Source organism: Schistocerca americana, chromosome X (genome assembly GCF_021461395.2).
Source record: "Schistocerca americana isolate TAMUIC-IGC-003095 chromosome X, iqSchAmer2.1, whole genome shotgun sequence".
NCBI classification, from domain to species: Eukaryota; Metazoa; Arthropoda; class Insecta; order Orthoptera; family Acrididae; genus Schistocerca; species Schistocerca americana.
In genome coordinates, this window is record NC_060130.1 from 103,091,989 (window position 1) to 103,602,698 (window position 510,710).

Genomic DNA, 510,710 nt, shown 5'->3' on the forward strand with positions numbered 1-510,710 from the left:
GACAAAGAGGTGCATGACTTTGTCAGTAACAGGAGACGAGATACTGGCAGAAGTAAAGCTGTGAGGACCGGGCGTGAGTAGTGCTTCGGTAGCTCAGATGGTAGAGCACTTGCCTGCGAAAGACAAAGGTCCCGAGTTCGAGTCTCAGTCGGGCACACAGTTTTAATCTGCCAGGAAGTTTCAACTGCACACATATTTCCATCAAGGCACTGATTGTCTTGTCTCACAGTGGGGTAAATGTATTAGCAGGTATGATGATTACTTTTGAGCCAATAAACAGTTTACTCACTTTTTTTCCACCTGTCTTGCTTTAGTTTGACTATTCCTTGTATTTAATGGAAAAAAGAAAAAACTATGCACTTAAGGACTAGAATTGTAGCAAGAGTAGTGACCCTTGCTTTGCTATATCTCAAACTCTTGAATTGTGATACTACACAGCTGTACTCCTACAGCTGACACTGGTGGCTTGAGACTGGATACCAGATATTACTCCTTCAAAGTGTTTCTGTACAATGAATACTTTGTGTCTAAATGTGGAATTGTGTCAGAAAATTATTCCATATAAAACTGATGAATAGAAGTTTGCCAAGTAATCCAACTTCCCATAGTTTTCATCACCTGACGCGCTATTTACACACTGGGCAAATACTGCTGAACTTAAGTGTGTGAGAAGAGCTGAAATATCTGATTTCCTGCACAATTCCATGGCGAGCATTTTTCCTGGTCTCGAATCTCATTGACTATGTATGGGACTAGTCTGAATGACTCACTGCACCTAGATTAACACCTTTCACATCTGTCCCAGAGATGAAAAGATTTTTTTTTTTTTCTTTTTGGAGGGGGAAAATATTGTTTATAATCTCATCAATAATCTCGTATCTATACTAATACATAGAGGGGAAACAGTGTTCCCAAAAATTTCGAAAAGGTCTTCACCAATTTACTTCAAAGTTTTACACAGTATTCTAATAAACAATCTAACAGGTGTAGGCTGTATATTTTTTAAATAATGATGTACTGTTTTTCTATTACACCTGATTGTGAGAAAGTAAATGCTGTGCTTTACTGTGAAAATGTGTGGTTTCAGTTTCTTTCTTGCTGTCAGTTTTAACTATGATAGCAGGGAATTTAAAAAAATTGAAAAATTTTTCTCATTGTCAGTTGTATGTTACCTTTTCACAAACTGGTAGTTCAGTCATCCAGTTCATAGACTTACCACACAGTATCAAAAAAACAACAAATATAGCACACTCTGTAGTTTTGTAATTGAATTGTGTACAAAAAATTTAAAAAAAAGCCTCAAAAATGACAAAAAAAAAAAAAAAACCAAGGAGCCTTTATCATTCATATTATTGATGATTTATAACAATTACGGGTTCCACACTTTCAAATTGGGTGAAGTTGCAATGAGGAGCTGAAATTTATGTTTTGGCACAATTCCCAGGACTAACCCAGATTAGGACCTATATCTGATTCCCGTACATATTTAGCTATTGTAAGGGATTGTTGGGCTCACTAGTACTTAATGAAATGCATGTGAAAAACTGTGTTGAACATTTCGAGTGACAGTGTACTATATTCGTTATGCTTGTTCCACCTGTTTCTTAGAAATTACACTGGTGTAAAACTTATTATTGCATGTCTTAAGTCACATAAACAATAAATACAGAGAACTTTTGTTAGTACATTCCAGTATATTAGAAAGTATGTGAAAGCCATTGTATTATGTGCAGGGTGTTTCACATATGCTGTCTTTGACATTGTGCAGGAGGGGATACCCCTACAGACAAGCTCCAGTCACCACTGGCCTATGACTCAGATGGTGATGACAGCATGTGCTGTGCCTCATTTATTTTGTAATTGAGTTTTTTTTTTCTTTCTTCTGTTTATTTTCTGTTCACTATAGTACACATAAAAGGTCAATGAATGTCTCTTATGTTAAACTGTGTAACAACGGTGATATGCGGAATGCCATGTTGCCTTCATACAAAAATTTCCCAGTGTATATGTTCCCAGTGATTATATGACACATAGAGTAATAAAGAAACTGAAGAGACTACATCCATGTAGTGGTACACCCCTGCACCTCAGTAAAATCAGAATCCTTCTACTCGTAATGAAGGACAAAACTGAAAGCAGTCAAGAAAACAAGAATAGATATTTAAACTTTAGAAAAATATATGAATCTGAAATAAAAGCAACAAAAATGAAAGCAAATGAAGAGTATATTTTAAATTCTAAACACAAATGTCAATCTGCCTGGAACATAGTTAAAAGTGAGATAAACATGGGAAAGGTAGAAATCAGTAACCCAGTTAATTGTGATAATCTCAATGAACACTTCATAAATTCAGTAAATTGTCATGTACCAAAAAGTGACAATTTAACTGATGCGGAAACATTTCTTTTGTGATCACAGAATAAAACAGCTAAAAGATTTAACTGGAGTAGAATAACTGCTACAGGCGTAAGTAACTCTGTAAACAAGCTGAACAACTCTAGAACAGAAGACTACTATGGATTCAGTAACATTGTAATAAAGGCTATAATTAAGGAAATTAGAACTCCTCTACTCTACCTTGCAAATAAAATCCTTGATGATGATTGCCTTAAAATTACGGTTACACACCCCATATACAAAAAAGGTGACAGAGAAATACCAGATAACTATAGAATAATATCAATTGTCCCTATACTGGCCAAAATCACTGATAGTTGCTCACACACACACATTTACATGTATTTTGAGAGCAATAAATTACTTAATGACAGCCAGTTTGTATTTAGAACTAATCAGTCAACCATAAAAGATATTGAATGCCAATTGAGCAAGCTTCACTCTGGTTTAAAGCAAATGGGTTCTTGCTTAATGAAAGCAAAACCCAGCAGATGGCATTTAGTTAAAAAGACAAGTTTCCATCAGATGATCCTAGTTGTGTTAAATTTTTGGGGGTATATTTGGATGATAAACTTTCTTGGAATCCACATATTAAGTATATTAGTGGTAAATTGTCTAGGGTAATCTATTTGTTAAGGCGATTAATGCACTGTGTACCTAAAAATTATGTTAGAATATCTTACTACTCATTTTTCCAAAGCATCATATCCTATGGTATTATTTTATGGGGAAACTCCACTTGTGTGCATGATATACTGTTGCTGCAAAAGAAAGCTATTAGGATAATTACAGGCTTGCCATACAAGGCTCATTGTAAACCTTTGTTCACTCAATAAAAAATCATGACAGTAATTAGCCTATATATTTATTATCTGTGTGTGTGCGAGTGTATACCTGTCCCTTTTTCCCCCTAAGGTAAGTATATCTGCTCCCGGGATTGGAATGACTCCTTACCCTCTCCCTTAAAACCCAAATCCTTTCGTCTTTCCCTCTCCTTCCCTCTTTCCTGATGAAGCAACCGTGGGTTGCAAAAGCTTGAAATGTGTGTGTGTGTGTGTGTGTGTGTGTGTGTGTGTGTGTGTGTGTGTGTGGAGGGGGGGGGGTGTTTGTGTTTGTTATTGTCTCTATCAATGTGCCAACACTTTCATTTGGTAAGTTACAGAATCTTTGTTTTATATATATATATTTATTTATTTTAATCTACACAGAAAAGAACTTTCCTAAAGTAAAATGCAGGGCAAATATACATTGTTACAAAACTAGGACAAACAGCTGTAACTATACACCCGACCACAGACTGTCAAAATCAGTTAACAGTTGTGAACTTATGGGCCACAAATTAGTTAACAAACTTCCACAAGCTATACAAAATTTACCAGAGCAACAATACAAACAAACACTTTATGACTGGATAGTTGTAAACCCTTTCTACAATAATAAGGATTTCATAACCTGTGATATTAAACTGTAACGTTAATAACAATTCTGTTCTTTTATAGCATGTACTGTATTGTATTGTGTGTACTACTTTGTCTATTGCTGTAATGGCTTAAAGACAATAAAATTATTATTATTATGATAACTGAAATCCACAATGCTTTTGAAAGGAAACTGTCCACCTTTGTGACACTTAAGACTTAAGCAAAGCATTTGATTCAGTATCGTATGAGTTAATTGTTAAAACATTAGAATATTATGGTATTGCAGGCAAACCACTTAATTTTATTAAATCATACCTAAATAACAGGTAACAGTTAGTGTATGTGAACAATGAGAGATCAGAACTAATGAAAATTAAGAGAGGAATTCCGTTCTTGGACCCTTCCTCTTTATCATCTATGTTATGACTTCTCAAACTATACAGCCTGCAAAAATGTTTTATATGCTGATGATATGACCATGATCTCCCCAGGTGAGAATATGCAAGAGGTGGCAGACAAAAATAATGAACGTTTTGAAAAATGTAGGATGTGGTCTATTGCTAACCAGTTATGTATGAACAACACAAAAATGGAGGAAATTTATTTTAATCTGAAGGTAGGAAAAGAAGAAAATCACAGTGTCAAACTATTGGGACTGAAATTAGACCAAAGGCTCTCGTCAGATGACCATATAAGCTATCTGACAGGCAAACTAGCACGCGTGATATTCCTGTTGTATAAACTAAGATATTCTGTCAGTAAAAATGTATTGATGCTTTGTTACTATGCACTCCTTCAGTCACAGCTACAATGTGGGATTCTGTTATGGAGTAATTCAACAGGTACAAACTGTGTATTCAGATGGCAGAAAAAAGCAATTAGATGTATACAAGGATTGGGTCCAAGAGAAACCTGTAAGGAGCACTTCAGCCTATTAAACATAATGACCCTCCCAAGTCTCTATACGTATAACTGCTTACTTAATATACGTAAAAGAAAATATACAACAATTTACACAGAGAATGAATTTACATTTTCACAGCACTAGAAGTAACAGCATGCTTGATATACTGTATTCTAGGCTGTCACTGACACACAACAGTCACAAACACCTAAGTCTAAAGTTATACACACATCAAAAAAAGTTTTGCATCACCTCGGTTCCAAGAGTTCCCGGACCTGTACAGAAAATTGGAATAGAGTTCAACATAAACATCATTTTCACCCTTTTTATTGCTCATGAAAACCACACATTGCATGTTGTACCACCATACAGTGAGATCTTCAGAGGTGGTGGTCCAGATTGCCTTACACACCGGTACCTCTAATACCCAGTAGCACATCCTCTTGCATTGATGCATGCCTGTATTCATCATGGCATCATACAAGTTCATCAAGGCACTGTTGCTCCAGATTGTCCCACTCCTCAATGGCGATTTGGCATAGATCCCTCAGGAGTGGTTGGTGGGTCACATCGTCCATAAACAGCCCTTTTTAATCTATCTCAGGCATGTTCGATAGGGTTCATGTCTGGAGAACATGTGGCCACTCTAGTCGAGCGATGTCATAATCCTGAAGGAAGTCATTCACAAGATGTGCACAGTGGGGGTGTGAATTGTCATCCATGAATATGAATGCCTCGCCAATATGCTGCCGATATGGTTGCACTGTCAGTCAGAGGATGACATTCACGTATCGTACAGACGTTACAGTGCCTTCCATGACCACCAGGGATGTACGTTGGTCCCACATAATGCCACCCCAAAACAGCAGGGAACCTCCACCTTGCTGCACTCAATGAACAGTGTGTCTAAGGTGTTCAGCCTGACCGGGTTGCCTCCAAACTCGTCTCCGATGGTTGTCTGGTTGAAAGCATATGCGACACTCATCGGAGAAGAAAACGTGATGCCAATCCTGAGCAGTCCATTCAGAATGCTGTTGGGCCCATCTGTTCCGAGCTGTGTGGTGTCATGGTTGCAAAGATGGACCTCGCTGTGGACATCGGGAGCGAAGTTACGCATCATGCAGCCTATTGCACTCAGTTTGAGTCATAACACAACGTCCTATGGCTGCATGAAAAGCATTATTCAACATGGTGGCATTGCTGTCAGGGTTCCTCCAAGCCATAATCTGTAGGTGGCGATCATCCACTGCTGTAGTAGTCCTTGGACAGCCTGAGTGAGGCATGTCATCAACAGTTCCTGTCTCTCTGTATCTCCTCCATGTCCGAACAACATCACTTTGGTTCACTCCGAGACTCCTGGACACTTCCCTTGTTGAGAGCCCTTCCTGGCACAAAGTAACAATGCGGATGTGATCAAATTGTGGTATTGACCATCTGGGTGTGGTTGAACTACAGACAACATGAGCCGTGTACCTCCTACCTGGTAGTATGATGGGAACTGATCGGCTGTCAGACCCCCTGCGTCTAACAGGTGCTGCTCATGCGTGGTTGTTTACATCTTTGGCTGGGTTTAGTGACATCTCTAAACAGTCAAAGGGACGGTGTCAGTGATACAGTATCCACAGTCAACATTTCTCTTCAGGTGTTCTGGGAACCTAGGTGATGCAAAACTTTTTCTGATGTGTGTATAATAAACTGCCACAATCAGTCAAAACCCTCACCCTGTCTAAATTTGAGGAAGTATTATACACATGGTTAAAAAATAAAGCATACTACTCAATTAAAGAATATCTTGGAAGTAATTTGGGAGGAATGTATAAACAATGAAATTATGTAACTATTATTAACTAAATGCGTAAAACTGTGTAATTAATTATTGAGTGTAAACTGTATAGTGATTACTGGTGAAATCTTCTGATTAGTGAGAAGTTTGTGTGTTTATATGTATTTATGTATATGTAAAATGATGATGAGTGTAAAATGTAAAAATTACTAACTACTGAAAAGATATATGTATATATATGCATAATGTATAATGTAAAAATTGGTAACAACTATAATTTTATGAGTATGTAAAATGTATTCTGACAAAGCCAATTGCATGGTAAACATGCTGAATGGCTAATAAATAAACATATGAAACATATGTTTGACGAAAAATGTGTAAAAAACCAAGTGTTTTAATGAAGAATGGACTAGAACTATTAGGAGTGGCCTTGGAAAAAAATCTGAGAAAATCATTGTGCCTTTTATTACTTCAGACTACAGTTCCAGTAGCATCTGCTAATTCAAGTGTACACAAACTCAAAGTGAAACCTTACAAGTTAGTGGTAATGCATTGACTAATCAATGCAGGTACTGTTGCTGGGTGTCGGTACAGTGATTCAAATGGTTCAAATGGCTCTGAGCACTATGGGACTCAACTGCTGAGGTTATTAGTCCCCTAGAACTTAGAACTAGGTAAACCTAACTAACCTAAGGACATCACAAACATCCATGCCCGAGGCAGGATTCGAACCTGCGACCGTAGCGGTCTTGCGGTTCCAGACTGCAGCGCCTTTAACCGCACGGCCACTTCGGCCGGCTGTCGGTACAGTGACTGGCTGTTGCAGTCTGCGCTTGATGGACAGACTGATTCTGAAATGCTCTTTTTATTCTGATGTTACACAGCTGCATTTATCAGGGTATCTGAGCTCAACAATCATTGTGGGAGTTCTGAAAATCCTCAAGACCCTGTACATGTTGTGAAAACAGGAATGTGGTGTAGAGTTACTGCAACACAAATTATGGAGTCATCTTTCCCCACCAAACTGTAATTTTTGATAGGTGTGTGAGCAATGTAGACTAACCAGCTGGATGACATCATTGGCAACTGCTGATATTTTGACTGGAGCACACCCTGCCATTTTCAACGCTAACTGCAGTCAAGAGGCACTATGCACGGGAATTTGAAACCTTGATTTGCACAGAAACTCTGGAGAGATTACAACCAGCCACCCCCACAAACTCACTCTCACTTTCTCTCTCTCTCTCTCTCTCTCTCTCTCTCTCTCTCTATCATGTTTGCATTGTTATGAATCTTCCTGGGATATTAAAACAGTGTGCTGGACTGGAACAGGTTAGTGGCCCAGTCCAGCATAGTTTTAATCAGGTTAGTGTTGTAGTACAGCACAGTTTTAATCTGCCAGAAAATTTCAATGGCTTTTTTGTTCCTTGGGAAAATATCTAGCCTGAACAACACACAGCTGGTAGTCTAACTCCAATTTTGCTTTTTCCTGTTTTGTTTCCTTTTACAGACAAAAGTCTATTTATAATTTTTATTTGTTGTATTAATTGAAACATAATGTTGCCCATAGGTTGCTTGGTTATTGTTTAAAGTTCTTAGAGTAACTTTTTTCACACACTCAGTTAGTGTAATATACAGTTCTTTTGGCTCTATGATAATGTGTTTCTAACAAACATATACTGAAGCTCCAAAAAGAAATAAGTCATCAGTACATATCGGAATTCCTGTTACCATAAATGCAGTGAAGAATTTACTTCCTTCTTAACTGATGTTATTTGCAAATATGACAGGTCACAAACTTTTGTTGATATTTGGGGAAAAGGACATGTATAGGTTCATGGATCTGCACAAAAGAGGAGATTTTTTCTTCCTAAACTTCATAAATGTGTTCTGTACCAATACTGAAATGTGGAGCATATACTACAGCACTGAGGTAGAGAGAGTAGGTCTTGTATATTTGTCATCAGCCTGCATCAATATTTAGAAGTTCCAATGGCAGTTATTGTTCTATGTCAGACCATAATATTAGGATATATTCTTCCTCAGGATTATGTTTGTCTCACTACACAATATGTAAAACTACGGACTAATGTAGGAGCCTCTAAATTTGTATTCACATTTGCAATCCATTCATCATCTATTATGACACATGAAAAATGGATCAACAGTTTATTGTATGTAGACATGTGATGTAGCAGCACTGCAGAACACCAACAGAATGGAAAACTGTCAGTGAGAGGCACTATGTGGGCATTGTCTCCAGCAGAAGACCACAGGCTATGTTGACATTCCTACTTATAGGTTTGCCTTGAGCATTGATTAATAATGTAATTTTTCCTATTTGCTGTTTACTTGGATGCATCTTAATTCTTTAATTATATCTGCTGATGACAGAACTGATAGAATATTTGTTTGAAGTCATGTTTCTATAAGAAACAGATACATTTTAGTGCAATGTACTATTTTCTTGTCTACTGCTGAACTGCCTTTTTTCATCAAATCCATTCTTCCAAGAGGGGTATCCCCTTAAAAGTTATATGCAGTGAATGATAATTAACTGAAACCCTCAGCTGTCGACAGGTGTTGTTGACATACCTTGATGGGGACAGATGAAAATGTGTGCCCCGACCAGGACTCGAACCCGGGAATGTGGGTTTCACGGGAAGCGTGCAAGGGATAAGTCCCTGCAGTCACGCTATTCGTCTGTGTCCTCGGTGGCTCAGATGGATAGAGTGTCTGCCATGTAAGCAGGAGATCCCGGGTTCGAGTTCTGGTCAGGGCGCCCATTTTCAGATGTCCCCATCAAGGTATGTCAGCAACACCTGTCAGCAGCTGAGGGTTTCAATTATCATTTATTCTAGAGAAGCTGCACGCTCATCAGTGGTATCTGTTCTTTCGAGAACAGTTATTACCTTCTTATATGCAGTGTATTCATCTGAGCAGGAGCATCCACAAATCACTTTACTTTTTGCCTAATGCTATAAAACGTTGTAACACAGTTCTTCTGTATGTATAATGATTCAATGAAAAACAAGCTATAAAAACTGATCAGCATGACAACCCTTCTTCCACTAGCATGAAAACTGAATTTAACAGTGAAAATATTAATGAGCACACAGTGAAGGTCCTGGCTTAATTAACCATCAATAATTGGCATTCAGTATCAAATAGAAACACTTTGAAAATATGGGTATTGCCATCACAACCAAATTACACATTATGAATTTTCAAAAATCCATGATAAAATATTTTTGCTGAATCCAGAATCTATCACCAGTGATATAAAGGAAATTTCCACTTAGACTAAGTTTAGAAAACAACACAACAATAATAAAGCTTGCAAAACTAAGGAGAACAAAATAATAGTGTCAAATGTAATGTGTGAAAGAAAATAAATTTATTAACTATTTGAAATAAAGTTTAAAGATGCAGTGGAAGAGATTACACATGGTTATTACATTTAATAAACATGTTGTAGTTCTTCATTATCTACATAATGTGCCATTCATTTACTACAACTAGTTTGGGTTTTGTAACACTTTATTTCTACTATTGTTCTCTCTGAGCTAGTTTTGAAAAATATGTTTCTGTTAGTCTTAAGTTTCTTAAAATCTGGCTCACATATGATTTTTCAATTGTTAAATCTGCAAAAACTTTAAAAGAAACTGTAGAGGAGACTAAAAATCTACGGCTGATAAATGAAAAACTGAAATGCCAAATGATCTTTTTGTCAAATTCTTTAAAATTAAGGAGAACAGATTTTGCTACATCACATAGTACACTCTACCAAGATAACTTGTAGCAATTATATTTGCTTCACATAAGGTCTAAAATATTTGGCCTATGCCAAATGACCATCCCTTATTAATTTTGATGTAATTTATGACCCAATAAGGTAAGTAATGATACTGTAACTGAATCAAAACTTCATATAACTCTTTTACATAGGACTTCACTTTTTTCATGAAGCAAGATACATTGATTCTATCATTTTTCTATAATTATTTTTATATAAATCTTTAGAAGTTATTGTTTTACTATGGCTCAAATCTCCGCTTCTTAGCTGAAACTTCCACGTGGGGCCTATCTCTTTGAATTTCTCCTACCATTACAGCAGTTGGACTGAAAACCCTTGTCTCTTTCTCCTGTAACAACATTTAATTTAAGATCATATTAGTAGATATTCTCTGGTAGCATACTGAATGGTACCACTCATGTATTCAGATTTGTTTGGTTATTTATTTTAAAAGTTAAAAGATAGTAATGTTACTTATCATTACACAGAAAGATAAATCTGTTGTATGCTTACATGTGGTGCCAGATAATAGTCAATATGATGACGGACAGCTCCCCATATTTTGTCCTCCAACAATAACTGAGTCACAGCCTCAATATCAGGTGCCATATACCTATCTTTATCCCATGGCCTGTAATCATCATCATAGTCAATTTATTTTTTGCACTGTAATTTTCCTGAATGCATAATTGTATAGGATTTTTCACAAAGAAGAAAACATTATAACTGTTGACTTTTATAAGTAAAGAACTATATGCAGTTTAACAATGTAGCAGCTGAATGTACAAAAAAATACAGTTAACTGAAGGGTGCCAGTAATCAAACTTCTCACAAAGATGTGTAAATACCTACAGTGCATTCCTACTAACACTTTGAAAGTATCTTACTGAAATGATGTTTTTGATTATGCTTCAGTTTTGTTTTGTGACATTTCCCAACAAAGACTGTTTATGCGGTGGTCACACAGCATCCAGTATCAGCATAATATATCAGTTTAGTTATTATTACTGACAAAATGTTGTCTTCTTACTAATTAATTTGTATGAAATGGAAAATACAAGTCAGAAAATTGAGACTGTGAGCCATAATCGTATACCAATACTTAACAGCCCCAGGTCCAATTAACACCTGTTTCATATCCCTGTCTACTCCTGAGACATTCCTTCTATCAAAAGGTTTAACATTCAGCTCTAAAACCAAATTTAATCACACTGCCATACTGAAAGATCTCCACTTCTTCACCCATAGCTTCAATTGAAGTACCATTTCACCACCCAATTCCAACCCAAAAACTACAGAACTTTTCATTATTTCTACTATTGCCTCCTAGCTGTACTTGAAAAATATCTTCAAAATCTCAAGTGTCGCTTAAGTTAAGTCAAGTCCCAAGTTCTTAGTGATCTGAAGGCAGACCACTTTATTATAATCCTTCCTCTGGACAAAGGCTGCACTACTAGGGTGTGTGATTATGTGGCAGAGGGGCTTAATGAGGTCATTAAACACAGAGCACATGCTAGATCTGGCAAGGAATTGGTGAAGGAAATCAGCTGCGTCCTTTTCCAAACAAATCATACCAGCTTTTGCCTTAAGCAATTTGGAGAAATTATGGAACATACATATGGATGGTTACAGAGGGATTTGAACTGCTATCTTCCTGAGTGTGAGTCCAGAGTCTCAGCCATGTGCCATCTTGTTTGGTGGACTTTGTCAGCTGTCAAGCACTTTGACATAGAAAACTGTTCCTCATGATTCAATTCTTTCTATTCAGACTGAGCTGCAGAAAATCCTAAACACACTAGACGTCTCACTAGGCTTCAAAACTGTCTCCATGGAATTACATACCCATCTTGTACAACTACTTACTCCTCTAGATCCATGTCATATCTACTACATATAAACATCTTGACTATGCAGTTAAAGCAGTCTTCAATTTTCCAAACAAACACATCTCAGTCAGGCAGTAGTAGTCGACCGCGACAGACGCACCAACAGATAAGTAAACTGCTTTTGTGACATTTACGAGTTCCTAACCAGGAGCGTTTTTTATTATACCATCTGTGTGCTTTAAGCGTTTAGTTTCTTGAGTTTCTGCGTGTAAATTTAAAATCTAGTAGCCACAGTTCTTGTGTTTCCGTTTGCGTCGGAAAGTAAACCAATTTTGTGATATATTACAAGTTCCTTATCAGGGGCAAATTATTTGGTTTCACCTGAGTGCTTCAATAGTTAGGTTCTTGAATATCTGCGTATTACTAGATGCAGTTTGCGTGTTTTCATCAGGGACTACATTAGAATTGCACAGCACGTGCCGATAGTCTGTTTATCTGCATAATTTAGTTTTCCACGGTCTTTGGTATCAACAGGGACTGCAATTGTTGTGTGCAGATGTGAGCTGAGTTGGAGACACTTCGCTCTCAGCTTCAGGCTGTGATGGCTTCGGGATTGAGGCTGCAGTGAATGGGCACCACTGTTGTGGGCCAGCCGTGGGGATCCAACGCACATCCAGCGCGTCAGAGTCCTCCGATCGGTTCTCACCGGTGGCCAACCCAGTTACTGCTTGCACTGAGGTTGACCCCTCACCTGTGGTCGAGTGGGAAGTCGCCCTGGGGTGAAGCAGGGGGTGAAAGACTTCCCAGGCAGCTGCACGTAAGGCCTCACCAGTTTGTCTGGTAAACAGGTTCCAGGTGCTGTCTGTGGCTGACACTGTCACTGAGCCAGATGCTGTCGCCTGTCCTGTTTCAGAGGAACCACTCAGCCTGCAAGATCCGGGCAATCACAGAGGGTGGGACTATTGGTAGTTGGGAGCTCCAACGTTAGGCGCGTTATGGGGGCCCTTAGGGACTTGGCTGACAAGGAGCGTAAGAAAACCAATGCGCACTCCATGTGCATACCGGGTGGAGTCATTCTAGATGTGGAAATGGTCCTCCTGGATGCCATGAAGAGCACAAGGTGCAGCCAACTGCAGGTGGTTGCTCACGTCAGTACCAATGATGTGTGTCGCATTGGATCAGAAGAGATTGTCTCTGGTTTTGAGCAGCTAACAGAAGTGGTAAAGGCTGCCAGCCTTGCTTGCAAGATGAAAGCAGAGATGACCATTTGCAGCATAGTTGACAGGACTGATTGTGGACCTCTGGTACAGAGCCGAGTGGAGGGTCTGAATCAGAGGCTCGGATGGTTCTGCAACCATGTTAGCTGCAGATTCCTCGACTTGCGCCAAAGGGTGGTTGGGTTTCGGGTTCCGCTGAATAGGTCAGGTGTCCACTATACGCAGGTGGCAGCTACATGGGTAACAGGGGCTGTGTGACGTGGACTGGGTGGTTTTTTAGGTTAGAGGGTCTCGGGAAAACACAAGATGGGCTTCAGTCACAAAGGGTGCAGACTGAATACAGGAAGAACATAGATACAGTGATCATTGGTATAACAGTTGTAAATTGTCGTAGCTGTGTTGGGAAAGTACCAGAGCTCCAAGCGCTAATAGAAAGCACTGATGCTCAAATCGTTATAGGCACTGAAAGCTGGCTAAAGACGGATATAAGCTCAGCCAAAATTTTTGCAAAGAACCTAATGGTGTTTCGAAAAGATAGGCTAAACACGGTTGGCGGTGGCTTCTTTGTTGCTATTTGAAGTAGTTTAACTTGTCGTGAAATTGAAGTAGATACTTCCTGTGAGTTAGTATGGACAGAGGTCATTGTTGGCAACTGGAATAAAATAATAATTGGATCCTTTTGCCGACCTCCCAGTTCAGATGATACAGTTGCTGAAAGGTTGAAAGGAAACTTGAGTTTTATTTCAAACACGTACACGACTCATATGATAATAGTTGGTGGTGAATTTAATTTACCCTTGATATGTTGGCGAAAATACATGCTTGATTCCGGAAGTACGCATAAAATGTCATCCGAAATTGTGCTAAACGCATTCACTGAAAATTATTTCGAGCAGTTTGTTTATGAGCCCACGCAAATAGTAAATGGTTGTGAAAAGACACTTGACCTCTTAGCAACAAATAATCCTGAGTTAATAACCAGCATCAAAACTGATATAGGGATTAGTGAACACAGGGTTGTTGTAGCGAAATTGAATATTGTAATCTCCAAATCCTTAAAAAATAAGCAAAAAATATGCCTATTCAAAAAAGCAGATAAGAATTCACTTCATGCCTTCCTGAGAGACAATCTCTACTCATTCCAAATTAATAATATAAGTGTAGACCAGATGTGGCTTAAATTCAAAGAAATAGTATTGGCAGCAATTGAGAGGTTTATACCAAATAAACTAACAAATGACGGAGCTGATCCTCCTTGGTACACAAAATGGGTCAGAACACTGTTGCAGAAACAAGGAAACAAACATGCCAAATTTAAACAGACGCAAAATCCCCAAGATTGGCAATCCTTTACAGAAGCTCAAAACTTAGCTCAGAGTTCAATGTGAGATGCCTATAACAGTTTCCACAACAAAACTTTGTCTCGAAACCTGGCAGAAAATCCAAAGAGATTCTGGTCGTATGTGAAGTACGTTAGCGGCAAGAAACAATCAATGCCTTCTCTGCACGATAACAATGGAGTTACTATCGAAGACAGTGCTGCCAAAGCAGATTTACTAAACACAGCCTTCCAAAATGCCTTCACAAAAGAAGACGAAGTAAATATTCCAGAGTTCAAATCAAGAACAGCTGCCAACATGAGTAATGCAGAAGTAAATATCCTCGGAGTAGTGAAGCAACTCAAAGCACTTAATAAAAGCAAGTCTTCTGATCCAGACTGTATACCAATTAGGTTCCTTTCGGAGTATGCTGATGCATTAGCTTCATACTTAACAATCATATACAACCATTCGCTCAACAAAAGATCCGTGCCCAAAGACTGGAAAGTTGCACAGGTCACACCAATATTCAAGAAAGGTAGTAGGAGTAATCCACTAAATTACAGACCCACATCGTTAATGTTGATATGCAGCCAAATTTTAGGACATGTATTGTGTTCTAACATAATGAATTACCTCGAAGGAAATGATATGTTGACACACAGTGAACATGTGTTTAGAAAACATCATTCCTGTGAAACACAACTACGGTAGCTCTTTATTCAAACGAAGTGCTGAGTGCTATTGGCAAGGGATTTCAGATCGATTCCATATTCCTGGATTTCCGGAAGGCTTTTGACACTATGCCACACAAGCAGCTCATAGTAAAATTGCGTGCTTATGGAATATCATCTCAGTTATGTGACTGGATTTGCGATTTCCTGTCAGAGAGGTCACAGTTCATAGTAATTGACAGAAAGTCATTGAGTAAAACAGAAGTGATTTCAGGCATTCCCCAAGGTCGTGTTCTAGGCCCTTTGTTGTTCCTTATCTATATACATGATTTGGGAGACAATCTGAGCAGCCATCTTCAGTTGTTTGCAGGTGACGCTGTTGTGTATTGACTAATAAAGTCATCAGAAGATCAAAACAAACTGCAAAACGATTTAGAAAAATATCTGAATGGTGCAAAAATTGGCAGTTGACCCTAAATAATGAAAAGTGTGAGATCATCCACATGAGTACTAAAAGGAACTCGTTAAACTTTGGTTACATGATAAATCAGTCTAATGTGAAAGCTGTAAATTCACCTAAATACCTAGGTATTACAATTACAAACAACTTAAATTGGAAAGAAGGCTAACCAAAGACTTCGTTTTATTGGCAGGACACTTAGAAAATGTAACAGACCTAGTATGGAACCGCCTACACTATTCTTGTCCGTCATCTTTTAGAATACTGCTGCGCGGTGTGGGATCCTTACCAGTTAGGACTGATGGAGTACATCGAAAAAGTTCAAAGAAAGGTAGCACGTTTTGTATTATTGCAAAATATGGGAGAGATAGTCACAGAAATGATACAGGATTTGGGCTGGAAATCATTAAAAGAAAGGCGTTTTTCGTTGTGACGGAATCTTCTCATGAAATTCCAACCACGAACTTTCTCCTCCAAATGCAAAAATATTTTGTTGACACCAACCTACATAGGGTGGAATGATTACCATGATAAAATAAGGGAAATCAGAGCTCGTATGGAAAGATATAGGTGTTCATTCTTTCCGCGCACTATATGAGATTGGAATAATAGAGAATTGTGAAGGTGGTTCGATGAACCCTCTGCCAGGCACGTAAATGTGATTCGCAGAGTATCCATGTAGATGTAGATCTCTGTCCCGGTTGAATGGCACATCCAATCTGTCACATAGAGCCTCACATCCTACAAAAAGAAAATACTAATCACTTCCTGGAGTATCTCAAATCAGTTCTCACACTTCTCCTGCCTTAAACATTCTTATACAAATTCATTCCACCCCAGGCATTTCAGCTTGTGAACACTGTATTTCCCAGTGCTCACATGAAAGCCTCCAAAAATTCTTATCAGTTATCACACTAAACAACTTCGTCCTTACCCATAACAGTTTCACCTTTCAGAGCCAGAAGTTGTGCCCTTCGGCTTCGTATATAGTCACTGACAGTAACATTATGATATGCACTCAATGTGGAAAAGAATTCTCCCACTTTATGCAACAACTCAACTCATTTTACCAACTTAAATTGATCTGGGCCTTCTTCAAATCTTTCTGTATGCTGAACTACTCACTGAAGCTCATATTCAAACCACAGTCAATATCCATGGTAAATATATCTTTTTCTAAAACCAAATTCATTAGTATCTATATTAATAAAATTTCCCTGGCTTTCCTTTCTCATAACTGCAACACTGACCGTATCTACAATCAAATCTCCCATGTAGTTTCCTCTTCCATACCTCTCACCAACATAGTTTCCACTTCAAAAAACATCAGAAGCACCCCTTATCACACAGTAACACTCAGGTCTTGAATACTTCAGTATATTACTTTAGCAGGGCTATGACTCTCTCAATCCAGCCCTGAAATGAGATCATCTCTCTGTGACACACGCCACACACCATTCGCTGTTATCATCCACAACCCTCTCAATCTGTGTAACATTCCTGTGGAACTGTATAAATTCTAAACAACCATCCCTACCCTGAGGTTCCTACACCTGCAATCATTCTAGCTGTAAAACCTGTCTCCTGTGCTCACTCCAGCTCCACCAATGAAAAATGATACAACATTAAAGACAGAACTATATATGAAATATATTTTACTTGATGACATGTTTTCACTTCACAGCTTTTTATATAGGAATGACCCCAATATACTGGGCAGGCACATGAACAGACACAAAAGAAATGTTTCCAGTAGCTGAGCATACTCCACAAGATGGTTTGGCAGACCTGAGTGTCTGCTACACTACATTTACCATTTGGATCCTCCCACCCAGTACTAGTTTCCTAGAATTCAAGAAATGGGAGCTTGTTGTGTAACACACCCTCTCATCCTGCCACCACTTCAGACTTAAGCTCCATTAGTAAAATCCCTTCTCTTCTACAGCCCCCCTCTACCCCCCCCCCCACCCACCCACCCACCCACCTTTCACCCATATGGTGATTGTCAGGGTATTATTATGTACTCATTTATTCTTTCGCTTCTCCTCTTTTTTTCTTCTCACTCTTTTCCCTTTTCTTTGTTTCCCTTAATTGCATCATACTTTCCATATTTCATTGTTTCTTTCCCCTTCTGTTCCAGCTTTACTTCTCACTCTGATCCTTGTATCATTTCTTAATTGAAGCTGGACAGTGCTTACTAATGTACTATATTTGACCTCCTCCTCTCTCCTTCATAACGTATGGTCTGAGAGACTTACATCTCCAACCCAGTTTTTATAAACTCCAATAACCAGTTCTTCTTTCCTTGATGAAGAGGGAAATTGTAGTTTTACAAGCTAGACATATTGTTTTCTCAATTGAAGACACAATGTCTAAATGGGCCCGTGATCATGTTTGGCACTTTATTCATAAATGTCTGTGTCGATCAAATGTAACATATAATTCATAATGACTGGTTATTGCTTACTGCCTTAATAAAATCTGTTACAAAATAGAAAACTCATTAACATAATACTTGTAAGTTTAATTGGCTGAAGACCAAATATGTAGAAAGACTAAGAATACATGAAAAAAGTAACATGGCTGGCAGCCATGTATGCCATTAACAGTCTTATGACACAAGTATCAATGTGAAATAATCTGTACATGCAGGTACATAACAAGACCTGATGGCATCCTATATGCAGCACACACACACACACACACACACACACACACACACACACACACACACACACAAAACTGTCTCTGGCTGCTGATTCCAGACCTGGCCATGGAAGCCAGAGACAGTGGTTATGTATGTGTGAGTTGTGTTTGCATGAGTGTGTATGTTGTCTAATTCGGAAGAATACTTGTGTAACAGTTTTTTTGTTGAGCCTATCTGAGACTAGACATATTTGCTATATCGTGAGTAGTAATTTATCCTTATATAATATTGTCATTACACCTTCCTGGATTTTCCATTGTTTCATTAATTAAAATGTTTTCTCATAGCTAAAATGTGTGTCTAACAATTATACAGACTGTAGAATACAATATGCAGAAATAAAATCCATACTTAAAATCCAAGTAAAATATGTCTAAAGTGGTATACAATCTACTAACAGAAAATATTTTAGCATGATACAGTTAACGAAACACAAAATTCTGTGAAAGGCAAATAAATAAAACAATAATTATTTAATTAAATATCTTGATGGCTGATAGCCTATTCAGAGGACTGTCTATCTGGCAACACATGGTGACATCTCTGTGGAATGTTTTGCTTTCCTACAGTGGTACTTGCAGCAGAATCCCACTGTTTTCACCACTTGTGGCCAGTGGACATGGCCACATGTCAAGTCGATAAAACTGGTGATGCTGTTAATGCTAGTAAGTTCCTGAATATATTGAAATAGCCATTGATGACAGACTCACTCACTTCATTAACCAATAACTCTGGTTCCATTTTATATGTACATGGATCTCCTTTTCTTTCAATAGATTCAATAATTGTCCTTTCAGTGTCCTATGCAACACTTCAGTAATCTTGCATATTTCTTGCTAGGTGTATTTCCTTACCCAAATGCATACCAAACACACGCCATTGTGTTTGCATATGTGTTTTTTGAAGTGAGTCTCAAAATTCCTCCGCTTCTGACAAATATAAATATTTCACACTCCTGACAGTTGATCCTGTAGGTTCTGGTTTCAAAATATTTATTACTGTTGTTGCTGTCCACTTAGTAGTGTAGCCTAAGGGCCAATTGTACCTTCTGTCAAAAATTCAACTTTAATGTCAGTTTTTCTGAAAGTTTGCATAAATCTACAAGAGAGTGCACCATTGAGTGACAGGGCAAGAAACCTTTTGTCATCTCGAACTACTGCCTTCTTGTCATGTATTTTTGACTTTAGTTTGTTATACATGTTGGTTACATCACTGTCCCTATATGTATTTCTCCTGGCTACTTGTTTATTAATGTTCAGATCTTTCACTTCATCATTTTGGTCGTGTGGCAGATTTAACATCCTGTTAATCATGGCTGTAAAATGTGGCCTTTTAAACTGTTTAGGATGACAGGACTTCACAGTTATGATCAAGTCAGTAGCGGTCAGCTTCATAAAAAAAAAAAATATATTAATTTTGTGTCTTCCATCTCGTTTAATTAACTTGAGATCCGAAAAGCTTATACTTCCGTCTTTCTCCAATTCCATTGGTAACTTAATTTTTTCATGCATCACACTCATTCTTTGTGCTACTTCATGGATTTATTATTTGTCACCTTTATGCAGTAGTATGTTGTTATCCATACACTGTCTCTGTAATACATGCTTTTCGCATACACCAGGATTTTCATCAAAAAACTTATGTTTCTGCATGTTTCCAAAAATTTCACCTTAAGTATCTGCCAGATTGTTGACTGTCATGAGTCTATCCTTTTGGTAAAAAATCTTATCATTAAATTTAAATTAGGATATTTAAATGACAATACAAGCTCTAAAATTCCCATGAGCTCCTTATTTCCCTTGACTAATCTTCATGTGTGTTAACAAGTTTCTACTTATAATCTCCGATGTTTCACTTGCTGGGATGTGAGTGTGTAAATCAGCACTATGTAAGGCAGCTAACATTTCTCCAGCTGGAATTGGTACATCTTTAATAACCCTCACAAACTTGTAACTTGTTTGACGTTGTATATTGTTTTATAAGTATATACTGCTCTCTGTCTTTCAGTGCCTTCTCAGTTAATTGAAGCACTCGAGCAGAAGGATTCATAATTTTTAATTTACAATAGACTTTTTCACCAGTGTAATAAAAGAGTACCAAAAGCACATAGTTAAACTATAATTTTCAAACAGGATAGTCAGTCTTAGGTGCATAAAGATCAAGGACAATGAAATGGATCTTCTAAGGGTCTTTACAATAACTCAAAGTTGAACCCAAGCATAAATAAGAATGCTACTGTGGAATTAAAAGTTGCTTGTGATGTAGCTAAACTTTAAAAATTAGAACGAAAGGACACGGCTGTGTGGTTGTGGTTCATGTTTTTCATGTTGCTGTTGTGGTCTTCTGTCTGAAGACCAATTTAATGCAGCTCTCCATCCCACGCTATTCTGTGGAGACTTCTTTATCTCTGAAGTACTACTGCAGTCTGCATCAATTTGAACCTGCCTACTGTATCCATCTCATTGTCTCACCCTAAAAATATTTACGTACCCCCCCCCCCCCCCTCTGCCCTCCCCCCCACCCACACTTCCCTCCAATACTAAATTTTATGATTTCTTCATGTCTCGGAGTGTGTCCCATTTACCAGTCGTTTGTCAAACTGTGCCACAATTTTCTTCCCTCCTCAGTTCTGTCCAGTACCCCCTGATTAGTTATGTTATCTTCTCATCTTGTCTTCAGAATGCTTTTTTTACTGCCCAGATAGCAAAGCTCACCTACTACTTTTAGTGTCTTATTTCCTAAACTAGTTCTCTCACCATCACATGATTTTACTACATTCCATTATCCTTGTTTTGCTTGTTAATGTTCACTTTATGCTCTTCTTTCAAGACACTGTCCATTCCATTCAACTGCTCTTCCAAGTCCTTTGCTGTCCCTGACAGAATTACATCACTGGTGAACCTCAAAGTTTCTATTTCTTCTCCTTGACCTTTAATTCCTCCTTCAAATTTTTCTTTGGGTTCCTCCTGCCGTGTTCAGAAATTGAAAAAGTGTATTCTAGTCAGCATTGTTTAAAGATTCATCTAGTTTTACAAATGCTATAAACATATACTTATATGTCCTTAAAGTATCTTCTAAGACAAGTCATACAGTTCATACTGCCTCACATCTTCCCACATTTCACTGGAACCAAAACTTATCTTCCCCGAGGTTGGTTTCAACCAGTTTTTCTATTCTTCTGTAAATAATTTGTGTCAGTGTTTTGCAACCGCGACTTATTAAACTGATACTTCAGTAATAATCACACCTGTCAGCACCTGCTTTCTTTGGAACTGGAATTATTGCATTCTTTTTGAAGTCTGAGGGTATTTCTCCTGTCTCATACATCTTGTACACCAGGTGGAATAGTATTGTGATGGCTGGCTCTCCCAAAGATATCAATAGCTCTGAGGGAATGTCTTCCACTCCAGGGATCTTGTTTCAAATTAGATCTTTCAGTGCTTCATCAAATTCTTATAACAGTACCATATCTCCCATCTCATCCTCATCTTCATCTATTCCCTCTTCCCTTTCTATAATGTTACCTTGTAAGTCATTTCCCTTGTATAGTCCCTCTGTATATTTCTTCGACCTTTCAACTTTCCCTTCTCGGCTCAGAACTGGTTTTCTGTTCAAGCTCTCGATATTTGTACAGCTGCTTCTCTTTTCTCCAAAGATTTGTTTAATTTTCTTGTAGGTGATATTTATCTTTCCCCTAATTATACATGCTTCTATAGCTTTACATTTGCTCTCTTGTCATCCTACCTAGCCATTTTTACACTTTCTGTGAACATCATTTTTTAGACACCTGTCTTCACTTTTAACTCTTTCATTTGCTGCATTTTTTTATGTTCCCCTTACACCATTTAAATTCAATATCTCCTGTGGTATCCAAGGATTTGTACTGGGCCTAGTCTTTTTACCTATTTGATCCTCTGTTGTCTTCACTATTTCATCTCTCACAGCTACCCTTTCATCTTCTACTGCATTCCTTTACCCTGTTACAGTCAGTCGTTGCCCACTGGTTCCCTCTGAAATTCTCAACAACCTATTGTCTTTCCAACTCATCTAGCTCCCATAAAACATCAAAAACAGTAGTTTTTTTATCATTTACATCTACATCTGCAATCAATTGTACTAATTATTTATTCCTACCATGACTCATTTTGAGATTTTAAAACCCATCTTCATGTGGATGAAACTGTAACATGCAAAGGATAGGAGGAAAGAAATATAATGCAACATATGTGTAAAAACCAAATGAGCACACTGGCAAAACAAAGTGACTTACTTATTGTATTTGGTAACACACAACATGTGATTGTGCCAGTCAGTGCAAGATTTTCAATCACTGTATGCTGTCAGAACTAGGAAAAGGGGGGGGGGGGGGGCAGGCCCAGGCAAGTGGGATAAAGAAAACAGAAGCTGAGAACAAACACAGAAATCACACTGTCCGTTGCTGGGCAGCTGCGTGGTAGGAGCAGCAACTAATACTGAGTGCAGGGCCACACTGGAGGTCTGGAAGCATGGTGCGGCTCAGGTGCCAACAGTGCACAAGCAATAAACTGAAGTTATCATTGAAGATAAGGAAAATCTGGACTGACTGGTCCAAGTGCTTGCGATATTTCATTTAAGAACATAATAAAATATGAATGAGCTGTGGTATGTTGATAGGCTAAATAACTCTCAAGTATGTGACAATATGTGACTTGAATGTGAGTATTTTATTTGTTCTTGGCTTCTGTTTACTTCATCCCATCCACCTGAACACTACATTTTAATTCACTTTGATTATTGTCCCTCTCCCTCTCCTTTTCTCTAGTTCTGTCAAAATGCAGTGATTGGAGCTCTTGCACTGACTGGCCTGACCACAGGTTATGTGTTATGAAATATAATAAGTAAATCACTTGGTTTCAACAGTCTGCCCTTTTGGTTTTTACACATAGTAGTTATTCTCTCCTCTCCTTTGTATGTTAGTTTCATACACATGAAGATGGGATTTTAAAATCCCAAAATAGTCAAGGTTTGGGCCAATTGCCTTGCCACAGTGGTAACACCGGTTCCCGTCACATCACTGAAGTTAAGCACTGTCGGGTTGGGCTAGCACTTGGGTGGGTGACCATCCGGTCTGCCGAGCACTGTTGGCAAGCAGCAGGCAGTCAGACTTTGTGAGGCAAACTGAAGAGCTACTTGATTGAGAAGTAGTGGCTCCGGTCTTGATAACTGACATACGGCCAGGAGAGCGGTGTGCTGACCACATACCCCTCCATATCCGCATCCAGTAACGCCTGTGGGCTGAGGATGAAATGGTGGCCAGTTGGTACCGTTGGGCCTTCATGGCCTGTTCGGGAGGAGTTTTTGTTGGGGTTTGAGTAAATAATTAGTACAATTGAAGTGAAGCTCTCTAAATTACTCATCATGCCTAACAGTTTTGTTCTCCTAGTACCACATCTTGTGCACCTTCAGACTATTTCTCTACTGTTCCACTCCCTAACAGTGTGAGGGGAAAACGAACACTTACATCTTTCTGCAAAGCTCTGATTTTTCTTACTTTTTTCTGTTGATCTTTCTCCCTATGCAGTTTGGCAACAGTAAAATATTTTCACATTCAGAGATGAAAACTGGTGATTGAAATTTTGTTAAAAGAATTCACTGCAGTGCAAAACACCTATGTTCTAAGGATTTCCACCCCAACTCACTCATCATATCTGTGACACTCTCTCCTCTTATTTCATGATAAAACAAAATGCACTGCCCTTCTTTGAACTTTTTCAATGTCCTCTGTCAACACTATCTGGTAAGGATACCATACACCACAGTAATATTCTAGCAGAGGACAAACAATTGTAGGTTAGGCAGTCTCTTTTGTAGACCAGTTTCATCTCCTAGGCATTCTGCCAATGAAATATAGTCTTTGATTTGTCTTCTCCACAATGTTATCTATGTGAGCAGTTGCTTGTAATTGTTCTAGTTCCTAGGTATTTAATTGAGATGAAGAACTTTAGATTTGTGTGATGTATTGTGTGGCCAAAATTAAATGGATTTCATTTAGTACTCATGTGGAGGACTTCACACATTTTGTTGATTAGAGGCATTTGTCACTTTTTACACCATACAGCTTATTGCTTCCTGATGTAAATGGAAATGAAAATTAAAAATGATAACACTAACAGTAAAAATCGTGTCACGTCCCAATCTCAAAGTTAACAGAGAATGCAATAAAAGATAGAGCAGTGTATACTTACAACAGAACATACAATGTTAAAACAATTATGAATTTTTTAGGGATATTAAAGAGATACTGTTTACAAATGGAACAACGTTGGCTTCCTTGCATATTGTTAATCTATACACTAACACCCAGTAAATGAAACATTGGAAATTATTTGAAGAAGCTTGTTAATGCATAATGAAATTAGTCAGGCAGAAATAATGGAACTCATGGAAATTTTAGAACTTTCATCATGATTTAATTGTGCTATTTTAAATTTGATGATAAGATTTTTTATCAAAAGGATAGACTCATGATGAGCAACAATCTGGCTGACACTTTAGCTGAAATTTTTGTAAACAAACAAAAAAATAAGTTTTTGAAGAAAATACTGACATATACATGTGTTACAGGTAGTATATGGACAGCATCATACTACTGTGACAAAAAAGAAATCCATGAGGTAGCACACAGAATGAGTGTGAGGCACGAAAAATTTAAATTTACAATGGAACTTGAGGAAGAGGGACTTTGTGATCTCAAGTTAATTAAAAAAAGATGGAAGACACAGAATTAAATTTAGGATGCTGACAGTTATACACATGATCATAAATGCAAAATCCTGTCACCACAAAAAGTATAAATGGGCATGGTTTACAGCCATGACTACTAAGACGTTAAGACTGTCACATGACCAAAATTATAAGTAGCCAGGGCAACTGGATATACAAATGTATGTAGGGAACATGATGTAACCCACTTATATGACAAACCACAGTTAAAAATAAGTGACAAGAAGAAGACAGTAATTCTAGATGACAAAAGATTTGTTGCTATCTCACAAAAAGATGCACTTTCTCATATTTTTGTGCAAACTTTTAGAAAAACTGCAGTTAAAATTGGATTTTGGACAAAAGGTACAATTGGCCCTAGGCTACACCACTAAGTTAACGACAATAACTGTAATAAATATTTTGAAGCCAGCATCTAAAGATCAACTGTCAGGACTGTGAAATATTTGTATTGGTCAGAAGGGGAGGAATTTTAAGACTCACTTCAGAAAACACATATGTAGCCACAATATGAGTGTGTTTGGTATGCATTTGGATCAGGAAATACACGTGGTAGGAAATATGCAAGAAAATTCAGATGTGTTGAATAGGAAACTGAAAGGACAGTTATTGAATCTATTGAAGGAAATGGAGATCTATGTACATAGAAAATGGAACCAGAGTTATTGGTTAATGAAATGAGTGAGTCTCTCATGAATGCCTATTTCAATGTGTTCAGGAACTTACTAGCATTAACAGCATCACCAGTTTCATTGACTTGACAAGTGGCCACGTACACTGGCCACAAGCTGTGCAAACAGTGGGATCCTACGAAGAGCATCACCATGGGAAACAAAACATTCCACAGAGATGTCACCATGCAGTGCTTTTATTTATTCACCTTTAACAGAATTTTATGTTTAATTAACTTCATCATGTTAAAAGATATTCTATTAGTAGATTGTATACCACTTTAGACATATTTTACTCTGATTTTACTGATGGATTTCATTTCTACATATTGTATTTTACTTTATGTTTCATTGCTCGGCACACACTTTAGGTATGTAAAACCATTTTAATTAATGACTCTGAATATTATGTCTAGAGCTATTGAATCTATGATACTTATTACTTATGTACATGAGCACTTGATCCCTTTACTGGCTATAGCTTGTATATGTATGCAATGTATAGGATGCCTTCAGGCCATTAATAGATCATGTTATATACCTGCATTTACAGATTATTTGATACTGATATTTTTATCAGAATACTTTTAATGGTATATATGGCTGTCAGACATGTTTTCTTTTTCATATATTCTTAGTTTTTCTGTACATTTGTCCTTTAGCCACTTGAACTTACTATCATAACATTAATGAGTTTTCTGTTTTGTAACAGATCTGATGGCAGTAAGCCAAAACCAGTCACTGGGAATTAAGTGTTATATGTGATTAAGATGGACATGTATGAATAACCTGGTGTTCCACTTGATATGTTTTTGTCACTAATAGTGGGAACGATATGTCCTTCTACCCTTTATGTCTAAAAATTTTCTACATGTTTCTAAAATGAATTTTCTGTTTAACGTGATTTATTATATTAGCATGCGTTCTATTACTCTGAACTACATTTTAAAGAGATACATTAAAGTGAGACTGTATTAACAATATAATTTTGGTCTTTTTGAGTGGGAATACATATTTGTATGGGTGGTTCCAAAGTCGAAAGGAAACTGGGATTTTTAATTATGTTTTTAGCTTGTTAAGCTATTAACTGTACATTTTGTGTCACATACATCTGTAAATATTTTAGGAATGGCACTGATAATCTCTCTATTGAGTATGCCATCACAAAATCATCATCATTCTATGAAAAGGATGTGGAAGTGCCACCTGGTTTATCAAGGCTTGCTGTTTGTATTAATGTTTATAATATCACATTCAACTGGCTTTTGGTTATTTATGTAAATACAGCTTTTCACATCCACAACTGTCTTATAATAAACCCATTTCTAGGAGAGAACTTTTGTTTATAATGATTTCAGGGGTTTTAATAGCAGTTTATTTCATACGGTACCTGACACTGTTTCTCACAACATTGTAAACTTCTTCAAGTGGTAATGTTGTCTTCAAAGGTCGCAGGAACTCGATTGCTTGACAAGCAGCAAGCAATTCAATTGCAATTACTTTTTCAACATTTTCCACCACCTGCAGAAAATAACACAGTTATGAAGAGAAATAGCTTAAGTATTCCCATCCATATTACTTCCTAACAGTGTCCATATTACTTTCTAAAAATGACACAACAGATTAATCATATATATAAGTGTGTCAACAATTAAATAAATATTTGTTGTTATGCAGTACCACATAAGAGATAAAAGATTACAAAGAAACACAGAGTACAGTAACAGACAAGAACTGGAACCAGTACAAAAGCTGCTATGTTCTAGTATGGTTCAGTTTTCACTAAGTTATATTATTTTTAAATAATGTACACAAGTAAATTTTAACTTTTCTCACTGACAGTCTATAAAACCTGAAATGTAGCAAGGTATAACTGTCTGATAAAATCTGCACAAATACTCAGTCAGATCTTGATTAGATTTCAATGTGATGCAAAGATTGGCAATTTACTTTAAATAAATAGAAATATAAAATTTTACACATGACTATATTATTAATGAGTCACAGTTGAAAACAGTCAACTTATTGAAATACCTGGGTGTAGAAATTTGTTGGGAAATGAAATGTAATGACCACATTGGCTCAGTCATAGGTATAGCAAGCAGCACACAGTGGTTCTTTGGTAGGATACTGGGAAAATTCAATCAGTCTACAAAGTTGATTGGTAACAAAATACTTCTTGGTACCCATCCTAGAATATTAATCATGTATATTGGACCCATGCTGCATAGGTCTAACAGCAGTTATTGAATGTATACAATATGAATGGTTACAGGTTCGTTTGACACATTGGGAACAACCATGGAGATGCTAAAAAACCTGAACTGGCAGATGCTTGAAGATGAACCACTTTATATCGTTTATTTTATTTTTATTTCCATATATATTCTGTTGATCCTTTTATGCATGTCAGACACTAGGACATATATAAATGTAAATTATGTAGAATCTCAGGCACTGACTCCAAGAGGCCTGGGGGGGCCCAAGCCCCTCAAAAATTCGTTTGAGGGGGGCAGAGCCCCACAATAATGTAAGAAAATTATTAGTTGTATTATGCTTTGTAAAATCACAAAATTGTGTTGAATTTTTTTATTTTCCTTGTTTGATGACAGTTCCCTTTTAAAATACATTCAGTAATGAGTTAAAACAAATAATTATTATGGTAGTAAGCAGGTTAACTGAAAATGAGTGGTGTGAATCATGATAGTGTCACGGTGCTGCAGGCACACTTAGAATTTGTCCCGGTGCGTGAACCTTCGGGTAAAGTCTGGCACTGGTGGGCCAGCACTGCAGCTATGGTGATATCAAAAGGACTGGAGCAGAAGTGCCTGGAACCCTCCACCTTGCATCACCATGACGCTTTGAGACATTAAGATGCTGCGGTTATATAAAGCCCGCCCTGCTGTCACAGTCATTCGGTGTGAATAGTTTCATTCAGTGCGTGCTGTAGACGTTTTTAGTGTTCCAACTTTAGTATCTAGTGGACTATTTTGTATGACTATATTTTATTCATTTAAAGATTGGTTAGGGCGTTCAGGGTATAAGTGGACATCCCACAATATTCAAAATAAGATAATTGATTACTTTAGTCTCTTAGTGTATTGTGAATTAAGTTTGCAATGGATAAATTTGTTACCAAAAAGGTGTGCTTGGAAGTTGATGATACTGCAAGTCAACCTCCAACAATTATTGTGTCATAAATTGATTCATCGTCTTCAGGTGAGAACCATTCACAGCCAAAACCTGGACAATCCAGTAAGGGAAGATCATTTCAGAAGTCTTGATTGATCAAATACATGGCTAGAATATGAAGCACCTACCAAAAAAGGTTTTGCAATTCATGACTTATTTCTTTTTACATATGCGAAGAGGCAGATGCTAAAAATCTATTACAATTTTCTTCAAAAAAAAAAAAAAGGAAGATGCATTTACTTCCATACGGTTTTCTAACTGAGAAAAGCCTTTGGAAAAATTCCGTCTTCATGAAAAATACGTTTGTGCATAAAGAAGGTGTTCTGAAATTAAATTCTATCACTAAACGAAGTGTGGTCTCTCAATTGAATGAACAGATAGATAGTGATACGAGGAAAGGCCATTTAGCTATTGAGACAATTTTTACTACTGTGCAATTTCTATGCCAACAAGCACCCGCAATTAGAGGGCATGAAGATGTAAACTGAAATTTTTTTCAATTGTTGGAACTCCGAAAGAACGACATACCTGAGTTTAAAGATTCATGAACAAGTGTCATTTTGTATTTGTACTGTCAATGATTCTTATTTCTTTTTACATATTTATTGCCATGCAATGAACCGTGAAAAGGATGTCAATGAAAAAATTCAATGCCCTCATCTAAGGGTTGCTGATCTGGAAAAAATATATGAGGGCTTGATTTTTATATTGAATGGAAGGTGTGATAGTTTTGAACACTTTTGGGAATTGTGTTTAAAAGAAAAACCTTCACAAGTTGATGATCCTTCACTTCCTCAGAATTGAAGTATACCAAAGAAGTATGAAAACAATGAAGCCAGCTCACTGCACACTTTCAAAACCCCAAAGAAATACTACAAAGCTATTTACGTTGAAGTTTGTGAAACGGTGCAATCTTGCATTACTGAGCGGTTTGCTTCAGCTGGACTCACACAGGTCATTGCAGCTGAACAAGAGTGCTTGCTTTTAGTAAACAGAAGTGAAACAAATTTGGAAAAATCAACTGAGTTTTTCAAAAATCACCTAGACATTGAGAGACTGTGCTTACACTTGAATATGTTAGCCAATATCGCTAATAAAAACAACTGGTCTTAAAAAACATGCGTGATGTAAGAAAGTACATTACACAAGAGCCTGCAGTTAGAGAAATGTTAAGTAGTGAAGTGCATTAAGCTTCTCCAAGTAGTTTCAATCATGACAGCAACAGAAGAACGGTCATTTAGTGCCCTTAGACATCTGAAGTCATATCTCCAATCAACAATGGGACAGAGGCGATTGAACAACTTGGCTATTCTTCATGCCCACCAAGATGTTTTGGATGAATTGGATATCTGACCAGTCATCAACGACTTCATATTCAGTAATCCAGTCTGTCAGTTGACATTTGCACCTTTCTAAAGACACTCTACCCCTAATAATGGTATTTAGGGCAATATTAAAAATCTTTATAAAATAGAGAATTAAATACATGCATAATGTTATATTTTCAGTTTTCAAATATTAGTACTAGTTTATTATTGTATTACTATACTACTATAGTACTGTATTAGTTATTTTCAAATACTTAAATATTTTTAGGGTGTATGACCCAATTAAAACAAGCTAATTACATATTTTTAGGGTGTATGACCCAATTAAAACAAGCTAATTACATATTTTTTGACTGAAAGTATTAGGCATACTGTATTAACTTTATTAACTGTATTAAATCATTAACTTTGAGATATTGTTTTTATTTAATTAACCCTGAGCCTTATTCAAAGTAACCTTAAATTAGCTATTTCACTTATTAATCAAAGTGCTATTACTGTGCGACAGCAATATTTTATGTTTTATTCTTCTAATGATAGTTTAGGATTTATTTAAATATAATTTCAGTCTTTTCAGAGCTATATATTCACTGCTCTGTAATAGTCTATAAGCATGATTATTACTGTAAATTACATTAGATTTTTACGAAAATACCACGTGTGTTCATGTTTTGTTTCTTTTCTCAAAGCCAAAAAATGTGTCAGGCTTGTCGAGTTTCCCAGAGTGTTGAGTTATCAAGAGCCCAGTTTTCAGGGTTCTTATGTTGATCATATGACTCTAAAATGCTTTAAAAAATCTATAAAACTCATTATTTTTCATCTAAAATTTAGAATATTTCCTGACACAAAACCCCCAGTATAGACCACTCCCCCCCCCCCCCCCCCCCCCAATATTTTTTATAAGTCGGTGCCCCTGTGTAGAATGTACTATAATTGTACATTTTTGAAATGAGACTCAAGTTTTTTTTTTTTAATTGTTCAGCAACTGTATCATCTTATTTGTGATCTCAAATGGAACAAATTACTAATTTAATCCATTTGTCAAGTATAACCTCTGCACACACCAGCTCACAGGAACTATCTACTTCTCTTTCACTACAATGTAAACTTTATCTAATAGCAATAAACCCTTCACTACCAACCATTTTTAATCTATCCTTTCCGAATACCATTGGGTCCTTTGCAGAAAATTTGGCTGAATTTATCTCCAGCTTTAGCCAGCTTTCAGTACCTTTAACAATTTGAACTTCATTGCTTTCACTTAGCACTTGGAGCTATGGTTCTTTCCCAACACAGCTACAAAAATTTACAATTACAATACCAATTGTTGTGAGGTCTACTCTCATCCTTTGTTTGCCCTTTACCCATTTAGACTGATGCCCTTTCTGTAATTTCCTGAGATTCTCTAACCTAAAAAACCACCCAGTCCATTCTACACAGACCTCACCACCAGTGTAGTCACAGTCTGTCTGTAATGGACTCCTGACCTATTTGATCTAGTAAGCATAACACAAAAACACATCACATAATGCCACAAGTTGAGGAATCTGTAGTCTAAATGGTCACAAAACCATATGAGCATCTGATTCAAACCCTACATTCAGTTCTGTACCAAAGGCACTTGCACTGCATTCTTTTTTAGACTGATGCCATTTCTGTAATTTCTTGAGACCCTCTAACCTAAAAAAAAACCACCCAGTCCACTCTAGATACCCATGTAGCCACTTCCTGTGTGTAATGGACTGCTTACTTGTTGAGCAGAACCCAAAACCCCCCACCCTACTGTATGGTGCAAGTCAAAGAATCTGTAGCGTACATAGTTACAGAACCATCCGAGCCTCTGATAGATCCACAGTTAGCCCTGTTGACAGTGCTACAGATGGTGAGTTCTGCCTTCATCTCACAAGCAAGGCTGACAGCCTTTAACACTTCATATAGCTGCCCGAAACCAGACAGGATATCTTCCAATCCAAAGTGACATATATCATTGGTACTGACATGAGCCACCACCTGCAGTTGGCTGCACCTTTTTCTCTTCATGGCATCTGAAAGCACCCATTTACACATCTGGGCTGGCTTCCCCTGGTATGTGTACAGAGTGCACATTGGACCTCTTCCCCTCCTTGACTGCCATATCCCTAAGGGACCACATCACACATCTAACAATGGAGCTTCAATTCTTACAGAACATAACCTCCTACACCCCACTTTTCACAGCTATAAGGGAAACCTTTATTGTGAGCATAGCTGACACTATCTCTAGTAATGTATGAATATAATATAATAAAAGGTTTGGCTATGGATCCTATGACTCAATGCAGCATGTCAAGTTTTCATTTTAACTAATAAATACTATGGTGTGGAAGTGTTTCATGTGAGCAGTGATGGAACTATCGTGGTGAGTTGGGAGTGTGCACCTCTCTCTGCAGTGTCCAACAGTGACATTGTTTCAACAGTTTGTGTGTCTCTGGTGGGTGGATGGATTTGATTATTGACACATTGGAGCTTCTGGGACATATTTAATTTCCATATATTGATTTATGTTGACCAGTTCATGTTTTTGACACTATTCAGATTGTGGTGGAACATCACATAGACACTGTGAGTGAAAAACTTCTTTCTGTTTATATTAACAACAACTGAAACTTTTAAGGGTCTGGATAGTAGCTGATTGTGGTTCAACATGATTTTCAATAAATATCTGCCAGCTGTGAGGCAAAACTACTGAACATAACAAATGAATTTAAAAATAGAAAAAAACTATACCCAGCTTTCAGAACTGTTTGTTCCTTACTACAGGAGGAAAGAGAAACAGGTTGGGGAAGATAGGGAAGGAGGGCTGGCTCACTCAGATCCCAGGTTACGAGGGACCCACACATTATCTCTGCACACCATATAGAAGAGGTGCTATGGTTATGAGAATATGATGGTGGGCTGGTGCTGAAGATCTCTGAGATGCACAGAAAAAAACCATTTTTTCATTTAGTTACCTTATTTAAGAACTAATAACAGGAAATGACCCAGGGTAATTAGCTTCTTGTTGAAAGGACTAACAGTGCTATACATTGGTCCATGCTTCAGTTGTAGGTAGAAGATATTTGCAAATACACCCATTTCTTGAATTCTGACAGTGAAATCAACATCATCTGGCAATGACAAACCCACATTGCCAACAATGATAAATACACCAGCCCCAGATTTCCCAGTTATGCATCGAATGCCACAAGTTATTAACATCCCTGCTATATCTTTGGAAATTGATCCAAACATGGAATCTATACAGACAGCCTAGCTTCAGGTGCCATTGCCACATTGATTGTGCCATTACAATCATGCTCTGCTCCTAACATGGGTACAACCTCTCTTGGGAGTGACCTTAAGAGGGGCACATGGTCAGTTTTTGCTCAGAATATTTTGTTTATTTTCATTTTGTATTTAGGATTCTAAACATGTTTGTTCAATAAATGACTGTTTCCAACAATGACACAATCATATGGACTAGTGATACAGGTAATGTGTGTGTGTGTGTGTGTGTGTGTGTGTGTGTGTGTGTGTCTCCAACTGCTCATGTGCCAGTTTCAGTGAAATTCACTTTATTTAAATACTTACATACTTACCATTAAAGCTTTTCTAGCAGCATAACATCCCATTGAAACATGGTCTTCTGTTCCTGCACTTGTACTAAGGGAATCTACAGAAGCTGGATGGCACAGTGCTTTGTTTTCTGAAACTTTTACAATTTTGATGAATATTATCAGATGCAAGATAAAATGGTGTAGTGCCATGATATATTTCTTTTTCAGAAATTATTGTTCTTTAATATACACTGAAGCACCAAAGAAACTGGTATAGCCATGCATATTAAAATACAAAGATATGGACATAGGCAGACTACAGCACTGGGGTCAGCAACACCTATTAAAGACAACACGTCTCTGGCGCAGTTGTTAGATCGGTTACTTCTGCTACAATGGTAGGCTATCAAGATTTAAGCAAGTTTGAACGTAGTGTTATGGTCAGCCCATAAGTGATGGGACACAGTGTCTCTGAGGTAGGGATGAAGTGGGGATTTTCCTGTACAATCATTTCACAAGTCTACCTTGAATATCAGGAATCTGCTAAAACATCAAATCTCTGACATCACTGCGGTCAGAAAAAGATCCTGCAAGAATGGGAGCAACAATAACTGAAAAGAATTGTTATTCATGATAGAAGTGCAAACCTTCTGAAAATTACTGCAAATTTCAATGCTGGTCCATCAACAAGTGTTATCATGTGAACCATTCAATGAAATATGATAAATATGGGCTTTCGGAGCCAAAGACCCATTCTTGTACCCTTGATGACTGCATGACACAAAGCTTTGCACCTCATCTGAGCCCCTTCAACACTGACATTGGACTGTTGATGACTGGAAACAGGTTGCCTGATTGGACAAGTCTTGTTTCAAATTGTGTCAAGCAGATGGATGCGTACGAGTATGCAGACAACTTCATGAATCTACAGACCCTGCATGTCAGCACAGGACTTTTGAAGCTGGTGGAGGCTCTGTAATGGTGTGGGGCTGTGCAGCTGGAGTGATGTGGGACCCCTGATATGTCTAGATTCGACTCTGACAGGTGACACATACGTAAGCATCCTGTCTGATCACCTGCATCCATTCATGTCCATTGTGCATTCTGATGGAGTTGGGCAACTCCAGCAGGACAATGCCACACCTCACACATCCAGAATTGCTACAGAGTGACTCCAGGAATAATCTTATGAGTTTAAGTACTTCCACTGGCCACCAAACTCTCCAAATATGAGCATTATTGAGCATATCTGGGATGCCTTGCAATGTGCTTTTCAGAAGAGATCTCCACCCCCTCATACTCTTATGGATTTATGGACAGTCCTGCAGGATTCATGGTGTCAATTCCATCCAGCACTATGTCAGACATAAGTCAAGTCTATGCCACATTATGTTGCGGCACTTCTGCATGCTTGTGGGAGCCCTACACAATATTAGGCAGGTGTATCAGTGTCTTTGGCTTTTCAGTGTATAATGTGTTCAAGAAATAACTGTCATTAAACAGCAGAAGAGTGCAAATCACCAGTAAGCATGCAAAAATGAGTGACTTGCAATGGGTTTTAATGCCTACAGGGACTGAAAAAAGGCACATCTGAAGCAATTAAAAAGTGAGGATCCAAACGTCCCAATAACACTCCATTTAGAAATAACCATAAGAACTGAACTTCGACATGCTAGACTCTAAGCTTAAATTCATTCATAACAGGTAGGGTGAAAGAAAAAAGATGCAGATCTGTAATTTTGTGGCATGGTAATTATTTATTTACCACTTGGGCAACTAACTGACCAGGAAATTATGTCAAACTTTTCAGGAGGTTGTTGTTCCTTGAGTAATGTTTTCTAGTATTCAGATTCATTAAAAAAACTCATAAACTGTTTGCTGTTTAGATTAAATTGTCACAAAATATCAAACACATTTCTGACATTAGTTAAATTTTAGAATGAGATTTTCACTCTGCAGTGGAGTGTGCGCTGATATGAAACTTCCTGGCAGATTAAAACTGTGTGCCCGACCGAGACTCGAACTCGGGAGTTCGAGTCTCGGTTGGGCACACAGTTTTAATCTGCCAGGAAGTTTCATTAGTTAAATTTTGCCCATCCCATAATAAGAAATCAAACTTACCTGTTAGATTATTTAAAAAACAAAAATGGAATAGAGAACCATGTAATATGGCTTAGGCATTCTGAATCACTTACACACTGCATTTTTTGTAGGACGTGCATACCAAATTTACAATAGAAAACAACTAATTTCGTTAATATCTTTGTAAATATGTAAGGAAATATTATTACTTGAGTGTGAGATAATGTAACCTTTCTCAACCTAATTTGGCCTATTCAGTGCAGAGGAGAGATAAAAAAGGAAACTATAATTTAGACAAATAAGAGAATTCTGATGGCATTAAGCAACGTAAAAAAGGACAAAATGGAAAGGAATGAAGAATGTCCTAAAAGTAATTTCTCTTATTCAGGGGACAAGCAGTACTATTTGATGCAGAAATAAAAAGCATATATCATGCAGGTGCTGACAGGTGTGAAAATTGCCAAACTATAAGTTTAATAAGCCACAGATACTAATACAAATTCTTTACAGAAGAATGGAAAAACTAGTAGAAGTCAACTTCCGGGAAGATCAGTTTGGATTCTGGAGAAATTTATGGAATACATGAGGCAATATTGACCTTATGATGTCTCAGAGAAGACAGGTCAAGGAAAAGAAAAGCTATATTTATAGCATATGTAGACTTAGAAAAAGCTTTAGACAATGTTGACTGGAATACTCACTTTTAAATTCTAAAGGTGGCAGGGGTAAAATACAGGAATCAAAAAACTATTTGCAATTTGTACAGAAACCAGATGGCAGTTACAAGAGTCAAGGGGGCATGAAAGGGAAGCAGCAGTTGAGAAGGAAATGAGATAGGGTCATAGCTTATCTCTAATGTTATTCAGTCAGTACATTGAGCAAATAACGAAGGAAACCAAAGAAAAGTTTGGAGGAGGAATTAATGATCAGTGAGAAGAAATAAAAACTTTGAGGTTTGCCAATGACATGGTAATTCTGATAGAGACAGCAATAGACTTGAAAGAGCAGCTGAACAGAATGGACAGTGTATCAAAAGAAGGATATAATGTGAAAATTAACAAAAACAAAACAACAGTAATGGAATGTAGTCAAATTACATCAGGTGACGGTGTGGTAACTATTTAGGACATGAGACACAAAAAGCAGTAGATGCATTTTGCTATTTGATCAGCAAAATAACTGATGATGGTTGAAATAGAGAGGATATAAAATGTAGACGGGCAATGGCAAGACAAGGGTTTTTGAAGAAGAGAAATTTGTTAACATTGAGTATAGATGTAAACATCAGGAAGTCTTTTCTGAAAGAAAAGAATTTGGATGGAGTGTACCCATGTATGGAAGTGAAACATGGATGATAAACAAGATGGATGATGGGCAAGAAGAGAATAGAAATGTGGTGTTACAAAAGAATGCTGAAGATTAGATGGGTTCCTCACGTAGCTAATGAGAAGGTACTGAATAGAATTCAGGAGAAAAGAAATTTGTGGCACAACCTGACTAGAAGAATGGATTGGTTGGTAGGACATATTCTGAGACATAAAGGGATCACCAGTTTAGTAGTGGAGGGAAGTGTGAGGGGTAAAAATCATAGAGGGAGACCAACAGATGAATACACTAAGCAGATTCAGAAGGATGTAGGTTGCAGTAGTTACTCAGAGATGAGGAGGCTTGCATGGAGAGCTGCATCAAACCATTCTCAGACTGAAGGCCACAACAACAACAACAATATAATGTTAGACTCTGTAGTATGAAGCCTCAGATTAATATTTAATTATGTAAGCTTGATACAGTGGCATAAAGCAGGAGATGACAAGTTTGCTTTAAAATGGGCTATCAAACTCATTTGACTGAGTCATGAGTATTGCTCATAAAGTCTGGTACCATTACCAGACTATATTAATAGAAGAGCTGGAGATGATCCAACAAATATCAGTATGTTTCATCATGGGTTACTTTACCAAGTGTGAGAGCTTTACAGAGATGAAACTTCCTGGCAGATTAAAACTGTGTGCTGGACCGACACTCGAACTTGGGACCTTTGCCTTTCATGGGCAAGTGCTCTAGAGCACTTGCCTGCGAAAGGTAAAGGTCCTGAGTTCAAGTCTCGGTCTGGCACACAGTTTTAATCTGCCAGGAAGTTTCATATCAGTGCACACTCTGCTGCAGAGTGAAAATCTCATTCTGGAAACATCCCCCAGGCTCTGGCTAAGCCATGTCTCTGCTATATCATTTTCTCCAGGAGTGCTAGTTCTGCAAGGTTCACAGAAGAGCTTCTGTGAAGTTTTGAAGGTAGGAGACAAGGTACTGGCAGATTTGAAGCTGTGAGGGCGGGCTGTGAGTTGTGCTTGGGTAGCTCAGTTGGTAGAGCACTCACCCGCGAAAGGCAAAGGTCCCGAGTTTGAGTCTCGGTTCTGCTCACAGTTTTAATCTGCCAGGAAGTTTCATATCAGCTCACACTCCACTGCAGAGTGAAAATCCCATCCTGTTTACAGAGATGCTCAACAAACTTCAGTGTCAGATCCTACAAGAAAGGTGGTATGTATCATGGGCAGGTTTACAGTTAAAATTCTGTGAGAGTATATACCAAGAACAATTGTTAACATGTTACTTCCCTCCACATATCTCTTAAAATACGATCGCAACAAAAAAGGTAGAGAAATTAGAACTCATAAATCATTTGATCACAGTATCTAGACACTTATTAGTGGTCATTATTATGGAGTGTGTCAACCCTTCATCTTTATGATGGCTTGAACTCTGTTGGGAACACTTTCAGTGAGGTGTCTGAAAGTCTGTAAAGGAATGGCAGCACATTCTTCCTCAAGAGCCAAAACCAGAGAGGGCAGTGATATTGGATGCTGGTTGTGAAGTCAATGTTTTAACTCATCCCAAAAGTGTTCCGTTGGGTCCAAGTCAGGGTTCTGGGCAGGCCAGTCCATTCCAGAAACGTTATTGTCCACAGACCATTGCCTCACAGATGCTGGTTTATGACAGGGTGCACTGTCATTGGATTGCCAAAGGATATAGCAAGATTTATCACTCCCAATCACTCATTTTGTCATACACTATCCAATGGTGTCACTCTTTACATCATCTCAAGTGCCACTTAGCAGTGACTGTGGAGACGTGTGGCCTATGGGGAGCTGTTCACCCATACCCCAGTCCTTTTAACTCCCTATTCACAGTCATTGTGCTAGCTGGACTACTCGGCACATAGATAGCTAACACATACCTATGAAAAAGTAGCAATCATTCTAGTGATCTCGATACGTTATTCCGTCTGGTATTTGTTTGAGAAAAGTCACGAATATTCTTGTACAGAGAACCTCTTACAGAGAACCTTCGATACATAGCATTATAAATATGGACTATTCACCAAATAGGAAGCTAGTTTACATTCAGAAGCAGAAATATTAGATCTGAAGAATGAATTAGTAAAAAGTCCTAGATATACTAGTGCAAGTGTGTAGATTAGCCAAGAATGAGAGTGATCAGTTGATTGTGAAGTATTAATAATAGTAATTCATACTAATTCCTCAGTAAAAATATTTTTGATAATAACATAACAATAGTTTCTGATACGTAACTCGTAATACGAGTTAGGTACAGGAAACCATCGATGCATGTATCTCCGGTAATAGTGACTTTCGAGATGATTCCTAAAAACTCATAGTTACTACATAGACCCTCTATCAAGTGCTCTAGAAAGGAACAGAATTGACAATAAAAGTTCCACACACATAAATTGCCAGATGATGTCATCATTGGAAACTAGCTCTTATATTATAGGTTGTAAGGTACATATTGGCTTGACGCTTTCACTGTAGGTATTTGTTCACACTCCATAAAAGTCTGGAAGTGAACATTCTGGGAGAAAGTGTTACCGAAACAACTGAGCCACAAATATAAGGGAAGCAGAGTTGCTGCCAGGTAGTCAGTTTGAAAGCTACAATCGTCACGATAACTTGGAAGTGATAAAAAGTGAACAGCTGTGACTATTGGCTATTACCACAGACTATAGTCAGTGTTGTTGTTAGTGATATTATAAATACACAGAGTGTGACCATGTGTGTTTTAGTGCTAAGTGTACTAGTGTTGCATTTTTCAGTGCAAATTCACGATTTAAGGGAAGAGAACCGCAATTGTAACTTTTTTATACCATAAGATGGCATTGTCTTGTGTAAATAAAACTTTCTTAAACTTTGCATGTGACTTGATTATGTTTTATTATGGTAAAAGTAAAGGTAGCTCAAGATACCTTTAGCATCCCCTCCTTGAGGTTTTTCTGTGTCTGCCACTGGGTCTTCCTGGCCTTGGTTTAGCTGTGGTTGTCTCTTCATATTTCCACTTCACAGTCAAATCACTAATAATCAACTTTGCAGCTTTAGAAGGTTTGAAATGTGTCTGATGGATTTGTTACTCAGGTGACATCCAATGACTAGTCCTTGTTTGAAGCCCCTGAGCTCTCCTGGTCGAGCAGTTCTGCTATTACTGCTTCTTTGCTGTTAACATGATACTCTCTGACTTCTTTTATACTGGTGTATCAGTCACTAATAACATCTAGTGGTCAGTTCTGCATTACACTGCATTACATGGGGTGTCTGGATACTTCTGACATACAACCTTGAGCAATTGGTTAGAAAACCGACTCAAGATGGGAACATATTAGATATCTTGGTGACAAACAGACCTGATATTTTTGAGGATGTTAATCTAGAAGAAGGTATTAGTGACCGTAATGTTATTGTGGCTTCTATGTCAGGGAAAAAAAAACACACACACACAGCGTAGAGTTTTCTTGTTTGGGAAAGCAAATAAAAGTGTCATTAATGAATATCTTCACAGTCAGTTCCGAGCATTCATCGCGGGACACAAAGATATAGAGCATCTTTGGTCGGAATTTAAAGATATTGTTCACCACGTGCTAGAGAAATATGTGCCTAGCAAAAGTATAGAGGAGGGAAAGGATCCACCTCGGTACAACAAACATAGTAGGACGTTGCTGAGAAAGCGGAGAATTTTGCACAGTCGTTTTAAACGTAGTCACTGTCCCGCTGACAAACAGAAATTATGAGAAATGAAAACAGCTGTCAGAAGGACACTGAGAGACTCTTTTAATGAATTTGAAAGCAATATTTCATCTGCAGATTCTAAAAATAACCCCAAAAAATTTTGGTCATAAGTAAAATCAATGAATGCTACAAATAATTTGATACCTTCTCTTGCTGACAGTACGGGTAATGTAACTGATGATGATAAACAGAAGGCCAAAATTCTAAGCCTAGCTTTCAAAAACTCATTTATGATAGAGGACTGCAGCACCGTTCCCCCTTTCAATTACGAACAAACGAAAGGGTAGCTGATGTAGTGTTTAGCATATCTGGGATTGTAAAACAGTTAAGATTCTTAGACGCCAGAAAGGCATCTGGCCCAGATGGTATCACCATAAGATTTTATGCTGACTATGCTACAAATATAGCACCATTCTTATCCATCATCTATCAGAGATCACTGGAATGGCAGAAAGTTCCACGGGACTGGAAGAAGGTCCAGGTCGTAGCAATCTATAAAAAGGGTAGAAAATCGGATGCACGTAATTACTGGCCAATTTCACTGACATCAATTTGTTGTAGAATCGTGGAACATATTTTGTGTTCAGACATAAAGACCTTTCTTAACTCTGAGAAGCTCATCTGCAGAAACCAGGAAACCGGTTTTAGGAAACAGCGGTCATGCGAGACACAGCTGGCCCTCTTTGTGCACGATATACAACAGGGTCTAGATACTGGCTCCCAGGTTTATGCCACATTTCTCGACTTTTGAAAGGTGTTCTACTCAGTTCTGCACTGTCGCTTGCTACAAAAAGTGCACACTTTCGGTCTACCCGATGACATATGCAGTTGGATAGAAAGTTTTCTAACAGACAGGGAGCAGTATGTCGTCCTGAACGGGGTAACTTCAACAGAAACAAGAGTAACTTCAGGTGTGCCCCAGGGCAGCATAATAGGTCCTCTGCTTTTATCAATTTACATAAACAATCTGTCTGATGGTATTGATAGTGGCCTTAGACTGTTTTGCCAATGATGCTGTAGTCTACAGGAAAGTAGTATCACACGAAAGTTGTGAACAAATCAATGAGGATTTGCAGAAAATAAATGTGTGGTGTAATGACTGGCAGTTATCTCTCAGTATTAGTAAGTGTAATCTACTGCGTATAACAAGGCAAAAATCCCCATTAATGTATGAGTACAAAATAAATGATATATTATTACCACCAACTTTCAATTTGCATAATGATCATCATTCAAAGATAATGGAAATAAGATCTCATACTGATGCGTTCAGACAGTCGTTTTTCGCTCGCTCGATCTGCGAGTGGAACAGATGGGGGAAATATCACTTTGGCGCGAATTGTGCCCTCCGCCACACACCGCTTGGTGGCTAGTGGAGTATATATGTAGATGTAGATGTAGTGTATGCAGGCCAACCAACAATTGTTTTTCCCTACACACTGTTCATGAATGAAAGAGGGATGAGTGGAAAATGACAGAGATATAAGAGGTGCCCTCTACCACACACCATACGGTAGCTTGCAGAGTATAGATATAGATGTAGATGTCTGAATCTGTGGTACTATAACATGTGAAGCTAAGTTTTTATTTACATTACTCTCTGTAATTGTACCTATTTCAACCAACTGTACTCCTGACTGTGTGCACTTAAGTGTTTGAGTATACTCCCATAGAAACATGTATACTTTGTCTGTCTAAAATGAAATACAAAATGCAATTAATGTCCCCAATAATGAACAGTTCTATAAAGATTCTTTCTTAAGAAGGTGGAAGAAGTGTTACTTAAGACATTGTGGCAATGCACTACTACGTGTTTGTGTCCACCACCTGGCTGCCCTTGCAGATAATGTCATGTTATAGCAGACAATGCGGAGCCCAGCAAAAACCACAGCATGAGCTGTAGCATTCTAGGACAAGAGTTTTCTCTTCCACATGCTTCTTTGCCACAGTACCTGGGTTTTACCCAAAAAGCATGCTACAGGAACCACTCTGAACTCCCAACACTTCCCACACTGCTGCCAACCTGTCTACATGATCAGCACAGTGATTAAAAGTTCCTTGTGTGTTTAAATTATTAATTTAACAGAAGTTAATGGATTGCCATAGTGCAATAAAATAGGTGCATGAACTGTGTAAACATCAAAGGTGATTTGGTTTTATGTGCCTATTAAGCAAACAATATTGCAAACTTCCCTTGACACCCATGGAGAACTAATTGGTAAAGGACTGACACAATATTTTGGGACATAAATGACTCAGCACCACCTCACCTTGGCCTTTCTGACTGTGGGATATCTGCTTGACAGAGCCCATTTTGATATAGCAAGTTCAGTGTGATCTAACCCCATTGTCAACTACGTAACCTGTATACGGAGACAGTAACTTGTTCTCAAAAGAACAGTTACTGTTGATGACCGTGCAGCTTTTCCCTGTAATAAATGATGACTAACTGAAAACCTCAGCTGCCGACAGGTGTTGTTGATATACCTCGATGTGGACAGCGAAAATGTGTGCCCCGACCGGGACTCGAACCCGGGATCTCCTGCTTACATGGCAGGTGTTCTATCCATCTGAGCCACCGAGGACACAGACGAATAGCGCGACTGCAGGGACTTATCCCTTGCACGCTTCCAGTGAGACTCACATTCCCAACTGCCCACAATTCTACATATGTATTGTACCTTATAGACATTTGCCCAACCCCTCATTACTCGCGCACGCTTTGGCGATTCCCGTAAGAGTTTGGGCAACCTGTGCACATTCGCACAGATGAAGGTCAATGGCTGGGTAGTCCATAAGTATATATACGAAGACAGTAACTTGTTCTCAAAAGAACAGTTACTGTTGATGACCGTGCAGCTTTTTCCTGGAATAAATGATGAATAACTGAAAACCTCAGCTACCGACAGGTGTTGTTGATATACCTTGATGTGGAGCAGGAGATCCCGGGTTCGAGTCCCGGTCGGGGCACACATTTTCAGCTGTCCATATTGAGGTATATCAACAACACCTGTCGGCAGCTGAGGTTTTCAGTTAGTCATCATTTATTCCAGGGAAAAGCTGCAATGTCATCAACAGTAACTGTTCTTTCGAGAACAAGTTACTGTCTTCGTATATATAGTTAAAGGCTACCCAGCCATTGACCTTCGTCTGTGCAAATGCACACGGGTTGCCCAAACTCTTACGGGAATTGCCAAAGCATGGACAAGTAATGGGTGGTTGGGCAAATGTCTATAAGGTACAATACATACGTAGAATTGTGGACAGTTGGGAATGTGAGTCTCACGGGAAGCGTGCAAGGGATAAGTCCCTGCAGTCGCGCTATTCATCTGTGCCCTCGGTGGCTCAGATGGATAGAGCATCTGCCATGTAAGTAGGAGATCCTGGGTTCGAGTCCCGGTCGGGGCACGCATTTTCATCTGTCCACATCAAGGTATATCAACAACACCTGTCGGCAGCTGAGGTTTTCAGTTAGTCATCATTTACGTAACCTATTTTGGTGCCACGCATGTGGCCAAGGATGAAATCCAAATGTTGTTAGATTAGTTTTCTCAACAGACCACAAGTTCATTATTGAACTTTGCAATTTCTTTGGATATTGAACTGGATTAGTCACTACATTCTCGATTCGTAAATAGTATGTATTTTGCCTTGATCATTTTTGTCAGATTAGATATGCTCACATTACCCATGCAAGTCCAATTAACTGTGTATTGCAAAGTTTTTCATCCTTGTATTAAATTAGCCACCTTTGCTGTACCACAAGAATATTAATAATGTTGTTTCATGTTGCCTAAAGAGACTATATTAACTGATCTTTCCGAGAGATGTTGGGTACTCATGGCATGTTGTGGTATACCAATTGGCACAAGGTTCTTTTGTTCATATACATTTCTGCAAGTTTGTGCAACTGATTGTGCCTTGTTAATGTTCCAATAAAGTAACTATTCAAATCTGGATGTTCTATCATGACATGTTTCCATGATTTACCATTCTTTTTCAGCTTGCCTAGTAATACTGCTGTATTTGTATGTCATGTTCAGTGAGCAACAAATTCTCACAACATGTACACACAGATAATCTGTATAACTGACATCAGAGATAAGTGTGTAGAAATGGCCTTGTGACAAGCTGTTGTAACTGAGATCTGGTCTCTTCACCTACTCTTATGTCATATAATCATTGTAGCAAAGCAATGTGTTTACCATGAAAAGTACACACGATCGGAAATGAGAAGAACTGATAGGTCAAATCACAGCTATATGTGCCTATTTAATATTTATGCATATATTACTATAGAGCTTGAACTTTACATTAAGAACAATAATAACTATCCTGAGGCATACCTCAGGGCACTGGATTGACCCCTTTTTATTCTTGATGTATATCAATGATCAGACAGACAAAAAGGTTTTTGTAAAGAAAAAAAATCTGGTGCAGAGATTGGCAAATTGTGTTACATTTTCATAAATGTAAAATTGTGCACTTTACAAAATAAAAAAGTCCCTTGAGTACAATATCAATGACTCACTTGCAATTAATCAACTCATATAAATATTGGATGTAAAAATTTGTTGGGATATGAAGTGGAATGAACATATAAACTTAACTGTAGATGAAGGAGGTGGCAGACTTTTCTTCATATGTTGGATAATGGCAAAATGCAATCAGTCTACAAAGGAGATAATTTACCAAATATTTGTGTGGTGTATCCCAGAATATTGCTCAAATAGGTTTAACAGTGGAGTCTGAAAGTACACAAAGAAGAGTAGCATGGATAGTGAAAGATTTGCTTAACCCCCAGGAGAGAGTCACAGACATGCTGAAAACCTAAACTGGCAGACCCTTGATGACAGATGTCTGCAATCCCATAAAAGCCTTCTCACAACATTTCAAGAACAAGTATTAAGTGAGGAATCGAGAAGTATACTGCAGCCTCCTATGTATCAGTCCTGCAGAAACTATGAAGCCAAGCTTAGACTAATTACCATGGGCACTTAACTAGTAATTTTTCATATGTCCCATTTGCAAATGGAACTGGAAGAAATCTTAATTCTTGTTACAATAGGACAATCACTCTACCATTTTCTTCATTGTGGTTTTCAGAGTAAGGATGTCAATGTAGATGTAAATATATGGTCATTCACTGGACTCAAGTTTTGAAGTCAAAACCAAAATTCTAACTTTAAACTTTAAGTAAGTAGTGTGATGGAAGCTCTGAGGTATTTAATGAACTAAAAAATGTAACTGGAGAATCATTATGATCCATAATGATGATCACCAAATGATACTGTTATTTTCCCAATAATGAGCACCAATATTTCTGTTTTAACAGCTACAAGTCAGTCTTTCCCATGGTGAAAATATTGTCTCTTGCAAAATCATGGGTTGCCATGATTTGTGTTTGTGCTAGATCACCACACCACATGGGTAGGAAGAAATCGTGAAATATAGTTCATATTTGGCATGATATAGATACCAAATTATTCTTCTTTTTTTTCTTGGAAAATGTCTAACAAGCAGCATCTGCTGCCATTTGGCCCACAGATAAAGTAGCAGCCATGTAAGCATGTTCTCTCAGATGGTACTTATCCACAAAATGTCAGCTATGTGATTATGGGAAAAAAGATGCTCTTTCTTCATTGCAAGTGTACACAACACTAAAATTACATTCAAGAGAGAATGGAAGAAACTCTGCCTTAGTATGCTGGACTATTCCTCCCTAATATTTCTAAAGAAGAAGAGAGGGCTTTTGTAGAGAGATTTGTGCACTATCAAAAGGGCTAACATTTTACCATGCTCCTAAATTTAAGCAAATTTTCCTAATTACACTATTTTTCTTTAATTTGAACTTATTACTGTAATTTCTCAGCAGTGGAGGATGTTGACAGTGCATCTGATGCACTACAGTTAGCAGCTGTCCAGCACTGTCAGAAGTGTGATTAGAGTGTCATGTGTGCACAGCTAAGCAAGTGACCACGTGCCTGTCTTGTTCAGTATGTTGGTTGAGCTCTGTTAAATATCACCATGTCAGGCATGGACACATTAATGGCCATAAAATTTTCTTTAGGAAATCAATCAAAGAACCTTTACAATATAATCCTGTCACTGAAATAAGCCTAGAACATGTATGAATGCATGGTCTCAAAGAGGTATGACCAAACCTTCCCAGGCATCCAGCCATGTCACATGTTTGTATATCCTTGAGATTTTGGCTGAGTGAACCATAACCATTGTCAAGTGGTAATTATATGCATTTTGATTGCAAGACTTATTACTGTCTGCGATGCCAGTAGTGCTCAGTTCATCACAACATAAAGCAATGTTTTGGTCCCTGCAACTTGCAATGGGTGGTAGCTAACCTATTCATAGAAACTTTTGAGAATATTACCTTCAACACAGCTGCTGCAAAATCAATTTGCTTTTACTACTATTTTGACAACACATTTGTTGTCTGGCCACCCTGACATGAAAACCAGGAAGAAATCTTGTCATACTTCAATAGCATTCCTGACTACTTCAAATTAATGATGGAAGCTGAAAAATTTGGTGCCATGACTTTGCTTTGTCTTCATCCAGCAAAAACCCAGTGAATGTCTCAGCTCCTTTGTATACAGAAAATTCAGTCACACAGACTGGTATTTCCATGCTTTCATGTAGAACCACCCGGCTCAAAAGCACGCTGTTCTTCAGAGCTTGGATCATTGAATGGAATCTGCCTCTGATGCCAAAAACTTTCCACAAGAACTTTTTCTGTGAGAATGGCTAAAACAACAACAAAATATTGCTAGTAATTCCAGAAAGTATCCACAAGCAGGAAAATCACCAAAAAGAAGAGTAAAAGGGTTTTGGTTTTGCATTTTGTGCTTCAGTGACAGGAAAGTGAGACAACTCCTGACAAGACTTAACATCAAGTCAACCTATAGGCTTCCAGTTGAAATATACCAACCAATAAAGCCTGTGGAAGATAATTTGGGCCTCACAATTTACATTGTTCACAAAATACTAGACAAGTACAGACTATACACAACACAACAACACCAGACTGGCATCTACATCTACATCTAGGTACATACCTTGCAAGCCACTGTATGAAGTGTGGTAGAGAGTTCCCTGTATCACCACTGATCATTTCCTTTCCTGTTCCACTCATAAATAGAGTGAGGGAAAAACAATTGTCTATATGCCTCTGTACAAGCCCTAATCTCTTGAATCTTATCTTCATGGTTATTATACGAAATGTACATTGGCAGCAGTGGAATAATTCCATAGTCATCTACATCTACATACATACTTCGCAATCCACCATACAGTGCATGGTGGAGGGTACCTCGTACTACAACTAGCATCTTCTCTCCCTATTCCACTCCCAAACAGAACGAGGGAAAAATGACTGCCTATATGCCTCTGTACGATCTCTAATCTTTCTTATCTTATCTTTGTGGTCTTTCTGCAAAATATAAGTTGGCGACAGTAAAACTGTACTGCAGTCAGCCTCAAATGCTGGTTCTCTAAATTTCCTCAGTAGTGATTCATGAAAAGAACACCTCCTTTCCTCTAGAGCCTCCCACCCTAGTTCCTGAAGCATTTCCATCCTCAAATGGCAGTTCTCTAAATTTTCTCAATAGTACCCTCAAAAAAATGGTGCTTTCCTTCTAATGATTCCCATTTGAGTTTCTGAAGCATCTCTGTAATACCTGCATGTTGTTGAAACCTACCGGAAACAAACGTAGCAGCCTGCCTCTAAATTGCGTAATGTCTTCCTTTAATCTGACCTGGTGCAGATTCAAAACACTCAAATAGTACTCAACAATGGGTTGCACTAGTGTCCTATATGCAGTCCCCTTCACAGATGAAGTATACTTTCCTAAAATTCTCCAAATAAGCCAAAGTTGACCATTTGCCTTCCCTACTACAATCCTTAAATGCTCATGCCATTTCATATAGCTTTGCAGCATTACACCTAGATATTTAATTGATGTGACTGTGTCAAGTACCACACTATTAATGCTGTATTCAAACATCATCTTTCATTCTTCTACATTTAGAGCTAGCTGCTGTTCATCACCCCAACTACACATTTTGTCTGTCATCTTGTATCCTCCTACAGTCACTCAATGCTGACATCTTTCTGTACATCACAGCATCATCAACAAACATGTGCAGACTGCTGCTTTCTCTGTCTGCCAGACCATATATATATATATATAAAGTAACAGTGGTCCTGTCACACTTCCTTGGGACACTCCTGATGATACCCGTGTCTCTGATGAACACTCACATCGAGGACAATATGCTGGGTTCTGATACTTAAGATGTTTATGAGTCACTCATACCTGGGAACTTATTCCATATGCTTGTAACTTAGTTAACAGTCAGCAGTTGCATCGTCTCAAATGCTTCACATAAATCTAGGAATATGGATTCTGCCTATTGGCCTTCATCCACAGTTCACAGGATACCATATGAGAAAAGGCAAGCTGAGATTCACAAGAATGATGTTTTCTAGAACAATGCTCATTTGTAGACAGAGGCTTTTCCCTCTCAACAAAATTTATTATATTCAGACTGAGAATGTGTTCAATGATTCTGCAGCAAACTGATGTTTAGGATATTGGTACATAATTTTGTGGATCCGTTCTTTTACACTTCTTTTTTATATGAGCCACCTGTGCTTTTTTTCCAACCACTTGGGACTTTTTGTTGGGTGAGAGATTCATGATAAATGCAAGCTAAGTAGGGGGCCAATGCTGTAGAGCTCTTACTGTAAAATAAAATTGGAATTCCATCAGAACCTTATGACTTATTTGCTTTCAACTCTTTCAGTTGTTTCTCTATCTCATCCATGCTTATTACTATGTCCTCCAGAAGGAGGCCTGTGTGATGGTCACATGACAGTGTGTTTGTATGCTTCTCCTGGATGAATGATTTCTTAAATGTGAAATTTAAAACTTTGGCTTTACTTTTGCTATCTTCTATTGTCACACTTGATGGTCAATGGGTGACTGGATTGAAGCCTTAGATCCACTTAGCAATTTTACATAGGACTGGAATTTTCTTGGGTTCCCTGCAAGATCTTCTTCTTAAGTGTGAGGGTGATACTTGTTGTAAGCTTTGTGCATCAATTTTGTCACATATACACAAATTTCTATTAACTCTGGCCTGTCATCATCTGCCAATTATCTTTTGAACTGAGAGTTCAACAGCCTTTGCTTCCTCAGCATTTTTCAAATTTCGTTCTTAAACCATGATGGGTCTTTTCCCTCCTTAATGTACTTACTGGGCACATACTTCACCAGAGTATGATTTACAATCTGTTTAAAATTTGCCCATAATTCCTCTACATCAATCATACTGGAACTAAATGATGTCAATTCATTGTCTAAATGGGATGCTAACAACTGTCTATCTGCACTTTCTAGCAGAAATACTGTCCTGGCTTCTTCACTGATTTATTAACTTTATGAACCAAAGTCACTAGTATGATGACCTCATGGTCACTAATCCCTGTCTATACACTGATACTGTTGATTAGGTCAGGCCTGTTTGTAGTGTCAAAGTGTAAAATATTTACATTGTGTGTGAGCTGTCGAACCAAGTGCTCAAGACAGTTTTTGAAAAGGATGTTCAAAAGAATTTCTCAAGACTGTCTGTCTGCACCCTGTGCAATGAATCCATAGACATCCCAGTCTATAGTCCATAGGTTAATGTTGTCTCCAACTAATATTGCATGATCTGGGTATTTCCATGCTACTGTCTGCAGACTTTCTTTCAATGACTCTGAAACCATCACAGTGGCATCGAGTGACTGGTAAAAACATTCAACAATTAACTTTATTTCACATAGATCTGCTATTTGCCACCAGATAATTGCACTGTCACATTCAAATTTGGCCTCAACAGAGACAATATATTTGTCAACTGCAATGAACACACCCACTCCTACGGCATTTAATCTGTCTTTTTGATATACATTCAATTAATTGCTAAATATCTGAGAGATTTCTACTTCTGGTTTCTGCCATCTCTCTTTCCCATGAATTATTTGAGCATGAGAAGCTTCCTGGAGGGCAGTGAATTCAGGGACTTTGTTATGAATACTTTGACAATTTACTAACAAAATTTTGGTAGTTGAAGTGTCTTTACTCTGAATGCAGTTTGATTTTGCTATCTGTGTATCGAGTGTGAGTGTTCCTCAGAGTACCTCAAACTACCATCTAGCCTAAAAGACCCTCTTGTACACTCCACAAATACTCTGCTACATAAGTAGTTGCTTCCTTTGTGTAGTGTGTCCTCACCTACCAAGGGGAGCCCAATAACAAAGGTCCAGAAATCTGTGGCCAAAACTGTCACAAAGTCGATGAAGCCTTTAGTTAAGACCCTCCACTTGGCTCCAAACCAAAGGACCCCGATTCAGTAGTGGAACAATGATGCAATTTGTGAGCTCTGCTAGCAGTCCACATGCAAGGCCAGCAGCCTTCACCATGCCCAACAGCCACCTGCATGAAGTGAGGATGGCTTCAAAACCCAAGCGACAGGTGTCGTCGGTGCCAACACGAGCCACAATTTCCAGATGATTGCACTCTGCATTCTCAATAGCTGCAGGCAAAGCCTCCTCCACATTTTTTTGGATGAAGCCCCCCCCCCCCCCCTCCAGCAGAAATACTGAGTGCATATTGACTTTCTTTCTGGCCTTGAATGCTGTCTGCCTAAGGGACTCCATAATGTGTCTAATGTTGGAGCTCACGATAACTAGTAAACCCCTGCCCCTGTGAGCCTGCTTGGACCCTCCTGGAGGAGTGGTCACCTGTCCATTTACAGGGTGAACGGGCAAGGCCAGATGGCCAACTTCAAATTGGCCCTCTGCCTTGAGCAATGTGAACATGTTACAACCCACCATTTACCCTCATGTAAGGGCAGATCCACCATGTCGGATACACTAGGAGCTACATCCTGAAGCAGCAGCCTGAAAATGACTAACCATAATCAAAAGCGCAGTCAGCTGTTTGTGAACTGCCACCAGTTCTTCCTGTGTCTGCACACAACATGCATATGCCCTACACATTGCAGTATTACTAACTTAAGAATTGACAATAAAAGCACAGACAGAAACGTGGACATGCAGCTTGATAATCTCCTGATGGGTCACCAAAGGAGCCTGACACTTTATGAGTCATGAGCTGAAATGAAAACTGCACCACAGACTGCCTGACAACACTTTACAGTTACAAAAATGTGAGATTGCACCTTTTTTTCTTTAAAAAAAAAATGCAAGGAATTCAAGAAATATACCGTTAAGAAAGCACAGAAGAAGCTAAATATGTAACTTGCTACTCTCCATGTGTGTATCAGACAGCAGTTGTAGCCTGAACAGAGGAGTGTCTTCCTATCTGCTATCCTCAGTAATCACTGGTAGATTAAATTGAGGTGTAACATAAACAAAACTGCATTCAGTGGCATGTCTGTCATCATAAGGGCTAATGGTTTTTGTGCTAGCGTAATAAAATAACATATAGAGCTCAAACTATGCTCACTAGACAAAACATTAGTAACTGCATTGAAAGAGCACACTGGTTACATTGAAGCACTGTAGAAACTATAAAAGTGGTACCAGATGGTCACATGACACTCCACTACTGGTAGTGAAGTGGTGTGTATGTGCCACACAGATGTATGGAACCAATGCAGTGAGATGGGTTGACATGTAAATATGACAGAATGGTGGAAGGTAGCTATCAAGTTTTGATGTGCCCATAACCATGCCATAAATGAAGTTGCCTCATTTGTTGGGTTGCTATATCAATGCAGACTACCTGATGTGTCTGCAAGAATGGTACATCATTCTCTGTCATGGCATAAGAACACTGGTCATCAAAAGATCCTAACTGACAAGGATCAGAGACAAGCATTATGCCTTGTTAATGATATCTGCTTTTAAGGAACTGATGCTGTCAGTAAATGGAAGTCCATCGCATCCAGTTTCTGAATGTATGTTGCAAAGTGAACTGGATGCATCAGGCAGTCTGAGATAGGTACTTAGCAAAGGGCTACTTCTCACAGCAGCAAATCTTCAGTGGACCAAACAACATAGAAACTGGACAACAGCTGACTGGAGGCATGTAGCATGGCCGAACAAGTTGTGATTTTGTCTCTTTTCAAATGATGCAAGATATCAACTATACTAATGGGTCAATGAGGCATTTAACTTGCAGTGTATGGAGGGTGTAGTTCAGGCTGGAGGTTGTTCTGAGATGTTTTGGGGGTATTTTTCATATTATGACTTTGGCCTACTCATTCAGGTTACTGTGAACACGAACTATGATGGTTATTTCAACATTCTTATTCTACCTCTCCATGGTGAGTATGCTATGGACCCTCCCACATCCCAAGATAACAACGGCCATTTTCACAAGGCTTCAAACATAGCAACATGGACTAGCTCCACTTGCTATAATCTCATTCACTAACTATTTTTTCTGTTCACTGTTCAATATGTGATACATGCACTGTGAATATATGAACTTTCCAATTTCTTATTCAAGTGTTATTTTTCAAAACTTTACTGTTCAATCTATAGTTTACAGTCTGCTGATGGCAGCAGTGTAAATATTTCATATAAAAACATTTTCCTTAATGAAATATTCAAAATTCAGAGTTCAATAAAATCATGTGCTCTTCAAAATTCAACCCCACTAATGACTGTTTGTTTTAGGATTGGTATACTTTATTTGAAAGCCATTATTCCCATCTGTCTTAAGAATATCAACAATGTGAGGGAAAGGTAGATTGCTACTTATCATAAAGATGGCATGTTAAGTTGCAGACAGGCACAACTAAAAGACACTTATGCATTAGCTTTTGGCCACAGCCTTCATCAGAAACTCACACACACTTTCATTCACACAAGCAGCACACCTCAAGCACACATGGTCGCCATCTGCAGCAGCTCGGACTGGCATTCTGCTCTGTCTTCTGGCCCCTGCCATTCTGTATTGGATGGCTGCTGTGCCATTTGGATATCATATGGAGGAGCATGGCCTCAGCACACTGCCATAATGGCCATTTTCAGCTTCCTACACCTTGGAGCAACAACTTCTCAATTAACTGGCTCTTCAGGTAGCATCATGAGGCTGAATGCACCCTGTTCTGTTCCTCCCACCAAGGAAGAAACACTAGCAATACTGGGACTCAAACATGGGTCCTCACATAGCAATCAGATATTCTGACCACTTAGCTGCAGAGGTAGATTGTTTTTGATTAACTGATATTTTAACTATCTAAATAAGGAATTATGCTGAACAGCTGGACTTAATAAGACTTCTGATTTAATTTTGATGTATAAGATTTGAATCTAGTGGGCTCTTTCTTGATAGTGGTCTCCATTAGAGTTACACTCTACCAAAACTACCATTCAGTAGTTTTGGTACACTATATAAATGATATAGTAAACAATAGGATTACCTGTAGTGTTGGTAGCATTGGTAGGGCAAGAACATGATGAATATGTAAGAGAAAATCTGGGAGCCAACAACTTCTCCTTGGTTGTTTGGCACATAATTAGAAGCACCCATCTTTCAGTGTCTGTCCATTGCGTATTTTAAACCCTTAAAGAATATGAACTGCATTTTATAAGTAATAAAAATTATTTGCTCTCATAACTTTGTGCTTTTATGTAATGAAAGCAATTACTTTTGATAAAAGTACAGTTTACATACACAAACATAAAAAATCTATATAATTATTATTGTTATTTTGTAATCAATAAAATGTTCTTCATCATGATCAAAGGCAAAGTTCCTGTTATTATTGATAAATGTGAACATTGTTTATGAATAACAGAAAGATGTTTTACATATGTTCAATGAAGTATTGAAACAATGTTAGGCACACTTTTGTTTTGCAGTTTTTTTAATTTACCTTTTCTTTGAGGAGATTGCATTTTATAGAACTACATGATAAATCTGCATTATTATTTTTAATTTTTACTGCCACATACCTCTTTTTCATGTTACAAATCAACAATTTTTGAATAAAAGCTGAATTAAACACTGGCAATTTCAATTTTGCTATAAATACCATTTATTTTTAAGTAACAGACAAGTGGATAACTATGTAGAACAAAATGTTCCATAAGTTATTCAGGCCTTCATATATCCTCACTCAGTTTCTAGATGGTTCACCATTTCCATTTTCTAGGTGGATCTAATAAGACACTGATTGCATATGTAAACAAAGTAATTGATATGAGGTAACACGTGCTAGGTGTGAAACACACCTAATGTATAGGTAACGTGGGTATGACCTTAAGTAACCAAGGCTACTAAGAAAACTACCATAGTCTATGCTTGCTTACGAGAGTTTACAGCAGCCTACAGTAGTTTTACAAATCTAGTCTCCAGCCAATTAACACCCACCTCCACACTTCAGCACATAATAAATTCACCAATTAACAGTGTTATTCAACCCTGATGGCCGCCATCCTTTCCTTATGAAGCTGCAGCACTAGTAAATGTATGTTTGGACACTAACTCATTGCAAAAGTATACAGGACTCCTCACTAATGGCTTGATTTTTATGCAGTTGCACCGCCACTGATGTTGACTAACAGATTTATAATAACATTTCATCCAGTTGCTAATAAAAAAATAAAAAGAAAGAAAAAGGTGCAGTTCATATAATTTTGACTACCAGGTTTTAATACATAACATATAAAATACTGCCCTGCCTTCGAGTGCACTAGCCAACAAATCTACCAGTACTATGATTTGCCTAAGTCTTACACTCAAATTTGGCCCACTATTTTCCCCATACCACTCAAAGCACTTTTTTATTGATTGAGCCCTTCCACCAAAAGCGAGATATTGTACCCCACAGCAATCAGTTTCCATTCCATATCATCTATATCATTGTGTTCATCCTCATCTTAGTTTCACATTAGCGCACTTTCCTTTCTTTTGTCAGATAATGAAACTTCTGGATTCAAAAGACAGCAATTCTTACTTTTTTTTGCCCATGCAAGCTAATGGTTTACAACCAGCTACTATTAAAGTACAATTTTAGTTGTTATACAGAATTTATGAAGTTGCGTAATAACTGCTATGGTTGTATAGATCAATCTTAAACAGCAGAAGCTTAAACTAAAATAGAAATAGAATCGACAGAACCTCCATCATAGGGTATGCAAAGGGAGAGAAAAATCATTTCCATAGGTCGTTAACCTCTGCTCTTGAATACTGCAGCATTTCAACAAAAACATGTATCTGAGAATGTATTGCATGCTTGGAATGGTTCTTGCTATTTTCCCAGATATTACTCATACTACGGATATACATGCATTTTCTTTCTCTCCAGCATCAAAAGGATGATGCTCGTATTGCATGGTAGTTTGTCCCAGAACCTCTTATAGCTCAGTATGCTTTCAAAAATTCTTCAGTGTTTAATAGTATATTATGTTAGGCTCAGTTCAACCAGGAGGTAAAATTCCTAGTGTTGACAACAGAAATACTTAAAAGCAGAGAGCATTATTTTTTAGATTTTGAAGCCTGCATGATTTTTCCTCAGGGAGGAAAGAGGGATAGATCAGCGTAAGCTGGAAACAAGGGGTATGTCACTTGAACCCTAGACTGAGAGGGACCCACTTGTAGTGAGGAAAAAGAAAGTCATAGATAAAAGAGTAGATGTCAGAGAGAGTACAAGAAAACAGATTGGACATTGGTACGCACTGTTCTAGCTTAAGTTCAGAGATGACAAAGTGATGTGTGTTAAAAAAGCAAGATAAGTGAAAAGCGCAATGAATAATGTAATTAAGAAATCAGAGGAAGGCAGAAAGAAGAGGGAAAGAAACATTAATAAAGATACAGTGGGAGTGGTGAGATTGAGTGGAGGAGGATGAAGACATAAGGCAACTGAGCTATTGGAAGTTCTAGGACAAACCACCATGTAACAAAATTCTACTACTGCGAAAAAGGGATGTTGTTAACGAAAATTAAATCCAGGGAAGTGGCAGGATGCAATTTCCCACTGGTTGAACTTCATTATTTACTCCATTACTTTTTATCATGTATGAATGTATGCTCTCGTGGCAATGTACATTAATAAAATATTCTCAGGTTTCAAAACGCACCAAGTGGTTAACTGCCCATGAGCTTCTAGCAGAGATCTCTGCCATTGTCAAATGGTTGACTGTCATGTGAGTGCCACTGCCATGCTTATATAGCTGTGCCAGCAACAGTGATATCTCTAGTGCCCATTTCTGCACCATATATGGCAATGCTTTGGTGGTGCAGCAATCACAATATCAAAACATTGTCATATATGATGAGGGACTGGGCACCAGTGGTGTCACTGGCAGTGGCGTGGCTATATAAGCATAGCAATGGCATTCACACGATAGTTCACCCTGTCCCTTCTATCATCTCTAAACTGAAGTTGACACATTGCTTACCAATGTGCACTCTTTGATGTCTTAATCTCTCTGGAGCCTTATCCATTATCTTTGTCTCCCGACATGCTTACTACAGGTGAGTCCCTCTTAACCTAATAACGCATCATCTGCTCCTTGTTGCCACCCTCTCCCAACTAATTGCACATTCCTTCCTGTGGAAGGAACATATAAGTTTATACTTTTCATGGCTTTGATTTGCAGTACTTGGAATTTTTCCAACTAGAAGTAAACAATGGCCAAACAGTCTATCTCCTCATAATTCAAAAGTTTTCTCACTCAAATTTTACAGTTAGTATAATATCTTTTGTGACTTCAGTTAAAAACAGTGAACATTTGATATTTCTGTTATTCAGCTAGGTGAAGAGCTGTTTGGTTATACAGGAGGGATTTGTTCTGGAGGTGTAATAAAAGGTCATATAAATTATTAAGTACTCTCTAAAGCACTGGAGGGGACTAAAAATGCTGTTCAGACCCTAGACCCAATGAAGGGAAACTCCTAATCTACACCTCCACATGGCAGAGTGTGGGCAACATCGCTTCATGTGATGGCTAATGTAGACAGGGACCTAGGAATGGCCGGGATAAGTCATCACCCCAGCATTTGCTGGGCAGGGCAACCTCTTGCCCTGGAAATGACAAATCATTTCCAAAGGCAGAAGAACCAGCTGATAGTCAACAGCGTAGGATGTGGAAGGTAACAGGAAACTTCCACATTAAAGAACTACAGATATCCCAAGCACCAGCAGTAAACCACGCCAGTATATTCTCTAAAAATTTCTGGAGATAAAGTAGTCCCCCAGTTGGATCTTTGGGTGGGGACTGCAAAAGATACAGACAAGGTGAAGAAAAAGAACCCAATTTTAACATAGCAACTTGGCATGTGAGAACACTGCTTCAGTGTAGCAAATTAGGAAACCTAAAATTTGAAATGGAATGAATGGAAATTTATACCCTGGGCATATCAAAGATGAGATGGCTCCAACCTGGTGATTCCTGGTCTGAAGAATACAAAGTCATCCACACTGGAACTGACCCAGATAGACCAGGGAAGGGAGGAACTGGAATAATTTTGAGGAGAAACTAAGGCTCATGTGTTCAAGGGATATGTGCAATATAGCTCTCAAATAATACTATTCAGACTTGAAACTAAACCAAAGGACACTGTGATAATAAAAGTATACATGCCAACATCCAAATAAGAAGATGCAGTCATTGATGACATATACAAAGAAATAAGTAATGCGGTGAGAAAGGTTAAGGGAGATGAAAACCTGATTTTCATGGGTGACATCTGTGCAGAACTAATAAATAATGCTGGTAACAGCACAAAAATGATGCTGCTTAAACTTATTAGGTCCATCTATAACACAGGAGAGATATGGACAGACTTTCAGAAACACATCATTGTTACTATATCAAAAAAGGCAGCAGCTACAAAATGTGAACAGTACTGAAATTTAAGCCTAATATCACATACACCAAAAGTTCTCATAAAAATAATTCTGAAGAGAATTGAAGAGAAGGTGGAGGACATGCTGAGTGAATATCAGCTTATTTTCAGAAGGGGATTGGGAACAAGAGAAGTGATTCTGGCATTGAGACGCCTTATCAAAAAGCAATTACAGAAAAATAAACCAACTTATATTGCTTTTGTAGACCTGGAAAAGGCATTTGATAATGTTATCTGGCAAGAGATGTTCAGAGTGCTGAGGAAAAGTGGAATGAAGTATGAAGACATCCGTGTGATACTTAGTTTCTATAAGAATGAGCTGGCAGTGATTAGGAACTGTCACCTGGGACAAGAAGCAAATATTAGAAAAGGGATAAGACAAGGACATGTTCTTTCTCTTCTTATATTCAGTGCTTACATCTGGAAGCTATAGACCAAATTTGAGAAACTACTGAGGTGGGGATCAAAATTAATGGGCAGAACGTAGACATGTGATGTTATGCAGATGATATTCTATAGTCATGGAGACAAAAGAAGATCTAGAGGAAGTCCTCAGAACAATGGAAAGGATTCTATGCAATCAGCACATAGAAAGAGAATAAACAAGAAAAAGACTAAAGTAATGGTATTCAGTACAGAAGCAGAGTATGAACCTCTGAGAATGAGAACTGGAAGAGAGGAGCTGGAAGTGATAGAGGAATTTACCTACTTGGAAAGCAAAATCACAAGGGATGGTAGAAGCCAGAAAGAAATTGTGAGCAAAATACAACAGACCAAAATTACATTTAATCTGGGGAGATACTTTCTCACCAGCAAGAACATCAGTCTGAAAATAAGGAAATGTATCATGAAAGCTTTCATTTGAAGTTTGGTGCTATATGGATGTGAAACTTGGACAATGGGAAGGAAAGAGAGAAGATGGCTAGAGGCCCTGGAGATGTGGTGCTACAGAAGTGTGAAGAAGATCATCTGGAGAGACAAAGTAACAAATGAAGAGGTGCTTAGAAGAGTACAGGAAACCAGATCTCTGTGGAGACAAACTTGTAGGGCACATTCCAAGGCACAACAACATCACTGGAACAATAGTAGAAGGAGCTACTGACGAAAGAAATCGGTGGGATATCATATATGCAACAGACCATGAATGATGTTGGATGTAACACGTACATGGAAATGAAGAGTAAGGCAGACAGAAGAGAGGAATGGCACTCTGTTGCAAACCAATATCAGGGTGGAACACTAAAAGAAGAAGAAGGAGGAGGAGGAGGAGTAAAGGAGACAACTCACCAAAAGGCAGAAGCGCTGCATTGTCGATAGGCACATAAAAAAGTTCTAATAGCAGCTAAGAAACTAAATAATGACTCATATATCAGGAAAGGTACTAACAAAATAAAATCAACCTGGGAGGTAGTAAATAGGAGCAGAGATAAACAAAAAATTAAAAACAGAATTTTTGTAATTAAAAGCAAAGGGAAAACAGTTGAGGACCCACTACAGATAGCCAACATATTCAACACACATTACACAAATATCACAACAAATCTAATTCAAGGAAAATGTGATTTCAGCTCCAGAGTGCAACTACCAATGAATGATAAAACCATGTTTCTATACCCTGTTACTGGATTAAAGGTACAAAATGCCTTAAATCAGTTAAAAAATAAAATGACATGTGGCTGTGATGGGATTCCAGACAAAGTAATAAAGAACAGTGCAAGATACATAGCTTGCCCACTTGATGACATGATTAACATGCCATTTAGCACAGGAGTCTTCCCAGAAAAACTAAAGAAATTGATTGTCAAGCCTATTTATAAGAAGGGTGACCAGTCTGATGTTATCAATTACCAGCCTATACCATTGTTATCTGGATCTTCAAAAGTAATTGAAAGGATAATGCATGAAAGACTGTCTCATTTTCTTAATAAAAATCAAATTCTAGTTAATGGGTAAAACAGTTATAGGAAAAATAGGTCAACTAACACAGCAATTTATAGCTTTTTAAAACTGATCATAAATTCTGTAGACAAAAATGAATTAAACTGTCGTCTGTTTTTGGACCTGTCTAAAGCATTCGATGTCATTGACCATAATTTACTGCCCAGGAAACTATATTGCTTTGTGGAGTAGCACATGATTGGTTCAAATCCTATCTTTCTAATAGGTATCAAAAGGTAGAGATACAGCATGTGGGTAAAGTCTACTCATCAGCATGCCAAAGAGTCAGGTATGGCATGCCACAGGGCTATGCACTGGGGCCATTGCTGTTCTTAATATTTATAAATGATATGCCAAGCCATATATCAACAGCAGATACAGTATTGTTTGCCAATGACACCAGTCTGTTTGTCATAGCTACAAATGAAACTAACTTACTGGAGAGAGTCACAGTAGCCACAGAAGAAGCAAACATGTGGTTTACAAACAAAAAATTAATTGTGAATGACAAAAAAAAAAAAAAAAAAAAACAGTTTGGATGAACTTCAGACATATAACAAAAAAAGTAAAATCAGACCTAACTGTAGAATTTGCGCAATGTAAGATAGAGCAACCCCCCCCCCCCCCCCCATACAAAATTTTTAGGATTATGGTTAGATGAATATTTAATGTGGGAGAAACACACAGAAATGTTAAACAAAAAATTAAGCCATTATTGTTATGTTCTTAGAATACTAAAAAATTCCTGTATTGTTGATGCAGGGTTATGTTCGTACTTTGCACTAATACATAGCACACTAAGATATGGTATCATATTTTGGGGGAATACCAGTTTTTCCAAACACTTGTTTGTGCTTCAAAAAAGAACAATAAGAATAATCAGAGGTATGACACACAGAATATCATGTAAAAACATTTTCAAGGAACTGCAAATCATGACTCTACCATGTATCTATATTTATGAAAGTATGTGTTTTATGAAGGCACACCAGGAACATTCTTTGTTAAACAGTCAAGTTCATAACTACAAAATGAGAAATAGAGATGACTTTCATAGAGAAAGTCACACAAAAGCTATGTATAAAAAAGTGTTATTTATCAACCAAAAATTTTATTTAGTGCACTACTAAAGGAAATTAAAAGTATACCAAAATTCCACATATTCAGAAAAGAACTTAAAAAATGTTAATTAGCAAGTGTTTTTATAGTGTCATGGAATACTTCAATCACCAGCATTCAATATACAGTAGCTTATTTCCTTCATCATAATGATCCAAAATGCTCATTGAAAACAAAATTGTATTCATTTGTTATTCTAATTTAGCATATTATGAACATTGTTATGTGTATGGTTTCATGTTATATCTAATAATATTTTATTTATGGACATATAATTGTAAATCTTTTCTTGTCATATTTTCTATGTAAGGCAATGTATGACAAATTCTATATCTTTTTTATAGTGATGAGATACAAGGATGCTTTGCTAGCTTTCAGAATGAAATTCCTTTTTCAAGCTTGTAGGAGAAACATGCACACAAACACACACATGCTCACTCACATGCACATGCCTGTCTCCCTACATTGTGCTCAGTCGACTGCCAGCTCGTTCTTGGCCCACGGTGAGTGTACTGGGTGAGGTGGTGGTGCAGGGTGGGGTGGGGTGAGTGATGGAAAGAGGCAGGAGGCAGAGAGGGGGGGGGGGGGGGGGGAGGAAGCACCTAGCGGCTCATGGGAGAGTGAGAGCCATCTGTGGGCCTAGCTAGAGGTGTAGGTAGAGGGGGCAGATGGCAGATGGCTGGGCATGTGATTTGACAGACTAGGACATGCGATGGTAGTGCACAAGTAAGCTGACATGAGTTTGGTAATGGTACTGGGACAAGGGATGGTGCTACTGGGGGGGGGGGGGGGCAGTGACTTACCTTAGTTACCTTAGTTTTAGGCCAGGCAGGTTACAGGGGGAGGATCCAGATGGCATGGGTTGTGAACCAGCCATTGAAATCTTGCATGTTGTGCTCTGCTGCATGTTGTGCCACTGGGTTGTCCACCTTGTTTTGGGCAACAGTTTGACAGTGACCATTCATTCTGGTTGACAGCTGGTTGATTGCCATACCACTGTAAAATGCTGTGCAGTGTTTGCAGCAGGGCTGGTATATAACATGGCTGCTTGCACAGGTGGGCTAGCCTCTGATGGGGTAGGATAAGACTTTGACACGAATGGAGAAGGTGGTGCTGGGTGGGTGGATTGGGCAGGTCTCGTGTCTGGGTCTTCGACAAGGATATGGCCCCTGTGGCAGGGAATTTGGGGTGGGAGTGGCATAGGGATGGACTAGGATGTTGTGGAGGTTGGGTGGGTAGTGGAACACCACTTTGGCAGGGGATGGAAGTTCTTGGGTAGGATGTCCCTCATTTCAGGGCATGACGATAGATAATCAGAGCCCTGGTGAAGGACATGGTTCAGTCATTCCAGTCCCGAGTGGTATTGAGTGACAAGGGGAGTGCTTCTTTATGGTTGGTTCTGGGCATAGATGTGAGGATCAGGTGTGTGTGGGGATATGTCACAGGAGATCTATTTGTGTATTAGGTCTGGAGGGTATTGACTGTCTACAAAGGCCTTTGTGAGGCCTTCAGCATACTGGGCGAAGGTGTTCTCATCACTGCATCTGTCACGGCTGGCCAGGCTGTATGGGAGAGATTTGTTGGTGTGGAAGGGGTGGCAGCTGTCAAAGTGCATGTGCTATTGGTGATTGGTGGTTTGAAGTTGACCGAGGGGTGGATGGAACCATCTAAGAAGAGGAGATCAACATCTATGAAGGAGGCACAATGCGTGGACGAGGACCAGGTGAAGCAGATTGGGAGAGAAGGTGTTGAGGTTGTGGAGGAATGAAGGTGAGTAGTTCTGTCCTTGGGTCCATGTTATAAAGATGTCATCGATAAACCTGAACCAGACTGAGGGTTTGTGATTTTGGGAAGCTAGAAATGTTTCCTCTACGTGTCTTCGTCATGTTGTCCATTAAAGTCTCAGTGTACTTGTATACCTCCAATATTCTCCTTGCTCTTTGATAGGTCTTGTCCCAAATTTGTCTCTCAGAAATTTCCTGTTCAGGATCAACCATTTATATTCATTGTGATCATCTGTGTATGATGGTATTTGACTTTAGTGTACAAAGCTACACATTACTTATTACAGCTTTTCCTAGTTAGTCAGTATGCTTTTTCTAGCTTACTTATTTGAATTCCCAAGAACATATCCAGCAAGGGGTGGAGGAGGGTAGTTGTGCCTCCCGTCATCCCCCCACAATTCTGAAGAACACTTTCTAAACTGAACTAGTATCCTGCCCTATCAAATTCACAGATGAATCAATTTAATATCTGTTTGAATAATGCCATAACATATAATGCATATTCAAACGATGCACACAGAGTCATTTTTTGTGAGACCACAAAACCATTCTGTCATTCAACAAGAATCTAGCATGAGTTGCCTCACCCCAGCTCAGGTACACTCTTGTGAGTTGCTACTGATAACTTTTTTGAATGAACTGGTTCCAGTCACACTTGTAATTAAATGAAACAATGAACTTTCACAATTCAGTCATATTCAGTCTGTGAACTCTGTTGATATTGCTTTGGTATTTTGTCTTATCTGACACCCACTGCCCCACCTTGGTAGCTTGGAAAGTACGATATTAAGTGCTATAAATTCTATTTTTGTTGAGTTCAACCCCTCTTAGATACTGTATTTGATCCAGTTGTTTCCATCACTCTGGTTACCTCCAGCAACACGCATTGAAAGACTAAATGAGAGTGAACATTTTTCTGCCTAACAACTGTTCTGATCTCTAATTTTTCTGAGAGCATGCATCTGAATTTAAGTCATAATATGATGCTATTCAGTGCCTTTTGGATAGGGCACCATATTTTCTTCTCTAGAACTAGTCATGTACCATTTTCTTATGAGCAGATCTGTATATGTTCATAAAGTAAAGATCATGATGTTATGTTTAACCTACATTTTTGATCTATTTTAAGCAGTATCTGGAAATTGAAACCTACTCCACACATTAACATCATTTTCTAACTCCCTCCCATAAATATTGTCCAAGTTGTGGGTCCAGCTGGAGTTTGCTCCTACTCAGTAAGTCCTCACAATATAACTAACAGATGTAATATAAATGAGAATCCTCTATATTTCCACAATGACTCTTCCATTCTATACCAGTGTGTTCCCTCTTTTGAAATTTCCTGACATATTAAAATCATGTCCTAGACAGGGGACCTTACCTTTTGCATGGAACACTCATACCAATTGAGCAAACAAGTCATAAATTATGACCTGCTCCAACAGCATCACTTCTGCCAGTACCTCGTCCTACTTTTCAAACTTCACAGGGCCTCTCCTGTATAACTTGAATGACTAACACCCCTGGAAAAATAATATCACAGAGAAACAACTTAGCCACAACCTAGGGGAGGTTTTCAGAAGGATTACGCATTGTTTTGAAATTTCTGGGTGATTTTTGATGTCAGTCAATGCATCCTCCTCATGTAAGGCATGAATCAAAGCAAATGTCTAGTCACTTGGCTTTGTAGCCTTCGATGCCCCAAGATATTTTTAGCATTTTTGTACACTTCTCAATCATCCTGTCTCCACATGGCTCTTATAGCTAAGTTGTTATCAAGCCTTCTTTTGGTGTTATATGAGATTTTAGACGTGGGAATGATTTCTATCCTTTCCTCATTTCTTCAAGGCTAGGAGCTCAACTGACTTGGGCTGTCTTGATACATAAAGCATTTACCAGCAGATTCACAGCTGTAAAGATTTCCAAAATATTTGACCATGTACACTATGTAATCAAAAGTGTCCAGACACTTGGCTGAAAATGACTTACAAGTTTGTGCTGCCCTCCGTCAACAATACTGGAATTCAGTATGGTGTCGGCCCACCCTTAGCCTTAATGACAGCTTCCACTCTTGCAGGCATATGTTCATTCAGGTGCTAAAAGGTTTCCTGGGGAATGGTAGCCCATTCTTAACAGAGTACAGCACTGAGGAGAGGTATCAATGTTGGTCGGTGAGGCCTGGCATGAAGTCAGTGATCCAAAACATCCTAAAGGTGTTCTATAGGATTCGGGTCAGGACTCTGTGCAGGCCATTCCATTACAGGGATGTTATTGTCATGTAACCATTCCGCCACAGGCAGTGCATTATGAACAGGTGTTTGATCATGTTGAAAGATGCAATCGCCGTCCCCAAATTGCTCTTCAACAGTGGGAAGCAAGAAGGTGCTTAAAACATCACTGTAGACCTGAGCTGTGATAGTGCTATGCAAAACAACAGGGGGTGCAAGCCCCTCCATGAAAAACATGACCACACCATAACACCACCACCTCCAATATTACTGTTGGCACTACACACACTGGCAGATGACGTTCACCAGGCTTTCGCCATACCCACACCTTGCCATCAGATCGCCACATTGAGTACCATGATCCGTCACTCCACACAATGTTTTTCCACTGTTCAGTCATCCATTGTTTATGATCCTTACACCAAGCAAGGCGTTGTTTGGTATTTACCAGCATGATGTGTGGCTTATGAGCAGCTGCTCGACCATGAAATCCAAGTTTTCTCACCTCCCACATAACTATCATAGTACTTGCGGTGGATCCTGATGCAGTTTGGAATTCCTGTGTGATGGTCTGGATAGATGTCTCCCTATTTCACATTATGACCATCTTCAACTGTCGGCAGTCTCTGTCAGTCAACTGACATGGTGGGCCTGTATGCTTTTGTGCTGTACATGTCCCTTTACATTCCCACTTCACTATCACATCAGAGACTGTGGACCTAGGGATGTTTAGGAGTGTGGATATCTCGTGTACAGACATATGATACAAGTGACACCCAATCACCCGACCACGTTCGAAGCCTGTAAGTTCCGCGGAGTGCCCAATTCTGCTCTCTCACAATGTCTAATGACTACTGAGGTCACTGATATGGAGTACCTGGCAGCAGGTGGCAGCACAATGCACCTAATGTGAAAAACCTATGTTTTGGGGGTGTCCGGATACATTTGATCACATAGTGTAGCTGCAGTTATCCAAAGTATTACAAAGATCCTTTCCATCTACTCTTCTAAGGAAAAGGCCAGGTGGAGAGTACTTACCAAGGTACTATTTGAGTGATTGGTAGAAGTTTTAGAAGATTTTCCCCTGTAAAATCTCCATCCAGTTTCATCACATTGTTTTGGGTGTACTGGAGCTTTGCTTGTCCAAGGGCCATGTCTGTAAATTACTGCTGTTTTAATGGTATGAGTTTATCCCTGTCTGCCTGGGTATTATGCAAGTTTTATCTTAGTGGGTTTTTCTATCTGTGACTGCTTTTTCTCTGGCTGTTGTCAATCATATGCATTACCACACCCCTCTTTTTGTTTTGCTAAAGGGGCAGTCTCTACAGCTACTTTGACTAAGTTATACTTCAGTAATCCTAGCTGTTATGTTCTGATGTTCCAATGTTCTCCGTGAATTTGTTACCAAACGTTTTGCTAAGTTAACCTAGGGATCAATTTACTAGGTATCTTAGTTTCCTTGGGGAGGTACTTCAGCTATAATTTGAAGGGCAAATAATCTTGATGGAGGCTGGCATCTCTTAGTACCCTGGCAGTCTAGATATCTCTTCTGGTCTTTCATTATATAGCCATGTGAGTGGCTTGAAATGTTTCCAGGAAGGGTCTGGATGATGTGTACATCTTATGTTTTATTTTAAATATCTTTGTGACACTGACTTTACTTATAGATTAAGGACCTTACAGTCTCTCATGAATTTCCCTTTGTAACATAGGTACTGTTACCACCTACCCACTTTATGTCTGTATTTTTGTTATTTGTCCAGATTGCTTTAAAATCACTCATTAGGATGATTGTGTGCTACAATGGGACCTTGCTTCTGAAATTCTCTGTTCTTGCAACAAATAGTGTGTGTGTGTGTGTGTGTGTGTGTGTGTGTGTGTGTGTGTGTCTCCATAAACTACCATATAACAAATAGTAGAATTACACAGATTATCAGTTTCCTCTGCACTTCAAGATGTTGTTATTATTTCATAATAAAAGAAAGTCATGCAATTGCTCATCACTTTGTGACCTGATAGCAAATAATTAATAAAATTGTACTACAAATAAAAATGTAAATATGTCTCACCCAGAGCTGCAGCAGTACAGTGGGCTAACATGAAGCCTGAGTTCAGACCACCATCTTTGACAAGGAAAGCAGGAAGCTCACTCAAGGCTGCACAGAAGAAATATATGGACTGAACAAGATAGCATAATATAAAATTTTTGATGTATCACTTGACAAGAGATATAAGAATCATTTCATTCTGCACACTTTGCTCCCTCTTAAATTTATTAAATATATTGAAAAACTGTCAACTCACTAATTTCTATTATCTGACAAATTACACACAATTTGCTTTTCCTAAATGAATAAATTAATTTAAAAACTACAGCTACAGCAAGAAGAAACATGGTTTATGAAATGCAGTACTTTATAGAGAAACATGTCAGATACAATGAAGTACAGACTGTGCATAGCACTGAACACATTGCCTGGACAACAGTAATACAGGTTACAGACTAGGCCAAGCTCTCATTTGCGATCACTTAAATAATACTGTTTCTTTGGTGGCTCACCAGAGTGTGCCAGGGGGCTGACCAGGTGGCCCCTGGAAGCAGGCCTATGAACTGTATGCACGCATGCTCTCTGAATCATACATGTCAGGGGTGAAGGTACATCAAATATCCATTGGAGTACTCTCATTTTGCTGGAATTGTTACAAAACTCTCTTGACAAAGTGAGCTATTGCCTATCTGTTCAAACAATAAAGTAAACAGAAGAGTGGGAATTACAGAGGTTCTATGGGAAAATATAAATAAGCTTACAAAAAGAGTGGATTGTAATGGTGGAAGTCATCTAGTTTGCAAGTTCTCTCTCTCTCTCTCTCTCTCTATCTCTCTCTCTCTCTCTATCTATCTTTCTCATATATTTCTTTTCAGTGCAATTATGGATCAAATAATGATGCATATTAAGCACACTGAAGCTAAAACTTTGTTTTAGTGTCTTGTGTAGTGCACAAATTACATACTTTTAAGGAAATTTGAAATCCATGGAATAACGTGAGGCACTGCAAGACTTTAACCTACCAAGTACTGACTGGGACATCTATGGATTCATTGCAGGTGTTACAGACAGTCAGTCTTGTGAATTAGTTCTGAACACCTTTTTCAAAAACTGTCTTGAGCAGTTAATTCCAGAACCCACACACAATGGAAATATTTTAGATCTTGTAGCCACAAACAAGTCACACATTATTGACAGTGTCAGTAGAGAGACAGGGGTTAGGAATCACATCATAATCTTAGTGGTGATGGTTTCTAAGATTAATAAATTGATCAAGGAGGTTAGGAGAGTATTTACGCTGGAAATAGTAGATAAAGAGTTGTTAACATCTGACTTAGACAATGAAGGGACATCATTTAGTTCCGATGTGTTGGACATAGAGGAATTCAAATAAAATGGTTCAAATGGCTCTGAACACTATGGGACTTAACATCTGTGGTCATCAGTCCCCTAGAACTTAGAACTACTTAAACCTAACTAACCTAAGGACATCACACACATCCATGCCCGAGGCAGGATTCGAACCTGCAACCGTAGCAGTTGCACGGTTCCGGACTGAGTGCCTAGAGCTGCTAGACCACCGTGGTTGGCATAGAGGAATTATGAGCAAAGTTCAAGTTTATTGTAAATCATGTTCTGGAGAAATATGTGCTATATAAGTGGATGGAGGACAGGAAAGATCAATCAGAGTTTAATAACAAAATTCAGAAAATGACAAGGAAGTAGATATTGTTGCATTCAAATGTTAAAAATAATGTGAAAATGTTGGCAGGCAAAAGGTACTAGAAATTCACATTTCTATAAAAAGATTGATGTGCAAAGCATACACCTTCTATCATCATACCTTAGTGAGAGACCTTGCTGAGAACCTGAGAAAATTCCGATCCTATGTAAAATCACTAAGCAGGCCACAGGGTTCTATCCAGTCTCTCATTGACAAATTTGGTGTGGTAATGGAAGACAGAAAAAGGAAAACTGAATTTTCAAATTTCACCTTTATAAAATCGTTCATGCAGGAGAGAAGATCCAGGACAGAATAATGACAATATTATGAAAAGGACAGTTGCTACTCACCATATAGTGGGGATACTGAGTCACAGACAGGCACAACGAAATGACTGTCAGCAAGTAAGCTTTCAGCCATAAAGGCCTTCATCACAATTAGACAAAACACACACACACACACACACACACACACACACACACACACACACACACATGCACACACACACACACACACACACACACACACACACACAAACTGCAGAGAGAGAGAGAGAGAGAGAGAGAGAGAGAGAAATGCATTTGCATATATGTGTGTTGTGTGTGTGGGAGTGTGACTTAGCACCTCCGCAATATGGTGAGTAGCAACTATTCTTTCCATAATATTGTCATTCATACAAAAGGATCATACAGAAATAATGTCATTTGACTGCTGCAGAGACTCCCATATGGAGAGCACAGTTAATAAACATCTCTGGAATAGAGGAGCAATTGAGAGAATTAAAAACAAATAAGTCACCTGAACCTGACGGAATTCTAATTTGGTTTTACAGAGAGAACTCTACAGCACTGGCCCCTTACTTAGTTTGTACTTATCATGACTCTCTCACCCAGCTCAGAGTCCCAAGGGACTGGAAAAAATGCAGGAAAGTATCACAATTTTACAAAACTGAGCTTGTCCGTTTCTCACACAAAATACTGTGAAACATGGATGAAGGACAACAGACAGACTATGTACCCCTAGAGTTCTGGAAAGCAGTTGATATAGTGGCCTACTGCAGACTGTTAATGAAGTTATGAGCATATAGAGTGGGTTTTGAGATATGTGAGTAGCTCTATAGAGACTTAAGAAATAGAACCCAGTATGTTGTCCCCAATGGTGAGTGTTCATCAGAGACAAGAGTATCTTTGGGAGTGCCTCAAGGAAGAGTGAAAGGACTGCTCCTGTTCACCATATACATGAAAGATCTGACAGGTAGCATAAGCAGCAATTTGTGATTACGAGGGTAGTTTGAAAAGTTCTCTGAATCACCATGAGAGGTCAGCACTAGTGCAAGTTGTTCACGTGATATTCATTGGACTGTTGCCTGTAAACACATGCCACATCAGCGCTCTTGGAAGAGAGCTGTGGCGGTGATGTGGCTCTGTCATTGTTCCCACGTAGTGATTTGTGAAGATGGAAAAAAATCGAGATTTGAGTAGTGATTAAGTACTTTATAAAGAATGGTATGAAAGCAAAGGAATGCCAATTTCCAGAATACACTGGGTGACTCTGCTCTTTCATATTCAACTGTTGCCAAGTGGACAAATGAATTGAAATGTGGTTGGGAGAGCTTAGATGATGACCCACGCAGTGGTCAGTCAAGATGTGTCACTACTCCAGAAATCATTGCAAAAGTGCACAAAATTGTCATGGAGGATTGCTGATTGAAAGTGTGTGAAATTGCTCACACTTACCGGATGTCATCTGAAAGGGTATATCACATTTTGACTGAAGAATTAGAAATGAAAAAATTATCTGCAAGTTGGGTGCCGTGACAAGACAATGTGCACTGGCATACATGTGCCATCGCTGTGGCAAAATTACATGAACTAAGGTATGAATTGTTGCCACACCCACCTTATTCACCTGGCTCTGTCAGATGTCCATCTCTTCTCAAAACTGAAAATTTTTCTTGGTGGATGAAGATTTACTTCAAACAAAGAATTGATAGCCCAAGTTGGCAACTATTTTGCACGTCTGAAAGAAACATTGGACCAATTGCATTAATCTACAAGGAGACTAGATTGAAAAAGTTTCAGTGATGTAAGAACTTTTTTCTATTCTGTTACAAGAACTTTTCAAACCACCCTCGTATCTGCTAATGATGCCATAGTGTACAGGAAGGTGTTGTCATTGAGTGACTGTAGAAGGATACATGATGACTTAGGCAGAATTTTTATTTGGTATGATTAATTGCAGCTTACTCTACATGTAGAAAAAAGTAAGTTAATGCACATGAGTAGGGAAAAAATCCTGTATTGTTTGAATACAGTATTAATGGTGTGCTGCTTGATACAGTAGGTGTAACATTGCAAAGAGATTTGAAATGGAATGAGCACATAAGGATGGTAGTAGGGAAGGAAAATAATTGATTTCAGTTTATTGGGAGGATTCTAGGAAAGTGTAGCTCATCTGTATACAAGGAGACCATTCACACTAGTGTGACCCATTCTTGAGTACTACTCAAGTGTTTGGGATCCACACAATGTCAGATTAAAGGAAGATATGAAGCAATTCAGTGAGGTGCTGCTAGATTTATTACCAGTAAGTTCAGTCAGCATGTCAGTGTTATAGAAATGCGTTGTGAAGTCAAATGGGAATCCTTGGAGGGAGAATGATATTCTCTTTATAAAATACTATTGAGAAAATTTAGAAGACCTGTATTTGTAGCTGACTGCAGAATACTTCTCCTGCCACCAATGTGAACATTTTGCATAAGGAATGTGAAGACAAGATAACAGAAAATAGAGCTCATAGAGAGGCATATAGACAGTCATTTTAACCTCACTATGTGTGAGAGTGGTAGAAGATACCTTTCACCCTATGCTATATGGTAGCTTGTGAAGTATGTATGTAGATGTAGACATAGATGTAGAATATGTGCACAAGAAGATGTCGTAGGAACAGTGTGACACAGTGATTCAGATGTAAGATAAACTGGAAAACCATCCATTGGTCATGAGTGGTTCTTCCAGTGTTTGTTGTCACGCTCTTGGTGCTATACATAATTGAAATAATGGATATGATACCCTCACATGGGTAAGCAGGATGCTGGGATGCATGACACATCCCCACCTTGTGGATCAAACCATCCAGAATGGCTTGGGTTAATGTTTCCTATTCTGGTTAAGTGCTGTCTGAAGGTGAGCCTGCTGTGTCCCACACATATTCAGTTGGATTTAAATCCAGGGAGGCCTGTACATCTTACTGATAGCCCTTAAAAAAACCCAAAAAAAACAATAGCCCTCAGGGACACTCTTCCACCAACAGTACTCATGTAAATGAGACTGAAGGTTAGAAGAGCGCCCCTGCCCCCTCCCAAGAACTGACTTAATGGCCCCCCACAACCCCTCTATTGTATATGTACAAGCCTCCATCTCATAATTTTTAAACTCTAAACTATGGTTCACTTCTAAATGATTGTACCCCCTCTCTCCCAACATCTATAAGAAGAAAAAGCATCAGAAACTACAGCAGAACCCAGTTCTATAAACTCCTCAATTAACCCCACTAATTCCCTCTTAATCTGCCCCTACAAAACCCTAAAAATACATTCCAAACACCCACCCCCCGATACAACGCCCCCCCCCCCCCCACACCTAGACACCAACCACACAGACTTACCCCTCCCATACCTCCTTTTCCCAAACTGTGATTCGTCCACCTCCACCACAACCCAGGCCCACCCAACTTACCCCTGTACTTAATAAACTCCGAACACACTTCACGACAAAATGAAAATCAGTCAAGCACACTCCTCTCACTCACACCAGTCTCATGCACACAAAAACTGTGGGAGGATTTATAACAAAAATAGTACGTCAACAACACAATCTTGCGCATGCCCAACCTAGACTTCTCAAACCAGGAACTGCGACATATGGAGCACCATATGTTATCCCTATGGCACCGCCACATATAACCGTCCATGGTCCAAGACGCCAGAACTTTTGCCAATTTCATGTGATGACCACAAACAGCACACTTCACGGCCTCTGCCAACAAGCCAAACAGCTGCAGAAACTTAATCAGCTCCATCGGACTCGCCCCCAACTCAGCATGCAAATGCACACTGTTAATTTTGTCAGTCATATCCGTACCCTACAAGAGCAGCAACAAATTAATTTACTCAAATTAACACACGACCTTCAGTGAACAGCACTACAATAACTTTTACACAACAAACACCAAATTGGTAACTCACTCAAAATAATTTCTCTCCACACACAGCCAAACTCAGAACCACCCAGAACAAGCAGTAACACCAAACTGAACCCAATACACCACAAAACATGGAACCCCTAAACACACCACACGAGGGCACCACAAACAGCAACATGAAAACACCTTCAAACATGCCACAATCACAAACCAAACTCTGCGCCATCATGACGTCACACATCACAACAGCTTTACGTCATGGGTCAAGGCTGACGGGACAGTTTGGACACTTCCGTTGACCTGGTAGTTGATGTACAGATTCTAAGCAAATACTGTAAAACTTGTGGCAGTGGAACTGAGAAAGAGCATGACCATAACTGTCAGATGAATTATGCTGGTCCAAGTGTGGGGAAGGAAGTAGCAGGAGTTCTCAGGATTTTTAATCGTTCAGTGGCAAACAGAGGCATCAGATACACACAGTCTTTAGGGGATGGTGACAGCAAGGCTTATGACTGGGTATGTGCAGACCAACCCTATGGTCCTAATGACACAATTTCTAAATTAGAGTGCATTGGACATGTCCAGAAGAGAATGGGGTCCAGGTTGAGAAGAACATTGAAAGAAAAGTAAAAAATAGTATTGGAAGCTGGTAGGAAGATAGGTGGTAAAGGTCACTTGACAAATGTTGAAATAGATAGATTACAGAATTATTATGGCTTGGCCATAAGAAGAAATGTAGCGAATTCATAAAACATGAAAAAAAACTGTATGGGCTATCTCTTTCCATAAGCTTTCCACAAATGGAAATCCAGTGCATGGTCTTTGCCCGTATGATCCTGACACTTGGTGCAAGTACAGGAGAAATGCCAGATATGACCACAAACATTCTTTACCTGCATCAGTAATGAATGAAATTAAACCCATATTTAGAGATCTTTGTAAAGATACTGTGTTGAAGAAATGTCTTCATGGGAAAACCCAAAATTTTAATGAATGTGTGAATTCTGTCATTGAGAACTGGTTACCAGAAACTGTATTTGTTCAGCTTACAACCCTCAACATGCTATTTTATGCTTCAGTGATGGTGTAATTAAAAAACTGGATGTTTTGGAATTATTGAGCATAAAATCTAGTGGAAATACTGCAAAATCCTTGGTGCAGATTGATAAACAGAGAATCCACAAAGCAGATATTGCTAATTTAAAATGCACAAAAGAAGCCAGACAGAAAAGAAGAGGGACCAAGAGAAGAAAAGGAGATCATTATGATTCAGATGATGCTCAGTATGATGCAGGAAAAAATTAGTGGTAAATAATTCTCATCAATAACTATACTAGAATTGCAATATTAAACCTTAAATGGATTTTTCTCGATACTACATTTTTATACTTTCAGGTACCATTATTTGATAAACTAATGGGGTTAGAAACATGAAATTTGGTCAATTTGTACTGCAGATGGTAATAAGTTATTACAAGTAAGTTGAGAACCACCACACAATCAGAAATTGTTTTATAATAATTAATGAACAAAGAAAGTTAAATTTTACTAGTGAAAGAATAACATTTTTTCCTTGAAAACTATAAGAGGTATTATGCTCATTTTACTTGTAAATTGAGGCATATATGTTATATATATGCTGTAAAAATTTCATAGTTTTATCACTTATATTTCTCTTGAAAAGTGTACCTATTAAAAAAGGTAAAATAGCATTAGCAGAATAGGGATAAAAACTGCCTTCCATCTCCCCTTAATAGATGTCTAGAGTTTGGAGTATTTCCTATAATATTAAAAACATCAAAAGTTCTTCCACTGTACAAAAAAGGGGACAAACATGATCTCAAAAATTACTGACCAATTTCAGCAGTTCCTACATACTCCAAAATATTTGAATCTGCCTATTTACAACCAACTAAACAACCACTTTAATTTGCTTTCTATAGTCAATTTGGCTTTTCCATGGGAATAAATAATACCACTGCTGTTCTATCAACTGTGGATGAAGTAATAACAGCCTTTGAGTATAAAAATAAAGCTTCACTTCTTTTTTGTGATTTAAGTAAGGAATTTGACTCTATTTTTAATGATATCCTACTTGCTAAACTCAAATACTGTGGTGTACAAGACTCTCTATTTTCAATAATTGTATCAATAGGAAACAGTTTGTCTCTATCAGAAATAAGCACTCACAACCACAAGAAGTTAAAACAAGGGTCCCACAATGTTCTGTCTTTGGAACCTTCTCTTTTATAATTGAAGTCAATGAATTACATTATTGCATTCCAAACTCTGTTATTTGTTATGCTGATGACACAAGGTTGCTAGCTCAGCATGAGAACACCTTAGTTCTGCAAGATATGGTATGGTGCAAGATGGCATGAAAGTGTCACTGAAATAGTTTTTATCAAATACACTCCTTTGAAATCCAGATAAAAACCAGTAGATTATACTGGGATTGTCAAAAGAGGTAGAGGTGAAAGTAGTTAAAATTCTAGGAATTCATGTGGATTCTAAGTTAGCTTAGGAAGCACACATCAACCATACCTGTACAAAATAATCTCAAGTTATTTATTTAATGTGGAAACCGAGAGGCTTAGTAATGAAAGAATATTTAAGAGATATTTATTTTGGACTCTTTCAAACACCATAGACTATGGACTGCTGATATGGGGACATTCTCCTCACATCAATGAAATTCTAAAAATTTAAAAGTAGATGGTATTAGCAATGGATAATGCTGGTAGATTAAGGCACTGCTGGCCTATATTCAGACATGTCAAAAACTTTAAATTCATTAATCTCTCTATACATGCCTCAGAACTGTATGTGAAAAACAACACAGCAGATTTTGAAATGAGGGAAAACATACACAAAACACTAGATGCAAAATAAAATTAGATATACTGAGGCATAGGCTGGAAATAACAGGGAATTCCTATCTAATGAATGGCTTAAGAATATTTAACAATGAAAGCAATCAATTTGACAAAACGATTTAATTGGATAGATAAAAAATCTACTCACCAAGCAGTGCCAGAACACCCACATCAAAGAAGGCTATAACAGGGCAAACTTTTGGAGCCAGTGGCTGCTTCTTCAAGCAGAAGAAGCTAAGTGCATTGTACGTAACAGGGTGGAGTGGGGTGGTGAAAAATGAAGGTTGTATAAAGCCAAAACAGACTGAAGAGAAGAGTAGTTACTGTGAAGAAATGCCAAGACAGAAGAAATGTAAATTAAGGCCAGGTGGGTGGCAAGAACCAAGGACATGTTGCAGTGTTAGTTCCCACCTGTGGAGTTCTGAGACACTGGTGTCTGGGAGAAGAATCCAGATGGCACATGTGGTGAAATGATCACTGAGGTCACAATTGTCACCTTGTAGAACATGCTCTGCAAAAGGATATTGTGTTTTGCCAGTATACACCCTCTGCTTATGCCCATTCACCCTAATTGATAATTTGGTGGTAGTCATGCTAATGTAAATGTCTCGAACAGTGTTTACATAACAGCTGGAATATGATGGGTCATTTCACAGGTGTCTCTCCTTTTGTTAGTATTTGTTTTGCGGTTACAGGGCTGGTATAGGTGGTGGTAGGAGAGTGCATAGGGCAAGTCTTGCAGGGACAGTCACAGGAGTAGGAGCCATAAGGTAAACAGATGGGTGCAGAAGGAGCATAGGGTCTGACAAGAACACTGTGGAGAATGGCAGGGCGACAAAAAAACCCTCTAGGTGTGGTGGGCAAAATTTCAGACAGAATGGATCTCATTTAAGGGCACGATTTTAAGAAGTCATGACCTTGTTGAAGTAGCTGATGAATACATTTCAGACCAGGATAATCCTGAGTGACCAGCGATGTGCTCCAAAGATTTTTTGGAGGGATCGGCAGTACCAGGATTGAATGTGATGCCCCAGGGAATCAGCTTTTGAACTAGGCTCATGGGGTAATTATGTCCAATGAATGCTGAGATGAAAATGATGGCATATTGCTTTAAAGAGTCTGCATCCAAACCAATTTGTTTGCCTCAAATGCCAAGGCTGTATGGGAGGGACTGTAGCGGTCGCGCGGTTCCAGACTGAAGCACCTAGAACAGCTCGGCCAACCCGGCTGGCCGCCTATTTCACCTCAGGTAGTCAATGGTAAATAAAGAATCTGAATGTCTCAAGTTTAACACAAAACTTGATTGCAAAAACTTTGCTCTAAATTGGGCTGGCCCATTTTATTAGCGCTGGCCAGTGTGGCCGAGCGGTTCTAGACGCGTCAGTCTGGAACCGCGCGACCGCTACGGTCGCAGGTTCGAATCCTGCCTCGGGCATGGATGTGTATGATATCCTTAGGTTAGTTAGGTTTAAGTAGTTCTAAGTTCTAGGGGACTGATGACCTCAGGTATTAAGTCCCATAGTGCTCAGAGCTATTTGAATCATTTTATTAACACACAGCAAAAACACAACTCTGCTGATGATCTCAAAAATGACGCAATGGCTGTATGGAGCTGAAACTCACACTGAGCATCTGGAAGGGATGAACACACCATTCCACACAAATGGAACAATACAGCATTGCCAGATCACTCACAGTGTTGTCAATCTCATTACCTTTTTCACACAGGTACAGGGACACAAAAGGGACCAAAATGGAGCCTTGTAGCACACCAAAATTTATATTTCTTATCTTTGCCTTCTTTCTTCAATAATCATACATAATCTCTGAATATTTGTGTTTAATTTTTAGGTATGATTCTATGAAACGCAACACCTTTGCACTGACACCAATGATTACAATTTCTCATAAGAGCACACCTCAGTAAACTCTGTCTATAGCTTTTGAGAGGTATAAAAATACTCTGGCTGTTTGGTAACTATCATTTATTTTCTCTGACATACGGTGAAAAAACTGTACTGAGAGAGATACAGTACTATAACTGCTTTTGAAGCCATGCTTGAAGTCACCTATGATATTTTTTGTATTATAGTGCTCCATTATGCTTTCCTTTCATGATTTTCTTCATTAGTTTGCTAAATGATGAGTTTAAGGAAATTGCTTTGTAGTTCTAAGCTTGCTGTCTTTCCCCTTTTCTAGACAAGAGTTTTACCCCAAGACAATGTGTCAGTTCTCACTCCTAGATGAACAAAGGAAATGTTTTCATACAAAGGTGTTATTTTTATAATGTGAGATGTTTTCACTAGAATTGCCACAGTAGCAGATGACTGTTGCAATGATGAAAGAGCAACTGCTCCATGTAGTATGGTACTGAGAAAATGGTTCTTCATAGCATATGAATTGAAGATGTGTGCAGTGATTTCTTTCCAACTTAATATCCAAAATATTTGATTTTTTAATATTTTTATTTTGGTTATTAATAAATACTATATTTTCTTTGTTATTCTTATTTGATTTAATTTTTATTTAAGAAGGATTGTGTAGAAACTGATTTTGCCAATTAATAATGCCATTCACCTCAAACTGTACTATTAAATACATGTAGATAAATATTTACTGCAGGTGAACATGTCAGTTTGACTCATTTTGCAGTGTTGAAGCCCTTATTTTGTCAAGTAACTTCAGAAAATGGAGTATTTGTACTTACCAGGGTTAACAAGGCGTTCAGTTCTTCTTTCACTCATCGATGCCAGTTCATGAACAGCAATTGCCAAATAATCAAGCACTTTGGCAGGATATTCCCCATGAAAATTTCCAGCAGAAATAATTTCACCTCTATCAGCAAATACAATATGGATTTATTAAGGAAAATATGTGATCTCATGCTATAAACATTACACTGTCCATGTGATAAAAATTTCTACTACAAAAATCACAGCAGCACAGAACAGACATACAATTCAAGTAGTAGCTAGCTACACAGCACCTATACAACTGACATTTAGTAAGGGTTACTGGTAGTAGCTTTCATACAAAGAAGCAGTAACTAGATAACTCTGGTGAAACTGCTATCCCATCACCAGGAGAAGAGGTTCCATAAGCATTGGTTTTACCACATCAAATGTAAGCAAACATACAACTCAGGTACAGTTTGTGTGTATATCTGTGTATTTGAAGCTATAAATCTGTGCTCAGCTGTTTTAGCAATCAGACAACTTGCTCATGAGGATTTTCAGAATTTCACTATGCAAATTACAGTTAAAAAAGTGGATATGTTTTCTGTTTATGACAAATATCAACAAACTGTCAGAGAAATGGTGTGGTTGTATGCTAAAAGGTATCCTGATCATGCCATTCTTTCAAGATCTATCTGCATAAACTTTATAAAAAACTCAAGATACTGGAATTGTGGGAAAAAAACGAATAGAAAGTTATGAGAGAAATGCAGCAAACATTTTATGCACAGAAACAATAAGTCCACATGTTACTGTTGAGACAGTTCGAATGTGCAAGTGGGCTCAGCAAAAAGAGCATTCCGTGTGTAGTGAATTTCATCCTATCCACATTTTGCTCCACAAACAGCTTCATGGCAGTGACTTTCAAAATTGGTTTCAATTATCTGAATGGTGTCTATGAAAACTGCAAAGTATGCAGCATTTCTACATAACATATTGTTTACAGATGAAGCACCATTTACATATAAAGGGCAATCAAGAATTGTACTGTTGGTCTTGGTTTTACTGATGGAACTTTAATTAGTCTCAAGTATCTACTGAGATGTTGCAGCATTCCCGCCTGTATGGCTTGCCAACCTTGTGGTACAACAATATCTGGGTTGCCTACATGTCATGCGACCACTCTGCACAAGAAAACAGTTTTGCAGCAGTTCCACTAGCCATCCCTAGCAGCACCACCAGAGGTCATGGACTGGGGCATACCTATTTGCACCCGCAACCCATGTGACTTAAAATAGTTCCTGTGATATCCTGCCACATGACAGGATTTAGGCCTGCACACCACTATGCAGAGTGAGTTCACATCAAGCTAGAGCTAAGGACATACATCTGCTTCACTACAAGGCCACTGCCTACTGCTAACCAGCTGCCTCCTTGATGGATAGTGCCTGGCCTCTGCAGCTCCACAGACAGTTCAGTCTCCATGATTGGATGTTCACAGTTGATGGTTCACAAACTTTGGCAGAACATTAAGTGTATTCTGTTTTCCAAAGATCTATATCACTGTGCACATATTAAAAATGAACTCTTGTGGAACTTGGTTTCTGTGTGCAGGAGTAGAGCTTGGTAAATATCAGTTTGTGGAAAACTTGGCCAAATATGAGGCTGTGAGTTGCTGAGCAAAGACCTTCAGCTTGTCAGTCAGTTTTGAGTGTTAATTGTGTTTGGTTCATTGGAGCAGATGAGCATACTATATTTTTTACAATAAACTATATTTGTGGAAAATTAGTGATTTTAGTTCCACCTATGGTGGATTATTTGTCAAAAGTTCCAAACAAATATGCTGCTAGAGTTTATAAAGACATCCCACTGAACATAAGGCAATCCATGTGGCATCAACATGATGGGTGTCCTGCCCATTTCACACAGATAATTAGACCTTCCTCGCAGAACATTTGGAGATTGTTAGGTAAGTCACTCTGAAAACATAAAATGGCCATCACACTCACTGGAACTGACACCTCTGGACTTTTATATGTGGGAAAAATCAAAATCCAGGGGTCTACAAAGAAACATATATGACTCTCAAAGATGTGAAATGCTGTATAACACAGGCCCGTGTTGTGATACGCCCAGATGCAGTACTATGTGTCTGGAGTTGCTTTAGTTTATAAAGTGAATTAATGCTCAAGGTAAACACTTTAAGCACTCAATATTCCAGTTATAATAACAAACACATGAACTGTATGAGGGTTATATGTTTACTTGCTTCTGGTACAAGAGAGCAGATGTATGTGGAACCTCTCCGAAGTCTCTTTTCCAATACCACAAGAAAAAGTATATAGTCCCATCAAAAAAAGTCAGTGCTACAATTTGGCACCTATAAACATTAAACATTACTCACATACATAAAAATATGCAATATTCTCCTCTATAACTTGACAAAAACTGAACCTTGTTGTATTTACTCATTGTGTCTTAGCTTCCTTCCCTGTAGAGGTACTGTTCCTCTTTAACTAAGTGAAATATTAATAACATTGTGAAATTACCAATGAAATTAGACAAGATATCTGTATGGTGCAAAGAGTTGCAATTGACTTTAAATAATAAAAAGTTTGAGGTCATCCACATGAGTGCTTAAAGGAATCTGTTAAATTTCAGATCCATGAGAAATCACACAATCTAAAGGCTGTCAATTCAACTCAACAGTAGGCTACCAAAACATTGGTAACTATTTTAACAAAACTGTACAGGACTCTCTTGTTTCGTAGGTTCAAAATGAAGAATTCCTGTAAGCACAAAAGGTATCATTTATATACAAAAGGTACGTTTCTTCCTGCTCCACATTCTTTTCCAGGAACTGTTCTCCCTGTTATATGGTATGGGGCTGTAGCAGAAAACTGGTTATAAATTAAAAAGAAGGTAACTAACTGATACTATGCCATATCCCATGGTGTGCTACAGTATGCCATATTTTTTGTGACTAAATAAAATGCAGTTATTTAGTACGCCATTAGTGACATAGCATTGCTGTGCTTCATTCTCATTAGGTGCTGCAAATTTGACTACTTTTTCCTTTGCTTAATAAACTGTGTATTTTAAGGTACAGTCTTAGAGATGAAACATGGCCATTTGCTGGTCACTACAGAGATTAAGACTGAGTCATACTCTTAAACCACCAATAAAACTGGCTGACCCTCAGATTTGTAAGCTAGGCCATCTGCACAATCTGACAACACTGAAGAATGCACATGTGTCTAGAGGAAGTGTTGTCTTCTGCTCATAATATACAGTGCTATATCTGTCATAGTCTAGTTGTAAACCTTGTGCAATATAGTTGCAGAGTAGTGAGTTTGAGTCAGCCCATTCCTTTATTTTTTTTAACTGCATTTAGGCTGTCTGCAAAGGTAATCACTTTGATGAATCCTTGAAGATAATTCGTTTCACTTTCTAACCCACTAGTAATACCAAAACCTTCCATAAAAGAACTTGTGGCTGTGTCAAGATCAGAACAGTTTATGCTTGAGAGCTTCCTCACCCTATAACAGCCACAAGCCATCTGCAACCTGCCACTGGTCACCTTACCACCAGCTGTCATCCAACCAGGTGACAGAGGCATGGCACATTCCAGCACATTTCTGCTCTCTCATTTTTAGCATAAAAATGTTTCTGATGGTAGTTTGACTTTCCACTTTGATAAATTGAGTGAAGTCCTGGCAGTTATACAAGACACATGGGTTGCTATGAGTGTATTTATCAAGTTTTGTTTTCTTATTTTAAGTTCTAGCATTTGTCACGCAGTTACATACTGGATTTCTCATACTCCAGTCTTCTGAAAGTTGTTATGAAACTGAGTCACAAATGGAAAATGTCTAACATTTGTGACATATTGTTCGCTTTTGGTTTAATGGAGGATGAAGGCAGTGAAAGCAGTTCAAAAGATTTGTATTTTGTGTAGGGTGGGGATTTGGACTAATCACATACAAAAAGAAATTTCTTGCTTCAAGAAAGATCATTTTCACATGAATGATTTTCCACATTCCTGATGTCTCAGTAATTGACAAGTGTGATGAACTGTGACATTTGGATTCAATAGGCTAGGTTCAGAGGTCAAGTGTAGGAGTACTGCATGCTCTAATTCAAAACAACCAAAATCAAAGGATTGACTATTACCACATTCTTTCCTGAACGTCATTCAGTTTTCTCTCTGTACATTCCTGTGCAGTACTGTTTCTAGTGTTGAGTTATGATACATCTACGTCTATAACTACATGGATAGTCTGCAAATCACACTTAAGTCCTGATAGAGGGTTCATCAAACCACATTTACAATAATTTTCTGTTATTACTATCTTGAAGAGTGCTTGGCAAAAATGAACACCTATATCTTTCCATGCAAGCTCTGATTTCCCTTATTTTTATTATGATGATCACTTCTTCCTGTGTAGGTCAGCATCAACAAAATATTTCTGCATTTTAAGAAGAAAGTTGGTGACTGAAATTCCATGAAAAGATCCTGTCACAACGAGAAATGCCTTTATTTTAATTGTGTCTACCCCAAATCCTGTATCATGTTCATGACACTCTTCCCCATATTTCTTAATAATACAATATGTGTTGCCATTCTTTGAACTTTCCCGATGTACCACATTAATCCTATTTCATAAGGATACTACACTGTGCAGCAATACTCCAAAAGAGGAAGGACAAGCATAGAATACGCAGTCTCCTTAGTAGATCTGTTGCATCTTCTAAATGTTCTGACAATAAAACACAGTCTTTGGTTTGTCTTTGGTGTTCTTTCCAATTTACGTTGTGTTCCAAAATCCTACTCCATATGGATGTTAAAGATATGTGCCTGTAATTTAGTGGATTATTCGTATTGCCTATTTTGAATATTGGTGTGACCTGTGCAACTTTCCAGTCTTTGGGTACGTATCTTTTGTCGAGTGAGCAGTTGTATATGATTGTTAAATATGTACCTATTGCATCAGCATGCTCTTAAAGGAACCTAATTGATATACAGTCTGTACCAGAAGACTTGCTTTTATTAAGAGATTTAAGTTGCTTCACTGTGCCAAGGATATCTACTTCCAGGTTACACATGTTGACAGCTGTTCTTGGTTCAGATTCTGGAATATTTACTATGTATTCTTTGGTGAAGGAATTTCAGAAGATTGTGTTTAGTAACTCTGCTTTAGCAACACTGTCATCAATAGTATTTCCATTGCTGTTGTGCAGAGAAGGCATTGATTGATTCTTGCTGCTAGCATACTTTACCTGTGACCAAAATCTCTTTGAATTTTCTGCCAGGTTTTGAGACAAACTTTCGTTGTGGAAACTATTATAAGCATCTGACATTGAAGTTGTTGCTAAATTTCCTACTTCTGTAAATGATCACTAATTTTGGGGTTTTTGCATTCATTTAAATTTGGTATGCTTTCTTCATTGTTTCTGCAGCAGTTTTCTTGACATTTTTTGTGTGCCTTTGGGGTATCATCTCCATCATTTGTTAATTCATTTGGTATAAATCTCTTAATTGCTGTTGATACTATTTCTTTGAATTCAAGGCACATCTGATCTAAACTACACTGTTAATTTGGAAGGAATGGAGACTGTCTCTCAAAAAGCATCAAGCGAATTTTATTTGATTTTTGAATAGATATAATTTTCATATATTTTTGGTGGATTTGGGAGTTACAGTATTCAGTTTTGCCATGACAACCCTGTGTTCACTAATCCCTGTATCTGTTTTGATGCTGGTTATTAGCTCAGGATTATTTGCTGCCAAGAGGCCAAGTGTGTTTCCAGGACTGTTTATGACTCACGTGGGCTCATGAACCAATTGTTCAAAATAATTTTCAGAGAATGCATTTAGCACATTTTGGGATGAAGTTTGATGCATATGTCTGGAATTACCCATTCATTTTCACCAACATATCAAGTGCAAGTTGAAGTCTCCGTCAACTGTAATTGTAAGAGTAAGGTACATATTTGAGATTAGACTCAAATTTTCTTTGAACCTTTCAGCAATTGTATCATTTGAGTTGGGATGTCAGTAAAAGACTTCAATTATTATTTTATTCCAGTTGCCAACAATGACCTCTACCCATACTAACTCACAGGAACTATCTAACAGCAACAAACATGCTACTGCCAACTGTATTTAGCCTATCCTCTCTGAACACCAGTAGCTGCTTCACAAAAATTTTGGCTGGAGCATCAGTACTTTTTATTAGTGCCTGGAGCTCTGGTATTTTCCCAACACAGTTATGACAATTTATGACTGTTATACTGATGGTTCCTAGATCTACATTCTTTGTGTGTTTGACTTGTATTCTTTGAGACTGAAGCCCTTTCTGCATTTCCCCGAGGCCCTCTTACCTAAAAAAAAATTAAAAAAGACCATCCAGTCCATGCCACACAGTCCCCGCTATTCATGTAGCCACCTCCTGTGAGTAATGGACTCCTGACCTAGTTATCGGAATCCAAAATCCCACCACCCTATGGCACAAGTAGAGAAATTTGCAGCCTACACAGTCACAGAACTGTCTGAACCCCTGATTCAGACCCTCCACAAAGCTCTGTACTAGAGGTCTGTAATTGGTCCTGTTGATAATGCTGAAAATGGTGAGCTCTGCTTTCATCTCAGAAGCAAGATTGGCAGCTTTACCATTTCTGATAGTGACATTGAGTCCAACTGGTAGTGAGGCTGTTCATGCAACTCCAATGTTACCCTTCCGTAGCAAGCAAGCCCTCAAGAAACACCAGAGGCATTGACATTCTACACAAGATCAGGACCATGAGAGCGCGACAAGTGCCCACCCATTCTGGGAGCTCTGCTCTACCGCTGGCAGGCTGTGTGAAAAGTGTTGACTTTGGATTAAGGCGCAATGCGTATTTTATTTGTTCTTTGGATTGCAGGCATCCCTTACTATTGCTGTATTTACTCTTTTCAGCTTCTTGTTAACTCAAGTTCTTATCAAATTTCATTTACATGACTTTTTAAAATAAAACTGTTAAATCAAATGCTGTTGACTCATTGAATTAGTATAATGAAATAAGGGACTGCAGTTACAGAAGTACTGATTATATGCCAGTCAAACTGTACAACAGCATGTTTAAAGTATGAGCTTGAAACAGAAATTTAACAGATCATAAAACTGTTGCTTGTAGAAAATCCTTTCTATTAAGACAATGAATACATACTAAATGCAAAAAAAATTGGAAATAGCCACAGTTTGTAATAAAAATAAAATGCACATAGGCAGATGGGCAGTAAATTCAAGATTTTTTCTTATGTATGGTGTAATATAGGTAGACTGCAGAAGATACAAAATGTATAATTACATATTGTCCTATGGTATTTAAAAATGGTATACTTAAGATAATTAAATAATGTTGTGATTATTATTTTGTAAAACTGACAATGCAGATATGTACTTGGATCTGATCCATATATGCACATCCAAAGCCTTAAGAAAGTTGTCAAACCAGCAAAGCAAATAACAAATATTAAATTAATCTTAAAACATGAGAATAAATCAAAGGCAGTTTGGTCAGTTGTAAAACATGAGTTAGGTATCAAAGCCTCTAGACTTGGAATTAGTACAATTAAGCTTGAAGATGAGATCATTGTAAATCCGGCTCAAATTTCAGAATGCTTCAATGAGTTCTTCACTAATGTAGTGAAACCAAAGGTTAATGTTGCAGATTATGAGAACAATATATGTCCCTTTGGTCTAAATCATAATTCTGAATGTCTCACAAAATTCAAAACAGTTTCAACAATAGATGTAGAAAAAATTATATTAAAACTAAAAAACAAAAATTCTGCAGGTTGGGATGGAATACCAGCAAAAGTCCTTAAATTTGTGTGTAAAATAATAGGATACCCACTATCTAAAATAATAAACCAATCCCTTGAACAAGGAAGCTTCCCAGAGGTGCTGAAGTATGCACAAGTAAAACCGTTGCTCAGAAAGGGTCAAGAGAGGATAAGGGGAATTATCGTCCCATCTCCCTCCTTCCAGTCCTATCAAAAATCTTTGAATATGCTGCTGCTATGCAGATTCGAAATTTTATGGAGAAATGTGATATTATTATGGAAAACCAATTTGGTTTCCAGCCTGGCAAAAGTATTGTTGATGCAATTAACAAGTTTATCAATAAGATCAGCACATCATTAGACAACCATAAAAAAGTTGCAGGAATCTTTTGTGATCTCACAAAAGCCTTTGACTCTGTAAATCATGCACTGCTCATCTATAAGTTTGACAAGTATGGGATCAAGGGTAATGTTCTAAATTGGCTTACTTCATACTTATCAAATAGGAAACAAAGAGTGATTGTCTCATCAAATGCAGCAAATTACTATTCAAAATAGAAAACAGTAGCTCAACGTGTCTCTCAAGGCTTGATTCTAGGACCTATTTTGTTTTTGTTCTATGTTAATGATTTACCGAACAATATAAATTCTCCACCGATTTTATTTGCAGACGACACATCTGTATTAATTGAAAATGAGGAGCCAGAAAACATCCCTCTCTACATAATAAACACAATGAACAAACTAGAAAAATGGTTCCAACTGAATGGATTAAGATTGAACATCCCCAAAACCCACATGGTCCAATTCAGAATGAAACAGTCAAAGCCCCAAGAAATTAAAATAACTCATAAAAATTAGGGTATAGAAGAAGTGGATTCTGTGAATTTTTTAGGGTTAAACCTAGATAAAAATTTAAGTTGGAATAAACATGTTGACTACCTGTTAAACAAATTATGTAGCTTTGCATTTGCTATGCAAATATTAGCTGGTGCAACAGACATGAATACAAGGAAAATTGCATACCACAGCTACTTTCAATCAGTTTGCGGTGGCGCGGTTCCTTCTGTCCCTTTACGACAAACCTGCACCTACCTGTGAACATTGTCTCAGCATATCATCAGTAGGGAAGCCGAGTGAAACCTACTGTACTTCGATGTGAACCAGGCTGCAATTAAAGTCACTAATCTACATTTTGGGAGAAAGTTTTCACACAAAATGAAAGGTTGGAAATTTTGTCCTCAATTAATATATCCTGAAACTTAGGTGAACAAGTATCACTGCCAAGCCCATGCTAGTCTTAACACAGTCACTCACAATCCCTTTCGCTCACATTAGCAAGTTTATGGTGTTACATTTTCTGAAAACGTAATAGCTACAAAAATACTGATTGTTTTTGCTTGATAATGCTCGCCAAATATTAAGTCTGTCGGTATGAAATGTAGTTACAGTTTTTAGCCACCAATCTGCTCAATACACCACGCAGAATATATCTCTTTTCTCGTCACAAAATTCACTTAAAAATTCGGAATTTTCTACACACCCATCATAATAATTATGCCGTCACTTTACCACACTTTTGATGTATGAAACACTGCTAGATTGGGCAACTTATCATTCCCATCAGAACTACTACTACACACATCCAAACTGTTTCATGGCTAGGCTCCCACTCGTCCCTAGAATACTCTAAGTCTTCTCTACCAGCATAGAAAGGTGCGCAATGAATATTGCTTTACCATTGGTCAGTTTACTCAACAGCCAATAGCAAAACAACATTCTCCCTCATCAGTCCATGCTTTTCATTAATAACCAATCACAAAATAGTAGACCTAACGACTGCACTTTTTACCGACGTAATTACCTAATATGCTGAAGTTTTGTTTATGCATAAAGTTATTTACTATTGTTATTTATGCCTGAATTAACTTTCCCTTTGCCATAAACTTACTTTACAAATGTATTCTACAAAAATCCTCTTTGTCCATATCCATACTTCTTCAAAATGTTCCCACACTAAATCCTACTAGATAACTTGTTAAACAATTATCTTCATATTAACCTTAAACCACACTCACGTGTCATTCATACTGCTAAAACACATTTATAACATTTTACATACACAAAAAGACAGAATAACACTTTACGAAAAACATTCTGTTAATTTAGTGCACTCTAGCCGGCACAGTCGAAACTAAATCAGTCCCCTATCAAATACTGTCCTCTATCGGCTGATACATAAACTACATGCACATCCAGTCTTGCATCACCATCTGTCACTATCCAGCTCTGAGACACATCTCCCACTTAACTGCCTCCTAAGCAGGATCGGTATATGGTGCTATGCCTCAAGTTGTAAGGTACGGTATTATTTTTTGGGGAAATTCAAGCAATATATTGCGTATACTAAAGTTACAGAAAAGAATAATAAAGAACATGTGTACTGCCCATCCAAGGACATCATGTCACCCACTATTTGAAAAACAACAGTTATTAACAGTTCCCTCCTTATACATCTATGATATTATCATCTTTCTACACAGCAATTTAGAGTTATTCAAGAAAAACTGTTTCAATCACATGTATAACACAAGAAACAAAGACAATTTTATGCTACCCACTCATCACTTAAACCTGTATGTGCAATCTCCTCAGTATATGGCATTGAAAATTCATAACAAGCTAAGAGAAAGAATGTTCTGAGTATGAACCTAGAGACACTGAAAACAAAGCTATATGATATACTTGTCAAACGGTGCTACTACACTGTTGAGGAGTTCATGAAGGCTGAACTGAACATTTGAGCAGGATAAATTTACATATAGTCTTGTGTGTAAATGTAGCTGTCCATCACAAAAGGGAGGAAAGAAAAATAAAAGTTTATATTCATGTTAAAATTCTTTGTACTAATTAGGCCTAAGTTGTGTTATCCATTTTTTGACATGTCTCCTGTACACTAATCATATGATTAGAAATTTTATGTTATGAGATGAATAAAACACTATTCACTAAAAAAAAAAATCTTGCTATCATTGTAAATTTGGAAATATGACTGTAAAGGGCATACACAGATACACAGGTATAGAAAGTACCATAATACAGTGTCCTAGGAGAAATAAAATAGAAGTGGAAGATATTAATTTGTTGGCTCACAACAATTGTGATATCTTGTTGTTATTTTTAAAGCCATGAAAAAATGGTTTGAGACTCATCAGAACATGGTAAATTCAATAAGATATTTTTTTAAAAAACGAAGTACACCCGCCATCATATGTTTTAATGACTTACTGCAGCACTGTCATCTAACAGCATATTGTATAATTCATAAAACTAGAAATGCATCTGCTTGGTACCTTACGGGAGAGATTACACCTTAAAATAATTGCTGCTTTAAACAGATGCACCACTTTAGAAAGGATACTGGATTGTCAGTTCCACTATTCATTTCTACAGTGATAATTCCTTGTACGAAATCAATTGTATCGTGAACAATACCATGCACCTGAGGGCAACACCGCAGTGTGTAGGCATCTTGCACACGGTTGCAGAATCGGTGGCTCTCTGACAGAATTGGCACATGAATGAGAAATAATGATTAAATGCAATTGATAAATATATTTCAACATATTATGTGGTAGATAAACATTACAGAAAGTTAAATGTTTTGCTATACATCTGAAGCACATAATAACAAATATGTTTTTACAAATTGGTGACTGCTCAAGTCAATATTACATAAGTGAAAAAGAAGAAAATAGCTAAATGAATTGACTTACAGCATATAAAGGTGAAAAGAACTCCAGAAGTATCTATTATTATATTGTTATTGTTTTTCTTATCCTGTCATATATTCTGTTATGTAAGTTCTTCATCAATGTGCTTCCAGAGCGTTCTTTTGCAATCGAGTATTAAAAGCATTATCTGTTACCATACCTAGTATTTCAGGACCATGCTGATAAACTTTGATGGAGAGCAGATCATACACAGCAAATAATTTTCTGGCCAGGAGTACATCCTCTTTAACTTGTCACTGAGCGCATGAGTGAAGTGTACTGATCATGATACCCACTGCACCACAGTCAACTTAAAGTTAGTTGTCCTGCTTTTAAGCCTTCATTTTGACTGAACTGTTGTTATTTATATGTCAAGTTATCAACTGAATGTGTACTACCATTTATTTGAACTTACAGCCATGATTATATGCTACATTGAGGAAATGAAAATCACATTTGTGGCAAGTTAAAGTCATGTGCTGGATCAGGACTCAAACCCAAATCTCCGCCTTTTAATGAATTTAGTGAATTAACCATGTACACCTCATGGACTGACTCAAAATTTCAACATATATTCTTTTTCTCCCCAGATGTCAAACCCATTTCAGTGGAACAGATGCACGTATCTATGAACATTGTTTTCGTAACAGAACACATCTACTCCACAGTACCATTGCTGCACTTTATTGATACTTTCAAGAAAGGGAATATTATTGCCTTGAACATGTTAGTGGTGAACCACAAGTAAGGACATTAGATTTGAGGTTATAGTGATGAAGAGGTGTATTAATCTGCGTTCAACTAACACATATGATGTGGTATGTACAATGAACAAAGTCACATAATCATTTGGAAGAACGTGAAAGAGTACAACCAACATGTGTACAACCATCAGAAGACTCAGCCAACTGGACCCCATATGGAATCTAAGCAGTGGTTACTTCATCAAAATGCCAATTATGTTGCCATATTACTGACAGATGATGACTACTTCACATGTATAAGTTATTTTAACAGTTAGAGTGGTCATATTTGGGGCTATTAAAAACAACATGTAGTTGCTGTTATGTCTCAATAATAAATGTTTTTCCACGAACATTTGGACTGGAATAATCATCAGTCATCTTCATGAACTGTAACTCTGCCAGTACAGTAAACTGAAGTAGTTTTCCATAAGTTTCTGCATATTACACTTACAAAATCAGTGGACACAATATCACTATCTGTACAGAACAAAATTTGTTTTGAGCACAATGGAATCCCAGTATATTGCATTGTTGACATTAGAGTACAGCTAACTTTAAAAATATATTTGGCAGTTGAGTAGGAACTGTTGTAAAGCTATCACATCATCTGGTTTCGTCTTTGGGAATATGATGCATTTCATGACAGGAAACATAATCCTGCCATCTTCAACAGAGTTGGAGAGTTATTAACTGCAGTGATGTTATGCATGTGATAAGGCTTAGGGCACTGTGTTTAAATATCTGTTGTCAAGTTATGTGAAAATGCTTTTAATAAAAAGGGTTAATAAAAATGTTATGTACATTAGGTTAAAAGGAGTAGATTCCTTAACAAACATTGCTTTTATGTGTGTGACCTACAGCTCCTCAAAGTTTTAAAATGAGACACTAAAATTACTTCCAATATAAATGTAGTTTCAAAAATGGCAAAGTCCTGTAACCTTCTTTTTTTTTTGTGGTGTATTTTTGTATATGGTGCATAGGTTGTAAAGATATTGCTAAATTTATTTCAATGGGTGTTTCTACTGCTTATACATCTTTTTAGGAAATAAAATATATTGCACTTGCCATAGGTCAAGAAGGGATTTGTTCTTTTGTAGCCGCTCTGGGTCCTTAAAACAATATCTGTCTCTTGGGGTCCAACTCTGGGTACTCAATAGGTTGTGTAAGGTTTTCCGTAAGCTGCTGCAGAAATGCATCAATCTTGCCAAAAGCCAAGATGTCATTTATTTCTTTGCAGCCATTGTGAGTCCTCAATAAATTGTCATATCCTTTAGGGCCTCCTCTGGGTGGTCAATAGACTGTGTAAGCTGCTGCAATGCACTGTTGCTTGTTACATGCATTCCAGAATGGCCTAGTGCAAGTGTACCAAATAAGTTCCTCTGACACACATGATTTTTATAGGCTTGTGACATAATGAGAATGAGGTGTTGTAATGTATGTAACCACACAGTCATGATATCTATTAGTCATCAAGATGCCACCACAATGGTTGTGAAAAAAGTGAGGTTACAGGGGAACACACACAAATGCATGCATCCATTGGATTTTGTTCTGAACACTTAGTTGATCATTTGAGTGATTATTTGTTGAAAATATGCAGTGGTTCTGCCAATGTACAACCTTGTCATAGTAAAAGGAATGTATTGGTTTATATTTTAATAGAAGGTGCTGCTGTATTTTTTATGTACCAACTTGCAATTTTTCTATTAATGTGGAATTATATTAACATTGCAAAAGAATTTGATTTACTGTCTTCCTCTATTGTTGCACTTAATAATAAAACTGGATTTATTGAAAAGTATCAAAGTTCACAGTGGGAGTGTATGAAATAAAGGTTCATATTTTCAAAGTATAGACTGATGTTTTGTGGTTGAACTTTTGAAGTTATGAGGTGATGGAATGATGATATTTAGAATGGTTTCAATAAAACAGTGTATGCACATCGTTTTCCTGGTGTAGGTAAATTTACTTTAGTTGAAAACATTATGGATTACAATGAAGATCATGAACATTTTTATATGTCTACACCCAACTCATTCAAGAGTGGTTATGAAGGTATTGTGTCTGAAGAGTTCTCTTGGGAATGCTGGAAACCATCTTCCTCTCAGTTACAGTGTCTATCTGAAGGAAAAAGCCTTCCGATCAGAATAAATATTTTAAACTTAATTGTAACACCCCATTACTTCAGCAGTAATGTTTATATTCCTATTTCTTATTGGAACATACAATGAGGTGACAAAAGTCATGGGATAGTAATACACGCATTTGAAGATGGTGGAAGTATAATGTACACAAGGTATAAAAGTGCAGTGAAAAGATTTCTGATACGATTATGTTGCATGACAGGAGTTAACAGACTTCAAACATGGAATGGCAGTTGGAGCTAGAGGTATGGGACATTGCATTTTGAAAATAATTAGGGAATTCAGTATTCTGACATCCACAGTGTCAAATTTCAGGCATTACATCTCACCACAAACAACGCAGTGGCCGACGGCTGTCACTTAATGACTAAGAACAGTGGCGTTTCCTTGGAGACAAGCAATACTGTGTGAAATCAATGTGGGACATACAATAAATGTATTCGTTAGGAGAGTGCAACAAAATTTGGCATTAATGGGCTATGGCAGCAGATGACTGACACGGGTGCCTTTACTAACAGCATGACATTGCCTGCAGTGCCTCTCCTGGGCTTGTGACCACATTGGTTGACTCTAGACAACTGGAAAATGATGGCCTGCTCAGATGAGTCCTGATTCTAGTTGGTAAGAGCTGATGGAATGGTTCGAGTGTGGTACAGACCCCATGAACCCAAATTGTCAACAAGGCACTGTGCAAGCTGTTGGTGGCTCCCTAATTGTGTGGACTGTGTGTACATGGGATGGACTGGATTGTCTGGTCCAACTGAAATGATCATTGACTGGAAATGGTTATATCTAGCTAGTTGGAGACCATTTTCAGCCATTTATGAATTTCATGTTCCCAAACAATGATGCAATATTCACAGATGACAGTGTACCATGTCACCAGGCCACAATTGTTCTGGACAATTTCAGCAAATGATTTGGCCACCCATTTCTCTCGATGTGGATCCCATCAACTATTTATGGGACATAATTCTACACTGGCAACACTTTCACAATTATGGATGGCTATGGAGACAGCATGGCTCAATATTTCTGAAAGGGACTTGCAATGAGTTGTTGAGTCCATGCCAGATCAAGTTGCAGCACTTTGCTGGGCAAACGGAGGTCTGACATGATATTAGGAGGTATCACATGACTTTTGTCAGCTCAGTGTATTTGAATGTGAAATTGAACACTTGATTTATTTACCTAAATGAAAATAAAGTTGAATTCTCTACTTTTTATTTCTTTAAGAATTTTGCCATCTTTGAAATAAACTTAAAATTATTTTATGAGATTTAGTTCAAAATTTTCCAGTGAGAGTTTTCTAATTATTATATAATTTTTTTAACCAAAAAAAATTATCGATTACAAGAAAAAGGAGTGGCACAATTAAGTTACAGTTATCTCTGAAAGCTAAGTTAATTTTGATTATAAAATAACAATTTTTAGACATTCTCACGGTTTTCAGATTACTGTAACCTACTATCTCAGATGATTTCAGCACATTTATGGGTAGCCCCATAATGATTTTGTATTGCCATTGAAGTACCCAGTAAGCCTAATGGATAAATTATATTGATAACAGCCTTTTTTTCCTGCCATAGTGTGTCATAAATTTACTAAAATCTTATAACCCATCAAATGAAAATATGTTTAGTATTTATCCTTACTTACACACCCATGAGGACCGTTTAATTTAGATTTTAAGGAAGGAACATTACAATATCTCTGTTTTTGTAAGTATGTATCATGTATTTTTATTTTTGGCTCCTAGATCTTTCAGAATCCCCTGCCTATGTACCTCGGGAGTAAAAATTATAGGCTTATATAATTTAATATACATCTTTTTATATATAAAAACAAAGATGAGGTGACTTACCGAACAAAAGCGCTGGCAGGTCGATAGACACACAAACAAACACAAACATACACACAAAATTCAAGCTTTCGCAACAAACTGTTGCCTCATCAGGAAAGAGGGAAGGAGAGGGGAAGACGAAAGGAAGTGGGTTTTAAAGGAGAGGGTAAGGAGTCATTCCAATCCCGGGAGTGGAAAGACTTACCTTAGGGGGAAAAAAGGACAGGTATACACTCGCACACACGCACATATCCATCCACACATACAGACACAAGCAGACATCATGTCTGCTTGTGTCTGTATGTGTGGATGGATATGTGCGTGTGTGCGAGTGTATACCTGTCCTTTTTTCCCCCTAAGGTAAGTCTTTCCGCTCCCGGGATTGGAATGACTCCTTACCCTCTCCTTTAAAACCCACTTCCTTTCGTCTTCCCCTCTCCTTCCCTCTTTCCTGATGAGGTAACAGTTTGTTGCGAAAGCTTGAATTTTGTGTGTATGTTTGTGTTTGTTTGTGTGTCTATCGACCTGCCAGCGCTTTTGTTCGGTAAGTCACCTCATCTTTGTTTTTATATATAATTTTTCCCATGTGGAATGTTTCCTTCCATTATATTAATATAAATCTTTTTCTTCATGATAAAGCCATTTTTTATGTTATCAGTCTCTTGTTTAAGTTTTTTGGTTAGCTTCAAACATGACTTGACAAAAAACTGATGTAATTCTTGTGTTCAGGATACAGTGAAAATAGTTTTGTTGGTAGTAAGATATTCAAATATATCTTCAACATACACTCACGAGCAATTACATTAGAACACCATCCTAATCATTTTGCCCTGGTGCTTTTGGTGACATATAGTGGCATGGACTCCTCGAAACTGAAAACACTGGGGAGACATCCAAATCTATGACTGTCCAATCAACATCTACAAATTATGGAGACTGGTACCAGCTGGATCCAAAGAATATATGCATCATTTGACGGGGTCCTTGATGTACTCAATGGCATTGAGGTCAGGTGACTTGGATATCTGCTCTCCTTTCTCCCTTTTTGCCATAAAAAGTTTATTGGTAGAGGCTGATAGCTACCCATATTTAGTTTTCAGAATTTCATATTATATACAATGAGCTTAAAGAGTTTGGAAATCTCTTTTTTCCTATTGTAATTTCACTTCTGTATACATAAATCTCCAAGCAATTGAAATATACTATAAAGTGCTTCTTTTTCATTAACTTAGAAGAACAGGAAATAAAAATCATGCAATTAAAGTGTTTAAACAGTTACTTTCACTATAGATTCAGTGCTTCAAGGATGTCTTCATTTGCATAAAGGAAAGAAAAGTGAAAAAGTCATACATTAAGAATATGTAAATGTGACACAAGATATCTTAATAATACAAACCTGCAATCTGAGAGGGATAAAATTCTGAGTGCAGTAAAGCTCTCAGTCTTTTAGCAACTGCTATTTGGCCCTTGTGTGGACGAATCATTTGAACATCAGAATCAAAAGCTCTTGATGTTCCTTTGAGAACCTCCAAGGTCAGAGCTGCTGCTACATCAGCTTGTCTTGCTATAAAATAAGCCCTTTCTACTGCTTCAGCCCCCAAGGATGTGATAAGCTGTGTCCCATTGATGAGTGCAATGCCTTCCTTTGGTCCAAGTTTCATTGGCTCCAAATTGTGAGACTTCAACACCTTCCATGAAAAAAAGAAAGATTTTTTCAGTATTTCCTGTACAATTACTGCCTTTTTGTTAGTTAGCTCTAAAGGAGACCATTGTCTGAATGCTCAGTAACCTATGTTGAGGACCTGAGTTTGATTCCCAGTACTGCCAGATACCTTTCCTCAGTTGGAGGTGGGGAATGAAAGGCACAATGAGGCGAGTAATGATATTACAGCAAAAAATAACATTTAATGCCACTTTATCATAATGATATACTTTATTCACATTGTGATCACACAATGTAACAACACAGAACAGAGCTAGATGTAAAGTGAATTCAAAAATCACAATAAAGAGAGATCACATGGATCGATGTATCGAACTGCCACAGATATCAGCTGAGAAGCTACTTGAGTGAGAAGTAGTGGCTCCTAGGCCTGGAAAGCTGGTAACAGCTGGGAGACCAGTGTGGTGACCCCATGCTCCTCAATACTGCATCTGACTGATGCCATTCACAGATGATGACATGGTGGCTGCCCAGTGGACAGAGCTTTAGCTTTTTGGCAAGAATTTCTACATTGTTTGTGTACCAGTTAAACACTAAATACTTCAGGTATATGAGAGAATTGGAACAAAGTGAGCATGACTCCTTTGTCTACTATCAATGTGTTTTGATAGAAGTTATTTCTAGCAGGAGGTGATTATGTGTAGTATATCTTCATGCATGGTTTCTTATATGGTCCATGTCTATGCAGCTCCATTTACAATGGGTTTACTCTGCACAGCATCAGCAGCTTAAACTGCAGTTCATGTCTTGAAAATGACAGAGCAGCTACCTGTTCAAATGTCAGAGGCTTTTGATGAGCTTATCTGACCACATTTGGGTGAGTTATTCAAATAATTTGAAAATGTTAATAGAATTATTCTGAAGAACTATAATGTAGATATTAGATTCTAAATCAGACTGAATGTTATTGTAGAGGCATGCAACTATTATAAATATAATCATTGGATATAATTTGAAAAGGCTTTGTGATTGCTTAAAAAGAGACATTGGTTTTTCTTGAATTTGTTTGTTAATTCTCATGCTGCCTTTTGGTTTAACCTGTCATCTGATGAGCTATTACAAACAGACAAAAGTATCAGTCGGCACATTACAGCTTTCACAGAAATGCATATTTCTTATAAAAATCAGTCCTAAACAAACAATATTCAAGAACAAAAGGCTTCCTGACACAGAAATACATATAATTTTACATAAAAATACATGAGACTTTGATATAAATATCAAATACTTTCATTACTAATGTGTAGGGTAACACAAAGCACCATTTGTTGCACAGTTCAAGCCTAACTGTTGAAATGTCATACAAGCAATGGCCAGTGCTACACTGTGCTCTGGGAAGAAGACTAAGTTGTGCTAATTGGCCTAACCATGTCGATGGATGTATAAAGAATGCCACACAGATTTGTGGCCAGTATAAATATTACACTTACGTTTTTAAGGCACCATTGCCAAAAACGTGCATCAATATACAAGGTAAGGCATGAGGTTTTCCCCCAGTTGCTGGAGGTTACTCTTCAGGTTATTTGGAACAAAAAATGTAAATACAGTAATACAATCAGATCCACAATTAAGGAGCTACAACAGAGTTCTAAAACATGCCATGGTGTATGGAGCACTACACTTGGGTTCACAGGACACATGATCAAAGGGAAGCAGTGGTTGGGAAGGGAGTGAGACAGGGTTGTAGCCTCTCCCCGATGTTATTCAGTCTCTATATTGAGCAAGCAGTGAAGGAATCAAAAGAAAAATTTGGAGTAGGTATTAAAATCCATGGAGCAGAAATAAAAACTTTGAGGTTCGCCGATGACATTGTAATTCTGTCAGAGACAGCAAAGGACTTGGAAGAGCAGCTGAACAGAATGGACAGTGTCTTGAAAGGAGGGTGTAAGATGAACATCAACCAAAGCAAAACGAGGATAATGGAATGTAGTTGAATTAAGTTGGGCGATGCTGAGGAAATTAGATTAGGAAATGAGACACTTAAAGTAGTAAAGGAGTTTTGCTATTTGGGGAGCAAAATAACTGATGATGGTCGAAGTAGAGAGGGTATAAAATGTAGACTGGCAATGGCAAGGAAAGCATTTCTGAAGAAGAGAAATTTGTTAACATCGAGCATAGATTTAAGTGTCAGGAAGTCGTTTCTGAAAGCATTTGTATGGAGTGTAGCCATGTATGGAAGTGAAACATGGACGATAAATAATTTGGACAAGAAGAGAATAGAAGCTTTAGAAATGTGGTGCTACAGAAGAATGCTGAAGATTAGATGGGTAGATAACATAACTAATGAGGAAGTACTGAATAGGATTGGGGAGAAGAGAAGTTTGTGGCACAACTCGACTAGAAGAAGGGATTGGTTGGTAGGACATGTTCTGAGGCATCAAGGGATCACCAATTTGGTATTGGAGGGCAGTGTGGAGGGTAAAAATCGTAGAGGGAGACCAAGAGATGAATACACCAAACAGATACAGAAGGATGTAGGTTGCAGTAGGTACTGGGAGATGAAGAAGCTTGCACAGGACAGAGTAGCGTGGAGAGCTGCATCAAACCAGTCTCAGGACTGAAAGACCACAACAACAATGATCAGTCTTAGGTAGACAAGTGCAGTGACTGGTACGTTTGCGTAACAACCATGTTGTCAATACTGCAGTCACTGTTCACTGTTATTGTCTCCTGTGTATAGTATACTTTGCGATTTTCATCACAGGAGTATGGAGAGATGGTGTACATTTTGGGCTCCTGTGATGGTAATGCAAAAGCTGTTGTTGCTGAATATCACCATTAGTATCCTAATCATAGGATTCTGAGTGCCAAAACATTTAGTGGAACATAATGAACATTGTTAGAAAGTGGTACTCTTCTCATTATTTGTATTCACTCCAAAAGACATCATGACGTTCAAGAAGACGAAAACATTCTTAATTCAGTAGAGTGCAGTCCTCATTAAAGTACAAGATGCCTAGCTGCCCAATTGAACATTTCACAATCTAAGGTATGTAGGATTCTTTACGAGAATGGATTGTATCCTTTTCATGTGCAGAAAGTTCACGATTTAGAGCCACATGAGTGTGCCAACCATTTGCACTTTTGTAACTGGTTGAATGTAAATTGACAGCTCTATCACTTCGTAATGTTCAGTGATGAGGCAACCCTTATAAGAGATGGCATCAACAGCATGCATGTCTGGGCAGACAAAAATCCCCATGCCATGGTAGTATCTCAATTCCAATGCAGATTCAGTGTCAATGTCTGGTGTGGTGTTGTGTGTGACCAGTTACTGGGGCCGTTTATTCTCCCAGGAAATTAAATGGTCAGTTGTATGGTAACTTTTTACGAGAAAACTTACCGCACCTTCTTGAAGACATTCCTCTGGAAACAAGATGCCACATGTATGTCCAACATGACAGGGCACCTGCACACTTCCACCATGAGGTCTTAATCAGCAATTCCCATATCAATGGATAGGTCGCGGGGGCCCTATCAACTGGCCTGCCAGATCCCCAGATTTAAGACCCCTAGATTACTGCATCTGGGGATGGATGAAAGACTTTGTATACGAAGTTAAGGGGGAAACATGAGAAGAATTCATAAAATGAATTTTTGATGCCGCAATGTCAATAAGGAATGAGCATGTGAAATTATGAAATGCTTCTCGCATGGTTCACTCCTGTGTGAATCTTTGCTTCAAATGCAGGGAGGAAATCTTGAACACTTGCTTTAAATCCACTCTGAATGCAAGAGACTGCTACAAAATTGTTTAAATTAATTAATATGTAAATTTTCGATAGTGAAATCAAACAATAAAAGTTTTTTTGCCATTTTCCTGAGTTTATGGCTCTGATTCCATTACTTTACTTACATTTTTTGTTCCAAATAACCTTAGGAATACCCGCCAGAAACCAGGGGAAAACCTTGTGACTCACCCTGTATAAAGCAATTAAAAATTTCTTGCTCACACATTGGCAAAAATCCTACCTTATTTATAAAAATTCAAGTGACATATTATATAAAACCAGCATATTATATAAAACCAACATATATATAAATTGTCAAGAAATGACCACCTAAAATCTTTTTCAGTGCATTTGGCAATGTAACTTAGCATAAAAATACATTTTCACTTTTATTACAAAGTAAAAGTCCTTAGGTCATTGCTCATCTGACCAAGGGCAAATATGTACAACATAAGTAGAGTTAAAACTTCACAAATGAATTTACAAATTCAATTTGACAACAGAACAAAGACTCATGGGGCAGCACTCACCCAACCTAACGCAAGATAAGTGTAACTTCGTCTAAGTTAAAATTCCAGAAATGAAAAGTCTTCAGTAACTCAGACAATCAGATACTGGATTATTTTATTTTATTATGATGGAAGAACAGTTCACTGAAAAGACTAAAAAACCAGTTATGGATGCTGGTTGTCTGCTCATAACAAATAAGGAAAACATTAGACATAGCCTCTTTTCTTAGCATGGTTCATTATCTGAGAGAACTGCAAATATATTTCAAAATTAAAAACATTAAAAAAATCAATATGAGTTCACTTTCTGAACAGCAACAAACTAGGGCAGATTCTGTGACATAGTTTGAAAGTCCCAAAAAATAAATTTTGTGACACAGGTGTACAGGACCAAATGTGGGCCCTGTGAGTGTTATTAGATTGGCCAAATGGGAAGGGGGTTCAAAATACATTTCAGGGAGTATTGATACAATAGTAATGGTAGTGCCCTGGAATACCACTTAAGGAAACAGAATCTTCATCTAGCTTTCATTGAAAACTGTTTATCATTATTGCACACTGAGAATGAGGATAATAATTTGGATATACTTGAAGATATGGAAATTTACATCAATAACCAGTTAAATCTAACCCTTTTGATTAATGAGCAGACAACAAGCAACTGCAACTGGCTTTTTAGACTTTTGATACACTACTGTCCATTAAAATTGCTACACCATGAAGAAATGCATATGATAAACGGGTATTCATTGGACAAATACGTTATACTAAAACTGACATGTGATTACATTTTCATGCAATTTGGGTGCATAGATCCTGAGAAATCAGTACCCAGAACAACCACGTCTGGCCTAAATAACAGCCATGATATGCCTGGGCATTGAGTCAAACAGAGCTTGGATGGCGTGCACAGGTACAGCTGCCCATGCAGCTTCAACATGATACCACAGTTCATCAAGGGTAGTGACAGGAGTATTGTGACAAGCCAGTTGCTCGGCCACCATTGACCAGACTCTTTCAATTGGTGTGAGATCTGGAGAATGTGCTGGCCAGGGCAGCAGTCGAACATTTTCTGTATCCAGAAAGGCCCGTACAGGACCTGCAACATGCGGTCGTGCATTATACTGCTGAAATGTAGGGTTTTGCAGGGATGGAATGATGGGTAGAGCCACGGGTTGTAAGACATCTGAAATGTAATGTCCACTGTTCAAAGTGCTGTCAATGCGAACAAGAGGTGACCGAGACATGTAACCAATGGCACCCCATACCATCACGCCGTGTGATATGCCAGTATGGCGATGACAAATACATGCTTCCAATGTGCATTCCCCACCATGCCACCAAATATGGATGTGACCATCATGATGCTACAAACAGAACCTGGATTCATCCTAAAAAATGACGTTTTGCCATTCGTGCACCCCGGTTTGTCGTTGAGTACTCCATTGCATGTGCTCCTATCTGTGATGCAGCATCAAGGGTAACCACAGCCATGGTCTCTGAGCTGATGGTCCATGCTGCTGCAAACGTCATTGAACTGTTCATGCAGATGGTTGTTGTCTTGCAAATGACCCCATCTATTGACTCAGGGATGGAGATGTTTCTGCACAATCCATTACAGCTATGCGGATAAGATGCCTGTCATCTCGGCTGCTAGTGATACAAGGCCATTGGGATCAAGCACAGCGTTCTGTATTACCCTTCTGAACCCACCGATTCCATATTCTGCTAACAGTCATTGGATTTGGACCAACGCGAGCAGCAATGTCGCGATACGGTAAATCGCAATCGCGATAAGCTACAATCCGGCCTATATCAAAGTTGGAAACATGGTGGTACACATTTCTCCTTCTTACACAAGGCATCACAACAATGTTTCACCAGGCAACGCTGGTCAACTGCTGTTTGTGTATGAGAAATCAGTTGGAAACTTTCCTCATGTCAGCACATTGTAGCTGCCATCACCGGCGCCGTCCTTGTGTGAATGCTCTGAAAAGTTAATCATTTGCATATCACAGCATCTTCTTCCTGTCGGTTAAATTTCATGTCTGTAGCATGTCATCTTCATGGCTAGCAATTTTAATGGCCAGTAGTGTGTGTGTGTGTGTGTGTGTGTGTGTGTGTGTGTGTGTGTGTGTGTGTGTGTGTGTGTCTATCTATAATCGAATTCTTGCCATACCCGTCCCAGTATGGCAGTATCGACTATGGCAGTCGCTTTCCATATTCTCTCCCGGAGCTCTGCTACATCACGTGGTAGAGGTGGTACATACACCAGATCTTTAATGTGTCCCCACAGAAAAAAGTCCCACAGGGTGAGATCTGATGATCGGGGAGGCCATTTCATGAAACCGCTCGCTCCGCTTTTGAACTTGTCATGTTTGCGACTAGTTCTGACTATCAGCAAATTACCAAACTACAGTGTGGTGGTATATGTGAAAAAAAACTTTCAGGGTTTCTCTTCAAAATTACATATGTATGATACCCATACAATGTTTGGTTTGTACTTCATCTAATGTTACATCAATTTTGTATTAGGTCAAGCGAATAATGACCATGAATCTTTGCTCTGTTGTGAAACTGAAATGGTAAATACATTTGTGAAGCCTTAACTCTATCAAATGTATGTGTCTGCACTTTATAATCAAAATGAAAATGTATTTTTATGCTATGTTATGTAGTCAATTTTGCACTATGATTTCAGGTGGTCATTTCTTGACAGTTTTACATAGGGATACAAACAAAAAGCATTCCAACGATTTTTATAAGCTCATTTTACATAATATATGCATCAACACAGCTATGCTGCCTACCATGACCAAGCCTTCCTCCCAGCACACACAGTGGAGTTTGTCATTGCTAGTATGGTATTTCAGCAGTTAGGGTCAAACTGTGCAACAAATGGTGCTTCTTGTCTTCTACACATTAACAATGACAATATTTGACATCTACATAAAAGTCTCATGTATTTGCTTCTAAAGTATTATGCATTTCTGTATCAGAAAACCTTTTGTTCTGGAATATTTTTCATTTAGAACTGATTTGTATATGAAATTTGCATTTCTGTAAAATTTCTTATATAACATCTGTTCCTTTTGTCTATTTGTAGTAGGTCATCAGGTGATGGGTTCAACCCAAAAAGTGATATAGCAGTTAATAAACAAATTCAGAAAAATCAGTGACTGTTTTTAACCAGCCACACAGCCTTTTTAAATTCTTTCAATAATTATGTAGATATTGGAGACAAAAAACATGATTATAGTCGTAGATGAAAAGGTTGATTGTGTTTTTACAGTATTTGGGCTGATGGCTAACTGGGTAAGTGACAGGTTACAGATCAAATGGTCGAGGGTTCAATTATGAGCAAGTTGTAGAATTATTTCTGTCCTTTATTCTGTTTTCACCTGTGACAGTTGTTTGTGTATAAGAATAATTCCAAATTTGGAGCCCATATTTAACTGTAGGTCCCCTATCGCTGACTGGGTGAGTTCGTTCAGTGGTCAGAAGAAAGGAAGGGCATACCATTTCCTAAAGCTTGCCTAGTAAAGCATTGCCATGTTCAAAGCAACCTTTTGGTTCAAAATAGCATTAGTTCGTCATCTTAAAAATATGTTCATAAAGATATTTCTATGTGTTCATTCCTGTGACTGATCACACTACACCAAACACACATTCAAATGTGTGTGACATTTGAGTGTCTGGAGCATATCAAGCAGAAGTTATTTAAATTTTTATTTTAAAAAAATCTCATTTGAAAACTTCTTCCTGTATGCTAACAAAAAAATTTCATTGGACATTTTGCATCAGGAAAGGTATTAATGGTTCAGTAATCAAATATATGAAACATAAGTGACATTTATAAACAACATGATTGCTGTCAGGTATTTATTAACTGTGGTTCTGCACTGGAAAAACATGATACTTGTCTAAACATCTAAAATGTCACAGAGTTATGTAGTGCAATTATTAATAAGATCTTATACAGAAATTTGTTTTAGAAAACTTTCTTTATGTGTAACTGCTTGGAATATACATACAAGTAAAGCTTAATAGAACCTTCTCTAGTATGAAATGACTGAAGTAGGTGTAATAAATTAGTAAGGCTTCACAATGACAGATTAATGGAGGTGAATGTCAGTAAGAATAATACTATGAGACATGGAGACAAAATCTCAGTGGATAGGAAACTGCTAGAGCAAGTAGCTGCTTGAATGTACTTACAGTCATTCATAATTTCAAATGGAAAGTCGAAAGAAAAGATTGGGAAAAAAGATGGAGTAATAGACTTACTGTTGACTGTGATGAGACAAAACTTCTTCAATAAGAAAGAGAACTACTAAAGAACACAATTTTTTTCACCTACAGTGTATAGATACTTATCCTGGTTCTGAGTAAAAAGCCATATTTGAGCAGGAAAGAGGAGATGAGTATAGTATCCAAGTGGAACAATCACAGTGACTTGAACATGTCCAGTTAGTACTGAAAGTTTAATGGAGGTAAAGATGTAAGATAAGAAAGTATGATGACGCCCAAGATAGACCTGTGACTATGTAACTGAAGAGTTACTTGAATATAGGGGACTGTTAGAGAGAGAGACAATAGCTATGACTATAGGCATGAAGGACTTATAGGTCCTTTGCATCCTGTTAACTATAAGGTAGTGGGGGCACGATTAAGTAAGCAAGCTAGACAGATGATCCAGTAAGGTGATCCTTATCTTCAGACAAAAACAACCACTTTTCATTACATAGCAATATTTTCACTAACATTTTTATACATTTTTACAGCATAGTGTTCAGATAAATAATGTGTGGTTATAATTAAACTTTCCCTATTTAACATGTTTTAAAACGGAAACTAGTTACCATACTAGTATCAAATTTGGTAGCATTAATGTTCAGGACATAGGGAAGAGAAATAATGCAGAATCAATTCAGTTGAAACACCTTTAATGTGCTGCTATGATACATCATACCATTACATATTGGTACCCTTGCTGCTACAAAAGGGGCTCAATATAGTGCCCATCAGTGTCCAGAAGAGTCTGAAACTGCAGGATTGCACATCAGAACAAAGCATGTCTGCAGTTATGTTGGCTACCCCTCTTAATATGCTGTGCTTCAGATCAGCACATGTGTGAATGTTCCCCTGGTAAACCCTGTCCTTCAGATAGCCCCACAACCAGAAATCACAGGGAGTGAGATCAGGTGACTGTGCCGACCAAGCATTTGGAAATGATCCGCTGATAATTCAATCATTTCCAAATGTGTTTTGGAGAAGCAGGTGAATTTCATGAGCGATGTGTGGTGGGGCCTCATATAGCATGAAAACTGTTGAGTTCAATGTGTGTCTCTCCTGTAGGGCGAAGCATATCACTTTAATGCTGGCCAGTAATACTGCATGTCTTTGGTCCTTGAATGCCAACCTATTCAAAAAAGAATGGGCCAATGATGAACATAGGCATGTTCACCGTACAGAGGAACTTTGTGCACAGTGACTGGAGGTGAAGATCCTCACACTCGGCAATTCTGTATGTTCACCTCACTTGTCAGAGAAAAATGAGCTTCGTCTGTCCATGGGATGGTCAAGGGCCAGCCCTCATCAACATCAATCCTTGTGAAAAATTGGAGAGTGAAGTCAACACATTGTTGTGCATCCCAAGGTGCAAGCTGCTGTAGATATGGATCTTGTATGGATATCATTTGAGATTGGTTTGAAGCACCTTCTGTGCAGTGGACCATGGGACGTTCAACTGTCATGACATAGTAAATGCACTGTCTGATGATTGAGAATTGTGCACAGTGTTGCCTGCCATAGCAACAGTAATTTCATCAACCACCTGTGGCGCAACCGGTCATTGGTCTGTTACTGGAGTGACACCCAGTTCTCCAATTGATTCAAACTTCTTCATCATGCTCAACACAGCAGGTGAGGAACAGGACCCTTTCATAATCCTTTCAGCCAGCAATATTCTCAAAGGCCAGCTGCAGCATTATTGTTGTTTTGTTAATAGAGCTCCACCAATAATGCCCTGCTTCTTTTGTCCAAGCTCATGTTGACATGTCAACAAGTGCACTGCAACTGGTCAGGTGTGTGAGACTAAGAATCATGATGACTGATCATGGCACCTGGTGGCCAGAGTTGGAACTGGATGGTGGCACTGTGATGCATGGAAATCATGCACCCCATACTCTGGACATTAATGCTACAAAGTTCGGTACCGGTATGGTAATTAGTTTCCATGTTATAACATGTTAAATAGGGAAAGTTTAATTATAACCACCTGGTATATAAATAAACAAGTGATAAACATACATAAGTTATGAAACAGCTTCTGAATAGTGTAAGTGGCAAAGCAACAGTAATATTTCATGTTAGCGTCTTTTGTTTGTCTTGAGTAAGTTATTAACTTGCAGTCAATTTCAGTATATATAAAATAAATGTTTTTATATAATAATCCCATCTGTTAATATTACATGGGCAGAATATTGTTAACAATAGTTATTAGTCAGAGTGACACACTGATATATTTCTAGACTTCTTCTACATCCCTGAGGTGATGCTAGCCACTTTTTACATGATGTACAAACAACTAAAAAAATAAAAAAACTGTAAATTATTGAGCTTTAATACAAATGATGAAATGCATTCTCACATCTTTGGCATCCCCCCAGCCTGTTGATGGACTCCACATTTTGCCCTCTCCCAGCAGTCCTAAGGCAAGATGAGCTAAGGGTGCTAGGTCACCACTGGCTCCCACTGAGCCTTGTTCAGGCACCCATGACAAACATGAAGCTGTAAAGAAAATAATTAAATTATTACATGTAGAAAAGAACACTTTCATACTGACTGAAATATTATTTTCCAGCAGCATGAACACATGGTTTTTTTAAAACTATGGTAAATTGTAGTATTAACAAACAAATCAATTAAAAATTATATTTATAAAATATTATATAGTTGTATCTGCAATGTTTCTGGATCTCTCCAAAGCATTTGACACTGTTGCTCATGAAATACTGGTAAGAAAACTGGAAAACTATGATGTTTGAGGACAAGCAGGTGAAAGGATAGAATGATACAGGCACAACAGGAAACCATATATATCAATAGGGAATACATGTCAGTCAGAAACCAAAGCCATGAAATATGGAATGCCGGAAGGATCTGTAATTGGGCCATTGCTGTTTAATCTATATGTTAGTGACATAGGTGCTGAAGAGAAGGACAAGAAAATATTGTATGCCGATGACATGACAATACTGAACAATGATGAAAATGCGGTACTGCTTGACAGAAGAGCATAGATATCTGCAAACACCACAGCTCAGTGACTCCTGGAAAATGAAGTTGTCATAAATCTAAAAAAAAGACTGTATGTAAGGTTCACAAATAAAGAGAAGGCTGTGCGCATGCATTTATAGGTGGATGAAATGAGACTGGAAGAAGTAGAATCCACTAGATTCTTATGTATTACTGTGGATAACGAGCTCAAATGGAACCACCATAATAATTCTGTCAGTAAGAAACTCAGCTTCATTATATTCATTATGAGGCAGGTGTCACAGTATTCAGGCAAACAGCTTTTGTGCACAGTATACCACTGACTATTTGAACCTTACCTGAAGTATGGAGTGATAGTCCTGGGAAACTTAAACATTCAAGAAATAAAACGGGTGTTCACATCACAAAAAAAAGCAACCAGGGCCATATTATGAAGAAAGACTTTTGAAACATGCAGAAATTGCTTCAAAAGACTAGGCACTTTAACTTTTACATCCATGTACATATATAAAACTATAATATATGTCCCAAAAGATAGTGCAGGGTAAGCTACAAATGCTAGTGTAAAAAAATGGTTCAAATGGCTCTGAGCACTATGGGACTTAATTTCTGAGGTCATCAGTCCCCTAGAACTTAGAACTACTTAAAGCTAACTAACCTAAGGACATCACACACATCCATGTCCGAGGCAGGATTCGAACCTGCGACCGTAGAGGTCACGCGGTTCCAGACTGTAGCGCCTAGAACCGCTCGGCCACCCTGGCCGGCAAATGCTAGTGTACACATCCACAACACACAGAGGAAGAATGGCATACAAAGCATATCCCACCAACTGACAATGCTTGAAAAAAGATCCCAGCACTCAGATTTAAAACTACTAAGAAGTCTGCCTAAAAAGTTGTCTGGCAATGTACATGACACTAAGTTTTCAAAGAACCTCAAAGATTATCTGATGGAAAAGGAATTTAACAGTGTTGAAGAGTACTTATCACATTAACTTTGTATATATTCCTACTTAGAATCATGGATGTTAGAATGTAAGAAAAATGATTAGGAAGTATATGATGATGAATGTTTTCTATTTTTGACATTTCTATACCACATGTACATTTACTGTGTACCACATAATCCTACAGGATCCTAATAAAATTCAGTTTGTTCTTGTTGGGGGTCAGCTGTCAATTCCTGCACCAAGTGTCAATATTCTGCAGGTCTTCCTGCAATCTGTTACAATTTTGTCACACAGTGTCTTCTCTATACACAACAGCACCGTCCTTGAACAGTTCCATGGAGCTTCCAATGTATCCTCTCTTGGATCTACAGAGTGAGCAGAATTTCACATGGTTGTTGTTTGAATAATGAGTGCTGATTCCTACAGAGGATATTTTTGGCCTCTAGAAAGGTTGTTATAGACAAGCATAAAACTCATTCCAAAACTGTACAACAGATTGAAATCACCCATAACAACACACAGTTGTGTTTATTTGTTCAGCAGCCCTTCTTGGAAATGAGAATGGCATGCAAACTTTCCAATCACTTGGAAGGCTTTATTCATCAAGCAACCTATGGCAGTCTGCTTCTAGAAGCAGTGCAAGCTATTTTTCATTGCCAGGTCTGTGGTACTTCTGTAGACTAAAAATACCTAAAAGACTGCTCATAAGAACTATCACATAACAGTAATAATTTCAAAATGATACAATGACTTTATGTGGTGGTGAGTGTTATCTTGCTTAATACCATATTTTAAATGCTCTGTTTCATGGTATTACTCTCTAAGGTAACAAAGCCTGCATAAAGGACTAAAGTTAAAAATACTACAATTTGCATGTTGTGCATCTGGAGTCATCAACAATAGGCATTCAGCAAATGCCTATTTTTGGTGACTCCACATGCACAACATGGAAATTGTAGTATTTTTATCTTCCACGTGCTTTTAATGCCATTCTTGATATCACCAGTACATATTAAATTGTTGGAGGAATCTATTTTCCAGTTTCTTATGTGGTGCAGTTGTGGTGTTTCAAATGGGGGTATTATACTACTACCTATACAGCTCTCACACTAACACGTAGTCATTTCCATCTCTTTTGACTATTATATAAAATAGGCTGCTTCACAAATTACATGGGTGTCCAACATAATATAATGATGAGGCTCTAGAGGATTGTTGCATATCCTTCCTATGCAGGGATATATTCCCTGGTACATCACTGGAATGAACGTTTGCATGGCTGTGTTGTCTGTGTTAAAATATAACATGCATCCAAGCCATATAAGAGTACATGTGTTGCAAAATTGTCCATCACAAGTTTAGTAACCTTACATTTCAAATTAGTCCTCATTTGATCACATGGAAATGAATCAAAATTTCTAAGTTATTTAATTTGAAATATGTAGTCTAAGTATTAAGAAACATGAGTAAGTTGATGTCTCCTAATTACAAGTATATGTTCAGTGCATAAATGGCACCAGATAAAATAAATATATCATTATCTGAATAAATATAGTATCTCACTGTGATGAAACTTACCTCTGTGGTACACAAAAGAGTTTGTACATTAATATAAACAACAAAAAAGAATAAATCTTGTTTTTTTTATTTCCAAAAAAGTAACATCAAATGTTAATACTCATAAAACCCCTGCAGAAAGAGTCACACATTACATAGCTGGCACTGCTTGACATATAAGAAAAATGATTAGGAAGTATGTGATGATGAATGTTTTCTATTTTTGACATGTTTATACGACATAATTTTTAATGATGTATTAATTAGTATGTGTTAGTGCTTAATATTGATAGTATTAGAAAATAAAACTTCAATATTTTTCTACAACATGTGGTTTTTATAATAATATGAAATGTATCATTTAACAATGTTTTCACTGCCATGTGAAAATTTAACAGTCTTACCATTAAATGCATTGATTAAGTGTTGTAATGTTTGGAGAGATATACCACTGTGGCCTTTAGCAAGAACATTTATTCGTAGTGCTAGAAGCATTCTTGTCTTCTCTGGATTCAGTGGATTTCCTACACCTGCTGCATGGGATCTAATTAAATTGTACTGGAGCTCTCTGTGAATAAAACATTTCCTTATAAATAACATAATTACCATGCAAAAGGGCTAATACTTGGACTACACAGTTAATTTTTCTCTATAAGAAACATTTAGAGAAAGAAAAAATATAGGATATATAAGATACAAATTTATTGTTCAGATTAACATCTAAAACTTAAGCTTTTTTTTATACAAAAGATGACATTTATGATTTGAGATTTCCACATGTGAACAATTTATCTCATATCATCAGGTTATAAAGGATTGATCCAATGGTCTTAGAGCAAGGGCACCCATATCCAGAGGCAAGGACAGTGGTGGGTAGGGGCGGGGGGTGGGGGTGGGAGGGGGTGAGGGGGAAGACATCCCCCCCCCCCCCTCCCCCCAGCTCTCAGAGAAAGAACAAAATATAGTGTAACAAGTTGTTTTTCTTTCAATAAAATGATTTAAAGTTGCTATTAAAACAGGTTTTCAACATGGTTGGAACTCGAACATTTTTATGGCCACTAACAATTGTCATTCATCTTCCACATCTACATCTACATGGTTACTCTGGAAATCACATTTAAGTGCCTGGCAGAGGGTTCATCGAACCACCTTCACAATAAGTTTCTACTATTCCACTCTTGAACAGTGTGTGGAAAAAATGAAAATCTGTGAGGGCTCTGATTTCCCTTATTTTATTATGATTATCATTTCTCCCTATGTAGTTCAGCATCAACAAAACATTTTCACATTTGGAAGAGAAATTTGGTGATTGAAATTTCATGAAAAGATCCTGCCACAATGAGAAACGACTTTGTATTAATGATGTCCACTCCAAATCCTGTATCATGTCCATGACACTCTCCCCCATATTTCACAATAATACAGTATGTGTCGCCATTCTTTTAACTTTCTCAGTGTAGCCCATTAATCCTATTTGGTAAGGATCCCACACTGTGCAGCAATACTCCAAAAAGAGGAAGGACAGGCACATTGTAGGCAGTCTCTGTAGTAGATCTGTTGCATCTTCTAATAAAACACAGTCCTTGGTTTGCCTTCCCCTAGGTGTTCTTTCCAATTTAAGTGGTGTTCCAAAATCCTGCTACATATGAATGCTAAAGATATGGGCCTGTAATTTAGGGATTACTCCTATTGCCGTTTTTGAATATTGGTGTGGAACTTTCCAGTCTTTGGGTACATATCTTTCATTGAGCGAGTTGTCTACATCTACATATGTACTCCACTAGTCACCAAGCAGTGTGTTATGGAGGGTACAATTCATGCCAAAGCCATATCCCCCCCCCCACCCACCCCCTACCCCCCACCCCCTCTGTTCCACTCACGGATCGAACTAGGGAAAAATGACTGTCTGAACGCCTCAGTCAGAGCACTAATTTCCCTTATCGTTGAATGGTGATCATTGCGTGATTTGAAAGTTAGAGGTAATAATATAGGCTCTACATCCTCAGTGAAGATGGGATTTTGGAATTTAGTCAGCAGCCCCTTCCATTTAGCGCATTGTCTATCTGCAAGTGTGTCCAACTTCAAACTTTCTATGAGATTTGTAATGCACTCGTGTTGGCTAAATGTACCAGTCACGAGTCATGCCACTCTTCTTTGGACCTTCTCAATCTCTTGAATCAGACCGAACTGGTAAGGGTCCCATACAGATGAACAATACTCTAAGACTGGATGAACTAACGTATTGTAAGCTAATTCCTTTGTTGAAGGCCCGCATCGCTTCAGGATTCTACCAATAAACTGTAGTTCACCTTACCCATTACTTGTGTAATCTGATCATTCCATTTGAGATCATTTCTTATAGTCACATCCAGATACTTGGCGAATGTTACCGCTTCCAAAGACTAGGCATTTATTTTGTACTCATTCATTAATGGGATATCCACCTTGTTATACACAGTAGGTTACACTTACTAATATTGAAGGATAACTGCCAGTCATTACACCATGCATTTATTTTCTGCAAATCCTCATTGATTTGTTCACAACTTTCGTGTGATACTGCTTTCCTGTAGACTAAAGTATCATCGGCAAACAGTCTAATGCCTCTGTCAATACCATCAACCAGGCCGTTTATGTAAACGTAAAAACCAACAGACCTATTACATTGCCCTGGGGCACACCTGAAGGTACGCTTGTTTCTGTTGAAGTCACCCCATTCAGGATGACATACTGCTCCAGTCTGTTAGAAAACTTTGCATCCAACCACATATGTCATCAGATAGATCATATGTGTGCACTTTTGTAGCAAGCGACAGTGCAGAACTGAGTTGAAAGCCTTCCAAAAGTCGGGAAATATGGCATCAACCTGGGAGCTGGTATCTACAGCCTGTATCATGCCTGTGTATATCATGCACGAAGAGGGCGAGCTGTGTCTTGCATGACCACTGTTTCCTAAAACCATGCTGGTTTCTGTAGATGAGCTTCTCAGAGTCTAGAAAGGTCATTATGTCTGAACGCAAAATATGTTCCATGATTCTACAACAAATCGATGTCAGTGAAATTGGCCGGTAATTATGTGCATCCGATTTTCTACCCTTTTTGTAGATTGCTATGACCTGGGCCTTCTTCCAGTCCTGTGAAACTTTCTGCTGTTCCAGTGATCTCTGATAGATGATGGATAAGAATGGTGCTAGATTTGTAGCATAGTCAACACATAATCTTACGGGGATACCGTCTGGGCCAGATGCCTTCCTGGCGTCTAAGGATCTTAACTGTTTTACAATCCCAGATACAGTAAACACTAATTGAAATGGGGAATGGTGCTGCAGTCCTCTACCGTAAACGAGTTTTTGAAAGCTAGCTTTAGAATTTCGGCCTTCTGTTTATCATCATCAGTTATATTACCCATACTGTCAGCAAGAGAAGGTGTTGAATTATTTGTAGCATTCATAGATTTTATGTACAACCAAAATTTTTTTTTGAATTTTTTTTTTTAGATTCTGCAAATAAAATATTGCTTTCAAGTTCATTAAGAGAATCTCTTATTGTCCTTCTAACAGCTGCTTCCATTTTGCATAATTTCTGTTTGTCAGTGGGGCAGTGACTACATTTAAAACAACTGTACAAAATTCTCCAATTTCTCAGCAACTTCTTAATATGTTTCCAGAATGAGATTTTCACTCTGCAGCGGAGTGTGCGCTGATATGAAACTTCCTGGCAGATTAAAACATCCCCAGGCTGTGGGTAAGCCATGTCTCCACAGTATCCTTTCTTTCAGGAGTGCTAGTTCTGAAAGGTTCGCAGGAGAGCTTCTGTAAAGTTTGGAAGGTAGGAGACGAGGTATTGGCAGAAGTGAAGCTGTGAGTACTGGGCGTGAGTTTTGCTTCGGTAGCTCAGATGGTAGAGCACTTGCCCGCGAAAGGCAAGGGTCCCGAGTTCGAGTCTCGGTCGGGCACACAGTATTAATCTGCCAGGAAGTTTCTTAATATGTTTGTTGTACCAAGGTGGATCCTTTCCCTTCCCTATATTTTTGCTAGACACTTACTTCTCAAGCACATGGTGGACAATACCCTTAAATTCCGACCAAAGATGCTCAATATGATTGTTACATATGTACCTATTGCATCAGCATACTCTGGAAGGAACCTAATTGGTATACAATCTGGACCAGAAGACTCACTTTTATGAAGTGATTTAAGTTGCTTCACTATTTCAAGGAGATCTTCTAAGTTACTTACACTGGCAGCTGTTCTTGGTCCAAATTCTGGAATATTTTCTTTGTTTTCTTTGGTGAAGCAATTTCAAAAGTCTGTGTTTAGTGAAAACACTCATAGCCCTAGCTCAGCCCCCTCCCCCATCCATTACTAACTATTGTATGGGCCCCCTTGTCTCAGCACCATGTTACGAAAAGGATCTGATAGTACTGTCATGTGCTGTATAATTCAGCTCCACTATGAGCAAAATAAAAGACATATTAGATGTAGTCACACTTCCAGCCAGTCAATTAATATAAGTACTTACTCATACAAGTAGATAATAAGTATCCACTGATACCATTATAGACCAAATAAATTTTTATATTTTGAGACAACACATTATGTTTCAAATAGATTTGTATCTGGCAACAGCAAACAATTGCACAGCATATAAATTATAAGATATCAAAGTGCACAAAAAATGAAAATTACTTCCATTAGAGACATTTATACATATTGTATTTTGCTTTGACACAACCAAGAAGGAGGTAGATAAGCACTACTTACTTTTTGGGTTAAGGCAGCTACATTTCTAGAATAGTTCATAAATGTGTATTTTTTCAGAGAGTTCAAAGAAATAGCAATATAAGCAGCCATTGAAAACAGAACATACTGACGTACTCATGTTAAACATGGGAGGAACTTACTGTACAGTGAGATCAAGCCAGTTACAAATACAGCAGTATAGTAAAAGTAACAGCCACTTCATTGGGAAGATATGAACCGACTCACTGCTAGTGGTATAAAAATGTAAAGAGTCAGCTTAGGTAACTCAGGTAGCAGGCTTTCCTTTTCTTTCAAACTTTGAGGAACTTGAAGCAACAGTAATATACATTGTTTATACCATCACTATCAGAGGGAAAATGTGGAATAGGTATAGGCTGGGGAAATAAATGTACCTACTTTCCAGGGATCCTTGGTTTGCTCAGTTGAAAAAATTACGTTAAAAAGCACACAAAATTAAATTATGATCTTTGAAATGAAAAATATAAATTACATTTTGATATAAATTCGGTTTACTTACTCTAATTTGTCAGCATCAATTACGGTCCTCGCAAACTTTCCAAAACCTGTTGTTATTCCGTAAACCACTGAAGCAGAAACATTTGCACCACAGATGTAGTTATTTTTAAAGATAAAATAATTGTATTAAGTAAGAAATATGGACTTCTCATACCTATTCACCATAATATTATTAATTTTAAAACTAATTGTGAATATTTATGAAGTTATTTCTTGTAGAAATCCTTAGAAAAACTTTCACAAACCCAGGGAGTTACTACAGTTATGCTTAATTTGGTCATATATTCATAGCAAAATGTACAACATTTCTATTTTCTTCATCAAGATATACTAAACAATTTTCAGTTGAAATGTAGCATATCAGTTGTTTCCTTACAGTGTGTGTATATGTACTAACTACTACATACATCCAAACAGAGCACAGCACATGCATGATAATGAGGTCAGTCTTATGTAATTTAGCAGCTTGCAAGGAAACAGGTAAAGTGATTCATGTATTCGAAAGAAATAAAAAATGAATCATAAAGTACATCATTATCCTCTTATCTTCAGAAAGAACACAGAAGACTGAGAAACAAAGAAGTTTTGGGCATATTGGAAATCAAGTGTTTCCAAAATAAACTGTTGTTCTTCCAAGGAAGTCATTAAATTTATTGGACTGTACAACAAAATTTCTGTCACTATTATTTAATTGTTAAGGATAAATATTGCTGTTCATAATCAGTTCAGAAAGGCTAAAAAAAAGGGTCACAAGAATGCTGAATCAGAATGAAATAGTTCTGCCTACCACTGGCCCATTATTGTGCACAATCCACATCTCAATGATCTGATTTGAAGACAAATGATTATGTAGTGATTTCCCCCAGAGAATGGTCTCAGTGCCATGAATCTTATAAAGTTTTTAAAAGCATTAGTGCAAATGGCCAGGTGTGTCTCCCTCTCTCCATGTGATTTTTTATTGTCACTCTCATGGTGAGTAACCTGCACATGATTTGTGCTTGCACCATGATATGACAAGTATCTTAGCTCTCCTCTCTCCAACATAATTCCAGACTTACCATATCACATTTCTGTGATCCATAAACGTAATTTATCTAGCAACATGGCTCTCATTTTGAAAATAAAACAGTTTGTTGGACTGATATTGATTCCAATAAGGTTACTTCAATTTTAGGTGAAAAAAAGTTTGAAGTGAAACTGAACAATATTTACAAATTCAGCGTGTCCAAATTCCTGAAAAGAAAGTTATTTAAAAAATGCCAAACAAGATTCAGATATGTGTTGGCAATGCCATAGTTTAACCTCTTATGGCCACAACATACAATTTTACATTTTATTCTCTTTCTTCTTTCCTTTCCCCTTCCATGTTCATCATTTTTATTTTGTTCCACTTGTTAACACTCTTTCAATTACCAGTATCCATCTACATTTCTTCTCTGTAATTCATCTTATTCAAACCCTTAGGTATTTCCTGATTAGTTATTTTATGTCTCACCACCTGGAGATTCAGAGATTCAATAATTTGTGTAGAAAAGAATATTATCTGCTCCATTCAACTATTTTAATTTTATTTTATTCATATAGTTTCTATTATATTTTGCTTCACTGTTCCCCCTTTTGAAATATTTTTATCCATGGCTCTTCTTTGAATTTCAGTGGAACTCTTTGCTTACAAATGGACGAAATTTAGTACGTTTTTTGTTGTGTCGCTTCTCTCATAACTGTTTATTACCATCGAAAAAAAGGTACAACGTTCTTTTATTAACAGACAGCCACGGCAAAAATTTGGTGAGTGATTTAGAGCAAAATTACAAAGATATCCAAGCAATAGGAATAGTGAAACCAGGTGCAAGTACAAAATCTGTTACTGATGTTGACCTGCAGGGAAACAAGAAAGAAGAGAACGAATATGTAGCATGTATAGTTGGTGCCAATGACATCGCAAGAAATAAAGAATGAAATTGCCTAGCAAGCCTGGAAAACTTCCTAGAAGCAAATAAATCACGAAACATCATTATTACAACACTGCCTCACAGGTAAGATCTCATGTACAATTCATGTGTAAATAAGTTGATTCAAAAAACAAACATTAAAATGAAACAAATGTGTGCTCATTTTGCCAAATGTAAAATATTAGATATAGGCAAACTGAACAGAAGCCTACATACCAGACATGGTATGCACCTAAATTTTGAATGCAAAAAATTCTTGTGTGACAAAATATGGGAAATTATCAAAGAAAAATACGAATTAAACAGAATTCTGAGTCACAAAGTAAACAATGATGTTTTTTTAGAGGAAAGCATAATAAATTAACTCTTGCGTATCAGAATGTCCAGTATGTAACTAACAAAACAGAGCAGCTGAGTGTTTACTTAAAAGAAACTAAGCCACACCTCTTCCTAGCGAGTGAATTGAGATGCGAGGAAGAGGAAGCATATGGTAACAGGCTAAAAAATTACAAACTTATAAACTTGTACTGCAGAAAGACACAAAAAAGTGGTGTGGTAGTCATTTATAGTAGAAATGATGTAAAATCAGGTGGAGAAATGTAGGGTCCCCCTGAATAGGTCAGGCGTGCACTACACACAGGAAGTGGCTACAAGGGTAGCAGAGTACGTGTGGAATGCACTGTGGGAATTTTAGGTTAGAGAATTCCCTCCCTAGGCCAGACAAGATGCCTCCTGAGAGGTGGCAAGGTAGTAGTAGGCAAAACGCAACAGGGAATAACAATATTACTGTGGTAATAGTAAACTGCAGGAGCATCTATAGAAAGGTCCCAGAACTGCTCTCATTAATAAATGGTCAAAATGCCCACATAGTACTAGGGACAGAAAGTTGGCTGAAACCAGATGTAAACAGTAATGAAATTCTAAACTCAGATTGGAGTGTATACTGCAGAGACAGGCTGGACAGTGGAGGGGGAGGCGTGTTTATAGCAATAAAAAGTGCTATAGTGTTGAAGGAAATTGACGGAGATCCGAAGTGTGAAATAATTTGGGTGAAGGTCATGGTTACAGCAGGCTCAAACATGGCGATTGGATGTCTCTATAGGCCCCCTGGCTCAGCAGCTGTTGTGGCAGAGCACCTGAAGGAAAATTTGAAAAATATTTCGAGTAGATTTCCCCACCATGTTATAGTTCTGGGTGGAGATTTTAATTTTCCGGATATAGACTGGGAGATTCAAATGTTCATAATGGGTGGCAGGGACAAAGAATCCAGTGAAATTTTTTTAAGTGCTTTATCTGAAAACTACCTTGAGCAGTTAAACAGAGAACCGACTTGTGGCGAAAACATATTAGACCTTCTGGTGACAAACAGACCCGAACTATTTGGAACAGTTAACGCAGAACATGGAATCCGCAATCACAAAGCGGTTACTGCATTGATGATTTCAGCCATAAATAGAAATATTAAAAAAGGTAGGAAGATTTTTCTGTTTAGCAAAAGTGACAAAAAGCATATTTGAGAGTACTTGATGGTTCAACACAAAAGTTTTGCCTCAAGTACAGATAGTGCTGACGATCAGTGGACAAAGTTCAGAACCATCGTACGATATGCATTAGATGAGTATGTGCTAAGCAAGATTGTAAGAGGTGGAAAAGAGCCACTGTGGTACAACAACCTAGTTAGAAAACTGCTGTGGAAGCAATGGGAACTTCACAGCAAACATAAATATAGCCAAAGCCTTGCAGACATACAAAAATTACGTGAAGCGAAATGTAGTGTGAGGAGGGCTATGCGAGAGGCGTTCAATGAATTTGAAAGTAAAGTTCTATGTACTGACTTGGCAGAAAATTCTAAGAAATTTTGGTCTTATGTCAAAGTGGTAGGTGGATCAAAACAAAATGTCCAGACACTCTGTGACCAAAATGGTACTGAAACAGAGGATGACAGACTAAAGGCTGAAATACTAAATGTCTTTTTCCAAAGCTGTTTCACAGAGGAAAATTGCACTGTAGTTCCTTCTCTAGATTGTCACACAGATGACAAAATGGTAGATATCAAAATAGATGACAGAGGAATAGAGAAAAAATTAAGATCATTCAAAAGAGGAAAGGCCGCTGGACCTGATGGGATACCAGTTCGATTTTACACAGAGTACGCGAAGGAACTTGCCCCTCCCTTCTTGCAGCGGTGTACCGTAGGTCTCTAGAAGAGTGAAGGGTTCCAAAGGATTGGAAAAGGGCACAGGTCATCCCTGTTTTCAAGAAGGGACGTCGAACAGATGTGCAGAAATATAGACCTATATCTCTAATGTCAATCAGTTGTAGAATTTTGGAACACGCATTATGTTCGAGTATAATGACTTTTCTGGAGACTAGAAATCTACTCTGTAGGAATCAGCATGGGTTTCAAAAAAGATGATCATGTGAAAACCAGCTCGTGCTATTCGTCCACGAGACTCAGAGGGCCATAGACATGGGTTCCCAGGTAGATGCCATGTTTCTTGACTTTTGAAAGGCATTCGACACAGTTTCCCACAGTTGTTTAATGAACAAAGTAAGAGCATATAGACTATCAGACGAATTGTGTGATTGGATTGAAGAGTTCCTAGATAACAGAACGCAGCATGTCATTCTCAATGGAGAGAAGTCTTCCGAAGTAAGAGTGATTTCAGGTGTGCCACAGGGGAGTGTCATAGGACCGTTGCTATTCACAATATACATAAATGACCTTGTGGATAACATCGGAAGTTCACTGAGGCTTTTTGCGGATGATGCTGTGGTATATCGAGAGGTTGTAACAGTGGTAAATTGTACTGAAATGCAGGAGCATCTGCAGCAAATTGACGCATGGTGCAGGGAATGGCAGTTGACTCTCAATGTAGACAAGTGTAATGTGCTGCGGATACATAGAAAGAAAGATCCTTTATCATTTAGCTACAATATAGCAGGTCAGCAACTGGAAGCAGTTAATTCCATAAATTATGTGGGAGTACGCATTAGGAGTGATTTGAAATGGAATGATCATATAAAGTTGATCGTTGGTAAAGCAGATGCCAGACTGAGATTCATTGGAAGAATCCTAAGGAAATGGAATCTGAAAACAAAGGATGTTAGTTACAGTACACTTGTTCACCCACTGCTTGAATACTGCTCACCAGTGTGGGATCCGTACCAGAGAGGGTTGATAGAAGAGATAGAGAAGATCCAATGGAGAAGAGCGCGCTTCATTACAGGATCATTTAATAATCACGAAAGCGTTACAGAGATGATGAACTCCGTGGAAGACTCTGCAGGAGAGATGCTCAGTACCTCAGTACGGGCTTTTGTTGAAGTTCCGAGAACGCACCTTCACTGAGGAGTCAAGCAGTATATTGCTCCCTCCTACGTATATCTCGCGAAGAGACCATGAAGATAATATCAGAGAGATTACAGCCCACACAGAGGCATACTGACAATCCTTCTTTCCATGAACAATACGAGACTGGAATAGAAGGGAGAACCGATAGAGGTACTCAAGGTACCCTCTGCTACACGCCGTCAGGTGGCTTGTGGACTATGGATGTAGATGTAGATGTAGATAGATGATCTGAGTACTGAAATGGTATTTGAGGTTGCAGCAGTAAACCTAAAGTATGGAAACAACAGCCTTATTATAGCAGCACTGTACAGGTTACCTGGAAGTAACACAGAAGAGTTTCTAAATTGCCTTGAGGTCCTGCTGGAGGAGACAGCAGTGTATAAAAAACACTTGTTGCTTTTTGTAGACATCAACATAGACTCATTAAATAATAGTGTTAATTATTTGCACTATATGGATGTATTACAGTGTTATAACTTTAAACAAATGAACTCAGAACCTACAAGAGTCACTGCAAATACGAAGACATGTATTGACCATGTTCTCACAAATGTAGGAAAAGAGAAAGTAAATGTAAACACCTTAGAAAACTACATTTGTGATCACAGAGCTCTTACTATGGAAATTGATGTAGGGAACACAGATGTAACTGAAAGTGGTACAGTTATATATAAAAGAAAATTTAATTATTATAAACTTAAGATGGCACTAGGGAATGAAAAATGGGAACCAGTGTACAATGCAACTGAAGTGAATGAAAAATGGGAATATTTCTATAAGTTATTTAGTAACACTTTAAATGAAACCTGTACTTTAGTTAAAAAAGTAAATAAAGTTGTAAACCATAAGGCCGGGAATCTCCCTTCTGAAATTATTGAACTGAAGGAGAAAATGAAAGATTGCTATATACTTTTTAGAGATACTAAACTACAATATTTCTCAACAAAATATAAACTGCTCAGGAAAACATACAGAGAGTCCTTGACTAACCTAAAAGCACAGAAATATACCTCTGAAGTAACGAACTCTAGCTGTATCAGTAAAACTGCCTGGAAAATAATGCATAAAGGAAGTGTGAAACAGAATTCCTGTGAACACAGCAACATAACATTAAAAGAAAATGATGAAGAAATAAATGTCCCAAAAGAAGTGTGTGAGAAATTTATACAAAAGTTCAGTACAGTTGGTACAAATGAAGTTCATGTCAAGCCACAAAACTCTAGTCTTGGAATATTTAGCCAGTCCTTTTATATCCATACCATTTATTACTGAGAGGGACATCCTAGCAATTATATCAGCACTTCGACCAAAAATGTCTTGTGGCTGGGATGACATTTCACCTAAACTGGTAAAGGAATGTAGGGATGAATTAGTGAAACCCCAGACTCACTTGATAAATACACTGTGTCTGTATATGTGAAGATGGATATGTGTGTGTGTGCGAGTTTATACCTGTCCTTTTTTCCCCCTAAGGTAAGTCTTTCCACTCCCGAGATTGGAATGACTCCTTACCCTCTCCCTTAAAACCCACATCCTTTCATCTTTTCCTCTCCTCCCCTCTTTCCTGATGAAGCAACCTTGGGTTGCAAAAGCTTGAAATTTGTGTGTGTGTTTGTGTGTTTTTTATTGTCTCTATCAACGTACCAACGCTTTCGTTTTTGGTTTTAGATATATTTTTCCCATGTGGAATGTTTCCCTCTATTATATTCATAATGTAAATATTTTACTGTATATGTGTAATGTAAGCTAAATTTTCCTGGCAATGTCCGAAAACTTTTTGTTATTCCATATTTCATTATTCCATAGCTGACCACTTCTACGAGTCACAAGTTGCACTTAATGTGCTAATTCAGAATGTTTATTTCTAATTTACACAAATACTTACCTTTCTTTTCTCCTAAAATCTTGTCAATAAGTTCCCTTGCCCTTGTAACATTATTTTCTGATTCATGTGTGAGCTGAAATGAGAGGAAATGCAAAATTATCAAAAATATTTAATATTGCTTGAGCTTATTGGTGGCAGTTGATAAAATACACACACAGCAACAGAACTGTGGGTAACTGAAGATGATGATTGAATGAAAATGACAGCCCTTGCAAAATGCTCACTGATTTTCTCATAAATAACCAATTACAAAACCAGAAAGACGTTTTCACTGAGAAATGACAAATATATTGCAGATTTCTATGTGGCCAAAATTTAATTGTTACACACCTAAAATTTTCTCAAATCCAGTTCATTTCTTTCTTATTGATGAGATATTTAAATGTCAAGGTGTGAGCAGTATTTTGAATGATGATGGAGAAAATAGGTCTACATATATAAAATATGCTTTTTGGCTGCATGAAACAGTTACTTACACTGGCAGCTGTACTTCATGCAAAACAAGATACCATTAAGGAAATTACAGGAATTACCTGGGTCAAAGCTCAATATTTTTTCCACACAAGAAATTTAAATGATAATAATTTTATAATAGCAGAACAAAGTGTGCATTAATTTTACTCACTGTGAACATAAAATGAATATATGATTAGTATGATTCTACTATAAGCAATGGTATATCAAGGAAGGAAGGACAGAATTTAATGTCCATTGTCAGGAATTGTGTAAGCTACAATTGAAGTGGCCTGGGGTGAAGTGCCAGGGACGATTTGCAGCAGGCTGTTGTTAGCTCAGGAAACCAGTATTATGAAGTTAAACACTGTATCTAGATTTGTGATGCTACGCTTGCAGCACTGTGGCACAGAGGCTATACCCCTTTAGTGCATGATGTGGTTGATTTGTGGTATGCTGTTGGCCAAGAAGCTGACCATGAAATCTGTTGCCAGGAATGCTGACACTCAGAAACCCACTCAGTAGTGCATGGCCCAGTTAGGTACACTATGCGATCAAAAGTATCCAGACACCTGGCTGAAAATGACTTACAAGTTCGTGGCGCCCTCCATTGGTAATGCTGGAATTCAATATAGTGTTGTGACAGCTTCCACACTCACAGGCATATGTTCAATCAGGTACTGGAAGGTTTCTTGGGGAATGGTAGCCCATTCTTAACAGAGTACTGCACTGAGGAGAGGTATCAATGTCGATGGGTGAGACCTGGCATGAAGTCAGTGTTCCAAAGGATCCCAAAGGTGTTCTAAGGGATTTAGGTCAGGACTCTGTGCAGGCCAGTCCATTACAGGGATGTTATTGTCATGTAACCCCTCCGACACAGGCCATGAATTATGAACAGGTGCTCAATCGTGTTGAAAAATGCTATCACCAACCCTGAATTGCTCTTCAACAGTGGGAAACAAGAAGATGCTTAAAACATCAATGTAGGCCTGTGCTGCGATATTGCTGGACAAAATAACAAGGGGCGCAAGCCCCTCCATGAAAAACATGACCACACCGTAACACCACCGCCTCCGAATTTTACTGTTGGCACTACACTCGCTGGCAGATGATGTTCACTGGGCATTTGCCATACCCATGCCCTTCCATCGGATTGCCAGATTGTGTACCGTGATTCGTCACTGCACACAATGTTTTTCCACTGTTCAATTGTCCAATGTTTGCACTCCTTACACCAAGCAAGGCATCATTTGGCATTTACCAGTGTGATGTGTGGCTTATGAGCAGCCACTCGACTATGAAATCCAAGTTTTCTCACCTCCCGCCTAACTGTCATAGTACTTGCAGTGGATCCTGATGCAGTTTGGAATTCCTGTGTGATGGTCCGGATAGACGTCTGCCTATTGCATACTATGATCCTCTTCAACTGTTGGCAATCTCTGTCAGTCAACAGATGCGGTCAGCCTGTATGCTTTTGTGCTGCATGTGTCTCTTCACATTTCCACTTCACTGTCACATCAGAAACAGTGGACCTAGGGATGTTTAGGAGTGTGGAAATCTTGCGTACAAATGTATGACACAAGTGACACCCAATCACCTCACCAAGTTCGAAGTCCATGAGGGGCACCCCATTCTGCTCTCTCACGATGTCTAATGACTACTGAGGTCACTGATATGGAGTACTTGGCAGTAGGTGGCAGCACAGTGCACCTAATATGAAAAATTTTGATTTTGGAGGTGTCCAGATACTTTTGATCACATAGTGTATAGTGTGATTGCTGGCAGATGCAGCCAGTGGTGTGCAAGCCTGCTGGAAATCTTTTAGGAGATTCCAGCCTATGGAAGTAGAATTTGCCCCTATGAGTGAAGGCACATGGTGCTAGGTCACCCCTTCATCCCTCCCAGTGTGGTAGGGCAGTGGCTGCACCACCCTAGTAATGATCTATTGCCCCCAGTGCAGGAGTGTGGCTGACACTGAAGTGAACCTGGAGGTTCCACATCAGTAGAAAGGCACCAGCCAGGGAGGAGGACCCAGTGCTAGAATATGGCCTAGCAGTAGCAGAGGCCTAGACTCATGGAGGCTGCTTGCTGACCCATATCATTCTGGTGCATGATGTAATCCTCTTGTCATAGAACGTGCTGCTGGACTATGAATACCTCTGCTAGAATTGATGTTTATTTATAATGGTTGGAAGTTCATTTGTTGTGCCAATATACTGCTTCCAACCACATATGGAGTAACAGATCCATCGCTCAACAGTGTAGACACAGCTTGACCTGTCCTGCAAGTCTCTCCACTGTGTCAACAGGATTGTGGTGCTCAGGCTCACCTGACTTGTAATACATAAATAGCCCTGTTGCTGCAATTTACAGGCTGTTGTCTTGCTGCTCAACAGCTGCTTATAGCTTCATCAACTGGAATGGCTGTAATGCCCAACTGATCTGCAACAAAACTCAGCATACATGGACAACAATATATAATATTTACACTTTTCTCTCCAAGTTCTACACAGCTTGAGCTACAAAGTTCATTGGTAGTGAATATATCTTATGCTTTTAGCCCTCTGGCTCATCATTCATCTACACTTAATAACTCTCCTGAAATCAACACATGCAATTGACATGTGAAACTTCCCATTCTCACTAATTAACAGCCAGTTTGTTCCTCATAAAATCATATAATACAGTATACAACTGCTAGTATTGCCTTTCGCTAGTCATACCACGATGGCAGCTCTCCATGTGTTATTTAACGCATAAGAAAAGTTGCTCAGGGGCCCTGTGCCATGTTCACTAGTATTTTGTTGCATCTTACATTCTGGAACATGTATTTTTTACAGGTACCTAAATTGTGATGTTCACCCACACAAAAAGTTTCAACTCTCTATTATTACTCTTTGTTCTTAATGTACAACTGGTGGCCCAGTGTGTGGTATCTGCACCACCAGGGGATCACATGGATGGGTGGCTCTCTGCCTAAGGCTGTACAGAACAGAGTCAGAGCTACTGTGGTGTTGGATATTGAGACACTCAAGATCAGAACCATGTGATGTTTTTCCCAGTACTGCTGCACATGGCGTAGCATCCATTTTGCAGAAATATGCCCCTCTTGGGTTGTTATGAGGTGGATAAGAGAGTGGATCAGATCAGACTGCTGTCATGTGGGCAACACTGCTCATTTTTTTGCCTAAGATAAATTGAATCTTGCATTTGTCCATACCAGTCTGGAATACTCGGGTCTAACATATAATTCTTTCCCACTGACAATTTTGGAGCTTCTCTGCTGTCATTACTGCATGGCTACCCCATCCTCTGGTATTAGCAATGTTTCCCCTGTTCTTACCTGTATTAATTTTTCTAAGGCTTCCCACTTTAATGGGAGGGTTGAGTGGTAAAACACCAAGACAGTGTGTAGCCATTAGCAATCAGGAAACAAATCATCACAGATAGATGTGCCTGGTCTATCCTAACTTCCGCTGTTGCTAAATGATGGTATAGTGGTAATTCCCCTTATACCTTCTCTAAGCCAGTAAGTTACTTCTCTAGTGCTAACAATGCTGGACTTTGCTATCCATACACTACATTTCAGATGACTTCTTACAAACTGACCACTACCACTCACACATCCCAGATGCTGTTGGTTAACAATTGTAACAGCCTAACAGCCTTGTGACTATTACCCTTGTGTCCAAAAAATTCACTTGAGTCAGTGTAATACTTAGATTTTGGTTCACAGTAACAACAGCTATCTTCATATACTTCATTACCTCCATTGTCAGTTTCTGTAGCACACGCATTGTTTAACAGCTCCTGCTTCAAACTTGACATCTGTGTGGTATGCCATTCTATAACTGCCTTTTTTTAAACTTTTTGCCATTTCCTTCTTTCTCTTCTTGGTACCATTTAGGACCTGGATATCGTTGTCTCCCAGAGCCTTGAACACAGTTTTCAATATCCTTCTTCCAGCATATAAAAAACCCCTCTTGCACCCTTGCAACATACACTGTACTACATCTACTTCCTGTTGTATTTGCTCCTGTAACCATTCATAGGACATGTACAATATATTGTACTACCCCAAAACTTCTCTGAATAGACCCTTTATCTCCCAAATCTACATCTGCATATATACTCCGCTAGCCACTAGGCGGTGTGTGGCACAGGACCCAATTCGCACCAAAGTCATATTTCCCCCATCTGTTCTACTCGCGGATTGTGTGAGGGAAAAACAACTGTCTGAATGCCTCAGTACGAGCTCTTATTTCCCTTATCTTTGAACAATGATCATTACGTGATTTGAAAGATGGTGGTAATAATATATCGTCTACATCCTCAGTGAAGATTGGATTTTGGAATTTAGTGAGTAGCCCCTTCTGTTTAGCGTGTCGTCTATCTGCAAGTGTGTCCCACTTCAAACTTTCTATGAGATTTGTAATGCTCTCATGATGGCTAAATGCACCAGTCACAAATCTTGCTGCTCTTCTTTGGACCTTCTCAATCTCTTGAATCAGACCCAACTGGTAAGGGTCCCATACAGGCGAACAATACTCTAAGACTGGATGAACTAACGTATTGTAAGCTATTTCCTTTGTTGAAGGATTGCATCGCTTCAGGATTCTACCAATAAACTGCAATGTAGAGTTCGCCTTACCCGTTACTTGTGTAATCTGATCATTCCATTTGAGATAATTTCGAATAGTCACACCCAGATGATTGACTTATGTTACCGCTTCCAAAGACTGATCATCTATTTTGTACTCATACATTAATGGGGATTTTGCCTTGTTATACACAGTAGGCTACATTTACTAATATTGAGAGATAACTGCCAGTCATTACACCACACATTTATTTTCTGCAAAACCTCATTAATTTGTTCACAAATTTCATGTGATACTACTTTCCTGTAGACTACAGCATCATCAGCAAACAGTCTAAGGCCTATGACAGTACCATCAGTTCATGTAAATCGTAAAAAGCAGAGGACCTATCACACTGCCCTGGGGCACACCTGAAGTTACTCTTGTTTCTGTTGAAGTTACCCCGTTCAGGTTGACATAGTGCTCCCTGTCTGTTAGAAAACTTTATATCCAACCACATATGTCATTGGATAGACCATAAGCACGCACTTTTTGTAGCAAGCGACAGTGCGGAACTGAGTCAAATGCCTTTCAAAAATCAAGAAATATGGCATCAACCTGGGAGCCGATATCTAGAGCCTGTTGTATATCATGCACAAAGAGGGCCAGCTGTATCTCGCATGACCGCTGTTTTCTAAAATCATGCTGGTTTCTGCAGATGAGCTTCTCAGAGTCTAGAAAGGTCCTTATGTCTGAACACAAAATATGTTCCATGATTCTACAACAAATCAATGTCAGTGAAATTGGCCTGTAATTATGTGCATCTGATTTTCTACCCTTTTCATAGATTGCTATGGCCTGGGCCTTCTTCCAGTCCCGTGGAACTTTCTGCCATTGATAGATGATGGATAAGAATGGTGCTATATTTGTAGCATAGTCAACATATAATCTTATGGGAACTGAAAGGGGGAATGGTGCTGCAGTCCTCTACTGTAAATGAGTTTTTGAAAGCTAAGTTTAGAATTTTGGCCTTCTGTTTATCATCATCAGTTACATTACCCATACTGTCAGCAAGAGAAGGTATTGAATTATTTGTAGCGTTCATAGATTTTACGTACGACCAAACTTTTTTGGGGTTATTTTTAGAATATGCAGATAAAATATTGCTTTCAAATTCGTTAAAAGAGTCTATCATTGTCCTTCTGACAGCTGCTTTCATTTTGCACTGTTTGTTGTAACCTTGAAAACACATCCCTAAACCTTCTCACCTCATTACTCATCTCCCACCCGTTAAAAGTTAGTCTTGTGAGAACCATATCCTCTTGCCTGGTAAAAAGCACTCTACCTTCCAACCACTGAAAATGCAGGCTCCTACTTCACCCTCGGTGAACTGGTGAAGTGCTGCCACAACTAGAATTCCCTTCATCCTTTCCTCTGGCGCACAGAAACCTGGGAACAGTAAGCTGCAACTACTCTCCCTCTCCCCTTAAAAAAGATCTATTGTCACCCTACATAATTCTCTCAAGTACATTGACAATAAACAGTTGACATAAAACTACAATAATTGCAGCCCACGTAAGACTTATTCTCCACACTGCTTTTGCAACAAAAAGTCACCTTCCAATAACCACACTATTTCACACCTTAACTAATGTTACAATTCAACCTAACCCCCAACTACATTACAACATAACACAAAATGTACAAAATAATATCCTTATTTCCTTGACATTCATTCATACACTACTTCCTGCACGGGTTGCTCAATATCTTTGTGCTTGCACCATTTCTTACTTCCTTTCACATTCTCCTTGGTGGTGGCAGTGAATCTGAATCACCCTGAAAAGGATGGAAGTGTCCAATGTAAACTATTGTTCTCCTAGGTGGCAACAGAAGCTTTACCCTGAGTGATGATGGTGTCTCTATTACTTGGTATTGTCCCTGGTACTTTGTAACAATTTTTTTCATATTGTCCTTTGGGATATGTGACCTTGATAACATTGCCCATTGCCCAACCCCATATTGCAGTAATTTTCCAGTGTGTTTTCCAACTAACTTCTGGAATTCCAGGGCCTTGGTGTTTGCCCTCTGCTGTTCCTACTAACTTTTGGCATTCCAGAGCCTTCATGTTTGCCTTCTGCACATGCCTTCATACTATCTTTAGTGTCTTGGTAAAATTTTGAAATGACTCCCTGTCCTTATTGATTTTTAGTCTGACCATATCAAATAGCAAAGCCATATCCACATGCTTAGCCGGGTGGTAATGTGCTCGCCTTCCATGCAAGTGGGCCTGAGTTCAGTTCCCAGCTGGGTTGGAGATTTTCTCGACTCAGGGACTGGGTGTCGTGTTGTCCTCGTCATCATTTCATCCTCATCACCAGAGTGCAAGTCACCCAGTGTGGAGTCGAATGCAATAAGACTTGCAACTGGCAGCCGAACTTCCCCTAGTAGGGGCTCCCAGGTAACAATGCCATATGCTCATTTCCATTTCAACAAAGCCATCTTTCTCACACACACCACCTCATAAAGGAATAGCCCAGTACTAGTGTGGACCTTTGAGCCATATGCTGCTAAGACAAGTGACAAGTCCGTATCTGATTCATTATGGTGGGAATATACATGGTAACTCTACATCCTACCAAGAGTATGACACACATGCTCTGTTCTAGCATTAGTCTATGGTGCAATGGACTGGTTCATAATTTCTGAACCCATAGCAAATGATAGAATTTCAGATATATCATTCTTCAGCCCCCAGCTGTTGACCTTTGCTTATGCCACTGTAGTTGCTTGATGATTCAGAATGATGATCATTTCCACATACCATGAGAAGTGCTCAATAATAATTAAAACAAAATGGTTTCCTGCTAGAGTCCTGTTAAATGGTCCTAGGATATCCATTCCTATCATTTCAAAAGGTTTAGTTGCCACTGGTGGCATTTGCAACGATACTTGCTTGTGGTTCATGTTCGCTTGTTATGCACACTGAACAGAATTTTTCACATATTGGTCCACATGTTCCTTCCTTGTTTTTGACAAGTACCACACTCCTACCTTCAAGTTCATTTTCCTATGATCTCCATGGTCAGCATCATGTGATCATGTGTTTCCTTTAATACTTCTTCCTTGAGCTTTGCCAGTACTACCACATGTGGCCCCAACCTAGTTAACTTTCATCACATGCTGTCACACATGTTGAACTGTGGCTGTGTCATGTACAGCATACAGTTGGTATCAACAGCTTGCACTGTCTGCCATTTTGCAAGTACGTAACCCAGGGCTTGCACTACTGTTACCTTTGTGCCTAGCTTATGTACAACTTTGAAATCAAATTTGGTCAGTATCATCACCAACCTTGCGAGCCCACTAGAAAGTTCTTTTACCCCAAATAACCAATTTAGAGCTGCATGACCAGTTACAACCTTGAATTTCTTTCTATGCAAATAACATAAAAAATAGGTAATTCCATATATGAAGCTGTGCAGGTTTTTTTTCCGTTGTGAAATGGTTCCTTTCCACCTTATTCAGTTTTTGTGAAGTGCGAGCTACAGGATACTCTTAACCACATACCACCTGTATTAAAACACTCAAATGCCTGGTTGAAAATGTCATATGACAGCATAAACTTCTTCTGATAGTCTTGGAAAATCAACACTGGGATTGATGTCAAGGCTTTTTTTTAACCTCTTGGCACTCGTTTGTTCACTCGAATTTCACACCTTTTTTCAGCAGTTGTGTAAGCAGGCATGCAACATCTATGAATTCCTGTACAGATTCCATACAGTAGTTGGCCAGCTCCAAAAATGTTGTAGCTCATTACTTGTCTTGGGAACTGGAAAACCCATATTGCTTGTACCAACATCGGAGTCCATCCTTATCCCTTCTTTACTAATTATATGCTCCCAAATAAACAACTTAATCCAAGGAAAAAAGACACTTCTCACACTCAGTGTAAGATGTGCACTTGAAAACCCCTCTTAACCATTGTATAGCTCATATATCCCTCAATAACACAGTTCTGTCACCAAAGTACAACGTGCATTGCCAAGATTTCAACATCTTTAGTACCCAATCCAACAATTGCTGAAATGTTTCTGGTGCACTGTATAATCCAGATGGCACTCTCCAGTATTGATAATGACCCCAGGGGACCAAGAATGCTGTCTTTTATCAGTCCTCTGGAACCTCCTCCAACTCTATGTCTATGGTCCTCCAGTCTATGGTAGAGAAGTTCCAAGTAATTGATGGTCCCCATGATATTTGGTATTAGGTACATGTCTGTTACCATTTTACTATTAAGGTGTTGGTAATCACAGCAGATTCTATATTTTTGGAACCACCTACTGACTTCTTAGGCACAACTGTGATGGCAGCTCCTCATGGACTGATGCTCTCCTCTTTTATTCCATCCGTTAGCTGTCGGTTTATAAAATCCTCCATAACTGGCTGTAAATGTTGAGTTACACAATATGATTTCTAATATACTGGTGCTTCCTTCCGTGTTGGAATTTGATGCTGCACTATGGATGTCAGCAGAAATGGACCCTGAGATTAAAATAAATCCTTGAACTCTAATAGCAATTTTTCCATCACCATCCTTCCTGTTCCTTTCAGATGCTCTATCTTCTTACATACTGTAGTTTTAGCAGTGGCCTGCACCTGACCATTTTTCATATTTGACTTGTTCCAATCATCCTCCTTTAGGATGTCTAAATTTGCAATTAAAAGACCCTTTATTAGCTTTACCTCATTGATGCCAAAATTTTCCCATTTTATTGGTACCACTTGCCTGCCATCTCTCTCTTGTATGCATACAATGCTTCTTCTCACAAAACAATGTGACCTGTCCAGTACATCATTCTCCTCCAGTGGCTCTATTATACACAACATATCAACAGGCAACTCTGGTTCTACATTCATACAAAGCAATTTTATGGTGCCTTCCAGCACAATATCATTTAACTCAAGTCTTAATGTTTTTGTTCATAGTTCAACTGGTTTTTTGAGATGGTCTGTAGTTATTTTACTTTATTCTCTGGAAACATAGCAGGGGCCTCAGTTTTCCCCTTAAGACAAATGGAACTTGTGATAATGCATCACTGGTGACAGTGTCCCCCAACTGGAATGTTGTCCCTTGAGGTTCCACCGTGTGTTACCAAAGGTCAATTTTGGTATGATGTTCTAACAGAGAGTCTTACCCCAGAAATGTACTACAATCTTCAGTTATACAAGGCACTACTTCCATACCTTGCTTAAACTGAACTGGCTCAACCTGAAAACTTAATACTGCTAAACGTAATGACTTCACATCGCTGTCTCCCACCCCATCGAATCTGCAGTTCAGTAGGCTCAATTGTTTCTGATCTAAAAGGTTCCAAATTGCCACTGACACATGTATCTCTATCTACAACAAAAATTTATGTTTTCTGCCTCTGACAGTTTCCACTATCCACATTCCACCTCTGCACATGCACCAGTAGCATCAAAATTAAATGGAAAAGCCACTAAGTGATTTGGGTTTCCCTTTTCTGTTTATTGCCTGTCTACTGCTGCAGTGGCACACCAATGGCTCCAAGTGGGTTTGAATTGATGAAATGCAACTGTATTCCACACCTGGTCCAGGAAGCCCATTTGGAATGAACTGAGTTTTCAGGACTTGTAAGCTGGCCTAAATACAGCCTGGGATCATGGTACAGCAGGTCCTAGTTGCAGTCACATGCCCCATTTAAGGAAAGAGGTCTATGGGGGCCAGTGACCTCTGACAGCACTTGGTTTGCTGTCTGGTGGCCATGCTGGAAGTGGCTGATGTTGTATGTCACCTGCAAGGAAGATGCCTGCCCACATAGCCTGGCTGTAATGTGTGTTGCTGGCAGATTAGGTATAGGCCCACAATACAGCAATTTCTTTTGGGAAAAAAGGTTCTGCACACAAATCAGCATGTGTTTAGAAAGCATCACTCATGTGAAACACAGCTTGCCCCATTTTCTTGCACAGTATCCTGCAAAACATGGATAACGGGCAACAGGCAGATACCATAGTCCTAGATTTCCGGAAAGCATTTGACACGGTGCCCCACTGCAGACTTAATAAAGGTTTGAGCATATGGAATAGATTTTCAGATATGTGACAGATATTTGACGGATAGGATGAACTGCAATGTGCAACTGTTTGCTTACAACACTGTAGTGTACTGGAAAGTGTTGCCACTGAGTGACTGTAGGTGGATACAGGATGACTGTGACAGAATTTCTAGTTTATGTGATGATTAGCAGCTTGTATAAATGTAGCAAAATGTAGGTTTGTGCAGCTGAGTGGGAAGAATATTCCTATAGTGTCTGAATACAATGTTAGAGATGTGCTGCTTGATACAGTCATATCACTTAAATATCTAGGCATATTGTTGCAAAAAGATATGTGATGGAATGTGCACATAAGGTTGGGAGTAAAGAAAGGGAATGGTTAACTTTGGTTTATTTGGATATTTCTGGAAAAATGTAGTTCATCTATAAAAGGGACCATGTATAGAACTCTTGTGTGATCTTGAGTATTTCTTGAGCTTTTGGAATCCCCACTATGTCAAATTAAAGGAAGATGTCGAAGCAATACACAGGTGTGCTGCTAGATTTGGTACCAGGAAGTTCAGTCAACACATGAGTATTACAGAGATGCTTTATGAACTCAAATGGGAATGCCTGGATGGAAGACAACATTCTTTTCACAAAACAGTGTTGAAAAAATTTAGAGAAGCAATATTTGTGGCTGACTGCAGACTGATTCTACTGCCACCAATGTATATTTTGCATAAGGACCATACAGACAAGATAAGAGAAATTAGGGCTCATACGGAGGCATGTAGATAGTTATTATTTCCTTATTTCATTTATGAGTGGAACAGGAAACGAAATGAGTACTGAATGTAACTCAGCAGCAGATTTTGATTCTACAGATGTAAAATAATGCACCCATCTGAACGTTTTTTTTTATTCATAAGTCTTGTTCTTTCTTTCCATGCTCTCCTTGAATCTACATCCACACACTTTCACATATACGGTGTCCACTTACATTAATGTGACCTATGTTCGATGTCAAAGTGAAATAACAACCCTCAGGCATAAGGTGGCAGCACTAGCAGTGGTGGCAATATAAAGCATGTCAGGGAGATGTGGAAAACAGTGCGGTAGTTGCTGTAACACAGAAAACGAGTGATTTATGTGGCGTCCAAAAGGGCATGATCATTGGCTTTCAGAAAAGGGATGAATCATTTCTGAAATGGCTTAAGTCTGTAAACTGTTTGCATGCCACCATTGTCAAAGTATACCATGCGTGGCAAAATGGCACTATCTAAACCCAGCATCAAGGCATATGTAGTATGCCATGGGCCATAGGTGCTAGGGTTGATTGACAGCTGTGGAGATGCACACAGGTGAATAGATGTGCAACAGTTGTGCAACTGACTGTCCAGATAAACCAAGGGGCTACCAACAGTATCACCTCAATGACTATTCGCCCAGTGCTGCTGTGTATGCGTCTCTGCAGCAGGCACATGATTCACTGACTGCTCTTCATTAGCAATGAAGGCTGGAATTTGCATGCACTGTAATTGGATGTCCACTGAATGGCGAAAGGTGGCCTTTTCAGATGAATTACATTTTATGCTCCATCAGACAGATGGTAATTGGATCATCACTGGAAGGGTCCAGGCTGGAGGAGAGAGCATTACGACCCATGGAATGTTTTTGATGCATTCCCTGGGTGATCTCATCATTCTGGAGGGCACAATGGATAAACACATGTATGACTCTATCCCTGGAGACCATGTTCACCCCTACACGCATTGCTCCACATCCTTGTCAGTACCTTCCAGACCTCACTATCTCTCTTTCTGCATCTCTTTCTGTGGTCTGGAGTGTAAAAGGTGGTAATTCAGGCTGTTGACAGGTGGTTACATTAAGGTGACTGGACAGTGTACATAGGTGGTGCAAACCTTTTTTAAAGTAGGTTATGTCTACTGAGGCATGCAGTGCAGTCAACAGCAAGGACAGCAGAGAGGAATACAATAAACTGTGGTCTTATTTGAGTAACTATCCTAGAATTTACTGAAAATCATTCAAATGGAAAACAGGAAACCAAACTCATGTTGGCTGGACTAATATTTAGGTCTTAGTCTCCCCAAATACAAGTCTATTCTCTTAATCACTATGCAGCCCTGTACATAATATGCCTCGAATTGAGATACACTCATGCTCATAAATTAAGGATAATGTTGGTACATGGTGAAACAATGGTCTGGTGGGTGGTTTGTGGGTTTAAATCACCTCAGGGTATGACCATGCGGTGCATTTGACCTGTGGTTGTCGCACGGTGGCACTGGCAGCAGTCCACATACGCGGAAGTGTGTTGGTGCATGTGAGAGTACGGTGCAGCGAGTAAGTGTGCAGACATTTTCAGACGTGACTGTGTGTTGAACATGGCTTAGAGAACACATATTGATGACGTTATGAAGGGTAGAATACTAGGGCGACTGGAGGCTCGTCAAACACAGCAGGTCATAGCATGGGCTCTCTGTGTGCCACAAAGTGTGATCTCTAGATTATGGCAACAATTCCAGCAGACAGGAAATGTGTTCAAGCGCTACAGTACTGGATGTCCACAGTGTACAACACCACAAGAAGATCGATATCTCACCATCAGTGACCTCAGACGGCCATGGAGTACTGCAGGTAGCCTTGCTCGGGACATTACCACAGCCACTGGAACAGTTGTCTCCAGACGCACAGTCTACAGATGACTGAACAGACATGGTTTATTTACCTGGAGACCTGCAAGGTGCATTCCACTGACCCCTGGTTACAGGAGAGCCCATAAAGCCTGGTGTCAAGAACACAGTACATGGTCATTGGAACAGTGGTCCCAGGTTATGTTCACGGACGAGTCCAGGTATAGTCTGAGCAGTGATTCTCACCGGGGTTTCATCTGGCGTGAACCAGGAACCAGATACAAACCCCTTAATGTCCTTGAAAGGAACCTGTATGGAGGTCATGGTTTGATGGTATGGGGTGTGATAATGATTGGTGCTCGTACACCCCTGCATGTCTTTGACAGAGGAACTGAAACAGGTCAGGCGTATCGGGACGTCATTTTGCACCAGTATGTCTGCCTTTTCAGGGGTGCAGTGGGTCCCACCTTCCTCCTGATGGATGATAATGCACAGCCCCTCAAAGCTGCCATCATGGAGGAGTACCTTGAAACAGAAGATATCAGGTGAATGGAGTGGCCTGCCTGTTCTCCAAACCTAAACCCCATCGAGCACATCTGGGATGCTCTCGGTTGACATATCACTGCACATCTTCAAACCCCTAAGACACTTCAGGAGCTCTGACAGGCACTGCTGCAAGAATGGGAGGCTATACCCCAGCAGCTGCTCAACCACCTGATCCAGAGTGTGTCAACTTGTTGTGCGGCCTTTGTACATGTGCATGGTGATCATATCCCATATTTATGTTGGGGTCATGCGCAGGAAACAGTGGCGTTTTGTAGCAAATGTGTTTCAGGATGGTTTTCTCAACTTATCACCAATACCGTGGACTTTAAGATCTGCATCGTGTGTGTTCCCTATGTGCCTATGCTATTAGAGCCAGTTTTGTGTAATGCCACATTGTGTGGCACCACATTCTACAATTATCCTTAATTTATGAGCATGAGTGTAGTTGACGTCACAAGTAGAGAACCTGTCACATACCTTTAAATTATTGTAATGTGTAGGCACCTTATGCAGAATTCACGATATGTTTCTTTCCCTTTTTTATTTTGAATAACCTCATTGTCCACAGGCTATTGAACACTAACTTCTTTCCTTGTCAGTTTGCTCAATGAAATATGTTTGAACACTGCTATACCAGTCTCAGTGCACTGATTTCCAGGCAAATTAGTTAAGTTCATGGAGTGGTGGGATACCAACCTGACTGTCATCTGCCATATGGCTCGACAACCAGGAATGATGCTTGAGGATGCCATTTCTTTGTGTGTGTGTGTGTGTGTGTGTGTGTGTGTGTGTGTTTGGAGCTTACAGGTACCCAATGCCGAGGTTATAAGCACCCTTAAACATATTAAAAGAAACAAATGTGGATAAAATGACTAAAATTGTTGTCATGCAGTGAGGAGAAAACCTATAAAATGACACTCATTCACTCACTCCCACCTCACTCCTCTCACAGGCCTTAACATAATGGAGATGGCTGAAAGGTGCTAGATATTGGATTAAAACAGAAGTGAAACCACAGAAGAGGTAAAAGAAAGGCACAGGGTAAGGTGCCATTTCTTTGCATAGCAGGACCCCTTTGGTTGTCATCTGTGGCACCCTTAAAGCACAGAAGTACAGCAACAATATTCTATGCCCCGTTTTGTTGTTCTTCAAGGCAAGCCATCCTGGGCCTACATTTCAGCAAGATAATACTCACCTGCATGCGGTGATAATTTTTACTGCTTATCTTCATCCTTGCCAAACCCTTCCTTGGCTAGCAAGGTCTCTGGCTTGAAAAAGTTTGAAACATTATGGGCAGGGTCAACGAGCTTGGGATTTTGACGATCTAGTGCGCCAATTGGACAGCATTTGGCACAATATTCCTCAGGAGGACATCCTATAACTCTGTCAACCTATGCCAGGCCGAAATAACTGTTTGTATGAACGCCATAGGTAGACCAACTTGCTAAATTTGTGAAGCCCTTTCTCTTGAAGAAATCATCCAGTTTTTCTGAAATTTTAATCACTTGTTTGACTGTACAGGTACACCACATCGACTGATTTCCGTCCCATTTGGGTTATTCTTTGGTGCTGCGTCGTTTCTTTCATCTTCTAGTGTATTTGTTCGAGTACGCACAAAACTGTACTTCGTTTCGGTTTTTAGATTGGATAACATTTATTTCTTGGTTCCACCAAAAGTTCAAAGCAAACTATCTATTGCCTTGGAGCCCACGTCGACTGACAACAATAACACAAAATAAGAGAGTGAATAATATAGGTTTTGGCTTGATGTTTGATTTAAACGACAAGACTGAAAAGAGGATGTTACAAAATGTTGAATCAGGACTGGCTAAGAACTCTGAGTAAGTTACAGACAAGAAGAGGTGATATCGGAAATTTGATGCAACAGGAAAAGTTCCAGGATGGCAGCTGGCACTGGTGGTGTGTTGATGAACATGCCCATGGATAGTGGAGGTTTTTCTTTTAAAAAAATTGCTCTTTGCAGTAAGCTTTCCTACAGCAAAATACGGAAATGGAAGGGAACTAAGATGAACTTACAAGTGAAAGAAATGAGACAGAGAGCGCACAGACGGAAAATATCACAACTTAATCCTTGAAATCGTAATTCGGTAGTTATGAATCGCCTGCTTCTGTATGCATTGCACTCACCTTTATTTTGAAGTATCCTTTGCCTAGTGACCGTAAGTCGTTTATGGATAAACTGGAGCCGTCCAGGTATAGATACTAGAAATAAATAATTACTTTTGTAATGCCACTGTTAGAAAGATCTGACACATTTAATTAACCATACAATGGAACAAGTCACTGTTTATTTGGCGATCTTTCTTACCTCTTCAGGAGGGGTGAACTTCGCTGGTCTGTTGATACTTGTTAAGGAAAATGATTGTCAAACTTTTCTCTGTTTCTCTTTAACTCTCACCTCTTTCACTGCATTAAGTGCCCATTTAAAAGAAGTCGCCACTGTGTTACAGAATCACCAGTAATGCACAACTTTAAATAAGAAGATTTGTGGTTGATCTCAGTTCTACTTTTGAACTGTCTTAGCATCTGAAGTTTTGAAGTTGACCACATTTCCTACATTTTCCAGCATATTCTAGGTAATGTGAGGTTGATCATTCCACTCATTACTACTGCCTCGAACGCACTTCATCTGAACAAAATCGCACTACCAGTTTTCAAGAAAAGGCGCTGGCACAGAATGTATAGCATGCAAACTATGTTCATGCATAGAGACCAGCGGAAAAATGCTCCCATCAGAGCGCAAAAAGGCTATATGCTACTTTTTTAAAAGACTTTGACTGAAAAGTGGGGTACCAGCTGCTTCATTCTACCCTCAACACGTTCAGAAATTTTTGGCATGCGATCATACTCGCAGTCTTTTTAACATGTAACTCACATCTCAACCCCACAAGCTCCCCTAACTGTTATTCGTTCACAGCCACTTGTCCATCGTCGTATCTCACTCATACCCAACCACTCACACGTGCCAATTCTCACTCACTCATTCAGCTCAACTCAATACGTCTTCGTGCCTCTGTAACTGTCTCTGACTCCTCTCTCAAATCCACAGTCTCCTTCGTTATGTCCTACTACTGCTGTCTTCTTTCACTACCACTGTCTCCCTCTTGCTCTCTGTTACTGCTACTCTCTCATTCTTTCTTCCCACTGATGCTGTCTCTTCTGACTGTCACTATCTCTCCCCTCTTCGTTCTGTCATAAACTGTCTCTCATCATCACTGGCTTTCAGCCACTTCCACTTTCTCCTTCTCTTCATTCCTCGTCCACCCGCGCCGGTCCCTTCACTCTTTTCCATGCAATGTTCTGTCACCGTCAAATGTGTTCCACTGCCACTGTGTCCCTCTCTCTCTCTCTCTCACAATGGACTTATCTCTTTCACTCTTTCTATACCACAACCACTGTCTACTATCTCCCAGTATTTATTACTTACAACCACTATCTACTATCTCCCAGTATTTATTACTTTTCCATCTCTTTCCAACTGCCTCTGTCTCATTCTTTCACAGTGTAAAAAAGCGCTAATACAAATAGCGTATCATGCCAACATTTTTGTGAAAGTTTTTAGAGGTGCTGAGGAACGTAGGATGAGGTAACTGGTACTCCAGTTTTCAGTCAGAGTCGTTTAAAACAGGAGCGTACTATCCTTTTTTGTGCATTTCTTCTCTGGTTCTGTTTTTTTCCTGCTACAGTATGCCAATAAAACAAAACTAATTTTACACCTAAGACCGGATTTTATGTACACAAAAATTTTGCATGTGCTTCAGTACCACAACATGGAGTTTCCAAAACCCTTCTGATGATAACGGAGACACTGTAGAGCATATTACTTGACAGTATTGCTAAAACATTTCCCTTATAGATCATATATATAGGCTGTCCTAATTTTGTTATAGTATCATGTGAAAATTTGAGGTCAACTAGTAAAATCTTTTCCACATTTTTGTTAACAACATTTCCTCTTTATATACTACATGTATATTAATATGAAATGTATATGTAAGAAACAAGTAGCCTCTCTCCAGCTGAACAGTCCTATACACTAAAGTTGAGAGTTCATTAAAGTTTGTGTATATGGTTAAAAATTACTATATACTTAGAAATTGATACTAAAATAAAGATTAATAATATTACATGTTAAAATCACAAGTGTTTATAATCATGTCAGTCTATAATCATAAAAAGTTTATAATCATACATTCATTTATTCATACCTATGTTTTGGTCAAAAAATTCCTGCACTGAATAAAATGGATTTCCTGTCAATATTTGTCTAATACAGTTTTTAAATTCATTCATTTCTCTATTTGCGTGATGACGTTTGTAAGACAGTTACAGAGGTGTCTTTCGATGTATGTAATCCCTTTCTCATATCAGCTGGTTTGATGCTGAATTATCCTTAGTTTCCAGCAATTCCTGGTTTCATATTGGTGTACCTGTTCATTTGTTTAGTAGAGATTGCTGTGTTTTTTTGTGAGTGTTAGAATTCTGTAGATGTAGAGATTTACTGCTGTTAGGATGTTCAGTTCCTTGAATTTTGGTCTACAAGTGGTACACCTCTTTTGCCTTGTCATTATGCGGATGACATTTTTCTGTATAATAAGGATCTTATTCGTATTTAGTGCACTCCCCCAAATTTCAATCCTATAGGACATAATGGAACAAAATTGTGCGTAGTAATATTTTATCAGGTTTTCCATGTTGGCAATTTCACTTAACTTCCTGATAGCAATACAAACCGAGTTGAGCTTATGGCGTACGATACTGATGTGCTCTGACCATATCATTTTGTCATCTATGAGGAGACCCAAAAATTTTGAATTTTCACTTGCTCAAGTCTGTTGCCATTAACTTTTAATTCTAACAAATTTTGTTTGGTCGTGTTGTTTTTAAAACAGATAAAATTGGTTTTCTTGTGAGTTGGTACTGATCTATTATTGAAAAACCATTTATCAAGATAACAAAGAACCCCTTCAGCATTTAGAGCACATTCTTCTAAATTTGCAGCCTTCATTACAATATTGGTATGATCAGCATAAAGCCTTGTCTTATTTTGGGTGCCATTGGATTTACATAAATAATGAAGAGTAATGGCCCAAGTACATTTCCTTGTGGCACATCATGTGTAACTTCCTTTGTATCTGAACAAAATTTATTTCCTTTTTCATCTAATATTTCCGCTTTCTAATACCTGTTTGTCAACTAGGGTCTCAACAAGTGAAGTGCAGTACCTCTGATCCCAAAGGATTCTAATTTCTTCAGAAGTAGTTCGTGTTTTACTAGGTCAGTTGCTTCAGATAGGCCAAAATATACCCCTGTTGTAGTTTCTTCCTTGTCAAAAGCATCTAGCACATAGTATTCAGTGGTGGACTTATTTTTCTGGTAACCATGTTGACTACTGGGTAATATTTTGTGTGCTATGAAAAACCTCATCAACCTGTTGTACAGAATACGTTCAACGATCTTCGCTGTTGTTGCTAAAATACTCACAGGTCTGTAATTTTCTGATTCTCCTGCATCATCCTTTTAGGCTTTCTGGAAAGACCCCCTCCATGTCACAAGCATATTTGATGATCCTGTGGCTTAGTGCTTATTGTGTGAAAAGTTTGAAATAAATTGAGCAAGAACTTTTCGAGCTTTCTGGTAACAATGCTTGTCTTTTATATGGTATATATATTATATAAATTGCTTATGCATCATGTACATAAAAAATGTGTAGTCTATGTCTTTTAGTACGTTTATTAGAGTATTGTGTAGAAATATGAATTAGTCAAGAACTTTTTGAGATTTTTGCTAACAAAATTTTCCTTTTATATAGTATATATACGTATTTATGAATCATATATAAAAATATATAGCCTATGCCCATCCAAACGCTTATTAGAGTATGGTGTATAGGCCCTAAACTTGAAGTAATTAAGTCGTGAACTTTCTGAGATATTTGCCTTCTACTTTTCTTTTTATATAATGTATACATTTATATGCCATACAGATTAAAAATATGTAGTCTGTGTCCATCTCAACGTTTACTAGTGGATTGTGTAAAAATTTGAACAAAATCGCTCAATAACTTTTCGAGATTTTTTGCTAACAACCTATCCCATTTGTACAGTATGCATATACTTATATACTACATATATATTAAAGATATGTAGCATATATATGTCTGCGCAATTATTAGAGTATCATGTAAAAATGTGAAGAAAATAAGTCAAGAAATTTTTGAGGCTTTTGTTAGCAACCTAATATATACAGGGCCGGCCTTAGCCATCCAGGTGCCCTGGGCGAGTCGTCCAGTTGGCGCCCTTTATTGTATAAATAGCGAACCTGGCAGTGCTTTGCAACACGTCATCTTATGATCATAACATGGTTTTTTCCATCGTAAATTTGAGTATTTTATTTTATAGCAGTGATATATTGTTTGGGCATTCACGTTTTGGGAAATTGTCTAAAAATATTGCGTAGTACTGCACTGTACATCTACAACAACTCCAGAAAATTGTTTTTGCGTGTTCCAAACAAAGAAAAGATGTGTAAAATGTGGTTGAAACAGGCTCGTATATCCCAAATATTTCTTTTCTTTTCTGAAGCACCCCTGTACTAAAGCGAACAAAACAAAACAAAAATTATTCAAATTGGTCAAGCCATTTCTTTGTTTTGGCGAGACCAACACACAACAATTGATTTTTATATATAGGAGGTAATATGTATAACGAAAAAACACTAATTTTGAATTGGGTACAATATTTTTATTGAATTTAATATAACTGTAAGCCATAAACCTATATTTTCTGTCAGTCATCTGAACACAAAACATATTACGCCTAATGAAAAACAATTATAAACGACTAAAATTTTACTTTTCTCGCTTTTCTGTCGGCAAAGTCTCTGATCAGATTAGCAAAGTCTAGGTTTTCTGCAACTTCATTTTCAATGGACAGTGAGGCCAAACTGGTTAGTCTTGTTTGAGACATTGTAGACCGCAAGTACGTTTTTATCAACTTCAGTTTGGAAAAACTGCGTTCGCCGCTTGCGACAGTCACTGGTATTGTTAGCAAAATACGTAACGTTATCCAGATGTTGGGATATAACTCTTGAAGATTATGCTTTTTTATGAAGTTTAAGGCTTCAATAGGCGTTGCCTGGCTGTCTTCGAGATAGTGTTGCAGGCCTAAAATTTCGTCGCACAGCAAATTTCCATCAATATCTGACTTCATGTTGACAGTTAACTTTTCTTGTAATTTAGAACAGCATTGTATTAGTTCTTCTTTATTTTGATTTTTTTTAATGTCAAACAAGAAACTCCACGTCGCAGAAAAATCTTGCATCTGTTCAAATCTTTCTTTCATGGATATGTGCATGGTGTCCAACAGTGCATTGAAAAACTCTACTTTAAACTTCTTTTTTGGGTCAGTTATTTGATCATCAACAGCCTCTTCACCCGGCCTGCGTTTAATACGTCTTAATCGCATTTGTGGTTTAAATAATGGCTGCGTATCAAGATCCGAAGCCAGTTCAGTTGCTGTTACAATAGCTTGTTCGAAACCTGTTTGTCTATATGTTTCCAAATAAGAGCAACATTTGTCAAGGATTCCCATAAACTCGACAAAGTTGATTGTGGGTGACTGACTTGCTTTACTCACAACGTTAATTTGAAACAGAACATCATACCATGTCACGAGAGAAACAATGAAGCTGAAGTCTTTTAATTGTCCTCCTAGTGTTGTCGCTTCGTGTGACACCGCAGCATCGCTTTGTTCAGTAGCATCGGCCAAGGAAACCAAAGCGTCATGCATTTCGCATAATTGATAACGAACCGCTTTGACGCTATCAATTCGAGCTTCCCAGCGTGTGTCACTTACATTTTTCAAGGTGTATATCTTCAAATGGTCGGTCAAAATTTTCCATCTATTTACCGATCCAGCAAATAGATTAAACATTTTTTGTAACATTCCGAACAGTGTCACGGATTTTACTGATGATTTTGCCGCATCAAACAATACCAAATTATAACTATGGCATCCACATGGCACAAAAAAAGCTAGTGGATTTAACTTCTTAATTCTGTTCTGGACGCCTTTATTTTTCCCCTTCATGTTCGCGCCGTTATCGTAGCCCTGTCCTCTGCAGTCATTAATGTTAAGGTCAAGATCACTTAATGTTTTTAAAATGCTTTCTGTGAGGCCTTCACCGGTTGTATCATCTATTTGCAGAAATGAGATGAAATGTTCTTTTACACTTACGCCATCCTCTGTTATGTCGGCGCATCTTAAAGTTATCGAAAGTTGTTCTTTGTGGCTTATATCTGGAGTACAGTCAGCTATGATTGTATAATACACTCCTGGAAATGGAAAAAAGAACACATTGACACTGGTGTGTCAGACCCACCATACTTGCTCCGGACACTGCGAGAGGGCTGTACAAGCAATGATCACACGCACGGCACAGCGGACACACCAGGAACCGCGGTGTTGGCCGTCGAATGGCGCTAGATGCGCAGCATTTGTGCACCGCCGCCGTCAGTGTCAGCCAGTTTGCCGTGGCATACGGAGCTCCATCGCAGTCTTTAACACTGGTAGCATGCCGCGACAGCGTGGACGTGAACCGTATGTGCAGTTGACGGACTTTGAGCGAGGGCGTATAGTGGGCATGCGGGAGGCCGGGTGGGCGTACCGCCGAATTGCTCAACACGTGGGGCGTGAGGTCTCCACAGTACATCGATGTTGTCGCCAGTGGTCGGCGGAAGGTGCACGTGCCCGTCGACCTGGGACCGGACCGCAGCGACGCACGGATGCACGCCAAGACCGTAGGATCCTACGCAGTGCCGTAGGGGACCGCACCGCCACTTCCCAGCAAATTAGGGACACTGTTGCTCGTGGGGTATCGGCGAGGACCATTCGCAACCGTCTCCATGAAGCAGGACTACGGTCCCGCACACCGTTAGGCCGTCTTCCGCTCACGCCCCAACATCGTGCAGCCCGCCTCCAGTGGTGTCGCGACAGGCGTGAATGGAGGGACGAATGGAGACGTGTCGTCTTCAGCGATGAGAGTAGCTTCTGCCTTGGTGCCAATGATGGTCGTATGCGTGTTTGGCGCCGTGCAGGTGAGCGCCACAATCAGGACTGCATACGACCGAGGCACACAGGGCCAACACCCGGCATCATGGTGTGGGGAGCGATTTCCTACACTATCCGTACACCACTGGTGATCGTCGAGGGGACACTGAATAGTGCACGGTACATCCAAACCGTCATCGAACCCGTCGTTCTGCCATTCCTAGGCCGGCAAGGGAACTTGCTGTTCCAACAGGACAATGCACGTCCGCATGTATCCCGTGCCACCCAACGTGCTCTAGAAGGTGTAAGTCAACTACCCTGGCCAGCAAGATCTCCGGATCTGTCCCCCATTGAGCATGTTTGGGACTGGATGAAGCGTCGTCTCACGCGGTCTGCACGTCCAGCACGAACGCTGGTCCAACTGAGGCGCCAGGTGGAAATGGCATGGCAAGCCGTTCCACAGGACTACATCCAGCATCTCTACGATCTGAAACTTCCTGGCAGATTAAAACTGTGTGCCCGACCGAGACTCGAACTCGGGACCTTTGCCTTTCGCGGGCAAGTGCTCTACCAACTGAGCTACCGAAGCACGACTCACGCCCGGTACTCACAGCTTTACTTCTGCCAGTACCTCGTCTCCTACCTTCCAAACTTTACAGAAGCTCTCCTGCGAACCTTGCAGAACTAGCACTCCTGAAAGAAAGGATATTGCGGAGACATGGCTTAGCCACAGCCTGGGGGATGTTTCCAGAATGAGATCTCATTCTGGATCTCTACGATCGTCTCCATGGGAGAATAGCAGCCTGCATTGCTGCGAAAGGTGGATATACACTGTACTAGTGCCGACATTGTGCATGCTCTATTGCCTGTGTCTATGTGCCTGTGGTTCTGTCAGTGTGATCATGTGATGTATCTGACCCCAGGAATGTGTCAATAAAGTTTCCCCTTCCTGGGGCAATGAATTCACGGTGTTCTTATTTCAATTTCCAGGAGTGTACTTTGAACCCTTTATGCGGGATACGATTGTAGACATAACGTGTGATGCCATGAGTTCTATTAATTCATTTTGTATATTTTTGCCGCAATAATGGTCAGTCAAATCACCATTCAATGCCAGTCTGACGTGCTCTTCCATGATTGGATCAAACTTTGCCAATAACTATACAAGACCTAAGAATTTTCCATTATTTGGGGTAAATAATTTATCTGATAACCCTCTGAATGCCATATTATTTTCAGCCAAATACAAAGTAATGTGCATCAATCTTTGAAGCACATTGCTCCATCGTAAACTTTCTTTAGAAATTAGCTTTTGTTCTTCCTTGTCAATAGTTAATCCAGCCTTAAACCTGATTTCAGCCTCAGTCCATTGAGTAAATGCTTTTTTGTGGTTAGGACTATTTTCATGCAGTTTCAGAGCTTCACTTAAATGTTTCCAATTTCTGAAACCCACAGTGGTAGTCAAATTAGTAGTTGACTTTAAAATCAAACAGTCGACAACAAAAGCAAAAGACACTGTCGTTTGATACAGAATAAACTAGCCACCGTCGTCTGATAGTTTCTTCGTTTGATAGTTTTCTTGTGTAATGAATTGAAGAGAAATGACGCCCATTTTCATCTTTTGGAAAGTTATTTAGACATACTTGTGACGGTCCACATATTATAATGCGATCTATATCTCTAGCATTAAGTACTTTTGGCCACGTACCTACATCAGAAACATTGTATTCTTTTATTGCAAGAACGTTGATACTTTCATCGACCACAGATGTCATGTGTTGATTTTGACTTGGAGAAATATCAGAGGATTCATGCAAAGATGTACTGCGCTGGTCAATTTGATCACCTTCAATAGGTGATTGTATATTTTTTGTGTATGATTGTTCACAGTCTGAAGAAATATTTGCTGATACATGGACTTTTGATTCAATATCTGAAGTATTTGCCTTAGAATTTCCTTTAAGGTACTTATAAATATTCATGTGCCTTTTAGTTTCTTCGAGAACTTTTTCTTTTTCATCTTTTCTTTTCCGATTTTCTGAACCAGAAAGCTTTTTTTAATCATTTCCTTCTCTTCTGGCATGATTTAATAATTTGACAAATTATTGGTTGGACACTGCTCTATTTCGCGACCACAATATTCGATCTATAACAAATAAAGAAATTCACCTATCAGTAGACGTAACTAGAAAAAAACCTGAACTGAAAGATAAAAATGTTTTTCGCACCTACCAGAAAATTAAAATGTTGACACAGTCACGACACTCGTTTCACTCACAATTATTCAGCCACGAAAACATGACCGCTGCCTCCGACTCTTACTGACAATTACTGACATGCGGGTGCAAATCGTAGCGCTGCCAACATACGCAGTCTAACAAACATTGTGTGGCGCTGTATTATTTCAGTAAGTTAGCGGAGAATTCTCTATGAATGCAGTGCACGCATTGCATGATCTATTAATTAATGTACATGAGTCATTAAGTCACAAATATTCGATATAAATACATTCGTATTAATTAAATCATAATGTAATGTATATTTCACAGTCTGTATTTTCTTTTATTTGGAGCGACCGGTAGTTTCTGTTGTAAACGAGAGATGGTGCGGCTGCATGGGCTCTTCCTTGCTGCAGTTCTTGAAACAAATGAGAGAGGCGCTTTGGTAGAGCCCGTGCTAGCCCGCGTCAAACATGGATGGTTGCAGACAATACGAAGATTGCATTCAGCATGATTTCTCTTCTGCTACCCCGAATTCATCGCGCATTCGTGAGATTAGCGACGTATGTTGAATGAGACTGAATAATATTTTAGTTTCGCGAAATGGGTGATTGTAAATTGTAATTTTTTTTTTACCCGCGTTTAGTACGTGGCGCCCCTTGGGCCCCGGCGCCCTGGGCGACCGCCCGAGTCGCCCCACCCTAAAGCCGGCGCTGAATATATATATATATATATATATATATATATATATATATATATATATATACGAGGCCTGTTCAGAAAGCAAGCTCCGATTGATTGCCAAATTGAAACCACAGTGAACATCAGAAATGTTTTACTTGTAACAATTAGCTACACCTTTCAGCTACTTCTCTACGTAGTCGCCGTTCTGACTTAGACTTTTGTCATAGCGTTGTACCAACTTTTCAATAGCCTCATCATAGAAGGCAGCCGCCAGTGCTTTCCGCCAATTCTCCACGCTGGCCTACACCTCGTTGTCTGTGTCAAAATGTTGTCTTCAAAGACAGCGGTTCATGTGACCAGAGATGAAACTCAGGGGGAGACAATTGCGGACTGTATTGTGGGTAATCTCACATTTCCATTTGAAAACGATGCAGGAGCATCTTCATTGCCCCTGCAGAATGCGGCTGAGAATTGTCGTGAAGACGAAACAGCACGACAGTTATGTAATGTTAGCTGCATAGCTTCAGGCGAAATTTCTCACCAGGCCCTCGTACTTGGCGGCAGACACTATTTTCTAGACATCTTTACGCACTCACTGCGAGCTCAGAAATGAGAAGAGCGACGTGATGCTAACTGGGGTTATACTAGAGACACTACCCAACACATCTGTGCAAAGCTTTATCGGATTTTCATAGCCGTTTCCATTTCGCGACCGATCGGAGCTTACTTTCTGAACGCCCCTCGTATATATATATATATATATATATATATATATATATATATATATATATATATATATTAAACATGTTTAGCTTGTGTCTGTCTAAACGTATCGTGTAAGAATTTGAAGTAAACTGGTTAATATTGTTTCGTGGATTTTGATAACAACAATTCCCCTTTAAATACACTGACGGAAAAAAATCGCAGCATCAAAAGACGATTAGTGTAGAGTAATGAAATTTTGAAAATACATTTGTCTAGATGACATATTTAAACGATTAACATTGCACGATCATAGGTTAATGTAAGTGCGAGGTAAACTATTGCAAATGTGAAATGCTGGTCCATTAACAAACGTGAAATGCTGGTCCATTAACTGATGTAACTGCCAGGATGTTTAATGCAGCTTTGCCAATGTGCGTGCATTGTGTTGTACAGGTGCTGGATGTTAGTTTGTCGGATGGATTTTCGTGCCTGTTGCACTTTGTTGTTCAACACAGGGACAGTTAATGCTAGTTGTGGATGGCACTGGAATCGTCCGATGATGTCCCATATGTTCCCGGTTGAAGATAAATCTGGTGACCGAGCAGGCCAAGAAAACATGTCGGCACTCTGTAGAGCATGTTGGGCTACAACAGCAGTATGCCGGCGAGCGTTATCCTGTTGGAAAACACGCCCAGGAATGCTGTTCATGAATGACAACCCAACAGGTCGTGCTTGTCAAATCTTAACTTGGCCAGCAAGGACGCCAAATCTCTCACCAATTGAGAATGTCTGGTGCGCTATGGGTAGAGCTCGTCAATCAGCTCGAGACTTTGACAACCTAACGCGCCAATTGGACAGAATTTGGCATGGTATTCCTCAGGAGGACATCCAACAAGTCTATCAATTAAAGGTGTGCTGAATAAATGCTTCCATAAGGACCAGAGGTGGACCAACGCGTTATTTACCCACTCAATTTGTGAAGCTTTTTGTCTCGAATATATCATCCAACTTTTCTGAAATTGTAATCATTTGTTTATCTGTACATTCACATCACATCTACCGATGTCCGTCCCATTCGGATAATTCCTTCGTCGCGCGTCCTTTTTTTTTCTTTTTTCAGAGGTCCGCTTGTCTCTTGTTGGTTATATCTTGTAACACCTTGTGCACAGACGCTTCATTCTTCTGAAGAACTGTCGCAGCTTGAAGCTTGGCACCTAGAAGATCATCTTGTGCCACAGTGTCTCTTGAGATTCGTTTTAAGACAATCGAGTAAAGCCTCCCACCTCAAAGTACAGCTGCTGAAATAGTTGAGAAACTGCATCACTATTCCCAAAAAAGTGATCGTTAGCCCTGACACTCCCACACCAACAAGATTTACATTGTGTGCTGTACAGGGCACAAATTTAGCAAGGTCGTTTTTTGGCGTATATGTGATTGACCGCCTTCGTATTTTCCTGCCATGTTCGAACTATTACCAAAGCTTTGGCCACGACAGTATTCAATGTCCAACCCATGACTGCTCAATTTGTTCAGTGCTTCTTTCGGTAACCGTTTTCCAGTTTTTTGATCACTAACGATGAAATCCACAAAATTGTCTTCTACTGAACGTTTCCATTCTTAATGTAGATTTACCTAATAATTTGACTCTGTTCTAAATGCACCGTTTCTGTAGTACAATCTAGTAATGGAGCACTACTTAGCATTTTTAACAGCTTATTATTTCGGATCGAACCTTATTTCCGAAAATTTACTTTTTCACTGTCTGGTAGAACTTAAAAAAAAAACGTTTTGGAGAGAAGTGCCTTCCCTCATCTGTGTAGTTACTATTTAAGTCAGTCAGTCGTCTGTGAGCCTCGTTCAACAAGTTTATAGCAAACTGTGTCGGATCGAAAATTTGTCGGCCATTTTATGGGATCATCATAGACTATTTGTATTCCCGCATCAGTTGAATTAAATGTACGATTTAAATGTACGAATTGAATGATATGATCCCCCACTCTTTTGGCTGCAAAACCCAGTTTTCAACATAATTTCCGTTCAATGCGACAGACTTACTCCACCTTGCTGGGAATGCTTGTATGCAAGGATGGCACCAGTCTACTGGTAGACATCGAAGTCAACGTCTTGTTGCACGAATAACGTCCCCGTCATCCACGTACTGCATCCTTCATAGGACGAAACAGATGGATGTTGGAAGATGAGAGATCCGGGTGGTAGAGTGGATGAGGGAGCAGACTTGTGTGAGGCCTTTCGTTGTGTTAGAGAAGAAGTTCGTTTGCATTTTTGTGGCGATGAACACGCTGAAGTCGTTTCTTCAATTTCCTGAGGGTAGCACAATACACTTCAGAATTGGTCGTCGAACATGAGGGCGGACACGAAACAGACTAACACCCTTCACAGTCCCAGAAGACCGTCGCCACGACTTCACTTGCTGAGGGTGCGGCTTTGAATTTTTTTCTTCGGAGAAGAGGTGGTGTGGCTTCATTCCACGGACTGCCGTTCTGTTTCGAGTTCGAAGTAGTGAACCCGTTTTTCATCGCCTGTGACGATGTTCGATAAAAAATCGTCACGATCAGCCTCGCAACGCGCATGCAATTCCGCACAGACAGTCCTTCGTTGCTGTGTGCGGCCAGCCAGCAAGCGGGACATCTGAGAGCTCTACACAACCTTATTGCGGTGATGATAGACGCCTCGCCCACGTTATTTTTTTATTTATTTATTTTTTGTCTCCGTAGACATTCTGCAAGCGCCCATTAATAACTGCGATGTTCTGGTGTTCCGGCAAAAGAAAGTTAATGACAGCGCTCTGCTTGGAGCGTTTCTCTGTTAAGCCGGGTCCACACTGAGCGCGCCGTGCCGTGCAGTTTTCCGGCTGTTGTCGGTACATCAAAGGAAGTGGCGCTCAGTTGTCTAAACTGGCTTCGGCTCGCTGCATCTTCAGACCGTGCGCGCGCTCCAACTGGAACACAGTGCGCGCCTCGGAGCGGCGCACTCTTCTCTGTGCGCGGCGCCCTCAGTGTGGACCCGCCTTTACAGACACCATTTTGAAGGATACGTATGCTGCCACCTATCGGAACATCATGAAACTGTAGGGGCTTAAACAGGATTATTCCACGATGCTCCACAACAAATTCATTTTTTTTAACCAAAAGAAATATGTTGCGTTAGTTATTGAGCGTCCCTCGTAAATGTAACAGCAAGTTGCAGCGCTAGTCCACAAGGACTTTTCTGTTTGCACAGCGAGGTGACAACGCTCAACGGTCCCGACAGGAACGTGGTTGTGCCGAGTAGAGCGACCAGCTCACTTCTCACAATGCATCCAAAATGATTCAAATGGCTCTGAGCACTATGGGACTTAACACCGGAAGTCACCAGCCCCCTAGAACTTAGAACCAGTTGAACCTAACTAACCTAAGGACATCACACACATCCGTACCCGAGGCAGGACAATGCATCCAAAGAGCCCTTTGTTGAGAAGTACTAACCGTAATAAAATGTTCACGGCTTTCTTGTCGCATAAGACCGCAATGTGAGCGAGACGTTTCACACAGGCTACTCTGTTATTGCATCTTCTGGCGAAGACACAATTTTCGCGGGCGATGTTGGAAGCAGAGGTGTAGGAGCTCTCTTTACAGCCTGCTCGCCCCTCTCTCTGCAATTCAACCTGCCGCCTGCCGCAACGGACGCACGAGAGAACATGGGTACAGTGGCTACAGCAGGCCAACTTGGAGTTCGGCAAGCCTGGCAAGCCGGCCGCGGTGGCCGAGCGGTTCTAGGCGCTCAGTCCGGAACCGCGCGACTGCTACGGTCGCAGGTTCGAATCCTGCCTCGGGCATGGATGTGTGTGATGTCCTTAGGTTAGTTAGGTTTAAGTAGTTCTAAGTCCTAGGGGACTGATGACCACAGATGTTAAGTCCCATAGTGCTCAGAGCCATTTGAACCATTTGAACCAAGCCTGGCAAGGTGCCGTTCAGCCTGCTGCAGCTGGCAACAGATTGCGCCTTCGAACGAACGTGACTAGCCAGAAATATATTTGCGTCGATAGTTACACTGTGGCTCGTTTGTCATAACGGTGAGAGCGTCTAAATGAACAAACCGAACTGAAAGGTGGTTGAGAAAAAATGAAGAATAGCGGAATATATACCAGCCACGAAACAGAGCCCCAGTCCAGCAGGGGAAAAGTTTTCGGTTGTTTAAATGAGGCAGCTTCATATAAATCGGTAGGTTTCTCGCAATGCAAATTGTGGAAAAAGTTATTAAACACTCATTCGGGAACCTCGAGTATGTTACGACACGTTCGTAAATTTGACCAGTAGTTTCATCACTATATTAACTATTTTGAAAGATGACAAAGACTTTGTGGGTGACAACTTTGTGGAAATGTGTGCTAAGAACTTGAGGCCATTAGGATGGAAAGGCTTTCTAGATTTAGTACAACCATTGATTAAAGTACGAAAATAATATAACCCATTGGATAGAAAAAAAAACACATTCTGGTGGTTTGCAGCGTAGTGCGGAGAGAGTTTAGTACGAAACAAAAGCTTCTTCTTTCAGATATGTACTTCTTAGATGAACGTAATATGAAAAACGAACCTCGTGTTTGGTAAAATGCATTTGGGGAATTTAGAACGAACTATTTTGGCCACTTACAATGAACGCAGCCAACCCACAGTACACATCCTGGAAAAATTAATTAAAACTGGTGTAACTGGGGTCATATTTGGCTGAAACATACGTAGCTTACAGAAATTAGATTACAGAAACTAGACTTCCGAGACCTTACTTCAGTTGGCTTTGCTGTGTAATACATATCCTCAGGTTCTTAGGTGAAAAGGATCGCGACATTCAGAGAGGTGACGTGATATTGGTTCATACTGAGAATCGCCAGTACTAGTTGCAGACAAAAGGGCTCATGTGTAAATTAATAGGAAACCCCGAAATACGCCGAAAAGGAAGTAAAGAACAAATAAAAACCGCCATTCTCTGACCTACAATGTCCCAGACTGAACACATATTTCACCGAGTCTCGTCTTGTGATTTTCGGTGTAATATTTCTGGCTTTGCAGCCATCATATTTAGCTACAAGAAACTTTTCTTAGAACAGTTGAGAAGGCAGCAGTAACTTAGGTATTGGTGCCCATACTGAAGCCTGGGATAGACCCTGGTCAAGCGACATCGTATAGCCCGATTGCACTGTCGTCCTGCGTGTGTAAGACATTCGAACGTCTCCTCCAGTTTCGCTTAGAATGGTCGTTGAAACATGAGAACTTGATCCCGCGCACGCAAAACGGCTTCCGTAAGGGCAGAAGTACTTATGAGAATATTACCTTGCTTGTGATGAACATCGAAAACACGTTCTTCACTAACGGGTATTTAACGGCCTTATTTCTTGACTCTTGGGGGGTGTATGACAATGTCCTGATACCTAAACTTATCAACAAATTGCAACTGCTGAATCTCCCTACGTTGATTTTAGGAAATATATGCATTTACTTGGTTGCCGTACCGTATAAAAAAATGGTTCAAATGGCTCTGAGCACTATGGGACTTAACATCTGTGGTCATCAGTCCCCTAGAACTTAGAACTACTTAAACCTAACTAACCTAAGGACAGTACACACATCCATGCCCGAGGCAGGATTCGAACCTGCGACCGTAGCGGTCACGCGGTTCCAGACTGAAGCGCCTAGAACCGTACGGCCACACCGGCCGGCCCCGTACCGTATACATCAGCGATCAGAACAGTGTGGTGTTGCCAACCTAGAGATTTTGTTGAGCCGCTCCGTCAAACTCCTTTAGTACGCGGACGACGTCTGTATAGATCGAAGCTCCAAAGACACTGGTATAGGCATGCGTATAAAAATACAGAGACATTTAAACAGGTAGAATACGGCACTGCGGTAGGCAACGCCAATATAAGACAAAAATTGTCTGGCGCTGTTGTTAGATCAGTTACTGCCGCTAAAATGGCAGGTTATCATGATTTAAGTGAGTTTGAACGTGGTGTTATAGTCGGCGCACAAGCGATGGGACACAGCATCTCCGAGGTAGCGATGAAGTGGGGATTTTCCCGTACGACCATTTCACGAGTGTGCCGTGAATATCAGGTATCCGGTAAAACATCAAATCTCCGACATCGCTGCGGCCGGAAAAAGATCCTGCAAGAACGAGACCGACGACGACTGAAGAGAATCGTTCAGCGTGACAGAAGTGCAACCCTTCCGCAAATCGTTATAGATTTCATTGGTGGACCATCAACAAGTGCCAGCGTGCGAACCATTCAATGGGCTTTCAGAGCTGAAGGCCCACTGGTGTACCGTTGATGACTGCACGACACAAAGCTTTATGCCTCGCCTGGGCCCATCAACACCGACATTGGACTGTTGATTACTGGAAACACATTGCCTGGTCAGACGAGTCTCGTTTCAAATTGCATCGAACGGATGGACGTGTACGGGTTTGGAGGCAACCTCATGAATCTATGGATCCTGCATGTCAGCAGGGAACTGTTCAAGCTGGTGGAGGCTCTGTAATGGTCTGGGGCGTGTGTAGTTGGAGTGATATGGGACCACTGATACGTCTAGATACGACTCTGACAAGTGACACGTATGTAAGCATCCTGTCTGATCACCTGCATCCATTCAGGTCCATTGTGCATTCCGACGGACTTGGGCAATTCCAGCAGGACAATGCGACACCCCACATGTCCAAAATTGCTACAGAGTGGCTGCAGGAACACTCTTGTGAGATTAAACACTTCCACTGGTCATCAAACACGCCAGGCATGTATATTACTGAGAATATTTGGGATGCCTTGCAACGTGCTGTTCAGAAAAGATCTTCACCACCTCGTACTCTTACGGATTTATGGACATCCCTGCAGGATTCATGCTGTCAGTTCCCTCCAGCACTACTTCAGATATTAGTCGAGTCCATGCCACGTCGTGTTGCGGCACTTCCGCGTGGTCGCAGGGGTCCTACAAGATATTAGGCAGGTGTATTAGCTTATTTGGCTCTACAAAAATGTTCAAATGTGTGTGAAATCTTATGGGGCTTGACTGTTAAGGTCATCAGTCCCTAAGCTTACACACTACTTAACCTAAATTATCCTAAGGACAAACACACACACCCATGCCCGAGGGAGGACTCTAATCTCCGCCGGGACCAGCCGCACAGTCCATGACTGCAGCGCCTGAGACCGCTCGGCTAATCCCGCGCGGCTTGGCTCTACAGTTTATATGTTTTTGAGTGAAACGCCTATGGCTTACCGGCGCATGTGAAATGTTGGCCGAATGGGAATTCAAAATGGGCTCACTTTGCAATCTGACCAATCAGTTGTCGTGATATTCACGAGGAAACGGAGTAATAACTTCTCATCCGAACTTCATATTGGCCTGTACACATTGCCCGTTCGGACACATGCTAAGGTCCTTGGCGTTTACTTTGACAGCAAGCTCACGTGGATGCGACACATTACGTACCTTATCGACAAGGTGGATCACACTGTGAATATTTTGCGTATGCTTGCCCGAGTGCGGTGGGGAGAGGAACCGATTAGGCCCTTGACTCTTTTTAAGGTTTTTATCGGTTCTGTCTTAGATTGTGATAGCATTGTCTACGGCATTGCACCGGAATCAACTTTGCGCAAGCTCGATGTCATCCATTACAACGCGATTCGTCTTGTTCTCGCAGCCATGAAATCATAGCCCACCAACGCCCTACTAGTGGAAGCATCCGTCACGCCGTTGTCTACCAGACGGCAGATATTGTCTGATATTTTTCTCCTCAGTCTATCTCCGATACCTGATTGTGCCTCTCTTAGAGCAGTGGTTCGATTCTGGAGACTAACACAGGCACCTCACGGACGACGACTGACCAGAAATCCTTTACTAGCTCGCAGCTACGAGAAATGGTACCATCTCTTTCCATTCGTTCTACAGGACGCAAAACTTTCCTGTTTTCGTTTTTCGTTTCTACATCTGCATCTATACTCCGCAAGGCACCTGACGGTATGTGGCTTTTCTTCACTCCAGCCCCAGTGGCATACCTGCCGTCCGATTTCCGAAAGGAACCAACATCACTCGCCGTCTGGATCATTTTCTCAGTATACAATGGTCGCAGTAAGGTCACATCTATACGGACGGTTCTAAATCTGAGGCGGGTGTGAGACTCCTTCTTTTGCCCTTCTAGTGCCGCCTACCAAATGTTTGCGTTTCCACCTGAATCTTCTATCTACAAGGCGGAGCTACTGGCCATCAGGGAAGTTGTTCATTATGGTACCCGGACATTCATGTTCGTCATGATTATTACGGACTTTTAAACTGTACTGCAGAAATTGCGACATTTCGCGTTTGATAACCAGACCAATAGGTATGTTCTGGACGTCTTGGCAGGCATAAGAGACGCGCAAACTTTGGGCATTGCCGTTAAATTACTGTGAATTAAAGGACATCGTGGCATTCTTCATAATGAAACTGTTGAACGCCTCGGCAAGAAGAGTATTACAGAGGGCCCATAAGGCCCTATATGGATTTCACATCGACAATAACGGAAGGCTGTTTATCACGCTTGTAACTGTGAATGGCATGTCTCTTAGCGGCCATACAACCGAACATCTCTTATCTGCCATGGTTTGCCTCGGTGCAGCTTCGTAGACGTCGTGTGACTTCTATCATTCGCATGAGGCTGGGCCCCGCAGCTATGTCGGTTGAAGATTATCACGTCTGGATACTGCGATAAGGACACAACCACATCGTATTGGCATGTTCCCACAACACGACTGCACAGTCAGACTGGTATCAGAAATTGGTTGCGATAGGTCTCCCTACCAGTGTTCCTCTTTTACGCCACCGTTTCGATAAACATAACTTGCTCACAGACTGTTTGAAAGCCACCGGCATCAAAATTTAATTTATGAGTTGCCGAGGTCTTCATTTTCAAATGGCATCAGCCCGGTTCGTAATCGAGTTCGTATTTTTGTGTTTTAATTTGAGTACTGACCTCTATTTGTACGTTACATATTCATTTTTCCTCTCCTGTGCATTTTATGTCACTGCTCTACTGGCAGTATTGTACATAGCGTTGGTTGTATTGTGTTTGTCATTTTGGGTTTTCTTTTACTTCAAGTGCGTCTGTCTGTATGATACAATTCTCACATCCTTATATGACGTTATTTCCAGTTCTGTTCTTCAGCTATTGTTATACTTACTGTATGATGTACAGTGTTTGCCCTTAAATGTTTTGTCTTTTCTATAAGAGCATATTTACGTTTGTCATAATGTTCCTATACAGTGCTTTTTGTAATTCTGCTCCAAAATCATTGTCATCACTGCCGTCGTCTCTTTGGTGTTTGTCTAATTGCGCTTTTACACTGAATAGCCAAAGAAACTGGTACACCTGCCTAATATCGTGTAGAGCCCCTGCGAGCACGCAGAAGTGCCGCAACACGACGTGGCATGGACTCGACTAATGTCTGAAGTAGTGCTGGAGGGAACTGACACCATGAATCCTGCAGGGATGTCCATAAATCCGTACGAGTACGAGGAGTGGAGATCTTTTCTGAACAGCACGTTGCAAGACATCCCAGATGTTCTCAGTAACGTCCGTGTCTGGGGTGTTTGGTGGCCAGTGGAAGTGTTTAATCTCAGAAAAGTGTTCCTGCAGCCACTCTGTAGCAATTTTGGACGTGTGGGGTGTCGCATTGTCCTGCTGGAATTGGCCAAGTCCATCGGAATGCACAATGGACATGAATGGATGCAGGTGATCAGACAGGATGCTTACATACGGGTCACTTGTTAGAGTCATATCTAGACGTATCAGGGGTCCCATATCACTCCAACTACACACGCGCCAGACCATTACAGAGCCTCCACCAGCTTGAACAGTTCCCTGCTGACATGCAGGGTCCATGGATTTATGAGGTTGTCTCCATATCCGCACACGTGCATCCGCTCGATATAATTTGAAACGAGACTCCTCTGATCAGGCAACATGTTTCCAGTCATCAACAGTCCAATGTCGGTGTTGACGGGTTCAGGCGAGAAGTAAGACTTTGTGTTGTGCAGTCATCAAGGGTACACGAATGGGCCTTCGGCTCCGGAAGCCCATATCGATGACGTTTCGTTGAATGGTTCGCACGCTGGCACTTGTTGATGGTCCAGCATTGAAATATGCAGCAATTTGCGAAGAGTTGCACTTCTGTAACGTTGAACGATTCTCTCCAGTCGCCGTTGGTCCCGTTTTTGCAGCATCTTTTTCCGGCCGCAACGATGTCAGAGATTTGATGTTTTACCTGATTCGTGATATTCATGGTACACTCGTGAAATGGTCGTACGGAAAAATGCCCACTTCATCGCTACCTCGGAGATGCTGTGTCCCATTGCTCGTGCGCTGACTATAACACAACGTTCAAGCTCACTTAAATCTTGATAACCTGCCATTGTAGGAGCAGTAACCTATCGAACGACTGCGCCAGACACTTGTCTTATATAGGTGTTGCCGACCGCAGCATCGTATTCTGCCTATTTACATATCTCTGTATTTGAATATGCATGCCTCTACCAATTTCTTTGGTACTTCAACGTATTTTACTTAAGGGTGTGTTTACATGCTACCTTCGTCATTTTGTGCTATTTGGTTTTTTGCGATTATGTTTCTTTGGCACTTTATAACCGTTGTTGGTTGTATAGTCCTTGTAGAACAAACCCAAAATAAAGAAATAATAAGAAAAAGGCAGCAGTAGGAGGATCGCGTGTGAGGTACAGGTGACAGATTGTTTATTCGGTACGGGTATCGTCAGAAAGAGCGCTTAAATTTTTTATTACAGCCTCGCCATTACAGCCTCACGACTTAAATCCCTCTCGCAATCTATATATCTCTCTCTTTCACTTGCCGTATCGGGTAGAAAAAGACTTTTAATCTACTTCCGAACACTACATATAACTCTAAAATAAAAGCGTACAGAATAAACTGCATAGCGGGAAGGCTGGCAGGCAAGCGAGATTCCTTTAGACTGCCTGGTTTGGACGTAGGTTGTCTTGGATGGGAATAAAGCAGCCTGCCCGCTCTGCTGATAACGTGCGGCAGCTTGCATGCCTGGCTATCAGGCAAACAAGCGCAGGTTGAAAGCGGAATGTGTGCACCTCTTGTTGGAAGAGATTTTCTTTTTTTAAAATTTACACGTCTAGTTCCATAGGACCAAATTGAGGAGCAAACCTCCATGGTCATGGAACGTGTCAGTACATGAAATTACGACAGAAAAGTAATAATAGATAAAATAAAATGTTTATGAATCCTAAAAAGACGACAAGCTATAAGTTTATATAAACGCTATCAACAATGTAACAAATGAATTAGCTCGACAGAATGGGAGTAACCCATGTGGAAACTCTTCAGTTTAGATTTGAAAGCGCGTGGATTACTGCTAAGGTTTCTGAATTCTTGTGATAGCTTATTGAAAATGGATGTAGCTGAATACTGCACGCCTTTGCTTGCGTGGTGTAGCCGCGCGGTCTCAGGGGCCTTGCAACAATTCGCGCGGCTCCCAACGTCGGGTGTTCGAATCCTCCCCCGGGCATGGGTGTGTGTGTGTTGTCCTTAGCGTAACTTAGTTTAAGTTAGATTAAGTAGTGTGTAAGCCTAGGGACCGCTGACCTCAGCAGTTTGGTCCCATAGGAACTCACCACCACTGCACACCTTTCTCCACAAGAGTCAAGTAGGTGCGATCCAAATGCAGATTGGGTTTGTGCTAGTATTAACTGAGTGAAAGATGAAAAGTCTTGGGAATAAGGTTATATTGTTAACAAGAAACAACACCGAGGTTCGCGAACTTACATCGCTTATCGCTCGAACTTTTTAGCCGAAAATATCCTTCGAGAATGGGAAGAGTTACCCCAAAATATAATACCATATGTCATAAGCGAATGAAAATAAACAACAATTTTCGTGTCGAAGTATCACTTACTTCAGATACTGTTCTAATAGTAAAAACTGCAGTATTAAGTCTTTGAACAAGATACTAAACATGTGCTTTCCAGGACTTCTTACTATCTATCTGGACACCTAGAAATTTGAACTGTTCAGTCTAACTAATCATATGCCCATACTGTGTAATCAGAACGTCAGGTATCGTTAAATTGTGCTTTAGAAGCAGTAAAAACTGAGTCTTACTGTGATTTAGCGTTGGTTTATTTTCTACAAGCCATGAACTTATGTCTTGAACTACACTACTTTAAATAGTGCAAATGTTGCACAAAACATCCGTTACTGCCAAGCTAGTGTTATTATCAAACAGAGATATTTTAGAATCACCTGTAATGTTAGGAGGCACATCATTTATATAAAATAGGAACAGGAGTGGCCCCAACACTGATCCCTGGGGCACCCCTCATTTAACTGTGCCCTACTCGGACCCCACATCATAGCCATTTCAATAATGTGGAGAATGAGCTTTTGCTGTCTGTTCTTAAAGTTACAGGTGAACCAATTTTAAGCTACTCCCCACATTCCATAATGGTCCAACTTCTGGAGAAATATTTTCTGATCAACACAACCAGACACCTTAGTTAAATCAAAATGTGTTTGGTCGCTCCAGCAACTCACAGATAAAAAGAATATAGCATTTTCATTTGTTAAACCACTTCTAAAACCAAACTATACATTTGACAGCAAATTATGGGAAATCAAATGATCAGTTATCCTTACATACCCAGCCTCTTCAGTAACTCCAGCAAACACTGATAGCATAGAAGTAGGTCTAAAATTTCCAGAACGATATTTTCACTCTGCTGCGGAGTGTGCGCTGGTATGAAACTTCCTGGCAGATTAAAACTGTGTGCCGGACCGAGACTCGAACTCGGGACCTTTGCCTTTCGCGGGCAAATGCTCTATCATCTGAGCTACCCAAGCACGCCTCACGACCCGTCCTCACAGCTTCAGCACTTGCCCGCGAAAGGCAAAGGTCCCGAGTTCGAGTCTCGGTCCGGCACACAGTTTTGATCTGCCAGGAAGTTTCAGGTCTAAAATTGTCTGCATTATCCCTTTGTCTTTTTTTTTAATAAAGTGGCTCTGATATTGAGTACTTTAATCGCCCAGGAAACTCACCATTCGTAAGTGAAACTATAAATATGGCTAAGTAGAGGGCTAACATGTGCAGCACGTTATTATTCTGCTAGATACTCCATCATATCCATGAGAGTCCTTAGTCTTCAGTGACTTCATTATTCACTCGATTTCCCCCCTTTTCTGTATCACGGAAGAATATTTCAGAAAATAGGATTACAACTTGCCCAAATGAAGTGTGCTGCTAGAGTCAGCACTGTGCCGTGTTGTGCGTTGTGCAGCGGTGAGAGAGGAAACAGCTAGTTGGAACTCAATCAAAACGGAAAATAGAGCATGCAATATTACTCTCCACCGTGGAGACGGTACACAAATATGTAACAAAGGCGTCTTGATATTACTGAAAACTATTAATTGATGAGGAAGTGTTATATGCATACAGTAATATTAAAGTTAAATGTTTCGTTGTTGTTGCTTAGCACTAAGGTAGTTCAAAGCACTCAAAAATGATACTAAATGGCTTCTGTAAAGGAAGATTGTGCACAGACTGTCATTCACTTTGGAAAAGGAGAGAAGGAAGATTACTTTAAACGTCTCGCCGACATCAGGGTCATCGGAGATATCTGGGTGGCTGGACGCGGTTTTGAGCCGTCATCCTCCCGAATGTGTGTGCTAATCACTGCGCCACCTCGCTCAGTTTCATTCAGTTAGGCACAGATGATGGAAAAACACAGGGAATACAATTCACCAATATACACCGCTTTCACTGATCATGAAAAAAGCATTCGAGAGAGTAAACAGAGTGAAGGTATTTGAAATCTTAGTGAACAAGTCTCTCACATCATCTAGTAAGAGCAAAAGGAAGTATGTACAAAACAACGAATATCAGAATTCTAGAGGACACCACCCAAGCCGAGACAACCAGTGACCTTATATAAGAGTGGCCTCTGGTATACACGCTATTTTATTTTTATATTGATGTCATTAATAAATGACAGAAGAAAATACCTGTATAATGTATAATTAACGACACCACTCTAAACACAATGATCTTTAAGGTTGGCCAAGTGATTTCAGTGCACTTAGAGGACGATCTCTAACGAAGGCTGCAGATACTTATGAAAGCAGCAAAGGGATAAAATTTGGATATCTTTACAACAAACACCACAGTGTTGACATTCAGGGGAAGTGAGTCAGTCCGGGCCAACATAGATAACAACAACAAAACAACGTAGCAGGTCAACAAGTTCTTGTATCTGTGAATTACGACGTTACCTGTACGTCACATCGTGACACCACATCAAAGCTTTTGTTCCAGATTTTGTGCGGAACAATCAACTGGAACTTTTGGAATAGCAGACGGGAGATTTCTAAAGTTTCACAAAGTAATGGTAGTGCCAACATTGCTTTGTGGGAGCGAGTACTGGACGGGCACTAACGCAAGAAGAGACCATAAGAACAGAAAGTGCAGAAATGTGAAACCTTGCAAGGGAACCTCCCCATCGCAACCCCCTCAGATTTAGTTATAAGTTGGCACAGAGGATAGGCCTTGAAAAACTGAACACTGATCAATCGAGAAAACAGGAAGAAGTTGTGTGGAACAATGAAAAAATAAGCAAAATATACAAACTGAGTAGTCCATGCGCAACATAGGCAACATCAAGGATAACACGGGTACAGCAGCGCCGTGGTCCCGTGGTTAGCGTGAGCAGCTGCGGAGCGAGAGGTCACTGGTCCCGAGGTTAGCGTGAGCAGCTGCGGAGCAAGAGGTCCCTGGTTGAAGTCTTCCCTCGAGCGAAAAGTTTACTTACTTTATTTTTGCAAAGTTATGATCTGTCCGTTCGTTCATTGACATCTCTGTTCACTGTAATAATTTAGTGTCTGTGTGTTGCGACCGCACCGCAAAACCGTGCGATTAGTAGACGAAAGGACGTGCCTCTCCAATGGGAACCGAAAACATTTGATCGCAACGTCATAGGTCAACCGATTCCTCCACAGGAAAACACGTCTGATTTATTCTATACAACACAGGTGACGGCATGTGCGTCACATGACAGGAATGTGTTGTCGACCCACCTAACTTGCACACTTGGCGAATGGGTAAAAAGATTCTTCTACCTTGCCCGATTTAGGTTTTCTTGTGGATGTGATAATCACTTCCAAAAAAGTGATGAAAACATAAGAGTGTGTCACATAAACTGCAACAAATGAATGCAACAGTTTCACAGTCGCACAGTTTTCTCTGTGCTCTGTCAAAACATATGTTTTCAACGTTTTCAAATTTTTTCCGTGTGTAGACCGTCAAATCCTGCATATGTCGAAGCAAATCTGAACATGTCCTGGAATTTTGGAGAACGAAGCTGATTCTATGTGAGTGCATGAAATCTGATAATTGTCTGAAAATAAAAAAATTAAACTTTTCACTAGAGTGTAGACTTGAACCAAGTACCTCTTGTTCCGCAGCTTCTCACGCTAACCACGGGACCACGGTGCTCCCGAGCTGATATTATCCTAAATGTTGGCTATATTGCGCATGGACTACTCAGTTTGTATATTTTGCTTATTTTTTCATTGTTCCACACAACTTCTTCCTGTTTTCTCGATTGATCTGTGTTCAGTTTTTCAAGGCCTATCCACTGTGCCAACTTATAACTAAATCTGAGGGGAGTGCGATGGGGAGGTTCCTTTGTTAGAAGCGCCAGGGCAGTTTGCATCTGGCACGTTTGCAGTTTTGGTTGCCACCGCTGGAGCTTGTTGTTGATGGACTTCCTGTCTGTATTCTTCGGCCAATGAGCGATGATTGTCCATTTCGTGGCAGCATTATTCCAGCTTCAATGTAAGGTGTAACTAGGAGTCTTCCCAATTCATTGAGAAACATTCTTCTTTTGTAAGGAACATTTTTTTCTACCCTGGATTTACTTCTCTCTACAGCACAAAAGCACTGTAGGCAGAACAATAACATTATATAATAGCGATGGTAGGCAATGAGAACCTCCATCTGTCAGTGAAGACGTTTATTTCCAGTAAGCATTAACTCCGTAATCAAAGTGAGGTTTGAGTGTGCATGGATTTCTCTAACCTGTCAATAACTGGGCTTCTACTGTAGCAACTTTCTCTATAACTTTACATTATTTTTTAAGAAACCGCTTTTGCTTCAACTGAAATATCTAAGGAAATGGATTTATGCAGTTCTCTTTGCCTACCTTCGATATGATCATTGGCCAGCGGTTGGTTTTCCTCTTGCATGTGTAGGTATCAATAAGCTGATCCAATGCGTCAACTGGTCGCTTACTTGCGCTGTAGTCCAATATAATTTTTGGATTCTTGTCTTCTCTGTTGCTTACTTGCTCACTGTTGTGCATTGTACTCATCAGGACAGCCTGTTTGTTCTTCCTTGAAACGTAAGATACGACCGTGGTATCCTTAGTAAAAAGGAACTTTGAAGTGTGAATATCTTCTTTGCTTGCTATATTATTAGGGAGTTCAGGCTTATTTTTTCTCGCCCTCTACAGCATTGTAAGATGTTTTTTGAGAAGTCCTTGGACTAATGCATATGATGTGAAGAAACTATCACATGTGACATTTTGTCGTTTTAGCTTATGTGTCAGATCCATCACATTATACCTTGAGTTTCCTCAGGTGCTTGTCCAGGTAATTTTCCTGTATGGATTCGTGTCTTCAAAACATAAGAAGTAGCACTATCACACAATGTCTGTATTTTTACCCCATATTTTGAGAGTTTTCTCGGCATATACTGTCTGAATGGACTTAGAGCTCGAAAAGCTACCAGTTATTCATCTACGGTTGCATTTGTGCCAGGATTACATAGTTTTGCAAGTATTTCCACCCACTCATCCCACAGAACTCTTATAGATACCAACTTGCCATTTACTCTTCGTGCTCTTCGATCAGACTTGTCATCGAAACGGAACACATGTGAGATGCAACAGAACCGTTTCAGCGACATTACGTCAGGAAAGGTGGCTCTATCTGCTTCTGGCCGCGGAAAAGGTTCTGAAGCTCCACATGATTTTTTTGCCTTTAAATTGAATCATTTGAACAGCCTGCACATTGTCATTAGAGGTATCAATATCTGAAATGTCTTCTGAACCGAATATAAGTACGAATATTGTCATCACTAGTGTGATTTTCTTCTCCAGAAATATTCTCCACGCAGTCAGTTGCGTTTACTAATGCTTCCAATTGCTCATCGGAAAGAACTCGTTTTGTCCGGATAGCCCTACAGGAATTACAGAAATTACTACGGTAGATACAATAACTGCGTCTGCACACAGCAGTTTATAAAATTTAACTGTTAGCGATAATTTAATATAATAATCTGAACGCAATCAGCAACTTGCATAGTTGCGTAACGTTCGTACATTACAACAAGGATCAGATATTTACTTTGCCATAAAAAACCGTTATGCATATTCCTCAGGGATGTGGAAATAAAACTTGACTATGACATTTGTACATTGTGTGAGTTTTTATGCTCCTCGGGTCAGTATTACCCAAGTAACGTAAGTGTAACAAATCAAGTTTTAGTAAAGGGGTGAAAAGTAATTTTTTTTAGAGTTTGAGCTTCAAAGTATTTAGTATGTTTAGAAAAACATAGTCATCATGTTTGGGGCAATTCCATTTAAATATTAAAACGTTATGGGAGAACGAAGTCATTATCAGGTCATATTGACCCAAAAATAACAGCAGAGATAATATAAGACACATGGGGCCGCAAATGTCGGGAAATACCCCAAAAGTAGATGACAAATATTGAATATGTGACGTCACCAGACGACGTATCTCGCTGTACGTGGAGCCTATCCGTCTGTCGCACCTGCTCAGCCTACCCCAAGTCAGGTATTCACGTCGCTGTGGCTCCGGGACTCGTGCGCAACTTCAGCGCGTGCGGCTCAGGATTCGAGTTTTGGGTTTAGCAGGGAGGTTTTTTTTTGCATTGCGTGACAATTGTGTGTTTACATTGAGATAATATTCATTATTTTGTTTACCGGTCTCGCAGTCTCCGCTGCTTAACTGTAAGGTGCAGTACAACAAAAACCTACCATATTGCGTCACAAGTACAAGCTTCCGAGTTGCATCGCTACCAGTAAAGGACGTACGTGTTCTTTACTAAATGAAGTCGGTAAATAAAAAAGAAAGGGTAAATGGAAAACAAATGAATAACAACAAAATACCAGACATATAGTTATTGCTTGAACAAAGCAGCAAATGAGCGATGGAAGAGCATAAGTTTGTTTACATGGTTGGAAGGGTGAATCTTTTCAACTTTTTATGCTTGCTTCTTCCACTGTCACGCCTCACTCTAGACGTCAGCCGGTAGGCATCGGGAGTCTTCAGTCGCCGACCTTTGAGATCTTGAAACACCAGCGTTGCCAAATCAGCTTTTCTTAGAGCTAACTCTGGCTTCTTTTTAGTACCATTTAGTGGGAAAACGATTGATTTAGCTGGGAACCGGAAGTGTGACTTTTTCCATAATCATTTGGCGTTTTTTCTGTCTTTCTTTTCCTTGACTATAGAAAAGCGCTAAAATCCATGTCAACTGAAGGAAAATCATTTGCATTAATGTAAGGTTTAAAAACACACATTAATATTTTTTGAAAATGAGTTATTAGACTGAATTAAAAAGCACAACAAAGCAAGTTAAAATTGTGTTGGTGGGCGTTCTGGGATCGCCACAATACGTATACACGTGAAGAAAAACATAGCTACGAAATATAAAAAGCTGAGAGCGTCACTGGAAAAACCGTTACAGCATAGCTGAGATCAGCAAAGTATCGAAACTCCACACTAATGAAGGAAGCTTTCTTAAGCAAGACAGTCTTTGATTTATGCGGGATGAATCAGAAGTCGAATGTTTCACAGTTCCAGTAAACAATGGGCGAGCATCTGAACTGAGGAGAGGAACAGCAAAATTCTATTCAGTGCACTAGTTTGCTAGTCAACCTCACTACAATGTACAGATGATTTAGGTGAAGCAGTACTAAATATAGTTTTCATGGATGCAAATTAATGTTTAAATTGAGAAGTATAGCGTTCCATGTCATCCGTTTTAAACTTTTAAAAATGCAATTCTATCGCTTCAGTATTATCAAGGATATGTAATTCAAATAATGTTATACTCTCACAATTAGTTGTTTGTCTTACTGTAATGTCCAGCAACTTCCAAATTAAGAAAATAAGTACAACCTAATTCTTGTTCTGTGTACTCTTGAGGAGCGATGTGGCCAGATACATGTGAAATTTTAGTGTTTTTTTTAAATATATTTTGACATTTAAGAGTAGCCACTGACTTTATTATTTAGAAACTGTTACACAGTATAATTACTGAAAAAGAAAATCTTTTATTTCAATTTTTTCTGGTTTCTTTCTGTAGACACTTTTAGCTTATTTCGTTTTGGAGAGTTGAAACACTGTACAATACTGGAGCTAAGTTGCAACAAGAAGTCCAGTGTTTAAGATGAGCTTGCTGTGTAGGCAGAAGATTTGATCATGAAGAGTAGGAGAGGCCATGTACCTCTCCCAGTTAATTCCTAAACTACTCGTCAAGCCCTCGGTACGTCCTCGGTTTTATTGTCCACAATGTGCTGTATTTAGACTGATCCCATAACATAAAAGTACATGTGATATTGAAACTCTGGTCATCGTTTGATTCTGGTTTGAGTACAGCTTACTTTATTTTGTTCTTATAATTCCATCCATGGTTCGTTGGTTAGTTAATTACATGTTACAAGGGTCATTTGGCCAGATAGAACATAAGTAGTGGGACAAAGTATGTGCCACCCCACTTTCCATTGTTGCCAATTTTATTCAAGATGGCGGCGATGACGTCATCCAAGATGACGGCATGTAGACTTGGCAACAGCGCATGACCTCATCCAAGATGGCGGCTTTTGGCGGGAAAATAGCTCAATTGGGCTACGTCCACTAACCTAACCCTCCAGAAAAATGGCGGAAAATTTGAATTTTGGCGGGAAAATAGGCCAATTGGGCTGCCTCCACTAACCTAACCCCCCGAAAAAATGGCGGGAATTTTGAATTTTGGCGGTAAAATAGCTCAATTGCGCTATCCCACTAACCTAAGCCTCCAGAAGAAATTGGCGCCAAATTCAAATTCCAACAAGATAAAGCATGCAAAACCTTACTTTTCTTTATTAGTATTCATTATTATACATTATCATTTATATAATTCATTATCAATTATTATCATTTATTATTATTAGCCCACCTCCACGAGAAAATTCACACCAAATTCAAATTCCAGCACGATAATGGCTGCAAAACTGCGCTTCTCTTTATTATTATTATTCTTTATCATTCGTCATTTATTATTATTTATTATTAATATTGCCCTACCTCCACTAGAAAATTGCGCCAAATTCAAATTCCAACACGATAATGTCTCGAAAACTGTACTTCTATTTATTATTATCATTTATTATTTATTCAAGATCTCCCATTTCGGTGGGAAAAAAGCCATTTGCGTTACATCAAAAATGGTTCAAATGGCTCTGAGCACTATGGGACTTAACTGCTGTGGTCATCAGTCCCCTAGAACTTAGAACTACTTAAACCTAACTAACCTAAGGACATCACACACATTCATGCCTGAGGCAGGATTCGAACCTGCGACTGTAGCAGTCGCGCTGTTCCAGACAGTAGAGCCTAGAACCGTATGGCCACTCTGGCCGGTTGCGTTACATCCATAACAAAAAGTCTGTCACAAGTTCATATTCCAACACCATAAACTACCACACGTACGAAATAGCCCACATCCTACGAACATTCGCGCTCGTTTATCCTTTCACTGCTAAGCCATGAAAATCGCATCAAATAATAAAGTGCACTTATAGTAACCTAATTCACATTCTTTGATTTTGTGTGGGAAAAAAGGGCTTATGTCCTTATTACAAGCAGTACGGTGATCACTTGTACTCCAACAAAATCAGTACACATCTTCGAGATCCCAGTGCAGTCGCCACAGCGTCCAGGCTACAACTGAATTAGTTGAAATCGTCGCCGCACCTGGCCCCGTGTCCCAGGCGCCACGATCGCCGAGCGAGCGGCCGCATAGCCCAGGTAAGGGAGCGGCCGCCTCGCCCTACGTCATGGCCAGTCCAGCTCTCTCGTCAACATGTTCTTGTGGACAGGGGAGTCTGTCCCCACCGACCAGTTGGCGCCAAAGCTGTTCGCTGGACACGTTCAAACCTGTCGCTGCCGACCGTTCACCGTCCACCACGTACTTTGTGTGACCAGAACGCCGTGCTACACTTTTGGTGTCAAAGTTTGCTCGACAGTGGAATCCGCCATGACTGTATAACAGCACGTTTGGTCACCACGAGAACACTCACTAAGTTAATTGACTGTCTCTTGCGCGCACGTTCTAACCGGACACTCGCCGCGCCGCCGCCCCGCTCACGTCCGACCGCTTACGTCACACACCCACAATCGCCCCCTCCATACACGCGACGGACATAGCCTTCCGTAAATATGCTAACTCCCACATTGCTCAACTAACTTATCAATTACCTAAGTACCTACTTCCATTTCAATTTTAATCATATTAAATAATTCAATTTACAATTTCATGTACATATGCAAAGGTGTTTAACTACCTACTTTCAACTACCTTTCGAGGACCAACTCGCCACCTCTTTGTAGGAAACCTCGCCGAGTTTGAATTCTGCCTGTCACTTGCGCTTTCGCTACAAACCTATGAAAATTGTGCGTAAAGAAAGGGCACTTATACTAACCTCATCCACCAGACTGCCACTTCCTCCTAGGGTCAGGCGCCAAGTGTGAAATCTGCCAGTAAACAAAGATCACTTGCGTCTTCGCTACCAATGTAAGAAAATTGCTGAAAACTAAGTCTACCACCGCCACCACTTCCTAGTGGGCGGTTGGTAAAACGACTCAGCCCGCACTAGGCTGATGGAAGGAGGAAGGAGTGTACTTTATTTATTTTGGAGCAATTTATTTAGTGACGGAGTATATGTATCACAGAACACATGCTCTCACATGCCCCCACAGCATACAGATCTGCAAACTACTCCTACATAACTCAAGTATAACGCTCTACACACACGCTTGCTAATTGAAAACCGTCAAAAAAGTCACTGCACAGCCTACAGACATGTGAAGCACACTTAAATAATCTCAAAACATTCACGCCCATAGAACTGAACAACTCCTAATTCCTCTAAATAATAGTAAATCGTCCAAAAAGTCACTGCACAACCTACAGACATGTGAAGCACACCTAAATAACTCATAACATTCACGCCCGTACAACTGAACAACTCTTAATTTCTCTAAATAATAACCCATCAAAAATACCCTGCTCCCTAATCGTCAACTTTTCAAACTCACACATCTGTCTTTATTTAAGCAACTAGAGATAGACAGCACCACCACCCTCTGTATTCGCCACTCAGTCCACGGTCCAGCTGACTTAGTACACAGGTTTTGATATGTAAGGCTGACCTAAGGCAGGTTCTGAACTCCAGTAGTGCACTACACTTGGCAACACAACCACACCCACCAAGATATTCATTCCAATCCAAGCCTGTAACTCCTCTACAGATAAATTTGTCCAGTTATTTGTTGGCTCACTCACAGCCTGATCAGACTGCCGTTTTTGCGCAAAAACCGCTCAGGCTGCGCTGTGCTGCTCGGGGAGGTAAGGAAGGACTGCACTCTATTTATTTCGAGCCGTTTTATTTAGTCATGGAGTATATTTGTCACAAAACACCCGCACTGATCTGACTGTGGTCACCTGACACAGGCCACAAACACGTAAACAACTCCTAATTTCACCACACAATAGCAAATTGCTCTTAAGTAATGCAGTACACAATATCCGCAGACGAGGTCTTCACTCTTAAACTCTCCAAATAACGCACAGCACAGTGCACAGACATGCTCGCAAAATAGTGCAACAGACGCGCCCAAACACCCTCACTCAATACCCTGCCCCCCAGGTGCCAAACCGACCAAAAGTCTCTGCCCTGCCTGCCCCAAACATGACCTCACAGTCGCATTCGCGCCTAACACCGGAGAAATTGATATCACCTATGCGCCTTAGATTACGCTCCAAGGCAGGCAGCGCGTGCGTGCGGTCGGCGGGAGCGTGGGTTCCACAGCCTCCATCCAAGTTCAGCTTCCGAGCTCTCATGACAGCCGAGCAGAAAGGACGCTCTCCTCTGACACATGTGAAAGCTGCTTTGTTCCTCGCATGTATACCGCCAGCGTCTCAGGTCTGGACCTGAATATTGTTATCATTGGTATGTGTTTATGTATATTATATTAAATACCCTATTCTCAGTGAGAGGGGTGTGTATGTCGGTAAACGTGTTTGCTTATTTGACTACATGTATGAGTAATTTAGCACGTTTAATTGTTCATCGAATATGACTACCTGTAGAAAAGGGAATTATTATGTTCTATCGAGCTGGGTTGTATGTGGGGGCGTAAATGCTTGTACAAAATTATTATAACAGTGCGGGTGGGATATAAGTAGAACAAGTTCTGAGAAAGCGTGTGTTGAAGGAATGAGTGAGTGGATAACATGACTCATCTACGACTGTATCATTAGGAAATGTAAATAAATGTCGGATAACCTACATTGAGGTCATTTTTTTTCTTTTTAATGTGGTAAAAAGACGAGGGCTAGTAGAAATCCTTGGGTAACAGAAGAGATATTGAATTTAATTGATGAAAGGAGAAAATATAAAAATGCAGTAAGTGAAACAGGCAAAAAGGAATACAAACGTCTCAAAAATGAGATCGACAGGAAGTGCAAAATGGCTAAGCAGGGATGGCTAGAGGACAAATGTAAGGATGTAGAGGCCTATCTCACTAGGGGTAAGATAGATACCGCCTACAGGAAAATTAAAGAGACCTTTGGAGATAAGAGAACGACTTGTATGAATATCAAGAGCTCAGATGGAAACCCAGTTCTAAGCAAAGAAGGGAAAGCAGAAAGGTGGAAGGAGTATATAGAGGGTCTATACAAGGGCGATGTACTTGAGGACAATATTATGGAAATGGAAGAGGATGTAGATGAAGATGAAATGGGAGATACGATACTGCGTGAAGAGTTTGACAGAGCACTGAAAGACCTGAGTCGAAACAAGGCCCCCGGAGTAGACAATATTCCATTGGAACTACTGACGGCCGTGGGAGAGCCAGTCCTGACAAAACTCTACCATCTGGTGAGCAAGATGTATGAAACAGGCGAAATACCCTCAGACTTCAAGAAGAATATAATAATTCCAATCCCAAAGAAAGCAGGTGTTGACAGATGTGAAAATTACCGAACTATCAGCTTAATAAGTCACAGCTGCAAAATACTAACACGAATTCTTTACAGACGAATGGAAAAACTAGTAGAAGCCAACCTCGGGGAAGATCAGTTTGGATTCCGTAGAAACACTGGAACACGTGAGGCAATACTGACCTTACGACTTATCTTAGAAGAAAGATTAAGGAAAGGCAAACCTACGTTTCTAGCATTTGTAGACTTAGAGAAAGCTTTTGACAATGTTGACTGGAATACTCTCTTTCAAATTCTAATGGTGGCAGGGGTAAAATACAGGGAGCGAAAGGCTATTTACAATTTGTACAGAAACCAGATGGCAGTTATAAGAGTCGAGGGACATGAAAGGGAAGCAGTGGTTGGGAAGGGAGTAAGACAGGGTTGTAGCCTCTCCCCGATGTTGTTCAATCTGTATATTGAGCAAGCAGTAAAGGAAACAAAAGAAAAATTCGGGGTAGGTATTAAAATTCATGGAGAAGAAATAAAAACTTTGAGGTTCGCCGATGACATTGTAATTCTGTCAGAGACAGCAAAGGACTTGGAAGAGCAGTTGAATGGAATGGACAGTGTCTTGAAAGGAGGATATAAGATGAACATCAACAAAAGCAAAACAAGGATAATGGAATGTAGTCTAATTAAGTCGGGTGATGCTGAGGGAATTAGATTAGGAAATGAGGCACTTAAAGTAGTAAAGGAGTTTTGCTATTTGGGGAGCAAAATAACTGATGATGGTCGAAGTAGAGAGGATATAAAATGTAGGCTGGCAATGGCAAGGAAAGCGTTTCTGAAGAAGAGAAATCTGTTAACATCCAGTATTGATTTAAGTGTCAGGAAGTCATTTCTGAAAGTATTCGTATGGAGTGTAGCCATGTATGGAAGTGAAACATGGACGATAAATAGTTTGGACAAGAAGAGAATAGAAGCTTTCGAAATGTGGTGCTACAGAAGAATGCTGAAGATTAGATGGATAGATCACATAACTAATGAGGAGGTATTGAATAGGATTGGGGAGGAGAGAAGTTTGTGGCACAATTTGACCAGAAGAAGGGATCGGTTGGTAGGACATGTTCTGAGGCATCAAGGGATCACCAATTTAGTATTGGAGGGCAGCGTGGAGGGTAAAAATCGTAGAGGGAGACCAAGAGATGAATACACTAAGCAGATTCAGAAGGATGTAGGTTGCAGTAGGTACTGGGAGATGAAAAAGCTTGCACAGGATAGAGTAGCATGGAGAGCTGCATCAAACCAGTCTCAGGACTGAAGACCACAACAACAACAACAATCATATGTATGACTTCTGCTTGGAATTATGTTTGTCTATTTGCTCTAAATGCATACTCATCTATGCTTAGAAAGGGAGAATGCTTTTTTATTGTTAAGTGAGTTTTGGCAGGAGTGAATATGGTTTTATACATGCGAGTGTTTAAGATTTGTGAGTGGAAATTGTCAGCACAGCGTGAATGATGTCGGGTTCGCTGGCTGGGGGATGCACTGTTTACATGTCGAGTTGGAGATCGAGTGGAGGTTAGAGATCTGCGCTGTTCAGGAATCCATTTGTGTACTGTATGTCGTTAGACAATAGCTGGAGAGCAGGTATACAGAGAACCCACTTCAGCATGCTGGTCCTGGGGCTGAGTGGACGGCTGTTTAGATGGACAGATATGTGCCTTTGACATGCCACCACCGGCGCTCGGACGCTCGCTTTGTAAGGTGCAATGGGATTAGTTTGAACATTTAGTACTTGTTTTGGTGGTTATTGGATTAAGAACTGTGATATTGAAGGTCATGTCCTCAGCAGGAACGCTGTGTAATTGAGTAAGAGTGTTTACGTATTTGAAGATATGTTTCGCGATTGGTGGTGGTGGTGGTGGGTAGTGTTTAACGTCCCGTCGACAACGAGGTCATTAGAGACGGAGCGCAAGCTCGGGTTAAGGAAGGATTGGGAAGGAAATCGGCCGTGCCCTTTCAAAGGAACCATCCCGGCATTTGCCTGAAACGATTTAGGGAAATCACGGAAAACCTAAATCAGGATGGCCGGAGACGGGATTGAACCGTCGTCCTCCCGAATGCGAGTCCAGTGTGCTAACCACTGCGCCACCTCGCTCGGTATCGCGATTGGTGATGTTAAGTTGATGGCGCAATTTAGCTACCACTGTAAAAAATAGCTCTCTCCTGCTGAAAGAAAGAAAGAAAGAAAGGGGTGACCTTGCCCCCAGACCTGATGGATGAGTTATTAGATAAGAGCAAGTGATAGTTGTTGAATGATGCTATGTGTTCCGATATAGGAGTCTTTAAACGGCGGCGCGAATGAATGTGTGTGTTGAATGGATGATGTGTAATGCAGGATGGAAGGAGTGAGACATTAGAACATCGAGGACGAGCGAATTCGCGTCTTTCCTTGTTGTTCAATGAAATGTGACGTTGATTACAGTACACAAACCCGCGTCGGCGACGTCTTCACAGGCCTTACGCACGCTGGTCGGGTGTTAATTATCGGGGATAGCGACTGAGGCGTGTCGCTGATAAAAGTTGTATAATGACTAGAGAAGATGAGTTTGTATGCTATCGTGAGAGGGTGCAGCTTGATGACATAAATAACTGGGCTAGATTTTTCGTTTATGTGGAAATTAATGCAGTCAATAGATAGTGATATTGGATCGCTAGTGACAAGAGTTAAGAGCGGAAAAATAGGTCCAAATCGAGCGCTGGCAGAATGTTGGGGCAATGGTAATAATATTTAATTCAAGTTGGAGGTGGTAAATATGGACCAGGCTTTGAATATTGGTGTGAGTGTGGTATCTGCTTGACGGTGTGTATAAAAGTTTGACTCTTTAATTGCGTTTGGTATTTCTGGGTGTGGGTAAAATTAATTTTACTGCTGAAAGAGCGAGAAGGATGAGTTGATTGGTGTTTAGATAAATGGTTCAAATGGCTCTGAGCACTATGAGACTTAACTACTGTGGTCATCAGTCCCCTAGAACTTAGAACTACTTAAACCTAACTAATCTAAGGACATCACACACATCCATGCCCGAGGCAGGATTCGAACCTGCGACCGTAGCAGTCGCGCGGTTCCGGACTGCGCGCCTAGAACCGCTAGACCACCGCGGCCGGCCGGTGTTTAGATAGAGGCTACCTTTGTAATTCGAAAAGAGGGGATGAGAATGGTAAACTGATTGATGGTGTGAGGGGTGATATATGAGCGTCAAGATAGGGTTGAGGACATTTGCGTATGTTGATGGTGGGACGGGTCTGATGTTAGGAGCGGTGGGAGGAGTAAATTATGTCTTATTAAAAAAAAATGTTGTAAAGTAAGAATAATAAAGGTTTTAGATGGTTGGTCACGCGTCGAGGTGAGAGCTGGGATGTGTAGTTATGTTTAGTTAAAGGGCCCTGTAATGTCGTGTCAGGAGCAATGCACAGTGTGTCATATGAGGTAAAGACATGTGCTGCTGCTATGATGTGTCTAGTGTATGGAGGCTGCGCTTTAGAATTATGCTACGTTGATATAAATTTGACTTTCACCCACGTTTGGTGGTCGCGGCTCGGGGTTGTGACGGATCGCGGTCCTGGACGGACGTCTGTGTGTGCTTTGACAACTGACGAGCGCGTCGACCGCTCCAGCTCACGCTTGCGGAAGCCGAGCAGGGGCTGTGGGCGGTCTGTAATCAGAAGGATGCGTGACTTCACGATCTTGTGAACAGGGAGCGGTGAGGGGTACTTGCACACGTCTGCTGAGTAATTTTGCTAGCGGATCTGCAGACTCTGCTATGCGTTATTTGGAAAGTTTGCGAGTAGTGAGTGTATCTACACATCAGTGTGAAGAATTATTTAGTAGCAGTTTGTTATTGTGTGTACTGAAATTATAAGTTGGGAGCGTGTCTGTAAGTTGTGCAACATGGCCCAGGACACATCTCGGTGGGTGTTTTGTGGTAGTGTGATAGATATACTGTATGGTGAAATAAATTGTTTGAAAAAATAAATAGAGTGCTGTTAATCATTACACGCCCCTGCAGCGCAGATCGGAGTGGTTGGTTTTCCGTCACCATGTCGGTTACAGGCTAGTAGTAAGTGTTTTCGCGGCGACGTTAATTGTGCGTCTAAACGAGCTATGGGCTATTCTGACAATACACGTAAAGGCAGGTCCAGACCTGAGACGCTGGGGGTATACATGCGAAGAACAAAGCAGCTTTCACATGTGTCAGAGGAGAGCGTCCTTTCTGCTCGGCTGTCATGAGAGCTCGGAAGCTGAACTTGGATGGAGGCTGTGGAACCCACGCTCCCGCCGACCGCACGCACGCGCTGCCTGCCTTGGAGCGTAATCTAAGGCGCATAGGCGATATCAATTTCTCCGGTGTTAGGCGCGAATGCGACTGTGAGGAGGTCATGTTTGGGGTAGGCAGGGCAGAGACTTTTGGTCGGTTTGGCACCTGGGGGGCAGGGTATTGAGTGAGGGTGTTTGGGCGCGTCTGTTGCACTATTTTGCGAGCATGTCTGTGCACTGTGCTGTGCGTTATTTGGAGAGTTTAAGAGTGAAGACCTCGTCTGCGGATATTGTGTACTGCATTACTTAAGAGCAATTTGCTATTGTGTGGTGAAATTAGGAGTTGTTTACGTGTTTGTGGCCTGTGTCAGGTGACCACAGTCAGATCAGTGCGGGTGTTTTGTGACAAATATACTCCATGACTAAATAAAACGGCTCGAAATAAATAGAGTGCAGTCCTTCCTTACCTCCCCGAGCATCACAGCGCAGTCTGAGCGGTTTTTGCGCAAAAACGGCAATCTGATCAGGCTGTGAGTGAGCCAACAAATAACTGGACAAATTTATCTGCAGAGGAGTTACAGGCTTGGATTGGAATGAATATCTTGGTGGGTGTGGTTGTGTTGCCAAGTGTAGTGCACTACTGGAGTTCAGAACCTGCCTTAGGTCAGCCTTACATATCAAAACCTGTGTACTAAGTCAGCTGGACCGTGGACTGAGTGGCGAATACAGAGGGTGGTGGTGCTGTCTATCTCTAGTTGTTTAAATAAAGACAGGTGTATGAGTTTGAAAAGTTGACGATTAGGGAGCAGGGTATTTTTGATGGGTTATTATTTAGAGAAATTAAGAGTTGTTCAGTTGTATGGGCGTGAATGTTATGAGTTATTTAGGTGTGCTTCACATGTCTGTAGGTTGTGCAGTGAGTTTTTGGACGATTTACTACTATTTAGAGGAATTAGGAGTTGTTCAGTTCTATGGGCGTGAATGTTTTGAGATTATTTAAGTGTGCTTCACATGTCTGTAGGCTGTGCAGTGACTTTTTTGACGGTTTTCAATTAGCAAGCGTGTGTGTAGAGCGTTATACATGAGTTATGTAGGAGTAGTTTGCAGATCTGTATGCTGTGGGGGCATGTGAGAGCGTGTGTTCTGTGATACATATACTCCGTCACTAAATAAATTGCTCCAAAATAAATAAAGTACACTCCTTCCTCCTTCCATCAGCCTAGTGCGGGCTGAGTCGTTTTACCAACCGCCCACTAGGAAGTGGTGGTGGTGGTAGACTTAGTTTTCAGCAATTTTCTTACATTGGTAGCGAAGACGCAAGTGATCTTTGTTTACTGGCAGATTTCACACTTGGCGCCTGACCCTAGGAGGAAGTGGCAGTCGGGTGGATGAGGTTAGTATAAGTGCCCTTTCTTTACGCACAATTTTCATAGGTTTGTAGCGAAAGCGCAAGTGACAGGCGGAATTCAAACTCGGCGAGGTTTCCTACAAAGAGGTGGCGGGTTGGTCCTCGAAAGGTAGTTGAAAGTAGGTAGTTAAACACCTTTGCATATGTACATGAAATTGTAAATTGAATTATTTAATATGATTAAAATTGAAATGGAATTAGGTACTTAGGTAATTGATAAGTTAGATGAGCAATGTGGGAGTTAGCATATTTACGGAAGGCTATGTCCGTCGCGTGTATGGAGGGGGCGATTGTGGGTGTGTGACGTAAGTGGTCGGACGTGAGCGGGGCGGCGGCGCGGCGAGTGTCTGGTTAGAACGTGCGCGCAAGAGAGAGTCAATTAACTTAGTGAGTTTTCTCGTGGTGACCAAACGTGCTGTTATACAGTCATGGCGGATTCCACTGTCGAGCAAACTTTGACACCAAAAGTGTAGCACGGCGTTCTCGGTCACACAAAGTACGTGGTGGACGGTGAACGGTCGGCAGATACAGGTTTGAACGTGTCCAGCGAACAGCTTTGGCGCCAACTGGTCGGTGGGGACAGACTCCCCTGTCCACAAAAACATGTTGACGAGAGAGCTGGACTGGCCATGATGTAGGGCGAGGCGGCCGCTCCCTTACCTGGGCTATGCGGCCGCTCGCTCGGCGACCGTGGCGCCTGGGACACGGGGCCAGGTGCGGCGACGATTTCAACTAATTCAATTGTAGCCTGGACGCTGTGGCGACTGCACTGGGATCTCGAAGATGTGTACTGATTTTGTTGGAGTACAAGTGATGACCGTACTGCTTGTAATAAGAACATAAGCCCTTTTTTCCCACACAAAATCAAAGAATGTGAATTAGGTTACTATAAGTGCACTTTATTATTTTATACGATTTTCATAGCTTAGCAGTGAAAGGATAAATGAGCGCGAAAGTTCGTAGGATGTGGGCTATTTCGTACGTGTGATACATTATTGTGTTGGAATATGAACATGTTACAGATTTTTTGTTATGGATGTAACAAAAATGGCTTTCTTCTCACCAAAATGGGACATCTTGAATAAATAATAAATGGTCATAATAAATAGAAGTGCCGGCTGGTGTGGCCGAGCGGTTTGAGGTGCTGCAGTCTTTAACCTCGCGACCGCTACGGTCGCAGGTTCGAATCCTGTCTCGGGCATGGATGTGTGTGATGTCCTTAGGTTAGTTAGGTCTAAGTAGTTCCAAGTTGTAGGGGACTGATGGCCTCAAGTCCCATAGTGCTCAGAGCGATTTGAACCATTTTGAATCAATAAATGGAAGTACAGTTTTCGAGACATTATCATGTTAGAATTTGAATTTGGCGCAATGTTCTAGTGGAACTAGGCCAATATTAATAATAAATTATAATAAATGATGAATGATAGTGAATAATAATAATAAATTGAAGTACGGTTTTGCAGCCATAATCGTGCTGGAATTTGAATTTGGCGTTAATTTTCTCATGGAGGTAGGATAATAATAATAAATAACAATAATAAGTAACAATAATAAATAATAATAAATGACAATAAATTATAATGAATTATAATAAATGATAATGAATAATAATACAGAAAAGTAAAGTTTTGCATGCATTATCTTGTTGGAATTGGAATTTGGCGCCAATTTCTTCTGGAGGCTTAGGTTAGTGGACATAGCCCAATTGAGCTATTTTCCCCCCAGTTTTTCGGGGGGGTTATGTTAGTGGAGGTAGCCCAATTGGCCTACTTTCCTGCCGAAATTCAAATTTGCCGCTGTTTGTCTGGAGGGTTAGCTTAGTGGACGTAGCCCAATTGACCTATTTTCCCGCCAAAAGCCGCCATCTTGGATGAGGTCATGTGCTGTTGCCAAGTCTACATGCTGCCATCTTGGATGACATCATCGCCACCATTTTGAATAAATTTGACAACAATTGAAAGTGGGGTGGCACATACTTTGTCCCACTACTATTGTAATGATGTGGAACGGGTCAGTTTACATCCACATTAGAAATTATTAGGAGCATACAATTACATACTGAACATTTCTACAGTTTATTGATTTATTTATTTTATAAAAATAAAAAGATATGCAGATGTGAATTAGTAATTCCTACTCACTACATTTTATACATTACAGTAATAGAAATTATTCTACAGAGCAGTTTGTATTAAAATTGCACTTTGCTGTTTGTCAGACATTTTAGATCAGTGGGTAAGTGATCAAAACTTTTTGTTGCAGCAATGTGCAACCCTTTTTGTGCTAAAGACACCCTTAATGTGGAGTAATTGATGTCATTTTTCCTTCAGGTATTGTAATTATTACCTCACTGTTTCTTTTGAACTGTAGTAGATTATTTACAACGAACTTCATGAGGTAAAAAATGTACTGTGAACAATAATAAGAATACCCAATTCCTTAAATAGATGTCTACAAGATGATCGTGGGTGAGTACCACATATTATTCTTACAGCACGTATTCACACAATGAAGACTTACTTTCTTAAAGATCAGTTACTCCAGAACATTATTGCATATGACATTGCTGAATGGATATATGTAAAGTATGTCAACATATTGATTTGTCTCTCTCCAAGATTTGCAATGATTCTGAGCGCAAATGTGGATGAACTAAGTTGTCTTAGTAGTTCCAAACTGTGTTTGTTCCCCAGTTTAAATTCTCATCAATATGGACTCTTGAGAATTTTGAAGTTTGCACAAAATTTATTATTTCGTCACCATGTGTTACCCTTATCATTGGTGTAGTACCTCTACATGTGCAGAAATGAATATGTTGTGCCTTTTTAGAATGTAGAATGAGACCATTTGCAGAAAACCAGTCAATGATACCTCTAAGAAATTTATTTATCATTTCTTCTGTTTCTGTACATATGCTCGGACTGATCACAATACTATATATCATCTGTAAAATGGACTAGTTCTGTTTGTTGTATACTGGGCGGAAGACCGTTTAAATATACGAGGGTAATCCCAAAAGTAAGGTCTCCTATTTTTTTATAAGAACATAGACCTGTTTATTTCTACAATGGTTTACATCAGTCTAGAGCTTGAACATTTAGCTATTTTTCAACATAATCACCATTTCTGTCTATGCATTTTTGTAGACGCTGTGGCAGTTTTTGTGTGCCCATGTCACACCAGCCCGCCACCATGCTGTTCAGAAAGTTATGAACCTCTTCTTTCACCTCGTCGCCGGAGCTGAATTGCTTTCAGGACAAATGTTCTTTTAACCTAGGGAACCAAGACTATAGGGTGCGTGGGTGATTCTATACCACTGAAACTGTTGCAGGAGAGCAACAGTTTGCCGAGCGATGTGTGCATCGACAGAAATGGTGATTATGTCGAAAAATAGTTAAATGTTCAAGCTGTAAACTGATGCAAACCATTGTAGAAATAAACATGTCTATGTACTTATAAAAAAATAGGAAACTTTACTTTTGGGATTACCCTCGTACGAGGAACAGTAGTGGACCTATGATTGGACCTTGGGGAACCCCATACACGATTTCCCCCCAGTCAGAATTAGGTCTCTGGACTATATTGCTTGAATTACTTGGTACAATTCTCTGCATTCTTTTGATTAGATATGACGCTATCTGTTGGTTGGATATATCATCAATCCCATAACACATTAATTTATCTAAGAGAATACTGTGATTCCCACGGTCAGATCCCTTAGAAAGGTAGCACAAAATACCAAACGGCGCTATTTTCCTATTTAATGCCTGTAAAATCTGGTCAGTGAACGTGTAAATGGCATTATCAGAAGAGAAACACTTGTGAAACCCAAACTGTGATTATCTAAAGATACTATTGTTGCTAAAGTGAGATACTATTCTAGAATACATCATACTCTCAAAAAATTTGGAGAATGATGTCAGTTGTGAAACAGGTCGGTAGTTATTGACATCTCTCTTATCGCTTTTCTTAAAGAGGGGTTTAACAATGACATATTTCAGCCTTGGGTTAGTAATGCATTACGTGTTTCAGATAAGACTGGGCTTCTTACATGGGAACAAATTTTTAATATTCTATTGAAAACACCATCATAACCAGACGAGCTTTTATTTTTGAGAGAATGTATAATTTTCTTAATTTCAGAAGGAGAAGTTGATGATACATTGTGTGATCGAATTTTATGAAAGTTACATTTTCAACATACTGCTATGATTTTGCTCTTGAATCGTTTGTCCCTATGCTTTCTACACTGAAGCGCCAAAAAAACTGGTATAGGCATTCGTATTCAAATACAGAGGTATGCAAACAGGAAGAATACGGCGTTGCGGTCGGCGACACCTATATAAGACAACTAGCCTCTGGCACAGTTGCTACAGCGGTTATTGCTGCTACAAAGGCAGATTATCAAGATTTGAGTGAGTTTGGACGTGGTGTTATAGTTGGTGCACGTGGATGGGACACAGCATCTTCGAGGTAGCGATGAAGTGGGAATTTTCCCGTGCGACCATTTCACGAGTGTACCGTGAATATCACGAATCCTGTAAAACATCAAATCTCCGACATCGCTGGGCCGGAAAAAGCTCCTGCAAGAATGGGACCAACGACGAATGAAGTGAATCGTTCAACGTGAAAGAAGTGCAACCCTTCCGCAAATTACTCAGATTTCAATGCTGGGCCATCAACAAATGTCAGCGTGCGAACCGTTCAACGAAACATCATCGATATGGGCTTTCGGGGCCGAAGGCCCACTCGGGTACCCTCGATGACTGCACAACACAAAGCTTTACGCCTCGCCTGGGCCTGTCAACACCGACATTGGACTGTTAATGACTGGAAACATGTTGCCTGGTCGGACGAGTCTCGTTTCAAATTGTATCGAGGGGATGGATGTATACGAGTATGGAGACAACATCACGAATCTCTGGTTTTTCAGAACGCAACTAGCGACAGAATATTATCAGATCCGTTAGATACATGTGTCTGTGGTCTGAAGTGCACGGAGATGACTTACAAGGTACTCTTGTGCTTCGACCGCTTAAGCTTGTGTCATATGACTGCGAGCCCAAGCTACAAGGCTTAATATACGCATACCAAGTAGAATGTGTGCCTGGAAATCCGGTCACCATTGTATTATCTTTTGCTGGAGGATAGCAGATAGAGCTTTTCCTGCAAACAGGTGAGGTATACAGTTAAATACTGGTATAACTTTCTACGCTCTCAGTTATTACCCTCCTGAGAGAAGGAATGCTAAATCACAAGGGTTGAAAAAACCTGCACATACAGCAAGGATATGTATGGGTACCCATTAAGGACTATACTTCATACCACATAACAATATGTAAACGCCTACAGAAACAAATACCCCAAGGAAACCATAATATATATGGGGTGATCAAGAAGTTTCCGTTTGAAGCCGTTGCTGCATTGTATATACAACCTAGCGCGACTCCTATGCAGGTATATAAGCACGATAAGGCGAAGTGCCCGGGAAAACCGCGACTGCGGGTGCTGGTGCTTCATGATAACGCACATACCAATATAGCAAGTTTCGTAATGCTGAAGTTGTGTCAACTCAAGTGAGAGACACTCGAGGTCCTTATCTCTCCCCATGAGATTATCACGCCTTAGATCCCTCAAGAAAAGCCTCGAAGGGTCGAACGAGGATGTGCAGCAGGCAGTTACGGACTTATTCAGCCAGGACTTCACGGTGTCTTACCAAACGGGTATTTTCAACCTGGTGCGGCGCTGGGATGATTGCCTCAACGCTCACGGCGATTTTGCCCGATTAGCATACCGATTCTGAACTGTACGGCCTTCGAACGGAACTTTCTGAATGCCCCTTATACTATACCGTAGTTGATACTTCTCTCCAACCAAATTATTCCCTCTGTCCATCACCTATTCACTTCTCCAACTCTGTCCTCCTTGACAAACATACTTTTCACAGTCTACATGAAATTAACATCATTTGGCCACTTCACCTTCTATCTTAATATAAAAGTAAGGCATTTGTATAACAAGTACATTTTGCATTCACTGTACATGATACTCTACTTCATCAATTTCCTATTTGACATTTTAGTTAAGCACAGTAATAAGCATCGTCGTCCACACTCACTCCAAACTTGATCCAATGACCACTTTCATACAAATACTCGTACACACACATTTCCTACAACACCCATCTCTTTCTCTCCACATATCAGCAGCCAGATTTTATTTTCCGTCCCCGTTTCGTCCAGAAACAACCGAAGGGAACCGGTAATCTACGGTCAATGAAGCCTCGTGCAGTACAGCATCACCCGCAGCAGCATCGTTACCACCATCAACAGGAATAACAACAAAATCTCTACTGTCATATCACCGACAAGCAACCTCCATATCAGCGTCGTTACACCAAAAACTGTTATCATATAATAATCACAGTTTTTTGAAAAAATAATTTCATTATTCTCGTGTCGCTATCTGCTTTAATTCATTCCGTTGTCGTTCCGTTTTGTATACAACGTCACCGGACGAAATGTAAGGGGTTATCAAAAAGTATCCTTCCGAAGGCTGTACAGTCCAGCATCGGTATGTCACTCAGGCAAAATCGTTGTGAGCATTGCGGCAATCACACTAGGTTGAAGATATCGATTTGGTAAAACACCGTGTCCTGCTGCGTGAAGAAGTCCATAACTGCCTGCTGCACATCCTCGTCCGGCAGGAGTCGTCTGTCCTTCGAGGCATTTTTAAGGGACCAAAGCGGTGAAAATCGCATGGGGAGGGATCAGGGCTATATGGTGGGTGTTCGAGTTGGGCGGATCTTCTGCGTTACGACATTTGCGATATGGGGATGTGCGTTATCGTGAGGTAGCAGCACCCCTTGGCGCACAATTTCACAACGGTGATTCTCGCACACATGCTGCCCCATACACATTCTTCATTCTCCGACAGATGTCTACCGGTATTTGTCATTCGGCAACCGAGAAAAGAATAACAGCTTGTCAACCTGTTTGGACTCATTCGACAATTACGTCACAGTAGTTCACCTACCGCATTTACGGCACGCACGTCGGAAAGACACGAACGCCACACTAATACTTGCTTACATGTCGGTGCTTATATTCCCGCATTGGACTCACGCTACGTTGCATATATTACGCAGTAACAACGCACTGAAACGAAAACAATTTGATCTTCCCTTATAATAGTCAACCCTCTTCAAAGAAAGGAGCTCATTGGTCGCTTTGGAGCGCCGTATATCAAGTGGAACTGGTAGTAGGCGGTCATGTGATCCTCCACCGCTGACGTAAGCCACAGCAATGAAGTGAGGTGTGTGAGCCAGTCGGTTGTTTGAAATCAGTGCAGTAAGATGGGTCGACGTGAAGATGGGGAAGAATTTCAGGAAGGAGCTCTCTTGTTTGAACGTGTCCATAACCACGCCACGATTGAAGTTGTCCGATGTGTTGGTGTATCAGCACAGATTGTCCAATGTGTACGCAAGGAATGGTGCGCAACTCGTAACAATGTGCCACTGAATAAAAACAGTGGCTCTAGAAAGGTCCTAACAGAGAGTTTCAGTCTTGTAATAATAATCTGTTTCAAACTCGACAGGCCTTGCTGCCGTCAGTGAACGCGAGTCCATCTCAGGCAGATTCCGAGGGGCCATTACGAAGGGAACTGTATTCAATGCATATTTTTAGTTGGGTACTTAGCAAAACGCCATCACTCACAACCGACAACACACAAGAATACACGCCTTCGCGTGCCAGTCAACATTTGGAAAACAGCTGAATGTAGACATGTAGTGTGGTACGACGAATCGCTCATTTGGCTTCTCTCAAATGATGCAAGGCGTCGAACGCACCGATGACCCAATAAGGCGTTCAGTTCGCTGCGTTTGAAGATTGTGCTTCAGGCCCGAGCTGATGCTTTGAGGCAGTTTTTCGTATCACGATTTGAGGCCAGTCATTCAGTTTACCTCGAGTGAGCCAGGATGTTTATTTCGACATTGTCGTTGGGCAAGTATTGTCCTTCCTGCCACACCTTCACGAAGACTGTGCTGTGGACCTCCTGTCTTCCAAGTTGACAAGAGTCGTGTTTGCATGGCTGCACCCATTCGTTCCTGGCTGCACGCAATCGTTCCTGCGTTGGCAGATACGCCGCCATCATATCGCACCTACACTGGCACGCCTAGTAATCACTCTGTCTTAATCCCACAGTAAATTCACTGATGATCCAAACCATTATGACCCCTGCCCTTTCTCGAGGTTGGATGTCTCCTGTTGGCGTTGCGGGTACATGACGCAGTAAGGAAGGAATGTAAGCGGAAGAGATACGAATGGGCAGTAATTATAGCGAAGATAGGGGCGGAAATCTGATATAAGCGGTTTTGAAAACGAGCACATTGTTAAAGCCATGCAGCTGGAAACGAGAATCTTTGAAGCGGCGAATCTGGTCACCTGCTGACAAACTACTGTCGTGAGCACCTACGGAAAATGGTTGGAGGATGGTGAAATAACGAGTAGGCCGTATGGTATTGGACGACCACGTCTCATCACAAAACGTAGACGTCGAAGGATCCCCCACTGAATAATCTAGGATAGGCAGCGATCTGTGGCAGATCTGACGACAGAGTACAGTGCTGTGTTTCGGAGCACGCCTTTCAAAGGCCATTGTTGAAATGGAGCGCGAACGACCACTTGTTCTTGTGTTGACCCAACATCGCCAGTTATGATTGCAGTGGGCACAAAATCTTGAGTTTTCACCGTGGATCAATAGAAACGTGTCTCTTGTCTAACGAATCGCATTTCTTGCTATAACAGATTGATGTTTGGGTCCTTACACGCCATCGTCCAGGCTGTACAAAACATGCAGGCCCGTGAGGGCAGAATAATGCTACAGGGTACATTGAGTTGGTCTTCCACTGGATCTGTGGTGGTAATCGAAGGCATCTTGAATGCAGTGAACTACGTGAACATTATTGCGGATCACCTGCGTCTCTTCGTGCTTGAAGTCTCCCCAGTCGACTATGACATCTTCGGGCAGGATTGCAGGGTCAGAATCGCGCTACGGTGGTTTTAGGGGCTTTATAGTGAACTCACATTGATGTGTTGGCCAGAAAATGTGCCTGATCTGTGCCTACTGGGACACATATCGGGCGCCAGCTACGTGCCCGTAAACCAGTATCTCGTAATTTTCGGGAATTGCTTGGCCTGTGCCTAGACAACTGGTGCCTCATACTTCTGGAATCCTGGCACGAACTTGTAGAATCCATGACAAGCGGAATCTCTGTTGTACTATGACTGAAAAGTGGAACAACACGATGTTAAAAAGGAGGTCATAATGTTTTGGCTGATCAGCGTATCTGGGATAATGTGAAACAGAGGATGAAACGCAGAAATCAACATTCTCGGAATTTGGTAGTTCTATGTGATCTAATTATTAATAAAGAAACTTGTAGACTACCTTTGAGGCCGTTTATCAAGTCCAGAGACGGTGTTGTGTAGTATTAGTGTGATGTCTCCCCGAGGCGGCAACGTTTTTGCCCTGTGTGGTTACTTTGTAAGGTTGTACAGTAGTCGTATAGCAACTATCAGCCGACCCCTCACAGGGGGAATGAAATAAACGTTAAAACGGCAAGACGCAATCAATATCTTCACTGCACGATAACAGTGGTGATGTTATTGATGACAGTGTCACTAAAGCAGAGTTACTAAACACGGTTTTCCGAAATTCCTTCACAAAAGAAAACGAAGTAAATATTACAGAAATCGAATCAAGAGCAACTGCTAACATGAGTAATTTAGGAAGCAGATAACCTCGATGTAGCGAAGCAGCTCAAAAGTCACAGCAATACCCAACAACTGAAAAGTTGAGTTACAGACCCATATCGCTAACGTCGATTTGTAGTACGATTTTGGATCATAAACTGCGCTCGAGAATTATCAATTACCTCGAAGAAAACGATTCATTAACAAACAGCTGACACGGATTGAGAAAATATCCTTCTTGTGAAACCGAACTAGCTCTTTATTCTCACGAAGTAATGAGCGCTATCGACAGGGGACGTCAAATTTATTCCACATTTTTAGATTTCCAGAAGGATTTTGACATCGTTCGTCGCAAGCGACTTCTAATCAAATTGCGTGCCTACGGAGTATCGTCTGATTTTTTTATTGGATTCTTGATTTCCAGTCAGAAATGTCACAGTTCGTAGTAACTGACGGATAGTCGTGGAGTAAAACACAAGTAATATCTGGCATTCCGCAAGGAACTGTTATGGGCCCTCTGTTTTTCCTGATCTACATAAACGGTTTAGGGACAATCCGAGCAGCCCTTTTAGACTGTTTGCAGATGATGCTGTTATTTGCCGTCTTGTAAAGACGAAATGCAAAATGATTTAAACAAGATATCTGTATGGTCCAAAAAGTGGCAATTGACTCTAAATAACGAAAAGTGTGATACTAAAAGGAATCTGCTAAATTTCGGTTACACGATAAATCACACAAATGTAAAGGCTGTAAACTCTACTAAATGCTTGGGGATTACAATTGCGAATAACTTAAACTGGAACGATCACATAGATAATGTTGTGGGGAATGCAAACGAAAGACTGCTATTTATTGGCAAACACTTAGAAAATGTAACAGGTCTACTAAATAGACTGCTTACACAACTCTTGTCCGCCCTGTTCTGGCGTATTGCTGTGCGGTGTGAGATCCGCATCAGATAGGACTGACAGAGTATATCGGGGAAAGTTCAGAGAAGGGCAGCTCGTTTTGCATTATCGTGAAATAGGGGAGAAAGTGCCACCGATACGATACACGAATTGGAGTGGCAGTCATTAGAACAACAGCGTTTTCCGCTGGGTCAGGACCTTCTGATGAAATTTCAATCACCAACTTTCTCCTCAGAGTGTGAAAATGTTTTATTGGCGCCCTCCTACATAGGTAGAAATGATGATCGAGATAAAATAGGAGAAATTATAGGTCGCACGGGAAGGTGTTCGTTTTTCACGCACGCTGTTCGAGAGTTGTACGGTAGAGAAGTAGCTCGAACGTGGTTCGATGAACCCTCTGCTAGGCACTTAAATACGAATTGCAGAGTAATCGTGTGGATTTAGATGAAAAAATTAAACGGACAGGGTAAAAACATACATTGGCGAGAGATGTCGGATATCATTTACGACGATATAATATAGTGAGAATTTGAAGGATACACGGGCTCCAGTATGTGCTTCAGGTTGTCTGGAATGATGGATGCACTCCGCAGGTCCGACCTCATCACTGAAAGAGAACAAGTGGTGTGTGGACATTGCCGGTAAAGTGGGCGCGTGCGCGTGAGAGCGCGGCGCAGGTTGACGTACCGACGATGACGAAGTCGTTGTCGTCGAGCACGTCAGCGATGGCGTCCTCCATGTGCAGCAGCACGCCCCCGCGCATCCTGCGCACCTCCTGCACGTCGTTGTCATCGCCGCTGCCCTTGTTCAGCTTGCGGTAGCGCATCAGCGCCTCCGAGCCGAGCCAGTGCACGTTCTGCGAGCCTGCGACACGTTCGCATGTCACACACCAAACACTGCCTGCAACTAGGTCTGTCATAAAATATCGATAATCGATAGCAGTAGTGCTATGCAATTGGTGCAGAGGATAGCGTTTTCAGTTAACGTGTAGGAGGACGACGGTTCGATTGTGGGATGTGGAATTTTTTTCTGCTAAAGGTAGTCTGTGAGGTACGGTGTAGCGATTACTGTGGGTCTTCTACAAAACATCTACAGTTACGTATTACGAACACGGAAACGGAAATACAATCGTTTTCGTTGGTCAGCTTTTAAAGAAATCTTTTGCATGTGGTGGACGCGAATTGTTTCGCACAACTGCGTCTACTAGATTCCAAACTTGTTTTGTGTGTAATCCTTCCCCAGTGGTCCCATCGATTAATACCGACAATTATTCTTGTCACGTTCGGGTCCATTACAATCCGTTACGGCCTTCGTCACCAGTAGGCCTAGCGACTTACTTAGCAAATAATTTCGATGGGACCACTGGGGGGAGGGTACACAGAAAACAGGTTTGGAATCTAGTAGAAGCAGTGGTGCGAAACAGTTTGCGTCCACGACGTGCTAAAGACTTCTTTAAAAGCCGACCAGTAAAAACGATTGTACTTCCATTTCTGTGTTAGTAATATGTAACTCCAAATGTTTTGTAGAAGGCCCACGGTAATCGCTGTATGACGATTAAGACGCTATATAGCGAACCACGCAGACTACTTTTAGCAAACAAAGACAAACACGCCTCGACTTAGTATCGAACCCTCGACCTCCTGCATGCCAACCAAAAACACTATCCAGTGCACAAACTGCACAGCACTGTTTTTCTTCTGGCAGAGGTAGTTACCAAACTTGTGATTACAGTGCCGCCGGACTGCCTATCCTTAACGTCCATTTATTGCCCGAAATATGCGCAGGACGAAATTTTGTGAGAGAAACTTTTGTACTGCCAGTATGTGAGGAATCGCGCTGCGAAGTTCGAGTGCGCGAATTTTTTTTCACGTTGTATATCGATAATACTTCTTCCCTATATATATCGATATCAAAACGGCAATATCGATTGCCGATTTTTTATTTTATACTGTATTCTTTTTCAAAAATTTCGGTAAATATTTGAAGTTGTTCTTTTGAAATTGTAGTAGAACGTAATTTTACTTTCACTGTGTGAAGGAACCTTATTATTTTTAGAGCTTTCGTGACATTCAGTCCTCTTTGATTATGTGAAGCAAGTATGCGTGGCACTAAACAAGTGGTCTGATTGGACTGGGAGCGGCGGGGGGGCTGCGGTGTGAATGGAACAATAAGATTTCCGATGTCAAGAAATAGCACACCACCTGCTATAAAAAAACGCGGAGACGTCTGAGGGGAAATGCTGACGTAATCGTCGCTTGGAGCTACCAACAGAAACTGCAACGTCTAGCTTCATCACGTAATTTTGACACTACAGCTGCTAGTTCGCTGGCGTTGGCAGAAACGAAAAAACTGAGAAGTCGACATGAAGTGTTCCGGACAAATCCGGTATGTGACGAAACCGAACAATGGGCCCATCGGGCACCTTTTATTGTGCTACTTGCATGCAAAAAAATGGTTCAAATGGCTCTGAGCACTACGGGACTTAACATCTATGGCCATCAGTCCCCTAGAACTTAGAACTACTTAAACCTAACTAACCTAAGGACATCACACAACATCCAGTCATCACGAGGCAGAGAAAATCCCTGACGCCGCCGGGAATCGAACCCGGGAACCCGGGCGTGGGAAGCGAGAACGCTACCGCACGACCACGAGCTGCGGACACTTGCATGCAATTACCAAGCGTTTTCTTTTGAATTCTTGCTTTAAGGGAGATTGCCAGTCTGATAGCTTGTTGATGTACAGAATATCTAACAATGAACCAATACTTAAATATAAAGCTCTAAAACCGGCAGTGTATTTACAATGTGAATCCGATATGTTTATAGATCGGTTGGTCGATATTTTTCCGTTGATATATCGGTATCTTTATTTGATATCTCAATGCCGATAATGTTATTCTTTTAAATACCGATATCTCGAAATACCGATGTTTTTAAAAATATTAACAGTCCTACCTGGAAGCACATGTACAGCTCCTCATCGGTAGCGAATATCTCAGCAACATTCTATTACAATACTAAGGATGAATAAAATCAACGACCAGGTAGGCCCGCATCTAACGTGCCGAGAAGACACAGAGTGCCGAGGGACTTGATTCATTGCTGAGGTCAGTTGGAGGGTGATTAAGTCCCTGGTTGGAAAAGCTGTATACAAAATCTGATCAAAAGTATCCGGACACCTACACTGCCGGAAAAAATGCATCAGAATCAAGGATCGTGTTTAATGGCACTAGTGTATAACATGTGCGTACTGAAGTGTTAGCGATTTATTTGTCACAGTCATCGGCGATCAGATAGCACTCAGGAGACCAATCTGTGCACACTCTGTTTTGACTTTGCAGGCAGTAATTGCGCTGAGTTTAGAGGTAAACAGTGTTAGCAACATTCATTCTAGGATGCAACCATGCCCCAACGACGAGTATGTACTCCAACTGATCAGTTTCAGACATTTGAACAGTGTCTCATTGTGGGCCTGCGGGAAGCTGGATGGACGTATCGATGTATTGCTGCACTTGTTGGGCGCAGTGCATCGGTGGTGTACGCCTGCTTTCAGCAGTGGTCTGTGGAACATTCCCACACTTGTATACCAGCTACTGGAGGTCCACATAGTAGAGACACACATCAACACCGATGCGTTGTGCAAGCAGCAGTGCCCGGCCAAACATCATCCAGTGACGAAATCGGGGCACGTGTTACACCTGATGTGTAATCAGGGACCATTCGTAGCCATCTGCGTGTTTCGGGATTGAGATCAAATGTGCCTCTGGCCAGGATAACAGTGACACCACAATACCGCCAGGCATGACTACTCTGGTGTCACAAAAGAGTTGACCGGAGAGAGAAATCGGCTCTGTCGTCTTCAGTGATGAGAGTAGGTTTTACCCGTAGATGAGTGATGGACGTACACATGTATGATGTAAAAATAGTGAGCTGCCCATTCCAGGGTGCCTCTGCTCACGGCAACACACAGGTCCCATCCCAGGCTTCATGGTGTGGTGGGCCATCAGTTATAACTCGCAGTTACGTTTGATATTTTTGCTGGGTAAAGTAACCAGTACCCACCACATTGGACACGCTATTACCCCCATGCTACTGCCAGTTATTCGACAGGAAGAGCATGGGCTTTTTCATGATGATAATGCACGTCTATACACGTCTGCTGCGACGAACGTGCTCTTCATGGTGCACAAAAACTCCACTGGCCAGCAAGATCGCTAGATCAACTCACCAACTGAACATGAATGGGACATGATCAATTGGAAACTTATCCGTTCTACAGGGACAACAAAAAAACTGCCGCATTGCAACGAAATGCGCAGCATGCTTGGGACAATTTGTCTCAGGATGCCATTCGGAACTATTATGATCTGTGTACACACTGAAAAGCCAAAGACAGTGGTACACCTGCCTAAATCGTGTATGGCCCCCGCGAGCACGCAGAAGTGCCGCAACACGACGTGAGATCGACTCGACTAATGTCTGAAGTAATGCTGGAGGGAACTGGCGCCGTGAATGCTGCAGTGCTAACCACATATCCGTAAGAGTACGAGAGGGTAGAGACCTCTTCTGAACAGCACGTTGCAAGGCATCCCAGATATGCTCAATAATGTTCATGTCTGGGGAATTCAGTTACCAGCGAAAGCGTTTAAACTCAGAAGAGTGTTCCTGGAGCCACTTTGTAGCAATTCAGCATGTGTGAGGTGTCGCATTGTCCTGCTGGAATTGCCCATATCACTCCAACTGCACACGCCCCACATCATTACAGGGCCTCCACCAGCTTGAAGAGTCCCTGCTGGCATGCAGGGTCTATGGATCCATGAGGTTGTCTCCATACCCGTACTCGTCCATCCGCTCGATACCATTTGAAACGAGACACGTCCGTCCAGGCAACTTGTTTCCAGTCACCAACAGTTCAATGTCGGTGTTGACGGGCCCAGGCGAGGTGTAAAGCATTGTGTTGTGCAGCCATCAAGGGTACACCAACGGTCCTTCGGCTCTGAAAGCCCATATCGATTATGTTTCGTTGAAAGGTTCGCACGCTGACACTTGTTGATATCCCAGCATTGAAATCTGCAGCAATTTGCGGAATGGTTGCACTTCTGTCACGTTGATCGATTCTCTTCATTTGTCTTTGGTCCCGTTCTGGCAGGATCTTTTTCTGAGCACAGCGATGTTGGGAATTTGATGTTTTATTGGGTTCCTGATATTCAAAGTACACTCGTGAAATGGTAGTACGAGAAAATACTCACTTCATCGGTGCCTCGGAGATGCTGTGCCGCATCTCTCGTGCGCCGACTGTAACACCACGTTCAAACCCACTTAAATCTTAATAACCTGCCATTTTAGCAGCAGTAACAGATCTAACAACTGCGCTAGACGCTTGTTGTCCTACATAGGCGTTGCTGACGCGGCGCCGTAGTCTGACTGTTTACATGTCTCTGTATTTGAATACGTATGCCTATACCAGTTTCTTTGGCGCTTCAGTGTATTTGAGTGACGTCCGACAGAACAGACACCACTCGTGATGACGCTGCTGATGCGCACATTTATATGAGATAGAGAATGGGGAAAGAACGGAGGGGATGGGTGTTAATTCGCGACTTCCAGCCGCACAGGGCATTGTGATAATGCGATGGCGAAAGTTGAAAATATGCGCCGGACCGGGACTCGAGTCCGGAATTAACGCATATCGTGAGGGATCGCCTGTTTTGTAGGACATATCCGACATGTCAAGGACACGTCCCACTCTTATAGAAAGGTATACAGGGTTATTGCAAATGATTGAAGCGATTTCACAGCTCTACAATAACTTTATTATTTGAGATATTTTCACAATGCTTTGCACACACATACAAAAACTAAAAAGTTTTTTGTAGGCATTCACAAATGTTCGATATGTACCCCTTTAGTGATTCGGCAGACATCAAGCCGATAATCAAGTTCCTCCCACACTCGGCGCAGCATGTCCCCATCAATGAGTTCGAAAGCATCGTTGATGCGAGCTCGCAGTTCTGGCACGTTTCTTGGTAGAGGAGGTTTAAACACTGAATCTTTCACATAACCCCACAGAAGGAAATCGCATGGGGTTAGGTCAGGAGAGCGTGGAGGCCATGACATGAATTGCTGATCATGATCTCCACCACGACCGATCCATCGGTTTTCCAATCTCCTGTTTAAGAAATGCCGAACATCATGACGGAAGTGCGGTGGAGCACCATCCTGTTGAAAGATGAAGTCGGCGCTATCGGTCTCCAGTTGTGGCATGAGCCAATTTTCCAGCATGTCCAGATACATGTGTCCTGTAACGTTTTTTTCGCAGAATAAAAAGGGGCCGTAAACTTTAAACCGTGAGATTGCACAAAACACGTTAACTTTTGGTGAATTGCGAATTTGCTGCACGAATGCGTGAGGATTCTCTACCGCCCAGATTCGCACATTGTGTCTGTTCACTTCACCATTAAGAAAAAATGTTGCTTCATCACTGAAAACAAGTTTCGCACTGAACGCATCCTCTTCCACGAGCTGTTGCAACCGCGCCGAAAATTCAAAGCGTTTGACTTTGTCATCGGGTGTCAGGGCTTGTAGCAATTTTAAACGGTAAGGCTTCTGCTTTAGCCTTTTCCGTAAGATTTTCCAAACCGTCGGTTGTGGTACGTTTAGCTCCCTGCTTGCTTTATTCGTCGACTTCCGCGGGCTACGCGTGAAACTTGCCCGCACGCGTTCAGCCGTTTCTTCGTTCACTGCAGGCCGACCCGTTGATTTCCCCTTACAGAGGCATCCAGAAGCTTTAAACTGCGCATACCATCGCCGAATGGAGTTAGCAGTTGGTGGATCTTTGTTGAACTTCGTCCTGAAGTGTCGTTGCACTGTTATGGCTGACTGATGTGAGTGCATTTCAAGTACGACATACGCTTTCTCGGCTCCTGTCGCCATTTTGTCTCACTGCGCTCTTGAGCGCTCTGGCGGCAGAAACCTGAAGTGCGGCTTCAGCCGAACAAAACTTTACGAGTTGTTCTACATATCTGCAGTGTGTCGTGACCATATGTCAATGAATGGAGCTACAGTGAATTTATGAAATCGCTTCAATCATTTGTAATAGCCCTGTATATTCGAGTGGTGTCTGTTCATCCCGAACAGGTCCGACAAAACTGACATCACTCAAATAGATACATTTCTGTAACAGCGCGACGGTTCCTTGACGTTTGTTTGAGGGTAGATGCATTAATATCGTCCGAAATCCTATGGGAATCAACTATTCGCGAGAAGTGAGTTAACGGACGAGGAACGCTGCATTGCAGCGTGCAACGATTTGGATATTCGAATCGTTCATTGACCGTGTCCGGATGGCTGGGAATACATAGGATTGGGGGGGGGGGGGGGGGGGAGAGGTCAAGTCAGCCGCTCATGAAAACCGGTAAATCTGAGTTCGAGTCCCGGTCCGGCACAAATTTTCAACTTTCCACCACAGTGCTCTGAGTGATTGAATGTCAGAATGTCACCAATTCCCACCCACCCCTTCCTCTTTTTTCCACATTTTCTACTTTTATGATCACTTGCATGCGAGAGTACACCCACCTCCTTTTACACTGTTGATTCCGCCTCTCACGACATCTAACGGTGAATTCCGCGTTACATAGAGGTGGCCGGGTACCTGTGATCAGATAGTTTATAGCTTGTCACTGTTCAGGAAGCAGAGGAATCGAGGCAAGTCGGATGGCCTTTGGTCGGTATGGCTTGTTTCTGTCCATTACTATTATTTATTTTATGGCCTTCATTGGAACACTCTAGTGAAAAATACAAAGATGTAAACAAGTTGTTACACAGGGATACAATTTGGCTCAACAATAACATAATATGGTATTTAGGTAATATAATTATTAGAGTCTATTCTTATATGAAAGGTGTTTTGCTCTTCTGTCTGTTCAATATTTCTTCATTCTTTCAGATATTTTCTTTCTTTCGTTACTAAATTTAGCTAGGAAACAATATAGCGCTCTGTAGCGATATAGCATCGAAGGCTGCACGTTGAATGCAATGCTGATTTGAATGTATTTCCTTCCTTGCGAGGAGGAGTTTGGCTTGTTCCGCCCACACCTCTCCTTCCCGTGCAGCAGGCAAGTTTTAGGCGGTGGTCTCGTGCTTACGCTTTCAGCATACCCGCGAAAGCTGCCATGTTATAGGGGAGAGGACCAACGTGTGGACACACCACAGATATTGAAGACCTGCAACTAATATATGATGCTAAAGAGAGACACACCTTCTGGTCAGCTAGATGGCAACGCGGTTTCAACCCAGATCTGTGCTTTGTTAGTAGAGACCACAAGGGTAAAGGTTACCCATCAAGCAGGAAAGCACTAACTAACTTCCCACACAGCCAGCATAGACCTGTCATTGTCCACTTTGGAGTACAAGTCCCTCCTATAAAATCAGCTCCAAAACCAAGATGGAATTTTGAAAAGGCTGATTGGGAGTCATACGCAAAACGTGCCGATGCCACTGTACGGTGGATAAAGCCAATCATTAACAACTATGAACGATTTAGTAAAGCTCTTATTGCATCAGCTAAGAAAACTATACCACGCGTTTTCAGGAAAGAATATACACCTGCCTGGAATGAAACAACTGAACGCCTCTACAACGAGTTCAAAGATTTGAGAGACAGGGAAGTGGCAGAGGAACTTATCGAGTCACTTGACAGCGCCCGAAGAGAAAAGTGGAAAAAAACCGTGGAAGGTATAGACTTTAGAAAGTCCAGTCGAAAATCATGGGCCCTACTCAGGAAACTAGGATCTGGTGCATACAATCCCTGTGAAAGAGCAAAAACCACTCCCAATGCAATTGCAGGCCGTATAGCCAATATGTCCAGGGCACCTCTTGACAAAGAAACCGCCAGAAACATTAACAAACTAATTAAAACACGGTGGAGACAAGCTACTGAAAGATGACATCCTGCAGCACCTTTCACAGTGGAAGAACTGAAAACGGCTATCTCGAACATCAAAACTAGGAAGGCAGCTGGGCCAGATGAGTTATACCCAGAATTTATTAAGTATAGTGGGAAAAATGTTATCAACTGGCTCGTGAACTTCTATAATAACGTCCTTGAAGAAGGCCGAGTGAATAAGATATTCAAAAGATCTAAAGTATTGCCAATATTAAAACCTGGGAAAACACCAGACAAGCCTGAACATTTTAGACCAATCTCTCTCCTGAGCACCTGCTTCAGACTCTTGGAGAGACTCTTGTATAATCGTATTGGGACGACTTTGAATGAAAGAATCCCCATCGAGCAGGCTGGTTTTCGACCACAACGTAATTGTTGCGACCAAGTACTGGCTTTAACAACACATATCGAGAACGGTTATGAACGGAAACTTAAAACAGCTGTTGCATTTGTAGATTTAACCGCTGCATACGATACTGTGTGGAGGCATGGTCTTCTTAGCAAGATACTTGAGATTGTCCCTTGCCATACCTTGGACAAATTACTGAGTGATATGCTCAGCAATAGAACCCTTGAAGTTCATCTAGAAGGAAGGAAGAGTCGAACCATTGTTTCAAACAACGGCTTACCACAAGGTTCTGTATTGGCAACATTACTTTTCAATGTGTACATAAGCTACATACCAACAACAAATGCGCGGAAGTTCTGTTACGCAAATGACATGGCCCTGGCTGTGCGACATGAAAGTTTTGAACAGTGTGAAAACTCCCTTAACCAAGACCTCGGAGTAATGGGTAAATATTTCAAATCTTGGAGATTAATTCCTAACCCAATAAAGTCAGAAGTTACAGTGTTTCATTTAAACAACCAACAGGCAACCCGATCCCCTGACGTTACCTTTGCTGGTAGAAAGTTAAAGCAGAACCCAAACCCAAAATATCTTGGTATTAAATTAGATAGATCGCTTACATTCAAACCACACCTAATAGATACTGCTGCTAAGATACGTACAAGAAATAATATTATTCAAAAGTTCGCTAATACTAGCTGGGTAGCTGATGTACATACTCTGAAGATTTCTTCGGTAGCGCTGGTGTACTCTGTTGCGGAATATTGCAGCCCTATTCGGCTTAACAGCAGCCACACGTCTAAAGTGGATACTCAACTAAACAATACCATGAGAACCATAACTGGGACCATTAAATCCACCCCACTACCTTGGCTTCCTGTTCTCTGCAGTATAGCTCCACCACATGTTAGGCTGCAAACCGCCTTAGTTAATGAATGGCGTAAAATCTCCTCCAATACCAACCTTCCAATCCATCAGGACACTGCCCCAAATCTTTCCCGACTAAGATGTAGAAGACCACCATGGAGAACAGCTCAAAACCTTATAATTACGTCTTACGGTGCTATGGATTCACGGAAAAATAAATGGTCTCAGACTGAACTATCCAAGAACTGCAATGAAATATCACCTGGTGGAAACCTACCTGGTACAGACCTGCCAAGAAGAACTTGGGTTATACTCAATAGACTCAGAACTGCTCATGGCAGAAGTGGCGAGATGCTCTGTAGATGGGGCATACGAGATTCACCACAGTGCGATTGTGGACATCCAGAGCAAACGATCCAGTACATCATTCAGGAATGCCCTAAACGTGCGTTTAAAGGATCCATTCGAGAACTTTATGCAGCCTCCCCTGCAGCTGTCGAGTGGGTGGAAGACCTAGACATAGAACTTTAAAGAGACTCTATAGATTCCATATATGTGACTGCTGAATGACCTTATAGAAACAATTTCTGTATGATAATTTTATCTTATCTATGACAAAATACCTTATTGTAACAATCTGTGTATGCCTACTTTATCCTTAATTGAATGTCCATAAGACGAGACATTATTTATGTGTTATAATGTATGTTGATTTTATCTTTATCTGTCTGTATGTATTTAAACATGAAACCATTTGTACTTGAAAACCACATACGCTAAATAAATAAATAACCACAGTTCCGTGCCTAATACGGTGGAGGACAACCGCTAGCATTCAAAACAGCATCTAGTCTTCTTGCAATGGATAAATACGGGTTCATTACAGTTTTCAAGGTAATTGTGGCCTTCCTCCCTCAAAATAGTGGCAAGCTGAGGTAACGATGATGGAGGTGGATAGCGATCACGCATCCTTGTCTTCAAAGCAGACCACAAAAGGCTCAATAGTATTGAGATCTAGTGACGATGGTGGCCAAGGGAAATGCGATAATTCATCATCGTGCTCACAAAACTGGTCCTGGACAATGCAGGGTTGTCGTCTTGGAACATATCGTCACCGTTACGGAATAAATGTTTTACAGTGGGAAATACCTGATAAGCCAAAATAGTCACATAATCCTCGACAGAAATGCGACCTCGCAGATTACCCGTGGGGCCCATGGAATACCTCCATATGACTGCCAAATCATCACCGAATCCCCACCATGTTTCACTCTTGGAACGTAAATTCAGCCAGAAATTGAAAATAGTGTGTAACAAGATTCATTCGACCGAATAACTTTCTTACAGTGCTCCACGATGCAGGTTTTATGGCTTCGGCACCACGTTTTCATGTTACGGGCATTTTCATCACTGCTGAGTGGTTGTGGAATTCCAGCTCGCCCTGAAATTCGCACCTTATGGACTCCCTTAGTGTTTTTTTTGTTGCTGCCTGGGTTCGCGAGTGCGACATTCAGTTCTGCAGTAATTTTTGAAGCTGTCGTCCTTTTTATTTTTCGTCATAATCCTCTCGAATGACCATCTGTGACAATCACTCAGCACGCACTTTCACCTGCGTTGTGACTTAGCGGATGATGTTTATCCTGTTTCCCTGTACCTAAATTTTCGATATGTGCCTCTTGAAACACCAAACACTTCGTCTACCTCGGTTACACAGGCACCAAACACACGAGCGCCAACAATCCCACCTTCTAATTCACTTAGCTCTCACAACTACACAGAACACTGTTCTGACCACGGCGTCCAATCACTTGCGAACGCAGACACTTTCGATTTTACCTGCTTCGAAGGGTTGAGTGCCCTTGTCTCCTCCTCCTACCCTGGAACACGGCCCCTGGGATTCCCCTGGAAGGTGTACAGAAACTTGCTGTTTTACCTGCTCCGAAGGGAAAATAGCGCCACGCTGGTCGAAGCACAAGTCCTTATGCTCACTTTACTTCCGAAGTTCCTCGGGTGACCATCAGTATGGAAGTTATTACAACGGCCAAGGGCAGGCCTTCCGCTCATCACAGTAGTTACACGATCGTGAAGTGAAGGAACCTAAAGAATCTGTTTTTACGTGGGCGACCTTACGTCAAAAATCGGATCATTGCAATGGAAGGATGCATTCGAAGAACGGAGAAGTGTTTAACATAGCAGAACATCTCTGTGGATCACCTGATGATTCAGTTCTGGCAGTGAAGAACCAAGTGGAGAGGGCGAAGAAGAGACATGAGAAGAAACTACGCAGTTATCAGAGAAATAGGTGGATGAAATGGGAAATCTTCATGATAAAGATTATGCCTTTGTTACGTGATGCCTAATTCAAAATCTTTGAAGAGGACCTTGCGTCGTCACTGGAGTCAAGTGTGGGAAACAAACAATAGCTCATAAACACTTATGAATTTGTACTTTCATCATTGCAGTCCAGTCAGCAATCGTGATAATCTAATATATAAGAAACTACCAGCCCCGATTGCGGTAATGAAACCAACCTTTATCTAGGTTTCAGCCCAAATAATTGAGCCTTCTTCAGAAGATATACCTGAATCTATAATATGTCCAAGAGGGCATGGTCTAGAAATAAAACTACAACAGCCTGAATAAGCGTAGTCACATTTTAAAAATGAATCATCTTCATGAAGGTCTTTTAAAAACGGGAGATGGCAGTAACTTTCTTCGAGAAGACGAGAAATTGCAGGAGAAGATAATCATTTTTAGTGGCAATAAAGGGAAAGAAAGCTCAGAAACGTTTTTCTAATTTTTTATGGATGGGACATTTAAGAAGTGCAGCAAGTAGTTTGCACAAATCCGAACCAAACATGAAAACTTTGGAGGACCGAGTGACGAAACAAACGTTCTTCCTACTGCACTTGCGCTGCTACTAATATAACGAAAAGCTCTCTCAATCTTTTGACTACTTTGTTAACAACTGCCTACAGAATGAGGATATCCCCAAAGCAATGTGCTACGGAATATGGCATCGAACGGTGAACACCGTAGAAGGGTGGCACAACAAAATAATAACAACATAAATAACATTATTGGACACCCTCATCCTACGTCACCTACTTGGTGGAGTGCTTGAAGAAGGAAGTGAAGCTCACAAACTGCATGTTCGTGAATTTGGAGATCAATCTTGAAGGAAAGAAGAGGAAGAAGAAATAATTGAAGCTGGACAACAGGAGACAGATCCGCAAAAAAATATGAAGAGTTTGGCAACGTTAGGTCCTGCTTGCGACCCATTGACTGTATTCAGAATGGCGATTAATATATGTTAAAAAGTAATGTATTAAGAACCTATGGAGACCACTGAGTCCTCTCGCAGATTATTTAATTAACATTATAAAGTACTCCCTAAGGCAAAAAAAAAAAAAAAAAAAAAACGACGCACCGTGAAGGAATTATCCGAATGGGACAGAAATCGGTAAACGTGATGTACATATACAGGCAAACAAATGACTACAATTTCAGAAAAATTGAATGATTTATTCAAGAGAAAGGGCTCCATAAATTGAGCAAATCATTAACGCGTTGGTCCACCTCTGGTCCTTATGCAAGCATTTATTCGGCAAGCCTTTAATTGATAGGTTTGTTGGATGCTGGCCAAGGTAGGGTTTGATAAGCACGAAGACAAGCAGTAATACTCTCGCCCTATACGGCTGGGCATTATCTTGCTGAAATGTAAGCCCACGATGACTTGTCACGAAGGGCAACAAAACGAGGCATAGAATGTCGCGGACTTACTGCTGTGCTGTAAGAGTGCCGTGGATGACTACCAAAGGGATCTTGCTATGAAAAGATATGGCACGCCCGCAGTACGGCCAGACAGCCAAGAGTGATACCGGATTTTACTCTCGGCTGTCGGGCTGAATGGAGGGCGACCATCAGGTTGATATCCCATCGCTGTCTTTCTTTCTTTTTTTGCGTTTTGTGTCCAAAGAGTGATCACATTTGGCAATTTTTTTTTCTGGGATGGTAAAGTAAGGAAAATAGTTTCATATTATTGTTTATTCGCTTGCAAAGGTACTTGGGCACTCTATGGGGCCTATAGTCCTTTGAGGATGTTGGTTATGTAGTCGTACGAGTGACGAGTGAGAAACTATTTACGTGTAGGATACTTAATAACTAAACATTGCATCATATTTGATGGCCCTGTGGGGACGCAATAGTGGCTCGAGGCACCTAGTATTTGTGCCAATGTCGAGGTAGGGCCTGGCCTACATTCTCGAGTTGGCTCGTGTATTTCTCTCGTTCTGGCCCACCTTGGGGCGCCTAGGCTCCTCTTCAAGCACCCGTTTTGTAGTGGTTGCAAACTGCAAATATTAGAGTCACATGTTGTTCCCAAAAACGTTGAGCCGTACAGCAGGGAGGGTTGTACCGTTGGTCTATGAAGTTTTAATTTCGTTGATGGGTTTAGATTCCTGCTCGTGAAAAACGGCGTGAGTGACCGGATCATCTTCATACTAATCAATTTTCCATCTTGTATGTGTGGGGTAAAAGTCATCACTTTATCCAGTATCACTTCCAGGCATTTCGTAATCGTCCATTGTTGGCAAGTCGCATCCTCAGTTCCGGCCGTTTCTTCGTAAACAGTATTCCTGCAGTTTTCGTAGGGTCTAGGGTGATTTTATTGCTCTTCGCCCACTGTTCGGTGACTCAAGTTATCGCTGCGTCCTGTTGACAAGTTGTTCGATGTTCCTCCCAGAGGTTAGGAAGGCCGTGTACCGGCGTACAGACTGACAGTGGGAAAGTCGTTAATTCGTAAATGAAAAATACACGGTGATATCACTGCTCCCTGTCGGATGCAAGCTGAGACAGTTTTCAGTGATGACTTGTTCCCATCTATTTGCACAGACAGACGTCTGTCCTGCCACTGCTGTCTGGGGCGTCTCCAAACACGTCTTGCTGGTTAGTGGGGCTCAGTTCGAAGTGGAACTCATCAGTCTTCAATCCCGCTTTGAACTCAGCCCCGGACAACAAAGGATACCAACTCGAATGTCACCCGCCGACAACAGGGAGCGATGGCCTGGGGTTCGAAGCGGACACGACGAATACGAAGAAAGGCCTCCCTCACCTGCGGGATAGCTGGTTAAATTACCTGGCGGAAGGTGAGTGTCTGGTACCTTGCCAGCTGCAAATGTCCACGATCCTGACCGTGACTGACACAGGGCATTGCACAGGTGCCGCTTACGGTCAAATACAGCGACGCCACCTGCACGCTTGGCAAGCATCTGCATTTACGTTCGAGTATGCGTTTCCATACCTTTGTCCAACCTTTGGATATTGTGCGTACAGCATTCTCTTTTCTGTGACGATTTTTTTAAAGTACGTTTCCTTAAATCAAAATGCGTAAACCGTGTTGCTACAACGCAATTTGAAACGCGCGCCAAAAACACATCAACCAATCAGAGACTGTGCTCGACATCTATTGAGCATCCAAGAGAGCATCCCAGAGTGCCCAAGAGAGCATCCCAGGGTGCCCCAGAGAGCTAAAACAGCAAGAAGAATCGCTTCTCGGCTTTTGGCAAGATCAATGTGTAGTATTTGTGCCCCTTAAAAGGGCCGATTTTGAGAACTGCTTTCAATGATTGTATAAAGTACAGTCACCCACAATGCGGCAATCTTCCAAAGAAGAAGGACCACTAGCCTTCACCCATAAGTGAATACTAGAGTCGGAATTTATCTTACAACGCCGGCCGGAGTGGCCGAGCGGTTAAAGGCGCGACAGTCTGGAACCGCACGACCGCGACGGTCGCAGGTTCGGATCCTGCCTCGGGCATGGATGCGTGTGATGTCCTTAGGTTAGTTAGGTTTAAGTAGTTCTAAGTTCTAGGGGACTTATGACCACAGCAGTTGAGTCCCATAGTGCTCAGAGCCATTTGAACCATTCTTACAACGTCTACGACAAGACAAAGACAAACTCCCGTGCGGTAAAAGGTAGGAACCCTCACTAGCAATAATAATCTCTGAAACAGGTATAGTACGGTAAGCTAAGATTTCACGAGTTTCAAAGGATTCCAAACCGGCTCTTCCTGCATTGTTACAAGCAACGAAAGCTACAGTTATCCATCCGTTACCCAAACTGGATGAAGAAGAAACTTTCATTAAAGAAAAATTTAACTTCGCACCACAAAATAAAGTAGGTCCATGAATAAGAACAAATTGAGTAGTTTTACCTACTCCTCTTACTTCGTTCTTTTTACCCTTCGCAGAAGATGTCGAAGCACCAAGAGTGCCGTCCACATTGACAAGTGATTTGTAAACCAGCATTCGCCGGCGACGACGAAAATAGCGTTTACGCATCATTGATTTGACATTCAGGTAGCGACCTTTAATATTTATCATCCAGACCCTTAAAAAAGGCAAAGATGAAATCAACCTCAAGGTTGGTTTGAACACCACAGTGCTTTAGTAGGCTTGGTCCTACTGTAGATGATGTGCTCTTGCCTTCTTCCAATTTTTGAACTGACTCAACCACGAAGTTATGGGGGGACTTACAATTCAACGTGGCCTCCGAACCAAGGTGCTACTCAAGCTTCGATTAATATTGATTAGAATGGACAGAATATTTAGTTCAAATGGTTCAAATGGCTCTGAGCACTATGGGACTTAACTGCTGTGGTCATCAGTCCCCTAGAACTTAGAACTACTTAAACCTAACTAACCTAAGGACATCACACACATCCACCCCCGAGGCAGGATTCGAACGTGCGACCGTAGCAGTCGCGCGGTTCCGGACTGAGCGCCTAGAACCGCTAGACCACCGCGGCCGGCAAGTCAATATTTAGTATTAACGATGATTGTAGCCACGGTTTTGCACACAACAAATGTTACAGCTAGGTGGGCGGGTGTGTTGCACCCCCAACTGACAGGTGCAACTAAGTTTAACATAGGCATTTTGGTTGGACGTGTCAGCTGGGGTTCAGCTATACCCGTTAATGGGCGTATGAAATAAATCGTGTTTTCTTGAAATAAAAAATGGTTGAAATGGCTCTGAGCACTATGGGACTTAACATCTTAGGTCATCAGTCCCCTAGAACTACATAAACCTAACTAACCTAAGGACATCACACACATCCATGCCCGAGGCAGGATTCGAACCTACGACCGTAGCAGTCCCGCGGTTCCGGACTGCAGCGCCCAGAACCGCACGGCCACCGCTGCCGCCTTCGTGAAATCCTTGCGGATGTACTGTACATCGATTCCTTCAGTACGTGCCTGAATACTACTCCCTGTGGCTTCATAATGGAATGCAAATAAAGAGTAAAGCACATACTGTCATTCAGACGTAAAAATTGAAAAACGGCAAACAGTTTTCATTTTTCGCCCGCATAATTTCAGAAGCTCACCTCCTCCCTTTCTACCGTCGCAATGAAAGCCACAAAATGAATCGTCGTTCAGTAGGGAGAGATGTTTCTGTAATGGAGAAAGACTTCCTCCAGGTACAACACAACAGAAGGGCTTATATTTATGAAATATAATATTACATTACTAACACGAATTATGTTACAATCTAGTTTTTCAAACTTAACAGTTCCTGTGAAACTACAGTTCAGAGGAGTAGAAGGAATTGGCCAACAGAAAATCCCTCAATTCCCTTGTACTTCTGGTGTATTATCAGCAAGACATTAAATATACTCTGGCAAGTTTTTGAAAACGTCTGTACCTATCAAATTTAATTCTTATGTATTAATGCAAACTCTTGAAGTTTTTCTAGTAAGGTGTTTTTGTATTGTAAACATTTTTTCTCCGAATATCGAATTCTTCCCGCTCAATAAATAAATAGCCCGGCCGATGTGGCCGAGCGCTTCTAGGCGCTGCAGTTTGGAACCGCGCTCCTGCTACGGTCGCAGGTTCGAATCCTGCCTCGGCCATGTATGTGTGTGATGTCCATAGGTTAGTTAGGTTTAAGTAGTTCTAAGTCTAGGGGACTGATGACCTCAGATGTTAAGTCCCATGGTGCTTAGAGCCATTTGAACCAATAAATAAATGAATCGATTCTGTAACTTCTTAGTGATTGACGACAATATTGTACAATAAACTGATTTCTTCGTCCTAATATCATACACTATTTTAAAACTAAGCTAAGGCGCTTTATTAAGTTTAGGCAGTGCGTTTTCCAATTCAAGTTGTGGTCTATCTGTACTCCAAAAATCTGAACACCGTCTGCTTACGAGCACAGTGGTGGTTTTATTTGTCGTTGTCGATGTGGACAATGTAGACCTAATTTGACGGCTTGACTCATTAAGACATCCTAGAGGTCGGTCTTGCACCGTGAATTTAAAGCCCTTACATTTAGTGCACAACTGGTCGTGAAACCCTTTTGAGTATGTAGACAAGTTAGCGAATAATATACAAATAAGAGAAATGACTGAAAAGTAACAGCTCCAAATTTTTTATCCTGTTCTCAACATTGCTTGAGGTATTACGTGCCATGTACATTACTCGGCTGACTTTCCCGCTTCGCTGACTCAAGTTATGACCCTCTCCCCCTAGAGAGATCCGAATTACAGTATGTAACATGGCGCTGTGTAGTGCAACTACGTCAGTGCGTGAGAAACAACGCGTTGTAATCGAGTTTGTAACCGTTGAAAACGTGTCTCCAATTGAAATCCATAACAGAATGACAGGTGTGTACGGTGATGATTGTATCGACGACAGTAATGTTCGACAATAGGTTGTTCGTGCTCATAATGAAGGAAGCGGTGGTGCTAACCTCAACAGAGCTCGGAATGGCCGACTGTATACGGCAACCGACGAGTTTCATCGGAATCAGGTTGACTAATTCATAAGTGAAAATCATCGGATAACACAGACACAACTCTCAAGTAAGTGTGGCATATCACGAGAGCATCTACAGGCCACCACTGCAGAACTGCGGTACAGGAAACTATGTGCATGGTGGGTGCCTCGAATGCTCACTCCTGACATGAAACAGAGGAAATTGGACATCTGTCAACAAGTTCTTTTGCGTTTTAAGTGTGAAGGTGATGGGTTCCTTAATAACATTGTGATAGGAGATTTAAGCTGGATTCGTCATTTTGACCCCGAAAAGAAGAGAGCAGCAATCGAGTTCCGCCACAAATGATTACCGGTGCAGAGAAAGTTCAAGACCATGGAATCAACAGGCAAAGTCATGCTCACAGTGTCCTGGGATGTTCAAGGTGTGGTGCATTTGGAGTTGGTGCTTAAAGGCACCATCATAAACTTTGCAAGGTACTGTGGGACCCTCAGAAAAGTGAAAGCACGAATTCGAAGAATTCATTCACATATAAAGCACCCTCTCCTTTAGGATGTGAATGCCAGATCACACAGGAGCGCTGAGACAGCTGCAACAATACGAAGCCTCGGGTTCACTGTCACTGACCATCCTCCATACAGTCCCGACTAGGCCCCATCCGATTTTCGTATGTAACCAAAACTTAAAGAACAACTTCCAGGACTTCCCTTTGATAGTGATGAAGCAGCGCAAGTAGAGATGAGGTTGGAGCACCGTCAACAAAGTCAAACATTCTACAGTGACGGTATCAACAAACTAGTTTATCATTGGGAGAAATGTATTCGTCGCCAGGGAGACTATGTTGGAAACAAAGATATATAATGTTAATAAAGTTTGTTTCATATAAAAGCTTTAAGAGTTTTCACATAAAATTTCGGAGGCATTACTTTTCAGCGCGCCCTCATAAATTAATGTGACGCATTGCCCACAAATAGGCGGAAAACCCCAATTTTTTTGATTGTATGCTCCGTTATCAATCGACCGAAAAAGAATCAAGCGTAAAATGTCAATGAGTGTGAGTCCGGAGAAACCAAAAACGAAACGACCACAGAAAACGACCCTGAGATTAGTTAGAAGAATTCAAAGGAAGTTTAATTCTCTCACGAGATAGATAGCTTACAAATTCGACAGGTTCATGGTTATTAGTGTGGGACTCTCACCAAGTAGAATTAACAGAGTATATAAGAGAAGACTCAAAAAAGAGCGGTATGTTTCGGCACGGGTTGCTTTGGTCGTAAGAGCGAGGACTCATGGAGATGCTCATCGAATTCCAGTGAAGACATTCCATGAAAGACATTATGCAAGACGAACAAGTTTACTATTAAAATGCAGCGATTTTACGTCCCAAAAACGTTCAGATAACAAATTATGTCCTCCCACATACATTTCGTGAAATGACCAAGACGGTAAAGTCAAAGAAGGGTTACTCTTTAATTGCTACACTTACAAAGGGCTCCCAAAACCAAATTTCGTAATCCTGTTTTTCCGAACCGCTTCTGGTTGAACATGTAAACACCCCAATATCGATTTTGGAAATGTGGTTCTAGCGGCCGGATTTCTTTTTCCACAATCGGTTTTAGCTCCCATGTAAACGCACAACCGGTTTTGAAAAGCGTTAGGGTTGAAAGGTGATGTCTTCTTTTTAAAGAATTTCGGCTAATCTGGACGGTGTGACTTTTTCTGCAGTGAAGGAGAAGCAGAAATATTGCACTAGACATGAAGTTGTCTACTTCCAATATTTAATTACAAAGAGAAAAAGCCATTGTGCTGACTAAATCAGATGCCAGAACAGCTGATTTCTAGAAGAGATTTGTGTAATCCAATTGACGATCGGAAAACCGTTATTTGACTGGTCTAGCGAAACCGTTTCAGGCCGTAAGATGTGAACAAAACAGAGGCAAACGGTTTCCGAATTTCAGCTTTCGTCTCCGGAAGTTGTACGTCATGTAAACGTAGCAAGTTAACTTCTCGCGCATCATTCCCGAACTGAAAAGGACAGCGCGGAAATAACAGTCGTACATGAAGTATTCACGACCTCGCACAGTAAGGTGCCTTGCTGAGTATATGTAGATGTAAATGTAGATATACGGATGAGCCGTTTGGTCTAATTTCATAATTTGTCTGGTAGCAGTAAATGGCAGATCAGTAAATCACGGATCCGAGTTTAGCTTGATATACGCCGAAATCACACTAAAGCAGTACATATTCTGCTCGCAAACACATTTCATACACTGAAGGGTCAAAGAAACTGGAACATCTGCCTAATATCTTGTAGGGCCTCGCGAGCACGCAGAAGTGCCGCAACACGACGTGACATCGACTCGACTAATGTCTGACGTAGTGCTGGAGAGAACTAACAGCATGCATCCTGCAGGGCTGACCATAAATCCGTAAGAGCGTGAGGGGGTTGAGATCTCTTCTGAACAGCACGTTGCAAGGCATCCCAGATATTCTTAGTAATGTTCATATCTGGGGAGCTTGGTGACCAGCGTAAGTGTTTAAACTCAGAAAAGTGTTCCTGGAGGCACTCTGTAGCAATTCAGTACGTGTGGGGTGTCACATTGTCCTGCTGGAATTGACTAAGTCCGTCGGAATGCACAATGGACGTGAATGGATGCAGGTGATCAGGCAGGATGTTTACGTACGCATCACCTGTCAGAATCGTATTTGAACGTATCAGGGCTCCCATATCACTCCAACTACACACGCCCCACACCATTATAGAATCTCCAACAGCTTGAAAAGCCCCGTGCTGACATGCAGGGTCTGTGGGTTCATGAGGTTGTCTCCATACTCGATACAATTTCAAACGAGACTCGTACGACCAGGCAACTTGTTTCCAGTCATCAAAAGTCCAGTGTCGGTGTTGACGGGTCTAGGCGAGGCGTAAAGCTTTGTGTCGTGCAGTCATCAAGGGTTCACCAGTGAGTGTTCGGCTCCGAAAGCCCATATCGACGATGTCTTGTTGAATGGTTCGGACGCTGACACTTGTTGATAACCCAGCATTGAAATCTGCAGCAATTTGCGGAAGGGTTGCCCTTCTGTCACGTTGAACGATTCTCTTCATTTGTCATTGGTCCCGTTCTGGCAGGATCTTTTTCCGGCCGCAGCGATGTCGGAGATTTGATGTTTTACCGGATTTCTGATAGTCACGGTACACTCATGAAATGGTCGCACGGGAAAAGTGAAGTGAGGACTTCATCGCTACCTCGAAGATGCTGTGTCCCATCGCTCCTCCGCCGACTATAACACCACGCTCTAACTCACTTGAATCTTGATAACCTGCCATTGTAGCAGCAGTAACTGATCTATCAACTGCGTCAGACACTTGTCTTATACAGGCGATGCCGACTGTAGCTCCGTATTCTGCTCGTTTACATATCTCTGTATTTGAATATGCATGCCTATACCACTTTCTCTGGCGCTTCAGTGTATTATTATGACGCATAATGTGCACAATTATTTCTTACAGGGTGATCAGAAACAGTCTGAAAAGCTTGTAAGGGTACTGCAGTGTAGGTTCTGCTGAGAAATAACTACTCAGAAAAAAGGTCGATATGTTGCGCCGTTTCCGAGTTAATTAGCATTAAAGTTAGCCAGCAAGGCCGTTGAGCGCGCAGATTCAAGCGCCCACCATATACAATTAGTGGTCAGTTGTTCTCATAGCGTAGATGATAGCGCGCGACACTGCTCAGCCTTTAACTCGGGTTCGGTCCTTACTACAATCCCATGTCCAATTTTTGTATCACTCTCTTGTTCGGTTTTAGGAAACCAACCGAAGAAAGCGTTTGGCGACACCGTCTCTGGCGGGTCACTTGACTCTGCGCGCACAACGGCGTGATTTCAATGCTAATTAACTCGGAAACGGGGCAACGTTTCGAATTTTTTTCTTAATGATTCTTTCTCAGCACCACTCACCCTGCAACATTCTTAGAAGTTTTTCGAACAGTCTCTGACCTCCCTCTATATTTTATCTTTTAGCTTTCGTCAACACATGAAATTTTTTTACGATTTTATCTCTATAATTGAAAGTTACAAATATTTGATTAACGTAATAAAATCTGTAATCTTAGCCTTCAGAGCCACCAGAGAGAGAGTTGGGTTAAGAATTCAAATAATATACCCTTATAAATAAGTAAGGAATGGCTCACAGCCCTCTTTGCATTTAGATGATCTCCGATAATGTCTCGGAAGATGTATCAAGCGTGCAACAGTAAAACCTCAACTTTCCGTGGGATACTGAAAGGCGTTAAATACTTGTGCTGCTGGAGGAGAACTAGAATTCATTTCTATGATGGATGTGCCGGGCTCGATATGTATCTCTACGGAGAAGAAATGACTTCGCCGTCACGGGTGCTCATGGTGGGAAAATGTGGAAGTTCTCATTTGAGCCGGCCTAAGTGGCCGTGAGGTTCTAGGCGCTGCAGTCTGGAACCGCGAGACCGCTACGGTCGCAGGTTCGAATCCTGCCTCCGGCATGGATGTGTGTCATGTCCTTAGGTTAGTTAGGTTTAACTAGTTCTAAGTTCTAGGGGACTAATGACCTCAGAAGTTGAGTCCCATAGTGCTCAGAGCCATTTGAACCATTTTCTCATTTGATCATTGAATACTGAAACTGTAAATTCACTTATTGAATATGATTAAAATTGAAATGGAATTAAGTACTTAGGAAATTGATAGGTTAGATGTGCAATGTGGGTGTCGCATGTGTTGAGTTAAATTCGTTAGCATATTTACAGAAGACTATGTCGGGCATGGGTATAAAGGTCTAGGCTGGACGCTGTGATGTCAGCGGTCGTTTGCTTGGCGGGCCGCTGATGTGGCGCTTGTCCGGTTATGATGTGTGTGAGAGAGAGAGAGCAGACGATCTTGTGTCATCACCCGATGTCACGGTAGCGCCCTCTGGTGGGCACAATATGAACTCAATCAGTTGGGCTCTGGAGCTCGTGGTGAACACAGTGGGCGCCGCTATCTTGAATAACGGTGCTTGCGTCACGATCTGACCTCAGGAGAGCGCCCTCTGGTGGCACCGATATGAACAAGCCAGTTGGTGTCCAGACCTAGTGGCGAACACGTCTGCTTGAAATTGGTTAAATAATAAAGAGAAGTACTTTTTTCCGGCCATTTTCTTTGCTCAGTAGAGGTAAGAGTGGTATGGCGCATTATCCTGCTGGAATTTGAACTTTGTTCCTTTTTTTTCTGGGGGGGGGGGGGGAGGTGGCACTTTCCCGCCAAAATTCAAACTTCCCGCCAAAATCCGCCGTATTGGATGGTGTCATCGCCGCCATTTTGGATGACGTCATCGCTGTCGTCTTGGATAACCATACTTTAGACTAGTACTAATGTTGTTCCAATACTTCCATATCCTCCCTGTTCCGACCATCATCAGTTATTTTGCTTCCCAAATACCAAAACTCATCTACTTCTTTAAGTTTCACATTTCCTAATCTAACTGCCTCAGCATCACCTGATTTAATTCGACTACATTCCATTATTCTCGTTTTGCTTTTGTTGATGTTCATCTTACATCCTTCATTCAAGACATTGTCCATTCTATACAGCTGCTCTTCCACGTTCTTTGCTGTGTCTGACAGAATTACAATGTCATTGACAGACTTCAAAGTTTTTATTTCTTCTCCCTACTCCAAATTTTTCTTTTGTTTCCTTTACTGCTTGCTAAATAAACATTGAATAACATCGGTGATAAGCTAAAAGCTATGTGTGACAAATGTAGTTCATGAAGTAGATGTGAATAAAAACTGATGAAATATTACCTCTGAATTAGTAGCCCTACCAAAGTCTCTTCTACAATAATTGCATTAATAGGTTCAAATGGCTCTGAGCACTATGGGACTTAACATCTGAGGTCAACACTCCCCTAGAACTTAGAACTACTTAAACCTAACTAACCAAAGGACATCACACACATCCATGCCTGAGGCAGGATTCGAACCTGCGACCATAGGGGTCACGCGAATGCAGACTGAAGCGCCTAGAACCGCTGAGCCACACCGGCCGTCTTGCATTAATAATCTTGGGGTGCAGTCTCATATGTTTACCTATTTATGGTTAATAATATTTGAAATAAAGTTAAAAAAATTTTGCGAAATTCGAAATTTAAAAGGCGCTTTGCGTGATTCTTGGCCTGTTGTTGTAACTCATGAAGATATCCGCATTGTGGAAGTTCTGGATTCAATGGGTACACTCATACTTCCTCTTCTTTCTCCTTATCAATATGTCGTCCTCGTTGTACACCATTGCAAGTAGTGCGTTCACCTAGCTATTTCAACAACTGTAGGGTAAATGCTCCAGGACTTCAGCGAGGTGCCATGTGGCAGCATAGAGGCGGGAGCGTTAAAGAGACCTTATACGCAGCTAGGACGTACAAGTAAGAAAAATTGTACTGATGCGCCAGTGTTTAGAGAGATCACTCATTTGTGAATTACCCGTTAAACACTGTTCCATACGTAGAACAGAAACTAAAACAAGTAAACATTATGTGGTGTCACCGCCAGACACCACACTTGCTAGGTGGTAGCCTTTAAATCGGCCGCGGTCCGGTAGTATACGTCGGACCCGCGTGTCGCCGCTGTCAGTGATTGCAGACCGAGCGCCGCCACACGGCAGGTCTAGAGAGACTTCCTAGCACTCACCCCGGTGGTACAACCGACTTTGCTAGCGATGGTTCAATGACAAATTACGCTCTCATTTGCCGAGACGATAGTTAGCATAGCCTTCAGCTACGTCATTTGCTACGACCTAGCAAGGCGCCATTATCATTTGCTATTTATCTTGTGATGTATGTACTGTCAAGAGCTATGTTCACCACTTATGGATTAAAGTTAAGTGTTCCAACAGCTACGTACTTTATTTGCTAGACTCAAAGCCTTTAACTGTTCCAGACCTCACGCCAGCCTGCGTAAGCTTAAACGCGTGCCTTTCGGCTTCACCTCGTAGTGGCTTGGCTGTCTTGCCAAGTCACAACACATTATGTATTTGAGTAGGAAATGGCATGTAAAAGACAACTGTAGAACCTGCAGTAAGGTGGTAAGGAAATAAACTCAGATATTTTGGGTAATCTTTCTTTTGAGAATATGGTTAATCATTTATAATTTAGTTTAAATTCATTTGAAATTGAAATGTTCAGTTTGGCAGCAGTCTGTAGTCGTAAAAATGGAGTTCAGTTGTTTCGCAAGTGACTGGAAGAGATGCATCTACTTTGTGCATAGTTTACTCATTAATGCGTTACTCAAATACCTTCGACATACGTAGCATTGTACCCCAGCAGTTCTCAATTCTTCAACGTAAACTCGCTGGGTGCCGAGTAAACATCACCCCGCTTAATTGTGCAAACCGTAAACAAATGTTAGAGTTATTATACACATTATGGGATATGGGTAGCAAGTTAAGATGGGAAGACGCTATGTAAGTACTGAAATTTCAGAACAGTCTATTTTAGAAAAAAATTGGTCAGTCATTAATAACGACATTTAATATAAAAACCTTCGTCTTGATAGTTGAATAGTTCTTTAATAACAGATTGGACACATTTCCAAACCTTAAAATTCAAAATACACTCCTGGAAATGGAAAAAAGAACACATTGACACCGGTGTGTCAGACCCACCATACTTGCTCCGGACACTGCGAGAGGGCTGTACAAGCAATGATCACACGCACGGCACAGCGGACACACCAGGAACCGCGGTGTTGGCCGTCGAATGGCGCTAGCTGCGCAGCATTTGTGCACCGCCGCCGTCAGTGTCAGCCAGTTTGCCGTGGCATACAGAGCTCCATCGCAGTCTTTAACACTGGTAGCATGCCGCGACAGCGTGGACGTGAACCGTATGTGCAGTTGACGGACTTTGAGCGAGGGCGTATAGTGGGCATGCGGGAGGCCGGGTGGACGTACCGCCGAATTGCTCAACACGTGGGGCGTGAGGTCTCCACAGTACATCGATGTTGTCGCCAGTGGTCGGCGGAAGGTGCACGTGCCCGTCGACCTGGGACCGGACCGCAGCGACGCACGGATGCACGCCAAGACCGTAGGATCCTACGCAGTGCCGTAGGGGACCGCACCGCCACTTCCCAGCAAATTAGGGACACTGTTGCTCCTGGGGTATCGGCGAGGACCATTCGCAACCGTCTCCATGAAGCTGGGCTACGGTCCCGCACACCGTTAGGCCGTCTTCCGCTCACGCCCCAACATCGTGCAGCCCGCCTCCAGTGGTGTCGCGACAGGCGTGAATGGAGGGACGAATGGAGCGATGAGAGTCGCTTCTGCCTTGGTGCCAATGATGGTCGTATGCGTGTTTGGCGCCGTGCAGGTGAGCGCCACAATCAGGACTGCATACGACCGAGGCACACAGGGCCAACACCCGGCATAATGGTGTGGGGAGCGATCTCCTACACTGGCCGTACACCACTGGTGATCGTCGAGGGGACACTGAATAGTGCACGGTACATCCAAACCGTCATCGAACCCATCGTTCTACCATTCCTAGACCGGCAAGGGAATTTGGTGTTCCAACAGGACAATGCACGTCCGCATGTATCCCGTGCCACCCAACGTGCTCTAGAAGGTGTAAGTCAACTACCCTGGCCAGCAAGATCTCCGGATCTGTCCCCCATTGAGCATGTTTGGGACTGGATGAAGCGTCGTCTCACGCGGTCTGCACGTCCAGCACGAACGCTGGTCCAACTGAGGCGCCAGGTGGAAATGGCATGGCAAGCCGTTCCACAGGACTACATCCAGCATCTCTACGATCGTCTCCATGGGAGAATAGCAGCCTGCATTGCTGCGAAAGGTGGATATACACTGTACTAGTGCCGACATTGTGCATGCTCTGTTGCCTGTGTCTATGTGCCTGTGGTTCTGTCAGTGTGATCATGTGATGTATCGGACCCCAGGAATGTGTCAATAAAGTTTCCCCTTCCTGGGACAATGAATTCACGGTGTTCTTGTTTCAATTTCCAGGAGTGTATTTCACTGGACTCGCATTCGGGAGGACGACGGTTCAATCCCGTCTCCAGCCATCCTGATTTAGATTTTCCGTGATTTCCCTAAATCGTTTCAGGCAAATGCCGGGATGGTTCCTTTGCAAGGGCACGGCCGATTTCCTTCCCCATCCTTCCCTAACCCGAGCTTGCGCTCCGTCTCTAATGACCTCGTTGTCGACGGGACGTTAGAACAACACTAACCTAACCTAACCCTCAAAATATTTTCTGTAGGCAGTGATGCAGAGCTTCAAGTTACGCTATGTGATCAAAAGTGTCCGGACGTTTATTAGTGATCACTAACATTGGGTGCGTCCACCCTTGCTTGAACTCTACTGGGGGCGCTTTCCGTGAGGTATCTGAATTAATGTGGAGGAATGGCAGCCCACTCCTCCTCAAGAGGCGAAACCGGGGAAGGTAGTCATGTGTGATGGAGGGGTCTGGAGAGAAGTCGACGTTCTAGCTCAGCCCGAGGGTGTTCCATCGGCAGATCAGTCCATTTCAGGAACGTAACAATCCACAAACCATTGCCTCACAGATGGTTCTTTATGACAGGGTACATTGTGATGGTGATACAAGTAGTCATCGTCCCTGAACTGTTCCTTTACTGTATGCAGTATGCAATACAGTAAAATGAGTTCACATTCTTCCCCATTAAGCGGTTTATCAAGCGCAATAACGGGACCACGCAATAACCACGAAAAGTACCCCCACTCTGTAACAACCATCTCCTCTGCTCGCACGCAAGATGCTAGATAACGGACTCCAGTCATTCGCCAAACTCAAACCCTTCCACCGGATTGCTAAAGGCTATAGCGTCATTCATCACATCCAATAACTCTTTTCCAGTTGTCCACAATCCAGTGGCGTCGTCGTTCTTTATACTACGTCATTGACTACAGAAATGTGCGGCTTATGAGGAGCAACTTGACCATCATAGAATAGCCTTGGGTGTACCCTATTCTTTTTAACTGCCTACGCATAGTCACCGTGCTAGCTGGACTGCTGGTAGCACTTAGGAACTCATGAGCGAATCCTTCCATTGATTTCTTGCCATTTTAACTGCCACCTTTCGCAATACTCCACAGTCCCTGTCCATCACTGCATAATGTGTGCCTGGTCTTGGTTCAGCTATGGTCGTTCCTTACCATTTCCACTTCACAATCCCATCACCAAAAGTTGACTTGGGCAGCTTTAGAAGGGTTTCAATGTCTCTGATGGATTTGTTCCTTAGGTGACATCCAGTGACTGGTCCACGTTCAAAGTCACTGAGCTCTCCTGACTTGTCCATTGTGCAGTTACTGCTTCTCTACTGACAACACAATGGTCCCCGCCTCCCTTTATACTGGCAGGACTACCTCTCGAGACATCTTCTGGTAGCCGGCCGCTGTGGCTGAGCGGTTCTAGGCGCTTCAGTCCGGAACCGCGCTGCTGCTACAGTCGCAGGTTCGAATCCTGCCTCGGGCATGGATGTGTGTGACGTCCTTATGTTAGGTTTAAGTAGTTCTAAGTTCTATGGGACTGATGACCTCAGATGTTAAGTCCAATAGTGCTTAGAGCCATTTGAACGATCTGAACATCTTCTGGTCGATAAGGGTGTCCTGATACTTTTGGTCAGATGGTCGTATTGACAGAGAAATATTTACGGTCAGACGACCATCACGAAGTAACACCTGGACCACCAAAACGATCATGTTCGACAATGTTCCTGGGTGCATCACGCGTTCCCAGCTCTCGCTATTTGAGGTTACGTCCAACGTCGTCGAACACGATCGCCGGCCGCGGTGGTCTAGCGGTTCTAGGCACTCAGTCCGGAACCGCGTGACTGCTACGGTCGCAGGTTCGAATCCTGCCTCGGGCATGGATGTGTGTGTTGTCCTTAGGTTAGTTAGGTTTAAGTAGTTCTAAGTTCTAGGGGACTGATGACCACAGATGTTAAGTCCCATAGTGCTCAGAGCCATTTGAACCATTTGAACACGATCGTTTTGATGGCTCAGAGCAATAATGTTGCGTAGGCCAACTGACCTCCAAATCTTTGTACACTCATCGGTCGACGGACACTGTACTCCTTCCGCATGTGCATTTTTTCGTGGGTGCATTCGGCTCTGACTTCATTCTTGTGGACAACAATGCGCGACAGCATCGAGCAACACAGGTGTAGGAGCTCTTGACGATTGGACTGGCCTGCCAGTCCCCCACTAAAAATGGCACGGAGACGTTTGCAGCACGTCCACATACACCAATGACCATTGAGCAGTTGGCAGCCGCGTTGGAGTGCTCTACAATAGGAACTTCTTACCAGCCTGGGGGCACGTTGCACAACATGCGATCACTCGCCTTTTGTATTACCCAGAGCAATCATAAATCCCACTCACTCCAGTGTAATTACTGTCTCTGAATAAAATTGTAGTTTCTGTTCGTCTCATTGCGTATTTCTTTCAGTTACCTTTTGTTTCATGCTGTAGTAGTTCTTTCTGTGTGTGGTCCAAGATTCACCGAGATATGTTACTTGGCATCGTACGAACGTTACTTTGGCCGTTGTGTTTTGTGCACCAGTGTAGTTGTCGGTGAATAGATGTTATTACAACAGCTTCTGGTGGTTTCACGAGGCCGTTCTTTAAATTTTAAAATTTACATCGAATTAAATAACTACCTTTGTGAAAGGGAATTTCCGCGTGCGCGTTCGTTTAGCATGGTTATCAGTACTTACAGTAGTCTCAGCACGGAATCAGTATGTAATTTTTTGCGTTCAGTGTAATTATCTAACGTGCCCAAATAATATTGCACAGTACGTTACGGGCCATATTTCGCCTCAACTCATTACGGATAGAATTACAGCCACGTCAAAGTTTAAAAGGTACGGATGCTATAATGTAATGTACTATGATGTTGTATGTGTTGTATGTATATCGTTATACAAAGAAAAAAAAAAGGTATTCGGGAGGAAGAGAGAAACTGTCGTGTCTGGTGGAACCAGAGTTGCTTGCGTAACAATGCTACAAGCGGCAAACATGCACTGCGGGAAGCTGGAACGGGCCGTTAGTACATTATTGCGGCAGTTGAATTTAATAAGTTGTGTACTGTAAAAAGTGGCCTAACGCTATTCATTTATTCGCGTTAATGTTTCCAATTTGCTTTTATATGGCTAATGGCAGTGCAATTCTGGGCAGAGAGGAGTTCGAGAGTTCCACGAGTCCATATCGCTCTGTACCGAGTCGGGTTGTAAACTAGTGTTTCGGAAAGTTTAATCTGAAAGTTTTAGTGTAACTTGTACGAGGAAACTCATTACAAAGGTAGCGAGTTCACGTTAGACCTTGTACAGGTTTGGAGAGCTGCGAGGGCCCATTTATTCGATTTGAATCCAAAAGAGGTTTAGACGAAAAGTTCAAATGGTTCTAATGGCTCTGAGCACTATGGGACATAACTTCTGAGGCCAGCAGTCCCCTAGAACTTAGAACTACTTAAACCTAACTAACCTAAGAACATCACACATATCCATCCCCGAGGCAGGATTCGAACCTGCGACCAGCGGTCGCGCGGTTCCAGACTGTAGCGCCTAGGACCGCTTGGCCACTCCGGCCGGCAGACGAAAAGTGGTTTTATCACAAGCCACCTGTGGTTGCGCGGAAAGTTTAACTGGCAGCCATATGGAGTCGGCTTGGTTTCATATGCTGTTCCAGTTTACAAACTTATTGCCCTATTACGATGACTTCTGTAGACAGTAGTGTTTCTACACCGTATTGGTGTTTATGGTACATGGTAGCTGTGAGATCGAAAGACGACTCATTGAGCTGAGACTAGTACGCAGGCACTAGATTAGTCGTAGTGGAACTTTTGGCTTCGTGACACCGTACTATTAGCCCACTGGCAAACAAGAGCTACACCAGTCAGCTGAGTAATATTGTACCTAACCGAACCATTAACCCGCGTGAGGAATAGCGTTAGTACCCACTGACAAATTTTTGCGGCGAGTCTTCATATAATCGTAGCAATTGGAGAAAAGTGTTGTAGAGTAGAGACAAGTGTCTGAAGACGCACAGCTTTAATTAATTCTGTTTCATTTAGGACCAAAGTGGCGGTGGCAAATTAGTATTTTTTTCTTTATAAATAGGCCAGGTGAGTAATAAGTTTGGGGAAACACGGGTACTCGTCCACAGCGACGCATTATCTGCATGTGGCTATTTTTTCAAACAAATCACATTTGATGTGGACGTTTAAACAGAGTGTCCAGAGTCCCGACTTGTTATTTTAGTTTCCCAAAATAAACAAATATTTCAATAACTTCATTCTATTTTGAAATAAAAGGAAACAAGAAATGAGAAAAAAATAAAAGAAATAATATTTGCCGAATGCTTTACTATTCACGAATTGATTCGCTTTCAGCGATAGTCTTTGAAATAAGATAACGAAATAGCGATCAAAGATAATAATATATAGAATCACACTGAAGCCAAATGATATGCTCAAAAATTTGGTCAGTCAGTGATATAATCCTAGCGAGTTTATATGAAAGGATAAAAAAAGAAAAGGTACACGTTAAAATGGAAAAGCACGAAAAAGTATTTAGTGGGCTTGCGAGCAAAGAATTATTGGGAGAGTTAATACTACATCGCCGACTAGTTCGTAGTTGAGATTTTTTAAGAGAACTTCATCTTGGAACAAAAGAAGGGGAACCGCTCGTAATTTTCTAAATGTCATTAAGCACGAGAGAAATAGTAAGTAAATTTTCATATGAATTTGTTTATAAAATAAAAATTAGGACTTCTCACCCGTGGTAATTAAAAGTTACTAGTAAGTTTGTGGTGTTACGTATTTGTTTGAGAAGGGCTAAAGCCAGCGATATCGTATTTTTTCTAGCCCTCGTTTTGCGAAAAACCTAGCAATACTATACTAACGTTATAGAATATGAGATTCGTTCTATATGCACTGCACAACTGATTATTTATACTTGAGAACAGAAGCTGTATAATTAAACTAGCAACGTAATACTTAATTTAAATCACCACTGAGGTTTGTGTAGTGCTGGTGCACTGTCTAAGACTAGAACATGATATTTGAGAGATTTTCTATTTGTTTTATTATTTACAATAAGACAAGTAGTTTACTTCAAAAACATAACAGCAAATTAGCTTATAGAACCTTGAAAACCTGAAGGTACATATTTGTCAGACTGTGTTATCCCATTAACTTGGTGCCACGTAAAGTTAATGTACAGCAGAGGGAGTTTAATTTAACTCAGCCGCTTGGTCAAGACTGGGAAAGCTAAAATCTTTAAATTTTATTGGAGTGTTATGAGAAGCGCAGATCACTGATCGTAGTTGTTGGTCGTTGGCAGTTTAAATCTTTATATGTCTATGTCCTCCGCATTACAATTACCGGAGAATATGCACTCTAAAAACGTTGATAGTGATGTGTTGACACTTTCCTGATACTTAAGGTTAAAGTAGGTAAGCCAGCGGCACTCTCCTTCACGTACAGTGCAATATTGTCAGATAAGCAGTTAAAATTTAATATTTGCACTGTAGACGATTTCAGCGCCACTAATGTCCTCTAATAATAACATAATATTAACTGTAGGCTGGTTTGTCCGGTATGCAACATTATTGTTCTTATTGTTCTAACAGTGCCGTGGGTCTATCTTTCCTGTTACAGCGGAGGGCAACAGAGAGTTCAAATTATTTCTTCCTGATAGCGCGTGGCAGTAGTCACTGCTGTCAAACAACCAACTGTAGCCTTATAAACTTACACGCTCTAACTCGTATTTTTGAGGAGTTACATCGCTCAAAATCGCCACAGTCCACTGTTTTTTATACTAGAGTCACACCCACATTGAGCGTTATTTTTTCGAATGGTTGGCTTTGGGAAACAGATTAACGTCAGCATGCATTGCTTATTCTGTGAACACGTGTCTAACTTTTAAAGTTAATCGACGGTCCCTGACGTTCATCTAACCTTGAGAGTGAAACTTGTGAAGCTGGCAAGCCCATTAATAACGAAATGTGCACGACAGATCATGGTTAAACACAGATGGCGCCCGTTGCGGACACAGCACGAATTTTATGCTACAAATGGCTAATGGCGGTATAAATAAATAGTTACAGTTTCAGGCTAAAGCAGTCCCAGTAAAACAATTGATATTTTTTGATGCTGTCCTTTGTTTCAATAAGCCCCTTTATCGCGCTACGTAATCAGATCAGAGAGCTGTGGTACTTCTCTGTATAATACATGGCAGACTGTTTAGTCCCAAGTATGCAGTTCGTTGTTTGTTACTTCGGGGAGGGCGTTGGTGGTTCGGTTACTAAGTGACAGTATGATTTATGCTTCCAATCGGCATCTTGTCACGTCAGCACCCAGTCTAGGGAAGAGGCGTAAGGTGCTATGCTGTACGGAAGGTTTCCACGCTCCTGGCATCGTACAATGTGGTAGTCTTAGTGGAAAACGAGCTTCCAGAAGCTAATTCAAGAATATGTATAATTTGCCCGCCTGGTTAGCCGTGCGGTCTAACGCACGGCTTTCCGGATTGGGAAGGAGCGCCTGCTCCCCGGCACGAATCCGCCCGGCGGACTTGGGTCGAGGTACGGTGAGCCGGCCGGTCTGTGGATGGTTTTTACGCGGTTTTCCGTCTGCCTTGGCGAATGTAGGCTGGTTCCCCTTATTCCGCCTCAGCTACACTATGTCGGCGATTGCTGCGCAAACAAGTTCTCCACGTACGCGTACACCACCATTGGTCTACCATGCAAACATAGGGGTTACACTCGTCTGGTGTGAGACGTTCGCCAGGGGTGGGGGGGTGCGGGGGAGGGGGGGTTTGTGGGCTGGGGGGTCCACCGGGGGCCGAACCACACAATAACCCTGAAAGACTGGTTCGGTGTGGGGCGGCAGAAGGGTGAAGTGGACTGCGGTAGTCGTCGTGGGGTTGTGGACCACTGCGGCTGCGGCGGGGATGGAGCCTCTCCATCGTTACTAGGCCCCCAGTTAACATTCATACATACATACATACGTGTATAATTTTGGCCTCCACAGTTTCCTGAAACAGCTATTTCCGGAGAAACATCCAACGTTTGTAAAATTGTAGATCCAAGACGGTATCCAAGGCTCGCTTTGTCATTGCTGTTGTCTTTCATCTGGTAATATTCTTCAAATTACACATTAACTTGCAGGCATCCCTTCGACTAAGAGTAAGAAGGAATTTAGTGAAAATGCGAGTTCCCGCTGATCCTTCTTGCACACTTAAGCAACTGCTACAGCAGGCTACTTAGTGATTTAGGTACAGAAAACGTCGTGATGCGAATTACTTCCATTCAGTAATGTAATAAAGAAGAGATGCGTCATAAAATTTGTTGTTCTCGACAGTTAAACGCCAACAGAAATTCAACCAAAGATGGTGAATATTTTAAGAACGTATTTTTCAGTAGTTGAGAAAGGGGAGACAGAATTCAAATCTTGAGGTACTTCTCTCGAAAACGATCCGCGTGAAGGATGTCACAAAAGTGCAACCAGAGATCAAAAAAAGGACACATTATGTATTTCGACGATGAATGTTTTACGAAATAGTTGACACCACACTCATATCCACGCCAGAGTAAAGAGTTTAGATATATGACACACGAGTAATTAATTATCGTGTATCTCTGTGTAAAATGTGTGCCATGTTTGCTGAATGCTGCCGAAAACCAAATTCGAAGGCGAAAAAGACAGCTACATATTTTGTGCACTGATATATTGTGGATAAGAGCATTAAGTGAGGGAAGAGTGGATGTTGAGCATTTCACATTAGACACGGAACAGCAGCCTTGTTTTACCACAAGCATATTAATTTTCGTCTGATAAAGCAGTGGGTGGAAGCCACTATTGTGTGCCCGTTAGAAGGGTTATAACAGTGTTTCATGTGTTACAAATGAGATTATTCTGTGTGGCGTTTGAGTATCCCTTCTCTGTTTATGTAACACATTTCGTTAACAAGATTATCGTATTAAGTGACTTAACATTTTTCATTATACTTTTCTTAGAACGGCGTGTCTCAAGGCACTTGAGACCCTCTGGCGGTTAAGTTCCACCGACTTCACTCCTATGCTGTATTGTGGCTGCAACGCCAACAGATGTCGCTGATTACTTACGTTAGTCTTTTTTTCTCATCCATTTTCCCTTCTTTCCTCAGTTATTCTATCAACTTTACGTTATTTAATTAGGTCCATAGCTTGTTCTTGTGTATGTTACTATTTTTATCTAAAATCAGCACAAGAGCGTCTCAAAATCATATGTCACTATTTTACCATTTCCGTTTAACAATTTTAATTTTAACTTTATTCTTATTTTCAATTATTACATTTTGTCACCATGATAACTTGCACATTTGGCTAGCCCACTATACACTTTACCTCTTGTACTCTTCATTTATTGCATATTGTACAATTTTTTTAATTGACAAATATGTGTAGGGTTACAGTAGCGACATCTAATGAGCTTACTACCCAAACGTATGTTGTGGCAATGGTATTGCAGTTTGCTATGGACAGTAACGATAGAGACAGTATAACTCTGCCAGAACTGTGGCATAGCTTACATCACATTCTTAATATGCTGTGCTGATTTTGTGTATATTTTATGATGACACCACTATGCCTTTATTATTTTAGGACAAGTTATAACACAGAATGGCATGTCATATTACAAGCGCATGTTTTCATATGCATGAAAGTAATAATTTTTCGTTGTGGTATGTTTTATTGTCCTAAGAGGTAATTTGTTCACTAGTTGTATTCCATTTCCCATGATTTGCTGCAGATCTGACCATGGCCATTGCTGACTGAAACGGGGAGTCTAAGGACCAAATGCTTTGTGATCATTTGCGGAAATAAAAAGAAATATTCTCATTAATTGACTTCAGTGTATGAATTTACACCTGGGGAATAATACCCAAGTCTTCTGGAACAACTGGACCTAACATTTCAATACAAGAGATGACCAGATTGAAACAAATCTTTCATCAGGAAAATGCAACTGCCCTCAAAGGTTCTTTGGCAATGAAAAAACTGAGATACTGAAACTAGGAATTGTTGGAATATCCCTCTTACTCACCATATTTGACGCCTTCTGTCTTTCATCCATTCCATCTAAAGAAATTTGTGGTTATAAATCGATTTGACTCCGGTGAAGAAGCTATGTAAGTCGTAGATAGGTATTTTACAGATCTTCCAGAATCACATTTCGGAGAACTGTATCACTGAAAAAGCATTGGATGAAGAACGTTCGTCTGAAAGGGAACTACACAGAAAAAAACACGCATTATTTCCCTGCTAGGACGTGACCATTTCATCTTGCACTTACACTTAACATCTACTTTTACAATGTACAGGAATTTAAAGTTTACCCATTTCAAAGAAATACGCAGAACACAAGTACTTCAGAATCTGTATGAACCAAAGGAAACCATACATTGAGCTAACATTCGACTATAATATTTTGTAATACATAAAAATATAACAAAACAATAGTATGTTGATAATAACGCTTACTCTGTGTCAGTCATTTCACTTTGCTCTTGTACTGTATATGTCCGTTTAGAAGAGGTGTCACCCGAGGGACAGATTTGGCATGAGTATTGGGACAAGACGAGTTCTGGCACACTCTGCTTTGTTGCCAGATGTATCCAAGATGGCGCATGACGTCATCCAAGATGGCGGCGATGAAGTCATTCAAGATGGCTGATTTTGGTGGAAAGGTAGGACAATTGGGCTACCTCCACTAACCTAAGTCATCCGACTACCATCTCTTCCTAGGGACTGCTGGGAAGTTCAAAGTACATCAGGATAATTCAATACACAATGGTTAGCTTTACCAACCTAAGAAAATGTTGGGAAAATAGGTCAACTGGGCTACCGCCACTAACCTAAGTCATATGACCACCACCTAATCCTATGAACTGGTGGGAAGTTTGAATTTTGGGCAGAAGTTAGGTCCATTCGCGTATCTCTACTAACCAAAGAAAATGGTGGGAAAATAGGTCACTTGGGCTACCTCCACTAACCTAAGTTCCCCGACCACCACTTCATCCTAGTAAATGGTGTGGGGAAGGACTCGACTTGTGCTGGATGTAAGTCCTTATTATTTTGCATGCAACAGTCTTTATTCAAACAATTAGAGGCAGTACCACCATCCAGTGTGTCCGCCAAGAGGTCTGGGCTCCAACTGACCTAGTACACAGTACTGCCACCAGAGGGCGCTCTCATCTGTGACGCAATCCAAGATGGCTGCCATGACGTCAGCTGATGACGCAAGTACCGTTATTCAAGATGGCGGCAAACATTGTGTTCACCCCCTGGACCTATTACACAGTACTGCCACGAGAGTGCACTGTCATACCTCCCATTACGAAATCGAAGATGGTGGGGCAAAATGGAGGGAAACAGAAAGACCACTTGCGCTATCTCTACTAACCTAAGCACACTGCGGCAAAGAAAGGACACTTCAACTAATCTCAGTGACCTGAACGCCACCTCTTCCTAGTGACTGGTGGGTAAAAGAACCCAGCCTGGACAGGGCATAAGACTTTATTTTGCATGCAGTCCTTATTCAAACAATTTGAGGCACTACCGTCATCCAGTGTGGTCGCCATGGAATCCGGAGTACTGCTACTAGAGAACTGTCATCTGTTCCGTGACATAAGCCAAGATGGCTGTCTTGAGGGGAAAAAGACTCAGCCTGCGCTGGGCTGCTGGAGAGAGAAAGGAGTGTACTTTATTTATTGTCGAACAATTTATTTTGTGATGGATTTTGAGCGATAATATGTTTATGACACTGATACAAAATACATGTCTGACATGCTTGGGGTCACGCCACACAGCCTAGAGACCTGTAAACTACTTCTAAATAATGCACTATAAACAACTCGTAAATTACCGAAATAGTTTCACTACATAGCGTTCAGACATGGAAACTACTACTAAATAATCCAGTACAGTGATGTGCAGACATGAAATCATGGCCTGTGAAAGTTCTTTGACTGTTATACTGATGTTACATGTCTGTCTATATAAATAAGTGCAAATTCATCCTGTGGACCGCGCACGCGTGTGATCGCCGTTGTTGGTGTATGAACCTTCTATCTCCACCTGTGGTCCAGGAAAGACTTAATTGCCAAGCAACTCATCCTCATAGACGCTGTAGAAAACGTTTCCAGAATAGCACAGGGTACATTGTTCCTTGCGATCCTAACAGAACTTGCGAGCTATGTCTAGCGTGCACATGTACCCACTGTGACTAATGATTCGTGGTGAAATGTTCGTCCTGCTGTCAATATGCGTCTCAGAAACGTTAAACGTTCACACTGCTAAAAAGCCTGTCTTGTCGTGCGAAAACACCATTTATAATAAAAGCATTGTTTTTGTTTGGAAAGAGATCACTGTCTAAGCGCAGACAGGAGGAAATCAGAACAATTACACAAACAGAATTGAAAGCACTGTCATACAGAAGAGAAAAATGTCTGGAATTTTCTTTATCCTACAGTTACAGGTCTGGAGGTGTCCTAATGGCACAGTGACAGATTAGTGACAGCATCCCCACCTGAGATAGATGGTCTGCTTCAACTTGTCTTTGAACACTTGCTTTCTCAGAACATTTTATACATTCGAATCAGTTTGTAGACTCTCCTACGTCCTAGCACAAAGAATGCCTTGTTAATTATTAGAGCCTTATGATTGTATTTTGTACAGATCACCATATTGCGCCGACAATTAAGCCCTCCAAAGTACCCCTATGTATCGTCAAATACGGAAAGACTATTACTCAATTACACTGCTCTCCCACTGAGCCACTGAGGATATGAGCTTGAATGTTAGAGCGCAAAACCAATCTCCAACCGTGTCAATGTAGTAAACATACAATTCGTATCCTGCGCCATACAAAATCATCCCTTTTACATTATTTGTACATATACCGTGAAGACAGACAGCACTGTATACACTCCTCGCAGCAATAGATATTTCCCTGTGAGGTTTGGCGGTCATTCACTCTCGATGGGTGACTAGAGTGCCCTCAGCAGACCGAAGTTACTCTCAGAACTGTTCTACACATTTGGACTCGTTCCCCCTCGACACAAACGCGTTACTGTTTCTGGTCCGGACATGCTTGCTTTTCTACATCCATCTCCAGACTCTGGGATTACAAGAACATATGTATTTTCGCATGGTTTGCCATGATGTTATACCATTTTCGCGGTACTTCTCGATATCAAGCACACAGCAGTAGCCTACCGATCGCTTGTGCAACCTAATTCCGAAGATATAGACTGGAAATTATTTCTCTACAAACCCGACACTTTAGCGCTTATCCCATCTGCGAAGACCTTTACGTGAGAACTCGGAACAAATAAAACAAACTGATATTTCCACTCGCGAATACCGATGTCCATGATGTAACAGATTCATACGGAAAATGGAAATGAGTGTTTGGCGTCATTGGCTGGGAGGCATCTTGTGGGGCAGGTCTGGCTGCCTTGGTGCAGGTCTTATTACACTGGACGCTACATTGGGCGACCTGCGTGCTGGATAGGGATGAAACGATGATGAAGACAACGCAACACCCAGTCCCTGAGCGGAGAATATCTCCTACTCAGCTGGGAATCGAACTCGGGCCCGTAGGACGGCAATCCGTCACGCTGAAAACTCAGCTATTGGAGCAGACACAGATTCCTATAATTTACAAAGTCAACTAATGTGTTTCTCATGACTAGAGAACCAGCAAACGTGTCTTTCACCTGCTAGATTCACACACCACAATCCATGTTCCCTCAACTAAATAAAGGCACGAAATGTGCAGAAGCAGTCAACCGAAATATTTACATGGGAGGGAATAACTGTCCATCGCAAACACACGTCTCTCTTCAATCTTCTCAAATTTCCATGTGATCACGAAAGCTGCCCAACACATACTAAGTATTAGTTCGCTGTTCCGCCGTCTAGAGGACGATAGAGTTAACTCAGCTACATTCCTGCATTCCAACAGGCCTTTGCATTCGGACGGCTCCTGCTATTAATGGGAAACGTGAATCATTCCCGCACAGGTCACTGGCGCTGCGGGCCAAGCACACATAGACAGAATGATCCTATGAAATCGTTATCCCTGTACTTACAACTAAATGTTACCATTGCAGTCTCGGTTGAATGACACTCGACAATGAGCAAAGTGTCAGAAATACACCCTGCTGATGGCTGTGGCTCTGGAAATAGAAATATCGATACCCATTCTTATGACTTGACATACTCTTCTCATGCTATCACAGTAATCTACGTCAAATCTATACCTTCCTTACAACCCGGACATAGTCATTTCCTTTGTACATGTCAGAGCACAAACACATACTTTATAAGCCTGATGCTCAAAGGAGAACTTATCACACACACCCTACTACTAAGTATAATACTTCATCAATAACTGATCAATGGCAATACGAAATAATACTGAGAGAAAACCAACCATGGGTGGACATGTCTCATACGTTTTTCTTCCAGATGCTACCATTGTGTCTTAGAAAGGGAGGTTTAATCGTCCTACAAACCGCCAGATATTAAAAAACCCGATCCCAACAACTACTATATGTAAATGTCACAAGTGGTCCTGGTTCTACAGGTGCACACTAGTATCCATGTTAAAAGCTATATCTGCTTTACAAATTGAGGTACGAGATTACCTCTGAATGAGGTGGTATTCCGTCCAGACAAATAGTGTGACTGTGATCGCTGGAGTATATAGTATCAGACCAACAGTGCTCATACACGTCGCCGACGGTGCAATCTCGTGATAAAATTACCCAATTTAGTAAGTGATTTGGCTAAGGAACATGGAATGAAACCTGTATTTGCAAATCCCTCACGCCACCACAACTAGATATTTCTACAGTATTTTTAACGCATTCTGTCTCGATCCCACGTCAGAGGTTCAGTGATATATCCACTGGGCTACAGGCGATGGTTGATTGAGAAGGATCATAAACAGTAGATGGTGTGCTGACTGAGGTCGTAAGAAATGTAGACTAACTTTTCAGATCTCTAATGCTTCGCTATCCGCTAGAAATGCTGTCTGGGATTTGGAATCAAGTCTTTCCATTCAACACCATACCTGCGTTCGATCCTATGGAGAAGTCATTTAATGATTACAGCCACAATTGAATCATATTTCTGGCACTCTCATATCTCGAAACAAGTCACCTTTCTCGAACCTGTGTGCTACAGTAAAATTCCAATGTGTTTTTAGTCAGAGAAAGCCATATCATCCACCACATGCAACCTGTGCAGAAACAGAGCAACCTGAGTTAGTGCGACAGGACTGTGTTTTGACCATTTGGTGGAAATGGGCGCATTGTGGCGCATTCCCAAACTAGATACAGATACTACAGATCCACATCCATTCACATCTATCTCCCGAACATGCTATCTTCGTTATTCTGCACCGTCCACAAGAGAAAATTATGAACTATAAAAGCTCAACTAACTTCATCCAATAGAGAACTAGATAAGATTTTTAATGGATCTCTCTCCTCCCACATATCGAAACCAAACACCGCATGCATGCAGGCATTAAGCACATGTGACAATCCTATTAAATATACAGGTATTGATCAACTGAACAGACCAGTTTAAAGTTCCATCACCTGTACTCTAGGAGTATGATCATATCCCTCGGACTATAGTGTAAGTCGCAAGAGACGCCCCCCTGTGGCCCTGTCTCGTTGTTTGAAACATTATTTTCTAAGAAGCTTTACACATTGCGAAACATTTTATTTTTATGACACGACTTGGAGGTCTGTGTTAGCTTCTAAACTGACATTAAGACGTTCTGAGCCATGGACTCTTGCAGACAACAATGGCCTCTCACAGACAACAAGGACATCACCCCAAAGTACAATTATCCAAGACATTGCACTGTGACGAGATTGATGTCATTCAAGATGGCTGCTGTGATGTCAGCTGATGATGCGAGTACCGTTACCCAAGATGGCGGGAAAGTGCCACACCCCCTGCCAAGCTCCCCTGGTTCTATGTGATGCATGGACAATATCTTTCCAGATATGTATACCATCCACTGTCCACATCCGATCACGGTTCAGAAATTATACTATGCCCACATCAGTTCTATATAAAATGATCGTTAATAACTGAGAATACCTCTTACAAGGAAACAGATAAACGCATAGCAGCGGTGTCCGACATGTGAAATTACAAGTCTTGCCGCCACTAACTCTGTAAACAGCGCATCTGTCAAGCAGATGTATACACCACAGGGATTGTAGTGTCTCAAGCCATCCGGGGTGGCCGAGCGGTTCTAGGCGCTACAGTCTGGAACCGCGCGACCGCTACGGTCGCAGGTTCGAATCCTGGTTCGGGCATGGATGTGTGTGCTGTCCTTAGGTTAGTTAGGTTTAAGTAGTTCTAAGTTCTAGGGGACTGATGACCTCAAAAGTGAAGTCCCATAGTGCTCAGAGCCATTTGAACTATTTGCAGTGTCTCACAGACACCTATCACTAACTTATTTTATGTACTGAAGATTTTACACTTAACATGCGATGAGGAAATGAAGTACATCGCATAAATCTTCGGAGAAATGTGTCATGATTCATCACACGTGAGATGGAGGTTCTCTGAAGATCCAGAGGTTTACTGTTAACGATTGCAAGTAGACAGTGCTCTAAGACCCACACAGAACAAGTGGTTGTATACGAGTCGAACGCCAGCTATGTCGTGCGACTGATGCATCCGGACAGAACAGTGGAAAAAAATGGTCAAATGACCTGTGCCAACATATCCATCCCGCTGTAGAATGCATCATCAGTCTGACATTAAATAGTATCTCGTTAAAGCTCCATCTCAATAACCCACCCTGTCGACTTGCTGTTATCCTTTAACGCAGATGCAAGTAAGTTTAGAGGCAGATGGTTCTCTGTCTTCCTGAAAAGCGTCAAATACACTAGTCAACTCGCGTGTATCACTGTTACCTCAATAGACGTACAGTTGAATGCCGCCTCAACGGAAGGAAAAGTGACTGTTTCCCTGCTTTAGTTCGCTTCTGTGTCGACGTTTTCCTGCATTCCTGTTGCTGTTGCATACTTACTCACATGTACAAATTGCTCTGCGCCAAGCAGAAGACACACAAGTGCTTCCTCAGTTTTAGAACACGGAGCGTGAGGTTACATCATGATCGCATGGTTGGAAGTGACATAAAAATCGACAGAATTACGGAAAATAAGTATATATTGAGGGAAAATACGCTGCAATGCAGGGAAAAATCAAGAATGCTTTTATGATTAACTGCGCGAAGTGGCTGTGTAGTTGGAGGCACCATGTCATGGACTGCGCGGTCCCCCCCGCCGGAGATTGAGTCCACCCTCGGGCATGGGTGTGTGTGTTGTTCTTAGCATAAGTTAATTTAAGTAGTGTGCAAATCTAGGGACCGATGACCTCAGCAGTTTGGTCCATTAGGAATTTACACACATTTGAACATTTTTATAATTAATGGTGTTTTTGCATGAGTGAACAGGCATTTTAGTGGTGTGAACGTTTAACGATTCTCAGACGTATATTGACAGCAGGACGAACATTTCACCACGAAGCATTAGCTGCGCTGGGTATGCGTGCACACTAGACACATCTCACAAGTTCCGTTAGGATTGCAAGGAACAATGTACCCTGTGCTATTCTGGAAACGATTTCCACAGCGTCTACGAGGGTGAGTCGCTCGGCAATTAAGTCTGTGCTGGACTGCAGGTGGAGATAGGAGGTTCATACACCAACAGCGGCGATCACACGCGTGCACGGCCCACAGGATGAATTTGCACTTATTTACCTAGACAGATATGTGACATCAGCAGCGCCCCTGCGCTGGCTCGTAATGGCTGGCCCTGAGGGGTGCGTTGGGATCTGTGATAGTAACAGTTGATGATAGTTGGGAGGCGTTACATGTGCTGAGTTTTTGTGCACTGGATTATTTCCTGTGGTTTAAGTGCTGTGAACGTTAGACATGCATTATGGTTTGATGATTGATTAGGTGTTTTGGTGTTTGTTGCATTTGTGAAAGGGTGTGCAGGGCATGATTTCGAAAGTTGATGATTAGCAAGCGTGTTTGGGGAGTCTTTTAGATGGAGTCGATGTGTGCATGCCCTTGGAGCATTTGCGCTCTCCAAATATGTCTTAGTTCCCATCTGCTCGCATCAGCAACGATGCCTAGGTGATCATGTATTTCGAGTGGAATTTCTCAGATGTCCTGTATGAAAGGGCTGCTGCAGCATCATGCTTCCGGGCACCTGTGTATCACTTAACGAGGTTGCTGCTGCATCCCAACTTCTGGGAGTGTGTGTGGTAGCCTCATGTGCGGTCCAGTGGACAGGGGGGGTGCGACGGGCGGTGCCTGCACGCATTTTTTGTGAGCAGGTCTGTTGGTTTATGAGTTGATTTCGTGTCTGCACATCACTGTATTGCATCATTTAGTAGTAGTTTGCATGTCTGTACGCTGTGTAGCGAAATTGTTTAAATAATTTACGAGTTGTTTGTAGTGCATTATTTAGGACAAGTTCACAGGTCTCTAGGCTGTGTGGCGTGACCCCAAACATGTCGGACACGTATTTTGTATCAGTGTCATAAACATATTATCTCTCAAAATCCCTCACTAAATAAATTGTTTGAGAATAAATAAAGTACACTCCTTCCTCTCTCCAGCAGCCCAGCACAGGCTGAGTTATTTCCCCTCGAGACAGCTATCTTGGCTTATGTCACAGAACAGACGACAGCACTCCCTGGTGGTGGAACTGTATACTAGGTCAGTTGGACTCCGAACCCCATGGCGACCACACTGGATGATGGTAGTGCCTCAAATTGTTTGAATAAAGACTGCATGCAAAATAAAGACTTACGCCCAGCACAGGCTGGGTCCTTTTCCCTGCCAATCCCTAGGAAGAAGTGGCAGTCAGGCGACTTAGATTAGAGGAAGTAGTTGAAGTGTCCTTTCGCCCCACTGTGTACTTAGGTTAGTAGAGATAGAGCAATTGGTCTTTCTGCATCCCTACATTTTGCCACACCACCTTGGCTTATGTAATGAGAGGTATGACAGTGCACTCTGGTGGCAGTACTGTGTAATAGGTCCAGACCTCATGGTGAACACACTGTTTGCTGCCATCTTGAATTATGTCACAGATGGGAGCACCCTCTAGTGGCAGTACTGTGTACTAAGTCAGTTGGAACCTGGACCTCGTGGCGAACACACTGGACGGTGGTACTGCCTCTAATTGTTTAAATAAAGACTGGTGCATGCAAAATAATGAAGACTTATTTCCAGCACAGGTCGAGTCCTCCCTCATGCCATTTACCAGGATGAGGTCGCAGTCGGGTGACTTAGTTTAGTGGAGGTAGCCTAAGTGACCTATTTTCCCATAATTTTCTTAGGTTAGATACGTGAATTGACCTGCCTTCTGGCCAAAATTCAAACTTCTCGCCAGTTCATAGGATGAGGTGGCGGTCAGATGACTTATGTTAATGGAGGTAGCCCAATTGTCCTATCTTCCCGCCAAAATCAGCCATACTGAATAACATCATCGCCGCCATCTTGGATGATGTCATGTGCTGGTGACAAATCTTCACACCAACATCATGGATGACGTCATCCCCGCCATCTTGGATACATCTGGCAACAATGCAGAGTGCACCAGAACTCGCTTTGTCCCAATACTGGCACATACTCCCTCACTTGGCAGTTGCCCCTCAGTGTGTTCCATGAGTGTACTTAAATGGAACCAGACTGACAGGCATTACCTGAGAAAGCGCGAAATGTCTCTGTGATTCATTTTCATGCACACAGAGGGCATTGTTTCGGTACCCTGTTGGTTTACAAGGTACACAGTGTAACTTAACTTGGATTGTTGCGAGTAAGTGCGATTCATCTCCCTAATACAGGAAAGTGATCTACAAATCCCTTGAAACCTAGGAATACATGAAATGCGCCTCGCTTTCCACACCCACGTACTTTCCCCAACTCACATACTACATCAATTCAGCCATTTCCCACATCATACGCTGTCCTTGACGTTTCTTTGGACCCAATACATTAATCAGAAAATTCAGTCCCAGCATCCAATATTCTACTCACTAATCCCCAATCCACTATGTCCATATCACTTATTTTATGCACCTCCATGCCTTATCCATCTTCTCCTGTCGGATAACCAGCGATAAGATCCGTCCCGAGATTACTCTTCCTTCCATCTCTAGTCAATGGCACTCTACCTTGAGCCCTCCTCTTTGTCCTCCCTCCACTTTCCTCCTTCCTTAATAGATGTTAGTTGCTTCCTACGATTCCACAGAGCCTAATTCTAGTATTAAACATTCCATAGTCATCATGAACTGTATCATGCACTATCAGCATCACCATTATACCATAGCAGCATTAACATTATCACTGATTACATTTTAAATGATGTATAAAGTCACCTAAAAGTAATAAAAATCTTAAAATTTGTTCACCAGTGTATGTTTCTAAAAACAGAAAGCTTACATGTAAAACCTTTGGCTGAAGAACAGTATATCAGCTGCCAGCCCGCTCAACTCGTGAGGAATTGAAAAAAAAAGACAATAAAGAAAAAGAAAAATTCGCGATTATTCCATCAGGGAGTTTATGCTCTACTGCACAGCTAAGAGTCGCCGGATGGATCTTGTCCAACAGGATATCTTACAATCAATTACCTTGCCAGCGTTCCTCATTTACATTTGAAAGTAGTTTCTTATGTAGCTTACGGCTGTTCGAAATATGAGCCTGTTTTCTCTGAAAGCGGCAGACGACTGGATTCTTGACTATGAGCGAAGTCCCCGAGTAGTATTGACGAGCTGTACATAAGATTTTACCATAGTATCGTTGGAAAGTCGTGAAGCATTGTGGAATTCATTGTTATTGAATCAATTCTGCAGCCATAATGTCACCAAAACTTCACATAACTCGTAGTAGTATCAGTTAATATTGCTTGTGATACAGTAAAATTAATCTCGGAATTCTTTGTAAGTAACACACTAGCAGAGAATTAACGTGGCATAGAAATGAGGTCGTATCGGACTGTATTCACGTGTCGCCTCGTCTGGTAAACTGACCAAACAAGAAGAAGTTTTTAGATAATTTTTCGAATATACACTCCTGGAAATGGAAAAAAGAACACATTGACACCGGTGTGTCAGACCCACCATACTTGCTCCGGACACTGCGAGAGGGCTGTACAAGCAATGATCACACGCACGGCACAGCGGACACACCAGGAACCTCGGCGTTGGCCGTCGAATGGCGCTAGCTGCGCTGCATTTGTGCACCGCCGCCGTCAGTGTCAGCCAGTTTGCCGTGGCATACGGAGCTCCATCGCAGTCTTTAACACTGGTAGCATGCCGCGACAGCGTGGACGTGAACCGTATGTGCAGTTGACGGACTTTGAGCGAGGGCGTATAGTGGGCATGCGGGAGGCCGGGTGGACGTACCGCCGAATTGCTCAACACGTGGGGCGTGAGGTCTCCACAGTACATCGATGTTGTCGCCAGTGGTCGGCGGAAGGTGCACGTGCCCGTCGACCTGGGACCGGACCGCAGCGACGCACGGATGCACGCCAAGACCGTAGGATCCTACGCAGTGCCGTAGGGGACCGCACCGCCACTTCCCAGCAAATTAGGGACACTGTTGCTCCTGGGGTATCGGCGAGGACCATTCGCAACCGTCTCCATGAAGCTGGGCTACGGTCCCGCACACCGTTAGGCCGTCTTCCGCTCACGCCCCAACATCGTGCAGCCCGCCTCCAGTGGTGTCGCGACAGGCGTGAATGGAGGGACGAATGGAGACGTGTCGTCTTCAGCGATGAGAGTCGCTTCTGCCTTGGTGCCAATGATGGTCGTATGCGTGTTTGGCGCCGTGCAGGTGAGCGCCACAATCAGGACTGCATACGACCGAGGCACACAGGGCCAACACCCGGCATAATGGTGTGGGGAGCGATCTCCTACACTGGCCGTACACCACTGGTGATCGTCGAGGGGACACTGAATAGTGCACGGTACATCCAAACCGTCATCGAACCCATCGTTCTACCATTCCTAGACCGGCAAGGGAATTTGGTGTTCCAACAGGACAATGCACGTCCGCATGTATCCCGTGCCACCCAACGTGCTCTAGAAGGTGTAAGTCAACTACCCTGGCCAGCAAGATCTCCGGATCTGTCCCCCATTGAGCATGTTTGGGACTGGATGAAGCGTCGTCTCACGCGGTCTGCACGTCCAGCACGAACGCTGGTCCAACTGAGGCGCCAGGTGGAAATGGCATGGCAAGCCGTTCCACAGGACTACATCCAGCATCTCTACGATCGTCTCCATGGGAGAATAGCAGCCTGCATTGCTGCGAAAGGTGGATATACACTGTACTAGTGCCGCCATTGTGCATGCTCTGTTGCCTGTGTCTATGTGCCCGTGGTTCTGTCAGTGTGATCATGTGATGTATCTGACCCCAGGAATGTGTCAATAAAGTTTCCCCTTCCTGGGACAATGAATTCACGGTGTTCTTATTTCAATTTCCAGGAGTGTATTAATCAAACGTAGATTTGGTCTCCATTTCTCACGTCAGATTCGCAATACTCAAACAGAAAATATGAAAACACGTTAGACAGGTACAGTGTAGTTGCCAAACAGCTTTTTAATATGATTGCTTCCACTTCTCTTCCTCCTCACAAGCTTCTTGTTCAGAAACGTCGTAATGACAAGCGACTGGAAGGATAAATGCGTACAGCAAAAATAAATGTGTAAGTTAGAATGAACAGTCAAGATCGCAATAATATTTGTTTATTAACCGGTTTCGGCTTATGTAAAAATTATGTTCAGAGTTTTTTGGCCACCTACGGTTGGTAATGGCGGCTCCTCGCTCGTCTCGTGATAGGGGGCCAAAAATTCTGAAGATCGTATCAGGTGGCTATTCTCCGTAAACTATGTTGTCTAAATTTCTGAAAAATAAATGTGCCAAGGTGAGGCGAACTTAAGGTCCTGTTGCAGTAGATATTTCAGAGGTGGTAAAATCAGAAGAATAAGAATGAGTATGCAGTCTTTACGTTTTGACAACAATGAACTTGTGACTGTTACGTGTCAATCGAGTAATACAGGGAGTGATTCTGAGCAATGAGAACAAACTGCGGAGGTCGATCCCTCATAGGGTAATGAACAAATACTGTCTACAGGGCGAAGTTGAACTCTAATGACAATATTTCGGGGGTTGTTAAGGAATATTTTGGCGTTAATATGTTATGGCAGCAGACGACCGACGCTATTGAGTTTGCTAGCAGCACGAAATCGCCTGCAGCGTCTCTCCTGTGCCCGTGATCATCTAGACGACTGGAAAACCTTGGGTTGGTCAGATAAGTCCCTATTTCAGTTTGTAAGCGCTGATGGTAGGGATCGAGTGTGGCGTAGACCCCACGAAGCTATGGACCCAGGTTGTCAACAAGGCACTGTGCGAACTAGCGGTGGCTCCATAATAATGTGGACTGTGTTTACGAGGAATAGGCTAAGTATTTTGGTCCAGTTGAACAGAGCTTTAAATGGAAATGGCTATGTTCGGCTACCTGGAGACCATTCGCAGCGATTCCTAGACTTCACGTTCCCAAACAACGATGGAATCTTTATGGATGACGCTGTGCCATGTGACCAGGCCACAATTGTTCGTGATTAGTTCAAAGAACATTCTGGATAGTTCACCAGCAAATGATTTGGCCACCCAGATGCACTAGTCTACATATGAATGGCGTCACAGACAGAGTGAATTCGTTAAGAGGGGAGGGTAAAGGGGTGGGGGCATATGTTCAAATGCACCAGCCTACATATGAATGACGTCACAGACAGAGTGAATTCGTTGTTCTAGTGTCTCTTAATGTTCGATACCTCACACTTACCTCCACGAGTAGATACACAAGGCTCGACACCCTACGATCGGACGGGCTTTGCAGCTGGACCGCCTAATCCGATCCATCGATTGTGGAAGACGAAAATTCTTTCACAATAGCGCGGTGTCTGCCACATTAGTTACCTTGCTGCCAAATACAGCGTGGTCATAGACTCTTGACTCATTTATACTAAGTAATGAATCCATTTAGGTAATAATACTGAATGGCAGACAGACACATCAAAAGTGAACGTGTGGCGTGAATTTACAAAGGTTAGAATTGATGGAACTCTCCTTTTTTCCCCAGAATGGACGCTTACAGAAAACATTTAGCTGCACGTGGAGCAGTTTCCGAACCGCGGTTTCGGAAAGAAGGTTCTGCTGACGTTGTTGTGTTCCAACAGGATGGAGCATCTCTTACGGTCCCCCCACCCCCCGTAGCTGAGTGTTCAACACGTGACTGCCCCATGCAGCGGGCCCGGGCTCAGATTCCGGCCGGGTCGGAGATTTTCTCCGCTCGGGGATTGGGACTGGGTGTTGTGTTGGTCTCATCATTATTTCATCATCATCGACACGCAAGCCATCTATTGTGGCGTCAACTGCAAAGGCCTGCAACCCGGCGGCCGGTCTTCTCCAGGTGGGATTTCCGGCCATCATTTCATTTCACCCCTTACTTTGCCCTCATAGTAAGGGAGTACTTAAATCCTAAGATCTCTAATCCGGGACGCAGCGTCGACTGTTTCAGCAGACGTGCTTCAGAATGTATTCAGGTCTCCACTTCAATGGTGGAAGCTCTGCTTCGAAACTGACGGAGGCCATGTAGAAGCACAACGAAAATGTATACGTACACTGACGATAATCATACGTGCGTATTTTGTAAATACGTCAGTTATTTCGTAGAAATGACCAGAGACTTTATTACCAACCTGGCCAAAGGCTGGGTCTTATGCAAGTTGACGTTACTGCCACTTGTAAGGGTAGAATACTCTGTAGAGGATGCTGCACAGTATGAATAAATCATCTATAGTATGGGATGCCAACGGCCTTGCCGCAGTGGTAACATCGGTTCCTGTCAGATCACCGAAGTTAAGCGCTGTCGGGCTGGGCTAACACTTGGATGGGTTACCATCCGATCTGCCGAGCGCTGTTGGCAAGCGGGGTGCACTCAGCCCTTGTGAGGCGAACTGAGGAGCTACTTGACTGAGGAGTAGCGGTTCCGGTCTCGGAAACTGACTTAGGGCCGGGAGAGCGGTGTGCTGACCACATACCCCTCCATATCCGCATCCAGTGACGCCTGCGGGCTGCGGATGACACGGCAGTCTGTCAGTACCGTATTGGGCCTCCATGGCCTGATCAGGGGAGTTCAGTAGTTAGCTAGTATAGGACCCTCGCAACTACAGACAATCAGACATACGGTCACTATACTTTATTTACCGCTCTCCTTCGCAGGGATCGCCTGCCGCAAATTCTCCCATTATTCGGAATCTTTATGTGCTGATGGGCCTGTTTTATCTCACCGAATTATTGAGCTATTGCCGTAATATAAGTAATCTTTAACTCCCGGGTACCCAAAGTAAACTTCTAACCTTATACATTTCTCACATATACACAGTTCAGTCACGTTACTGTGACCAGCTGTGAGAAGCCTGGATGACCGCCTTTTGCAGCGTGGACGACTTTGAAACGTGCAGGAAGAGAGTCAGTGACGTTCTGGAAGGTACCGACAGGGATGTGAAGCCAGGCCGACTCTAGTCGAGAGTCCGCGGAGCGAACAGCCCGATCGTGTTGATCCCACACACTGTCGATCGGGTTTTAATTCGGGAAGTTTGGTGACCAGGGGAGTACAGTAAACTAATCCTGGTGCTTTTCGAACCGTGCACGTACATCGCGAGCTGTGTGACACGTTGCATTGTCCTGCTGATAGAAGTAAACTTCTAACATTATATATTTGGTACATATACACTGTCCAGTTGGTGGATGCTACAGTGCTGAGGAAAAACAAACTGCATGTAGGGCTGAGCTTGATCTACAAGGATACTTGTGTTGATTCGTTGTTACTTCCGGAAAAACATTCCCCAGACCAGAATGCTCTCTCCTCTGGCCTGGACTCTGCTGACAATTGCTGCAGTGTGTGTACTTTCAGACGTTTCACGCCGTACGCGCCAACGGCCATCTGTTCGATGGAGCATAAAACGTGATTCATCTTAAAAGGCCACCTGTCACCACTCAATGGATGCCCATTGCGGTGGTGGCGAGCAAATTACAGCCTTTGTCGCTGATGAGCAGTAGTCAGCACGGGTGCATGAACCGGCCGCCTGCTGAAGCAGATCCATACGCAGGAACGTTCGCTGAACGATCGTTGAGAACACGCTGTTGGTAGCCCTTTGGTTCATCTGAGCAGTCAGTTGCTCAACAGTTGCACGTCTACCCGCCGTTGTTCACCCCTGTCATCTGTGGCCCGTGGTGTACCAAATTTGCCTCAGCACTGGTTTTAGATAGCTCAAGATTGTCATGCCTGGTGTATTTTAAGCACAGCAGCTCGCAAACAGCTTACAAACTTAGCCCTTTCGGAAATTGCGCTCTTGGCCTGAAAGCTAACGATCGTGCACTTCTTAACGTCAGATAAACCGCTCTCTTTCCACATTACGACAACGACTGCACTGTTTTCCGCGTCCTCCGGACACGCTTTATATATTCTCCACAGCTAGTGTTGCCACCTGCCATCTGAAAGTGGTTACTGCACGTTGACGTCGAACATTATTGTGACTGGACAGTATACACCTACGAGGGTCATTCAATAAGTAATCCCCCACATTTTTTAAAAAATCCATTAATATACATCGACAAACGCCCTTGTTGGTGCTTCACATTGGATGTTTGTTCTGTGAGCCGGTGAAGTTTCGAACGGTTCTGGCAGGTGGCGTCTACACACGACTCACGTTACAAGCAAGGCGCTGTTATTGAATTCTTGTGTGCAGAAAAAGAAACCGTGGTGAACATCCATAAAAGTTTGTGTGAGATGCTACAGTTGATAGGAGTACAGTTGGGCGATTAGTAAAGAAAGTTACAGCCTCAGGAAATGCAAAAACAGAGCTCCATAATCCACCACGCTCGAGGCGTCTTGTCATAGTCACTGCTCCAGACATGCTGAATCGTGCGGATGCAGTTATTCGTGCCGGCCGGCACATCACAACTAGACAGTTGGCTCTACAGTTGTCGGTCGGCATTGGAAGTGGGTGTGCCATGATTGAGTCTCACGGACAACCCCCTTTGCTGGAATAGTCATGCTGACAGTCTTCTGGGATTATGATGGCGTTATTCTGGTGGATATCATGCCAAGAGGATCAACCATCAATTTAGACGCATACGTGAAGACTTTGAATAAACTCAAGAAACGTTTCCGACGTGTTCGATCGGACAAGAATCGAGCAGAAATCTTGCTACAACACAATAATGCACGCCCACGCACATCGCCAAACAGGATTGGACATCAGTGCCCCATCCACCTTACAGTCCAGACCTGGCACCGTCGGACTTCCAACTCTTTGGTCCGCTTAAAGATTCTCTACGAGGAACACACTTTGAAGATGACGAGAGGCTACGGCTACAGGACAAGAGCTTCTACCAGCAGGGAATACGTGCTATTCCACAACGTTGGCGTACGGCCATAGAACGTGATGGAGACTACGTAGAAAAAGAGGACATGGACAAGACATGTTGATGTATATTGTCACCAAATTCTGACTCTTAATAATAAATATGTACTGACAAAAAATGCGGGGCATTACTTATTGAACGACCCTCTTACATAGACTCCGTACGCCACGGTACAGTACATGAAGCAGAATACATCATATCAATGTTATTGATTTTCTTTGCTATTCGGGTCAGTATAGAGTGACGAAAAATGTCTATCTATATGCCTCTGTACGCGCCCCAGTCTCTCTGATCTTATTCTCATGCTGTCTACGGCGATGCACAATGGTGGAAAGTCTTCGTCGAATACAGGTTCACCAAATTTACACAACAGGGCTTCATGAGAAGTAAATCGTCTTTCTTCCAAGGATTCCCATCCAAGTTCCACGAGGATTTCTGTTATGCTATCGTATGGGCTATACTGACTACAGTGGGCTTCTATCGGCGTCTGTTATCATGCCTTTTTGAAGAGGACTCCAAACACTAGAACAATACTCTAGAATTGATCACACTAGTGTCCTCATGTGATTTCGCAAAACCTGTCGAAGGATCATTTAACTTCACAGTTTCCATACGCGTTACTGGATGATCTTTGGCAAGCAGGTTTGACACGTGCTGCACCGTTTAAGGTTTTTCAGTCTTCCTTCTGCCATAGGTCAGCCTTCATGGTGACATGATTTTGTCACAAATTGATCCATGAACACCGCAAAAATAAGGTGTGGGAGGAGTAGTGACACGTGGGGTATATGAGACGGGTCGCAGCTCATGCACGCGTAACGTCTTCGGTGAGAACACTACCTATGACAGCCACGGGTTCACGCTCGATTCTTTGTCAGGGCGTTTCATCACAGCGCATGTAGTGATACTGAGTGGAAGATTTATGTTGGAAACAACACCTAGCCCGTTTCCCCATATCTACAAAGATTGATAGCGCAGACAGGTACGCACATGGATCCGCTTTCATGGAGTTTCGGAGGTGTTGTAGAAGGGCTGTTAGATAATAGTTATCGCTCGACCAGTGGGTCACGCCTGTAGAGCTTATTAGGTAAAGACTCTGGCTGCCAAATGCAGTTTAGTAAGGCAGACAGGTAGATAGCTTAAAGTTTTTGTAGACTTCATAAACCAAGTTATTTCACACAATTTATTAGGTATTTTTAACAGGGGAAATAGAGAGTTTTGCTGAAGATTCTCTGAGAAAAACACAAAGAAATGGAAATATATCGTCTACAGCGAAGTCATTGAGACGGATGAGAAGATGTTTATGGGTTAGACATCAGGGTTAAAAGAGACGGAGAACAAGTTCAGAGGCACTAGGATGGCGATTAGGTTAGGAAACCACCCCAGCAAACGGTTGAAGTGCTTTAAGGAAATCACAGCAAATATGGATGGTCAGATGGGGCTTTGAACCTAGCTTATTCCGAATACCATTCCAAGGCTTATTGCAGACGGAGGACTAGCTTGAAGGAACAAGAAATACGTAGAGAATCTCCTTATGAAAATATCTACAGAATTAGTCTTAAATTATGTAGGGGAGCCCGTGAGAAACTCGAGTGACGCTGTCTGGACGTGGATTTGAACCCTGAGCCTCCCCCACCGCAACCGACCGAAGTAGAGCAGCCCTTTAGACACTGGATTCGCATCCGTGAGGACGGCGGTTCAAAACCTCGTACGGTCGTTCAGATTTAATTTTCAGTGGCTTAAGGCATACGCCAGGGCGGTTCCATTGGAAGGGACACCGCTGACCGCCTTCCACATTCCGAGCATGTGCTTCGTCTCTGATACCCTCTCCGTCGACTGAACGGTAAAACCTAACCTTGATTTTCCTGAATCGTAGTCAAATGCCTTAACCCCCGAATTGCCCGGCCAGTGTATAGGTTCTAGCTTCTAATTAAAAAACAATTTTTATTGAATCGTAGCACAAGTTGTACGGAAATTTCTCCATGATCGTTTCCGACCCTTTGGCTATTCGAAAGTGTTCACAAACAACAGGAGCCTCTCTGTCGACTGGAATATCTGTTGCACTGTAACAGACAGAGGGGTTCCTTTTGTTCTGTTATGAACACTTGAAAATGAACTAAGGGCCGCAACCGGTCGTGGAGAAATTTTGATGCATTCGGTGCTGTGACTCAATTATAAAAAAAATTGAAAAACGCGGTGAAATATTTTGTGAAATAATTTGTCTGAAAGTAAGAAATAAAATAGATTAGATAAACATTCGACATGCCTTTGGTTGATACTCGAAATTATCTACTGCAAATGAGACTGCACGGTCTACACAATCCACCAGGTGAGTATGCTCCAGTACTCTTTGAAAGCCTAAGATAATCATTGAACTTTAAATTCTCAATCGGCACCTCGTACATGACTTCAAATTACATCCAAAGGTGCGTAAAATGTTTTTCTGATATTTTATTTCTTACTTTTAAGAAAAGTAATTTCACAAAAAATTTGACCGTTTTTTTTCAAAATTATTATTACTTCAGTTTTTTTATTAATCGTTAGATATCATACCAATGTGGCTTTTGATGCACTTTTCGAACAGCAGCAGCTTTTCGTGAAACACTTAAATGTTCCCTCAAATCTCTATTTAAAGTTTTCCTTAATTACCATGATTACTTTCAAGCAATTAAAGCGGATTTTGCAAAACTATGCATCACGTTGGTCAATTTGATACCCCATATGTCTATTTCCCACTCTCTGTTTGGCATTGAAAATTGCCGGCCGCGGTGGTCTAGCGGTTCAGGCGCTCAGTCCGGAACCGCGAGACTGCTACGGTCGCAGGTTCGAATCCTGCCTCGGGCATGGATGTGTGTGATGTCCTTAGGTTAGTTAGGTTTAAGTAGTTCTAAGTTCTAGGGGACTGATGACCACAGATGTTAAGTCCCATAGTGCTCAGAGCCAGCCATTGAAAATTCGGGCTAAAATTCATTGTGTGAGTTCTAGTGAGTCTTATTTTCGCTTCAGTCAAACATTTAACCAAAAACTGTTACTGACAGCTGTCATTATCGTATTTATGTGGTTGAATCGTTGCTTCATTTTACTAATGTTTTGTTTCTAGAAGGAAGAAGTAAAAACAACATGATGTACGCTTTCAGAGAGAATCATCAGAGAAAGTCGGCTGAGGTAAGCAAAGATTTATCAGTGCCGACCTACCCTGAAAGCGATATTAGGCACGCGCGATTACAGCAGATCGATGTTTTCTTCGCACTCTGTGATTTCCGCAGTCCTGCGAACAACTCTGTGTCGTGGCTATCGTAGACTTCTCACATGTTCCGGCACGTATGTTCCCTAGCCAATAAATAGATGTCGGCTTGTCCAAATTCAAAACATTTTTGAGTGTATGAGAGTATGCCAAACCTCTTACTGGAGTGTTTTATAAACGCATTCCTTTAAATATTCCAACGGCCTTGCCGTAGTGGCAATCCCGGTTCCCGTCAAATCCCCGAGGCTAAGCGCTGTCGCCATCGTCCAGGTCTGCCGAGTGCCTTTGGCAAGTGGAGTGCACTCAGTTCTTGTGAGCCTCCGTATCCACATCCGGTGAGGATCACTCGGTGGGCCGGTCGGTACCTTTGGGCCTTCACGAACTGTTCATACGGTGTTTATTTTATTACTTTTAGTATATATATAAAATGTCCTTTTTTCATTTGGTGCAATTTTTCACGTCTGAATGTAAAGACGTATTCCCTAAAGAAACTTATTTTTCTTACGTAGCTTCACAACCTCTTACCTTATTATTTTCATTGTGAAATCTCACAAGCAAGTGCACTTGATTGACAAATGTTGTATTGTGAAAGTGTGATTGCCTGTAATTTACCATTCGCTACATTTTACACCACAGTTTGACGAACAGAAAAGTATTTCTCCTTTCAGAAGACGTATAGATTCTGAATGAAGAAAATAGGACAGAGTTTTATGTGATATGCTGAACGTAATTAGTAGTTGATGATAATAAATCCATGTTTTTTTCCTTGTGTCCACATCTGTAGGCTTGTTCATAGCTCAAGCCTTTCCTGTACCGATGTATACATGCAGATTGAAGCGATGAATTAAAATTTGTACCGAGGCCTGGATTCGAACCCACATCTCCTCCTCACTAGGCAGTTGCGCTAACCCCTACGAAACCCTGGCAAAGTGGCTTTACGTAACTGCACGGACGATCCTAGCATACCTCCCTCCTCAGTCCAAATTCCTGTTCGCGCCTCAGCCCCCTAAACTCGAGCAGCCATGGAGAGGCTCTCCAACTTTATTGGTAAAACATTTCAGCATCGAATGAAACAGGGGATCCTGCCTGAAACCCAGGTGTGGGTGCTTTAATCAAATGATGTTTGGAGACTTGAAAAGGTCTCTGGAACCATATAGTTTCAGTTGATTAAAGCACCTGTGCCTGCGTTTCAGACAGGATCCCCTGTTTCGTTCGATGCTGAGGTGTTATTTCAGTTAAGTTGGAGAATCACTCCAAGGATGTTCGAGTTTAAGGGGAATACCAAGTGGGCTGACGTATTTGGATTAAGGAGGGAGGCGTGCGAGGGTAGTCCATGCCACTGTGCCAGGGTGTCGTACTGGATAGCACATCTACCCAGTGAGCAGGAGATCCGGGTCGGAATCCTGGTCTCGGTACAAACTTTCAATCGTCGCTTCAGTCTGCATATATGCATAATTTCTGTGTTTCAATTTCAGCATCCATTTTCCCACAAAAGCACCATGCACACAATAACGAACGCAAGTGGTAGGGCCACGAGTCATTCAATAAGGGTTTGAAGACCGTTACTGCCTCACAGGGGCCCCTATAGTCAGAATGGCAGTCTGTGTGGTAATACATGGCCAGGCGGCAAGTCGGACCACCGACTTTTCAGTCTTCGTTTTAACTTAGCTTTCACCTCTCAACGCGCGAGGAGTCGCCAGAAGCAACACGTGGTTCGGATTCCACGTAAAACTGTAGGTACCCTTTCAGCAGTTGGATAACTGGGGTAGGATAGGGACACGCAAATCGTCGAAGTGGCGTTCAGTTGAAAGACTTGCAGTCTCGAGCCACACGAAATTATTAGTTCAAATGGCTCTGAGCACCATGGGACTTAGCTTCTGAGGTCATCAGTCCCCTAGAACTTAGAACTACTTAACCCTAACTAACCTAAGTACATCAGACACATCCATGCCCGAGGAAGGATTCGAACCTGCGGCCGTAGCGGTCGCGCGGTTCCAGACTGTAGCGCCTAGAGCCCTCGGCCACTCCGGCCGGCACACGAAATTATTATTATTATTATTATTATTATTATTGTTATATAAGGGACAGACAAATGTAAACGAGACAGACGGAAATAAAGGAAGTAAACTGTTCATTATTTAAAAATCAATCGCTTCAACTGTTAATACAAGAGCAATTAAAAAAGTAACAACAAACTATCAGTACTAAATTCAGTTTACACGTCAGGCATTTGAATTTCCCGTGATGTGAAGATGCATGTTTTGAGAAAGTTATGGCATATGCCGACAGATGATATGACAAGCTGAATAGGGAAGGCAAAATGTTCAAATGTGTGTGAAATCTTATGGGACTTAACTGCTAAGGTCATCAGTCCCTAAGCTTACGCACTACTTAACCTAAATTATCCTAAGGACAAACACACACACCCATGCCCGAGGGAGGACTCGAACCTCCGCCAGGACCACCCGTACAGTCAATAGGGAAGGCAGTTGAAACAAAATGGTCACATCCCAAGCCGTGTGCACCGTAGGACAGCGAGCAGTAATACGACTTTTGTGATCGGAGGGCGTAAGACGTTGACAGATCCATAGAAGGTGTAAAGGTAGAGAGATGGATGCACAGTAATGAGAGAAGAGTGTACGAGTGGGTAGTGGTTGCACGTCAGTCACAGAAGAGCGAGAATGTGGGACGCGTTGACGCCACGATTCGTGAGAACCGGCTTATTTCTGCAGAAACTTTAGTTAGGGAACTGAGTATCAATGTCGGACCCATTCGTACCATTATTAGTGTACACGATGGGTGCCTAGGATAGTCACTGGTGAACACAAGATGACGCTGTTCAGGCTGGCGTGATATGACGCTGAAGGACATGACTTTCTACCACGTATCCTCACAGGAGTGCATCACTATGAACCAGACACCAAAAGAGAGTCTTCGGAATAGTGACACACATCTTCTCCAGCCAAGAAGAAATTCAAGTCTCAGCCCTCTGCCGGAAAGGTCCTTTTCACGCTCTTCTGGGGAACGAATGAGCGCATTTAGGAGCACTTTCAGCAAGGGGGTGAAAGAGTGAACAGTGCCCGGTACGGCGCCATGTTGGAGAATGATCTGAAGCCATCAATACGGAGCGTCGCAGGATACTTCTGTTTCAGGGTGGATTTCAAGTCGTACTGTATCCCCCACAGAGCCCTGATCTCGCTCCTTCAGATTACCATGTGTTTGAACCCCACAAGGACGCTCTCAGAGGACGACGATTTGCAAGTGATGATGAGGTTAAAGAAGCGGCGCGCTCGTGGTTGCTGGCGCAACCGAAAACCTTTTATTCGAATGCAATAGAAAAATTGGTGCAACAGTATGAGAAGTGTATTGAAAAGGAGGGTAGTTATGTTGAAAAATGACATCTTGTTTATACCTGTAACTGAAATATATGCTTCGCAAAAAATAGTTTTCCGTTACTTTCCATATTTTTGGAGCCCTGAAGGAAGACATTCGTGGCCGTCGATTAGCATCGGATGAAGACTGGACACAATAATGGTCCCGTAAACAGCAAACGGCACTGGCCGTCTTGCATTGCAGTGGGATCGCTGTATTAACAGTTACGGCGATTACTTTTGAAATGGCAAACAGTTTACTTACTTTTTCCCATGTGTCTCATTTTCAATGGTTATGTGGTCCGGCCGCGTGAAAACTCCAATATAATATTTTCAAGTGGGCACAAGTCCATCATGTGGGTTCTGCGGATCCGCCGGCGGCTTCTGTAGCTTGTAGCTGATGGGAATGACGAGTTTTGTAATGCTATTAGTTAATGTTTCCTGCACTTGTCTGTACCTCTCGTCAGCTGAGATAATGAATTCACGGCCAGTTCTAAAGTTTTAAATTGTCTACGCTGGTAGGAAAACAAATTATGGCAGTTTTTAATCGTGAGGATAAATTGTTTTGGATCTTGTTCTCGATTTTCTCGGATAGGGTTATTGCATTTACGTCGACAACTGGCACAGTATTTCAAGCTGAGCTGACAAAGTAAAGAGTAAGAGGACCAATGTTTTCGGCACAATGCGGCGAAACAGAAGTGAGTTCGCTGACTTTATGAGAAATGACTGATTGAAGATGGGCGCATAGAAACAAGCAGTTGTTCATCAGAAGGAAGGACAAAAGAAACGTCATGACTGCCAGCATATTCCATGACGATAAAGAATTAAATTTATATAATGGGAGGCGTGAATAGGAGCAATTCTCTGTCACAAAGCTACGAAATGGAGAGGAGCAAAATGAAAAAAATATAACAGGACGATTTTTCGCCATTCATTTGAACGGCGCTTGCTTCAATGCCTGCGTTCTGTACAAAAAAAAAAAAAAAAAAAAAAAAAAAAAAATAGAATGGCTGAAACACCAGATTGGAATTCGTGATTAATCTAGGGTACAGTTGGCCGTATCCTCTTGGCAACAAATGTCATCGAGTGGACATCCAGCTCTAACACCAAAAGCGAAACGTCTTACAGCCAGGCAGTTTCCAGAATTTGTGTCAAGCGCAAAGAAGAAAAGACCAGCAAGGCGCTATGCAGCACGCACGAGAAGAGGCCTTCGAAAAGAGACATATTGCTAGTGAGCAGAATGTGAATTTCCTCTCTGCGCGACACCATATTTTAAAATTTTCCATGCGGAAATGAGCTGTACTTATGTGAAAATAAAATTTCATTCTCATCTTTAATATATTCTATTGGAGCCTAAACGACTGTAGTTTTCGTATGTAAACTAAAATCAAGCTTAATTTTGAATGAACGATCAAACCACGTGACATCGAACGTTGAAGTGGTTGATATTGTAAGCCGGTGACATGTACAGTAGCCTTCTCACCCAGGACTCACCGTCTTTGCAAGGCACCTGCAACCACTCGCCACAAACGCGCGCAGAGATCTTCATGCTGAGGCGCTTCACAACACACTGCACACCAGTCTTGCTCCACGCCAGCCAGCGCCTTCCGCCAGAACCACTCCTTCAGCCTTGGTTAAAGAATTTATAGTGCAGACTCGTACTAGTAAACAACGCATAAATTAAAGTCGAAAGCGCTGCAAATAAATAGACAGCGCCCCTCTCTCGTAAAGAAGGACTTTTATTTCGGCCTTGAGACCACTGCCACCTTTGGCCATGTTTTCCCGGTTATTCCAGTCCCACTCGAGTTTCAGAGGGCAACGTAACAGAAAAATAAGAGTACGCGTTACGACATATGCTGATCAGCCTGTTCGGAGCATAATCTCATTAACGTCGACAGGGCTAAATTGGTGGCTGGTCCAAATGTACTAGGAGGCTGAGTTGTCGCTAGGCTGATTGATTCGCTCCGATCCACTGGATTGTTTAGTTTCCTAATACGTTCACGATTTAACGATTGCAATGCTAAGATCAGTACAAGTGGCTACAACGAGTTTTATGCTACTGATTAGATACCAGGCAATGCATAAATGACTGGGGTGGCAGAACTCTTTGTGAGCTCCGGTTTTAAGAATTCAGTAAGATGTGAATGCTACAATCAAAACCTTTTTTCTTTTTGCCTAGCGTTTATCCCTTCTAGTACGAGGCCCGTTTTCTTTCAGAATTTGGCAAATTTTATTTCATTATTCAACTTTCTTGCTGACGCCACAGGTGCCAAGAAAACCTACTGGAGGAAAGTCGTGTGAACTTTGTTCTGCGCGTTATCGTATTTTAACTGTTTTCTGCATCGCTTTCTCTGAGGCGGAATTTAGCGCCAGCGCAGCCTTTGCCTAGGCGAGTGTGGCAAACCCCCTAAAACCACACCTCTCAGTCCCGCTAGTTAGCACGCTGTTCGTTATGCTATATGAGGAAAGTTTTAAACACCATCTGGAAAATAATTATTTAAATCAAACTGGCCTTATACATCCCCGTATAGATTTCTAACCTCATACGGAGAATCCTGAAAATTTGTAATTGTGAATTTTTAATAGACAGAAATACTTGTAAGATTTAAAACAAAACTGCAATAGCTAACAGTAAGGAGGTGAATTACTCATACACCAATTACGTATGACATGGGCCCCATGTTTTTCGTTTTAATTATTACAAGTATTTTCATAGAAACTTCCAGGCAGATTAAAACTGTGTGCCCGACCGAGACTCGAACTCGGGACCTTTGCCTTTCGCGGGCAAGTGCTCTACCATCTGAGCTACCGAAGCACGACTCACGGCCGGTACTCACAGCTTTACTTCTGTCAGTATCTCGTCTCCTACCTTCCAAACTTTACAGAAGCTCTCCTGCGAGGAGAGTTACGGCTAATAAAAATTTTACCTGAAATTTAGCAACTTCGCTAATATGAAACCATCGCAAAACTGTACAAGGTTAAAGTAAATCACGATTTCCATTTATTTTGTTGTTATTGGTCTGGTGAATGTAACAAAACATGTACCAGACATGTATCTGCAGTAGTTTTCCAGAACATCCAGAGAAGCAAAGATACAAGTAAATTTGTTCACTTACCATTAAGAATTCAGAAACTTGTTGGCAACCGTTAGTGAGTTGTTTCAGTCATTTCTTAACCTTGAAACGAGTTAGTTTTCTGTATTGTTCAGCGAAAGAACATAATAACAACAGTGTATTTATGTGAAACTGTTGTAGTTTGTAGATTATTTGTGAAATAGGGATAGTATTAATAAAAGCAGATTATCTGACACATTCATAGAGTTTCAATTAACGTTATTATCACCATTTTTCCAAAATTAAATTTTCTGCTACCTTTGTCAAAACCTGTGTTCAGTTGTCTGGAATTCAAAAACCAAATTGCCCCATGTAGTTAATAAATTAAAATTTTTGCGAAATTGCGTCTTCGCTTCTTTGGATATTCTGGAAAACTACTGCAGGTACACGTCTGGGTCAAGTTTTATTAAATTCATCAGATCAATAACAACAAAATAAATGGAAATCGTGCTTTACTTTAACCTCATACAGTTTTGCGATGGATTCATATTAGCGAAGTTGCTAAATTTCAGACAAAATCTTTTATTCACCGTAAATCCATAACTAGACATTTGCAGACGTATGTTTATATGAACTTTTTTCTTTAGTTTTATTTGTAGAATAACATATTAAAATATTTGCATATCTTCGTGAATCACCTTGTATAGTGAGTTAATTGTCATATCTGAGGAGTGTGCTATCATCTAGCCGGAGTGAACGGGGATTAGAGTTTGTTGCAGTGTGCTACCATCTGGTGCCACTGACGTAAACTAGGAGTGAGCGATGAGTGCAGCTGTGCACAACGTGGACTGTGCACGTTATTTATCAAATCCATATGCATTTAGCCCGTACGGCAATTACATAGCCCCAGTTACACATGCGCAAAAACTCCCTAAAACGAGCTCAACTGAAGATGTGCTCGCGACCCTGATGCCAAGTTTCACAGAGGTTCTACTGTATTTTCAAAAAAGGGATTTGAACAGTCATTTACATCTCCAGTAAGACAGAAATATAGTTCTTTCAAGAATAAAGCTACATAATAAATTTATTGCTTACAGATATAATTATGTCTGCAGTGCTGGTATACATAAAAGTTTCTCGTGCCACAGTACCGTAGCACATCCCTAGAGGAGCTAAAACAAAATGGCGCAGACCATTGATAAGGAGGAGTATCGCATTGCATTTGGTTTCAGGCATTTCAAGGGGAAAAGCGCTGCAAGACCCCACACTGAGTTGATGGAAGTGTATGTTAGCAATGCACTATCATGTGACGCAGTGGTCATGTGGCAACAACGCTTCCAGTGTGGTCAAAGACGTCTAAATAACAAAGAACGAAGCGGCACACCATCTGTCTGTGAAGAACCAGGATTCACAAGAAAAGTGTAGGCGCTGGTTGCTGAAGACTGGCGTATCACAGACGATGTGGTAGTGGAAAAAGCGAAAATCAGTCGTGGATCGGTTTTAAACGTCTTGTACAACATTTTGAAAACGACAAAACTGACGAACAGTGGATTATGCGACTGCTCACACCCATTCAAAAAGAAAGCCGAACTGAGGAAGCTGCGAAAATGTGGCATGTGATGAGCCTAATCCATAATACTTCTTTAGCCTCATAGTCATAACGGACAACCACTGCTCGCATCACTATGACCTCAAGACTGACAAAAAAAGCAACAGCGGTAGCAAGTGGGATCATCGACCCCAAAAACGACAAACACCCAGCCCTCATCGGGCAATGTGATGCTTCGTGGGGCGTAGTACAAAAATCTCATACTGAGGTTGCCGAAGGCTGTTAATATGAAGTGTCATGGGAAGTTATCCGAGGGGGGCATTTGTGCTTCATGACACTGCTCCAGCTTATTGTGGACAGGACAGCCTCACACATAGGCTGCTCTCTGGAAAATCAAATTTTGTGCCATCCCATATTCCCATGACATGTGACTCAGTTTGGCGTGGATTCAAGGAAAGGCTCATGTGATTGGTGATCTCTCGAAAGAACTAATTACTACAGTTTCTCTTGGAGTATCTGCTCAATGAACAGCCAGCAGATGTAAAGCCGGTTCATAGTGTCCAACAGGCATAATATTTCGTCGATCAGGCACTGTGCTACCGTCAGATTTGCTGTCAAACTGGGGGACTACGTACGATATATATCCCTTCCCCCTCGAGCTGTTTCATACGTGGTCAAAACTTTTGCAACCCATCACTGGAAGCCCCATGTCAGACTGTCATCAACCTAACTAACATGCAGCTGTATGTCATTGTGGTTTTGGCTGTAGATAGGAAACTTGACTTTGCTCCCATCCCTCAATTCACGTAAGTGGCAAATATCTTAAATGCAGTGCTCTGTTCGGAACCAAGCCTACAAAATGAAACATTACCAGCAGAGAGAGGGTGACCATTCAGGACCTGAGAGAGCGCCCCGAGATTGTTACCTTACCTCCTGACAATGGCAACACTACTCTTGTTCTCACACACAAGGACAACACTGAGACGATGCAGAGGCTGCTAGACGATGACTTCTACAGAAAGATCAATGTTGATCACAACAAGAAGGTGGAGAGCAGGACCAGAGCACTTGTCAAGTACTCGAATTTAGTGGAGGGAGTCATCAACAAATTGTTACCACAAGGAACTGTACTCCCAAGATTTAATAGACTCCATAAGGCCCAGAGATGGGGTCATTGTCAACAACATCAGAGATCCCACATAGTTGTTGGCAAAATACCTGACACCACTAAGAAAACAACAAGAGAAAGATTGACCTTCATCAAACATAGGCGGAAATGACGGAAACAAACTGTGTTCCACATTCATGTGCTTGCGTAGTTGCAGTCTCCAGGCCTGTATTCCAGTGGCCATGCTAAGTGAAATACTGGTGGGCGAGTACATACTTTGATTTTATTGATATGCACAAATGCAGAAGTAGTGGGACAAGGCTGGCACCATCACACGTTACATTGTTGTCAAGTTTATTGAAGGTGGTTGATCCAAGATGGTGACCATAGATGTGCAACGTTGCCGTGACACCATGGTGAGAAGTTCAAATTTTAGCAGGAAGAAAGGTCAATTGGGTTACTTTCACTAACCTAACACACTGCCCTCCCCTCCCCTCTCCTCCTTCACTCCCCTCCCCCATCTGTAAATTGGTGGGAAAAGGACTCAGTCAGTGCTGAGCTGCTGGATAGAATGGACGTAAGTCTGTATTTTCAAATGTATTTAATTCCAGTCTCTGATCGCAATATGAATTCTTTAGAGATTATCGGTTTCAGTAATGACCATCCTCAGATCCTTTTTACACCATGTCCTAAAGTGACAAGGCCACAATGGCATCGTCAAAACGTATAAATATAATCAGCACAGCATCATCACATGGATCTAAAATAGATACATTCGACAGTATTGGATCACTGTTTGTGTACGTGATTATGTCGCAGTTAGTGAAAGTCTTTATTTTGTATGCATTGCTCTCCTCTCTTCCTGTCCTCATCAGGAAACTGGTGGGAAAGGGCTCAGTCTGTGCCGGGCTGCTGGATAGGATGGATGTAAGTCTTTATTTTGTATGCATTGTTTATTTAAACAATTTGAGTTGTTATAGGCAGTAGCTCCATCCAGTGTGTTCACCATAAGGTCCAGAGTTCAACAAACCTAGCTCACAGCACCACCACCAGAAGGAACTGTCGTCCCTCCCCCTTTACCCTCCCATGACGTAATCCAAGATGGCGGTCTAGGGATAATGGCAGGAAAAGGACTCAGTCTGTGTCTAGCTGTTGGGCTAGAAGGACATATTGTTCAGTGAACAAGACGTTTGTGCTGAAGAAGAAGGAATGCATTGGCACCTGAGGGCTATGTCGAGACCATTGATATTTGGTGAAGACGAATACACTTCACGAAATAATGATTATGGGCTAAGTTATACTTAGCAACTCATACTGATAAATGAATGTGCTGTAAATGTAGACCTTTCGGTAAAAGACCAGTAGTACTGATTTTTGCGCAGAAGGCAAATATGGGCTAAGTTATGCTTCACAAATCATATTGATAATGTGTGTGATATAAATGTCGATCATTCGATAAAAGTTCAGTTGGACAGTAAAGGTCCAGTCAGTCAGTCTTCTGAAGTGCAAGAGACAAGACATTCACCCACGCCAGCGTGTGGCCACTTCCAGCAGACCAGACCAGCAGGCAGGTAACATGGCAGCTTACGGCACTGCCATGGACTGCGCAGGATTGCAGTGCAGTTACACAGTAACTGCTAAGCACTTCCTGTCACATTGGAAATACCCACGGCCTCCCTCCTCCTCATCTCCTGCACACAGACACCCTTTGTCACTGAACACGAACTGCTTCAGGAGTTATTACATCTGGTGTTGCAGAATATTGTCACATACGTAACCTGAAGATTTCAAGGGAACTAAATGTACCACTGCACAAAGAGAGAGGGAGAGGGAGGGAGAAGGGAGGGGGAGAGGGAGAGAGAGGGAGAGTGAGAGAGAGAGAGAGAGAGAGAGAGAGAGAGAGAGAGAGAGAGGGAGAGCCTTGCAGATGATGCGAGAATGTTTAAACAATTACACTTTTTATGCTGAGAAATACAGGCACCGCCACACTTGAACACGGACTCTAAAAGAAAAAAATCGCAACACAGTTATGAAACCAACCCAGAGACACTTCACTCGCTTTTGTGGGAAGTACTCTTCTCTTCGAGCATGAGCTGCTTCAGGAGTTACTTAATCCTACTGAATATGTCTCTAAACACACATTCAAAAAGATCACTGCACACTTATGAATCCTCCCTGAGACACTTCAGACACTTTCGTGGAAAGCAGATCCCGAAACTGATATCAGCTGCAATATCTGATTTTACATACCATACCAATGATACCTGGAAGTCGAAATAAATATCTACGTAACTCCATCACCACTTTTCCAGTTTTAGCTGATTTTTTGAAGGCACTTCCAGGGAGAGGGAAAAGTTGCTGAGTCCTACAGCTGCTGTGGTGTTCGTCACATTTCTGAAATGGTGAGTGGGTTTAGTTTGATATTTGCTGCTGCTGGAATCAGGGTCGTAGTTTTTTCCTCACATTGCAAAGCACTGTCTAGGAAAAGACGGGAAAATCAGAACAATTACATAAACAGAATTGGAAGCACTGTCCTACAGATGAGAAAATTGATTGGAATTTTTCGGTGAATTTTCGTTGTCCTATAGTTGCTCATTTAAAGCCACAATGGCAGATGAGAGACAGCATCCCGCCAGAGATGGACGGTTTGCTTGGACATGTCCCTGAGCACTCAAACGAAGAAGACATCACGTCACTCTCAGAACTTTCTGTAGGCACTTTTCTGTCGTCTTGTTTGAGCCAGTCTGTAAAGGCTCCTACACCCAGCACAAAGGACGTCTTGTGAATGAATGGAGCCTTCTGATTGGCTCTCACTGAATTTACCCGCCAAACTACTGCTGCTGCCAGTATCGGAGCACTGTCCGCCTTTTTTTTGCAGACGAGACTTTCAGTGTAAAGTAAAAAACAACTACAGCTTTTGTAGTTTTCCGTGTCAAATCCATACATTCCTTACGACGGGTCATAGTCACGTTCTTTGCACATGTTGGAACATACGCATACTTTATAAGACTGCTGCTCACAGCGAGTCTATTAGACATCCTCTACCACTACTAAGTATAATACTTCGCCAATAAATGGTTCCCGGTGGTACGAAACAGTATTGAGCGAAACTCTGTGACAGATGGACTTGTCTCATTTGTTTTTCTTGCAAGTGGTACCAGTGTGTGTTGGAAGAGAGGTTTTATCGCCTTCTAAGTGACCAGATATTAAGAAACACACGATTGTATTGGCTATGTTACTTTCCCAAATGGTCTTGGTTCTAGCGTGTAATGTATTGTTTGATTTGTTAATTTTGAATGTGGCAAAGGATAGCATTCTGACTGTCTTCTCAAGCCCAAGGTGGTAAACAGACATTCCACATAGCTTTTAATTCTGGCCCTATCTCAAAGTAGTCAGAAATGCTACTGTGACATTCCAAGAATACATAAATTGATATTAATGACAAGTTTCGGATTTAACGCAAAATTATAACACAGTCTCTCCCTTTTCCATATTACATTTAATTTACCAAAGCTCTCAAGAATCAAGTTATAAGCAATAAGCAAGTTTAATTACTTCTTCTCTCAATAAATCAATTAATATTTAAACATTGAATGTGTAATTAATCAAACTATATCTCTATATGTGAAAATGTTATCAATCGAAACAAGTAAATCTTTAGCAGTGAAAATTACACCTACGCCGTAGCTGTACAATGAACTAAATTGGGAGAGGATAATAATCTATTCTCATGTACTCATTGGAGGGTAGGTTAGTAATTAGCTCGTGAATGTCTCTATTCAAAGCGTACACATGTTGGCGTATGCAACTCTCGCAAAATTGGACTCAACATTTAATTTCGCCAAAAGCGCTTTGTACATTACCAAATGGCAACTGCGGTGGGGTTGTCTCCATGCAGGATCTGAAATCACTGATTCCCTTCTCTGGCCTTGACTGAAAGTAATCAGTCTCAAACGTTATGCGTTCTGTGGAATGTTGAAATTTCCCTAGTCGAAATTAATGGCAATTGCACACTCACTCTGAGCTGAAGCGACATGCGACAAATTCAGCCAGAAGAGATTCCTGCAGTGATATTTAACTATCGCTTTACGTTTGTCACCACGATACATGAAGCGTATCGCCCTCACTTCACAAATGTAAAGTAGAGTTAGAGTCGCACCTTTACCACACGCAGGGATGTGTCCTGCTGCTAGATGTGAGCGCCCGCTCTCTCTGGCTTCGTGTCTTAAATGAGTTCTCAAAGTGCTTTTATATGACGTTATCATCCCCACCTTAATTCTACTACGTCACACATCTGGCTTCAGCCGACCGCTCCCACGTTAAAGGTAAATTCTTATTTTTCTTGCTCAGGTCTCCACTCGTTAAAGTACTCTGGCCAATTACTTGCGTCTCGGCCGTGTTTATTCTGATAGGTATTATATTGATTTTCTCTTATTTCTTTCTGCAGTGCACCTGGGCTTTCTTTCGTTAAAGCTAATTGAGTCGTTTCCATGTCATTAGCCACCTGCCCTGTCCGTCTTCAAGCTGTGTTCACTTTGTTATATTACTCATGCCCCTGTCGTTAAAAGGGTAAACCGTTTGTTATTCCATACATGGGATGGCTGTAATTATTTCCTGTTGTCAGTAATGTCGTTATTTGCTGGGGATTTTACTCAGTATCGTCATTATGCAGCTTATGTAAGGCTCGAAAATGTGGACACCTTGCACATGCCGTTCCTTCTGACTTCATTTTGTACTGCTGTGAACAATGGTTGAGGCACTGATCGTTGCAGTGCAAAATTATAATCTCAATTAATTTTCCATTGTCCAGCTACTGGTATAACCTATTCTAGATGAGCTTATTCTTAGTCTTGAATTTCTAATTTGAATCCTGACATTACATGTTTTATTCTCTTGATAATCTTCTCTTTACAGTCTTTATAAGGGTCCTGAAGTTGTAGGACAACTTCTTTCTTTTGTTATAACGTATTTTAAAATGTTTCATGCACTCTGATATTGTCCTTTGTCAATAATAATTACAGACATTCCACATTTATCAAACAGTCATGAGATTATGAGGATGACTTGAAGTTAAGGAAACTTTTCTTTTGTTCCTAATATCTATAGCCTCAAACTTTATATATCTATTACTCTAATTCAGTTATCATTATATTAATGCAATCATTATTTGTCTTTACAAATATGTTTTCTGCATCGACAATATACCAATAATTAAATGGATGGACTTTACATATGAAATATAAAGATATAAAATATAATTCAAATAAAATGAAACATCTTTACATGTGGATAAATAATATAAGACAGGGTACATTTTTCAATTACATTACAATAAATTTACAACATTACAAAGAAATTACAAATGTGCAGGGGTACAGGTCAACTGTCATGTAAAACTTTAGATGTGTTTGTTTAAATGAGTGTCTTTCTTTTTTTACTAGTTTACCATGACTTTGCCATGTGCATCACTTTTTCTCAGTACACTTTCACTTTCTTTTGGTTTTTGTCTCAACGTTGCTGATTAGCGGTTGCTGGTCAATGGTTGTAGACTCTGCCGTAATTGAAGTTAAATGGTGTCTACAGTTCTGAGTGATTGAGTATGACTGCTAATAAATGTTCAATGTGGCTAAGGTACTGACATAAGGCTATGACCTAAATGTACTTGCTCTTTTTCTGGTATGGTTGGCATTGAGGATGTCATATGTAACTCCTCGATGATTCAGTACTGTTTATTGATGTTTGACGTCCCCAATATGTGCTCTGCTCACATATTTTGCCTCTGTTCTGTTGAATAAGTTATTTGTTACAGTTTATTGACTATTACTCGTAGTGAATTTGAGAAATTTCATATTGGTGTTGAGGTAAATGATTGGGAAGAAAAGGAATCTTCTGTCTTCTGCCCTCATCTTAGGATCTCTCTTTTCTTCGTTTCTTGGTGCTTCTTCATGTCTTCTGCCTTGGAACTTGTGCTTCTCGGGCATAGTAATAGGATCTGCTGTTTAGAGAAATTATTTGAAATGATTACCAGTTGTTATAGGATCTGCTGTTTAGAGAAATTATTTGAAATGATTACCAGTTGTTATTATGAGATACAAAGTTTGACTATATCACAGAAGTGATGAATCTGCAATCAGATATTATACACGTGTCCATTAACTCATTAAGAGAAATATTCTGTATATACTTTCCCAGGTGGTCATAATGATGAGCTTGTTTCCTGTCGCTATTGTTGTCGCTAATGAGGTTTGCTTGCCTTCGTCGTAGGTGTTCCAAATGTCTTAATGGCTATATTTCTCCAATACTTATGGCAAAGGGGTGGTGAAGCGTGAGACACACTCCTTAACAGCTGGCTCGTTGGCCACCTGGCGCGTTATCCACCCTAATGTGAGGCGTGAGTCAGCGAATTCTTCCCCTTGGTTGCTGGTTTATTGCTATGCCATGTTGCGCAATCGTTTTCACTCAGACCCGTAGCTTCCCATAGACTCTGGTTTTTTTTTAACATCACTCTGCGGCGCCTTGCTTCACCCAGACGTTAGTGATGACGTGGCTTGCGTCTTCTTGACCTCTCGACCCTTTAAAACTCTTTTGCATAAATTTATCACAATTTTGACAATAAATAATTACATAGATAATACAATAAATATGAACTTTAAATTAAATAGTTATTCAGACTTTGATACTGAATTTTTGCATGAATGAACATAATGAATATATATTCGATATTTAAATACTTTTTTTTGAGTTAATACGTTTATCATTTACGTGTCTCTATTTCGTGTTGTACGTTTCCTTGACTTCATATATGAATATGATGGGTGATATATAGATTAATGCATTAGTTTGTCATGCTATTAGTTTCCTGTTTATTATTCTGTTTTTATCTGCTCTACTATTTTAATTGATTAGTGTGATGAGATTTAAAGATGAATAGTTACTTTTTTATAGTTCTTCTGTCTGCTTGAAGATGTGTGCTGCAACCTGTAACATAACTGTCATTCTCCTATATTATGTGCGCCCTATTGATTATTCTTTTGGCTATTTAATGTGTAATTACTGTAAGACATTTTATTAATTATAAACTTTAAATGGCTGACATGATGTAAACCTGTATTCTTTCCAGTTCATGGGTTTATCAATTCCACTGCATTGGAATGAACTATTTTATTAATTACCATATGTCCTTTATATACGGGATAAAATTTGTGACGGACCTGTTTCCCTTTATTTGATAATGGATGTGTTCTAACAAGAACCAACTGTCCCACCGAAAATTTTCTTGTGGATGCACCTTTGTCACCACTAAGCTTCCGTTTTCAGGCTGCTCGTGTTATGTTTTCCATTGGTATTTTTATGATCTGTTGGTGTGACGGTTTCTGGATGTGGGGAACAGTACCACTTCTCTTACCATGTCCACAGGTCTTTTGATCTTGAGTACCGTAATTGGCGGTAAGAGCATAGTACTATGTGGTATTTCATTAATGATATTTTGTAACTGATGTAAATTTGCATCCCATGTCGTGTGTCGTGAGCTACAGTACAACCGACACCATGTTCCAATATCTTTCATTGTCCGTTCGGCACTATTAGGGCTTGTTTTGTAGCAGGATATGAATATGGCTTTAATTTTGTGTCTTTTCAAAGTTGCTATCATGGTTTTGACCTATATTGTGGCCCATTGTCTGAAATTAATCTTTGTACATGTCCCACTTGTTTAAGGAAATCACGCAGTAGTGCTTCACTAATTGTGATACCTGCTGTACGTTTCAGAGGGGTCAATGTGACATATTTTGATGTTAATTCTATAACCACGAAAATAAATGTGTTCCCATTCCTTGTTCTTGGTAACAGTCCCATTAAATCTGTTGCTGTCAAATGTTTTATTTTTTTCGGTACTATAGGTGGTAATGGTGGTCTGGTCTGAAATTTCGCGTGTTTAGCTCGTTGGCAATCTTTACATCTTTTAAGTACTTGACGAATTCGTCTTTCCGTATTGGGGAAATATGCCGTCTCTTTGAGTTTCACGAAACGTTTCTTTGTCACAAAGTGTCCATTACTTAAATGAGTGTACTATATATACTTATTTATTAATTCATCAGGAACGCATACCGTCCACAAACTAGTGCCTGAGTCTCGTCTGTGGAACAACACATCATTCTTCAGCAGATAATGCTGACGATCTCGACCGAGTTCTTGTCGCTCTATTTATGCTTGACCCCCAATACTTCTGGATCAATATTTAGAAAGGCTGTTGTAATGTAATTCTCAAAAGGTACTCCTCTTAGATAATATATTCCAACTTGGTCTTGGTCTGTACCGAACTTACCTGGTGTTGCGCCATTTGGACATCGTGAAAGAAAATCTGCTAAGCTGCTTGCAGGTCCTGGTATGTGTTTTACACACAAATCATTTTCTTGCAAGATTAAAATCCACCTTGCTAGGCTACCATGTGTCAACTTTGCCGTCAGTAAAAACTCGAGAGCTTTATGGTCCGTGTATACAATAGTTTTCCTTCCAAATGGGAAATATCGAAACTTTCGGAAGCCCCAGACGACCGCTAAAGCTTTCAACTCTGTAATGGAATAGTTCCTCTCACTTTTTGATAAGACACGACTTGAAAATGCAATGATTTTATGTACAGTCTGTCCATCTTGTTCGTAATGTTGAAATAATACTACTCCTAAACCAGTCTTGGCGCTGTCTGTTGCCATATAGAAATCTTGGGTAAGATCTGGGTGTGACAGAATTTGTGCTTCCACTAGCGCCTTTTTAAATTTCTGAAACTCTTGTTCTGCAGTTTCACCCCATATCTATGGAGTGTTTTTACCAGTTAAACTGCTTAACCGTGGTGTAGCTAGAGTATCTATGCAAATAAACCTTTTAAAAAATGTTACTAGTCCCAAAAAGCCTTTGAGTGTCTTCCTGTTATATGGTGTTACAAAATTTCTTATTGCTTCTAATTTATCTGGATTCAGTTTTATTCCCTGTGCAGATATGACATGCCCCAGAAAGTTTATCTGTTGTGCTCCAATGTGGATTTTTTCCAAATTTACTGGAATGATTGATTGAGAATGCAATGAAATGTACACTGGCTTTTCAGATCTATAGTGTTACGCTTTCTGGTAGGAACGCTGTCTGCGATTTGGAATCAAGTCTTTCCATTCAACCACATACCTACGTTGGATCCTGTGCAGATGTCTTTTAATTATTACAGCCACTAGTGCATCATATTCGCGGCATTCTAATATGTCGAAATGAGTCATCTTTTTTTGAACCTACCTGCTACAGTAAAACGGCAAAATGGGTTTTTTAGACAGTGCCTATGCATCACTTAACTGTTCCTCAGACTCTGTCCCGCCATCTTTGCAGCATTGTGCACGTGATCGTTCCAATTTAAGTCGGAAATGGGCAGATGTTGGAGAGCATTATACTTGCCACCTTCTGCAACCCATGTAGAAACAGGATGAGCTGAGTTAATACGACAGGACCATGTTTTGACTACTCAGTGGAAAGGGGGACGTGTTGTCGCAGCTCCGCCAGCCATGTACGATGTGGTCGTAATATAAAAGGACAGTACACGAACTGAGAGAAGGACGAGGATTTTGCTACTACGTTGCTGCACGTTTCCAAACTACATACAGTACTACATTCCGAAGTAGATATGAGTCCCTCATGGTGCAGCCACGTGTGTCACCCAAACATTGTATCATTGCTATTTTGTACCATCCAAGAGAGAATAAAAAATTACGAACTATAAAAGCTCCGCTAACTTTGCCCATCAGAGAACTCGGTATAGACAGAGTGTTCAAAAGTGATGGTCAGTATTGAGGGATACGACAGGAAAGATCATTTTAGACAAAAAAGTCAAGTAAACATGGGCTCTAAAACGCGTATCTTATGAGCTATGAGCAGTTCCTCATCTTCGATATTGTGAAGCAAATCTCTTCTACTGCAAGCTCTTTGCTTTCCACATTTTGGGAAGTGCTAGTTGGACCAAAACAGGAAAAAAATGACCGGTAAACATGTGCTCTAAAATGCATACCTTAACAGCTGTGAGCACCTGTACATCTTTGCTTCTTTGGAACACAACTCTTCTAATGAACTAGTGCTCATAACTTTTAAGGTATGCATTTTAGAGCACATGTTTAATGGCCTTTTTTTACTTGTTTTCGTCCATACCACAACTTCCCAAAATATGGAAAGCAAAGAGCTTGCAGTAGAAGAGATTTGTTTCACAGTATTGAAGATCAAGAATACCTCATAGCTCTTAAGGTATGCGTTTTAGAGCCAACATTTACTTGAATTTTTTGTTTTGAACGATTATTCCTGTCATATCCCTGAGTATTGACCATCACTTTTGAAACACCCTGTATATATCGAAAACAAATATATCTGCATGTTGGCATCCAGTCTATGTGGCGATCATGCTAAATATACAGGTATTAATCCATTGGAGCAGATGGCCAGTGACTGAAGTCGCCTGCATGGACCAGTGTGAAGTATCATCGCTTGTACTGTAGGAGGAGAACCATATCCCACAGACTATACTATCAGTCACAAGAGAAAGTCCATCTGTCGTTATTTGTAGCATTGTTTTTTCGTACTGTAACATGTACAAGCAGCGTATGACACAGCTTTGTACTCCACAATACATTTTGTTTTTTCCACCACCACTTTGAGGTCTGTGTCAGGTTAACATGTTTCGAGCCATTGGCTCTCACAGAAAACTAGACATCACACAGTCTATATTACGTTGTTGCTGCTGCTCCGACAATACACACACACTGGATGATTTTAAATAAAAGACAGTCGCAACATAAGGAAAGTGAAAGAGTTTTGCGGCTTTATGGAATGTTTCCAGACAGCTGTCCGAAGGTTATTGCTGGTCTCTGCATTTAAACTCATTTTTCACAGTGACAGGATAGCTGACGGCTCGGTGTTCCATTTCGACTTATTCCTCATATTGCAGTCATGTATGTGATTGCTGTTTCAGTGCTAACCATCCCTGGAAGATGTTGCCCCTCCACCAAGACTCTTTCTCCATCTCAAACAAGTGATGTAAGTCAATCATTATGTGGTAATCAACAGTGTACCAGTGGACGGAAGGGGTGGAAAAGACACTGTCAGTGTACAGTAATAATAAGCATTACAGTTGAAATTGCAATAAATTTCAGCAATTTTACAGTAATTTCAACACCGACCAATGACACGGCAGCATGCTTCCCAGTTAGTTTATCACTACTTTGTGAGGACCATACAACTGATTGCAAATGTAGGTAGAAGACTGTGCAGTACTTTCATTCATTGGTAACTCTAGAACATACTCACCAAAGTATACTAGACAGCAATCTATATATTTCTAACACGATCAAAGTGCGGAATTCACGGTCTTTCTCCATGACGATAGAGGTCACAGAAAATTCTCGCATTTTTAGGATAAAGTTAGAGATTGAAAGATCTCGTCACACTGTCTCTGACCACTCTCCGTGCAGCACTGTCACCGATTAACTCTGCAGCTGAACAGAAGTAGACCACGGCATTCCGCATCTCGTGAAGGAATAGAGCGAGCCGATTCCGTAACGGCTCTTCGCACTGGTCTTGCTCATGGTGCCCATCCAAGTGCACAAGATTTCTCCAGATGAGCGCATGTCGAGGAGGTTAGCACCCCTTATTGGTGTACAGTAGTAGATATGAGTGTTGTGATGTAATAGCACACGGTTAAGAAGAAGAAGGAATGGGTGGTTTTTGCGCATGATAGAGCTCCAGACGGACGGAGTTTGATGTAATTTACCTAAATCAACTGCCCTATCAATTCTTAAGTGTTGTTCTAGTGTCTGGGATCGGTACGAAGAAGATATAGGTAGGAGAGAACATAAACACATGCACTCCTAAGGCTACATAGTTCTGCACTTAAAACACAGTATAATGTTAGAGTGGTGCGGTTTCCCATCTATTGGTCATGTGGAATGGAATGCTGTTAGTATTCCAATGTAAGAAATATATTTACAGCGCATGATATACATTCTCCTTGCATGTTTCCCTACGATAAATTATGGAGACAAACTGTAAAATGAAAAAACTACGTCCTTAAAACATCCATTCTTTGTGATACACGGACAGTATTGGTTTGCAGAGGTGTGTAGCACTCACTGTTCGCATCGAATTACAGTTTAGAAATTACACTATACTCGCATCACTCGTTAGTAACGGAGAAGGCCTCTTACAATCAAACAGATACACACATATCAGCGGTATTTGAGATGTGAAATTACATGTCATGCCATCAGCAACTCCATAAACAAGACATCTGTCAAGAAGATGTATACATAGGGATTGCAGTACCACACATACACCTGTCGCTAACTTAGAACCACCATAATTATGAAACTGAAGACTCGATTTTATACCTAAGATTTGCCACGGGAATGGAGTATGTCTCATAAATCTTCGTCTAGAGAAAAGTGCTAAAACAAGATGGACATGTTCCATCATCATCACACATGAGATGGAAGTCCTCTGATGACTGAGACATTTGCTTTTAGTGATCGTGAGTAGATAGTGCTCTAAGTCACACAAAGAACATGCAGCTGTATGCGAGTCAAACGCAGGCTATGCCACACAACTGATGCACCCCGACAGAACAACGGGAAAAAATGGTTAAATGAAGTGCAGCAAGATCTACCTCTCTTCCTAGAATGCCTCGTCAGCCTACCATTTAATCATACCTCGTTACAACTCCGTCTCAACCGATCACTCCATCCACTTTCTGTCATCCTTCAACGCAGATGCAAGTAAGTTTAGAGGCAGATGGTTCTTTTTTGTCCAGGAAAGCATGAAAGACAACAGTCAACTCGCGTATGTCACTATTACCGAACTAGAAATACAGTATAATGTTGCCATACAGCAACTGTTTGTTAGCTGGCACTGCAAGGTTGAGACTGGCGGAGAGTACACAGAACCACGTAGTAAACACTGTTGGTTAGGATTTAAAACACAAAATCATTCCTACATGGGGTCAAAAACGCAAACCATTCTGTAGTTGTATATTGCAGTCACCCCAGTTCCTAATACAGTGCTAAGGACACATAGCGTCCCATAGTCTGCCGGCCTGCAACACACGTCTTTTGCCGGGCCAACTGCTACCGGTGAGGGCACGTGCTCGGACAGGGGGTAATCCTAGGCACACGTTCTATCTCTGGAAATACCGCAGCCTTCCTTCCTTGTGACCATGTGAAGCCAGCAGTACACCTGATACACAGACATACAGTAAACAGAGCAAATACACTGCACCTGTGTTCGAGTACACTGCTATACTATACCGTCTGAGCAGAAAACAGTGCATTTGCGCTAGGTATTGACGGCTGTACTACCACATTTACAAGCAGTTTTAGAATATGTGGCGTGAACTGATGTCATGATGGTGTCGGCATAAGTGACATAAATTTACGAAAAGATTGACGGAAAAGACGTATAAGTTGACGGAGAAATATGCTGAAACGCTAGAGTGCATGCATGTCTTCATCTTGCTGACACATACAAAAAATGTCGTGCAGCAAGCAGAAGCACTTCAATCAGAAGGAATACCGTATCTCGACTACTAAAACTTGTATAGCTTTTAACACGGATATTTGTATGCGATAGGAGAACCGAGACAATTTGTGACAGTAACATAGCCGTTGTGATCGTGTTTGTCGAATAGCTGGTCACTTATAAGGCGATTACATCTCTGTTCCTAAGACACACTGGTACCACTCGCAAGAAAAACAAATGAGACGTGTTGATCCATCGCGGATTTTCGTTCAGTATTGTTTCGTATCACAGGCATTCAGTTCTTGGCGAAGTATTATACGTAGTAGTAGTAGGGGATGCGTGATAGATTCGCTGTGAGCAGCAGGCTTATAAAGTATGTATGCCTTCCAACATGTGCAAAGAAAATTACTATGACCTGTCGTAAGGAAGGTATGGATTTGACATGGTAAACTGCGATAGCCATAAGGGGAATGAAAGATATTTTACTTGGAAAATTATGTCCAGTCATAAGAATGTTACAGATATTTCTATATCCAGAGCCACAGCCCTCAGGAGGCGGTATTTCCGATACTGAGCTCATTGTCGAAAGTTGTCCGACTGCGGCTGCAATCGAAATATTTAATTGTAAGTACGGTGATAAAATATTTGCTATGAGTATTGTGGGTGGTGTGCGTGGCGGCGGTGGCCTGTGGCGGCAACGGTTCACGTTCCGGCTTACGGCTGGGAGAGGCCGACTGCGGTGCACGGATGTAGCTGACCCAACCGTGTCGCCCTCTACAGCGCTGGCTAATCAACTAATATTCAGTATGTGTTGGGCAGCCTTCTTGATCGCGTGTGTTCTCACTGGAGATTTGAGAAGATTCAATATGGACGTGTATTTGCGCTGGACAGTTATTTCCTCCCATGTAAATTGTCCGGTTGACTGCTTCTGCACATTTCCCATCTTTATTTGATGAGAGAACATCGATTGAGGCGTGTGTTGTGCGTGCATCTAGATGGTAAAAGACAGCTGGAAGATACATTTGCTGGTTCTCTAGAAATGAGAAACACCTTAGTTAACTTTGTAAAGTAGAAGGATGATTTGAAATCTGTTTTATAATTTACATCGGTATTCGCGAGTGGAACTACCAGTTTCCTCTATTTTTTCACGCTTTCACGTGAAGATCTTCACAGATGAGATAAGTGTCTAGTTACTTAGTGGTTTGCAGCACGTTCCACCTCGCTAAAGTTCTGGGTTTCTAGAGATATAATTTCCAGGCTTTATCTTCAGAATGATACTGTGCAAGCGATCGGTTGCATACCGCTATGTGCTTAATATCGAGAAGTATCGCGTAAATGGTGTTGATATTCAGGCAAACCGTATGAAACTACATATGTTCTCGCAATTCCAGAGTCCGGAGGTGGAGTAGAAAGCAAGCAAGCAAGGATGTCGGGATCAGAAACAGTAACGTCTTTGTGCCGAGGGGAACGAGCCCGGCCTTTGTACAACGGTTTGGAGAGTGACTGCTATCCGTGGAGGGTGCATGTGCAGGGGGCAGCTAACTCGTAACCGCTGGCTGCGGTGGATGACCGAGAGGCCTCGCGGGAAATATTTAGTGCTGCAAGGACTAAATATGGTAGATGTGCTTATGCTGTCTGTCTTCGCCATCTGATGGTCGACAGGTACATGCAGGATGCAGAAGTGATGATTTTGTATGGCACAGGATATGAATTGTGTTTACTACATCGGTATAGTACGTGGTGACATAGCCTGATTGGAGATCAATTTCACGCTGAAAAATTCGAGCTTTCCTCCACAGTAGCAGAGTTGTGTAATTTAGGAAGTGTCTTACTGTATTTCATTATCTGTAGACCACTTATGCAGGGTTTAACTGTCAGTGCAATATGGCTGCTGTATCATGTTTTTCAATCTATACTAAATAGTTTTGCCACTGAAAGTCTCATCTGCAGAAAAAATGGCGGACAGTGCTCCCATACTGGCAGCAGCAGCAGTTCGGCGGGAAAATTCAGTGACAGTTAATCAGAATGCTTCATTCGTTCACAAACATCCTTTGTGCTGGGCGTAGGAGCCTCTACAGACTGGCTCGAACAAGATGGCAGAAAGATATCTACAGAAAATTCTCTAATGTCTTCTTCGTTTGAGTGCTCAGGGACATGTCCAAGCAAACCATCCATCTCTGCCATTATGCCTTTAGACCAGCAACTGTAGGGCAACGAAAATTCACCGAAAAATTCCAGCCACTTTTCTTATCTGTAGGACAGTGCTTCCAATTCCGTTTGTGTAATTGTTCTGATTTTCCCGTCTGTGCTTAGAAAGTGCTTCGCGAAGTGAGGAAAAACTAACAACCCTGTCTCTAGCAGCAGCAAATATCAAACTAAACCCACTGACCATTTCAGAAATGTGATGAACACCACAGCAGCTGTAGGATTTAGCAACTTTTCTCTCTCCCTGGCAGTGCCTTCAAAAAGGCAGCTAAAACTGGAAAAGTGGTGATGTAGTTATGTAGATATTTATTTCCACTCACAGATATGATCGGTTTGGTATGTGATATCAGATATTGCAGCTGATATCAGTTTCAGGATCTGTTTTCCACGAAAGCGTCTGAAGTGTCTCAGGGAGGATTCACAAGTGTGCAGCGATCTTTTCGAATGTGTGTTTAGAGACATATTCAGTTGGATTAAGTAACTCCTGAAGCAGCTCATGCACGAAGACATGGGTACTTCCCACAAAAGCGAGCGAAGTGTCTCTGGGTTGGTTTCATAACTGTGTTGCGATCTTTTTCGTTTAGAATCCGTGTTCAAGTGTGGCGGTGCCTGTATTTCTCAGCATAAAAAGTGTAATTGTTTAAACATTCTCGCATTATCTGCAAGGTTCTCTCTCTCTCTCTCTCTCTCTCTCTCTCTCTCTCTCTCTCTCTCTCCCTCTCCCTCTCTCTTTGTGCAGTGGTACATTTAGTTCCTGTGATATCTTCAGGTTACGTATGTAACAATATTCTGCAACACCAGATATAATAACTCCTGAAGCAGTTCGTGTTCAGTGACAAAGGGTATCCGTGTGCAGGGGTTGGGGAGGAAGAAGGCTGCAGGTATTTCCAACGTGACAGGAAGTGCTTAGCAGTTACTGTGTGACTGTCCTGCAAGCCTGCGCAGTCCCTGGATGTGCCGTAAGCTGTCATGTTGCCTGGCCGAGTAGTCTCTGGGCCTGCTGGAAGAGACCACACGCTGGCGTGGGTGAACGTCTTGTCTCTTGGACATTGAAAGACTGACTGACTGGACATTTACTGACTGACTGGACTTTTATCGAATGATCGACATTTACAGCACATGCATTATCAGTATGAGTTGTGAAGCATAACTTAGCCTATATTCATCTTCAACGCAAAAATTAGTGCTACTGAACCTTTATCGAATGATCTCCATTTACAGCGCACGTATTCATTAGCATGAGTTGCAAAGTGTAAATTAGCCCATAATCATTATTTCGTGAAGCGTATTCTTCCTCACCAAATATCAGTGCTACCGATACAGCCCTACGATGCCAATATATTCCTCTTTCTCATAAACAATTATGTCTGTCCTCCCAGTCCAGCAGCTAGACACAGCTGAGCCCTTTTCTCGCCATTTCTCCCTATACCTCCATCTTGGATTACGTCATGGGAGGAGAAAGGGAGAGGGATGTCAGCGCCTTCTGATGGTGGTGCAGTGAACATGGTTAGTTGGCCTCCAGACCTTATGGTGAACACACTGCCTATAACAACTCAAAATGTTTAAATAAACAATGCATACAAAATAAAAACTTACATCCATCCTATCCAGCAGTCCAGCACAGACTGAGCTCTTTCCCACCAATTTCTTGATGGGGGAGGGGAAGAGAGGGGAGCAATGCACACAAAATAAAGTTACATACGTTCTATCCAGCAGCTTAGCATTGACTGAGTCCTTTTCCCGCCAATTTCCAGATGGGGAGGGGTGGGGAGGAGGAGAGGGGAGGGGGAGGGGAGTGTATTAGGTAAGTGGAGGTAGCTGAAAGGACCTATTTTCTGCCAAAATTTGATCTTCCCACCATGATGTCACTGCGATGTTGCCACATCTTGAATAAATTTGGCAGCAATGCAACTTGTGCTAGTGCCAGCCTTGTCCAACTACTTGCAGATGGCAGTAGTATCTCGTCTGCAAGGAGTGAAATCGTAGTGCATTATCGGAGCTGTCATTTGTACTCAGGTGATACATGAGAAAATGTGTACAACGTGATTATGCTCGCATGATGGGAATTAACACACCTTGAACGTGGACTGGTAGTTGGGGCGACACCCATGGGAGTTTCTATTTCGGAAATCGTTAAGAAATTCAGTATCTCGAGATCCACAGTCTCAAGTGTGTGCTGAGAATATCAAATTACAGCCATTACCTAGCACTGAGTGAAATATCTGTAGAACTCAATGTGAGACATATGACGAACGTATCCGTTAGCACAGTGCAGTGAAATTTTGGCGTCAATGTTCTATGGCAGCAGATGACCGACGCGACTGCCTTTGCTAACAGCACGTCATCTCATGCAGTGCCTGTACTGGACTCGTGACCATATCGGATGGACCGTATAGGATTGGAAAAACCGTTGTCTGTTCAGATGAGTCCCGTTTTCCGTTGGTAAAAGCTGATGGCAGGGTTCGAGTGTGGCGTAGACCCACAAAGCCATAGACCCAAGTTGTCAATAATTCGCACAAGCTGGTGGTTGTTCCATAATGGTGTGGGTTGTGTTTACATTGGGTGGACTGTGTCCTCTGCTCCAAATGAACCCACCATTGATTGGAAATAGTTAGGCTTGGAAACCTTTTGCAGCATTTCGTGGATTTCATGTTCCCAAACAACGATGTCATATCACTAGGCCACAATTTACGATTTGTTTGAAGAATATTGTGGACAGTCCGAGCGCATGATCTGGCCATCCAGATTTCCTGACATGAAGCCGATCGAACATTTACGGGGCTTTATCGAGAGCTCAGATCAATTATGGACGGCCACAGGGGCAGCATGGCTGAATATTTCTGTAGTGGACTTCCAACGACTAGTTGGATGCTGCACTACGCCAGCAAGACAACGAGGTATTCCATGACTTTTGTCACCTCAGTGTACTCCCCTTGTAAACTTAAACACTTATCCCATTATTCGACAAGGCGTTACGAGTCTGTAGCATAGATTGTTATGGCAGCTTTCGCATCTAACGAGTGACTTCTCGGGATATAACGAGTTTGTTTGCTTCTTTAAATTGATGCAACACATAAGACTGATTGTCCTGGGGATAGTGAAATACTCTTAGACGTGGAAATAATGTGCCATCACTGGATAAACAGGACAGCCAAGACGCTCCTTGTTTGTGGCTTTTTGTTGGCCTTTGCTGAATTCCTGTATCCAGTTGAACACAAGTTTTCATGAAATACTGTTCTAACCATATACCAGACGAATTTCTCTGTGGACAGTCCCCCAGCTCATACAAACCGCGTTGTTCTAATTGGGTAGCACATGTGCCAGCTTGGTCTGACAGCATATCATTAACATTTCGCCGCGGAATACTGTGTATTGGCTACCTTCCACGCAACATGTGCTGACGCCTTCTAGATACGTATACGGGCGAAATATAAAGCGATATGACATATTCTGCCGTTTGCGATTTATTTATTGTTCACCGTGTATCATAGCTCTTCAATGAACCGCACGACATACCAATGTGTCATATTTTCTGATGAACAGTTTTTAAATAATTCATTTTTCAGTTACCATTTCTTTGAAGTTATGCTATAATAATGTATTAAGGGGAACTTCGATGAAAAACACACACTGTTTGAAAGGTGCAACAAATCCACAATCTTGAAGATGCGACAATGAAATTTTGTTACATGCTTTACATGGAATTAACACATTGGGTTAATTATACCGCATTATATACATACAATATTTCATATAAGTACCTTTTTCTCAGAAACTACTCGTGGGATTTCTACAAAATTTTCTTTGTTTAATCTCTTCACATATTATAAGCTACTTGCATGAGGTTTTATGAATATATCGAATAGGAGAATTTTAATAATTTTTTAGTTACAATTCTGTAAGCACAATATAAAGTTCATGCAAAATTCAAAGTACTTTGCCTCATGTCTCAGCTTGCATTCAGAATTTCAGTATTTACTCCTGAGGCAACATTTATTGGGTTTGCAGGAATAAGCGAACAAAATTTCATAATTCTAGCCTTCATAGATTCTGAGCAAGAGGTACATAACCTTTAGAAAACCTAATTTTCAGGAAAACCAATTTAAAGTTCAACCTAACGTTTCTTCTTATGCCACCTTTGCAGAAGGCCTCAATTTGTACTCACAAGGGCACCTCCCCATCGCACCACCCTCAGATTTAGTTATAAATTGGCACAGAGGATAGGCCTTGAAAAACTGAACACAGATCAGTCGAGAAAACAGTAAGAAGTTGTGTGGAACTATGAAAAAATATGCAAAATATACAAACTGAGTAGTCCATTCGCAACATAGGCAACATCAAGGATATCTTGGGTACAGGAGTGCCGTGGTCCCGTGGTTAGTGTGAGCAGCTGCGGAGCGAGAGGTCCTTGGTTCAAGTCTACTCTGGAGCGAAAAGTTTACTTACTTTATTTTTGCAAAGTTGTGATCTGTCCGTTCGTTCATTGACGTCTCTGTTCACTGTAATAAGTTTAGTGTCTGTGTTTTGCGACCGCACCGCAAAACCGTGCGATTAGTAGACGAAAGGGCGTGCCTCTCCAATGGGAACCGAAAACATTTGATCCAGGAAAACACGTCTGATATATTCTATACGACACTGGTGACGGCATGTGCATCACATGACAGGAATATGTTGTCGACCCACCTAACTTGCACACTTGGCGAATGGGTAAAAAGATTCTTCTACCTTGCCCGATTTAGGTTTTCTTGTGGATGTGATAACCACTCCCAAAAAAGTGATGAAAACATAAGAGTGTGTCACATAAACTGCAACAAATGAATGCAACAGTTTCATAGTCGCACAGTTTTCTCTGTGCTCTGTCAAAACACGTGTTTTTAACGTTTTCGAATTTTTCCGTGTGTATACCGCCAAATCCTACATATGTCCAAGCAAATCTGAACATGTCCTGGGATTTTGGAGAGCGAAATTGATTATGTGTGAGTGCCTGAACTCTGATAATTGTCTGACAATAAAAATTTAAACTTTTAGTTGGAGGGAAGACTTGAACCAAGGACCTCTTGTTCTGCAGCTGCTAACGCTAACCGCGAGACCACGTCGCTCCTGTACCCATGTTATCCTTGATGTTACCTATGTTGCCCATGGACTACTCAGTTTGTATAATTTGCTTATTTTTTCATAGTTCCAAACAACGTCTTCCTGTTTTCTCGATTGATCTGTGTTCAGGTTTTCAAGGCCTATCCACAGTGCCACATTATAACTAAATCTGAGGGAGATGCGATGGGGAGGTTCCCTTGTCAGGGTCGTCTTTCCCTTCAAGGATTCTCTTATGATGTCTTGTTTCCTGCCTTCTTTCCTTTACCAGGTCTTCAACTGACTTCTCAGCTGCAGAGAGACTCTGCAAATCTATTTTTCTCAAGATGTCTTAAGTGAAATTTTCTCTCTTAAATCCCATTCTCTCTAATACCTTCATCCTCCCCACGTTCTCACAATTAAATACAGTAACTGCATCATAAGTTGCAATAGTGACAACTGTAATAGATGAAAATGAGGTTTTAGGGAATTTTTCCATATGACTTATTTGGATTCTGGGTTTTATTATGAAAGCACTTTTTTAGAAGTTCAGTTCACCATCGGCCAGAAACCTATAAGTGGACATGAAAATATCCAGGATACAATTTCGAAGCCTCTGCATGTGAGTGTAATGGCTGTTATCCCTTTGAGCCTGTAGATATTTACACCAGCTAATGTGGCACAGATGATGAACGGGATGTTCATCTATTGACACTATTTGGAAATATGTAGCCCATACTGCGCTTTTCATTTCACTTACACTGGAGAGGTTCTGTCTGATAGCTTTCCCATAATACACTTGAAGAGTGTCTACCATCTTTATGAGTCCATTGGTTCCAACAGTGCCCTTTCCATCTTCCAACTTCCAACTTTTAGAGCCTGAGTTATTGCATGTTTCTGCTACCTTCCTTCCCTCTGCCCCCGCCACCAAACACCCAACATAAAGAAACGTGTTAAAAGTCGCCCTCCGTCACCGTCACGAACATACTGTGGCTCCTACAAGAACCGAATCTTCGATCAGCGACTGCACTCAGAGCCTTCTTCACCTTTCCACGAATGAAGAAACTGTTGTGTCAGTTTTGGAGGTGGTCAGTAAACACAGACAGACATCTAAAAACAGATAACATGTCAATAAGTTTATTTACATTATGCACACCTAATAATTGAGCTACACATGTCTTTGAATGGCGTAGATCCTTCTGTGGTGCAGAGATATACAGGATGAATCACCTAAAACTTGTTGCGCAAATCTTGCGGTAATGGAAAGTGCTGTTGATGTGCGATTTTCACAGAATGGGTTGGTAGTTAGAGGCTCGTATTGTTAGCCTTTCAACAGATTGTAATAATACTTAGAAAGTGTATTTTTTATGCAAACGCACATTTATTAAATTTAACAATGCCTATTGACATTAACAAACTTTTGTAGTGTAGATTAGAATATCTGTGGTGTTTGTTGCAGGCTTCTAGTACGAGTCGTTTACGAGATATCGTATTTTGAAAAGTTACCACACCGACACTTGTACAATAATGTGGTGACACACACCAAAGAACAACACAAGTTGATACACTAATTATATATGGATTCTGATCAGTAAAGAGACAGTTGACCATCATAGACTGTGTTCAAAATGACAACCGGCAGCGGCAATACAGGCTTCCAGTCTGATATGCTACGATTGCTGCACCACTGCTAGCATTTCAGGGGAGATGTCCGTGCAGGCTGCAGCAATACGTCGCTGCATGCCACTGGGTGTAGTTGCTAGCCCATAAAACTGAGTTAGCATCCGTCTATAAAGAGTGAGATGTTAGAGCTCAGGAAAAGAATAAGATGTCAGTATTATACATTGCATAGCTTTGGTTTTTCCAGAAAAGGAAAAAAAGGAAAAAGTATAGTGTGAAAATGTTATGTGAAATGTTAGATGTTTTATTATCATTATAACTATTTGTGTTACAGTTTTCGGCAAACCCCTGCCCTCTGTTATCTAAATAATCTTTCAAATGTATAGAATAAGTAGGTTAACAGGTGTTTTTTAACTGTATTTTTAATTAACTTTGTTTTAACAATTTCTATAATCTGCTTTGGTTATTTACTGTAAAGCTTTATTACTTGGGAGAAAATACTGTTTTGAGTCTTATGCTTTCTTGGTAAATGTTGAGTTCAATTGAGATCTTGTTCAGTGGTCATGGACAGAGCTGTTTGTGCAGTAATTATCAATGCCATTTTTTATGTGTACAACTGCTTGGCAAATGTATTGACATGGTGCAGTTAAAATACCCAGTATTTTGAACGTACTATTACAATTGTTTTTGGCTATAATTCTGATGACCCTTCCCTGAAGTCTGAAAACTGTGTTCATATTTCGTGCATTTGTTCCCCTGATAAGAATGCTAACAATCGAGTGTATATATGAATAGTGTGTAACTAAAAGACGCTGGCTGTTGCACACCGATGACAGGACTCTAAGGGCATAGACACTTTATTTACATAGATAGCAACAGCTATTTGTAAAATATTTCAGCTTTCATCAAATCACTGTTTTTCTCAATCACGCTAATTACTTTCAAGCAATTAAATGTTTTTTTTTCCAAAACTGGCTCCCATGCAGGTCAATTTCATATCCCATTTGCTCATTTCCCACACTTTGTTTAGTTATGAATATTTGTACTAAAATCCATTGTGTAAGTTCTAAAGGCTCTTGTTTTCGTAGTGCTTAAACATATGACATAAAAAGAAAAAAATAGCTAAAATCTGTGGCGAACAGCCCATGACTGTGGTACTTATTTCACTGCAGGTGGAGTACAGCCTTTCCTCTCTACGGCTCTTAAGAATAACGGGACCAGCACCCTGGCTGCTATCTACCATAGGGAGAAATGTCCAGCACTCATTTGGCAGAAGACTGAGTGGACCTGGAACCATCTTGGAGGACCTGGAACGATAAAGAATTATCTCCAGTACTAATGATATGCCAATTCCTAGAACATTTTGACCTTTAAATGATCTTCAAGGTGATCACCACATGATCATGAAGGTCATGCATAATGTCATCATTGACCTTGAACTCATGATGCCATCACCTGCTTAATCAATAAAATCAGTAAAATAAAATAAATTTAATAAATTCAGGTATCTCAATTGCGCTTTATACCCCCTCTTCCACTCCCACCCCATTTCCTTTCAATCGGCAGCGAATAAGAGCCTACTATTAATATGGGCCACAAAAATGGCGCCATATATCGAGTAAAAATTATGTAATGTCAACCAGATGCAGTCGTACTAGGGCAGAGAACCTAACAGTCTTTTCTCTTCTCACGCCTAGATGCCCAATCCGTCCAGCTGCCAACTGCTTTTGAGGATTTATTCTGGCCTTACGAAACAGGTCAGCAGACATCCCAATATGGATATGATATCACAGTGCCTATGTTATTCTGATTACGATTCAAAGTTCCTTTTGACATACATGCATGACCTGTATGGTAGTATACATAATGGAGATACGAGTACAGATGGTAGAGGCACGTTTGACGACATACGGAAGTTGGGGGTCTGGCCCCGAGACTTGCTCTGTTAGCCAAATGGTAAGGCGACCGCTCGCGATAAGTGGGAAATCTGGGTTCGAGTCCCAGTCCGGTAAAAATTTTCATTGTCGTCATTATATTCTACAACTGCTAGTAGTCCTTATTCGCAACTGCGAATTGATTTGATGTTTTTCGCCTATGGAAGTGGACCAGCAATCTGGATTCCTTCCCAGGGGATGGCGGATATGGGCATTGTAGAAGAATCGGATAAATGTCTCCACCCCTCCTCTTCCTTCATACAGAGGAAGGTTTGCTGTGGCAACACAAACAGCAGTCACCAACAGCCACCTGCACAATATATTATAGTGAACTGAGAACTGTTTGTGATATCACATAGCATGCAAATTACCAATGACGTTGTCCCATGCTGGGTGCCAAAATGTAGTGAACTGAGAATTCTTCTCTGTTCTCTGACATGAAATGACATGTAGATGGCTAATTAGAGTGTCCCACGTTGGGAGTCAATAATTAAGTGACATCAGTAATTGAGTGAAATGAACACAAAAGGGTATGAGATTGGGGGACTGATAAGCGAATGAAGCAGACTGTTTAGATGAATAAAACATGAAAGTACAGCATTTATTCCAGTAACTTCTGCGCACAAATCAAAACAAAAATTACAGATCTCAGGCCGATTTACCTGGGTGGGGACACGACACGCTTTTTAAGGGGAATGAATCATCTCACCATTCTTCGTTTGGTGCTGACAGCAGCTGGCGCTGGTTCGGTACGGCTCGTTGCCTTGGAACAGTGCGGCGTGAGTCGCCCACTCTGCTCAGTGGCTTGCGGCCAGGAAATATCCGAGTTGTCGGGTCGCCGTGTGTCGGCGTACCACGGTGATGGAAGGTGGATGTTGGCAACGGACGCAAAGCCCTCGTGTCCTCTTGCTTGCGCACTGTCTCACCCACTAACCAATTCACTTCACATCCTTCTATCAGTTCCACGACTCTTCGAAATTTTCCTCCTCTCGACGTTGTCATTGGCTGACCAAATTTCCATTGCCGCCCAATGACTGATCGCTGTTTCATGACCACGCCTCCCAGAGCACGGTGGAATGTTTCTGTCTTAAATCAGCTGGTGTATGACTCCAAAATTGACGCCTTTCTAATCATTTCACCGGCGTTGGTGGCATATTCTTTCGATGTTGTTGTGCATTCCTGAGACGCTGTGAAAGCAGCCAAATAACATTTCTTTACAATGGCTCACTTTGCATGAGGCCTGGACAGTCTCATGTTTGTGCCTCATCTAAGAACCTTCTGGCGTTCGTGATTCCTAAGCAGTCTCCTTCCTGTCCAAGAAGCATCTTTTCCCTTTTTCTTTTTTTTTTTTTTTTTTTTTGACCAGGATGACTTCTTATATAATTCTTTAGTAAACAGTTTCTGATGTTGCTGAGAAGCAAGGGGGGCATCACCCCAGGAGGATATCACCCCAAGTGGGCTACCCTAAAGCACCGTTATCCAAAATGGCCTCCATGACGCAAATACCGTCATCCAAAATGGCGGGAAGATAGGTCAACTGGGCTACCTCCACTAACCTAAGTCACCCCATCCTACGAAATCTCCGGCAATTTGAATTCAGGTGGGAAGATTGGTCAATTGATCTGCCTATACTAACCTAAGAAAATGGTGGGAAAGAAAGGGCACTTGCGCTACCTCCACTATCCTAAGTCACCTCTTCCAAGGAGCTGGACGCAAGACTCTATTTAAACAATTAGACACAGTACCACCATCAAAGGTGAGCACCATCCTCAGTGAAAATGTGCTTGAATTTTGTTGAGGGGGGAGGGGGTTAGTATTGTGTCGCCCCCACAAGAGGCTGATCATTCAATTCGAATACAATTTCCATAAATTTGTTTAAATTTCTTTACATTTCGTTATATTTGTATAAATTTGTTTAAATTTGTACAAATATCTTTCAAATTGTTTAAATTTGCTTCAATTTATCATCTACCTACAGTATTAGTTTCGTGTTACTGCTACAAGAGGCTGAGATATAGGTTTTCTGTGTTTATTACATGCAGTGTACATAAGTCTTTAATTAAACAATTAAATACAGTACCACCATCAATTGTGTCCACCATCCTCGTTGAAAATGTGCTTCAGTTTTGCTGAGGGTGGAGGGGGTTAGTCTTGTGTTGCCCCCACTAGAGGCTGCTCATTCAATTCGAATATAATTTCTATAAATTTGTTTAAGTTTCTTTAAATTTCTATAAATTCCTATAAATTTATTATCTACCTACAGAATTAGTTTCTTATTACCATCACAAGAGGCTGAGATATCGATAGCTGTATTACATGCACTGGACATAAGTCTTTATTTAAACAATTATACCCACTACAACCATCAAGTATGCTCACCATTATCTTAGAAAATGTTCACTAATTTTACTCTAAGATCTTACAGCTGCAGCTGAGGAAGGGTTAGTAGGGTATCTCCATGCAATTCGAATATAACTTATTTAAATTTATTATCTACGTCATTAGTTTCGTGTTACCGTAACAAGAGGCTGAGATATCGATAGCCGTATTACATACACTCATTAATGCTTGAACATATGAAGAGTACGGTCATGCTTTGCACAAGAGGCAAGTGACCTAGTTGCCGCTACTACAGCGCTTCGCGATATGTCATGTTGTCGTCCGGCTGTATGTGTGTGTTGCTCGCTGATAATACGAACGACAGCCGACTAGCCTACTTTCACACCCTCTAACGTCTGCCGGACACAAGCATTCTCACTTTCTCTAAGAACACTCTCGCCTGCTAGCCCCACCCTCCCACAATGGGCTGAGATATCAATAGCTATATTACATGCACTGGACATAAGTCCTTATTTAAACAATTAGAGCCACTACAACCATCAACTCTGTTCACGAAATTTGCTCTAACAGCTGACGCGAGTTATTATCCTGTTTCCATTCAATTCGAATATAATTTCCATAAATTTCTTTAAATTTGTATAAATTTCTTTAAATTTGTTTACATTTATTATCTATCTACAGCATTAGTGTTGTGTTACCACCACAAGATGCTGAGATATCGATAGCTGTATTACATGCTCTGGACATAAATCTTTATTTAAACAATTATTAAATTGTGTTTGCCATCATCTCGGAAAATGTGCATGAATTTTGCTGAGGCAGATTAGTATGGAGTTAGTATGGTGTCGCCCCCACTAGAGGCTGCTCATTCATATAGGCAAGAAAAGGTGTTCGCTGCACTTCCAAAAACCTAGTTTCAACTACTTTTCAAGGTCATCCAACAACATTTCCTACATACATCGAATTACGGATCTCACTTAGTTTATTACGCTGATACAAAACACTCACGATGCCAGTGGTATGGAGGGGAGGAAAAATGGTGTGAAAAAAGGAATTAGCCTATTCTGGGCTGCTGTAGAGAGGAGGGAGTGTACCTTATTTATTTTTTGAACAATTTATTTAGCTACACATGTCGCCTAATTTATTTATTACGCTGATGCAAAACACTCTCCCTAACGTGCTTAGACTCACTGTATACAGTTTACAGACCTGGAAACAACTCCCGAATTACGAATTTGTGAAGTGGCTAGCACACTAGACTCGCATTCGGGAGGACAACGGTTCAATCCCGCGTTTGGGCCCATCCTGATTTACATTTTCCGTGATTTCCCTAAATCTCTCCAGGCAAATACCGGGATGGTTCCTTTGAAAGGGCATGGCCTAATCTGATGAGACCAATGTCCTCACTGTCCATTAGCATTGGAACAACAGGGTTTCTACGCCAAAGTACCATTATCCAAGATGGCAGCGGTGACATCATCCAAGACGGCGGCGATGACGTCATGCAAGAGCGCGGATTTTTGCAGGAAGTTTGAATTTTGGCGGGAAAGTGCCCAGCCCCCCCCCCTCCCCCAGAAAAATGGCGGGAAGTTCAAATTTCAACATGCTAATGCGTTACACCTAGGAAAATGACGGGAAAAATGGACTTGCTTTATTATGTAACCAGTTTCAAGCATGTGTGTTCGCCATTGGGTCTGGACTCCAACTGACTTAGTTCAGATCGTCGCCACCAGAGAGCGCCACCGTGATGTCAGATCATGACGGAAGTACCGTCATTCCAGATGACTGCACCCTATGTATCCACCACGAGCTCCATAGCCCTACTGACTTAGTTCGTATCGTGGTCACCAAAGGGTGCAACCGTGAAGTCTCCTGATTGCACAAGATCGTCTGCTCTCTCTCTCACGCGCGCGTTATAACCGGACACTACTCCTACGTAACTCATGTATTATGCTCTACATACACGCTTGCTAATTGTAAACCGTCAAAAATAACTCATTGCACAGTCTACAGACACGCTCGTCAATAATGCAATACAATTACGTCCAGATAGCCAAACAACTCGTAAATTCTCTAAATAATAATCCATCTAAAACACTCTGCTTGCTAATCTTCAACTGTAGAAATCATACACCAGTCTCTATTTAAACAATTAGAGGCAGCACCACCACCCAGTGTATTCGCCACTGAGTCCATAGCCCAAATGACTTAGTTCATATCGATGCCACTAGAGGACGCTGTAGTGACGTCAGGTGATGACGCAAGAAGCGTAATCTAAGATGGCGCCACCTGGTGGGTTCACCACGAGCTCCAGACCCCAACTGGCTTAGTACATTTCGTCGCCGCTAGAGGACGCCTCAATGACAACAGCTGATGATACAAGTACAGTTATCCACGATGGCAGCAAACAGTGTGTTCTCCGTGAGGTCTAGTACTCAGTACCACTAACAGAGGACGCTGTCGTCCTTTTCGTGATGTAAACCAAGATGGTGAGAGAAAATGGTGGGAAAACGACTCAGCGTGCTCTGGGCTGCTGGGGAGACTAAGGGTGGAGTGCACTCTATTTATTTCTAACAACTTATTTAAGGATAGAGTATATCTGTCACTCTCATACAAAACATCCTCCCTGATGTGCTTGGGGTCATGTTGCACAGTCCACAGACACGTGACCAACTCGTAAGTTCAGTACACAACAGCAAACTGCTCCTAAATAATTCTTCACACTGATGTGTAGACACGCTCAGTACTCGTAAACAGTCCAAATAACGCATAGCACAGCCTACAGGACCGCTCGCAAAATAAAGCAACTGACATGTGCAAGCACTCTCCAACACACCCTGTCCACCGTGAAGTCACACGCCATCAGCTGTCAAACGCGCACAGGTCCGTGCTCGGCTTCCACAAACACGCAGACCAAAGTTGTACGTATTCGCCGTTAATGACCGGGGGCTTATTTACATAGCGTGCAATCCAAGCAGAGCCATGCGCGTGGGGCGTTCCTCGCTACCCTCATTCTAACTGCGGTCCTGCGAAGGCGCTGCAGAATTCCGTTCCACAATAGCAGAGCATGCTTTCTCCTTAGCGATTCTTTCTGATCATACGTCACGTTTGACTCACGCTTCACCGCTCGTAGCTACATGCTACCGCGAAATTTGGCAGCCACAGCTCGGGTCCCGCGTGCTCCGTCAGTCACCGGTCCAGCGTCGTCGATCACCTGCGAAAGTTGCATGCCTCTATACAGTCATCATTATACTGTCATAGCATTCGAAAGCGCGTTCACGCCAGTCTCATATTCGAGGCATCTCAGTCGCCACTTGTCTTTACCATTAAAGGCAGATTAGCACAGAACGTGTTGACACACAAGTTCAACCGTACGTACCCGCCCCAGCGTGACTGACGCAACCCCATCTAAAACATTCTCAATGTTATTCTTACGTCACATTGCTTTGTGGAAAAAAATCAGCCAACTCCAGCTCTCCATAATTTTATAGTGCCTCATAATTAGTTAATGCTCGCTTTCTTGTTGTCTCAGCTTGTATACGCCAAAATTCCTACCCTAACAAAACCTGCATACCAAAATATCGCCCAATCCAGCCTTCCTCCGAGACACAACGTGATAGCCTTCCTGCTCGCAACATACGCCAATGTTTCTACTGCGCCTATATCCGACCACAATCAATCGAGCATCCTCATTAGCTCTTATCGAATTTTCCAGTCGAATTACTAACGCCCGCATCTCGTGGTCGTGCGGTAGCGTTCTCGCTTCCCACGCCCGGGTTCCCGGCTTCGATTCCCGGCGGGGTCAGAGATTTTCTCTGCCTCGTGATGGCTGGGTGTTGTGTGCTGTCCTTAGGTTAGTTAGGTTTAAGTAGTTCTAAGTTCTAGGGGACTTATGACCACAGCAGTTGAGTCCCATAGTGCTCAGAGCCATTTGAACCATTTTTGAATCGAATTACTAACGCCGTCGGTATCGAAGTACCATACTCCTTTTCTTTCTCAGGCTTTCTGTCGTTATTTTGCAAAGATTGCTAAATTGCACCGACAGTTCCCTCAATCTACACAACCCCAACCTGACATACATACAGACAGCAGACATACAGAAAGCAGAGCAGACATACAGAAAGCAGAGCAAACGCTCTACGAATGTGGTAGTGACTGGATACAGCCGAGCGCAATGCTATCTTACACGTCCCGATCAATGCATTTGGGCTAGGTGGTGGCAGCTGTGCTGCATTTACAATCAATTTTAGAACACAGAACGAGATGTTACGTCGTGGCGCACATATAGATCTGATCGCAAATCGATGGAATATCGAAAAGTGACGAGGGAATAGGTATAGTACTTTGCTATCTTCTGGCTCGCGCCAAACAATTTGTATATGGGACCAAGTACGCCGCAACAGGAGGAATCCCGGAAAACGTGGACGTCGACACGAAGGGAATAAGGGAGGAGTCAATTTTTCCCATTGGGGCTGCATTATACTTATGTCTATCAAGGTATGAGTGATTCTGGATGCATCAGTAACGTGACATTGCCTGCGTTCTACTCGTATACAGCTACGTGTTCTGCATCTGTTTTAAAGCACTGTCTACTTGCGATCGTTAGCGGTAAACCTGTCGGTCATTAGAGGACTTTCATCTCATGTGTGAAGAAACTTGACAGACTCCTCTAAAGGAGCTTTGATTTATGCAATCGCCCCTGTCGCATATTGGGTGTAAAATCGAGACTTCAGGGTCATAACTAACTTAGTGGTAAGAGCTTGTGATGAGCTGCAATCCCTGTGTACACATTTGCTAAACTGGGGCGCTGCTTACAGAGTTAGTGATGAAATGACTTGTAATTTTCACATGTCAGACGCTGCTGCTATGCGTTTATCTGTTTCCTTGTAAGATGCATCCCCCACTACTAACTATCATTTTATGTAGGCCTTATGCAGGCATCGTATAATTTCCGAACGGTGATCGGATGTGAACAGTGGCCACTATACGTCTTCGCAAAGCTACACTCCTGGAAATGGAAAAAAGAACACATTGACACCGGTGTGTCAGACCCACCATACTTGCTCCGGACACTGCGAGAGGGCTGTACAAGCTATGATCACACGCACAGCACAGCGGACACACCAGGAACCGCGGTGTTGGCCGTCGAATGGCGCTAGCTGCGCAGCATTTGTGCACCGCCGCCGTCAGTGTCAGCTAGTTTGCCGTGGCATACGGAGCTCCATCGCAGTCTTTAACACTGGTAGCATGCCGCGACAGCGTGGACGTGAACCGTATGTGCAGTTGACGGACTTTGAGCGAGGGCGTATAGTGGGCATGCGGTAGGCCGGGAGGACGTACCGCCGAATTGCTCAACACGTGGGGCGTGAGGTCTCCACAGTACATCGATGTTGTCGCCAGTGGTCGGCGGAAGGTGCACGTGCCCGTCGACCTGGGACCGGACCGCAGCGACGCACGGATGCACGCCAAGACCGTAGGATCCTACGCAGTGCCGTAGGGGACCGCACCGCCACTTCCCAGCAAATTAGGGACACTGTTGCTCCTGGGGTATCGGCGAGGACCATTCGCAACCGTCTCCATGAAGCTGGGCTACGGTCCCGCACACCGTTAGGCCGTCTTCCGCTCACGCCCCCAACATCGTGCAGCCCGCCTCCAGTGGTGTCGCGACAGGCGTGAATGGAGGGACGAATGGAGACGTGTCGTCTTCAGCGATGAGAGTCGCTTCTGCCTTGGTGCCAATGATGGTCGTATGCGTGTTTGGCGCCGTGCAGGTGAGCGCCACAATCAGGACTGCATACGACCGAGGCACACAGGGCCAACACCCGGCATCATGGTGTGGGGAGCGATCTCCTACACTGGCCGTACTCCACTGGTGATCGTCGAGGGGACACTGAATTGTGCACGGTACATCCAAACCGTCATCGAACCCATCGTTCTACCATTCCTAGACCGGCAAGGGAACTTGCTGTTCCAACAGGACAATGCACGTCCGCATGTATCCCGTGCCACCCAACGTGCTCTAGAAGGTGTAAGTCAACTACCCTGGCCAGCAAGATCTCCGGATCTGTCCCCCATCGAGCATGTTTGGGACTGGATGAAGCGTCGTGTCACGCGGTCTGCACGTCCAGCACGAACGCTGGTCCAACTGAGGCGCCAGGTGGAAATGGCATGGCAAGCCGTTCCACAGGACTACATCCAGCATCTCTACGATCGTCTCCATGGGAGAATAGCAGCCTGCATTGCTGCAAAAGGTGGATATACACTGTACTAGTGCCGACATTGTGCATGCTCTGTTGCCTGTGTCTATGTGCCTGTGGTTCTGTCAGTGTGATCATGTGATGTATCTGACCCCAGGAATGTGTCAATAAAGTTTCCCCTTCCTGGGACAATGAATTCACGGTGTTCTTATTTCAATTTCCAGGAGTGTATATTGCGCTCTTATCATGCAAAGCAACTGTTTTACCATTCGATAAGATAGTTCAGCGTAGAGAAAATGTGAAGAACGATGTATGTGTATTAGGCTGGAAAGGTATTCGATAGCCCGTTATCAAGAGCAGAACGTTGTAGTCTTAGGAGTGTGTGTGTTTATGTTCTCTATCTTACCAATACCTTCCAGGTACAGATCCTAGACTCCAGAACAATAATTTAGAGTTGATAGCTTCGTTGATGAAGGTAAAAATGTGTCCAACTAAATTCATCTCGAACTCCATCGCATATAAAAATAGGTCTTTTCTTATTCTTCTTAAGTGTATGCTATTACATTACGGAAATTTGAAATCTGTTACTATACATCGATAAGGACTACTAAGCTCCTCGACATGATCACATCTCGAGAAATCTCGTGCACTTGGATGGGTTGGGACTCGGAAAGCTATATCATTCACGATGCGTGGATTGTAGCGCTCTTCTTCTGATTGCTTGGAGAGTAATTCTCTAACAGTGCTGCAGGGTGGGTTGGCCAATTATTGTGTGAGGTTGGTCTTTTACTCTAAGTCGGGGAGAATGCTCTGCCACTCCCATACGCTGAGAGATAGATAGTAAATTAAACACTATGCACCACATTGCGCTCATTTCCACCGAATGCTCAAAACACGGTCCTGTTGCAGTAACACAGCTCGATCTGCTTCTACAAGGGTTGCTGAATGTGTTGGATATGTCTTTCTCCAACTTAAATTGGAACTAGCACTTGTGGAAAGCTGTAGAAATGGTTGCGAATGGAGGATGTGTAGGATGTGATTATAAGGAGGTTGTAATTTTAGTGTAGGAGACATATTCGAGGAAGGTGACTCGTTTTAGCGACATGAGAGTGCGTGAAATATGATTGACTTGTGGGTGTGAGGCTATGCAAGTATATGTTTGAATGGACATAATTTCTAATATATAGCGTAAGGCTAGAGATCTGGGAAGTTAGTGTATATTTTTCTTCTTAGGACCTCAATCAGCACATCATCTGCTACTACTGTCTGTCATCGCCTGTAACTCAGCGGATATATTGCTGAACGTCTGATATGGTCTGGAGACAGGATGTGTTGGAAAAATTAATGAATTATGCAGTTGCGTGCGGTGTGATGGAGTCGCAAATAGCGCCTGCATAAGACGTTCCTTAGCAGAATGACTTTCAAAGTTCATTGAGTTTATCGCGAGGTTGCATCATTGCCTCTTCATACACACATTTCTACACTCACCGTCACGGTGTTTGTCCAGAAAACACCACCTCATTCATAGGTAATGTCGTACCTCGATTCGTAAATAAGTTATAGGTTTCGACATGGATACTTGGGTGCACATGTAGAATGATGAGCGCTTGGGGTCGGGATTTTTTCTTTAACATTTGCTCGATTACGTCTATGGCACAGTGGTATGACTCGCAGGAAGAAAGTAAGAGACATGCACACAGATCGTTGATTTTCGGCCAGTATTATTTGGTGTCGTATGTATCCAGTTATTGAGGAGGTAATATTATACTTAGAATTAGTGCTGGGTGTGTGATATGTTCGTATTTGAGCATTAGGTTTATAAAGTATAGGCCTATCTGTTTGTGTAAAGGAAATGTCTATGTGCTGTTGTAGGGAGGGTATGGATATGACTTGGAGTACTGTGATAGTGAAGGGAAGTGTATGTGCAGTTGTAAGGACGTTACAGGTACTTCCAGAGCCACAGCGGTCAACAGAGTGTATTTTCAATACTTCGGTCATTGCCGAATACCATTCAGTTGAGACTGCGATCGTAAGATTTAATTGTAAGTATAATGATAGAAGATATATGTGAGGGGTTTTCTGGAATGTGTCCTTGTATGCAAAGTCTGTGGTGGTATTGATTCGTGTTCCCATGTTAATGGAAGCAGTCTTCCGAATGCAGAGGCCTGTTGGAGTGTGGGAATGTATCTGAGTTAAGGGCGGCTTTCATGATCAAGTATAACTTTGAGAAGATGGTGCGTTTGCGGTAGAGTGTTATTCCCTCCCATGTAAATTATTCAGTCGACTGCTTCTGGACATTTGGGGCCTTTATTTAGTTGAGAGAAGATCGATTGTGGCGTGTTGGACACACGTTTGCCTGTTCTGTAGACGTGGGAAAAACCCTAGTTCGTTTGTAAAGAATATTGATCATTGGGAATCTGTTAGATGACCGACTTCGGTATTCGAGAGAGTGAATATCAGTTTACTCTACTAGTCAATGGTTTACAGCACGCTGCACCTCGCTAAAGTTTGGTGTTTGTGGAGAAATAGCGTACGGTGTATATTTTATGCATTATGTTGCGTTAGCGATCGGGAGGCTTGTGCGGTATTCTTGATATCGAGAAGTACAGCGAAAATTGTAGAATATTATGGCGAAAATACGGGTGTTTTTGTAATCTACGAGTCTGGAGATGTCTGTAGAAATGCGGGCAAGAAAGTGGAAAGACTGACGCGTTTGTGCCAAGGGGAAACGAGCCTGTCTTTGCATGTCAGTACTGAGAGTGACTTCGGTTCGCTGATGTAAAGGGGATGATTTGGTATGGTAGGGGATATGAATCGCATGTTTACTAGATAGAGATGGTACTTGGTGATATATTCTCTGGTTGGAGATCGGTTTGACGCTCCAATGTTCTTGCGAGTATCATTTATATTTGATGACATGTACACAACTTTGCAATGTTTCGTTGGTGCAAAATGGCGATCAGTGTAAAATAGTTTATTACCACTGAGTGTAGTGTCTATAGAAAGAAAGAACAGGTTGAGAGTGTGTAGATTGAAGGAACTGTCGGTGCAATTTAGCAAGCTTTGCAAAATAACGACAGAAAGCCGGAGAAAGAAAAGGTTTATGGTGCTTCGATACCGACGGCGTTAGTAATTCGACTGGTAAATTCGATAAGAGCTAGTGAGAACACTTGATTGATTGTGGTGGGATATAGGAGCGGTAAGAACATTTGCGTATGTTGCGAGCAGGAAGGCTATCACGTTATGTCCGGGAGGAAGACTGGATTGGGCGATATTTTGGTAAACAGGTTCTGTTAGGGTAGGAATTTTGGCGTATACAAGCTGAGACAACAAGAAAGCGAGCATTAACTAATTATGAGGCACTATAAAATTATGGAGAGCTGGAGTTGGCTGATTTTTTTCCACAAAGCAATGTGACGTAAGAATAACATTGAGAATGTTTTAGATGGGGTTGCGTCAGTCACGCTGGGGCGGGTACGTACGGTTGAACTTGTGTGTCAACACGTTCTGTGCTAATCTGCCTTTAATGGTAAAGACAAGTGGCGACTGAGATGCCTCGAATATGAGACTGGCGTGAACGCGCTTTCGAATGCTATGACAGTATAATGATGACTGTATAGAGGCATGCAACTTTCGCAGGTGATCGACGACGCTGGACCGGTGACTGACGGAGCACGCGGGACCCGAGCTGTGGCTGCCAAATTTCGCGGTAGCATGTAGCTACGAGCGGTGAAGCGTGAGTCAAACGTGACGTATGATCAGAAAGAATCGCTAAGGAGAAAGCATGCTCTGCTATTGTGGAACGGAATTCTGCAGCGCCTTCGCAGGACCGCAGTTAGAATGAGGGTAGCGAGGAACGCCCCACGCGCATGGCTCTGCTTGGATTGCACGCTATGTAAATAAGCCCCCGGTCATTAACGGCGAATACATACAACTTTGGTCTGCGTTCGGCTGCAGCTTGCGGTTGCGCTCCCGCCCGATCACGTCAGCGCGTGTGTGTAGGTGAACACGTATTTGGATAGGAATTTCTCAGGTGTTACGTATGAATGGGGTTCCACCGCCTCATGTTTGTGGAAGCCGAGCACGGACCTGTGCGCGTTTTGACAGCTGATGGCGTGTGACTTCACGGTGGACAGGGTGTGTTGGAGAGTGCTTGCACATGTCAGTTGCTTTATTTTGCGAGCGGTCCTGTAGGCTGTGCCATGCGTTATTTGGACTGTTTACGAGTACTGAGCGTGTCTACACATCAGTGTGAAGAATTATTTAGGAGCAGTTTGCTGTTGTGTACTGAACTTACGAGTTGGTCACGTGTCTGTGGACTGTGCAACATGACCCCAAGCACATCAGGGAGGATGTTTTGTATGAGAGTGACAGATATACTCTATCCTTAAATAAGTTGTTAGAAATAAATAGAGTGCACTCCACCCTTAGTCTCCCCAGCAGCCCAGAGCACGCTGAGTCGTTTTCCCACCATTTTCTCTCACCATCTTGGTTTACATCACGAAAAGGACGACAGCGTCCTCTGTTAGTGGTACTGAGTACTAGACCTCTCGGAGAACACACTGTTTGCAGCCATCGTGGATAACTGTACTTGTATCATCAGCTGTTATCATTGTGGCGTCCTCTGGCGGCGACGAAATGTACTAAGCTAGTCGGGGTCTGGAGCTCGTGGTGAACCCACCATGTGGTGCCATCTTAGATTACGCTTCTTGCGTCATCACCTGACGTCACTACAGTGTCCTCTAGTGGCATCGATATGAACTAAGTCATTTGGGCTATGGACTCAGTGGCGAATACACTGGGTGGTGGTGCTGCCTCTAATTGTTTAAATAAAGACTGGTGTATGATTTCTACAGTTGAAGATTAGCAAGCAGAGTGTTTTAGATGGGTTATTATTTAGAGAATTTACGAGTTTTTTGGCTATCTGGACGTAATTGTATTGCATTATTTACGAGCGGTTCGCATGTCTGTGCAATGAGTTATTTCTGACAGTTTACAATTAGAAAGAGTGTGTGTAGAGCATTATACATGAGTTATGTAGGAATAGTTGCAGGTCTGTATGCTGTGGGGCATGTCAGAGCGTGTGTTCTGTGATACATATACTGCACATCTAAATAAATTGCTGCCAAATAAATAAAGTATACTCATCCCTCTCTCCATCAGCCTAGTGCGGGCTGAGTCGTTCTACCACCCGCCCCTAGGAAGAGGTGACAGTCTGGCGACTTAGGTTAGTGGTGGTGGTGAGCTTCGTTTGCAGCAGTTTTCTTACGTTGGTAGCGAAAACGTAAGTGAACTTTGTTCACTGGCATAATTCAAACTTGGCGCGGGTTCCATGAGGAAGTGGTGGTCGGATGGCTGAGGTTAGTACAAGTGTCCTTTCTTTCCCCCAGTTTTCTTAGGTTGGTAGCGAAAGCGCAAGTGGTCTTTCTTTACTGCCAGAATTCAAACTTGGAACTGGTTCCTAGGAGGAGGTGGCGGTCTGCACCTTGAAAAGTAGTTGAAATTAGATAGTTCGAAGTATAATGAACACCTTTTCATACCTATATGAAGTGAATCACGTGGCCAATAAGAGTGCAGCATTCCAGGGGTGGGGGGTGCTAGGTCATGAATGAACACCGTACTGCTAGTGGGAGAATGTGGAAATTGTCATTTGATCATTGAATATTGAAATTCTTAATTCAGTTATTGAATATGATTAAAACTGAAACGCAATTAAGTAGTTAGGTAATTAATAGGTTAGATGCACGATGTGAGTACCACTTAAGTTAGCATATTTACAGAAGACTATATCCGGCACGTGTATGGAGTTGGCGGCCGAGGGTGTGTGGTGTAAGCGGTCGGACGCCCGTGGGCCGATGGCGTGGCGCATGACCGGTTATAACGCGCACGCGCGCGAGAGAGAGAGAGCAGACGATCTTGTGTTATCACGTGACTTCATGGTAGCGCCCTCTGGTTGGCACAATATGAACTAAGTCAGTTGGGCTATGGAGCTCATGGTGGGTACTTTGGGTGTAGCCATCTTGAATGACGGCACCTGTGTCATAATCTGACGTCACTGTGGCGCTTTCTGGGGGCGATGATCTGAACTAAGTCCAGACCTGCTGGTGAACACACATGCTTGAAATTGGCTACATAATAAAGCAAGTCCATTTTTATCGCTATTTTCCTAGGTGTGAAGCATTATCATGTTGGAATTTGAACTTCTCGCCATTTTTCTGGGAGGGGGGGGGGGCGGGGGGCGTGGCACTTTCCCGCCAAAATTCAAACTTCCCGCGGAAATCCGCCATCTTTGATGACACCATCGCCGCCATGTTGGATGACGTCTTCGCCGCCATCTTGCATAAGGGTACTTTGGCGTAGAAACCCTGTTGCTCCAATACTTCCGGTCTCCTCCCTCAAACATACCATGCAGACGAGCAAATTATTCGTAGATCACTGAAATAATGCATGCAAAGATGCTCACAATGCTTAATCACCACAAAATAATTCAATGCACAAACACTCAAATGGTTCAAATTGGCCGTAAGGACTATGGGACATAACATCTGAGCTCATCAGTCCCCTAAACTCTGAACTACTTAAAACTAACTTAACCTAAGGACATCACACACATTCATTCCCAAGGCAGGATTCGAACCTGCGAGCGTAGCAGCAGCGCTGTTCCGGACTGAAGGGCCTAGAGCCTCTCGGCTGCAGCGGCCGGCCACAAACACTCACTGCAAGTAAAAACCCCAACTTACCAACCACTCGAATCCTGATTCTACTGGGTGGAATGCCTAAGTGCGGGAGGATCCTTTCCACATCTGAAATGACTCCACCCGGTATGCACACGGAGTGCACATTGGTTTTCTTACGCTCCTTGTCAGCCAAGTCCCTAAGGGGCCCCATAACGCGCCTAAAGTTGGAGCTCCCAGTTACCAATAATCCCACCCCCTGTGATTGCCCGGGTCTTGCAGGCTGAGTGATTTCCTCTGAAACAGGACAGGCAACAGCATCTGGCTCAGCGACAGCGTCAGCCACAGACAGTACTTGGAACCCTGTTCGTCCCTAATGGCTACGAAGCATCGCTGGCACACCCCCACAACGACTCGCGTTCACAGACTTTGTTTTTACGTCACGTCGTACGTTCGAGCGGAGCCAGACGAGAGCCACCGTTCAGCGATCGATTATTATTTATTTAACGTCAACTTCGCTCCTATAATACAGCAAAACATTTCCGATCACAATAAATGTTCTATTTTTCACGGAAGTAGAGAAAGTCCAGTTTTGTGAGCAAAAATCTATATAGTTTTTCACGTTCGACTTGGAAACTTATCACCTCTGCGAACACATTTACGTCCAAACCGATATTTCCACTCGCGAATACAGATTTCCGTGATTTAGCAGATTCCAAAAAAGGCCCTAGAATTTACAAAGTCAAATAACGTCTTTCTCATATCTAGACAACCGGCAAACGTGTCTTCCGCCTGCTAGATGCATACACCACAATCGACCTCCTGTCAACCAAATAAAGAAGTCAAATGCAAAGAAGCACTCTAGGATAACGGAATAATGACCCAGCACAAACACATATCCATAGTCAATCTTGTCAAATTCCCACTTGATCACGAAAGCTGTCCAACACATACTAAGTATTAGTTCGCTATTCGGTCGTCTAGACGACTACACGGTTAGGTCAAATACATTCCCGCATTGCAACAGCCATCTCCAATCAGATGGCCTCCCACCTTTAGTGGGAAACTTGAATAATTCCCGCCACAGGTCACGCTAAAACAGAATCATCCTACCAAATCGAACACATATATATTTGGTTGCTATACTTGCAATTGAATGACATTCGACAATGAGCGAAATATCTGAAATACACCCTGCTCACGGCTCTGGAGATAGAAATACATGTAGCACTCTTATCACCTGACGTACTCTTCCCTTTGCTATCACAGTATTATATGTCAGATCCAAGCCTTCATTGCCACTGGACATAGTCATCTCCTTTACACATCTCAGAACACAAACACATACTTCATAAACCAGATGCTCCCAATTTAGAAAATTATTCTGCTAAGGAACATGTTATGAAATCGGCATTTTAAACCCCCTCAAGCCACCGCGGCTAGATATTTATCCAGTATTTGTAAAGCATTCTCTCTCTATGCCATGTCAGAACTTCTGTGATATATCGACTATGCCACGTCAGAGGTTCCGTGATATATCGACTGGGCTCTAGGCGATGCTTGATTGAGAAGGATCACAAATAGTGGATGATGTGCTGATTGAGGTCATAAGAAATGTACACTAGCTTTTCAGATCTCTAGTGCTACGCTATCCGCTAGAAATCCAGTATCCGATTTCGAATCAAGTCTTTGCATTCAAGCATATATTTGCGTAGGATCCTATGGAGAAGTCCTTTATTACAGCCACTAATGAATCATATTTCTAGCACTCTCATATCTCGAAACGACTCACCTTTCTCGAGCCGATCTGCTACAGTAAAATTCCAACCTCGTTTTAGTTAGCCCCCATGCAACTGGTGCCATTTCTCCAGCTTTACGAATCTGATCGTTCCAATTTATATCGCAACTGAGTAGGAGTCGGGGAAAATAAATCTACCACCTTCTGCAACCCATGTAGAAACAGGCTAAGTTGCGTTACTGTGACCGGACTGTGTTTTGACCATTCGATGGAAACTGGAACTGCTAGAAGGACAATGATTTTTTCTACCGTACTGTGGTGAGCCCCCAAACAACATACAAGTATTACAGATCCGCGTCCATTTACGCCTATATTCGTTATACTGTACCACCCAACAGAGAAATATTACCAACTATAAAATCTCCACTAACTTCATCCAATAGACAACTCGATAAGATTTTCACCACATCACTCTCCTACCATGTATCGAAAACAAAATACCGCATGCTTGCAGGCATCGATCACATGTGATGATCCTGTTACATATACACGTTTTGATCAACTGCACACCTCAGTTTAAAGTTTCATCTCCTGTACCGTAGGACAGAGATCGTACCCCGAGGACTATACTGTAAGCCGCAAGAGACGCGCCCTGTGGCCCTGTCTCGTTGTTTGAAACATTAGTTTTTCTGCTCTAACGCGCTTTGTACACTGTCAAACAATTTATTTATTTTTCCCCGCGACGACTTTGAGGTTTGTGTCAGGTTCTAAACTGGTATTAACACGACCTCTCGCAAAAAACCAGACATCGCACGGTGACGTGATTGACGTCAGCTGATGACGCGAGTACCGCTACCCAGGATCGCGGGAGAGTGTTGCAACTCCCTGCCAAGCCCCCCCCCCCCCCCCCTTTTGCAGGAAGTTTTAATTTTGGAGGTGAGATAGGTCAATTGTGATACCTCTAGACATCGCACGACGTAAAAAAATTTGTTACTGCTGTTACTGTTAACCCCCATTGTGAGCACTGATTGGTTAAAACTTCGACGAGCGCAGTCAAAATTGACACATGTAATCTTCTCTGGTGAGAACCGAAAACCAGTTGTCTTGTCTCAGGTTTCTAGCCTCCTAATGGTGAGCTGTAGCTGCCTCGTCGTCGTCGTAAGGTCAGAGGAAGAGTAGAAATTGCAAAATCATCCACAAACAAAGAGCATTTGACAGGGTTCCTGATTGTAGAGGAAATGCCATTTATAGCGATGGCAAACAATGTGACAATGAGGACAGTGCCTTGAAGGACCCCATTGTCTTGGACGTAACAGTCAGACAAAGCTTTGTCAACGCGATATCGAAGATGCCGGTCATCGAGAAAGGATTGGATAAGAAGTGGCAGGCGTCCCATTCATAAAGTTGGCAAATGATGTTGTGCCTCCAAGTAATGTCGTATGCTTTTTTAAGGTCAAAAAACACACAAGCCAAATAGTTTCGATATAAGAAGGACTCCTGTATCACCGTCTTCAGTAGAATTAAGTTGTCAAGAGTGGAACGGTAGCGCCTGAAACCGCACTGGGAGCGGCTCAGGTGACCTCGGGATTCCCGCAACCAGACGAGGCGGCAGTTGACCATGTATGTGTTCAACAGGCTTACCCATCTGGCATCTGGCTCAGATGGTATTCCGTAAGATTTTATATTGACTATGCTGCAAATATAGCACCATTCTTATCCATCATCCATCAAAGATTATTAGAACAGCGGAAAGTTCCACGGTACTGGAAGAAGGCCCAGGTCATCGCAATCTATAAGAAAAGGTAGAAAATCCGATGCACATGATTACCGGCCAATTTCACTGACATCGACTTGTTGTAAAATCATGGAACATAATGACCTTTCTGGACTCTGAGAAGCTCATCTGCAGAAACCAGCACGGTTATAGGAAACAGCGGTCATGCGAGACACAGCTGGCCCTCTTTGTGCATGATATACAACAGGCTCTAGATACCGGCTCCCAGGTTGATGCCATATTCCTCGACTTTCGAAAGGCGTTCGACTCAGTTCCGCACTGTCGCTTGCTCCGGTTTATCCGATGACATATGCGGTTGGATAGAAAGTTTTCTAACAGACAGAGAGCAGGACAGCGTAACAGGCCCGTTGCTTTTTACGATTTACATCAACGATCTGGTTGATGGTATTGTCATAGGCATTAGACTGTTTGCCGATGATGCTGTAGTCTCAAGGAAAGTAGTATCACACGAAAGTGAATAAATCAATGAGGATTAGCAGAAAATAAATGTGTGATGTAACGACTGGCAGTTATCTCTCAATATTAGTAAGTGTATCCTACTGTGTATAACAAAGTGAAAATCCCCATTAATGTACGAGTACAAAATAAATGTCCAATCTTTGGAAGCGGTACCATCCGTCAAGTATCTGGGTGTGACTATTCGAAATGATCTCAAAAGGAACGATCAGATTACATAAGCAACCGGTAAGGCGAACTCTAGATTGCGGGTTATTGGTAGAATCCTGAAGCGATGCAGTCCTTCAACAAAAGAAATAGCTTACAATACTTTAGTTCGTCCAGTCTTACAGTGTTTTTCGTCTGTATGGGATCCTTACCAGTTGGATCTGATTCAAGAGATTGAGAAGCTCCAAAGAAGAGCGGCAAGATTCGGGACTGGTACATTTAGCCATCACGAGAGCGTTACAAATCTCATAGAAAGTTTGAAGTGGGACACACTTGCAGATAGACGACGCGCTAAACGGAAGGGGCTGCTCACTAAATTCCAAAATCCGATCTTCGCCGAGGATGTAGAGCATATACTACTACCACCAACTTTCAAATCGCGCAATGATCACCATTCAAAGATAAGGGAAATTAGAGCTCGTACTGAGGCGTTCAGACAGTCGTTTTTCCCTCGCACGATCCGCGAATGGAACAGAGGAGGGGGGGGGGCGGGGGGGGGGAGGGGGGGACATGACTTTGGTGTGAATAGTGCCCTCCGCCACACACCGCTTGGTGGCTAGCGGAGTATGTATGTAGATGTAGGTAGATGTACAATTGGTAAGGGCTACACTATCCTAACTGTTAGGCGCGCTACAGTCCTCGGCTGGTTTCCAGAATGGAATTAATATTGATCTCTTCCAAGTTGTGAAATACTGTCCATCAAACCAAATCTGATTAAGCAAGACAGGAGCTGTCCTTTCGCTTCAGGACACAAATGACGAAGCATGGCATAATGGATCTCATCAGGTCCTGGAGCAGTGTCTCTGGCACCAGACAAACCTGATCCCAGTTCCCATATGAAGGGCTTATTTCAATAGTGGTACAAGTCCATTTTTGTTCATTATGAGATACAGAGCCCTAAAGTTAAATAGTTAAATGATCGCCGAAAAATCTGCAGTTGAGATACCAGAAATATTCAAGCATATGGCTGCTTGTTAGAGATGAACCTTTCTTTCTGACGGCCGGAGTGGCCGAGCGGTTCTAGGCGCTACAGTCTGGAACCGCGCGACCGCTACGGTCGCAGGTTCGAATCCTGCCTCGGGCGTGGATGTGTGTGATGTCCTTAGGTTAGTTAGGTTTAAGTATTTCTAAGTTCTAGGGGACTGATGACCTCAGATGTTAAGTCCCATAGTGCTCAGAGCCATTTGAACCTTTCTTTCTGTTTGTTTGGATCATTAATTTCAGAAGCATTATAGGCAGAAAAGTGGAGGTAATGGACTTGTATCACTATTGAAATTACCCCTTCATATGGAGGACGCAATATTGTAGAGTTCCTCATTATACGAGAAGAAATTCAGCTTCCTCACCTCCGCGGTCCTACGGAACACCTAAAAAGCAGGAGCTTGTCTGGATGGCGTACTTGTGTTAATGAGTCTTACTACAAAAAGACAACTTTGGCATTTACACAGATGTGTCGCAAGCAAAGGGCGACATACGAAATAATCAGTCTTTGCAGTGATTGCTGACCTCTGACTGACGGTAGTCTTTCCTGGATTGCTATTGAAGTGCCTAACGTTGACGTTGCTGTCCAAGTGACTGGTGACGACCAGTCGCGCGCGGAGCTTATGTCCTCTTCACATAGGAGCCGTTGCTGTCACGTTGTCGTCCTGGAAGGGAGGTCAGTCAGCACACAAATGGCTGTCCCCTTCTCACAGCCTTCTCTGCTTTGTCGTTCCCAACTGGCGTGCCGACGCTCGACTTTACGCCGTAACGTTCCTTCTTCCCTCCCCCCAATCCCCCCAAACGACAGACCGTTGTCGCACATGGAGCACAACAACGGAGGGGGAGGGGTGGGGGGGAGGCAGAAGCGTGGCGCTCTGATGGACCAGAAGCTGTGGCTGCAGCAGCCGGGGACGTCAGACATTCGGCCTTCGCTCTTGTGCAAACGTCCCCTGGAAAACGCCCAGAAAGGTACCCAGATATAGAAGGATACGATTGATGCGGCGTGGGCGGGTCCAGATCCATCGGTAGGCCGAAAGGAGGCGGAAGAGGTGAAGGCTCCGTCTCCGTGGGGTCGTCCCGCGGTGTCGTGATGACAATCTCTGGCGGTTGCTATAGCCGCGCGGTCCTCGGGATCCGTGAGTCTGGGGGAAGAGATACAGAAGGATCACCGTGCACCTGATCGTGGCGAGGTCGATTGTGATGTCGGCGCTGCAATCTGTCTGTGCCTGAAATGAGACACATGCAGGCACCAAGTCGACGAAGGATCTCTACTCGCGCCCTCTGTCTGCTGCCGCTATAAACCCTGAAGAGCACAATATCGTGCGGCGCGGAGCTCTACTTACGGCCTTCCTTCGGCGCCGGATGCTGAGCAGAGTGGAGCAGGTGGAGCAGTGTCCGATGGCGGCGGAAGTGAAGCAGTTCCGCCGGCGATGGTCCATCTCGTGGGTGCGAACGATAAGAGGCGAGAAACAGTTGCAATGCTTGATCTCTGGTGTGTGTGAATCTGCTGCTTGAAGGTTCTGACAAAACATTCCGCTTCGTCATCTGACTGTGGATGGAACAGTGCACTAGTTAGATAGTGTATGCCATTGCATTCACAGAATGTTTCAAATTCATTTGACGTGAACTGAGGGCCGTTGTCTGACACTATGACTTCAGGCAAACCTTCGAAGCAACAAATAGAGGACAACGCCTGAACTGTGCTACGTGAATTTGTAGAGTTCATTTGTGCAGCAAAGGGAGTCTTTTTATAAGTGTCCACCACAATCAACTAACGAATGTTCCAAAAAGGTCCCGCAAAGTCTATGTGCACACGTTGCCATGGTGACTGCGACTTAGGCCAAAGCAGAGAATTTTTGTGCGGAGCGGACTGATTTTCCGCACATCCGTAACATTGTGACGTCATCTGTTCCATTTGGGTGTCCATTGCCTGCCAAGTACAGTGTCGACGCGCTAACTGTTTCGTACGAACAACCCTACAGTGCCCTTGGTGAAGTAAATGCAACACTTTTTGTTGCAAAGCTTTGGGGATCAACACACGTGACTGTCCACTGTCATTTTGAACAAGAATTACACCTTACTATGTAGCGAGGCTATGCCGACTTGCAAAGTATCGGCACACTACAGAGTTCTTTATGCTATGCAATGAGCGAGGTCAATATGTGCGAATGTATTTTAGCAAAATGTTCAAATCTGAATCAGCTTCCGTGGCCTGTGCAATTTTCCTATAGTTCAGAGGAAATGATTGAAGCAATTCAGAATGGTAAACGTCGATGTGACAACAAGAGGCAGCAGAAACGTCAAAGTCTGTATCAGGGTCAATCAGAAGACGTGAAAGTGCGTCCGTATTACCATGTTCAGCTGTCGGACGATACACAATCTCGTACTGGTATAGAGACAACAAAAAAGCCCACCTTTACAATTAGTGCCTTGTGATCCGTTACTAAGTAGAATTTTCTGCCATACAAATAATGTTGGAATTTGATGACCCCATACACAATAGCTAATGCCTCTTTCTCTATTTGTGAATCGTTACACTGAGCTTTGGACAACAATTTTGATGCGAAAGCAATAGGCCTGCCCTTATCACCACGCTACCCGTGGTCTAGGGGTAGCGTCTTTGATTCATAATCAAAACGTCTTCCTCGTCACAGGACCGAAGAGAAAACAGCCAGAGAGATGTCCGCATGGACACAGACTACAGCACCGACTGATAAACTAAATGAGCAGGCAGGCAAATACAATCTATAAAGTTATCACAGTTAACATAAATAAAATGAGCACATCTTTAAAAATTCGAGCCCTCGCGGACTTCCTACGCCATAGAAGAACAGACGTTGCACTATTGCAAGAAGTGGTTACGACTAAAATAAACCAGATACCAGGATATGCGGCAATCACAAATATAGACCCAGAATCCCAATGCGGTACGGCAATAATGGTACGGAACGGGATCGACTTTGGCGGGACTAAAATGTTGTCAAGCGGCCGAGGGATAGCGCTAAACATAGAAAAGACGCTCTTTATCAACATATACGCACCTTCTGGCACAGACAACAAGCGAGCAAGAAGCACCTTCTATAATGAAGAAGTAGCCGAACTGCTGATGCAGAACAATAACAACATCATCATTGGAGGAGATTTTAACTGTGTCGCCGCAGCTGAAGACCAAATACCTGTAGCAAACATGTGCCCAGAACTGCAAGAACTGATCTGACGACTGAAAATAGAAGATTCGTGGCGCCTTCTCCATACAACACACACTGAATTTACATACCACCACAAAAAATGGTAAAAGCAGACTGGACCGTATATATATCAGCAGAGCAGCAACTAAAAATGTTGCGCACGTCGAAGTCAATCCTGTCATCTTTTCGGACCACTGCAGCTACGAATGCAACCTGCATCTCCAAATAGGAAAGAACGTCAGCACAAGAAGCACGTGGAAGCTAAATACGGAACACCTGCAGGACGCGGAACTGCGCAAGCAAATAGTGGAAACGTGGCAAGAATGCCTGGCACAGCGCGCACGCTACAGCAGCACGACCGAGTGGTGGCTGGCACGAGCGAAGCCGACAATGCGCAGCCTGTTGATAAGATACAGCGCGGAAAAGTCATTCTGGAGGCGAACCACGGCCGAGTTCTACCAGCAGTGCCTGAAAGACGCACTCGACGCACCAGCAGACGACCAGCAATACCTGCCGCGAGTGAGGAGAATCAAGGCAAAACTCCTTCAAATAAAGAAACAGCAAATAAGAGGCGTCCTCACCAGAAGTAAAACATATGGCGAGGTGGATGAAGAGCCACTCACCATGCACCACCTAAATAGGGAAAGGGAGAGAGGCGCAGGAAAGTGCGTAAGTGAGCTTCAGGACAAGCAGGGAAAGACGCTCACGACGAAAACGGAGTTAACAAAACACATCGAGGACTATCTCCGAGACATGTTCCGTCGAGAAGCAACAGACGACGCGGCAACTGCTGAAATCCTCCAGCAGACGAGGAGCGTGCTCACAGACGCAGACAGGGCGTTGCTGACAGAAAATGTCGACGTGGATGACATCAAAGAAACGATGAGGACCAGCGCAAGAGGAAGAGCACCCGGCGCCGACGGCATCCCGCTCGAGTTCTACCTCGCATATTGGGACGTGCTAGGAGGGCAATTCACGGAAATGGTGAACGAGATACTCGATGGGGCGGAAATTCCACCTGGGCTGACCGAAGGGACCATAACACTCATCCCTAAGAAGAGAGCCGCCCGCCGCATTGAAGAGTTTCGTCCGATTACGCTCCTCAACCCCGACTATAAAATAATAGCGAAATGTATCGCAAACAACCTGAAATCGGCGATGAGTAAAGTCATCAGTCCGTGGCAAACATGTGCGGTACCAGGGAAAAATATATTTGACGCCACATGCACCTACAGGGACATAATAGCACAGGCAGCCACCACCAAAAGCGCAGGTGCCATAATTTCGGTGGACTTCAACAAAGCCTTCGACAGGATGGACCACAAATATCTCGTAGAGACACTAAACAGACTCGGGTTTGGGCAAAAATTCATCGCAATCATCCAGAAGATACTAAGTACTGCGAGATCGACAGTAATAATGAATAGTTGGGAAACAAAACTGATAAAACTGGACAGATCCGTGAGGCAAGGCTGTCCACTGTCAATGGCTCTATTCGCTATAGCACTGGACCCGCTGCTGCGGAAACTCACAAAATGGCTCTGAGCACTATGGGACTTAACATCTGTGGTCGTCAGTCCCCTAGAACTTAGAACTACTTAAACCTAACTAACCTAAGGACATCACACACATCCATGCCCGAGGCAGGATTCGAACCTGCGATCGTAGCAGTCGCGCGGTTCCGGACTGAGCGCCTAGAACCGCTAGACCACCGCGGCCGGCGCGGAAACTCACAAATGACATCAGAGGCTTCTCCGTAGGAGGCAAAGCAGTAGCATGTATAGCCTACGCTGACGACCTAGGCATGTTTATTGAAGACCAGGAAGATATTGGGAGAGTAGAAACCATCATGAATACATTCCAAAAAACGTCAGGCGCCCAAACCAACCCCAGAAAAACAGTGCTACTGCCGATAGGGAATCAACGACTCAAACCAGACAGCCAGTGGTATAAAACAGCAGAAAGCCATAAAGTTCTTGGAATATACACTCCTGGAAATTGAAATAAGAACACCCTGAATTCATTTTCCCAGGAAGGGGAAACTTTATTGACACATTCCTGGGGTCAGATACATCACATGATCACACTGACAGAACCACAGGCGCATAGACACAGGCAACAGAGCATGCACAATGTCGGCACTAGTACAGTGTATACCCACCTTTCGCAGCAATGCAGGCTGCTATTCTCCCATGAAGACGATCGTAGAGATGCTGGATGTAGTCCTGTGGAACGGCTTGCCATGCCATTTCCACCTGGCGCCTCAGTTGGACCAGCGTTCGTGCTGGACGTGCAGACCGCGTGAGACGACGCTTCATCCAGTCCCAAACATGCTCAATGGGGGACAGATCCAGAGATCTTGCTGGCCAGAGTAGTTGACTTACACCTTCTAGAGCACGTTGGGTGGCACGGGATACATGCGGACGGGCATTGTCCTGTTGGAACAGCAAGTTCCCTTGCCGGTCTAGGAATGGTAGAACGATGGGTTCGATGACGGTTTGGATGTACCGTGCACTATTCAGTGTCCCCTCGACGATCACCAGTGGTGTACGGCCAGTGTAGGAGATCGCTCCCCACACCATGATGCCGGGTGTTGGCCCTGTGTGCCTCGGTCGTATGCAGTCCTGATTGTGGCGCTCACCTGCACGGCGCCAAACACGCATACGACCATCATTGGCACCAAGGCAGAAGCGACTCTCATCGCTGAAGACGACACGTCTCCATTCGTCCCTCCATTCACGCCTGTCGCGACACCACTGGAGGCGGGCTGCACGATGTTGGGGCGTGAGCGGAAGACGGCCTAACGGTGTGCGGGACCGTAGCCCAGCTTCAAGGAGACGGTTGCGAATGGTCCTCGCCGATACCCCAGGAGCAACAGTGTCCCTAATTTGCTGGGAAGTGGCGGTGCGGTCCCCTACGGCACTGCGTAGGATCCTACGGTCTTGGCGTGCATCCGTGCGTCGCTGCGGTCCGGTCCCAGGTCGACGGGCACGTGCACCTTCCGCCGACCACTGGCGACAACATCGATGTACTGTGGAGACCTCACGCCCCACGTGTTGAGCAATTCGGCGGTACGTCCACCCGGCCTCCCGCATGCCCACTATACGCCCTCGCTCAAAGTCCGTCAACTGCACATACGGTTCACGTCCACGCTGTCGCGGCATGCTACCAGTGTTAAAGACTGCGATGGAGCTCCGTATGCCACGGCTAACTGGCTGACACTGACGGCGGCGGTGCATAAATGCTGCGCAGCTAGCGCCATTCGACGGCCAACACCGCGGTTCCTGGTGTGTCCGCTGTGCCGTGCGTGTGATCATTGCTTGTACAGCCCTCTCGCAGTGTCCGGAGCAAGTATGGTGGGTCTGACACACCGGTGTCAATGTGTTCTTTTTTCCATTTCCAGGAGTGTATATACAGTCTTGTCCACTTAGAATGGCCGCATACAACTGGAGCGACGTGCTACACACCATAAGAGGTCTCTCCAGACAGCACGCGAACCGGAAGCTAACAATCCACCAGAAAACAGAACTGATAAACACGACGATCCTGTCGAAAGCTTGGTACCTGGCGCAAATCTTAAGCATCCCGACAGAAATTGCGCGAGCACTAACGAGCGCAGTGTACTACCTGTTGTGGCGTCGAAATATATTCAAAGTGGCGCAAGCAACGTGCTCGCTGCCAACGAAAGAAGGGGGACTAGGTCTAGTTGACATAAAGACCAAATGTGCAGCCCTTCTACTGAAACGAACGCTCGCCATCCAGGACAAAAACCCTGACAGCGTCACAGCCAAGGTAATTGGAAGACACAAGCCCGCATCACAAGAAGCGCCGGTCGACACGAGACACATTTCTTTCAGAATGCGACACGTCAGGCTGTACTACGCCAACAAAAGTTACGTTCTGGACACCGTGGCGAACCCCAGCCACAGAACAGCCAAGAGAGTATACTGGGCCCTCAGGGGGAAGCCGGCAAAAAACAAAATTGAACAAAATCTCCCGCAGTACTATTGGAAACAAATATGGGGGAACGTCTCGGAAAACGTGTTGCCTAAACATGCGAAGGAGACATGGTACAAAATAATTAACAGAACGGTACCAACCAACCAAAGACTGGCAGAGATAAAACTCGTCGCAAGTGACAAGTGTGACGTATGTGGCACGACCGACACCCTCGAGCACCGATTCACGTGCGGGAATGCCATCAACACCTGGGAAGCGTGCCAGCAGATGGTGGCCCACATCAACAGAACGGCGCCGGGAAGCATCACAGTGGAAGCAATCACCGCCCCAGACTGCAACCCATTTCCACGGCCCAAGCGACTGGCGACTCTCTGGATCCTCGCCATGACGGCACACGCCATCGTAGCGCGGAGGCAGACCGACCAGCTGGCCTTCCTGATGGACCTCTGAGAGGAGAACAAGACGGCCCAGCAGCACAGGCGCTACCGCGAGAACTTCAAAAACTTCCTGCAGATTCCACTGCAGACAGCGATCGCCAGGGTCCTTCCCAGCCTGTGGCCCTCAGCACCGCCACCAGCCACCTCACCACACTCACCACAAGAATAACGTGTGCAGTGATAATGATAAGTGCAACACAAAAGATAAAGTGCTTTCTCCTCTCGCATCAAATAGTGAAGTATAGTAGTATAAAGTGTTTCTTCTTAGTGAAATCAGTGACACAAAGTGCTCCTTAGTGGAAAGTGCCAACTACTCATTATTATTATTAGATTTTTTTTTAAATCATTTCCTTTACTTTGTGCCTATAAAATTCTATTGATTACTCACACTATCCTTTCTGCTTCTCTTATGTAATATGACAAAAATTTTCTCTCTTCTTCAATTTAGGTAATTCTGTAGTATATGTAAAAAAAAAGTTTCTTCCACTTCTGCTCCACCTATCATGGTGACGTTTCCTTCATACTGTCCCACTTAACAGTGTAAACTAGAGGAAGAGATCAAACCAGAATACACAATGTGCCTGTGGCATCACAAGTGCATCACATACAGAAACATAAACCCAAAGTCAATGCATCGATGCCAAATATAAACTGTTATGCCTGTCCTGCAATGTCTACCTCCCTCAAAAACAAAAAAAAGACGACAAATGGCCATGTAAAAGGGTTTAAGGAACAAACAATAAGAGAAAAACGAAAAAGGAAAATACAAAAACGAAAACATATAAAATGACAGTAATATTAACCATCACTAGGAATATAATACATTAATAGAATAAAATGTCTTTTTTTTTTAAATGTATCGTTGTTAATATATTTAAATAAATATATATGGTCACAAAAAAAGGCTCGATCCCCGCCACTGCCTAAATTTTGATAAATAATCAGCATTGGCGCCCGAAGACTTCCGGCATAAGAAGTCAGCCTCATTCTGCCAACGGCCTTGTCAAAGAGGGCGGAGGAGCGGATAGAGGTTCAGGGCACTCTCTTGTCCTAGGGGTGGGAAATTGCCCCTAAAGGCGGAAGAATCAGCAATGGTCAACGACATGAGGATGCAGAAGGCAATGGAAACCACTGCATTAAAGACACGTAACGTGTATCCACAGGACATGTGGCCTGTAATTGAAGACGTGTCATGATGATCTCTCCATTGGCAAAATATTCCGGAATAGTCCCCCATTCGGATCTCCTGGAGGGGACTGCCAAGGGGGAGGTTAACATGAGAAAAAGATTGAATAATCTACGAAAGGATAAAGTTCTACGAGTCGGGGCGTGGAATGTCAGAAGCTTGAACGAGGTAGGGAAACTAGAAAATCTGAAAGGGGGAATGTAAAGGCTCAATCTAGATATAGTAGGGGTCAGTGAAGTGAAGTGGAAGGAAGACAAGGATTTCTGGTCAGATGAGTATCGGGTAATATCAACAGCAGCAGAAAATGGTATAACAGGTGTAGGATTCGTTATGAATAGGAAGGTAGGGCAGAGGGTGTGTTACTGTGAACAGTTCAGTTACCGGGTTGTTCTAATCAGAATCGACAGCAGACCAACACCGACAACGATAGTTCAGGTATTCATGCCGACGTCGCAAGCTGAAGATGAACAGATAGGGAAAGTGTATGAGGATATTGAAAGGGTATTGCAGTATGTAAAGGGGGACGAGAATCTAATAGTCATGGGCGACTGGAATGCAGTTGTAGGGGAAGGAGTAGAAGAAAAGGTTACAGGAGAATGTGGGCTTGGGACTATGAATGAAAGAGGAGAAAGACTAATTGAGTTCTGTAGCAAGTTTCAGCTAGTAATAACGAATACCCTGTTCAAGAATCACAAGAGGAGGAGGTATACTTGGAAAAGGCCGGAAGATACGGGAAGATTTCAATTAGATTACATCATGGTCAGACAGAGATTCCGAAATCAGATACTGGATTGTAAGGCGTACCCAGGAGCAGATATAGACTCAGATCACAATATAGTAGTGATGAAGAGTGGGCTGAAGTTCAAGACATTAGTCAGCAAGAATCAATACGCAAAGAAGTGGGATACGGAAGTACTAAGGAATGACGAGATACGTTTGAAGTTCTTTAACGCTATAGATACAGCAATAAGGAATAGCGCAGTAGGCAGTACAGTTGAAGAGGAATGGACATCTCTAAAAAGGGCCATCACAGAAGTTGGGAAGGAAAACATAGGTACAAAGAAGGTAGCTGCGAAGAAACCATGGTAACAGAAGAAATACTTCAGTTGATTGATGAAAGGAGGAAGTACAAACATGTTCCGGGAAAATCAGGAATACAGAAATACAAGTCGCTGTGGAATGAAATAAATAGGAAGTGCAGGGAAGCTAAGACGAAATGGCTGCAGGAAAAATGTGAAGACATCGAAAAAGATATGATTGTCGGAAGGACAGACTCAGCATACAGGAAAGTCAAAACAACCTTTGGTGACATTAAAAGCAACGGTGGTAACATTAAGAGTGCAACAGGAATTCCACTGTTAAATGCAGAGGAGAGAGCAGATGGGTGGAAAGAATACATTGAAAGCCTCTATGAGGGTGAAGATTTGTCTGATGTGATAGAAGAAGAAACAGGAGTCGATTTAGAAGAGATAGGGGATCCAGTATTAGAATCGGAATTTAAAAGAGCTTTGGAGGACTTACGGTCAAATAAGGCAGAAGGGATAGATAACATTCCATCAGAATTTCTAAAATCATTGGGGGAAGTGGCAACAAAACGACTATTCACGTTGGTGTGTAGAATATGAATCTGGCGATATACCATCTGACATTCGGAAAAGCATCATCCACACAATTCCGAAGACGGCAAGAGCTGACAAGTGCGAGAATTATCGCACAATCAGCTTAACAGCTCATGCATCGAAGCTGCTTACAAAAATAATATACAGAAGAATGGAAAAGAAAATTGAGAATGCGCTAGGTGACGATCAGTTTGGCTTTAGGAAAAGTAAAGGGACGAGAGAGGCAATTCTGACATTACGGCTAATAATGGAAGTAAGGCTAAAGAAAAATCAAGACACTTTCATAGGATTTGTCGACCTGGAAAAAGCGTTCGACAATATAAAATGGTGCAAGCTGTTCGAGATTCTGAAAAAAGTAGGGGTAAGCTATATGGAGAGACGGGTCATATACAATATGTACAACAACCAAGAGGGAATAATAAGAGTGGACGATCAAGAACGAAGTGCTCGTATTAAGAAGGGTGTAAGACAAGGCTGTAGCCTTTCGCCCCTACTCTTCAATCTGTACATCGAGGAAGCAATGATGGAAATAAAAGAAAGGTTCAGGAGTGGAATTAAAATACAAGGTGAAAGGATATCAATGATACCATTCGCTGATGACATTGCTATCCTGAGTGAAAGTGAAGAAGAATTAAATGATCTGCTGACGGAATGAACAGTCTAATGAGTACACAGTACGGTTTGAGAGTAAATCGGAGAAAGACGAAGGTAATGAGAAGTAGTAGAAATGAGAACAGCGAGAAACTTAACATCAGGATTGATGGTCACGAGGTCAATGAAGTTAAGGAATTCTGCTACCTAGACAGTAAAATAACCAATGACGGACGGAGCAAGGAGGACATCAAAAGCAGACTCGCTATGGCAAAAAGAGCTTTTCTGGCCAAGAGAAGTCTACTAATATCAAATTCCGGCCTTAATTTGAGGAAGAAATTTCTGAGGATGTACGTCTGGAGTACAGCATTGTATGGTAGTGAAACATGGACTGTGGGAAAACCGGAACAGAAGAAAATCGAAGCATTTCAGATGTGGTGCTATAGACGAATGTTGAAAATTAGGTGGACTGTTAAAGTAAGGAATGAGGAGGTTCTACGCAGAATCGGAGAGGAAAGGAATATGTGGAAAACACTGATAAGGAGAAGGGACAGGATGATAGGACATCTGCTAAGACATGAGGGAATGACTTCCATGGTACTAGAGGGAGCTGTAGAGGGCAAAAACTGCAGAGGAAGACAGAGATTGGAATACGTCAAGCAAATAATTGAGGACGTAGGTTGCAAGTGCTACTCTGAGATGAAGAGGTTAGCACAGGAAAGGAATTCGTGGCGGGCACTGCACCGGTTCCATAATTTGTAGCACAACTGGTTTGTCGGGATCAAAGTGAACCAAGCATCGATCACTGAGCAATGCGTCTTTAAGTTTTTGGAAAGCTTCTTGGCACTCATCTGTCCAAATAAAGGGGACGTCCTTGCGCGCAATGGAACTACAATTTAGGCAGCATTCGGTATGAACCGAATATAATAACTCATTTTCCCTAAGACTGACTGCAGTTCCGTGACATTGACAGGAACTGGCAAGTCACGTATGGCCAACAAATGTGACTGAAGAGGATGTACACCTTGACTGTTTATGACATGACCAACATACTGCAACTCAGTTTTTAAAAAACCACACTTACCCACTCTACGCTTTAGCCCTGCATCAGATAACACACGAAACAAAGCACGCAAATTTGCAATGTGTTCTTCAGGTGTACGACCTGCTACGACAATATCGACCAAACAGTTTGAACAGTTTGGTACTTGAGCAGTCAGCTGTTACAAATACCGTTGGAAAGTGGTAGGTGCGGAAGCACTGCCAAAAGGCAAGCGCAAGTATTTGAACAACCCCAAACGAGTGTTCACAACACACTCGGTTTGAGATTCTTCATCTAGAGGTATTTGAAGATATGTGTCGCGCAAAACAATAAGTCAGCACAGCGGCGAGTGCAACCTGAAGGTTTGTGGAGCATAACCAGTGGACTTGGCCATTGACTAGCTTGTATGGGCGCAATAGCTCCGCTATCTAGCAATTCTTTAAGTTCGGCAGCCACATTGTCCCGTAATGCAATGGGAACAGATCTGGCCCGGCAAAATTTTGGCTGAGTATTGTCTTTTATAGTAATATGTGCAACATAGGTGTTAGCCTTGCCTAAACGTTCAGAAAAGAGTTCAGGGAATTCTTTCAGCTGTCGTTGGCGTTGAATGCAGTCATTGACAACACAGTATCCTGAATTTGAAAGCCAAATAGTTCAAACGAATCAAGGTCACATATGTGATTGTAGCGCAGTGAAAGTCACAGTTCGCGTATGCGAGCAATACCTCGGGCATGGATGTGTGTGATGTCCTTAGGTTAGTTAGGTTTATGTAGTTCTAAGTTCTAGGGGACTGATGACCTAAGAAGTTAAGTCCCATAGTGCTCAGAGCCATTTGAGCAATACGTGGCAGGCAAAGTACATTTTCTGAGAACGGGAATGTGTTTTCTATTATAAGCCGTCAGGTGTGTGCTAGTTTCAGACAGGCGCGGGGAGCCCAACAGTTCTTATGTGTTACGATTCAACAATGTAACAGAGGCACTTGTGTCCAACTGAAATTTCACACGTTTTTCACTAAGACGCAAATGAACAAGAAGTCTGTTTCACTGGCGTATCATTGCAGAACCTGTTTGCTTGCTGGTTTTGCTAATGCCTGCAGAAGGCTTTGAATACACTGCATTGATTACATGGGCCTTGTGACTAGATGTTTGTGAGTGGGCAGAATCCTTATGTTTGTTCTGTTGTAAACATACAGATTGTACGTGATATTTCTTGCCACAAGCGTAACACTGTGCTTGTCTGGCCGGGCAATCCTGGCTGGCTTTTGTACCGTTAATTCTGTTCACCGATGTAGCTGTATGTTTAGAAAACTGTTTACGCGGCGCGGCGCGGCGCGCGCTTGCTGTTGCTGCCAACTTGGCCAGTCATGACCAAGGGACGACTCAAATCGACAAATTGGTGGCTGCTCAGATTTATCGGCCGCTATGGCACCTAAATCATACTGATCTAGAATTTGCACTACATGATGAAATGAGAGATCTGACTGTTTCAGAATATGTTCTCTTAAGGTTTACATCAGTTACATTGTATACAATCGCATCATGCAACATAACATATGAATATAAAGCACCACAAGCAGTTATGAATTTGCATTTCTACATCGTACCCTACAAATGTTTTACACACTCGCGATAAGTTTGTTCTAATCTTTTTTTTTTTTTTTTTCAATGAAAGAATTGGTACCTAGCTGCCACCACATTCACATGTTGGTTATAATAGTTATGTTACGACTTCTGCACCACTTGTTAGCAGCAGACGCAGTGGCTGCACCAAAGACTGAGACGGCGTGGAGTCTTACAATTATTTATTGAACTTTCTTTACAACTTCTCCGTCGTCGTCGCTGCCCAGCCCTCCGGATCCCTCCGCCTGGCTGCTGCTGTGTAGATTCTCTGACAATGCGCGCAACGCGCGTCGCTGGACGCACTGGGGAGCCTCAGGCCACCAGTGCTCCGCTGAAGCCAGGATGCCCTGCGGCTGAGATGAACTCGTCGCCGCTCGGCGCCCCAGTACGGGCACTCCCACGGAGCCGCGTCGCCGTGAGGTCAGCTGCCGACGCCTGCTGCACCGGCGGCTGGGAAGCCGTCAGTCGTGATGTCTGCGAGGTCCCTTGAAGTCCGGGCATCAGTCCCCGGCCGACACCTCCGAGAAAACAAGGCCAACCGACAAGCGGCCCAATATGGCGATAGTATATTGCTGTGAGTGGATTGCTTTCGAGTTCGAGCTGTGAGTTGCTGAAACTGTTGTTATTTTGATACATCTCATTCACCACCGCAAAGTACTTGTCCGTTACATTATGGTGAATAAGTGCTGTGTACCGGGCTGTATTGGCAACTACCGGACTGGGAAAAAGATATCTGAGTTCAGATTTCCAAAGGACGCTGAACTGAGGAAGAAGTGGACACACGCTACTCGATGGCAGAACTTCATTCCCTCTGAACATTCAGTGGTAAGTAGTAACAAGTTACATTATTAACAAAAAAAAGCGAAGCTAATTTCGTAAGAATAAATTACAACTACAAAGACTCCACTGTTTACTTTCATTGAAAGTATTGTTTAAACGATTTTTATTGTTCCGATTTAGAATGTTCCAGTATGTATTATCTGTAAAGTGTGTAAGTTAACGTAAAACTATAGATAACAATGTAAGAAGTATATTTGATTTAGGCTAGCAGTTACAAATGCAAGTCAGGCTACCAAATACTCTGGCCCTAAGGTTTTTTTCGTTTGATGAGTAGCATTTTTGCATTACTAACAACAAAACATTTTAAGGTAGTGTTAAATACTTATCTCACCTTGTGTTAAAGATGTGTGGCATACTTTTACTAGTGTGAAATCTTTATATCTTAAGTACAATTAATTAATTTCGAAATTATTATGGAACAATTTTCTTTTCATTTCCTTTCCAGGTTTGTCAAGAACACTTCAGTCAGAGTGACCTGATTCTTCAAAGCACAGCAGGTGACTGGAAAACAGGGAGAACTTTGACATTGCCTCTGGAAAAACGAAGACTGAAAGGAAATGCAGTGCCATGTTTCCTGCCAAACTGTCCCAGTTATTTATGCTCAAGGCAAGATGTTCAACGAGAGCCCCCAAGTCAAAAAACACAACGGCTAAAAGCAGATGCCTTAAGTAAAGCTATATCTGAAAGTATAGAAACAGCTTCTGCACAAAGGGAAAATGACAGTTTTCAAGATTATAGTGAATTTTTGAAAAAAAAAAGTGAGAATGTTACATTAAATCAACAGTGGAGTAAAGTTGTGAAAGAAGACTGCATATTGTTCCTCTACCTTAACTTTGAGAAAACACCACATGATATTGTGTACTTAACAGTTTGTAGAAACCTCAGTGTTAAATTGTATGTAAATGGTGTTGAGATTATTGCCAGCACACTTCCAGAGGTTTTGATTCTTTGTTCTGTGTTGTTTACAATTTCTCCACATGCTTAAAAGTTTTTGCGATCATCTGGTTTTGTCATTCTACTACATCCAAACATATTAAGGAAGCTTAGTTGTAATATAAACGTGAACCCAAGCAATCCAAATTTTTTAAGTCGTTTGAAAGATGAAGTTTCATGTTTGGAACCACATGAACTGTTTGTTACCTTTATGCTAGGGGAGATCCACATCAAACCACATGTAGATTATAAAGGGGAAAATATTAATGTAATGACTTTGGATACTGCTGAAATAGCAAGCAGTACACATGTATTCATGATTCAGAGTATTCTTTCTCCTTTCAAAACTGTTGTACATGTATTGCCTGTGAAAAAACTGAATACAGAGAGCTTATTTAATGCAGTAAGAACTAGTAGTAGGTATAGAAGCAGCTGGCTTTCAGGTTGTTTCACTTCTTACAGATAATAATGCCATTAACAGAAAATGTGTTACATACTTTGCAAATCTTCCACAAGCCATTTTGTATACCCATCTCCTTCAGATGGTAAAAGACCAATGTTTTTTCTGCATGACACTCTCCATATTTTTAAGTGCATAACGAACAACTGGATAAATCTGAAGAACCACAGGCAAACATTTTGTTATCCAGATTTTGATAATTCTGATATTGTTAGGTGTGCATCTTTTGCTGCAGTTAGAAAAGTACATGACTTAGAAAGCCAAAAACTGTTAAAATATGGTTATGGGTTGTAGGTGAAAGCCCTGTGGCCTTCATCTTTAGAAAGGCAAAATGTTAAGCTAGTGACTCAAATGTTCGGTGATTATGTAGAAAGTAGCATGGTTGAGTTGGGGCCAGTTCATAATGTAGAAAACTGGGAAGGTACTGCTAAATTTATAAATCTTATTAGGACTTGGTGGGGGATTGTCAATGTTGAAGCACCTCTGGAGGGACTTCACCATAAGGAAGAAATGCAGAAGCCTCTGACCAATAAAGCAGGAGACATACGTTACAGTTTTCTTGATAAATTTCTTACTTGGTTAGATAAATGGAGAAGTTAGAGTCAGGGAATGGTAAATTGTCTGTGGAAACACACACAGCACTTCGACTCACAACATATGGCTTAATGCAAGTAATTGGATACTGTTGCAAGGAACTAAACATGTCATATATTCTGCCAGGTAAGTTCCAGACTGATTCTCTTGAAGCAAGGTTTAGTATATATAGACAGTTATCAGGATGTCAGTATCATATCTCACTTAGGCAGTTGTTAGAAACTGAAAAGAAGTTAAGACTCATGACTGTTTTAGAACTCAATGTTCACCCACAAGACAAGCTGAGAATTGTAGAGACGCATAGTTGTGATGAAAGTACTGAGAGCAGTGTGAATGATAGTGGATATACCTTTAATGTCAATATCAGTGAAGATGATTTAAAAAATGTTGAATCTGAACTCCCAGTTTTAACATACATTGCTGGTTATTGTTGCCACTCATTGATTAGGAAACTTCAGTGCAGAGACTGCCCAGATTTTTTGATACTGCATAGGTCAATGACAACTGAGAAACAGTTTAATTTAATTAGACAATTGGACAGAGGAAGTTTGAAATTCCCACATGAATTTCCGGTGACAGTAGTTATGTACAGTTACTTGACTATACAAAAGTTGTTGGCAACATCATCATTCCTGAAGCTGCTGAATCAAAGAGCAGTAGCAGCTAAACTATTTTGGAAAATAATTATGGCTGCTGATCTGTTGTGTGAAAGTTCTTGTCCTCACCACACTGTATCAGAAATGTGTAAGAAAATTATGTGGACCACTGTAAATACAGTACTAAATAATTTTTGTAAAAAGAAAAATGATGAAACTTCTGTGCAGTCTCTCCAAAGTTCTAAGAAGATGAAACTTGTAACACTGTGCCACAATTTGAAATAAACTTTTTTTAAAATTTAATATCTTTAATCTGTATTTTATTGCTACCTCCTACTGAACTCTTGAAGTCCCGAACACAAAATGTTTTACTCATTGCTGAAATGTGTTTTGTGTAAAATCAAATGCAAGTGCTGTACAGTGTTAATGGCCACAATTCCTCAAAATTTTTGTAATATTGCTTAAAACACATTGCTCGCTCCCTGTCACTAACCTCCAGATAAGTAAACTGCTTTTACCCTTTGAATGAATGACGTTATGCTCTGTCAAGCGTTAAACCAAATGTAAGTGCTCTACAGTTTCCTGAAAATTGTAAGAAACAAAACTGAGTCTTTTTGGCACAGCCTTAACATCTTATTTTATTGCTTAGGATGAATTGATTGCTGTCATTAGCATTCATCTGAACCCATAGTAAAAAATTCAGAAACTTCTGACTAACAAAATAAGGGATATGTGGCACAATTTCCTGGATAAGTTCATTACTTGGTTGGACAAATGTAGAAGTTTAAAATTGCAGAATGGTGAATTGCCCCTAGAGAAATATACAGCCACATATGGCTTAGTGAAGATAAATTGTTACTGCTGTGGAGAACTAAATATGTCATATATCCTGCAAAGTAAATTTCAAACTGACTCACTAGATACTGTAGCTTGATTTGAACTTTACTGGTGATTATGTGGAAGTCAGTATCATATGTCATGTAGGTAGTATCATGTGTCATGTAGGTAGTTGTTAGAATCAGAAAAGAATTTAAGACTTATAGAGTATCTTAGAACTAAATGTGCATCCACATAGGAAACTGAAAATTGTACAGATGATTGGTGATGATGAGAATCTAGCAATGTGTATGTTGATGGTGCTTCATTTTGTGATATGTGTCAGTGATGATTTAAAAAATATTGAAACAGACGTACCAGTTTTAACATATATTGCTGGTTTCTGTTGTCACTGATTGCTAAGAAAAACTCCATTGTTTAGAGTGCACAGATGCAATATTTGCTATTTCAGTACATTGCTATGTCAGGCAAAGGAAGGCTTAATAGTTTAGTAACGCATCAGGTGGCCTTGGTTGTTCAACATTTCTTACTATATGTGATATATGCCTACTTCTAGAACTCCTTTGAAAAGTGTTTATCTTCAGTACCAGAATGAACATCAAATTGCCAGGTTTTCTAAATAGAAAAGCACTTTGTCAGTACCAGACAGCAATAATGAGACTTGTAGTTGGTGATTTCTATGTGACAAAGGAAGTAACCTGTAGAGAGATTGAAAATGGTAAGTAAAGAGAGCCTCAGCCTTTTGCTCACATTCTTACATGTAATGCACTTGGCTGTTTTTCATTTCCTACTAATCTTACCATTCATAACACTTTTAATATTGTTTCTAGAAGTGTATCTTCAATAGCAGAGTGAACTTCAAATTGTCAGGGTTTTCTTAAAGGAAAGAGCAGTCCCTTAGTATTATAGTGCAAGACAGAATCTTGTGTTCAGTGATGTCTATGTTAAAAGGAGAATATTTGATCTCTATCCTTTGTTTTCATTCTTTATTACTGGGATACACTTGTAAAAATTCTTGAAAAGAGCTGTCACCATGAACATATGAGTAAATTCGCAACAGTCAGGTGTTTTATGAGATAAAGCAAACTCTTGTTATCTTATTGTAAACGAAAGTTGTGAGGGTTTAGTGCGTATGACAGTGTTTAAGATAATTTACTTGCAGTGTAATGGCTTGAAAATGTTAAGTCCTGCTGTCAGTTAGCATTTGTAACCACCTGTATGCGAGTTTTAAAGCTAAATAGTGTTCTGACAACTATAAAATAGTGGCAAAGTTCCTGAATCGGTTAAACTTATTCATGCCCGTATATGTAATCGGTATTTCGTTATGAACCTTTATGCTGTTTACAAGAATATATATAATTTGGTCTTTGGTTAGAATTATCGATTAGTTCGCTCCTTTCTGTATGACGGACAGAAGATCGTTAGCATCAGGCGCGTCTGTACGGAGGTGTCCGTGGACTGCTGCGTTGGCTATGGGCCGCTTAGTGTGACGTCACTAACACTGCTGGGCAGCCTTGCTATCCGGGGGTTGTCGCCCCGGCGACGCCTGTGACCGAGAACGTGCTGCGGCCAATCCTGCTGGAAGTTCTCACTGTAGTTAGTCAGCCATGGTGCCGACCGAATTCCGGCCGTCCTCCAGAGCTGAAGTTGACATCTGGCGGCGAACGAATGACTCCTGTGAGCTGGAACAGACTTCCAGAATCGTCACCTACAAAGACTGAACATTCGGACATGGACCACATCCGTCCTCAGATCCGAACTGCTTCCTAATGGCTTCTGTCTGTTGCTGCCTGTGCTCCAGTATTTATATCTGGCAGGAGGACGTTTTTTACCCTCGGTGGTAGCTTTTTGTTATTACTCCCGCAGTATATTGCAGCGTAACTTAGCGTGCTGGCCTTACTTCCCCTTACTCAGTACTCTCCAGGCTTCACTTGGCGCTCGGTCTGTGTGCGGCCTTGCGTCAGTCTGTTGGTAGACTGGTGCTGTCAGCCAGGCTATCTATGCCTGCCTACTTCGCAACACCTCAGTCGCTGGCGTGCCTCTGTTTTGCCATCTCCACTGAATGAAGCAACGCTTACTACATGTGGCGGAAACACTGGCTCCTCCTAAACAATAAACTCGTCCTCGAATGTACCCTATCATTAACTCTAGTTCTATCCTATGTTCTACTTCTTCCCTATATACATCCAGGTTGCCCTGACTCGTGCCCTACTGGTAATCCATTCTACAGGAATCTCATGGAGCAGTCTTGCATTAACATGCTGAATCCTCCGTTGTACTAAGACATATGCCACACCGATAAATACAATCAACACGGTAATAGTACTGGTTGAAATACCAATGGTCACTATGCTACGTTTCCGCCTGGTATCGTACTCCTCCACATGCCTTAATAATTGCTGCATTGAAATTTGACCTTTCTCCGAATCTACTAGTTTATCTATCGTTTGTAATAGTGTAGCAAACAAGGTGTTGTTAATATATGTCAAATTTTCTCCTGGAGTGATGCTGAATGACGCATCTGGCCAGTACAACGTCAGATAAGTATCTGTAACCTTGGTGACACCCGTGACTGTTGTTGGTAAGCTGAAACGATCCGCAACTATTTCACAATTTGTCCCGTTGATTAGCAAACCACTGTCCCGTAATTCCATCTCCGTGGTTGCTGTCCAATTCCTATTGTCATAACATTTGGCTGATATCCTCTCCGTAGCAAATACTGAATACAACCAATGCCTCCCAACTTGCTGAAAATGTGACGTAGGCTTCACTATTATTCTCCGACACTCCTGTAGCTGCCACATCTCGTTCCTTACTTGCAGGATGTTGAGTGCCAGCCGAAGTGTCCACTCGTGACTCGTGAGGATCACATCTGATTGTTTCCCGAACAACACCCCATTTCACAACAACATATCCTGTACCTGGCCAGCTTGTGTCAGCTGCCAGAGGACTACGCCCCATACTATCCACTTGTACCCCATCCTGCATCACCTACAGAATGGAGAGAGAAAGAAAAAACTCCCATCACTACCCTTAATACCAATAAAATAACCTTAGTCCGTGAACAAAAATAATACACACATGATAATTACTGCTAACTACACATCCCTCGAACGCAACTTATACTTAATACCCAGTTTACTGTTTGCTTCTGGCGCTTCTTTTCGCCTTCTGCCAGAAGGAGAAGTACATATACATGGATCTGCTACCCCCTGGAACGGCTTAACTCTACTAACGTGAACCACCATTGCCTTGGTAGGCAATTGTAATTTTACATTGACAGGTGATGTCATGTCTACTACCTGGTACGGTCCCTGGAACTTGTTTGTGAACTGCTTGGTTCTCCCTTTTGGAACATACAGATTAGCTAGTAGCACCCATTGGCCTACTCTGCACTGTGGCAACTTCCTCGTTGTACCTCCCATCTGTTCTTGTCGTTCCAACGCTTTCGTGTTAGCTCGTCTAACTCTCTGTCATACTTCCTTAATGGTTTTCGCAAACTGCCTTACATGCTCGCCCTCCGCTCCCAGCCTTGGACAAAGCATGTCAAAAGGTGATGGCATCTTCCACCCATACACCACTTCGTACGGCGACAATCCTGTCGACGTATGTACCTTACTATTATATGCACTGGTTACAGATTGCAAGTACACATCCCAGTTGGTGTGTTGACTATTTACGTAGTGACTCAACATCTTAGCGATCGTACGATGCTCTCTCTGTGTTCGTCCGTTTGCTTGCAGATGGAATGCACTAGTCCGTAGTAACTTACACAGTTGCTTCATCAGATCAGACGTGAAATTAGTACCTTGATCCGACATTAAGGACTGAGGTATGCCATACCTGAGTAACCAGTTAGTAACTAAAGCTTGTGCCACCGTACTTGCTTTCTGATCGGGTAATGTGACTATGACTAAATACCTAGAAAAGTAGTCAATCACTGTTAACACATACTTATTCCCTGCTGCACTCCTTGTAATGGGCCTAATACGTCAATTCCGATTTGTTGGAAAGGTCTGTCTGCCTCTGGCAATCTTTGAAGCTGAATCTTTTGATGGGTCAAGTCCGCATGCTGTGCGTATGGCACACAATTCCTGACGTATCGTCCACGTCTTGACGTCGTGTCCTCCACCAAAACTTCTCCGCTATCCACCTATCCGTAGCTCTTCTTCTGCCATGTCCTGAAAGAAAATGGTCATGTGCCTGTTGCAATACTTCAGATCTTAACGCTGCTGGTATGACGACGCGCAGGCCGCATTTTGTCGACCTGCAAAGTAACCCGTCCTGTACTAGCAACTGCGGTTGCTTTCTCAACAATTGGCAATCACTATCCACGGCTTGTGCCCTTTTCCACTCATCTTCAGTCACCCCTGTTACCTGTAATACTGCCACTTTCCTGCTCAATGCGTCATCATTGGCATGTTTCCCACCTGGCTTGTGTATTACCTCATAATCGAACTCACTGAGTTTCAGCGCCCACCTCAGTACCTACCCGCTGGGTCTTTCAGACCTAATAACCATTTCAGAGCTGAATGATCTGTCACAACCTTACAGCTTCTACCGTACAGATAACATCGAAAGTACGAAATCCCGTATATTACCGCTAACAGTTCCTTCTCCATTGTGGAGTTATTTTGTTCCGCCTTGTTGACGAGACGTGAATGCAATCGGATGTTCTTTGCCATCAATTTCTTGCCCAAGTACAACCCCAAGAGCGTGATTAGATGCGTCACATTGTAGTATAAACTCCTTCGAAAAGTCTGGAAACTTCAAAACTGGATCTGATGTCTGTTTCAACTCTTGAAATGCTTTCTCGCACTCTGACGTCCACTGGAAGGTAACACCTTTTCTTAGCAACTTAGTAAGTGGTCTTGCTATTTCTGTGAACCCCTGTACGAATTTCCGATAATAGCTCGCAAGACCAATATACGATTGCAGTTGTTTAACCGTTTGCGAAACCGGCAAATCTCGTACTGCAGAAGTGAGACGAGGATCTGTCCGTACCCCGTTCTGACTGATAACATGCCCGAGATAATTTACTTGTGCTTGCGCAAAATGGCATTTGTCCAAATTTAATGTTTGCTGTGCTGCCTCTAATCTTTTAAAAACCTGCTCTAACTGTTCCACATGCTGCTCTATATCTCTTGAAAAAACTATGTCATTTAGATTCACCATGCATTTTTTCGGTTTCAACCCGCGAAAGACTCCATCCAACAACCTCTGAAATGTTGCTGGAGTGTTTTTTAGTCCAAATGGCATTCTTTTATACTCGAAGTGACCACAATGCATCGTAAAAGCTGTTTTTGGCCTGTCCTCCGGACATACTTTAATCTGGTGATAACCGCTTCGCAAATCCATAGTGGAGAAAAATTTACTCTGCCCCAGGTTGTCTAACGTTTCTGTGATATTCGGAATCGGATATACGTCCGCCACTGTCTGTTCATTCAAATGCCTGTAATCGCAACACAAGCGAAATTTTTTCGACCCGTAGTGTCTTCTTTGGAACTAGGACCACGCCACTAGACCAAGGACTATTACTGTGCTGGATTATCCCATCTTCCAGTTGTTACTCTATTAATTGCTCTACTACTAGTTGTAATTGTTTCGGTAGTCTGTATGGCTTACGATACACCGGAGTGTGATTCCCTGTCGGAATATGATGCTGTGTTATCGGTGTAGCAGGTAACGTACCCTGTGCTTCAAACAATGCTTTATACTTTAGTAATAATGCTTCCATACCCGAACGATCATTTCCTCTCAAATGATTAACCTTGTCACGAAGTGCGGACGGTTTGCTTTACATCATAGTCTAGCTTCGAACTATCGATGTCCTCTTCATCCATTAACTCTACTGTGGCTATTACTAATCCCTTCGGCAGATCGACATCATCCCGCCCGAAGTTATCTAAACTCACTGGAACCATAAACTGCCCGTTTATGTCCATTACCCGTGATACACTCCTATGAATAAAGCAATGCTTTTCGTCTAAAACCTCATTACTCGGTAGTGGCTCTACCAAGAATAACCACTGCTGTGGCACATCGACATCCACTGGTACCCAAATCAACTTCCCTGTACCTGTTCGTACTTTGTCACACGAAATCACCTTTAATGCACTTGTACGCAATTTAGTTGGTATCACCTTAGCTATCGGTGCACCTTGCGACTATGAAACATTTGCAACGGCTCTACCCATTGAGAACAAGTTCCCATCGAGTTCCAGCGTATGTTGCGAAAGATCAATTTTGGTGTGATGTTTAATCAGAAAGTCCAACCCAAGTAACGCTCAAAATCCCTGTCCCACAGTTGACAACACCTCCATTTGCTCCCGGAACCACACGTTCCCTATCTTAAACTTGAGCTGTGCTGTCCCTAGTGCATCTAATTTTTTATCACCTACTGGGCGCAATCTGTATCTTGGAGCTTCCAATCCTTTCTTGGCCACGAGGTCCACACTGACAACTGATACATGCGCTCCAGTATCCACTAAAACTCTTCGCCACTTATATTTTATCCAAACCATCAAACTAGAATCCGCCTCTTCGTGCACTCTCTGAGTACTTCTTTTTACTGGGAATGCCTCCCGACGGCAGGAACACTCCCTTTTTCGTTTAACTGTTTTTTACCTGCTGTATCATTAACCCATTTCTTGGCTTTACACTGCTGTGCATTATGCCCTATTTTCTGACAATTGAAACACTGCGGTTCCTGACATTGTCCCTTAAAATGACCTTGCTTCCCACAACGGTAACACTCTTTGGAAGACGAAGAAATCTTCATTTCATTGCGACTTCTAGTGGCGCTATCCACTTCCTGCAAATGTGTAGCTATGCGCAATGCTGCTGCTAAGTCACTTGGATTTTCCATTCGTATCCAGCGTGCAAAATCCGGCGAGACCCCTCGCAAAAATGTGTCTAAAGCTCTATTCTCTGCTTCTTTCGTTAACTCATGCATGTGCGCATTCGTTCTCCTAATTCTGTCTGAAAATTCTTCTACCGTTTCACCTGTTTTTTGCATCATCCTCCCCAATTTTTCTCTAAAAAATCTGGCACTGTTTTGTTTCCTAATCCTTTACAATAATCCCTCAGCCAACTCTGTGAACGTAGTAGCATCCTTCAACCCTTCGTGGTATGCCACATAAGCCTTTGTGTCACCTACTAACCGTAACCTCGCCATTTGCAAACACATTTCATCCGACCAGCCACACAGTCTAGCCGTACTACGTACGTCACCAATGAATACATTCACATCCTTTGATGTTTTGCCCGAGAAGGAAGGTATCAAATTAGCTGCTGAACAATCTGCCACACCGGCAGAGACAATACCCTTGCATTCTACACTATCGCTTCCCAAGCCTGATTGAGTATTTTGCAACAATTCTTGCTCCATCCTCTGTATGTGCTGCTTTTGCAACTTATTTTCTTCAATCAGTTTCTTAACTTGCTCTGTCAATGCGGCTACGGCGTCACTTGTCTCGGTTGCATGTGTCTCTGGCATGTTCCGTGTGGTTTAACTTACCTCACAAAAATAAAATTGTATTACCCAGAAGCAAGTTAATTCCTAGCACGTCTAATGGCAAGCCATCTACACTTACCACATTGCCCCATTACATGGCCATAGAAGCCACACACATCACAAGTGCTTGGCACAAATTTATCGCAAGGAGCGACGTGACCTGTTAATCCACACACTACACATTTAGATGGTACTAAGTTAACGTGACTATCATTCCCACGAAACTGCGATAAGTCTACAGGGCTTCTAGGCCTTTCAAATGATACTCTCACATCCCTTAATATTACCCTCAACATGTCTAGCTACACAGAAAACATAGAGAGAAGGCAGTTTCTGAACTCACCCTATTCGGTGTTTCTCAGTTGCTCCGCACGGTGCTAGTCAAAGTCGTGGCGTGGGTGTGCCTGACACCACTTATTACGACTTCTGCACCACTTGTTAGCAGCTGCGCCAAAGACTGAGACAGCATGGAGTTTTACAATTATTTATTGAACTTTCTTTACAATTTCTCCCTTGTCGTCACTGGCCAGCCCTGCGGATCCCTCCGCCTGGCTGCTGCCACGTAGATTCTGATCGCACTCGGGAGCCTCAAGCCACCAGTGCTCTGCTGAAGCCAGGATGCCCTGTGGTTGAGAGGAACTCGTCGCCACTCGGCGCCCCAGTATGGGCACGTCCACAGAGCCGCGTCACCGTGAGGTCAGCTGCCAATGCCTGCTGCACCAGCGGCTGGGAAGCCATCAGTCGTCATGTCCATGGGGTCCCGTCGTGGACGGACCACGCGCTGTGGGGCTGGGTTGTCGTGAAGTCCGGCGGCGCCTGTGACCAAGATTGCGCTGCGGCCGGTCCTGCTGGAAATTCTCACTGTAGTTAGTCAGACATGATGCCGACCGAACTCAGGCCGACCTCCAGAGCTGAAGTTGACATCTGGCGGCGAACAGATGACTCCTTTGAGCTGGAACAGACTTCCGGAATAGTCACCTACAAAGATTGAACATTCGGACATGGACCACATCCGTCCTCAGATCCGAACTGCTTCCTAGTGGCTTCTGTCTGTTGCTGCCTGCGCTCCACTATTTATATCCGGCAAGAGGACGTTTTTAGACTTGATGGTAGCTTTTTGTTATTACTCCCGCAGTATATTGCAGCGTAACTTAGCGTGCTGGCCTCACTTCCCCTTACTCAGTACTCTCCAGGCTTCGCTCGGCGCTCGGTCTGTGTGCATTCTTGCGTCAGGCTGTTGGTAGACTGGTGCTGTCAGCCAGGCTATCTTTGCGAGCTTACTTCGCAATGCCTCAGTCGCCGGCGTGCTTCTGTTTTGCCATGCTCCACTGCGTGAAGCAACGCTTACTACATGTGGCCACAACAGTTAGTCAGAGGACTTGTAACCTGTTCATAGGAAGGTTCACTCAGAGTGGCGCTAGGGAACAATTTCTGAATGAGCGAAAGACTGCACTTCCTAGTGTGTATAAAAAGGAATATAGTTTCACAGTACCTGGCACTTTCTGAGCAATGATGTGGGATTAATACTGTTACAACCACTCAAGCCAGTCCTCTTCTTTTACGTTAAACTGTCGAAAGGAGGTATGGCACTTGGAGCTACTAAGTGGGCTTGCGATCTGCTGTGTCTAAAACTGGAATATCTGTGTTAGCTGCGTTGCATCTATCACTTGCAGCTGAGGTGCCTGAACAGGGGCTGGGAGAGGTGAGTTGCTCATTTTGCAACTGGCAAATGCAATAAACAGATAATACAAGCAATAAAAATAACCACACAAGCCAAAAATAAATTCCACAACGCCCATCTGAAAACAGTGAATAGAAAAACCCTATTAGAGACTGTTAAACACGTAAATACGCCCCTGCAAGGAAAAGTAAGGTAGAATTTAGGTGCTAGCAAAACACAAAAGCCCACGATAAAATAAAATCAGTGGTAGCTGGTTGCTCTGGGTTGTCGCTATGGCATTCGTTCACCTTATCGCCAATCTTCTTGCGTCTACTAAGCCTACCTACTAGGTTCGCAAGACAAACAAACAACTCGTATGAATGAGTTTTATTACAAAAATACAATTACAGAACTTAACTTTGACAGTTACACAGATGTGTCGTAAGCAGAGGGAGACGTACGAAATTATCAGTCATTCCACTGATTGCTGATTTCTAACTGACAAAATTCTTTCCTGAACTGCTATAGAAGTGCTGCTATCGAAGTAGGCCCGTCACCAGTCGGGCGCAGCGCTTATGTCCACATCATGTAGGGACCGTTGCTGTCGCATTGTAGTCCTGGGAGTGATGTCAGTCAGCCCACAACTGGCTGTCACCTTCTCATAGCTTTCTGTGCTTTGTCGTTCCCAACTGGTGTGCTGGGGCTTGACTTTACGCCATAACAGTAGTGGCAATAAAAAAGTGTTCCACGAAAACCTGAGCCATGTCTTCTGACTTGTCCACCAAGACCCCATTACTTGAGAAGGCTGTAAGGGAACGAGTAATGCCCTCGCCTGCAAACCGCCTTATTGAGTCCCAAAGTGGTGCAGTGGAAGTGGGCCGATTAATGAAAGTTGTGAATTCCTTCCAGGAAGCTTCTTCCATTCTTTTATTACTCGCCTCGCATGTGCTATCATCCACCTTTGTGGTTTCCTGTTAGCCACCGTCCTAGTTGGCAGAGAGATCAACTCTGGGAAGTGGTCACTAGGATGTAAATCTGTAGCCACTTCCCACTGAACTGAGCCTGCAATAGTTCAGGAACAAAAACAAAGGTAAAACAAAGGTCTGTGGCAGTATTGGAACAAGGCCAGTGCCATTCCAAAGTGCCGTTATCCAAGATGGCGGCGATGACGTCATCGAAGATGGCGGCGATCACGTCAATCACGATGGCAGATTTTGGTGGGAAGTTTGAATTTTGGAGGGAATGTGCCACGCCCTCCTCACCCAGACAAATGACGCAAAGTTCAAATTACAGCAGAATAATGCGCCACACCCCAGTTATCTCTACTAAGCAAAGAAAATGGTGGGAAAAAGTACTTTTCTTTACTATTAAACCAATTCCAAGCAAGTGTGTTCTCCACTGGGTCTGGACTTCAACTGGCTTAGTTCACATCGGTGCCACGAGACGGCACTCTCCTGACGTCAGGTGATGACACAAGTACCGTTATTCGAGATGACTGCACCCAGTCTGTTCACTGTGGGCTCCAGAGCTCAACTGACTTCGTTAATATCGTGGCTACCGGAGGGCGCTACTGGGACATTGGGTGATGACGCAAATCATCTGCTCTCTCTCTCACGCCGCTGTCAGTCAGTCCACTACGAGGTCCAGAGCGGAACTGACTTAGTTCATATCGTGGAAACCAGAGGGCGCTACAGTCATGTATGGTGATGACACAAGATTTTCTCCTCTCTCTCCCCTAGCTGTTATAACCACACATGGGCCGCATCAGCGGCCCACGAACGTGCGGCCGCTAACCTCACCGCCTCGACCCTGTACCTTCATACTTGTGCCAGAGATAGTCTACTGTAAATATGCTAACGAATTTTATTGAACACTTGTGACAGCAACATCGCGCATCTAAACTATCAATTACTTAATTCCAATTTAATTTTAATCATATTCAATAATCGAATTTACAATTTCGATATTCAATTATCAAATGACAAGTTCCACATTTTCCCACTATGAGTGCAGTGTTCATTCATGACCTAGCACCCCTCACCCCTATAATGCTGCACAACTCCTAATTTCGGTACAGACCTGCGAACTACTCCTAAATAATGCTTCACAGTGATGTGTAGACATGCTCAATACTCGTAAACAATCCAAATAGCGCATAGCACAGCCTACAGACCTGCTTGAGAAATAATGCAATCAATGTGCACAGGCAGCCCAACAAGTGACGTATCGGTCAGCTGTCAAACAACACACAACTGCACTCAGGCATGAGGCAGATACATCCCTTTTCATACTTGACACTAGAGAAATTCCTATCGCAATAAGTTTTCACCTAGACGCCGATGATGACGCAATCGGACGGGAGCGAAGACATATTTACAGCATGCAAACACTAGAAGCTGGTCTCCACTCCTGCAGTCGACGCAGCCGTCAGCTGTCAAAGCACACACAGACGTCCATTCAGGACCGCACATTGTCACAGCCCCCAGCCGCGGCCACCAAATGCAGGTGAAAGTCACCGCTATACCGACGTTGTAGATTTCCAAGGTGCAGCCCCAATATGCGAGACACCTCCTAGCAGCATATGTCTTTACCGCCTATGACACAACAGCACATTGCCCATTGCTCCTAGCGCGACATGACACATGCGTTTAACCATACTTAACTACCCAGCGTGACTGACTCAACTCTGCCAAGTGCATGCACATAGTTACAAATGCATCTAACAACACTCCCAATGTTATTCTTATATCACATCTCTTTGTAAAAAAATAACAGCCTAGTCAACCTCTCAGGAATTGTATACTGTTCCAGAAACAGTTAACCCCACTTTCTTCATGCTTCAGCTTGTATGCACGGAAATTCTTACCCTAACAGAACCTGTTTACGAAAATAACATCGAATGCGCTCTCCCGAGTGATCCTGACGTGTTACCCTTCCTGCTCTCAACATACGCAAAAGTTCCCTACGCTATTTAGAGGCTCCTATATTGCAGCACAAACGATGGAGTATTATGATTGGCTCTTATAGAGTTTACCCGACGAATTACTGATGCTGCCGATATCGAACCACCATCCAGCTACTCTTTCTGGACCTTTCAGAAGAAAAATTATTTTCCACACATCGCTAAATTGCATTGACAGTTAAACCTGCAAAGCTGTCTACAGATCAGAAAATACATACTACACTCACAAGAATATTCTAAGCCAGGAAGATATTTACCAATATAACCACAATTAAATATTACAGTTGCTGCTACAGTCTGACACTGATCAGTGTACATTTAATGTCTCCTCTTGATGACCTTGCTTCAGTATCTATAACGTATATAATTTTCCACGTAAAAAATCTCTCTCATACCCTCATGGTTATCGATGTGATGATTTATATGTCCCTCACGATAGGACACACAATCATCCTCTCTGGTGATGCCATAACATAAACCATACTAACTTTACAATAGAATATATACACATTTTGCACAAACAGTGCAGTTATTTTTTATATCTGTACAGCACCCAAAAACATTATTGTATGCCTACACTCACACAGCTATATGTCACAATGATCCCTAGTCCTCGTGAAGCATTGTCCATCTTTTATTTCTTTCTACAGACATGTCATTCAGCCGCAATAAACTATTTTGCATTGTTTGGCAGCTAAACTCCACAAAGTGCCATACATATCGTCAAATACGTAAAGACACCTGCTCATTTACACTGTCCTCCCACTCATGCCAGGAGCTTGAATATTAGTGCGTGAAACCGATCTCCAAAGCGGCAATACATCAACACATACCGTGTCGATGTAGTAAACATACAATTCCGATCCTATGCCATACAAAATCCATCCCTCTTACATCAGCGAACCGAAGTTGCTCTCAGAACTCTTCTACGAATTCGAGATCGTCTCCCCCTCGGCACAAATGCATTACTGTCTCTGCTTCCTTGCTCGCTCGCTTTTCTATGCACATATCCAGACTTAGTGATTACAAGAAGACCCGTTTTTCGCCATAATATTGTACCATTTTCGCCGTACTTCTCGATATCAATCACTAGGCAGCATCCTACCAAGTGCTACCGCAACATAATTCCCGAGATATAGACTGGAAATTATTTCTCTACAAACCCAAAACTTCAGCGAGGTGCACCATTATGTACACCACTAAATCACCTATATAATTTACAAGCCAACATGTCTAGAGAACAGGCAAACGCGTATTCCATACACCACAATCAATCTTCCCTCAACTAAATAAATGAGCCAAATTTGCAGAAGCAGTCAACCCAACAATTTACACGAGAGGCAATAACGCTCCACCACAAACTCACCATCTTCTCAAATTTCCACTTGATCACGAAAGCCGCCCAACACATACTAAATATTAGTTCGCTATTCAGTCGTGTACAGTACCGCATAGTTAACTCTTATACATTACATGGGGTAGAATAACACTCCAACAGGCCTCTGCATTCGGAAGAATGCTGCCGTTAACGGCGAACGTGATTCAATAGCACCACAAACTTTGCATACACCCAAACATTCTAGAAAACCGGCCACATATATCTTCTATCACAATTAAATGTTACGATCGCGGTCTCAATCGAATGGCATTCTGCAATGAGCGAAGTATCGGGAATACCCCCCTCCCCTCCCACTGAAGGCTATTGCTTTGGAAACGGAATTATCTATACCTTCCTTACAATGGGACGTACTCCCCCCTTTGCTCTCACAGTACTCCAAGTCAAATCCTTACCTTCCCTACAACAGGACATAGTAATCTCCTTTGCACAAACACACATACTTCATAAATGCACCCACCAATACTGCTAAGTTTATTACTTCATCAATAACTGATTGCCTACGATACCAAATAATACTGATCGAAACTCAGCGATGGGCATGCGTGTCTCTTAAGTTCTTCTTTCGAGTCCTCCCACTCTGTCCTAGAAAGAGACACGTAATCGGCGAGATGTTAAAGAAAAAACCGATCCCAGCAACTACTGCACGTTACTGTCACTATCATGCTTCTACAGGTGCACACAAGTATCCATGTTAAAACCTATACCTGGTTTAAGAATGGATGTACGTCATTACCTCTGAATGAGGTTGTTTTTTTCTGGACAAATACCGTGACGGTGATTGTAGGAATACGTATTATCAGTCAACGATGCAACATCGGTATAAAGTCACTGACCTTTGAAAGTGATTAGTCTAAGGAACATAGTATGTAAACGGTATTTGCGACTCCCTCCACCGCCCCAACTAGATAATTCTTGATTATTTGTCGACATCGTATCAGAGGTTCGGCAATATATCCACCTAGTTATAGGCTATGACTGATTGAGAAGGAACACAAACAATAGTAGCAAATGATGTGCTGACCGAGATCTCTAGTGTTACGCTATACGTTCGAAATGATGTCAATCATTTGGAATTACCACTCTCCATTCAAGCACATACCTGCATCGGATTACAACCACTACTCAATCATAATTCTCGCTCTCTCATATCTCGAAACGAGTCACCTTTCCCAAACCTAGCTTCTACAGTAAAATTCCAACGTGGTTTTAGTCACCCCCTACGCATCGTGCAACTGGTCCCGTTTCTACAGCTTCGCGCATGTGATCGGTCCAATTTAAGTCTGAAATGAGCAGAAGTCGAAGAAAGACATATCCACCACCTTCAGCAACCTGTGTAGAAACAGAACGACCTGAATTACTGCAACGGGACCGTGTTTTGACCATTCGGTGGAAATACACGCAATGTGGTACGTCTCCAAACTAGATAGAAGTACTACAGATCTACGTCCATTCAAATCAATCAGCCGAACAGATAAAAATTACCAACTATAAAAGCTCATAAAATTTAGAAGTCACCAAGGCACCAATGCGGGGGCAATGACGCAAAGCTGCGGTCGGCCTCTGGGGAAACAGGTTTCACAATATTTCCCACAATGGCGTAGCATGCAGGCATCCAAGCATTCCTAGCCGTATAACCCCTTCCTCACAGGCTCTCACCTCAAACTGCTTCTCCTACTGCTGCTGTATGTATGACAAGATTCTATTAAATATGTGGACGCCGCCGAGGCCACTTTGATGTTTGATCACCTATACTCTAGGCGAATTATCGTATGACACGCTCCCTCTGGCCCTGTTTACTTGTCTCAAACACTGTTCTCTAACACGCTTTTGCACAACGCCAAACATTTCCTTTTTCTGTTACTGCTGTGTCTAGACAAGACAGCCTAGACACAATGAGAGGAAGCCGAAAGGCACGCGCTAAGGTAAAGCTGGATGCGTGAGGTCTGAAACAGGATACGTAATGAATGCTATAAAGAAAAGTACGTAGCTTCTGGAATACTTAACTTTAATCCATCCTTTTGGTACATCTGGAGATTGTGGCGATACAAGTGAGACTCTTTAGATACATGCAATGTTACTAATGGCGCCTTGCTAGGTCGTAGCCATTGACTTAGCTGAAGGCTATTCTAACTATTTGCTCGGCTAATGAGCAATGCTTCGTCCGTGTAGTCGTTAGCAAAGTCGTCCGTACAACTGGGGCGAGTGCTAGTCCGTCTCTCGAGACCTGCCTTGTGGTGGCGCTCGGTCTGCGATCCCTGACAGTGACGACACGCGGGTCCGACATGTACTAATGGACCGCGGCCGATTTAAAGCTACCACCTAGCAAGTGTGGTGTCTGGCGGTGACACCACAGTTACGACTTCCAAGCCTGTGTGAGGTTCTAAACTGACATTAAGACACTCTGATCCACGGAGTCTCACAGGAAACTAGATATCGCACGGTGTAAATGATATTCTTACGGCCGATAGCACATCATCATCATCATCATTTAAGACTGATTATGCCTTTCAGCGTTCAGTCTGGAGCATAGCCCCCCTTATACAGTTCCTCCATGATCCCCTATTCAGTGCTAACATTGGTGCCTCTTCTGACGTTAAACCTATTACTTCAAAATCATTCTTAACCGAATCCAGGTACCTTCTCCTCGGTCTGCCCCGACTCCTCCTACCCTCTACTGCTGAATCCATGAGTCTCTTGGGTAACCTTGCTTCTCCCATGTGTGTAACATGACCCCACCATCTAAGCCTGTTCGCCCTGACTGCTACATCTATAGAGTTCATTCCCAGTTTTTCTTTGATTTCCTCATTGTGGACACCCTCCTGCCATTGTTCCCATCTACTAGTACCTGGAATCATCCTAGCTACTTTCATATCCGTAACCTCAACCTTGTTGATAAGGTAACCTGAATCCACCCAGCTTTCGCTTCCATACAACAAAGTTGGTCGAAAGATTGAACGGTGCACACATAACTTAGTCTTAGTACTGACTTCCTTCTTGCAGAAGAGAGTAGATCGTAGCTGAGCGCTCACTGCATTAGCTTTGCTACACCTCGCTTCCAGTTCTTTCACAATGTTGCCATCCTGTAAGAATATGCATCCTAAGTACTTGAAACGGTCCACCTGTTCTAACTTTGTTCCTCCTATTTGGCACTCAATCCGTTTATATTTCTTTCCCACTGACACTACTTTCGTTTTGGAGATGCTAATCTTCATACCATAGTCCTTACATTTCTGATCTAGCTCTGAAATATTACTTTGCAAACTTTTGAAACGTCCCCTTTGAAGAATTATACATGACTGTCCTTAAACTGACATACAATATTTTTAGCGCAACGCAAACTGACTTTCAAAAATCCCTGCAAAAGAATGGCCCTGAGTAACATTAAACTATACCTTTCAGAAATCACTTACCTCACAAAAACCTTCATTACTCGAACTACTGCAGTACAGCGAGCGCCACTACTGCCAGCTAAATAAAAGATTCAAACTACGGAAGGCACTAACTACTGATAGGGATAGTTAGCAAATGAAAGATATTAATAGAGAACAAACAATGTATTTACCTCGATAGTCATAATATATATAGCAGTTCATGACAAATTACAAAACTCCGCCATCTCTCTCCCCACATCCACCACTGCTGGCGGCTCACCTCCAACTGCGCAACGCTACGCGCTGTTCACATCCAGCTGCCGCTGCCCAACACTACAATGGCAGACAACAATGCAAACTAGCCACAGACTGCACACAGCACAGCCAGTGATTTTTAAACAGAGCGCTACGTGGCGTTACCAATAAGAAAACCTAAACAGCCCACTTACACTTTCAATCGAATCTTCCATCACAACTAAGTCATCCGCATATGCAAGACTGCTTATTTTGTGTTCACATATCTTAATCTCACCCAGCCAGTCTATTGTTTTCAACATATGATCCATAAATAATACGAACAAGAGTGGAGACAGATTGCAGCCTTGTCTTACCCCTGAAACTACTCTGAACCATGAACTCAATTTACCGTCAACTCTAACTGCTGCCTGACTATCCATGTAAAGACCTTTAATTGCTTGCAAAAGTTTGCCTCCTACTCCATAATCTTGTAGAACAGACAATAACTTCCTCCTAGGAGCCCGGTCATATGCCTTTTCTAGATCTATAAAGCATAGATACAATTCCCTGTTCCACTCATAACACTTCTCCATTATTTGCCGTAAGCTAAAGCTCTGGTCCTGACAACCTCTAAGAGGCCTAAACCCACACTGATTTTCATCCAATTGGTCCTCAACTAATACTCGCACTTTCCTTTCAACAATACCTGAGATTTTACCCACAACACCGATTAAAGAGATACCTCTGTAGTTGTTACAATCTTTTCTGTTTCCATGTTTAAAGATTGGTGTGATTACTGCTTTTGTCCAGTCTGATGGAACCTGTCCCGACTCCCAGGCCATTTCAATTATCCTGTGTAGCCATTTAAGACCTGACATTCCACTGTATTTGATGAGTTCCGACTTAATTTCATCCACCCCAGCCGCTTTATTGCACTGCAATCTATTGACCATTTTTTCCACTTCCTCAAATGTGATCCTATTTCCATCATCATTCCTATCCCATTCTACCTCGAAATCTGAAACATTACTGATCGCATTTTCCCCTACATTGAGCAACTCTTCAAAATATTCCCTCCATCTACCCAAGGCATCCACAGGATTCACCAGCAGTTTTCCTGACCTGTCCAAAATACTTGTCATTTCCTTCTTACCTCCCTTTCGAAGACTGCTAATTACACTCCAGAATGGTTTTCCAGCATATTGACCCATGGCCTCCAACCTGTTTCCAAAGTCTTCCCACGATTTCTTCTTGGATGCTGCAATTGTCTGTTTGGCTTTGTTTCTTTCTTCAACATAACTTTCTCTGTCTACCTGGGTTCTGGTATGTAGCCATTTTTGATACGCCTTCTTTTTCCTTTTACAGGCTGCCTTGACTGTATCATTCCACCAAGCTGTTTGCTTCATCCTACTTTTACACACTACTGTTCCAAGACATTCTTTAGCCACTTCTAGTATTGTGTCCCTGTACCTTGTCCATTCCTTTTCCAATGACTGTAATTGACTACATTCAACTAACTGGTACCTTTCTGAGATCGCTGTTATGAACTTGTGCCTGATTTCCTTATCCTGAAGTTTCTCCACTCTTATCCTCCTACATATGGACCTGACCTCCTGCACTTTCGGCCTCACAATCCCAATTTCACTGCAGATTAAATAATGATCAGTGTCATCAAAGAATCCCCTGAATACACGTGTGTCCCTCACAGCCTTCCTGAATTCCTGATCTGTTATTATATAGTCAATGACAGATCTGGTTCCCCTGCCTTCCCAAGTATACCAGTGAATGTTCTTATGTTTAAAAAAGGAGTTTGTGATTACTAAGCCCATACTGGCACAGAAATCCAAGAGTTGTTTCCCATTCCTGTTGGCCTCCATATCCTCTCCAAATTTACTCATAACCTTTTCATACCCTTCTGTTCGATTTCCAATCCTGGCGTTAAAATCACCCATGAGCAGAACACTGTCCTTGTCCTTTACTCTCACAACTACATCACTGAGTGCCTCATAAAAACTATCCATCTTATCTTGATCTGTCCCTTCACAATGCGAATATACTGACACAATCCCAATTTTCTTGCTAGACACTGTCAAATCTATCCACATCAGTCGTTCGTTTACATACCTTATTGCAACTACGCTGGGTTCCATTTCTTTCCTGATGTAAAGCCTTACACCCCATTGTGCTGTTCCTGCTTTGACTCCTGACAGGTAGACCTTGTATTCTCCCACTATCTCTTCTTTCTCACTCCTTACCCGAATGTCACTAAGAGCTAAAACGTCCAGCCCCATCTTACTTGCAGCCTCTGCCAGTTCTACCTTCTTCCGAGAGTAGCCCCCATTGATATTAATAGCTCCCCATCTCATTACCATTTGTTTGCCAAGTCGTATCTTAGGAGTCTCTGGTTTGTCAGTTAGAGGTGGGACTCCGTCACCTCCAAAGGTCCGAGGCATTTTGCTCTGATTGTTGCCAGCATCATATTTAAAGTACCAGGGAAGCAGGTTGCTAGCCTTACTTGCCCCGAGTCCCATTGGGTTTTACCCCTAAGGGCTGAGGGACTAACCGGTGGATTTGGTAGTCTTTGCCGTATGAGCACAAAGGTGACCACGACTCCGAATATGTCCGAGATGCCCAGCCTTATTCCAAAGTAACTGGTATCTCGACTGTCGGGACCACTTACTTGGCCACTCATACGTTGCCCGTGGTTCATGAACTAGGACATGACTACAGGAACCCACACCATGAACCACGGCCGATAGCACAAAACTGGATAATTTTAAATAAAAGACAGTTACAAGATAAGGAAATTAGAAGAGTTTGGCTGCATTGTGGAGAGCTTCCAAACTACCGTCCAAAAGGTATTCACGACCTAAAATTTAAAATCGCATGTCACAGAGACAGAATAGATGATGGCTCCGCATTCCATTTCGGGTGATTCCTCATTTTGCACTCATGTACGGGATCACTGTTTCACTACTAGCAACGCCCAGAAGTTGTTTCCCATCCACAAAACTTTTTCCCCAACTTAAACAAGCGTTCAGAATGAGATTTTCACTCTGCAGCGGAGTGTGCGCTGATATGAAACTTCCTGGCAGATTAAAACTGTGTGCCCGACCGAGATTCGAACTCGGGACCTCAGCCTTTCGCGGGCAAGTGCTCTACCATCCGAGCTACCGAAGCACGACTCACTCCCGGTACTCACAGCTTTACTTCTGCCAGAATCTCGTCTCCTACCTTCCAAACTTTACAGAAGCTCTCCTGCGAACCTTGCAGAACTAGCACTCCTGAAAGAAAGGATATTGCAGAGACTGTAAAGTTTGGAAGGTAGGACTTCTGTAAAGTTTGGAAGGTAGGACTTCTGTACAGTTTGGAAGGTAGGAGACGAGATACTGGCAGAAGTAAAGCTGTGAGTACCGGCCGTGAGTCGTGCTTCGGTAGCTCAGATGGTAGAGCACTTGCCCGCGAAAGGCAAAGGTCCCGACTTCGAGTATCGGTCGGGCACACAGTTTTAGTCTGCCAGGAAGTTTTAAACAAGCGTTGTCTATCATTATGTGGTAACCAACAGCGCACCAATGCACGGATGGGATGGAAAAGACACCGCCGTTGTACTGTAATGTTAAGCAACACACTTGATAGCGCAAAGAATTTTACAGTAACTCCAACACCGACCAATCAAGCAACAGCATCTTTCCCAAATTTCAGTGTCATAGCTAAACCATCCCTTCTCTACTTTGCGAGTATCATTGCGAACACGGGTAGATGACTACTCAGTACACCTATTCACAGTTAATTATCGAAAACATAAATCGTCAAAGTACACCAGACAGCGCTCTACATACACTCCTGGAAATTGAAATAAGAACACCGTGAATTCATTGTCCCAGGAAGGGGAAACTTTATTGACACATTCCTGGGGTCAGATACAGCACATGATCACACTGACAGAACCACAGGCACATAGACACAGGCAACAGAGCATGCACAATGTCGGCACTAGTACAGTGTATATCCACCTTTCGCAGCAATGCAGGCTGCTATTCTCCCATGGAGACGATCGTAGAGATGCTGGATGTAGTCCTGTGGAACGGCTTGCCATTCCATTTCCACCTGGCGCCTCATTTGGACCAGCGTTCGTGCTGGACGTGCAGACCGCGTGAGACGACGCTTCATCCAGTCCCAGTGTAGGTGATCGCTCCCCACACCATGATGCCGGGTGTTGGCCCTGTGTGCCTCGGTCGTATGGAGTCCTGATTGTGGCGCTCACCTGCACGGCGCCAAACACGCGTACGACCATCATTGGCACCAAGGCAGAAGCGACTCTCATCGCTGAAGACGACACGTCTCCATTCGTCCCTCCATTCACGCCTGTCGCGACACCACTGGAGGCGGGCTGCACGATGTTGGGGCGTGAGCGGAAGACGGCCTAACGGTGTGCGGGACCGTAGCCCAGCTTCATGGAGAAGGTTGCGAATGGTCCTCGCCGATACCCCAGGAGCAACAGTGTCCCTAATTTGCTGGGAAGTGGCGGTGCGGTCCCCTACGGCACTGCGTAGGATCCTACGGTCTTGGCGTGCATCCGTGCGTCGCTGCGGTCCGGTCCCAGGTCTACGGGCACGTGCACCTTCCGCCGATCACTGGCGACAACATCGATGTACTGTGGAGACCTCACGCCCCACGTGTTGAGCAATTCGGCGGTACGTCCACCCGGCCTCCCGCATGCCCACTATACGCCCTCGCTCAAAGTCCGTCAACTGCACATACGGTTCACGTCCACGCTGTCGCGGCATGCTACCAGTGTTAAAGACTGCGATGGAGCTCCGTATGCCACGGCAAACTGGCTGACACTGACGGCGGCGGTGCACAAATGCTGCGCAGCTAGCGCCATTCGACGGCCAACACCGCGGTTCCTGGTGTGTCCGCTGTGCCGTGCGTGTGATCATTGCTTGTACAGCCCTCTCGCAGTGTCCGGAGCAAGTATGGTGGGTCTGACACACCGGTGTCAATGTGTTCTTTTTTCCATTTCCAGGAGTGTATTTCTAAGACCTCGAGCATAGTAACCACGAGGGTATGAGAGAGATTTTTTATGTGTAAAATTATATACGCTATAGATACTGGAGCAAGGTCGTCAAGAGGAGACATTACATGTACATTGATCAGTGGCAGACTGTAGCAGCAATTGTAATTTTTAATTGTAGTTATACTGGTAAATACCGGATGATCAAAAAGTCAGTACAAATTTGAAAACTGAGTAAATCACGGAATAATGCAGATAGAGAGGTACAGATTGACACACATGCTTGGAATGACACGGGGTTTTATTAGAACCAAAAAAATACAAAAGTTCACAAAATGTCCGACAGATGGCGCTTCATCTGATCGGAATAGCAATAATTAGCATAACAAAGTAAGACAAAGCAAAGATGATGTTCTTTACAGGAAATGCTCAATATGTCCACCATCATTCCTCAACAACAGCTGTAGTCGAGGAATAATGTTGTGAACAGCACTGTAAAGCATGTCCGGAGTTATGGTGAGGCATTGGCGTCGGATGTTGTCTTTCAGCATCCCTAGAGCTGTCGGTCGATCACGATACACTTGCGACTTCAGGTAACCCCAAAGCCAATAATCGCACGGACTGAGGTCTGGGGACCTGGGAGACAAACTATGACGAAAGTAGCGGCTGAGCACACGATCATCACCAAACGACGCGTGCAAGAGATCTTTCACGCGTCCAGCAAAATGGGGGGGAGCGCCATCCTGCATAAATATCGTACGTTCCAGCAGGTGTTTATCAGCCAGGCTGGGGATGATGCGATTCTGTAACATATCGGCGTACCTCTCACCCGTCACGGTAGCAGTTACAAAACCAGAATCACGCATTTCCTCGAAGAAAAAAGGCCCGATAACGGTAGATGTGGTAAATCCAACCCATACCGTGACTTTCTCGTCCTGCAATGGAGTTTCCACGACAGTTATAGAATTTTCAGTAGCCCAAATTATGCAACTGTGGGCGTTCTATCGTCTAAACAACCCGTGGCTTCGAACTTCGAAATCATTCTCGCCACAGCTGCATTTGTCAACGGACCTTTACCCATTCGAATTCCCTCCTATGGCGATAGCATCGTAACGCTGAACTAGCACATTCCCCATTCTGATAATACAGCTTCACTAAAAGCACCTTTTCAGGTAACATCAACATGTTGCGACTGCTGGCGCATCTGATTATCTCTCTTTTTTTCCCTTTTATTGTTACTTTTCACCTCATACAAAGGTGGGCTGGCAGCTGATAAAGATACTCCGCTCTTCAGCCACAAGAATTACAAGTAAAGAGACAATGAAGACAAAAAGTAACAGATTGGTGGTTAAAAATAGTAGACACAAAAATTAAAAACACGAAGCTGTTCACACTTGACGAAAAAAACACAATAAACTGTCGGCACTGCGCACAAACACTGATGACTTGGACGGTACAAGTGAACGAAGGAGCGTGGCGGCGAAAAACACTAAATCACAAAACGACGGCACACACACGAGAAACTGAGGGCGATGATCTTCGGCGGGCGAATGTCTGCTCGACTTGTGAGAGGCCTGGGGATTCTCTCTCTCATTACAGTTCCTTTTATACACGATTGTCATGCGCAGTCACTGGCGTTTTGCTGTCCAGCACCATCTGTCGCACATTTTGTGAACTTTGTTTTGTTTTTGCTTCTAATAAAACCCCATGTCATTCCAAGCATGTGTGTCAACTTTTACCTCTCCATCTACATTATTCCGTGGTTTATTAAGTTTTCAAATTTATACTGACTCTTTGATTACACGGTATCTTCCCGGCTGAGAATATTCTTGTGAGTGTAGTATGTATTTTATGATCTGTAGACAACTTTGCAGGTTTAACTGTCAGTGCAATTTAGCCATATGTGGAAAGTAATTTTATCTCTGAAAGGTCCAGAAAGAGTAGATGGATGGAGGTTCGATACCGGCGGCATCAGTAATTCGTTGGGTAAACTCTATAAGAGCCAATTATGATACTCCATCGTTTGTGCTGGGATACAGGAGCCTCTACATAACGTAGGGAACATTTGCTTATGTTGAGAGCAGGAAGGGCAATATGTTAGGATCGCTGGGGAGAGTGCATTCGATGTTATTTTCGTAAACAGGTTCTGTTGGGGTAAGAATTTCCGTGCATACAAGCTGAGGCATGAAGAAAGTGGGGCTAACTATTTCTGGAACAGTATACAACTCCCGAGAGGCCGACTTGGCTGTTATTTTCTTACAAAGAGATGTGATGTAAGAACAACATTGGGGGCATTGTTAGATGCATTTGTATTTATGTGCGTGCACCTGACCGAGTTGAGTCAGTCGCGCTGGGTAGTTAAGTATGGTTAACCATCCCGTTACCAAGCTTTTTCACACCTCTATTTTATCAAGCGGGATATTTGGACTTCCCCAAAAGAGTTGTGTGTTTTATTATAATATTTGTTCTCAGATTTCGTTATTTTCACTAAATGGGTTTATTTAGTATTGAAAAACAGCTTTTCAGGTTATTAGAAGTATTTAATCAGATCACAGATACAAAGTACTAAAATTTTTTTATATCTTTCACTAAATTCAGTACTCAACGAACAGAAAATTAATAGTGTATGTACCTCAACAGTCGCTGCAGTAAAATAACACAAGATTTTTTTCAACTTTTCAGTCAAGTACTTTTTTGCACTGCATGCACTTCACAGTAACAGTTTCTTCTCTGCGTATATTACAAACAGCTTTCTTGCACGTTACACAACAAAATCTTGTTTTCCGATCTTCGTTTCTCTTGCAATCTTGACATCGTTGTGGCGTTGGTAACTTGGAACACTGGGTCTGGATCACTGCTGTAGGAATTGCAATACCACAAGCTTTAGTGCATCTTGTACATCTTTATGAAGACCGTTGATATTTTTGGCTCTTTCTTCCATGTTGCCTTTGCTGAGTCCAAATGCCAGTTCAGCCGTGAAGAGTTTAATTCGGCTTCGGTTATTCTTCTGCCATTCAGGAAATCTTTGAGTGTACAGAATATAAGCATTCAGTGCTACAATATCTATCATTTCCATGAAAATTCTTAGTGGCCACCGCCTCGTTCCTCTAACACAACTGTATTCTCTTGTCATTTTGTGCCCATTATCAGCAGCACCTTTGGTTTTGTTGAAGTGCAGTATGATTTCGGGTTTGTGTTCACTTTCTTCACCACTCACTTGTCTCTCATTATGCTGAGTAGAGAGTGGTATTATTGCCTTTCCCTTCTTTGGAACATAGGAAACTAGGGTCAAGTCATTTGTGTAACCAAACATTGAAGAGTGAATTTCTCTCTTTCTGTTGGGCAAGAATTCGTTCGGTATCTCTTTCTTATTGGAATGCAAAGTACCAACCAATGTCATGTTTCGTTTTAAAAGTTAGCAACCAATGGAAAACTGGTGAAAAAATTATCAGTTGTTACATCATGACCGTTATTCAGAAATGGTTCCATCAGATCCAAAACAACTGTCTGTCCTTGATTCACTTCCCGACTATTGTCCACCATTCCTGTGTAAATTTGGATCTGTAACAAGTAAGATGTCTTTACATCAGCACAAACCCAAATTTTAATGCCATACTTGCCAGGCTTGCTCTTCATATAAACCCTGAAAGGGCAGTGTCCTCGGTAGGTACTAATCGTTCATCAATAGTCACGTATTCATAAGGATAGAAGTTCTTGCACAAGTTAGATTGAAATTTGTCGAACACTGCCCTGATGGCTTGTAGCTTGTCCTTGGTTTCTTCAGTTCTCTGTGCTCTTGTGAGACACTGTTGTCAAATCGCAAGAATTTCATTATAGACAAAAATCGGTTTCTTGACATGGCAGCAGAAAAGAATGGTTGCCGAAAGGCAACATTACCTCCCTACAGATCGGAAGCACTTATGAAATGTCCATGAGCAGCTCCTATTAGAATTGCTAATACAGTGTACACTTCAGTTGCATTTATATCTCTCCATGTCGTTTTGTTCGAAGAATAAGCTGCATTCGACAAAGAAATTACTCGTTTGGCTTCCCTGTTCGTTTCTTCTACAATGATGCTCACAATTTCCGGTGAGATAAATAATAAAAATGACTCTGATATTGTTTTGATTGCTTTTTCATCATTCACTAGGCCAGGTGTTACGTTCAAAATGTTGTGACGTTGACGCCGCCCACCTTTTGGTGGTTCATTAGAAAATTGTAGTCCACTTCTAGAAACAAACAAATCTCCAGTGTCTTCTTCTTCTTCTTCTTCTTCATCATCATCCTCTTCTTCTTCTCCTACTTGTTCACGTGAATGTGTAGTGTCTTCTGATATTTTATCATCAGCTTCATCTCATGCTGTGATATGGTCTTTGTCAAGAGGTTCCATATATTCAATCAGTTCATTATCAATGTCCCATTCATTTTCATCGTCACTGACATCAGAATTGCATAGAATTTCCATGATCTCTTCGCTAGAAAGTCCTTTGGAGATCCTTACTTGCAGATGAAATATTGACTCGTGTAATGTCAGCTCAACAGTGAACGTCAAATTCAACTCAACAGTAGTAACCAGCAACAATAACAAACATTGGATCTATGGCAAAACTCAACAAAGAAGGTGAATGACAGATATATTTCCCATAATCTTCTTTTTCTACAAATAAGAAAATAAGACGTTTCATACTAACCGGGGTAGTCTCACAGTCCCACCAATAAATACTTTGAATAACAACGATAAAGTCAAAAAAATTAGACAGTCGTGAGTGTGAATTCAACGTCAATAATTTTTGTACAAAGTGATGAAACCACAGGCATGTGGCCCTTCAGATGACATTATTATAGGGAAAAAATCAACCTGAGGTAGACAAAATACCCTGCTTGGTAATGCGAGGGTTAAACGCGTGTGTCATGTCGCGCTAGGAGCAGTGCGCCCTGTGCTATTGTGTCATAGGCGGTAAAGACATCTCTGCTAGGAGGTGTCTCGCGTATAGGGGCTGCACCTTGGAAATCTGCGACGTCGGTATAACTGTGACTGTATAGACCGAAGTTTCACCTGAGTTTGATGACCGCGGCTCGGGGCTGTGACGGAGCACGGTCCTGAACGGACATCTGTGTGCTTTGACAGCCGACGGCCGCATCGACCGCAAGTGTGCGGACCAGCTTCTAGCGTTTGTGCGCTGTAAATATGTCTTCGCTCCCATCCGATCGCGTCATCATCGGCGTCTAGGTGAACACGTATTGCGATAGGAATTTCTCTAGTGTCAAGTATGAAAAGGGATGTATCCGCCTCATGACTGTGTGTAGCTGTGTGTGGTTTGACAGCTGACAGATACGTCACTTACTGGGCTGCCTGTGCGCGTTGATTGCATTATTTCGCAATGCGCTATTTGGACAGTTTACGAGTACTGAGCATGTCTACACATCACTGTGAAGCATTATTTAGGAGCAAAAAATGTTCAAATGTGTGTGAAATCATATGGGACTTAACTGCTAAAGTCGTCAGTCCCTAAGCTTACACACTACTTAACCAAATTATCCTAAGGGCAAACACACACACCCATGCCCGAGGGAGGACTGGAACCTCCGCCGGGACCAGCCGCACAGCCCATGACTGCAGCGCCCCAGACCGCTCGCCTAATCCCGCGCATTTATGAGCAGTTCGCAGGTCTGTACTGAAATTAGGAGTTGTTTGCGTGTCTGCAGACTGTGTCTTGTGACCGCTAGCACATCAGGGCAAGTATTTTGTATTAGTGTGATAAATATACTCGATCGCTGAATAAAATGTTACAAAATAAACAGAGTGCACTACATCCTTACTCTCCCCAGCAGCCAAGCGCAGCCTGAGTCATTTTCGCGCCATTTTCCCCATACAGACCGTGGTGTGGGATTAGGTCATAGGAGGGATGATAGTACCTTCTGGTGGTAGTGATATGTACTAGGTCAGTTGTACTCTAGATCTCATGGTGGAGACATTGATTGTAAAATAAAAAGTTATGTCCATAATAGAGAGAGTCGTTTTCCCACCATTTCACCCCACCATCTTGGATTAAGTCATGCACTATGCACATTAGTACACGTTAGTGCATGATTGAACGACAACTTTGGTCGGTAAGGGGGCATGGCGCTGGGTTAAGGATCGTGGTGGAGTTGTTGTTGTTGTGGTCTTTAGTCCTGAGACTGGTTTGATGCAGCTCTCCATGCTACTCTATCCTGTGCAAGCTTCTTCATCTCCCAGCACCTACTGCAACCTACATCCTTCTGAATCTGCTTAGTGTATTCATCTCTTGGTCTCCCTCTACGATTTTTACCCTCCACGCTGCCCTCCAATACTAAATTGGTGATCCCTCGATGTCTCAGAACATGTCCTACCAACCGATCCCTTCTTCTAGTCAAGTTGTGCCACAAGCTCCTCGTCTCCCCAATTCTATTCAATACCTCTTCATTAGTTATGTGATCTAGCCATCTAATCTTCAGCATTCTTCTGTAGCACCACATTTCGAAAGCTTCTATTCTCTTCTAGTCTAAACTATTTATCTTCCATGTTTCACTTCCATACATGGCTACACTCCATACAAATACTTTAAGAAACGACTTCCTGAAATTTAAATCTATACTCGATGTTAACAAATTTTTCTTCTTCAGAAACACTTTCCTTGCCATTGCCAGTCTACATTTTATATCCTCTCTACTTCGACCATCATCAGTTATTTTGCTCCCCAAATAGCAAAACTCCTTTACTACTTTAAGTGTCTCATTTCCTAATCTAATTTCCTCAGCATCACCCGACTTAATTCCACAACATTCCATTATCCTCATTTTGCTTTTGTTGATGTCCATTTTATACCCTCCTTTCAAGACACTATCCATTCCGTTCAACTGCTCTTCCAAGTCCCTTGCTGTCTCTGACAGAATTACAATGTCATCAGCGAACCTCAAAGTTTTTATTTCTTCTCCATGGGTTTTAATACCTACTTCGAACTCTTCTTTTGTTTCCTTTATTGCTTGCTCAATATACAGACTGAATAACATCGGGAATAGGCTACAACCCTGTCTCACTCCCTTCCCAACCACTGCTTCCCTTTCATACCCCTCGACTCTTATAACTGCCATCTGCTTTCTGTACAAATTGTAAATAGCCTTTCGCTCCCTGTATTTTACCCCTGCCACCTTCAGGATTTGAAAGAGAGTATTCCACTCAACATTGTCAAAAACTTTCTCTAAGTCTACAAATGCTAGAAACGTAGGTTTGCCTTTCCTTAATCTTTCTCCTAAGATAAGTCGCCGGGTCAGTATTGCCTCACGAGTTCCGACATTTCTACGGAATCCAAACTGATCTTCCCCGAGGTCGGCTTCTACCAGTTTTTCCATTCGTCTGTAAAGAATTCGCGTTAGTATTTTGTAGCTGTGACTCATTAAACTGATAGTTGGGTAATTTTCACATCTGTCAACACCTGCTTTCTTTGGGATTGGAATTATTGTATTCTTCTTGAAGTCTGAGGATATTTCGCCTGTCTCATACATCTTGCTCACCAGATGGTAGAGTTTTGTCAGGACTGGCTCTCCCAAGGCCATCAGTAGTTCCAATGGAATGTTGTCTACTCCGGGGGCCTTGTTCCGACTCAGGTCTTTCAGTGCTCTGTCAAACTCTTCACGCAGTATCATATCTCCCATTTCATCTTCATCTACATCCTCTTCCATTTCCATTATATTGTCCTCAAGTACATCCCCCTTGTATAGACCCTCTATATACTCCTTCCACCTTTCTGCTTTCCCTTCTTTGCTTAGAACTGGGTTTCCATCTGAGCTCTTGATATTCATACAAGTGGTTCTCTTTTCTCCAAAGGTCTCTTTAATTTTTCTGTAGGAAGTATCTATCTTACCCCTAGTGAGATAAGCCTCTACATCCTTACATTTTTCCTCTAGCCATCCCTGCTTAGCCATTTTACACTTCCTGTCGATATCATTTTTGAGACGTTTGTATTCCTTTTTGCGTGCTTCATTTACTACATTTTTGTATTTCCTCCTTTCATCAATGAAATTCAATATTTCTTCTGTTACCCAAGGGTTTCTACAAGCCCTCGTCTTTTTACCTATTTGATTCTCTGCTGCCTTCACTATTTCATCCCTCAAAGCTACCCATTCTTCTTGTACTGTATTTCTTTCCCCCATTCCTGTGAATTGTTCCTTATGGTCTCCCTGAAACTCTGTACAACCTCTGGTTCTTTCAGTTTATCCAGGTCCCATCTCCTTAAATTCCCACCTTTTTGCAGTTTCTTCAGTTTTAATCTACAGTTCATAACCAATAGATTGTGGTGACTTTAACTATTTGATTCCAAGTCCGGGTGGGTGTGGCATTCGCGACAATTGATTCCAAGCCGTAGTTTCTATGAAGTCGAATCACGTGACTAATGTAATAGGCAATAGGAGTGCATCATTCTAGGGGTGAGGGGTGCTAGGTCATGAATGAACACTGCTCTCATAGTGGGAAAATGTGGAACTTGTCATTTGATAATTGAATATTGAAATTGTAAATTCGCATATTGAATATGATTAAAATTGAATTGGAATTAAGTACTTAGGTAATTGATAGGTTAGATGCGCGATGTTGGTGTCACAAGTGTTCAGTTAAATTCGTTAGCATATTTACAGAAGACTATCTCCGGCACAAAAATGAAGGTGCGGACTCTAGGCTGTGGCGTTAACTCTCAGGCCACTGATGCAGCATGTGTCCGGCTATAATGGCCGAGAGAGAGAGAGAGAGACAGAGAGAGAGAGAGCAGACAATCTTGTGTCATCAGCCGACGTCACGGTAGCACCCTCTGGTGGCCAAGATATGAACTAAGTCAGTTGGGCTCTGAAGCTCATAGTGAACTCACTGGCAGTGGCGTGAGAGAGAGAGAGAGCAGACGACCTTGCGTCATCACCCGACATCCCAGTAGTGCTCTCTGGTGCCCATGATGTGAACTAAGTGAGTTGGGCTCTGGAGCTCACAGTGAACAGACTGGGTGCAGCCATCTTGAATAACAGTAGTTGCGTCACCACCTAATGTCAGGAGAGCGCCCTCTGGTGGCACTGATATGAACTAAGCCAGTTGGAGTCCAGACCCAGTGGACAATGCACCAGCTTGAAATTGGTTAAATAGTAAAGAAAAGTACTTTTTCCCGCCATTTTCTTTGCTTAGTAGAGATAAGTGGGGTGTGGTGCATTATCCTGCTGGAATTTGAACTTTGTGCCATTTTTCTGGGCAAGGGGGGTGTGGCACTTTCCCACCAAAAATCAAACTTCCCACCAAAATCTGTCATCTTGATTGACGTGATCGCCGCCATCTTGGATGACGTCTCCACCGCCATTTTGAATAACGATACTTTGAAATGGCACTGGCCTTGTTCCAATACTAGTGGCTGAAAAAGACCCTGTAGCTGTGGAAAAGTGTGTTCAAATGGCTCTGAGCAATATGGGACTTAACATCTGAGGTCATCAGTCCCCTAGAACTTAGAACTACTTAAACCTAACTAACCTAAGGACATCACACACATCCATGCCCGAGGCAGGATTCGAACCTGTAACTGTAGCGGTCACGCGGTTCCAGACTGAAGCGCCTAGAACTGCTCGGCCACACTGGCCGGCGGAAAAGTGTGTCATCCAACCCGAGTTCAGAAAGAAAATACTCTCAGAATGGATGAGTCGCTCGATCATCCGACCCCCGGAGCAAGTGGTAGCCGAGCCCTACAGCGCATTGTGTGCACTGAAGTCCTCCACAAGGAGGAATGCGCGTGGGAGTGCCCATAAGAGTTCTGTCAGTGCGTCTGCATTCAAAGCACAATTAGGTGAAAAATACAAAGAACACACTGTGACACAAACCGTGCTAGAACTTTCACGGAAATTGCTCGGATGGTCGTGGTAAGAGGAACAGGAGAGGAGTGTCACCTGTGATCAATGAAAACAGCCACTTCACCTTTAACCCCGTCTCCAGTAATATCATCCTTCCTGTACGCCTGGTAGCCCCATAATTCAGATGTGTTGGTGACTGTAACATACTTTTCTTGTAAGCAGATGCAGAAGCGTTTCTCCTGAACCAGACTGATATCTATTTAAATTTCACTGCAACACAGGTCCCTGTGGAAACCATTGTTTAACGACGGTTATTCTTTTCTTTCTCTCTTTGAGGTGGTGATTTACCAAGGATGTCAGGGGGAATGTTAGCAAGTTCCCAGCTCTCTGGTTCCTCCAATTGGAAGTCCATATTCTCAAGGCCATACTCCCCATCAGAGAGGGAGAGAGGTCGTTGTTTCGAAGGCTTAACTACCACTTTCTTCTTCGACTTGGAACAACTTTTCGATGGACGTTTTTCTGTACTTATGAGACGAGGTGGTTGCTTGGGTTAAGGGAATGGCTTAGTAGGCTTCTGATGGAGGGCACTGGTATGTGGCTTAGTTGGTAAGCCCATAGCTGACGGCTTCCAAATGACTCTGTTTCAAGTGTAGCGTTTCCCCACAGGTACACCGATAAGTGCATGTGCTCGTACTTCAATCTGTGGTCTGAGTTTGTGTGAAGGCATCACACTTGGCGACTGGCGTCTTAGCGGCTGATGTAAAAGAAGTAGCAAAAACAGGAGGTTGCGTAGCTTTGAAAAGCTTTTTAGCTCCACCGTAGCTTCAACTCCTGAATTTTCCTTTCCTCATTGTAAACCTCACACTTTCTGCTGCACACTGGGTGATCCGCAGAGCAGTTTACACATTTCGGAAGAGGTGTACAAGAATTGCCTGATTCGTGAGCTCAGCCCCCACAGTTGCCACACGTCGCCCTCCCATTACATCCCAGAGTGGTATGGCCAAATCTTTGACATTTGAAACATCTTATTGGGTTAGGAACAAACCGGCGAACCTTAAGACAAATATAGCCTGCAAGGATATGTTCAGGTAATTCTTGAGTAGTAAACGTTGGAATAAATGTTGCAAACGTTTCCAGTTTGCCATTGACTCTCCTCATACAGTTCTGCACTTCCGCGACGCCCATATTTTGCCATTCTTCACGTAACTCCGCAGGGTCCACCTCCATTACATCGGAGCAGGTAACCAAGCCCTTACTAATGTTAATGGTGTTATGCAACTGAGCCTCGAATGGGTAGTCACCTAAGGCCTTACATCCCTGAAGCTTAGATATTTCTTTTGAATTAGCAGTTGCAACTAGAAGTTTCCATTACTAAGTCGTTTGACACTTTTTAGGGACCCAGCAATACCTTCCAACGCCTTGTGAATATAGAAAGGGGATACTTTCTCAAAGGTTCCCCCTGTTCGCTTGATTTCAATGAAAGTGTTATGGCACACTAATGCCATGTTACTATGATTCTGAGACTTCTTTCCAGGAGGACTGACCAACAGAGCTCTCTTTGGTGAATGAGTGTAGGTACTACCTGACGGTGCTCCCGTCCCGTCAGGATTAGTAGTTTGATGAGATCGTTACACAGGGATCCTACGAGACGCTAGGGAAACAGCCATCGACACAGACAGACCCCTCCAGGCCTGAGCAAACCTTATACACTAGGGGTGGCAGGTGCCCCCAGAGGTTGCCCTCTAGAAACTATCTTACATCAACAGCCATTCATCTCATCAGCACGTAGCATACCTTGAGGTTGAGGTTTTCTTTTTTTTACATAGATGTGTACCTTCCTCGCGGTCTAGGTGGTAAAGTCAATGCCCACGTTCTCCGAAACACAGATCAGGGGGTATAATTCACAACTGAAGTAGTCGAATTTTTAAAACTCACTTTATTTATTTTATTGATTGATGACAACACTGATAATGGTGAAGATGTCACGAGTTTAAGGTCCTGATGACATCATACATGACTCTGATCATGTGATGATCATGTGATCACCTTGAAGGTCATTTCAGTGTCAAAATGTGCTGGGATCAGCATAGCATTACTGTCCCCACTATTATCTAAATTCACGGTCCTGGGGGGACTGGACTGAGGAACTGGAGGGATTGAGCCTAGAACCCCCAGAGCTGGAGCCTATTGCTCTACCCAATAGACAACCAGGGCCACAGTACACGAAATATAAAATGTAGAAGTTATGGTTCTTGTAATGTAGTAATCCCACAGTCACTCACCTTCTTTTTTTACACTGCATCAGCGAGTATTTTAAAATTTCAAAACCTACATCATCATATTTACTCTGTAAAGTCACCTTCCACCACCAAACCACAGGGTGGATATAATTAAACTTTCGTCACTTGAGTCAGTGTAGACGGAATTCTGTTTACCATATGGATACTCAACGTTACAGAAATGTTGTCTAGACAGTGCGCTTCAGGATTTGCGTTAATAGTAGTGTTAGCGCCATGACTTGCCGCTAGGCCCCGGTACAGGTACGACGACGTGTTGCAGACAGTCAACATCGGTCTGGACAAAGCAAGTAGGGCTTTACTCGAAGGTATTTCATCAAAACAACAACAGTGTTGCTGCTTGAATATCGACACATTAAGGAAATACACAAGGGTCCTCTTTCCGCATCGGAGGAAGTTCGAATTAACTAGCAGCTTGAGAATTGCTCCTAGGAGAGGTCGACAGCTAACTGCGCCACAAAGTGTTGAAGACGTTACTTTTGCCACTTCTAAATCTACATCTACATAGATATTCCCCAAATCACCGTACAGTGCATGGCGGAGGGTACCCTGTACCACTACTAGTCATTTCCTTTCCTGATCCACTCTCAAATAGAGCGAGGGAAAAACGACTGTCTGTATGCTCCGTGTCAAATGTTTACCGGAAATCTAGAAATATGGAATCTCTGCCAGTTGTCCTTTCTCCATAGTTCGCAGTATATCACGAGAGAAAACGTCAAGCTGAGTATGATTCGTGGGCATAAGTTTCTCAGTCTCGAGAAAGTTTATTATATTCGAACAGAGAATATGTTTAAGGATTCTGTAGCAAACTGAAGTTAGGGATATCGGTCTGTAATTTTGCGGGCCCGTTCTTTTACCCATCTTATATACTGGAGTCACCTGCCCTTTTTTCCAGTCGCTTGGAACTTTATGATGGGCGAGAGGTTCGCGATAAATGCAAGCTAGGTAAGGGGCCAATGCTGTAGAGTACTCATTGTCAAACCGGTTCCATTCGGACCTGGTCATTTATTTGCTTTAAAATCTTCCAATTGTTTTTCTACGCCAGGTATGCTTATTACTATGTCGAGTCGGGAGTCTGTTCGATGGTGAAATGACGGCATGTCTGTACGATTCTCCCGCGTGAACGATTTCTCGAACGTGAAACTTAAAACTTCGACTTTCCTTTTGCTATTTTCAATCGCCACACCAGACTGGTCAACAAGGGACTGAATGGAAGCCGAGGACCCGCCTAGCGATTATACGTAGGACAAGAATTTTCTCGGGTTCTCAGGCAGATCTTTTGCTAAGGTGTGATGGTGGTAGTAGTTGTATGCTTGGCGCATAGATCTTTTCACAGCGGCACAAATCTCTACTAAGCTTTGCTTGTTGCCATTTGTGCGTTTTCTTTTGAACCGGGAGTGCAGCAGCCTCTGCTACCTCTGCATCTTCCGAATTTCTTTATTAAACCGCGGTGGGTCGTTTTCATCCTTTATCCACTTACACTTACTCTCCAGTCCACGATTTACCATCTACTTAAACTTTGCCCATAATTCCTCTACGCCCATCTTACTGGAACTAAGTGATGTCAATTCGCTGTCTATATGAAATGTTGACAATCGCTTATCTGCTCTAACAGAAACACTCTCCTAGCCTTCTTGACTGATTTATTAACTTTCATAAACACAGTTGCTATAATGACATCACGATCGCTAATTCCCGTTTTTATACTGACATTGTTGATAAAGTCCGGCCTCTTTGTAGCTACTAGGTCTGAGATACTTCCATTACATGTTGGTTGACAAGAGAGCTACTCAAGGCAGTTTTCAGAAAACGTGTTCAAAAGTATTTCGCAAGACTGTCTGTCTGTACCGCTCGCAGTGAATCCACGGTCATCCCATTTTATACTCGGTAGACTTTGTTTAAATGATTCTAGAACGGTCACAGCGGAGTCAGGTGGCCAGTAAGAACAGCCAACAATTAACTCGGTTTTACCTACACCTGTCGAATGTGACCAGATAACTTCACTGTCACACTGAACTTCGACCTCAGTAGAGGCAATATTTTTGTCAACTGGAATGAACATTCCCCTCCTATGGCCTATAATCTGTCTTTCCGATATATGCTCTACAACTCGCTAAATTTCTCAGAGCTCTCCATTTCGGGTTTCAGGCAGGTCTCGGTCCCAAGAATAATCTGAGTGCGATAACTATCCTGGAGGGCAGTAATTCGGGAACTTTATTACGAATAGTTCGACAGTTTATTGATAAAATTTTGAAAGTCGACGTGTCTTTACTCTGAACTCCGCCTGACTTCCCTTGCTGCGTATCGATTGGCGAGTGTTTATCAGAGCACCTCAAACTACCGTCTACCCTAAAAACCCTCTTGTGCACTCCACAAGTAGTCTGCTACTCGAGTAGCTGCTTCCTTTGTGTAGTGCACTACTGATCTATCGAGGGGAGTTCTGCAAATCCGCACACGATAACGCAGGTCTCTAAACCTGTAGCCAAGGCCTTCAGAGTCGACAAAGCGTTTGGTTGATACCCTCCACTGGCTCCGAACCAGGGGACCCCGATCGAGCCTGGTAACAACGTAGAAAATTACGAGCTCTGCTTGCACACCGCGCTCGAGCTCAGCAGTCTTCACCACCTGCCTGTACGAACTGAGGAGGGTGTCAGAACGCAAACGACATGCGCCGTGAGCCACAACTTGCAGACGACTGCACCTTGCACACTTCATAGCCACAGGCAACGCTGCCCTCCTCCCCTCCTGGCACACACATTGGCTTTCTTTCCAGCGCTGAGTGCTGTCTACATAAGGGGCTCCATAACGCGCCTAACGTTTCAGCTCCCAATAACTAGTAAACGCCTCTTCCCCCCGAAGTGCCTCCTCGTCCTCGGACCGGCCACCTGTCCACTCTGGAAAATGTCCAGTATATTATATGTATGTAGCACTCACTGCCAAATTCCCTTTTATTTAGCTGAATAGAGAACTGCACTCATATTTTTGCCAAAGTTACACAGCATGTTGCATTCACATAAACAATGACATTTTAAATGGAAATACATGAAATGTTACCCTTTAACCATGTAGATGATTAAACTTATCATTTCACACTGACAATGAAATAGGTACTAAAAAAAGAGCAGGTAAATTTCACCTCACTGAAAGCATATTATCATACAAAACCAAAGTTCATAAACATGGAAACTACCAGTATTTTATAATGTTGCTATTAACCTTGAATTTAATTCTACCCAAATTAGGTTCTTATAATGTGATGTTTCACATGCTCCTATAATATGGTTCACATTGGATGGCTGAATTACTTAAACTGATCATTGTGCACAAGAATAATGATACAGCAGTCTGTTCTCCATTTGATCAGATTTAGAGAGATTTGCTGCATACTGTTAATTATTTACAACTGCTTGTGAATAAATGCAGTCAGGTTGATCATATGAAGGAACACTTCCTGGAGACACAAATGGTCTCATATTTCTCTCTCTCTCTCTCTCTCTCTCTCTCTCTCTCTCTCTCTCTCTCAGAAGGTAATGTTAGGATACAGGTAGTGGTACAGGCACAGAATAGTCTAGAAGCATATTACATTTCAAAATTAAATTTATTCGTCTAATGCTTCATACAATACTCTCATTAGTTCCAATCTTACACGTCTTTTCTTTTTGTCACATTTATTTTTTTTTAATTTCTGCTCCTAGAAATTTTACAAACAGATCTGTTTCATCACTCTCATCATCTTCCTGTAGAGCCTTTGCAATTAGGCTAACTGCAGACCCATAGTCTTCATTTCCCTTTCTTTTCTTAGTTGAGGATGTAGGTGTGGACATACCTACTGACTCTTGAATTGTCTGAGAGGATGTCTGATCATTTGGTGCAAACATACTGATGCTGCTGTTATTGTTACTGCAGACATCCTCAATGTTGGTAGTTGCAGGGTCCACCTCCAGTTCACAATCTGCAGCAGCTGGTTCACTATGTTTGTAGGTGCCACAATCATCTACCTGAAACATAAAATAAAGTTGTACACAAAACACCCAGGTTGATTTTAGTGAAGACTGTATAGAAATTATTCACTGAAAATTGCAATGAACGGAAATAAAACATTATGACAGTTAACTTTTGTTTGTTTGAGCTGGCTGTCTGACCAACATCAACTGTAGTTTCTTCTGCACTTATTCATTATATTACAAAAGTACCACAAGCAACAATTGGAAAATAGACATTAATATATATTTATGCTATTTGAACTGTCCCAATAAAATTAAAGTGAAATGTCGTTGGAAATAAGGGCTTTACATATAAAACCAACAAACACATCTCCCTCCAAAAATATAATCAAAGTAACGGGACCAGCGCGGAAAATGGAGGGGGGGGGGGTTTGCGTGGGGACAATCTAAATATAAATACATACACACACCACAATTCCAAATTCCGCTACACTTTGTAAGGCGTATGCTTTGCCGGCGATGGGCGAGGCATGACAGAATCTCTGACCAGAGAGTAGTTTATCGTTAGTTGTTGCTTGTCACTAGCCTGCGCTTGACTGCGCGAGTGGACAGTAGTAGTCGGTCGGCTTTAGTAGCGAGTCAGTAGTAGTCTGCGTGAGTCGGCGGGAGTCGGCATGCGTCGGCTGTGTGCTCTGCTCGCGACTCTGGTCAGGACTCTGGAGGATGAGTATTGTTGTAGAAGGTAAAGAAGCAGCCTTGCGCATATTTAATAATGTATGTTAATTGTAATTTAATTTGTTCAAAAAAATGCCCCAATAATAATTTTTATAATATAAAGTAACTCTTTTAAAGAAAAGCATTCATTTCAATTTAAAGAATTTTTCCCAATGCATTATCATTGCTTCCAAGAATAAAAAAAAATATACGCCAGCATTGCATGAAGCTGTGTCGAAAAATGACTAATTAAGAGCAGATATAATTGCAGTTTTATTGAGGTAAGAATTTTTGCTTTTTTTTATTCAGAATACAGGGCCGAAGGTCAGCGCTGCTGTCCTTATAAATTCATCAGGTTACAAAACTTTTTTATTATTTTGGTGCTTAGGAATTTTTCTGTTCCGAACTTGACATTAAATGAGAAAAGAATTTTGTAGGAATATTAAGTGTGAATGCATTTCTGCACACAGACAATAAATGGGAGCCAATTTTGTTCAGAGGTTACAATATTTAAAATTCACTTAATTATTATTTTTTGTGGCGAGGCTACGCTTGGCACATTTCCATTTACATTTAACAATATTTTATGGGGAGTTTACGCTTGGGTCACTTTTTTCAATTATTATATTTTGTAGGGAGGTAACACTTGGCTCTATCTTCATTTTTATTTAAAATATTTCTGCTGGGAGGTTACACTTGGCAACCCTGCCAGGATCGTATTTCTTTGTGAATCTTCTGAGAAGTAGTCATATATCTGCTCTTATTTACTTAAATGTAGTTTGCATCTGGCACAACGCATTTACTAATTTGTCACTCTTTCTTTCACAGATCATCGGCAATTTGTTGCTCTTTGTTGTATCAGTGTTTGTTGCATTTTGCATTGTGCTTGTTTCATTTGTGAATAATTTTGATTTGTGAAAAATGCCGCGAAAAACTGTTAACAGTACATCGCGATGTGTAATGAGTGAAATAGCCGACTTGAATAATTTGACCGATAGTACTTGCGACACGCAGTGTACTGATGACAATCCTCCATTTATAGACAATCAGTGCGTACCGACCACTAGTAATGATTTTAATGCTAACGATGAGCAAACAAACTCAGTTGTGTCGTCTGTTAATTTAACGATAATGGATGACGCGGACGTTCTGTTACTATGAACGCTGCCCAGTTTAACACACCCGGTTTGCTAAATTTACGTAATGAACAGACAAATTTTTCTAATGAAAATGAACTGTGCACTCAAAGTATGTCAGATTTATTTAATTCCGATTTAGTGACCAACAGTGCACATTCGATTGGCAAATCTTTTTGTGAATCACAGAATAACCAAATGGTTACAGAAAACGTGACAAGTGCAGATACACCATCATACAGTACAGAGAATAGAGCCGCTAATTTTGGCTGGGATCAAGTTATGGCATTATTACTACAAAATAATGAAAATCTCAAACAACTTAGTGAAAATTTCAAACAACAACTTAATGAAAATTCCAAACAACAGTATGAAAGACAAGAGAACAATCACAAACAACTTAATGAAAAATTAGACAACAATTATAAACAGTTGAATGAAAAATTAGACAACAATTCCAAACAGTTGAATGAAAAATTAGACAACAATTCCAGACAGCTTAGTCAACAGATTACAGCTGTTGCCGCGCAGTGTCATTATACTAAGGAACAATTACATGAGGAAATTGAGGCTTGTGCTAGGAAAGTAGTGAAGAAATTAGATCTGTTGCTCAAGAATTAAGGGATATGCAAACAGCTACAACAGAATCACTTAGAGACGAAATTAGTGCAGTCGGTAAACAATGCTCTGAAAAAGCAACACAGTTACGCGACGAGTTTAAATTAATGACAGCAGAACTTTCGCACACACTGGATGCAAAAGTAGATGCGAAATTCGACTAACAAAACAGTCAAATTGAGGAACGTTTTAATCATCACCTACAAAACAGTGAAACGCGTTTCCGTAAATTTATACAGGAACAGAATAAAGTAAAGCGACAAGTCATGGAAACAATTACCGCACAGAGACAGGAAGATAAACGTAAATTGTTTACGAAAGCAAAAACATACGTAGACAACAATATTGCTACTGTATCAGACGAAATTAATACAATCAAACAGTTGAACACAGAATTGGGTGATGAAATTTCCGATCTTAAATCAAAAACAGACACACACACAGTAGACTTTCAGACAGTGACAGACAGACTCGAACAATTGGAACTAACACAGGATTCCGATGTCATCAAAGCTGACGTTAAAAAATTGAACGAAACCACACGTAAAATACAAAAACAAATTAATGCTTGTGACACTAAAAGCGATGATCAGGTAAAAATACTGACTGAAAAATATGATGAATTGGCCAGTCGTATTGATGTTATTGAAAGTAATAATGACAGCAAATCAGATGATACTTCACCGATTTCGTTTCATCAAACACCTGAATTCCAAAATTTACAGCAGACGATCAGTGAGATAGATTCGTCTAATAATACATTATGTAGAAAATTGTCAACTTTACAGCAAGAGGTAACAGAGATGAAAAATGTTTCAGCGTTTAATACATCACAGCAGACGCCACTTTGTGAACATTTGTCAGACTCACACAGCCAGTATAATTTAGGTAATTTACAGAGAGTACGTGAGTTAGATTCCGAACAGTCACAGATAAATAGATTCTCATACAACCGTGAACCTGTTCAGACGTACAGAGACGATAATTTCGATTACAAACATTTTCTATCAGTGAGAAAATTTAAAGTATTTAAAAATGACAGAACACAGATCCACCCCCTGGATTGGATACAACAATTTAGCTTTGCTTTTCCACCAACTTGGCCTGTAACGCACAAACTTGAATTTATTTGCAGTTTTTTGGAAGGCGAACCTGCAACTCGTATGAGACCGATCGCAAGACAATGCTACTCGGTAGAAGAATTTCAGAATGCTTTTCTGTCAGCGTATTGGTCAAAGACGACACAGCGCGGAATCAAGGATCAATTAATTAGTTTACCAAATTATGAGAACTCAAATTTTCCCACTGTCACGCAATTTTTTGAGCACATGGTCCAACAAAACCAGTACTTAAGTGAACCATACAGTGAATCTGCACTTATTCAATTATGCATTTCTAAATTACCACGATCATTAAGAGTGTCACATTTAACGGGTCAGCAGAAAGAAAATATTTCGGCATTCAGAGATCTGTTACAACTTTTGGAAGTGCAGCAATCGGATGATTCCTTTATAAACAAAAATTTTTCATATAATAACCAAGATCAACAAACATACAGCAATTACGATCAGCCATGCAATTTCAATAGCAAAGCTAATAGACGCTTCAGGAACGACAACCACCCGAACTTTAATAACAGACAATATTTTAATTATCAGTATCGTCAAAAACATCAGCAACAGGAACCACATTTTGGTAACAATAGACGTTTTTCCCAACAACAGCAACAAAACCAACCGGTTAGCATACCTAACCAACAATGTAATGTACAAGGTCAACCGAGATTTAATGTTTCGCCGCGTACGCGTATAGCGTCGCCCCCAACAAATAGTAACGCACAGCAACAAGTGAATCAGTGCGTACAGAAGACACACTACTTCAATTCCTATCGCAATGCGCCGTATAGAAATGACTATCATGACAGACGTAAAAATAATGAGCACAATTTTCAGCGTACATTTAATAAGGGTCGATCTCATCAGCAGCAAGAACATCAGCAACAACATATTATCATGAATGAACCAGACAGTAGGTATCATCCAGAACGTAATACGTCAGGAAGAAATAATAGAACAGTACAAATAGTCGAAATGCCACAGCATCCTCCCGAAAATAATAATACGTCAGATAGAATTTGACTAGATACAGTACAGGTTGCATCTTCCAGCAACGTAAGCAATACTTCAGATACACAGAATCTTGTTCACGAGAATGTTATTTGAAACATGCTTTGTTGAATGCACCACTTTTATCACACCCAGATCTTACCAGAATTTTTTCCATTGCCACCGACAGTTCTAACACCGCTCTAAGCGTACATATTTTTCAGGAAATTGAAGAAGATGGTTGTACAGTAATTAAAAACATCGCTTTTGCAAGTCGCATTCTGTCACCTGCTGAACGAAATTATTCTGTTACAGAACTTGAAACATTATGCCTTGTATGGGCTTTTACCAGATTTAGACATTTTCTTTATGGAAGACACACTACCGTTTACACAGAACATAGAGCGATACAATTTTTACTTTCTGCTAAATTTACACACGACAGATTAAGTAGATGGAGACTTTATTTACAGGAATTTAATTTTACAATTGTTCACATTTCCGGTACACAAAATATTGTAGCAGATGCACTATCCCGTTCTCTTAACAACAATCAGCAAGACATCCCAACCAACTTCCGCAAAGCAAATTTCAGCGTCATGTACATTCAACAAGTTGCATTTGAAAATTTCATATCGTCGTCATTACAAGACATAGCACAAGAACAGAGTAAAGACAACGTGTGGAAAGAAATTAAACACCTTTGGCAAGATAAGAACAATGTTACCATTAGAAACCATTACACTGTACGCAATGACATTCTGTTTCGCCGCTCTCATCCTGACAGCAACAATTGGTTATTATGCATTCCTGACGAAGTTGTTAACAAATTAATCTGGTGTACTCATTTAAGTTACGCACATTACGGAGCCAGAAAATGTTTTCTTATACTGAGACAGAACTGTTATTTTACCTACATGGAGAAACGTATTCGACGAGTTTTAGCGTCGTGTGAAATCTCCCAGAAAGCTAAATCAGACACGACTTCACATATTCCTCCATTACATCCCATTATACCTGTTAAATTGAGACATATGGCCGCTGTAGACATTATTGGTCCGATTCCCAGAACTAATAGAGGTTTTTGCTACATCTTTGTCGCTGTTGAACTCGCTTCAAAATTTGTTACCTTCACTCCGTTACGCAAAGCTACTGCTAAAACTGTTTCGAAAGCATTTGTAAAACATTTTCCATTTCATGTAGGGCATGTGTTGAAAGTAATTTCCGACAATGAATCACAGTTTCGATCTGCTATATGGACACGTATGCTACGAGCTAGAAACATTTCTCCGATTTATATATCCAGGTACCATGCTTCTTCGGACCCTTGTGTACGATTAATGAAAGAAATTGGTAAACTGTGTAGAATATACTGCCATAAAAAACATATTGATTGAGACACACACATACTCTCATTCCAAGATGTAATTAATTCCATACCAAATGAATCTACTATGCTATCTCCGTCTGTTATACTGAAAAATGTTGAACCACCTAACAAAATTAAAGAATTAGTAACCTTTCCTACATCTCGTCGACTACGACACCATGAAATAATTGACATTGCGCTGAACAACATCAAACGTGCCGCAGAGCGCCGGAGAAGACAGCAAAAACAGGTTTGTACACGCCGTGACTTTCACATTGGACAGAAGATATTAGTACGTACACACTATTTATCCAATAGAGGAAAAGGTAGGTGCAGTAAATTTGAACTTCTATACGCAGGTCTATATCGAATTCGCAGCATTCCTCAACCCAATGTAGTACACGTCGAAACTTTGAGAACCAGAAAAACCAAAGGGAACCACCACATATCCAACATCAAACCTTTTATTGAATGAACATACTTTATGATTTATCACACTGTAATGCCATTTCCTAATTCTTGTATGACCACTTATGCAATTATATTTATGTGACTACTTACTGATGATTGTCGTATGTTTTCTTGGCAAGTGCCCGGCAAGGTAAGGTTAGCAGGTCGCTTTTCTTGTCGTTACACATCAGACCGCGCATATTTTCCATTTTATATGTGTGTATGATTGTTTTCCTGTTTTGTTTGTATGCACTATGAAATATTTAAGATATAACAAATACCAGTTGACTTTAACATTTTGCCTTATGATATCTCAACATCGTGACTACTTTACTTTTTTTTTTTGCTGCCACATTGTGATACACTGTGTACATTTTTGCTTCTGAACACTGTCGATGTTTTTGACATATTACGTTTTCTGTCATGCTATGCTGTGTGTCAATTATGTTACTAGAAACCAGTTTTTATTTAGTGGGTTTATGCTTTAAATGCAAGACATTAATCTTTGTTCATCATTTTCAGAAAGAAATAACGTGTAAACGAAATAAATTAAACAGAAATGAGAATTTCACCTTCGGAATAAACGAAAGACAATGCAGTACCTCATGACGAAGAGTAAATGGATCAGAATTAACAAGCATTAACAAGAATATACTGTACACATCGTATGATAGCAGTCTTAACTAATTTTTTCTTTCAGAATACGAGGCGATTGATGCAGGCTGTCAGACAGAACTACACATCTTAGTTTTAGTGATGAAATATGCTAGAAATAAGGAATAGTTGTATAATGGATAATGAAGTGACTTTTTTGCAGATGATAATGAATGGTGATGAATAAGGATGAAGAATATGCTACTATGGATAATGAAGTTTTTCTTTACATGTGATGATAATAATGGAGTTATGATAATATGGATAATGGAGTTTTTTTCTTTGCAGATGAAAATAATGATGAAGTTTATATATTTACTGTTAGTTAAGTGATGCTATGTAGTTATTTAAGTATTTGTTGCAGTTCGTTTTGATAGTATGTCTTATATCGCATGGTATGATGACTGAAGGTTTTGGAAAGGATAGCTAGAGAACGTATATATTTTTTATACACATTTCACTACCTGTTAATTCGAAGTTCACTACTTTTCAGCATAATATGCGTTTCTTCTTTCAGTTTAATAATCCATTTTGTATATTTTGCAGGAGAAATTATTCATGAAATTAATGTGCTATAAGCAGTTGTTCATTAAACCTATGTCATTTATGAATGTGATCACATATACTCTACTTGTTTCATAACTTTGCTACAGCTGACTCATGACGAATGACGTTACACATCTTCATTTGCAGCAATAACTCAAAAGCAAATATTGTTATTCCCCAGTAATTAATTATCGATCCTAATGCAATGCATTGCTAGCAAAAAAAAAGGGTTCTGAGTAATACTGATCAGCTCTGAATAGTATGTCACTTCAATAATGACTTCTGAATAATACTGAATGATGCTTTGTAATAATGCATAAATAGTACGTGCATAATTTCTGTAAATAATATTTTTGTTATACTCTATAAATGTTATACCAATAATTAACGCTTGTTTTGAATAATGACTTTTGAATAATGCATAAAAAGATGCTTTGTAACTGGCCAATGAATGCCACTGATTACTGTAATAAGATGCCCTATGATGCCAATGATTATTATAATTAGATTAATTATGTACAAATGCTATGCCAATAATTAACTCATTTTGAATGATCACTTCTGAATAATGCATAAAAAAAATGCTTTGTAGGTGACTAATGAATGCCACTGATTACTGTAATAAGATGACCTATGATGCCAATGATTACTATAATTAGATTAATTATGTATAAATGCTATGCCAATAATTAACTCATTTTGAATGATCACTTCTGAATAATGCATAAAAAATGCTTTGTAACTGGCCAATGAATGCCACTGATTACTGTAATAAGATGACCTATGATGCCAATGATTACTATAATTAGATTAATTATGTATAAATGCTATCCAATCATTAATTAAGTTTGAATGATGACTCCTGAATGCATAAAACAATGCTTTGTATCTGGCCAATGAGTGCCAATAATTACTTTATTCAGATGATTTACGAACATTATTCTGTAATACTACATACATGGTACAGAAATGTTCAGTAACTGGGCGATGAGTGCCACCAATTACTCAAATCAGTTGTTAGACTAGTGTAATTCTCAATGAAGACTACTATGTGACTTAATGTCCTTCACCTTCTGACCTAAATACCAGAAATTACTGCAATATCCATTTGTCCTGTCTATCCTCATGATCATGGAGCACTATATTTGGTTTTTGCACTAATTCTACGTTGGTGTACTTTACAAGAACATGGTGTTGACACGACATGCTGTCCACCACCTTGAGCGATGGAGATGTTATTATGGTCCCACTGTTTGGAGTACCTAATGTACTATCAAAATGATAACATGGAATATTATTACGACATTTCAGTGTCTTGGCTACACTGATTAATACTTCAAGGAAAAGAACTTGAGATTGTCTCACTTGGTGTTGTGCTTCTGTAGAAAGATATGGACTTTCAATGCAGCTACGTGCAACCTAAAGTGCTATAACCATGATGCAATCCTTCCCTTTCCTATCCTAGTTGTTGTAAAATAGTAAAAAAAGTATATACAGTGCGTGTGCACTTTTGTCATTTTGTTAACATGATTTGTATTCATTGCATATACATTTTGTGATTTGCAGATATGTTCTGCATTACAGTGCGTGTGCACTTTTGTCATTTGTCAATATGATTTGTACTCATTATGTTTATTTGTTGTAAAAATGTTAGAGAGTTTTACAGTGTGTGTGCACTTTATGCCATTTGTACTCATTACGTATACATTTTGTGATATGTTCAGTACTACAGTGCGTGTGCACTTTATGCCATTTGTTAATATGCCATTTGTACTCATTACGTATACATTTTGTGATTCCCAGATATGTTCTGTACTACAGTGCGCGTGCACTTTCGTCATTTTGTTAACATGATTTGTATTCATTGCATATACATTTTTTGTGATATGTTCTGTACTACAGTGCGTGTGCACTTTCGTCATTTTGTTAACATGATTTGTATTCATTGCATATACATTTTGTGATTTGCAGATATGTTCTGCATTACAGTGCGTGTGCACTTTTGTCATTTGTCAATATGATTTGTACTCATTATGTTTATTTGTTGTAAAAATGTTAGAGAGTTTTACAGTGTGTGTGCACTTTATGCCATTTGTACTCATTACGTATACATTTTGTGATATGTTCAGTACTACAGTGCGTGTACACTTTATGCCATTTGTTAATATGCCATTTGTACTCATTACGTATACATTTTGTGATTCCCAGATATGTTCTGTACTACAGTGCGTGTGCACTTTCGTCATTTTGTTAACATGATTTGTATTCATTGCATATACATTTTTTGTGATATGTTCTGTACTACAGTGCGTGTGCACTTTCGTCATTTTGTTAACATGATTTGTATTCATTGCATATACATTTTTGTGATTTGCTGATATGTTCTGAACTACAGTGCGTGTGCACTTTTATCATTTTTGTCATTTGTTAATATGATTTGTACTCATTGTCTATACATTTGTGATTTCCTGATATGTTCTGTATTACAGTGCGTGTGCACTTCCGTCATTTTGTTAACATGATTTGTATTCATTGCATATACATTTTTGTGATTTGCTGATATGTTCTGAACTACAGTGCGTGTGCACTTTGTGTCATTTGATTTGTACTCATTATGTACATTTTGTCTTTGCTTGATATGTTCTGTACTCAGTGCGTGTGCACTATACTTTATTTCATTTTCTGTACTTATATATATGTAAATATTCTGTGATTGTAAACTTAGTTAACTAAGAAAAATTTGTTGCTCATGGCAAATCCAATTGACTCACCATCGCTGCCAAATTTTTGCCCCCCCCCCCCCCCCCATCCCACCAGTGGAGGGCTATGTAAGACGTATGCTTTGCCGGCGATGGGCGAGGCATGACAGAATCTCTGACCAGAGAGTAGTTTATCGTTAGTCGATGCTTGTCGCTAGTCTGCGCTTGACTGCGCGAGTGGACAGTAGTAGTCGGTCGGCTTTAGTAGCGAGTCAGTAGTAGTCTGTGTGAGTCGGCGGGAGTCGGCATGCGTCGGCTGTGTGCTCTGCTCGCGACTCTGGTCAGGACTCTGGAGGATGAGTATTGTTGTAGAAGGTAAAGAAGCAGTCTTGCGCATATTTAATAATGTGTGTTAATTGTAATTTAATTTGTTCAAAAAAAATGCCCCAATAATAATTTTTATAATATAAAGTAACTCTTTTAAAGAAAAGCATTCATTTCAATTTAAAGAATTTTTCCAATGCATTATCATTGCTTCCAAGAATGAAAAAAAAATATATATATACGCCAGCATTGCACGAAGCTGTGTCGAAAAATGACTAATTAAGAGCAGATATAATTGCAGTTTTATTGAGGTAAGAATTTTTGCTTTTTTTTTTTTTTTATTCAGAATACAGGGCCGAAGGTCAGTGCTGCTGTCCTTATAAATTTAATAGGTTACAAAACTTTTTTTTATTATTTTGGTGCTTAGGAATTTTTCTGTTTCGAACTTGACATTAAATGAAAAAAGAATTTTGTGGGAATATTAAGTGTGAATGCATTTCTGCACACAGACAATAAATGGGAGCCAATTTTGTTCAGAGGTTACAATATTTAAAATTCACTTAATTATTATTTTTTGTGGCGAGGCTACGCTTGGCACATTTCCATTTACATTTAACAATATTTTATGGGGAGTTTACGCTTGGGTCACATTTTTCAACTATTATATTTTGTAGGGAGGTAACACTTGGCTCTATTTTCATTTTTATTTAAAATATTTCTGCTGGGGGGTTACAACTTACAATATCGACAGGAATCGATCACTTCCCTTCACCTACATAGCTCAACCGCACTTCTCCATACCATGAAGTAAAAACCAACTACTCCAAAAATTATAATCACGCCGCAACTATCGATACCACAAAACCAACACCTAAAACAACAAAATCTGGAATCCGACACTTCCATTGACCTATATGAGTCAACTGCAGCTACGACGACGCATTGGAATCGGACACTTCCCTTGACCAATATAGGTCAACAACAGCTCTCGCTACCAAAACACATATAGCTACGACGACAAATTTGAATCTCTTTCCATACTACTGACTATACAAAAAAAAAAAAAAAATTGAAATCGTGTACTTCCCCTAAGATACACAAATGAACCACAAGACCTGATACCAAAACATCAAGCACCAACACATGCAGTAAATAACACTGACCCAACAACACACAAAAACCCCACCGAATATCATAACACGCGAACAATAGACCAAAAAAAATCGACTACTTACCACAAAATAGTTCCGGCGCTACACACAAGGTCAGCCATCCCAATCACACACACACACACACACACACACACACACACACACACACACACAAACCATTGTGCAGGTGGCAACATACATAAATACATATAGACTAACTGCAACTAGAGTTTCTTCCCAAATGACAGTACCCCATAGTCGTAATTTCTTTCAAAGAAGTACGTTCTAGCAATAAATTAACATTAGTTTGTCGATTCCCAAATGTGGAGCAACATTTATACATATAAGTACTTATACAAACCTGAAAATCGTGGGCAATTGCCATGAATGGCAACTCAGTTGCCTTCGTTTTCCGTGGCACATAATGCTCCTCCAGGAAGAGCAGATTTTTTAAATACCATAAACTTGGTGTGTATACCTAAAACAAACGTGTCGCGATTTATTTATTTCGCTACTAAATACTATAAAAACACACAGCGATTTATATCGCTAGTAAATGCTATAAAAACAACGTGCTGCAATTTACTTAGATCGCTAGTAACTACAATATCACTATGACAGACAAATCTAAGAAAAATAAATACTTACATCATCTATTACTGATCCGGTTTTCATACTCTCTTTTCTCTTGTTGTTTTCCACGTTAAACATGTTTCTCATACTGGAAAACTTGATTTGGCATTCCTTTGGGTTCTGTAAATGCGGCCGAACACTTTTAATTTTCTGGAACACTCTACTTAGAGCTTCCGACCGGAAATGTTTATTATGATGGTTCTTCGATTTAACGTTATACAACACTGTTCTTCCTTGAACGCGTCTATTAACACACAAAATTCATCGCGTGTCCAGGCGGCCATATTTCTCCTTCGAAAATTCTGATACTACTGAATGCCGAGTGGAGAGACGACCTGGCTGTGACGTAGGTGGCGTTCTTCCATCTCATTGGTCAACGTTCAAACGCAAGTTCAGAATATCTGGCATGCTAAACGTTGCTCTGCACGTTCGGAAAGACTCCCCAACGTGCTTTTTCCACGCTGTGACGTCAGAAACTCGGCACGCTCAACGCTCAACGTTCGACTGCACGGACCGTGTGCCGACGGCTTTAGGGTGAATGGGCGAGGCCAGGCGGCCACTCTCCACACTGGCCCTCCGCCTCGAGCGAAGCGAATGTGTTACCAGCCGTCACTCACGCTGCGGTGAGGGCGGATCCATCACGTCGGGTACAGCAGGATGTGCCTCGGAAGCAGAGCCCACGGGCAAAACGAGTGACACCTGAGAAGCCCTGTGTTACACTCCAGTATCTCTGCCACCGCTACACCCCGAGGCAGCAGCCTGAAGGTGACTGGCCGTAGCCGAAAGCGCACTCAGTTGTTGGCGACCTGCGGCCAGCTCCTCCTGCAGGCACACATCCTAACCGTGTTATCAAGACTAACTGAAAAAGTAAACTGTAAAAGCAGACAGAATCCTAGATATAAAACTTGCTATCCTCCTGACGTGTCACCGATAGACGCTGATGCGTTAATGAGCTATGTAGCTGGCTGTTCAGTGAGCAACTATTGCGCTACAGACTGAATGAATTCACTCTTACAAAAACGCGAGATTGAACCACGTAAGCAAAGAAACACGCGCGAAATTTATTGGCTGAGAACGCTGGACGCAATGTGCGATTGTCAAGCAGCGCACAAGCAGTGGCACGACACCTGAACATTCCGTGGTCGACCATTCGAAAAGTGCTGCGAACACTTGTGAAGTGGTAGTCTAGCGCGGTCCCAAACTGTCGTGGACGCAGGTGGGCGTCACTTTGAGCAACGTTTGTAACCTGGAACATGAACTTTGTACGCTATTAAACAATGTTTCCCTCTCATGTGTAAATTAAAATGTGTTTCTTTCAATGGTCTATTCGTTATTTCCCTTCTGCAAGTACGCAAGTACTCTGCTACCCGATTAGATGCTTCCTTTGTGTTGTGCACCCCTGATCTGCTTCATTGTCCTACGATCACTCGTTTTTCACGGGCCCATTCTAGTAAGTTAAGTTTAATTATAACCACCTGTACAAAGGGTAGCATACAGCCGCGCTCAGGAGTGTGGCAAGAAATCGAGCTTAACAGAACAAAAAGCCAAACTCTTTTTTTATGGAACAGGGAAGGAAATCCCGTGATCAGTCCCTGTAGACCACGTGACAGTCAGGAATTTAAATTCACAGATTTTGAATTGGTTGTATTACATTCATTCTTTTTTTCTGCCACTGCACGTCTCATGTCTGCAAGTGTAGGCGAACTGTCACGAAGGTCACTGAACTACGAGTAGAAGACGGTCACTGATATGCTGTTGAAATTTCGAAATGGTCTGTTGGGAAAAAGTTTTACCTTCAGACTCTACTGATTCTTAATGATGTCACGAAATCACATAATCGAATGTGTTGTTGTGACAACACAGATAACTGAAGCTGAAGTCTACATGAGCTTTCTGCCGGATTTCCACTGTCACGTTTCCCAAGACTTACTCATTCATATACACTTGCAGTGTCAAATATCTGCAACAAACACACAGGGTTTATAGCGAGATTCACACTGGCTGTCACATAAGATAGGTTTATCGGTGACTAGTAACATCAAGTTCCGACCTATGTTGTTAAAAAGTACACAATTAGACGGAGATCGTTTTTATTCCTTTCTCCCTTCATTTCATCGGCATAGATTAATTCAAAAACTGTCTCAGATAGTGACGGAAAATCAGTGGAAATAACCCCAGCTCGTATCAATTGCAACCTCAAGTTTGTTTTGAGTAGTTTGCCTGTGAAGTGTGGTATAGGACAGAGAAGTGTAGGAAATTTGGCTTTGGCATTCCATTTCATTAGCAAGCATGGATGAATATACACCGACGGGAAAGAAATTGCATCACGAACATGGAGTTGTACACGTGTATCTATTCAAATTCCGCGCCGGTCGCATAAGAGTAGCGCTAGTAGCGTCACTATGGGGATGCAAATCACGTTTGCTTTAAATGCACGCGGCAGCGGTAGTGAGCGTTTGGTACTTTTCAGAGTGGACGTGGTGAGTTGATGTTAGTGAAGAATGCTTTTACGGCCACAAAGACGTCATTAGCAACACCTCACTAAGTTTGAACGAGCTCGTATAAAAGTGCTACAAGGAGATGAATATTCCTTTTGCGATATTGTAGAAAGATTTGGCACGAATGTAGCCACTGTACATGACTGATGACAGCGGTGGTCACAAGAATGTGTGGTCGCAAAAAGACCAGGCTCCGGGCGGCTACGCGGTACTACGGCTTATGGCTCTGGCACATTGTACTGCATCTGCAGCAGCAATTTGAGCAACAGATAGCACCACAGTGACGCAGCGAACTGCTAAAAATCGGTTACTGGCAGGACAGATCAGCTTCGAGTCAGATACCCCAAACCACCGCCATTTGCGACTGCAGTGGTGTGAAGTGAGAGCTCCTTGGAGGTTGTTGGTTAGAAGGAGGACAGTTGAGGGCCTGCAGCCAAACTGTCTGCATGCTAGACACACTGGACCTACACCTGGAGTTAGAGTATGACAGCGGAGACACTCTCGAGGTTACCCCACGCACCCTAACTGCAAATTTGTACAACGATCCGATGATTCGACCTGTTGTACTGCCATTCGTGAACAGCATTCCAGGTGGTATTTTCCAATAGGATAACGCTGTCCGTCCATGGTAGCTGGGTGGTCAGCGCGACGGAATGTCGTGCCTAACGGTCCGGGTTCGATTTCCGGCACGCCTGGAGATTTTCTCCGCTCAGGGACTGGGTGTTGTGTTGTCCTTATCATCATTATTTCACCCCCATCGACACGCAAGTCGCCGGAATGGCGTCAACTCGAAAGACGTGCTCACATACCGCTGTTGTAAGCCAACATGCTCTACAGTGTGTTGATATGTTTCCTTAGGCTGCTCAGTCACCAGATATATCTCCAATTGAGCATATATCAGATATATCTGACGACAATTCCAGCATCATCCACAAACAGCATTAACCGCTCCTGTATCGACCGACCGAGAGGCATGGAATTGCAGCCCATGTACTGATATTCGGCACCTGCACAACACAATGCGTGCTCGTTTGCATGCTTGCAGTTAACACTCTGACAGTTACACCGGTTATTAGTGTACCAGCATTTCATATATGCAATGTCTTATCACGCGCTTACGTTAACTTGTGATCTTGTTATGTTAATCACTTAAATATGTTAGCTAGACAAATGTATTCCCAATATTTCATTACAGTAAATTAATTATTTTTTGGTCTGTCAGTATAGTTGTTCCATGGATTATGTTATCAAGTCTTCCACACCAAAGTATGTTTAGTACGAGATGCCAGGCTGTGAGGCTGGAATGTACCAATTTGCACGCTGACACTATTTGTTTACTTTTGCTAGCTTTATCGCCATGTTGAAATCGAAATTAATTTGAGATCTAGAATCTGTTAATAACAGTAGAAATAAGCCTACCTTGGCCCTACCCCTCTGGAATCCTTTGCAGTAATTTAGGAAATTCACTGTCAGCCTGAAGAACACTGGCTGAACTGCCTTTTTTTAAATTTCATTTTGTTCGGATTTTTTTTATTTTTTTTTTTATTCCGGCTGGACATCCCATGACGCTTCTTCAACTTCATCATTGATCCATTAACTCAGTTCTTTTGTTACAGAGGGCGGTTAACCCTCTGACTGAACACGCTGAGCTACCGTGCCGGCTAGTACAGTGTAACAGTCAGCATGATATACAGGAAGGCGAGTCAACAGGGGTAGAATCTGCGAATTAATGTCCATTGATGATGTGCAATGGCCAGTTAAGGGTTGGTGATAATAAATTATTCCACAATCATGAAAACAGGCAAAAGTGAACCCTGTGGCAACATGACAACATTGGAAAGCAGATAATGGAAAATCATATAAAAGTAAAAATAACCCAGAGACCACTAAACTTAATGGAACAAAGCAGAATTCAGTAACATGTAGAGTAACTATTGCTCCTTTCTTTTATATGGCAGTATTTTCCTCTCGCAATGTGGCTGTGACGCTCACAGTCGATGGCCTGCAAGTGAATCTCTGCAGTGACATGCTTCTCATCTTGACCGCAAAGCGGCGCTCCTCATTTCACTACGGAACAGACAGGCTTCTAGGCCCTGGTAAATACTTTAAAATGAATGATTCAGCAGAGTGGTGCACTATGCTGCTAATATGATTCGTCAGGGAGCAAAGGGAGTATCAGTGCAGTTTCATGTGGTTTGCCTACCTCTGGAGCAACTCTCCCTTGATTTATTTCTAAAACCCCTCTGGGCTAACTGCCTTATGTACAAATAGCGGAATTATGATTAGTGAGCCTTGTCTCTGAATTTAATACCCTGCTAGGATAATTTATTATCCTTGTCTCTGAATTTAATGCACATTAATAATAATTCATTATCCAAGATAATTTATCCCCCCCTCCACATGCAAGTCTCAAAGGGTACAATAGAGTCCAGGATTACTTATTACCCTGCTGTAACCAAATCCTCATCCTTTTGGCTGACAGCTGAATTAATTATGGCTGCCCAAGTGGAGGTTCTTTTTTTCAAGGTAAAACATGAAGTGAAATGATCATGTGGCATTGTTGGCCAGGAAACCTCGTCCAGGTAAGTTCAGCCCCTGGGTGCAAGTCTTATTTCCTGCTTAGCTGAGTGTTTTGTTTACCATTCAACGGGCCCAGGTTCGATTCCTGGCCAAGTCAGATATTGTCTCCACTCATGGATTGGGCGTTGTGTTGTCCTCATCATCACCGGTATGCAAGTTGCCCAATGTGGCGCCACCTGAAATAAGGCTCGCAACTCGGCGACCGAACTTTCCCGGATGGGGCCTACCGGCCAACAAGACCACACGATCATTTTTTTAAGGTAAGGAATCCTGACAGGGCCACTACCCTCCCACACTACACCCTTCTCAGATTCTACAACCCCAATCCTATCCCCATGACATGGGATGAGTTTTTTGCCTCTGCCTCCATACACAAGGGTAGAATCTCATTTACCATGATCTAGTGCATAGTATTATATTTTCTCTCACCTGAAAAATGTTTCCAAGAACTCAGTTTTCGAATTCATCATTAAGGTTGAGAGCTCAATCCAAATTTTATGCATGAACAGCTTGTCTTGTTATAGTGTCCCTTCCCATAAAGTGAGTGGGCAAACCGTACATAACGCTGAACAAATGTTATGGGTTGATCTGAAACACCTAAACGCTATTGTCTTTTTGTGTGCTGCGTACAGAATGGGATTGAATCATTCTAAAACTGTCATATTTGAAGCATTTTAAGTCTTTAGCGAAGGAATGTTTAGCTGATAGAATGAAGTACGTTGAACAGGATGGCGGGTGTCCCATATCTCAGTATGCCTCTGAGTGTACTCTAGAAACTTAATGGGAATTCACTGAAGAAAGACAATGTAGTTGGTTTGTTGGGTGTAAAAGGGACCAAACTACGCTCTCATCAGTCCCTTTGACCTTAGATTAACTAAAACCGATAAAATCCCACATTAGAAGAGGGAACTACAATATCCATAAAATGATAAACGATTGACAGGGAAGGAAGGAAAAGGGCGGAAGAAGAGATGAGGGAAAGAAAGTGACTAATGACAGGGACGTGAAGGAAGAAGCACAGGAGACGAGAGAGATGCTCAAGGCAGAACAGACCCCATAAGGAAAGGAGTGGGAAGACAGAGGGCTGGGGTGAACCACCACGCCCAGTTGAAGCCAATCCGGTCGGGGTGAAGGGGAGAGCAAGAGGGCCTGCCATCCCCTCCACTCAACGATAAGGTGGAATTCCCTCCCTTAAATAAAGTGATAAAAACTCCCATCACGAATAAAACGTAAATATATATCCGCCACTGAGGCATTGTCAGCCAGCACCAGGGGTAGCGAGTCTGGAAAGCTAAAATTCCGTCGCAGGGTGGCTAAGTTGGGGCAGTCCAGTAAGATGCGAGCCACAGTCAACATTGATCCACAACAACAGAGAGGGGGGTCCTCACAACGGAGTAGATAACCGTGAGTCAGCCAAGTATGGCCAATGCAGACCTAGCATAGGACGACAGAAGCCTTACGATAGGCCCGTAAGGAGGACTGCCACGGAGTTGTAGAATCCTTAATCACCATGAGGTTGTTCGGCGAAGAAAGAGTGTGCCATTCGGCATCCCAAAGGCCCAAAACCTGACGACGTAATGCCGAGCGAAGGTCTATTTCCAGAATGCCAATAGTAAGAGATGGCCTGGTAGTAGCTAATTTAGCCAGTCGATCGGCAAGTTCATTGCCAGGAATCTCAACATGGCCTGGGGTCCAAATGAAAACCACCGACCATCCGCATTGAGCAAGGAGAGAAAGGGAGTCCTGGATAGTGATGACCAACGGGTGGCGAGGGAAGCACTGGCAGATAGCGTGCAAACTGCTCAAGGAGTCACTACAGACAGTGAAGGATAGTCCTGAGCAGGAGCGGATACCGTCCAGTGCGTGCAAGATGGCTACCAATTGTGCAGTAAAAGCACTAGAGCCATCTGGCAAGGAACGAAGTTCCGTGCATCGCGCATAGGTGTAAGCAAAATCAGTGTGGCCAGCAACCATAGAGCCATCAGTATAGGTAACTTCTGAACCCTGAAAATAACTGAGGAGACAGTAGAACTGGTGGTGAAGAGCCATCAGAGGGACAGAATACTTTGAATCGATTGATAGATCAAGACAGAGTTGCGGCCGAGAGATGCACCATGGAGGGATACGTGCATGAGCGGAGAAAAGAGGTGGTAAAGGAAATTGCTGGAGCTCAGAAAAGAGTGACTGAATGCGGACAGCCATGGTAAGCCCACACTGTGGCCGCTGCTGCGGCAGGGTGATCTCTGTGCTTGGATAAAGGAGACCATAATTAGGGTGCTTTGGGGTGCAGCAAATGCGAAGCGCATTAGATATCAGCTGTTGTTGGCGCAAAACTCGCAGTGGTGGAATCCATGCCTTTGCTGCGAGAAGGCTAAGTACGGGGTTAGTCCAGAAGGCACCAGTCGCAAGTCAGACCCCACAGTGGTGGATGGGGTCTAGTATCTGCAATGCCGAAGGCGACGCAGAACCATAGACAGGACTTCCATAGTCTAAACGAGACTGTACCAATGCTTGATAGAATCACAGAACAGAGCAGTCTGCACCCCACGTGGTCTTGCGCAGACACCTAAGAGCATTGAGATGGAACCAGCACATCCTCTTCAGCAGGCGGATATGAGGGAGCCATGTCAACCGGGCATTGAAGACCAGACCCAAGAAGTGATGGATGTCCACTACCTCAAGGGGCTGGCCATCGAGGAACAGTTCCAGATGGGAATGGACTGTACAGCGCTGGCAGAAATGCATGACACACAAGTTGGCCGCTGAAAGCTGAAAGCCATGGGAGAGAGCCCATGAGTGCGCCTGGCAGATTGCCCACATAGACAGTGTTCCGTAGCGCCCATTATGGAAGAAGCGACATGGATACAAAAATCGTCAGCATACAAAGAGAGGGACACTGTCCGCCCGACAGCTGTCAACAAACCATTAATGGTTATGAGAAAGGGCGCTCAGCACAGAACCTTGTGGAACCCCATTTTCTTGCTGATGGGGAGTGTTGTAGGAGCAGCCAACTTGGACCCAAAATGAGCGACAAGAAAGGAAGTTACAGATAAAAATGGGCAGAGCACCACGAAGACTCTATTCGTGAAGGGTGGTGAGGATGTCGTGGCGCCAGGTGGTGTGATGGGCTTTATGCAGATCAAAGAAGACTGCAAGGAGGTGTTGCCGATGGGTGAAAGCCGACCGGATAGCAGACTGCAGGTGGACCAAGTTATCCACCGTAGAGCATCCACAGCGAAAACCACTTTAAGTCGATGACAAATGGTCGCGGGATTCAAGGATCCAAAACAGCCGCCGACGCACCATGCATTCAAGGAGTTTGCAGAGTGTGTTGGTAAGGCTAATTGAATGGTAGCTATCCAACTGAAGAGGTGGCTTCCCTGGCTTCAACACCGGAACAACAATGCTTTCCTACCACTGGGTAGGAAAGACTCCCTCACTCCACAGACAGTTGAAGAGGGTCAGTATACGATGGTAGCCAGCCACTGATAAATGTTGGAGCATTTGGTTATGTATCCAATGTGGTCCAGGAGCCATGTCGGGACAAACGGCGAGGGCGCTGGCGACTTCCCACTCACTGAATTGGGCATTATATGGCTCCGAGCAGCGAGAAACAAAAGAAAAAGGCAGTCGTTCTGAGCGCTCTTTCAGGAGAAGGGACGTGGGCAGATACTGAGCCGATGCCAAAGCTCCAGCAAAGTGCTGAGCGAAAATTTTCTGCTACAAAGTCTGGATTGGTAAGGACAACACCATGTACACAAATTCCTGCAACCCCAGTGAGAACACGGGGCCAAAACTTCGCCTGAGTTTCGCCCAGAGCTGTGAAGTGGGGGTGTGTGGTTCTATGGCAGCTACATATCGTTCCCAGCAGATCCGTTTCTGAAATGTGATTAGGTAGCAGGCCCGGGTGTGGAGTCGTTTAAAGACCAGAAGAAGAGCAGTAGAAGGGTGCTGCTTGAAGTGTTGAAGAGCACGGCGACAGTCTTTTATGACTGCAGCAATTTCCAGAGGCAACCAAGGGACCATCTTCTGGGGGGGGGGGGGGGGGGGAACCTGAGGAAGAAGGGATTGCTGAAACAGCTGCTGAAAGGATGGCGACAGTCAAAGTCTGTGTAGATTCATGAACATTGTCGTGTACCAGTACAGGGGGGTATGGGAGCAGAGGAGAAGGCACCCTAGCCCTAGATATGACCCACCTGGGAGGGTGACAGAGTGAGAGACACTGAAGGCTTGTCAAAACAATCGATTAGTGGTCACTGTCACATAAGACATCGTGGACACCCCACTGTATCGAGGGAAGAAGGCTGGGACTGCTGATGGGAGATCAGTGGTAGAGAAAGTGCTGTGCGCCACACTAAAATGTGTAGGAGCGCCTATGTTTAGTAAACAGAGGTCAAGCCCTGCCAGAACAGCTTCAATTGTCCTGACCAGGGCAGTAGTCAAATGACTACCCCAAAGAGTGTTGTAGGCATTAAAGTCCCATAGTAGCAGGAAGGGAGAAAGGAGTTGTTGAAGAAGGGTGGTTAGGGAAAGGGATGTGGGTGGCCTGTCAGGTGGGAGGTAGAGGTTGCAGATTGTGATTGGAGTGACCAGATGGATTCTGACAACAGTGGTTTCCAGAGGGGTATGGAGGGGAACCCATTTACTAACAATGTCCTTGAGGAACAAGGTGCAAACACCACCAGAAGCCCACAAGGGACCAGTTCAGTTCCGGCAAAAAGCATGGAACCCACGAAGGACAGGTGAGTAAGAATTGACAAAAGGGGTCTCCTGGAGCGCAATACAAGCAGCAGAGTAGAAGGAAAGAAGTGGCTGCAACTCTGGAAGGTGATGAAAATATTCATTAAAATTCCAGTGGAGGATTCTCAAGCCAGATTCTAAATGGAAAGTGAATGGACCAGAGTCGATCACGCCGCCGAGTCGCCATCCATCACCAATAAGGATGGGGTAATATTCATATAGATTGGGTCAGACTCTGATGGTTCATTGACTGGAGGAGGGGAAGGCTGCACTTCAGGGATTGCCAGAGGGGCCTCGCCCTTGTTCTTGTGTTTCTGCTTCTTGTCTTGGGAAGGAAGTAAAGGGCAGACTTCAGCGAGGGCGGGCACAGAATTACACTGGGCAGTCTTGGCGCCCACGGGTCGCAGATCATGCTGCTGATGTGGAGCAGCAGATCGCCTTGCAGGGGGTGCCGGGAAGAGGAGTCCTGGGGGGGGGGAGCTCCAGTAGCGGCGGCCGCTGAAGGAGCGGAGCACTTCTCCAGCAGGGGATGGAAGCAGCTCCCGAATTGGTGGGTATGGGTACTAATGGGGAGGGGGAGGGGGGGAATGGGAGAGGGAGAAGGGGGTTGAAGGCATGGGGCGAATGGAGTGGGGCTGGGAAGAGGAGGTGGTAGGAGGGGGAATGGACGTTACTGAAGCAAAAGTAGACGTCATAGACACGGGATGGAGCCGGACACTTTTTGTGGTGTCACCGCCAGGCACCACACTTGCTAGGTGGTAGCCTTTAAATCGGCCGCGGTCCATTAGTATACGTCAGACCCGCGTGTCGCCACTATCAGTGATTGCAGACCGAGCGCCACCACACAGCAGGTCTAGAGAGACTTCCTAGCACTCGCCCCAGTTGTACAACCGACTTTGCTAGCGATGGTTCACTGACAAAATACGCTCTCATTTGCCGAGACGATAGTTTAGCATAGCCTTCAGCTATGTCATTTGCTACGACCTAGCAAGGCGCCATTATCAGTTACTATTGATATAGTGAATCATGTACTGTCAAGACTGATGTTCTTCATTAACGGATTAAAGTTAAGTATTCCACCAGCTACGTCCGTTTTTCTAAATTCTAATTTCCTTGTCCTGTTCCAGACCTCACGTCAGCCTGCGTGAGCTAAAACGCGTGCCTTTCGGCCTCCTTCTAGTAACACGGTGTTGGCTCTCCTGCCAACCAAAACACTTTTGACCAGCCTCAGTGTGTGAGCTGATCTAAGGTTTTGTGCTCTTGAATCCTTCTTTCTTTCACAAACACCGGGCATTCAGGCGAGCGTGAAGAATGCTGTCTATGACAATTTACATGCACTGGCGGGGGAGCACAGGCACTCCCCTCATGGAAGGGGCGCCCACACTCACTGCAGAGGGGATCAGTGGCACAGCGGGAAGACGTGTCCAAAAGGTAATCATTTAAAGCATCTCATCGGAGGTGGAATATAAGGTTTTACATCACACCGATACACCATTACCTTGACCTTCTCTGCGAGGACATTCCCCTCGAAGGGCAGGATAAAGGCGCCCATAGCGGTGTGATTCTGTGGAGGGCCTCTCTGCACACAGTGGATAAAACAAACCCCTCGCCGTTCGAGGTTAGCACGGAGCTCCTCTTCAGTTTGTAGAAGAAGACCTCGGTGGAAAATAATGCCCTGTACTGAGTTCAAAGATTAGTGGGGCGTGACGGAGACTGGGACGTCACCGATACAGCCACAAGCATGCAGGTCGTCAGATTGGGCAGCAGAAGATGTCTTTACGAGCAAAGCACTGGACCGCATTTTACTCATCGATTCCACTTTGCCATACTTATTTTCAATCGTCTCCGTGAAAAACAAAGGGTTGGTCGTGGCAAAACGTCCGCCATTTGTCCTGGTACAAATCAGGTACCAAGGGAAGGTTTCGACCCAAACTGGCGAGCTTGACCCTCCTCCCAGGGGGTGGCCAGGGAGGGAAAGGCCGAAGAATCAGAGGAAGGAGTGTCATGTCTGCTGCCACCCATAGAGACGGCCACAGAATGGTCAGGGTGGTGAAGCTTTTGTCTTCCCGGCAGGGTCAGGGATTTGCTCTGCCTCGTGATGCTGGGTGTTGTTTGATGTCCTTAGGTTAGTTCGGTTTAAGTAGTTCTAAGTTCTAGGGGACTGATGACCATAGATGTTAAGTCCCATAGTGCTCAGCGCCATTTGAACCAAGCTTTTGTCGCTTCATGCGCAAGGCGTCCGCCCTAGTACCACCCACTCCAATCAGGGGCTCACACCTCGGGCGCCACCCAGCCACATCAAGGGCCGTCTGGCACGGCGGCCATTGCCTGGAGTTCTGGTGCTCCCAAGTGATCAGCATCGACTCCTGCAAATACATGAGGTGTTAACAGCTCAGGCACTGGCAGTGTGATCCCTGTGGTTTCAGGGGGCTCAGCCAAGTGGGTACTTAACAGCCCCACCACACGGACTGGCTACCGTGCTGGTGACCTAGCAGGAAGGGGGCCAGGGTGCAAAGGGAAAGGGGAGGGGAGGGGGAGAGGAACCTACACCATGGAAGCTAGGTAGGGAGTTCAACCCCAAATGGCTCACCCTGAACGGAGAATTTTGTTTTGGAAATGTAGGTCAAACCCTAAGGGAACCAAAAACGCCGAAAAGGAGATGGAAACAGCAAACTAATCAATAGCACAGACCAAAACAAAGCCAGGTCGACATAAGGAAGTCCACTAAGAGGGAAAAGATGGAGCAGGGACAAAGGAGATACGATAGGGAGGGAGAGGAATAGGGATGGTAATGCAGCCTGGAAAGGAAAGGAGATTGCAATAGCTCACTGCCCCGTGTGCGTCACACACGTACCCACCAAAGGAATGTGCGCCCCCTGAGGGGGACACTGTAATTCTCATGAAATCTTTTCGATAAGTTTAGGGAACAGTTGCTTGAAAGAAACTGTATGATAATTCTACTGCCACGACTGTGTATCTCACACAGGGACTATGGGAGTAAGATATGAGAGATTAAAGTGTATGCAGCTTCATCCAGACAATCACTGTTCCGTTGCTAAATATGCATATTGGGCAAAAAACCGTCAAAATCTGTACCAAGTACCCAGCACCATGTAGAGTGATTTGCAGAGTATATATGTTTATGTGAATAGGACAAATTTAAATGTTCAGGGTCTGCTCCTAATCAATATCGCCTGACAATATTACACAGATCAACAGAGTTACTGCAACTGTAATACACATGTATATGGGATTGTACTTGGGGTCGACATCTGTTGTAACATTTACCACAGGAGTTTATTTTTCATCTCCATAAAATTTTATCACTGACTAAACAATCGCTTTCAATTCACACTTCTTTGCAACTTGTCTGTGTCTTCTGATAATGTAAAGGTCCAAGATCGATGAGCAATACTAAAAATCATTCACGAAGAAGTATTTTGTAAACTACCTCTTTTACTGTTGTGTTACGTTTCCTGAGGATTCCTTCAATGAATCTCAGCCCCATGTATGCTTTCCCGACTATTTGTTTTGTGTAGTCATTCTATGTTAGGTCACTCCAGATGGATATTTGCAGGTATTTTACAGTAGTTACTGTTTCCAGTGATTTGTCATCAATAGTGTAACTGTAAAATACTGAATTTCTTGGTCTATTTTTGGCAGTATTTTACATTTACATGAGTCCATGTCCCTGTATCAGTCTTCGATCCTGTAGTCCTGTGGCAATGCTATCTTTTTATAGACAACTGCATTATTTGCAACCATCCTCATAGAGCTTCCAACCTTATCCGCTGGAATATTGATGTTGTTGTGGCTGCTTCACGGGTCAGTCGCAACTAATCAACCACATAATGCATTTTTATCAGCGATAATTTCAATATAGGATCCATATGTATTTTTCTTTACCGCTACAGAACAAATAAGTTACTACAGTAGCATGACATGTGACTTATACTCGAAATATTATGTATTTTGATAAATAATAATAATAATAATAATAATACAGACAATTTTTATTTTGACACGAGACCGAATTTTTTTCATACGCTATCTGAGATCAGTAATAAAACCTCTGTATTACGATAAGCAAACTACGTGTGTTTTGCACATATTGTCGTGTCCTATAGTGCGATCCTACGAACGATGACGATTGGTTCATGTCGAGGCACGGACGAAATTGCGTTGTTGACGATTCCAAGCGACAGTTGCGGTACACGCATGCGCGTGCCTTCCGCTTGGAGAAAGCGTATATCCTGCAAATTAAGTCTCTCGCTTCCTCATGCGGAATGTATCACTCACCACCAACATCAGCCACAACAGCTCGCAACAAATGGAACTAAATTCATTTAACAACTTGCTACGATAACGTTTAACGCTCGCATTAGCTGCGGCCTTCTGAGCAGAGCGTTCAGAACACTACTGTACATGGCTAACTGAGATTAATTGTTCTGCAGCTGTTCTAGTGTTGGAAGAACTGTGGTATTATAAGCCTAATTTGGAAGAATTGGTGCGTCAGTTTAGTGACGCTTATAGAGAATACGTATTTATGCCAAATGGTATAAGGTATGCAAACAGGTATTTTGATTTTAGGCAGGGCCGTTATAGGCCATTGTGGTACAATTATTAGAACCTCAATAAAATAACCTCATAAGTCATACCACAGACGCACAACCGAAGGCCATCCCAGAAAATGGCCTCATGGGCAGTGAGGTCTCCTGATCAGGGTAGAAAGAAATATAGGCTTGTACACATATTATCAAAAGAGAAGCGACATTGTCATTGTAAATGTTCTAACGAATTTTGTTTGCATTTGAGGTGATTATTATTACCACGCATGTATTATTTGCTGGACATTTCAGGATGGCGTACAACCTTCGTTCCGTTTTGGGATTCAGAAGAACAGACTATGAAACCCTTACCAATAATCATCAACCAACCCAAGATTCTGAACATAACATTATTAATTCTACGCCGGAACACCGGCCAAGTGAAGATGTTACACAATCTGAATTTGACGACGGATGGGGGGTGTCGTTGTCGCGCATGCCATAGCACCTACTCGGAACTGCAGGGGCATCCGCTGCGAGTGACCACCCGTTGGGAGCCTACTGAACGGTCATTGGCTGTCGTAGAATGCGTGACGTACGTGCGCACAACAAGCCTAAACTCGACCGCCATCGTTCGTGACCCCAACTGTAGTATAGAACAGAGGGAGAAGGGAGGTTACAGGCCAGTCTGCAGTTCCTGAGTTGTTAGGAGCAGGTGAAGACAAACTTCCAGTGATGGCAGATTGACTGCTTGGATGAGCGCCAGACACTGTCACAGGGCATCAATGGGAGCTGCGGTTTCTGAAACTCGATAGGATACTCGCAGGAGGCTGAAGGGACTCAGAGGTCTGGATGGACAGTTTTATTTCCTTCAGACTAACTACTGCAATGCAGGCTGATTTTAAGCATTAAAAAAGCAAAAGATGTGAATAGTTGCACAACAGAAGTCAGTGTGTGAGTCTCTGGGGTGAGAAATAACAGAGGTAGCGACGTTGCTAGATGTGCTTGCGACGGTAAGTAGCTACACGCGGCGAAGTGTCAACCGTACGTCAGGCACGGTCCGTTAGAATCGCTAAGGAGAAAGCAGCTTGTGCTACTCTGGAATGGATTTCTGCAGCGTCTTCGCCGGACCGCATTTAGAGCGAGGGTAGCGACGAACCCACGCACACAGCCAAGCTTGGAGCGTCTGTGGTGTGTTAATAAGTCTTCGCTCCCGCCCCATCGAGTCATCAACGGCGCCAAGATGCAACTTTCACCTGCGTTTGGCGGTAGCTCGCGACTGTGACAGCGCGCGCGTCCCTGGCCGGTTGCGCCAGGACCTGCGTCTAGGTGAACACGTATCTGGATAGGAATTTCTCAGAAATGAAGTATGAAAGGGGTATGGCCGCCTTATGCTTGCGGGACCCGAGCGGGGGTCTGTGTGCGGTTTGACAGCTGACGGCTTCGTCACTTCGAGGTTCGAGGTCCAGTTGACAGGGTGGGGGGGGGGGGGGGGGGGCCTGCTTGCATTATGTTGCGAGTGGGCCTGTAGGCTGTGCCATGCACTATCTGGATAGTTTACGAGTACTGAGTGTGTCTACACATCACTGTGCTGCATTATTTAGGAGTAGTCTGCAAGTGTGTACTGAAATTATTTGGTTAATTTAGGAGTTGTTTGCGTGTCTGGAGAGCGTTATTTAGAAGTAGGTTGCAGTTCTGTGGGTTGTGTGAGATGGCCCCAGGCATGTGAGAGCATGTGTTTTGTATGAGTGTGATCAATGTACCCCATCCCTAAATAAAATGTTCAAAAACAAATAAAGTGCAGTCCTTCCTTACTCTCCCCAGCAGCCCAGCGCAGCTTGAGTAATTTTCGCACCATTTTCCCTATACAGATCACCATCTGGGGTTCTATGACGTAGAATCACGTGACTAATGCAGCAGCCAATAGGAGTGCAGTATTCTAGGGGTGGGGGGTGCTACGTCATGAATGAACACTGCGCTCCTAGTGGGAAAACGTGAAAATTCTCATTTGATAGTTGAATATCCAAATAGTACATTCATTTGTGGAATATCATTAAAATTGAATACGTTAGATGTACGATGTTGGTGTTACGTATTTGGTTACATTCGCTAGCATACTTCCAGAAGACTATCTGTGACGCTCGGGCTCTACACTCGCGGCACATGCCGTTATAGACGCGTGAGAGAGAAAGCATTACAGCATATACAGGGCTATTACAAATGATTGAAGCGATTTCATAAATTTGCTGTAGCTCCATTCACTGACATATGGTCACGACACACTACAGATACGTAGAAAAACTCATAAAGTTTTGTTCGGCTGAAGCCGCACTTCAGGTTTCTGCCGCCAGAGCGCTCGAGAGCGCAGTGAGACAAAATGGCGACAGGAGCCGAGAAAGCGTATGTCGTGCTTGAAATGCACTCACATCAGTCAGTCATAACAGTGCAACGACACTTCAGGACGAAGTTCAACAAAGATCCACCAACTGCTAACTACATTCGGCGATGGTATGCGCAGTTTAAAGCTTCTGGATGCCTCTGTAACGGGAAATCAACGGGTCGGCCTGCAGTGAACGAAGAAACTGTTGAACGCGTGCGGGCAAGTTTCACGCGTAGCCTGCGGAAGTCGACGAATAAAGCAAGCAGGGAGCTAAACGTACCACAGCCGACAGTTTGGAAAATCTTATGGAAAAGGCTAAAGCAGAAGCCTTACCGTTTACAATTGCTACAAGCCCTGATACCCGATGACAAAGTCAAACGCTTTGAATTTTCGGCGCGGTTGCAACAGCTCATGGAAGAGGATGCGTTCAGTGCGAAACTTGTTTTCAGTGATGAAGCAACATCATTTTTTCTTAATGGTGAAGTGAACAGACACAATGAGCGAATATGGGCAGTAGAGAATCCTCACGCATTCGTGGAGCAAGTTCGCAATTCAACTAAAGTTAACGTGTTTTGTGCAATCTCACGGTTTAAAGTTTACGGCCCCATTTTCTTCTGCGAAAAAAAAGTTACAGGATACGTGTATCTGGACATGCTGGAAAATTGGCTCATGCCACAACTGGAGAACGACAGCGCTGACTTCATCTTTCAATAGGATGGTGCTCCATCGCACTTCCATCATGATGTTCGGCATTTCTTAAACAGGAGATTGGAAAACCGATGGATCGGTCGTGGTGGAGATCATGATCAGCAATTCATGTCATGGCCACCACGCTCTCCCGACTTAACCCCATGCGATTTCTTTCTGTGGGGTTATGTGAAAGATTCAGTGTTTAAACCTCCTCTACCAAGAAACGTGCCAGAACTGCGAGCTCGCATCAACGATGCCTTCGAATTCATTGATGGGGACATGCTGCGCCGAGTGTGGGAGGAACTTGATTATTGGCTTGATGTCTGCCGAATCACTAAAGGGGCACATATCGAACATTTGTGAATGCCTAAAAAAACTTTTTGGGTTTTTGTATGTGTGTGCAAAGCATTGTGAAAATGTCTCAAATAATAAAGTTATTGTAGAGCTGTGAAATCGCTTCAATCATTTGTAATAACCCTGTATCTCTCTCAGCGCTTGACTACAGGGGTGACGTGTGTTTAATGCACTGCGAGCGACGATCTTGGATTACGTAATGGGATCGTGCAGTGGCTGTGTCCTACAGCACATGGCGAACAAAATGTATGCAGCCATCTTGAGTAATGGTACTTGCGTCATCAACTGTCATCACGGTAGTGCCCTCTGGAGGTGACGAAATGTACTGAGTCAGTTGCCATCTGGACCTCGTGGTGAACACACTGGGTGCCGCCATCTGGGATTACGGTACTTGCGTCATCACCTGACGTCATGAGAGCGCCCTTTGCTGGTGGCGATGTGTTGTAAGACAGTTGGGCTCTGGACTCAGTAGCGAACACACCTGCATGAAACTGTTTAAATAATAAAGACTTATGTCTGGGTCCTTTTCTCCCACTAATCTTTAGGAGAGGGTGGAAGTTGGGTGACTGATGTTAGTACAAGTTTTCTTTTTTTCTCGCCATTTTCTTACCTTAGTAGAGCTACGCGAATTGACCTTTGTTTACTGCCAAAATTTGAACTTGGTGCCAGTTCATAGGAAGAAGTGGCGGTCAGGTGACTTAGGTTAGTGTAGGTAGTCCAAGTGAGCTGTCTTTCCGCAATTTTCTGGGGTGTGCTGCACCATTTTTCTGGGGAGGGGGCGTGGCACTTTCCCGCCAAAATTCAAACTTCCCGCCATATTCAATGACGTCATGGCCGCCATCTTGGATGGTATCTTCTCCGCCATCTTCTATAACCCCTGTCCGCAGCTCGTGGTCGTGCGGTAGCGTTCTCGCTTCCCACGCCCGGGTTCGATTCCCGGTGGGGTCAGAGATTTTCTCTGCCTCGTTATGACTGGGTGTTGTGTGATGTCCTTAGGTTAGTTAGGTTTAAGTAGTTCTAAGTTCTAGGGGACTGATGACCATAGATGTTAAGTCCCATAGTGCTCAGAGCCATTTGAACCATTTTTGTATAACCCCCGTTGTTCCAATACTTGTGAAGACTCTGTAATGGTGTGCAGTGTTGGAGTTATTTGGGATCGCTGATACGTCTAGATACGACTCTGACAGATGACAAGTATGTAAGCATTGTGTCTGATCACCTGTATCCATTCATGTCCCTTGTGCATTCCGACGCACTTAGTCAACTCCAGCAGGACAATGTGACACCCCACACGTACTGAATTGCTACAGGGTGCCTCCAGTTACACTTTGAGTTTAAACACTTCCGCTGGCCACCAAACTCCCCAGATATGAACATTATTGAGCATATCTGGGATGCCTTACAACGTGCTGTTCAGAAGAGATCTCCACCCTGTCGTACTCTTACGGATTTATGGACAGCCCTGTGGGATTCATGGTGTCAATTCTCTCGAGCATTACTTGAGACATTAGTTGAGTCCATGGCATGTCCTGCTTCGGCACTTGTGCGTGCACGAGGGGGCCCTACATGATATTAGGCAGGTTTACCAGTTTCTTTGGTTCTTCAGTGTATTAATTTCCTTCTGTCAGTTCTTTCGCGGGGAAATAAAGCCTGAGTTCGAAGCGGAAGGAACAAGTTTTAGAAATTTACTTTTCATTAGGATATACCCTCCATACTGAGTACAGTATGGTTTTTGGATAGATTCCTATTGCAATGAAGGTAAATTACCTCTTCATAAACACATTATACAAAAAGAAGAAATGTATTCGCAATTGTGAATACGATTACACTTCAGCTACACAATTTATTGGTGACATGTGGAAATTTGGGCTGGACTGGGACTCGAACCCTGGCTCGCTACTTCGCGCGAGCAATCACCTAAACAACTTCGGCTCTCCGAGCATGCCTTCTGGACTGAAACAAACCTACATCTATCACCATGTGTCCACATCCTGAATTTGCATAGTTTCTGTGATTTCCGCACCAGCAGAGACGTTTTTATTATTTACGTGGTCTGTTTAGGCATGTAATACTATTTTGCAATGTCTGTGTTTTACAGAGTATTAAGCAATGTCCTTCAGGCATGAATTCATGCAACAGATACTGCTATGATATACAACTGTATGAAATACAGAAGAAATGTATTCACAATTGCGAATATGATCAGCTACAGAATATATTGGTGACATATGAAAATTTGTACTAGATTGGGACCAAAACCTGAACTTCCAGCTTTACACAAATGGTTGCATTAACAACTTTGGCTATCCGAACGTCCCTCCCAGACTGACCCAACCCTCCATATGTCACCATGTGTCGGCATCTTGCATTCAGACAGTCATAGTGATTACCGCACAGGGAGAGATGTATTTATTATCGTCGTGATATGTCTAGTCACGTAATACTATTTTTCAGTGTCTGTGTTTTATGGTATACTATGCAAGGTCTTTCAGAGATGCATGCATATCTGAAGCACTGACACTAGTAGGATTTACAGATGTATGAAATGAAAGAAATGTATTCACAATTGCGCATACGACTGACTTCAGTTGCACAATGTATTGGTGACATATGAAAATTTGTACAAGACTGGAACCCGAATCTGGACATCCTGCAGTATGCGATTGGTCGCCTTAACGTATTCAGCTATCTGAGCATTCCTCCTGGACCAACCAAAACCATCTGTCACCATGTGTTCACGCTCTGCATTTGCACAGGAACCTCACATAATTAATCGGGTGCAAATAGTTAAATACTTGCATTTAATTGAGGATGGAATTAAGGACAAGAAGTTCCCAGTTGTTGTTACAGAACAGATTGGACACCAGTCATTACATGCAACTGATCCTGATACATTTATGTATGGCCACGTGGCATGTCTGGTGAGGTGCTGTTCTAAGTAGACAGTGGTCGCAAACAGGCACGTCTTAGAATATACACTGAGGTGACAAATGTCATGGGTTAGTGATGTGCACATCTACAGATGGCCGTAGTATCGTGTACACAGGGTATAAAAGGGTAGCGCATTCGCAGAGCTGTCATTTGTAATGAGGTGATTTACATGAAAAGTTTCCCGACTTGATTACAGACACACGACAGGAATTATTATGACAACGGCACAGGAATTAACAGACTTTGAACGCGGACTGGTAGTTGGAGCTAGACGCATGGCATATTCCATTTCGCAAATTCAGTTCTCCGAGGTCCGCAGCGTCAGGAGTGTGCTGGGAATACGAAATTTCAGCCATTACCTCTCACCACGGGCAACGCAGTGGCTGACGGTCTTCACTTAACGACCGAGAGCAGCGGCATTTGGTTAGAGTTGTCAGTACTAACAGACAAGCAAACTGCGTGAAATAACCGCAGAAATCAATTTGGGAGGTACGACGAACGTATCCATTAGGACAGTGCGGCAAAATTTGGCTTTAATAGGCTATGGCAGCAGACGACCGACGCGAGTGCCTTTGATAACAGTACGACGTCGCCTGCAGCGCCTCTCCTGGGCTTGTGACAATGTCAGCTGGACCCTAGACGACTGTCAAACGGTGGCCTGGCCAGCTAAGTCTCGATTTAATTTAGTATGAGCTGATGATCGGTTTCAAGTGTGGCGCAGACCCCAGGAAGCCATGGACTGAAGTTATCAGCAAGGCACTATGCAAGCTGGTGATGGCTTCATAATGATGTGGGCTGTGTTTACAAGGAATGGACTGGGTCTTCTGGTCCAATTGAACCAATCATTTACTGTAAATGGTTACGTTCGACTACTTGGAGACCATATGCAGCTATTCGTGGACTTCATGTTCCCAAACATCGGTGTCATGTCACTGGGCCACAGTTGTTTGAGATTGGTTTGAAGAACATTGTGAACAATTCGAGCGAACGATTTTGCCACACAGATCGCCCGACATTAATCCCATCGAACGTTTATGTGGCATAATTGAGACGTCTGTTCGTGTACAAAATCCCGCACCGGCAACACTTTTTCAATTATGGACGGGTATAGAGGCAGCAATATTTCTGCAAGGGACTTCCAACGACTTGTTGAGTCCATGCCCTCGTCGAGCTGCTGCTCTATACCGGACAAAAGGAGGTCCGACACGATATTGCGAGGTGTCCCATGATTTTTGTCACTTCATTATACAGCAAGCATGATACTAGGTCCTGAAAACCGTGCCGTAACGTCAGTGGATTCATACAGGTTAGAGTGAGATGGGGAATGTGTGAAGCTGCTGTAACAACGCTCCCCACTCATTAGAGGCCTCCGGAGGGGACCAGGTACCGAAAACACTGTTGTTTCTAGTAATCATAGGAAAAGTAGTGACGTTAAGGTTGCAGCTGAACGCTGTTGCTACCAAACTTGGAGTTTGTTAGTGTAAAGACCAGAAATATCACTACTTAAAGAGGAGGAAGAGGGAAAAGACCAGATCGTGATTGGTTGCAGGCACCAGAGTGGTGTAGGGCCTCATTTCAAATTGACCGATGTCTATAAAGTACCAGTGGATTGAAGGGAAGGCTGTAAATAGGGAGAAATAGTGCGCCACCCTTTAAAAACCCAGGATTTTTGTATTCAAGGGAGTTCTGTCAGATCGCCGGTTTTCTCACACTGTGTTGCTCATCGCCACTAAGCTGCGGAACATTCCCAGGTGTAAATGAACAAGTTTGATGAAGCTTGGCAGGTATACAGACAGGTCAAAATAGTGCAATATGTATTTTTTCGTTTTTGCCCAATTTCACTTTTAAGTGTTAAAAGACGCCACGAAAGGTAATTTGATATATTAGTTTAAGAGAGAATATCTTCGAAACCATGAAATATAAAAAATCTGTTTCATATAAAAGTTGAAATGTGATTAACATTCTTGAAAACTGTATAACAAACTTTTGTAATAATTTGAAATTTTACAAAATACCCCACCACCATTCATTAGCTTTGAAAAATGAAAATAATTATTATAAAAAAAATAGAGATGCTTTCGTGCCACGTCCATCCATGTGTAATAAAGCAGGGTCTCTGAAACACCATTTTTAAAAAAAATGTTGTATACATGCACAGTCAGAATATTTTCAATATACCTAATTAAAATATCTAAATGTTCATTATTATTAAAATTATTTGTTTTACTTATTTTGTTTTATGTTTTAAATTGTTATTTTACATTTTAAATTCATATGTGTAATTTGTTACCTGAAACGCTTATTATGGTACAAAATCATTACGAAAACGGTAATCTGTAAAGAAAAGGTTAAACATAGCTTTTTGCACCATGTACATAAAATGAACAAATTTTCTTCACGGAATACATACAACATACAACAAAATATAAAACAAAAGTCTGCAGGATTCTAAGATTTTGGCAGGCAATCCTCTAAATATTCTAATTTTTCAAGACATCTTTCAATACAGTGGTCATACCTTGGTGAAGAGAATTATTTATGTGCTAGTGACTGCAACTTGATTCTATTGTTTCTCAAATGGATACTGATATAATAATCGTTGAGCAGAACTAAACCTGAAAATCTTCTCAAAGTCCTTCCAACATCTAAAGCCATATACATTTAGTGACGGTACCTGTCCCATCAAGCCTTTTGGGATCGCTCAAAACGCTTCTTACAAACGGACCACACCAGGAATGTAAAAATAATACAGATTTTTTTTTCCCCGACTCAGAAAGAAAACTTCTGTCAAATAGCTTTTGATGTAGTCAAACGTTAGTTTACCAGATTTCGATGCCATCACAAGATCATTTGGGACTTCAAAAAAAGATTCTCGAATCCGTGGTCCAAACTTTCGATTAGTTTCTTTGAAAACTGTGAAATGGGGGGTCAGTATGAAAAAACCGTTTTGAGCATCATAGCTGAGGACAAGGAACTTGTTCATCTGGTAATTCCAAAAGACTCGATAAGTTAGGTACAGCTGTTAGAAGCGTACAGCTATCGATGTTGGAAGAACTTTGTGAGAAGATGTTCATATCAAGTTCTGCTGAATGACTGTGACCCAATCTCCACTTGAGAAACAATATAATCAAGCTGCAGTCACTTGCATTAATCAAATTTCTTTGCCAAGATCTTCCATTGTGCTGAAAAATGCCTGGTAAAAATCAGGGTATTTAAGGGATCACTGGCATGATTCGAAATTTTGCTATTGTATGAAGAAATTTCGTTCATTCAATTTGTTTTGTGAGAAAGGCCATGTTGTAAGAATTTCTTTTCTGCAATGATTTTGTATAATAATAATGGGTTACTTATTTTTTAAATTAACATAATATATGTGTATGAAATGGTAAACTAAAAAACAAAGAAACATAATTAAAAACTAAAAATAACCATTTAAAACATAAAAAATAAGTAAATCAAATATTGTTCATTTAGATAATTTAATTCGCTAGTAACATAAATAAATATGAATGTTTAATTAGGTATGTTCATTATAATTTGACAGCAGTTTGTGTACAGCTTATTTTCCAAAAATGGTATTTCAGAAACCAGCTTTATTACACATGGATGGATGTGGCGTGACCGCTTCTTTAATTTATAGTGTAGCAAATGTTTTCATTTTTCCAAGTTGAGTTGGGCTATTTTGCAAAATTTCAAAGTATTATAAAAGTTGGTTATACAATTTTGAAGAATGTTAATTGCAATTCAATTCTTATATGAAATGCATTTTTTATATTTCATTTAAGATATTCTCACTAAACCTAATATTAGAAATTACCTTTCACGGTGTGTTTTGCTCCTTAGATGTAAAATTGACGAAAAATGAAACATTATGTATTGCATTATTTTGACCCATCTACATACCAGCTAAGTTTCATCAAGATCGTTTGTTTTCATCTAAGAATGTTTCCTTGTAAGTCTATTTGCTCACATGGGGTGCTGCTCCCAGGTAGTTAATTTCATGTTTGACTAATAATTTTGCATAATAAATAATAAAGATTTGGAATGAGTCATTTTACAATCACATGAAAAATTAATGTGTAAATTAGGGTACATGCTGAACATTAATAACTTTTTTAATATACAGATGTTTCTACTTTACAGCGCTGATTTCTAGAAAGATTTCTAACACACACCACATGTTTCGATACTTTAGATTTATCACGTCAGCCGGGTGGCCGAGCGGTTCTAGGCGCTACAGTCTGGAACAGCGCGACTGCAACGGTCGCAGGTTCGAATCCTGCCTCGGGCATGGATGTGTGTGATGTCCTTAGGTTAGTTAGGTTTAAGTAGTTCTAAGTTCTAGGGGACTCATGACCTCAGAAGTTAAGTCCCATAGTGGTCAGAGCCATTTGAACCATTTGAAGATTTGTCACAGAAAAGATTTCTAGCACACACCACGTGTTTTGATACAATTGTATTGTATCAAAACATGTGGTGTGTGCAGAGGCAGTCAACCGAACAGTTTACATGGGAGGGAATGATAGTCCATTGCAAACGCACTCCCATACACAATCTTCTCAAATTTCCACTTGATGACGAAATCCGCCCAACACATACTAAGTATCAGTTCTCTATTCGATCGTTTAGAGACGCCAATGTTAACTCGTATACATTCCTACACTCCAACAGGCCTCTGCATTCGGACGGCTGCTGCCGTTAACGGGGAACATGAATCATTACCGCCACAGGCCATGCATACACGGAATCATTCTAGAAAACCGGTCACAGATATCTTTTATCATTATACTTACAATTAAATTTTACGATCGCGGTCTCAACTGAATGGCATTCGGCAATGGGCGAAGTATTGGGAATACACCCTGGTGTCGGCAGTGGCTCTGGAAATAGAAAAATCTGTACCTTCCTTACAACTGGACATACTCTTCCCTTTTCTATCACAGTACTTCCAAACCCTCCTTATGAGTGGACATGGTCATTTCCTTTCCACAAACACATACTTTGTAAAACTGATGCTCAAATAAGAACATATCACGCATTCCCTACTACTACTAAGTACAATACTTCGTCAATATATGATTGTCTGCGATACGAAATAATACTGACCGAAAATCAACGATCTGTGTGCATGTCTCTTAGGTTTTTCTTGCGAGTCCTACCACCCTGTCCTAGAAAGAGAGACGTAATCGATGAGATGTTAAAGAAAAACCCGATCCCAGCAATACCATGACGGTGATCGTAGGAATGCATATTACCAGCCCAAGATGCAACCTCGTGATAAAATTACCCCATTTTGAAAGTTATTCGGCTAAGGAACGTTGTATATAAGCTGTATTTGTGACTCCCTCACACCACCCCAACTGTATAATTCTATAGTATTTGTAGCGCATTCTGTCTCGATACCATATCAGAGGTTCTGCCATATATCCACTGAGTTATAGGCGATGGCTGACTGAGAAGGAAAACAAATAGTAGTAGTAGTAGATGATGTGCCAATTGAGGTCATAACAAGAAAAATGTACACAAGCTTCTCAGATCTCTAGTGTTACGCTATCTCTAGAAATGATGTCAATCATTTGGAATCAGGTCTCTCCATTCAAGCACATACCTGCATCCGATCATACCAACAAGTGAAGCATATTTCTGCCACTCCCATATCTCGAAACGAGTCACCTTTCCTGAGCCTAGCTGCTACAGTAAAATTGCAACGTGTTTTTAGTCCCCCGCTACGCATCTTGCAACTGCTCCCATTTCTACAGCTTTCCGCAAGTTATCGGTCCAATTTAAGTCTGAACTGAGCACAAGTCGGAGAGAGACATACCCACCACCTTCTACAACCAGTGGAGAAACAGAGCGACCTGAGTTAGTGCTACAGGACAGTGTTTGACTATTCGGCGGAAATGCGCGCAATGTTGTACATCCCCAAACTACATACAAGTTCTACAGATCCACGTCCATTCAACTCAATCAGTCCCACATGCTATCATCGTTATTCTCTACCCCCAACATAGAGAAACTACGAACTTTAAAGCTCATCCCATTTAGAAGTCATCTAGGCACCGACGCGGGCGCAATGACGCATAGCTGTGGCGCAGTCCAGCGTGGAGAAACAGATTCCGCAATGCTTCCCCAGAATAGCGAAGTGTGCAGCCATCCAAACATTCCTAATGGTTTACCAAGTCCCTAACCGAATTGTACAGGCGATGCAGAGGCCACTTTAAAGTTTGACCAGCTATACTCTAGGTGCATGATCTTATCCCGCAGACTATACTAAGTCACATGAGATGCTCCCTCTGGTCCTCGTTCAAACACCGCTTTCTAACATGCTTTTGTACAATGCCAAACATTTCGTTTTTCTGCCATGACTTCAAGGCCAGCGTCAGGTTCTAAACTGACATTAAGAAGTTCTGATGTACGGCCTTTCGCAGGAAATGAGACGTTGGATGGTGTAAATGATATTCTTACGGCACGATAGCATAACACGTCACACATCAGTTTATTTTAAATAAAAGACAATTACAACATAAGCAAACTGGAAGTGTTTTGCCGCGTTGGTCTAGGTCTCGAAACTACAGTCCGAATGTCATTCACGAGCTCTACATTTATACTCGTCTCTCACACTGACAGAATTGCTCATGACTCTGCGTTCCATTTCCACTGATTCCGCATATTGTACTCATGTATGCGATCAGTGATTCGGCGCTATCCACCCCAGAAGTTGCTGTTCATCCACGAAAACTTTTTTCCCAACTCAGACAAGCAATATCAGTCAATCATTATGTGGTAACCAGTGCACGGATGGAATGGAAAAGAGAACATTCATGTACTGTAATAATAAGCATCACAGTTGATAGCGCGAGCGATTTTACAGTAACTTCAACACAGGACAGTGATGTGACAATATGCTCCCCCAATTTCAGTATCATAGCTAAACCACCCCCTTTCCAAGTTGCGAGTATTAGTGCGAACATGGATAGATGACTGTGCAGTACAGCCATGGAATGTTAATTCTCGAACACATAAATCTTCAAAGTATACCAGACAGCGCTCCACATATTTCTATCACCTAGAGCATAGTGTTTAATTTACGATCTATCTCTCTGCGTAAGGGAGTCACAGAGCATTCTCACTGTCTTAGGGTAAAATTAGAGAGTAAAAGACCCTCCTCACATTGTCATTGACCAATGCAACACCATTAGCGAATTAATCTGCAACCGACCAGAAGAAGACCCCTACACTCCACCTCTCGTAAATGAATGGAGCTTTCCGAGTCCTCACCCATCTCAAGATGCGTCCATGTCGAGGAGCTTAGCACTCCTTATCGATGTATAGTAACAGATTTCAAAGTGCCGTGATGTAGTAGCAGACAATTAAGAAGAACAAGAAACGAATCATTTTTATAGGCGATGGGGCTCCAGACGGATGGAGTTCGACGCATTTTTACGTAAATCAATCAAACTATCAACTCTAAAGTACTGTTCTAGAGTCTAGGATCGGTACATGGAAGGTATTGGTAAGAGAGAACATAAATACACGCACTCCTACGGCTACAACGTTCTGCACTTAAAACGGGCCTATAATGTTAGATCACCTGCGTTTCCGATCTATCAGACGTATGGAATGTAACGTTGTTAATATTCCTTTGTGATAAATATATTTCAAGCACATGACATACATCTTTCTTCCCGCTTATTCTACAAAAATCTCTGTTATCGAACCGTAACACACTTGCACTGTGTGATACAAGCACAATATAGCTTTCCGGAGACGTATAAGAGTCCACTGTTCACATCCGACACTGTTCAGAAATTATACCATGCCTGCATCAGACCTAAATGATCACTAGTAGCGGTGGATACATCCTACAAGGCGACAAATAAACGCATAGCAGCAGCGTCCAACATGTGAAAATTGTAAGTCATCCCATCACTAACTCTGTAAACAGCACATCTGTCGGGCAAATGTGTACGCGGGGATTCCAACGCCTCACAAGCTCCTATCGCTAACTTAGTTATGACGCTGAAGTCTGAATTTTACACCCAAGATGCGATAGGGGGGATGGAATACATGACATAAATCAAAGTTCGTTTAGAGGAATGTGTCATGTTTCATCACGCATGAGATGGAAGTCCTCTGATAACCGACAGGTTTACAGTTAACGATCGCAAGTAGAAAGTTGCTTTAAACCACATACAGAACACGTGTAGAACGCAGGCTATGTCACACGACTGATGTATCCGGACAGAACGCTGGAAAAAGTTGACCTGCAGCAACTTCTCATTCTCTAGAATGAATCAGTCAGCCATTAAATCGTAGCTCGTTATAACTCTATCTCAATAGATCACCCCGTCCACTCTCTGTTATCCTTTAACCAAGGTGCAAGTAAATTTAGAGCTGAGTGGTTCTCTGTCGTCCTGAAAAGCATCAAATACAGTAGTCAACTCGCGTGTATCACTGGTACCCCCAACAGACATACAGTATAATACTGCCTCGACGGAAAAAATTGACTACCTCCCTGATTCCCTTCGTTTCGATGTCGACGTTTTCCCGGATTCCCCCTGTTGCCGCGTACTCGTTCCCATGTACAAATTGTTCGGCGCGAACCAGAAGATACGCAAGTACTTCCTCAATTTCACAGCAGTTCCGTGCATATTCCGTCAATTTATATCTATTCCCTCGTGATTTTTCGCAACTCTATCCATTTTAGGTCAGATCTATCCATACTATCACGACATAACATCTTGTTCTGTATCGTAAAATTGCCTGTAAATATAGCACAGCTGCCAACACCTAGCACAAATGCACTGATCGGGAGACGTAATATAGCACTGTACTCGACTACATCCAGTCAGCTCCACATTCGGAGGTTGTTTGCCCTGTTTCCTATATGTGTGTGTATATGCACACCTCAAGTCAAAAACGCACAAGTCAAACATCAATCGAGCCCCTCGGGAAGACAGCATAATCGCTGAAGTAATAAAAACTGTTGTTGAGGCTGTAATAAAAGAACTGCACACATTAATATCAGATATATGGGAAACAGAAAGTATGTGAGATAAATGGAAAATTAGAATAATAATCCCCATTTATAAGAGGGGTCAGAATAGCATGTGAAAACTATAGAGGTATAACACTCCTAAGCACAGCCAGCACATCCTATAAGATCTTCACAAGTATATTAAACGAAAGGATACAGAAGTGTGCAGAAGGCATTAGGACAATATCAGAGTAGCTTTCGACCAGACAGAAGAACAACTGATCAAATATTTGTGATAAGACAAATGTTGGAAAAGTTCTATGAATATGATATAGATCTGCATTTCCTGTTCATCGACTTCAAACAAGCCTTTGACAGCATAAATCGGCAAGAACTATACAGAGTACTGAAAGAAGTTGGTATATGTGCTAAACTAATATGACTAATCACAATGACAATGACAGAGACAAGAGCAAAAGTAAAGGTTCTTAGCAGAACAACTGAAAGCTTTGATTTTAGTAAAGGAGTGAAGCAAGGTGATAGTCTCTCCACTGTCCTATTCAAATAGCCCTGCATAGGAAGACTGCATTCGACGTTATTGTGCGTTATTTTCGTAAAGAGGTTCTGTTAGGGCAAGAATTTCCATGCATACAAGCTGAGACAACATGAAAACTCCTGCAAAAGCACACGTTAAGTATTTCTGGCGGACTATGCAATTTACTAGAGTTCGATTTCAAAAGAGGTTCAAATGGCTCTGAGCACTATGGGACTTAACTGCTGAGGTCACCAGTCCCCTAGGACTTAGAACTACTTAAACCTAACTAACCTAACTAACCTAACACACATCCATGCCCGGGGCAGGATTCGAACCTGCGACCGTTGCAGTCGCGCAGTTCCAGACTGAAGCGCATAGAACCACTCGGCCAGCAGAGTTCCATTTGGTTATTATTTTAGATAGCAATGTGGCTTCAGTATAAGATTGAGAACGTCGCTAGGTGTGCTTGCGACGGTAAGTAGATACGCGCGGCGAAGCGTCAACCACACGTCAGGCACGGTCCATTAGAACCGCTAAGGAGAAAGCAGCTCGTGCTACTCTGGAATGGATTTCTGCAGCATCATCGCCAGACCACAGTTAGAGCGAGGGTAGCGACGAACACATGCACGCAGTCCAGCTTGGAGCGTGTGCAATCTGTAAACAAGTCTACACTCCCATCCGATCACATCATCAATGGCGCCAAGATGCAACTTTCACCTGTGTTCGGCAGCGGCTCACGACTGGGACAGCGTGCGTGTCCCTGGCTGGTCGCGCCAGGACCTGTGTCTAGGTGAACACGTATCTGGATAGGAATTTCTCAGAAATGAAGTATGAAAGGGGTATGGCCGCCTCATGCTTGCGGGACCCGAGCAGCGGCCTGTGCGTGGTTTGACAGCTGACGGCCGCGTCACTTCTCGATCCAGTTGACAGGGGGGTGGGGGGGCGTGCTTGCATTATTTTTGGGAGTGGCCTGTAGGCTGTGCCATGCGCTATTTGGACAGTTCACGAGTACTGAGCGTGTATATACATCACTGTGCTGCATTATTTAGGAGTAGTCTGCAAGTGTGTACTGAAACTATTTGGTTAATTTAGGAGTTGTTTGCGTGTCTGGGGAGCGTTATTTAGAAGTAGGTTGCAGTTCTGTGGGCTGGGTGAGATGACCCCAAGCATATGAGAGCGTGTGTTTTGTATCAATGTGATAAATGTACCCTATCCCTAAATAAACTATCCAAAAATAAATAGTGTGTAGTCCTTCCTTACTCTTCCCAGCAGCCCAGCGCAGCCTGAGTCATTTTCGTGCCATTTTCCGTATACAGACCACAATCTGGAGTTCTATGACGTACAATCACATGATTAATGCAGTAGCCAATAGGAGGGCAGCATTCTAGGGGTGGGAGGTGCTGCGTAATGAATGAACACTGCGCTCCTAGTGGGAAAAATTTGAAAATTCTCATTTGATAATTGAATACCCAAATAGTACTTTCATTTATGGAATATCATTAAAATTGAATTGGAATGAAGTACTTAGGTAATCGATACATTTGATGCGCGATGTGGGTGTCATATGTCTTTGGTTACATTCGCTAGTATACTTCCAGAAGACTATCTGTGGCGCTCACGGGCTCTACACTCGCGGCACATTCCGTTATAGACGCATGAGAGAGAAAGCATTACAGCATGTATCTCTCTCAGCGCTTGACTACAGGGGTGACGTGTGTTTAATGCACTGCGAGCGACGATCTTGGATTACGTAATGGGATCGTGCAGTGGCTGTGTCCTATAGCACATGGCGGACAAAATATATGCAGCCATCTTGCGTCATCAGCTGACGTCACAGTAGCGCCTTCTGGAGGCGACGAAATGTACTGAGTCATTTGGCATCTGTACCTCGTGGTGAACACACTGGGTGCCGCCGTCTTGGATTACAGTACTTGCGTCATCTCCTGATGTCATGAGAGCGCCCTTTGCTGGTAGCGACGTGTACTAAGCCAGTTGGGCTCTCGACTCAGTGGCGAACACACCTGCATGAAATTGTTTAAATAATAAAGACTTACGTCCAGGTCTTTTTCTCCGACGAATCTTTAGGAGGAGGTGGCGGTCGGGCGACTGAGGTTAGTACAAGGTTTCTTTTTTTCTCGCCATTTTCTTACCTTAGTAGAGCTACGCGAATTGACCTTTGTTTACCGGCAAAATTTAAACATGGCGCCAGTTCATAGGAAGATGTGTCGTTCGAGTGACATAGGTTAGTGGAGGTAGTCCAAGTGAGCTAACTTCCCTCGATTTTCTTTGCTTAATAGATATAACTGGGGTGTGGTGCGCCATTTTTCTGGGGATGGGGGCGTGGCATTTTCCCGCCAAAATTCAAACTTCCCGCCATCTTGAATGACGTCGTGGCTACATCTTGGATGACGTCATTCCCGCCATCTTGGATAACGGTACTTGGGGTAGAATCTCCGTTGTTCCAATACCTCCACAAGCTTGAACAGCCCCTGCTGACATGTAGGGTCCATGGATTCATGAGGTTGTCTCCATATCCGTACATGTCCACCCGCTCGAAACAATTTGAAACGAGACTCATCTGACAAGGCAACATGTTTCCAGTCATCAACAGTCCAATGTCAGTGTTGATGGGCCCAGGTGAGGCATAAAGCTTTGTGTCGTGCAGTCAGAAAGCGTACATGAGCACCCTTTGGCTCCTAAAGCCCGTACCAAAGGTGTTTCGTTGAATGGTTCACACACTGACACTTGTTGATGGCCCAGCGTTGAAATGTGCAGCAATTTGCGGAACGGTTGCACTTCTCTCACTTTCAATGACTCTCTCAGTCGTCATCGGTCCCGTTCTTGCAGGATCTTTTTCCGATTGCAGCGATGTTGGAGATTCGTTTTTTTACCGGAATCATGATATTCATGGAACACTCGTTAAATAGTCGTGCGAGAAAATCCCCGCTGCATTGCTACCTCGAAGATTGTGCGCCACATTGCTCGTGCGCCATTGTATCAGCAGTAACCAATCTGCTCTGTAAGCAATAACACTTATTAAGAAAGCTGTAAGATTAATAAGTGATGTTGCTTACAGATTACCATGTAGAGGTATCTTTAAGGAATTAAAAACTATTACCTTACCATCTATATTTATATCTGAAAGCAGAACAGTGAAAGCTTCGGATAGTGGGATCCACAATTATCAAACAAGGAACAGGGATGACTATCACAGGGATGTCCACAGATAATCAATATATCAGAACAGTGCTGTTTAGAAACCAAAAATTCTGTGCAGTGCATTGCCAGATAGCATCAAAAAATAGCAAACATTAATACATTAAAAAAAGAACTAAAAAATCTACTAATAAACAACAGCTTCTACAGCATTAATGGATACCTGGAATTTTGCTCAAATTTGTACATCTGCTTCATAACTCACTAAACAAAAATTCATAATTATCAACCATCCCTAGATAAAACCAAACTTCTTTCTTCCATGTATGTATCTACTTATGCACCTATCTTTTGTGCCATATGTTACTATGCGTAGTTAACTAACGTACAGGTATTTAACAGCTTTAGTAAAATCACCCGAGGGGTTTCGCTAGCTTTTATTCTATCTGTATGTACGTATATAATTTTATAATCAAATTAAGCAGAGTAACGTTTTTGCTACAAAGATGTGTTGATACCAATGATAAGATTTTGTACATGATGTAAATATGTAATATTTTATACTGTTCTGTACCTTGACAAGTCCAGTATCATGATTGTGACAATGTGGGTGCTAAATAAATAAAATAAAATAAAATAAACCACTGCACCAGGCACTTGTTATCTTATATAGGCACTGCCGACCACAGCACCGTATTCTGCCTGTTTACATATCACTGTATATGAATACGTATGCTCATACCAGTCTCTTTGGCAGTTCAATGTATATTGTAATATATTTGTATGGATGTCCACTTTTCGTAGCAGAAGTTACATAACAAGTGTTATTTTACTTTTTCTGTCTTAAGTATGCTGCAAATTAAAAAAAAAAAAAAAAAAGAAATTTCACCTGATGCGTTTCGTTTTATTGATAAAGCATCATCAGTGGTAACTGGTGTTTATGATACTTTATCAATAACTCGAAACGCATCGATCGGCCGGAGTGGCCGTGCGGTTCTAGGCGCTGCAGTCTGGAACCGAGCGACCGCTACGGTCGCAGCTTCGAATCCTGCCTCGGGCATGGATGTGTGTGATGTCCTTAGGTTAGTTAGGTTTAATTAGTTCTAAGTTCTAGGCGACTGATGACCTCAGAAGTTAAGTCGCTTAGTGCTCAGAGCCATTTCGAAACGCATCCCGTTAAAATATTTCTTAATCTGCAGTACGCTTAAGACACAAACAGGCAAATGATACTTTCTGTGGCGAAGCGAATGATTCACCGCTAACTGAAAGTAACAATAATTAAAACAGTGTTTATAGTTTTACAGTTTGATTTGCTAGTAGATAACATATTTAATAAAGACACTAATTTATTTTCATGACTGATTTTATTATTGGTTCGTGTGAAGAAACTAATTCACTAACGTTCATGCATCACACAATTACAGACGCTGTAAAGAGATTTGGTCCTGCAGTGTCCAGCTCACGCTGGCTAAATCACGTCCCGTTCTCATGCGACATTCGTAAGCATTTATCAGAGTTTACGATTTCACGTTTGCGAGCGATTGGTGGAAACCTACTTATAACTTGGCACTTACACTCGGCGCTACCTGCTTGCAAACAACAAGAAGGATGTTTTTCCTCCCGTTCCGGTGTGACCAGTTCTTGTGCCAAGGATACCAGTCTGTTCCCAGACAAGAAAATACGACTGCTAGCTGAAAAAAGAATAAATATGGAATTGCAGCACTTCGGAACCAATAGCTAACCTTTGAAAAAGGTCAAGAAATGTCTAAAATATTCAGAATAAGTCCGTTTTAAGAAATATTATTCTATTATTCTTTAAAAGTAAAGGGGCGGTATGTATTGGAAGTAGTACGAGGTCTGTTTAAAAAATTCCTGAACGTTCATAATTTCGCGCCAGTGACGTGTTGAAGCGAAATGCGGTTGGTATCCTTGCACAAGCCTGTGTTTAATGTGTAACTGTCGGAAGTTTCATTGTTGTATGTCTGTTAGTTATTGTTCAGTGCCGTATTAAGTTAAACGTTATGTCGCACAGTTTGCGTATTTCGAGATGGCAGTGTTAGAGGGGCAATGTGTCTTAATTACATTTTGCTTGAAATGCGAGAAATCTTTACAGGAACGCACCAAATGATGCAGGAAACTTTCTATGACAAGTTCTTAAACTGTACTCGGTGTTACGAATGGTTCACACGGTTTAAAAATGGCCGGACGGAAGTTAAAGATTCAGGACGCCCTTCGACGTCTACCGACGTCAGTTCATCACGAATTTGTGCCACAGGGACAAACTGTTAATTGATGGTACTATCGGGCCGTTTGTGACGCCTGCGAGAAAATGTGAGAAGGAAACGGCCTGCAATGTGGCGAGACGATTCGTGCTCTTGCATCACGATAACGCAGGAGCACATTCATCCCTGTTGGCGCGTGACTACTGCACAAAAAACGAAATCATTGTGCTGCCTCCGATTCCGTACTCTCCAGGTCTGGCCCCTGTGGACATTATTTTTTTTTTATTTCCAAAGTTGAAAGTACCGTTGAAAGGACGAAGATTTGCACCGTTAGACGAGATAAAGGAAAATTCGCAGACGGCGTTTTGCGCGTCCAGCAAGAGACGTACCGAGACTGCTTGCGGAAGTGGAAAAGGCGTTGAAAGCGGTTATAAGTCTTCGAGGAGAGTATTTCGAAGGAGCCGGCCGGGGTGGTCGAGCGGTTCTAGGCGCTACAGTCTGGAACCGCGCAACCGCTACGGTCGCAGGTTCGAATCGTGCCTCGGGCATGGATGTGTGTGATGTCCTTAGTTAGGTTTAAGTAGTTTTAAGTTCTAGAGGGCTGATGACCTCAGAAGTTAAGTCCCATAGTGCTCAGAGACATTTGAACCGTTTATTTCGAAGGAGACCATGCACAATAAGTAAAAGGTAAGCGCAGAAAACTTCTGGGGACAAAGTTCCGGAATTTTCTGAACAGCCCTCGTATGCCCTGGCCTTCCTCCACACCCTAAGTTTACTAATCCAGCCATTTATGGAGGGGCTTCCAGTTGTCTGAGGACACCGAACTACACTGAGAATTGGCTTTTTTCTCATTAATAAATAATTGTCAGAGGTGTTAGCGACAGCGACAGAAAAATACTAGGAGCCTCGCGAATGATAGATTTCACCAACAAAAGTCTCTCTGTGGATTTTTTTTCTGCAATGACTGTAATCATCCTCTAGGGTTTGTTTTGCTGTCAGCACGCTTAATTGGAATAGCGCAGAATCAGTTTCTGCGTTCCGCACGTTACGGAAGTGGTGTGTGGTTCCGCCGCAGAACACCGCATGCGTGGCATTTGCGGCCAAACTGAACACCAAAAGAAAGAATGCAAAAAATTAGTCCATTTGTTGAATACCACATTATTGTATCAAAAAAAGTACAACAAAGAAAAATATGCATGTGCTATGAGATTAACGTTTCGTCAACGGCAGATGGACAGAATAGATTATGGATATTAAATTTACATATACAGTAACAAAAATTTTCACAGTGCTACCATTACACTTGTAACAACTAACGAGACAACAAATACGAATGAAAACCTTCATCTACCATACTTATGAACTAGCGACGAAAAATAGCTTTGTGACAATTATTAAGAATATTTTCGGCAAATAAATTGGAATCTGTAAAATATCAATATCCCTTAACAATTTCTCCCGCAAAAATTGAAATCTGTAAAACATCAGTTTCCCTTAACACGCTCTTCTGCAAAATCAACGTCTGATTTTTAAGACTAGCGACTCGATAACACTCGGCCGTTTGCCAGTGAAGATAGTTATGCAAATTGGGGCACAGTTTTCCCATAGCGTGATTCTTAAAACCCTGGCGGGTGCGTGAACTGGAAGAAGAAATACAGATTAGTGAACAGGAAGCAGACCAGGGCACGCAAAAGATAGTAGATATGAACGCCGGCTTATCAGGAATATACAGGGTGAGTCACCTAACATTACCGCTGGATATATTTCGTAAACCACATCAAATACTGACGAATCGATTTCACAGACCGAACGTGAGGAGAGGGGCTAGTGTAATTGGTTAATACAAACCATACAAAATGCACGGAAGTATGTTTTTTAACACAAACCTACGTTTTTTTAAATGGAACCCCGTTAGTTTTGTTAGCACATCTGAACATATAAACAAATACGTAGTCAGTGCCGTTTGTTGCATTGTAAAATGTTAATTACATCCGGAGATATTGTAACCTAAAGTTGACGCTTGAGTACCACTCCTCCGCTGTTCGATCGTGTGTATCGGAGAGCGCCGAATTACGTAGGGATCCAAAGGGAACGGTGTGAGACCTTAGGTACAGAAGAGACTGGAACAGCACATTACGTCCACATGCTAACACCTTTTTATTGGTCTTTTTCACTGAGGCACATGTACATTACCATGAGGGGTGAGGTACACGTACACACGTGGTTTCCGTTTTCAATTACGGAGTGGAATAGAGTGTGTCCCGACATGTCAGGCCAATAGGTGTTCAATGTGGTGGCCATCATTTGCTGCACACAATTGCAATCTCTGGCGTAATGAATGTCGTACACGCCGCAGTACATCTGGTGTAATGTCGCCGCAGGCTGCCACAATACGTTGTTTCATATCCTCTGGGGTTGTAGGCACATCACGGTACACAGTCTCCTTTAACGTACCCCACAGAAAGAAGTCCAGAGGTGTAAGATCAGGAGAACGTGGTGGCCCTGCAGATGCTGCTCGCCGACCGTGGCTCGTGTTTGTTACAACACGCAACTGAACGTCAGAGGTTTCAAGCGTCAACTTTAGGTTACAATATCTCCGGATGTAATTAACATTTTACAATGCAACAAACGGCACTGATTACGTATTTGTTTATATGTTCAGATGTGCTAACAAAACTAACGTGGTTCCATTTAAAAAAAAACGTAGGTTTGTGTTAAAAAACATACTTCCGTGCATTTTTGTATGGTTTGTATTAAACAATTACACTAGCTCCTCTCCTCACGTTCGGTCTGTGAAATCGGTTCGTCAGTATTTGATGTGGTTTACGAAATATATCCAGCGGTAACGTTAGGTGACTCACCCTGTATATCCTATGATCACGAACATTTACTTAACCAAAAAATAAAGCGGGCGATACAAGTAATACACTGCAAAACAGAATTAAAGGATCACGTTTTCGAAACCCCTTAATTCCAACTCATTGCTACGCTTAAGTTTGAAATTTGGCTGCCGGCCGAAGTGGCCGTGCGGTTAAAGGCGCTGCAGTCTGGAACCGGAAGACCGCTACGGTCGCAGGTTCGAATCCTGCCTCGGGCATGGATGTTTGTGATGTCCTTAGGTTAGTTAGGTTTAACTAGTTCTAAGTTCTAGGGGACTAATGACCTCAGCAGTTGAGTCCCATAGTGCTCAGAGCCATTTGAACCATTTTTGAAATTTGGCTCAAAGATGCGTACAACCTTCCTCTATAACGGTTCAAAAGCGTGGCGCCCGCCGACGTCATCCACGGGCTCGAAAACGCTTCAAACAGCAAGGAGTCGACAAATGCGAAAAACAGGCCACAGCTCAGAAGTTCAAGTGACGTGTAAAGTGGATCAATGATGTCACATTGGCACCAAACTTCACCACAATTCTGCCCAACGTCACACAACAGGAAGATCGTCACACTCCCTATTACCCACATTTCACTCCTTTTGACTCATCTGCGACGGAGGTTAGAATAGCGACGCACAGCGTTGAAATCACGCGGTTTCCTTATGCTTGCCCGAGGGAACATTCCACACACACAGCCGCTCCGAACTGGCACGAAAAGGAAGCAGGGGGTGCCATAAAGGACCTCAAAGAAACCAACCCTATCCCTCGGGCGTTGATTTCCACACATTTCTCGGTCGAAAACGACAGTTCGTAGTGCGACGAGCAACACAAAGATATTCTTGACAACCTTTGACACTGCTGACACACTTCGACGTTTTAGCCATTCTCTAAGGATATTATGGGTCTGCCCCATCTGCAACGTGACCTGACCCCTTTGTAGCGCAGTGAAACCACAATTTTTGCTCTCGAGTGCAGGTTGGAACCACCGGTGACCTTTGAACACCAGTCTACGAGATTTAAATGTGATCCAGAGCAGCAACGGGGGCTTAAGATTTTGCAGAACACCTTAAAATTGAAAGACACGCTTTCCCCACTATCTTTACTCAATACAGAAATTTTGCATATGGTCGACAAAGGGAACAACTCGAACCTTTTAGGACAAGCTGAAATTTACAAACATTCCCGCCTTACCTCTAAGGATTTGCTGATTGCCGGCCGCGGTGGCTGAGCGGTTCTAGGCGCTTCAGTCCGGAACCGCGCGACTGCTACGGTCGCACGTTCGAATCCTGCCTCGGGCATGGATGCGTGTGATGTCCTTAGGTTAGTTAGGTTTAAGTAGTTCTAAGTTCTAGGGGACTGATGACCTCAGATGTTAAGTCCCATAGTGCTCAGAGCCATTTGAACCATTTGAACCATTTGCTGATTGATCGCCTCACACTGAAAAACAGATTTTTATAACTGTACAGCTTCTCGATTAAAATGTTGACAGTAACCTACTTATATGAGATTTCAGTCTTTCTCAGCGTATTCCAATGATGAATTCTTCTCAGGTTATCAGCCGAATGTTGGCGTCGTCTTGTCGCAACGTTTCGATGAGTTTCGTACCCAGAAGATCGTGGGTACGAAACTCATCGAAATGTTGCAACAAGACGACGCCACCACTCAGCTGATAAGCCGAGAAGAATTCATCATCAGTAACCTACTTGATGTTTAAAGTCATTTTATTTTATCGTTTCTAGCCACCATGAGTAGTAGGGCAACAGTGGTGTCACCCCGCTCAGCATTGTTGCCAAATTTATTCAAGATGGCGGATGCAAGATGGCGGAGATAAATGTGGAAAACTCGCAAAGACGACATGGCGGGAAGTTCAAATTCTGGCAGGAAAATAAGTCAATTGGGGTATCTCCACTAACCTAACCCCCTCCCCACACCCTTCCCTCCCCATCCTAAGAAAATGGTGGGAAAAACTGGCGGAAAAATTGGAGGGGAGAAGGGTCACCTGGGCTACCTCCGCTATCCTAAGAAAATGGCGGGAAAATAGTTCAATTGAGCTACCTCCACTAACATAAGTCATCCAACCACCACCTCTTCCTTGAAATTGACAGGTAAAGGACGCAGTCTGTGCTGGGCTGCTGGATAGGACAGCTGTAAGTCTTTATTTTGCATCCACTGTTTATTTAAGCAATTTGAGTTGTCAAAGGTAGTAGCTCCATCCAGTGTGATCACCATAAGGTCTGGGGTCCAACTCACCTAGTACACAGTACCGCCACCAGAGGGCACTGTCATCCATCCCCCTCCCATGACATCATCCAAGATGGTGGTCAGGGGAAAAATGGCGGACAAAGAACTCAGTCTGTGTCCAGCTGCTGGAGAGGAAGCAGTGCACTTCATTTATTTTCAGTGGGAAGATGGAACAATTTATTGAGGGATGGATTCTATGTACTTTGTCTATTATGTTGATACAAAACATTCGCCCTGGGGTGCTTGGGGTCACAATAAATAGCCTACAGACCTACAAAGTACATGTCAGTTACCGAAATAATGCAGTAAACTGATGTACATACAAGCAAACAACTTGTAAATTGTAAAAATAATGCATGTATAACGCTCTGCAAACATGCTCACAACACCTAAACAGCCAAAATAAGGCAGTGCACGAACACTCATTGTACGTAGAAACACTTTCCAACTATTGTTAAGAAATTCGACCGCAACGTATCAGCGAACTGGTCCTTACAGAGATCCAAGGTGTGCGCGCCAGGACGCAGCGCATGTGTCGGCCCAGCACGTCTCATATGTGAGATGCCTCTGGCCACACATATGTTTACCTAACCACCAAGGCTGACACATCACCTTTGTACCTGCGGGTCCAGCGCCAGCTAACTGCCCAGCGAGATTTTCGACTAGTGACTCACACTCACAAGCACAGCTAAAATGTTGTCAGTGCTATACTGACATCTCATGTGTATGTAAATAACGGCCAAGTCTCCCTCTGGTTGCGCTATATAAATCTTTCCCAGCGCTTTCTGAAACTCTATACAAAAATATTCCAGAATAACACAGGATGCTTTCTTCCTAGCAATCCTAATGGGACAGCCTGTCCATTACATATCAACCCTTCCAGGAAATTGTAAAGTGTTGCAGAAATAGTTAATGGTCGCTTTTGTTGTTGTAGGAGCTTTCATGATGTCTCATCTTGTCTGCATGGAAATTCAATGCATTCTTCCTGATGGTCCTAACCAGGCACCGCATCCATCACGTGTTACCCTTCCCAGGAATTGTAACATCCTGATTTTAACATACGTCTCAGAAATGGTAAATATTCTCACCGCTAAAAGCCTTCATCTTCTCTGTATATGCTTCCAAAAACAATGTTAACCATAAAAATAGTCTTGTTGTTTGGAAAGAGGGCACTGTCTAAGCACAGATGGGAAAATCAGAACAATTATACAAACAGAATTCGAAGTACTGTACTACAGAAGCGAAAAATGGCTCGAATCTTCGGAGTCCTACAGCTGTTGGTCTGGAGATGTCCTAATGCCACAATGGCGGATGAGGGACAGCATCACGCCGGAGATGGATAGTTTGTCTCAACTTGTCTTTGAACACTTGAACAAAGAAGACATCACGTTATTCTCAGAGCTTTCCATAGATACCTTGCCCCCATCCAGTTCGAACCAGTCTGTACAGGCTCCTATATCCCAGCGCAAAGGATGTCTTGTGAATGAATGGAGCATTGTGATTGGCTCTTACTGAATTTATCCGTCTAACTGCTGCTGCTGCTGCTCCTAGTGTGGGACCATTGTCCACCATTTTTTTTCTACAGATGAGACTTTCAGCACCAAAAGTATTTTGTACAGGTCTCCATATTGCACTGACAGTTAAACCCTGCTAAAGTGGTCTACAGATCGCCAATTACGGAAAGACACTTCCTCAGTTACACTGCTCTGGTAGCAGTGAGCAAAGCTTGAATTTTTCAGTGTGAAACCCGCCATACTGCTACTGCATGTGTGGGAGCACTGTCCGCCATTTTCTGCAGATGAGATGTTCAGTGGCAAAACTATTTTGCACAGATCGACATTTCGCACTGACAGCTGAACTTTGCAAAAGTGGTCTACAGATTGTGAAATATGAAAAGACACTTCCTCAATTACACTGCTCTGCTTCTGTTGTGGAAAACTTGAATATTTCAGCGTGAAGTCGATCTCCAACCCGGCTGTATCACCACATACCATATCGATGTAGTAAACACATAATTCGTATCCTGCGCCATACAAAATCTCCACTTCTGCATCTTGCATATAGCTATCGACCACCAGACACTCTTACAGATACCACAAAGACAGATAGCACAAGCACAGGCACCGTATATACTCCTTGCAGCACTAGACATTTCCCACGAGGTTGGGTGGTCATCCACTGCAGACGACGGTCACAAGTCGTCTGCCTCCCGCCCCCCTCCACACACACACACTGGCCCAATGGATGACCAGAGCACCCTCAGTGGATAGTGGACCAAGGTCATTCTCTGAACTGTTGTACAAAGGCTGGGTGGGTTCCCTCGGCACAAAGGCGTTCCTGTTTCTGACCCCAGCCTGCTTGCTTTCTACACCCGAAACTTTATTTTAGCGAGGTGCAGCAAGCTGGAACAAGCTGCAAACCACTGAGTAACTAGAAACGTATCTCGTCTGTAAACACCTTTACGTGAAAAGTCGAAAAAAATAGAGGAAACTGATAATTACACTCGCGAATACCGATGTCGGTGATATAACAGATTCCAAATTATCCATATAATTTACAAAGTGAACTAAGGCGTTTCTCATATCTAGAGAAAAGCCAACACGTCTCCCACCAGCCTCTCACATGCTAGATGCACAAAACACACACAACAATCGATGTTCTCTCAACGGAATAAAGACAGGTAATATGCAGCAGCAGCCAACTGGACAAGTTCCATAGGGGGCAATAATGGTCCAGCCCAAACACGCGTCCATACTGAATCTTCTCAAATTTCCACAGAGAACACACGCAATCACGAAGAGTGCCCAACACATACTGGGTATTAGTTCGCTATTCAGCTTTCTAGAGGGTGGCTTGGTCAGGTTAGCTATGTTCCTGGCCTTTCCATTCAGACGGCTCCTGCCGCAAGCCAGAAACGTGAATTGTTTCCACCACTGGGCACCGCCGCCGCGCGCCACACACCCCCAGAAAGAATCGTCCTAGGAAACGGGCCACATATGTATTTGATCGCTGTTTTTACAATAAAATATTACGATTGCAGCCTCAATTGGACAACATTCGACAACGAGCGAAGTATCGTAAATACGCCCTGCTGACGACTGTGGCTCTGGAAATAGAAATATCTGTACTATTCTTATGATTTGACATAATTTTCCAAGTAAAAAAAAACTTTCATTCCCTTTGCGGGTGTCGAAGTTTTCCACGTCATATCCATACCTTTCCGTATGACAGCACATATGCATTTTCCTTGCACGTGTCAGAACACACACACATACTTTATGAGTCCGATGCTCATGGCGGATGCGAACATACTATTGGAATGGGTTTCTTTCAATGATTGATCATAAGGGACCCTAGGCGGGTTTTAACAAGAATGCTTTTACTTGTTAACTTTGCCTACTGGATCGGGTCGTTGGCTCTGGCTGAAGGCCAGTGGTTCAAATGGTTCAAATGGCTCTGAGCACTATGGGACTTAACATCTATGGTCATCAGTCCCCTAGAACTTGGAACTACTTAAACCTAACTAACCTAAGGACAGCACACAACACCCAGCCATCACGAGGCAGAGAAAATCCCTGACCCCGCCGGGAATCGAACCCGGGAACCCGGGCGTGGGAAGCTACCGCACGACCACGAGATGCGGGCTGAAGGCCTGTTATGAGACCCAACCTGTTATTTAAAACTGCCCCTTCACTGATTTTGATTAATATTTAATAACTAAATAGTGTTCAGGAAACTGATCACTACTAAACAGCCGGCCGACGTGGTCGTGCGGTTCTAGGCACTGCAGTCTGGAACCGCGAGACCGCTGCGGTCGTAGGTTCGAATCTTGCCTCGGGCATGGATGTATGTGATGTCCTCAGGTTAGTTAGGTTTAACTAGTTCTAAGTTCTAGGGGACTAATGACCTCAGAAGTTGAGTCCCATAGTGCTCAGAGCCATTTGAACTACTAAACAAACAAGGATAGCTTTGAACAAATTTATTGAACACCAGTCTTCCTGACTTCAAACTAAACAATGACATACATTTATAAGTGATAAAATTAAGCTAGTAATGGCAATGGCCCTTAAATTCCAAAACTCTCTTAAGGTCGTATAACGCATCTACTCTCTCTCCTTGTCAGATGGCATAAAATAAGTCAGACAAATATACTGCAATCACCAAATTCTCAATAAGAGCGTGGCTGGAAAACTGAGCTCTGGTAATCACAGGCGTGCGTAATATCGGATTAAATGGCGAAACTGAGCATCACTTTACCAAATGCAGCATCGTGGACAGGTCAGCAAGCTGCCGATGGCGTCTGCGTCGTCGAGGAGCCTCAATTGCAACAAAATGAATTTATTTTCGCGGACAGGGTTCCTATTCGTAAACTCCCATTCAAAAGCTAATTCTGCTTTCTTTCCAATCGTCTCGCACTCGTTAAGACGGGACTCACCGGCCCAAAGGCGGAATCCAGTAACGTCTTTAATAAAGTGTGGCTCAAGGAAATTGCTCTGCTCCTGTCAGCTTCCTGTGAGACAGGATTCCCAACCGTAATTAACGGAATCAGCCTGTCTCTAACAGTAAAACATGACAGTTCCCTTTACTGAATACTAGTTTCAGTTGCAACTGGCAGACTTATTCAAAGTCCTGCACAGCACACTGAAAAGAATTAACTCTCCTACAGCAGCCGAAAGCACGACGGCCGCTCGCTACAGGAGCTAAGACGCTTCTCTTCGATAACGGCTCCAAAAGCTTCCCTCTGCAAAAATCAGCACCCCCACGCTATTTTTTCGAGCTGGCCAATCCCGTGGCTCTAGACCAGCACAGTTCGCTAAATCAGCACCCCCACGCTATTTTTTCGAGCTGGCCAATCCCGTGGCTCTAGACCAGCACAGTTCGCTCCCACTATTATTTCCTGGCTTCTTCCAGCCAATTAAAACATTCTGCGCCTTACTGCGCCTAGAATGTTCTGGAAAAAACTGAAACTCCGTTCAAAATTGATTCCACCAATCGTGTCTCTCTGTTCGCCCTCGCGCGGGAAAAGGTCATTGCACTAGCTTAACCGCGTTTCTTAGAAAGCCCCAGAAAACGTTAAGATTCGTGGGAAGGCTCCCTTAGGCGCCAGCTCATCTCGACATAGTGGCGTCGGCATAATGTCCAGCGCCAACGGGGCGCCGTCCCTCGAAGGCCTGCCTCTGTTGTCCGCGCAATGGGTGCCTACCTGCTCCGGCGGCGCGTCTCCCCCAGTAGGACGCTTTCGCATGCCGACTCGTAATGGTCGGTTGTAAACTTCCGCACCCCTCTGTCCTGCCTTTGAGCAGTGCCGCTCGTCCGCTCCAGCCAAACTCCGTGAAAATATCACCTGTACCCCGACTTCATGCAACATTTGAATTTCTTAAAGTTAATACGCGTCTTATGCCGTCTGATACTCCCTATATTAATTTCAATAGGCTGATTGCCTGATAAATAACATAATAACCGATATCTAACTTGTCTTTGCAACAATTATTGTATTACAGTAAGGTGCAAAATACTGCTACCTTACAGTATAAATTCCGAATTGTGAACGGATATGGACAGTGGACGCTATACACCTCTGGAAAGCTGTATTGTGCATGTATCACACAGAATCGATGTTGTAAGGAAATAGTTTTTTAATATTACAGTTTGTCACCATAGTCTGTAGTGGAGAAACGTACAAGAAGGATGTATGTCATGCGCCGGAAATATATTTCTTACATTTGAATATTAACAGCATTGCATTACACATTCTAACAGGTCGGAAACTGCAATGATCTAACATTATAGCCTGTTTTAACTGAATAACAGTATAGCCTTAGGAGTGCCTGTGTCTACGTTCTCTCTTACCAATACTTTCTTCGGACTGATCCCAGACACTAGAACAATACTTAGTAACTGATAGCGTAGTTGATATACGTAAAATGCTTTGAATTCCGTCCATCTGAAGCTCCATTATGCATGGAAACCACCCGTTTCTTGTTCTTCTTAACCATCTGCTATTACATTGCAACACTTTCATATCTACTACTACACACCGAAATGGGGTGCTAACCTCCTCGACACGCGCGCATCTGGAGAAATCTTGTGCTCTTGGCTGGGTGTGGGACAGCAGTTACGGACTCGGCACGCTCCATTCCTTCATGAAAAGCAGAGTGTAGCGGTCAACTTCTGCTCAGTTGCAGATGAAAATGGTGACAGTGCGGCAGGGAGGGTTGGTCAAAGACAATGAGAGGAGATCTTTCAATCTCTAACTTTATCCTAAGAATGTGAGAATGCCCTGTGACTTTCACACACATAGAGAAAGATCGTAATTTACGCACTATGCCCGAAGTGCTAGAAATATATAGATCGTTGTCTGGTATGCTTCGATGTACATGTTCGAGAATTAACAATGAATGGACATTCGCAATGGTACTCGCAGAGTAGATTAGGAGCAGTTTAGCGATGATACAGAATCTGGGAAGATGCTGCCGTTTCATTGGTCGGTGTTGAAACCACGGTAAAATCGCTAAAATTGTTCGCACTATCAACTGTGATGCTTATTATTACAGTACACTGACGGTGTCCTTCCCATCCCATCTGTCCACTGGTATGCTTAGTGGAGAGGCAACACCTTCTGGGGACGGCTAACACCAAAACAGTGATAGCGTACATGACTGCAATATGAAGAATAAATCCAAATGCAACACAGAGACATGAGCTACCCCGTTATTGTGACAGATGTGTTTAAATGTAGAGGCCGTCAATCACCTTGGGACAGCAGTTTGTAAACACTCCACAATGCCGCAAAATTCTGCCAGTTTCCTTATATTGTGACTTATTTCAGTCCTCTAGTGTGTGTGTGTGTGTGTGTGTGTGTGTGTGTGTGTGTGTATTTGTGTGTGTTGCTGTTGTTGTTGTAGCAGCAGCAACAATAAGAGTTACACCATGCGACATCTAGTTTTCTGTGAGAAGCAGTGGATCCAACCGAGCTAATATCAGTTTAGAACCTGACACATACCTCGAAGTCGTGGAGGACAGAACAAAATGTATGGCAGCATACAAAGCGCATTACACTGAAAGGGTACAGTACCGACCGACATTGAAAATATGTACAACATTCTTCGTTATTCTTGTCAGAACAACATATTTTTTGTAATAATAACTCAATATCACTTAATACACCAAAGCCGGATAACAGTGTAGGAAAAAATGACAATTTATTTATTTAATTGATCACATGTGCACTCCCACAAAATAAATCCCTACACCCAATATGGTGAGGTCTGTGAAATGAATGAATGTATGGTCGTCTGCTAACCGCAGATAGTGAATGTGCAATATATGATCATCTTTGAGACGGTCCTTTGGTCACCTTTGCTGGAACCAAAGAGATAAAATTTACCTGAGCTTTGAGCGCCTAAAATGTGGCTGACCAATACGGTAGCAAGGTGCTCCCCCACTTAGGCAGAGGTGCAAGATGACCTGAAGAATGGCCATGTTTCAGCACTCTGGCGCTGGATCTTGTGTTGGTAAGACCTGTCTTAGGTGTGCTCCGTAAAGACAAAAGTGTGGAGAAAATGGTATGCATGTGAAATACTTAAGAGTAGTTTGGAATAATTATTTCTCTATTTCAGGAATTTTTGGGGGGAGAATTAAATGACAGGCAGGTAATATTAAGGGGATCGTAGTAATCTTTGGAAGTGACCAACGGTCACAGTGAAACCACGTGTAGCAATAACTTGAAATACTTGCGAGTGCTAGTACTAACAAGGGAACCTACCCATCGCACCCCCCTCAAATTTAGTTATAAGTTGGCACAGTGGATAGGCCTTGAAAAACTGAACACAGGTAAATCGAGAAAACAGGGAGAAGTTTTGTGGAACAATGAAAAAATAAGCAAAATATACAAACTGAGTAGTCCATGCGCAAGATAGGTAACATCAAGGACAATGTGAGCTCAGGAGTGCCGTGGTCCCGTGATTAGCGTGAGCAGCTGCGGAAAGAGAGGTCCTTGGTTCTCTCGAGTGAAAAGTTTAATTTTTTGTTTTCAGAAATTTATCAAAGTTCAGGAACTCACACATAATCAACTTCGCTCTCCGAAATTCCAGGACATGTTCGGATTTGCTTGGACATATGCAGGATTTGACGGTCTACACACGGAAAAATTTGAAAACGTTAAAAACATATGTTTTGACAGAGCACAGGGAAAACTGTGCGACTGCGAAACTGTTGCATTCATTTGTTGCAGTTTATGTGAAAAACTCTTATTTTTTCATCACTTTTTTCAGAGTGATTATCACATCCACAATGAAACCTAAATCGGGCAAGGTAGAAGAATCTTTTTACCCATTTGTCAAGTGTGCAAGTTAGGTGGGTCGACAACACATTCCTGTCATGTGACGCACATGCCGTTACCAGTGTCGTATAGAATATATCAGATGTGTTTTCCTGTGGAGGAATCGCTTGACCTATGACCTTGCGATCAAATGTTTTCGGTTCCCATTGGAGAGGCACGTCCTTTCGTCTACTAATCGCACCGTTTTGCGGTGCGGTCACAAAACACAGACACTAAACGTATTACAGAGACGTCAATGAACGAACGGACAGATCATAACTTTGCGAAAATAAAGAAAGGAAACTTTTCACTCGAGGGAAAACTTGAACCAAGGATCTCACGTTCGACAGCTGCTCACGTTAACCACGGGACCACTGCGCTCCTGAGCTCACATTATCCTTGATGTTGCCTATCATGCGCATGGACTACTCTGTTTGTATATTTTGCTTATTTTTTTTATAGTTCCACACAATTTCTTCCTGTTTTCTCGATTGATCTGTGTTCAGTTTTTCAAGGCCTATCCACTGTGCCAACTTATAACTAAATCTGAGGGGGGAGCGATGGGGAGTTTCCCTTGTAAGTTGTAATACTTGCGAGTGCTAGTACTAACTTGAAATACTTCCGAGTGCTAAAGTTAAACTGAATTACTGGCGTGTGTACTATAAGTTGGAAATATTTAAGGAATGGCGTGTCCAGGACTTGAAATTAGAGACGAGTACTTTCACATGGTGAGTTCTGTATGAGTCTCAATCTGTATATGAGACAAAGGATAAAGAGAAGTACTCGTCCATGGTATCAGTTGAGGACTCGCGTGTGTGACGAATATGTTCATAATATTACTTTGAGTGTTATTTTTCCGAGTGACGCTGGATTCAAACTCTAATACTCTGAGAGTGAAGCAAGGTGAGACAGCCGTCTATCCAGCAACGCCACTTGGCTTGCATTGCACAGGAAGGCGAGCATATATCCTCCAGAGTTCGTAGTAGAAAAGAAAAGTTACGAAGTGGGGCAGTGTCGTGTGAAACTGGGATGAATACTGATTGAAGTGGGAAAGCTGAAAGTGATGTGATTCTAACGTTGTGACTATTCTTTGTGTTGTATTGTATGTTGCCAGTGTGATGTATTTCATGTAATATAAGTATGTGTGGTTTGCATGGGAGAGTAGTAAGATAGGTTCAGAGGCAGTGGGTTATGCATGTTCCTTTTTGTACCACTCGGTCTGGAGTAAATTTTCGTGATGATGGGCGTGAGAGTCGAAGTGTGAGATATAGCAAAAGATCCGCCATCCTATCCAGAAAGTGCACTGTAGCGCGAGATAATTACGAGACCATAAAATAGAGAATCACCAACCACTGGGAGGAGTTTCTCATGACTGTGTATTTATTGTATAAAAATGTAATAATAGAATAATAGAATTTATCGGAATAAAAAAAAGGATATTGAAAAAAAAAGAAGATTGGTGGCCTTGTTCTTCGAATAGTCATGATATCCAGAATTTATAATGTGTGCGCCATTCAGATTCAGTGCGATGGCCACGTGCTGATCAAAGCCGTTGAGTAAGAAAGAAAATTTGGTTTTGCCAGTGCGTAGTAAACAATCAGAGTTGTGTAAATTACTAATAGTCAGTGTGCGTCATCCGTTTCCGTTGCGTAATGTTCAAACATGAGAATAATTTGTAGCTTAATTGTGAGTACTAGAGCTCATAATCAGTCACTGATGTTTTGCGATAAGTAAGAATAAATCCACTCGCTTGGCAGACCACTCATCTTGCAGGCCTGACTGCTTGATGCCACAGTATGAGCAAGGCATGTGGGTGCCTCTCAACACCACAAAAAAAAAAAATGTTTCAAACAATGACCGCCGGCCGAAGTGGCCGTGCGGTTAAAGGCACTGCAGTCTGGAACCGCAAGACCGCTACGGTCGCAGGTTCGAATCCTGCCTCGGGCATGGATGTTTGTGATGTCCTTAGGTTAGTTAGGTTTAACTAGTTCTAAGTTCTAGGGGACTAATGACCTCAGCAGTTGAGTCCCATAGTGCTCAGAGCCATTTGAACCATTTTTTCAAACAATGACACAGGGTCACAGGGAGCCTCTATTGCGACTGATAATTTGTGGGATATGTTCAAAATGGTTCAAATGGCTCTGAGCACTATGGGACTCAACTGCTGAGTTCATGAGTCCCCTAGAACTTAGAACTAGTTAAACCTAACTAACCTAAGAACCTGCGACCGTAGCGGTCTTGCGGTTCCAGACTGCAGCGCCTTTACCCGCACGGCCACTTCGGCTGGCTTGGGATATGTTCCTCCGCCTCCTATGGAACGGATGTTGACACTTTACACTGGTCTCTGCAATGGTTGAATACGTGTATATTTAATAGGATTGCCGCATGTGCTCGATGCCGGCACGCAAACGGTATTTGTTTTTGATATATCGGAGGAGAAAGATGCGGTAAAAATCTTATTGAGTTCTGTGTTGCATGAAGTTAGTAGAGCTTTTATAGTTCGTTATTTTTTCCTGTTGGATGGTACTGAATAATGAAGATAGAATGTTGGGGTGATTGACTTGAATGGACCCTCAGGGGCGAAGATCTGCTTTGGACTGCAGTACCTGTATGATGTTGAGTCTTCAAATTTTCCCGATAAGAAACACCACCGTAACTGTTTGTACTGTCTTCTATACTACCTTGTGTTGCAGGAGCATGCTTCGTTTGGCGCTGACATTATACATCGTACACAGTTGACAGAGGTACGACATCATGTTCCCATTTCAACTGAATGGTCAAAACACAGTTTTGTTACACTAACTCAGGTTAGCCTGTTTCTACACGGTGGTGGTAGTGGTTAGTGTTTAACGTCCCGTCGACAACGAGGTCATTAGAGACGGAGCGCAAGCTCGGGTTAGGGAAGGATTGGGAAGGAAATCGACCGTGCCCTTTCAAAGGAACCATCCCGGCATTTGCCTCAAACGATTTAGGGAAATCACGGAAAACCTAAATCAGGATGGCCGGAGACGGGATTGAACCGCCGTCCTCCGGAATGCGAGTCCAGTGTGCTAACCACTGCGCCACCTCGCTCGGTGTTTCTACACGGCTTGCGGAATATGATAGATATAGCTCTCTCCGACTTCTGCTCGGTTCCGACATAAATTGGAATGATCACATGCGCAAAGCTGCATGGAATGGCAGGGCAGAGTCTGAGGAGCAGTTGCAAGATGCCTAGGGACTATCTAAAACCACGTGGGAATTTTACTGTAGCAGATAGGTTCGAAATAGGTGACTCGTTTTGAGATATGAGAATGTCACAAATATGATTCACTAGCGGTTGTAATCTTAAAAGACTTCTCCATAGGATTCAATGCAGGTATATGGTTGAATGGAAAGACTTGATTCCAAACCTTAGACAGCATTTCTACCAAAAGTGTAACACTAAAGATCTGGCAACCTAGTGTACATTTCTTACGACCTCAATCATCACACCATCTACTGTGTGTGATAATTCTCAATCAATCATCGCCTGTAACCCAGTCGATATATCACAGAACCTCTGACATGTCATAGAGGTACAATGCATTACAAATACTGGAGAAATATCTAGCGGTGGCATGAGGGAGTTGCAAATACCGGCTTCATGCCACATTCCTTAGCAGAATCACTTTCAAGATTAGATGATTTTATTACGATCTTACACCGTCGGCGACGTGTAAGCGCACTGTCGGTTTGTTAATATACACGACAGCGCACACTGTCTATATTCACTGTCGCAGTATTTGTCTGGAAAACGCACTTCATTCGGAGATAATGCCATACCTCGATTTATAAGGCTTGTATAGTTTTTAACATGGATATCATTAGCGACACAACTGTAGAACCAAGGCCAAATTGTGACAGTAACATAATTGTTGCGATCGTGTTTTTTTTAACATCTGGCGGCTTGTAAGACGATTACGTTTCTCTTTCTAAGACACAGTTGTACCACTCGCAGGAAAGCCTTATGAGACATGTCCACCCATCGCTGATTTTCGACCAGTATTGTTTCGTATCGCCAGCATTCAGTTATTGGTGAAGTAATATACTTAGCAGTAGGAGATGCGTGATAGATTTGCCTTGAGCATCAGGCCTATAAAGTATGTGTGTGTGTTCCGACATGTGCAAAGAAAATGGATATGTACTGTCATAAGGGAAGGTATGGAGTTCACGTGGAAAACTTCGATAGCTGCAAAGTGAATGAAAGATATTCTGTTTAATAGGAAAATTATGTCAAGTCATAAGAATAGTGCAGATATTTCTATTTCCAGAGCCACAGTCGTCAGGAGGGGGTATTTCCGATACTTTGCTCATTTAATGCCGTCCGATTGAGGCTACAATCATAATATTTAATTGTAAGTACAGTGATCAAATACATATGTGGCCAGTTTCCTAGGACGATTCTTTGTGGGGGTGCGTGGCGTGCGGCAGTGGTGGCCTGTGGCGGGAACGATTCACATGTCACCCACTGGACAGCTGAATAGCGAACTAATACTCAGTGTGTGTTGGCCAGCCTTCGTGATTGTGTGTGTCCTCCATGGAAATTTGAGAAGTTGGCGCTGGACCATTATTCTCTGACATGTAAATTTTCCAGTTGACTACTTCTGCATATTTCCTGTCTTTATTTGGTTGAGGGGACATCGGTTGTGGTGTGTGTGCATTTAGCAGGTAAAAGATGGGTGGAACACGTGGTTGCTAGTTCTCTAGACATAAGAAACACCTTAGTGGACTTTGTAAATTATAAGGATAATTTGGAATCTGTTATACCAAATGGCTCTGAGCACTATGGGGCTTAACTTCTGAGGTCATCAGTCCCCTAGAGCTTAGAACTGCTTAAACCTAACTAACCCAAGGACATCACACACATCTATGACCGAGGCAGGATTCGATCCTGCGAGTGTAACGGTCGCGCGGCTCCAGACTGTAGCGCCTAGAACCGCTCGGCAATCTGTTATATCACCGACATTAGTATTCTCGAGCGGAATGATCAGTTTCCTCTATTTTTTTTTTTTTCAAGTTTTCGTGTAAAGGTCTTCGCAGAAGAGATAAGTTTCTATTTACTCAACGGTTTGCAGCATGTTCCACTTCGCTGCACCTCACTAAAGCTTCTGGTTTCTAGAGAAATACTTTCCGGTCTTTACCTTCGAAATTATACTGTGGAAGCGAATGTGCTGTTCAAGTGAAATTGCTATGTGCTTGATATCGAGAAGTATTGCGTTAATAGTACGATAACCATGTGCAAATACATATGTTCTTGTAATTTAGAGTCTGGAGATGGGTGCAGAAAGCAAGCAAGCAAGCAGGTAGGGATCAGAAGTTGTAACGCCTTTGTACAACAGTCCAGAGAGTGACATCAGTCCCCTGAGGGTGCTCTGGTCACACATCAGGACAGCGTGCGTATGGTGGCAGATGACTTGTGACTGTTGGCTGCAATGGTTGACTGCCCGACCTCATGAGAAATATCCAGTGGTGCAAGGAGTATATACAGTGCATATGCTTGTGCTATCTGTCTTTGTGGTATCTGTATGAGTATCTGGTGGCCGGTAGCCACATGCAGGATGCAGAAGTGGTGATTTTGTATGATGCAGGATACGAATTGTGTATTTACTACATTGATACGGTACGTGGTGATATAGCTGCGTTGGAGATCGACTTCACGCTGAAATGTTCATGTTTTCCTCTACAGCATCAGAGCAGTGTAACTGAAGAAGTGTTTTTCCATTTTTCATAATCTGTAGACCACTTTTGCAAGGTTTAACTGTCAGTGCAAAATGGCAATCTGTGCGAAATAGTTTTGCCATTGAACGTCTCATCTGCAGAAAATCGCGGACAGTGCTCTCACACCAGCAGCAGCAGCAATTTGGCGGATGAATTCAGTAAGAGCCAATCAGAATACTCCATTCTTCCACTAAACATCCTTTGTGCTGCTACATACGAACCTCTACAGACTGGTTCGAACAAAATGGGAGCAAGGTATCTACAGAAAGTTCTGAGAGTAACGTGATGTCTTCTTTGTTCAAGTGTTCAAAGACAAGTTGAGACAGACCATCCATCTCCGGCGTGATGCTGTCCCTCATCCGCCATTGTGGCATTAGGACATCTCCAGACCAGCAGCTGTAGGACTCCGAAGATTCGAGCCATTTTTCTCTTCTGTAGGACAGTGATTCGAGGCCGGCCGGTGTGGCCGAGCGGTTCTAGGCGCTTCAGTCTGGAACCGCGCGACCGCTACGGTCACAGGGTTGAATCCTGCCTCGGGCATGGATGTGTGTGATGTCCTTTGATTAGGTTAGGTTTAAGTAGTTCTAAGTTCTAGGGGACTGATGACCTCAGATGTTTAGTCCCATAGTGCTCAGAGCCATTTTTGAACAGTGGTTCGAATTCTGTGTGTGCAGTTGTTCTGATTTTCCTGTCTGTGCTTAGACAGTGCTCTCTTTCCAAACAACAAGAATGTTTTTATGATTAACAATGTCTTTGCAAGCATACGCAGACATGATGCAGTCTTTTAGTTGTGAGAACGTTCACTGTTTCTGAGACATATGTTGAAGGCAAGTCCTTGCGATTTCTAGGAAAGGTAACACCTGATGGATGGAATGCCTCATTAGAACGATCAGGAAGAATGCATTAGGTGCTATTCTGGGCTATTGTCGTAAACAGATCCTGTTAGGACAAGAATTTCCATGCAGATAAGCTGAGACATCACGAAAGCTCCTACACTAACAAAAGCGGCCGTTAACTATTTCTGCAACATTTATCGATTTCTGGGTAGGGTTGATATGCAATGGACGGGCTGTCCCATTAGGATCGTTAGGAAGAATGCATCCTGTGTTATTCTGGGATATTTTCGTGAAGAGTTTCTGAAAGCATTGCAAAAGATTTCTATAGCGCGACCAGATGGAGACTTGGCTGTTATTTACATAGACATGAGATGTCAGTATAACACTGACACATTTTAGCTGTGCTTGTGAGCGTGAGTCACTAGACGAAAATCTCGCTCGGCAGTTAGCTGGCGCTGGACCCTCAGGTACAAAGGCGATGTGTCAGCCATGGTGGTTAGGTAAACATATGTGTGGCCAGAGGCATCTCACATATGAGACATGCTGGGCGGACACATGCGCGGCGCCCCGGCGACCTTGGATCTCTGTAAGGATCAGTTCGCTTTGATGTCGAATTTCTTAACAATAGCTGGAAAGTGTTTTCACATACAATGAGTGTTTGTGCACTGCATTATTTTGACTGTTTAAGTGTTGTGAGCATGTTTGCAGAAAGTTATACATGCATCATTTTGACAATTTCCGAGTTGTTTGCTTGTCTGTACATCAGTGTACTGCATTATTTCGCTAATTTACAAGTACTTTGCAGGTCTACAGACTATTTGTTGTGACTCCAAGCACCTCAGGGTGAGTGTTTTGTATCAGGTTAATAAATAAAGTACGTGAAATACATCTCTAAATAAATTGTTCCAACTTGCCACTGAAAATAAATGAAGTGCACTCCTTCCTCTCCAGCAGTTGGACACAGACTGAGTTCTTTACCCGCCACTGTTTCCACTGACCGCCATCTTGGATTACGTCATGGGAGGAGAGAGGGGGAGGGACGACAGTGCCCTCTGGTGGCGGTACTTTGTACTAGGTCAGTTGGACTCCAGATCTCATGGTGAACACACCAGATGGAGCTACTACCTATGACAAACTCAAATTGTTTAAATAAACAATGTGTGCAAGACAAAGACTTACGCCCACCCTATCCAGCAGCCCAGCACAGAGTGAGTCCTTTTTCTGTCAGTTCCAAGGAAGAGGTGGTAGTTGGATGACTTAGGCTAGTGGATGTAGCCCAACTGACCTATTTTCCCGGCAAAAATTTCCCGCCATTTTCTTAGGTTAGTTGCGGCAGCCCAAGTGACCTTTTTTCTCACCATTTTTTCCCATCAGTTTCTTAGAGTGGGTAGGGGAGGGGGAAGGGGAGGGGGTTAGGTTACTGGAGGTAGCCCAATTGACCTATTTTCCAGCCAAAATTTGAATTTCCCGCCATGACGTCATTGCGACGTTACCACATCTATCGCCAACTTCTTGGATCCAGCATCTTGAATAAATTTGGAAACAATGCAGAGTGGGGTAACTCCGCTGTTGCCCTACGTCTAACACGTACTAATGAATTTTAGGTAACATAGATTTTTTACTTTCTGACGATTTCTGCTTGCCGTAGCTACAAGCTACTTCTTATTTTTAATGTGTAACTGTTACACACCGACTTGTTAAAACGCCTTCCCAGGTTTTACTTAGCGTCTGTATAAGCTAGAGGCACGGTTCTACACTCCGTTCGTCATAAGAATAAACCTCATGTAAACATTGCACTCTGTAATCTTCCGCGTTTGCTGGAACTTCATTGGATTTCTTTTCACGCGACGCGAAAGCCAAGCTGTCCCGAGTGCAGTCAACTACGATACGCTTTATATCCTGTGCGTTACCCGTACATCGACTCAGCGATGATACGGTGCTACAGCTTTACCGGCACATTTAACTTGGACGGCACTGACCACGCAAGTGATCCAACTCACCTGCACTGACGTAAACAGTTACTGTAAAGATGTAAAAAGAGATGAGCAGCTTAGCTTTGAATATCAGCAGCATAGCTTTGAAAATCATTTAATTATTAAGCAGATGGAAATAAAATATGGCAAAACTCGGGCGATACGTTTTTGAAGTGACCGGAAGTGAAATATAACATGCTCTTGATCTTAGCTAACGTAGTACTGTAATTAAAAACAAGAGGGATGAAAATTCCTGACTTTAACAAGAGTAATTTTTCTGCATGAGTTGTGTGTGGCGTAAAAGCGCAGTGCTAATTTCCCGATTAGTTAAATATTGAACCCACTGAATCTATTACAGTCAGTCGTCTGATAATCTCTGAACTCCTATATCGGACTCCGAGGAATACATTTCAGCACTGCTACGTTGATAATGAAATGATCAGCAACAGAATCCCAAGCCACTAAAAAATTAAAATTTCCTCCTCCTCCTCCTCTATGATGGGAAGTTCTGCAATTCACCATCGTTGGGCAGTGACGTGTCACAAAGCTTCATGCATTATTTTCAGTACGTTTTGCAGCTTAAATGTCTAGTATTTCTCGCTACAAATTCCTTAACTTGGCTCCAGATCAATCTGTTGGGTTCACATTGTAGTGGTACGGTGACAACTGTAACAATTCGGCATTTGTACGGTGTGCTCGACGCTGTGAAAATTATTCTTTCCGCTGTTACTACGACACTTATCACTCTGGATCGTGTGAGACCAAATCTGTCCTACCAAACAAAGGGCACGTTCAAATAAAGAGTATTTGATTTTTCATTTTTGTCCAAAACCTTTGTGTAAGTTTTCTTAACTTCAACAATCTTTAAAATCATTTATAAATTTTCGATAATTAAGAATTTATATTTGCGACGAAAAGTAGAATATTTGTTCGATGTGTAATTAGAAACTTGAAGACGTGCATTTTTCTTGAAAAATGATGATTAAGTATGAGTGAATTCACACACATTTGATCAGTTTCATATTTACATGATTTAGGTATTCAAACCGAAAAAAAAAATTTGGGCGCAACGAGATTCGAACCGCCGTCCCACAGTATAAACGAGTTGCCAATTACGTCATACATGTAGTTGGAACACAGCATTTTATTATATAGTGTTTCTCGGAAAATGTCAAACCTGATTTTTCTCTGTAAACACCGAGAACAGTTCGTTTCTCGGCATTAACAGTGCTCCGCGCGCGCTTCACTACGAAGCAGGAAGCACTGTCACCCATTTTCACAGTACGTATTAACCAGCGAGACAATCAGCAAAAGTAGCATTTACAGAAACTGTGACTGTACACGATTTTTGAAATAAAAACTACGATTAAGAAAAACCTTGATCGCTGTTAATACATCAGAATGTCTTAAAGTTTCATTTACAGTGACAAAGTAATAAGATATCTAATATGTGAGTTGGACCAACTTATAAGAGCAGAACTACACCAGTGCGCGAGAGCTACGGCTGCTGATCAATCTTTCATTTGTGTTTGTTTACATCAATTTTATTATTATGATGAACGAAGTATACACACGAATTCAACTTGCAAACATGCGCTGGGGCCCACTGCACGCCTTCGGGTCGGCAGCGTCCACTATCAAAGCGTGTAGCGCGTCCAGCGGCCGACTATGCCTCCAGGATATCGAACAGTTCAAAGTAACGTTGCAGTTTCAGCGGCCCATGGAGCCTCATAAATGATAATAAAATTTGAACAGTTTACTTTCCTTTGTCTAGCTCCCTTTACATAGTAATGGTATTATTTTTATATGTCTGTTTGCTTAACATGATCCATCGTTATTGTCTGTTTAAATGCTGTTGTTAATCATTTGCCGGCCGGTGTGGCCGTGCGGTTCTAGGCGCTTCAGTCTGGAACCACGTGACCGCTACGGTCGCAGGTTCCAATCCTGCCTCGGGCATGGATGTGTGTGATGTCCTTAGGTTAGTTAGGTATAAGTAGTTCTAAGTTGTAGGGGACTGGTGACCACAGATGTTAAGTCCCATAGTGCTCAGAGCCATTTGTTAATCATTTTACACGGCTTTCTGAGGTTGAATGCATAAGTGCGCTTCGACTGTTGCAGTATTTATTACAGTTTATATGTACACTTGCGTTTCCACTTTGTATATAGGCGTGTTCAATGCCATTCCCTCAACAGTTGTTGGTTGATTTTCATCACATATACTACGTACGATTTGCGATTTGATAGTTCATTGTTTGCTACTCATCACACACATCATATTTTTAGCTATTCCACATTATTTTATTGATTGTGTAAGATATATTGTGGCCCACAGGCTTAAATATTTTACATTTGTTTTAACAAATCTCTTATGCTGTTCAATCTTTGTGCATTTGTTTTTAACAGACTGTTTTATATATGTATTTTTTGCCATTCCTTTGTAGGGCACTACCGTCCGATTTTTATTTAGAGATTGGCTTACCATATGATTTGACCCAATTTCACTTCTGAAGATGACCCTGTAAACTGTTGGAACCGTTAAAGTGACCCACATAAAGGTTTTCTTGTGCACCTGACGACTCACTTTGTATCTATGTGAAATATTCTGCGGCTGCTGAACTACAGTTGTGAACAAAACCACGAATTCACTATCTAGTCAGGTAAGAAGAACTGTTGCCACCTACAGGAACATTAAGCTTAAAATTCTTAAAGCTAGCCAACATATTTCCTTCGATAAGCTGTTCTTCTATGAAATATAATTCCTAAATATGTATCTGCTTATGCGCCAATTCCGAAAAATTGTGCTCCTTCCACAATTATGAGGAACTGTGTGTCCTACTTAATTAACAATTAAATAAGTACGCTTTATGGCAGGAAAAACTTTCTCAACTTATCTTTCTCAGCTTATCTTTTTTTATTTAGAACTCAGTAAATTATTGCATGCCACGCAGTTTGTCATAGTTGTAAATTCAATGCAGGAGTGCCTAATTGTGAAGCGAGTCTTGATCATTCGGCAATAGCATAAAAAGCTTTCACCTCTGAATATGCTCAAAAGACCCAATGTCAGAAAAAGAAAGTAGCTATCCATTTTTTTCTTTTTATGAGAAGCTTGCTGGTAAAACTAACATATAACTTGGTGAAACTGGACTTAACATTTTAAACAAGAGTCTTAACCATAACGTTGACATCCCCCTAGGTGAGTCTACATCTACTAAACTACTTGTTGACGTGAAGTTGCCATGGGCTCTGTTAAGCTTGATACATCTGAACAAGTCGAGATAGGGTGCAAGGTTAATAAGATTATTACTAAAGACATTAATAACACTAGTTACAAAACGAAAGATAATTCTCTTGCCACAGTTAAGCACATCAGTAAGAGGCTCGGGGAAGAAAATGCACTCATCATCGAGGCAGACAAACGCAACTATTCAGTCAACTTATATAAAGATGTCAACGTAAAATAGTAGTCATGGCTATACCAAGAAGGTATCGTCAGAAAGTAAACACAACATCTGAGTTCTTTTCTGAAAATAATATTCACACCGTTAGTAGGAACCCAACTACTGATTTCATTAAACAGCTAAAAGAGGCCTTTGATTCTTGTAATTCCCTTTTCTCTCCTAGAGACCGAGCTAGACTGTTAAACTATGAATCACAAGACGCCAACTTTGTAGTAGCTAGTGAAGGTAAATAAAAACGATTGAAACTCCCTGGCAGATTAAAACTGTGTGCCAGACCGAGATTCGAACTCGGGACCTTTGTCTTTCGCGGGCAAGTGCTCTACCAACTTTCTTTTTTAATCTCATTTTGTTCTATATTGTTCGTTGGATTTGTTCCTGGCGGACGTCCGATGACACCCGTTCAGGTTCTTTGTTGATCCGCTCACTCAGTTTTTTATTACAGAGGGTAGCTAACCCTCTGACCCAGCACGCTTTTTTTTATAAAAACATTTATTAAAAAAATGTTACACATTCCAAATACATACTAAGTTATACATACATGAAGTTACTTAAACAAAACGGTTTGATCATTTCAATTACGCTGACGTTAAGGAACGACAACAGAAGATTGTGTTACTGACTAAATTACCAGAAAGAATTAAGTTAAACATCAAGAAATTTTTTTTAAAGACATTCAAACTTCAACTTGAAGAAGTAAAATCTGCACTTTGAATTACATGAGCTCCAGTCTTTACAGAAGCATAATTAGTTCTTTATGATGGATATCAACAAGTTGGTGGGATAATTTTGAATATAAAAAAATTTAATAATCATATTAGACAATTTCTGAAATTCTTGAGAATGGCGGAAAGGAGATATGTAATAAAGTTGACTAGCCTTCCAACTACACTTCCTGGACATTAATTGAATCTTAAGTATCTGAAGTGATCAGATATACATAGCCAGTCTTTCACTGCGAAACTGACTTACACATCACAGTGCAAAAATGAACACGGCAATGTGCCAGCCATTGAATATTACAGATATCAGCTAGAATCTTATGGTTTTAACGAATCGATAAGGACATTTCTATAAAAACTGTCTATTTCCAAAATTCTAATATAAGCCAATAATGCACCTTTAATGTTTTGTGTTTTGACACTATTAGACACACAATCTCAATGTCACATAAGTTCTGTACATTAGCTTATAAATGCCAAAAACTACTCTCTGAAGTAGAAAAAGCACACATCATAAATATACTGTAAAAACTTAAATAATATCCTTAAGGTAACTACAATACATCACTGTCAACACAGTCTTCTTTTTTATATTAACCAATGCCCATTCTTTCAAATACAATTTTTAACATATTACCGAACTTTTTCTTGTGATTCGAATACCTTCTAATTTTGTGGAACTCACACAGCATGTGTACCTTGAACTCTATGATGCTATCAGATCCTAATTTGTTAAGGACGTAGTTAACAAAATTTCCCAGCAACCAGTACACAGCGTTATTTTTTGCTTCTGGGAAATAGCGTGCTTCAGGCCTGTGTGTCAATGACAGCAATATATACTCAGGGGATGTTCTTGTAATCAGAGCTATTCGCTCCCGGATCCACTTCCAACTTTTCATGTGACCACTGCAAGTATATCTATGAATTATTGTGTCAACTAGATGGCATTGTTGACGTAAATTTGTTTCACAGCGTCCGATTGCGTGTAGTCTTTCATTGGTGCTAACTATGTTGTTAACTGTCTTGTACCATGACGTTTTTATATTAGACGTGAGCACATTAGAACTAATGTTTTTCCAAATCTCAGTCCACTCAATGTTTGGAAACTGCCGTTCTATTTTGTTCCTTCTTTCGCTTTTCTTTCGTTCCCGCATTATGGCTCTCGATGTTAAGTGTCGGGACTGCCTGAGTTCGACACTGACATAACTAAATTTAACATAGAAAATCCTCACATGCTGTAAGCGACTGTTGATATCCTGCACGTCAATCAGGGGAAGCAGGCTTGGAGGTTTAATGATCTCGAAAAGTTGGCTGGTTATGCTTCCTCGCGAGTCTCTTATAAAATTAACTTGCCTTTTGATAAAAAGAGTAGAGGCTTTATGCGTTATATCAGTTAATCCTAGTCCACCATTTTTAGGATCTAAAGTTCTCTGAACACTTCACCCCTCCACAAAAAGTTGGTGATTTTGGACATTATTCTCCTCGCTATCATTCTCGGTATTGGAAACAGCTGGGCAGTATAATAAGCCTTAGCAAGGATGCATGAGTTGATATACTGTGTTCTTTGAACTTGGTTCATATATCGAGTTAAATTCTCTACAATGGCTCCTTGCACTTTATCTGCTGCAACTTTCCAATTTAAAGCCGTCATTTTCATAGGGCATGCTGTCAGGGTGATCCCAAGTGTTTTATGTTGTCGGACTAATTTTGCCCACTCGACGTTGATATTATCAAAACCTCTGAGATTTAACATCTTACTTTTTTTCGTTTGCATTGGCTCCAGATGCTCTACAGTACGAATCAATCACTGTTGCTAGCGTGGTTACCTCGTCATTATTCCTTATAATGGCCCCTATGTCGTCAGCATAGGCTCTTCTGTTTTATTTCCTGATAATGTTAAGCCTAGCATGGACATGTCGGAGGAAAGGTTCCAGCGAAATGGCGAAGAGCGACATGGACAGAGGACTTCCTTGAGGAACACCTCGTTGTATTTGCATCGGCCTGGATTGATGACAATTCACCGCTATTTTAGCATTTACTCCAGTTGCTTTGTTCTTAATCAACTGTATGACCCTATCGTTGAAACCTATTTTCTTCAATGTCTGTAGAAGATATTCATGATTTACTACATCGAACGCTTTATAAAAATCAAAAACAATAAAGCACACTTTATGTTGGTTACAGAAGTTATTGCAATGATATCTCTGAATTCCGCTAGATTTTGAAAAGTGGTTCTGCCTTGCACACATTTCTGATGCTGACTAATAATTTTATCTGTAAGGCATGAAATTCTCTTGTTTATTATTCTAGCTATTAATTTATAATCAGAATTCAGCAGTGAAATTGGACGAAAATTATTTAAATCTTCATTTCCATTATTTTTTGGCACCAGAACAGCTTTACTCTCCTTAAACTCGACCGGAATCATTTTACCCCGAATAACCTCATTTACAATGTCCGTGATTTTCGCACCTACTATTGGCCAGTAACGGATGTAAAACTCTGCTGGCTGACCATCCGGTCCTGGTGATTTTTTTGGTGGTGAGGCGCACAGAGTCTCATACACGTCTTCTTCACTGACAACCTCGAGAAAATTTTCGTTGTCATCTTCTGTCAGCTGTGGGGCTAGGATGTCAAGGAATTCTTCCAAGGAAACATCACTACTTTGATGTACGGAATATAGCTCGCAATAATAGCGAGAAATTTCGTCCATGATATCCTGCTGGGTTCTAAGAATCGTACCGTGTTTTGTTCGAATTTCATCAATAAAAGTCCTTCTCCCGTTTTTCGTGTGCTTCACTAAATGATATAGAGAAGTAGTTTCATCTTCTGACACCGAATTTGCCTTCGATTTTATTTTCAACCCTTCCATTTGACTTCTCTTGATATTAAGTAACTTGGCTTTGACTTTTTTGATGTCTGATATCCGAAGTGAGGAACCTGCTGAGACTTGATCATATATATCTCCCAAAACGGAATAGCAATACTCTATAGTGCACTTCATTTCCCTTGCGCTCTGGGCACTGTATTGAATAAGAACTTTCCTCAACTTTGGCTTTGCCATTTTAACCCACCAGTCAATAGCAGTGGCATATCTACTACGGGCTCGCAGGCATATCGCCCATGTTTCTTTAATCAGATCTTCTAAATCATAATTTACTAACAAGGAAGTGTTCAAATTCCACTGATTCTTGAATCGGCGAACCGGCTGTCTTGTTAGATTTATGCAAGCTAAGACACTTGCATGGTCTGAAAAGTACGTAGGAATGCTTTCTACTTTTGTCACGGAAGTTTCAAGATTTTTAGAAATATATAGTCTATCAATCCTGCTACGTGATGTTGCCGTGACATAAGTGAACTGAACAGTGGAGGGGTATTTTATTTCCCATATATCCTTTAATTCTAAACCAGTAACTAGTTGTTTTAGTTCACTTGAGAAATTACAATTAGGTAACTGATCTTTTCGATTTAAAACACAATTAGAATCACCTCCAAGTAATAACTGTCTTGGCGATTTCCTTAACAAGTATATCAGGTCATCTTTGAAGAACCGTGCCCTGTCAGCTCGATGAGAACTTCCTGAAGGGGCGTACAAGTTGATGAGAGTCACATCATAGATATTTAGTCCTACTCCCCTTCCGGATTCCAGTCTTTCCACCTCGCTTACTCTAATCCCTTCCCTCACCAAAATAGCTGTTCCAACACTTGTTTCGGGAGACACATTTATGTAACTGACAAAACCGGGAATTACCAAATCCGAAATTAGAACTTCTTGTAACAGCGCAATATCAGTCGCTGATTCGTACAAAAATTCCTTAAGGGCCGATAATTTCAAACCGGTCGTGATTTTATTTATGTTTATAGTGGTGACATAATAAGATTGCGTCATTGTGCTGTCACTATGTAGTTGTTTTGATGAACTAATTTAGTTTCCTGTGGTTCAGGGTTCAGTTAAGCTGTAACAGTTTTCTCGGAAGGCTGAACATGGAATAACACTTCAATCAGTTATTAGTTACTGTCCCGTTTTTTTCTACTTCTGATGTTTTCTCTTGTACCGCAAGCAGACTGGTTTCCTGGTAAACTTTCTGATTTTTCCTCCAGTGATTCGTGTACGACCGTTTCGGACTGAACATTCTTTGGGCTTGGGTCGCCCCTATCGGATTTTCCCTTCCCTTGGTTACGAGCTACATTCTTATTTGGTTGCGTCGGTATTTTGCTTCGCGGCTTATCTGAAGCAGCAGCAGACGCTTTCGCAACTTCGGTTGCCGGCGCCTGCCCTGAGGTGTTGACCGTGATTTCAGTTTGGCCACCACTTCCTCGTTCTTTATTAATTTCACTCACTTCCTGATCGAGGGAAACAAATGGAGACTGCAGTTTTGCAACCTCTCCCTGAATTTGTTTATTAACAGATAGATTCTGATCTTTGCAATCGGCTACTGCACCTGTTGTTTCTTGCAAATTAATGCTGGTTACACCCCCTTCATTTTCTGGTACCGATTGTGTATTATCTTTCTGTTCATTAGTTTCCATTCGCATTTTGCCTTCAGGTTCCTCTGCCTCCTCATCGCACTGTTTTTGCTTGCGAAGTGAGGGAGTGGGAGCTGTCTGCTCGTCCTCTGGACAACTATCGGTTATCTCCAGAGGTCGTTTTTTCGGTTGCATTTCAGTTTCAAGAGTAGTGGCAACAGGGTTTCCTTTTGATGTTAACGGGGGAAATTGGCTGTTATCGTGAAGGGAGACATCAGCTTGGCCCGCTGCGTTAACATCCTCAACCAGTTGTTCCGGGCTAAAAAATGGTTCAAATGGCTCTGAGCACTATGGGACTCAACTGCTGTGGTCATAAGTCCCCTAGAACTTAGAACTACTTAAACCTAACTAACCTAAGGACAGCACACAACACCCAGCCATCACGAGGCAGAGAAAATCCCTGACCCCGCCGGGAATCGAACCCGGGAACCCGGGCGTGGGAAGCGAGAACGCTACCGCACGACCACGAGATGCGGGCTGTTCCGGGCTATTCTTTGGTAACAGATCATTTAAGGTAAGCTTCTGACGCTGTATCAAATTACTTTTAAGAACAACAGTTCGCCGCGGACATTCCTGTCTGAAGTGGCCGGTTTCGTTGCATATATGACATGTAGCTTCCTGACCTGTATAAACAATTTGTGCCTTATACCCACAAACAGTTATGTGAGACGGAATATTCGTCTTAACGTCCATCTCTACACAGCGGACACCGTTAAAACACTGCAGTTTAAAGCGAGGCGACAATCTTTCATTTGCAATTGATTTAACGTCTCCGTAGTTTGAAAGAGCTTCCTTAATCTTATCATTTTCAATTTCAATGGAAAGATTCAAGACACGAACGGTTTTGTAATGAATGTCCGCTCTATAGATGGAAACCTTACTTTTATAACCATTTCTATGCACAAAATCTACTTCATAGCCCCACTTTCGTAACACTTTATCAACAGTCGAAGCACTGATTAACTTGACAAAAACACAGTATTTTTCCTGATACAGTTGCCAGGTATGAACGGTTTCAGAATTGAGACCAATTACCTGTGTAATCCAGTCATCTATTTCCAGGGATGTCGGCTGAACAGGACGGGATTCCTTGTCAAAAGCAAATACCAGAGTATTCTTCCTGAGGTTTGTAGCCATGGTTAATCCAGTGAAGCAATTTCGGTTAAACAACCAAAATTCCAAGTAACAGCAGCAAGACCAGAAAGAGCGATCAGATCACAAGGAATAGGAACGAACACGGAGATTAACGGACGGACGGCACTCGGCGCAGCACAAGTACAGCGATGTAAACACTGAAGTGCAGCGCAACAGTTAACAGCGGCCACTCGCGAGCGCGGCTGAAACGGAACTGAGCACGCAGAGCTACCGTGCCGGCTCCCATCTGAGCTACCCAAGCACGACTCACGACCCGTCCTCACAGCTTTAATTCCGCCAGTACCTCGTCTCCTACATTCCAAACTTCGCCGAAACTCTCCTGCATACCTTGCAGAACTAGCACTTCTGGAAGAAAGGATATGAGGAGACATGGCTTAGCCACAGCCTGGGGGATGTTTCCAGAATGAAATTTTCACTCTGCAGTGGAGTGTGTGTGTGGATATGAAACTTCCTGACAGATTAAAACTGTGTGCCGGACCGAGATTCCTTTCTTCCAGGAGTGCTAGTTCTGCAAGGTATGCAGGAGAGCTTCTGCGAAATTTGTAAGATAGGAGACGAGGTACTGGCGGAATTAAAGCTGTGAGGACGGGGCGTGAGCCGTGCTGCGGTAGCTTAGGTGGTAGAGCGCTTGCCCGCGCAAGGCAAAGGTCCCGAGCTCGAATCTCGGTCCGGCACAAAGTTTTAATCTGCCAGGAAGTTTCGTATCAGCTCACACCCCGCTGCAAAGCGAAAATTTCATTCTAAAAACAATTGGCCTGTATGTCCAACTGTTGATGGAACTGGTAGCCCTGGGTATTTCTTATCCAAAAACTTACTATTTCTTCTTAAGAAATATTACACATATGATAAATCCTTTATGGTGAAAAATACGAAAGATCTAGTAAACCATTTAAAAGATGCTATCTTCCCCCTCTGGTTATCTGCTTGCATTGCTTGATATAACAAATCTCTGCAAGAATATTCCGGTAGAGGAAAAGATCCTCATTATGAGAGAAGATCTCACGAAGTACAAGAAATTGAATTCTGAGGAAATTAACGAAATCGTAACACTCTTGAGTATTACCCTCAAATAAAATTATTTCAGCTTCAATGACCAGATGATTCAACAAAATGAAGGCCTGGCTATAGGGAACTGCCTCACTCGTTTTCTAGCTGAAGCTTTCATTAATCATTTTGAGCTTAGCTTCTTCAAATTCTACACGTTTTGACTAGTAATATTAGATTTTACAGGCGGTTTTTTGGATGATGCCATTGTCATATTTATTGACAACGTTAATAATTTCATATGTCTTAGTTACTCTCTGAACTGTTACTACCCGAAAATCAAATTTACATATGAAATAGAAAATCAGTTTCATGAACTTAGTTTCTACGACTTGAAGTTGCGTCTGGTTGACAGAAAAAAAATTAGTTTGGCATCTATATAAAATCTGCTACGACAGATAACACTGTCCTTGCTGCTTCGTGTCACCCGTGCGGGCACAAAATGGGATTTTTTCACTCTATCGTTGACAGCATATTTGAGGTCTCCCCCCTCCCCCATCCCCCCCCCCCCCCTCTCCGCTATTGACACAGAACTCAACAACGTTAAGTGCACTGCTGTCAGCAACCGGTATCAGTCTACTCGTGTGCAAATCAGGCTAAAACTAATAAGCACACCAATTCTTCCTTACGTTACAAAAATTGTGTGGCTGTGAAAAAATATTTTACAATTCCTTTCGTAGAGGACATGTCATGTCAGATTGTTAAGTTGTTAAGGCAATATAACCTCGACGTGGCGTTTACCAGTAATAATGACAATAAGTTGCTTTTTAAATATAATGAGAGGCCTACAACCGACAAATACCTCAAATCTGGGATATGTACAAATTCAGTGTAATGGGTGCACAAGCTTTTATATAGGACAAACAGGGAGAGCGTTTAAAACCCGTTTTCGAAGCACTTACTCAACAAAGATGGTGAGAATACTTACTTATAAGACAACTTTTGTAGAACATCTTAAAATTGAAAAACACACTTTCCCCCGCCATCTTTACAAGATATGGAAATTTCCCATATACTCGACAAAAGGTGCAAAATGAAAAATTTAGAAGAAGTTGAAATTTATAAACACTACCGCCTTAACTCTAAGGATTTGCTGAATGATCAACTCGTAATAAAAAAAGAAATTTTTTTGATTGTAAGCTTTTCAGTAAAATGATTGGCAGTAAACTACTTCATGTCCAACTCCTGTTGTATTTGATCACACATTCGAAGCCGGCTTGCTCACAGATTTTAAAATAATTTTATTCTATCGTCTCTACCTAATATGTACTAACGGCTTTTATGCAGCATAGATTTCTTTACTTTCTGACGATGTCTTATTGGTATAGGCACGAGCTACTACTTATTTTTAATGGGTAACTGTCACACGCTCACCTGTTTATGAGGTGTCACAGACGAGGTTTTACTCGGCAGCTGAGGCCCCTCGCACGCGTTCAGGTCGGCGGCGTCCACTTTGTACTGTCGGAGCCCGAGCGCAGCTGTGTTCGTCGCTAGCGACCGGGCTGGTCTCCACGATATTGAACAGTTCAAAGAATCGCCACTGTTCCAGTGGCCCAACGTGCCCCATAAACTGACAATAAAATCTGAACAGCTTACCTTCCTTTATCCAGCTCCCTTTACGTAGTGATGATGATTCTTTGTTTTTATATACAGGGTGATTATAATTAAACATAATTTTCAAACCACCGTAGAAATAACACCACTGGTCAGAATGACGTCAAATTGCGGAATATTATCGGAGAAGGGGGAAAACATATGGCAGAAGAAAAATAAATATTTACAAAATTAGCAATAGATGGTGCTGTAAGCATCACAATTTAATAGTAGTCGACTACAAATGACAAATTAATCGTCTCATACAAGACGAGTGTAGCCCCAATGTTTGTGTCATAGAGTAATTATGGTGTACGTGTACGTGGAGACAGTGTTTGCGCAGCAATCGCCGACATTGTGTAACTGAGATGAAATGAGGGGAACCAGCCCGCATTCGCCGAGGCAGATGGAAAACCGCCTTTAATACCATCGACAGGCTGGCCGGCACACCGGACCTCGACGCTATAATCTGCCGGGGACCGGCGCGCGCCTTCCTGCTCGGGAAGCAGCTCGTTGAGCGCGCGGCTAGCCAGGCGGCCGTGCATGCGACTACAGGTGTGATACTGTTACTTACGTAGGACCATCCACCACGGAGATGTCATATAACATCAGATGGGCAAAATCGGTTTTTAATTGTCCTGAGGCCAAAAACCGCATAAAAAGCATCACTCACATCGGTTTTTAATTGTGCTGAGGCCGAAAACCGCATAAAAAGCATCAATCAAAATCAAATCGTATTATTAATTTCTGTGTGACATGTTCAATATGCTGTCCATCGTTTTCTGAAACAAATTGAAAACAAGAAACAGCATGTTCCACGACTGATCGAAGTGCTTCTGGGGTCATGTTCAGAATGTGTAGTGGGACGAAATTGAAGCGTCAACCATCCACCAGTGTCAGCCCAGTTTGCAGATGAATATAAGTTTAATTTAGTTTTGTTTATGTATTTTTGTAATATTTGTAATGGTTGTGAAGTGTCTAAAGTTTTGTATTTTTTTTTTATGTTTCATGTACGGAGAGGGCGGCGCAACGAACGGAGACAGCATCTTCGTTGCCGGGACCGGAGAGAAAATTGCTGGCCACTATACGTCGCGGGTCGACAGCCAAAGAGCGACAGAAGATTCTGAAACCGATTTGTTGCGTCGTGCTTCTAAAAATTGAAAATGAATAATTTGTAATGTTTTGTACAACAATGACGTCGTAGAGAGTTTAATCTTATTGATACTGTTAGTTTTGTCTTGTCAAGGCTCAGGTTCACGTCTGTATGTAGGAAGATAATAAACTAGTGGATGCTACTAAAGTTGAAATACGTGTTCCGAGGATTTATTTATGAAGAATTATGTGAATGAATTAATAATATATTTGACAAGATTATTGGATTTTGACAGCGTTCATCGCGACTTTGAATCTCAAAAAGTTTATTCAATGTGGTTCTATTATCGATTAAATCTGATAACGTGTATCAATATAAATTCTGAGGAGAAACAAACGACGTCTAAAACTGAAAAAGTTTACGCAAACCAATTGGCCCGAGTGACATAATTCTTTACATACGACTCAAATGATGTTTTACAGTTTCGATCAAGAACCATTCTCAGACAATTTAAAAGGGATATAAATAATTTTGAAGTGGGTTGTAACTGACGTAGGTGACGAAGTCTGCACATGGTCATATGTTAAATGAAAATCATTTATAAAAAACTTACGTCGTTACACTGCAAATGTTTTGCGCAAAGTGTGCCTTCAATGAAGCTGAGTTTGCAATCGGAACACTGAACACAACATCTTTCAGATAACCCCACAGCCAGAAGTCACATGGATTAAGATCAGGTGATTGGGATGGCCAAGCTGTAGGAAAATGGCGGCTGATAATTCTAGCATATCCAAAATGGCGCTTCAGCAGCTGCGTAACTGGATTTGCAATGTGCAGAGGTGCGCCATCTTGCATAAAAATTATCCCATCCACGCTATTGGAGAGCTGGAATACGTGGTTGCGGCCGGCCGCGGTGGTCTCGCGGTTAAGGCGCTCAGTCCGGAACCGCACGACTGCTACGGTCGCAGGTTCGAATCCTGCCTCGGGCATGGATGTGTGTGGTGTCCTTAGGTTAGTTAGGTTTAAGTAGTTCTAAGTTCTAGGGGACTGATGACCACAGATGTTAAGTCCCGTAGTGCTCAGAGCCATTTGAACCATTTTTTTGACGTGGTTGCGCAAAAGACACTCATAGCGGTTATCAGTGACGGTACAGGTAACAGGACCGGAAGCACCGGTCTCTTCGAAAAAATATGGACCTATGATAAATGATTCAGGATGAAGTGGTACTGATTGATTTGAGTGTGGATTTTCCGTTGCCCATATTCGACAATTCTGTGTATTGACATATCCTGTCAGATGGAAGTGGGCTTCGTCTGTCCACAAAATCTTTCACGGCCAACCGTTGTCCACTTCTATGCGACCAAGAAATTCTAAGGCAGTCAGTCTCTCTTGCTGGCATGTCTACAGGAAGCAACTCGTACACATGAGTAATTTTGAATGGATACAAAGAAGGATGTTTCGCAGGATTTTACGCACCGTGCTCACGGGTATGTCCAATGTTCGGGCAATTCTCCGCGCCTACACGTTTGCACACTACCACTCGTCTCCTCCTGCATTGCTGTGGCCACTGCTTCCACTGACGTCGAATCAATTCGTTTCCTTCCTCTACCAGGTCGCACACCAAAAGAATCTGTCTTTTCGAATTTCCGAATCATTTTCTCCAGACCCACGGCAGTCATCGGACCAACGCCTTTTTTCAAACCCTTCAGTGTCTGCAGAGCGACGTGTGCACAGTCATCATTCTTGTAATACAGCTTTACAAGCAGAGCGCCATCCTGCATTGAGACAGTCAGGGTGAACGTCGCAGACGCGAAAGGAGGAAAAGCCATGTACCTGGCTTGTATACGCCAACTTCAATGGGTCATGCGCATGACAGGTGTTTTCATTTAAGTATTCTGACGTATACAGCGGCATCTATTTTGACACTTGCTTTTTCCTTCTGCCGTAATTTCCCCCGTCTCCGATAATATTCCGTTGCAATTTGGCGTCATTCTGACCAGTGGTGTTATTTCTACAGCATTTTGAAAGTTTAACTTTAATTATAATCACCCTGTATATCTGTTTCATTAAAACTTGACCTTGGCTTATTGTCTGTTTGAATGCTTTTGTTAATCATTTTATATTGTTTTATAAGGTTTAATCCTTACTTGTGCTTCGACTGTTCCGGACTTTGTCAGAGTTTATATGTACAGTCGTGGACAAAACAAGCGAGACCCCTCGCCTTTCGTTATGCTGATCTGCACGGCTTTAAAGTCTGCTACACAGCATAACAGGCAAGGGGACGAAGTGCTACCAACATACTAGACACAGGCGTGAAATTGACAAACTATCTTAACTTTTTTAGACTGTTTTCAATAATTTGTAAGACTATATTAATGCTGATTAGTGTGTTAAACACAACACGTAAATATAAGACAGAAATGAAAGAAGAAACGCTAATTGGTATGAACTGTACCAATAAAAATGAATTTCAACTTATCGAGATAACATAACTGTTTTAGTAAGACAAAGAACCCCAGATCGTTACGAATTAGCAAAATATTATCCGCATTCGGCCGCGAAACGGTCTGTGTCAACGTTCAGACCAGTCATACTGGATTACCGTTGCTGACCTACCAATAAAGTGTGCAAATTTAGCAATGCGTGAAGATTCATAACGAAATTCAGTTAAAAATCATTCAGTGCCACACTTAAGTCAATTCCATTATTGACAGAAGCGAAAAAAGTAGGCAGTAACATGTATGAAATTCTACAAGATTTTCATATTTACAAAATTGGTTCAAATGGCTCTGAGCACTATGGGACTTAACATCTGTGGCCATCAGTCCCCTAGGACTTAGAACTACTTAAACCTAACTAACCTAAGGACATCACACACATCCATGCCCGAGGCAGGATTCGAACCTGCGACCGTAGCAGTCGCGCGGTTCCGGACTGATCGCCTAGAACCGCTAGACCACCGCGGCCGGCTTTCATATTTACATCCACAGGGCGCCGGTACACAATAAAGCCAGCAATAAAACGTTTTGGGGGCGCGAGAATTTCTTAATATTGCTTTACTGATAGTCTATCTGCCTCCATCAATGTTAGAACCGAAAACAAACCACACCTCCCTTGCAGTAGCAAACACCTTTTGCTACGCTAGCAGACGAACCAGGAAAATAGCCCTCTTATTACCCCAGAAATGAATAAGCCGGCAATTTCGCAATGAAAATGGTAAAATGATCTGCAGTTTCTGTTGCATAGCGGTTTCTGGCTTCAAACATGAATTTTCTACCTTTGTGTCACCGCTTATGTGACAATCATTCGGGATGTTTTCTTTTTAAATTCTTTATTTCAATAACAATACTAATTATACAGTGTTAACCCACCTCTTAAGATGATTAGTGGGTCATAAAATGATACATAAATTGGATTACAATGCAACTTTTACTATTAAAGTTATGTTAGTGAGCTACAGTTTAACTACTACAATGTGTTAGTTTTAGTTTTCTACAATAATGGGCAATTTGATCTAAGTAAACACTTCCGGGCTAAGTTGCCGTGGTCTGTCTGTAGAACTTCTTCTACAGATCGACCACGGCAACTTAGCCCGGAAGTGTTTACTGCTGAAGACGCTGGCCGTGAAAGCCTACATGGAATAATTTGATCTAACTTACTTGTTACTTAACTAATCTAAAATGACTATTACCTGCAGCGTCACAGGTTTGCCAGTAGAGTACAAACCTACTTAGGATAGCCAGGCTCCACGAGCTAAACCCGAGGAGCATGCCCCTGGCACTGGGCTGGCAAAGATTAGTTATCGCTGCAGTTTCCTAAATTAATGTCCTAATCTAAGACCTACAAAAGTAACTTAACCTACGTCGTATCCAGTGCTTTGTCGTAATCGGTGGTGTTGACCTGTTGTAGTCCTGTACGTGGCGGATTCCAACTATGATGGACTCAATCAATCGGTTTGATCTATGAGTTGATACCTATTCTAGGTCCCTCAGGTATTCTGCTAACACTTTCCGTGATACCCTATCTGCCAATGCATTCAAAGTGTGAAAAGTGTCTTCTTGTCTGAGTAGTTGGTATGTGTCGTTATTTGGAAGTCTGTCTCGGAGTGTTGTCGCGACATTATTGAAGAGAGGGCACTCGAAAACCACATGGTCGGGAGTACCCTCTGCCGCGCCACAGTCACACTCGGAGGCTGCCCATGGCCAGTGAGAAAGTGAATGAGTCCTCGTGTAGGTTCGAAATATTTCATGCCCCCACGCTCTTTTACGTCTGGTAAAAACTGGAAGGTCCTTCTCCCAGTTTCTTCTTCCTCCCAAGCCCTCTGCCAAAGTTCCTCCCCTCTGTTTCGTATTTCCCTCTTCATTCGGGATGTTTATCGAAAGAACAAAATACTGTTATTGGCGAGTAAATTTAGTAGCTTGCCGGCGCGGGTTAGCCGTGCGTTCAACAGCGTCATGTCGCGGACCGCGCGGCTGCTTGCGCCGTCAGTTCGAATCTTGTCGTCAGACCACAGAATCTTCTTTCCATGTCTTGGATGGTCAACTTGGCATTGTGTCAACACAGATTTATAATTTCCTAAAACTTTTTTGTCTAACACAGCAGATTTGTTCTTTCCGGTTACTCTTCTTTTTAGTACTGTTCTCGTAAGACCAAACTTTCTACTTGCTGTTTTTACAGGCACTCCATTTTTAACTACTTTAATGGCATTTTACTTATTTTCAGCGAATCAGCTTTGATGATCAGGTACGTGCCATTGTTGAATCTGAAAATTGAAAGGCTTAAATAAATAATTCAGCATGAATGAATATGCAAATAAACATACCCATAAAATACTGTAACAAGATAATTTATAAATGAAAATTGACGAGTATAAATAATAATTCAATAACGAGTACCATACAACTGAATGAATGAATGAACGAGTGAATAAATCAACGAAAAACCGTTAAACAAACTGGTAAATGAATAAAAACAAAAATACATACATATAATTATGTAATCATTTACTAACAGATTAATGTGGTCCTCACAGGGTATAATAATCCCCCCATATGAGTGGTGCACCAACTGGGCAGAAATTAAGCATGATCGTTTTGCCCCGACGGACTATTCTATCCTAGTCTTCCCTAATGGACGATACCCACCCACTCATGGCACATGTCTCTGTGAATTATCTGCGTGATACATGTGTAGTCCAATGGCCAACCAGATGTCGAGATCCAGGACCAGCTTAAGGCATGAGCGACAAAAACCACCACTTGGGTCGCCAAGCTGAGAAGCGCACCATAGGAACCACAACTGGAAGCTTTCCATACAGGACATGTCACAACTAGTAGCGAACACTTGGGGCACCAAGCTGAGAGCCCAAGGGCAAGCTCTGTGTACAGTGTGTATCGTCATTAGTAGTGAAAACTGACACAAGTGTCATGTGTCGGACCTGGTCGGGGGGCAACTCTATCCCAGCGCCAGTGACCAGGATATCAACGACAAATTACAACAGTCATGGACCACTTTTTCTCAGGAGAGGATACAATGGTTTTATGACACCTTTCCCAACCAAAGCAGTGTATACATCTAAGCCAGAGGGCTGCAGTGTCATACTGACAAGGGGCACACAGTACCAAGTTCTTAGTAAAATAAACTCGATTTTCTAAATAATGAATCAAGATCAAATACATTCTGTCAACTGGTGAAGTGTCATTTCCTTTCCTCCTCCCATTCTGGGTGCTTACCCAGTTTTGTCAGGAAGTTTATATTTGTGTTTTATATAGTTTTGGCAGTAGTTTGCTCGAGTAGTAGGAAGATGGGAGCACGAGCGCAATTTTGAGATCAAATTGATATGCAAATTAATGAAATTGGTCAATTAATTATCCCCCCAACCATGCCCACCCCATCCGTGGATGACACTAAGTGTTTTTATCAGCCAGAACATGGATCCTCGTACCCTCCCCACTTCCCCTCCCCACCTCTCCCCCCTACCAACAAACAGGGGCTGGGAAATTGGTAAATTATGCTCTGAGAAGTACATAATTTGCATTGTGTAGGACAGGGATACTCTTGTTTAACTTCCGATTGCCTCGTTGCTTTGTATACTGGGATCACAACGTCAGTAAGACACTCGACAGTTCGCTGCTGGGCGCGAGTGCAATAGTGGTGTGCCAGGGTTCATCCCTTCTCCACCTTGTGCACCATACTGCGTCACGTGACCTGGCTAGGGCTCAGCCCACATTCACGATGGCTGCTGCAGCTGCCTCGCCTCTCAGTACCTGACCGGACTTGCCTACCCCCACCTGCTGCCCTGCTCTGGTGGCTCGAGATGAAAGGGCGCCACAGCAAGTGCGTTTGCAACTCTCCACAGGCCTCAATCCGTGCCACGTGCACCGCTTGACTCAGTGTCCAGTGATCAGCGCAGTCACCACCTGCACTGCGGCCCTCTCAGCTTCCGTGCCATAATGGGCGACAGCCAGCAGTTGGAAATCAGCAGATAATTATAATGTTCAATGTCACTTTCAAGGCGCACTTGGTTGGGCATCTACCATGAACAATGTATTTCTTTTCTAAGGTTAGCGTCTTCTACCCCAGCTCTGTCCTAACGAAAACAACAACATGTATTTTGATTGATGCAGCTGGCATTTGGCATGCCAGACTATCTATCTGTCTCAGAATGAACAAAGCATGTTCTTATAAAGATAGCAGATGTGCCCCCTTTTTCAGCCACTTGCTAGCAAACAAAGGATGTTTTCAGAAGAGGTCTCTATCTGTTTCATAGCATTTCTTTTGTTCACCACAGAAGCCACCCACACCAAGACTGCTCGAAGAAGTAGAAGAAGATGGGGTTAGCGTGAGTAGTGGGGCAAGGAGAGTCCAACGACACGCTACATTGTTGCAAAATTTATTCAAGATGGGGCGATGACGTCATCCGAGATGGCGGCATGTAGACTTGGCTACATCGCATGACGTCATTCGAGATGGCGGTTTTTGGCGGGAAAATAGGCCAATTGTGCTATGTCTACTAACCTAACCTCCAGAAAAAATGGCGGGAATTTTGAATTTTGGCGGGAAAATAGACCAATTGGGCTACATCCACTAACCTAAGCCTCCAGAAGAAATTGGCGCCAAATTCAAATTCCATCAACATAATGCATGCAAAACCTTACTTTTCTTTATTATTATTCATTATCATTTATTAACATTCATTATCATTCATTATCATTTATTATTATTATTATTATTATTATTATTTATTATTATTTGCCTACCTCAACTAGAAAATTCGCTCCAAATTCAAATTCCAGCACGATAATGGCTGCAAAACCGTACTTGTCTTTATTATTATTGATTATTATTTATTATCATTCATCATTTATTATTATTATTGGCCTACCTCCACTAGAAAATTGCGCCAAATTCAAATTCCAACATGATAATGTCTCGAAAACTGTACTTCTGTTTATTATTATCATTTGCATTACATTCGTAGCAAAAAATCTGTCACAAGTTCAAATTCCAACACCGTAATCTATCACATGTACGAACGTTCGCCGTCACTTATCTTTTATTACTGGTAACCTATAAAAAAAATGGTTGAAATGGCTCTGAGCACTATGGGACTCAACTTCTGAGGTCATTAGTCCCCTAAAACATAGGACTAGTTAAACCTAACTAACCTAAGGACATCACACACATCCGCGACCGAGGCAGGATTCGAACCTGCGACCGTAGCAGTCTCACGGTTCCAGACTGACGCGCCTAGAACCGCACGGCCACTTCGGCCGGGTATCCTATCAAAATCGCGTCAAATAATAAAGTGCACTTATAGTAACCTAAGTCACGTCCTTTGATTTTGTAGGGGGGAAAGGGATTGAAATCTTTATTTCAAACAGTACGGTCATCACTTGTTCTCCAACACAATCAGTAGCAATCTTTGATATCGCAGCGCAGTCTGCACTCCAACTGAATTAGTTCAAATCGTCGCCAGCCGCTTGCCCCGCCGGCCAGTGCGCGGACCTACTGCCGACGCCTGTCCGCTCGCGCTGGGCTGGCGGCGCGCTCCAGCGGCCGGTGCGTTGGGGGCGGCCAGCGCTAGCCGCGGGCCCACGGATTGCTCCCACGTCGTAAATACACTCCTGGAAATTGAAATAAGAACACCGTGAATTCATTGTCCCAGGAAGGGGAAACTTTATTGACACATTCCTGGGGTCAGATACATCACATGATCACACTGACAGAACCACAGGCACATAGACACAGGCAACAGAGCATGCACAATGTCGGCACTAGTACAGTGTATATCCACCTTTCGCAGCAATGCAGGCTGCTATTCTCCCATGGAGTCGATCGTAGAGATGCTGGATATAGTCCTGTGGAACGGCTTGCCATGCCATTTCCACCTGGCGCCTCAGTTGGAACAGCGTTCATGCTGGACGTGCAGACCGCGTGAGACGACGCTTCATCCAGTCCCAAACATGCTCAATGGGGGACAGATCCGGAGATCTTGCTGGCCACGGTAGTTGACTTACACCTTCTAGAGCACGTTGGGTGGCACGGGATACATGCGGACGTGCATTGTCCTGTTGGAACAGCAAGTTCCCTTGCCGGTCTAGGAATGGTAGAACGATGGGTTCGATGACGGTTTGGATGTACCGTGCACTATTCAGTGTCCCCTCGACGATCACCAGTGGTGTACGGCCAGTGTAGGAGATCGCTCCCCACACCATGATGCGGGGTGTTGGCCCTGTGTGCCTCGGTCGTATGCAGTCCTGATTGTGGCGCTCACCTGCACGGCGCCAAACACGCATACGACCATCATTGGCACCAAGGCAGAAGCGACTCTCATCGCTGAAGACGACACGTCTCCATTCGTCCCTCCATTCACGCCTGTCGCGACACCACTGGAGGCGGGCTGCACGATGTTGGGGCGTGAGCGGAAGACGGCCTAACGGTGTGCGGGATCGTAGCCTAGCTTCATGGAGACGGTTGCGAATGATCCTCGCCGATACCCCAGGAGCAACAGTGTCCATAATTTGCTGGGAAGTGGCGGTGCGGTCCCCTACGGCACTGCGTAGGATCCTACGGTCTTGGCGTGCATCCGTGCGTCGCTGCGGTCTGGTCCCAGGTCAACGGGCACGTGCACCTTCCGCCGACCACTGGCGACAACATCGATGTACTGTGGAGACCTCACGCCCCACGTGTTGAGCAATTCGGCAGTACGTCCACCCGGCCTCCCGCATGCCCACTATACGCCCTCGCTCAAAGTCCGTCAACTGCACATACGGTTCACGTCCATGCTGTCGCGGCATGCTACCAGTGTTAAAGACTGCGATGGAGCTCCGTATGCCACGGCAAACTGGCTGACACTGACGGCGGCGGTGCACAAATGCTGCGCAGCTAGCGCCATTCGACGGCCAACACCGCGGTTCCTGGTGTGTCCGCTGTGCCGTGCGTGTGATCATTGCTTGTACAGCCCTCTCGCAGTGTCCGGAGCAACTATGGTGGGTCTGACACACCGGTGTCAATGTGTTCTTTTTTCCATTTCCAGGAGTGTATGTTTTCGATGGACACGCTGGAACTTGCCGAGTTTGACGTCACAGCGGTCCCTTGTCTATTCACCACGTGTAGTCGTCGCCTCCGCACGTTTCCCGCCAAAATTGTTTACCTCAGAGCTGAATCACACAACGGTCAGCCGCTCCACAAAGAACGCCCTGCCACACTTTTGGCGCGAAAGTTGTTTTCCTGGGCACGTTCAAACCTGTCGATGCCGACCGTTTACCGTCCATCACGTGTCTTTGTGCAACCGAGAACGCCATTCTACACTTTTAGCGCCAAAGTTTGCTCGACAGTGGAATCCGCCACGACTGTATAACAGCACGTTTGGTCAGCACTAGAACGCTCTCTAATTGATAATCTCTCGCGCACGCATTATAACTGGACAATCGCCGCGCCGCCGCTCCGCTGACGCCTGACCACTTACGTCACACACTCTCTATTGCCCCCTCCATACACGCGACAGACATAGTCTTCTGTAAATATGCTAACTCCCACATCGCTCATCTAACCTATCAGTTACCTATGTACTTAATTCCATTTCAATTTTAATCATATTAAATAATTCGATTTACAATTTCATATACGTATGCAAAGGTTTTCAAATAACTTCCGGGAATTCAGCCAGGTAACACTTTCAGCGACCGCCGATATTTCGGCGGGAGAACACCCCGCCATTTTCAAGGCAAACTGCAACGGACAGGCGGCGTACATGCAAATTTAAAACCTCGGTTCTCGGACTGAAGCAGGAAAGATAACACACACACTGAACACTAGTGCCACCAAAGATGACCAAAGTCAGAGCTATCGATAGTGAGACTATGAATTCGCAGGTGAGGTAGCACTGACTCTGTCCCTCTGTTTTTTGACAAGGGAGAGAGCCGGATTCCAAACAGAGTTTAAACAGAAACCTCCATCCCTGTTAACGAGGTTGCTTGCTAATTTAATCTCAACTGCCTCCCTAATAACGCTGTCCCAATAGCTGGACGTGCATACCAATTATCTCTGTGTTATTATATAACATTGGGTGACCAGTATCCAAGCAATGTTCGGCAATAGCAGATCTATTTGGAGTTGCGATGGGTAGTACGTTGTCTCCTGTGATCGCAAATTTGTTCATGGAAGACTTCGAGGAACGTGCATAGGAGTCGGCGCCTTTGAAACCCGCCTGTTTCTTTAGATACGTTGACGATACTTTCGTTGTTTGGTCACATGGTAGGGAGAATTTGAATGTCTTTCTAGAACATCTGAACTCGATCCACCCGAACATTCGTTTTACGATGGAGGTGGAAGAGGATGGTTGCCTTCCCTTTCTTGACGTGTTGTTTAGGAGGAAGGATGATGGATCATTGGGACATGCAGTCTACAGGAAACGTACTCACACCGACTTGTACTTACAGGCAAATAGTTGTCACCATCCGGCTCAGCGTGAAGGGGTACTTCGTACCTTGGTACACAGGGCACATGTCGTTTCTGACGCTGAGACTTTTCCAGCTGAGCTGTCCCATCTTGAAGTTACATTTCGTCAAAATGGTTATAGTGATAGACAAATTGAACGTGCGTTGCGCTATCTTGGATTGCGTAAGGCGGGTGTATATCGCATTCCCTGTAACTGCGGCGTGGCATATGTTGGTCAAACTATCAGGACCGTGGAGGACCGATGTACTGAGCATAAACGGCACACACGATTACAGCAGCCAAATAGATCTGCTATTGCCGAACGTTGCTTGGATACTGGTCACCCCATGTTATATAATAACACCGAGATATTGGCATGCACGTCCAGCTATTGGGATATTGTTATTAGGGAGGCAATTGAGATTAAATTAGCGAGCAACCTCGTTAACAGGGATGGAGGTTTCTGTTTAAACTCTGTTTGGAATCCAGCTCTCTCCCTTGTCAAAAAACAGAGGGACAGAGTCAGTGCTACCTCACCTGCGAATTCATAGTCTCACTATCGATAGCTCTGACTTTGGTCATCTTTGGTGGCACTAGTGTTCAGTGTGTGTGTTATCTTTCCTGCTTCAGTCCGAGAACCGAGGTTTTAAATTTGCATGTACGCCGCCTGTCCGTTGCAGTTTGCCTTGAAAATGGCGGGGTGTTCTCCCGCCGAAATATCGGCGGTCGCTGAAAGTGTTACCTGGCTGAATTCCCGGAAGTTATTTGAAAGTTGTATACGCCAGAAGAAACTCAGGTCTCGTATGCAAAGGTGTTCAAGTACCTAATTTCAACTACTTATCGAGGACCAGACCGCCACCTCTTCCTAGGAACCAGAGCCGAGTTTGAATCCTGGCAGTAAAGAAAGGTCACTTCGGCTTTCTCTACAAACCTAAGAAAATTGTTGGAAAGAAAGGGCACTTGTACTAACCTCAGTCACCCGACCGTCACTTCCTCGTAGGAACCAGCGCCAAGTTTGAATTCTACCAGTAAACAAAGCCCGCTTGCGCTTCCGCCACCAACCTAAGAAAATTGTTGCAAACGAAGCTCATCACTACTAAACTAATCCACCAGGACTCAACCTCTTCCTACGCGTATCAGGTAAAAGGACTCACCCTGCACTAGGCCCGTGGATGGAGGAACAAATTTACTTTATTTAGGGACGGAGTATATGTATCACAGAACACACGTACCGACATGTCCCACACCATACAGACCTGCAAACCACTCCTACATAACTCATTTATAACGTTCTAGACACACGCTTGCTAATTGTAAACAGTTAAAAATAATGCATAGCACAGCCTACAGACATGAGAACCATTCGTAAATAATGCAAAACATTTACGTCCAAATAACCAAACAACTCCTAATTTTCGGAAATAATTTCAGTGCATAGGCTGATGGAAGGGGGAAGGAGTGTACTTTATTTATTTGGGACATATCTGTTTGAAACTTTTGCATTTCATAAGTTTCGATATGTGAGGCTGATCTAAGGCAGGTTCTGAACTCCAGAAGTGCACTACACTTGGCAACACAACCACACCCATCAACATATTCATTCCAATCCAGACCTGTAATTCCTCTACAGATAAATTTGTCCAGTTATTTGTTGACTCACTCACAGTCTGACCAGATTGCCGTTTTTGCGCAAAAACCGCTCAGACTGCGCTGTGCTGCTCGGGGAGGTAAGGAAGGACTGCACTCTATTTATTTCGAGCCGTTTTATTTAGTCATGGAGTATATTTGTCACAAAACACCCGCACTGATCTGACTGTGGTCACCTGACACAGGCCACAAACACGTAAACAACTCCTAATTTCACCACACAATAGCAAACTACTCTTAAATAATGCAGTACACAATATCCGCAGACGGGCTCTGTACTCTTGAACTCTCCAAATAAAGCACAGCACAGTGCACAGACATGCTCGCAAAATACTGCAACAGACGCGCCGAAACACCCCCAGCTGCCAAACCAACCAAAAGTCTCTGCTCAGCCTCCCCCAAACATGACCTCAACACAGCCTCATTCGCGCCTAACACCGAACAAATTGATATCACCTATGCGCCTTAGATTACACTCAAAGGCAGGCTGCGCGTGCATGCAGCCGGTGGGAGAGGGCGTTTCCAGAGCCTCCACCCAAGTTCAGCTTCCGCGCGCTCGTGACAGCCGACCAGAAAGGGCACTCTCCTCTGACACACGTGAAAGCTGCATTGTTCTTATCATGTATACCGCCGGCGTCTCAGGTCTGGACCTGCCTTCACGTCTATTGTCAGAATATCCCATAGCGCGCTGAACCACACGATTAACGCCGCCGCGAAAACACTTACTACTCGCCTGCAACCGAGATGGTGACGGAAAACCAATCACTCTGATCTGCACTGCAGGGTCGCGTAATGATTGACAACACTCTGTTTATTTTTTCGAACAACTTATTTAATCATACAGTATATCTTTCACACTATCACAAAACACCCACCCAGATGTGCTCTGGGCCATGTTGCACAGCCCACAGACACGCACCCAATCATAATTTCAGTACATACAATAGCAAATTGCACACACTGATGTGTAGATACGCTCAGCACTCGTAAACTATCCAAATAACGCATAGCAGAGCCTGCAGATCCGCTCCCAAAACAACTCAGCAGACGTCTGCAGGTACCCCCCTCCGCACCCTGCCCACAGGATCGTGAAGTCACGCATCCGTCTGATTTCAGACCTCGCACAGCCCCTGCTTGGCCTCCGCGAGCGTGAGCTGGCGCGGTCGACGCGCTCGTCAGCTGTCAAAGCACACACATACGTCCGTTCAGGACCGCGATCCGTCACAACCCCGATCCGCGACCACCGAACGCGGGTGAAAGTCAACTTTATATCAACGTAGCATAATTCCAAAGTGCAGCCTCCATACGCTAGACACATCATAGCAGCACATGTCTTTACCTCCTATAACACAATAGCACGCTGCGCATTGCTCCTGACACGACATTTCACGGCCCTTTAACTAAACATAACTACACATCCCTGCTCTCACCTCGTCGCGTGACCAGCCATCTAAAACCTTCTCAATATTATTCTTACTTTACAACATTTTTTTTAAAAATAAAATCCAATTTACTCCTCCCACCGCATCTAACCTCACATCCATCTCACCATCAACATACGCAAACGTCCTCAACCCTATCTTGACGCTCATATATTACCCCACAAACCATGTCCATCAATCAATTTACCGTTCTCATTTCCTCTTTTCGAATTACAAACGTAGCCTCTATCTAAACACCAATCAACTCATCTTTCTCGCACTTTCAGCAGTAAAATTAATTTTACACACAGCCCGAAATACCAAATGCAATTAAAGAGTCAAACTTTTATACAGAGCATCAAGCACACATGACACGCACACCAATATTCAAAGCCTGGTCCATATTTACCACCTCCAACTTGAATTAAATATTATTACCATTGCCGCAACATTCTGCCAGCGCTCGATTGCGACCTATTTTCCCGCTCTTAACTGTTGTCACTAGCGGTCGAATATCACTATCTATAGATTGCATAAATTTCCACATAAAAAAAATCTCGCGCCGCCGTTTAGAGACTCCTATATCCGAACACATAGCGTCATTCAACAACTATCACTTGCTCTTATCTAATAACTCATCCATCAAGTCTGGTGGCAAGGTCACCCCTTTCTTTCTTTCTTTCTTTCTTTCAGCAGCAGATAGCTATTTTTTACAGTGGTAGCTTAATTGCGCCATCAACTTAACATCACCAATCGCGAAACATATCTTCAAATACGTAAACACTCTTACTCAATTACACAGTGTTCCAGCTGAGAACATGACCTCCAGTATTACAGTTCTTAATCCAATAACCACCAAAACAAGTACTAAATTCTCAAACTAATCCCATTGCACCTTACAAAGAGAGCGTCCGAGCGCTGCTGGCGGCATGTCAAAGCCACATATCTGTCCATCTAAACAGCCGTCCACTCAGCCCCAGGACCAGCATGCTGAAGTGGGCTCTCTCTATACCTGCTCTCCAGCTATTGTCTAACGACATACAGTGCACAAATGGATTCCTGAGTAGCACAGATCTATCTCCCCCCCCCCCCCCCCCCCTGCATCTCCAACTGGACATGGAAACAGTGGCTCCCCCAGCCAACGAACCCGACGTCATTCACCCTTCGCTGACAATTTCCACTCACAAATCTTAAACACTCGCATGTATAAAACCATATTCACTCCTGCCAAAACTCACTTAACAATAAAAAAGCATTCTCCCTTTCTAAGCATAGATGAGTATGCATTTATCGTCACCCATCTGATCGCTGCAATTTAAGTCAGAGAAAGACATATCCATTACCCTCTGCAGCCTGTATAGAAACGGAACGACCTCAGATACTGCAACAGGACCTTGTTTTGACCATTCGCCGGAAATGCGCGCAATGTTGTACGCCCCAAACTAGATACAAGTACAACAGATCCTCTACACCCTATCATCTTTATTCTCTACCATCAAACAGCGAAAAAAAATTACCAGGTATAAAAGCTCATCATATTTACAAGTCACGAAGGCACCAATGCGATTCACCTCCAGCCCAGACAAACGGAATTCACAATACTCTCCTCCAATAACTCAGAGTGCAACCATCCAAGAATTCCTAACAGCTCACCAAGTCCGACACCTCAAACTGCAGCTGCCTATATGAACAATATCATATTAAATATACAGACGCTGCAGAGACCACTTTAAAGTTTGATCACCCATACTCTAAGCGAATGAGAAGCTACGGCAATATATTACAAATGTATTTACATTCTTGCTGCATTTTGGCTTCCAGCAGACCTATTGTTTCTAATATTGGTGCTCCGACATATCGTGTAGCTAAACATCTTGCTAGTTTGTTGAGCTCACTAGTAGGTAGGTGTGTACACCACATTAAGAACTCTGCAGATTTCTTACGTCGATTGCAGGAATTGCGTTTGAATGACTCTGATATTTTAGTCAGTTTTGATGTGGTTTCTCTTTTCACTCGCGCTTCTTTCTCTGATTCGTTGCAGCTAATTGAGGTTAAGTTTGGTGTCGAGTTAACAAATTTGTTTCGACATGTACTGACTTCCACTTACTTTTTATTCAATGGTCAGTACTACGAACAGACTGATGGAGTTGCAATGGGAAGCCCGTTGTCACCTATTGTGGCCGATTTGTTTATGGAGGACTTTGAGGAACGTGCATTGGTGTCAGTGACCTTGAAACCTGCGTGTTTTTTCTGACATGTAGACGATACTTTTGTTGTTTGGCCTCATGGCAGTGAGAATTTAAACCGGTTTTTGCAACACCTGAATTCAATCCACCCGAATATTCAGTTCACTATGGAGGTGGAAAAGAATGGATGCCTTCCCTTCCTTGATGTGTTGGTCAGAAGGAAGACTGATGGTGCGTTGGGACATTCTGTTTATAGGAAGCCTACTCACACTGACTCGTATTTGCGAGCCGATAGTTGTCAAAAAAAAAAAAAAAAAATGGCTATGAGCACTATGGGACTTAACATCTATGGTCATCAGTCCCCTAGAACTTAGAACTACTTAAACTTAACTAACCTAAGGACATCATACAACACCCAGTCATCACGAGGCAGAGAAAATCCCTGACCCCGCCGGGAATCGAACCCGGGAACCCGGCCACGGGAAGTGAGAACGATAGTCGTCACCTTCCAGCTCGCGCGAAGGAGTACTTGGTACCTTGGTTCACAGGGCCCACGTTATCTCAGACCCTGAGAGTTTTCCAGCTGAGCTATCACATCTCGAAGTCACCTTTCGTCAGAATCGTTAAAGTGAGAGGCAGATCAAACGTGCGTTGCACTATCAGCCTTCTGTGCAACGGGTGAGTGATGATAGCAACGAAGTGGCACCTAAGTCCACGGCCTTCTTGCCTTACACAGGAAGCATTTCCAACAGGATTGGCGGTATTTTGCGGAAATATGACGTGAAATGTGTTTTTCGACCACCTTCTAAGATTAAAGTCCTGTTGGCGTCCGTAAAAGATGATCCTGGTTTGCGTAAGACTGGTGTCTATCGTATTCCTTGCAGTTGTGGCATGTCATATATTGGTCAGACAATCAGGACTGTGGAAGACCGGTGTATTGAACATAAGCGTCACACACGCTAACAATAGCCGAGCAAATCCGCTATTGCAGAACTTTGCCTTGACACCGGTCATCCTATGGAATACAACAACACGGAGATTCTGGATTGCACGTCCTGGTATTGGAATAGTGTTATTAAGAAAGCTGTTGAAATCACACTATCAAGCAACCTTATAAACAGAGATGGTGTATTTTGTTTAAATGCTGCTTGGAATCCGGCTCTGTGTCTCATCAAAAAACAGAGGGACAGAATTAGTGTTACCTCACCTGTTGATTAATAGTCACTATCGGTATTTTTGATGTTGGTTATCTTTGTTTGTGTTGACATTTGTTCTGTGTGTGGTATCTTCCTTGTTTCTCCTCTGCGAACCGAGGTATTAAATTTCCTTGCGCATTGCTTCATCCTTCCATTTGTGCCTTGAGAATGGCAGGGTGTGCTGCTGTCGAAATATCGGCGGTGGTCGACGACGTCGCCCGGCAGCAAACCCGTAAGTTATTTGAACACACCTAGAGAAGATTGCAGTCTTGCGAGAAGAAACGAAATGATTGAACTAAACTGATCGGAGAGATTCAGATCCTCTAAAGAGGAGATACCATTTCGAATCATAGTCCAGCACCAAATTTTTAACGTCTCTAGTTCAATCAAGTACAAGTAAAATAAGAGCCCCGTTCCTTTAAATGGCTATCGGTTCATCAAATAAAATAAAATTTTTTAATGTAAGTTTACTGGCGACAGTATTTCTGTTTACCATGACTTCCGCCGATGTCATTTCCCAACTTAAACCGGCTCTGCCCAGTTGGTAATGAAGGAACGTGATGTTTAATGCGGATACTGGATTATAACGTCGTTCTCTTGTGGTTACCAGATATAAAGTAAATCTTTTTGAGCCTCTTAAAAGTAAATGCCTGAACCCATGCATTTCACCAGTGATAGTACGTTCCACTAGACCATTGTGGCCACATTTCCCAGCTCCAGGAGTGTGCTGTAACAGATAATGTGCTTAGCTTACAAAATTAGTCTCGGTGGAAAAATGCGAGTCTATTAAATGGTTAAGTAGAAGAAAGCTTCTGGCGCAGAGATTATGCTATTCTCATGTCAGCAGGATATAAAGACTCTTCTAGGCATCATAGCCTCTATGTGAAGCCATTTTGAAATTTTCACTAATTCAGCAAATTTCTTAGTTCGAGAAAATCCACTGTGGAGTGTGAAGTTACCGGATAATTCGATTATTACCGTAATTATTACTATCATTTTCTTCATACCGCTGCCGGAACACATGTGCTTGAAGATCATTTAATGCCTTTTGGTCATTATAGAAGTAGTTGCACAAGAACAGGTTCTTTCCCTGTCTACGGAATCCTTTTCATGTTAATATCAAACATCAGCAATTACTCGTAGATTACATTAAAACTAAAGTAATTGATGAAGACGTTACTTGATAACAAAAACACGCTGCCTTTCTTCATTTACTTGAGCTTAGAAACGGCTGTCGAATACTACCAAACCAAAAGCCAAGGGATCTTGCTGCTTTCCGATATACGTCGCTGTCAGTTCTTCCATACGATTTGGTCGACGTGACCTGTTTCAAGTTGTGTATGGCAGAGAACGTTTTAGAAAATCAGTTGTTTTCCTTTGCAAGAAAGAGAAATATTTTCATTCTAAGCTATCAAAGTTCAAAATTTTCTCAAATTTGTTCTAATTTAATATTCGCTTCTATAATGTAGGAAAGTATTTCACAGTTGCAAATCCCGCATCCAACTCATTGAGCTTACACTTAATCGCTGACCATAAATTCTAGCTCAGAGTACACCAGACTAAGTAACCTAATATACCGAAGACTGTTTGCAGTGCTCTTTCTCACCAGAAAATACGCAATTCACTCATTGGGCTCCATAGGTACATCTACATCTTCTTCTGCATCCATACTCCGCAAGCCACCTGACGGTGTGTGGCGGAGGGTACCTTGAGTACCTCTATCGGTTCTCCCTTCTATTCCAGTCTCGTATTGTTCGTGAAAGAAGGATTGTCGGTATATCTCTGTGTGAGCGCTAATCTCTCTGATTTTAACGTCATGGTCTCTTCGCGAGATATACGTAGGAGGGAGCAATATACTGCTTGACTCCTCGGTGAAGGTATGTTCTCGAAACTTCAACAAAAGCCCGTACCGAGATACTAAGCGTCTCTCCTGCAGAGTCTTCCACTGGAGTTTATCTATCAACACTGTAACAGTAATTTCTGTGTGTATGCAATGCATACGGATTGTAGAATTTAGTGGTGCTCTCTCTTCCACTTCTGCATACAATATGCCTGACCTAAACGGGCAGTCCCTGGGTAGTGCAACATCAAAAAATGGTTCAAATGGCTCTGAGCACTATGGGACTTAACTTCTGAGGTCATCAGTCCCCTAGAACTTAGAAATACTTAGACCTAACTAACCTAAGGGCATCACACACATCCATGCCCGAGGCAGGATTCGAACCTGCGACCGTATCGGTCGCGCAGTTCCAGACTGTAGCACCTAGAACCGATCGGCCACTCCGTCCGGCAGTGCAACATCATACTGACAACAGTAATGCGCTTATACTGACAAACCTCACTGTTCTTTTACCTGATTTTGTAATCATTTAAATAAAACATGACCTTCCAGTGGGAGACATTTCATCCCCCTTTTCCTTCTGTAAAATTTGTCAGTAAGCATTTTGCCAACCATAGAAATGCGGAAGAGTACGGCCATTAAACGATTCACAAACCACGATTTAGTGCCGTTAAGACGATTTCTTGAAACATTGTCGTAGCTGAAGGAATTTAGTTCCTTCTTAAATCGTCTTATGCACCAACGTTCACATGTATCTCAAATAGGAAAAGCTCTTTATCCAGGTACGAAGGTTGTAAAACAAATTTCCCACAGTTTGTGTCAGGTTGATCTTTTCGTCTGATAGCACTGTGTAAGTATTTTTTCTAAGAAGTATCACAAGTAGTGTTACTGTAGCTGTGGGAATCATCGGTTGAAAACAAATTTGACACCAATGGGTACAGTACTGCTAAATATTCAAAATGATTATCAACGTAAGTCTGAGTTCATCCACAAACTGAGGCGTATTTATAATATTGATGCTAGACTGTGTATCCTTGTTTTCCTTGAGTGGGCATTGGAAAGCGTTTACACACACGTTTACAATACTATGAATACTTCGAACGCTATAGTTAACGTTGCTCTGATAAACTAATTTTGTTTCTTTAATTCTTCTGGGTCTTCAGCGTGCAATATGTGTTGTATATACAGTCTGAGACAAAAAAACTGCCCGCGAGTCGTCCACGCAAGGTGGACAATACAGTTGTGCTCCCCTCAGAATTCTATGTCCGGCAATATGCTCGATCTGGCAACATTGTAGACTGCGGTACTTCCTGGAGGCAGTCTTAACTGCAGACTCAGTACATCATTCTTGACTACGATCGTAGTCTTGAGGTAAAACGTGAGCCTAGGTAATATAACGTCTGGCAACCGAAAGCACATGTCGACAAAATTTTTATCGCCCCCTTTCCTCTCGGTGCTGAAGCTATGAGTGTAATTCAAGCTAATCTACAATATATTTCGCTTTCTGTCACATTAGTAATAACAGTTTGGTCCAACAATATTTTAGCGAGAGATTTCTTGGCCGACCATCTGCCTCTGAACACCGCATGCGTGTGAGTTCTCTGGGATCCGTTTGCTGCCTACCGCCGGGGGCTGATGTACTGCACTGCCTCGCCTTCTGCCGACAACGTCTGCTCTACTCCTCACTCTCAACGGTGTAAAATGCTTTAATGTTGTTGAGTGGTGACCCATAACATCTGTCTACGATTTCTGTTTCACACTCAATAGCAACGGAGGCACAAAACCGTTTTTATTTGATGAGTAATATATTACACTAGTATGCAATACATCAATGTGGCACAGAATTAATTTCATTTTTCTGATCCAGTGCACTATAATTTCCCTTCACAGGAAATTTTTCAAATAATTTATTTTTGTCACGGATTCATATGTGTTAGTCAAGGCACAGAGAGTAAATGCAGTGTAATGTGTTTGGTTTCTTTCTTTGATTCCCTATTGTAAATGGATGTGAAACATTGTGTCAGTACCTTTCAGAACCGGCTCTATAGCTACTCAGGCAAATTGCTTGTTTTGAGGTCCACACACTAATTAATGGAGAAGTGAATGCGGTTCAAAAGTGATATTTAAAATATTCAATTGGATTTAAGGCGACAAAATTGCCCATATTTGAAGCTACCCAGAGAAAAAGTAAGTTGCTAGAGCCGCTGTTAGCAAATGTCTGCAGAGAGTTCCTAAATGCTATTGTGGAAATCTGGCATAGAGACCCTACAGTAGTCAAGAGGTTCATTTCCTTCGTACTTATCACCCTGGCATGTGAGTCTTAAGTGAAGAACAATATTGAAGTTTGTATCGCTGACGGTCGATTCGAATTTCTTCAGAGACACTTGAATTGTGAAGCAGCTCGGCAGTCAGAAAGCCGAGATCTATGACCATTAACACAACTTACTGAGTCGAACTACGAAGAGCATTTGATGTGTATAGGTTTTCTTCCGATTTCGTTACAGAATTTTTTCTGGAAATTGGCAGCGCCATAAAATTGTTTCTCAACTGGGAATGCAACTCAGACCGCCCTTAACGCGGAATTTGGTCCCTTCGTGACAATACAGCTCGAATACAATTTGTTATTTGTTCAAAACTGCAGATTCCTCGCCGGCCGAAGTGGCCGTGCGGTTAAAGGCGCTGCAGTCTGGAACCGCAAGACCGCTACGGTCGCAGGTTCGAATCCTGCCTCGGGCATGGATGTTTGTGATGTCCTTAGGTTAGTTAGGATTAACTAGTTCTAAGTTCTAGGGGACTAATGACCTCAGCAGTTGAGTCCCATAGTGCTCAGAGCCATTTGAACCATTTTTTGCAGATTCCTCAACATCCCCAAATATAGCGCTTGAATGGGTTCGAATCCTGGCCCGGCACTAAAGTTTTTATTATGTATTATCAAGCTCTAGCATGAGAACACCTATCTGCTGGTGGATAATAATTTTGATATTTAATGTATTTTCACTCGTTGTCAACACTAACGATATCTGACGTTTTTGACTCCCAGGGAGACACAGGACTATTTATGAGATCACTGTAAGTTCAAGGATGTTATTCCGAGCTGTTGGTGGAGAAAAATTCGGTAGTTGACGTCTCTTTGCGTGTAGTCAACAACGATATGTGTGGGGTTCGATTCCCAGTCAGCACTAAACTTTTCGTCATATTATTTCTTCTTCAAACATGGTCACATGTCGCTGCTGGTGTAACAAACCCATATTTAACGTTCGTTTTCTCTAGCATAGGTGCCGGGTTGGAGTCCTGGGAAGGAAAAATTGTTTCGTCTCGTCATTCAGTTAAAACATCTAGCTACTGCCGAGGAAATCCGGTATGTCACAGTCGATTGTGCTTCGATATCAATCCGATTAGATTCTGGGTTCGAATCCCTGTGCAACACAAAGGTTTACCTCACGGCATTTCAAGTAAGTTACTTGTGAAGAAGCAATATTTAACATCTCTCGTAGTTCGTTAACAGGGACAATAGAAGCTGGGGAGGAATTCAAAATGGCTCTGAGCACTATGGGACTTAACATCTATGGTCATCAGTCCCCTAGAACTTAGAACCACTTAAACCTAACTAACCTAAGGACAACACACAACACCCAGCCATCACGAGGCAGAGAAAATCCCTGACCCCGCCGGGAATCGAACCCGGGAACCCGGGCGTGGCAAGCGAGAACGCTACCGCCCGACCACGAGATGCGGGCAGGTAGGAATTCGCGTCCGTTAAAAATGTTTATGTTATGTAATTTAAAGTAGATATTTGCTAATTGATACTGTCTAAAATCGAGGTATACCACTCTCTGTATGCCTAGTCAGGAATGATTGTTAGTTTCTGTCAGTCACGAAATCTTTGCTTACTCTGCATGACCTGGGTTTGAATCCATATGCAGAACGAGACGGTTCACAAAGTCGTTTGAAGTTCATACATATTCTCAACTAGCTGCTCGTGAATAACTTAAATTTTAAGTGCCATTTTTTGTTAAATAATAAGTACGGCATGCTACTTTGAAGAAGAAATCATGAATACGACGAACTTACTACGTGCGTTACCTATCTGACGTAACGATCAGAGTGGTAACATTTCAGGTGTGTCATTTATTGTAATAAATGTGAGCTTACAAGCCTTAAGGACAGTCTTATCAGTGATAAGGTGTTCCCTGATATTTGTAGTATCGTGGTATTACCTTACATCTTGAGTTGTTGCGATACAGAGCAGTGTTTTCTAGTGGTGACTTGTTGGAACCGTTTTCAATAGTCAAACGACTGTACCAAGGAGCAATTAGAGCAGCTGCTACACAGCTGCGTTATGCGGGCTGCATGCGAGTCAGGCGAAATGCTATTCAGGTCGTTCGGATACCGTTGATCACGATTGTACATTGGTGTCTGTCACACGCGCGTTACTGGCTGGCTCTGAGCACTATGGGACTTAACATCTATGGTCATCAGTCCCCTAGAACTTAGAACTACTTAAACCTAACTAACCTAAGGACAGCACACAACACCCAGCCATCACGAGGCAGAGAAAATCCCTGACCCCGCCGGGAATCGAACCAGGGAACCCGGGCGTGGGAAGCGAGAACGCTACCGCACGACCACGAGATGCGGGCCGCGTTACTCCACTCACAACTAGTCCGTCTGGTGGACAGCACGTACAGTATAAACATGCTGCGAGTTCTGTACGCTGTTCCACCTAATGCGCATTTCCCCTCTGACAGATATTGTTCTGCTTGATACATACCGGCACAGCTATTTGTGAAATGTTCTGTTTCGAATTACACTGTTTCCCTAACGGTAATAGACGAGATGTTTCCACAACCCCATTGATAGAATAATAATAATAATAATAATGCATTGAGATACGTACTAAACAGCATGCGGTTACCAAACTCAATGTTGAAAGCCATAATTAGTGGGGCGTTTGTGATAACACATACAAATAGTAACCGAGTTTGGACATTATTTGCAAAGCATGTTGTTAGACCTGCTGATAATGTAAGGCCCTAACGAAACGCAATGCACCTGAAAGAGGCAAGACCGAGCGAGGTGGCGCAGTGGTTAGCACACTGGACTCGCATTCGGAAGGACGACGGTTCAATCCCGCGTCCGGCCATCCTGATTTAGGTTCTCCGTGATTCTCCTAAATCACTTCAGGCAAGTGCCGGGATGGTTCCTTTGAAAGGTCACGGCGGACTTCCTTCCCCGTCCTTCCCTAATCCGATGAGACCGATGGCCTTGCTGTTTGGTCTCTTCCCCCAAAACACCACCAACAACAACAACTGAAAGAGGCAAGAATAATAGTTGATACTAAACTATGAGACCATTGGAGGAGGGTACAAAGAAAACAGGTTTCGCAACTAGTAGATGAAGTGGTGTGAAAAAATTCACGCCATCGACGTGGAAAGGGCTTCTTTCAAAGCTGACCCATCTTCCATTTCTACGATTCTAGTATGTAAGTGCAAATGTTTTCTAGAGGACCCTCTGCAATCGCTGTTGACGATTAAGATGCCAGATACCGTACCACCCTGACAACATTTACCAAATAAAAAACATATGCCTCAACCCAGGATCGAGCCATCGACCTACTGCATGCTAACCCAAAATTCTATCCACTGCACCAACTGTCCAGCACAACTTAGATGCACTGACAGAGATAGTTACCTTACATGTTGTTACAGTGTTGCCAGATTTCTACTCTTTAACTTCCTTTCTCTGTCTGATGTACTCATCGGACGATATTTTGTGACAGACGTTTTTGTATCACTGGCATTTGAGGAGCTGCACTGCGAAGACTGAGTGTGCAACTTTCGCTTCACCTTGTATATAGTTGTGCGAGGCATATATTACTCATTGTTGTTGATGTTGCTATAGGTCAAAAGGCGGATGAGATTCTAGTAGGGGTATGCATCGAGAATGATGACCAGGAGTCATCACTTCCATCTAGTATGAACTTTTTATATTTTTTCGTTAGTTATGTACAATCAGTACCTCGCTGTAGGCAAATTCAGTACAAATTTGTTGTTGTTGTTTCTTATAATCAATATACTGTTGTAGATGATTTCTGTGAAGCGGATCGGGTGCTCCAAAACAGAGATTCTAGTAGGGGTATGCAACGAGAATAATGAGCAGGAGTTATCACTTCCATGAGGCATGAACTTTCTGATAGTTACGTATAATTAATGTCTCGCTGTAGGCAAATTCAGTACAAACCTGTTGTTGTTGTTGTTGTTGTTGTTTATTTTAATCAGTATCTTGTTGTAGACGACTTCCATGAGGTGGATCGATGGCTCCACAACAACAATTCCATTGAGGGTGAAATACTGCAATGGGAGCATCAGATGGTGGCTACTGAAAGGCAGTGTGATCTCTCCCTTTGCCGCACGGGGTAGCCGCGTGGTCTAGGGTGTCTCACCACGGTTCGAACGGCTCCCTTCGTCGGAGGTTCGAGTCCACCCTCAAGCATGGGTGTATGTGTTGTCCTTAGCTAAGTTAGATTAAGTTAGATTAAGTAGTGTGTAAGCCAAGGGACCGATGATCTCAGCAGTGTGGTCCCTCAGAAACTTACCACAAATTTAAAAAAAAATTGGAAGAACTGCCAGAAAGATCAACTGAACTGCTCATTCCCGGGCCCCTGAGTATAAATGGTGATTATAATGTGACCGTCCTCCATTACAGCATATAACTATTACTCTGGAATTCTGATGGACTTAATTGTTATTATTTGCTAACAGCATATATTTAAGATCTTCAGCATAGTAGTTAATTTTTCCCCTTATTCATATGTTATAGAGGTGCCACGGCAACAGCTTGCTGCGGCACGTGCACCTAGAGCGGTGGTTGTGGGGGCAGCTACGAAACACTCATCTAAGTGACGTGCACCTCCGCTCAAAACACCGCTCGTTGCTGCAAGAGAAAGGCCACGGCTGCTGAAATGCTGGTCTCCACACCACTGCTGTCCGTGGACGGTTCAGTCAGAGTAACGATCTCACACCCCCCAGGTTGAGGCTCCACTATGCAGCAGCACACTCTTCACAGCCTGGCTGCTCCCACATCCTCCTACTCGAGCCCCAGCTTTTCGCCCTCGCCAGCAACGAGAGGTACGTATGCCTCAGCGCACACCCCTCATCCCTGAAGGTGCCTCCTCCCCAGCACTCTCATCCATCAGATGGACACAGTCATCTCCCGGTTGTAGTATTAGTGGTAACGAATTCGCGGCTAGCGGTAGTGCTCTATCCCGTCCTGATAGTGGACATCAGATCGGCGGCGCCGTGACCCCTCTAGAATACTCGGCGGTTGCCAGGGCCTTTGAGGGGCGTATCTCGTTTACTAGAAATGAGAATCTTGCTTGGGGGGGGGGATCGCAACCCAGTCTGGTTTCTAGAAGCGTGTCTCCCAGTGCTGGAGACAGAGCTCCTCAAAGCCCTAGATAATCCGAGATATAACGTTCAAAATGAAAAGGATAACGCTTGTTTTTCATGCTCAATCCTGACTTTCGAAAGAAATCACACGAGACATCTGCAGTGCGTACCTCGACTCGTGGATGTTATAATCTTTACAGTATCGCGTACTCCGTAAAGATTTAGGACGTACCAAAATTTGAGGCACAAAATCCTGTTATATCGGTTGACGTTTATGGCCTGACAAACGAGCAGAAGGCAAGCCAGATGAGCAGGACAAGCATACTCTAGTTGGACCACTCTATTTTTCGAAATATGCAGGTGAGCATGGTCTTCATGTAAACATGCTGCTCTTCTCTGAAGGTGATAATCAGCATTATGTATGGATCAAAGACATGCCCGCTTCCTTTACAGCCAACTGTCGAAACGTAAAGACAAGAAACACAAAAAAATGGTTCAAATGGCTCTGAGCACTATGGGACTCAACTGCGGAGGTCATTAGTCCCCTAGAACTTAGAACTAGTTAAACCTAACTAACCTAAGGACATCACAAACATCCATGCCCGAGGCAGGATTCGAACCTGCGACCGTAGCGGTCTTGCGGTTCCAGACTGCAGCGCCTTTAACCGCACGGCCACTTCGTCCGGCTGAAGAAACACATTTGCTTCAAGTTTCTAAATACGTTTACAGGGGAAAAGTATTTATAAAGGCATCTGGAGAACTGTGAATCCAAAAGAGAGGCCGCGGCTGCTGAAATGCTGGTCCCCACACCACTGCATACCCTCTGCTGTCCGTGGTTGGTTCAGTCAGAGCAACTATCTCACACTCCCCAGGTAGGCGCTGGTGAAGGCTCCCTGTATCCGTCAACACCGACATTGGGCTGTTCATGACAGAAAACAACTTACTTCGTCGGAAGAACTCGTTTCAAATTGTATCGAGCAGATGGACGTGTAGGGGTATGGAGACTGTTAAAGCTGGTGAAGGCTCTGTAATGGTGTGGGGCGTGTGCAGTGGAGTGACATGGGACCCCTGATACGTCTAGATACGACTCAGACAAGTGACACGTATGTAAGCATCCTGTTGTTATCCCACAGAAGAAAACATGTTCATTAAATTCAAGAATGGTCACCACCAGAAACGATGTCCATTTGTTGTATATGCAGGCTTCGAATGTCTCCTTGCCCCTATCACCTACTGTGAACGAAACCCCTTAGCCTCACATATCACCTTCATGCAAAAACACGTACTGTGTGCGACAGTGTACCAAATTGCATGTTCGTATGATTCGAGCCTTAACTGCTATGAATCTTACGTCAGGGATAATCCTGCAGTTTGGTTCCTCACTGAGCTTGAAAAACTCTCATGGGATGTTGACAGGCTTTACAGCATCAGCATCGCCATGACAGAATCGGAGGAGGAATAGAAAAGCTGTAACTCCCTGTAGAGATCATTGTCATCTTACAGGGAAGTTCCTCGGTGCACTCACAGTGCATTTAATTTGAAGTATCAGTTACCATGACACATACCCTTCTTCTTCCGTAATTTAAGTGGGTATGATGCTCACTTTCTAGCTGAGCAATTTGTTAATTTTGATAGGGAGAAAAATCAGGTCAATGTCCTGCCTGTGAGAGTATTGGGAAATACATTTCATTCTCCAATGAATGACACCAAAAATTACTCTCCATTTCCTCGGCATGCTACATTTTTTGCAGGCGCCACTCTAGAAACTCGTTGAAACTCTACCTGGGGATGATATGCACATTACCCAATCTGCATACCCTGATGAGGAAAAGTTTCAGCTTGTGACTTGGAAAGGAGTTTTCCCTTATGAGTATCTGGATAGTAAGGCGAAATGCGACAAAACCAGGCTACCCGACATATCTGCATTAACCACTACTCTCACAGGCGAATCCATACCTAGTGCAGATTATGAGCATGCCGTGCTGTGAATGTCTGGCAGCAATTCAGCATTCCAAATTTGGGTGAATACACAATGGGCACCAAAATGCGCTTGCTTGCAGATATTTTTGAAAAGTTCCAAAGTGTATGTATGGCCACATACTCTCTGGATCCCACCTTTTATTACATGGAATCTGGGTTGTTCTGGGACACAATGCTGAAGAAAACGAGAGGCAACATCAAACTTTTGACTAATGTCGATATGCTTCTATTCTTTGAGCGCGGGATCCGTTGGGGACTTTGCCAGCGTGTCCATAGACACGCCAAGGCAAATAATTCACATATGGGTGCGGGGTTCAGTGCATCCCTCGATTCAAGTTGTATTCTATACTTGGAAGTGAATAACTTATACTGGCATGCCATGATGCAACCACTGTCAGTTGGTAAGTTTCAATGGGTGCTCGAAAACGAATTAGACAGATTCTGCGGAAAAATATTGGGTCTGGAGGCTGATTCTGAGTATGTGGTGGAGGCAGACCTCTCATACCCCGTTAGTACACATGAAATGACAAGCGACTTGCTATTACATCCAGAGCAATAAGTTCTGCAATGAAGCACTATCCCTAAACTGATGACCACTGTTGGACACAAGCAGAGGTATGTAATTCATTATCGCAATCTCCAGCAGTGCCTCAGCATTGGGATGGAGATAGGTAGAATCACTTGGGCTATATTCTGCAATCAGTACCCCTGGTTCACAGAGTATATTGAATGAAATACCGAAAAGAGTGCAAGAGCGACTAGTGATTTCGAAAAAGATTTTTAGAAATTGATGAATAATTCCATTTTCGATAAAACCTTGCAGAATGCAAGAAATGAACACGATATTTTGACTGGGAGAGAATGGGATGGGCTGTGGGGCGTAAGAAAGTGCATCGTCAGACCAAATGTTAAGCAGGTCGCTATTTTCGATGAGGACTTTGTCACTGTGCAGATATCGAAAGTTTCATCAGAGTTTACAAAACCTCTCTCTTTGGATATGTATATACTGGACATGTCAAAACTCCTCATGTACTGCTTCCACTATGAATTTGCTAAAACTCATTTCGTGGAACCGAAGTTAGTTTATATGGATACAGATACTTCATCTGTTGGGTGAAAAACAGCAATCCATATGAAGTAATTCGCTGTCATGATAATGAATTCGACACATCGGGATATGCAACCGATAATCCTTACGGTATTGTGCCTCAGAACAAAAAGGTTATTTTTTACATATGAAGTCTTGACGGGTTGTCAGCCGAGTAGCATCGTCGTCTCGTAGCAACGTTTCGATGGAATGCGTCTCCATCATCTTCAGGCAAAGATGAAGATGATGGAGACGCAGCCGGCCGAAGTGGCCGTGCGGTTAAAGGCGCTGCAGTCTGGAACCGCAAGACCGCTACGGACGCAGGTTCGAATCCTGCCTCGGGCATGGATGTTTGTGATGTCCTTAGGTTAGTTAGGTTTAACTAGTTCTAAGTTCTAGGGGACTAATGACCTCCGCAGTTGAGTCCCATAGTGCTCAGAGCCATTTGAACCATTTTGATGGAGACGCATTTCATCGAAACGTTGCTACGAGACGACGATGCTACTCGGCTGACTACCCGTGAAGACTTCATATATGAAATTCGCCGAGAAACCTTGCACTCGCATATAAAAAGGTTATTGGCTTAACGAAAGAGGAGGCGGATGGATTGCCGATTGTGGAGTTTGTGGGTGTAAGATCGAAAATGCCCAGAGGCGGGCTAAGGGTGTGCAACGTGCAGCATCAAGTGTCCCCGTGGCTGGAGACTACTTGCAGTGCCTGGGCGGTGGTGTTCGCCGTGCTCCACCGCAACCTCCACATTTGCTACAGCAAGCTAGTACAAGGTGTACACTGTGCTGCAATTTAAAGACAGTTTGTCACCTCATGACGATAAAAGAGCCATTTGCGATGACGGGATTGAAATCCACCTGCACTCACAATATTTACTTAAAGCACGATAGGGGGTGTGGGCCTCCAATGGTGTGAATGAGAGAGAGCAAGTGACTGGCTGAGAGAGAACTTGTACCTAATATTATGGTTCTTTAATGATAGAGTAAATATTGTATGTGTATGATGTATGGTGTGCCAGCATGTGTGAGTGCTAATGTGTATCTGCGTGTATGCTTTTGAATGTTTTTGAGTATGGATGTCTGTGTAAATATGTGTGTCTATGTGTAAAAATATTCGATTTTTTCCCTGAATAAGTAGCAAAATATCTATGGATGAATATATAAGCAGCATGTGTTGGAAAAAATTATTAAAAAGTTAAAAATATGCAATACATATAAAAAGGATTAAAAATCACATAAATCATCAAAAAAGTTCAAAAATTTTAGTTGACAGAAAAAAATAGCCTACCGCATTTCTCTCTTTTGCACTTCATGTATGTGTGTGATTGCGTGAGTGCACGTGTAAATAGATTAAGTTTCACCTACCTCTAGATGTCCAAGTCATACTAGTTTTAAGTGTGAGTTCCACCCAGCTCATTTTTTTTTTTGCAGCTGTTTGGGATGAACATTTTAGGACCATCCACTTTATTAAATTATTTCAGCTGCTTGAGGTGGAAAATGTTTAGAGCCAACCAGTACAATATATAAATTAAGTCTTCTGTTTGTGTGGAATTTCACTGGTAATAAATAGTATTAGCGTAAAAGAAACTATATCTCTGCAATAGCTGTAATCAATACTGTAATGCAAAGTAAAATTTTTTTCGGACAATAGTATTATTTGTAAAACCAGGAACTGTGAATAACAAAATTCCAGACAGTAACAAGAACTGTGAATTTAAAAGCAGTATTACTTCGTATTGTAAAAGTATCAAGATTTGTGGATGTAAAGCTGTATAGCTACTGTGAATATTTATGTCGCAATAAAAATTGTTATTCGCTATCATTCGTCTCTGTTGTAATTTCACAAATCTCTACCCTTAAAAATGTATATAAAGGCTGTGCAAGATGCTCAAGATTTTAGTTTGATAGATGAGAGAGGTGACGGTTAAGATGGAGGAAAACAAAATATATGTAATGATTGCATGGAACTTTGCCTCCTGTGCTGCAGGTATAGGTTTTTGGGAACAGGCGGCGCGTGATCGTGTCCGCTTCCAAAGACATATAGCAAACGTGGCTGAAATTATATCTCCTATGCTTGAACTAAGCCACAGATATAGGATCTGGGCAAAGCTACATACTATCTAAGTACGAGCAGGGTTGTTTTGGGGAGGAGACCAGACAGCAAGGTCATTAGGGAAGGACGGCGAAGGAAGTCGGCCGTGCCCTTTCCAAGGAACCATCCCGGCATTTGCCTGGAGCGATTTAGGGAAATCGCGGAAAACCTATATCAGGATGGCCGGACGCGGGATTGAACCGTCGTCCTCCCGAATGCAAGTCCAGTGTCCTAACCACTGCGCCACCTCGCTCGGTATAGAAAGAAAGAAAAACACGGAATGTGAGGTAAGAAATTCATTTATTTTCATTACTCCAACTTAAAAGTAATTTTACATTTTCATAAGCAGACAATACCGTTTTCACACAGGTCCTTCTTCTTGAGCTGATGGATAGCGGGGCACACGTAGAATTCCATCTCCTGAGTATATGCAAACTTGAAGATTCGCAGCATCTGTGTGATCTTCTCCTTGCCTTTGACGTAGATGATGGTCTCAGGATGACCAAATATTCGAAGTGACGTCATCATTTCTTTATAAGGTATACCAGGATCGTCGCAGTGGAGTCCCTGAAAGAAATGATGAAAATTAATGCAGTACTGACTGGGTGTTCAGACAATCAGATTCAAGTACTCTTTACTGCTCTTTAAACGCTTATCCAGTGGATTTGAGAAAAGAAATAACAATTTTCGTGGTGGCAGTACTATTTCTACTGAATGTTGTTTTTAATAAAGAAAATCAATATCAGTGCACTTACACAGCATCAAAATTCGCTTTAGAAGAAATTAAAAATTTCGTAGAACAGGTATTTGAGGAGCACGAGTGAAAATAGTAGATTTGAAATTAATATTAAGATCATCATAAATAACATCTAACATATCATACAAAAACTTTGAAACTGTACTTTTTAGAACGTGGTATAGGCCTAATCATTAGAAAGATGTAATCGACAGATGTCAAATATCAAAGTGTTTCTTCTGGTTTTACTTTACTTGAACTAGAACTGTAACTTCAATGTTAGAATTGATTTTTTAATAGACCTAGAATTATACCTCTACAGGTAGAGGCTTATTTGAAATCTGTATTGCTGAACTTATTCAACGTTGTGCAGGCACACGTCAATTAGCCTTCAATGACTGTCATTCAGTACACGTTTGAAAGATAAAGTTTAGTATAAGATACTCTTAAACACCTAAAGCACTGAAAAGTGGAAACACATACGTACACCCAATTAGCAAACCACTTCACGTAACAGAATCACCACCCTTTGGCCATAAAAACAACGCCAGTAAGCAGTAATAATAATTTGTAGACAGTTGATGTCCACCTACCACAACCCAAAAAGATCCACTACAGTAACTTTAAGCAAAAGATAAGCCATCCTTGTCACTTGAACAAATTATTTTTCCAGGTTATAATCCCACATCTAAAAAAGCTTTCTTGTCTCGCACAGACCATGGCGAGTACTACACACTCTGTCCTCAGTTATCCGACATGTTTTACGAATATATGAGATGACGGGAGAAACGATCTGATACATACTCAAGATAATTCGTGGTGACCTTGAAATCCAAGTTATAAACACTCTGTTTCGCTGTATTTATTTAAAGTTGTGCTAACGTACGTCAATTAACTTTCAGTGACTGTCATTTAGTACACGAGTGAAAGACAAACAAAGTGTAGCATAAGGTACTCTGAAGACCTAAAGCACTTAAAAGTGAAAATACATACCGTACACCGCATCTGCAAACCACTTCACATGAACAGTATATCCTACTGGTATAAAACGCCAGTAAACGGTAATAATAATTTGTAGACCACTAATGACAATCTCCGGCAAGACAGGTCCAGTACAGTAGCTATAAGTATATAAGATACGCCACCCTCTTCAGTTGAACAAATTAATTTTTGAGTTTATAATGTAAGCCTAAAATTTCCAATAAAGATTTTTCCTATCTGAGGTTTAGAATAAATGTCAGTCCATAGATTCCGAGGTATATCCCGATTATGATATTTTCATCCTCAGGATGCCACAAACTCACTCTTTCTTGGACTAAACTTATCAGTTTCTCACGCACCATATTTCGTGTGCGAGAACTTAGGTCGATTTGACCGAAGAAAACAAACTGATTTGAATTTTACCGATTGTCGTCCGAAGTCTGTACGTTCGGGAGATAAGACCGCGCACGTAGTGGCATACTGATTCGAAAAGATCGTCCGATGTCGGTTGTCGGCGGAATCCACCGATATGGGAGCCACTGTGGCCGCAGCCTTACGGTGCGTGACCAGAAAAAATTTTCTGCCTTACATGTAAAGATGAACTGTGGTGACACTATTATTGCCAGGGATTCCTTCTCCAGTTCACTATAGTTAATCTGAGCTCTGTTCAAAGTTTTCAAAGCAAATGCGATGGGGCGTTCTGTTTTTCCAAGTTTGTGGGATAAAACCGCCCCGATGCCAGGGGACAAGGTGTCGACTGAAAGTACAAGTGGCTTGACCGGATCGTAGTACATAGGGCCAAGTTGACGAAGCAATGCATTTTTCACTCTTGGAAAAGCTTGGTCTTATTCTTTTTGTCCAGCGGAACGGAACGTTTTTACGTCTGCGGTTCAAAGATGCAGGAGTTTCGCCGCTTTAGGAATGAACTTTATGTAGTAAATCAGTTTTCCAACAACAGCTTGCAGTTGACGTAAATTCTTAGGAGATGGTAACTGCAGTCAATCGTGGTAACTTTTGACCACATTTTTCAGTTCTTTGAAAATACTAGACACAAGGTGCGTTACACATCACAACGGACACTGCAACATTTTATATCTATAGTGTTTGGGGAAGTGAAAATGTACACTAACTATGCCCTATTAGAGTAAAATTTCTTTTTTAATTTTGGTACAAAGTTACGCTGTCATTTAGGGTAACTTTACATCAGTCTTAAAAAAAAAAAACATTGTATTTTTCCAATATCTAATGCTCTGGGTAAATTTAGATCATGCCTAGAAGAAATCATGTGTTAACAAGAAGCGAAAACAAACAATGTTAAAATTCAGTATTGCTGGTTTACTTTGAAATAGCAACATATTTGTATAGTCCTGGCGTGGTCAAACTTATATCACTGTCGCTAGAAGCTCTCTTCACAGCCATTGTAATTAAAGCATAATCACAAGCTTGAGAGATTGTAAGAAGGTGGAAACAACTGAAATACTAACTAGAAGCAACACAGGTAATAAAACTGTTCCTTTTAATACAAAATAATGCAAGTACGTGGAACAGCATTCATTTGAAACAAAAGTAGTAAGTGGTCAAAGACGTCCCGACTGGAAAAAAGTTAGCCTGATTGACTGTGCTGAACCGCTTGCAAATGTTTCGTCGAAGGACGAGCACCATTGGCGTCGATGATATGTCCTAAGTATTCAATCTTTGTATTCAAAAAAGAACATTTCTGCAAGTTGCACTTGAGGCCCACCTCAGTAAACATTGGAAAAGACAGTCCAAATTTTTAAGTTGCTGTTGTTCTGGTTTTTGTCCGGAGACGATTATGTTGTCAAGGTAGCTAAAACAAGAAAGCACCGTGGACGTTACATGTTTGACAAATTTTTGAAACAACGCAGGCGTGGATGCACTTCCGAAAGCTGGACGTTGATACTCAAACAAGCCGACATGAGTCGGGGATATGATTGTTGAGATGCACAATCAAAAAATGAGAGGGTCAGGTGCTCAATATCCTTATCAGTCGTCGGTAGGTGATGTGTCAGTGCCTTGTATGTAGCATTGAAAGCAACTTGGTGCAACCACTTGGTGGGACCCATTTTCTGTTCCAAGTACTAACAAGCCCTCTTGCTAGGTTGAACGACACCTTAAAGACAAATAATGTTTCAACATCTGAGTGGCCCATGAAAGTAAGAGGTCAGGCTTGCTTAATGTTATCTGCTTCAAGACTTCTCAATGACTGACATCTTTCTTTGACTCTACGACAATCGTTGATGCGGTAATCAGAAAATTGTCCAACTCAAGGCTTGCCTCTGGGTTGATCTTAAACTGCAAGACTTCCTGTCGGTCAAAATCAGAGTCTGGAGCAGCTGGAAGCATAGAGAGTGTATCCAAATTGGCTTGATGGATGGTTGACTTGTACCCAATGTGATTAGAACACAGACCAATGCCATAAGCCGACATGAGTATTCGCAACAAAAATTTTCTGTTTCTCTTCGTCCAATGGTAATTGAAGATAGGCTTCTGTAAGATCAATTTTTTGAGAACAACTGCCCTCCCACTAGGCGATCCAAAATTTCTTCTACATGTGCGAGCGGGTTAGGAATCAATGAGCGCACGTTTGAATCCGCACAAAGACGAATCTTCCCATTTGGCTGATGAATAACAAGAAAGGGTGATGCTCACTAACTTGCTGAAATGGGTTTTAAGACACCAACAGATTCCAGTCTCTCAGTTTCTGTAGTCACGTCATCGAGTAATGAATGTGGCGCAGGGCGTTCTAGGCAAAATTTGGGTTGCCCATTAGCTTTCAGCGTAATATGGCTGTGAAAATCTTTTGCACATCGTAGAGCACCGTCGAACAAATGTTGATATTTGTCACAGAGTTGTTAAATTGCGGTATGGGAAACTTTTGTGTCAATGACATGCACATTGTCCAGTACGTCTAATCCGAAGGAACCAAACGCTCCCTACCGAAAATATTTGGACTCTTGCGTGGTCGAACTACTTTGAAAGGCACTACCTTAGTGGAATTTTTGTATTTTGCAGGTAAGCGGCACGTTCCAAGCACTGAAATGCTGTCGCCGTTGTAGGGGGAGAGATATAGACTTAACATTTGCGAAGGTGGTTGCCGAGTGTTTCCATATATATCTAGGTTAAGCAACGAGACAGAGGCTCCGGTATCTAGTTGAAAAGGCACTGACTGGTTACAAATTTTCAATGTAATCCACAGTTTGTGGCGCGTCCTATGAATACAGTTGTTTATTCCGTTTGTCAAAACCGTTCTGTTTCCACCTGCGCACTAGAGCGCCTTCGTTGATTTCGAGATTGGGAGAGCCGTTTTGAACTGTGTGGTACTAGCATCAAACGCGTGTCTCTGCGTCTTCTCTTATCTGATTTTTGAACAGGAGAAAGAGAATAATCCGAACATGAAATGACATCGATTTCCATCCGTTCCCGCTTCGCATTATTACCGCGTGAAACAGAGGAGCGCTTTCCAGGCAGACCGGTATTGTATGTCCTGTGCGATGACAAAAATTGCATTCAGCTTGTCTGAAGAAACAGTTCTTCCGATCATGGGTGACACAGAATTTCACACACGATTTCACCCTGTGCGGAGCTAGGCGACTGTAATTAGCGTTGCGTCGGCGTGGCAAACGCAGTCTGTGGTATGTCCGGCCTTCTTTACGCGGTGCTGGGGACCGGGCACGAGTTGTCTTTCTCGAGTGAAGCGATACTTAGTATACAGAAATCTTTCTCAGCTAAATCTTTAACTTCCCGTACATCGATACCTTTAAGCACTTCACTCGGACTAGTCAGTCTCTGATATGATAGATTCTGAATAATAGCATCGCGAAGCATTTCATTCCGATAAGTTGCGCCACAGACAATTGAATTTACAGTCTCTAGTCATGCCCTGCACTTCCGCAATCCATTCTTTATAGGACTGATCACTAGACGTGGCGTGCGGAAAAATTTATACCGTGAACAGCAACGTGTATTTGACTCTAAACCAATTCGTCTAATCTTGAAATTATGACCTTGTAGGACTTGGTTTGTGGCTCACTAAAGGGAACAATTTCGTAAAGACGTGGTAGATGTACACTCGTGCACATGAAAAGAAAAATCCACGACGTGATTCACCTGCGATTTTGTTGGCATCGAAATGTTGATGCAGTTGTGTTATGTATTCTGTCTACGTTTCCTTCCTCTCATCGTGCTGTCGGAAGGACGGCGTGGCAACAGCTGAATTCCTTCCTTAGCCTCTGGCATCTTTTGCTACTGTGCTGCTTGCACTTGTGCGAGGCAAGAAACTGCTGACAGCAGTTCTGTTATTTGTTGAATGAAATTGAACAAGAGATGTTAGACGCCACTCAGCGCTTAGACGTCGCTCTCCCTGATTTGCCGTTGTTTCTTAAATAACACAAATTAAATATCTCAGCTTAATATACGCACACACACACACACACACACACACACACACACACACACAAAATAATTCCACAGAAAGAAAAAAAATTGGTGTGCACTGGTGTCCAGAGCTCCTTGCTTGTTCCAGTTTCATTTTGCTCGTCGTCAGTTTGTTATGTCTTCCTTACACGCTGTCTGGTTCCTCAGGAGAGCGAGGAACAGATGCCGTTCATGAACAGAGAATTCAGATATTAACTTGTTCTACATTTAATATCAAATAGTAATAATAATACAGAACTTTGTTGCTAAAGTGGCAGCGTCAGTTGCTAACAAAAGATTTGAATGCAGAAATATATACAAATACAAAAGATTTATAAATCTGTCACGCTTCAGTAAAATGTCTATTCAGAAGATAGATAATGTTGAGCCCTTGGCCGCTGTGAAAATCTGTGAATGTTATTCAGTTGGCAAACACACGAAACGGCGTAGGTGCACGAACGTCCGAATTTAAATACACTCACCGCTGGGGCTCCAGAGAGGGGATGCTTGCATCTGATTGGCAGCGGTGTTATCCTTCGCGTCAGCGCACTCGTGGTGAGTCGTGTGAAGTTAGCACCCCTTTTTCGAGAAATATACACTATTTTCATAGTTCTTGATAGATGTGCAATAGTTCTAGAGTTCTTTGTACAAAATTTGAATAGTTCTGCAGAATTTAACGAGGAAAACAACAATACTCGAAAAAATTTTCATATCGAAAACATTCTTTGAGAATTTCCGCAAAATGTAAATAAGTACAAGACATCTGAGCACAGTTCTGAACAGAGCTCCAAGAGTTCTATGGAAAATCCCAGCAACATTTTCTTGTGCATCTAATAGTTTACGAGATAATTGTAATTTAACGAGAAAATCTTTTCACTTACCTTCACACTTTTTTTCTGAAATATATATTTTTTTCAGAGTTCTTGATAGATATGCCGTAGTTCTAGAGTTCTTTGTACAAAATTTCAATAGTTCTGCAGACTTTAGCGAAGAAAACAACAACACTCGAAAAAATTTTCGTATCGAAAATATTCTTTGTCAATTTTCGCAAAAATTAAACTCGTACAACAGTTCTGAGGACAGTTCTGAACAGAACCCCAACAGCTCTATCGAAAATCCCAATAACATTTTTATATGGTGATAATAGTTTATGAGATAAAGTGATTTAATGTGGGACTCACTTTCTCTACAGAAAATATAAATATATTCGTACAACAGTTCTGATGACAGTTCTGGACACCACGTGAAGAGTTCTATCGAACATCCTAGTAGCGTTTTTTTGTGCAGGTAATAGTTTAAGAGGTAATTGCAACTTAATTAAGAACCCCATAAGAGCTCCTACTGTGAAGCTGGCACCCTTTTTTTCAGAAATATATATTTTTTTCAGAGTTCTTGATAGATAAGCCATAGTTCTAGAGTTCTTTGTACAAAATTTCAATATTTCTGCAGAATTTAACGAGGAAAACAACAGTATTCGTAAAAATTGTGGTATCGAAACCATTTTTTGTCGATTTTCGCAAAAAGTAAATTAGTACGACAGTTCTGAGGACAGTTCTGAACAGAGCCCCAATGGTTCTATCGAAAACCCAAATAACATTTTTTTGTGCAGCAAATAATTTGCGAGATAATTCCATTTTAAGAAGAAAATATTTTCACTTACTGTGAAGTTGGCACCCTTTTCTTCAGAAATGTACATTTTTTTCAGAGTTCCTGATAGATATGCCACAGTTCTAGAGTTCTTTGTACAAAATTTGAATAGTTCTGCAGAATTTAACGAAGAAAACAACAATACTTGAAAAAAATTTTGTACAGCAAACATTCTTTGTTAATTTTCGCAAAAAGAAAATTCGTACAGCAGTTATGAGGACACTTCTGAACAGAACCCCAATAGTTCTATCGAATTTCCTAATAACAGTTTAGCGAAGAAAACAACAATACTCGTAAAAATTTTCGTATCGAAAACATTCTTTTTCAATTTTCGCAAAAAGTAAATTCGTACAACATATCTGAACAGAAGACCAAGAGCTCTATTGAAAATCCTAATAATATCTTTTTGTGGCGATGATAGTTTATACGGTAACTGCTTTGATGTTAGACCCACTGTCTCCACAGAAAAAAATAATCGTACAACAGTTTTGATGAAGAGTTCTGGCTAACACCCGAAGACTTTTATCGATAATCATAATAACATTTTTTGTGGTTATAATAGTTTGTAAGATAATTGATTAATTGTGAGGCTCACTTACTCTACAAAAAAATTATGTCTGTTCGCATGTTCTGATGATAGCTCTAGACTGCACTGCATTTAATAAGGAACGTTTTGAGAATTTCCCGTGAAGTTTCCATCCCTTTTACAGGAAATATACATTTTTTTCACAGTTCTTGATATGTATGCAATAGTTCTAGATTTCCCTGCTCAAAATACGAATAGTTCTGCAGAATTTCGGAAGAAAACAATAACTCGCCCATATTGTGGTATAACAATAACTCGGCAAAATTTTGGTATAGTAAAAAATTATTTGCCAGTTTGGAGAAAATAAATTTGTATAACAGTTCTGCTGGCAATTCTGGATAGCATCCGGAGAGTTGTATTGAAAATGATAAGGACATTTTTGTGGTGATAATAGTTTATACGATAATTGTTTTAATCTGATACTCACTTTCTCTACGAAAACAAAATTGGTAGAATAGTACTGATGACAGTTCTGAATAGCACCCACAGAGTTCTACCAAAAACTATTATAACATTTTTTGTGACGATGACATTATATGAGATAATTAATGTGGGACTCACTTTTGTCATGTAAAAGTAATAAACTCGTACTAAAGGTCTGACGGCATTTATTAATAGGACCCTAAGAGCTCTACCGAAAACTGTAATAACATTTTTTGTGGGGATAATAGTTAATGAGATAATATCATTTACGAGAGACTCACTTGGTCTACATTGTAATAAATTGGCACAACCCTTTTGCTGACAGTTCTGGATAACACCGAAAGAGTTCTTTTAAAAACCCTCATAACATTTTTATGGTACCAATAGATTATGAAATAGATTGTGTGTTCACTCTGCAGTGGGTGTGCACCGTTGTGAAACTTACTGGCAGATAAAAGCTGTGTGCCGGACCCGCTCTCTAACCCCAGGCTGTGACGAAGGAATATCGTCACAATATCCTTTCTTTCAGGAGTGCTACTTCTGCAATTTTCGTATGACAACTTCTGCGAAATTGAGAACGAAGGAGATGAGGTACTGCTGCTGGAAGTAAAGCTGGGGGGACGGATCGTAAATTCTCACTTTTATTTTGGAGTTATGTGAGACATAAACAATGTTACAATGTGCAGTGCACTACACAAGAAGCTCTTTTATCCGGACTAGGTGGGACCGGAAGCAATCCGGGTAACCGAAAATCCGGATATATATTCTACTAAATACAAAAAAGTCTAAATGTTCAGCACTCTACAAATGCTGGTACACCTTCGTAAGACTGACTGTAGTAACTGTAGGTGGAAGCGTGTGATATGCACGCTTAGATGATTCAAAGAGAGAAGACTCGTCAGTGCAAAACAAAGAGATGGCTGAGAGAGCAGATAAATTCACACGCGCCACTAACCAGATGGTGTCACACCTGTCGAAAAGCGCACCAGAGGTACAATGAGCTGTGGTGGAGTGCTGTTGGCGTGGTTACTATGCATATTACTTGACGGGCACCAATACACCGTTATATTAATGTACAATACTTGAGAAACCATGTCATTCACACACTCTGAGCTCCTTAATCACTCAGTACTAGACTAAATTACCGGACTAGTGATAAGCAGCCTATGTACCTCACCGACTACATATCTTCGTGTTATAAGAAAAAAAGAGAAAAATATCGAGGGACACAAAATATGAATCTGGATAAACCGGAAATCCGGATTAGTGAGGACCAAATAAACGAGGTTCTTGTTTATAAATTGCTAACTCCTTATTAACGTTAATACTGTATCCCCTCAACATAATATTTAACACCTCTATCAGTCATGTACTGAATTATGATTTAAACATACTACTTAGTTCGTATGTACAATATTTAAATATACTTACATTTCTATACATTGTAAAGACTTGACTCTCGCTGTAGTGTAACTCATCAAACTTCCACACTTCCTTTCTAACTAGAACAAATGTTTGTAACAATATTAACGATAGCAGTTTCAAATTTATTCGTTACACACAGCACATGTTTTTATGTATCATAGCGTCTGGTGATGTTGCCACCTAACTTTCATCCATGAGTGTCCTGGGCATATTTTTAGCTGTTAGTGGGTCCTGGATGTCATGAGAGCTCAAAACAATTACTGTTTTACGTAATAAAATTATTCTGGTTCTTCCTGATTCTGAAAATATACACTTCATGTACAGCACCTCGTCATTCTCGTGCTTGAATGTCATTTTGTTTAATTTGGGCGCCGCAGTTTCCGTAGAACCCCGTTTATGTAATATCTTTGAAGAATCTGTCGACTGTCGTATGTGCAGGAAAACTGTTTACATGGCATAAAACAAAATCAGAATGCGTTTCAACACTTGCAATATGCTTTAATGGTGGAGTAAAAATGGTTCAAATGGCTCTGAGCACTATGGGAATTAACTTCTGAGGTCTTCAGTCCCTTAGAACTTAGAACTACATAAACCTAAAGACATAACACTCCATGCCTGAGGCAGGATTCGAACCTGCGACCGGAGCGGTTGCGCGGTTCCAGACTGTAGCGCCTAGAACCGCTCGGCCTGATGGAGTAAAGATTAAAAACAATGAGCAGAACAGGTATCAAAACTAGGAACAACATGAAAATTGTGCTGGTATGGGCAGACAGGCAACATGTCACATAAACTGAAAAAGCTGCTGAAAACATGAAAAAGGAGGCCAGAATGACAAAGAAAAGAAGTAAAACTAAAGAAAATGAAAAGGGCACGAAAGGTATCAAAAAGATTATGGAGCAGGAATTGTTTGCAATGTCGTCATTGAGAAGAAAATGACATAAAAATCTTTAGTTTCAATTTTCTGTAATCAACGTGTTTGCATACAGAAATACCATTACCGGTATCTCATCCACTATTAAAACTACATAAACAAAGCTGTGGATGAATAATAATATAGTGCTTGCCTGCATACTGAACCATATTATTCAACAATGGATTAAATATTTTAAGCTGCAGTATGTCACATTATGTTCTTAAATTATTAGGAGAAAAAATTGACTCTTAAAATACATTTTTTTTAAATAATCAAAACATGACAATGGTAAATATTACTGGTTTGCTGTTTCAACAAGGTAATAATTCAAAGAATAAAATTTGTTTTTATTTTTTATTTGGAATAGCGTGTAAGTACGTTGAACCTAAAATAACAATTACGTGTAATTCAGTATCTAAGAAAAACATCAATATCCAATGTACAATGTATTCCACAGATTTATAATTTTTTTTCACCTGGAGCTCACAACATACCAATTCTTTGATAAAAGTTTCATTCCTGAATCTATTGACAGTCTTGCATTATTAAATTTCAAAGTACCAGCAAAAACTACAGGCCGTGATGTACAGGTCCCCTTAACGGCTCTCTTTCAGGATACACTAAAACCCAGAAGGAAATACGTATGTAGGGAATTCAGTAATAAATAAGCACAGAATTTATGAGGTGTGAAACAACTAAGAAAAATAAGTACAAAAAATATATACGTGAAATTTAGTGCATAAAATGCTCCTATTCTAGTAACTAAAACAGGAGGGCTATGGCTCCAGAAGCAAAGATACTAAGAATTAACATACGAGCTGTATTTGTAATATTAGATATCAACTTATAGCAATTGCTTACCTTATAAAGCAAAGTTGCTATGTAGGAACTACTTGTTTCGTCTCGTCGGTCTTGTAGCTCCCATTTGAAAATTTTCCTGTCTTGACATACATGAACAGGTGTGGAGAAATTATCGTTTCTTTGGAAACTCTCTGTACATCTTTATACAGGTCATCGTACTGCTTCCAGTTGGTTCCATCGAAGACATATGCCATGTAGTGTTTGATGAAGCTGTTATAATGATTGGCAACAACGAGAGTGTACTCTTGACTGTTGTCTACAATTTCTTTCGTGATCGTTTGCAACACACATTTCTTCCTTTGATTCAGAGGAAACTGATCTTCAGTTAGTGGACAAGTTGTTATACTAGTATCCATCACAAGTAGCATCCGAACTTCTTTTCTTCGACTTCTTCTCCTTTACATTTCTTGAATTTTATGATAGTCTTTAGACCTTCATTTGTTGCCTCTTGCATGAAATTATAACCAAGTCTGAAAAGCACATACGTATATAATGTGGTTTCACACAGCGTGAATTTATGCACGTCAGACACGATATCTTTTGTTGAAAATCGGGATATATTTTAATATTGTCTCGTATAATTCCCCAACATTCGACTCTGCATTCAGAGACAATATTTTTCGAGAGATTACTCCTTTTTTTAGGAACGGTGTCACATTTAAAATATCAAATCTCTGCTTAAAATGCTGGGAGTTTATAATTTTTTGGTGCAAAACATCCAAAGCCAGATTCAAAAATAGATGGCTCACCACTTGAATAGTACTTTTGAAATCATCGCTGAGTGATATTGGTTGCATGAATAAGGTCACCAAAGAATTGAAACCGCACGTTCCCATCAAGTTGTAGCAGATTTGAATTTGATTGAGGACCCATTTGGGAAAAAGTGGCAAATTAATGTCTATGAATTTCTTAGTCGAATTCCAGTTTGGGCAATCATCTAAGTAGTTTTTCTTGCTCTTAGTTTGCATGCTCGATGTGACAATGATTTCATTTTGAAGCTTTTTCAGCATTGCACTCTCCTCCATTTTATTGTTACAGGTCTCTCGGTTTTCTTCTGTTTTCGAACCACAGGATGAAATTTCAGTGATATCCCTGGTGAAGTATAATTCTCGATAGTCTTTTGTGGAATGAAATATCTCTTTTAGAGTCCAAATTCGGCAGCAAAGTATTATCTGAATAGCGCTGAAAACACACACTATCACTCTTGACTGAGAGGCTGTTGTTCTCCGCATTCATAATAAGTGGGCTCGAAGTAGGAGAAAATCTGTATTCAGAACTATTAAAAATTTTGTTTAACTCTGTACTCTGTCTCATTGTCATCTTCGTGTTGGGTCTCCCTTCGTAAGGTATTATTCAGTGTGCTCTCAGAATTATCGAGTATATGATTGCTTTTGGGGTTTGTTATCTTCAGCTTCTTATTTTTTCCTCTCTAGTTTTCTTCTTCATGGTAAGGCAATGATGCTTCAGTTGGTTTGTGCTTCACAGCTTGCTTTGAATCTTGTTTTTCCACCATAAGTGGCGCTAACAGTTTTGTTTCCTCACGCAGCCACTTCAAATGTTGAAAAGTGAATTTGTCTACTCGTAAAGGCAGCTTGTCAAAGACCATTGTCTTTAATTTTGAAAATTGTCCTTCAGTCGCTGCTGACGAACGAATAGATAAAGGAATATGGAAAGCAGGATACATCACAGCTGTCCACAGCGGTATATAGTACATCAACTCTTTCAGCATCTCTGCAGCATTAGGAATGTTGTACGGATTCACATCAAAGAGATTGTCACCCTTAGTCCGATTCGCGATGACTTCAGCTTCATGGTAGATACGTTTTGCCCTATCAATCCACGCGTTTGCAGTAGATTCCTTCGAGTTCAAAATTGATTCCAAAAGACAGTCATCATTGTTTTCAACGTCATCAGTTTTCTTGTCATCATTTTTCTTTTCGTCCATATATGAATGACGTGGACCACCTCTGATAATGTTATCAAGGTGGCGCTGATGTTCCATTGATGAATATTCTTGACCGCACTCATCGGTACCAAGATGTTCACTCAACGCAACAACCAAAAGTGAGCGCAAAGCACGTTCAATATCACGAAAATCTGTCATCATGTAAATATGGGCCAAAACTCTAAGATAAAGTTGTTTCACTTGTGATTTACCTCTTGAGAAGCATTTCCACTTCGAAATCATGATCATAAAATGCTTTAAATCTATTCTCAAACAACACGAGGGTAGAATTACTCTTTCATGCAAAACAATATCACTATAACACCTTTTCAAATAATCTGTTAAGTCCGAGCAATTGGCTATTGCTCTAGAAATGGCAACCAACAAAGCCTTACCAAAATCAGTTACCATGATTTTGTGTCTGGGAGCTCCAGATCTGACGATTTTCATAAAGACAAATGACAAGAATGATGCGTCATGCCTAGAGGATATCATCTGATAAGTTGGGCAACTGATTGATGATCGATTGACGATATTTGGATCTTTGCTAGTGACGTTTACTTCGCGGATGCACATGTACTGATACAGGTATATGTACTTTTACTTAATTTCCACACAGTCAGCCCTGTTTGACAGATCCCCATATCGTGAAATAACTCGAAATGCAACGCTACCTGTAGCACTACTGAATCGTATACGCTGCTATTGATTTGATGACAATATATGTGCAACTAACTTTGATCTTTCAGCCAATATATACAGAAGAATGTGTCCAGTCCGATTGCATGAATTTCGTCCCGATGGGTTGTATGTTTTGCGATTTGCAGGTTTTCAACAGGCTTACTAGTTGTTATACCAAATTGTTTGTCCCTTTCCTCTTCTTTAGCCTTTCCCAAGACATCAGCATTTGGTAAATTTGGAGGAATCATGTCTCTGAAAGACATATTTTTCGCTTCATCATTTCGCCAAAGAGCTGCAGGCACTCTGTTATCAACCAGTTTAGCAGCTACCTGTTGACTTCTCGTGCCACGAAGTTGTCTTCTTTTCAGTTGATTACTATCGACTCAAAAGTTTGAAAGTCGGCAGTTCAGAATAATATCGTTGTCCTTTTTTGGCTTTTTCAGAGCAATCCCTTCGAAAGTGTCTCCACATTCTGTACATCTTCCTTTGATCTTCAAGAAGTACTTTGAACTTGAACTTTCACACACTTTCGCGTATTTGAAAGAAAAGGCACATGGAATTTTGTGATGTTCATAAATTTTATCACCCATCAAATCGGTCCATTTCCCTGTTTCCAGTCTTGAAGGCTTTCCAAGTTTCCTCTTTCTTGGTTTTATGGTAGACCATTTTTCTGCTGACAGTAGTAAGTCAAACTGCTTTGTCATGTCCTTGTCGCACGAAGAACCAAAAATATTCCACGACTCATCTTTGCTGTCGTCGTCTTTTTCTTCAACGAAACATTCCAGCGTGAAGGTGTTTCTAACAAAACTAAGCAGATCATGACGATCTTCTTTAATTGTTGTTAAATACACCACTGGCCATTAAAATTGCTACACCACGAAGATAACGTGATACAGACGTGAAATTTAACCGGCAGTTGGCTCGTTTCACACTGGGACACTTGTGACGGTCACCGGTGACTGTGGCGAACACTCCTGGGTCATTGGTGTCCAACACTGCAGCTGTTGCCAACTGATTCGTTGGTGAAATGGACTCGAGCGAGGAGGAACTGTTGTTAGTACTTGTAATGAGGAGGAGGAGGGGGAGAATGAAATAAAACGTTCATTACACATACATCCACTGCTACGTGATCGGCTGGAGAAAGGATTGTATTACACCCTTTATGACTATCTGAGACAATCTGAGAAGAAGTTTTTTCAGTATTTTCGAATGTCAAAAACTTCATTTGATGAACTACTAGAAAATGTGAAAGAAGCAATCACAGGAAAAGACACTATACTAAGGAAGGCTATCCCACCAGAGGAAAAACTTGCTCTTACATTAAGGTAGGTACTGTAGTATTATTTTATTTTATTGAAAGCACATTTTACAGGTTTTAACTGGTATTAATATACATTACAAAATATTGTAAAACTTTCACTGATAGTTTTAAGTTCATTGTTTCTCTGCCTGTGCTGTTGAAAAGTATATTAAGGACTCGTCACTGTACTCGGAGGCCGCTGGCGAGCACACAGCTGGTAACTGATCGGACAACCTCGACTGTCCTCCACTGTAGCCTTGAACTGTTCCATGATATGCACGGTCGTGATGCGGATCCCCCGTAGCGTAATTTGGTACCGGTGCAAATCCTATTTGGGACGAAGAGGAAGCAGAAGCGCTGTAATATTGTTGGGCATTAATAATGACATTCATCAAATCTGATTTCACTTTCAATCTTGCATGACTGGGTAATTTTTTTTAATTCAGGTACTAAAGACTGCATAAACAAGCTATCTTCGTCGGCTTGCTGTGATGAATTGTCTTTTCTGGCGTACTTTTCCTTCAAAATGTTATATAGGCTATCTTCTTCTTCAAGACTCTTCTTTTCACGTGGCCTTTTTTGCCGTCGCTCAGCAGTTTTTTCACGTGCCTCCTGCTCTAAATTTTCTCCTTCATCAAACTCATTTCTGTCTTCATCATCATCATTTTCAATACTAGAAGTAGTGTTCTTACAGTCAGTTGTTAGGAATCGCAGCTGATCGAAGTAGATATACTTCTTCCTACCAGTTGCTGCAGAACCACTCCGTTCTGTTTTTTGCCTTAATAACTCTCTGGTATAACTGGCCCTTAAGGTCTTCCATTTCCTTTGAAGGATTGTCCCTGCAACAAACAAAAACCACCATAGTATTGTAATATCTAATATACAAAAATGAATGTTTGTTTGGTTTTGTTCGTATTTTATGCGCAGCCGTACCGTTCATCCGATTGCGATGAAACTTTGTCACTTGCGCGAAAGTTATAGGCATAGTACAATTATTAACATTTATTAAAATTATAGTTGCCGGGTGTTTCAGCTGGTTATCTATAATGTCTACGTGTGCGTACGTGTGTATGCTTGTGTGTAACCTGCATAGTTTTGCCCCATATGCTTTATCTTGTGTGTAACCTGCATAGTTTTGCCCCATATGCTTTATCTTTTTTTTACAGGTACTTGGGGGCCGGATCATCCATGATGGACTTACATTTTCAGTACAGAATTGGAGTATCAACTATCTCGTATATTATACGAGACGTTTGCTCTGCCATATGGCGTAAAATGAAGTCAAAATGTTTTCCCGATCTCTCGAAAGATCTATGACTTTCCTCAGCTGAAGGATTCCATAAGAGGGCCAACTTTCCTCATTGTGTGGGTGCAGTGGACGGGACGCACATCAGAATTGTAAAATCCACTTCCAGTGGTTCACTCTACTATAATTATAAGAACTATTTTTCCATTCTGTTGTTAGCTGTTTGTGATTCGACGTACAAATTCTTATTTATAGACGTTGGAGCGTATGGGAAATCGTCCGACTCAACTGTGTTTCGTAATACAGTGTTAAATAATAAACTACAAGATGGTACGCTAGATTTACCTGCACCAAAACAACTGTCATTATCGTTTGAAAGACCTATGACATTCATGTTAGTAGGAGATGAAGGTTTCGGATTGTCAAAATTCATTTTGCGCCCTTATGGTGGAAAGTATTTAGACATTAAAAAACGTATGTTCAACTATAGACTGTGCAGAGCTAGAAGGTACATCGAGTGTACTTTTGGAATTCTTGCAAACAAGTGGCGCATTTTCTATCGACCACTGGATGTTAAATTAGATTTGGCAGAGTCTATTGTGAAGACATGTTGCCTCCTCCATAACTTTGTGCGTGATCGTGATGGAATACAGTATGAGGATACGTTAACTATTCAGGGACTGCAGGACATGTCACCTTGCTTGGTCCGTGGAGGAAATATTGCGAACGGTATCAGACAAGATTTCGCAAACTACTTCATCAGCCCTGAAGGCGAAATGCCATGGCAGCTGCAAAAAATCTAAGTGCTAGAAATGTTATGTGAACATTAATGTCGTTAGGCCTAAATGTTCATTGGAATTGTATTTGAAATGTGCAGTGTTCAATTATTACCATGTTAACTGTAACAAACCATACTGTTGCGTTCACTGAACTGATTAAATCTTGCAATTAAAATTATAATTACAATGCACTTTTTTGTATTACAGTTGTGTGTACCTAATTGAACAGAACCCAAGCACGAGCACTGTTCTCATTCGGGTGTCAAAAACTTGTAAGTCAATACTATTATGGTAAATAAATAAAATTCATTATTATAGTAACAACATATGCGTAAATTATTGTTGTTTTGAATAATATTTTAACTGTATTTTTCGGACCATATGGCGGAGCGCCTTATTAGACTACGAAAAGACGTACCCTTAATTTTGTTATGAAAATGTTGAAATAAAACTGTTTATTTTATTTTACTTTCATTCGCCCTGTAGGGGTGAGTACATGGTTTCTGCGCTCATCCATTTTGTCCATTCTTCTCGCATTGAGACTGCATAACAGTACACTTGCTATTGGTAATGCAAAAGAAAAGGGGTGTGGGATAGCATTCTCCTTGTAGGTTAATAACCTCCTAGCCTCGTACAGGCGTAGAAAATATATTTCGCTATTCTTGTGGTCTGAAAAATACGGTATTAAAGTGAAAAAAGAATATAGAACTTACCAATTTTGTTTCTTTCATCTATGCTCTTTTCATCGAAATCAGGCATAAACTTCGTAATAATTTCTTGCTACGCTTTCATTTTCATGACTTTGTTACTGTAGTCATCGCTTTTCATATCCCAAATAACGGGACGACTTTCCGCTTCACTTATAAAATCTTCTGTGTTGATGAACTCTATGGCTGCACTGTGTGGAGAACCACTGGGCTCAGCAACGGCTGCCTGTCTATTGGCAACTCTGCACTGCTGTGTCTGTGATCGGTGTCCCAGTGTGAACACTCCAATACAAGCTAATGCATGTCCGGCGGTGACCGCAGCGAACACAGTGTCGGTGTCCGTCACATGTGGCGAGGGTGAGTCACTGCTGCTGGGTCACCGTGACTCAGTGCAGTGTCCCGGTGTGAATGCTCCAATTCAAACGAATGTATCTCTATCAGCGACCGTCACCGGTGACCGTCACAAGTGTCCCTATGTGAAACGAGCCTAAGAAGATGCTGCGATATGCACATGATTAGCTTTTCAGATCATTCACACAAGGTTGGCGCCGGTGGCGACACCTACAACGTGTTGACATGCTACATTGACAATGAACTACCACAAGTTTACATTTACTTTACATCCCGTCGACGAGGTCATTAGAGACAGAGCGCAAGCTCAGGTTAGGGAAGGATGGGGAAGGAAATCAGCCATGCCCTTTCAAAGGAACCATCCTGGCATTTGCCTGAAACGATTTAGGGAAATCACGGAAAACCTAAATCAGGATGGCTGGAGACGGGATTGAACCGTCGTCCTCCCGAATGCGAGTCCAGTGTGCTAATTACATTTACTGCTGAGCTGGACAAATACCTTCTTTGCTACTTATAAAACCAAAATATTCCGCTGTCTGTAGTAAATTCTTAAGCTAAGATTTGATAGATACTGATACAAGCCAGATTTTGTGTTTAAAACCTATTAGGATTCCAGATGCAATAGCAGTTGTACACGTGGTTTGGACAGAATAATCTTAGTACAGGATTTGCTCCCTCTTATTTTAGAGAAAAAAATCTTTGGTTGGGTGACTGGAAATGTGTCTACAGTCACTTGAGAGATTACTGCTTTGAAGTACCCATAAAGTCTGAGAGTGTCCTATGCCTTCTGAACAACTACTAACAGAGATGCCCAGAATGTAGATGAGATGGGTGGAATGACATTTTTCTCCTGTTGGCAGTTAAATTCCACCTTGCTTCTTATTTCATGCTATACAAGAAACCATTTGCCATAATGGAGCCCCATCAAGTACAATTCTGAGTCCGTTTTCTATTTGCTACCGCTGATAGAATAGCATAGGCACAAATACCTTTTACTTTTTTTTAAATTACAGGTTACACTATAGTGTTCACTGTATGCTCATTGTATATTCTAATTAACAAGGTACTTTCTACATACTGAGTGTTCTGAGTCCTATTTCATTCTTCAGAGTTCCCATGTGTTGCTGGACTTCTCCTGCAGGCTTCAAGACTAATGTAATGTTCTCTCTCTTCAGAAGTTGGCCAACTTTTCCTGTTGTGAGCTACAGAACAAAATGACAAAAACAAAGTTTCTGAAATGATCTGTCTGTAGTTGGCTACAAGCAGTTTTGTGGAAGACTAGCCATAAATGATCCAATTCTTGTGGCAATCAGTTACCAGTTCATATATTCCAAGGAGCATTTGAATAAATGTTGTGTAAATTTAAACGCTTTCTGGAGAGTAATCATGTTTTTTAAAATTTGTGTTTTTTATGAAGCAGAGATGGGGAACTTGCCAGTGTACCAGAGCAATGACCATTAATGTGATATGTGTACTGTAACTAAGCCTGATTCATTACATCATATTGTAAGCATTAAATGAATAAATTTATGGCTGTGGTGCCACTGTGAAGGTGATGAATGTTAATCCATATACATATGCTATGCATGCAGAAGAAAATCCAATGCTTATTTTGTGGTTATAATGCCCAAATTAAGACATTTGATAGTGAGAGAGTTCAGTTCTGACAAGGCTGAAGGATGTTGTCAGTCAGCTCACATATTTAGCTTTTTCTTGGGACACCTCAGGTGTCACTTGTTTCACCCACAGTCTGTGCTGTTGAAGCATCTTGCAGCGCACCCCTTTCATGGACCTACAATCACCCCATAGGGTGAGTGACAGGTTGTAACACGTTCTCATCACTTGATGTGGAAATCGAGGTAGAGGCTGGCCATCTGGCCTTACCTATTCACCCTGTGCATGGACAGATGGCCACTCCTTCAGCAGGGTCCGAGCAGGCAACCTGTGGGGGGGGGGGGGGGGGAGGGTTCATACAAGTTTTTGGAAGCTACAATGATAGGCACATTATGGATCCTCTCAGGGAAATAGCATCCAGGGCTGGAAAGAATCGAATGGACACTTGGTAGTCTGCTGGGGGCGGGGGGGGGGGGGGGGGGGGGTGCTCATCTGAAATGTGAAGGATGCCTTCCCCACTGGTATTGGGTGTGCAGACTGCAGTCGTCTACAAGTTGTGGCTCATGTTTGCAAAAGTGACATCTGTCACTTGAGTTCTGAGGCCATCTTCAGTTCGAACATGTGGCTGGCAGAAGTGGTGAAGCCTGCTTTCCTGGCATGCAAGGTGCAAGCAGAGCTCACAATTTGCAACATTGTTGCTACAATTGATTGGGGACCTTTTGTTTGAAGTTGAGTGGAGGGTCTCAACTGAAGGCATCATCGATTCTCTGATGGTCTTGGCTGCAGACTTCTGGACCTGTGTTTTGGGGTGGAGGATTGTACAACTCACCTTGACAGGTCAGGGGTGTACAACACAAATGAAGCAGCTACTCAGGTAGCAGATTACTTGTGGAGTGCACATGGAATTTTTTAGGCTAGGTGGTAGTTTGAGGTACTCTGATGAACCCTTGCCAATTGATATGCAGAGAGCGAAATCAGACCATGTACAAGGTAAATGTCCTCCAAATGTCAAAATTTTAACAGTAAACTGTTAAAGTATTTTTAATAAAGTTTCTGAATTTACTGCCCTCCCAGAAAGTAGTTGTGATCAAATTATTCTTGGAACCAAGAACTGGCTGAAGCTTGAACTAGCACACTCAAAATTATTTAGCGAGTCATGGTACGTTTATGAAAAGGACAGACTGGATGCTGTAAGGAGGGGAGTGTTCATTGCTGCCAACTAGAATATTGTGTCTATCAAGGTCAAAATCACATCCGACTGTGAAGTTATCTAGATGCGAGTAACAGGCCTCAGTGAACTAAAGTTAATTAATGGATGTTTAATCGGCCACCCAATTTTGTTGTAACAGTTATAGAATCATTCAGAGAAAGTCTACACTCCACAGAAAAATATTTTTTAAAAACCATTTCTGTATGTTGCATTAACAGTTAAATCATTATATTTTGTTACATGAACTATTAATTAATAGAATAAAATGAGCAGGTTATACACTATTTTGAGAAAAAGTTGTTGCTTCTTCAGTTATAGTACGTAACTGCTGGTTATCAACTACTGCTTGCTAATACGATACTGATAATAGTCCAAGAATAACAATCAGCTTCAGGATGGAAGAACAGATGAATATTTTACACTGCAGATAAAATTTCAAATCTAGATAAATTGATAACAGAATGGCCTTTAATTCCATGATAGCCAATTTCCAGTGTTTTATGTTTGCCAGCAGCTTGTTAAATTTCTTTACCATTATACAGAAAACTATGAGCAATGAACATGGACACAAACCATAACATTACAGTATATGAATCATATTCCATACCCATAGTGAGAAGAACATCTGATGTGGAAAGATGTCAGATATGTATACATTATCTAACTGCAATGCAATATAATTATTTAAAGTTACAATATATTGTGATACAGCGATGCTAATATTACATTTACAGTGCAACCACAAACATTTCACTTGAAGTTTGATGAATTTCACATTAATTTTAAGGATATTTGTGTCGATTTCCTCCAATAGTTTAGGGAAACTTGGCCAACAAGGAGTTCTTTAATGTACTGTTAAGACCCCATCCCATTTCAAAGAAGAGATTTCCATGACCATCCAAAACAGTGTGAGCACTATTAAACACTACACTGCACAATGAATCATCATCTGCATGAGACAGGTATACCATGAAAAGGACATTGACCATTCCCAGTAATATAGAAACCTGCAACTATAGCACAAACTCATATTTTATAAGATATGAGAAAATCAGTCTTCACAATGACAACATTGGTGAGACATTGCAACCATTTCTCAATGAGTTCAGTTGTAATCTCGTAACTTTAAAATAGAAGTGCTACAGACAGAATCATTAAACTACTGAAAATATTTCTGTGAAATACGTCCTGTCCTTGTGTCAGTCATGTCACTTTTAGACACAGTAATTAACACTCCTCCATCTAAACTAAAACACTGTTGTTCACTCATTTGTATTTTGTCTTACACATAAATAACATGCTGTGTCATCCCGACAGCCATTTAAGAAAACCAGCTGCATTACTGAAGATGCGGCAAATAACAGCAGGAATTCCCCAGCTTCTAGTCTAGGGTAAATGAAACTTTTCAGTAAATATTTCCAAACAAAGATTTGAAAATTCCATTTACTGAAAACTTTGCCACAGTATTGCGTAGTCTGGGTACCTAGTTAGTGTTACACATGACCACTAAATATGCAGGGTGAGGCAGCTAAGCCAGATAACCCAAAATATTTGCACAAGGAATAAACATATCCAGATTATGACTGTGCTGAATTATAGTGTCCAATGTAGCAAATTTTATGACACTGATTTTAACAAAAAACGTGACTAAATACTTTTTAGTAGTATTGGAAACAGCCTACAAAGAGGAGTTCGATGACATAATGTGTGGAACTTGATCAAATATTATCAATGTAACAGTGCTACAAACCACTGTCTCACCATCAAAAAGGTCCCAAGCATCTATCCTACTGTACCAAATGTCAACCAACTCATATCTAATGTAAAGTTTGGGTTTAGCAGAGTACTTGAAGCATATCAGTTTGTGCTCTGCTGATTTCATTGTCACACAACTTACTCCTGAAGTTATTCACGCTTTCACAATGTATATGATCAAAACAGTGGATATAGTTCTTGTTTACAGTGAATGTTATCGAACTGTCAGAGCAGACGTGAAGTTATATGCTGAACAGTACTCTGATCATGCCAAGGGCTAATAATTTGCTTAGCAAATATAAAGTTTTCAAGAAACTGGCAATGTCAAGAATAAAATATGCCAACAAAAGAGAATAGTAACTGATGAGAGAAATACAACTAACATTTGAGCAATGGTAAAACACAATCCACATGTCACTATGAGTCACCTTGAATCTGTGAGTGGGGTCAGTCAAAGGAGTTTCCTGCAAATACTACAGTCTCACTGATTTAATCCTTTCCACATTTTACTACGGAAGATTTTGTTAACAAATAAAGCATTGTTTACAAACACAGGCAAATCAATCTTCACACCATACACTACTGGGCAATTGAAAGTCCACACTAACTGAGAGAAATGAATAAATGACCTCGGTCTGCCAGTATGTTGCAAACTTATCAAGAATTGCATCATTGGTTTCGACTTTGTTGGTAGGACCTAAAGAGGCATAAGTATCTACAGTTCCTAACAGCTGCTGCAGTTGCTGGAAGGCATCCCACTGGACATATGGGAGTGCACTTGGTCATTGGTATTAACATGACTGATGTGTCCCCATTCTGTGCAAATAATTACAGATCTGTTTAACAGAATATCTGGAGACTGTTAGACTGGTCATTCGGAAAACACAAATGGCTTGCATGCTCACCAGTCTATTGTGGGGATGCTGATTACTATGTTTCACCCTCTGTTCCAAATACTCCCAGACAATTTCTATGTGATTAAGACAAGGTGATTTAGTGGGTCCGTCAAGTAGGGATAGGGCCTAGGAGTAGCCATCAAATTACGACCATATGATTGCAGCAATGTGAACACTGCTCTTGTCATCTTGGAAGATGGGAGCGTCCACAGCATACTTATCCTCCAGATGTAGGAAAAAAGGGCAGTGCTTGGCCATCAACAATTTTGAAATAAACAATATCCTGATTCACGTTCATGGTAACCTGAACGTTCAGGATTGAGACACGGTACAACAGAACACAACACCAATGACACATCACAGAACAACTCTGTCCCAAACTGCAACCTCCACACACTGGAGTTAAAGGTCTCTTTGGGCTGCCAGGGCACTAGGCACCTTGTATCACTGGTGGAAAAGAAAGCAACTTTTGGGGCTGCACCATGTGCCTCTGCTCAGCTACCATCCAGTTGCTATGGTGTTTGCCTTAATGAAGACATGCAGCTTTATATGCCACTGTGAACAACAGCCTTTGTGGCGTGCTCAAAACAAATGGCCATTGGCTGCAGTTCCCTTACCAATGTTTGCTTGAAAACCGGTTGAGATGACCTTGCATTCACCTATAGCAGCAGTTCGTGTTAGGTCTGCAACCGATTATCATCAACTTGTCTCCAGTCCCACTAATCTTGTACTATGCAACATGGCTGTGAGTGATACACTATTCCTTGTACACTCATTGGGCAGTTTGTGTTGATATGACAACAAACTGAGGAAATTTGTTCATAGTGTGATCATTTCTGCCATTTTGTCATGTCTCCATGCTGATCCATCATTTTGTTCTCATTCCAGCCCATACTTGGTTGGTTGGGTGGGTGGGTGTAGAAGGGACTAAACTATGCGGTCATCAGGCCCTCCGACCTTAGATTAACTAAAACCGATAAAATCCCACATTAAAAGAGTGAACTAAAATATCCATAAAATGATAAACTATTGAGAGGGAATGAAGGAAAAGGACAGAAGAAGAGGTGAGGGAAAGAAAGTGACTAACGACAGAGGCGTGAAGGAAGAAGCACAGGAGACAAGAGAGATGTTCATGACATAACAGACCCCATAAGGAAAGGAGTGGGACGGCAGAGGGCTGGGGTGAACCACCAAGCCCAGTTGAAGCCAATTCAGTCGGGGCGAAAGGGGGTGCAAGAGGGCCTGCCATCCCCTCCACTCACCGATAAGGTGGAAGGTCCCTCCCTTAAATAAAGGGATAACAACCTCCATCACGAATAAAATGTAAAACGAGATCCGCCATTGAGGCATTGTCAGCCAGCACCAGGGGCAGCGAGTCTGGAAAGCTAAGAGTCCGTCACAGGGTTGGTAAGTTGGGGCAGTCCAATAAGATGAGAGCCACAGTCAACATCGATCCACAATGACAGAGAGGGGGTACCTCATGACAGAGGAGATAACCATGAGTCAACCAAGTATGGCCAATGCGGAGCCGGCATAGGACGACAGAGACCTTATGAGAGGCCCAGAAGGAGAACGGCCACAAAGTTGTAGAATCCTTATTCGCCCCCAGCTTGTCTGGCGAAGAAAGAGTGTGCCATTCTGCATCCCAAAGGCCCAAAACCTGACAACATAATGCAGAGTGAAGGTCTATTTCTGGAATGCCAATAGTAAGAGATGGACTGGTAGTAGATAACTTAGCCAGTCGATCGGCAAGTTCATTGCCAGGAAACCCAACATGGCCTGGGGTACAAATGAAAACCACCGAGCATCCACGTTGAACAAGAAGAGAAAGGGAGTCCTGGATAGCGATGACCAACGGGTGGCGAGGCAAGCACTGGCCGATAGCGTGCAAACCGCTCAATGAGTCACTACAGATAGTGAAGGATAGTCCTGAGCAGGAGTGGATATGGTCCAGTGCGTGCAAGATGGCTACCAATTCTGCAGTGAAAACACTACAGCCATCAGGCAAGGAACAAATATCTGTGTAAGCAAAACCATTGTGGCCAGCAACCATGGAGCCATCAGTATAAATCACTTCTGAATCCTTGACTGAACTGAGGAGACACTAGAATTGGTGGCGAAGAGCCATCGGAGGGTCAGAATCCTTTGAATCGATTGAGAGATCAAGACAGAGCTGTGGCCGAGAGATGCATCAAGGAGGGGTACGTGCGTGAGCAGAGAAGAGAGGCAGTATAGCGAATTGCTGGAGCTCAGAAAAGAGTGACTGAATGTGGACAGCCATGGTGTCTGGATAAAGGAGACCATATTAGGGTGCTTTGGGGTGCTGCAAATGCGAAGCAAATAAGACATCAGCTGTTGTTGGCACAAAACTTGCAGTGGTGGAATCCCTGCCTCTGCGAGAAGGCTAAGTACTGGGCTAGTCTGTAAGGTACCAGTCGCAAGTCGGACCCCACAGTGTTGGATGGGGTCTAGGATCTGCAGTGTCGAAGGTGACATAGAACCACAGACAGGACTTCCATAGTCTAAACAAGACTGGACCAATGCTTGATACAATCGCAGGAGAACAGAGCAGTCTGCACCCCAGGCGGTATTGGACAGACATCTAAGAACATTGAGATGGAACCAGCACATCCCCTTCAGCTGGCTAAGATGAGGGAGAAATGTCAACTGGGCATCGAAGACCAGACCCAAGAAGCGATGGGTGTTCACTACCTCTAGGGGCTGGCCATCGAGGAACAGTTCCAGATGGGGATGGACTGTATGGCAACAACAGAAATGCATGACACTTCTTGGCTGCCAAAAACTGAAAGCCATGGGAGAGAGCCCATGAGTGTACCCAGCAGATTGCCCCCTGTAGACAGCGTTAAGCAGTGCCCATTATGGAGGAAGTGACACAGATACAAAAATTGTCAGCATACACTGCCGGCCCAGCAGCTGTCACCAGACCATTAATGGCTATGAGAAAGAGAGGGACGCTCAGCACGGAACCCTGTGGAACCCCAATTTCTTGCCAATGGGGAGTACTGTAGGAGCAGCCAACTTGGATCCGAAAAGAGCGACAAGAAAGGAAGTTATGGATAAAAATGGGCAGAGCGCCACGAAGGCCCCATTCGTGAAGGGTGGTGAGGATGTGGTGGCCTCAGGTGGTGTCGTAGGCTTTATGCAGATCAAAGAAGACTGCAAGGAGGTGTTGCCAATGGGCAAAAGCCGACCGGATAGCAGACTCCCAGTGGAGTAAGTTATCCACTTCTGAGCGGCCACAGCAAAAACCACCTTGAATCGATGACAAAAGGTCGGAGGATTCAAGGATCCAAAACAGCCGCCGACTCACCATGCTTTCAAGGAGCTTGCAGAGGGTGTTAGTAAAGCTAACTGGACGGCAACTATCCAACTGAAGAGGTGGCTTCCCTAGCTTCAACACCGGAACAACAATGCTTTCCTACCACTGGGTAGGAAAGACTCCCTCAATACACAGACGGTTGAAGAGGGTCAGTATACGATGGTGGCCAGCCACCGATAAGTGTTGGAGCATTTGGTTATGTATCTGATCTGGTCCAGGAACCATGTCAGGACAAAGGGCGAGGGCGCTGGCAAATTCCCACTCGCTGAATGGAGCATTATATGGCTCCGAGCAGCGAGAAACAAAAGACAAAGGAAATTGTTCTGAGCACTCTTTCAGGAGAAGGAACGTGGTTCGATACTGAGCCGATGCCAAAGCTTGAGAAACGCATTGAGCGAAATTTTCTGCTACGAAGTCCAGATTGGTAAGGACAATGCCATGCACACAAATTCCTGCAACACTGGTGGGAAGACAGTGGCCAAAAAATTTGCCTGAGTTTCGCCCAGACTTGTGAAGAGGGTGTGTGTGGTCCTATGGCAGCTACATATCGTTCCCAGCAACTCCATTTCTGAAATTTGTTTAGGTAGCAGGGCCGGGTGTGGAGTCATTTAAAGACCAGAAGAAGGGTGCCGCTTGAAGTGTTGAAGAGCACGACGGTGGTCTTTTATGGCTGCAGCAATTTCTGGAGTCCACCAAGGGAACCTGAGGAAGAAGGGATTGCTGAAACAGCTGCTGAAAGGATGGCAGCGGGCTGGTATTTCAGATGGAGAGGTCAATGGTAGAGAAAGTGCCGTGTACCACACTAAAGTGTGTGGGAGAGCCTGTGTTTAGTAAACAGAGGTCAACCCCTGCCAGAACAACTTCAACTGTCCTGTCCAGGGCAGTAGTCATATGACTACCCCAAAGAGGGTTGTGGGCATTAAAGTCCCCTAATAGCAGGAAGGGAGAACAGAGTTGTTGAAGAAGGGTGGTGAGGGTATGTGGACAGCCTGTCAGATGGGAGGTAGAGATTACAGATTGTGATTGGAGTGGCCAGATGGATCCTGACAGCAATAGTTTCCAGAGTGGTATGGAGGGGAACCCACTTACAAACAATGTCCTTGCGCACCAAGGTGCAAACACCACCAGAAGCCCGCAAAGAGCCAATTCAGTTCCGACAGAAAGTGTGGAGCCCACGAAGGGTGGGTGAGTAAGAATTGACAAAATGGATCTTCTGGAGGGCAATAGAAGCGGCTGAGTAGAAGGAAAGAAGGGGCTGCAACTCTGGCAGGTGACGCAAATACCCATTACAATCCCACTGGAGGATTCTCAAGTCGGAGTCCAAAGGGGAAGCGAAGGGAGCAGAGTTGGTCACGCCGCCAAGTTGCCATCTGTCACCGATAAGGATGGGGTAATATCGATATAGGTGGGGTTAGACTCTGTTGGTTCACTGACTGGAGGAGGGGAAGGCTGCACCTCAGAGGATACTGGAGGGACCTTGCCCTTGTTCTTGCGTTTCTGCTTCTTCTCTTGGGAAGGAAGAGAAGGGCAGACTTCAGCAAGGGCGGGCACGGAATTACACCGGCCAATCTTGGCACCCACCTGCCGCGGATCACGCTTCCTATATGGAGCAGTAGATCGCCTTTCAGGGGGTGCCTTGAAGAGGATTCCTGGGAGGGAGCTCCAGTACTGGCGGCTGCCAAAGGAGGGGTGCACTTCTCTGGTGGGGGAGGGGGAGCAGCACCAGATGGGGTACTGACGGGGAGGGTGAGTGGGAGAGGTAGGAGGAGGCTGAAGGCATGGGGCGAATGGGGTGGGGCTGGGAAGAGAGGGGGCTAGGATGGGGAATGGATGTAATGGAAGCTCATGGAGGAGGCGCCCACAGTCACCGAAGAGGGGATCAGTGGTGCAGTGGGAAGACGTGTACAACCTGTAAGCATTTAAAGCATCTCATTGGTGGTGGAATATAAGGTTTTACATCACTCCGATACACCATTACCTTGACCTTCTCTGGGAGGTCATCCTCCTCGAAGGCCAGGATAAAGGCGCCCCATAGTGGTGCGATTGTTTGGAGGGCCTCACTGCACACAATGGATAAAACAAACCCCTTGCTGCTCGAGGTTAGCAAGGAGCTCCTCGCCAGTTTGGAGAAGAAGATCCTGGTGGAAAGTACTGCCCTGTACAGAGTTCAAAGATTGGTGGGGCGTGACGGAGACTGGGACATCACCGAGTCGGTCACAAGCACGCAGGGCATCACATTGGGCAGAAGAAGATGTCTTCATGAACAAAGCACCAGACCACATTTAACTCATTGATTCCACTTCGCCATACTTATCATCAATCATCTCCACAAAAAACAAAGGCTTGGTCATGGCAAAACTTCCACCATCTGTCCTGGTACAAACCAGGTACCGAGGGAAAGGTTTCAACCCAAGCTGGCGAGCCTGACCCTCCTCCCAGGGGTTGGCCAGAGAGGGGAAGGCCAAAGGATCAGAAGGAGTGTCATGTCTGCAAGTATACTTAGAGACAGCCACAGAATGGCAAGGCGTCCACCCCAGTACCACCCACTCTGATCAGGGGCTCGCTCCGTGGGCGCCACCCAGCCACAGCAAGGGCTGTCTGGCACGGTGGCTACTGCCGGGACTTCTGGTGCCCCAAAGTGATGAGCATCGACTACTGAGCATATACGAGGTGTTAACAGCTCAGGTACTAGCAGTGTGATCCCTGTAGTTTTAGGGTGCTCAGCCAAGTGGGTACTTAACAGCCCCACCACATGGATTGGCTACCATGCTGGTGACCTAGCAGGAGGGGGGCTACGGTGCAAAGATAAAGGGGTGGGGAGGGGGAGAAGAACCTGCACCATGGAAGCTAGGTAGGGAGTTCATCCTCAAATGGCTCACACTGAACGGAACATTTTGGGAATGGAGGTCAAACCCCAAGGGGACCAAAAATTCCGAAAAGGAGATGGAAACAGCAAACAAAACAATAGCACAAACCAAAACAAAGTCAGGAGGATAGCCGGCCAACAGAAAGAAGTCCACTAAAAGGGAAATGAGGGGGCAGGGACAAAGGAGTAAGAATAGGGAGGGAGAGGAACAGGGATGGTAATGCAGCCTGGAAAGGAAAGGAGACTGCAATAGTTTGGAGCCCCTTGCACACCACACATGTATTAACAAAAGAAATGTGGGTCCCTTGTGGGGTCCAGCCCATAGAAATCATACTCTTTATAAGAAGAAGAGTCTGACTGGTGTACTATGGCACCCTTGTGAGACACGTACGAATGGCTGCTTGGAGACGCAAATAAGACATGAACTGCATATGAACAGGAGGAACAGAAAAATGAGAAAAGGTAACAAGTGTATCCAGGGCTGCTCAATTTTAAGACTGTCAGGATCCCAGACAAATAGAAAAATAAACAATATTTCAACCGATACACAAAATTATGCACATACTGTGTTTTGTCAAAGACCCACTAAGGCTACAGATTTGAGTGTGATCACTATTATACAAACCAAATGTGACACAATCTTGCCAAAGGCACCCATATAATAGTTTGTATGGGGGTGGATGGGACTCGACCAGGGCATATGAAGTGTTTTTAAAATTCTGGAAGATGAATGGAGACCATTTTAATAGGGTCAGAACTGGAACTTTTTTTTTTGGCTACTTTTAAGCCTACATACTACCAACCATAAATCATTTTCTAGAAAAAAAATTTTTTTTGACAACATTATATTTTTTCCTTTCCTGAGAAATTTCGGGTGGGTAACCCCCCCCCCCCCCCCCCCCCCCCCTGCCCCTGGGTATGGGCGCCCTTCCATTCTCGCAACAGTCCATGGAACAAGTGAAAAGCTTGAGCCATATATGAAAATGTGTAGCAACAGAAACAAACATTATGACTGTTGAGGCTTTTGTGGCCACTTGTTTATATGATACACATGGATGTCCAATACATACGGCTCAATACTTACTCACACCAACTATTAATTTATCACCCAAAATAGACAAGAAATTATGATTACTAAATTCATAATACCAATGAGATGATTATGCGAGGTGCAGCTCCTCAGGCACGAGATGCAATACCTGGTACGCATTCTGAGGAACAGTGGGTAATTCACTTTGAATCCAAGATGTTTCATGGAAGCTAACACCCAGAAAACTGAAAAATCAGAAGCAGAAAGGACCCACTCGCAGTGACGAGAATATACCACATACCCTGTTCATATGGAAAAGCCTTTGTTGGGCCGATTGGACACAATCTATCAGTACCAGGATCACAAAACATAAATGGTTTTGCATGCTGGGACAGATGGGGAAATTTACCATGGTGGACCAAACACATTGAGAGAGAACATACAATAAAACTAAACAACATACAGATTCTCTCTGTAGAGAACTATCTTGCCTGTGTGCAAAGCCATTGAAATTCACAAGCAAGACCACAGTTTCAATAATAAAAAGGAAAGCCTCAAGATAGATGGATACTGGATTCCCCTGCTGCAGTGAGTGACTACTGTGGGTAACCAGGGGAAAACCACAGCAGTAATGACCAGGAAAAGAACCTCAGACAATGATGCATCAAGTACATTTAGCCTCCAGGCATGGGCTCAATTCCAGTCCACCAATAGCAATAGAAGCTGAATCTTTGGTACTGCTAGGCCTTGTGCTGTTGAAATATCAGTGAAACAACTTAACGATGATTGTTTAAAAACCTGAAACTAGCACCCACCGACAACATATCAGAAAGGAGCATCACTGAAGAACACATATTTAGTTTTCAGCAGCCAATGGTGGTTTGTTAAGCCTATGGTTCTGGAATTCTGCAATCAAACATGGTGGAAATGAGGTTACATGGAAATCTAGTCAAATGAGAAAGTACTTTTACGACAAGTCCCAATGGGTTGCCCTCAGTATCCTAAATTCATCAATAACATTCCTGCATTAGAACAGTGCAGGTTAGAGACTGTAGGATATAGTAGCCCAGAGATATGAGAATAAACCCCTGCCCATCAGTTCCCCACCGTTACTCCAGACTCGCACTACTGAAGGTATGTGAGAGATGTGAGGCACAGAACCTAAGAATTATCATGATACAGCATCTAGACACTTAATCAGAATATGGTGAGACGGAAACTTGAAGCACTGGAAAAATTCATACAGATTTCATACAATGTTTGATTTCTAACCACATTGTTTGTACCATATTTATTATTATTGCAGTATGACTACAAGCTCTAACAGTCTTTTTGTCACCACACTGCTTGTACCATATTTATTACGGTTGTATGCTTAAAAGCTCTAATATCATACTGAATACAAAAAAACGGTGTAGTGACATGGTATCTCCTGCACTCCTAACAGCAGCTCGGGTCCACACAGTGCACACTGACAGAACATCAATATTCTGCTGATGTAAAATGATAAACAAAAACTCAAATTGGAGTTTAAGAGGCAAGAGAGTGAGTGACAGGTATGCAGACTTAAAACTGTTTACCATTTTATACTGTGAAATTTCTCCAGAAACATTAATTCATTCTCAACAACTTAAGGCATTAACCAAACAAACTTCCAGGGCAATTAGGAAACTCCACTAAGGAAGTATGTTGCTACTTCTGGGAATCTGATTCTTAACAAGCTATCAGTGGTACTGCTAGGATTCAACAAAACTGTAGGGATGGGTTGACAGATATACAGGGTGGTCCATCTGAAGTTTTGGATGAGATTATCTCGAAAACTATACATCGGGTAAAAGTAGTGGGTAAGACAAGTTCGTAAGCTCAAAGGGAGACAGAAAATGATACTACACATGACCTCCAGCCCCCGCCCCCTTAAGTGGGGCGGGGGCAACTTTTACATCTTAAATGGAAACACCCATTTTTTTATTGCAGATTCGGATTCTCCATAAAAAAGTAAAACCGGGGGAGAACACTGATTTATTTAGAATTATCCGAGAAAGATGCATCACATCGATAAAAAATGTGCACCAATTCTTTCGTTACGACAAATTAAGCTATTTTGGTACAAAATGTACTGTATTTTACTTTTAGCGTTACCCATGAATGACAACTTGGACGGAGCAGAATGATGTTCCCATGGTGTGCTTCATTAGTGAGTCCCCTTGCCTCTTACATGTTGGGGTGTTTCATTAGTGTGAGTCCCCTTGCCTCTCACAATTTGGGGTGACTAATTAACGAAATTAGCCATGAAGAAATTGTTCAAAATTATCCCCATTTGCTTCAATGCACAAAGTCAATCGTCTGCGAAAGTTGTCCACAGTTTTGAGCAGCACATCCCGTGGTATGGCTGTACACGCTCTTCGAATGCATTGCTCCATATCGTTTCTGGTTGTGGGCTGTCTTTCATAAACAATATTTTTTAAATAACCCCCCACGTAAAAATCAGATGTTATGTCTCGTGAACATGGAGGCCACAGAATTGGTCTGCCGTGTCCTATCCACTGACAAGGGTATCATAAAGTTAAAACATTCAGCACATTTTTAGCATAATGGGAAGCTGCTCCGTCCTGTTGGAACCACATTTGTTGCCGTTTCTAAATTAACATCTTCCATTAGATCCAACAAATCATCGTGAAGTTGTAAATAAGATTCCCCAGTAACATTTCAGTAAAAAAAAAAAAATACGGTCCTATCAAGTAACCGTTTAAAATTCCACACCAGACCATTAACGAGCATTTGTGTTGATTGTCAACGGGTCTGTGCCAGAGTGGATTGACAGGGGACCAATAATGACAATCATGACGATTTAATTCACCATTGTATTTTAATGTGGATTTATCGGTGAACATAATGTATGTAAAAAAATCATTGTGACCTCTTATCATTTCCAAGGCCCACTGGCAGAAATGCACGCATATTTGCGTATCTTTCAGTGTTAATGCCTGTGTCAGTGTGATATGATACGCATGATATTTATGTGCCTTCAAAATCCGCAAAACAGTCGGTTTAGGTATTGCAGTTTGTATCTGAATCGCACGACTACTAATTTCGGCATACAGCTAAACACAGGCGAGAACAGTAAGGGTAGGAGTCTCATTTTCATTGTATTCGCGATGACGAGGTGGACAGTGCATGTATCCATTTCGAGTTTGTCAAGTGCAATTTTGAATAATGTTTTCGCTTAGATGTAGTCTGTTTGGGAAACGATCCGCATACAATTGCACAGCTGCAGTGTAATTGTTATGGCATTTGCCTAAAATTAACATCATATCAACAATCTCTGTAGGAGGATAGTGAGCCCTGATCACTAAAGAATAATTTACTTTTGTCACAATCTGAAACTGAAGTGACGTCTGATCGCATTGCACCGACCTTTATACTGAGCCATAGTTCGCAGTTTGACCACAGTCGGGTGAGTAATGCAATTGTGGAGAGATCCCTAACGAGATTTTTATACCATTCCACACCCCACCCCTCCATCAAAAACTGTGACGGGTAAGGTACAGTTCGTAAAAAAAACTTTGTTTGGTGTAATGAAAGAATTGGTGCACATTTTGTATCGATGTGATGCATCTTTCTCAGATAATTCTAGATAAATCAGAGCTCTTCCTTAAATTTTAATTTTTCTCGATTTCAGCGCCACCTGTCAATGGTTTAAAAAAATGTTTCAGACAAAACTTGATCTCTGAATCTACAATAAAAAATGGGTGTTTCCATTTAAGATTTAAAAGTTGCGGCCCCGCTTGACCCAAGGGGGGCAGGGGCTGGAGGTCATGAGTAGTATCATTTGATGTTCCCCTCTGAGCATACGAACTTGTCTTACCCATTATTTTTACCTGATGTATAGTTTTCAAGATAACTTCAGATGGACCACCCTGTA

At 41.8% G+C, this 510,710-nt stretch overlaps 2 protein-coding genes and 1 non-coding gene across 3 annotated transcripts; 1 reads left to right on the top strand and 2 right to left on the bottom strand.

Moving 5' to 3' along the window:
- Positions 1-9,884: 9,884 nt before the first annotated feature.
- On the bottom strand, positions 9,885-254,721 carry LOC124555556 (histidine ammonia-lyase-like). The gene is made up of 17 exons (XM_047129513.1): positions 254,602-254,721; positions 192,624-192,800; positions 192,477-192,543; positions 140,861-140,888; positions 140,680-140,754; positions 124,237-124,309; positions 117,046-117,112; positions 112,170-112,333; positions 108,628-108,767; positions 97,409-97,700; positions 90,928-91,067; positions 79,711-79,855; positions 68,223-68,309; positions 34,079-34,191; positions 27,332-27,462; positions 10,819-10,936; positions 9,885-10,654 (listed from the first exon to the last, which is right to left on the bottom strand). The coding sequence occupies exons 1-17, from the start codon at positions 254,654-254,656 to the stop codon at positions 10,547-10,549; spliced, it is 1,980 nt and encodes a 659-aa protein (XP_046985469.1). The 5' UTR covers positions 254,657-254,721; the 3' UTR covers positions 9,885-10,546.
- On the top strand, positions 44,524-44,598 carry Trnat-ugu. The gene has a single exon. It is a non-coding gene; the product is annotated as a tRNA-Thr (tRNA).
- Positions 254,722-491,244: 236,523 nt separating the features above from the next.
- On the bottom strand, positions 491,245-493,778 carry LOC124555838. Its single transcript, XM_047129903.1, has 2 exons — positions 493,733-493,778; positions 491,245-491,833 (listed from the first exon to the last, which is right to left on the bottom strand). Exons 1-2 carry the CDS (start codon positions 493,776-493,778, stop codon positions 491,370-491,372), a joined length of 510 nt encoding a protein of 169 aa, XP_046985859.1. The 3' UTR covers positions 491,245-491,369.
- Between the last annotated feature and the right edge of the window lie 16,932 nt (positions 493,779-510,710).

Excerpts from the sequence above, each read along its gene's own strand:
- LOC124555556 (XM_047129513.1), bottom strand. The coding sequence starts at position 254,656 with ATGAAGATCTCTGCGCGCGTTTGTGGCGAGTGGTTGCAGGTGCCTTGC. Across the intron at positions 112,334-117,045 it reads ATTGATGCTGACAAATTAGA|AGAGCTCCAGTACAATTTAA; the intron begins GTAAGTAAACCG and ends TTTTATTCACAG. Across the intron at positions 34,192-68,222 it reads CTGTACTGCTGCAGCTCTGG|TTTCAGAAAACAAAGCACTG; the intron begins GTGAGACATATT and ends AAATTGTAAAAG.
- LOC124555838 (XM_047129903.1), bottom strand. The coding sequence starts at position 493,778 with ATGCCTGATTTCGATGAAAAGAGCATAGATGAAAGAAACAAAATTG. Across the intron at positions 491,834-493,732 it reads AGATGAAAGAAACAAAATTG|GGACAATCCTTCAAAGGAAA; the intron begins GTAAGTTCTATA and ends TGTTTGTTGCAG.